This window comes from Triturus cristatus, chromosome 5_1, assembly GCF_964204655.1.
Source record: "Triturus cristatus chromosome 5_1, aTriCri1.1, whole genome shotgun sequence".
In the NCBI taxonomy this organism is placed as follows: domain Eukaryota; kingdom Metazoa; phylum Chordata; class Amphibia; order Caudata; family Salamandridae; genus Triturus; species Triturus cristatus.
Window position 1 is genome coordinate 705,034,025 of NC_140587.1, and position 576,716 is coordinate 705,610,740.

At 45.5% G+C, this 576,716-nt stretch overlaps 1 protein-coding gene across 2 annotated transcripts; it reads right to left on the bottom strand.

Annotated features, from left to right (window-relative positions):
- Positions 1 to 43,626: 43,626 nt before the first annotated feature.
- Positions 43,627 to 350,451, bottom strand: ASXL3 (ASXL transcriptional regulator 3). 2 transcript variants are annotated; one of them, XM_085605686.1, is made up of 13 exons: positions 350,217 to 350,451; positions 276,395 to 276,481; positions 215,845 to 215,953; positions 200,333 to 200,392; positions 199,312 to 199,423; positions 191,694 to 191,815; positions 129,822 to 129,939; positions 110,731 to 110,850; positions 97,994 to 98,157; positions 64,775 to 64,871; positions 62,268 to 62,373; positions 51,447 to 53,421; positions 43,627 to 49,021 (listed from the first exon to the last, which is right to left on the bottom strand). In XM_085605686.1, the coding sequence occupies exons 3-13, from the start codon at positions 215,920 to 215,922 to the stop codon at positions 45,458 to 45,460; spliced, it is 6,516 nt and encodes a 2,171-aa protein (XP_085461812.1). In that variant the 5' UTR covers positions 215,923 to 215,953; positions 276,395 to 276,481; positions 350,217 to 350,451; the 3' UTR covers positions 43,627 to 45,457. The 2 variants fall into 2 exon arrangements, with proteins under 2 accessions (XP_085461812.1, XP_085461811.1); XM_085605685.1 differs by having other exon boundaries at positions 276,399 to 276,481; positions 350,217 to 350,436.
- Between the last annotated feature and the right edge of the window lie 226,265 nt (positions 350,452 to 576,716).

Sequence of the window (576,716 nt, forward strand, 5' to 3'; positions counted from 1 at the left end):
CTACAGGGGCATAGAATCACATTAGCTCACTGTGGAGATCCACGACCAAGTGTGTTTATTTTAAACGTTTTGTTCTCTACATGTGATTATGTTCACTACACGTGTGCTAAATATTAGAAGCCAGAGTCACTTTGAGACTGCGTCTAGGATGCTTATGTATTGTCTCTTATTCTGAAAGAAGTCCATACATTATTTTGTCTCCCTGAACAGGTAGATCCAGACATTTTTAAGCACCACTACTGTGAGTAATACCACACAGCTCATGTGTAGATAGTTATTATTTTTTCCTTTTTGGTCCTGAAGAATCGCATGGATATTTGTCCAACAGCGAGAAACATGTTGACCTACACTTTACAGACCAAGGATACACTACATGAGACATTATACTCAATCTAGTACCTTGCTCTTCACTTTTAACTAGAGTAGGAGACCACCAGAATAAAATACTTATTTACCTCGGCACTCCCAGCTCTATTTTAATACACCATATCTACACAATATTGGCCCCACACCCGCACTTCACCATACGGCATTGGATAAAAAGATCTCTGCCAAAGAGCCCCTAATTTTAGGGAGCCCGTCGGGTATTGCACCGCCGACCCGACGAGGAGCAGCCCAGATGATGAAACATGACACCTGCAAAGGTGTGTGAGGGAATTATTATCCAAAATATGGACTCCCATTAATATTCCCTCCTTTTGGGATCTATGGGACCACTGTCTTCCGTGACTCTATTACTTCTTCTTTATAAGGAACAGCATAAACTTTATTTTGATTACAACCTGACCGAAACACAGGATAAAGGCTGAAAGATCAGAATCATAGCCCGAATATCCTGGACTCGCTATTTGGGAGGATAGACCCAAAACTGCATCGTGTCTAGAACCGCTCCAATGAAGTGAGCTTCTGAGAGGGAGTCAGGTGTGACTTCGGCACGTTAATCGAGAACACAAGCGAATGCAGGAGGTTGGCCGTAGTCTGGAGGTGGGAGACGACAGCCTGGGGTGAGACCGCCTTCAACAGCCAGTCATCCAGATGGGGAAAGACTGGAACCTCTGATCTGTGCAGATGAGCTGCGCCCACCGCCATCACTTTCGTGAACACCCAAGGGGCGCTGGTAAGGCCAAAGGGGAGCACAGTAAACTGAAAGTGCTTGTGACCTACTGTGAACCGTAGGTAATGCCGGTGGGCCGGCAGGACGGGGATGTGAAAGTAAGCGTCCTGCAAGTACAACGCTACCATCCAGTCTCCAGGGTCGAGGGCAGACAGGACCTGAGCTAGGGTCAACATTCTGAACTTCTCCTTCCGGAAGAAGCGGTTGACATCCCTGAGATCCAAGGTAGGACGCAGGCCTTTCTCACGTCCCCGGCTGTGCAGGGGCTGAACAGCTTGCGCTGGCCTGTGGCTCTGGGCGGGACATGGTGGGGCACCCCTTCCATAGCCAAGAAAGGGGCGAAAAGCAGACTGCGCAGGGCAGGTGGTGGAGAGGCCCAAGGACCTGGCCGTAGCCCGAGAGTCCTTAAAGCGCTCCAGCGCATTGTCTGCCTTGTCGCCGAATAAGCGACAGCCATCAAAGGGCATGTCCATAAGAGTGGATTGGACATTCCCTGAAAAACCAGTTAACCTTAACCAGGCGTAGCGTCGGCGGTATGCAGCCCACAGCGGATGGTAAACTGCTGCGTCCCTCCCATCGGCAACTGCACGGGAGAGTACGGCACGGGCCTCCTCCGGGCACTGAGGCAGCACTTGCACCGCCGTATCCCACACGGAGTGGATATAACGGCCCAACAGACATGCGGTGTTTACCGTCCACAGTCCACAGCTGGAGGAAGAAAACATCTTCCTAAGATGGTCCAGCTTTTTGGATTCCCTATCAGGTGGTACATTAGGGAATGCGCCTTTAGAGGTGGAAGCGTGGACCATCAAGCTCACAGGGGTGGGGTGTTAGGAGAAGAAAGATGGGTCACCCTGAGCCGGGCGGTGGCGCTTGGGCTATCCACAGGAGCCCTTGTGTTGGGCCTGGACCAGGTGCCCAAAAGGATGTCAGTGAAGGCTTCATTAAACGGAATCAGGGGCTCCAAAGAGCTCGCCGCTGGTTGAAGCACCTCTGTCAGGAGGTTAGTCCTGACTGCCACCGTAGGTAACTCAAGGTGGAGAGCCTCGGCCGCCCTACGCAACACCACGGCATAAGACGCTCCCTCCTCTGTAGCCACAGTAGGAGGAGACAACATGCCAAGGTCTGGTGAGGTATCCAGACCACTGGCTTAACCAAGTTCCTCTCTCCAGTCCGGTTCATAGCCTTACTGGTCAGTTAGAGGGTCTTCTGGCTGCCAATCTGGTCTAAAAGATCCAGGGTAGACAAAGGGCAGAAAAGTACCTATTGACGTCGGTCCGGCTCCGTGTCTACATCGAGGTGGAGGCCAGGGTCGACGTTGACTGGGGACACAGCCGACGCCGGCTGCAGACATGGTGCCAATGGAATCGGCGCCGGGGGGAGGTGTCACAGGGTCAACTGGCACCGATCCGGATCCAAGCCTGGATCCAAGGGGACCCTGCGGCACCAGGGCCAGTGCCGCCGGCATCGAAGGCCCAGGGCCCCCAGCTGAGTTTGCAGGGCCCGAAGGCGCACCGGCTGAGTCAGACTGCCCAAAGTGAACATGCATCACTTTGTAAAATTGACGAAGCTGGGCAGTGGTCGCTCCGGGTCCAAGGAAGTGAGGGAAGGCCGGAGTCGACCCTTCAGGCTCTGCATGTGGAGCCGCGGGAGGGGCACCACCCTCATCCCTTGTTGCATCGGCCGGCAGACGGGGACAAGTCGAAGAGTTACGATGCTTCTTCGACTTCTTCTTGTGCTTTGACTTACCTGACCCCAAGTGCGCAGACTTAGAAGATGAATGATGATGGTGGCTCGACGACGGGTCCCTCGACCTCCCACATGACCGGGACCTCGAACGCCGCAGAGCCGACTGCCGGGCCTCGAGAAGTTTTCGGGACCGCTCCCGCAAAGACTTTGGATTAATGGACCGTCAGTCGGAGCACAACTTGGAGGTCGTGGTCGCGCTCCAAGCAGAACAGGCACATGTGGTGTGGATCCGTCACCAACATCAATCGGCTACAGGAACCGTAAGCCTTGAAGACGGGCATCCCTAATGTGCACCAGGAGTTGAAGACTCGGAAACGGTGTAGACAAAAGTAGGCAAAAAATTCTGTCAAAAAGTGACTGGAGGTACCGCTCTCTCCAGATCTGCGCTGGCTGGCGCAGAAAAAGAAAGAACTGACGCTACCGCAACATCATCTCGGTGACCACGACGAACACGGAGCCAACCGATGCCACCTTTCGAAGGGCAGGGGTACTGCTGACAAAAAGCTTTCTGGATCCAGTCTGACGCCTGGGGGTAATTCTAAGGTAAGGAATCTATAACTAACTGTTTCTTTCAGATCCACCAGCTTAGATACTCCTTGCTGGTGTTCTTCACACAGAGCAGATAGGGTGGACGCCGTGGCTTTGGATACTCTGACAGAAAACAAGGGGGATGAGCAAATGGTAAAGGTCTGCTCTCTCTCCCTTTTGCAAAAGTTGAGAACAGACTAGCTCTTTTTGGGCAGTAATGGGGAAGTATTTCCAGAGGTCAATGGGCTCTTCAAACTGTTAAGGGCATACAGATAGACTTTTATGCAACCCCTTTTCAGGATGGATGGCCATTACTAATAAAGTTCTCTCTAGAGGTGGAGGATTCGATATCAGCAGAAGTCAATGAAGTTCTTTTGAAGTAAGCAATAGAGCATTGCTCCTGGCATCCCAGACGGTTTGTAAGCAATATTTTTCCAGTCCAAAAGAAAAAGAAAAAGCTCAGGTCAATGATAATCTTGAGAGATCTGAATTAGTTTATGCTTTACTGCCATTTCAAAATAGAAATGGTAATTTAAGGGGCATACAACTTCCAGGGAATTGGATAGTTTAGGTAGATTTAAAAGACCCACATTTAACCTGTTGTGTAGTTCCTAGGAGTCCCCCAGGACCTGCATGTTTTGGATGACCTAAACTGAGGACTTGGTGTCCCAACCGCTTCTGGACACCCCCACAGGATATGTCAGCCGCTAGACCAGCTAGACCACAGTGCCACTACCACCCCCCTGTATTCTACAGTGGTGTAGGTAGTCTCTGGCAACCACTGAACATGACAACCCTGATTCCTCAGTGATCGTGGAAAATAGTCCAGTACGTTTCGCTCAGACTCTTGTGCTTGCTTACTCTCAGAAAAATACACAGGATGGCGATTAGGACGCTTCAATAAGTATTTATTGGTCCAGTGACATCCTTGTGTAAAACATATGTGCTGCGACAATCGGGAGAAAGAAGCATACAAAAGATATTTCTAGCACCGACATAATAAATAGTAGATACATTTCTACCATAGTGCTAATAAGGTGAACAGAAGCAGTTCAGATAAAAACAGTAGCACTTGCAAATTCCTAAAATGTGCACTGTAAGTAATTTGCCTAAATGTACCTAGCCTAGATGTGTGTGTGTAGCATGTATATGCGTGTATGTGTGTAGCCAAGAAACCACTAGGGATGAATCAGCCCCCTCACCTGATGGTTGAGAACAAAGGACCCCGTCTCTGCTTCAAGGATGACACCCCGCAAGGTATGTCAGACGGCTGTGAGTCGAAGATTCAGCATGCAGGACTCTGTGTCAGCTTGGAAGGAATTCCATCCGGTCATTGAGTCCTTTTGGTTTCATTGATTCTAGATAGTTGATCCAATGATTCTCTCTCTGTAAAAGGAATTTGTTGTTGTCTCTTCCTTGTTTTTTCTCAATGATTTCAAGAATGGTAAATTTTAATTGTGCGATGTTGTGTCGATTTTCATTGAAGTGCGCAGCTATCGCTGATTTGGTGTTGTTCAGGCGGATGTTACTTTTATGTTCGTGAATTCGAGTTTTTATTTTCCTTTCGGTTTTGCCTACATATACTAAACCACACGGGCATTTTAATAAGTAAATAACATTGTTAGTGTCACATGTTGCTGTGACACGCAGGTGAATCGGGGTACCTTTCACAGGGTGTGTAATCTTTGAACCCGTTATGAGGTTGTTGCAGTTGCTGCAGTTATGGCACGGAATTGTGCCTTTGTATGAAGTCTTAGGGAGATGATCTTGTGTGGTTTGTTTAAGCATTTCTTGCATGTTCTTGCCTCTGGTATAGGCGAATCTCGGAGCATCACCAAATATTCCATTGAAATCAGGTTCTAATGACAATATTGACCAGTGTGATTTTATTGATCTTTTATAATGTAGGCTCATGGTGGAGTACTTGGATACTACCACCATTCGTGATTGATTCCTCTTGACTGTGGTTTGTAATAATTCAGATCTTAGTTTTTTGTGGTTTCTGCCTGGGCTTGTTGTAAAATTTGCCTGGGGTATCCTCTTTCTTGAAATCGTTGAAGCATGTAATCTGTTTGAGTTTGTAAGTCAACTGGATCAGATACTATTCTTTTCAACCTTAGTAGTTGTGAAAAGGGGAGATGATTTTTTAAAGGCAGCTGGTGGAAACTTTGATAGTGCAAGATGTTGTTTCTGTCTGTTGACTTTCTAAAGATGGTAGTTTCCAAGGTATTTCTGTGCATCTTCAATAGTACATTAAGGTACGCAATAGAGGTATTTTGGATGTTGAAGGTAAATTGTATGCGTTTATTAATCAGATTCAGGTTAGCCAATGCGGTTGTCAGAGATGTATATGAACCTTTCCATAGTACAAAAATGTCATCAATGTAGCGTAAGAATGATTGCGTGTTTTTGCCAAATGTCGTGGGATAGGATGAATTTATTCTCAAATGTATGCATAAAGATATTCGCATACGAAGGTGCTGCACAGTTGCCCATTGATGAACCAGTGAGCTGAAGATAAAACAGGAGGATTGTTTAATGTAATGGCAGCGACAAGGGTGGAATTAGGTGGCATCTGAGTGAGATGGAGTGCCTGATCGATTTTAGAGATTTTATCCGAGAAGTTGTCAATTTCCTTGAAGATGTGTTTTTTATAGGTAGATCTAGCGGCCTGGAGACAGGCAAGGTGGGCGGGGAAGGGGTGTTACCTCCATGTTCTTTCAGTCAGTCTAAGTGAGCGTCTTTCGTCGTTGAGGTCAGAGTTAAACCAAGTTTTGGATGGAATTTTTCTTGGTTTTTTTTTACTTTGGGAGGGGCTAGGAGGTCTACGACCTCCTTGGCGGTCTTGTTGAAAAGGTCAGTGAGATCATTGGTGTCTTGGGAGAGAGGGGTGAGAAGAAGTTGAGCTTGTAGCTTAGACTCGAGTTTGCCAGGAAGGATTTGATTAAGAGTTCTGGTCCATTTCATGGGTTTGTCATTTTTAACAGGGGGGGAAAGGGAGAGGGTTTGATCTTGAACAGGATGAGGTGATGGTCAGACAAGTCAATGGGGAGGATGCTGGAGAGGGAGGCCAGGTCATTATTGGAAATGATGGCATTGAGAGTGGCACCTTTGGTGTGAGTGGGCGAGTGACATAGTTGAACAAGGCCATTGATCTCTAGAAGATTGAGACGGGAGACTGTGGGGTCAACAACATTGTTCCAGTGGATGTTAAAGTCTCCTAGAAAGAGGTTTTTTGAGTTGGAGGGTGAGGATTGAGAGAGGTCGGATAATTCCTCAGCGAAGGGTAGTGGATCACCCGGAGGGTGGTAGATGTTATGTAGGTGAATTGGGGGGAGAACCCTGTATGGTGAGTTCGGCGCCAAGATATTCAAAGGTTAAGTGGTCAGTGTTTTTAACACAGGTGAGTTGCAGTTTGTTTTTATAAATAATAGCTAATCCACCTCCAATTCTGTCTGGTCTGCCTTTCCTGATGATAGAGCAGCCAGAGGGGTGAGTAGGTCAAGGATGGCTGTCGAGTGGTCATCAAGCCAGGTTTTTGTAAGGAAGGCAATGTCGATGGTTTCACTGAGGATGATTTCAGACATTTCAGTTGCGTGTCGGACAGCCGAGCGACAGTTAACGAGCATGCAGGAGAGGGGCTTAGGTTTGGCTTTGGTTGTCAGGCACGAGTGTATGGAGGTAATTTGGGCTGGGGGTCTGGGTGAGATGGGAGAGGAGGGGATTCTGCTCATTCTAAAAATCACTGGGACGCTGGAATAAGGGAGGGTATGATCAGGGAAGGTAAGAGTTGCATAAGTCTGTAAAGAAAGAGGAGGAGAGGCCGTTCCTAGAACGGAGTGGCCTAAAAGATCTGTTGCAGAGAGCAATAGTTTTCCAGTGGTAAGGTTGGGAGGAGTGAGGCAAGGGCAGGCGGAGTGAGGATTGAGGACGGTCTTGGAGTAAAGAGTGTGGAAATCTTCTCTGAGTCTCATAAATTCCGTCTAAAAGGTTGAGAGGTTAAGTTCAATGTTAGAAAGTGTCCGAGCGATAGGATTGAGTGTTAGCTCGGGTGGTGAGGAGGGGGGAGCAAGGGGTTTCAATGTTGGCCGGAGATGAAAGCCTGATGAGTGGAGGGGGAGATGAAGCGGGGGGAGTCAGAGGGGAGCTAGGTAAGATGGACGTGGTGGTGGCGGGGTCAGTCATGCAGATAGGCCGAGAAGCCAGAGGATAAGATGTGATGGGGAGAGGGGTGGAGGGGGAGGTAACAGCATTATTTGGGGTGGGAGTGTAATTCAGTGGTGTAGATCTGGGTGTAGGGGGGAAGCAGTTGGTGGCAGCAGGAGAAGGGGCAGGGGCTTAATTACATCCACCTGTGTGGCTATAGTGTAGTCTGGGGTGGGTGCTATAGGCACGGGGGTAAGGGTGGCCATTCGGGATGGAGGGGTCCGGGAGGTGTGGAGAGGTTGTCAGTAGTGAGGAGGGTTTGATGTCGGTCGTCGGATAAAGTGTGGATTTGGTTGGAGGTGTGCGCAGTTGGGATGCCTTGGGGGGGTGGGCTCGGAGCTGGGGGGGGGGGGGGAGTCAAGAGGGTATCAGATGGTTGGGAGGAAGGGGGCAGTTTTGGATAGATGGTCTGTCATCACCACTGTAGTGGTGGTCGAAGATGTTGAGGTGGTGTTGGATGCTTGAATGAGAATGTTACCGGTTTTGAAAACAGAGATGTCAATTTCTCCACTAAAAGCTGGGGTTGGGGAGGTAGATAATTTGAAGCCATATGGGATTTTGCTGGATTTAGTAACTGTGAGATGGCCCAGGAAGATGCTTTTCAATTTGGAGGGATGTTTGGGATAGAAAATAAGGTCAGTTTTTATCTCCGTAACCGCGGCGCGAATTTCGCCGCGGTGCGGGAGTTCCAAAGAGTGGGCGGGGCTGCGTCGGGGTTATAGAAGAGGTGAGGCTATGGTAGGTATCGACTATGAGAGTTTCGGGGTGACGAATCAGTAATTTATGCTTAATGTTTTTCTTGGCATTTTTGGTCAGATTGGATGGGTATACGATGATCCAGGAATTGGGAGCATATCTGGGGCAGGATCTGGGGGTGTCAGGACGGGAAATGGGGGGGGGGGGGGACACGTTAGGTCCAGGGATTATGATAGAATACTAAGAGCCTGGTGTCGAAGAGACAGGAGCAAGCTACTAGGTAAAAGGTCACCTGTTTAGAATCATTATTGCAGTGTGGATGGGACAATGTATGTAAAATGGGGTATACATGACAGGACTATCCTAAAGGACATGACAAACCGTGCCCATTTTTCAAAGCATAGGTAATATATTAAGCTCATTTGGCAAGGACAAAGGTAGAGGTTCAATTCTCTTCCACTTGGCCTTTCAGCTGTACCTTGGTGTTTCACTAAGCTGTTAACGCTGGTGTCAGCACTTTTCAGATCACAGGGGCTAAGAATGATAGTCTTTTTGGATGATATGATTTTCTTGAATCAGGAAAAAGTGCCCCTGCAACGAGGCTCAGAAGGCGATGGACTTTATTCATGATTGGGTTTCACAATAAACATAGAGAAATCAGAATTGGTTCCATCAAAGAGGGGCGTTGATGCTTCCCAAAACAAAGCTGAAAGTTATCTGGAAGAAGTTAAGGGGAGTGAGGCTCAAACCCAAATTTCTTTGGGATATTATGCAAAGTTGGTAGACCTACTGTCTTCATCAATCCCAGTGACATTTCCAGGGCCCATTTACTACATGGCAATCGAGAAGCTAAAGATAAGTCATTTCCAAAAAGGTCTCAGCTATTCAGAAATGGCCCCACTGTATACAGAGACAAGAGCAGACACAGCTTGGTGGACAGCACACATACACAAATGAGGCAGGCAAGCAATTTTCCTTACATTACCAGATCTTGTATTAGAATATGATGCAAGTTTATGGGAATGGGACACAAGGTGTGGCACAATTTAGACAGGCGGAAGACCGCCCAGGATGGAGCCCTCAATGCACATAAATTGTTTAGAACTTCTTGCAGGCTCCTTTTCAATACAAAACCTGGTAAAGGGGAAAGTAAAGTGTGCAGTCGCCCTTTGTATGGACAGTCTGACTGCAGTCAGATACATCTACAAATTAGAAGGGGGAAGGTCGAAACTATTGACACACCTGGCAAGGATGATGTGGGAGTTTTGCTCAAACAAAAAATATTGCTAGATGCTGAGTATCTGCAAGGGTCAGCCAAAAAGGTGGTGGACTGGTACTCAAAAAATATGTGCTACATCAGTGAATGGAGTTTAGATTGCCAGGTGTTCAAAACCTTGGAGTCAGTGTGCAGACCCTTTGGTATCCAGACTGAAAAGGCAGCTTAAGGAATGTTTTAGCTGGGAGACTTGGCCAACTGATGCTTTTCTCTAGGATTGGTCTAGGGAGATGGCTTATGCATTTCCCCCTTTGACATGATCTCCAGGGGTCTAGCCCAAACATACATGCAATTGGCGAGGGTGGTGATTGTGACACCCCTATGGAGGAACCAACCTAGGTATCCCATTCTATTAGAACTTTCAGTGGATTGTCCCATTCACTTGCTGTATTTTCCACAGATGTTGAAGAGTCCCTACGGGCAGACTCACTTTCTTGTATTGAATAGCAAATTAACCCTTGTAGCAAGGACCCTTTCAGGATGTTCACAAATGTGCCAGGTCTCACAAGCAACAGGCACTGTCAAAGCATACATTTCAGTCTTGAAAGTTTGGAGTGGGTGGTTTATGGAAAGGGGTATGGGTCCCATTTCATCAGATGTCATGGGGTGCTTTATTGTTTTGACATTCTCGGCAACAAGACAGAATCATTATAGAACCGTTAATGGGTATAGGTTTGCACAGTCAGCAGGGCACCGGAAGTCTGATGAGACACCAGTTGGGAAAGATTCATTGGTATGCCGATTGCTGAAAGAGATAAGGTATATGAAATGCTCCCAAGCAAAGTTATACTACTATGCAGGAAATAATTTGGTTTTGCATTTGTTTGATTTTTGGAAAGATAATGAGCATCCATCAGTGAAGTGCTATCAGCTAAGTTGGCAATTCTGCTGTGTTTAGATTCTTTCAGAACGATATTGGATGTCAGGGCATTGGATGTTACTACTATGCAATTCAAACGAGTGGCGTTCATTTCTGTATGCCAAGAAGAACTAGAAATGTGCCCTCATATGTTGAGTTCCCAAGTTCTCTGTGAACCCAAAGTTTTGTGTAGTGAGTTTCAAGCAGTATATCTATATAAAAAATATAGCGAGGACATCTGTGCCTCAGTTACTAATAGCTTTAAGAAAACCTTTTGCCCCAGTCATATTAACAATGGGTAAAGTAGATAATATTCATGGCAGGTGTTGATACAGGGAGAGTTGGTAATCATTCGGCCAGAGGGGCCATGGCTTCCAAGTCATTCTTGGCTGGGGCCAGCTAGAGGACATCTTGAAACCTGCAGACTGGCCTAGAGTATCAACATTTTATTGTAAACCTTTTGAACACATAGCAATGACAGTTGTTAAAATGCTTTGAAGATGTCTAATATGAGCCTCCAATCTTGTAATAAAAAGATTCTCCTTGCCAGTTGTGAAGGAGAGTTCTGATTTTATTAAAGACAACAGAGGCGAGAACTATCCCACCTCTGTAATTCACAATAGTTGTTTAGTTATATTTAATTTGTGGGGCAACCAACCAGGTAGCAGTCTGAGGTTTTGGACATCAAACGGCCGAAAGGAGTGGGCCAACTAGATTCTGAGTTTGTGTTGCAAGAGGCCTCAATGAGGCTTTTGGTTGGATTTCTTATAATGTTTTTGATTTTCCAATTTACGCACGGACTTTAAACATTTCACAAACGCATCAAGAAAAGAGAAATATCATGTGGGGGTTGGTGCTATTTATGATGGGTTGTGTTTTGTGTCACTTACTGCTGTGGCTTCAGGACTGTGGGTATTGTAGTGTGTTTAAGCGCTGTGTAAATAAACAGTAAGAAACAAAACTGCATAAGACTTACTTCCGTTGTCTTTAATAAAATCAGGACTCTCATTCACAACTGGCTGGGAGAATCTGCAATTATTTTGGCTAATATTCACACCTTTTTTTTTCCACCAGCTTGAAGTTAAAAGGAAAGGTTGTGAAGGTGTAATGTGAGCACATGTTGAGTACCATGGTCAGCTAACATCTTATCACAGCGCCAGGTTACCCGTAGGGTGTCAGTTGCGCTTTATAAGCAATGATAATAATAAGTGAAATCAAGATTAAGTACCATTTGTTATTGCTTTGGATTGAATGCATAAGGCTAGATTATGTATTTCTATCAGGAAAGAGAGGTTTTTGGACTGGAGATCAATAAATCACTAAATTGTCTGATTAGGTACAGTGCTGTGACACACTCAAATAATCAGTTTGACTTGTCATGCATTTCCGCAAATATATGTTTTCAGGAAGAGGATCCCAGGTCCCGTCAGCCCGGGCACCATTGTCCCCAGCTCAGACCCCCTCAGAGTTCAACCCCTCACCCATTGGCCGCGACTCAGCCGGTCCGGACTGAATAAGGAGCACCATAAGGTTAGAGGGGGTATGTGGCTCTCCTAGAAGGTGATTCCAGCAGTGGAGGGAAAGAAAGGTGCGTCAGCCCAGCAAGATCCGCCTCTGAAGAGAAAGCTGTGAGCTACAGTCCACCCAGGCAGGCCTATGGCACAGAGAAAGCATCAAGGACTGAGGTTGAGGCCAATATATTGCCTAGAAAAACACCACAGAGAGAGGGAGGCAACCCAGATGGGAGGTAAAGGCGAGCATTAAGGATGGAATGAGAAAGCGCTTCCATCCGGGAAACCCAGCAGGGAGAAGGTACAACCCCCCCTTACCCGGAGGAAACAGGAGCTCGGTTTTGGGCCCCATCTAGAGATAAGACCAGGGATGAGTAGGGAAGAAGGCCCCCAAAGGTGGCCCATACCTCACTGGGCCATCGACGTAAGAGAGGCTGACCAGGAAATAAGCAGCCAGGAAAGCCTGACCGAGACACAGTTGAGAAGTAGAAAGAGCAGCATGGCCCCTTTACGCATGCATATGGAGAGCAGCGATGAGGATGTCGACCGCTCCCCCCTGATATGCTGTGCAGACAAACCAACCCCTAGAGAGAGACTATCCAGAGAAGAGGGTGAGGCCTTTGCACAGCTTTTCTGTCATCTACTGGCATACTGGACCGAAAGGAAGGGCCACCAGTATACGACTGCCCTTGGCCAGAGGACGGTTCCTTTGAACCTGAGGATATGGCCAGTGCGGAAGACTGCATCCGGTATAGAGGGGGGAATCTGAAATGATACTCCACCTACATGCAGTTGAGATCTGAGACACTGGGAGCGCTACTTCAAGGATAAACCATCAGTACTGTCCCAAACCAAGATTTGCCCACTGCTCTAGAAAGGCGCTGCAGGAACCATCTACGTGCCCTGAGCACAAATGGACTAGGCAGGGCTCAGGAATAAGCTGCCCCCATTGATGGATAGGGCAGGAAAATGTATCTCATGTCACACTCACCAACACCAAGCATGACAGGGTAGTATTTAATGCATTCAGACACCAGATCTAGACAGCTTTAAGAGAGCTGTTCCCTGACCGCCAAGATGTAGAAGGACTGATGGTAGAAAGCATGAAGCCTGGGGAGACCATGACCGAATTCCTAGACAGAATAAGAGAACGATGGAGGCTGGAGACAGGACAGCTCTGGATTGACATGGGTCCCCAGGTTGCATTCTTCTACATCCTCAAGAGGGGACTACCCACTGAGATACAGACCAGATTAGATAGTGTAGTAGGGCTAGACACTAAACCTTGGCGTGAAATGCAAGCCCACATACTACACTATTACCGGAAGAGACAGGAAAAGGACAAGGAAAGCAGGAGCAGGCACTGGAAGACGCTGCCAAATTGGTCCATCATAAGTTGAAAAGGACTGCCCTTGAGGTGGCCGTGCTAGCCACAAGCGTACAGAAGGCCCCCGTCTCAAGGGAAGCAACACTCACGGACCAAGAGGGTATCCGCTCAGTTCTAGTGGCAGAGGCCAAGGAGGCTGGGCACAGACCAGCCTAATAGAATGCCACTACTGTCACAGAATGAGCCACATGGCCAATAAAAGCCGCCTGAAACTGTACCATGATCAAAATGGAATAATACAGGGACAGCCCCCACAGCAAATCCAAACAGGACAACACGCATACATCAGGCGACCAGCTCCAAGGAAATCAGGCTGCAGCCGCCCCACTGGGTAGATGGCCATACACTCGGTAATCGCTGCCACAACCAGGGAGTTTGGTCCTACGGAGGCCGGACCAGCAGTCACAGCAAGGTGGGGTGATTGTCTGGGGCAGCAATCCCAGAACACAAATGCACCATAGCTCAAAAGTAATCTCCCCGAGACAATCTACCCCAGCCCCTTCATATCACTCCCAGTTTCACTCCCTTACCTGCCATGAAAGAGTCAATCATCCGGGTGCCCACAGGGGGCCCAGGGCCACCCCTCTTTCAGATCCACCGGGGAGGTGTTGGCTGACCATGGCCCCAGGGGAAAGACAATCTGAGGAGGGAGCAAAGTGGGCCCCGGCCAGTGCAGAAAAACAGGCACTCAGGCCCCTTCGCCCAGAGGCACTGGTAAGCACCCCAGATCGAATGGACCCCATTCTCCGACACTTTGCGGGCCTCCTCCAAATGGAACCTCTTCTATAGTTTCAAAACAAGGCAACTGCTTCAGTGGCGGTTCCCAGCCTCCCGGTACATTTAGGGAAGGGAGCTTTAAGAACCGAGCTCACAGGCCCCAATCCATTGGAAAGTCCCACCAAGTTTGTTTCTCCCATCCCAACAGGACCCTTGACTCTCGCCGTGAAAACACTGCAAGCAAACATAGTCCCAGACATTTTTTGCGCTGCAGGTCCCCAACAAGGGATCCACACACGATCTTCCAACCACCTCCAGTATCCTTTGTTAGAAGTGGCAATGCCCAAGAACTGGAAACAGCCTACCAGGACCCACACAATAGAGCACCAAGTTTCTTGACTCTTCCAGAAGAAGGGTGGACCCCGAAAATTCAGCCCAAAAAGAGAAACCTCGTTACACCACACGTGCAAGACCCAAGGGGCACACATGTGTCAACGAAAACGTAACCCTAAAAATTAAACATCCGCCGCTATTCACAATTGCACGCAGCCCGTATAGGTCAAAAGGACACCTCAACACCTGCTAAAACATTGCACTCCGCATAGAATAGCTTGCAGAGGAAATAGTGCTCCTGCTGTAGCAGGGGGGGGTGAGAAACCCATAATACGAACCACATTAAAATAGTTTATAAATCCCAGATTGTTCCTGAAGAACGAGTTACTTACCTTTGGTAAAGATGTATCTGGTAGAGACGCAGATTGCTTAACTTAGAATATCCCCCAGGCGTCAGGCTGGATCCGGAGAATTTTTTCTCAGCAGTACCTCTGCGTACCGGAGGACGTCGCTGCATGGCTCCGGCCTGATGTCGCCCATGGACATTACATCAGTGGAGCCATATAAGTCCCTCCCGGTGCGCTGACATCAGTTTTCTACGGTGAAACTTTTCCGCTCCACAACTAAGACAGTGAGAGTATGGGAACAGTGTGCCAAAAAAAAGACGAAAAAACATTGAAACAATGACAAAAAGAATAAAATGCTGAGAAACATCACCATAAATGAAAGTGAAAAAGCACTCTATAGTGAAAGGAATTGAAGGGAAAGAGCAGAGTACCTGCTCCCAGAAACAGTGACACAAAAGCAAAAACTGTGCCCTCGCATGAGGCAAAACGGCATTGGAAATGAATGTCATAGCAAACGACAAGAAGTCTGCAACCACAGGATGCTACTCTGAAGGGCAACGAGACCGGAGCAATATGCCTCACGATAAGCGACCACAGGTCGGCAACAACAGAGAATGTGTAACCATACACCCTACAGAGACCTATTGACTGAGGCACAGTCAATAGACCCCAATCCAATTGACTGTAACAGAATCAAGGAATGGAGAGCAGACAGGGGAAGGTGGGAGGGAGGGAAGAAGAACATGAGTAATCCCCACACTGGAAGAACCAGAGTGTAAGAGCGTAGAAGGATATATGAACCTATCACCCAAAAATGGGTGGAGAAATAACAGATAAAACAGAATGAGCCATCCTGCCCAGGAGGGAGGAGAAATAGATTAATTAATAAAAATTATTTCACAAAGAGTGGGGGTCTAAGGGATGTAGTTTAAAGACTCGAACAGTTTATAATCCCCAAGTCAACACATGTATACAAAACAGAAACTGTGAGTCAAAGAAAATTAAATGACCGTAACAAAACCACTTAGTAAATGCTGAACCAGATTTATCTGCTGTCAATGAAGTACCAAATATACCAATAGGTGCGTGTGTGTATGTATGAGAAAGATTCCCATCACCCACGACAAGTGGCTCGCTTCATCATTTGGGAACCTGGGAACTTCACCAGAGAACCGTATTCTACCAGATGGACGTAGATATCGGTTCAAAAATGTGTCCCAAATGTATCTGTTGATATATTAGTTAGATCGAAGGAACCATCAGATAACTAATAGTGAGTGATGTATGCAGTGCTAGTGATAAAGGTATGTGCAAGTTAAAATTGGTTAGCCAGGCACAAAATTATTTTTAATGAGGTGCTACCTGGATACCAAAATAAAACAAGACAGTGCTATAACAGTTTGAAAGGATAACTGTGTTGGAAAAGACTGGTCAACATGTTTCAGCTCTTGGATAGATTATATCCTAGCTTTCGTCAGGACCAGAAAGCTACTGCAATTATTAGTGTTGTGACTAAAATACAAAACCATTTTTTAGAAAAACATACAACCTGGACCTTGTTTTCGGTACAGGGGAATACCCGAATGAATCTGGGTATATGCCTCACCCCGCCTGGCAACTGCTCAGGTTAGGAGGCACCGCTCTGGGGAATAATATGAGTATAGAACATTATAGGATATGGCCATCATTGTTGAAATGTTCAAACATCATATAACGCTAAATTTAAAAACTAGGCGGTTGAAACACACGGAAGTCTAATCAACAAAACATGCCACTCAGCGTTTGTGAACTTATGGTTTTGAGCGTAGGACAAAGTATATTGTCAGGACAAGAGCCGCTGTTTATCCTTGTTACCCCTATGTTATAAGGTATACACACGTATGTTTGGTAAGAATACATATAACGCGTATTCAAGTCAAGTTTCCCTAGGGAAGTGCATATGCCATGGTGAAAAACAAAATATGTTGTGGGGACAAGAGCCGATAACTGAAGCTGTTGTGTGTCCTAATTAACACTATGTTGTAAGTTATACACACGTGCACGTATAACGTGTGCTCAAGGCAAAGTTTTCGATTAAAAAAGGGGCGTATGCCCTGGTGAAAGAGCAGTTCATTTATGTCTCATAAATCGAGTCTTTAGCTAAAATAGCTAAGCTGTGTAGGGCGCAGTTAGTAAGATAAATATAACCGATTTAGATGCATGCAATTTAAAAAAATAAATAAATAAAGATTTGGTCAACAAAGCGGAATGCTTAGTGCTGTCTTACCTCTCCGTCGGTACCTCTCGCAGTATCTGAGCGAGAAGGGGAGGTGTGTGTTGAAATTGGCGAATCCTATTTGAGGTTTCACAAACGTCATATCCGCCAAGCGCAAGCGCCGGCTGATGACGTAATCGCGTATTAACATGGCTTGCAAGTCATATTGGGAATTGTAGTCTAGTGGGTTTGGCAAACCTGCTACACTCAGCTTTATTGAGATGTAAGATGACATAATCGCGTGTTAACATGCCGGGCAGGTAATCTCGGTAGATGTAGTCTAATGGGTATTTTACGAACTTGCTGAACTCAGCTTTATTGACATCTAAGATGTTGACAAGCAATACTCAGCATAACTAAAATACATGGAATAATGGCAGTGTCGTTTTATTTTGATCGCAGAATATATCTAAGTGTGGATTACGATATAGAATATATGATCGTAGTATATCTAAATGTGGTTGGCGATATAGAATATAATTAATTCTGCACCTGTGTGATAGTTCTCAAGAGACTCAGAATGAACAAAGGTTTCGAACGTGATTAAATGAATAACTGTTTGTCAAAGACCACATCAGACAGATGTAGACCGTGTATGTATCTCAGAGTGAAGTGCACGGTATCTGATCATTCAATCCCAAACAGTCACTATGCAGTTTGTAGACCCATTTCTGCTCTTTTGTGAAAAGGAATTTATGGATGTCTGTAATATGAGATGGAATAAAAGGTTGTTCTAAAACAAGCCATTTCAAATCCTCCGGCTTATGATTGAGAGCCAAGAAATGAGTAGTTAGTCTTGTGGCTTGTTTCTTCCGCCTGATGGTACTTTTGTGCTCACTGATACGGACCTTGATCTTACGGGTCGTCATACCTATGTATCTTAGTGAGCACGGGCATGTAATCAGGTAAATTACCTTCTCCGAATTACAGTTGGTGTGTCGCCGTAAAATCCAAGGTTTATCTAACCCCAAATCAACCGATTTAGTTGGCTGTGTTTGAGGACAGGCAGAGCATGAGCCACATGGGTAGTGACCTTGTACGGGTGGTAAATCCCATAATGTTGAAGTTGTTTCTTTTTCTTTTACCCTTGGTCTGGTGTGCACAAGACTATCGCGCAAGCTCGTTCCTCTCTTGAATGAAAAAAGTGGTGATGGGATGCTGTCCTTCCCTACATTCAAAATGCGCCAGTGTTTTCGTACAGATCTGTACAAGAAAAAGAAACAACTTCAACATTATGGGATTTACCACCCGTACAAGGTCACTACCCATGTGGCTCATGCTCTGCCTGTCCTCAAACACAGCCAACTAAATCGGTTGATTTGGGGTTAGATAAACCTTGGATTTTACGGCGACACACCAACTGTAATTCGGAGAAGGTAATTTACCTGATTACATGCCCGTGCTCACTAAGATACATAGGTATGACGACCCGTAAGATCAAGGTCCGTATCAGTGAGCACAAAAGTACCATCAGGCGGAAGAAACAAGCCACAAGACTAACTACTCATTTCTTGGCTCTCAATCATAAGCCGGAGGATTTGAAATGACTTGTTGTAGAACAACCTTTTATTCCATCTCATATTACAGACATCCATAAATTCCTTTTCACAAAAGAGCAGAAATGGGTCTACAAACTGCATAGTGACTGTTTGGGATTGAATGATCAGATACCGTGGACTTCACTCTGAGATACATACACGGTCTACATCTGTCTGATGTGGTCTTTGACAAACAGTTATTCATTTAATCACGTTCGAAACCTTTGTTCATTCTGAGTCTCTTGAGAACTATCACACAAGTGCAGAATTAATTATATTCTATATCGCCAACCACATTTAGATATACTACGATCATATATTCTATATCGTAATCCACACTTAGATATACTCTGCGATCAAAATAAAACGACACTGCCATTATTCCATGTATTTTAGTTATGCTGAGTATTGCTTGTCAACATCTTAGATGTCAATAAAGCTGAGTTCAGCAAGTTCGTAAAATACCCATTAGACTACATCTACCGAGATTACCTGCCCGGCATGTTAACACGCGATTATGTCATCTTACATCTCAATAAAGCTGAGTGTAGCAGGTTTGCCAAACCCACTAGACTACAATTCCCAATATGACTTGCAAGCCATGTTAATACGCGATTACGTCATCAGCCGGCGCTTGCGCTTGGCGGATATGACGTTTGTGAAACCTCAAATAGGATTCCCCAATTTCAACACACACCTCCCCTTCTCGCTCAGATACTGCGAGAGGTACCGACGGAGAGGTAAGACAGCACTAAGCATTCCGCTTTGTTGACCAAATCTTTATTTATTTATTTTTTAAAATTGCATGCATCTAAATCGGTTATATTTATCTTACTAACTGCGCCCTACACGGCTTAGCTATTTTAGCTAAAGACTCGATTTATGAGACATAAATGAACTGCTCTTTCACCAGGGCATACGCCCCTTTTTTAATCGAAAACTTTGCCTTGAGCACACGTTATACGTGCACGTGTGTATAACTTACAACATAGTGTTAATTAGGACACACAACAGCTTCAGTTATCGGCTCTTGTCCCCACAACATATTTTGTTTTTCACCATGGCATATGCACTTCCCTAGGGAAACTTGACTTGAATACGCGTTATATGTATTCTTACCAAACATACGTGTGTATACCTTATAACATAGGGGTAACAAGGATAAACAGCGGCTCTTGTCCTGACAATATACTTTGTCCTACGCTCAAAACCATAAGTTCACAAACGCTGAGTGGCATGTTTTGTTGATTAGACTTCCGTGTGTTTCAACCGCCTAGTTTTTAAATTTAGCGTTATATGATGTTTGAACATTTCAACAATGATGGCCATATCCTATAATGTTCTATACTCATATTATTCCCCAGAGCGGTGCCTCCTAACCTGAGCAGTTGCCAGGCGGGGTGAGGCATATACCCAGATTCATTCGGGTATTCCCCTGTACCGAAAACAAGGTCCAGGTTGTATGTTTTTCTAAAAAATGGTTTTGTATTTTAGTCACAACACTAATAATTGCAGTAGCTTTCTGGTCCTGACGAAAGCTAGGATATAATCTATCCAAGAGCTGAAACATGTTGACCAGTCTTTTCCAACACAGTTATCCTTTCAAACTGTTATAGCACTGTCTTGTTTTATTTTGGTATCCAGGTAGCACCTCATTAAAAATAATTTTGTGCCTGGCTAACCAATTTTAACTTGCACATACCTTTATCACTAGCACTGCATACATCACTCACTATTAGTTATCTGATGGTTCCTTCGATCTAACTAATATATCAACAGATACATTTGGGACACATTTTTGAACCGATATCTACGTCCATCTGGTAGAATACGGTTCTCTGGTGAAGTTCCCAGGTTTGTATATTTTGAGAGGGTAACTGTTCCTAAAGCCAAAATAAGATAGATTGTGTGTGCTCTCAAGATGTGGTTGGTAGGATGGAGTGTGGGGAATTTCTCCTTTTGTATATAGTGCCCTCACACACCCTTTCGGGTGTCTTGCTTCATCATGGGGCGTTGCTCCTCGTGGGGGTGGCGCTGCAGTCCCCCACGGGCCCCGCAAGAGGGCTCTTTGTCGGAGATCTTTTGGTTGGAGACGCCGCAGTTGTGCATGGGGGTGTGTGGGCCTATCGGAAGGGAGGTGGGTGGTGCGTTAAAAATTACTGGATAGAGTCCAAGACCTTTATTCACGGCTCTACCTAGCAAAAAGTTAAAATTTTTAATCCTGGAGCTCCTCTTGGAGAAAAGAATAAAGAGGGCAGATGTGAAAAATAACTGCTGCTCTCAGGATAGTGAGTGGGAATCCTACTGATGGGGGGTCAACATGTTTCGCGCTTACGGGTGGGTCCTTAAGGGATCCCAATGCGCTTCGTCAGGACCAAGAATAAAAAGTGAGTGAAAGAATTGTGAATATACAAAAAACAGGTTTCTATAAAGTGTAGTTCTGTAAACCTGTGGTACCTTAATAGTAAGGTGGAACAGCGTCCTCGCGCTGATAGGTTTTCCTTCTTATTTGGAAACCTTTACCCAACCTGGTGTGATAGAGGAAAAAGGAGAGACACACACATGGACAGAGGAGAGGGAGAACAATAAATGCACAATGAAACATAGCATCAAGTAATCATTATACATTGTATGTTATAATTACCATGTAAGCAGCACAAGGTAGTATATATGCAAACCATGCTTCTACTAATGACATGCGAGTGTGATGAACTCGTTGTGAAAAGTAATACAACATCGTGCATCGAATCCGCTATAGTACAGTGAGAATATTGCTGTATTCAAGTGCCTCACTTATCCTGCAGTTTGTGTGAGATGAAAAACACCGGTGGCACCGTGGGAACTGCTGCTGTCATTATCGTGGTTTGAAAAGAGACGAGCAGTACCTCTATAGTGGAACACTCGTAATTGTGAAGAAATAACAAGAAAAACTAAACTTAGAGATCAAGCCTACCCTCAAGGTGTAGGGATTAGGGCTCCATCAGCAGCGCGGAGTTGGCATAAAGAGAGACTGATAAAAGGGAAACAGAGCGGTATGTCATGGACGTCGGTATCTGTCACGAACATGAAAACCGAGCGTATAGGCTCACCTCTTGGGTCTAAATAAAATACTCACAAGTGCTCCTTTGCCCGGGACGTAGTAACCTACCCCTCCTCCGTCTATCGCTGGAATGGATAGGGACAATGCAAGGATGTGCTGCTTAAATGTGATCTCCAGTAATGCAGAGTTCCGTTTTGGGGCGGTCCCTGGGCGCTGGAAAGTGATGTCACGACGTAGCGTGATTGGTTGTCATGGTAACTTTGGGAAAACTAAGACGCTACTCGGTGACGTAGTGGCGTCAAGTAAGTAACTGTCAATGTAATCGAGGGAATCGATTCAAGCCAGGAAATGTGGTAATGGACACTCCGTTGTTATGGAAATCGGTAGTGTCTCTGGCGCGAGCGAGTGCAAAAAACGTTCAAAGAGAATCGATTTTGTGTTTCCCATCAAAAATAAATAAAGTTCATAGGTATTGAAACCAAGTGTTTAAGGTGATGAAAAACGTTGGGAAGTGATGTCACGACGTTGCGTGATTGGTTGTCATGGTAACTCTGGCGAAACTAAGACGCTTCTCGGTGACAGAGTGGTGTCAAGTAAGTAATTGTCAATTGTATTAGCGCCATTCTCGAATAATGGGATGCCACGACGGCCTAAATTGTCTCAGAGATACCATCTCATACTAGCTCTCCTAAACCAAACACCCCCCACCCTGTTTTCATTACCTGAAACACCTTGTTTCAATACTTAAAACTTTATTGAATTTTTATGGGAAACACAAAATCGATTCTCTATGAACGCATTTATTTACCCACTCTCGCGTCATAGACACTACCGATTTCCATAACAAACGGAGTGTACATTACCACAGTTCCCGGCATGAATCGATTTCCACGATCACATTGACAATTACTTACTTGACGCCACTCTGTCACCGAGAAGCGTCTTAGTTTCGCCAGAGTTACCATGACAACCAATCACGCAACGTCGTGACATCACTTCCCAACGTTTTTCATCACCTTAAACACTTGGTTTCAATACCTATAAACTTTATTTATTTTTGATGGGAAACACAAAATCGATTCTCTTTGAATGTTTTTTGCACTCGCTCGCGCCAGAGACACTACCGATTTCCATAACAACGGAGTGTCCATTACCACATTTCCTGGCTTGAATCGATTCCCTCAATTACATTGACAGTTACTTACTTGACGCCACTACGTCACCGAGTAGCGTCTTAGTTTTCCCAAAGTTACCATGACAACCAATCACGCTACGTCGTGACATCACTTTCCAGCGCCCAGGGACCGCCCCAAAACGGAACTCTGCATTACTGGAGATCACATTTAAGCAGCACATCCTTGCATTGTCCCTATCCATTCCAGCGATAGACGGAGGAGGGGTAGGTTACTACGTCCCGGGCAAAGGAGCACTTGTGAGTATTTTATTTAGACCCAAGAGGTGAGCCTATACGCTCGGTTTTCATGTTCGTGACAGATACCGACGTCCATGACATACTGCTCTGTTTCCCTTTTATCAGTCTCTCTTTATGCCAACTCCGCGCTGCTGATGGAGCCCTAATCCCTACACCTTGAGGGTAGGCTTGATCTCTAAGTTTAGTTTTTCTTGTTATTTCTTCACAATTACGAGTGTTCCACTATAGAGGTACTGCTCGTCTCTTTTCAAACCACGATAATGACAGCAGCAGTTCCCACGGTGCCACCGGTGTTTTTCATCTCACACAAACTGCAGGATAAGTGAGGCACTTGAATACAGCAATATTCTCACTGTACTATAGCGGATTCGATGCACGATGTTGTATTACTTTTCACAACGAGTTCATCACACTCGCATGTCATTAGTAGAAGCATGGTTTGCATATATACTACCTTGTGCTGCTTACATGGTAATTATAACATACAATGTATAATGATTACTTGATGCTATGTTTCATTGTGCATTTATTGTTCTCCCTCTCCTCTGTCCATGTGTGTGTCTCTCCTTTTTCCTCTATCACACCAGGTTGGGTAAAGGTTTCCAAATAAGAAGGAAAACCTATCAGCGCGAGGACGCTGTTCCACCTTACTATTAAGGTACCACAGGTTTACAGAACTACACTTTATAGAAACCTGTTTTTTGTATATTCACAATTCTTTCACTCACTTTTTATTCTTGGTCCTGACGAAGCGCATTGGGATCCCTTAAGGACCCACCCGTAAGCGCGAAACATGTTGACCCCCCATCAGTAGGATTCCCACTCACTATCCTGAGAGCAGCAGTTATTTTTCACATCTGCCCTCTTTATTCTTTTCTCCAAGAGGAGCTCCAGGATTAAAAATTTTAACTTTTTGCTAGGTAGAGCCGTGAATAAAGGTCTTGGACTCTATCCAGTAATTTTTAACGCACCACCCACCTCCCTTCCGATAGGCCCACACACCCCCATGCACAACTGCGGCGTCTCCAACCAAAAGATCTCCGACAAAGAGCCCTCTTGCGGGGCCCGTGGGGGACTGCAGCGCCACCCCCACGAGGAGCAACGCCCCATGATGAAGCAAGACACCCGAAAGGGTGTGTGAGGGCACTATATACAAAAGGAGAAATTCCCCACACTCCATCCTACCAACCACATCTTGAGAGCACACACAATCTATCTTATTTTGGCTTTAGGAACAGTTACCCTCTCAAAATATACATGTGATTCTGAGGGAGCACGGGTACTGGACCTATTTTCTAATTACGCTCCCGGTCCCCCCCTCTTTATGTGATATGATTTGAAGTTCCCAGGTTCCCAAATGATGAAGCGAGCCACTTGTCGTGGGTGATGGGAATCTTTCTCATACATACACACATGCACCTATTGGTATATTTGGTACTTCATTGACAGCAGATAAATCTGGTTCAGCATTTACTAAGTGGTTTTGTTACGGTCATTTAATTTTCTTTGACTCACAGTTTCTGTTTTGTATACAAGGGAGGAGAAATAGGCCACCCTGCAGGAAGACAAGCCACCTGGCGGGAGAAGAGTGGGTAAAACCCAACTGAAAAGATCCTCGCAGAGCGAGGAGGATGGGTGGGCATTAAGGAATCTGCGGCTAGACTGTGTCTCTACCAGATACATCGTTACTGAAGGTAAGCAACTCGTTCATCTGATAGAGACATCTAGCTGCAGATTCCTTAACTTTGAATAGATACCAACGCCATACCCCATTGGAGGAGGGTCTGCGACTGAAACCCACCAAGTTCCAAAGCGAACGCATTCGTCAACAATTTGACTAAAACACAGTGGGGACAGCAATGCCAGCGTGGCCGACACCAGACCCAGTAAGCTCTGTAGGAGGCAGTAACAAGGGGAGGCAAAGGCACCACAATACGGCAGAGGACGGCACGAGACCTCCCTCGTCCAGACAGGGATGAAAGGAATCACAGTACCCGAATGGCAGTGCGGAATGGAAGAGAATTCAGAAACTTCTACAAAAGAAGTTGAATGGAGCACAGGATCCCATAGATCCGCAAGAGATAAAGACCCAGAGCAGGGACAAGACAGTATGACAGAGTCAGAGCATACAGGCTGAGAAGCACAACAGTGGATGCCACAAAATGTCACGTAAGGGGACAGATGCCATCATGCAGAGTTATATAGAACCATGACAACCAGGAGATGCATGTATGTGGATGAGAAGAGTACACAGGAGCAGACAATGTGTACATTAAAAACTACACAATACATATGCAAAAGCCCAATGAAATGTAGCATCAACAGCACGGATGCGTCGGCAGACAGAAAGCAAGGCGCATCACCAGGTAGTCAACCAGCCAACCGTACTCAGAGAGACAATGGCGAAGGGAACCCGGCAAAAGCTGGACACACACAAAAGGCTAGCTCCCATGAGAGAGAGAGAAAGAAAGAAAGAGAAACAGAATCTGGGGCAAAAGAACCTCAGATATTGCAGCAAGGAAAAGCCTTGTATGCTTGCCCTCAAGTTGTGTGTAGATCGTAAGACCGATATACACAGACATATACATTTATATATGGAAAAATTGAAAAGGGGATTCAAACAGGCCCTAAATAACAGAAGGCTGCACAAGAGGTGCCAACAGTACCGGTGTGAAGCATAGCAGGACAGAACAATGTCCAAATACGTAAAGCGACATCAGCTACCTGCCGGGGAAGAAACCCTGGTCCCCCGCGTGACAGGCAGGAAGACGTACCACTACACGAACGAGAAGGAGTCAGTAATACACGTACATGGAGTAACAGGAAATTGTATATACAACCGTATACAAAGTCCGCACCATGACAATGAGTACCCTGAAGAGGATACTGCCACTGATAACATCAGAAGGGCCTGGTGCAGAAATACAGGAAAACCTGCGCAGCATGGAGCAGAGGAACGGGAACCCCTGCCTGGGAAGTGCATAGAAAAGTAAGGCACAAGGCAACGCGCAGCAGAGACGTGTCTGACAACGCTGCATGAGAAAGTAAAAGTCTGCAGAAGGACTAAAAAACACGAAGTCATGGAAGCCGAGACATGAGACGGTGGACCGCTGAGTCAGCATGACTGTCAAAAAGGGTAACTCCATCAAAGGGCAGATCCCTAAGACGCTTCTGAATATTTTCAGGGAAACTGCTGTCACGCAGTCAGGCATGGCGAGGCAGAGCCACTGACCTGACCAATGCCAGACCCACAGTCAGTGGTGTCCAAGGCCGATCAAATGGAGAACTGTGCCATTTCCCAGCCATCATGAAGTAGACGATCCAGATCAGCACGGGGACCCTCTGGGAGAGACTAAAGAAGAAGCTCAACTGAGTCCCAGAGGACAAAAGTAGCCCGTACGAAACACGTCACGAAGGCCCCAGCTAGTGGACGCGAAGAAATGATGGCCACACGACTCCAGCCAGAGAGACTCCCTAGTGGGAGGATGCAGCGGGGCAGGAGAGGAAGGCAGCGAGGCTAAGGCTGCCTGGACTACCAGTCCCTAAGTCTTAGGATGGAGGGACAAACAGACAGGGTTATCTGGAGCCGGGCAATGACGATGCGCGATAGCCCGATCCAGAGTCTCCAGAGGAGGGCCGTGCCCACGTCCCAAGAAGGGTGTCAAATAACGACCTGCCAAAAGGGAGCAAGGTCTCCACCTCCACGGCATCCTGGTGGAGGAGACCCAATAATGGATCAGAAGGCAATGAGACTGAGGGAGGTTGCATGTGTAAAATATCTGCAGCCCTCTGTACAGCCCCTGCAAACGCCGCACTAGCCTCCATGGCCATTCTAGGAGGTGACAATAAACCGTCGGTAGGGGACGGTTGGAGGCTAACTCGTCCACCAGACATCAGAGGTGCAACAGCCCAAGGCTGATCAAAAGACCATGGTATGATAGGCGCCTGCTCCAAAGGGCACCGAAACAACCCTTGGTGTGGGGAGCTCGCAGGGGCTTCATCCTCTTGTAATAGAGGAGCAGCAGAGGCCGGCACCGGCGTCGACTGACGTCGAGACAGCGTTGTATCAAAGTCGTCGAGCACCAAAGGTGACCCATTCACGCGGCGCCGAACCCGGTCGACTCGACCTCCACCGAGGTGGGGAACTGTAGAGAGGAACGGCGTCGACTCGGAGTGAAGCTCCATATTGCAGCAGCATCCGGCGTCTGCGCAGGAAGCCCCACAGGGCTATGCGGAGACGGCAGGAGAGCTTGACACCCGACTGGGATGCCCCTCCGGGCCGTGTCCCGACATCTCAGCGACTCTGGAAACGGAGTCAGGGTACTCGATCGGCGCTGAGGGCGAATCCGCTGACGAAGATCCGACCTGAGTCCCTACCCCCTCTGTAGGGCCGGAAGGCGCACCAGGGAGAGGGGGTGACCAAAAGATGGAATGAAGAGCCCGAGAATAGGCTTCCATCTGGGCTCGAGTCGCCCCAAACACCAGGAAACAGGGGCCGACTCCTGGGGGGCCGTGTCCAGTAAAGACCGGGAGCCGGGGCCCCGCCATCACGTTTATGCGAGGCCGACGACCTCTGTGACTTGTGTTTGTGCTTAACTGCATCAGGCAAATGACGTCCACGAGAACGACTCTGTGACCAGGCCCGACTAGGAGCCCCAGCACAAGATGGCGACCGGCGACACAAAGACTCAAGAGTGAGACATACAGGCGGACCACAACTTCAACCGATGCTCCCTCAGGGACTTCGGCTTCAGTCGCCGGCAGGCATCGCACTGCTCGGAGTCGTGGTGCTCTCCCAGGCACCACATACAGATCGCGTGCGGATCCGTCACCGAAATCTGTCACGTACAGGTCTCACACGACTCGAAGCCCGAAGGCATTGCACACTGTTCCCGGACGCTGAAGGCATCGAGAAGGCCTAAAAAACAAACAGGCCAGAGGAACCGCTACTCCTGGATCAGCGTTGGATGCGGGGAAAAAAGGAAACTGACAGCAGTGCGCAGGGGTGACTTATATGGCTCCACTGACGTCATGTCCGTGGGCGACGTCAGGGCGGAGCCATGTGGTGCCATCCCACGGCATTCAGAGGTACTGCTGAGAAAAAATTCTCCGGATCCAGTCTGACGTCTGGGGATATTCTAAGTTAAGGAATCTGTGGCTAGATGTCTCTATCGGATATTCCAACACTCACTGAAATTAGTTTAAAAACCTTCAAAATTGCACCAGTTCCATGTAAAAGTATATCACCTCCGTCCAATCTCGATAGGAAAAATCACTCCCCAGTAAAACCATAAGCAAGATAATTTTGCAGTTAACAGGACTGTTCCAATAAATTGCCTAACAAATGTGTTTTTCCAAGTTAACGCACGACCCACAGCTTTTACCCTACAAGTCGGCGATCAAACTGTAAGTGCACCAACGTTGCTGTAACCCGCCATTCCTCTAATACGAATTCTCAAAAGACGTTAAAAAAACTAGTTGTTCAAGTATTTCTGAATTCAATTAACTTTTGTGACTTCGTTTTTTTAGAGACATTCTTTCTGCACCACACCAAGACGAAAACAGCCCACGGCGCCCAGACAACAAACATCAGACGCCAAAGTACAGATAACAACCACCCAACACCGGAACACAGACAATGAGCAACAAAAGACAGACCCAGATGACAGACATCGTTCCTGAAGATGATTCTACATTCTACAAATGCTTTTCAAGTTATGTACCCTTATATTTTTTATACACACTCTCCTTAGTCGTGCTGCTTTAGAGTCCCTCCAGAACCAAAAACGGGCATGATGTTGTAAGCTCTACTTGCATGCGCAGAGACCTCTCACCTCACCTAAACTGAAACAAACGCTAGTAATTCCTAATGCACTACACAGCGCACCACTACACAACGCCTGGTATCAGCATATGAGCAGTATAGGTATCCAAAGTACGAATAGATCATGTTACGTCCACTGGCGTAATGAAACTTGAAGGAGCACCCCTGCAAGGTACTTGGAGGTGCCCTCTCCGGACTCAATCTAAGCTCGTCGGCATTACTGTGCTGAGGGGGCCACCTGGAGCTTGGGGACCCCACCGCACCACGGGGGCTGCGGCGGCCTGTGTTATGCCACTGGTTACATCTGCTGATACCGCACGCTGTAGGCACAGACAGACTTTACTTATCACAGGAGATAGCCCCCAAAAAAGCAAACCGCCTCGTCCATCTGTACCTATGAAGGATCAAGGCAAAAATCCAACCCAACCGAGAAGAACCCCGTAGGACTCTAGTAAACATCACCCAGTATGAGACCAACCCCACTGCACTATATCCTTTTTGCGACAGGATGCACAGGAAGCGAAGGACACTGTTTGGCCCCGGGACTTTGTAGAAACGAGGTACGTTGTGGTAGCAAGACCACCACACCAGTGCACAAACACACCCACTCCGCCTCCATCTGCAGTCCCAGGGCAGCCCTTAATATCATTGGGGCCACCTTCATTAACAATCGATGGACCCCGGCCATGGAATTCCAGTGCAGGGCCACTCATCTCAATAACGCGGGGGGATGAGTCCCATGGGAGGGGGTAAAACACCAGCATGCCAGGAAATCTGGAATAGCGAGATTGATAGGTACACATGGTTGGAGAGGAATGGGCAACCCCTAATTGTATGGAAGCTTACATTGTGCCCTTTGTTTCAGAGGCAAAGGAACCATACCACTGGGGAGCAATGAGAATTGCAGTACAATAATGCATATACCGGCCCTGCAATGGGGCACCTCCACATTGATGGATCTGTATTGGCAATGTGGGGACCTTGCCTTCACACAGCGTGTCCCCTAATGCAGTGGTCTCTACACCCTCATGACCATTCAGACCCCAACCCTGCTTATCCCTGGAGAAGATCTGTCTGAGTTGTCTCAACATCTGTTACAGAAGAAAACAACTCTATTGCATCTGGCATGATGGAGAAGAACTGCCAAGTATTTTGACTGTGCTCAGTACAAGGACATTCCAGAAGAATTCAGACTGTTCACAGAATCTCAAGTAAACATCGAAGGATCAATGCCCTTTTTTACTATATAAACAAAAGCCAATGCCCGCTAGTTAAAAATAAGCAGATGGGAAAGGATGAAACTAGTAAACAGAACTGTGCTCGGCCTAAACGCTATCAAAGAGGAGTTGAGAGCCATCCATCTTATGGCGATGCAACATCGGTATGTGTTGGACTTGATGACCGCTATGGACAGTGGAGTGTGTGCCAAGATTGATGCTTCCTGTTGTACTTTCATCACCGGGAATGACCTGGATATAGGGTCATTAGCCCATACTATCCAAGAACTACATCATCTGCAAACAACATGAAGAAGGACAGAGGTGCCCTGGCGCAGAACTGGTTGCAAAGTATTTTTTCATGGATCCCTTTATGGCTATCTAAACTATTTATTCAGTTTGCACTGATTCTCATTGCTGTACTTCTGTTATGTGGTTTCCTGCAAGTAGGGGTTTCTTGCTGTAAAAAAGAAGTCCACAGTTAAGGTAGTATGCACTAGGCTAGGGAAAAAGCAACCAAGACCACACACACTTTTAAATTCCATAACTGTCATGACATACGAGGAGGATAGAGTAGTTGATAAATCAACTAGAGGGGTAATGTCAGATTGCGTGAATACAATGTCAATGAATGTCATGATATGTGCAGGCCCGACAACGGCAATATCAGTAAATGCAATGTGAAAGTATGCCATAGCTTGTACCTGCACAACACCCGTCAATGTAATGTCAATGTATACCGCAACTTGTGCCCACACAGCAGCTCCGATTTCGTCAAAAATTATACTAATGTATTCTGTGATCCAAGCTCATACGATCATAATATTGTTGCGAATAAGAACAATCTCAAAGTACGTTCAGACCAGAGCAAACATAACCTTGTTAATACCAGTACGAATTATATCAATGTACAAAATGGCAACTGTATGCGTAATGATGATAATGTCGATAAAACTGGTATCAGTGGCTGGCATATTATTTTCAGGAGTTTCGATGAACACACATCATTGCTGTCTGATTCACCCAAAGTGAGCTCTCCATCAATCCCAAGTCAGAGATACGTGGTCAGGCAGGTCCTGTGACCCATGCCCAACCCTACTGAATGCCAGGTCATAGGTGGGGTCCCCCATAAACCAAAGACAAACACGCACCCAAGGAAAACCCTGATCAATTCCACAGAGATAGTTGCACCATAAACAAGTGTGAGATAATTGGCCATAATAGAACCCGTTTGGCCAAAGGCTCACATACCCCAGAAATACCACAAAGCTAGATACCACATGTAGAAAGGCACACTCAACCAATCAGGACACAACAAGCACACCACGCGAAGTGATCACGTGCTCCTCATGCTGGACATCTGGAAACACACACACTGGCCCACACTAGCTCTCCTCAAGGTCGAGAGCCATCTGTGTCCTTATCAGATGCCCGTGTTTGTTGATTTACAACTGAGATACTTTTTTGTAATGTAGAAAATTGTTTTATTGTATATAAATTGACGGTCAAAACCTTGTACATCGAGAGATTTTGAGCAGACGCATTCTGTCCAGGCTCTCTCAGCCAAAGCGTTTAATTAAACCAATTTGCTCCTGTTTTGCCAAATGCCTCTCGTCTTTTAACATATTGAAGGTAAATTCCTATCTGAGTAACAGGGGCACAGACAAATATACACATAGTCTGTTATAAGGCTTGGCAAGAAAGATTTCCCGGTGCTTTTTAGAATCAATTGAGCTTGCTTAAATAAAATGATTGCATGTAAGATTATCATTAAAGATGGAGGGATTGCAGCGGTTGAATGCTGAGGACACCATTGAGGAAATCAAAGCTTTTCAATGGTTGGCAAGAAAATTTAATGGGGATTTAAAATTGTGTGTCGATCTTCGTGATCTTGATAAGGCCTTTTGGGTGGTTAAGCATTCTATGCGCAACATCGGTGAAATGCTGACAATTAAGAGACTATTTTTTTTCCATTTTGGATTCGTCATCTGCTTATCATCAAATTGTTTTGCGTCTTGACTCTAGGCTGCTTGCATCATTCATCCCTCCGGAAGCAGCTCATCAATTTAAGCACATGCCATTTGGCTTGGCATCAAATTCATCTGTTTTTCAGAGGGCAATGCATCAATTCTTTTGGGAAGTGAAAAATGTGAAGTACTTTCAAGATGATATACTGGCATTCAGTGAAGATGAAGAAAAACATACGTTTTTGCATTCTGTACTAAATATTTTGCAAGAAAGTGGGTGGACAATCAAATGGACAAGTGTAAAATAGGAGTAAAAGGTGTTGAGTAACTGGAGCATTGGTTAGACGAAAATGGTGTGCAACCCACGGTGTTAGTAAGGTCCATTGAAGATGCCCCAATTACCACAGAATAAATATCAGCTGAAGAGGTGTATAGTATCTACTCTGGCCTTGAAGCCTTTTGACACATAAGATAGGTGAATAGTTTGCCCTGATGCTAGTAGTGTGGGTTTGGGAGCTCTTCAATGCAGTACAAAAATGGAAAAGAGATCACCACAGCCTGTGATTCAAGACCGCTGAGTAATGCTGAACGGTCGTGTTCCACAATTGAGGGATTCATTAGCTTGTTGGTGGAGTGTGAATCCCTTTAGGAAGTATGTATGGGGAGCTGACTTTGTTATTTACACCGACAATCATTCCTTTGTAGACATTTCCACAAAGATTTAAACCAGCTTCTGCAAGGATTTCACGATGGGTTATAATGAATGCTGGACTATTGTTATAGGGTGGAGTGTGTTCATTGCAGGAAAAATGTAGTGGCCGATTGTCTCGGTTACCACCAGAAACACATGAAGAAGGTGAGGACGGTTAAAGAATGGAAAGAAGCATATCACACGATGAATGGGTGCAGGCTTTGAAGGAAGATGAAATATTGCAGGAGGTCAACAGACATATGTCGTGAGATTTACCCACAAGAGGAAAGGCACTGGATAGTGTTGAATAATTCTGTAACCCAAGTGCAGAGCTGTCGGTAATGAATAACATAATGCTAAAAGGAGAGTTATTGGTTGTGCCAGAGATGGTGAGGAGTCGGATTTTCAAATTGAGAAAGGAAGGGCATATTAGGCTGAATGCCACCACGGGTAGAATAAGGGTGGAGAGTTGGTGGCTGGGGTTCGACCAGAAGCCGGCGCTAAAAGAGATTGCATGCTTTGTGTTTGGAGTGATAAATCACAGGAAAGTGGATTAGCCACAGTTGAAAGTGAGAAAACAAATGCTCCATGGAAGACAGCTGGTTAGGACATTGTGGGTCTGTATAATGTGTTAAGTTCTTGTCCCGAACATGCCATTGTAGTTGTAGACTATCATGGAAGGTGGCCAGAAGTGAAGTTAACCGATCAAGTGACTAATCAAGATGATTTCAAATTTTGGGAGGAATGTGGGAGTAGAAGGAACACCTGAGATCATCATAACAGATAAAAAAAGAGCTTGCGTCTCAGGTAATGAAGGATTCTTTTTAAAGTAAATGAAGTTGAGCAGATCAAAATGTCTGCTGATTATCCCCAAAGCAATGGCTTTGTTGAGTGGTGGAAGAGAACTCTCAAGGAAGGATTGCAATTGGCAAGGTGTAAGAGTGGTCAGTGGAGGAAACCTGTGAGGATGTTGACAGGGGCTTATTGTACAACTCCCAACAGCGTAACAGGGAAAATAAAGTTTGATCTCAGGAGGGGAATGAAGCCAAGATTGTTATTATCAAATACATGGAATGGAACAGTTTGAGGTGTTGATTTTAAGGAGCCTCAGATTTGCATTATGGGAAAATTTAAGGTGGGTGAATAGGTATGTGCAAAGAAATGTCAAAAGGAAAACAATTTTTGTTCAAGTTTTCTGAACCTTTACAGGTGAGGCAGGTGAAGTTAAGTGATGGGAACGTGTGGAATTATATAAAAATAAAAAATTGGTTAAGGTACTGGATTGTCTTTTAGAAGGAGTGAAGAGAAACCCTGTTTTTGAGTCAGGAGATGTAAAAAGTATGTTGAACAGCGTCAAGTCAGATACAGGCGAGTTCCCCAGTGGTACAATTATATTATGTAGAGTGAAAGTGTTAGAGGTATTCATGACAATTTGAATTAGAAAGTTATTTTATTATTTTTTTGTTTTTGCAGGTTCCATATTTATTTAAGATCTCATTTTTCTTGTAATTTAGTTGTATATATTTTATATGCTAATTTAGCATTATTTCTCATTAAAAAAATTCTATTAAGGAGGGAGATGTGCTACATCTTGCTTGTAAGAGAATACTGAATGGCATTCTCTAGGGAAAGTTATTAGCATGAAGAAGGATGAAGAATTTTGAAGCCTCTAGTAACACTAGATTTTAACTGCCACATTTACATGTACTAAATCATATCCACGTGTGACATCTGCAAAAATAAATGAGAAATCGAACAAACGGCAGTAATTCTCCTATTTTCACCTATTGTGGGATTGTCCCAAAGAAGTTTTATTCAAGACCGATGTGGTCACAAGAATCTGTAAGATAACCGCATGCATGTCGGGAAAATCTCAAGCATAAGATAAACAAAGTGAGAACTGCTACTTGCACTCATATTAGCTAGGCATACAAAAGCAACCAGTAGGATGAACAATGACAGGCAAGAGACATAAATGGGGGAGAGACATGGGGGAATGGTCAATGGCAGAGGTACACATGAAAATTAAGCGAAGGGATGTAAAGCTGGAGTACAGGTTGGACAGTGATTGTGCATGCACTGCTTTATTTACTAGACAATATACGTCCCTGAAGAGTTTATGGTGCAATAAACTAATGCAAACCAAGGACAAATAGGAGTCATGGATTAACATGTGCCCCAGTGTGTATCTGGCTAAGCAAAGATATTTAGGGCTGCCACAAACAACGCGGAATCACACATTGGATATCTTGAGATTGTGAACAAAATGATATGGTCAAATGTAATAGGTAAGTTTGAAAGTCTGCTGTGTATTAGAAGTACTGTCCCTGACAAATATTTTTTTACTGTGGGAAAAAGATGCTGTTAGAGCTACATGTTTTTTATGCCACAGGTACTTAAGTTATTTTTTTATTTAAAGAGAGATTGGTACAATGGATGGAAATACATTATAGTTTCAACAGAGTACTGAACAGTAGAAATTTCTGATGAGGAGACCCTTGGATGGAATATGCTTTTGTGGGTCAGGCGAGGCCACACACTTAGAGGGGTCAAAAAGACAAAAGTTGTTTTCCTCCACCTTCTGAACTTTGGTCTACCACAAACAACAGATGCCATTGATGTGTCCAAAGTTAGTCCATCAAGGAGCGCTGGCAGAAGTCATGTTGTTAACCACTTCACCTTTTAACTTCATAACAAGAGGTGACTGGTCAGAAGACAATTTGTGGACCGCCAGCATAATGATCTTCAAGAGTTATAAGGGCTCTGCATTGGAGGAATAATGAAGGGGTGGGTAACAAAAAAAGGGTATGTTTTGTGCTAGTGTTTCTGAATTTTCTAACTTGTTTTTACACAGCTTGCAAGAAAGGCAAGATGACCTAGCTTAAATTAAATTTGAACAAAACAAACGTTCATTACATCAAAACAGGCTTTTACAAAAACATCTAGGCAGTGTATTATGGAATCCTCCTGTGACAGCAGCAAAAAGGAGAATGACCATGATCCCATTTCAAGGTTTTTTTTATACCTATAATGATGCACACCAGGAGTACCTGACATTGCCATTCGAGCACATTAGGAGATGCCACTAACAACTCTGATTTACACAAACAGTTTTTGACTGTACAAAGATGTTTGGGAGAAGTGTGAAGATGAATGGGAAGGTTTAAGTTATAGTCCTGCACATCTTTCTGCATTCACTTTGGACACAGCATCCCAGAGAAGCTTCAGGCAACCCACATTTTCTCTATGGAATACATTTTAAATATAATAAAGATAGTCTTAATCTGAGATGCTCAATAACAAATCCACATCGGAGCCACTGAAGTTATTTGTGAATCCGGCACAAAGTTAACTCATTCTGCCACCTCCTGGAACTAGTTTGGATGACTGCTTGGTGGTAGGAAATTGTCGTAGAATAATGAGTTCATATATATTTTTTTTCAATGCTGACACAAAACACTTAACCATTTTGATACGACTCCAGCTGTAAAAACATATAATGAAAAATGAGTCAAACTAAAAAGTAACAACTGGAAAAAACTAGGCTGCTTCTCTCTTTTGGGTACAGGGGGTACTTTGCCCAAGAAACTAAGCAGATGGTTCTACATGGTTCTTGTCTTTGTTTCTGAAATGAATACATTAAACTAAGAAACTATAAAATTTAAACTAATTATGCTTGGCATGAATGGTATATTTGGGAACATTTGATTTTCGTTAAGTAATTAGCATGTTTCTGAAAGTAACAGACATGTCACAGACAAAGAAAGAAAGGTCAACAAATACTTATATTATTTTTTATTTCTTTTTTTTTCCTTCAAATATTTTAAATGAAGCCCATTTTTGTGTGAGGGAGGAAAAAAACAAGAAAACAAAGACAAAACAACTGAATTTAATTTATAGCATTGTGAACCGTCACTTCCACAGTGACATTTACAAAACAAACAAAATAAAAGCACCATTAAAGAATGCATGATCCCTGAATTCTACATAAAACACTGTCCTCTTTCCTGTTTGTTAAAATGCTTGTACATGGTTATTTTAGTTCGGTAGCAATGAAAGCATAAAGCAAACGTTGAATAAGACACTCTTGTAATGAGTTCCTCCTCTTTTACATAATGTACACACTAGGGAGTTTGTAATGTGGTATTTTTTTCTTTGGTAGAAAACCGAAGGATTTTTTCTTTTTTTTGTGTCTTTGCAATTATTATTAGGCGCTTGGCCACCACTTAATCTCACACACATTGTCTCCCTTCACACACACGCACATACACACATTCATCATGCATTTTAAGTATGGATTCATGTCAAAACTCTTTCCATTGCAGAACCGTAATACTGCCCCTTAAAAAGGCATTGCATGGCTAATGATAAACTGATGTAAACATTCTGAATACTGACAAAACAAAGTATTAAAAAATCACCCTCCTGATCAGAAGGCAATTTTTTTGTGGCAAAAAAAAAAAAAACACTATTTAAGTGACCTACATAAAAATTATGGCAACAACGTAAAGCACTTTTCTGTAACATTCACAGACAGTACAAATACAATAGAGGTGTCCTCTGGACGAAAATTCTCTTTCACTATCAAACACAGCACAACGCCAAACATGAGCTCAAAATTAAGAGACTCTTCCTTTAAATTATACCAATTTTAAATAATTTTCTTTTTTGTGCAGTGACACACCTGATTGCATACATGAAGCTCGCTCTGTTCAGATGCTTTTGAAATAATCTCTTCTTAATGCACAGTTTGTTTGAAGCAATAGGAAACAATAGTGTGTCGGATTTTTAATGGAGGAAATTACAATTATTTTATTAGCGCTTGGGGACGAAAATTGGGGGTGGGCAATCCAACAATTTACCCCGACTCCAAGAAAGCAATGGGCAAATCTGTGAAGTCTGATGCATGGCAAAATAGATCACATTACATATCAAAAAAACATAATTTGAAGTATGGAATTTTGTTCTGGGATTATGATTAATTTATTGTAAAGCTTAAATCTGGCCGTCGTTTTTTTCCAACCAACCTTGACACTGATGGAAATATAGTGACATACACAGGAGGTGGAACTGCTGCTCTGCAACTCTCAAATCAGGTGCATCCTTCTAACCAGCAAGCTTAACCAAATCATTCCATCAAGTGGCAACCGCTGTTTTAGGAAAAGCCAGCTAGATACATTTGGTGGTCAATCTTTTAAGATGGAAGTGGATACACTGCTGATACACAACTGCATAAGGCAATGAAAACCACTCATACTTTGTGCATAACTGAACTTGTATGAACATTTATTTCAGGTTTTTGCAAGTCATTGATGGACCAGAATACAAGTGCCTTCAGAGTTTCTGTAACAACATATGGGTGTCTTTCATTATGGTAGACAGGGAGAGCCACATACAAAAGGAGAAGGACTTCACAAACCGGGCAGGGTGAGACATAGGGAATGAGTGACCTGTTATTCATCAAACAGCAAAAGGTTCAAAACTAGTAAGTGAAAAACCTCAGGTAGACAAAGCATGTTATGGTGAGCAGTGCTTGTAAAGACCAACATGTCACATGGTGGTAGCTTTATTTTCCATGGTAGCATATATAGGCACAGGTGAGGATGCCTAAGGGGGTTGGAAGATGGAACAGAACACCACATAGTGGTGTTATAGGTGTTGCTGTTCTGTTTTGACATGCCCAACATACTGCGGTACAAATTTTAGCAAGTACTAGGACAAGCGGAGGCATTTTAGATCAGACTATTGTGAAAATACTGGAATAGGATAACCAGAGGAATTTTAGATCACAGTATTCTCAAATTACTGCAATGTCAGCACACATATCAAATTGGGAAATGATCGCTAGTCTTACTGGAGTATTGAAGGTATGGTATAGCTTTTCAGGTTTAGAGAAAAGCAAAATATATAGATATGATTTTGTTCTTCATCGAAAAATGTAGGCAGATAGGAGGTTGAAAGCACAACACTTCTAATGGGAGATATCTGAGACTAGGCTCTGACAATTCTCGCCACTAAGGCATGGGGAGAGGACCATGATAGGAAGTAGGACTGAGGTACGAACTACATAAAGCTCAGATATTGCAGTCAGAAATGTATTCTCAACCAAATATTAAGGGTATGGCAGGTGCCTGTATGATGGTGGACTAGGTATTTCTACTAGAACCTAAAGAGACCTGAATTCGAGAGCATACAATGCCCCTTGTGCCTGTAGACAGGAGACTTTCACCTTCATTGTTTCACAAATTGTAGCAAGTTTAGAGAAAGGATGGCTTTTCACCATTACTTGAACTAAGTGTTCATGCAGGATGTATTATAGCATGAAAACACATTCGACCACCATCATGCATGCATTTTTCAATGACTACAGAGTAACCTGGGCTTGGGAGAAAGAATGCAATACTTACAGGAAATAGGAAATCAAGCAAGAATATGTGGTTTCATTGCTGAGAGTGAAAAAACAGACCTTTCGACTGGGGCATAACATTTCAAATACTATTGTCAGACAGAGCATTTTACATGCTTTTGTTTCTTTTTACTGAGACATTAAAAGTAAGCAAACGGAGTGCAACAGTTACAATACCCTGTTAGTGTTAAAGCTGCACAAAAATTAGGAAATTTATGAAGTCCAATGGAATGAGATAGTGGAAACTGGGAAAGAAAGTAGGAGTAAAAGACACCCCTCTTCACCAGGGAGCATCAGCCTCTAAACAACAAAACATGCAAAGGTGAGAATGCAAAGTTAAGGAGTCTTATGGCATGGCAATTTGCTGGCTTGTGAAAGCTGTAACAAAGCTGCCCTTCTATCCAAGACATTCTTGTCGCCAAAAATTGCTGGTCACAGAGCATCAGTGCTAGGAGTTGCAATGGCATGAACAATAGGATGCTAATGAATTCTTGCGATTACTGCATGTGAAGCGTTCATGTTTATCCTGGTCCATGCACGGTATGCAACATTACACCAGCAAAGTTTCAGAGAATTACAACCATCACGCTTTCTCTGACACCCAGAGAAAAGACAAAAATGCATGAGGCAAGTAGGTCAGTAGCCATTTTTGCTTTCCTTGCCAGACTAAGATCTGCAAAGAAACTACACTTTCCTGCAGCAGGCAAAAAGTAAATTTCGAGGGTTCGAAGTCACAAAGACCTTATATCTTTTTGTCCAGCTTGGGAAAAGGGTATTTGGAAGTTAAAATCAAACCTCCCTCGCTTCACCCCAATGCTTCTACAGTTTCAATAGGGATGTCGGCACTTTATTGTATCTTGGTCAACAATTAGCTTGGTACAACACAAACACAATGTTTCCACATGTGCACTGTATTCAGTATCATTTCAGAGAACTTCTCTTTCATTGAGAACTGCACAATCACCAATTAAAATTAAATTAGTTGGACCCTAAATCAGGAAACATGGGAACTGTATTGAAAGCTAACCTGGTAAATAATCAACCAAAGCTAAGATTTTACATTAGAAGAAGAGTGATATAACAAAGTACAAACAACCGTAAGGCATTTCTTGACATCGTATCGCTGGGTAATGCAGCATCGAAGAACAGTATCTTACCATTACAATAATGACATAAGTGTGACTGATATGTATGCAAAAGGGAATTGGTGGTTCTTCCCTACATATACAAAGTGCATTTCTATGATATGATGGAATTCACTTCTATTGAAATAGTGCATTCTGCTCAACTGGGGGTGGCCACGAATACAAAAGCCTTTTCTTCAGTGTAATCTAAATGGACAGCATCAAAAAGAACTGGCTTCAACAGGTATACTGAAAATTGAAAGGACAAATGTGATGAAAACAATGGAAATGATTAGTTTGGGTCTCACCTACTAAGAGGTGGTAAAAATGTATTGTGCCATAAAAATGCTTGCATCTTTGGCGTATCATGATGAGATCACATCCTCCATCTCTATCTATTTTCTCGTGTGCAAGGCTTAGACCCTAAGCTTTGGTCCAACCATGATACTGGCTCTGGAACCACTACACTACACTGTGAAATTGCTTCAATTCCACTGACAAGGTAAATACAAAGATGAAATGGTGCTTTAGCTTTTAAGGCCACACAAGTTTCGTTCATAAGATGTAATAGCTTAGAAACCAGAAGAAAATAGTGAGCTAAACCAATGTTGGATTGAGCAACCAAAAAAGTGCATTATGACATTCTTTAAGACCTGACCTCGGAGGCCAGTTCTGAAAAAACACATGCATCGAAAGTTGGTGCACTTTTCCATCTTGTGCTTCTTTTGCAGATCAGATGAAAGATCACTAACTAAAACAGGCAGCTTTTTCTTCTGGACTGACAAAACATTCCGGACACATTTTCTATGTGAAATCTGAGTAGCAAACATGCTTTTAGTAAATTCACTGTCGATGATACGGCACAATACATGTTTACCAACCTATAGTACCTAATGGCACATGCTTGGCAAGAACTCAAAACTTTGGTGGCAGTCGGAGTCACATATCTCCATCATTTACTTTACTATATCGGGCTAAAAAGTCAAATTAAAATGTTCTCTGTGTCAAACCAATTAGATTCAGCCTTTGATTAAATTAAATAAATTAAATGCTCTACATATAACCTGTTAAAAGAGAAACCCTGCAGGTCTGGTAACGGTTATAGGTGAGTCTCCTATACAGGCAAAGATATATATGGTGATTTACAAATTTTACTAAAACAAACGAAAGCCCTAAAAAAAAAAGGAGAAAGTGGTTGCCTTGTTCATGATGGTGGAAATACTGTACTATATTCTAACTGGCACGGGATTTAACTAACCCTACGAAATAAACAATATTAATACAAAACCCTGTAAATCGGTATTTATCATGTACTGTATCTGCATGGGAACAAGCAATAGTAAAGAACATGCTCCCCAGTCAGGATGATGTGGTTCCAAGAATATAACAGTGCAAATAGTCCTTTAATGGGATTTCCCTTTCCTTTCATTCATATTTATCAGGAATTAACCTCAAGAAAGGGTACTCTCAATCACAACTGATGATTATTGTTGAAATGTGTCAGCATCTTATTGCATTGCCACCATTAGCCCTCTCCTCCCCCAAAATCAACACTGGGGTTTTTTTTTTTTTTAAGATTCTGGCATTATATATGAACACAGGAGCATACTGATGTAGCCTGCAAAACGAATGAATCTTGATGGGACATTCCTAAAACATAGGCACATTTATACTCTGGGAGTTCTGCTGCACCGAGGTTTGCCATATTACACCGTGCAGACCTGAAGGGCTTCGACCATTTAGGGCGTTTCAGTCATGCAGCTAATAAGCTTAATTAGTCAGGGTGAGGTCTGCAGATATTACTAGACAATCTCTCTCTTTGCAGTAGTACACAATTAAAGTACATAAAATAAAGAAAAAAAGCAGATATCTCCCCTGCAATTCAATTGGGCAATCACATCATAAAGCCTGCAAATGTGTTATACGAGCATGTGGCTGTCAGTGCTTGATGTGAGTTTATTAGGTTTGGTACAAAAGAATCTTTGAAAGTTCTAACCCAGTGATTGGTTTTTAAAAAGACCTCATCGAAAAAAATGAAATGCTACCGCTACGTTAATGTCCAACATGATTGTGATTTAAAGGTTAGAACTTATTAGAGCCATTCTCATGGTAATCCATTCCAATAAATGCCTGTCTTTTTAAGAGAGACATTGAGCCCCAATGGAAGTGGATAAATCTATAAGGACCTTTCATTCGAATGTGCCAAGGTAGCAAATGGTGGTATCTTGATACAAACCTAGATTTCAATATTGGAATAATCAGAAGACAAGATTCCATCATCAGTAACATCTGTCTTGTGAAGGTACAAGGCAAAAGCACCAAGAGGTATTTCACTAGCAATAAAAGGGGGATTGATTTCCTAATGGCAGCAAGCCGCCAGTTCCTAGAGATGAATGCAGACATGCCCTTTCAGCACGACATGGCACTAGAGCTTGGCCATATTGCATCTCAGGAATGGAGGGGTTTGGGCACTTATACCTTTGGCTGTGATCAGCAGAGACATTTTTAAGGAGGGACTTAGAGGTTCCAGGCATGCACTGGAGGGGAGCGATGGTGCCCAACTCCTGGAAATAGCAGCTTTCTACTCTAGAAACCTACTCATTTGCGTCCTTCGAAAAAGACAATGGGTCTTACTTGGAGTTGGGGGATGTAGAACATCTGCCAAAACTGGTGGATATCTCACCCGCCGTGTTAAGAGCGTGTTGATGTCAATGGCACTCTAATTACAATAGGTAGAACATAAGTCCCTTTTTGGCAGATGTCCTCCCCGCAGAACTCTAAATAAGGACTGAAGTTCTCATTCTTACTGCAAAGGCTTGAAATTTGGCATTTAATGTTTGCTGATTAAGATAGTAGTGGACGTCACCCCTCGAACAGCAGTACCATTCATTTGCAAAATCTTTTCCTCATACTTAAGGTGAAGCTTCATATTATAAAACATTATATAGAACCGTTCTTTTCTCAAAAAGCAAACTAACTGCCTCAGACTTTGTGCAGATGTTTAAGCATCAGTGAACCCCATAGATGACTCAGCAATATGCCATTGCTTGCCTTCAGAATTCCTAACTCGTGCCCTCCCACTTTATGCTGCTGACAGAGCCTGTATATTTGATAGAATCAACTCTCAATAATGGGCCAGGCCTCTGTTTGACTACTCTAAGAAATCTGGCAGAAAAGCTAGCATTATCCGCAGATTCCAGGAGTTTGAGGAAATGCGTTGTTCCTCTATCTTAGGCCTCAACCACCTGTGCGGTCTCCTTCTGGAGTGAACTTTCAGCTAGCTCAGAACTGTACATACTTTTCATTTAATTTGGAAGGAGTTAAAAATGCACTTCGAAAGTTGCTATTAAAGTTTTCAATTTCTATTTATCCAGACATTGCACCAATCCTTTGTCTCATAACGTATTATGTTTATTTTTGCTTTTTTAAGTTTATATTTTGTACTTATGTTTTTTCTGCACAGCACTTTAACAAGTTATTAAGTCATAATTTATGAGCAAAAAAAATAAAAATAGATTTATTTACTGGGGTTTAAGAAAAAACATTGTTTCAGGAGAGTCGCTGGTACAAGTAGCTGCACTGGTACATAGTACAAGACCAGGAAATTCCTTAGAGGGAGTAGTGACTGATGCTCCTATTTAAAGTGTCTGAAATAGGAAACAGTTCTAGCCCTCGAGACATACAAGGATGCTAGTATAATGTCACAATATTAGGTTTTCTACTAAAATAATTTCTGAAAACCGAAACCATGATGTATCAGGAAACACTAAGCAAACTTAAAATGTTGCACACTTAAGATGCATGTGCGTGATTGTGGAAAAGGGGAATAGTAAATATACATTTTAGCATCAATTTAAATGACAATTAACTCCACAATGTGGATTGCAAGGCTCGTTAGTAGAAAATGCCTTTAAGGAAAGCGAGATCTGACTTCAAATGCCCTAAAACTTGAGGTTTTATATTTATAGCTTTTGTTGGACTAACTAAAATATGTATGATTTGATGGTACAGTACAAGAGCTTTCAAAATCACAAATGCAGAAATTGAGATTTTGAGAGACTTTGCACTGCAACAAACTTGCATACTATTTTGTGTTGCCCCGACAATATGTACCAAAACCGGTAGCTTTTAGTTTAAAAGAAACAGAACACCTTTGTTGTTTTACTGCTTTGATAGCTGCTAGAGTTTTATTTCTAAAGCACTGATTAAGAGCGATTTGATCTAGATTATGGTGCCAAATATTGGCCCACTTGGGCTGCAGTCCGGCCAGTTTATCAGCATAGGCCATGAACATATAAAGATTTCCCAGTTAGGGTATGAAAATGTATTTCATGTGGATATACATTTTGCCTGGCAAGGCTCCAGGTGACTGGGATCACCTTTAGACACCCCAGGTCTAGAAGCATGTTTTTAGTTCATATGAAAATAATATAATTTAAATAGAAATTTGAGACTCCGTATGTGTAATTAAATCATCCATATTTTCACATAATTCTTCAAATCCTCAATGTAGGCAGAATACAACCCTTTGAGGTCAGTCATGAACAACACACTTCATCACAATATTAACCCGCCAACCCCTTGAGTGCGGGTTTGCAAACATTTCATTCATCACATATTTAAAAGTCTTTCCCTTTAAGCTCGCCGATCCAATGTACTCGGCCGTGGAGAAGACAAAGTTCATAGAGTTAGTAACAAATAAATAAAAACAAAGGCCAACTGTCCACACCTAACAAACAGCGACACTTCAACACTGCCCGGCTTACACTCCACTCTTTTGCCATGTTCCCTTTGTTGATTGTGCGTGGAGTGCAATACACAGATTCACCAAGGAAATCCTGGAGTAAGTGTGCTTTAACCATTTTTCTGCGGAAGGACTAAACTTACATTTCAAAATGGTGTTCAACTTTATGTGCATAGAAACAGACATTTTCAAGCCTGATGTCAACGGTTGCTTATCTGCCCCAGGTCCTGGACCCAGAGTTCACGTCCCTTAAGTGAACATAGAAAACCACGGTTCTGCACTAACAATGGTTTCTCTTTTGCCATGAATGTTTCTGCCCTACCAACCCTGGCAATGTCATACAAGAGATGAGTGAACACTGAAACGGAGAAAATTCACAGAAGAAAACAAACAAAAAAGGGCTGTTAATAATAACCAAAAAGGTCTTGTGTTTCTGTCTTTTTCATATTTCTCTTCTGCAGTGCTTGGAAATAGACAATGCATCTCTGATTGAGTTTCTATCGCACAACTAAACAGGCTACACAGAGTTTGGAAGGACCTATGCAGTCGTCGTGACAGAAGGCGCCACAGCCTTTGCACACAATCATGGCTTTCAGCCTGCACGAGCATTTTAGTTCCAACTCATCGGCGCTGCTGCTGTCAGCAAATTTCTGAACAGGAAGGGCAGAGTTCTGGGCAGGCAGGCCTGCGCCGGGGTTTAGGCCACTTCCCAACATTCCTATGGACTTTTCAATGGCCGACGCTGCCCTCTTGAAGTTCGTGGTGCCGAAGTGAATTGTGGGATAGCTCCCGCAGTGCTGCTGCGGATGTTGCGTCTGTTTCTGCACAGCGTGTTGAGGGAAAGGCTTCTGCGGCTCAAGGGGCAAGTAGGAAGAAAAGTCTGAGTTTTTTAAAGCGAAAGCTTTCAAATGTTCTTTTAGCTCGTTCTGTTCGCAAGCAGCCTGCTTCATGCCCGTTTCGTCACTGCTACTGCCGCCGCCTAATCCCTCTTCAAACGAAACGGGCTCAGATTTGATATTGCTACCGATGCTCACAGGCGGAGGCCAGCCGAGTCTCTTAGTGGTTTCCATGGGAACTACTGGATGCTTTTGATCAGACTGGACGTCAGCGTTGGGTGGGGAAGGATGAACTAAAAATGGATGCTGCATATTTGGCGGGGTATTGGGGATGTCGCCGCTTTCTTTCATCTGATGGCTAGGAGAGAAAACATTCCCTAGCCTCAGCGGCTGTGCTGAAGCGTGCGGCTCTGCCAGACCTTTCTGGTCTATACGTCTGTTAAAGGCAAATGCATTCGTGCCGGAAGGGGACTTTGCGGAACCTTGCGTCATAGCAGCTGTTGGAACAGGACCTCTCTGAGCCATAGACATTTGGTAAAAATGCTGTCTGTGCGTGGCACTAGGGTCAGTCTGAAAGCTCCCGTTTTTATCAACGTGGTACAGGCTCTGCTGGAAACTGCATGAGGGGAGGGGTCTTTTCTGCTGTTTAATCTCCGGGCTATGGGCCATTATGCTTGGAACCGGGTGGTTGTTTAACCACTCCTGTTTAAATGGTTGTCCCTGCCCCAGATGATTCATATTTGAAGGAATGAGACAAGGAGCCCCTTTATCAGTGTCTGATGACATCTTCCTAGACTCACACTTCACATGCGTTTCGTCACCCATATTTCTTGCCATCCTTTTTTTGGGATGGTTCTCCCGCTTCCGCGCATGCAGTGGCGCCATGCTTCCCAAAGGGTACACCTTTCCTTCTGGAGTAGGAGACCTGGATGTTGGATTTTCAATGCTGCTCCTCTCTGAGGTATTCATTTTACATACCGAGGTAGCCTGAAGGGGAAGCCTGTTGATTTCTAGCTTGGTTCCTGACCGCGGGTGGGGTAGGACTTTTTCTAGAGGAAGGTTGCCTTGCAGCAACTGGGTCACCAGAGGATTGTTGGCTTCCACTGACGACAGACGACAACTTGTACTCCCAGGATTGGCATTCCTTTTAAAGGTGTCCGTCGTCAACGGTAAAGAATCTTCCCCACAATCCATAGCGGATGTCTTCGAAGCCTGTACTCCAGCGGCCATTTCACCAACAGCTGAAGGAATTTCATGTCTTGAAAATCCTTCGCCTTCCAACTCAAATGTCTTCTCGGCTTCACAGACTTCAGATTTCAGAGGGTCAGTGACATCTGTTACAAGATTCCGAGAATGCAAATTTGGGATCTGTGTGTAGGCAGCTGGCTCAATTTTCATGTTTTCGAAAGTGCTTTCATCAGAGTACTCCATCTGCTGGGTCACGCTAGGCTGCCTGGCTGTGGATTTGTCTGAGCTCACCTGCTCTTTATCACTCCAGCAAAGTCGATTGTTCGCATTGTACTGACTGCTGCAGCTGTTATCCACCCCAGGTCGGAAGGAAGGAGGGCATTGTAGCGTTTCAGGGAAACCTTGGCAAGGGACAGCAGCTTCACTTAAATTCTCGTGCAGCACAAGGGGGGATTCTCTGAAATTTCTGTAGGTGGCCTGTGAATTACTCTCGTCTAAGTTGGCCATTTCAGAAGTCATGCTGGAACTGTGCTCCATTCCTTCAGCAGGAACTGCCTCAGGCCTGCTGATCACAGACACCTGAGGACAGGATTTATGCATCAGTACAAATTCAGTTTTTGCAGGTCTGAGCTGTGGGTCCACACTAGCATCTAAGTTATCCGTCAGAGGTGATGCTGAAAAGTTAGAATTTAGTGTTGCGCTATGGTTGCTGTGGTCAACAATCACTTTACAAGGGATAGATCTATTTGTGGCAGTCTGAGAAAAAACTAATGGCTTAGATTTACAAGAGAGGTCAGTCAGATTTACACTGGGTGGGGCAATTTCCAAGGTAACGTTACTTAGTTTGGTAGTGTCTGCGAAGGAGGCTACTGTTCCCCTGTTGCCAGGAAGTAGAGGATTGGGTAGCCTTGTGGCAGTGTCTGTAGTGCTTTTGGGGGGAACACTCAGTTCATCACCCCAAGGTAGGATAGACTTATCAGAAGAAAATCTGTTAGCCGCAGTCAATGGGGGAATAAAAACAGAGCCACTGGGGACGGGACTTGGTGAACTCACTCTGATGGATGGCACTGGCACAGTGGGAAATGGGGAATGGACTGGGTTCACTTTATTTGACAGCTCCAGACTTTTCTCATCCACAGAAGCAACCACAGGACTGACTGTCGAATCAGGAACTGTACTGGTGTCATTACCTTTCGGTACAAGGGAAGTGCAAGGAGCGTCAGCTCCCGGTGAGGGTTTCAGCATGTTCGCATTACATACTGAAACTGTAGTGCTTGCACTGTCAATAGACACAAGAACAGAGGTTGTGTCCATTACTGCTGCAAATGGGGCTTCTTTAACGGCTCCTGGCATAGTGTTACTGCAGACAGACACTGGAGCGGGTGTTGAATTAAAAAGCACTGGCACACTGCTGTCTTCGGAAGAGGTAGACAAAGGTGTTTTGTCAGTCGGATGGGGTACAGCTATACTTTCATTAGAGCTTGGTGCAGACAGGTCAGCAGCAGTTTCTGGTAGTGCAGTTGCGTTAAATGACTTTTGCAATGAAATGTTTGATTCACGACCATGGGCAGACTTGCTGTTAGGAGATCTGCAGTTCGGGTTAGCAATGATGACGCCAGTAGATGCTTCCACCTTTGTGTCCAAGGCAGTGAGAACATCGCAGGCAGGAATCTCTTCCTTTGAATTCAACAACTTCCCATCTTTGCTGGGTTGCTGGAGATGGGCTCTTGCTTGATGCTTGGCAAATAGTTTAGCCTTGGTTTGCTCCTTGATATGGGCCAACGTTCTAGTTTTACTACCTTCACAAGGACTTCCTATGCCTCCCGATACAATACTGGCTGCTGCAGCGACGGCAGCAGCTGCTGCTGCTTCTCTCTGGGCTCTTGCTTGTTGCGCTCTTGCCTTGATATCTGCAAGGGTCCTAGCTCCAGTGTTTCGACCTCCACTTACTGACGTGCTTGCTGAAGCTCGTGATTCTGCCTTTGAAATGGGATGGCTCTTGATGATGAAAGGTGGTCCAATTTTTGATAGTTGAATCTAAGAGGGAGAAACAAAAATTAATACAACCGTGCATTTGATCAACCTTAATGATAAAGATATATGAACAAAATCTGTATTTAAGATGCGTGTTTGGTAGGGACAGCGGGTCACACACTGGGCAACAAGCTGCTGAGTAACATGAAGAGATACAATAGAGCACAAGGTCTTAGAAGAAATTGCACTCTAAGACACAAAAGTGTGACAGAGCCTTGCAAAAAACACAAATGACAAGGGTATGCAAATTGCTCAATCTCAGGGTAAAATGCGAAGGGATTTAATTTCCAATAAGATACCTACAGCTCACCTTGTTATCTATTCAACAAACAAAGGAACTTTTTTGAAACGGGATATAGGATCCTACCTGCTCAAATCAATTCTTGTTAACATGGCCTGTGGGAGATACTGGTTACATTTTGCTGAAAGCTAATGTGGAAGGAATCACACAAACCTATTTGATGCAAACATTTATCAATACTATGATCTTTTTAGGTCTGGATCAGAGGTAGCTTTAGCAGTTTTACAGCCTCGTATATTAAATAAAATCATGAATAAAAATAAATTAACTGAGGAGATTTAGACCAGCCCTCTTCATTCACTGTTTTTTAAGCAGTCATTCACATTTTGCGTTCACCCACCACTACACATAGCTTGAAGCAATGGGTAAGCCCAATTTAGCCATTAGATTTGTTAAACGGTGTGTGGTGGCATTTTGCCTGAGCATATCTGCCTAAAAAGTGGTGCACTTTAGTAGCACGGCTCGTCGGCCAATCTGTTATTTCATTTGTTTTTAATTCATCTATTCTTTTATCTTGAAACTTTTAATTTATACTGCATATGCTTGATCAATGAATTGATCATCTACCAGACACACAAAGATTGTGTGTGCAGGGAACATAAGGCCAACCATGAAAATGAATGCTGTCTCTAGTTTTGGTATATATGTATTGTCATTCTAGCAGCCTGCCCAGATGTACCGTTTAGAGTCTATTTAAATCAACAAAAACTGAATTTAAAAATGATGTGCTTTTCCACTTATATTCTAAACATGAAAAAGTTGAAGTGGGGAGCACGGTGGGTTAGTAAAAAAGGTAGGCAAAGGAGCCGACTGATAGTCATTGGGCAAAAAGGACAAGGAACAAAATAAAGAGATCTTATTCAACGGTCTCAGAATTACAACATTCATTCCCGAAGAGGCATTTGTGAGGATGGATACAACATACAGGACTATTCTGAGTATTAAAAATGCTTAATACAAAATCATGCTGAATACCATGCAAGGTGGGGATACAGACGCTCAATTGGCTACCAACTTTAGAATCCGAAGAAATTTCATTACACAAGACGGTTGATGTGAAAAACCTTGCTCTACAATTCTTTATGAAGTAAGCACTTTTCATGTGCTTTTACTCCGTATAATAACTGTTGAAACAATCTGATTATATCAATAGATAGCTGGATTGTGCAATTTTATATCTTAACTGACAAATGCAATGACATTTAAAAACTGATAAGACATTTGGTTTCTATCCTGAATTTTAGAATTGCAATCTGTTAAGACAGTGACAACACTTTTGAGGATACAGCTTTCGAAAAGTCGCCCTCTTGTACGCCCTTCCACCTACAGCCATGATTCAGAAATTAGCAGTTAGGAGGCTCTTAAACACTGAGTGTGGCGCAACTCAGCTCAGTGAGAGTTGGAGTAAATTAGCTTGATAGTGTCAAGCACACATGTAAAAAGAAGAGCTGCAAAGAGAGAAAAGTATCGAAATTGTGAAAGAAAATAAAATTGAACTAATAAATATCAAAACAACGTCAGTTTTAAACCAGTTTCTATTAGTGCTAATTCCCGTGGACCTCTTTTGCTGTGCCTCAAAAAAACCGCAGGTGCATATATTCAGATAAAGAAGAACTTGATCTCAAACTGCAGAGGATACACGTTTCAAAGTTGGGCTTTTAATCTGAGGTTGCCACTTGTGATGTATGTGGTGTCACTAACGCAGGCGAAGTGGACTCACTAATATTACAAAAAGGAGTCAGAACCACTGATATTTAAAAAAAAAAAACATCTAGTACATACTAAAACAATCTTTGGAAGCAACAATACAGTGGATCAATAGAAATAGAAATAAAAACAAAATGAACATCTTGTGGTTTTGGGCTCGTCGGGCTGTTGGAAGTAATGTTTTAAGATGATCACATTTCTAGCTTCATCATCGAACTTTAACAATGTGTATTGCAAATCAAATACGTTTTACCACTGTACATATGACCTGTGTTTTTTGGCATCTCACTTTATGAGAACCAGAATGACATATACAAGGCATCAGATAAAAAAACAACATTCTATCTCTGGGTAAATATGTGTGCTTCTGGGCATAAGCTCACAGACCATTGAATTAATATGATACTCATGAAACTGTACCTTAAGAGGTGGAACCTTTGGCTCTTCTCTTGGTGGCTGCTCCTTCTCTGAAGTAGAAGAGGACCGAGACGGCAGATCATCATCTATTCGGGCTCTCTTCTCCTTGTAGATGCCAAAACTATGTTGTTCTGCTGTCTTTCTCTTTGAGATCTCTGGTTCCCTACTCTCATTTTTTGGCACTTCAGGTGACTTGGCAGGTTCTACAGACTTAGAGTGTGACTTCTCGAACTGATTTGCTGAACACCCTTGCTGTTTATGTTGCTTAGTTTTGGGTATTTCAGGGAATGAAGTACTTTCTGCAGATGAGGTATATAGTTTATCATGTGTTTTAGTCTGCAAAGGTTCGGTGCTTTTGGAGGCTGTCCCTTCAGGCAATGCAGAGGCCTCTGATGAAGAGGGCAGACCTTTTCTATCAGTTCTCATCAGATCATCACTACACGTACCTATCAGTATTTTAGGAGGTGTAATGTCTTTGCTAGAAGCAGCTTGTGGTTTGTGATGTTCTGTGTGTGATGCAGAAGACTGGTGATTTGGGGTGCCAGATTTGGACTCCTCCGGTGTCAATAAATCAGGGATAATGGGTAATCGACATGGACTAATAATGTCAGGAGCACTTGGAGGTTCCTTCTCATCTGCAATAATGTTCTCTGATTCAGACAATTCCGAACTTGTGGAAGTTTCTTCTTTTGATGGGGAAGGAGGGTCCTCAGACAATGAGGGTGATTTTCTCTGTTGCAAATTGAGACACTCGATTGTGGATACACTAGAGATTGGAGAAGTTTCTGATGGCAAAGAAACGCTATTAGCAAGAGATGCTTCAGATACTAATGCTACAGAGGAGACGGAAGAGGTTTCTGATACAAAAGGTATGTCAGACATAGGGGATGGTTCAGATGTTAGTGGCAAGTTGGAAACTGGTGAGGCTTCAGACGTCAAGGGTAGAGTATACATTGGTGAAGCCTCAGACATCCCGGGGGAAGCAGACATAGCTGATGTGTCCGATGTTAAAGATGTGTTCAGACTTTCTTCAACAGACTTCTGCTGAATTTCAGTCTCAATGTTTTCTGTGCTGGACACATCGGATGAAGAGGTTGCCTCAACAGATGCAGGTGTATTGGGGTCCTCTGAAGCAGACTGGGTATCACCACTTGGTGATGCAAAGCTGGCACAAGCATCAGCTGGACTTTCAGAGGAGAAAGAAGTTTCAGATATGCAAGCAGTTTCAGATGAATGTCCTTCGGTGGATGGTTCCTCTAGGTCACTGAGCATTTCCAGTTCAACAGACCTGCCTTCGCTCATCAGCAAAGAGCATACTGGAGCAGGGGAAAGACTTTCCGCTTCTGGTGCAAACATCTCTTCAACATGAGGTTCCTTCTCTGCCATATCATCAACAGAATGTACAGATGAAACAGAATGCGTCGCTGATAAACTTTCCTCTGGGTGATGAATGACTAATGGCGTTTCTTTTTGAGGGACTTCTGACTTTACTATTTCTTCCTTCTCCACTTCTTTTGTGTGTACCTCCTTTAATTTTGACAAACAGTCTACATCATTGTTCATATCAACACAGAACTCAGAGTAGGCTAGAGGCTGGTCTGCCACAGTTTCCTCATGTGAAGCGGCCTGGCTCAAGGCCTTGTCAGAAAACTCTTGCTCCGGCTTATGATTCTCTTCTTGGCATTCACAGATACTTGTCTCAACCTCTTCAGCAATTTCCTCATGCACTATCGATTCTTCTGAAATCAGAATGTCTTCCAATCCCAGCTCTTCCACTAGTTCGTTAGCAGGAACTGCTTCCATGTTACAAAGCGAAAGGTCATTCTCAGAGACATACATTATTTCAGTAGAGATCACTTCATTCTCATCAAATGTCGAAGGGCCAGGCAGACCTGATGTACAGAAGGACGAGCTCTCATCTTCCCCGCTGTTTTGTACAGAAGTGAGCTTCACAGATTCTTCAAACGACATTCCCAACCTATGTACAAATAACATGGCACATATTGTTTAATACAAAGGAACAAGGGCAGCTTCTGTGATACAAAACTGAACACATTGGTTTCATATAATGAAAGTAAGGATATATGTATGTCAACTCCAGAGGCTTTAAACCTGTGCTCTGTCAGAGAATGATTACAAGAACCTAGAACGTGTAATCAATGCTCTGGATGATGTATACTATGGGGCCAATTTATAAGGAATATGCTACTTACCAGTATGCATCTGTTCTTGGCATGTAGAGCTGCAGATCTATACACTGTGCATAGCTCGCCATCTGGTGTTGGGCCCGGATGTTTGCAGTTTGTTTTTCCTCTTGGAAAGTCTTTGGAAGTCACAAGTTCGGTGACTCCTCCCTTGGTTCGTATTGCGCATGGGCTTCGGCTCCATCCTCAGATTGTTTTTCGCCAGCAGGGAAAGATGGAGCGTAGTGGAAACAGTAAAGAAACCCATGTGTGTTGTATCTAAATAAGATAAGACTGGAACGGATACAGGTAGCCGGGGAGGCGGGTGGGCGTGTATAGATCTGCAGCTCTACATGCCAAGAACAGATGCATACTGGTAAGTAGCATATTCCGTTCGAGGCATATGAACTGCAGATTATACACTGTGCATAGATTATATAGCAGTACCCAACCCTAACGGCGACCACCGGCATCCGTTGCAGTTGTTTGGAACAGTGTTTTTAGTACAGCCTGGCCCACACTAGCTTGTTGCTTGGTTTGCACATCTACACAGTAATGTTTTGTGAAAGTGTGCGGTGTTGACCATGTGGCTGCTTTGCATATGTCATCTAGTGGTATATTTCCTAGAAAAGCCATAGAAGCCCCTATCTTTCTTGTAGAGTGGGCTTTGGGGGGAACCGATAGCGTTCGCTTTGCTTTGTGGTAGCAAATCTGTATGCATTTTACAATCCACCTAGCTATCCCTGATTTAGAAATAGGGTTGCCTTTATGTGGTGGAGAGAAGGAGACAAATAGCTGTTTGGTTTTCCTGAAAGGTTGTGTACGTTGGATGTAGTAAAGTAGAGCTCTTTTAACATCCAGTGTGTGTAACGCTCTTTCTGCAACGGTTTGAGGTTGTGAGAAAAAGACTGGTAATTCTACCGACTGGTTTAGATGGAATGGAGAAATGACTTTGGGTAGAAATTGCGGGTTGGTGCGGAGTACAACCTTGTTCTGATGCATTTGGAGAAAAGGTTCCTGTATAGTGAGTGCTTGTATTTCACTAACCCTTCTAAGGGAAGTGATGGCCACTAGAAATGCTGTTTTCCATGTGAGAAATTGCAGCTCACATTTATGTAATGGTTCGAAAGGGGGTCACATTAACCGTGTGAGAACGATATTCAAATTCCAGACAGGTGAGGGTGGTACTCTGGGTGGAATTACTCTTTTGAGGCCTTCCATGACAGGCACTCTGAAAAGCGATAGGTGTTGCCTGTTTTGCAAGTAAGCAGCAATGGCAGCGAGGTGTAACCTAATGGAAGTATATGCTAGGTTACACCTTTGTAGGTGGAGTAAATAACATATGATGTGCTGTATGGGCACATTTAAAGGATTGATTGTGTTGTTGTGGCAGTAAACAACAAATCTTTTCCACTTTGCCGCATAGCATGCCCTAGTAGTAGGGCGTCTAGATTCCCTGATAATATTCATGCAATCAGGGGGAAGGTTAAGGTATCCGAATTCTAGGACCTCAGGAGCCAGATCGCAAGGTTGAGCTGAGCTGGGTCCGGGTGCCTGATCTCTCCATGGTTCTGGGTTAGGAGGCATGGTGAGAGGTGTAGCTTTTGGTGTGGTACTACTGAGAGTTCCAGCAGTGTGGTGTACCACGGTTGTCTGGCCCATGTTGGAGCTACTAGGATCAGTGTTAGGGAATGCTGTTGTAGCTTTCGCACTACTAATGGAATTAGTGGGAGAGGTAGAAAAGTGTATGCAAATTTGTTTGACCAGTTCATCCATATCACATCGCCTTTGGACAATGGGTGTGGATATCTGGCGGCTCAGCTTGGGCATTTTTTGTTTTCGTGGGTGGCGAATAGGTCTATGTGTGGATGCCCCCAATTCTGAAAGAACGGGTGAAGAACTTGTGGGTGAAGTTCCCACTCGTGGATCTGCTGTGTTTGTCTGCTGAGCAGATCTGCCACTGTGTTTTGGACTCCTGGGACGTGTTGGGCCAGGAGAAAGATTTTTTGTGGAATTGCCCATCTCCATATGCTCGGAGCTAACAGAGAGCTGTGGAGAGTGTGTGCCCCCTTGCTTTTGAATGTAGTACATGGCAGTCATGTTGTCTGTGCGAATGAGGACTGCCTTGCCTGAAATCTGCGTCTGGAAGGATTTTAGGGCAAGGAAGATTGCAAGTAACTCCAGATGATTGATGTGGAGTAACTTCTGTTGTGGCGTCCATGTGCCCTGTGCTGTGAGATGTAACGGATGAGCTCCCCAGCCGGAGAGCGATGCGTCTGCTGTTAGGATTATTTGTGGGACCGGGTCCAGGAACGGTCGACCTCTGGAAAGGTTTGTGGTGTTCCACCACTGCAGAGAGCGATGAGTGCGACCGTCTACCAACACCAGATCTGCCAGTTGTCCCTGGGCCTGGTTCCACTGGCGCGCTAAGCACTCCTGGAGTGGACGCATTTGGAGTCTTGCATGGGGCACTATGAAGATGCAAGAGGCCATCATCCCTATCAGTTGCATAAACACTCTTGCTGGGAGAGAGTGTTGAGATATGAATTTTTGACGCAGAGCCTGTATCTTTGCTATCCTGGCATGATTGGGATAGGCTATGGCTTTTGAGGTGTCTATGGTGGCACCGAGGTATTGTTTTGTGTGTGATGGTACCAGGTGGGATTTTTGATGGTTCACCGTGAAACCTAGCTGATGGAGTAGTTGGACTGTAGCGGCGGTGTGTTGCACACATTGATCGTAGGACGTGGCTTTTATTAGCCAGTCGTCCAGATACGGGAAGACGTGAATGTGCTGTCTTCTGAGGTGTGCGGCCACTACTGCTAGGCACTTGGTGAAAACCCTTGGTGCTGTTGTTACCCCGAACGGGAGCACCTTGAACTGGTAATGTTGCCCGTCCACCACAAATCTGAGGTACTTTCTGTGAGACTGGTGTACTGGGATATGAAAGTATGCGTCTTTCAAGTCCAGAGTGGTGAGAAAATCGTTCTGGGAAAGAAGTGGGAGAACTTGTTGAAGGGTTACCATGTGAAAATGGTCCGAATGTATGTAAGTGTTTAGAGGTCTGAGATCTAGGATAGGTCGTAGAGTCTCGTCTGTCTTTGGAATCAGAAAGTACAGGGAGTAGACCCCTAAATTTTGCTGATTTATGGGGACCTGCTCTATGGCTCCTTTTTGCAGGAGGGAGATCACCTCCTGTTTTAGTAGTGCAGTACGTTCTTGAGACATAGGGCGGTGCCTGGGTGGAATGTTTGGGGGGGCAGATGTTAGTCCTAAGCAATACCCTGACTGAATAATTTGTGTCACCCATCTGTCTGAGGTGATTGTCTCCCAGACGTGAAGGAAATGTTGTATTCTACCCCCGACCGGAGTGGAATGGTCTAGAGGGAGTGGGGGAAAGTCATTGGGTATTAGGTGTGGCAGAGCGGGCGGTATTTGTCTTGCCTCTGCCCTTGTTATTATTTCCTCTGTAGCCGCCTCTTTGATAACCCTTTGTGAAGGTAGATTGAGGAGGGGATTTGTAGGACGTGGATGCAGTATCCAAGGAGTAGCCTCTGCCCGTGCTTCGAAAGGAAGAGCGGCGAAAGGAGCGCCTAGGAGTGTGTGACTGTAGGGCTCCCATGGATTTCGCCGTGTCAGTATCTTTTTTCATCTTTTCGAGGGTTTCGTCAACTTTTGGGCCAAATAGATGATCTTCGTCGAATGGGTGATTTAATATAGAGGCTTGTACCTCAGGTTTAAAACCTGAAACTCTGAGACAGGCATGGCGACGTAGAAGGACACTGGTGTTTATGGCCCTGGAGGCTGTATCTGCTGCATCTAGGGCACAGTGAATAGAGGTATTAGTTACTAGCTTTCCCTCTTGAATCAATTCATTGGCCCTGTTCTTATATTTTTCAGGGAGATGGTGCATGATGGTCTCTAACTCATTGTAATGTGCCCTGTCGTATCTGGCCAATAGCGCTTGCGTGTTGGCGATACGCCATATGTTGGGGGCTTGTGACGCAGTGCGCTTCCCTGACGCGTCTAGGAGCTTGGACTCTTTGTCAGGTGGTGGTGCTTCGCCTGACGCCTGAGAATTGGAGCGTTTCCTAGCTGTAGATACCACTAGGGAATCCAAAGGTGCAGGGCCTTTAATATATGAAGGGTCTGTGGGGGCGGCTTTGTATTTCTTATTTCTTCTCTATACGGGGGTTTAGGACCCTGGCCCTGACTGGGTCCTGGGTCAGTGTGTATCTCCACCCCGTGGTAGTGTGCCGCCCTTTGTAATAAGTGGTGAAAACCCAAGGAATCTTCAGGTGGGGATGGCCTAGATCGGTAAAGGTCATCCTGTGGGACATCTGGGATGTCCGGATTATTGTAGTCGTCCCATGGGTCTGGAGATCCAGTAGGGGTGGGATCCTGTGGCACATCTGCTGGATCATAAAATGGGTCTCCTAAGTCGTCTGGGGAACAATGTGGGGGTGGAGAGGGTGGGGAAGGTGGAGGAGGTGGAGGAGGAGGGGAAGGCACTCTGAAAGGAGAGGTAGCAGTGTCCTACCTCTTTGGAGGTGGAGGTGGAGCTGGTTTGTCCAAGTGCCTCTTTTTTGTAGATAATGTCAAATGTCCAGTTTTTGGATCCTTAGTGAGAGTGTTTTGGAGAGGATCCGGTGTAAAACGTTCTTGCGACACTGGTTGCTCGGCCGGTGCCGAAGTTTTCGGGGCCGACGGCTTTTTAGGCTTGTCCAAGCCGTGCTTCTTTGGGACCTCCGATCTTTTGGTCGGCGCCGAAGAAGGCTTCGGCACAGGAGTGTCGGTGCCGAGGGCCTTGTGATGTTTGGTCGGCACCGGCATGGCAGGTTTCGACACCGAAGGCTTTGGTACTGGGTTCGGTGTGGAGATGGAGGCCGATCTTTTCTTCGGGGCCGAAGGGTGTTTTTCGGTACCGATAGTAGGCTGGCTCGAGCCCGAGCTGCCGGAAGGCTTAATAGGCTTCTTTACCGGGCCCGAAGGTGGGATGTGAGAAGCAGTATCCTTGGTCTTACCTAGGCGCGAAGGTGTGACCGAATGTTGCGTCTACTAGCCCGTCGATCTCGAATAGTCTTTTTAGAGCGAAAAGACTTGCAGGCGGGACAGTCTTGAGCCTTGTGTTCAGGGGAGAGGCAGAGGTTGCACACCTCGTGGAGATCGGTGTGGGGAAACTTGGACCCACATCGAGGGAACTTCTTGAAAGAAGTTCTTTCCATCAGCCGAGACCGGAGCCGGAATAGGCCCGAAGGCCGCCGTCGACGACCGGAATCGAAGAAGTGCCGAAGAGAAGGTGATTAAGAAGATTTATTATCTGAAGGATCTCGATGACCGAGGATTTTGCGTCTATCGTTGAACTGGAAAGTTCGGAACCGGAGCGCGAAGTATTACATCCGAGCCCGATGGCGGAAAAAAACGATCTGAGGATGGAGCCGAAGCCCATGCGCAATACGAACCAAGGGAGGAGTCACCGAACTCGTGACTTCCAAAGACTTTCCAAGAGGAAAAACAAACTGCAAACATCCGGGCCCAACACCAGATGGCGAGCTATGCACAGTGTATAATCTGCAGCTCATATGCCTCGAACAGGCATTTATTAGTCTGAGAACTAGTGCTACAGGAGTTGTAGTTTAGATAATCATAAATGCTTTTGTTAAATGGATATGAAAAATCCAACTCCCTATTAATAGTAACAGTGCAAAGAAGGCACAGTCCTTTCAATTCGTACTGACTGACTATATATATACACACACACACACACACACACACACACACACACACACACCCCCCCCCCCCCCATTTAGTTCTTTTACGGCCAAATTCCACAGGATTATTTGGCATCTGAAGTACTACAAGTGTACTATTTTACAACCAGATAAATTACTTTTTGAATTGGCCACTTGTGTGATCGTGAATCATACAAATATGTTTGATGAATTTACTGCATCCGCCAAAAAGCGACAGATGTCCAGTCCGCCTTATTTAGAGTGTATACATTCCTATACACTCTAAATAGGGTGTACAGGACATCAGCAGCTTTAGAGTAGATGTCCCGCATCTACCAAACTTGAAATGAGACAAACGGAGAGAAGAAAAGGTCTACTGAGATCTTTGGTGGGAAGAAAATAAAAAGGCACAAACTTACAATAACGATTAATATTAAAGGATGAATACAATTTTGGAGTTTCGCATTGAAAAATGAATTTGATGGAAGCGTGGCAGGGAAACATGCTTGTATTTACATAATTCAAAACTAATATTAAAGTCAACTACTTTGGCAGTTCCGCTACATTTTTTTGTGATGTGTGAATATTTACTGTGAAGGTATCAAATTGAAAAGAAATGGCAGCATGTCTCACTTGTATGTTCACAATGGTGAGAGTTAAGATTTATTTCCTCTGTTCTTAAGGTGTACGTATCTGTTTGAACCATGCTGCTGTCTCGACTTTGAAATATTATCAGTAGGTGCAAAATATGGAGCCCAGATCTTCGTGGATTTGAAAAAAAGGAAATGCGAGGCGTGTAGTGCACATAAATGGGACAGGAGGCCAGTGCAAAATAGAAGGCACACACTGGATTTTATTTGATTTCAATCTTTTTCATATCTACAGCAGGCAGTTTATGAGACCCCAAAACTGGAAATGCACAAGGCAATTATTTATCTCCTTCTCCTACATAATTTGGTAGACCACAAAGAAGGGACAATCAGATCTACGCTCAGGTAAAATAAATATTAAACAAGTCATCTGGCTTAATTCTAAATCATTCTATTGATCACTGCAGCACCTTTAACCCAGCTGGTATCAAACTGAGCTATAACATTTTAAGCGTAGACAGCAGAAAAATAGTTTCTTATCGATTACAGAACTGTTACCTCTTGCTCTTTCACAAGTAGCTGCAACTTTTGTTGCTATTAGCACAGCCATAGCTGCACTTCAGAGAAGTTTTCAATGTATGAAATTAAATTTGGAACATTGCACGTGCACATCTCTGGGCATACCTGCCTTTCACCCTAATGCTTACCCCTGGACCAGATTGCCTAACTCTCGAAACAAGAGCATTTGCCAAATGACAATGTATAAGGAGTATTGTCTTAATTGATCTTTAAATATTTGCTTGATCAAGCAAGTTGTTATTGTTCCTCAATGGCACTTTAACCTATTGCAAATGTCTATTAAGAATAATCTCTTCAACCTATGTCTCTTTGTGCTTTGCATTTGTTAACTTAGTGAAATGAAAAGGTTAACTTCATGCTTTATTGGCTAATGAAACTTTTAAGATATTCTACACGGATAAATGATGATAATATCTTATATCTTTGATATAGAAGATCAAAGATATAAACGGATATAATATATAGTTCAATACTTAATTCCCTAAGGCACTGTCAGATTTTCACAGCATGCAAGAGATACTACAAGTTAAATTCAAGAAATACAAACAAAACAAGACACTGTACTCCATACTTACACTACTCATCAATATCCTACCACATTACCATAGGAAATCCATAGGAGGCACAACTTTCTCAGTACAAACCGTCAACCTCAAACTCACTACATACCAACATTTGAATCTCCCAGGAGCATATACACTTCAGAAGACAGCTGAACACAGTAATTTACAAGATAACTGCATCATTCCACATCCTGGGGATAGTACCCTCAAAGGTCTCACCTTCAAGTATAATCTTCAGCTTACACCCTACAGATAGAGAACAACCCAACCAGCAAACTACTTTCTATATGCAAGTATTCTAAGAAGGGCTGGCCCATGGCTCACCTGGGTATTACATAGTTTTGTCAATTTCATATATAACATTTCTGCCCCACAATAATACTAATACCATAACACTCGGAGGTAGGCAGACAACTGTAACCTAACCCTTTTCCACTCATATAAGACATATCTGCTACAGGATGGCCATCACTAGCACTGAACAAGCCAATTAACAAACCATCAATAGCTGAAGAGATCTGTCACATGTTGCTGGCCAAGCGGAGAACTTTAATTCAGCCCACCACTGCAGGTCCCAAATAACATCATACTATGAATGCTTCTTTATATCTGTGTGAAAAACTAGTGTAAATGGTTGGATGGGTAATGAGAATGCATACAGAAGTCCATGTATGGATTCAGATCTTTTGGAGTGCATCTCTGAAATAAGTGTGTGGTCTTCGGAGTTTTGAACCAGCTAAGAAAAGAAAATTCCTGGAAATGAGCACAACACTACCAGTGTTGAAGCTAATCTCTCGCTAGCTTTTGCAGAGAGCACACATTTAGAAAATCTGTAGAGTATTGCAGAAAGCATATTCAATAAAAAGCACAACAAGAAAAAATATTGGGATTCTTCATCCCATCAATTCAACTGGACATGACATTTGGCTTTAAGGAAACACTAGAAAAAATCTAAATAAATTGATTTAAGGTAGGTGAAACATCGTGACATAAAGAGCATTTTTATTAAAAAATCAAAGCAATTTTCATTCTCTTGTAACTTTAAAAAGAATAAGTTTATTTTTTATTTAGCAAACCGTAACTTACTGTACGCTTGGAAAAAATAATTTATTTGGTCATTTCTTTTATTAAACGAGTGGCATGGGATATTGTATGTATAATTATGAAAAACACTTACTTTTCACCATAAAATCTTTCAAAGAATTTAGCTTTCCAGGGTTCAGTTTTCTTTTCTCTTTCAATTTCTAGTCTGATTCGCAGCTGCATTTCTGGAGTAAATTCCCCTAGAAAACAAACAGTTGTATTCAAAAGCATGCAGACATTTGCAGCTCATGTTTCTCCTTGAAAATGTTAGGACAAAGAGAACATAACGGTAAAACAATTACAAATTATGAAATATACATTGATAAAGGTAATTCAAGCATCTGAGAGTTGCACGTACACCAGCGTGTATTTAGTTATTAAATAAAGCAGTCCAGTCCGGTCAATTCCAAAAATCTATTTTGCAGGACCCAACATTATTCTACTGTGTTTTGTGCCTTTATCAGCGATGGCTAAATCCATGACTATGTCATTCCGTCTTTCTGTGCATTTAAATTGAATTGAAATGGAAACTGGGGATAATGAGAATAATTTACAGACAAGACAACTCCCAGGATCCTAACTCTTGTCGAAGTAAAATAAGCTAGTGCTTTGGTGGTCGTTGCTTATACATTTTACAGGATGAAAAGATTTTTTAACACCTACGGAAAAGAACTATCTTTTTCCTAAGTAAATAAAAAACGTCAACAGCAGCTGAATCTACAGAAAAGCATATGTTCCATCGATTTGGATGAAGATGAGACATAAATTCAAAAAGTTACTTTCAATTTCGAAAGCTTCAATTTATTTATTTTAAAAAAACATGGAACCTGTAATAGCTATGAATACAGGTGAAGGCATATGCTGCTGTATGCTTCTGCTTTACAGCTACACTGTAATATTTTGGAGCATCCTCCAATCCTGGAAGTAAGTTAATTATTGAGAGATATATTTTTAACCCACTCTGGCTTCTAATAGCAGTGTCCAAAGCATAGTTACTCATGGAAGATAAAACTTTAAACCACACAACAGAAATGAGCAGTACATTTCGGTGTTATGACTGAGGGTGGGTGAAATCACAATTTTACCCCGCAAAATTGCATGTAATTATATCAGAGTTTTGCCAAATTATGCCTTTAAGGGAAAAAGTGTTTCCTGTTATCTTGTTTAACTTTCTTCACACAAGAGTGCACTTAAGTAAAATCTTAGCAAAAATATGTCACTTGGTAAAAAAAAATTCTTTGCAAATAAGTCTCTTGCATGCAAAAATTTCAATTAATTTCAGGAAATTCGTGTCACACAAATTTCAGTAATGATGCTAATTTTGCCACCGTATTAAAAAATGTCTCTCTACTTACAACCCTATTCATATTAGCAGAGCAAACATCATTGAGATGCTCTGATCACAAACTACAATAATGTCTCAAGGCCTTTAACCATAACAAATATTTCAATACAAAATGTTGGATGAGGTTTGTATTTAGGTGTGCGATCTGCTGAGTGAGTGGATTTTAATTATGAATAACAGCAAACATATCTACTGTTTGGTGTTACATTGGAAGAAGAATAGAAGTATGAAATTAGGAGGAAATGAATATTTAAAAAAAACAAAAAATGTCTAGATCCAGCCAAATGGTGGGATGATTAATAAATGACTGGGCTGGAAAGAAAAATCAAGGCAGTGTACAGGACACAAAGCCCAAATAAATCAGTGACGGTGACGATTTTCAAGGAAAGGAAAATGGATGGAGACGGGGGGTGAAAATATACATCTAAGATCTTCAGGAGAAAAAGTACATTGTTGAACAGATCTTTTGTAGTGATTTGAACTCTGCGAGAAAATGGACAGGGAGAGTGCCACAGTATGCAGCAATCAGAAATGTAAACCATTCAAGGTCAGAAGAAGAGCCAGGCAGCAGCAGTGAACTTGCTCTGAAGCTTGCTATACAGGCCCGCTGCTTATTCGAATAGCTGGAACAGTGCAGTCAAATTCTGCACTTCCACAATGTGGAAGGTGAATAAAAGGAAACAGAAAAGGTCATGGCTCTTACAAATGCATTTGGGGAAAGAAACACTTTTTTGTAGCTCTCCTGGATGAGATAAGAAATTTGAGGTAAAACAGTATGAAAGAAGATGCAGAATGATGTGGCCAGAGACAAAGGAGCGGTGTTTTTACACAGATTTGTCTGGGTTAAATGTAATGGCAATATGTAAGATTAGCCCACCATTTCTCGATGAAGGTCTTATACAAAAAACCCAAAGAGAATTGGAGAACATTTGAAGAAGCTATAACACAACTATGAACTCCCTACCCTACTCATGGGAAATGAAGGATTTAATACACTGATAAATGGAACAATTTAGCAGCAAAGATTAAGTTAAGATGTGCAGCTTTGTATACAAACCTCTCTGAGCAAACTGATTCATAAAGATTAAATAATCTCAAAAACAAATTTAAAATAATCAGTAATTGAGACTGAATCTGGTACCGCTTACTAATTATTTGATAACCTACATTATTAACACCCAAAAAGCTCCAAGCGCAAACATTTAGCGCAAAAATATATGTACTTTTCAATAAATATAAAATTGAATACAGCTTACCTTCAGACAACCGCTGTTTCCACCCTTGTGCCGCATATGCAAAGAATTCGTTATTAAGAGCTGAATTATTGAGCCGCAATACTCCATCACTTCCCATCTAGAAAATAAACCAGTCAACATAAAATAGTGTCAGCATTTATTTCAAACACCATACACTGTTTGGACACAGAAAAACAGTTTTAGCAACAGGAATGTGATCTAGGATGTTGATGAAGAGACATGTGGAATGATACAGATTTTACGTACAGAAATCAAACACTGTAATAGCTCTAGTATATAAACAGCAGCAAACTCCAAATTTATAGCCACAAACTGTGAAGAAAAACTGATAGCTGCAAATGTAGCTTAAGTCCAGAACACCAAGCAGGCTCAGCAATCACAAGCGGTCCTCATCATGCTGCAAACCTCCCACTGCAAAAAGAACAATTGATGGACAGAATGCAGAACAATGTCATACATTCACCCCAGTACAGAGATCTGGGCCTAAATCCATCGTTTTTTTTTTTATCACCATGCCATTCCAGTTTGGACCCAGCCATATGCAAATCAGACTTGCGCCCAATGGGAACAGTCCAGCCCGAACTGCCAGGCCAGGTCCTCCCTGGACTGGAAACAAGCATCCTAGGACCGGTTTCGGGCTTTCAGCCCTCATCAGCAAGGATAGCTTGACTCCAGTGGCATGGTGAGCATGGGACCCACGTCTGGGCATACCCGTCCAACTCGGGGTGACAAATGCAAAAAGAACAATTGATGGACAGAATGCAGACCAATGTCATACATTCACCCCAGTACAGAGATCTGGGCCTAAATCCATTGTTTCTTTGCTCACCATGTCTGAGAAAGTGGCTCTGTATATACTGTTCCCAAATAGGTACAGTGTGTACAGAGTCCACAGTCCCCAGAGGTTTGGCAGAGGTTAAAGTTAGATATAACCGTACTCTCTAAAGTGGTAGCTTGGTCGAGTAGTAAGGCAGTATCAGAGGACAGTGTAAAGCATTTGTTGTACACACTCAGTCAGCAAATGGTCTCACACACTCAAGAACTGAACTCTAGGCCAATGGTTTATATAAAAAATATATGGTTGTTTTATTTTAGAACCAACACTAGGTATCAAAATATACTTTCTCAGAATGAGATGCTTTAGTTAAATACTTTGCAATAGGCAATTGACCTTTGAAGATAACAGTTACAGTTTTGTTGCAATAGGCAACACAATTTCAAACACAATAATACATTGAGCTCAATGTGAGTGTTAAGTTATTTGCAATTGATTACTTTCAGGATTACTTTTCTAACTCCAGGACTGGATCCTAGATTCAGTCCTGGGACAGTTCTTGGAAACAAGTGAGTAAATTCGTTTTAGTTACTGTTGTGAATTTTAAGCAATATTTTGCTATTTTAAAAGTTGACACTTCGAAACTTTTGCTAATCAAATTACCAATGTTATCCTATGGAAGGAAATTCATTTAGCAGGTAAGTAAGGTTATGGTTACTTTTTCTAGGTCAGTGTTGGATCCTAGATCCAGCACTAGTGTATCACCTGTAAGCAGTTGAGAAACTGCGTTTAAGTTACACAGGCGATTTTTAAGGAATATGTATAAGTTTGCAAAATCGACACTTCGAAGAAATTTCATAGAAAAACAGTCAATGGTTCCCTATGGAAGAAAATTCAAGTTACGTTCTCGTTACTTTTGTAATCCAGGGCTGGGCTCCTAGGCTCAGTACTGGGACCTCTATCTAAAACAGGAAAGTAATTACATTTTCACAGTTGGTACGATTTTTAAAGAATATTTGTAGTTTACAAAAATCGACACTTAGAAGAAATTTCACAGAAAAACAGTCAATGATTTCCTATGGAAGAAAATTGGGTTAGTGGTAAGTACGGTTGTGAGTACTTTTCAGGGTCAGTGCTGGGCACCAAGATCCAGCACTGGGATCTCTCCTAATAGCAGGTGAGTATTTCCGTTTTCGTTACTCGGTTGATTTTAGGTGAATATTTTAAGTTTTAGAAACTCCACACTTAGAAGAAATTTCAGAAGAAACCAGTCAATGTTACCCTATGGAAGAAAAGTGAGTTATCGGCTTTTGGGTAAGTACTCGACTGGCAGAGTTAAGGTGCTGGGCGCAGACTCAGGGGTCTCCCAGGGTCAGGTTGGTACAGTTGTTACACCCTCAGCGGCACTGGGGCGGTCAGGTGCAGAGTGAGTTAGGCCCAATGTTATCTTATGGGAGGCAGGGGGGCCTTGGTTGGTGGCTGCGGACTAGCAGGCCACGCTGCTGTGGGAGCTGGGCTCCTGGTCACTTGCTCAGGGCAAATGGGGAAGTAGGTAGGAGTAGAAGTTGCACTGCCAGGGCCACTCGGGCGGCTTGGTGCAGGGTGCTTTTGAGCCTTCGGGCGCTCAATGGACTTCAATGAGAAAGCTCAAGGATGAACAAAGGCTGCAAGCTTGGGGACGAAGATTCTTCGGGTGCCACCACCACTTCGAGAGGTAAGTTGGGTAGTTGGAGGATAGGCAGGTACCCAGGAGTTGGGCACAGGGGGCCGCAGGGCGCCGGGGTGCCTTTTGATGTCGGGAAATCTTACCCTCTGTTGATCGCGGTTGGGGGGGTCCCTGGTTCTGAGGCTGCAGGCGTCGTCGGGAGCGTCGAGGCGGGTCCTTGGGTGCCGGATTCGGGGTCACAGTCGCCGGGGGGACGTCCTCAGGGTCTTTGTCCACTCTGGCACAGGCCAGGCTTGGCGGGTGCAGTGTGCGCAGGGTTCGCGGTTCCGGGCTGATGCCAGGGGTTAGAAACTTGCTTTGAGCAGAGCCACTGCTCATGGGAGTCCCAGAGGCTCAGAGTAACAAGGTAGCCAGGTCCTCCGGGGTTTGTGAAGTTGCTGGCCACAGGAGGTGCCGGGATTTAGCTGGCGCAGGTTCAAGGGTCGACAGGCCGGTAGGGCTGGGGCCAAAGCAGTTGGTGTCTTTCTCTTCTCAGCAGCTGCACGGCAGGTCTTTTTTCTTCTTGTTCTTCTTTGCTTTTTCGGAATCTGAGGAAGGAAGGTTCAGGGTGCCCCTAAATACTAGATTTAGGGGCGTTACAGGTAGGTAAAGGGCAGGGACCAATGGGTCTCTGCCCTGGGGTGGGTACACCCCCTATCCTGCCACTCTCCTGTGGGAGGGGGGCAGTAGCCTAGTCCTGATTGGGCAGGGCTTCCCATCTTCAAGATGACGAGAGGCCAGAGAGGTGCTTCACCTCGCCTCCCCTACCTGAGGGGTGGGGTTGGCAGAGGCTGGCACATCCCCTGTCCTTACTTGGGGTTTCCGGACAGTCTTCCCGCCAGAGTGGGGGTCAGAACCGGTGGGGGCCAGTTGCTGGGTACAGCAAGTGGCCGGGAGAAGCTCACAAAGGCGGCATGCCTTTGAAGCTTCCCCCTGCCCATCCTGGGGGAGGAGACCTAGCACCTCGCCCAGGATGTGCATTGTTGCAGGCCCAGGAGAGCGGGGGCTCTCCACCCAGGGGTCCAGCAACATGTCTGCTGTGTGGCAGCCTCTCTGGCAAGACGTGGATTGTAGGTTAGGTTTCAGGGGGCATCTCTAAGATGCCCTCTGTAGTGCTTTGTACATTAAATCCCACACTGGCATCAGTGCGGGTTTAATGTGCTTAGAAGTTTGATACCAAACTTCTCAGTCTTCAGTGTTGCCATTATGGTGCTGTGGAGTTCGTGTTTGACGAGCTCTCAGCGCCATATACTCTTAAATGGCAGCACTGCACTTACAATGCCCAGGAATGGACCTGGGTACTGCAGGGGCACAGGGCTCATGCTCCTGTGCCCACACCACTGGCATAGGGCACCCAGCTAGAGGGGTGGCTGACGTATGCCAGGGCAGTGTAGGTTGTTGGCATGGCACACAGGGATGTGGGCCATGTCGACTCTTTGTTTTGTCTTGTACCCATACACTCAGCCTGCAAGGGCAGTGTGTTTGTGTTAGGGTACAGGGCCTCTAAGGGTGGCACAATAAGTGCTGCAGCCCTTAGAGGCCTTCCCTGGTCACAAGGCCCTGGCTACCTAGGGTACCATTTACCAGGGGCTGACATGTGGCCAGGATTTGCCAATTTGGGTTTTAGGGAAGGAATATAGGCACCGGGCCCCTGATTGGCAGGAGTCCAGGGCACACTCAGTCAAAGTACATTCAGCAAAAAGTGGGGGCATACCATGCAAGAAAGATGGCACTTTCTCACACCATGCCATTACAGTTTGGACCCAGCCATATGCAAATCAGTCTTGACCCTGCGCCCAAAGAGAGCAGTCCAGCCCGAACTGCCAGGCCAGGTCCTCCCTGGACTGGAAACAAGCATCCTAGGGTCGGTTTCGGGCTTTCAGCCCTCATCAGCCAGGATAGCTTGACTCCAGTGGCATGGAGAGCACGGGATCCACGTCTGGGCATACCCGTCCCACTTGGGGTGACAAATTCAAAAAGAACAATTAATGGACAGAATGCAGAACTATGTCATACATTCATACTTTTCACCCTCAGTGGGATGGGTATGCCCAGATGTGGGTCCCTTGCTCACTGTGCCACTGGATTCAAGCTAGCGTGGCTGATGAAGGGTAATACCCAGAAACCGGTCCCAGGATGCTGGTTTCTGGTCCAGGGAGGACCTGGCGTGGCAGTTCGGTATGGACTGTTCCCATGAGGCACAGGTTCAAGGCTGATTTGCATATGGCTGGGTCTAAACTGGGGTGGCATGGTGAGCAAAAGAACGATGGATTTAACCCAAATCTCTTGACTGGGGGTGAATGTATGATCTATTCAGCATTCCGTCCATCATTTGTTTGCGTAGCACTTTTCACCCTAAGTGGGATGGGTATGCCCAGATGTGGGTCCCTTGCTCACTGTGCCACTGGATTCAAGCTAGCATGGCTGATGAAGGGTAATACCCAGAAACCGGTCCCAGTATGCTTGTTTCCAGTCCAGGGAGGACCTGGCTTGGAAGTTCGGTCTGGACTGTTCCCATGAGGCACAGGGTCAAGACTGATTTGCATATGGCTGGGTCTAAACTGGGGTGGCATGGTGAGCAAAAGAACAATGGATTTAACCCGGCTCTCTTGACTAGGGGGTGAATGTAGGATTTATTCAGCATTCTGTCCATCATTTGTTTGCATAGCAAACAACCCACTGGCACGCATCTCAAAAAAAGTTAAAAAAACAAAAGTTTATGTTAGAAGCCAAGATGTCTGCTATGGATGAATTAAGACACTAACAATTATCAGAGTTAAAACCCAAATGAGATATCTTTCTATTGGGAGCCATTCCAAGCGTTCCTGTAGTGACACTCTATTGAGTCGTAGCAGACACGTACATTTCTACAGTGTTCGTAGATAGAAAAGAAAACAGGACAGTCCGTACGCGCGGAGAGTACTCCGTCCTGACGATCGGCGTGTGCACAACCCTTACTGCACCAAAATCGAACCCAATCTACTAACTTAAGTGCAGGTGAAAAAGCTGGTCCTAGACAAGCATCCCATCATCGAGAAGACAAGAAAAGTCTTAAGTGCACTTTGGAAACACTTGCCTTGCTGGTGGTTGGCGTGTACTGGTAAGATATCATAAGAAGCAAAAAAAGAAAAACTGAAGGTGTTTCCGAACACCCAACCAGATACATAAAACACAATAAAGATCTTCCTAGATCAACCTCATATCCCTTTCACACTAGCTCCCAAAAACATTTCAAAGCTAAACACTGTACAAACTATTACCACACAACCAAATGACAACATCATATGATGGTTACTCTAGTCCAATTAATGGCTTTCCCTGATCAGCACGAAAAGGCATCCAGATAAAGAAAGCACTATAATGTCATAACAATGGTAGCTGGTGATATATATAGATAAAAAACATAATAAATGTATTCCTAAGCCTCAATTTCAATCTTTCTTTGGGCTCATATTTCTATATTTATGTTATTTTACATACATGTGCAATTATACCAATATTGTATTGGGCATCCCACTTGATGAAGAGCTGGGGTGGCTTTTGGGTTTTACTTCTGAATGCGAGGATGTAAGAGCACACAGGCAAGTTATTCTGATGTAGAAACTATAAGGTAGAGTGGAGGCTAGTAATCTTATTTGTACTAGCGGCTACTGTAGCTGAGAGTGGTAGGACACACCAGGCTGGATGGAAAGGTTTCTTTCACAGCATCGAGCTGTTGCAGTTGTGGTCTTTAATGACAATTAACCTTGCCAGGATCAGAGTCTTCAAACAATAGATGAAGAGATGATGCACCACCAGAGGTGAAGGAAAATGTTACTTACCCAGTAAGCATCTGTTCTTGGCATGTAGAGCTGTAGATTCACATGCTTTGCATGCTCCTGCCATCTAGTGTTGGGTCTGGATGTTTGCAAGTTGTATTTGTTCGAAGACGTCTTTCCAGTCACGATGTAGGTGACTCCTCCTTTCGGTGACAGTGCGCATGGGCATCGACTCCATTGTTAGATTGTTTCCCCGCAGAGGGTGAGAAATGGAGTTAGGATGTGTAGAATAGAGATGTCCATGCATATGAATATAAAACAAGAAATACAACCACTACAGGAAACCGGGGAGGTGGGTGGGCGCATTTGAATCTACAGCTCTACATGGCAAGAACAGATGCTTACTGGGTAAGTAACATTTTCCGTTCGAGGCATGTGAGCTGTACATCACACACTTTGCATTAATTATACAGCAGTAATCTCCCAAAGCAGTGGCTAACCTGTAGTGGCAGTAATTGTTTGAAAAAGTGTTTCAAGTACTGCTTGGCCTACATTTGCCTGTTGTCTTGAGGACACATCTACACAATAGTGTGTGGTGTAGACCATGGTGCTGCCTTACAAATGTCAGCTATGGGGATATTTCCCTAGAAGGCCATAGTAGCCCCTATTTTGAGAGTGTAATGCGCCCTAGGGGGTACTAACAAAGTTCTTGTTGCTTTAGTAGAACATGTCTGAATACTTTTTACAATCCATCTAGCAATCACTGTTTTAGAAATAGGATTGCCTTTGTGAGGTGGAGAGAAAGCAACAAACAGTTGCTTTGTTTTCCAGAAGTCCTTGGTTCTTTCTATGTAGTAAAGTAGAGCTCCCCTAACATCAAGTGTATGCAGAGGCCGCCTGCTACAGAATCAGGCTGAGGAAATAAGACCGGTAACTCAACTGATTGATTGATTGATATGTAAAGCAGAAACTACTTTAGGGAGACATTTAGGATTAGTACGGAGTACCACTTTATCCTTGTGAAGCTTAAAGAAAAGCTCTTGTATAGTCAATGCCTGAAGCTCACCAACTCCCCTTAGTGAAGTTATCGCTATGAGGAAACCAACTTTCCATGACAGGAATTGCAACTGACATTTGTGCATGGGGTCAAAGGATAGACCCATTAGCCTTGTAAGAACTATGTTTAAGTTCCACTCTGGAGCAGGGGGAATTCTTGGTGGGATTACCCTTTTACATCCTTCAATGAAGGCTTTAATCACTGGTACTCTGAATAGGGATAAGTGTTGCCTGTTTTGCAAATATGCAGCTACTGCTGCTAGATATAGGCGAATGGATGTATAGGCTAATCCACATTGCTGTAAATGCAACGGATAACAAATGATGTTTTGTACGAAAGCATCAAGTGGATTGATATGGTTGTTGTTACAATAAACAACAAACCGTTTCCATTTAGCAGCATAACATGCTCTAGTAGCAGGCTTTCTAGCCTCTTTAAGAATATTCATACAGTCTGATGGTAATTATAAATAACCAAACTCTATGACTTTGTAGGAAGGTGGATATCTGACTATGGTTACCCCAATTTTTTGCCTAGTGTCTAGCTGGTTTTTTGGCTTAGTAGGCCTGAGATCCTGCCATTCAGGATCTCAGCCTATCTGCTCTCTCTTTAAAATGGACTCCATGTACCCTAGGTGCATAACCCATTGGAACTAGATCACCCTGTGAGCCCCTGTACCAGTGTACACAAGGTACCCAGGGCATTGGTTTATCTAAGGCCACCAGGGTCTGAAGCATGTATTGTGCCACCCCTGGACTGGCCTAACAAATTTGACACAACTGGCTGATCACTCAGCTGGGGTAAGTTGGTGTAACCACCTCTTACTTAGGTGTAGTATACCTATACCTAACCTTAAATGGGACACATGTTAACCTATAAGTCACTCCTATGGCAGGCCTTAACAATCCTGAAGGCAGAGTGCTTGGTTCCATGTGAGATGGTGCTCTGGCATGAGCTGAGCCTGTCTGCAGTGGTCGGAACAACTTCCTTCTACCGTTTCCAGATATCGTCATACCATATACTCTTAAGTGCATTATGAACCTCGCGGTTAAATGCTATCTTTGGTTTGGCTTTATCAAAACATGTCGAGTAAGGTGTCATACGAATTGGAATACTAACCCCTCGCCAATTCTGGCGACGGGGTTAGCATTCCACCCTTCTAGAGGGACACGACATGTACAGTACCTGAAACCCGGGTAAAATCAGACATAGCCTCAGCTCCACAAAATGGATGCTGCCACCACAGACACAAGTCTGCCCTCCTGCTGCTGGGAGTCCTTCCAGCTTGGGAGACATGGACAAAGGGTTTCCTGCCAGGGGAGGTGCGTGCACCACCCCAGACAGGATTTTGTGTATTGGTCAGGTAGGGCTTGAATGGAATCAGACATGCCTGAGGCTCACAAGGAGCCTCGGTGCATATGCCAGTTCAAACCGGTCTTGGGGCACACCAGCCCCAGACCTGGGGCGAGCTGGACAAAGGATTGGGGGTGTAACCACCCCCCTTCCTGGTCCCACCCTTAGGGAGGGACCTAGCAGGTAGTCCGGCCCCTAGAATCCGCTTAAAGGTAGGAGCTGTGTCCTAAGACTTCAGACATCCTGGAATCAACTTAACTACAAGAAGAAGACGGGAACTTCGAAGCTCTGCTGCACAGAGGACAGAAGGAAATCTCCCCTATGGTCAGGGAGTGACCATCTTGCTAACGCAAGCACCAACCAGCTACTCGACGTCTGCTTTGCCGCCGCCTCCCGCCGGAGCCCGAGCCCAGAGCCCGACAAGACCTGGACCTCCAGACCTCTCACAGCCCGATCCACAGTCCCTGCAAAGAAGGAACCCGTGGAGGCACCGAGACACGTGGAGCCAGCCATCTTGAAAGACCCACGACAAGCTGCAAGCGCGACAACAGAGGCTCCCTCCAAGTTGTGCTTTGGGTCCTGAGAAGCCCAACACCCGAGCAGCATCTGCACCAAAGGTGAGCCCTCCAGCATCTCCACGATCTGCGTGGGGCCCCTCTGCACTTTGCATCTCGACGCGCCTGGCCCGTTGGCTAGTGGCCATTTTAGAAACCTTGTTTGAAAACTACGACGCTGGTCTGGTTGCTCCAGACTGGCCCCTGCTTCCCTCCAAAGGAGCAGCCCCTCTGACCTTGCTGGTCAGAGTAATCAGCTTTCTTCATTCTTCACGACTTCTGCTTTTGCCAAGGCTTGTTTGCTTCCTTCGAGTCGCCGACACCGCCGACAGCGAGAGCCTGCGTGGGACAGCTTGTGACCCGACTCCTGGACGTCGTCGACCTTCAGGGACCACGTGGCTGCGGAGACAAGCTACACCTCATCATCTGTTTGCACCCGACATCGCCTGGTACCTACCTGGTGCCACGCCGGTCACTGGCTAGTGACTGTGAACACTGTCCCCTCTGCTTTCAGGTCTTCTACAACTCCGATCCACCCTTGGATCCACCGCATCTCTTCTGGACCGACCGCCTGCAGCATCTTTGTCATCAGGCTCCATTGAATTGATAGACGGAACCCGACGCACTTCGAGACCTATGCACCCGCTTCCTGTGGGTGAGGTAAAGCTGGCACTCCGGTGCCCAAGTGTAGAGAAACATCTCTAGTGTCTGTGTTTTAAGTCTTAAGTTCGTAGTCCATCCAGAAGACCCTTCTAGCAGTAACTTTTGAACTTTTACGCACCCATTGAAAACCTATGGGAGCCCGCGTGTAACTTTCCTCACTGCACACGCGACCCGTGGACCTCCTGGTCACTAACTGAAGTTAGCTCCTTGTAGGCCCAGCGGTTCTAGAGGCCCTAGGCCTTTTCCCTTTCCTGTTCGTGGTACTTATACCACTATTTTAGTATATGGTTTGATCGGCCACCAGGGCCTATCCATATAAAGTGCAACTTCTGTATATTGTAATACTTTCTTGTTTAACGATTTGTGCTCCTGTGCTCATAAAGAGTCTAGGGGATACTTTGAGTAATAAGGAATATGCTACTTACCAGTATGCATCTGTTCTTGGCATGTAGAGCTGCAGAGTTGTACACTTAGCATAGGTCGCCATCTGGTGTTGGGCCCGGATGTTTGCAGTTTGTTTTTCTTCTTGGACCGTCTTTGGAAGTCACGAGTTTGGTGACTCCTCCTTCGGTCCGTACTGCGCATGGGCTTCGGCTCCATCCTCAGATTGTTTTTCGCCAACAGGGAAATGATGGAGCGTAGTAATAACAGTGAGAAACCCATGTGTGTTGTATCTAAATAAGATGGACTGGAACGGATACAGGTAGCCGGGGAGGCGGGTGGGCGTGTACAACTCTGCAGCTCTACATGCCAAGAACAGATGCATACTGGTAAGTAGCATATTCCGTTCGAGGCATATGAGCTGCAGATTGTACACTTAGCATAGATTATATAGCAGTACCCAACCTTAGCGGCGACCACCGGTATCCGTTGCAGCTGTTTGAAAGAGTGTTTTTAGTACAGCCTGGCCCACCCTAGCTTGCTGCTGGGAATGCACATCTACACAGTAGTGTTTTGTGAATGTGTGCGGTGTAGACCATGTGGCTGCCTTGCATATGTCATCTAAGGGTATATTCCCTAGAAAAGCCATAGAAGCCCCTAACTTTCTTGTAGAGTGGGCTTTAGGGGGAACAGATAATGTTCTCTTTGCCTTCTGATAGCAAATTTGTATGCATTTTACAATCCACCTAGCTATCCCTGATTTTGAGATGGGGTTGCCTTTATGTGGTGGAGAAAAGGAAACGAACAACTGTTTGGTCTTCCTGAAGGGTTGCGTTCTTTGTATGTAATATAGCAACGCTCTTTTCACATCTAGTGTGTGTAAGGCCCTTTCCGCAACAGATTGGGGTTGCGAAAAGAAGACAGGTAATTCCACTGATTGATTGAGGTGGAAGGGGGTAATGACTTTGGGCAGGAACTTCGGATTAGTTCGAAGTATGACCTTGCTGTGATGCATTTGTATGTAAGGTTCCTGTATGGTGAACGCTTGTATTTCACCAACCCTTCTAAGGGAAGTGATAGCTACAAGGAAAGCTGTTTTCCAGGTGAGAAATTGTAGCTCACATTTGTGCATTGGTTCGAAGGGCGGACCCATTAGTCGTGTAAGGACCAAATTTAGATTCCATACAGGGGAGGGTGGTGCCCTGGGAGGAATTACTCGTTTAAGGCCTTCCATGAAGGCTTTAATAGCGGGCACTCTGAAGAGTGACAAATGCTGTCTGTTTTGTAGATAGGCAGCGATCGCTGCTAGGTGTAGGCGTATGGATGAATACGCCAGGTTACACCTGTGAAGATGGAGCAGATAGCATATGATGTGTTGTATGGATGCATCTAGAGGGTTGATTGTATTGTTACGGCAGTACATTACAAATCTTTTCCACTTTGCGGCGTAGCATGCTCTAGTGGTAGGACGTCTGGCTTCCATGATGATGTTCATGCAATCAGGGGGAAGGTTAAGGTACCCGAATTCTAAGATTTCAGGAGCCAGATCGCCAGGTTGAGCTGAGCTGGGTCCGGGTGCCTGATTTCTCCATGGTTCTGGGTTAGGAGGCATGGGGAAAGGTGCAGTTTTTGATGTGGTACCACTGATAGTTGTAGTAGCGTGGTGTACCACGGCTGTCTGGCCCACGTCGGAGCTACCAGAATGAGTGTGAGGGAGTGCTGTTGTAGTTTCCTGACCACTAATGGAATTAGTGGGAGAGGTGGAAAGGCGTATGCAAATCTGCCTGACCAGTTCATCCATATCGCATTGCCCTTGGACAATGGGTGTGGGTATCTGGCGGCGAAGCTTGGGCATTTTTTGTTTTCGTGGGTGGCGAAGAGGTCTATTTGAGGATGCCCCCACTGTCGGAAGAATGGGTGAAGAACTTGTGGATGCAGTTCCCATTCGTGTAGTTGTTGAGTCTGTCTGCTGAGCAGATCTGCTATGGTGTTTTGTACGCCTGGAACATGTTGTGCCAGGAGAAAAATGTTTTGGGGAATTGCCCATCTCCATATGCTCTGGGCTAAGCGGGAGAGCTGGGGAGAGTGTGTCCCCCCCTGTTTCTGTATATAATACATCGCAGTCATGTTGTCTGTGCGAATGAGGACTGCTTTGCCTGAAATCTGCTTTTGGAAAGATTTTAGGGCTAGAAAGATCGCCAAAAGCTCCAGATGGTTGATGTGGAGCGTTTTTTGCTGTGGCGTCCATAGACCTTGCATTGTGAGGTGTAAGAGGTGCGCTCCCCAGCCGGAGAGCGATGCGTCCGCTGTTAGAGTCACTTGGGGAACCGGGTCCAGGAACGGCCGTCCCTTGGAAAGGTTTGTGGTGTTCCACCACTGCAGAGAGTGATGTGTGCGGCCGTCCACCAACACCAGATCCGTCAGCTGACCCTGGGCCTGGTTCCACTGTTGTGCTAGGCACTCCTGAAGTGGACGCATGTGGAGTCTTGCATGGGGCACTATGAAGATGCAAGACGCCATCATCCCTATGAGCTTCATAAACACTCTTGCTGGTAGAGAGTGTTGAGGAAGGAATATTTTGCGTAAGGCTAGAATGCTTGTGATTCTGGCTGAGTTGGATAGGCAATACCTTTTGAGGTGTCTATGGTGGCCCCGAGATATTGCTTTGTGTGAGATGGTATGAGGTGGGACTTTTGGTAGTTCACCGTGAAGCCTAGCTGATGAAGCAGTTGGATGGTGCTGTTTGTATGTTGCACGCATTGGTGGTAGGACGCGGCTTTTATGAGCCAGTCGTCTAAGTAAGGGAAGACGTGAACATGTTGACGTCTGAGGTGTGCTGCTACTACTGCTAGGCATTTGGTAAACACCCGTGGTGCAGTGGTGACCCCGAAGGGGAGAACCTTGAATTGGTAATGTTGCCCGTCCACCACGAACCTGAGGTATTTTCTGTGAGAGGGGTGTATTGGAATGTGAAAGTACGCGTCTTTCAGATCCAGTGTTGTGAGAAAGTCTCCCTGGCAGAGGAGTGGGAGGACTTGTTGTAAGGTGACCATGTGAAAGTGGTCTGAATGTATGTAGGCATTTAGAGGCCGGAGATCCAGAATGGGTCTGAGGGTCTCGTCTTTCTTTGGGATTAAGAAATATAGGGAGTAGACCCCTAGATTTCGTTGATTGCCGGGTACCTGCTCTATGGCGTGTTTCTGGAGGAGCGAGAGTACCTCTTGTTTGAGCAGTGTGGAATGCTCTTGGGACATTGGACGGTGCCTTGGTGGGATATTGGGTGGGGTAGATGTTAGCTCGAGGCAGTACCCTGACCGAATGATTTGGGTCACCCATTTGTCCGATGTTATGGACTCCCATACGTGGATAAAATCTTGTAGTCTGCCCCCGACCGGAGTGGAATGGTCTGGGGGGAGCGAAGGGGAGTCATTGTGCGGGTGGGGTGGCAGAACGGGTATTGTTGGTTTTGCCCCTGCCCTTATTGTTGTTGCCTCTGTAACCACCTCTTTGGTTGCCCTTTGAAAAGGTATTTTGAGGAGGGGATTTGTAGGAGGTAGAGGCATTATCGGTGGAGGAGCCTCTACCTGTGCCACGAAAGGACGAGCGTCGAAAGGAACGCTTAGAGGCTTGGGTCTGGAGCGCTCCCATAGACTTCGCTGTGTCTGTATCTTTCTTCATTTTTTCGAGCGCTTCGTCTACCTTTGGGCCAAAGAGTGTTTGCTGGTCAAAGGTGTGATTAAGTATTGATGTCTGGACCTCAGGCTTGAACCCTGATATCCTGAGCCAGGCATGGCGGCGAAGCAGGACACTGGTGTTTATGGCTCTAGAAGCAGTGTCTGCTGCATCGAGGGCACACTTAATGGAGGTGTTTGTGATTAGTTTGCCCTCCTGTATCAGGTCATGAGCTTGGCGTTTGTATTTCTCTGGAAGGTGCTGCATAAGAGCCTCTAATTCATCATAGTGTGCTCTATCATATCGCGCAAGCAGTGCTTGTGTATTTGCAATGCGCCACATGTTTGCAGCCTGGTAGGCGGTGCGTTTACCAGACGCGTCCAGAAGTTTAGATTCCTTGTCTGGTGGTGGGGCATCTCCTGAGGATTGGGAGTTAGCCCGCTTTCTAGCTGTGGAGACAACTAGGGAATCTAGAGGAGCAGGGCCCTTGATGTATGCAGGGTCTGTGGGTGCCGCCTTGTACTTCTTCTCTATTCTAGGGTTTAGTACTCTGGCTCTGACAGGGTCTTTGAATACCTCTGTAGCGTGCTTGGTGACACCCTTAAGCATGGGTAAAATAGCAGTGGAACGATCTTGTAAATCAAATGTATCCAGTAGGAAGTCTTCTTCCACTGGTTCCGTGTGCATGTCCACCCCATGGTAGTGTGCTGCTCTCTGCACTAAATGGTGAAACCCTAAAGAGTCCTCTGGAGGAGACGGCCTTGATGGGTATAGGTCGTCTTGAGGTACATTGGGTACATCAGGGTTATTATAATCCTCCCATGGATCTGGGGTCCCTGGTGGAGTGGGATCCATTGGGGCGTCCCCTGGGTCATTGTCCGGGTCCCCGTCATCCGGATCTGGGGATGGGGCCGGATCGTAGTGAGGTAAAGGTGGAGGGGGTGGTGGTGGGAGGGGGGGTGGCAGTGGGGAGGGTACTCTAAGGGGAGAAGTAGCTGAGTCCCTCTTTTTGGGTGGAGGAGGAGGAGCCGGAGCCTCAAGGCGACGCTTCTTAGTAATCACAGTCAAAAGGCCAGTCTTTGGATCTCTGGACAAAGTCTTTTGTAAAGGGTCTGGTGTAAACAGAGCCAATGGCGCCGAGTCGTCTGTCGGCACCGGCGATTTCGGAACCGGAGGTTTCGATGTTCTGTGTACGCCCTGCTTTTTGGAGGTCTCCGTGTGTTTCGGCGTCGAATGCTGTTTCGGCGCCGGAGCGTCGGTGCCGACCGATTTCTGTTTGTGTTTGGTCGGCGCCGAGTGTCCAGGCTTCGGCACCGGTGGTTTCGGAGTCGAGCTGGATTTTGCAGGCTTCGGTGCCGAGTGGTGTTTATCGGCACCGGGCGTCGGCTGGCTCGATCCCGAGCTGCCGTGAGACTTTGAGTGCTTCGACACCGGGCCCGAAGGTGGGGTGATCGAGGCTTTGGTTTTGGTTTTGCCCAGGCCGGCAGGCGAGGGAGTAACCGGAGTCTCTTTGGTTTTCGGTGCGGGGCTGGGAGGGGGCATTGTACTCACGGCCCGCTGTCCTGGTGTTACGTCCTCCAGGTCGGAGTCGTCGGCCTCGGAAGCGCTGACGATGTCTTCTCCCAGTTCGGTGTGTGTCTGCCCCGAAGCTTCGGCGTCGTCTCCGAAGATGTCCGGTGGAGCTGTCGAGGATGAGTGCGCCATGGTGCGTCGAGCCCTTCGATCTCGGATCGTTTTCTTCGATCGAAAAGACTTGCAGGCGGGGCAGTCTCGAGCCTCGTGTTCCGGAGAGAGGCAAAGGTTACACACCTGATGGAGGTCGGTGTGGGGAAATTTAGACCCACATTTTGGGCACTTTTTAAACGGAGTCCTTTCCATCGGCCGGGACCGGAGTCGCGGAGGGCCCGAAGGCCGGTGTCGATGTACGGGATGGAAAAAGTGCCGCTTCGAGAGATGAAGATGATGAAGGAACTCGAAGAATCGAGGATTTTCCGTCGAGGCTGGAACCGTAGAAGTTCGAAGCCGGAGCACGAAGTATCACATCCGAGCCCGATGGCGGAAAAAAACAATCTGAGGATGGAGCCGAAGCCCATGCGCAGTACGGACCGAAGGAGGAGTCACCAAACTCGTGACTTCCAAAGACGGTCCAAGAAGAAAAACAAACTGCAAACATCCGGGCCCAACACCAGATGGCGACCTATGCTAAGTGTACAATCTGCAGCTCATATGCCTCGAACATACATATATATTTTGAATATATATCTGTGTGGTGTCCTTTCATTGGTATAAAGGGGGGTTACATATGGTGAAACAGCTTGCTTTACATGCCTAAACGAGTTTAGCCTGAAAGACTGCTTAGCCTACGCTACCACTAGGGCAGCTGGTCCGAAAAGGTTGACTTACAACCACACCATAAGGGTTGCTTGGCATGGTACAAGGTGGTCACTTTAACTAGTGAACATCATATACCAGGCCAACTTCTCACATTGGTGAGCAGCGGTTGGGATTTGAGCTTGCTGTTGTTTTACCTCTGTAATCTCTTTGTTACCAATTGAAAGATCATACAGGTACCTTTAGGTACATATAAAACAAGTTAGTTATATACTTAAGTTCTACTGAACTTAGTTGTTGTAGAGCAAAGGGAGTAGCACACCCTGACAACAACTACTAAATAGGTTTACTAGGAAAACCCAAGTGTAGGTAGTTGCAACACATCCACCCACACTTAAGAGCAATGGCTGGGGCAGAGGGGTCCAACGTACCCATCTCTGTCGAGAGTGACCCCCAGAGGGTACCAACCATCTTTGCTACCCTAAACCAAAATGAGCTCAGGCAGTTGGCAAATATCAGGGGCCTTAAACAGCCCAGGAACCCTACCTCTGCTGAACTCAGATAACTCTTACAAGCTGATGAAGATCAGAGAGCTCTCAAGAAAGCTTCCCAGTTAGGCCCCTTAGGGACTGGAACAGGAGGCCTCCCTTCTGAAGATGCCACTGAGGTACCCCTTTCCAATAGTCACCCCTTAGATGAGAATCATACTACAGAGGATGAAAGTGATAAGGGTACTGATACAGATGGTAGTGGGGATGAAGGGAGAACTAGCCCAGTGCCAAGTGTTATACGTGGCCCAGCTAACTTAAGGCTACTGGGGACTGACAATGGGGTCACCCCATTGGATCTCCCTAGTGGACTTAACCAGGGGTTTGGGAGGCAAAGGAATCACTCAGGTGACTCTAATGCTTCTCATGCCTCTAGAGGCTCTCAAGGTCACTCCAGGAGAAGGATGACCAGCCCTCAGAGGAGGGAGCATGAGGCCAGAATGAAGGAAGCCCAGCTGAGGATCAGGAGACAGGAGCTAGAAGTAGCCCTGATGGAAGAGAAACTGAACAAGGCTAGGCAACCTAGAGAGAGTGGGTCTATACCCACTGGTGGCAGCAATGTCCCTAGGGACAAAGATAGGGTCTTTGATAATAGGAACCTGTCCAAGGTTGTGCCCACCTACAAAAGTGGGGATGATATCCACAAGTGGATGACTGCTCTTGAGAGAGCCTGCAAAGTGCAGCAGGTTCCTGAAGACCAGTGGGCAGCAATCTTATGGCTCTCCTTTGAAGGTAGAGGCAGAGATAGACTCCTCACTGTTAGAGAGGAGGATGTCAGAAACTACAGAGCCCTGAAGAGTGTCCTGATTGATGGGTTAGGCTTAACCACTGAACAGTACAGATTAATGTTCAGAGATACCCAGAAGGCACAGACTCAGGACTGGTCTGAATATGTGGAATGTGCCACTAAGGCTTTGGAGGGTTGGTTGCTGGGAAGTAAGGTTTCAGATTATACAGGATTGTACAATTTGATGATGAGAGAGCAGATTTTAAGTAACTGTCAAAACCAGCTTCTCCATCAACACCTGGTAGACTCAGATTTGACCTCTCCCCAAGAATTGGGAAAGAGGGCAGATAAATGGGTCAGGACCAGGATTAGGCCTAAAAACCAGGGTGGTGACCAAAAGAAAGATACCACCAAGCCTCAGGAGAAGGGTGGGGATAAAGCAAAAGAGAAATCTTCCTCAGGGCCCCAAAACTCCACACAGGGTGGTGGGTCCCAAGCTCCCTCCTCTACCACAGCTAAAAAGCCTTACTGCCATGAATATAAAATTCATGGGCATTGGAAAACTGACAGCAGTTGTCCAAAGGCTAAAAACAAAACTGTTCCTCCAATTACTCCTGTCACACCACCTATTACTGTCAGCAGTAATCCCCCAGGTGGTGGGAGCGCCCCCAGAAATTTGGGTGGGTTTACTTGGGGAACACAGGGGGACCCAGGCTTAGCCAATTCCCCTACAGCAACTACTCTTGTCTGTGATGGTGGCATGGGGTTTGCCAACTTCACTGCCTGTCCCAACACTTTGGGTAGGTACAGACAGGAGCCCTACATCAATGGTACAAAAGCGGAGGCCTACAGAGACACTGGAGCTAGCATCACTATGGTGGCCCATTGGCTAGTTCCCTCTGAACAGCTTTTGCCTGGTTTCTCCTACCAGGTGACTAACATTGATGGCAAACAGAACAGTCATCCCATGGCAGAGGTATGTCTCAGCTGGGGAGGTGTCACTGGCCCTAAAGGGGTGGCAGTGTCCCCAACCTTGCCTGTAGACTGCTTACTGGGGAATGACTTAGAACTCTCAGCTTGGGCTGGAGTTGAACAAGACACCCATTCTAAAATGGTAGGCCTTTCACAAAAGGGTAGTGGGGTTGTGCCATTCACAACCCCTGTCCAAATAGATTTCCTCCCTGGAAAGGTTGGAAGGGCAGTGGTAGCCACAGCCCAGGCAAAGACAGACTTCCCGGTAGAGACAGGCAGAGCAGTGACAGTCACCGCTCAAACACACACTGAGTGCCCCCCTGAAAAGGGCAGCAAGGCTGTAATGGTCTCAGCCTATACTCAGACTGACATAGGTGTAGTGAAGCCTGAAACTATGGATCACCCCACACAAACAGAGAGTAGTGGGGAGGAAGAAAAGTCTCCCTCTCCCCAGACATTAGGAAAGGGTCAGCCTCCTCAGGGATCTGACCTCACCCCTTGTGAAGGAACTGCCCCAGAGGTAGCCAGGCCTGTCCTGGCCGAGCCTCTGATGTCAGTGGCCCCTTCCAAGGTGGGACCCAGTCTGGTGCAGGTAGCCTGCCTCTCTCTACCCTGCCTCAGTCAGCCCAGGGCTGCAGAGGTCAGGGAGGCCAGTGGACCCCAAGGGGGCCCCTGTCCACAAGAACCCCCCCATCAAAAGAATGAGGATTGCCTGGCTAGTAGCCCTAGCCAGGTGATGGGTAAAAACATTCCTGAGGGATCTCCTTTACAGGTAGTTAGGGACCTCCCCCAGAGGGATTCTGTTGGGCACAGGAAACATGGGACCTTAGGGCCCCAGACCTGACCTGTCCCTCCAGTAAGCCCACTAAAGGGACCCAGCCTCCAGCTTTAGGTAGCCAGAGGCTGACCCTGAGAGCACAGTGCAACTCAGCTAAAGAAAGAAAGGCATCCATGGTGGAGTAAGCTGAGACCTCACTTTGAGGACACTCACTTCAGTACTCCATCTCCACACCAGCCTTTTACTTTGCAAAGACACACCAAAGGTAGAGATTCCCTATGGTGGAGACCCTATGACACCTTTAGGGTGAGGGATTGCTTAGTGGACCATGAGACAGGGGGTGACCATGAGACAGCGGGTAACCATGCCAGTGCTGGTTCTTCCTTATATGGCCACTTGGGCAATATAGGCTTACCTGGTCAAGGACAGCCTTATCTCCCTTTGTTTGGGGGGGGGGGGGGTTGTGTAGGAAGGTGGATATCTGACTATGGTTACCCCAATCTTTTGCCTAGTGTCTAGCTGGTTTTTTGGCTTAGTAGGCCTGAGATCCTGCCATTCAGGATCTCAGCCTATCTGCTCTCTCTTTAAAATGGACTCCATGTACCCTAGGTGCATAGCCCATTGGAACTAGATCACCCTGTGAGCCCCTGTACCAGTGTACACTAGGTACCCAGGGCATTGGTGTATCTAAGGCCACCAGGGGCTGAAGCATGTATTGTGCCACCCCTGGACTGGCCTAACAAATTTGACACAACTGGCTGATCACTCAGCTGGGGTAAGTTGGTGTAACCACCTCTTACTTAGGTGTAGTATACCTATACCTAACCTTAAATGGGACACATGTTAACCTATAAGTCATCCTATGGCAGGCCTTAACAATCCTGAAGGCAGAGTGCTTGGTTCCATGTGAGATGGTGCTCTGGCATGAGCTGAGCCTGTCTGCAGTGGTCGGAACAACTTCCTTCTACCGTTTCCAGATATCGTCATACCATATACTCTTAAGTGCATTATGAACCTCGCGGTTAAATGCTATCTTTGGTTTGTCTTTATCAAAACATGTCGAGTAAGGTGTCATACGAATTGGAATACTAACCCCACGCCAATGCTGGCGACGGGGTTAGCATTCCACCCTTCTAGAGGGACACGACATGTACAGTACCTGAAACCCGGGTAAAATCAGACATAGCCTCAGCTCCACAAAATGGACGCTGCCACCACAGACACAAGTTTGCCCTCCTGCTGCTGGGAGTCCTTCCAGCTTGGGAGACGTGGACAAAGGGTTTCCTGCCAAGGGAGGTGCGTGCACCACCCCAGACAGGATTTTGTGTATTGGTCAGGTAGGGCTTGAATGGAATCAGACATGCCTGAGGCTCACAAGGAGCCTCGGTGCATATGCCAGTTCAAACCGGTCTTGGGGCACACCAGCCCCAGACCTGGGGCGAGCTGGACAAAGGATTGGGGGTGTAACCACCCTCCTTCCTGGTCCCACCCTTAGGGAGGGACCTAGCAGGTAGTCCGGCCCCTAGAATCCGCTTAAAGGTAGGAGCTGTGTCCTAAGACTTCAGACATCCTGGAATCAACTTAACTACAAGAAGAAGACGGGAACTTCGACGCTCTGCTGCACAGAGGACAGAAGGAAATCTCCCCTATGGTCAGGGAGTGACCATCTTGCTAACGCAAGCACCAACCAGCTACTCGACGTCTGCTTTGCCGCCGCCTCCCGCCAGAGCCCGAGCCCAGAGCCCGACAAGACCTGGACCTCCAGACCTCTCACAGCCCGATCCACAGTCCCTGCAAAGAAGGAACCCGTGGAGGCACCGAGACACGTGGAGCCAGCCATTTTGAAAGACCCATGACAAGCTGCAAGCGCGACAACAGAGGCTCCCTCCAAGTTGTGCTTTGGGTCCTGAGAAGCCCAACACCCGAGCAGCATCTGCACCAAAGGTGAGCCCTCCAGCATCTCCACGATCTGCGTGGGGCCCCTCTGCACTTTGCATCGCGACGCGCCTGCCCGGTCCCTGGCCCGTTGGCTAGTGGCCATTTTGGCGACCTTGTTTGAGAACTACAACGCTGGTCTGGTTGCTCCAGACTGGCCCCTGCTTCCCTCCAAAGGAGCAGCCCCTCTGACCTTGCTGGTCAGAGTAATCAGCTTTCTTCATTCTTCACGACTTCTGCTTTTGCCAAGGCTTGTTTGCTTCCTTCGAGTCGCCGACACCGCCGACAGCGAGAGCCTGCGTGGGACAGCTCGTGACCCGACTCCTGGATGTCGTCGACCTTCAGGGACCACGTGGCTGCGGAGACAAGCTACACCTCATCACCTGTTTGCACCCGACATCGCCTGGTACCTACCTGGTGCCACGCCGGTCACTGGCTAGTGACTGTGAACACTGTCCCCTCTGCTTTCAGGTCTTCTACAACTCCGATCCACCCTTGGATCCACCGCATCTCTTCTGGACTGACCGCCTGCAGCATCTTTGTCATCAGGCTCCATTGAATTGATAGACGAAACCCGACGCACTTCGAGACAAATGCACCCGCTTCCTGTGGGTGAGGTAAAGCTGGCACTCCGGTGCCCAAGTGTAGAGAAACATCTCTAGTGTCTGTGTTTTAAGTCTTAAGTTCGTAGTCCATCCAGAAGACCCTTCTAGCAGTAACTTTTGAACTTTTACGCACCCATTGAAAACCTATGGGAGCCCGCGTGTAACTTTCCTCACTGCACACGCGACCCGTGGACCTCCTGGTCACTAACTGAAGTTAGCTCCTTGTAGGCCCAGCGGTTCTAGAGGCCCTAGGCCTTTTCCCTTTCCTGTTCGTGGTACTTATACCACTATTTTAGTATATGGTTTGATCGGCCACCAGGGCCTATCCATATAAAGTGCAACTTCTGTATATTGTAATACTTTCTTGTTTAACGATTTGTGCTCCTGTGCTCATAAAGAGTCTAGGGGATACTTTGAGTAATAAATACATATATATTTTGAATATATATCTGTGTGGTGTCCTTTCATTGGTATAAAGGGGGGTTACATATGGTAAAACAGCTTGCTTAACACGCTTTAACGAGTTTAGCCTCAAAGACTGCTTAGCCTACGCTACCACTAGGGCAGCTAGTCCGAAAAGGTTGACTTACAACCACACCATAAGGGTTGCTTGGCATGGTACAAGGTGGTCACTTTAACTAGTGAACAGCATATATCAGGCCAACTTCTCACAGACTTCAGGAGCCAAATCGCTCGGTTGGGTTCTTTGGGATTTGGATGTCTGATTTCTCCATGGCTCTGAGTGAGTAGAGAGGGTGTGAGATCTAACCTTTGAAGTGGAACCACAGAGAGTTCTAACAGGGTAGTGTACCATGGTTGGCGAGCCCAAGTGGGAGCTATTAATATCAGTGTTAGGGACATCTGTCTGAACTTCCGAACCAGTAACGGAATTTGTGGTAGAGAAGGAAAAGAGTAAGCAAATATCCCTGACCAATTCATCCATAGAGCATTGCCTTTGGAAGCTTAGTGTGGGAACCTGGATGTGATGTTTGGGCATTTTGCGTTGTGTACTGTGGCAAAGAGATCTATTTGTGGAAATCCCCATTTTTGGAAGCAGGGAAGAAGAACTTGAGGATGAAGTTCCCACTCGTGGATTTGCTGCCTGTGTCTGCTGAGCAGGTCTGCAACCTGATTGTCTACTCCTGGAAGGTGTTCTGCTAGGATATATATTTAGTGGTAAATTGCCCAATTCCAGATGCTTTGCGCAAGACGTGACAGTTGGAGAGAGTGTGTACCTCCCTGTTTTTGTAGGTAATACATTGCTGTCATGTTGTCTGTGCGGACTAAGACAGTCTTGCCTAGAAGTTGGGTGAGAAAAGCTTTGAGTGCAAGAAACACTGCTAGCAATTCTAGGTAGTAGATGTGGAGACGTTTGTGACTGTGTGACCACAACCCTTGTGCCGTGTGATGTTGAAGGTGAGCACCCCAACCTGTTAGAGATGCGTCTGCTGTCAAAATAATCTGTGGAAGAGGGTCTATGAAGTGCGGTCCCTTTCCTAAGTTTTGAGGGTTCCACCACTGCAGAGAGCTATGGGTGCGACTGTCTACCAACGCTAGATCGGTTAATAGACCGTGATTGATTCCATTGACGTGCTAGACATTCTTGCAGAGGATGCATGTGAAGCCTTGCAATCAGGTACGATTGCAATGCAGGATGCCATCATTCCCAGCAGTTGCATTAAGACTCTGGCTGGTAATGATTGATTGGGGTGAAACTGTAGTGTTGTGGCCTGAATATTCTGAATCCTGCCTACATTGGGAGTAGCTAGAGCTTCGATAGTATTGAGGGAGGCTCCTAGATACGACTGCACCTGTGCTGGACACAGGTGAGATTTTGTACATTTATTATGAAACCCAACTGATGAAGCAGATGTACTGTTATCTGAGTGTGTAGAATACAGGTTTGGTAAGTACTTGCTTTGATAAGCCAGTCGACCAGGTAAGGAAAGACATGTATACATTGTCTTCTGAGATGAGCGGCTACTACTGCAAGACATTTGTTGAACATTCTGGGGGCTGTGGTGACGCCATATGGCAGTACCTTGAACTGGTAATGTTTGCCTGCTTTCACAAATTTGAGGTATTTGCCATGAGTGGGATGAATTGGAATATGAAAGTAGGCGTCCTTTAGATCTAACAAAGACAAAGTCGCCCTGCTGCACCAGGGGAAGTACTTGTTGAAGAGTGACCATGTGAAAATGCTCTGACAAATATGTATTTGTTTAACTCTGAGATCGAGAATAGGTCTCAAAGATCCATCCTTTTTGAGGATGAGAAAGTAGAGGGAATAAACCCCTCAACTGTGGTATTGGAATGGGACTGGTTCTATAGCCCCTTTGAGTAATAGCAAGTGCACTTCTTGTTGAAGCAAGTGCTGGTGGTCTGGCGACATTTTGTGTGGTCGATGAGGAATGTTTGGAGGATTGTTGGTAAGCTCCAGGCAATAGCCATGTTTGATCATTCCATGCACCCATTTGTCGGTTGTTATTGATTTCCAAATGGGAAGAACGTTTTGAAGTCCTACGCCGACAGGTGTGGAATAGTAGGCGGGAAGTGTTGGTAAGTCACTGCTTGCTTGAGGAAGGGGGAAGTGCGAGAGGTGGTGTTTTTACCTCTGCCCCTGGGACTATTTCCCCTATAACCCCCTCTGAAACCCCTTTTGTAAAAGAGGTTTGGGAATTGCCTTCATATGAGGAAGTGTTCTGATACGTGCCTGTTGACTTGGACCCTCCTCTATAAAAAGAACACCGAAAGGAACCTCTATTTGAGGGAGATTGAAGCGCTTCCATTGATTTTGCAACATCGGTATCTTTCTTCCTTTTTTTCAGTGCTAAATCAACTTCATGACCAAAAAGGTGCTTTTTGTCAAAAGGTATGTTAAGTATGGATTGTTGGACTTCATGCTTGAATCCTGAAAAGTGTAGCCAAGCAGGACGTCTCAGTAAGATGATGGCATTCACTTCTCTAGCAGTTGTGTCAGCTGCATCTAGAGCGCATCTGATAGAAGCATTGGAAATTAATTTCCCTTCTTGGACTAAGTGATGAACTTTTGCCCTATATTCATCTGGAAGAAACTGCAATAATTGTTCCATTTCATCCCAGTGGGCTCTATCATACAGGGATGTTGAATTCCTATAGCCCGATGCCCGGGACATATTGTTTGGGTTCAAGGGCAAAAAGCTTTCATGTGTATTTTGTCCTTGGGACAAGTAGGCCCAACCCCCTACAGCACAGACCCTTTGGTTGCCAGTCTACAGTACCACATTATGGATCAGGGAAAGGCATTGCCTGCAGTTAAGGTAATATTGTTTCCCATGAGTTAATGCTGTTCAAACTTGTATTTATGGTTCATTTATGCAAAACATTTATTATTAGGGTGAGCGTTCTAAGTAAATGTTGTAAGCTCAGACTGCACTACTGACAGTGGTTCCAGTATAAAAGTGTGTACACACCCGGTTTAAATGTATAGCATTACAAGGCTATGTATAATGCTCCCAGAATGCTCTCTGATTAGATGAAAATATTTGCAGAAGCTTGAAAGCAAGTTTGATGATTCTTTGCTTTCAAAATAAAATGTTCACATAAAAATGCAAAAGCATTTCGCTAAACTACTGTAAAATTTTAGGTAACATTTCTTTGCAGCATCATTTAGTAAAATATGTTGATGTATGCTAGTATTTCTCAAAAATATTCATAATGGAGAATTAGTGTAACCAGTTTTAATAAGATTATGGGAAACATAAAAATAAACAAGCTATGGTAAAGCCAGTAGGTCTGAAATTGTTGGTCAGCCTTTTGGTTTTGTCAATGCGTGACTTGTTTTGGCATGGTTTTTGTAAAACCTTATTGGTGTTGGAGCTGCCGTGCCCTCACCATTATAACAAACATTGGCAAAAGCGAATATTGTTTTGGTCTCAAAAAGCACATATTACCACCGTAGTTCCTGGCACTGAACAAAACAACTGTGTTGATATGCTTCTTGTGAAAGAACAGAATGCTGTCACTCACAGTTGAGGGAGGGAGGGGGAGAGAGAGGGAGGGGGGAGAGAGGGAGGGGAGAGAGAGAGAGAGGGAAGGGGGGGAGAGGGAGAGAGAGAGAGAGAGAGGGAAGGGGGGGGAGAGGGAGAGAGACAGAGAGAGAGGGAAGGGGGGGAGAGGGAGAGAGAGAGAGAGAGAGAGAGAGAGAGGGAGGGGAGAGAGAGGGAGGGGAGAGAGAGAGAGAGGGAGGGGAGAGAGAGGGAGGGGAGAGAGAGAGAGAGGGAGGGGAGAGAGAGGGAGGGGAGAGAGAGAGAGAGGGAGGGGAGAGAGAGGGAGGGGAGAGAGAGGGAGGGGAGAGAGAGAGAGGGGAGAGAGAGAGAGAGGGAGGGGAGAGAGAGAGAGAGAGAGGGAGGGGAGAGGGAGAGAGAGAGAGAGAGAGAGAGGGAAGGGGGGGGAGAGGGAGAGAGAGAGAGAGAGAGAGAGGGAAGGGGGGGAGAGAGAGAGAGAGAGAGAGGGAAGGGGGGGGAGAGAGAGAGAGGGGGAAGGGGGGGAGAGAGAGAGAGAGAGAGAGAGAGAGAGAGGGAGAGGGAGAGGGAGAGGGAGAGGGAGAGGGGGGGAGAGAGAGAGAGAGAGAGAGAGAGGGAGAGAGAGAGAGAGAGAGAGAGGGAGAGGGAGAGGGAGAGGGAGAGGGAGAGGGAGAGGGAGAGGGAGAGGGAGAGGGAGAGGAAGAGGGAGAGGGAGAGGGAGAGGGAGAGGGAGGGAGGGAGAGAGAGAGAGAGAGAGAGAGAGAGAGAGAGAGAGAGAGAGAGAGAGAGAATTTTAATAAACACAACAGGTCATGGTTAAAGCCAGACCTAATTAGGGGCCCAATTATTAAATAAAGTCTCAAAAGTGCATCCATGTGCTTGCATTAAGTGCAGATATACTGCTTTCATGAGTTCACAATACTTTAAAGAAGTAGGTCAAAAAATAGTACTCCTAGAAAATATTTGTGAACTGCATTTTAGCAAGAGCAAATACTCATGCAAAAAGTTTTGTGTTTGCAAGTTCGCTTTTCCTCAAACCACTTTTTTTCCCAACCCTGGAGGAAGTTTTATGTCTGCCATTGCCAGGAGTACATTTCCAACCTTTCTCAGTATGGTACACTAAGTTAAGAGAAGAGTTGGTGAAAACCCTTAAATCATGCAAGTTAGTAGGTTTGCACAGACTCAAAAGGGCATTCCAACCCTGGAAATGTTGTTTACTATTACCTTCAGCCCCAGTATGTAGATCGGCAGAAACGTGGTAACATAAGAGAATTGCCAGTATTCAAACCCTACTATGGTATGAGCCCTGGCATATTTAGGGAGGCATATTTTAGAGCAATTATATAATGAGATTGCTGCCATAGTTTGTCGACGCATTACATTGCACAAAATGGACAAGTGGATTTTGTTAAAGGACAAGTAGATTTATGAAGCAACCTGCCCCATGGAAAAGTAGATATTTTATTAAATTCCACACCCCTGTCATACCTTGCCAGCAGGCCCTGAGTATTAGCAATACGCCACTGATTAGCTGATTGCTCCGCTACACGCTTGCCTAAAGCATCAATCAGCTTCGACTCTTTATCTGGGGGAGGGGCATCCCCAGATGCTTGAGAATTATCTCTCTTTCTGGCATTTGACACCACTAAAGAGTCAAGTGGTAACTGACCCTTAATAAAAATGGGATCTGTGGGGGAAGATTTATTTTTTTTGTCTACTCTAGGAGTAAGAATTCTAGCATGGACGGGGTCTTTAAAAATATCGTCCGTGTGCCTTAACATACCCTTGAGCATAGGGAGTGTTTGATTAGATGTATGTGATCCTAATGTGTCGAAGAGAAAATCTTCCTCTAAAGCCTCTTTATGCAGAACTTCTATCCGATCCCCACTCAAATGATCTTACATCCAGCTTAAACACATTAGGCCTCAATCAACTGGTGACAGGTCCCACCCACACTGCTGGTCACACCGTAGACCTATTATTCACGAACTCCCCCCAAGTAATGATCGATCAACTACTCCCAATCCTATGTTCTGACCACTATGTAATAAAGTTCCAAATACATGGAATACCGACCCAACTACACCCCACAAAAGAGTCTATACTAAGCAGGCCCTGGAATAAGATAAACATAGAGTCCTTGTCTGCACACTTTGTCCCCCTCTCCCCTTCGGAGCTAGTCCTCCCCAACGAGGCAGCCAAATCTCTTGAACAAGCCATCAGCACGACCCTTGATATAATCGCTCCTAGGAAAAAAGTCAAATGTCCAAACAAACTCTCCCCCTGGTTCACCCCAGACCTAAAAATTGACAAACTTGCCATTAGAAAGCAGAACGTAAATGGAGGCATACAAAAAATGCAACAGACAGGATTATAAAACAACACACAGGCACTATATGGATCATATAGCCACAGCCCAAAAAATATATTTAGGTAACAGAATAAATCAGGCCTCCAACTCTCACGAAGAGCTGTAGAAGATTGTGAAGGAATTCACCAACCCCCCCGCCCCCCTTTTGTAAACCAACGCAGCACGCTTCACAGGAGTGGATTGACTCCCTCTCATCCTTTTTTGTGAACAAAATAAATGACATTCACATACTCTTTCCCCACCCGACCGACACGCTACCAAGAGATAGACACGCCGAAAACTCCCTCTAGCACGCAAACACTCTCAGAGAATTTCGCGTAGTAACCGTGGAAGAAGTATCCTCCAACCTAACTAGGGCTAAATCTAGCTCACCTACTGACCCTGCCTCCTCTCAGATTCTATCCAAAACTGGACCTGCCCTTCTCCCCAATCTGACCAAAATCTTCAATCTTTCGTTATCTCATTCCACTGTACCATCACTCTGGAAAGAGGCCATAGTCAGACCCATCCTAAAAAAGCCTACAGCCGACCCTAAACAGCTCTCCAACTACTGACCAATCTCTCTTCTATCCCTGTTTCGTAAAGTCATGGAATCAATGGTCAATAGCCAACTATACAAACACCTAGAAAGCAATAACCTGCTGGACCCCTCTCAATCGGGGTTCCGGGCTTTTCACAGCACCGAAACGGCCTAACTAGAGATGGTCGATAACATCAGGCTTTCTCTTGATGCCAGACAATCTGCCATCCTGGTCTTACTTGACCTGTCGGTGGCTTTCAACACAATCTCCCATGGCATTCTTTTGGAGCGCCTGTGGGAGCTTGGTGTCGAGGGCCCCGCTCTGAGCTGGCTCAAGAGCTACCTGACGGACCGATCATCCAAGGTCCAATTTGGAGCCTTTACCTCCAGCAGCCAGCTCATTGACAAGGGTGTTCCACAAGGATCCATCCTAAGCCCTACACTCTTTAATTTGTATATGTCTCTCTTAGACAAGATAATCAAAGCCTATGGCTTTGAAACAGTGTCATACGCGGTCGACACACAATTTCTAATTACCCTTGGACCCTATCCTACTGACACTAAACACAGATTCAAGCAATGCATGACGGCCGTTAATGACTGGATGACTAACAATCATCTTCTACTTAACGCAAGTAAAACAGAAATAATGCTCTTTGGTGATGCCCAAAAACTATGGACCAATGACTGGTGGCCGCCCTCTCTTGGACCCTGCCCCTCACCCAAGACGGCAGCCCGCCATCTTGGAGTGATAATAGACAACAAACTCTCCATGTCGGATCACGTTAATAATGTAGTTCGCACCGGCTATGGTCTAATGCGTAGCCTCAGAAAAATCTTTAAATGGGACCCTCTATCCTCTCGCATGCCCCTAGTACAGGGACTAATCATAAGCTGCTTGGACTACGGCAACACATTACTAGCATCCATAAATGAACATCTAACAAAGTTTCAGGTCCTGCAGAACACTGCGGCCTGGCTGGTCCTAAACCTCCCCCACCGCTCGCCCTCGGCTCCCTGTCTGAAGACCCTCCACTGGCTTCCCATCAGAAAGCGCATCAACTTTTAAACTTTGCTGTCTGGTACACAAAACCCTCAACAGTAATGGACCACAATATCTAGCCAAGAAACTGATAAAACATCAACCAGTAAGAACCCTTCGCTCCACCAGTAAACAACTTCTAACTGTGCCTAAGATCCGCACAGTCAAGAACGGTGGCAGATCCTTTTCCAGAACTGCTCCAGTGATATGGGACACATTGCCTTTACATCTCTGCTTGGAAAGCGATCATAAGAAATTTAGCAGATCCCTCAAAACCTGGCTATTTTAGCTCTTGCTTTCAGACTGTTACCCTCCTCCTGTTTTTCTGGTCTCTGAGTATAAGCTAGCGCTATGAGACCTACGGGAGATATATGCGCTTAACAAATACCAAATACATACATGTAGCTCTACCCCATGGTATTCTGCTGCCTCGGCAATAAGCAGTTGGTACGAATGGTTGTCATCAGGTTGTCATCAGGTGGAGATTTCCTGACAGGATAAAGATTTGTATCCTGTGGAGGATCAGTGGTGTAATCTGTCCAAGTATCTGGACGTTGCGCCACGTCCTCATCAGTGTCACCTGTGTCAAGTTGAGGTGGAGGAGACTGACTGGATGTAATGTTTAATGGATCATGTGGTGAAGAGGAAGGAGGAGGAGATGTAAAAGTGTGAAAAGGACTAGTGCCTACACTTTTCTTTTAAAAAGGAATTATATGCGGCTCATCATCATCGGGAAGCTTGTGCTTGGATGGTGGTTTATCATGAATGTATCCTGTATCGGGATGAATATACAGTTTTTTCTGTTTTGGATCCAATCTAATAGGTACAGTGTCTTTATTGGGATCTGGTGAAATTGCAAGCAAGTCTTTGCTTTTTGGCACCAATATTTTCGGAGTCGAGCCGGAAAGTCCTTTTGGTGCTGAAGGTTTCGACTGCAAGGGTTTCTTGAGTTTCAGTGTCGAGGGTTTCGGATCTGAAAATTTGGGTTCGGAATTGATCTTGGCTTTGGAGCTCGAAGGTTTCGGCTCAGAGGTAGGCTTTGGGAGACTCAATCCCAAGCTGGAAGGCTTTTTGGAGTGTTTCGGTTCCGAGCCCGAAGGTGGAGCGTGAGAAACCTCTTCTCGGTGCCGACCTTGGCCTTGAGGTGGCGCCAAAGTCTTAGATTTTTTAGGGAGGGGGGAGAAGGTGTCTTCGGTACTCACGTCCCCTTGTCCCCGTGGCACCTCATCATCTCCGAGGTCAATCTGCACTTCCGAACCGGAGTCGTACGCCGCTGATGCCAGTTCTTCTTCTTCTGCTACTGATACCCCATCTTGTACGGAGTCGTTGTCGAACAGATCCGGTATGACATCCAACCGCTGCATATGAAGGATCGGCAGGCGCCGCAGTCTTGCTCTTTGTGCTCAGGGGACAAGCACAAATTACACACCTGATGTGTCTGTGCGCGGATATTTCGCGTGACACAGAGGACAGATTTTAAATGAGGTCTGTTCCATCGATGAGGAGCCGAACGGACGCGGATGGTCCGGAAGGCTGCCTTCAGATTTTTGGACCGAAATATATCGAGTTTTAATTCGAATCGCAGAGAGAGAAGCGCGTTTGAGAACAATACCGTCAAGGTAGAGAGAAGCACGCACCGAGGGGGAACCAGAGGATTGATTCCGAAGCGGAGTGCAACAATACCCATCAGAATCTTCAAACAGGCATATGGTATCAGAATAAGCCAGGAAACTTCAACATCACTGATTTGTTTCTAGGTCCAAATCGGATCAACAACCTCACAAATGGCACAGGTTACTACTTGCATCGGCCAGGTAAATTTCAGATATAATGACAAAATGAGGAATGGGGTTTTAGGAGGAGAAGGTAGGTGTGAATCCAAATGTGGGACCCATTTGTAAAATCAACAGGATCATAAACTATCAATTGGAGGCTTGTACTTATGCCAATGTTAGTATTTTTTGTTTTACACCAGCAGGTTTGTGCACTTTTTAAACCTTTTTTCCCCAGCCATGTAACTTTCGGGGCATTTAGTTTTAGTACACATACTAAAAGCCTGCATAAGTATATTTTACATTTCTGAGAAATATACTTATCGTCCTTCAGTTGAGCGCACTATTTTAAAATGGGTTGCAATGTTTAGTTATTACTACCCCATTCAGTGTAGAGGTATGAGAGGACGAACGTGGTCTGTAAAGTCAGTGAACTGTCCATGCCTATTCCCTGAGACCTCCTTTATCAAGACAAAGAGGCCTGATGGCATCTACTTAAATCATCTCCATGAGATAAAGGTTACCCTAACTTTATCATGAAGAAACTGGGTTGCTGGTCACAACTAAAAATGCACTATCATCTCTGGCACTGTTTATCACGTGTAACAGAGTGCAATTGTCTAAAAGTAGCATTCATCAATTCAATAAGTTGAATTATGCCGTATAAAATCTCATAGATGGAACAGGAGGCCAACCTTCATCAATAAGCAAGGCTAACTGAAGAGATGCCTTAGGATTATAAACTGTAATAACACATTAACAACTTTTTTTATATAGTGCATAGTACCAGTCTATGGACCATAAATAACAGGTTTTACTGTTTACCAGTTTAATAATACTCCACTGACTAACATTAAATGGATGGAAGGCTGAGTTTCCCTTGCTGGAAACAAACTTTTTACCACAGCGCATAGAAGAGCTCATCAGCGACAGCTCTACTTGCCATGCTACTTTGCCAGCCATTATGACTAGTTTACAAAAATTACAAATTGTACACTGGATCATGTGTTTCTCACATACTATAATTACTGCCTTGCAAGATAGGATTGTCCTCCTGCTGCCAAATTAAGTTTGGGCACTAACAAAACCAAGCATGTACCCAGAGTACTGAAATGGAACGTTTCTCAGGGGTAAGTCAATTACAGACATTTCAAAGGTCTTCCACACCAGTAAGCAGGTCCAGGGGCCAAAATATCTTGCTTTTTGTCACTTGCAAACAAAAAAAACTAAAAAAAAACATAAAACCATGCTTAAGGCTATGCTTTTTTAGGCTACACACCACTGAGCTAGAAGCAGCCTTGGGCAACTATACATCTTTACAGTCAATTCCCTCTAAAATCCATAGAACGATTTTTAATAACATGCAAATGAAAGGTGTAACATTCAATGAATTCTTCTAAGGGTTGACACTGCTATTTTTATGGTTGTGGATCAAGTTAAAAAAAAAATCTAAAATAGTCACTATACTGGACTTTTCACACACATGATTATATTTCAACAAATTCATATTTGAACATCTCTTTCATGTTCCTTGAATCACTTTAATTTGTTTATGAAATGAATAGTCAGTCCCAAACCGAGCTCCACTGACAAACGTGCCACTTTTAGTTTGTTTTCAGGAGCTGGTCGTATTGACTTCTTGCGTAAGTAAAATGAAAAACATTTAAGTGGCAAAAGACCTCATATATTCACCCACCTGCCTGTCTACTTCTGGGAGCAAAAGCAAAAGGTATTGTTGGAAATGTTGCGGTAAAGAGGCAAAAGTATGCTTGTTTATTAAAGCCCTCAGGTTAGTGTTAACCAGAATGGATCCCGGTGTTTCAATGTCAATATCCTCCGCCTTGGTCCATTTCAAATGCCCTAAAAAGGTAGAAACATAAAAGATTAATCAATGCCCTACTTAGGGATTACACAAATGGGTTCTTTAGGATGAACTGATCAGCTGTACATTTATTAAAAAAAGAACTAGCAACAGGATCATTCTATTTCTTTTGCCACTTCTGGCGTACTGGTTTCTGCATGTCAAATAGCATAGTATCACACTGCTCGCAAAATGCTTATTTCATGCTGAACCAGTGCAAGCTCTGAAACAGCAATGTGACATTCTTGTAAAACAATTGTTTTTTTAATAAAAAATACTCCTAAAAGTAAGGTTACAAAGTTTATTACGATGGTCATTTAACATACCTCTTTATAACAGAACCTCATCACCCAACAAATTCATATTCAATTAACAAGAGATCCGCCACAACTAATATTAACTCGTCTATAGTTAATCAGTCAACCCCAAAGGGTTATCCTCGTCATCCATTAACTATTTCATCAACTTTATCTAAAGGCTAAGTAAAAGTCATTTGTTGAAAACATGATTGGTCCACAACTATCCTCAAATCAAATGATGTTAGAAACATAATCTTGTCCTTATTAGGCTTGCAGCAGTCACTGGCATCAAGGGTTGCATTTTTCAAACTAAACCTTATTCACCTTTGGTGTGCAATGTCTTTTTCTTTGGGGGTGGAGAAGTGTAGCAACGTGAACATAAGTATGCACAGGAAAATGTGAACGTGCTATATTGGGAGGTATAACATGATCAGATCAATTTGCTGGAGTCTCCTACCTAAGAGTGTTATCTCACTTTCTGACTTCCCAAGCTGGAAACAACATGCTCATCATGGTGTCTTGCTTGTATTAGAGATGCACAGCTTCTTGATAAATGTATTACAACAATCTGGCTGGTGTGTTTTATAGCAGTTACCTATTCTTATAAGGCTAGCTCTAATAAATAATGGATTGTCTTGCTCTAGTTTTAAAACTGGATATCTTGGATCAAAATTATAGCCATTACATAATTCACTAGTTGACTCTATAAAACTATAATAAACTCTCCTTGGCCTCCTCTCAGTAGAGTGATAAGGACCTGATTTTGAAAATGATTGTCATGGAAAATACACAATTAAAGTAGCAGCGGTGTAAATTTCACCATTGGAGCAATACATTTTGACTAAGAGGTCTGAAAATCAACCACAGTATCTGAACTAGTGCTAAAATACCCAAAGAGCATGCAGTGGCATGGCTGTCCTTAAGGTGCTCTAGGGCAGTCTGCCCTTTTGCCAAACAGGTAGGTTTCCTCAAAGGGAATGCCCAATAATTACACCTGGACGTTCACTGATAAGCCTATGGATCTCAACCATGTGTGGTGCCAGAGCAACACACATGGATCTCAACCATGTGTGGTGCCAGAGCACCACACTTGACCCAATAGCCCTTCAAAGACAATCCGGGGTGTTCCTGTCGGTGCGGATGACAAACCTAGCCGCATCAGCCCATCCTGAATGCTTAAGGCAAAGGACTCCTGTATTTCAGGACTGCTGGTAAGGAGCGAGAGAGAGAGAGCGAGTCTGTCTGTCTTCCAAGGAGGAAGATGTCACTGACGGACATGCAATGTTAGAAGCGGGTTGAAAAAACGATCTACATGAGAGAGAAAATCTTGTGCTCCAGAGTAGAAGGAATGGTTTCTACTCTGGCCATGCATCAACCTCCATATATCTCGCATACCCACTACAGCTTCCACATACTGGGGTAGTGTGTCTGCTTCGACTGGGACCTTTCTAGGTGTGTGTATTCGGTACTACATTTAAGTCTTCACCTTATACAGTCGTGGCCTGTGGCAACTCTGCCAGGAGTTGACTGAGGCTGTGCAATGTATCATTTTGTAATTCAGGTCAGACGTAAGCATTAAATTGCTCAAGAAGTCCCCCCTACGCAGTCTCCCAATGCCACTATGCACCTGCCTAGTGTGTCCGTCCATAGCATGGTCACTATGAATGCCGCTGTCTCTTTTAACTTAGATCACCACTCCTCTGGATCCTGTGGTACAACCCAAGAGGCAGACTTCCGTGTATTTCCTACTGCCCAGTATTGCTCTAACAGTACCTCTCAGATGCATTACTTGCAGATATGCTAGATCTTGGGCATACTTACCTGGCCAGAGCCTTCATCACTAGTCCCCGTTTAATTTTGTGCCCCAGTCCATTAACAGTCAATGCTAAGAATGTAAGTGTGTACTGTCATGGCGATGGATCATACCCCTTTCTCCACTCTCCGTCCTCACATCAGTTTTACGTGTCCCCCCATAGTTCCCTCCCCTTAAGAACATCTTCAACTGGTCAACTTCGTCCCAACTCCCATCCCTCCTCAACACTTACAGTGCCACAGTCCTTGAATGGACCGCCACCCCAATTCAAGGTATTTGGGTTGCCCTCTTGTTCCGCCTTGTGCGTATGGAACCATCAGAAAGGAAGAACTTGACTATGTCCAAACGTGGGCAGCACAGGCGAAGAAAAGAAAATAACTGGGCTGCGCTACTCCAGCTCTCCCCTGTCCTCACCCCAGAATATCAAAGGTCTCAGCAGGACGAACAATAGCTTTTAGTTGACTGTCCTTGCTTGACTGCATCATTCAACCCCAAGTCAGAGTCCTCTCCCTCAGAAGTGGCAGGCTCTTCTCGCAGGGTTTCACACCTGTTATTTGTCTCCATGGAGGCACTCTGTGTGCTCTGTAGAGGCCACTATAGACAAGCATTGTTGGGGTAACTGTGGTCACCTCTGTCTTGGTGTGTCTCACCAATTCCTGCCGCTTCCTGGTGATTGCATCGGATCTCTGGGCGCCGGCACATGTGCCCCCTGTTGGTGGTATCCTGGTCCACACTTTGTATCCCAGTGGATACTCTGCTGACTGGCTCTCCAGGGATGCTCAGTATAACGGTCAGGCAGGCTGCTGCAGTCCCGTCACTATATGGAGTTTGCCCCTCTGGACTCTCCCAGTTGCGGCGTGTTTCCCCAGCACTTGAGCGGCAAAGCATTTTGGGAGGGGGACAGAGTTTAGTCCGGCAGTCTCCCCACCACGCTGTTCAGTACAAGCTCAAAGGGGGATGCTGGATGGGATTCCAGTCTTTGCCCCCGCCTGGTAAGTGTCCGTTTTGGGCCTCCGCTGCCTGCAGAGATTTTTCAGTTTCGCCTGAATTAGGCACGGGGCACACCCTCCAGTTGCTGACTCCCCGGCAAACGCCTCAAGGTTTTTATGCACCCGGGCTAAGGTGGGTGGGTTGATCCCCCTCACACCTCTGTATCTTCTGGGACCTGCTGGGGTTGGGACCACCTTACTACATTGCCTGCCTGAGTGTTCTGCTGCGATAGCCCAGCCTCCGTCTTCTGCCGCAGCCACACTCCAGCGCCTGTTCAGGCCGCCGTCATTTTGCAGCTCACGGCCGCACAATCTCCCAAGAGGTTTCCATGACCTCGTTGCTGTTCCCCACACCCTCGAGTTCCCTTCTTCTTTCAGCTGCGGGAGACCCAGGGGGTGAGGGGATTGACACAGGATAGTTACGCTCTTGCGGGCCTTCGTTGCTCCTGCTCTGCAACTACACAGTTGATTCCACACGCCCCCTTCCCTCCATGCACTTTTGATAATGTTTCTATTCTGCTGTTCAGACACCTATGCGTTTTCCACCTTCACCTAGCATCACTCAATAATAAGGGAAAGATTTATTGTGCTAATGCTAGACCTAAAGTTCGAAGCCACAGACTACCCTTTTTTCCTGTCAATACCTAATCATCTGATGACTTCTGGAGAAGCACATTTTCTGACAACAGTGTCAAACTAAGGAATGAAATTGTTGACAATGAGAATTATTTAATATCTTGCACTTTAATGGAGCTTTTAAGGGATCCTTAGGGATCCTAAGCCTTGGTGATTTGAGACACCATGTTGGGCGGGTGAATTCTCATGTTTATGTAAATTGCACTTTGTAATACTAATGCTATTTATTTATCATGTCAAGTTTTGATAAACATACACATTTGTACCACAGCTTTGAAGTAAATCACTCCTAGGCAAGCCTTAAGTTCAGCATGCACCAGTTTAGTGACACTAAGCTTGTCCAGGAACCTTTTGGGTGTCAAGGGTCTCACTGGTGTACAAGTATAACACATCCATCTTATTTCCATGTTAGAAGACCTATGTTATACAGTTGAAAAAACCCAAACTGGTTTGTGTAGCGTAACTTATTCCTAGGTAAGCCTGCTGGTGTTGGATCCCACGGCCTGAAGAAATCCCTCCCATCTTTCTTCCATATGGCTTTCTTACAATTACCCTATCACTGGTTAAATCTGGAGATCAGAAAAGTTTCCAGATTCATCCCTGCTCCAATCCTTTGTAGATTAGAACTACATCTACTCTTTCACAATCCTGACTGTAAAGAGAAATACACCAAGGTAGTCAGTAATGCTGTAAAACTCTCCTTAAAGTCTTGCAGCAATTTTAGCACACAAATGCCTTGTCCACCACTCATGTTGTTGGAAAATACTGTACATGCTTTTCAGGATTACTATTTTGCCACCACAAGTGATAGGCACAGAACGTTTTAGTTGGATTTTAGCATCCACATGATCATTAGATTTGTGCCACTATTTTGCTAGGTGCCTTGTATTTGCTTTTAAAGCATAGAACACAGGTGTAAAATTGTGCGCCATTTCTTTCTGTTTCCCAGGTTCAGTGAAGCCTGCTATTAGTTGTGGTTTTCATTCCCATTTAATGACATAATAAAGCTCCAGCACTACCTACCTCTTGGATCACATCACATTTAGTAAGTTCCTAAATTCCATATTTTTGCCCCATTACTGGGGTACAAACTATGTGGTGGGAACATCTATCTTGAGATTTTTGAATCAGAGGTACAATTTAGACTAATTTGGATAAACTGAATAACAAGTGAGCACCCAGTCAAACACATTAGCTCCTTTATAGGCTGTCTGATGGACTTGTAAAGTCGACTCAAGGGATGCAAAATAGCCAATTTGCGATCAAGTTTGTGCATTTGTTACCACCCCTGTCCACAGATTAAAGCCACCCAGAATTACATATTTACAACTCTCTTTGTAACATTCAAAATTTCACAGAAAATGTTTTCAAAGGCCTGTCTCTCAGCTGTAGGTGCTAAGATGATGACAACCAAGCAGAAGGTAGTACCCGTCTACCAATCAAGCTTACAAAGTCCAGAAATGGACAGCAATATGCCTTTTGATGAGAAAATCCTTCCAAAATAGATAAATGCCACATTTCCCTCATTAATAGAAGTCTGAGTTTGAATAATGGTTTTCAGATGGGTAATGGGAAGGGCAACTGTACCCAGAGCTAATCATTCTGAAATGCACTTTGGCTGGAGGTAGGTGGATGACAATTACAATAAAGAGGGTCTTAAGGAATTAACAATGCACTGTCTAAACCTCTATCACAAAGAAGTAAATATTTGTTTGCTCTTTTAAAGGAGTGCTTAGCGACTCTACGCCTAGCTTAGGAAGTGCTTTCCAAAGAAATCTGGGAACATACGTTTCCATTGGAGGCCCACACAGGCCGCATTTAGGAGACCACATCTATAAAACAGAGGGCTAAAAATCAGTAAAAAAACATGAGACAAGATGGCCTCATTAGGAGTTGCCCAGAATAATCCATCTGATTTCCCCACCCTGAGATTATGATCGGAGGGTTCAGGTAATTAAAGCCTCAGGGAAATAATGAGATTATACATTGTTAGGGATAACTTTTGGGAATTAGTGTTTTGTGCCAATTCCAGCTTGTTTTGCACAAATAATTCACACCCTTTAATTTTGTTACATTTTGTAATCCACATGGGGTTGGTAACTATTATCACTTCTCTGTGGCCCTCTCTGTTGTACTGATTATGTATAGATTATGAGGATGACCTATTTACCAACCGAGTTTTCAAAGTCCAAACCTGGACAGTAGTAAGCTAATAGGAAAATGTTACTTACCCTGTAAGCATCTGCTCGTGGCATGTAGTGCTGCAGATTCGTATGCTCTGCATACTCCTGCCATTTAGTGTTGGGCTCGGATGTGTGCATGTTGTTTTTCTTCTAAGAAGTCTTTCGAGTCACAAGGTAGAGTGACTCCTCCTTTTGGTGATAATACACATGGGCATCTACTCCATTGTTAGATGGTTTTCCCGCACAGTGGGTGAGGATGGCGTGATAAGTAAAGAGATGGCCATGCATAAGAGGAAAAAAAGATATCAGAAAATACCACAACAGCCACAGGCCTCCAAGGAGGAGGGGGGCGCATGTGAATCTACAGCACTACATGCCAAGAACAGATGCTTACAGGGTTAAGTAACATATTCTGTTCAAGGCATGTGTGGCTGTACATACACATGCTTTGCAGAGACTGTAAAGCAGTCCTCCCCAAAAGAGGTGGCTAGCTTGAGGGTGTTGCAGTGGTTTGAAAAGTGTATTAGCTTGTTGGCGGGCTGGAACATCCACACAGTAGTGTTTTGTGAAAGTATGTGCTGTAGACTACATAGCTGCTTTGCATATATCAGCTATTGGGATGCTCCCAAGTAAGGCCATAGAGGCTTTTTTCTTTCGAGTAGAGTGTGCTGTAGGAGGAGCGGGTAGAATTCTCTTGGCTTTAGCATTAACATGTCTGAATGCATTTAGCTATCCATCTGGCCATACCAGACTTAGATATAGCCTTCTCTTTATGAGGTTGAGAGAAAGTCACAAAACATTGTTGTGTCTTTCTAAAAGTCTTAGGGCCTGATTATGAGTTTGGAGGTGTGGGAGCTGCCAGCACGCCAACGCCATGCTCCCACACCGCCAAACTCGACTGCCTGCCGGATTACAAGTTTTAATCTGGGCGGGCGGTCATGCGGCGGCCAGCCCACTGTGCTGCCTTTTTTAAAATACTCACAGGAGAGCCAACTAACGGCAGCACTGTGGGACAGCTACAGCACGTTCCAGCATGGCATGGACTGTAAAGTCCATGCCGTGTAGGAACTGGGGGTGCAGAAAGACAGGGGGGTATGCCATATGCCCCCCTGCATGTACCTCCAAGTACCGAGGCACCAGGCGGCCATGGAGGGCTCCTTAAGTTTCCTCACCACCACCCTTTTCATGGCGGGCCCCCCACCATGAAAAGGAGGACAGTGAGGAAACTCGTAATATGCTTGGCTGTGCCGCAGCGGCACCACCAGGCATATTGTGGCTTCAGACCGCTGCATCCCTGCCAGCTGTTGCAGAGCTTCTTCGCAGGTCCGACCTCCCCCAACCGCCACTGCGAATTTGGCACTCCCATGGACTGCCAAAATCGTAATCAGGCTCTTATTCCCATCAATGTAGTACAAAATTGCTAGTTTTACATCCATCGTATGGAAAGCCTGTTCCGCAACAGAGTCTGTTTGGGGGTATAAAAAAAACAAAACAGGTAGGTCGATAATTGAGACAGTACCTCAGGTAAGGATTTGTGGTTGGTGCAGAGAACAACCCTATCCTATGTATCTGGAGAAAAGATTCTTCTTCTAGGGTTAATGCTTGAAGCTCACTGACATTTCTGAATGAGGTAATAGCAATTGGAAATGGCACCTTCCATGTGAGGAATTGAATGGGGCAAGTGTGAAAAGGCTCAAATGGAGGGTTTCATGAGGGTGCTGGTGGAACCCGAGAGGAATCACTTTTTTGAGACGTTCAATGAAGGCTTTATCAACTGGTATTTGGAAGAGAGAACTGTGTTTATTTTGAAGATATGCAGGTACTGCAGCTAGATATAAGTGTATGGAGGTAAAGGCTAGCCCAGACATTTGTAAGTGAAGCAAGTAATAAACAATGTTTTGTACTGTAGCTCTGAAATGGTCAATTTCTTTTGAGTGACAGTAGCAGACAAACATTTTCCATTTGGCCGTTGTCCCCCCCTTGTTTATGAAGATAGAACACAGCTGTCATATTGTCCGTATGGACAAGGACAACCTTGCCTATCAGGTGAGGCAGGAAGGTTTTCAATGCTAGGTGAGCAGATAGAAGCTCCAGGTAGTTTATGTGGAGACCCTGGTATTTGATCTCCCACAAACCCTGTAAGTCAGATTCTGCAGTGTGCTCTCCATTCAAAGAGTGAGTTGTCAGTTGTAACAATGGTTTGCAGAACAGGGTTGAGGAAAGGCCACTTCTGCTAAAGGTTGTTGGTGTTCCACTACACCAGAGAGCAATGTGTGGTGACCGATCAACTAGAGTGTCCCAATGACCCTCTGTCTGAGACCACTCTTGCGCTATACATTCCTGTAACGGACTGGCTATGTAGGAGGCCATCATGCCCAAGAGATGCATGACCATCTTAACTGTGAGCTGTTGATCTGGTTGAAACAAGGAAATTAGTGCCTGAAAAGAGTAAGGGCCAGATGCATAAAGGCCCTGTTTTGCGAGTTCCTAATTGTTGCGATTCGCAATTAGGAAATCGCAAAACCGAATACATGAAAGTGTGTTTGACACTTTTAGCAATTCCTAGGTGATCGCAAATGACCTACCTCATGAATATTAATGAGATAGGTCACAATTTGCAATCGCCTAGGAATCGCACAAATCACAGGGATGGTGGCCTGCAGTGCTCAGCAGACCACCATGTCAGTGATTGCTTTTTAATAAAGCAATTCTTTTTTTAATTTTAATGCAGCCCAAAATGGGATGCGTTTCAAAAAACAAAATGAAATGTTTTCTTTTCATTTTTTAGGAGCAGGCAGTGGTCCGTTAGGATTCGCTATTTGGAAGGGACGCCCTAAACACGCCCCTTACAAATAGCGAATCGCAAACCCATTTTGCGATTCGGTAATGGATTACCAAATCGCAAAATTGGGTTTGCTGCATCAGAAATACATATTCTGCGAATCGGCCCGTTTGCGAGGAGAAAAATGCATGACGCATCTGGCCCTAAATCCTTGCTGAATTGGGATAGGCTAGGCATACCTGTGTTGAGAATAGCCTCTAGATAAGGCTGGATCTGTAGGGGTTGGAGTTGAGATTTGGTGGCATTGATGGTAAACCTCAAGCAAAGAAGTAGATCTATTGTGGCTTGTGTGTGGTTTTGGCACTGATGACAGGCAGCAGCTTTGATGAGCCAATCGTCCAGATAAGGGAAAACGTCAACGCTATGTCTGCAGAGATGGGCGGCTCCCACCGCAAGGCATTTTGTGACCTCAAAAGGGACGACTTTGAACTGATAGGGCCTTCTGGCAACGGCAAACCTGATATAAAGGCAATGAGTCGAATGTATTGAAATATGGAAATAGGCATCCTTCTGGTCTAGTGCAGCTATAAAATCACCATGCTGGAGAAGCGGGATGATATCGTGAAGGTTTTCCATGTGCAAGTGCTCTGACAGGGTGCATTTGTTTAGGGGCCTGAAGATCAAAATGGGCCTGAGGGAACTGTCTTTTTTGGGTATGAAGAAGTATAGTGAGTACACTTGCTGTATCTTGCTGATGGTTGCGGATGGGTTCTTTAGCCCCTTTGAGAAGGAGGGCTTTGACCTCCTCTTTGCGCAGTGTTTGATGTTCTGTTGATAGTTTGCATTTGCGAGGTGGAATGTTTGGAGGCGTAGAAGTAAGTGCCAGACAATAACCAAGTTGGATAATATCCAACACTCACTGGTCTGAGGTGATCGTGTGCCATGTGGGAAAGAACCCCTGTAGGCATCCCCCAACAGGCATTATGTGGTGGGGGAAGAAGAGGCAAGTCCGGGTTTGGTGGCGGGTGTAGCTACCCTTGCCCCTGGAGTCGTTGCCCCTATAGAACCCTCTAAAATAAGCCCTGGCCGAGAATTGCTGGCCCTGGAAGTGCTTTTTAGAGGTGGAGGCTTCAGAGGAGGTGGTCTTTGAAACTCTCTGGTAGAATGGGCGGTGAAAGGATCTATGTGGAGCTGTTGTTTGAAGCGCCCCCATTATTTTTGCTGTCTCCGTATACTTTTTTATTTTTCTAGAGTTTGATCCACCTGTGGGCCAAAAAGGTGTTCCCCATCAAAAGGCATGTTCAGCAGATTTTACTGAACTTCTGGCTTCAAGCCAGAAATAATTAGCCATGAATGTCTGCGGAGGAGAATACTAGTATTCAACCTCCTAGCTGAGGTGTCAGCGGAGTCTGATATTATATCTTGGCCATGTTTTTATGCTCCTCAGGAAGGTGTTAGAGAAGCTCCTCCATTTCGTCCCAGTGGACAAGGTCATATCTTGCAAGGAGTCCCATCGAATTTGCAATTCGCCAATGGTTGGCTGATTGCACTGCAGCCCTTTCTCCCACCACATCTACGTGTTTGCTCTCTTTATTTGGTGGCGTGGCATCCCCACTGACCTGGGAGTTTGCTCGTTTACAGGCAGTGTTGATGAGTCGGGTGGGAGCTGACCGCGAATATATATAGTGTCAGATGTGTAGGCCTTATATTTTGTATCCAACGTTGGTGTTATAACCCTAACTCTGATGGGATCTTTAAAAATGTGAGGGGTGTGACGAAGCCTGTCCTTGAAACAGGGAGGTAATGGGAGGAGCATATAGTTGAGGAAAGGGTTTCGTAAAGAAAATCCTCTTCTAAGGTCTTCCTGTAGAGTTCCACTTTATGGAATAAGACAGCTCTACTAATGAGTTCCTGTAAAGATGTAAAGTAATCAGGAGGGGAGGGATGGACAGTGTAAAGGTCTGAGTCTGTGTACCTTGGTGGGTCTATATCGTTGGTGGATCACCCTGTGGAGGAGTATTAAACGTGTCCACGCTCTCACCATACCCATCCGTGTCAGAATGCGGAGAATCCTGAGTTGTACAGTTGTAATGTCAGGAGGTTAGGAGGTGGGGAAGGTGAAGGCAAAGGTGGGGGAATGGGAGGTGTTGGTGGTGGAATAGGTAAGGGGCTAGTAGCCTTATCTGTCTTCCTACGTATATTTGCAAGAACTGGAGCGTCAAAAGCTTCCTGGAAAGGTAGCTGCAGTTTAGAAGATGGCGCAGGTCCTGAGGGGACAGGAAAGGATGCCGCCAGAATTAGGGTGGATAACCAGCTGCTTTTGCCTTGAATCGAGCTGTTCTAGAGCTTTTGGAGGATGGGCTCGACTGGTGTACTGGTGTCAAACTTGGAGGTTGATCCCAATATTTTCAGCTCCGAAACTGGCTTTTGTTTCAGTGCCGACAGTCAGCTCGGTGCTGAGGCGGGTGACTCCAAGGGTTGGCTGAAAGCCGAAGGTCGATTTGGGGCGGGGGTGGTCTGAGCCTAAGTGCTTGATCTGGAATGGTTTTTCGGTGCCGAGCTGGAGCTAGTCAGTATGTCTCAAGCAAATGCTCAGTGCTGACCAAGGTCCGAAGGCAGTGGCAGTCCGAAAGCCTGTCTCTGATGTTCCAGAGGGATTGCATACTTTTTGGCAGAAGGCTGCTCAGGATAGTGTCGCGGGGGTAAGGGGCGCCGCACTCACGGACTGCTGAATAGGAAGAAGGGCCTCAATCTCTAGGTCAGAGCTCAAGCTGCCTTCAAGAAAGAAAGCCTCTTCATCTGCAGCCGATGGCCCAGGGTGGTGTTCCCCCTCGACGTAGCCGGGCCGAATAGGTCTGGAGTATTTTGTACGCTCCTCCGAGTCGACGTGCGCATCGGATCTGAAGACTCATTTTGGTGAGGAAGGAGCAGCAGGCATGACGGTTGGCCTCGTTGTGTTCTGGAGACAGAAACATATTAGGGACTTGATGTAGATCGTCCGAGGATATTTTCTGTGGCTGCGAGGAAAATAGCAAAAAGGTGTCCGTTCCATCACCGTCAAGGTATAGTGGAGTGATGCGACAGATATGGGACTAGGCCCCTATGGGCGAGGCCCAGGAGGGGTTGTGGTTAATGTGAACCCAGCTCGATCGAAGTATTCGAATGTCGACGCACACTGGAAAGAAGAGGAACGTGATGGAAGTACAATACCAATGGAGGGAAGGCACCGTGTGAATGGAAAAGAGCCCTGCCACGGTGTTGAACCGGAGCACAGGAGCAAAAGTCCAAACTCGATGGCGGAAAGAAAACAATCTAACAATGGAGTTGTTGCCCGTGCGCATTATCACCAAGAGGAGTCACTCTACCGCGTGAGTCCAAAGACGTCTCTGAAGAATAACAACTTGCACACCTCCGGGCCCAACACTAGATGGCAGGAGTATGCTGAGCATGTATATTTACACCCACACATGCCTTGAACACGAAGTTCCCAGACCCATCTGGATGACTAGTGAGATCCTGAGTAAACTTAACTGTAGGAAAAAGAGCTTTAAATACTGTAATGGTGAGGCAAAATCGAAATTAGGCTACTAAATAGGCAGAGTACTGTGTATATTGTAATTAAAAGTGATGGCTCAATGCAATGGCTGTTAATTAAAAATAAAATAAACATTGATTGCTTTGATAAAAGGTAAGGGAACGGATACAATAAAGCATACGCCCTAACACCTCAAATTTAGTCAGTAAATAATTAATGATTTGCTGCAACTTAGATCCACAGTAAAAAAAAGAAATGAATGATATAACATAGAAATTAGTACTAAATATTGAAAAAATACAACACAAAATTTCAACCAATGCTAGTCTACTTACCTAGTCCAGATTTCTTTAACCGTTTTAAGTGCTGGCTTGTTTGCTTTCCAGTGGGGGATTTTTGCCCAGATTTTGTTTCCTTATCAGAACTGTCACCTTCACCATTCTTAGATTCTGACCCTAAAATTTGAGGAAAGCCACCAAAAACAATATTTTGGTACAGACACAAAGTTGCGATCTCTTTTTGTTATGCTTGTAGATGGGACATGACATCTGCATACTGTACAAATAGGAGACATACGTATAGTGAGCATTTGTCTACTCTACCTAATATCTAAGCCCTATATTGTTCAATATGGACAAAGCATGACTGGTAAAGGTCATGATTACAAAGAAGTGCCATTAAGAGGAATCCTGAAATATAATGTCTGTATTTGAATTCATGAAAATAAAGTTCATACGCGCACTAACACTTGTTGTTCGTTTTGATTTTTTGTGGCGTGCTTCTGGGGTTTCACTCTCTGGTCTAGAGTGTAATGGACCGAAATGCATTTGGCAAGTTTCACTGAAACAATGGATTTATTTTTGGATACCCATTGAAAAATTCTTCATGATATGAATAAAGAATATCAGTGGATCAAAGAATCAACATATAGTCTCATGACTATCTCTTGTTTCAATTAAAAGGACAGTGTACTGATTTCACAAACACTGATCCCCAACGGGCTTGACGCTGTGCTCAGGGGGAACGTCCCCTATTATAGGAGACGCCACTTATAGTGTTTGAATTCACCCAGGGTGAAGCGCTAAAATATAGCAGAATAAGATAAAGAATGTTTGTCATTTGGGTTTCAGAAAGCAGCACGCTCCCTCCTTTCTCTGTGTAATGGATTTCTAATGTGCTGCTACTGCCAAAAATGTGGTGGGTTCTTGGCGCTTGACAGAGCAAACTCGCCACCTACAACCATTGAAGAAGACTATATACACAGGTTTTCAAGACATACCTGTACATAGAGATCAACAGTTAACCTTGGGAATAAAGGTAAGGAATTCCAGCCTTACCATTCATGATTACATGTACTCACTCTTCACCACAACCAACCCTACGAGGGTGACAAGTTTCAGAAGAATTACTAACAAGCATTGAAAATGCAATAGGTCTCGCCTTTGATTAAGTTTAAGCCATTTGCTTTGTTAATGATATTGTATAGCAAAGCAAATGGCTTTAACTTAATGAAAGGCGAGACCTAATGTTAGTCAGTGTCAGTCATGTCAGTCAGTCAGTCAGTCAGTCAGTGTCTGTCAGTCAGTCAGTCAGTGTCTGTCAGTCAGTCAGTCAGTGTCAGTCAGTCAGTCAGTGTCGGTCAGTGTCAGTCGGTCAGTGTCAGTCAGTCAGTGTCAGTCGGTCAGTGTCAGTCGGTCAGTGTCAGTCGGTCAGTGTCAGTCGGTCTGCCAGTCAGTGTCAGTCAGTCAGTGTCAGTCAGTCAGTGTCAGTCAGTCAGTGTCAGTCAGTCAGTGTCAGTCAGTCAGTGTCAGTCAGTCAGTCAGTCAGTCAGTCAGTCAGTCAGTCAGTCAGTGTCAGCTATCTGGTTCTCTGGCTCTAAAGAAACTCTGCTGACCTGGTTCTCTGCCTCTAGAGCAGCTCTGCTGACCTGCCTTAGGCTCTAGAGCAGCTCTGCTGACCTGGTTCTCTGGCTCTAGAGCAGCTCTGCTGGCCTGGTCCTCTGGCTCTAAAGCAGCTCTGCTGACCTGGTTCTCTCCCTGTAAAGCAGCTCTGCTGACCTGGTTCTCTGGATCTAGTGCAGCTCTGCTGACCTGGTTGTCTGGCTCTACAACGGCTCTGCTGACCGGGTTCTCTGGCTCTAAAGCAGCTCTGCTGACCTGCTTCTTAGGCTCTAGAGCAGCTCTGCTGACCTGGTTGTCTGGCTCTAGAGCAGCTCTGCTGGCCTGGTCCTCTGGCTCTAAAGCAGCTCTGCTGACCTGGTTCTCTCCCTCTAAAGCAGCTCTGCTGTCCTGGTTCTCTGGATCTAGAGCAGCTCTGCTGACCTGGTTCTTAGGCTCTAGAGGAGCTCTGCTGACCTGGTTGTCTGGCTCTACAACGGCTCTGCTGACCGGGTTCTCCGGCTCTAAAGCAGCTCTGCTGACCTGGTTTCTCTGGCTCTACAGCAGCTCTGCTGACCTGGTTCTCTGGCTCTAGAGCAGCTCTACTGGTCTGGTCCTCTAGCTCTAGAGCAGCTCTACTGGTCTGGTCCTCTGGCTCTCAAGCAGCTCTGCTGACCTGGTTCTCTCCCTCTAAAGCAGCTCTGCTGACCTGGTTCTCTGGCTCTAGAGCAGCTCTGATGACCTGGTTCTCTGGCTGTAGAGCAGCTCTGCTGACCTGGTTCTTTGGCTCCAAAGCAGCTCTGCTGACCTGGGTTCCCTGGCTCTAGAGCAGCTCTGCTGACCTGGTCCTCTGGCTCTAGAGCAGCTCTGCTGACCTGGTTCTCTGGCTCTAGAGCAGCTCTGTTGACCTGGTTCTCTGGCTCTACAGCAGTTCTGCTGGCCTGGTTCTCTGGCTTTAAAGCAGCTCTGCTGACCTGGTTCTCTGGCTCTACAGCAGCTCTGCTGACCTGGTTCTCGCCCTCTAAAGCAGCTCTACTGACTTGGTTCTCTGGCTCTAAAGCAGCTCTGCTGACGTGGTTCTTAGGCTCTAGAGCAGCTCGGCTGACCTGGGTCTCTGGCTCTAGAACAGCTCTGCTGACCTGGTTCTCTGGCTCTACAGCAGCTCTGCTGACCTGGTTCTCTGGCTCTACAGCAGCTCTGCCGACCTGGTTCTCTGGCTCTACAGCAGCTCTGCTGACCTGGTTCTCTGGCTCTAGAGCAGCTCTGCCGACCTGGTTTCCTGACTCTAAAGCAGCTCTGCTGACCTGGTTTCACTCCCTCTAAAGCAGCTCTGCTGACCTGGTTCTCTGGCTCTAGAGCAGCTCTGCTGACCTGGTTCTCTGGCTCTAGAGCAGCTCTGCTGACCTGGTTCTCTGGCTCTAGAGCAGCTCTGCTGACCTGGTTCTCTGGCTCTACAGCAGCTCTGCTGACCAGGTTCTATGGCACTAGAGCAGCTCTGCTGACCTGGTTTCTCTGGCTCTAGAGCAGCTCTGCTGGTCTGGTCCTCTGGCTCTCAAGCAGCTTTGCTAACCTGGTTCTCTCCCTCTAAATCATCTCTGCTGACCTGGTTCTCTGGCTCTAGAGCAGCTCTGCCGACCTGGTTCTTAGGCTCTAGAGCAGCTCTGCTGACCTGGTTCTCTGGCTCTAAAGCAGCTCTGCTGATCTGGGTTCTCTGGCTCTACAGCAGCTCAGCTGACCTGGTTCTCTGGCTCTAGAGCAGCTCTGCTGACCTGGTTCTCTGACTCTAAAGCAGCTCTGCTGACCTGGTTTCACTCCCTCTAAAGCAGCTCTGCTGACCTGGTTCTCTGGCTCTTAAGCAGCTCTGCTGACCTGGTTTCTCTCCCTCTAAAGCAGCTCTGTTGACCTGGTTCTCTGCCTTTAAAGCAGCTCTCCTGACCTGGTTCTCTGGCTCTACAGCAGCTCTGCTGACCTGGTTCTCTGGCTCTAAAGCAGCTCGGCTGACCTGGTTCTTAGGCTCTAGAGCAGTTCGGCTGACCTGGTTCTCTGGCTCTAGAGCAGCTCTGCTGACCTGGTTCTCTGGCTCTAGAGCAGCTCTGCTGACCTGGTTCTCTGGCTCTAGAGCAGCTCTGCTGACCTGGTTCTCTGGCTCTAGAGCAGCTCTGCTGACCTGGTTCCCGGGCTCTACAGCAGCTCTGCCGACCTGGTTCTCTGGGTCTACAGCGGCTCTGCTGGCCTGGTTCTCTCCCTCTAAAGCAGCTCTGCTGACCTGGTTTCTTGGCTCTACAGCAGCTCTGCTGACCTGGTTTCTGTGGCTCTAGAGCAGCTCTGCTGACCTGGTTTCTCTGGCTCTACAGCAGCTCTGCTGACCTGGTTCTCTGGCTCTACAACGGCTCTGCTGACCTGGTTCTCTGGCTCTACAGCAGCTCTGCTGACCTGGTTCTCTGCCTCTTGATGCACAGCGAGTGTGTGTGTACATCAGGGGGTCTCATCTCCTCCAATCATTAAATACAGCACTGAGCTGCTTCCCGACAGAGGGTCACGATAATGTACACAAAGGCCGAGTACCCTCCAGGCGCCTGTTCCCGCAGCCCTGCTTCCAACGGCCCTGCTTCTGTGTGCACAGCACCAGGGCACAAGCACGAGTCACAACAATCGCACATGCGCGGTGCACATGTTCATTCTGTGGTGTGTCTTCATCACCTCTAAGCGGTGAGTGTCCCACTGGGGCTCATTGCATCCTTGCCGTGCGAGATCTAAGATGACGCTGCACTCCCTGTGTGACGAGCACCCACGCTTCATCCAAGGCCTGGCTAACTACCCCGAAGACCACTGGGTTCATGTCCGCAAACCAGAACATGTATAACAATTATACATTGTATCCTTAACTAGGACCATTCAGACATACCTTTGTAGTCCAACCCCGCCTCACACGAAATATACTCGTCAGCTCATCATAATGCGCTAATGAATGCATGAACAGATTGCTTTAAAAAGCTAAACACCAGAGAGATAAGGTGCATTGATGATACAGCAGAATTCCACATTTTGCAAGGGTGGGGGGCTGAAGCAGGAGAGGCTGTCCGAGCAGCCATTGCAAGCGTGTGAACGGCGCTACAAATGAGAAAAAAAAAAGGTGCTTTGAGTCCTTTAAAGGAAAGAGTATAAATCCGCCTGTAAACAATCCAAACCCGGTGGGTGTGCCTAAAAGGTGACAGGGTGGCAACAAGGAATGATTGGCATGCCTTCAGTGCAATCATTGCACTGTCTTTGGCATAATTTGTGACGTCAAACCACGCACACGAATGAAGGCTGAAGGCAGAGCTGGGAAGAGGCTTCTGGAATCGTATTGATTCCAAGAAGTCTTGTATGACGAGGGCAGCGCATGCGCTGCCGACGTCAGGCCGAGACCTAATAAAGGTGTTTTAAGCATAGTAACTATCATCTGTGGTTGAAAAGGAGAATCCACAACTCCTCACACATCATCCTCGGTGACAAGCTTGACCATTGGATACCCTTAACATGGACATCTCCACAAGAATCAGGCATCCAATAAGAATCACCATTTTCTGTGGGAGTCTGCTGCAGCGAGCAGGCACAAAAGGAATGAAAGGGGATTAGCACAAATCTAACAGAAGGTGAGTCAAGTGCTAGTGGTCTGGCAGGGATAGCCTACATCAATGGCAAATAACAGCTGAATAATTGCTCTCAACTTAGATTAGAATAATTTACATTCTTTAGAAATGCATGGTCCAGCACTAAAATGAATCCCTGTATTCAAAGTGCTGCTTCTTCATTGTGAGCCATATGAGATGTGCCCAAGAATATGTAAGCACAAAAACACATAATGGGCAACCTCAAAAGAGAAGTGGGAAGTATTATAAATAAACAAGTTTTAATGAGCGCTGCAGAATGATGTCCCAATTGGAAGACATGTCGGCAAATCTTTAAAAATAATCAGGAAACTACTTTTTTTTTTACACAAGGGACCGAGCACCTATTCATACATAACAAAAACCAGGACACCCAGATAAAAAATCTTCAGTATTTGACAATATGCATGTAATTTCTTGAATGAACTGAATTCTGACACGATCATGATGAACTAGATTCCATGCTAAACACCAGAAGCCACAAAGAAACCATCTATGAGTTGTAAGCCCAATGATGAAACCATGTATCTATTAGAATGGCTGTTTAAAGGTTTTGGAGGGCCCACAGGAACTACTTGGTTTGACCCTTAAGAGGTTGGTGGCATTCTTTCAGAACAGTGATGCGGTTTGTGTTTTCAAACTAGAAGCATACTACATGTTACCAAATCTCACAAATGTGAAAAAACAAGGTGCATGGTATTAATAGGACAGACTGCTAGACACTAAGGGGCACATACATCAACGTAAATACCGATCACAAACGGGTCGATTCGCAGACTGGTATTTTTGCTTTTAGGGAATCGCAAATTGCGATTCCCTATTTGGGATGCATCAAAGCCTTTCCTAAATGCTATTTCGCATTTAGGAAACGCTAATTACCATCAACTGCAAGTTGATGGTAATTAGCAAAAACTTGCCATGTCGCGCACACATATGCCCATCACAGATGCCAAATTTGGGGGTGCAGCAGGGTGGCCTTTAAGGCCCCCCTAGCACCCTTCAAATTGCATTCGCAATTTGCGGGTACCTATTTGGTACTCGCAAATTGCGAATGGCTTCCCATTCATTTGTATGGGTCTCTAGGCCCATAGGAATGAATGGAAGGCATTCCTTAATTGCGTATCGCAATTTGCGGTTCGCAATTAAGGAATGTGTAGGAATCGCACATTTTTTTAGAAAACCTACATGCATAGGCAATTGTGATTCCTTAATAGTGATTCCTTAATAACCGCTATTAAGGAATCGCAATCTCCTAGCTTGATGCATGTGCCCTTATGTACCAGAAGGGCATCATTTCATAAAATTACATTGACATTTACTAATTTTTCCAAAAATAATACCATGTAGACTGCCTGACGGACACTTTCCAACGAAACAAAAGAAAAACAATAATTCAGTCCATGTACGCTTTGGGGGTCCCCTCACAGTGCCTATATACATTTACAAGGGTGATACAAGTTTTCCTCCCCATTATAAAATTTTGTCATGTGTTTACAAAATAATAATAATAATTTTTAAAAAACATCTTCACCCAACCCACATTCATGTTAGAATACCAGAACACCCACAGGTGTAGGACATCAAGGATGACTAGGAGGATGAAGAACACAAGAACTGGATACATTAAGGCTTCAGTGCAATACACACAATGAGATACAATTTAACAAATTCTAAGAAGTAGAGCACAAGGTTGGGATTACACCTCAAAGCTGTGATAAATGAAACAAGGTAATCAAATTATGTCTGCAGTGGAAATACAGTATGGGCCAAACAGATATTAACTACATCCGGAGACATTTAGCATCAACATGTAGTGTTATAGTTAGGTGATGAAATAAGATAAAAACGAATGTTTAAAAATGACAAAACACTGAAATTCACCAGAAAGTATTTACTAAACTAACTATACTATATGAGCTATCTATAATATATCTATCACTGCTTATGACCTCTCATATTGCATCACTCATGACACAGCCAACCACTTTGGGACAGATTGGTAAAAAGTGACTTAGTCGATATTGAGACCTAAGAGGCACAGATAAAGGGTTTTTACATCTGTGGAAACTGTAGAGTCTTCAAGTAGAGAAAAAATAGAAGGGAATATCAGAGTGTATGACAGAAGAAGAAAGAAAATACGAAAGTTTATCACATGTGGCAAGACATACTAATATGAACTGAAGGAACCCAAGAGTGTATACTGGGAGTTTTAAAAGGTATTGCCATATTGTACATACTTGGATGACCATTATTAAAAGATACTAACAGATATGAGAACAACTAAGATTGATGGCTCAATATGTGATAATGTGGGTAAGTATATCTTAATGTGACCCGTCCAAGATGGTGCTCATTGTACTTGTATTCCAAAATAAATAGTCCTTTCATCAAGAGGATAGTCCATTATTTATGTTTGTAGTCTGCGGTTAGAATATCCACCAGAAAGAGCATTACAAAAGTTATGTAACTTGTTCTTCCGATGGATACTTCTGACTGCTGATTCCTCACCTTGTGAATAGACACCAGAGCAGTAGCCCCTATGCTGGAGGGTCTGTGGAATGTCTCAGACCAAAAACAGGAAAAGTTTTTCTCTCAACAGACCTAGCTATCAAGACAGTAGTGTTTCATGAACATGTGAATTGAAGTCCACATTGTAGCCTAACAGATGTCAAGAACAGGCACTATGCTTGCCAAGGCATTGGTAGCAGCCTTTGCTCTTGAGGGATGAGCCCTCTAGTAGGTGCTTCTAAGCCAATTTGAAGCAGATTTTGATGCAAAGGACTATTCACGTTGAAATCGTTCTTTCTGTAACGCCTTATCCTTCTTTCATCTTGCAAACCTCACAAAGAGCCGATTGTCCACTTAACAGTCCTTGGTACAATTGGTGTAAAAACTCAAGCTCTTTTGAGATCCAAATGATGGGAGTCTTTCTGCCTCTTCAGAGGGATGAGGTGGAGGAAAGAATGCATAGGGTGGTGGATTGTCGCAAACACAAGAAAATGATGGACGGACCGCTGAAACTTTTCAGACACTCACCCCTAGTCACAAATATGGGTTGAATCCATCATCCGTTCTTTAGCTCACTTAGCCACCTCAGTTCAGACTCAGCTATATGCAAATCAGTCTTGACCCTGTGCTTCATAGGAACAGTCTAGTCCGAACTGCCAACCCAGGTCTTCCCTGATCCGGAAACAAGCATCCTGGGACTGGTTTCGGGGTAACACCCCTCATCAGCCAGGCTAGCTTGAATCCAGTGGCAAAGTGAGCATGTGGAGTGACCCTGTCAAAAACACATCACAAAATCTGATGTAAATAACAATGGTTGGTCTGGTAAATGTAAAAAGGCTGACAAATAATCTTTAATGGTGTCCAGAGCAATTCCGTGCTGTGCAAAATATAGCAAAAATAAGCAACACTTCTGACAATTTGGACTGCTGCGGTTCGAACAACTGAAAGGCACACATAGCCAGAAACATCTCCCAAGCCCAATGTAAATGTGTTTTTGTGGACAGACATCTGGCTGTTAAGATGACATCCACTACCTCAGGAGGAAGCTCAAAGCAGTCACCTGTCACTGATCAATATCCACGTATGGAGGTCTAAGTTGTGCAGACCTGGGTGTAAGACTCTGCCCTGCTGCTGCGACAGAAGCAGCAGCTTGATAGGGGGACAGATGCTCATGGCCAGAAGTTTCAGGCACCACGCTCTTCTGGACAAATCCAGAGCCAGTAAGATAAATTGTGCCCAGTCATTCCTGCTCTCCTTCAGAACTTTGGGCAGGAGAGGTTGTGTGGGAAGGCATACTAGAGTTTTGAGTCCCACTGTAGGCAGAAAGAGTCTATGAGGGGGGAGTCGCCTTGGGAACTTCAACACGCAAATGTTTGGACACTGCATGCTCTCAGCAGTACTGAAGAGATTGATCCAGACACCCTGCTCCACCCTCTGAGTACAATTGCGGTTCGTGATCAGTTAGGCAACGCTGGCAGTTTGCCCGCCCTGTTGTTCAAACATTTGGCTAGGTGGTTGGTTACTAGGGAAATGCCCAGCCGGCTCAGCCCGTTTCAGTGGCAGAGAGACTCCTGGCACAGGACCCAGGATCCCAATCCACCCTGTTTGTTGCAATACCACATGGCAGTCGTGTTGTCCCTGAGAACCTTAACCAGCCTGCCCTTGATGAACAGGAGGTAGGCCTTTAGTGAATCACCCACAACTCCAACAGATTGATATGGAGTTGGGTCTCTCCTGAAGACCAGAGCACTCAGATGTCCACCCCTCCCAAATGGCCTCCCCAACCCAGCAAAGGTGCATCTGTAATGATATATACTGGGTGGCGTAGGGAGTGGGGGCTACCACCAGTCAAATTGCAGTAAAGAAGCTACAAATGCAGGCCTTTGGCAGTCTCCTTCAAAATCTGGATGAAATCTCACAGGTTTCATTGGTGCTCAGCCCACCGAGACTTCAGATCCCACTGCAGAGCCTGCTTATGACATCTGGCATGTTCCACAAGCAGGATGAAGGAGGCAAGAAGATCAGGAAGCCCCAGTCTCTCTCTGAGATGCAAGATAGAGATTGAAACATCAGGATCATAGCCCTGGACTTGTTGAGCTGGTTGAAGGGCTTGAATGAGCTTTGTATCCAGAACAGCTCAGATGAAAGCGAGCCTTAGGGAAGGAGTCAGGTGTGACTAGGGCACGTTGACCGAGAGATGTGAGGAGGTTTGCCATCGTTTGGTGGGAATCTATGTTTGACTGTGGCGAGCCAGCCTTCAGCAGCAAGTCATCGATGTATGGGATGACTGGTATTCTGAACCTCTAAGGATGTGCTGTGACCACCACCATCACTTTCGCTAACATCCAAGGAGAGCACAGAAAACTGAAAATGCTTGTGGCCCACTTTTAACCGCAAATAACATCTGTGGGACTGCAGAATGGGGATGTGAAAATAGGTGTCCTGCAAATGCAGTGCTACCATTCAGTCGCCTTGATCCAGGGTAAATAGGACTTGGGCCAGCATGAGCATCTTGAATGTGTCCTTCTCGAGAAAGAAGTTTAAAGAGCAAAGGTCTAAAATAACACAAAGTCCTCCATCTTTCTTCAGCACCTGGAAATAACAGAAGTAACATCAAGTCTCTATTTCTGGTACTGGGACTCTCTTGATGGCTTCTTTGTCCACAAAAGCCTGGGTCTCAGTAAGATAGATGGATTATGATACTTACCGAGTAAGCATCTGCTCTTGGCATGTAGAGCTGTAGATTCACATGCTTTGCATACTCCTGCCATCTAGTGCTGGGTTTGGCTGTTTGCAATTTTTTCTTCTTCAAAGAAGTCTTTCCTAGTCACGAGGTAAGGTGACTCCTCCTTTCGGCGATAGTGCGCATGGGCATCGACTCCATTGTTAGATTGTTTTCCCACAGGATGGTGAGAATGGAGTAAATATGAGTTTTACTGAGATGTACATGCGTATGTAATGTAAATAATGCAAAATTGCAACAGCTACAGGTGCACGGGGAGGTGGGGGGGCTCATGTGAATGTACAGCTCTACATGCCAAGAACAGATGCTTACTGGGTAAGTAGCATAATCCGTTCGAGGCATGTGTGATGTAGATACACGTGCTTTGCATAGGCTATATAGCAGTATTCTCCAAAAGCGGTGGCTAACTAGTAGATGTTGCAGCGGTTTGAAAAAGTATTTTTCACACTGCTTGCCCAACATTGGCTTGTTGACGTGCTAACACATCCACACAGTAATGTTTGGTAAAAGTAAGTGGTAGTGGACCATGTTGCTGCTTTACAAATGTCAGCTATAGGGATGTTACCTAAAAAGACCATAGATGCTCCTATTTTATGAGTGGAATGTGCTCTAGGAGGTATAGATAAAGTTATTTTAGCTTTAGCATAGCAGGTTTGAATGCATTTAACTATTCATCTTGCAATACTAGATTTAGAGATGGGATTGCCTTTGTGAGGTGTAACAAATGCAACAAACTGTTGCTTTGTTTTACGAAAATCTTTTGATCTTTCAATATAATACAATAACGCTCTTCTGGCATCAAGAGTATGAAGAGCCCTTTCTGGTACGGAATCAGGTTGAGGAAAGAACACTGGTAACTCAACTGATTGGTTGAGATGAAAAGCAGAAACCACTTTGGGAAGGAATTTTGGGTTGGTGCGAAGAACTACTCTGTCTTTATGAAGTTGAAAGAAGGGTTCTTCTAAAGTTAATGCCTGTACCTCACCAACTCTCCTCAATAAAGGACTCGCAAGGAGGAAGGCAACTTTCCATGAAAGAAACTGTAGCTGACAGTTGTGTAAAGGCACAAAAGGTGGACCCATGAGCTGTGTAAGCACAATGTTGAGATTCCAAACTGGTGCTGGAGGTACTCTAGGTGGTATTATTCTCTTAAAGCCCTCCATAAAAGTTTTAATTACTGGAACCTTGAACAAAGATAGATGTTGTCTGTTTTGCAAATATGCAGCTACTGCTGCAGGATGCAAACAAATGGAAGTGTAGGCCAAACCAGCACACTGTAAATGCAGAAGGTAACAAATATATTTTGAGCAGGTGCATTTAGTGGATCAATGTTGTTATTAGTACAATCCATACCACAATGTTTTCATTAAGCTGCATAGCATGCTCTGGTAGTAGGCTTCCTTGGTTCCTTTAGAATGGTCATACATTCTGGTGGCAAGTTAAGATATCCAAACTCTATGACTTCAGGAGCCAAATCGCTAGATTGAGCTCATTGGGATTTGGAGGTTCTGCATGAGAAGACTGGAATTGAGATGTAGCTTTTGATGTGGAACTATTGACAGTTCTAAAAGTGTTGTGAACCACGCTTGTGAAGCCCAAGTGGGGGCTACTACGATCAATGTGAGGGATGTTTGCCGGAGCTTCCGAACCAGAAATGGAAGGAGAGGGAGAGGCGGAAAAGAATAGGCAAATATCCCTGAGCGGGAAGGTGGGTTTCGCGGTCCTCAGCAGCCCTCCTGAACAATGTAGCAAAAAAAGTGCTTTCCTCTGCTGCTGGGCCTGGGAGAGAGGGCCAACCCAGTATTGAGTGAGGCATCCAGCCACTGGCATCCTGCAGGTCTATGTACGCTGGCTCTGGTCAGAGTCAAAAAGCTGTTGCAATGTCTGGGAGCAGTAGTGGAATTGTGTCTGTCAGATCTAGAACTGGATGTGGCCTCGGTTGAGAAGACGGCAGCTCAGACTTGGACACCATGGTGGGTTGCGAGTATTCCTTCAGTGCAGGTAGCATCAGTGCCGGCGTCAACGCTTGAGAAACCGGCGTTGATTTTAGCACCAGTCTGAATGACGATATGGAACCAGTATCAGATTCAAGGGGCCCAGATGGTAAGGAGGGGTAACTCGCTAACGGTAACCCAACTGGGGGTCCCTGTTGATTTTTGGAGCCTGAACGCACACCAGAGGAAGACAGAAGCATGTCAAAGATGAACAGCAAGGCCTCTCAAAAGGCCTCAACCTGCTACAAAATTAATGATGGACCCGGGAACTCAAGGACCATCAGGACCAGGGATGCAACTGGCTCCTTGGTGAAACAGGGGCGAGACCTGGAGGCATGGTGGTGACCTCATGCCTTCACTGCAGAACAAGGGTGGGGGAAGGGGCAGAGTCCCACTTGGACTTTTTATATTTTTTCACTGACATACCCTAAGACCTCAACCACATGGAAGATTTGCCTTGGGAGCGAGACCAGTAACGAGTCCTAGCTTTCAACCTGGACAGGGACCGGAGGGGAATCTTCTGTTATTTCTCCTCATAGAACTTTGCCTCATGTTCTTGGGTGGCTTTAGGCTTCACCTGAACACAGACGTTTAAGGCTTTAGAGTCGTGCGATGAACACAAGCATCAGAGGCACACTTCGTGGGAATCTGTTGCAAGTGTCAGGTGGGTACAGTACCGACAAGGCTTAAATATTGTTTAAGAAAGCGAACATCCCTTGTGTAGTGTCTTGTTATATTTTATGATGGAACACTTTTGGCTAGTAACGGACACTGTAAACTTATGGTGAAGGGGTCAGAGCCCAAGGCCATGAAAGCTTGTTTAAGAATGGTGAGTTCACAGTTACTAGCAGCAGAATAAAGACATGTAACACTAAGCTCCGTGTGTGGAGTAGTTATTGGTGGGTACCAAGGCTAGTTAAGACGCTACAAATGGCGACGAGATAGGGGATCAGTAACCTGAAAAACAACTGTGACTCCTAGAGAGTTTTCCGTGGTCAAAGCAAACTGATCATGTGTGTCGCAGTGGAAGAACAGAATTGATGCTTAATGCACGTGGAGTCGAGGTGCAACTCCAGCCACTGCAAATCAGGTGAAGACAAGAGATGTCTTGCCAAGAATCTATATGATAAAGGTAGAGAACCTGCTGGTCTGGCCATACATAAAAGGTACCCTGCTGCCACGTAAGATAAAGTTTTACATTATACAGAGTTTTAAAGCTGAAAGTAGATTCAACTGGGTTTACGAAGCGCAGCCGCTGAAAATCATAACTTGCAAAATAACGCTGCCTACGTTAGCACTGCAAGGCGGAGATCAACCAGGTGTTACAAAATGCAAATTGACATTTAGTACAAAATAAATAAATGACTACCTGAATACACTAAAGTCATCATACTACAGCACTCGAAGTTCGCTCAAGGTGAAGTGTTTGGGGTTGAGCTGACGGAGCAGTCTATACCCGAAGCAGTTCATTCACAAAGTTGCTGAGTGGGGCTCAGAACAACTTCACAGGTCTTCGGAAAATTAGGAGTCCAGACCGACTCTCATAATAGTGACATTTTTTCGATGGCTGCGAAGAAAGTCACGTTCCCAGCTTTCATTAAAGATGAGTCAGAGGCCAGCACATCGCATGGTCTTGCATATGAGTTGTCTAAACCAGGTCACAGGGATCCGCCCGCGGTGTCATTAAGTTCCACACTGGTTTACAACGCTGCTGCGTTGCTGAAACCACCACCACCTTTTGATACCACCAAAAAGCTAAATATTGGCCATAGATGGACTGCCAAGGATAGAGACATTTGATAATTTCATTGATGCACTCGAAGAGACTGATGATAAAAAGATTGTCAAGTCTTTCAAAAATCTTGCAAGTGATGGTGTGAAAGAAGTCAAAGAAAATACACCAAACTGACGAAGAAATTACATATTGTCAGATTCACGAAACACTATCTCAAGCTCAATCCAGTATCAATCGTTGATTACAAAAGATACATTTTATTTAAGTCAAGCACGCCAAAAAGTTAGTGAAACCATTGAATTTGAGGAGAGACAGGCTACCCTCATCAAACACTAAGTTCAATTAATTTAATGATGAAGAACCTGTGCGATTTAGAGTTATTGATGGCTGCATGAAAAATTCATTCAGACTTACATTCAGACGACGAATGCGGAGAGAAACTTTTAGTCTGGAGCGAGTGTTGATGGCTGCCAGAAGTGATGAGTGTGATGAAAGACAAGCTGATGACATGGAGGCCGGAAGAGTCCAGAGGGAATCAGTAATAAGTATAAAAAGTAAGCCAAAGAATAGGTGACACAAAGTGATATGCGCTCTTAAAAAGAAGTAATGTTTTAGGTGTGGATTTTCATTTTCACATGAAGGTAAATGTCCAGCCATTGGACAGATACGTAAAGGCTATAGAAAAGAGAACAATTTTATGACAGTTTGTAAAGCGACTTAAAAAGTAAATGCGTCACTGTGCAAAGACAAAATAGCTGATAAAAAATTCCAGAGGCAACGTTCGATACACACCCACAAGGCCAATTGGTGCTATCAATTGAGGCAAAGCGACACTGAACGAGGTTGATCGTCATCTAAATCCTCGTCACACAGTTTGTCTGCCTCTATATCAAATAAAAGTGAGGAAGATGGTTGTGCAATGTCGATGTATACCTCGAAGAAACATGCACATGTCAGACTGGCTGCATGTTAGGAAAAATGTCAGTCAAAGAAAAGTTGACATGCCAAAGCACCAAAATCATACAAACATAGTCCGAAAATTACATTGAAAATAAATGAGTGCTCAATCCATTTCATCATCGACAGTGGTGCATCGATAAACATAATGCCTGAAGAGAAATGAATTATCTCCATTGCTCAGACTTATGACTTGATACCCAAGTTGTACATCTGGGCTGCATCGGCACCAATAAAAAGTCAAGGTTCATTTGTCTTGACACTTAAACACAAGAAAATGAAGGCGCAAGCACCCATCCATGTGCTTCCAGGTACAGCAGTAAGTGCCAGTCTGCTCAGTTTCAGTAATGCCACTGATATGGGACTGATTTTCTGTGAATTACAACCTGAATGCTCACCATGAAATAGTAATTCCATTTCCATCGTTGTTTCAGGGTTTAGGAAAGTGTAAGTCTATAGAAGTAAAGTTACATATTAATGAAGATGTCCTGTTGCTTGGAGACCTACACAAGTTGCTTTTCATTTACAAGTAGTGGTTGAAATAGAACTTGAATGGTTACTTAAGCATGACATTATTGAGCGTTCAACTGGTCTGACACCATGGGTTTCTTCCATTGTGGTAGTGCCGAAATAGGACAGTGAAAAAGCTATACGCATAAATGTGTTTATGCGTCAAGCAACAAGGCAATTGAACGAGAATGACATCCAGGTCCACACACTGCTGACATGATAACGCAATTAAATGATGCAAATTTCTTCTCTCGCCTTGATTTAAATAAAGGTTATCATGAGTTGGAACTCGAAAAAAAATGCAGGTATATTACAACCTTTTCCACACGTCAGTCTGTTTCGATATAAGAGACTCAATTTTGGTGTGTCTTTGGCTGCAGAACTTTTCATCATTCGACGTTTCATACAGCCTGTTGTGAATGTACTCAATTATAGCAATGACATATTGATTTTTGGAGCTACACTGAAAGAGTATGATAAAACTCTCACCCCGGTATGTTGTGTACTGACTGATGCAGGTCTGACTTTGAATGCAGACAAGTGTGAGTTTCACAAGACAAAGCTAAAATTCTTTGGCCATGTGTTTTCAGATGGGGGGATGACACCTGACCCTGCCAAAGTACAAGCCCTGTCATAGCTGATCACACTCAAGATGTTTCTATGGTAAGTTCTTTTCTTGGCATGGTGAGTTACTGTTCAAGATACATACAAGACTTTCCTACCACAAATGCTGCTTTACAGGGGTTAATGAAGAAAAATGTTTCTTTCAAGTGGTCACAAGAAAGTGAGAGAAGTTTCAAGAAAATCACACAAGCCATTAAAACTGCTGCTGCAATGGCAAATTTCAATCCAAAGCTTCATACAGCGCTTGTTGTTGATCCTAGCCCAGTTAGGTTAGGCGCTATACTTGCACATCACAGCATACACCCCCATTTAAAGGCATATTGTGGCAAATACCAGTAGATGTTTGTCCCAGGCAGAACGTGCTTACTCACGACCTGAGAAAGAAAGTTTAGCTATGGTATGGGATTGTGAACATTTCCATGTATTCCTGTATTGAAAGCCTTTTACACTGGTAACCGATCATCAAGCTTTACTGACTATCTTAGGCAGTCCAAAAGCCTAAATGCCTCCTCGCATTGAGCGATGGAGACTATGATTAGAAGAGTACAATTATACCAATGTGCATTGTCCAGGGAAGGATCAAAACCCTGCTGATTACTTTTCCAGAGTCCCTATACAAGGTCAAGGTTCACCATCCAAGACGGCTGAAGCCTACAGTCATTTCATTGTAAAATCAAATACGTCAACTGACTTATTGTTAGCCCAGATCATCACTGCCATGAGCCATGATAGTGACATGCTGAAGGTGAAAGATAGAAGTACACATCAGTCGTGGAACCAACACACTCGACCTCTCACCAGAGATGGTGAATACCAAAAGTACAAAAACGTTAAAGATGAACTGTCTATAACTCAGGAAGGAGTTATACTGCGAGGGTCGGGAATCCTAATTCTGGAGTGTTTGAGACAGAAAATAACTGAAGTGGCTCACGAAGGACATTGTGGTATTGTTTCCAATAAAAGGACTCTCCGAGTTGGAGCTTGGTTTCCATATTTAGATAAGGGTTGAAAAGGAACTCAAGGCCTGTCATCTATGTAACTGCCTTTCTACAAACATTACTCAACATACTATTACCATGTCAGAACTCTCTAAGAATGCATGGGGAAGAATAACCATTGAATTATTTGGTCCACTCGATACTGGGCATCATCTGATAGTAATTGTGGTTCAACACCTCACTGTATCACAGGTGAAAGTCCTGTGACTTTGACGTTCGGGAGAGCAATGACAACCAAGTTACCTCAATGGACCAACATAAGAGAAGCAAGTGAGAATGAAACTTGGACAAAGTACTTCTTTATCAAAGAAAAAATTAATACCTATGTCGACAAGAGGGGACATGCAAAGAACACTGAGCTTAAGACAGGAGATCTAGTGATCGCCTGACAAATGCGAAGGGGGAAATCTGATGCTCTATACGATGGTGCACCTTTCCACGTTGTGTCCACCAAGGACATATGGTGACTGCCTAGTGTGCTGGAAAGTCTGTTACCAGAGCCTCTTCTCACTTTCAGCATTGCATTCATCAATCTTCTCACCAAGATGGTGAAAGAAAGAATGAATCTGAAAACTCTGACTGCTGATACTTCTTCACAGTGAAAATGTCTGACAGCGAAAATGACAGCTCCCAGCAACCAGATCAGGTCGAATAATTAAAGTGCCAAGAAAGTTGATTGAAGAAATGTAAACAAGAAAATAAAATATATATATATATATATATATATATATATATATATATATATATATATATATATACACACACACACACACTCTGTAGAGCTGTGACGTAGGTACCATGAAAGCTTGTTTTAGAGTGCAGAGTTCGCAGTTACACGCAGCAGAATAAAGACGTGTAATACTAAGCTCCGTGTGTGGCGCAGTCATTGGAGGTTACCTAGGCTGGGGAAGACGCTATACCTTGCACACTTGGAAATTTTAGGAAGAAAATCTCTTCACAGAGCAAAGGATGCAGCGGTGCTCTGGATCCATGGCTGAAGGTGCATATAGTAAAGAACCAGCAATAGTTCCCATTGGTGGCAATTATACATGGCTCAATTTGTCACCTACAGAGGGAAACGGCGTCAACGCAGAGTTGCATGGCACTATCTAACAGAGCACAGGCACACAGCTTTTGAGTTTTCTAGATCTAGTGTGCTGCCTGAGGAAATTCACAACTAAAGGAATCTCAAGTTAGAACTATCCATCAAAGAAACTAATAATTGTGTGAAGTCTGCAAATTTTTCTGCACATTAAGTGGAACTGCAGTAAATCTATATATGGTAAACGCTGTAGCCACAGAATCACATACACCCTCTGGCTATCAACATTACCTTTTGTTTTATTAACAATTTATTCATGAAAAGCAAACCTAGATATTGCAATTTCAATAAGTGCCCACTGTTATCTGCAATGTGAAGAAAACAGCTTTTTTAAGATAACCACTTCAAAATAAGCATGCAATATAAAAAATACATAACGGGTAACCTGTAATATTGTCCTATATTACCACCGTTAACACCTCGGGGTTCTGGTGGGTTTGTGAAACCACTCAGATTTTAGCCTTGCAGTTTATGTCACCAGAACCCCTCGAGGGCAATATAGGACCATATTATGGTGACCCATTCCATCAATACATACATAGACACAAATACAATATATCTATCTACGCATATCTATACATGTAGATATAATTACACAGATTTAAACTAAGATAGGATAAGAAATATAAGTGGACGCTAATCATAAATCACTTCCCATAAAGTGACACTGATCACGCTTATGTGCGGTCCTCAGGAAAAAGGTCACAGAATTACTCTTTGCAACTTACCTGAAGGAGAGTCCGACTGTTCGTCAGACACCTTGAGAGGCGTCAACACCACCCGGGGAACAGTCTTGTTTACCATCATTGAGACCCCATTTCTTCTTTTCTGCTGCTGCCTCAAAGCCTGCGGGAAAAACATATGAAGAGAAGTCAAAAATCTATTCCACCATTAAAAGACGCCATTTAGAAAACGCCACTCCTAAATGGGCACTCTTTCACAACCAAGAACTCACATAAGACATGACAGACACGTTTTTTTCGTTATGACATTGTCAAAACGCATCCGTGGCTAAAAAAACAATCCATACTGTATATACATTATAACATTTTCATGCTTGAAAAAAACTACCTTTTCATGCTTGAAAAAACTACCTTGGTAGCACTATGTCAGAACACATGGTGTCGGAGAAGCAAGGTCTGAAGCCACAGAGGGAGCGCTGAAATGAACACATACATGTCTGCGCATTTGCTGCAGGTGCACCGTTGCCAGCATGACGCTCAGTCCATCACGCTACCAGTGTGTCATCAGTATGTACAGCATGTGAGGAGGACTCCAGTATTGATGCACTCACTGAGCCGTGGGCAGCGCCGCACAGAGCCACTGAACACGGCAGGAATCATTTATTTCTGTGAAGGGAATCAGTCCTCTCGGCGCCATTAGCCTTCCGAGCACGAGCGCCGCGCTGTTCTAGCAAAACCAAATAAAGCGATACAAGGGTAAATCTCTCCGAACAGCAGGCCGTTGTGTTTTGTAAATTAATAAACTTACAGAACTGAGAACACATGAGCCACACAACATTTTTCAAAGGCGGGCTGCTCAGCAGGTCATTTTCTCCCCGAAGCAGAACTAGGTCTGTTTAAAACCGGCTAAAATAAAACGTGGTTTTAAGGAATTTACAGCGCCCAGCCTCTCCAACGGCCCAACCATAGCCCTATAGGAGACTACTTTACACTTTTGGCATAATCATGCCGATTATTAAACTTATTTAAAAAAAATATCCGAGAAGTACATTTCCCCTTCACTAAAACTGGCATTACGTATGCCCATAAAGGTGACCTCATAGCGAGCACCATTTAAGAAGTCCATTTCCTCACTGACAGGCACACAGGACTGAATTCACCTCTTGTAGAGGCAAGATGAGCGGCTGGGTACATTCAATATAGTGACGTAGCAATAACTGTGATGTTTCTGGACATATGCAGAGATGTTGTTCAATGGTTTGAAGAGAAGGGTACAAATGTTATGTTCCGGGTGTTTGTGAGTTCAATTGGTTATAATAGATGTTCAGCATATAAACGATTATTTCAGCTAACAACAAACTGTCTCTTTGCCGACAGAAATTGACTGTAATGTGTACAATTGTATCTGCACGCATTCTACATAGTTGATATGTAACTTGTATTGGATTGCAGATGTACCAGAGGTAATGCGAGCTGTTGCGGTGTAATAATTGTACTGCAAATAATAATAATGCTAATAATAAATTTAAACAAAAATAAAAATAGAAGTCCATTTCCTATTTAAGGTAATTTATTCTAGCACACGTTTTATTTCATAGGCGGTCTAGGGTCCCCAATGCTTACGTCTCCGAGATAGACATTTGTACGTTTTCATTATAAATTAGCTGCTTATGTCAAGAGTGACCGACTGCTTTCACAGACGTCCTCGACAGATGTCAATGTCCAAGATTTTTTCAGCGGCTCAGCACACAATAGAGGAAGGCAGAAGCCCCCCCCCCCCCTCCCCCCCCCCCCCCCCCCTGTCACGTAGGCCTCCCATCTGGAACCCAGAGTGCGGGACAACCTCCCAAGCTGCCACTTCCCGCGGTCACATTGTTCCATAGCCGGCTATTTACCCTGGCCCTCTAAGAGGAGCATCTTTTGGGGCAGCCCTTTTTTGGCAGCATTTCAATTAGGGCTTCGGTCGCCCGCGACCAGGGCTTTCCTAAAGAGATGCATTAAGATTTAGGTCTGCAAAATTAACACTTTGAACATTTTAGGCTGTCAACTTCACGCTGCGGTTATTTTTTGGTGTAGTTTTAAGGTTAAATACCTTTCCTGATTCTACAAATAGCGTACGTTCTTCTGTTTTTTTTAAAATTCATGTAAACAGGGGCGCAACTAGACCCGAACTTCGGGGGGGGAGGGGGTGTACACTCCCAGACAGGGCTGGCTCTAGCACTGGTCGCACACGGTGCAACAGTCTTTTTTGGCGTACCCATTTCCTCTTACTCCATGAATTCCCTCACTACCACTCACCAACAATGCACCTCCTCTCTATATAGCACCTTTCTGACAAACGTTTCATTTTTTGATAGCGCTACTCATCGTTTACTACTCATCGCCACCAGAACGTCACGTATTTGTGATGTTCTGTGGGGCAGGAGCCTGCTCCATATTTACAAGCCAGCACTAAGCCATTTATTTTGGCTTAATGCTGCCTCATAAATATGGTTCCCTTTAACGCAGTTTTCTGCGTTAAAGGGTCGTTCCATGGGTGTTGCTGGGGTCGTTCCCATCCATGGCTTTTTGACACTGCCCCAGATTTACGAGAAATCGTAAATCTGTGGAATCTGAGGCAGCGCCAAAATCTTACAGAAGGCACAAGGAAGAGAAATATCTTTACTTTTCCTCATTTTTCCTTTTTCTATGTGTGCTGCGAAAAAGGGAAAAGCCTCTTGTGATTGTTTTTGTACAGGAAGGTTTCCCTTACGGTACAAAAACAATCATCCCCTCAACGCAGGCACCCTTGCAACATGGTGCACAGTTGCCTGCGTTGGCGCATTAGCCAATTGTGCGCCGGCGCAAGGGAAAAGGACAGGAATGCGCCGTATAGCTCATAGATGTGGCGCATTCCTTTGCTTTTGCCGTAGGGTAGAGCAACAGGATGGCCTGCTGCAAGCCCTACGACAAAAACACATAAATGAGGCCCTCAGTTCTGTGATCTGCATGGTACACGTTCTTTGTAGCAGGCACATTAACCCTCTGCACTGAGTAGGTGGCAGGAGTGCACGGTGAGCGACGCAACAGAGTGAGAGTATGGTAAGAGGAGTGACTGCAGGGTGAGTGAGGTGACCATATACATTTGGGTGTAGATGTAAGTGCAGAGTGGGATGAATTAATGCATGGTTAGATGGACTTGTTTGAATGAGATTGCAGATTGAGCAGTGAGGAGTATCGGTGAGTGAACTGTCACATGAGTGGGTGAGTAGTGTGCTCCTGTGACTGCAGGGTGAGGTACAGGGTGAACAGCGCAAGTGCATTGTGAGTGCAGTGATCACTGTGAGTGCAGGGTGAGCGGGTGAATGGTGTGAGTGCATGGTGATCAGTGTGAGTGCATTGTGATCACTGCGAGTGCAGGGTGGGCGTGAAAGTGAAGGGCGACTATGAGTAGTGAGTTGTGTGAATGCAGGGTGCATTCTCAGACACTTGAAGTAACTCAGAATGCTATTGATGGCGGCATAGGGTTTCTACAAGTTAAACTATTGCTATTATGGCATTAATCAGGGATCAAAGGTGGAGGAAATAAATAATGTGCTGATCCTGCAACAAACTTCCAGTCTTATGATTGGGGTCCCAGCTTATTATTTTGAAGTCCCAGACTGTACAAAAATAAGCAGTCACCTGAAGCCGTATTTTCAGCACTTGTCTGTGCATACTACGAACAGCAAATATAAATAGAAAGCACTTTTAATTGTGTTCTAGGGCTGCCTGAATGATCCATGACTGATAATTAAAGGGAACAAAGACAGAAAAGTCACATTACAAATGAATGCATACTTTTTTATTTATAACCCTATTTAGTGTCAAAACGAGGTCTTTGCAGGCTCTTTAAGCAACACATAGCTGGCATTTTTCCTTTTTTGCAACCCTACTTTCTATTCCTTTTCATGCATTCTCACACTACGGAAGTAAATGTAAAATACAAATGTAAGGAATAGGCAGAGTGGGGGCCCAGGGGGTACTGGAACCAGAAAAAAAAACTAAGCCTCGGTAACCAGTTTACAAAGGTATGTAAATGTGCAAATGGTCTTTAAAGACCTGTGAAAAACCCGTGCTTGCCTGAGATAAGACTTCAGACACTTCCCAGCCGAGCCCACTGCAGCTCGAGCAGCAGCCCAGGCTGAGACAGAAGGCCGGTTGGGGGGGGGGGGGCGCCCTTTTAGCCCTATGGGCGTTGCGTGCCGGGCTAGGCTTATAGAACAATGTCCCCAGCTCAGCAAGGAATTACAAGATTATTCATCCAGAGGCCGAGCATAAGATACACACAGCTCTCCCATCAATGCTAAGTAACTCCACTCCAGTCAAACAGCTAAACATCTTAGAACAAACCCTATCTGCCGTCAACATTATCCTGCCTTCCAAAATGAATTAAACTTACTTGGCAAGAAAAAACAGAACAAACCGAACACACAATATCAGGCCAAGATAAGCAGGCCTTGGCCATGCCACTGACCATCTCACAAATGCAAAATCCTCAGCCTCACAGGAGGCAGCAAAAAGCTCCCTTTACTCAAAAATAATCCTTTACAGGATGAAGATCCTGAAACACCGTATTCCCAAACCCCTGCACATGAATAACTGATTTTCCCTTCTTTTAACGACTTTTTGGTGGTTACTATAATTTCCCACTGGCTACGGAGTGTACACAGAAACCTGTTCAAAGGATAGCATGCATTAGGAGCAGGCTAAGGGATTTTTGACAAAGCAATCATTTTATCTGCCAGTTTTTTGTTGTATTGGTAATGTACATATGATGTTATAGTGCTACTGTTTATTGCAAACCGTATGTAGTTGAAATTATGTATCAGCTGTCCTATGGTTTCAAGTTTTATCATCTATGTTTTTATACTCATATGCAGGTGTCGCTATTCATTAGAAATTGTATTTTGCAAAAAGTTGACACTGTGTAGATACTGTTTCATTGCATCGTTTTCACCTATTTTGCACCCTTCATATGCATTGTCATCCGTGTTTTTTAAATGTTCATATTGAATTGTTTGATGCATCTTTGCTAAGATCATACGTAAAAACTGTAAGAGTGCACTATGTACGTTTGTCCCCACCATTAGATCAAGACAAAGACATTCAAAAAGATAGAGTAGCATATTTGTCTTCAAAATAACTGGATTTATCATGGATTTCCCATTAAAACACATGGAAATCAGGTTCCCTACAAAGGCAAAAAAAATTACATTTCGCCAAGAATGGCATGCACACACATTTCCCTGCCCAAAGGAGGAAACTTTTGATACTAATGCAATTGAATATATGAGAACACACATACAAACTAATTACAAAGGTCAAAAGAAAGTAAGAGAGAGGTATTACTAGAGTTGCAGGCCATCTTTAAAGAGGCCCAGATCGATAACCCCACAAAACTGATAGCAGTCAAGGTGTCAGCACCTCCCCCACCATATGCAGGAATGGAGGTGCTCATGTCAGTTCGTCCTGCATTAGGCTAATCCAATCAACCGATAGTAGGAGCCGATGGGCCTCCCATCGAGAGACGGACAGTTAGGCCCAAGCTTGAGAAACGAACAGGCCAGCATGCAGAGACAATTCCAGCGCAAAAAAATGGCCCCAGAAGCTCGACCACCCCTGTCTACCACATCCAACACATAGAACCTCAGCAGCATGGAGAACACACACTCCCACTGGTTCAGGCGAATATACACAAGTGACAGGGAGATTTGTGGCAGTTCCAGATACTGCCACAGCAAGTGAGGTTGAGGAAGGGAGCCACAGTCCCCCGGGAACCGATGAAGAGGGTGAGGCAACAGGATTTCCCAGGTAGCGGAGTAAACAACAGAGAGCGAGTTTGAGGGCGAAGCCTGGCCAAAAAGAACAGCACATAGCTCAGTGCGAAGGACGCAAGCGAGACGGAACAAGAAAGAGAGGTGCAAGCTGAGCCCAGAAAGAGAAACAACACGCACCCAGGTAGCACAGCGAGAACACAGGGCAGCACACTCCTCATATAAGGGAAGCAGGGGTAGGTACAGGACATCGATCTGTGAAGAATCGGAGGCAGAATTAATTGAGAGACTTTTGGCAGGGATCAGAGCCTCACCACTCAATCAACATAGGAGAGGGGCTGACCAGCAGATAGGAGACTAATGCAGCCTGGTAGTAACCCAGCCAACACGCAGGAAAAATAAGATGGTGCCTTTGCGTGCACACAAGGGGATCAGCGACGAGGATACACGCAACTACACACAAGTGCACAACAAAGGAGAGTTAACCCTGAGGGAGAGAGTAGCAAGAGAAAAAGGTGAGATCTTTGCAAACCCGTTCTGCCACCTATGAGCCTGTGTGACTGAGGAAAGGGACCAATACCATAGACCTTGGCCGGAGGAAGGATCATCTGAGCCAGAGGACATGGCTATGGCGGAGGATTGCATCTGGCATGGAGACCCCAAGCTCACCCTACATGCAAAAGACCGTAAAAGATGGAAGCGCAATGTCAGAGAGAAACCTGCAGAGTTATCGAAAGTTAGAATGTACCTGTTACAACAGAAGCGCACGTCAGGGACCATACATGTGCCATCAGCTCAGATGAATAAAGAGGGGATAAGGACAAAATTACCACTATTGCTGGATGGAGCAAGGAACTGGATCTCATGCTTTGAGAAGAACACTGCAGGAATCAACCTAGCGATAGGTGATATTAAGAGCCTGTTGAGTAGCCTTGTTGGGGAAAAGACAAATGCGGTGTTCGCCTGAGCCCACAATCCAGCATTCACGCTAAAAAATCTCAAACATGACGGGCTGCATTCAATTCACATAGGCCTGGATATGGACAGCCCTGAGAGATATGTTCCCTGACTGCCCAGATGTAGGAGGGTTAATAGCAGAGACTATGAAGCAAGGGGAGAGCATAACAAATTTCTTGGAGAATGAGGGAACAATGGGGACAAGAGACAGGACAACCATGCATCGATACAGGCCCACAGGTTGCATTTTTCTACAATATTCTCAAAAAGGGACTGCACGCCGAGATGCTATTCATCCCTATGCCCCTGAGACCACCCCTCAAACATCTTGCTCTAAACAAAGCAATCATTTAGGAATAAAAGAGGGAGGGGGACAAACAGCTTATAAAAGGAATTAAACTGCCTGGATAACCAACAGTCTCCTTATTCTCCCAAGACTATCAAAAAGATACCAGACTGGGGCCACATTCCACTGCCTCACAAAATAGCGACTAGTGGGGCCATGAAGTCGCCTTGTTGCAGTAGCGGGATGACATCCTGAAGAGTGACCATGAGAAAGTGCTTTCAGAGAATTAATTCGTTCAGAGGTCTGAGATCTAAAATTGGTCTGAGGGACCAGTCCTTTTTAGGGATGAGGAGGTATAGCATGTACACTCCCATACCCTGTTGATGGTGAGGGATGGGTTCTGTGTTTTTATTGTAGAGAAGCGCTTGGATCTCTTCCCTGAGTAACCTTTGGTGATGTGGTGAGTTTGTGTTGGTGCAGTGGAAGGTTGGGAGGTGTGGAAGTGAGCTCCAGACAATATAATATCTAACACCCACTGGTCGGAGGTGATGTTCCGCCATGAGGGAAAGAACCTTTGGAGACGACCCCGACTGGTGTTCAGTGGTCAGGGGAAATGAGAAGTAAGGCAGGACATAGTTGGGGTGGAATCTCTTTTGGACGATCCACCTTCACCCCTGCCTTTCGAATTGTTCCTTCCATAGGAGCCTCGAAAATAACCTCTGGGAGAGGTGTTTTGGGATTGTGGTCATTGGTATGAGGTAGAGGTTTCTAGGGCAGTGGTTTTGGAACCCCCACGGATGTGCAGCAAAAGGACCCACGATGTGAGGGGGTCTCAAGGGCATCCACTGCTTTTGCGGTTTTATTGTTGTTCTTGAATTTCTCCGACAAAGTATCTTCCTGCAGCCCAAAAAGGTGCTCCCCATAGAAAGGTAGATTGGGAAGGTTTTATCTAAGTTCCAGTGTGAAACCGGAAACGCAGAGCCATGCATATTTACGTAGGAGGATACTAGAGTTATCCTTCCTTGCAGCAGTATCTTTAGCATCAAGGGCACAGCATATGGTGGTATTTGACATCTGCTTCCCTTCAGAGACAATCTTATAGCCTTGTTTTTTACGTTCATTAGGGAGATAATGGAGGAGTTCCTCCATTTCATACCAATTAACCCAGTCATATAAGGAAAACAGCCGACTGGAATTGGCAATCCGCCAATGGTTGGCAAATTACTTAGCAATCCTCTTGCATTCCGCATCTATTTTCTTTCTCTCCTTAGCTGGTCGAGGGGCATGACCAGTGGTCTGAGAGTTGGCCCTGTTGCGTGCAGTAGCTACCACCAAAGAGTTAGGTGGAAGCTGGCCTGTGATGTAAAGTGGGTCAGTTGGGGAAGCCTTGTACTTTTTATCTACTCTTGGTGTAATGACTCTTGCGCAAACTGGGTTGTGGAAGATATGACGTGGGGTATGATGGACCATGCCTTTAAGCATAAGGCGGTACTGAGCAGAGCGTTGTGTGGATGTAAGAGTCTCAAAAAGGAAAGAATCCTCTAAATGTGTGCAGTGAGCAGATCCACTTTATTGAAGGTAGCAGCCCTACCAATGAGGTCATGGTAGGAAGTGGCATCATCGGGAGGCAAGGGTTTTGGGGGTATAGATCAGGATCAGTATCCGCTGGTGGGTCAGTATCATAGGTATCCCAGGGATCCTCCTGTGGCGGGATGTTAAAGGTATCCCAAGGGCCCTGTCCCTCTATATTAGAATGAGGTGACCCTTGAGATGTGTACGATATAGGGTCAACTTGTGAAGCAGGAGGTGAGGTTGAGTGTTGTGAAGCAGGAAGGGGTGGAGGAGAAGTGAAATGTACAGGGCTTGTAGCCTCGTCCATTTTCATCTTCTGCTTTGGTGGTATGTCTAAGGCCTCTTCAAAGGACCGTTGCCTTTTAGATGGTTGGGCAGCAGAACCAGGAGCGCTAGTGATTATCATGTCTGTATGGGGATGGATCATCTGGTGTTTTTGGCGGGTGTCGATCTCTTCCTGTAGTTTTTGAAGAATGGGCTCCACAGTCCCTAACCTTTGGCCGAATTTGCTACTGGGCGCCGATGGCCTCGGCTCTGGTGCCAATGTTCTCGGAACCAACAGTTTCAGTGCAGACGGTTTCGTTTCCGACACCTATGTTCTCGGCACCACCAGCTTCGGCGCCAACGGTTTTGGCTCCAAGGCCTATGTTCTCGGCACCAACAGTTTCAGTGCCAATGGTTTTGGCTCCGCCGCCGATCTGTGTTTCAATGCCGAAGCTGTCACAGGCCTGCTCGATTCAGAGGCGGGAGCTGACTGTGCCGAAGTTGTCGGCCTCAAAGATTTCTTCGGCGCAGAGCTGAGAGTTACGTCCGATGATAGTCAGTGCCGACCATAACTCGAAGGCAGTGGTGGCCTGGCAGTCTGCCACTGGTGCTCCAGAGGAACTATTTGAACCTTTGAGAAGGGTTGCTCTGTTTGGGGTCCGTGACGAGGTGGGTCTGGTACAGTACTCACGGCTGGCTGCTCTGGTAGAAGATTGAGCATTTCCAGGTCAGAGCAGGAGCTGTTGTCTGGGGAAAAGTACTCTTCGTCCGCAACAGAAACTTGTACATGTAATTGTAAAACATTTGTAAAGCGCATGGTTACCAAAGGCATCCCAGTGCTAGAGGCCAAAGTTCATGAACTACACGTGTGCCTCGATGGAAGAAACAAGCTAGTTGATCAAGGAGTCGTCGATCTGAATTAAAGGGAAATCGGAATGCAATTGAAAACAATACTGACAGAGGCTGGAACTGTATAAACCAAGAACACTGTACAATGACGGAGTCGAACCGGAGCACATGTCCGGACCCGATGGTGGAAGAAAGAAATAGAAACAATAGAGTCAATTACCATGTGCATTACCAGCAAGAGGAAGAGTCACAATATCTCATGGCATGTAGTGCTGTAGATTCACATGTGCCAACCCTCCTTCCCAGACGCCTATGTTAGTTGCAGTTAAATTAATATTCCTTACTTTCCTCTTTGCATAGAAATCTCTATACTACACTTCGCTTCACATTTCATCCTCACCCACCATGCAGGAAAACAATCTAACAACTGAGTCCATGGCCATGCGCATTACCAGCAAGAGGAGTCGCCGCAATGACTCAAAAGATTAGAGCCCAACACTAGATGGCAGGATTATGCACAGCATGTATATCTCCAGCCACACATGCCACAAACATATAGTTTTCTTCTGATGAACACATCTTCCCAAACATTTTTCACTTTAAGATTTGAGTCCCAATGCAATAGCTGCCTGGGAAACAAGACTGAGTAGTGCCAATTAACCAAGAAATGTGTGCACCAAAGCCCAGGTAAAGTACTTGCCGCTGCATGCTTGGGCTGTGAAACAACAATGTTTGGCAAAAGGGTGCAACTGACTGCCCTACAGTTGTTAGCTATCGGAATGCCTTTGGTGTGAGCCGTGGATGAAGACATGACGCTCATGGGATGGGCAAGAATGCCATCTAGAGGGTCTTTCTTGGGTAAGGCACATCAGATCTTAATACAAAGGACGGTTCCCCGACCGAATGAGCTGAAGTGATAGCTACTTACAGAACAAACTTTAGAGTAAGAAGTCAAAATGGGCATGGGCTTGAATGGGTGCCATGAGAAAAGTCGAAGTCTAAAATCCACTTAGGACCAATAAACGTAGTACGAGGGAAAAAATACAGTAAGTATTTTAAGAAAGACATCACAAGAGGTGATTTAACGAAGAATGGCTGGTCAGGAAGACTCATGGAGGTGCACCGACCAGTCAAACAGGCTTTCATTTTCGACATTGTCACACCCTGCTGGGTTAGAGAGGTATGATTACAAAGGATGCAGGCCTTCTGACTAGCACCCCTTAACAAATATGTTTCAGTGAGCAGCATAATTATTTTTAATAGTGAGTTTCTTGGCAGTCAAGATGACATCTACAACTCAAGGTGGAAGCCAATATGATAGTAGTTGGCACTTCTCAATCTCCGTGCATTCGTTCATGGATTGGGATGAAGGACTTGAGCATCCTGCTGTAGGAGCAGGTCTCCCAAGAGCAGGAAGAAATAACAGAATGCGGAGTGCCAAAAGATTGGCATACCAGATCCTACTTACCCAGTAAGGGATGTCAATTACGCTCAATCCTCTCACAAGACCGCTGTGCGAAGCGCAATCAATGGGTAAGGATACAGAAGGTCTTCAGACAAGCTGGACCTGAAGGTATCTCCGAAGGAACCAATCTAAGGAATGTGCTAGCACAAAGTGAGGTCCCTTCCTGCTCTGGGTCTTGGCAAAGAGATCAAAGCATGAAAACCTCAATATATAGACGATCTCCTCCAAAGTTTCAGGGTGTAGTTCCCACTTGTGGTCCTCCAGTCAGAGGTGAGAACATTTTCACTCTCATGAGGAATGAACCCGTAAGGTGAGGCGCTATCAGGAGAATGTCTCATCATTGTGTCCACTGCCCCCTGGAGAATCTCCTCCCAAAACAGGGTTAACGTCTCCACACCACACTGTCTCTAGCCATTATGCTGCGGTGGTGTCTGACAGAACCGAATAGGTGCTCTCTAAATGGAAGGGAGAAATGTCTTCAATGTAAGACAGACTACGTGCAGTTCTAGCATATAAATGTAGACAATGCGGCAACATAGATCAAAGATACTGTGCCATCATCTCATCCACATGGGCAGGTCAGTGGGTAACTACAATAACCTGGGTCTGTAGTAGACATAAGGGATAGCTCACCAAAAGGTTGGATGGGTCTTGTTAGAAACTGGGTTACTGGTTGATTAGGGTATGAGCACTGGATATGCAGCAACCACAATCCTACTCAGGGTAAGAGACAGGCAGCCCTAAATTAACCTGAGCTCACCCTCTGGTAGTTTGGCACACAGCAGTCAGGCTTAACTTAGAGGATAGTGTGTAAAGTATTTGTGTAACACTTCAATCAGTAATACAGTGGAAAACACCACACAAAAAGATCCCAAACCAAGTTAGAAACATAGATCTGACTTTGATAAATAAAACAACACCAAAACAACAACATCTAATCAGTAAAACGGGAGTTATTGAATTTGAAAGTTTATAGTGAAAAATAGCACCAAAAAGCACAAAGCGCTATTGGGGGTTATCTGGTCATGCCAAACCGGGACAAAGTCACAAGTTCAGGCTGACCGCAATGGAGCGCAGACTGGCTACGGGCACCAAGTCAGGCCCTCTGAACAAAGTACCTTAAATTGTGGTTGTGGAGTGTTGCGTGGATTTGCATCTAAGATGCAACGCATAGCAGAGGTGATGCATCAGTTCCGAGATATGACGAGCTGCGGTGCGAGGTCCTCTTGTGGCTACATCAAGGATTCTGTTGACGGGGCTTGTGAACTCTGGTTTTGAGGATGCGAGGCGCAGCAGAGACGATGCAGCAATTCCAATGACTGGTTAAGCTGCAATGTGGAGTTTCGTTGTCAAGGACCCCATTGACAAGGGATGCGAAAGTGTGCGCCGGAAAAAGTGTTGCACAGGGGCAGTTCCGAAGGCGATGAATCGGTCCCAAGATGCTGGAGGCGGCGGTGATGTGAGTTTTTTGCGACTCGTCCAATCCACGTAGCAGCGACGATGCATCGGTTCTGCTCAGGGATGAATCGCTCAACAGAGAAGATGCGCCAGCTCCTTTGACAAGCACCTTAGTCCCAATTCCAAGGGCCCAGGACTGGGGTGGCAGCACTTGGCAGGGTAGACTCACAGATGGTAGAGTCTAGGGGCAGGAGTTAAAAGTCTGTTATGCCCCTTAAGGCATCAGATCGAGAGGCCAGCCAACTAGCGTTTGGAGTCACTCTGAGTTCTGGGGTCAAGTGATGCAGGTCCAGTCCTTCTCACCCAGGCAGAAGAGCATGAGGTCAGGGCAGCAAAGCAGGAGTCCAGCAGAGTAGCAGTCCTTTTGCGGAACTAGCGGTCCTTCTTCCTGGCAGAGTATCCACAGGTCAAGAAGTATACTAAAGTGGTGGTGCCAGAGGTCCAGTACTTATACCCAGCTGGGCCTATGAAGTATTGGAGACTTCAAAGACAGGTCTTTGAAGTGCACAGAGGTCCTTCCTTCCTGCGCTGGCTCAAGACTCAGTATAGCAGGGTATGCAGCCCTGTGTGTGTGTGAACAGGACACAACCGATTCAGGCGTAAGTGAGGCTGTGCCAAGCTCCTCCCTCCCATCCTTCCAGTAATGGCCCACTGATGCACACCTAAGCTCCCATTGTGTGTGGGTTTCTAGGAGGAAAAAGCAAAGCCAAACGGCCAACCACACCCAGTCATTTGATCAGAGACATGCTACAAGCAGCAAATGCTTAAAGCAAGAAAATGCAGGTTGTTTCATACGGCTTCCTTTTAAATTTTTGTCATTGGAGAAGTTGGAGTGTATTTAGACAGTCATATTTTAGAGTGTAGATTTCTTTACTGCGTTTGCGACCTTTTCTTTGAGTTCTTTAGTCTAATTACTTGGAATTGCGGGAGGCTACTTCCTGAAACTCCTTTTTCTATCTGAATGAAGTACATTTGCCTCGTCCCCTATTGAGTCACATTTTATGTAGGTTTGAAACTGCAATGTTATGTAGTAAGGAATATGCTACTTACCAGTATGCATCTGTTCTTGGCATGTAGAGCTGCAGAGTTGTACACTTAGCATAGATCGCCATCTGGTGTTGGGCCCGGATGTTTGCAGTTTGTTTTTCTTCTTGGACAGTCTTTGGAAGTCACGAGTTTGGTGACTCCTCCTTCGGTCCGTACTGCGCATGGGCTTCGGCTCCATCCTCAGATTGTTTTTCGCCAACAGGGAAATGATGGAGCGTAGTAATAACAGTGAGAAACCCATGTGTTGTATCTAAATAAGATGTACTGGAACGGATACAGGTAGCCGGGGAGGCGGGTGGGCGTGTACAACTCTGCAGCTCTACATGCCAAGAACAGATGCATACTGGTAAGTAGCATATTCCGTTCGAGGCATATGAGCTGCAGATTGTACACTTAGCATAGATTATATAGCAGTACCCAACCTTAGCGGCGACCACCGGTATCCGTTGCAGCTGTTTGAAAAAGTGTCTTTAGTACAGCCTGGCCCACCCTAGCTTGCTGCTTGGAATGCACATCTACACAGTAGTGTTTTGTGAAGGTGTGCGGTGTAGACCATGTGGCTGCTTTGCAGATGTCATCTAAGGGTATATTCCCTAGAAAAGCCATAGAAGCCCCTAACTTTCTTGTAGAGTGGGCTTTAGGAGGAACAGATAATGTTCTCTTTGCCTTTTGATAGCAAATTTGTATGCATTTTACAATCCACCTAGCTATCCCTGATTTAGAAATGGGGTTGCCTTTATGTGGTGGAGAGAAGGAAACGAACAATTGTTTAGTCTTCCTGAAGGGTTGCGTTCTTTGTATGTAGTATAGCAACGCCCTTTTCACATCAAGTGTGTGTAAGGCCCTTTCTGCAACAGATTGGGGTTGCGAAAAGAAGACAGGTAATTCCACTGATTGATTGAGGTGGAAGGGGGAAATGACTTTGGGCAGAAACTTCGGATTTGTGCGAAGTATGACCTTGCTGTGATGCATTTGTATGTAGGGTTCCTGTATGGTGAACGCTTGTATTTCACCAACCCTTCTAAGGGAAGTGATAGCTACAAGGAAAGCTGTTTTCCAGGTGAGAAACTGTAGCTCACATTTGTGCATTGGTTCGAAGGGCGGACCCATTAGTCGTGTAAGAACTAAATTTAGATTCCATACAGGGGAAGGTGGTGCCCTGGGAGGAATTACGCGTTTAAGGCCTTCCATGAAGGCTTTAATAGCGGGCACTCTGAAGAGTGATAAATGCTGTCTGTTTTGTAGATAAGCAGCGATCGCTGCTAGGTGTAGGCGTATGGATGAATATGCCAGGTTACACCTGTGAAGATGGAGCAGATAGCATATGATGTGCTGTATGGATGCATCTAGAGGGTTGATTGTATTGTTACGGCAGTAAATTACAAATCTTTTCCACTTTGCGGCATAGCATGCTCTAGTGGTAGGACGTCTGGCTTCCATGATGATGTTCATGCAATCAGGGGGAAGGTTAAGGTATCCGAATTCTAGGATTTCAGGAGCCAGATCGCCAGGTTGAGCTGAGCTGGGTCCGGGTGCCTGATTTCTCCATGGTTCTGGGTTAGGAGGCATGGGGATAGATGCAGTTTTTGATGTGGTACCACTGACAGTTGTAGTAGCGTGGTGTACCACGGCTGCCTGGCCCACGTCGGAGCTACCAGAATGAGTGTGAGGGAGTGCTGTTGTAGCTTCCTGACCACTAATGGAATTAGTGGGAGAAGTGGAAAGGCGTATGCAAATCTGCCTGACCAGTTCATCCATATCGCATTGCCCTTGGACAATGGGTGTGGGTATCTGGCGGCGAAGCTTGGGCATTTTTTGTTTTCGTGGGTGGCGAAGAGGTCTATCTGAGGATGCCCCCACTGTTGGAAGAATGGGTGAAGAACTTGTGGATGCAGTTCCCATTCGTGTAGTTGTTGCGTTTGTCTGCTGAGCAGATCTGCCATGGTGTTTTGTACGCCTGGAACGTGCTGTGCCAGGAGAAAGATGTTTTGAGGAATTGCCCATCTCCATATGCTCTGGGCTAAGCGGGAGAGCTGGGGAGAGTGTGTCCCCCCCTGTTTTTGGATATAATACATTGCAGTCATATTGTCTGTGCGAATGAGGACTGCTTTGCCCGAAATCTGCTTTTGGAAAGATTTTAGGGCTAGAAAGATCGCCAAGAGCTCCAGATGGTTGATGTGGAGCGATTTTTGCTGTGGCGTCCATAGACCTTGCATGGTGAGGTGTAGAAGGTGCGCTCCCCAGCCGGAGAGCGATGCGTCCGCTGTTAGAGTCACCTGAGGAACCGGGTCCAGGAACGGCCGCCCTTTGGAAAGGTTTGTGGTGTTCCACCACTGCAGAGAGTGATGTGTGCGGCCGTCCACCAACACCAGATCCGTCAGCTGCCCCTGGGCCTGGTTCCACTGTTGTGCTAGGCACTCTTGAAGTGGACGCATGTGGAGTCTTGCATGGGGCACTATGAAGATGCTAGACGCCATCATTCCTATAAGCTTCATAAACACTCTTGCTGGAAGAGAGTGTTGAGGAAGGAATGTTTTGCGTAAGGCTTGAATGCTTGTGATTCTGGCTGAGTTTGGATAGGCAATACCTTTGGAGGTGTCTATAGTGGCCCCGAGATATTGCTTTGTGTGAGATGGTATGAGGTGGGACTTTTGGTAGTTCACCGTGAAGCCTAGCTGGTGGAGCAGTTGGATGGTGCTGTTTGTATGTTGCACACATTGGTTGTAGGACGCGGCTTTTATCAGCCAGTCGTCTAGGTAAGGGAAGACGTGAATATGTTGACGTCTGAGGTGTGCTGCCACTACCGCTAGGCATTTGGTAAACACCCGTGGTGCGGTGGTAACTCCGAAGGGGAGAACCGTGAATTGGTAATGCTGCCCGTCCACCACGAACCTGAGGTACTTCCTGTGAGAGGGGTGTATTGGAATGTGAAAGTATGCGTCTTTCAGATCCAAGGTAGTGAGAAAGTCTCCCTGACAGAGGAGCGGGAGGACTTGTTGTAGGGTGACCATGTGGAAATGGTCTGAATGTATGTAGGCATTTAGAGGCCGGAGGTCCAGAATGGGCCTGAGGGTCCCGTCTTTCTTTGGTATTAAGAAATATAGGGAGTAGACCCCTAGATTTTGTTGATTGACGGGGACCTGCTCTATAGCGTGTTTTTGGAGGAGGGAGAGTACCTCCTGTTTGAGCAGTGTGGAATGTTCTTGAGACATTGGACGGTGCCTTGGTGGGATATTGGGTGGGGTAGATGTTAGTTCGAGACAGTACCCTGACCGAATGATTTGGGTCACTCATTTGTCCGATGTTATGGACTCCCATGTGTGGATAAAGTCTTGTAGTCTGCCCCCGACCGGAGTGGGATGGTCTGGGGGGAGCGGAGGGGAGTCATTGTGCGGGTGGGGTGGCAGAACGGGTGTTGTTGGTTTTGCCCCTGCCCTTATTGTTGTTGCCTCTGTAACCGCCCCTTTGATTGCCCTTTGAAAAGGTATTTTGAGGAGGGGACTTGTAGGAGGTAGAGGCGTTATGGGTGGAGGAGCCTCTGCCTGTGCCACGAAAGGACGAGCGTCGAAAGGAACGTTTAGAGGCTTGTGTTTGGAGTGCCCCCATGGACTTTGCTGTGTCTGTGTCCTTTTTCATCTTTTCCAACGCTTCGTCTACCTTTGGCCCAAAGAGAGTTTGCTGGTCAAAGGGGTGATTGAGTATGGACGCCTGGACTTCAGGTTTGAACCCTGAGATCCTGAGCCAGGCATGGCGACGAAGCAGGACACTTGTATTTATGGCTCTAGAAGCAGTGTCGGCTGCATCGAGGGCACACTTAATGGAGGTGTTTGTAATTAGTTTACCCTCCTGTATTAGGTCATGAGCCTTGCGCTTGTGTTTTTCTGGAAGGTGCTGCATAAGAGCCTCTAGTTCGTCATAGTGTGCTCTGTCATATCGCGCAAGCAGTGCTTGTGTGTTTGCAATGCGCCACATGTTTGCAGCTTGGGAGGCGGTGCGTTTACCAGACGCGTCCAGAAGTTTAGATTCCTTGTCTGGCGGTGGGGCTTCTCCTGAGGATTGGGAGTTAGCCCGCTTTCTAGCTGTGGAGACAACTAGGGAATCTAGGGGAGCAGGGCCCTTAATGTATGCAGGGTCTGTGGGTGCCGCTTTGTACTTCTTCTCTATTCTAGGGTTCAGTACTCTGGCCCTGACCGGGTCTTTGAACACCTCTGTAGCGTGCTTGGTGACACCCTTAAGCATGGGTAAAATGGAAGTGGATTTGTCTTGTATGTCAAATGTATCCAGTAGGAAGTCTTCTTCCACTGGTTCACTGTGCATGTCCACCCCATGGTAGTGTGCTGCTCTCTGCACTAAATGATGAAACCCTAAGGAGTCCTCTGGAGGAGACGGCCTGGATGGGTATAGGTCGTCCTGAGGTATGTCTGGTATATCAGGGTTATTGTAATCCTCCCATGGGTCTGGGGTCCCTGGTGGAGTGGGATCCATTGGGGCGTCCGCCGGGTAATTGTCCGGGTCCCCGTCATCCGGATCTGGGGATGGGGCCGGATCGTAGTGAGGTGGAGGTGGCGGAGACCTGGGAGGGGGAGGGGGTGGAGGTGGTGGAGGAGGTAGGGGAGGCGGTAGTGGGAAGGGCACTCTGAGGGGTGAAGTAGCAGAGTCCTTCCTTTTGGGTGGTGGAGGAGGAGCCGGAGTATCAAGGCGTCTTTTCTTGATAATTAAAGTCAATAGTCCAGTCTTTGGATCTTTGGACAGAGTCTTTTGTAGAGGGTCTGGTGTAAACAGAGCCAGTGGCGTCGAATCGTCCGTCGGCACCGGTGATTTCGGAGCCGAGGGCTTCGATGGTTTGTGTGCGCCATGCTTTTTTGGGGCCTCCTGTTTTTTCGGCGTCGAAGGAGTTTTTGGCGTCGGAGCGTCGGTGCCGACAGATTTATGTTTGTGTTTGGTCGGCACCGAGAGTCCAGGCTTCGGCACCGGTGGCTTCGGAGTCGAGCTGGATATTGTTTTCTTCGGTGCCGGATGCTGTTTTTCGGCACCGGGCGTCGGCTGGCTCGATCCCGAGCTGCCGTGAGACTTTGGATGTTTCGACACCGAGCCCGAAGGTGGGGTGATCGAAGCTTTGGTCTTGGTTTTGCCCAGGCCGGCAGGCGAGGGAGTAACCTGAGTCTCTTTGGTTTTGGGCGCGGGGGTGGGAGGGGGCACAGTACTCACGGCCCGCTGCGCCGGTGTGATGTCCTCCACGTCGGAGTCGTCGGCTTCGGAAGCGCTGACGACGTCTTCTTCCTGCTCGGTGTGTGTTTGCCCCGAAGCTTCGGCGCCGTCTCCGAAGATGTCCGGTGGAGCTGCAGACGATGAGTGCGCCATGGTGCGTCGAGCTTTTCGATCCCGGATGGTTTTCTTCGATCGAAAAGACTTACAGGCGGGGCAGTCTCTGGCCTCGTGTTCTGGAGAGAGGCAAAGATTACACACCTGATGGAGGTCGGTGTGGGGAAATTTAGACCCACATTTTGGGCACTTTTTGAACGGAGTCCTTTCCATCGGCCGGGACCGGAGTCGAGGAGGGCCCGAAGGCCGGTGCCGATGTACGGGATGGAGAAAAGTGCCGCTTCGAGAGATGAAGATGATGATGAAGAAACTCGAAGATACGAGGATTTTCCGTCGAGGCTGGAACCGTAGAAGTTCGAAGCCGGAGCACGAAGTATCACATCCGAGCCCGATGGCGGAAAAAAAAAACAATCTGAGGATGGAGCCGAAGCCCATGCGCAGTACGGACCGAAGGAGGAGTCACCAAACTCGTGACTTCCAAAGACTGTCCAAGAAGAAAAACAAACTGCAAACATCCGGGCCCAACACCAGATGGCGATCTATGCTAAGTGTACAATCTGCAGCTCATATGCCTCGAACATTTAGTTTATTAATCAATTTCAGAATCCCCTGATGAAGGGCTTGTTTATCAGCCCGAAATGGATTGGGAGAAATAATGGTGTTGATCATTTTGTAATCATTTTACTGACTTTAAGCTGTTTGAGTTTCTACATGGACTGATTTCATCTGCAAACCACAAGAATAAAGCAGATTGAACTTGGCTTCATTTCACATGATTCTTTTGAATTAATGGATGCAGTGATTCCTTTTTTGTTGCCATAGTTTAAGAACTGTTTCAATTTGTATTACATTTGTATAAAACAGTTCTGAATTGATGTACACTTTAAGTGACCTTAAAGTAGTGCACTTGGCATTCCTGGATACGTATCTGGGTTTGGAGTTTTCACAATCTACTCTCAGTGACATTTTCAGAACTGTAATTTAGGTTAGAATCCTAAATTAGGATTCCTGAGACACCAACCTTGAGTGAATTATATCAATGTAATAAGGTAATCCCAATGGTATCCTATGGGAGACATAGTTTTTCACTACCAGGGCACATAAAACACGAAAGTACATGTCCCGCCTTTTAGATAATTGCACCGTGCCCTCTGGTGTGAAAATGACATGTGTATAAAGAGGGAAGTTTTGGGCCTGACAAAAAGGTTTATTTTGCCAGGTCGAAATGGCAGTGTAAACTGCACACACAGGCTAAGTAAAAACACAACTGATCTAATAATTCTTCTCCACATCTATGGAGCACAAAGGTAGTATTCTGCACCATGCACATTTTTCTGTGGGAACCCAAATACAGGTGAAGTTTCCTTACCCCACTACTCCCTATTAAAGGAGTTACATTTTATGATAAACAAAACCCTCACACCTACCTAAGACAAACAGAGACTTAAGGAAGCTCATTGAACAATCTGGTAACGGTATCATGGCACCATACATGGTAATACAGAATGTGTGATGATTATAGCGATACAACTGAGTACATTATCTCTAGTGTAGATACAACTAACCATTCCTTAAAATGTCAAACAGTAAACTGATATATAACATGCCTATCCTCTATACAGTCCCTGTAGTTGTGTATGAGAATCAATGTTGGACTGTAACTCTGTTTAAATAAAATATAAATGAACTGCAAGTCAAAAGTGTCTAAATTTAGCCCTTGGAATTTTGCAAGTCTGATGATGCAGCAAAAACTGGATGATAAGTTTCTTTCTGGAGAGCCAAATAAACTACCATCTGCCATTTTAAATATCAATCTTAGCAAAATAAAAAATGCTTTTAGTTGAAATGTTCCTAAAATACAGTAATAGGAATGCATACGTAGTGCAGGTGTTACCTCTCCAAATGCCTCCTAATAGTTGCTGTCTTACAAAACCTAAGTAGGCAAAAATGTACCTCCTTCTCCTCCACTAGCCACCCTGAGCTACCCACATGAGATGTAACAAGGTTAACTAAAGGTGCAGCCAGGATTTTCAAAATCCTTATTGATGATAGATCTGTTTAAGGGACACTTGTTTTATTGTTATGGTGTTTTGTAAAGCGCGCGATTACCAAGTAGGTGTCCTGGCGCTGTCCACAAATCCTGAAAATTAAGCTGGCGTAGTTATCAAAACAACCAAGTTTTTAGAGCTTTCCTAAACTGGAGAAGATTCTCCATAAGTCTCAAATGGGGAGGAAGTTTGTTCCAGAGCTTGGCAGCCCCATAGGAGAACCTGCGTCCTCCCCAACGGACTTTTTTTATGGTAGGAATGGAGACAAGTCCAGCCTCTGCCGAACGAAGGTGCCGGGCAGGAACATACCTGGTAAGATGCTTAATCAGGTATCCTGCGCCATCACCCTTCAAGGCCTTGAACACCAAGCACAAGGATTTAAATTGAACTCTCTTGTAGATAGGCAACCAATGCAAATCATGGATAGCCTTGGAAATCGGGGAGAACTTTGGAATGCCCGTCAGTAGTCTGGCCGCCGCATTTTGTAGTAATTGCAGTCTGTGCATCAGATTTTCCTGCATATTCAGATAAAGGCTGTTGCAATAGTCGAGTCTGGAGGACACAAGAGCGGTGACCACCGTTTGTCGACTTTCGGGAGGAAGAAAAAACAGGATCTTTCTCAACATTCTTAGAATGAAGCCTGTTTTAGATGCTACTGCCTTAATCTGTAGTGACATAGTGAGTTTGTCATCCAGCACCATCCCGAGGTTTTTTACATTACTTACTGGGCTGGGACATGCTCCTAGTTCCTGAGGCCACCAGGTGGGAGTCCAAAAGCTGGAGTTATTTCCAAACAGCATTACCTCAGTTTTCGTAGAGTTTAGCCTGAGGCAGTTGATTAATGAATCCTTAAATGCCTCGGGCAAGCCTCTGACATAGTAAATATTGAAGTGACAGTGCAGCTGTAATTTGTTTCTCGTCAGAATCTGATTATTTGCTTACAGAAACCTCACCTACTGACCAAAGACTAAATTAAACACAGACATCAAGCAGAAGGTACAACACACTTCCTATATATTCTGTAGAAACTACTTTGAGATGCAAGGACGTGAGGCATTGATAACAACAGTATTAAACCCTTGTTTTGGGCAAAAACATATATTCTGATAATAATCATTTGTAGGATAACAGATTCAGGTTTATAACTTTCTTTTCAAATTAAATATATATTTGAAATCAATGAAATTGTATTTATGTCAATATCTAAGCCTGTTAAATTCAATAACAGATACACTGATAAACCATGTCATGTATGCAGCCTTTACATGCAATGAATTTCACATAAATTATATTTTCATCTATGTTTTACGCAGGGGAGTTCAAAAGGAATCACTCAGAAACAGGTAACATGCGCATGTGGCGCATATTCCACAATTCAATCTTTTTTCATCTTGCTGTAAACATATTAAAATAATCAGAAGATACAATGTTTTTTCTGTTATGTACCACCATGGCACCCAGGCATAGAGGGCATTTTGGTAATAACTAGAACAATGGCAAAGTCATATGTATTTCCACAAAGACATTTTGGTGTACTTGGGGGAGGGAGGAGGAGTAATGGGTGTGGTACATGCTTTATTAACTGAATGCATATTCAATAAAGACATCTGTGCTTGAAAAATTCAATTGATTTATGCATGTAATAAAATCATGCCAACAGACACCAAATACTACAAGAGAATCAGTAGTTTTAAAATCCAAACAATGTATAAAAGTTAACGGCAAAGTTGCAGAGACATGGCACAGCATGCTAAAACAAAAACTATGCATGGTGTTAAATTTGGAACATTTTAAACATCGAATTGACCAAGTCATTTATTGCCCACATGAAAGTGTGGCTCTTTAGTAGGCAATGTATGCAAATGATCTTATCCAAGCTTACAACAGCTGTTTTTTTAATGTTCCAGTGATGCACGTAGTTCAGAAGGCCTTAAGGCACTACAGGCTGTTCTTCCATAGGACTCTTTGAAAAACAGGTCTATGACGCCCCAGTGGCTTTCCTGGTTTTGCTATGGCAACTGAAGCAGTTTCCATGGAAATTAATGTCTCACGGCTAGCCACCATAACAATACCAATTAAAAGTCTCATTAAAGAAAATGTTACTTGCCTTTAATGTTGGTTTTCCTGGATATTTAATACCCCTCGCAGACTACACATCTTAAAAACTTCCCCGCTAATATAACAGGAATGTGCAATTTAAAAAATAAATCTATAAAGAGCAGAAATCAGTGTACAGTTTGTGTCAGCACAGTTTGTCACCAACTCAATAAAACTCAACTGTCCACTTCACAGCTTCTTCTAAAGATTCTAATCAATTATTAGCAATTCCAAAAGATGAAAGACCACCACTAAAATAAAGACCTTTTTCAGACTTTAAGGTGGACCTTTTCTTTATTTCCAGTTACAATACATTTTTAATTTAAAGGTCACATTTTCAAGACTAAAGTGGTGCACTTCCCAAAAGTAAAGGCAAGCCATTGCTGTACTAAACGCATGGCTCACACCTTACTGTCTATCATTCCTACAGCTATGAGGCATCCGTTGCTTCTGGGAGACCAAGAGGTGTCATAAATGAGAGGCCATCAGATGTCAGACCACACTATGAGTGTCAGTCGTCGCTGGAAATCAACAGTAAGTGCCTAAACCGCCATTTAATTTACTCAACTAAAAACACTGAAAGTCCTTGTTCTAGCTATCACTTTATTAAGTTCTTGGACGACTTTATCATGCTATTCTTTCTTTTACCATGCTTATTTAACAAGACTGCCCTTTTTTGTAGCTGAATGCTGATGATGATACTAACCAATGTTTTCTGTTTCTGTGGCATTATCAGTGCTATAAACACCTGTATTATTACATTTTTAGGATTCAAGACTAGGATGCATGTGATATTGTTCCTTCTCTTTATATTACTGAGAAACCTATGAAACATAGAATGCAAGACCTTCTTCTGTTTTAATGGCTTAAAGTTCTTAGCTATAACTCTCAAGGATTTATTTCTAATGAAATTCATTCATTTGCCATTCCTATTAGGCAGTATCCCATCCCATTAATGTGTCTCAAAGTTTTTGTGTGTGTTTATTATTGTATAGCCTCATTTGTATCACTGAACATGTCACAGTAGTCAGCAATGCCTAATTAACTAAGGGTTCTTAACAGGATGCCCTCTGCACAGAATTATAGCAGTGTATGACAACTGCTCTTACTATACTTGACGATGTTGATTTGCTGTCAGATTTTTACAAGTATAGATGGAGACGGAAGCTATAATTCCAGATTAAGTTTGGCAGCTCAAAATATCAAAGCCTATGTATGAACGGTGACACAAGGCAAGGTGGATCATGACTTCTTATTGGAATGGTGATTGGAAATCGAATGGCTTAATGTTGGCATTGTGGCTACCATCTTAAAAGGTGCACAATAGTCAATAGAAGTTACACAAAAACAGTGGAGTTAAAAACAACTTTAATTTTCATGATCATCTGCACTAAAATAAACCAAATAATGAAAACATTTGGAATTGATTACTGATTTAATGAAAAGCTATACAAATTAATATTTTCAGATAATTGCCCACATTTGTCATCCATGAGTTTATGTTACAGATTGGGCAATGTTAGTATTATGAGGGAACAAGGGCACATGAACAGAGGGCCTGAGGTCTAAATAAGATGTGCTTCGCTCATTAAGACGTATAAGGTTTAGTGGTAACAGTAGAAGTGATAATACACGTTTCTGAGATAATGTGAAGATAGAGTAGATCAGATCTAAAGAAGGAAGGAAATTTAGATGAAGTACTATAGTCAAAGTGCATGATGGGAAAAATGTAGCTGCTATGCCTGACAAGGACAATACTTAATAAGACTTAGGGGTCGATTCCGATCTCGTTCGGAAGGGCTTCGAACGCGATCCGGCGGGAAAAAGGTACGAGTCGGACAAGTGTTTCCCGACCGACTTGGACACCTGTTCGAGCGAGCAAGTACGATGTGACTGTATGCCGTGTGTTCTGACCGACCCGGTTCCGGATCCGACCCGCTCCAACTGACTCGTACGGACACGATTCGCATCACGCAATGGAGACGTTTCACGACCGAGCGAGTACGATGTACGCGTTGGACAGCCGGATCAAGCCGAAGTTTCCGGCTCGCAAAACATCCGGGAAGCTGCCTTTGGGGGTCTGCTTCAGACCCTCCGTCACCCGCAGCCTTACGACTCGGACACAGGGGGAGACCCTTGGGTCTCCCCAACACAGGCATGTACGGTGCGGATGGCACTGACGCGTACCCACTGTAGGGGGGTCCCTTGTGCGAGACGTACCCATTCAGTCAATGGGAGCCCAGGTACGCATCGTACGACTGGCTCCCATTGACTTCTATGGGAGCCCGACCGAATTGATTTCGGCAGCATGCTGCCGCATCGTACTCGCTCGGTCGGACTGCAGGGGTCCGGCTCGGTTGGAAAACACTCCAGGTCCGGCTCGGTTGAAGAGCTTTCCGACCCAGATCGGAATCGGCCCCTAAGAGTTATAAGTACAGTTGTCAGGGAAGGGTAGTAGAAAATGGGTAGGAGATGAATTAAAAGGGAAGGGAGAGTGCAGCAGTACGAATAAGAAATAAAGAAAAGAAGAGGCAAAGGAGAAGCAGCAAGCAAATGAAAAACAAGTCTGAGACAAAGAAGAGGTTGAGAAGAGAGGAAGAATGATTTGTATGGCGGTCTAAACGCTATTAGCAGGGCGAGGGAGTGACAGACAGGGGAACAGAAGGGAAGAGTTAGGAATTGATGCACAGAAAAATTAGCAAAGCTAAAAATGGGTAGGAGCTATAATGAATGCCTCTGAAACTATTCTAATAATGGAAAGGAAGGTACAGTAAAAACCACGCCCAAGGATAAGATGTGAGAGGAGGAAGGGAGCAGTAATTCGACTACAATTGAACATTTAAGAGCAGGGGCAAGAAGTCAAGACAGTATATGGTTGAAAATATGGGCAAGAAGTCAAGACAGTATATGGTTGAAAATATGGGAAGTGAATGCAGGAGGTAGATGGAAATACAAATGAGTAAAAAAAATATAAGAGTGACTGGATGAAGCAGACAATTGAAAAGGGAGAACAGGGGACAGGACAAGCGAATGTAAGTGAGGACAAGAAAAATGTGTTCTGGGATAAATCTAAGAGTTGAAAACAATGCAGCACATATTGTAAAACACGGATTTAGATGGTGAAGAAGGGGGAGTTACAGGGTAGTGCACAAACAGAGTGAACGTAAGTCATCATTAATAGGATTTAGCAGAATAAGGAGAGCAAAGGTAACTAAGGATGCTTGTGAGCCAAGACAGCACATTTAAGATGTATATATTGCCTAAAAGGTTGCAACAGTCTTCAGTTCTTCTAAAACCCACCTCGCAATCTGGTATGTATTTATAATGCTCTAACTTAGTTCGTTTTCTTTTTTTTGCACCAGCGGTACTTTACAGCTGTGGACAGCTACTTAATTGCGGCCACAAATGTACTTTCTTACCTTCGGCTAAGATGTGCAGCAGCCGCTGTGGATGGCCCCTAAACAACTGCATCCACTTTACAGCACCTACCCCATGTTGCTAACATACAACTCCCTAGGTCCTCAAACCCTTAACATTAAGTTCTTTTCTAGAAATTACATCTTAAACTTTTGTCACCTTGCTCTGAGTTGCCAACGCTTTCCTTGAATCTTTTTTCTTCTCACTTCTTGTTTTAATTTCTCATTTGTTTCCTTGCCCCGGGTTCTCATGACTTGCATCAGTGCCTGAAGATCAACATTTACATTCTTCTGTGTGCTCTCCTGCCCTCTTCTTCTCATACCTGTTTCCTACCTACTCCTTCCCTATGCTTCTTCCACATCAAAAAAATTATGATTCAAGGTTGGAAATAAACTGTATTCTTAATCAAGGGTGAGTGGAAAGTGTTGGGAAAAATTGCAACATTTACACCTTTTTTAATTTCTATTATGACATTAAGTTTTTGCAAGTCCCCCAATGTTTACAGCAGTCCTGGACTACTGTTTCACAACCATGTGTGGATAGTTAGGCATAAATGGTGGAATACAAAGAACACGTTAAAAGTGACAAAGTAGAAGTAATATCTCACGCAGATTTGGGGGCTCAGTACCTTGGAAAAATACAGACAGCAACCACAATATTGATGGGGTTAGAGTTGAAGCACTGAGAGATACACGTTCAAGTGCCACCATGGTGACGAAAAACTGGTATCTCCAGAACAGTGACAAAAGCAAGGGTATGCAGTTCCTAAGGGGGGAGGGGTGTTAGATTGTAGATATCCGGTGTTCCTTATGGAGAAGAAAATATGAATAGATGAGGATACCCCAGTCCTGATGAAATGCCAAGATCCAACTGGACGATTTAGGGCATGAAACATGTAGACCAACTTCACCCCACACATATCACTCTGAGCTCAAGTGGGTATAATTTTCCCTTTTCAGCCACGACTTTCAGTCAGTTGTTTTTACTCATAGCATAGGAACCCAGCAAATAAATTTTTGGGGGGGATACCTGTAGCTATTTTTAATCAACACTTTTTTCTTCCCATCTCTACTCACTACACATATGCCCCAACACCATTTAGTTTCACGTCGGCAACCAGAAAAGACCTCCGGCATTTCAGCACCGGCCCAACCAGGAGCTGCCCGATGATGAAACATAACGCCCTTCGGGGTGTGTGAGGGCTCTTGCTCCTAATTGGAGCTATTCCTTCTTCAGTTTTTCTTCTCCATAAGGAACACCTGGTATCTACGATCTAAAGCCCCCTCTGCCCCTCCCCCATTAGGAACTGCATACCCTTGCTTTTGTCATAGCTATCTGGGGCCTGAATGCTGCATCTACCAAGCCCCTGTCTCTCTTTTTGTGATAAATCTCCAGAACAGTACAAGACTGGACAAACGTATCCAGTCACCAATGCGGGTAATGTGACCCAGGTTCATTCCATGGCTATGGTGTCCTTGGAGTGGGGAGGGGTTACTGGCCAGAAAAAGGTGGTTGTGTCCTCTGTAATTCCTGTTGAATGTCTGCTAGGGAAAGAGCTGGAGTCCTCAGCATGGGCTGAGGATGAGCTAAGATCCCATGCAGCCAAGATACCATGCAGCCAAGATCCCATGCAGCCATGCTGTGAATCCCTGAATGAGTATGCTTATAAACCAGAGCAAAGGCCAGGGTGTAAAAGAAGAGCTGAAGTCTGAAAGAGTGTCCCAACCCTCCCAGAGAAAAGGTAAGAAGTCTGGGAGGCCAGCTTCTGATAAGCCACAAGCTCAGGTCCCCTCGCTTAAGGGACAAGACCTGCCAGCCCCAAAGAGATCTGAACCCCAGGAACTTGGGCCTTACCTGGCAGAGCTCCTAGGTTCAAGGGGTCCCTCTAGGGAAGAGCTGTGCCAAGGACCGAGGACCTGTCCTATTGTTGAAAGCCTGAGGCAGCAAGCTGCTGCACAGGAAAAGGGAGATGCCAGTGGTTCCCACAGGACCTATTTGGAGGAGAGACTCCTGCGCACTGAGGCCAGAGACCCCAAATCTGGTACCACTAGGAGAGTGGTAGTGGCTCAGCGGTATAGAGAGGTTTTACTCTCATTGGCCCATGACATTCCCCTAGCTGGGTATCATGGCCAGAGGAAGACTTGACGTAGGCTACTCAGCCCCTTCTACTCGCCAAACATGTCTCAGAAGGTGAAGGTGCTTTGTGAATCCTGTGTTACCTGCCAATCCAGTGACAAAGGAGATAATTACCCAAAGGCCCCCTTAATGCCACTTCCACTGGTTGAGGTCCTCTATAAAAAAGGGTAGGGGTTGACATTGTTGGTCCACTGGACCCTTAAACAGCATCAGGGAACAGATTTATACTAGTGGTAATGGAACATGCCACCAGGTACCCTGAAGCTATACCCCTCAGGACTGTCACTGCTGCTGCAGTTGCCAGAGCACTCTTAAGTATTTTTACAACAGTGGGTTTCCCTAAGGAGGTTGTGTCAGACAGAGGTAGCAACTTCATATCTGGCTACGTGGAATGAATGTTATGTGGCTTCCAAGTTCACTACTCCCTAACAATCCAAAACGAGCAGTTTAGTTGAGAGAGTCAACAAATACCATAAAAGGTATGATCATGGGACTCCCCGAAAAACTCAGAAGGAAATGGGAGGTTATTTTGCCATGCCTGCTTTTCACTTCCAGAGAACTACCTCAGAAAGCAGTAGGGTTTTCTACCTTTAAACTTCTGTTTGAGCATCCTTTAAGGGGACCACTTTGTATAGTTACGGAAAGCTGGGAGAGACCTCTCAGAGATCCTAAACAAGACACTGTGGACTATGTACTAGGCGTACTTTCCAGGATGGCAGAATACATGGATAAAGCCTCCAAAAACCTTGAGGCCAGCTAACAGCTCCAGAAACATTGGCCTGACCAAAAGGCTGCAATGGTAGGGTTACAACCAGGGCAGAAGGTATGGGTTTGGGAGCCTATGGCACCTAGGGCCCTGCAGGACAAGTTGAGTGGTCCCTACCCTATAGTTGAAAGTAAAGGTGAGGTCACCTATCTGGTAGACCTAGGCACTTGTAGGAGCCCTCACAGGGTCATCCATATTAATCGCCTGAAGCCTTTCTATGACAGGCCTGATGGGACTATGGTCACTGATGAGGATCAGGAAGCAGAGAGTGAACCTCTTCCTGAGCTCAACTATCCAATAGCCCGAAAGATGGGTCAGTAGATGGAGTTTTCTTCTCAGACAAACTCTCTGCCCAACAGCAAGCTGACTGAAGGCAGGTCCTGGAGCAATATGTTGTAATCTTCTCCGTAATCCCTGGTCAGACTACTTAGTGTACCCATGATGTGGACACTAGAGACAATAAGCCTGTCAAGAAGAAAACAGAGACAGTCTGATCAAGTTAAGGAGAGCATCAGAGCTGAAGGAAGTCAGCAAGATGCTGGAAATGAGTCATTGATCCAGTCTGAGAGCCCCTGGTCCAGCCCAGTTATCTTTGTCCCAAAACGTCATTCCAAGGATTGAAAACCAAAGCTGAGGGTTTTGGGTGGACTATTGGGGCCTCAATGCAGTATCCAGGAAAGACGCACACCCAATTCCTGGAGCAGATGAGGCGATTGACATGTTGGGGGCAGCCAAAGTTCTCAGTATCTTTGATTTGACATCAGGAAACTGGCAGACCAGTTTGACCCCAGAAGCAAAAGAAAAGTCAGCATTCTCGACTCAAGATGGGCATTATCAGTTCACTGTTATGCCCCTTGGATTAAAGAATGTCCCTGCCACCTTTAAGAGGTTAGTGAATAAAGTCCTTGGTGGGTTGGAAACTTTTAGTGCAGCATATCTGGACGATACTGAAGTCTATAGTTCCCATTGGCAGGATAATCTGATCCATCTTGGGAAGGTCCTGAAGGCTCTGCAAGCTGAAGATCTCACTATCATAGCAAGCAAGTGCCATATAGGGCAGGACACAGTTGTAGACTTGGGCCACCGTGTAGGTCAAGTTCAATATTTACAGCCCAAGCTCCAGATGATTCTGGACTAGACAGCTCCAAATCCCATACCAAAGTCAGGGCATTCCTTGGCTTGACTGGGTTCAACAGCTTTGTGAAGAGACATGGCACCTTTGCGGCACTCCTCAGAGAACCTACCTCCAAGAAGATGCCAAAGAAGCTAAACTGGACAGTGATATGTGAGAAAGCTTTTGACACCCTGAAAGAAGCAATGTGCTTAGAACCTACACTTAAAGCTCCAGATAATTCAAAGCAGTTCATAGTGCAGACTGATGCTTCTGAACATGGGATTGGAGAGGTCCTTTCACAAACAAATGGTTATAGCCATGACCAGCCTGTTGCTTTCATTAGCAGGAGGTTGATCACCAGAGAACAGTGCTGGACTGCCATTGAGAGGGAAGCTTGTGCTGTAAATTGGTTCCTGAAGAAGTTGAGATTAAACCTGTTTGGTACTCACTTCCTTGTCCAAACCAACCACAGGCCCCCTCAGATGGCTGATGCCAATGAAAGGTGAAAACCCCAAACTGTTGAGGTGGACCATCTCCCTACTGGGTAAAGACTTTACAGCGGAGCACAGACCTGGGAATGACCTTGCATGGGAGGGGGTTATTATATATGAAAGTGCCCCTTTTTAGGTCTCGCCTACGTAGTGCGCATGCGCTGCATTGGAGGGCCTTTAGCTGTTGCTCTTCACTTTTTCAAGCACTGCACTCGGGAGCGCGCAGGGGCGTGCCACAAGCACGAGTGCAGCGCTTGAAAAAGTGAGGACTCTCCCAGGCGCGCGTGAACCACTCGCGGGCTCACCTCCTGCTCCCCCTCTCTCTTCATGTGGCCACTCTCCTTCCTGTATGTGAGGCTCGCAGGGGCCGCACTTGTCTTGAACTGATGGTTGCTTTCAGCTTCAGCAGCAACTGGTGGGTTTCATTCGGTGTAGGTCTTAGTACACACACGTGCTTCGAGGAGGACAAAAACGCCTTCTTAACTTTCTTAAGACTGACGTTCGTTCCATGGTGTGAACAGTGCGGCGGGGCGGGGTGTGACTTCATTGATACTAATACGTTTGTCAAATATTTAGTTTATAACTTTGTATCTTGTAAGCGTGCTGCTATATTGTGGCTCTCCTGGGGTCGACTTTCAGTGGAGAGTCTGTCTGTGCCCCAGCCACAAGAGAATTCCCCGTGACTTTTGGCTTGCAGAGCCCTCTCTTAAAAAGGCAGTGACAGGTCGGTCGATATAGCTAAGAGCCCGAGTCCAACAGTAAAGCATGCGCACTTACAGCGCACTGAAGGTCGGTCTCGCAAGGTTGATTTCTCAGCCATAGGGGGCAGTTTAGAAGCATCAGCATTTTAATGCTTCCTGCTCTCCCCTACATGTTCACCTACACCTACGACTCCCCTGTCTGTTTTTTGTTGTTGTTGAAGTTTTATATAGCTTGAACGTGGCTCAAATGCATTCCAATCGCATGCCTTGAATAATTATACCAAAAGAGTCCAAGCCCGCTGCCCCCCCACCCCCCTCCCTGTAGCAAATATTCATGACAACACCACCAGAATCGTTTTGTTTCGTTTTAGTTTAGCAGTTTTGACTGCCGTGCCTTTTCAGTAAGGACAGTATGTAAAGCAAGAGGCCTGCAAACTAAACACTAAAAGGGAAATAAAGTCAGGTAGAGAAAAGGGAAAGTAAACTGATCAAACTAGAACATAAGCGTTTGGAAATTGAGGTGCTTGTGCAGCGAGCAGTTCATCTGATTGCATGTTAAGTTGCTGTCAAGAATTAACGCTTACTCCCCTGCCTGAACCCTGGGCAGAAAGGGCAGTTACTTTCCTTTCTCCTGGGGCCCTCAATATGCACTTTTCAAGGAGGGGGTGGGGGGCAGCAAGACTTCTGGGTGTTAACTTTAAGCGAGTGTGTGCAATTGCCTAGAATGTCTGACCTCCTGACCCTGTTTTTCAGTCAAATGTATGATTATGTTTTGTGTGAGCATACCTGTCCTTTAAGGGTGTGGAAATGCAATATTCCTGCTGCTGTCTTCCTGCCAAACTAGCTTTGATTCCCCTCTTCATTTGGAAGGCACTAATGGATGTTTTGCCGATAATCTTTTAATTGGGAGTATTTCAGCGTGCCACATTGCCAGTGATGAAAACAACAATGTTCCATTAATCTACAGGGTGGCCTTATTACAAGTATTTACATGGATAAGTGGAAGGAAAGTGTTCTTGGGTAGCATGCGTGGAAGCAGCTCACCAGGCTTTTCAGGGTTCACAAAGATCACAAAGGTGCAGCCACATTAAAGCCACGGGGCTGCTATGGAAGTCATGGCTTCCCGATGCCTCTCTCTCTGTGCTTTGAAAAGGCCATCTCGTGAAAGAAGTCACAATATGTATCAAAAACTCAGTTGATATTAAACACAGGAAGATTCTAGAAGGCCGGTATGTGATGGTTAATGATGCAAGGCTCAGTGAAGAGAACTCTGGGGCACTGAACCCCTACCATCCCCCCATGTGAAATGAAAAAAGCTGGCGAGTGTTCAGAAAGGAACATGGCCAAAGAAACATTAGACATATAATAAGGAATTCTTGTCTGAGGCATACTCAAGTCCCCAAGTACATTGGCATAGTCAATAGGTCTTGCCTTTAGGACCTTATAAGTGTTTAGCCATGATGCAACAGTTGATGTTGTTGCACCAAGGATACTGTGCTGCATAACTAAATACATATAAGGTCCCAAAAGCGAGACCTATTGGCTATGCCAATGCTTGTTGATATGGTCACCCCCACTTTTTGCCTGGTACCTGATGCAATTTTGACAGAAGTGCACAGGGTTTCTGCTGTCCCAGTCGTCAGATCTCTTTCCCTAAAAACAGTAGAGTTGTTCTCACAATTGGCCATACCTTTAGAACTCCTGTAAGTCCCTAGTAAGTGATACCTCGAGTACCCAGGGCATGGATACTAAAAAGGGTCCCTAAGGGTTGCAGCATATATTATGCTACCCTAAGAGACCCCTCATCCAAGTCTTGCAAACTGCCACTGCCGGCTGCGTGTCTTGGTGCAGATAAAAGTGAAAACAAGACATAGGACACATCCCTGTGTGACACGCCTACAGACACTGCATGCAGTATAGTTAAGCCAACCCTAAAGCGGGCCTTACAGCCCTAAGGCAGGGTGCACTACCCTACATGCGTGGGCATTTCTGCATGAGCAAATATCCCCCTGTGATGTCTACATCAATTTTTAGATATCACAAGTGAACAGGAAAGCCATTTTAAGTACATGTGCTATACTCTGGTAAAAAATGAGTTCCGCCCAGCTACATGATGGCGTTACGGCAATCTTTGGTGTTTGGTATCAAACACCTTGTATTAATAAACTCACACTGATTCCAGTGGCGGATTTATTAAAATATGCACCAAAAGGGCACCTAAGAGGTGCCCCTTGAAAACCTACCAGCCTCTAGTGTGGTGCTTGACTGGCGTCGACCAGCCTGCCACCAGAGACAGGTTTCTGAACCCCTGAATGTGAGAGCCTACACTTTCTGAGGGCAGAAACAGTGCCTGTCACCTCCTCCAAGAAGCATGGCTAAGTAATCAGCATATCAAGGTAGGAGGCTTCAAAAGCCTCTTGCGCCTTGGATTTGGGACCATGGCGTCCCCAGACAGGGAAAATGTCAACCCCCTGTCCTGGGCTCACTTGGCACCAAGGCAGGCGGGTAATTAGATATGCAGGGAGATACATGTCACTTCCATATTTTCAGAGACACCACAGACTGTGTCTTTAACACTCCGCTGCCACTGATGAGGCAGTACTCAATACCTAAATAGGTGAATCTACATACCTCCCACCACCACGTTTTATCACCACCAATGTATATGGGTGTGCTAAAGGGGTCTCCTAATGAGAGTCACATACAGAGCAAGAATGAAATGCATGCTAGCATTGTTTTTTAAAGTTCTTTTAAGATTCTAAAAAAAGTAACTTGAACACATTACGCAACTATCGCCCTGAGTGAACTTACATAGACTGTTGTGTTCTCTTTTGTACTATAGGTTGCCTCTTTCCCTATGGGTAGTAGCCCCAGGGGAACAACTAGTGGTAGGTAGCTTTGCACCTTGCCACACATATGAAGATAGTTTTTATTATTCACCTGGTCCTGAAGAATCGCCACTGATCATTTTTTGACAATTTGAGGCGAGAAACATGTTGACCACCTGGGAGTTGAGTGCAATTTTTGTCACATTATAACAAAGTAGTCACCTCTTCCTGTTGATTTTTAAACCAGGTTGGGTCCCTCTCAGAATAAAATGTACCACAGAGGACTCCCTTACCTGTCTTACCATTCACTTTGCACTTCTACACCCACATAGGTCCCTCACACCCACAGCACCCATACGGCGAGGAACAGAAGACCTCCGAAAAAGAGCCCCTTCAAGGGTGCCCGTCGGGCATTGCAGCACCGGCCCAACGTGGAGCAGGCCCATATGATGAAGCATGACATCTATCTTGCTGGATGTGTGAGGGCCCTAGTTCCGACAGGAAGAATCCCCCACCTCCTTACTACCTGTAGTACATTTATTATTATTTTTTTGGGTGGGTAATATACCGTCAAGGAACTTCCTACCCTTCTTTTTTGTAGACTGAGCGCAGGGCACTTACGTTGGACCTACACAAGCCATATTCGTCCCTCCTTTTGTTTGATACACTACCAGACCAGTCACACCCCTAAGGTGAACTGCCTGATGTGCCCTCCTTTAGGAAAATGTTGCCATCTTGGTGTTGGCAGAATTAGAAACCCTGGGACAGGGTAATGCCCACTTCCTACAGGAAGTGGTTAAATAGGGTGTGTAGTGACCCCAAGGGTAAGTAGCCAATTGGCTACCACCCTTCACTCCACTTACCCACCCTAAATCTAGCAGTTAGGGGAGCTCCTGGCACCAGGAAAGCAGATTCCGATAACCTAAGGAGAAGGACTACAAACAGCCGCAAAGAGCAAGTACCTCAAGAGCAGCAACTGACTTGGTGCCAACGCTTTATGACTGCTGTCCCCAAAAACTGCACCAAAGATGACTCATCCTGCAGCTGCTCTACCTCCAAAAGCCTGGGAGGACTGGCAGCACTTTAAAGAGCAAACAGCATCTCCAGTGGAGTAGCGGAGCTACTTCGCTGCACCCTGCAGGCACCCAAGAAGAAGCACGAGGACTCCGGACCGCTGACAACCCGACAGCGGAAAGCACAACTGCACCTGTGCCCCCCAACCCGAGTCGAAGTGGGCCAACAAGGTCCTGAAACCCTCCAGAGTTGAACCCCACCATGGGTTTCGTCAGACTGGACACCCAGTTGCTACCTGCAGCCTCTTTAAAAAGGCCCCCTCAAACACGAGCGCTTCCTGCAGCACAGACCAGATGCCTAAAAACACTACTACCCCGAGCCCTACAGCCAGAGGAGAAGTGGACCGATGGTGTCCCTATGTGCCTGAGTATCTCAAGGACCAAGCCCCCCAGTGGGTTCAACCGGACTGGCCCCTCAGTCCCAGCTTGCAGCCTCTATTTCTCAGGACCATTTCCAATTGAACCTAACGGGGCACCCAAAGCCGAAAAGCACTTCTGCACGCAGATTCCCCAGAGCCTACCTAGGTGACCTGCTGGTGCTGCCTTGGACCTTGCCCCGTACTTACCCTAACTCCAGAACATTGGTCATGTAAGTCGCTGTGAAGTACCCATATGCAGTATATGTGCTTTTCTCCAAAGAATAACATTACCGCATTACAGACAATACAAGTTTATTTACGTGTTTTCTTCAAAACTGCTATTTTAAAAAGTACTTACCAAATAACTAAGTTTGTGGTGTCTAAAATATATATACAAATATGTGTTATTTTTCTAGATTGGTGTGGATCTCCTTATTGAGTGCAAGTTTGTGTATCATTTATTGACTGTTTGTATGCAACAGATGTCTAACACTCCTCCTAAATAAACTTAAGGGTGATCGACCACGCTACCACAAAAAGAGCACCTTGGGTCTGTTAAAGCAAGCTCCTGTCCCCTGATAAGGGATACCTGGACTCTCTACAAAATATACCTCTTTTTGGTATATTATATAAAGAGCCACCTTCATACACATTGTTCTTCAAGCCAAGTCAATAAGACTGCTGAGGGGCAAAACGTGAAACCCGCAGATGTATTATTAAAAAGCCCTACTATTAACCTGTTTACTGTTGCGAGCTGAGCTATTAAAAACGTCCAACCTGTTACCCCACGCACTTAGCGACTGGGAAGTGAACTGTGTAGCATTGGGAGGATGGATGTGCTTCTGCTCCCACAAAAGGAAACATAAAAACTCACCTGGCTGGGGGTGTGGCCAACTGCAGAGGAAAATGGCCGCACACTAAGGCGGCTCCGGCACCCAAGCCCGACATCGTGATCCATCCGTATTGAAATCCGCAACAGCAAGCAGTTATTGAGCAGCACAGCGCCTCAGAGAACCTTTAGGCCCCACCAGGACGGGTAAAAACGACCAACTGCCCAGAAACAAGAAAGGTGAGCCGCTGCGGAGCAGTCGGGGAGCCTCCGTAAAATGGCCCTCCACGCGGGACCTGGCAACAGCGAGTTGCCGGCGACCACAACGACATCGCAACCTGAGTCCAGCAGACGGAGGGCAGCCCAGGGACGTGGGCTCACAGGGAAGAAAGGGCCAGCTCTGCATTGCGAAGGGGATCGACGGACCAGCCTGCCGTCTGGGCCCACTCTGAAGAGCGCCACTGCCTCACGCTGAGAAGCACTAACCCGCCCGGTGCAGCGGGGGCCGGGTGCAATGACATAACGCAATGGCTATATGCCTGAGCCCAGCGGGGAGGAAGAACAAACAAAAACAGGCCGACACCGCATGAAACTACCACAGCCACATTGATGCGGTCCGGGCCTGGAGGCATCCAGCACAATACTCCCAGGAATCGACTGCAGATTGGGCCCACATAGAACGTGTCCCCCAAAGGATCCAAGCAGAGGCACAAGACAGAACCCAGGTATGAGGGGCACACATGGATGAATAGGGACACCCTTCCCGGGCCCAGGGGTGAGACGGAGATCAGTCCCTAAACAATATCCAACGAGGCGCAGGAGGGGCGACCACAGCAGCAGTACGAGTAGCGTGCATGGGGGAAAGAACGTGCTGGTGAAAGCCGACAGGCCGAGTAGGACCCTTCTATAAAGGTCCGTGCAGGCGGCGGTGATTAACTGGTGGACTTCGGCCGCCCGGGTGACCCAGAGAAGCGATCCAGCACCAGGGGTGGGCTAGGCACAACAATGTCCTAATCCTAGGCATGCCGGAGAGAGCAGAAGATCTTTTTGTGGAAAACCTCGTTAGAAAAATGTACTCCCGCGCTCTTCGCGAGCGGGACTCCCAAGATGGCGCCCGCGACTAGACCGCTGGAACAAGCAGTAGGCGGTCTAGTCTTTTCTGGTTACAGCGCGCTAAGCCAGGAAGCTGAACAACAAAGAGCGGAGCCGGAGAACTGTGCGGCGTTCTACAGTGTCCCGGAGACCCACGGACCTGGAGCAGCAGACGGAACCTCGACACAGAAGGAAGACACAAAGAAGACAGAGGACCTGAAGACAGAACCGCCCAGTGGCAACGCACATGAGTCCAGCCGACCCCAAGGAGAGGAGGAAGAGGGCGGCAAGACTCCCGACAGCCACGACCCCGGAGGGCCATGGCTGGAGGCAAGTACCTTTATTTACTTACCTCACGTTGGGCTGGTGGAGGGCAGGATTTTAAATAAAAGAATCACCTATTCTACTAGTGTCTCTGCATCCTACACGCCTGGGGTGGGGGGTGAGTGGGTAGGAACCACAAAACCATCTCAAAGCAGCAGGCCTCTCACAATACTTCTCCATAGAAAGAGCTCATAGGGTGCCGGGTGGGAGGCAGAGACTGGATGCTCCCCCTCAGCCCATTCTGGCACGAGTGCTCAATTTCCGCGACAGAGATGTCATCCTCCAGGTGGCACGGAAAAATCCAGATATCTGGTTTGAGAACAGTAAAATGACATTTTTTCCCGATTTCACGCTGAAAGTACAGCGACAACGCAGTAGCTACATAGAAGTTAAAAAGGAACTCAGAGAAAAAGGACTTAAATACACCATGTTGTTTCCGGCCAAATTGCGAGTCGAGACAGAGGGTAAGGCCTGGTTTTTCGCTAGCCCAGAGGAGTTGTGCTAATGGCTGCAGGACTGGCCCACCGTCGGGAGATACACACAGACCGACAGGAGTGTAAGACAATCCCAGGCCAATCAGCGGAGCGAGGAGTCCGCCAACCCGGGCTCGAGCCCTACAGCACAGGCCGTAATGGGGATGCTCGTGCCTGAGAGGTGAAATACTGATGCCGAGTCAGAGACAGTCCCATAGTGGCCCCTAACAGAGGTTTCCCCACAGAAACATACACCCACTACTGTATCTACTGTGTATGCTTGTATCATGTTGGGGGAAAAACGGAAAGCGAGGTGAGAAGCTGGCCATACTCTGATCATTAATTATCTCGTGCTGAAGATAGGAGATGCCGGGTTGGGGACTGAACCTTGCTACCACAAAGTGTAGGGGTGGGCGACAGGCACCCTGCAATGTTGGGGAGGCGGGTGGTTCCAGATCCACCATGCAGGGAGGAAGGGGAGGGGAGGTTCGAGTGTATACGAAGTTGGGGTGGGTCAGGGTTCTCTAAGTTATGTTTTAACTTGGCCAATGCAGCGGGAAGAGGGGGAACGCAACGATCCGGGAACTCACAGGGTGCAGTGGGAAGTCTCTTAGCCCGGGCCTCTACAGAGATAATGGGGATCACACGCAAGTCTCCAGACATTACCATGGGCACCACACACACACACACACACACACATCTCCATGAATAATAAGCCTGGAAGGGAGATAAGGTTCCTTACATGGAATGTTAACGGACTAGGGGACAAGCTTAAGCGAGGAATTGCTCTCCAATACCTAAAACGTCAGACGCCTGAGATAGTCTTATTGCAAGAGACCTATCTAGTTGGCAACACCTGCAAGACTCTAAACCGGTGGGGATATCAACTAATAGTTCACGTAGCGTTTACTTCTGGTTCCCGGGGGACAGGCATCCTTGTTTGTAAGTCCTGCCCGTACATAGTTCGTAAAACATGGGTTGATGCCCAGGGTAGATTTGCAGCCACCACGGGTATGGGAAGGGAAACCCCCAAGTATGATCTCCACACACTAGGAGACCTGAGCAAATTAATCTTGGACCAACCGGTGGGTACTATGGCACTTGGAGGTGACTTCAACCTAACACTAGATGGTTCTATGGATAGACGGCCCCCAAGACAGGAACCCCATGCGAGGTCAAAACTGGCAACTTCCTCTCAGCTCTGGGACTGTTTGACATATGGAGGCAACTTAAACCCGCAACTCGCCATTACACCACAATACCCAGTCATGTATTGACTATTTATTCAGATACACAATGGATGCCCAGAGATTTGTTGAGGCCAGGCGTTTGGCAAGGGGTATTTCCGATCACTCTACTGTCTTGGCCTGGATGGGGCTGGACTCCCAGTCCACGAGTACAACCCTCACTATCAATCCGTTGGCACTAAAAATCCCACATATTCGAACAGAGCTGACCAAAGACACTGAGAGATACTTCCAGGAGAATGTTGGATCGGTGACTTCACCACAACTCCTTTGGGAGGCTTTTGGACCCGTCATAAAAGATAGAGCACTGGCGCTGATGGTGGGGCATAAAAAGGAACTAACGCGGCGCATCGAGACGCTCGAGGGGGAAATACTGGAAGCTGAAAAGAAACCAAGCCAAACCGACGATGTCTCAACTCAACAGGATCTGGACTCCAAGAAACAGGGCTATAAGCAACTATTGACAGAGACAGCTAAATTGAGACAAAAAAAGGTATATCACAAGATATACGAGCACGGGGAAAGGACAGGAAAACTATTAGCCTGGCTGGAGAAGGGGGATCAGGCTAGCCGCTGGGTCCACTGTCTGAGAGGGATGCTAGGGGAGGAACTGATGGACCGCAAGCTTATTGCGCTTCTATGAGGCCAATTTGCAAGGGCCCCTACCGCGCTTACATGCCGACATTCGCCACTGGCGGACCCTTCTCTTGACTCTCCTCAGAAGGGCAGCCCTCTTCAAAATGCTAGCACTGCCTCCAAAACAACCCTTTCAGAGTGCCAGACTCCTACTTTCCAAATATAGAGAGCGCAGTGCGGACTTTGTTGTGGGATGGGATGTTGCAGCGCATCGCACTGCAGAAATTGACCAGGGGATGGTACGACGGCGGGATCGCCATGACAGACCTTAAACTGTTCAATTGGGCGTCCCAACTGACTGTAATAAACCGCTGGGTCCACTGTCCACACACTGATCTAGGTCACCGGAAGGAGTTTTGGATAATGGAGAAGGGTGGGTACCGCAAAGCACTATATACGAACCCTGGGTACCAACACCTCACCGGCCCTACTGCCCGTACTATAGAAATCTGGCACACGATAAACAAAAAAATAGGGTGGCACAAGAAAATCACCCAGGCGACACCTCTCTGGGAGCCGGAGTGGCTCGGCGGATTGGGCTCTTGCCCTGGGTTTGACAAGTGGGATCCGATGCATCTCCCAGAGGCGTCCGCACTAGAAGACAGACTGCTACTCGATCCCATGCCCAAAAAACCCTCATTCCTCACCTACAATAAACTGATCAACAACATACCTGACTCATTAACGCGCCTTAAGCAACAATGGAGGTAGATGTGGGGGAGTTAGAAGAAGACTGGCGAGACGCGCTGGCCTTCCCTCGTGAAATAGCCATCCCCATGGGACTAAAACTGGTCCAACCCAAAATCCTGCACAGAGCCTATTTAGCGTCAGGAACCCTGATCAAAATGGGGAGAAGAACAGATACACACTGCCTACGACAGTGTTCACACAATTTGACCTTTTCTCACACACTGTGGGATTGCCCAGCCATCCAGAATTACTGGGCAAGAGTTATCTCCAAATTAGAAAGGGTGGGGGGGGCAAAAGCTCACTGCCTTCCCGAAGCTTTTCTAATTGAATATATGGGAGGCCACCGATCTCACCACCACAGAACAATCCCTGGTTACCCTGGGCCTGGCCCTAGCCAAACGCAATATTGCACATATCTGGGAAATTGAGGAATTGGCGACAATTGGAAGGTGGCAGGCTGACAAGAACAGATCTTTGATAGCAGAAAAAGACGTCTTCAAAAATAGGGGATACCCCAAAAAGTGGGATCCAAAGTAGGCGGCGTGGAATACATATAAGGGTGAGATCTTTTTCCCTCCAACTATCGAATTGTGTAGAAGTAAAGGAGGGTTGTGAGATCCAGCGAGCAGGGAGGGAGAGACACATTGAAGCTGGAAATGTCCAGGGCAGTTCCCAATGCAATGAACATATGCAATGTACCCTAAATATTATCCTATCAACTGCTGTAGTGCTGAGATTTTGTTTTGTTTTCGGTTGTTTATTCAATAAAAAGAGTATTAAAAAAAAAATCACCTGGCCGTGGGCAAACTGTATGCTGACTGCAATCATATAATATGTACTCATGAGAAGTTTAGGTAATGATATCTTGTATGTACAAGAATTAACCATAACCTACTGGCAAAGTAAAAACAATTGATGAATCGCTGAAAAAGACAACAATCACTTCGCTAGTTACTGGAACACTAAATGCTGGAAGGTTAAAAAGGAATATCAGAAACCTTTCCCATAGAAGGCAGCGGGCTTTAATAAGAATACTGGATTGGTCAAATTCAACGAGTCCTTTATTGAATTGTGGAGGTAAAGTGAGGATTTAAAATCTGTGTATTAACAAAGAAAACATATATGGTCTTAAGCTTTCACTTATATATTTGCAATAAACTCTAAAGGTGCATCTCAAAATCTTTCCTTAAACCAAGGAGTTTATGTATCACAGGAAGGATGAGAAGCCCAAAGATTTAGGCCCTTGATGGAGAAAAGTCTGAAACCTCTAAGGGAAAGTGAAGATCACAAGAGATGAAAACAACCTACTATCCAACTCTACATGGAGCACTACACATAGTCGACATAGATCATCTGTCTGACCCCTGACTGTGCAAAGAAGTCTCTCACAGATGGTGCATCTAGCCATCTCCAAATGCCTGAGCAAAAACTGCCTGCACTGTCTTTGGGAAATTCATATCACAAAATAATTTATACAATACATGAAGAATTACAGCAACATACCTGCAGCATTGGCAAGGGAGTTCTATGGCTTAAAAAACATAATACACCTGAGAATTTGTCTGAGAGAGAGACTTTCACAAAAAGATGATAAAAATAAAATACCTAACATTTTTACTTCTTAATTCCTTCTCTAAAATGGGAAAAAATAAAACACTGATGCGTTGCCAGCATGACATAATTTAGAACCTCATTCGGGGAGGGAGGGCACATTCAAAGAACCATCCTGAAGCTGTGTATCTGGCAGGCAAAACCAATAAGTATGGCAATTGTATTGTGTGCTGATGGCTTTACCAATCCTTGCTTACAAACTGGGAAGTGAGACAGACAAATCATCTAAAAATATACATTTTTTCTGCAGTATCCATTTTTCAGATGCCTGATCGTTGCTCTGGGCCATTTGCACACCAAAACAGCCAATAGATAGACTTAGTGTATGAAATACAATGTGAACTGGGCCGAGATGTCACTGATCATGTCCAAATCCAATGGCTGTAGGATGTTGAGCAAAAGAAGCCAACAGCTGAAGGGGGCTTACCCAAAGCCCCTTAACGTAAGTGCAAAATAAAATGTTTAACCAATCAAATTATTCTCTACCTTTGTGTATACTCGGCCAAGGACTCCAGTAAGACAATCATGCACAGGGCAGTCCCCAAAATTACTTCAACATGAAGAAGGATCCAATAGTGCTTTATAACTTCCCAATGCTGTTGTGAATCCATCATGCTTGTTCAGATTCTGTTTTCCACCCTAGTTTCCATAAACCAAGAATGACATGCTGATTCTTAGAACTTTTTCACCCTCGTTATCTTATGCAGCAAGTGGATTTAAAATTAACTTGCAGTTACATTTAATAAACTGCGACAGACCCAACACATTTCTAAACATGTGGGTAGGATTGCACCACCATTTTGTGCATTTCTCAAAGCCTCTCTACTACTTAACATCCCTAAATATCATTGTCCTCTCCTGTGCCTAACGAATAAGTTACTTCTCTTTGGTAACAGTCTTTCTGGTAGAGACTATCTAACTGCAGATCCCTCACCTTTGAATATTTCGGCAGACTGGATCTGGAAATATTTTTTAGCAGTATCCCGCGCTGGCAGCTTCATGGTAACGCAGTTCCACGATGGATGGGACGTGCGCAGGCCTATATAGGTGGCACACATGCACGCTGGCAACAGTTGCTTTCTTGAAAAAGTTTGTGCGAACACATGCTAAGCCAAACAGATTGGACGTGACAAGTCTTCAGATTCCTAAATTATGATCTTTTTATGTAAGAAGACCAGTTCAGGGAACTTGGAGGTGGCAGGGTCAGTGAGGAACCTACAGTTTGACAGTCTCTACCCGAACAACAAGTTACTTACCTTCAGTAATGAATATGCTACTTACCAGTATGCATCTGTTCTTGGCATGTAGGGCTGCTGACATTCATATCTGTGCATAGATCGCCGCCTAGTGTTGGGTCCGGATGTTTGCACGTTGTTGTCCTGGAAGAGTCTTCAAAGTATCCTGAGATAGGTGACTCCTCCCCTGGACCACAGTGCACATGGGCATCCTCTCCATCCTCAGATTGTTTTTCGCCATTGTGGCAGTGATGGAGTAGATACAGAAAGTGATGACCATGCTTATAGTAATTCTGAGAGCTGCAGCTGCTACAGGCGCCGGGGAGGAGGGTGGGCGATATGAATGTCAGCAGCCCTACATGCCAAGAACAGATGCATACTGGTAAGTAGCATATTCAGTTCGAGGCATGTGGGCTGCTGAATTCATATCTGTGCATAGAATTTATAGCAGTACCCTCTATTAGCGGCGGCCACCAGTGCCAGCTGCAGCGGTCTGAAAAAGAGTTTTGAGAACAGCCTGTCCTACAGCTGCCTGCTGCTTTGATTGCACATCTACACAATAGTGTTTGGTAAATGTATGTGTAGTGGACCAGGTGGCTGCTCTACAGATATCATGCAATGGAATGTTTCCCAGGAAAGCCATGGAGGCCCCTAACTTACGTGTTGAGTGGGCTCGTGGGGGAATCGTTAATGTGCGTTTAGCTTTTTGATAGCAAATTTGAATACATTTAACGATCCATCTGGCTATACCTGCTTTGGAGATGGCGTTACCTTTGTGGTGTGGGGCAAAGGCAACGAAAAGTTGTTTTGTTTTCCTGAAGACTTTAGTCCTGTCGATATAGTACATGAGGGCTCTCTTTACATCCAGTGTATGGAGTGCTCTTTCTGCGACAGTTTGTGGGTTTTGAAAGAAAACAGGCAGTTCAATAGTTTGATTCATGTGGAACTGCGATATCACCTTGGGCATGAATTTGGGGTTGGTACGTAGTACGACCCTGTTGGCGTGAACCTGTATGAATGGCTCTTGAACGGTTAGTGCCTGGAGTTCACTAACTCTCCTCAAAGAGGTGATCGCTACTAGGAAAGCTACTTTCCAGGTGAGGAATTGAATCTCGCATGAGTGCAGAGGTTCGAAGGGTGGACCCATCAGTCTGGTGAGGACCAAGTTGAGGTTCCACATTGGAGCTGGTGGGTGGCTTGGAGGAATTACTCGTTTGAGTCCTTCCAAGAATGCTTTGATGGCAGGCACTCTGAATAAAGAGAGGTGCTGCCTGTTCTGGAGATAGGCTGATATTGCGGTCAAATGGACACGTATTGAGGTGTATGCCAGATTGCATCGGTATAGGTGTAAGAGGTAACAAATTATGTTTTGGATGGATGCGTCTAGCGGGTTAATGTCATTGTTAGTGCAATAAATTACGAACCTTTTCCATTTGGCTGCATAGCAAGCTCTGGTAGTGGGTCTTCTAGCCTCCTTAATGATGTCCATACAGTCAGGTGGCAGGTTGAGGTAGCCAAACTCTAGGACTTCAGGAGCCAGATTGCCAGGTTCAGCTGTTGCGGATCTGGGTGCTGAATCTCGCCATGGTTCTGCGTCAAATGCGCGGGTTTGATCCGCAGCCTTTGATGCGGCACCACGGAAAGTTCGAGAAGGGTGGTGTACCATGGTTGGCGTGCCCATGTGGGAGCAACCAGGACGAGTGTTAGGGAGTGTTGTCTGAGTTTGCGTGCCACCAGCGGTATCAATGGTGCTGGGGGAAAAGCGTACGCAAATCTGCCGGACCAGTTCATCCATATCGCATTGCCCTGCGACTGCGGATGTGGGAACCTGGCGGCAAAGCTTTGGCATTTTGCGTTTTCGCTTGTGGCGAATAGGTCTATTTCTGGATGACCCCACTGCTGGAAGTACGGTTGGAGTACTGATGGGTGTAACTCCCACTCGTGCATCTGGTGGCTGTGTCTGCTGAGCAGATCCGCCATCTGGTTGTCCTTGCCGGGGAGGTGTTCCGCCATGAGGAACATGTTCCTCTGAATGGCCCACTTCCACATGCTCTGAGCCAGATGAGACAACTGTGGAGAGTGTGTTCCTCCCTGCTTTTGTATGTAGTACATGGCGGTCATGTTGTCCGTCCGGATCAACACGACTTTGTTGCACAAGTGTACTTTGAATGCTTTCATTGCTAGGAAGATTGCCATCAGTTCTAGAAGGTTGATGTGCATCTTCTTTTGTTGTATTGTCCATAGTCCCTGCACTGTGTAATTGAGTACATGAGCTCCCCATCCCTGGAGAGACGCGTCCGCTGTCAGTATTATTTGTGGAACAGGCTCTTGGAACGGTCGGCCCTTGCAAAGGTTTTGTGGATTCCACCAATGCAGAGAGTTGTATGCCCGACCGCTCACCAACACTAGGTCTTTTAGTTGCCCGTGAGCCTGATTCCATTGACGTGCTAAGCACTCCTGAAGCGGGCGCATATGTAGTCTCGCGTGTGGGACTATGAAGATGCAGGAGGCCATCATGCCTATCAACTGCATAAACACTCGCGCAGGAAGGGAGTGTTGGGGTTTGAACTTGGAAATCAGCATTTGCATGCTGTTGATCCTCACTAAATACAGCTGCCAGAGCAATAAACACAAGCGTCATGCTACGACGACACGCCTGGTTACGAATCTCCGGATTCAAACCTGAGGTTCAAAATAACATCCTCAATCAGCCGGTCAACCCCGACAACTTATTCGGGCCAGAAGTTGACACCACCCTAGAAAAAATAAAAAAGGACACAGACACTGCAAAGTCCATGGGGGCTCTCCAAACGCAGACCTTTCGGAGTGGCTCCTTTCGTCGCCCCGGAAATAGAGGAGCAGGCAGAGGACAGGGGTCACAGCAAACCTACAACAAGGGCAACACACAAAATACCTACGATAAAAACACCCGGGGTGGGTATCGTGGCTCCCAGGAGCCGACCTATATTTTTTGTCGATCCTGGGGTTTATTACTCTTGCCCTGGTGGGTTCTTTGAAAATGTCCTTTGCTGGTTTGAGGACACCCTTCAACATGGGTAGAGTTTTGATATGTCTCTCTGAGGATGCGAAAGTATCCATTAGAAAATCGTCCTCGATTGTGTCAGAGTGGAGTTGCACACCATGATTTGCCGCAGCACGTTCAATTAGGGCGTTGAATGCGGCAGTGTCCTCTGTGGGAGACGTTTTTGCGCCATATAGCTGCGTGTCCTGTGTATCCATAGGTGCACCTGTGTCTACAGGGTCATCCCAAGCCTGGTCAGGGTCCTGTTGGCCTTCAGGGTCCATCTCTCTGGGGTAGGGGACGTCGTCACCCATATAGTCCTCCAAAACGTCGGTTTCGGAGTGTGTCGGAGAGAAGGACTGTGGATCTGGGTAGGAGGTATGGAGATGTTCGTAAAGAACTGGTTCCGAATCCGCTGGCAGCTTTTTCTTTAGCGGGATCCGGTAGGAGTCCAAAGCGTGTTCGGAAGATATTCTCCGCTTGTGGAGCATAATTCTGCCGGTGTCGGCATCGATGATGTGGGACGGTGACGTCTCCGGAGGAGAGCGTTCGGCAGGTGTAATCCTAGTTTGGGTGACACGTGTTCTTATTTCGAACATTTTGGGCGCCGTGGATGGCGGCAGGCCAAAGGTGATATGGGGTGGTGCTGGAGAAGCTTTTTGAGCTGTTTTCGGCTCGGGGCCCGACGTGTCCTGGAGGGCTGCCTTTTCTTTGATGCGTTGCAAGGACGCTGCAACTTGTCGCACCTGGAGCGCCGACGGTTCTTTGGCGCCGAGCGGTTCTGTAGAGGCAGGCGTGGGCTTCTTCGGGGCCACGGGGTCATCGAGTCGAGGAGAGGTAGTAGCCGTCGACGGCGTCGATGATTGGGCCTTAGGTGCTGCTTTCGAAGTGGTGTGTGACGCAGCGGCCATTTTGACCTTCGTGGCCGGAGCCGATTGTTTCGGTGCCGGGTGCCGAGGCGGTTTGGCGGTACCGATGGCCTTTTTCCGTGTGTCGGCGCCGACGTCGGCTGCTGCGAGTTCGGCACCGAAGTCCCGTTTAGTGCGGTCGGCGCCGACGGGTTTTGCTGTCGTCGAAGGTGTAGTGGGCTTCGATCCGACCAGTGTCACTTTCAGTTTCGGTTTCTGTGGAACCGACACGACTTTTGGTTTCGGTTTCGATGAAGGGAAACCAGTCGTTTTGGGTACTAATGGCTGTCGCTGAATGTCCGAGGCCGGGCCCGAGGGCGGGGCCGAAGAACTGCGGGATAGGTCTTGGGTAAGGCCCGAAGGCGATCCCTCGATCGGAGCCATAGATTGACGCACTGGGATATCCTCCGTCTGTACGGGTAGGCCTTGCTCGTCACCGGAGCTACTTTCTTCGGCCCCTAAGGCCTCATCGTAGTCTCCTACCTCGGTGTCGTCTGCATCCCTGTGAAAGAGTTGTTCTTCGATGTCTTCCGATCCGGAATTGTGTTCGGAAGCGGGGCTGGAGGGTAGGTTCTCCACGCCTTCCACATCTTCGTCCTCGGCGCTGAAGATGTTGGTCGGGGCCGGTGCCGCTTGCTGCGCTTCAAGTCTCGCTGCTCGTCGATTCCAGAGAGTCTTTTTGGATCGGAATCGGGCACAGGCCATACATGTGGATTCGTCGTGATCCGGTGAAAGGCATTTGTTGCACACCGGGTGGACGTCGACATGGGGATATTTTGCATTGCAAACAGGACACCGCTTGAATGGTGTCCTCGATTCCATCGTCGATGTCGATGCGAAAAAGTTGGTTTAGAAGTTAGTAAACTAACAAGTAACTGTCGATACCGATCGGGAACAGTACCGACGCGAACTAAAGGCCTTTTGGCCTGAAAAAAGTTTTTCCTAACTTGAGTCAAGATAAGCACATCCGAACCCAATGGCGGAAAAAAATAATCTGAGGATGGAGAGGATGCCCATGCGCACTGTGGTCCAGGGGAGGAGTCACCTATCTCAGGATACTTCGAAGACTCTTCCAGGACAACAACGTGCAAACATCCGGACCCAACACTAGGCGGCGACCTATGCACAGATATGAATTCAGCAGCCCACATGCCTCGAACCAATGTATCTGGTAGAAACATATATTAATTGTAGATTGCTTACCTTAGAATTTCCTCATGGCGTCAGTCTGGATCTGGTGATTTTTCTTTAGCAATACACCTGCGTGTCGTTCGGTGGTGTCAGTTGGCTCCGAGTGCGTCGTTGGCATCGTGGGTGCCAGGAAGACGATACGGGACCTACATTAACACCGCCCATGCACGTTGACGTGAGTTCCTAACATGAATGTCATTGCCAGAAGCACAGAGCCATGAAAGACACAGACCACTGGTGTGTCAAAACTAGGGTCCTGTAGGGGAGTCCCTATGTCTAGAAATTAGTTCTCATGGCAGGGAGGATGGGTGGGGGATTAAGAAATCTACAAATAACATATGTCTCTACCAGATACATTGCTACTGAAAGTAAGTAACTTGTTCATCTGAAAGAGACTATTACTTGTAGATTAAGGAATAGATACGCCAGCAATACCATCCCCAGAGGACGGTCTGCGAAACAGGATCATACCAGGAAGTACTGTAGGACCGAACAGGCAAAGTCCCCGTCCCTCTGAACATGGCCATCCGGGTAGTATTGTCTGGTAAACATGTGCAGTGATGCCCACGTTGCTTCCTGAAAGATGTCAATGACTGGGACTCCATGTGCTAACGCCGTGATTGTCGCTGTTGCTCTGGTGGAGTCAGCATACAACCTCACAGGAGGTTCCTTCTTCGCCAAAGCATAGCAATATTTAATGCAGAGGTCAACCTATCGGGAGATGGTTAATTTCTAAACTGCCCGAACTTTCTTAGCACCCACATAGTCAACGAAGAGTTGATAATTCACCCGGAAGTCTTTTGTGCGATCAAAATAAAAAGACAATGCACCTTTTGGGTCCAGAGGGTGGAGTCTCTCTTCCTCCTTGGAGGGATGTGGGGTGGGTAAAAGGTGGACAGAGTGTTAGATTGTTCAACATGAAAGGGTGTGACAACTTTAGGAACGAACAAAGCAACACCTTATCCGGATGAAAAGAAAGGAAAGAGGGCTTCAAAGTTAAAGCCTGCACCTCGCTCACCCTGCGAGCAGAGGTGATGGCAACAAGGAAGGCAGTGTTGAGAGTTGGGAACCTGAGAGGGCAAATATGGAGAGGCTCAAAGGGAGCACACATAAGAAAAGCGAGAACCAGATTTAAATCTCATTGGGGTCTTTCGAAAGGAGACGTAGGGAACAGATGAGTAAGGCCCTTAAAGAATCAATTAACGACAGGAGACTTGAAAAGCAGAGATAGCTGCAAGATAACCTTTAAGAGTGCCCAAAGTAGATCCCTGTCGGCCAAAGAAAGTATGTATAAAAGGACCTCAGAAAGGGGATCAACAGCCTTTGGTGTGCACCATGGCACAAATTTGTTCCATCTACAAGTGTATGCTGTTTTAGTGGAGGGCCGCCTGACTGGCAAGATAACATCACAGACATTGGGTGGAAGGTCAAAAGCTGTTAACTGCTGCCACTCAATCTCCACTCAAGGAGGTGGAGACCGGACAGGTTCAGGTGAAGAACTGTTCCTTGCTACTGCGACAGAAGTTCCTCCCAAAGGGGCAGTCTGACCGGAGGATTGATGGCCATGCTCAGAAGGTTGGGGTACCAGACTCTTCGTGCCCAATCTGGAGCTACAAGAATGACTTGAGCCCGGACGTGCTTGATCTTCTTGAGCACTCTTGGCAGAAGTGGAACATGCGGGAAGGCCCTCAGGAGGCTGCAGCTCCACTTGGGACGAAAACCATTGCAGAGAGAGCACCGCCTTTGAAACTCCAACGCACAATACCGCTGACAACGAGCGCTCTCTTAGGAGGCGAACAGATCTAACAAAGGCTTAAAGAGACCTTGCGCCACCTCCGGATGGAGACACCATCCGTGATCAACCAGGCAACGACGGCTGAGTTTGTCCGCCCTGGCATTCAGAGAGCCCGGCAGGTGTTGAACCACCAGGGTTATTATGCCCTGGTGTTCCAGCCATGTCCAGAGGTGGAGAGCCTCTTGACAAAGGATCCAAGACCTCACCCTGCCCTGTTCGTTGCAGTACCACATGGCATTGGTCGGTCGGTGAACACCTGCACCACTTTCCCCTGAGAGAGGGAAGGCATGCCTTCAGTGCCATTTTGATTGCCTGTAGCTCCAAAAGGTTGCTATGGAGAGCGGACTCAGCCAAAGACCAGACGCCCCTAATCTCCGCCTCTCCCAGATTGCCGCTCCATCCCAGAAGTGACACACCTGTCACTACATTTAGATCTGGTTGGGGAAGAGAGAGGGATCTGCCTCTGACCCAATCTTGGTTTGTTAACCACCACTCCAGTTGGTGCGCAGTTCCCTGTGAGATTTGAACGTAGCCAAAAAGATTCCACCGATGCTGCGCCCACTGGAACATCAGGTACCACTGCAGAGCCTTCATATGCCACTTGGCATGATCCACCTGCAGGATGCAGGAGGCCCAGCAGCCTCAGAGTCATTCTCACAGAAATCCGGGATAGAGGCCGAAACATCGGTATCATAGGCTGAATATCCTGGACTCGCTGCTCGGGAGGATAGTCCCGAAACTGCACTAATTCTAGAAACGCCCAGATGAAAGGGAGCGTCTGACAGGGAGTCAGGTGTGACTTCGGCACGTTGATAGTGAACAACAGCGAGTGCAGGAGGTCCGCCATAGTCTGGAGGTGGGAGATGACAGCCTGGTACGAACCCACCTTCAACAGCCAGTAGTCGAGATAGGGGGAAGACTGGAACACCTAATCTGCGCAGATGAGCTGCGCCCACCTCCATCACCTTTGTGAACACCCTAGGAGCACTGGTAAGGCCAAAGGGGAGCACGGTGAAACGAAAAGCTCGTGGCCCACTCTCACAGTGTGCCTGTCCGTGACCGGGAGGAAGAAAGAACAAGGACACTTTGCCTTCTTACGTGTCTCCTATATTTTTGTTACAGTCTCCTCTGGGGCAGTTTGCCGAGGACTGTGCCCGCCCCTTTAATCGCCCTTACTTCCCGGAGCCAGGAGAGGCCCATGTGACTCCGGCATATGGACCAATGGAAGCCCTCGATGACAAGGGGGGAGGGCCTCATAACAGGAAGCCCGGGAAATGATGAGGGAGAAGAGCAAAGACGGAGGAGACAGCGAGACGAGACGCGACGAAATGAAACTGAGGACAAAAGGAGCCATAGCCCCACGGACAGCGACGAGGAGATCCTTGCCGGTGCATGACGGAGGACGTCATATCAGACTGGAGGGCTGCAGCGCCAGGAAGTCAAGAATCGGGAGCCGGACCCTATCCGGTACTGTGGACAAGCCAGCCACGCGCCTGGATGAGTGTGGCTCCCAGAGGTACGGGAGCGCATCCGGGGGTGGTTTGGGAAAGGGGCCGGCACAGTCCTTGGCAAACTGCCCCACTGGAGACTGTAAAAAAAAATATAGGAGACATGTAAGGAGGCAAAGTGTCCTCGTTCTCTTCTTCCTCCCGGTCCCCAGCCGCAGAGATACCCATAGACAAGGCAGGGGAGGGTCAACAGGATAGCCGAACGTCTCCCGACGCCTAAAGGCTGCGTATGCACATTGGTGCTACCGGTGACACACGGTGGTGGAACAGGGTGTTGGTGTGCATCCCTCACTCTCTTACCATAAATCAGGCCATAAGTCAGGCCACTTGTCTTACACATACCTCCTTTTTATTATTTTTTTCCATGCCCCATTAAACTCATATGGTTGGATGACGCCGAGCTCCCATGAACCACCCCTCCCCTGAAGGAAAGACAGAGGGAAGACCGAACATAGAGACATCTCTAAATTAAGAGACTATCAATAAACCTTCTTTCTACACAACATCCCTGCCTCAGTGTTCATTGCCCATTCACACCCACCATGAACCAAAGGTAACGTCTGTGGGCTGGCAGAACGGGGATATGGGAATAAGCGTCCTGCTAATCAAACGCCACCATCCAGTCTTCTGGGTCAAGTGCAGACAGATCTTGGGCTAGGGTGAGCTTTTTGAACTTTCCCTTGCGGAGGAAGAATTTTGAGGGCCTGGAGGTCTCGGATAGGACGCAGTCCTTTGTCCTATAAGGGCACCAGAAAGTAGCGGGAATAGCAACCACGACCTACTTCTGGCACAGGGACCCTCTCTATGGTTCCCTTGCCAAAACTTCCTTGCGGAGAAATGCCAAATGATTCTCTGACATCCAATTGTAAGAGCATGACATGGAGGGAGGGGTAATCTTAAAGGTGAGTAGCTCCTTCAGACTATTTGCAGGACTCACCTGTCTGACATGATGGATTGCCAGCAGAGGAGGTGATGGCGAATCCTGCCTCCGACTGGCTGGTGATGGGCCTGGAATATCAGACTAGGAAGGTTTGGAGGCCGTGGCAGGTGGGGAAAGGGTGGACTTCCCCGCCTGCTGGCTCCCTGACCCACAAGGACACTTGGTCTCACGTCAGCGGCCACGCAGAGGCTGGACAGCTTGCGTTACTCAGTGGCTGGGCTGGAAAGGATGTAGCCCCTTCTGTAGCCACGAAAAGGACAAAAAGCAGACTGAGGTGGATGGGAGGTAGCCTTGAGGCCCAAGGATCTGGCTGTAGCTCGAGAATACTTGAAGCACTCAAGAGCGGAGTCTGCCTGGTCACCGAAAACGCGAGAGCCATCAAAGGGCATGTCTATCAATGAAGACTGGACATCCACAGAGAAGCCATAAGTCCTCAACCAGGCATAGCGTCTACGTGCTACAGACATGGCAATCGTTCTGCCCAGTGAGTCAGTGGTATCCAGTCCACATTGGCTGCGTCTCTCCTGTCTGCAACTGCTTGAGAGAGAATGTCCCAGGCCTCCTCCGTGCACTGAGGCAGCACCTACGCAACTGTTTCCCAGACAGTGGCAGTATCGGCCCAAAAAAGGCAAGCGGTATCCACTAACCGCAATGCAAAGCTGGAGGAAGAAAACATCCTCTTCTCAAGGTGGTCCAGCTTTTTGGATCTCTTATCTAGAGGAGCAGAAGGGAACACGCCTTTCGATGATGAGGCTCAGGAGAGGGGTGTTGGGTCAGGAACGCTGGGTCACCATATCCACAGGAGCCCCTGTGCTGGGCTTGGACCAAGTGCCCAGAAGGATGTCTGTGAGGTCTTCATTAAATTGCCAAAAGGGGTTCAAAAATGGAAGCTGCAGGCTGAAGCAGCTCTGTCACGAGGTTAGTCCTGACTGCCACCATAGGGAGCTCGAGGCCGAAGACCTCGGCTGCCCTCCTCACCACCACAGCATAGGAAGCTCCCTTCTCCATAGCCATGGTCGGGGGAGAAAGGTAGCCAGTGTCAGGGGAGATTTATAGACCACTGGCATCACCCAGGTCCATTCGCCAGTCCGGTTCTCCAAGATGGTCAGTTAAAGTGTCCAGCGGCCCCTCCTAGTCCTGTTCCTCATCTTATGGCCCAAAATGAACGCCAGTAATGAACACAGGGACAAAAGTCCCTTTTGGCATCGGAACCGACATTGATCGGACTCCGTGTCCACTTAGGGGATGAGGATGGGGTCGGCACGGACTGGGGTCACGGTTGATGCCGGGAGCGTCCTCGTTGGGACAGAAGTTGGGTAAGGTTGAGTGAGCTCGACCGGCGTCGGTCCGGTTCCAAGACTGGATCCATGGGGACCCTCCGGAGCCGGGATGGGACCTGCCGGAATCGAAGGCCTAGGGTCCCCATTCGACTTCGCGGGGCCTGAATACAAACCAGCGGAGCCAGGCAATGAAAGTATTTTTGGACGCTCCGGCTCCCAAAAAAGCAGAGTCGTCTCCGAAATAGGCGGCAGAGATGGAGCCTTCGAGCAACGACACTCAGAATCCCACATCGTGTCGGCCGACAGACCGGGAGAAGTCAACAAACGCCTGTGCTTCTGCGACTTCTTCTAGTGTTCCCTGACTTATCCGAAGACCTCCCCGATGACTTAGAGTACGACGAGGAGTGCTTGCCCCGCAACCGTTCTATATCTTCCTCTCGAAATAGAGCGACGTGGAACTGAGCTTTCGGGACCGCTCCCGCAAAGCCTTCAGGTTCATGGCCCGGCACTCAGAGCACGACTTCTACTCATGGTCGCGCTCAAGACACCAAAAGGAACATGAGGTGTGGATCCATCATGGACATCGCCCGATGATAGGAGCCGCAAGGCTTGAAGCTGGTGTGACGTTGGGACATCCCTCCATGCACCAGTTCAAAACATGAAAAAAAAGTCGACAAAAGTCGAAAAGACTAGCCAAAATACCGCTAAATGGTAGCTCTCTCTGGATCTGCGCTTAAGCTCACGCGGAAAAAGAAAGAACTGATGTCAGCGCTCATAGGTGGTGTTTATGTAGCTCCCACGCCGTCATCCTGGTGCCCACCGTGCCGACGGGACACACAGCTGACTGACGCCACTTAACAACGCGGAGGGGTACTGCTAAAGAAAAATCTCCGGATCCAGACTGACGCCTGGGGGAAATTCTAAGATAAAAAATCTACAACTAATAATCAGATAGAGCGTTACTGAACTTAAGTAACTTATTTTTGTAATAGAGACTTCTAACCCCGGATTCCTCACCTTTTGAATAGATACCCAAGCATTACTGCCTAGGTGGTAGGTCCATTAACTTGCTCCAAACAGAAAGTTGTGAAGGACCAAGCAAAATGACCTCTTCGGCAGACTAGGCTGTCCAGACAGTAGTGCCTGCAGAACCTCTGGGTCAACGCCCACGTAGTGGCTTTATATCCCACAGGCCAATGCAGTTGAGGCAGCCATAGCTCTGTTAGAATGAGCCCACAAGCCTTTGGGAGGCTGCTCTTTGGCCAGTGGGTAGAAAATCTTAATTCACAGCACAGTCATGTGCAAGATGGTTCTTTTCTGCACAGCTTTACCTTTCTTCGCTCCAGTGAACTGGATAAAGAGTTAACCGTCCACCAAGTGGTGTCTGGAACAATCGCTATATAAGCGAGGGGCTCTTTTCGAATCCAACTGGTGAAACCTTTTCTCCTCCTTAGTGGGGTGAAATGGAGCAAAAAAAGCTTTAAGAGGAATGGTCTGACGAACTTGAAATGGCGGCACCACCTTTGAAAGCTTGTGTCTGGAGGACTAGCCTGTCCAGATGAAAATGGTAGAAGGTGGGTTACAGAAAGAGTTTGCAGCTCGCTGATCTGCCATGTTGATGTTATAATGACAAGAAAGACTGTATTGAGGGTTAGAAGTCTGAAAGAACAAACATGCTGGGGCTTAAAAGGTGTACGCATGAGGAATGTGAGGACCAAATTCAAGTCCCATTGGAGCAAAACAAAAGTAAAAGGAAGTATTGTGTGTTTTAATCCTGTGTGGAGCCGCATAACGACAGGAGACTTAAATACTGTAAGCTTGTCTGGCAACCATAAAAACGCACAAGAGGTGGCAAGTACCCTTTAATATTCCTCAAAGCAAAGCCTTGTTATTCTAGGGATAATACAAACAACAAAACGTCGACAGCTTGGTATGTAGTGGGTCAATCTGTCTAGACGGGGAACCAGGCCACAAACCTATTCCACCAGTAGGCATAAACAGATTTGGTTAAGGAACGCCTGGCTGCCAAGATGACCTCCACCACTTCTGGAGGAAAGTCAAAAGCATTTAACTATCATCGCTCAATCTCCAAGCATGGAGGTGGAGGTTGTGCAGGACACTGCCCTGCTGCTGTAACAGGAGATTCTCCTAAAGGGGCAGCCTGATCAGCGGACAAAAACTCATGCCCAGGAGTTGGGGATATCATTCTCCCAGTGCACAATCCGGAGTCACTAGGATGTCTTGGGCCTGATTAACCCTAATCTTCTTCAGACCTCAGGCCAAGAGAGGTATCGGCTGAAAGACATTTCAGGAGTCCTGAGTTTCACTTTAACCGAAGCGAGTCCCAGAGCGAGAGACGCCTTGGAAACTCCAACGAGCAATAGTGCTGGCACTGCAGCGGCAAAAAGATCTAGCCAGGGTTCTCCCAGTCACGGAAAGACCCTGAGACACCTCCAGATAAAAGTGTCCTTCGCGATCTGCAAGGCATCAATGGCTTAATTTATCTGCTGTAGCAGTCAGGGAACCCGCCAGGTAGTGTGTCACCAGAAAAATTGCTTGGTAGACTAGCAACGTCCAAAGATGCAAGACCTCCAGGCATAGGGTCCAAAACCCCACTGCTCCTGCACCAGCTTTCCTATGATGCAGGAAGGCTTTTAACGCCAAGTGGATGGCTCTCAGCTCTAGAAGGTTGATAGGAGCTGGGCCTTTCCCATTGACCAAATACCTCTAATTTCCATCTCTTCCAGATGGCCTCCCCAACCCAGAAACGATACATCGATCACTACTGTGAGCTCTGTTTGGGGTAAGGAAAGGGGTCGGCTGCTGACCCAATTCAGGTCCCGTTTCCACCACTACATATCTTCTGCAGTCTCCTCTTAAATCTTGTCGTATTTCGAGGTTGCAGGTTCTGGGGTGGTAGGGGAGTAGGCCTGTGATTGGCGAAGTATCCGAATCACTGGCATCCTGGAGATCATCATACACGATTTCCTCATAATGGTTGGTCAATCTCATCTCCAGCATTTTCCATGAAGAACCGGTGTTCTATCGGGAGGTACAAGCACTGTGTTCAGGTCCGAAGGGTGGTAAAAGGATAGCAATTCAGGATGAGGAGTGCACAGCCTCGATCAAGGTCAGAGCAGAGGCGCCTGACAGCACTATGGGTTGGCTGCTGTTGTTTGGAGTCGACGGCACTGCCATCGTCATCCATGGATTGCGTTCCAGTGTGGGTTGTGGTGCTGAGTACACAAGCCAGTCAGGAGCCCTAGGGGGATCCAGAGGGACCAACTGGCACAGGTGTTACCCTGCCAGTGGAAGCCCAGATGGGAAGCCTATTGGCTATTTTGGGCCCATAGGTGCACCAGAGGGAACCAGTAACGAGCCAAACAAGCATTTGCAATGCAATAGGTCTCGCATTTGCGAGATTTTCAGCTATTGGCATTATAAATGATAATGACTTTTATTTATGTTTAAAAAACCTGCAATAATAAAAGGTATTCTTATTAACAATACCAATAGATCAAAGTTTTGAAAATGCGAGACCTATTGCATTGTAAATGCTAGGTTTTTTAAAGCGCCAAGGTTTGGGCATAGTCTGCCAGGAATTCTACACTGGAGGGCTCTTCCTTTCCTTGTGGCGTTGTCAGTCTGGGTGAGCCCGAAAATAAATGGCAGATGAGGTCAAGGGTGGTGCCTAAAATGCATTGTGATGTGACCATTGTATTGGTCACAGTAGGGGCAGGGGGCCTCCTCACTAAATGAGGTCTAAATCACACTGTAGCAGCACGGCCACCAAAGGTAGCCGTTTGTGTGTGCTGATTGATTGCTCCTACAGTGCAAATGGCTCCTACAGTGTTGCTTTGCAGGCCCCTGCCCCCAGATACAAAGGGGAAGGGGGAGGAGAGTGTGGCAACTGCAGATGCCTTCCTTAATGTGCAACACACCGGGCTGGACGATCACGCAATATTTTTTTAATTCGGACCACTCCTGCCGTCCTGGGACGCATTTTTAAAATAAAGAAGTAGGAGAATGGCCTGAGTCAAATGTAAAAAGTAGGGGCACACCATGCCCTTCCGATCCCGCCCACTTCCATCAATGGTTTTACCATGAACTCGTATGAAGCGCTCTACCTCATGGGGAGGCTAAGATGGTGTTCTGTCCACCATTAATGTAAATGTGTATTTTCTATTTGTTATCAATACGGTCTGCTGAATCGTAAAGCACTCTGATGGCTACAGCCCAAGTCTACGATATATAAAAGTAGTAGAAAAAACAAAGAAGCTATAGCACCCATAACCATGGAAGTCACCATTACTTGTTCAAGTTCGGAGAGCTACTACTCTTTTGGTCCTTTGGGATCTCCGACCCTGCTGCCTCTCCCCCAGTACCTGCGGGAGTCGTTCCTGTCCGTTGCGAAGCCATAACCTGTCTTGAGCCAGTGCCGCACCCCCACGGTCTCCTTCACGACACCGTCACTCGTGCTCACAGTACTTGCAGCCATTACAACCCCACTAGCAAGCTAATATGCCAGACACGTGAGGAAATACGCAGCGTCCGAGAAAAGTACGCTTAGAAGTATAACACCCCAACCAGGCAAGTCAGTGGCAGTGACAGTTAAAGGAATTAGAACAGTGAAGCGCCAGCTAGCTCTAGTGTGCTCTTCTTCTTAGTCAGTATACAAGGAGACTTGACGACCTTAAGAACATGACTATAGAAACAAGGCTGTTGGTTATTGAAATAGAAAACGGACGGCTGCATACCGCACGGTGTATTATGGGATGGCCATATTAAGTAGGAAAGAATTTAGGAGTAAGCGAACCGCCTGAGACATCGGCTGTGACTGGAGCATGAAGGAGGGGTTTAAACGCATGTTAAGAAGGTGGGCACGTGACAAAGTATTGTAATCCTTGAATATATATTTATCCATCATTCTACACTTCCACAACATTATATTGATTGCAAATTATTCAACGACACTTAGTAAAAAGTGAAGCTTTGGGAATACGTGTGTAATTTAGTCGTGGCAGTAAACCATCGCGGTGCTGTATTTCTTTTTTTTTTGAGGGGTGGGAGTGGTGGATGTTTGACGGGAATGTACAGAACCAACCAATCCAATATGACTCCCCGGGAACCTTCTAAAATGCCAACGAGTCTTGTGTCGCTTTCATCCACTATCTAGTGCTTATGATTCGCAGCCATCTTCGAATAGGTCTCCTTCTGTCGCATGTTATAGTAGTGGTTACTGCTTAATACTCGATCTCCCTCGTTTTGACGCAGTACTTTGTGATAGCGGTTATAGTTGGAATGAAAGAAGAAACGGATCAGTTGGCCTGAGCCCTCTTGCATGCAAGTGCCACTCGGTTGAGGCAGGCAAGATTGATTCAAGAAAGGCTGCGCCCAAAAGTTATTCCGGCTAGACTTGTATAAACATCCCAAAATATAAATAAATAAAGTGAGCGCGGTGTCCCTTCCGGGTGCCGCACTCATTAAAGTAATTTAAACAAGCATTGAAAGCGTGCGTCATCGCTCTGAAAGCGAAAGTGATCGCGATGACGCACACGAGTTTTCAAAGTGCTGCTGGCGGACGGCTGCGCGCGTGCACGATCGCGTGATCGCAAGCGTTAGGCCAGCCAGCAGCACTTTGAAAATCCCACATACAAAATGTCTCTTCGAGCCAGCGCAAGCGCTGGGGCTCAGCGAGACCTAAAAAGAGGAGCATAGCATTGCAGAATTCCTCAATTTGCTACGGTGTGGCCGATTGGCTTGGAAATTAAACTGCGAAAGAACATGGATGGAATATTCTCTGAAGTACACTGACCTCGGGACCATTATCTGGAGGCACGGTGACACCCTTGCGCCTTTTTATCAGAACAAGAGTGACAGGATAGGGCCAAGTCCTGCTTGAACTTTTTGTGCTGCTTTTTGGTTTTCCCGGAGGACTTGCAGCACGAGAAGACCGGTCACGGGAATGACCTTGAGTGCAGAATCTGGATATACATTTAAGCCTCGACCGATCCCGGCAACAGATCTTGCGGTGTTTCACCGCAAAGAGCTTAGCTTCCTGGTTATGAATGGCCTTGAAATTAATCAAGGCACAATCACTGAACGCCTTAGGGTTGTGATTCGACCTTAGGCACCACATGCAAATTAAATGAGGGTAACGCACAGACATTTGTTTACAATATTCAACTAAGAGTTTAAACCCTGTATACTTGGAAAACGATATAATTTCCTTGCATGCTAAAGAATGTATACAATTTAGAGTCTCAATGAGATGAGGGGTATTTCCAGATCCGCATCTGTTGGCACTTAAAGAAAACGACTAATGCCAGCGCACATGGATGGTGCTTATATAGGCCACTGCAAGTCACATCCAGGGTGGACTAACAATGTGGAGCCGCCAGCATCACCTGCCACAGTACAGGGGTTCTACTACTAAATTCCCGGGCCCAGTTTGATGTGAGGAGAGGTGAGGAATCTGCTGTTAGAAATCATTCTCTATCATAATGCTTGTTCTCATTGCAACAAAGTAAATCTTATCGGATTTATCTTATCACCCTGCTTTGAGACTACATGTTCACAGCAACCCATTCTCCCCTAGGCATAGTGTGTCCAGTATAAAACCTCCAATAAATACATAAATACTTGGTTACTTGTTCCATTTTATCATATTTTGGACTTTGCTCCCATTAAAAAACGCACTTTGAATATCGGTCACGTTTTCTGATTTGTTCAGGATTGTACACAAGGAGCAATTCCCTTCTGAAAGAGGACAACAACCTTATGAGGCAAACCTAAGTTCACACCATCTCAATCAGATCTTAACTTTTGAATTGTCTTAAAAATGAATTCTCCAAGGTTGAATCAACATTCCCTTACCATTCTGTATACAGGATATTACTATTAGACCTAAATGGTTTCCATACCTTGCATTCAGTAGCCTGAGCGATGTGAAGCCCTGTAAAAACTGAAATAAATGATATTTCAGTCCAGAATTTAACAATGATTTTTTTCCAGGATTACCAGTCTACACATTATGAAACAAGCTGATATAGCTAATATAATTTTGAGAGGAGTTCCCTTTGAAAAAATACCTGCTTCAATGCCTTTTTGGTGTGTTGCTGGAAGGAAGACACAAGTTTGCTTTGTACTGCAGAGTTTGAAAGGCTGGAGTCTCGACCGGAAGACACTTCGTCAGAAACTTCCTTCAGGCAAACTACAAATAATAAAAAGATTGAGCAATTCAGCTACAAATGGGGCACTTATAGTGAGACATATCAAATACAATATTCTGTAATACTATGTGTCTATTCTCATATGTTTCCGAAAACAAATAAAAACAACAAATGCATAACAGTTCTTCTGCAAGTCACAGAATTACAACATAGACCTGTAGAAACAGCAAACACGTTTCAAAGCAACATATCAGTTTCAAAACTGATATCCAACAAAACTCTTCTGTTTAAGATATAAAACATATCAAGATATAAAAGTATATGAACTAAAAGCTGGCACGATGAATCAAATCTAAATAAAAAACCTACTATAGAACTGCGAAATATAGACGTATTACAATTCATAATGAAATCCTACAGTACTATCGTTGGTTCCAACCTACATCTAAAACATAGTTAACGTGATACAACATGCCCATGATAAATACATTTTTAAGCTAACAACCAACTCCAAATATGAAACATAAATGTTGTGTAGGTGGGCCAAGTCTGCAATGCCAGTAATGTAATGTATTTGTATTACTGCATCAAATAGGAAGCAGGATGGCAAATGGCTGCCCCCATGCTCTACCTAATATAGCCTGCTCCCACATATTTGCTGCAGTTTTAAAATGAGGTGCCCGTCTTCAATAATAAAGCTCATCAGATCTATCAGAAAAACGCACATCACAATGTATTTGCCCCGCTACTGCCCCAAGCAATTTAAAATTTTACCCAGAAATTCAGATGTAAAGTGCTAAAATCGAACATTCCATGAAACATAACATATCACAGTTGTTCAAATTCACAACAACAATTTTTGATTTGTTTCAATTAAAGTACGTATTCAGTCTATTAGATAACTGATGTCAATGTCCATAGCTGAAAAAACGGTTTTAATGTAATAAAAAATTTCTGCTTCAAGTTAGTTACATGCTATCAGGATGAAATCAAGAGTAGTTTGAGGATAAAACACAGGACCCCCCCCCCCCTCCATGCCCATTTGAAGTGATATCTGTTGTTGCGTTCCTTAACATGCTTCCATTCAAGGATTAATGCCAAATTGTGCACAGTATCAGAAAAGTTTCCAACGCTCGATATATATAAGTTAAACTGGGTAGTTACTGAATAATTTTTTTTATTCTAGCTGAGCTGGAACTTGATGATTGAAAGCAGGATCTGGAAAATGAAGGATGCTAAGTTGATAAACTATAGAAGTAGCTAGAGAAAATAGGCATTTTCTGCATCTTACTTCCACCTTCCTCGAGTATCAATGTGTGACAGTGTACACAAGCACAAAAACAAATGGGAGAACAGGGGCATTTAGAGTAAACCTTCATACAAAGAGGTTCTGTGAAATGCAAGCCTAGAATACCTAACTGATTCTTGTCTAAGAAGGCCATCATGGTGGCGGTTTTGGGAAAAAATGATTTCTGCAGGAACAAAGGGCTTCCTGTCAGCTCCAGGATCTCAAAATGAAGTGAATAAACTTTGTGTGATCAAGACCAAGAACAAATTGTGGAGTTGTGGCACCCACTTTCCAAATACTCATACCACATCGGACTGGTGGTCACAGCACAACAGGAGGGTTGTGCTCTGTACAGTATTACATTCAGTGCTTTTCATTCTAGAGCATACAATGCAAAATCTGGACAAATGGTGAGGAGAAATGGCAATGCAATGAGCAGTTTGCAATTTTTTAAATACGTTCCACTGGAGTGACAGTTCAATCAATCATTCTCATCCACAAGCTTGATAATGGGACTTGCTAATGGGACGTTCGGTGTGTAGCAGAGCATCCACCTTCCTACAATAATGGACTTTCATGCTGTGGTGCACTGTTGATACATAGAATAACTTTGAGCTGGGACCCACTTTGGCAAAGAGACAGCCCTGTCTGTTTTGTTTTTTTTAACAAGTAGAGAATATAATAAAAGCTATGTACATAACACACCACACAAATGGAACTAATTCTATGCATTTAAATAATTGCTGTTCCTATTACCCAGCAAAAGTCATACTCTTCTTAGGGTCCTCAAAAGAAGGACAGGCCAATCAGCTCCACTGAGATCAGAAACAGTGACATGCATGTTTTTCCATCAAATGATCTTCCCATGGTATTACCAGTGAAATGGAGCTGAAGTGTGAATGAAAGCATAACACTGGGTTGCTTGTTGGATACCACAGTAGGTAGGGTGTGTCGAGGACAAGATGACGGTTTACCAAAGTCTGAGTTGTGTTCAAGGCCCTGATCAGTCAATCCTTATTTATGGGTAGCCATTATGATGATGTCTCAATACTGCAGTTCTGATTTTGCAAGACCAGACTCCTCAAACTCCAATCAACAACAGGCATGCAACCTAGTAACAAGTCAAAGACTCTTTTTCTAAATTCCTTGTTTTATACACTCCATTATTTCATCGCAAGGCAGCAGGTGGAATCGAAATTTATCTTAGCAGGGTTTCTGTAACTCCTGGTTCTGCAACATGTCAGTGTGAAAGTCAGGATGCCTAATCCAAGTAATGCACTACAGGGTGTGGGCTACATTTCAAGTCAACATATGCTAAAGTAGATCTAGTTCTTTTTAAATAGTATAGCCTCTATGGTGTAACTGGGCTCCAAAGTTAACAAGCAGGTAAGGGCCAGGATGTATACAATACTGGGGGACCAAGGAAATCACAGTTTAGTATCTTATGGTACTGGAAAAGATTCTAATGTGGACTGCCACTGACACACCATCTCTGTCTTAGTCCCTCTACTCAGTAAATAAAAAGTGCAGGCAAAGCGGAAAGCAGGATGCAATCGGCTCAGCAGCAAACTGCAGCTGCAGGTTCTTGTTTGGAAACTTCAACAGGGGGAGGAAGACATCGAACACTTGGTAGCGGGGATAGGGGCAATGAAGAGAGTGAGGGGGACAGAAATAACAGGAGGAGTGAGCAAGAAAACATGCACTTCAATAAAGTGATGAAAATAACATTAAAAAAATATCCTTGTTCCGTAAGCAGTCAAAGGATCCATCTAACCCAAAGGCCACACTAAGTACGTATAGGCTTTGGAAACATTAGGTCTTGTCATTAGGCAAGACTTAAAAATGTCTTTTGAGTTTTATTTGATTAACTACCCTTGACTGGCATAAAAGACCACAGAAATCAGGAAAGGTTTTATTAATTATTTGAACAGATTTCACCATCTTTGCCATACATGCTAGGTTTTATTAGGCTGTTCTACAACTCCTTTCCGCAAAAAAGTAGGCTTCTCATTCTGTTTTCACCCCCATCCTTAAGTGATTGGCCCTATGAAAAAGTCAAATACCTGGCTGTTTTGCGAGATAACGAATGCCATGATAATGCATCTTATAATATTGGGTTCCTCTGAATTATTCCTCTTTTCCAAAGTTCTCAAGTGTACTCTTTACAGAATTTTTCTTTATTTTTCCTTTTCCTGGCAGATAAGCAAATCAGTTTGGTTCCAATCACTACCTTGCAATTAAAAAGTACAATTACTACTGATCCTGAGCTTCTCGTCAGGAAATGCTGAAATTTAAGGCTTAATTTACCATTTTCTGAATACAAGGGGTTTGGTCTTCATGTGCAGTTCCTAACGAATAAGATATTAGTCTGTAAGTAAAATAATCAACTGTAGAAAAAGTTGAATGGAGCTTGGATTAAAAGTGCAGCTCAGAGACCAGGTGTTTAGTACTCTCCACATTTCTATGACGCCTTTATGCTTGATGCTTTAAAGGATACTTTTCTCTAATCTCGAGGAAAAATAAAATAATCTTCATTTCCACAAGTGATTTCTGATTTATATAGCACAATCCTTGCTCAAATAGAGGATCGTGCTTCAAGGAAAGGCAATCCAACATTCCTTCTCTCACACAAGAGTGTGCGAACAAAAGGGGCATTGAAGGTGTTAAAGAAAGGGTCAGAGTTGAGACTTCAATCTTTCTTTCTTTTTTTTCTTAAAGCGCACAGCTACCTCTGGAGAGGTGTCCCAGCGCTGGGGGCCGTCGGGAAGATTAAGTGAGCTATTGCCCAGAGTCACAAGGTGCTGGGCTAACCTGCTGCCGGCGATCGAACCGTGAGCCCCGTGTTCCAGAGTCAGCCGCCCTGGTCGCTGCACCACACCTTAGCAAGGGTATAGAAAAGGGAAGACCACTACAAAGGGCAGGAGCGGGAGAGCATGTGTTGCAGATGGCCTGGCACTGGGGGAGCAGAAGACAGTAAAGTTGGAATGGATAAAAAAGTTAGGGTTAGAAGAGGACTGCATGAGAAATTGTCTTTTTCAGACAGGGCTGTACGATTACACAAAGACTAGTTGCTGCTTGAAGAGGATATATTTAGTTACCTCATGCAGATGGTAAGGGATGGCACCAGGTTAATCAGGATTGGAATGGAGTTCCAGACCCTCACAGAATAAAAGGAGGAAGCATGGTCTCTCGTCTTTAACTTTTTGCACATCTGGAAGCCCAGCCTCATCTGTTGCTGATACAATCTTGTTTGAGCCTCCAAAGGACTTGATCTTGCTTTTCAGCCAAGGACCTTTGAGACAGTGAGCATGAAAATGCAGAACATTCTTCAGGTGTACCAGTTGGCCTCAGGAATGCTAGACAGTAGACACTTGCCATTGTAAAGGGAGCTCCATTGTGTATTTGCAATTCTTTCATGCTTACTGCACCCAGCCACTTGCTGTCTTTATCCAAAGAATGACTGAGGATGTCTCAGTATTTGCTCTTTCTTCTTTGCAGTTGCCAAATCAAGGAGGCCGCTTCCTCATTATTTGAATGCCTACACAGCCTTGGCATAAGGGTTTATGTTTTTACTACACCCTTTGTGTGACTGCTTGGGAGTGGATGGATTCCTGAAATCTTCCTATCCCTATTGTAGGTCACTTGACATTACTGGAAGAAACTGCCTTCTCTTTAGTAACTGGCCTCAGGTTTTTAAATGAAAACAGGATAACTTCTGTTCATTTAATGACCAGATCCGGGGAGTCTCAGGTGCCCTTTTTGCCTCTGTGTGATGCATTACCAGGTCATCTGGCACAGATGATCTGATTCTGTGGGCTACAGAGGTTAATTAGTGTCAATACTTTGCTAAATATCCTCTTTATCCTCATCAAAATGCACACAAGCATCTAACCCTCGAAGTTGCCATTCGTCATCTATCTCTGGCATGTCATCTCTCCAGTTTTGGTCTAGGTGTCTTGTGCACTGGGTGTAATTGCTCTATTGTTATATTATCGTCACCTCCTTCTGTCTCAAACCTCATAAGGCATGTCCTAGTGGGAATTTCAAAAGCACTTAATGCTTTACTGAAATCTTTCTTTTTTGCAAAAATGCTGCCATTTCGGCTTAAAGACATCTCTTGCAATTCACTACACTAGTCAGCGTATCAAAGTTTTCAACTTCTATCAATTGCATCAAAGTTTTCTTTGTTGGAGGTGGTGTACCCTCCCTCACATTTGTTTAATCCTGATAGCCTTTGGAAGTTGGAAGCTTCTCGTCCTTAGACTGTGTAATCCTTTACAGCATTTTTTCAACTCCTGTGCTTGTTTACCCGTGCACTCTAGCACATTTGAACCTTATTCCTCAGAAAACCCCAAATCTTACAGGCTGTTTCTTAAACTGTGAAATAATGTGACGAGCCCTGCGCTACTCTGCTCCAGCTTTCTTGTTCTTTGGTTTAAAATAAAGAGCTAGAGGACAGCAATGATAAATGCTCTTAGAGTACACATAATTGTCCATTGACTTTTGCCAGTTTTCAATGGCACTTTGAGCAAAATATATTTGCAATACTTCACAATTCAGAAAGCCATCAAGTGAACCAAAGACAACAAGATCTATGGTTGAAGACCAGTGAAAAAACATGACTGTTTTTGCGGTTGTGCAGCTGTCTAGTGTGTCTTGGTATTTTCTCTTAATTTTCAGTAACCAATGTCATCTTCAAAATCACCTGCGCCTTGCAAATTGACTGTTCGCCCAGGCATCCAACTTTCATTTGAGAACCAATTGGCAGAAATAATAATCTGAAGATGGCAAGCTAAATAGTGGAGCATTGTGGGCTTAGGCTCGATATTGTAGTCAGTGCACAGGATCCACCTGTTATTGATACCTAAAAGAAACAAACTATATCTAAGAAAGTTTCAAGACCCAACCATTAGGTGGCAGAATAATTCACAAAATGTGAATCGAGAATTGGTAAACACCGTAAAAAGTTCAGGACACACCTATGCGCTATGCTATGAAAGTACTCACAATACAAACTGGCTTCTCATACACATGTTGCGCATACCTAATTAGAGCATTATAATAACTACCAATTTGAAAGCCCCAGAATGATTCAGTGTTTATAGGGTGTTATCAAAGAGTTGCAACTATCATTTATTTATTTATTTCTGTGCTAGTTTTATATAGCGCGACCTTGACCCATGCGGGTATCAGAGCGCTTAACACGTTTACAGAGAGCAGCATTGTGACAAACAATAAAATCATACACGAAGCGGAAAGATACACTGTTGGACTATGGAGTAGAGTCAGGAGTGCTAAGCATCATCACAAAGGACAGCTGCATGAACAGTATAGTTACACCTTCCTTTTTATAAGCAAGGTCGTCAACAAAATGCAGAAAGTTATAGCTGTTTTGTTTATCTATAAAAGAGTTGTCTGACTTTAGTACATACTTTCTATTCTTAATATAAAGATTTCACGATGACTACACACGCACATATAAAGAAGTCTCTTGTGAAAATGCGCACGATCTTTACAGAAAAGAAAGCTTTTCAGAGATTTTATTCTGGAAAATGTGCTACAGCATTTTGTGTTCTCTAACTCTCGAGCAGGTTAAATTACATTCAGAGATGTATTTTGATGTGAGTGTTCACACAAAATAGCTGACATGAGGGTTATTTTGAAGATTAAACTTTTTTGTAACATGGAAAATTGAACTTTGGGGTTGAAGAGGGAAACAGAACAGACAGCATTACAACAGAATTTCAAATGAAATAATGTGTTTTGTATACCCCTTTCAGGTCCCAGTCTTTTAACCTGCAGTAAAAAACCAAGAGAACACACTCTGTTTTTAATAAAATCGGAATTTTCATAAGTGGATCTGGAGCAAGCTAGTTACCCAGTTCTTAATGACTCTTGTGGCAGTCTCACAACTGTGCTTCAATAGGGATTCCTATAAAACACATGGGGCAACCACTGCCTTCAGAAGGAGGATGAGGTGCCTTTGTTGGAAAGCATTACCATGCCATTGGTACTGCTTACCAAAGCTAATCAAGATATCACTGCCAGCTGTCATCTAGGTTAAAATGTTTCCAGATTTGGCATTTAAATAGGCCAGATCCAAGAACAAGACAAGCAACTTGCTGCTACCTGCAAACATCCATGTGCCTCTCACGGAAACCTAAGGTAGCAAAGCATGGTTTTCCTAGGAGAAAATGTAAGACTTTTTCAAGCAGTTGTCTATGTAAAGGTAGCATTCATCTTATTTACCTCCATTTTCTTCGCTATTACTATTATTTGAGTCTGCCATCTCAGTGCTATCTAACTCGGACTCGCATCCTATCTCCAACGTTCCTTCATCTGAGCAGGTAGATTCTTCTTTCTGTTAAAGAAAGGCACAAAACAAAAAAACCTTAATATTCAGAAATAGCAACCAGAGAAAAGGCGATGCACTATTAATCCGAGTGTGTTACATGTAAAGCTGTTAAAGGTGCATGTTGATAGCCCAAATCAAAGCAAGCCCAGAAGAGAGGAATTAAATATGTTTCAGCTAGATTTGCTCATACAAGCCTTTTGTAAAGGTAAGTCCCCAAAACCGTAAAGCTATAGATTTATCGAATCAGAAACACATGCATATGCCAGTGGGAATCCAGATTGTCATGGTAATTTGTAAAAAGCACCTCAATTTATTTTTTCTCCAATGAAATTATAATTCCTCTGTAGAAATTCCTTCATCTACACCATAATCAAAAAATAGGGGTGCCTGTGCTGCAACTCGTGGGAAGGTTTAGGACTACCTACAAAATTAGGGCTGTGGTCCTTGACTTCCTTCCCACTGGCCACGACCTGTCTCTTCCCCTCAGAATTTCATTATTCCCACTCCTAATCCATTTTGACTATTGAAGATTCAACATACGACTGGATTCTCAGAAATGGGAATTGCAGGCATAAATATCCACAAATCCAGATTTCGTAAATCATGCTTTATTATTTACACTACATATTCTTACCTTTGTGCACCATAATAAAATAAAGATGCACAAAGTGCTTTGTGAATGCAGTTCTAAATGTTTACTATATATGGGCAACTAGTCCTGTTAAACATTGAATATATTAATACAGATGGCATCCAAATAGTGTCCCTTAAATGTAATGCATGTTAATTACCACACATTCTCTGCATTTCTGTGCCTTGTGGATCAATACAATGAGGAGTCAAAAAAGGAAAATATGTCCTTTTAGGTACACTCTGGATTTAGCCAACATATTGTAATATGAAAACAGTACCAACCTGTGGCAATGGTTCTTCAGCAGGAGTTTCATCAATCGGCTCACATGCCTTGAATAACTCCTAGTAGGGAGTAAAAAACACAGATGATTTTACATTTCATACACCTTTATTGTGAAGTGTCAGGAGACAAATCATCCATGCATCCAAGATAGAGTGGAAACTAGCACTTCAAGCCCCTACCCTTTGGTAGTATTCTCGAATTCTATTCACCACAAAAAGGCAGGTTAATCCTCCATTTCTAAGGTTTGCAACCGAAGAGGATTCAATGTGGCTCTAGAAAAACCTTAAGCTTGAGAACAAATATAAAAGGTTGGAATCCTTCTTGTGATAATGATCTGCAAAAGTTACATTTGTTGCTGCTTTGTAAAGCAGAGCTCATCTTATGTGAGAAGGAATGTTGAGAAATTAGCTCATTTGTGAATTCTGGATAGCCCGTTGCCCAACTCCGCCTACATATTTTAGCATACATTCCCAAAAGTAACTAATAAATGTGCGACTAACCTAAATGCAGTTGATTTGAAAATAACTGAAGGGGATCACTGCCTGCAGTATTGCAACAACCACAATTCAGGTCTAACCTTTAAAGATGCAAAGAATGAGGTGCCTAAAAATTGCTAAGAATTTCGGGAAGTGCCTTGTTTTAATCAAGCTGTGCCTTTTCATATTGCTAAGAAACGTGATGGGTAGCTTTAATTTCAATTGACTCTCTTGCAGCCCTAATGATCAGTGATTTCCCAGAAAGCTTCAACCACCATCAAATATATTTTGCCAGATGCAGTGGTACTTCATTCTATATATGCATAATGATCCTCACAGGAAATATCAATGGTGAAGATTTTGGGGAGCAGAATAGAGGAAGGGTAAAAGTTGAAAAGGAAGACTGAGCTTATGTTGGGGAGGCAACAGACGAGAGGTGGGCATAATGTGAGAGTACATCATTAGGTTACCATAAAGTGATGGTCTGTATGTAGTTAATTATTTAGTATAAACAAGGTCCTGGGTGAGGAAAATCTACTACATTTTAACTGATAGCTTCCTTCCAGAAAAATCTGTGTATATACCTTATTCCTACATCATGAATACAGGGTTCTCAGTAAAGACTGCAACAGATGTTAATATGAAGGGCTACAACATATCACTATGACAAATTTGGAAACAGCCGCAGCTGTTACTGTCTGGGCACATTTTTGGCCAAATACAATCTTTAACTATAACAATCTTCATCTTTTGTTACTACATACATGTATGTTTAAGGACCAAAGTGTAAAAAAGCTGAAGCAAATACAACAAATTAATAAAAATGGCTCGGACAAGGACAGTGACTAGAGCTGGACTGACATGAGATGTGAAAGTCTCATTCATTTTGTGAAGGAAGAGACAAGATTAAACAAAGACAGTCCTGACCACAATAAACAAGGATGTAGAAGAGCACTAGTGGTCTGCAGCATCACATGGACACTTGTAGCAAGTGAAACCTGCATGAACATGCGTTGGTCAATACCCTATTCAATGACTGATGAAGACCTAATACCAAAGGCAAACTCTGAACTGTGCAAGTCTAAAAAGAGTAGCTCATATTATATGATGAAATCCAATTATTGATCTCTTGAATATTTATATGTATTATTGTTTTTTTTTTAACACAATCCTTATTGCATTTTTCAAAGATATGGCATTTATGACTGATAGGAGAATGGCACATAGCATATGAAAGAGTGTTACAGAGAGCATCATTCAAATTGTCATGCTTAAGAGGTTAAATATTACGCATTAAGGGGGGCGGAGCTTGCTCGCGACCAAGATGGCCGCTTGAGCCCATAGCTCCGTGCATCGTAATACAATCCGTAAAATTATCCGACATTCGCACAGCGCTTTTTACCTGCATAATTGCGGCCTGTGTGCGGGAACGTCTCAGATACTAGGCGGTTGTACTCCGGTTCTTCTAGGACCGGGAGAAGAGCAGCCGCATCGTTTGAAAGTTGTCTGCCTCGCAGGGCCCGGACCCCCGAGCTACAGTGGGCGTACCGGCGGAATCTGCGACATCGCGGGCCGCTGAATGGCTGAGTAGCGGCCCACTGCATCACACACGGTGGAGGACTGCTGCCTCGCGACCTGCTTGGGCTGGAGATTAGCGCGGCGCCCCAGGGGAACTATCGGAACGCCGTAATAGCATCTCTGCGGTAAGGGGGGGGGGGGGGGTCGTCTGACCGGCTGATTCTGGGCTGTGTGCGTTATGCGGAGAGAGCACACACGGGCGGTCTCAGCTACCCCTGTTATACCGCTGGGAGAAAACCGAGCCGGTGTGCGGTGCGAGCATCGATTGGGGGCACTGTATTTAAGAGACATTGTGGCGACGCTGCTCGGGGGTATTCTCCCCCCCCTGAGACCGCCATTTTAAGACGCGAGAGATATCGCGCTTGGAGTCTCGAGCTGTGCGGGTGCCTGGGGAGTCGGCGGGAGTTGGCCCAGGGTGTGCACAGACTGGGGGCCACACATAAAGGGCACCTAATTAGAAAATATATCGGGGAGCCGATCCCTGTGGTGCAGCGGTGAGCATATTGGCGTCTGCCTGAATAATAGTTTCTGTTGCATCTCAGCAGAGGAAGTGTGGCCTTAATTGGGGACTACTGTGGTTCTGCTATTTTACCGCTAAAGCACACGTTTCCTGGAAGTGGCGTCTTGCAACTACGCCGGACGACATATGGGGCACTGGACTGCGGCACAGTAGCCTTCACTATGAGAGGGAAGAAGATCACTACTGGACACAGTCGGGGCCTGGTCTAGTTGCCTATTACTGATTGCCTTTGCTTGGGGGGCCATCCTGCGCTCCATAGTAAGGACCCAACTGCAGTCGTGCACACAGTGAAGCAGGACATTATCCCATGTATGGTGGAGACAACGGTGAATGTTGGTACTATTGGGGGCGCTATTGAGTCCTGGTTGATATCTGGAGTACATAACTCCTAGGCTGCAGTTCTGGTGTGACCTCCGTGGAGGGAACCACTGAACCACAACATGGGCAGAGTTGACAGGGCCCAGCCCAAGCTCTCCTTTGAGCAGAAGTGCTCAAAATCTCATGACGCTGCCTCGGATGGGGCTGATAGACCCCAGACTGCCCCCATGTCCGACGAGCCTGGTTCGGATATTCGGGGGATGCGTTGCCATGGAAAAAAGCCTACAAAGCGGGGACTAAGATGGACGCCCTCTCTTACCGGATGGACAGAATGGTGAAACGGTTAGACAAACATGCGGAGCGTCTAGACATGTCGGAACGGAGATTAACGGAGGTCGAAGAAGCGCATACCACATTGGACTCGGATCACAAGCAATTGGGGAAGGTCCTGCGGGTGCTTCAAGATAAAACAGAGGATTTGGAAGCTCGCTCACGTCGCTGTAACCTCAGAATTACCGGTTTGCCAGAGTCTACCCCGACCGGTAACATGGAGCAATTCATTGAGAAACTGTTAAGCACATTGCTCGGAGAGGGAGTCTTCTCGGCCAGGTTCGTGGTGGAGAGAGCCCATCGCTCTCTGGGACCGCGTCCCCCCCAGGGGCACCACCACGCCCGATCATTGCGAAACTACTTAATTATCGGGACAGAGACGCTGCCCTGAAGCTGGCCAGGGAAAGGGGGTGGCTGAACTATGAAGGATCGGAGATATCGTTGTTTCCTGACTTTACACTTTGAGTACAAGAGGCTCGCCGCCAGTTTATCCCTATGAAAAAATAGCTTCGAGACATGGGCATTGATTATGCCATATTGTATCCGGCAAAGCTCAAAGTCAACAGGCAGGGCAAATCTCATATCTTCAGTGACCCCAAGGATTTGCAGAAGGCAATGAAAGAATGGTCCAAAGAGCGACGTCATACCCCGGATCGGCAGCTGCTTAACGAAGCAGCCGGGGGCTCTCTAGAGGAGCAGGACTGACGGAGAACATTGGCTGCTGGACGATAAGTATGGTTAACTTGCTGCAGTGAAAGTGGCGGGGCGGTGTTGTGTCCGGACAAGAAGATTAGGAATATGGGCTGTGGATATCTGGCCTTAGCAGCATGCGGGGGGGCACTTGGTGGGTCAAGGTAACCGGGTGCCGTTGCAAGGGCTATTAGTCTCGGAAGCGGTGGACTGGCGGGGGCGGCTGGTGGCTGGAGAAGGGTTGTGCAGGGTGTTACACTTATGGAAGAGCTGCCACAAAAGGTTACTATAGCTTCTGGGAATGGCTTGCACTGGGCATGTGGGGACATCTTCTTAAATTAGGTCTTATAAGAGTTATGATAATATCAAGTTTAGTATGTGGGAATGTACAACTAGAATCTGACGGTGCACGGGGGGGCGGGCTGCTTGAAGCTGTGTTTTCCTTGTTATCCATAGCAAGACGAGCAACATCCGCCCGCGAGTGCATCACACAAGTGGGAGGAGATTTGTATTTTTGGGGGAGGTGAGGGGTGGGTACTTTTTGGGCAGTGGGGCATGTGTCACGGCCGAGTTGGGGGTGGTCTGTTGTGGGTGGTCTGTTGTGGGTGGGGGGTGGTATGTTTGGTGGGGGACAGTTTGGATATTGCAGTTGTTTACAGCCTTACGTCCATGCGTTTTCATAGTGTATAATGTCACTTTGTTGCTTAGGACTGGAAGCATAATGAGCTACACTTCACATGGCGGTGGGAGACAGTGAGACACATTCGCTAGGGCCCCCATGTTCCTTACGTACAATTACATGGAATGAGCATGGACTTAATGACTACCGTAAGCTACATAAGTGTTGAACTACCTCAATAGACAGAATATAGACCTAGCTCTGATACAGGAGACGCATTTACCATTGAATAGTGCATTATTGCGCAGTAGAGGGCTGCTGAATAACATCGCCATTTCAGGATTTACCACACATGCTAGAGGGGTGCTAATATGGGTTAATGTCAAGTCGGCCATCACAATGGTACAATTAAATACAGACAGGGAAGGCCGATTTCTGATCTCCAGGTCCCGGGGGAAAGGAATGGATATCATAGTAGTTAATGTCTATGGCCCCAACTATGATTGCCTGGAATTTTATGACTCCCTTGCTTGCACTACTTTTAAGTATCCGGAGTCCCGCTTCCTTTGGGGAGGAGATTTCAATCTGGTCAGGAACCGGGAACTGGATAGATCGGGGGGACCGTCTAGATGGCCTTCCGCTGTGGCAACAGCACTAGACTGTGTACTGCTAAATATGGATCTTTGTGATGTGTGGCGGGTTAGATGTCCAGATAAGGGAGGGTACATGCACTACTCCACATACCATAATCTGCACACTCGTATTGATTACTGGTTGATCGCTACATCACTCATGGGGCATATTCGGGATTTCTTGGTGCTTCCTCGTACATTGTCGGATCTTTCTCCTATATTACTCGTAATTGATGTTCCCAGGAAGTCAGTTCCGCCATTCACTTGGCGGTTTCCGCCCTACTCACTGCTGGACCCAGCCTTCAAAGAAGACTTGGCAGAAGCTATAGAAACTTTCTTTGACACTAATGTTGGTTCTGTGTAGAGATTCCAGGTTGTCTGGGAGGCATTTAAGGTCTATATCTGGGGGGGTGGGGGTGGCTATGGCCAAGCACTCGGGAGTTTTGCACTCTATTCGGCAAAGATTGGCTGATCTTGAGCGACAACTGGGCGCCCTGGAACAACGACTGCAGGCAAACGCCGATTAGGCAATAACAAACTAAATAAAAACCTTACTTGAGGACTATCACAAGGCGGCAGACAGTGAAGTCAAACATCTTGGCAAATACGCTATAGCGCGTGTATATGGGGAAGGAGATAGGCCGGGCTCGGTCTTAGCACAGATACTGAAGGCGAAACGTGGTAAAACACTAGTCATCAAACTTAAGACTGCAGAGGGTGAAACACTTACTGATGAGGTAGGCATAGCAGGCAGGTTTAAACACTTCTATGCGGAATTGTACTCGTCGCGGTCGTCCAGCTCAGAGGAAGAAATCCTGAACTATTTGGAATATATTAAATTACCCTTTCTTACTAACACACACAGGGAGTTCCTTATGCGACCCATAGAAAAAGATGAAATATTAGTGGCACTGTCTGGTATGAAAGCCAAAAGCACTCCGGGGGCAGACGGCCTCACAGTCAGTTTTTATTAAAGTTTCCTCGATGTGCTGCTTCCGCACCTCTCTGAGCTTTTTGACGACGTGTGTATTGGGCTCAATGCCGCCGTCGATGAGGGAGGCGGTCATTGTCACCATTCCAAAACCAGGCAAACCCCTTGATGAGTGCGGGTCCTATCGTCCGCTCTCCCTGCTCAACGTTGACACCAAGTTGTTTGCTAAGATACTAGCTAACCAGCTTGCGCCACTGGCATCAGTCTTGGTGGCCCCGGAGCAAGCGGGGTTTATCCCGGATAGTAATCTCACGTACAACCTGCGTACGGTGTTCGGCACTTTCCAACATACCAATCCAGACTCGAAGGCTGTTGCAGTCTTCCTGGATATGGAGAAGCCTTTCAACTCTGTCGAATGGCCCTTCATGCGACAGGTCCTAACTAGGATGGGACTGGGCACAGTCTTTTTACAATTGATTGGGGTACTTTATAATTCTCCCACGGCATGAATCAAAGTAGGTGAGTTAGTGACTGATCCTATCTAGGTGTCCAGGGGTACAAGGCAGGGTTGCCCGCTGTCCCCTATTTTATACGCTCTAGTGGCAGAACCGTTGGCCTGTGCGTTGAGAGAATATCATGCTCATAAGGGTGTCTGCTTTCCCAATCATAAGATCATTGTGTCTACGTATGCTGATGACACACTATTATATGTGCGCGAGCCGGAAGACAATCTTTCCTCAGTGCTCCGGGAGGTGGTGTACTTTGGTGCTCTGTCTGGCCTACGTGTTAACTGGCCCAAATCCATTATCTTTCCGATCACCCCAGCCACGCGGCCCTTTGAACCGGATTACCCACTACAGTGGACTACTGACGCGATACGAGATCTCGGTATCCGTCTGCACACTGATTCGGAGATTGTGTTCAGAGAAAATTATGGCACTGCGGTCAGTAGACTGGAGGATGATGTAGAAACTTGGATTAGACTGCCACTGTCCTTACTTGGCAGAATCTCAGTCATGAAGATGGTGATTCTACCGCGACTTTTGTTCCTCTTCATGAACATACCAATTGTTTTGCCCCTTTCCTTTCTTCAGAGAGTTAACACGTTGCTGATCAAATTGGACTGGGCGGGCAAACAGGCGAGGGTTAATTGGCGGACGCTTACCTTGCCATATCACTTGGGGGGTCTGGGTGCACCAGACTTAAACTTGTATTATAGAGCGGGACAGGCTACCCAAGCTTATCATTGGATACATGGATTGCCTGAGATTCCGTTTTTACGTATGGAAACGCTTTTTGCTGAGCCTCTCCCCCTACCAGCCACAATATTTGAGCCTGTCGATCGTAGAACGGGGATTTTGGACTCGCTTAATTCCACTAGGCACACATGGCACAATATACTGCAAATGCAGGCTGGGGCGCTGCTTTATTTGCCGGACATGCCACTTGAGTGGGCTCGCTGGTTGGCTCCGTGCAAGGATAAAGGGGTTATACGGACGTTAAAATCAATGAACATCTCAGCGACAGGGGATTTGTTTCAAGATGGAGCTGTTAAATCCTGGGAAGAGGTGGAGAACCCGGAGACATCTGGCAGCTTGCTACAAAGGTTCCAATTTTATAGAGTGCGGAGAGCATTGCGTGATACCTTAGGAGACGACCTACTAGAGCCCCCTGGAGTGCCGGAACTCACTTACATAATAAAGGCCAAGTCACCCCGTAAAATGGTCATTAACATTTATAAATTGGGTATGTCACATAACCAACCAGTACACTAAAGCTAGACTAGCCTGGCAACATGATCTGCAGCGGAACATAGATGATGACATGTGGACTTATTGTGGCACTAACACCCGACGTGTCTCTTTACACGGTAGATACAGGCTGATCCACTTTAAGTATATCAATAGAGTGTACTACATACCAGAGCGATTACATAGGTATGGGTTGCAAGAGACATCGGCCTGTGACAGATGCACAGCACAACCAGCAGACTTTATTCATTTGGCGTGGCAGTGCCCGGGGGTGTATACATATTGGGAATCTATTCTTCAGGAGTTGGGGAAAATTGTAGACATGGAATTGGCCCCGGACCCAACTCTGGCCCTTCAGGGATATACCAAACCGTTGGCCAAATTAGTGCACAGGTTAGTGGATACGGGTCTTTTAATAGCGAAGCGGCGGGTTTCAATGTGCTGGTGGAAGGGTCCCTTGCCCACCATAACGCAGTGGTCGCAGGACATGCTATATTGTAGCACACTAACGGAAAACTTCAGCGAATTGCTCCCTCCCAGGAGTAGACCCAAGAAGTTCTGGGGACTCAACACGACGTATTTGCTTTCCAAAACCTCAGACACTGGAACCGCGACACAAACTCACCCAGAAGACGCTGCGCAGGCAGACACTAGTTAATCAACCCTAGGCAATGTACATCAGAGGGAGACCTATTGAAGGGCAGTGCTGTGACAGTTATTGGTAGTTTCTTCTATTTTATCCAGTATCATGGAAAGACAGGGAATGTGGGTCTAGCGAAAATTATTAGAGTCAACAAACGCCGTTCTTATAATATTTTCTGATACATAAGCAACATTTCAATGCTTTGAAGTGCAATAGGACAATGCGGGGAGACGTAGGCTACATGGGTTTTGTTACTGTTTGTGTAGTTTTCATTTGAATTTCTTTTTGCATATCTGATGTCTTTTATTCCTTGGTCGCTGATCGCTGCCTGCCCCTTGGGTTGTTGGCTTACTAGCTGTGTAACGTATACAAGGGAAAACGCTGCCGGCCCCAGGGTTGTAGGCACAAAGCGGTGTGTAGGAATACAGTAAGCAATAAAATTCTTTAAAAAAAAAAACATATTATGCATTAAAGAAATAAACATTGAACTATATCCCCCTCACTCCACCAACCTGTAGACTGTTACCTAATCCGGGGATCCTATGTATGTGGTGGTGCGCAGGCAGTGTATATGGCGTTTCTAAGGGTATGTATGAGGAGGTGAAAGTGATGACATCTCTGGTCCAGCAGAAGAGGTGTAGACCTTCCTGAACCATGTATCATGGTTAAAATCCTGAAGAAAACCCTGAAATGTTGTTAGCATATGAGATTGGGGGATATTATCAGAATGACCTGATTCAAGGTGGTCATGAAAAAGTGGTGTGCAATTGATGCTCAGTCTGGTGTCATGTCCTGCGCTTTGAAACCCTCCACCAAAGCATCCTATTCTAGGGACATTGGTTTCCAATGGAGGCCCGGTAGTCCTCCAGAAGGAGGGCTTCACTCTTTGCGGGCCCCCATTGGGCCTATTCCTCCCACTAGTTATCTAACACTGGGGCAGTCAGGCATTTCCTGGAGCTACATCTATGAAACACAATGTGGGTCCTATTGAAGCATCATTAAACTGGAAGGCACAGGATCTTAAAAGCCTCCCACCCCACTAGTGGAGAAGAGGCAGTGCCACAATTCTCCATGAAATATGTACCTCTAGTAATGGCAAGTGTCTCTCTAAAAACGACATCCTCCAGGAGGGTTGGCTGCACGTGCCATGTGGGCAAAAAAATGTGTCCAAGATAGTGTTATTTCTACAGGAATGTGATCGGAAATGGTCTTCCCTAAGTGTGCGGCATGTGTCATGTTAGGTAGGAGCGTGATGGGACAGAGAAACCTGTCTGGGCGAGAGTGAAGTGTATGGAGGTATGAGTAGGAATATTTGATGACTGCAGCATTCCGACTCCATCATATACATGAGAGATTCCAACCCTCCATCTGTTGTTTCAGTGCCTTGGACTGATGTATCGGTGCAGTGCCAAGCAAGGGGGGATGAGATCGATCTAAGGTAGTTATCTAGGACTGCATTAAAGTCACCTCCCTGCACCAAGGGATATGCAGTCCAGTCTGTCAGTATTGAGGATAGAGGGGACAAGAAACATCCTGCTCTGTATTGGGTGCATATATGCACCCAAATACAATTGGTGCTTCGTCCCTTACTAGGCCATAGCTTCACAGCAAATCTAACCTGGTGTCTAGGGTTGCAAAAGGGAAAACCGCCCAGAGCCAGACTGCAGCGCCCCGAGCAAAGGCCGAATAAGAGGTATAAAATAACTGCCCTCTTCATTTTCTACGCAACTTCTGGGCTTCATGAGTGGTGAGGTGGGTCTCCTGCATGAATTTTATGTGAGCACAACACCCATTTAGTTGTTCCAAAATCCTGTGTCTCCCGTACACGGAACCCAATGCACGCACATTCCAGGTTATGATGTTGTAGGCATTCAATATTGTAGTAATCATTTCTGAACCAAGGGCTTTCCCCCTCCCTTATTAGCCATCCCTGCATAATGTATGGCAGTCCCCCCAAATGGTGAAATAGGTGACAGTGTCAAATAGTAAACTCCCAACCCTGAAGATTTGATCCAGCAATTAGTTGGCACTAGATCACACATAATAACCAGCAATAACATATCAACCATTGAAAAACAATTGCCTTTGCATAAGGTGCATGATGTTCTGTACCTCTGGGGTAGTTTGAGATTAGGTGGTGAAGCCAAAGACCCTAGTGCTATAGGCAATGTCTGAAAAGAAAAGCATCATTGAATACGCTTTACTCAGGCCCTTCAGACCGGCAAGCCATGCGTCATGTGATCTGTGGGGTGATCGGGAGAAACAGGGCCATACTGCCGTCTGAGATACTGTCCTGTGTCGTGCTGGAGCGGATGGGCTTCTTGTTGAATCTCAAGGAGGCCGCTGAGTAAATCGCTGCATGCTGCCCCTCAGGGACCAGCTGTGGGGAGGGAGCCACATTCGAGCTACCTCGATTGGGGGCACCCAGTCATCATCTCCGCAGTGCACGCTGAGTCTTGGGTGGCTCAGACTGACTGGGGAAGTGGTGTTCCAGCCAGTCCGTAGCATTTTCTGGAGAATCAAAAAAGAAAGCGTGCTGTTCATGGATCACCTTGAGTTGAGCAGGGAACAATAAGGCGTACTGAAGGGCGACGGATCCCAGCTGGTTTTTTAACTCCTGGAACAAGGAGCATGTGCAGTCTGGGAACATGGAAATCCTGACATTCTCCATAAGGATGACCGCCCTTTCACGCATTGTATGCAGCAGAGCGCCCCAGTCTTTAAAGTTGAGGATTTTGGCCACCATGGACCGCAGCTCTATGCACAGTATGTGCCATTTTGGGTGGACCCGGTGCACCCTCTCCAATGTGAACAAGGCAGACAGCCAGGACGGGGCCACCAAAGTACAGAACCAGTCCTCTATATATTGCATTGCATGAGTGCCCCTTCGGAACACCTACATTACTTCTAGTGTTTCTACAAGCTCTCACCTCCGCATCATCAATGCAGTCCTGGTGCCTTTCTATTTGCTGACACAGGTGCGTGTGCTGTGATGAGTGGTCCGCTTGAAATGGAGATAGTGTGGAGAGGGTCAGTTAACTTGTTTTGGCTCTGTCAGACAACTTGCGCTGGTCATCCTTGAGAATGGTAATATCCTTTGTGATGGCTTGTAGGCTCTCTATTGCCATGCGTGAATAGCGTATTTCCTGAAGAATGACAACCAGTTTGTCCATTTAGGATGTCATTATGATGGAGAGGACAACATCCTCAGTTGTCTGCGTTACGGAGCTCTCCGAAGGAGTGGACCTGAAGTGAGAATGTGGAGGCAGTTTATCTGCTTAGTTCCTAGTGCGACCCATGGCTGCAGTTGGTAGTATCTTGGTGATCAAGACTCCCCTCTGTAACCAGTTTCACGGCTGAAGAAACTGATAAGCAAGGGTCGTAGACTGAGCTACATTGCCAGTCAGCCCCGTCGAATAGCCCCCAACGCACAAATCACGAGTTCTGCCTGCAGCAAGGCCCTTGGCCATCAGGAGAACAACACACTGCCCTGTTACACAACTTGACAATCACATGGCAAAGCTGCTATACAAAGGCAGGCAAGGGAGCGTAGAATCCGGCAATGATCCTCGCCGGGCCTCACAGAATCCAAGCAGCCAGCATGTGTCACCTAGGGCCCCAGACCATGCCTCACCTAAGCGTGACCAATGCATTATCAGCCCCTGGACCTGTGGAAGGCCAGAGTCCTCTGTTGTAGCCTGTAGGGCCACTTGCATTAATAGGGCCGATAGGTACCACTCAGATTTAGACTCCGACCACGTTCCAAGGGGAGGAGGCACTCTCGGGGGCAGTGGGGCAAGGGTATTATGTGATGGGGGTGAGTAGAGCCCCTCTCCCAGGTGGGACTAAAGGCTGTTGGCTGATGCATCGTAGTCTCACGAGTCGCATCCACGCTCCGCAAAGCGTTGCCCCTTTCCTGTCCCGCCCACGCCACTCTTCTCTTCAGTCCGAAGTGCAGAGTTCAGTAGCCGAGCATTCGATCCGCTCCCAGTGCTGTGTATGATTAAGCGGTTGCAGGGGGACCTGTGGACAATGCGGCCGGCCCCTCCGCTCCATCCAAGGGCCAGGGACCTACTTGGGTCTGGCCACCATTCTCGGACCGCAGTGTGCTGCCCTTGTTCGTGGGGGGTGGGAAGGGTAAGGAGGGGGCCCACAGCACCAGCAGACCAAGATCATTGAGGATATCAGGCCCCCTTGCCAATGGAAACAAACAAAATCCCCCAGGCGAGTGTCAGTGGTGCCGGCAGGCGCACCATAATCTCTTGGGCCCTTGCCATGCTACACCAGCCAGGGCCCGGGCTCCCACGCCCACTCACGCTGCTCCTCACCTAAGCCTGCAGTGCAGAGCCCAGTGGTCGGGTTCCCGGGTCACGGACATTGTTACGTGGGGACTAGCTGCCCAAGAGGTACTAGTGGACAGTTAGGCCAGTCCCTCCACCTGGGGCTCACGCAAGTCCAGCCGCCATCTTCAGCCCTGCATGCAGGTGAGCAGATTTTGTCGTGTCCAGCCACCACCGTTGTGTTACAGATCGCCAAGCCGTTTCCGCCAGGCTGTTGGGACCTCCAGAGTAGCGGCTGTGTCCGGATGCTGAGCTAAATGGGTGTTTTTCGACAGATTACTGGGCTCCGAGTCCAGGAGCTTCCAGGTTAAGCAGGCCCCCTCTTAGGCGGTTAGCCCCCCCCCCCACCATTTATATGTATTACTGATACCAGCCAAATGTATGCCTCAGGGATCTATCACCCTGCACTAAAGCCATGATAGTCAGGAATTTCAACATATCTGTTTTACATAGCATTGAGTCCTGGTTAGTGAGATGCCTCAGCAGTAGTCGCACATACGTTAGTTATCTGGTGCATGTAGGTGCTTGCTGAATATGGATGTTCAGAGGAGTCCAAGTTTCCAGACAAACAAGTTGAGTGATGCCAGTTTCCTCCATCTTGGGTATTTCTGCAGAGGCCAAGATCTCTCAGCTTCCTGATGTGCATTAAGACGTGTGATGATATGCCAGCTGCACTTCCATAAAAAAAAAGGCTAGGCTATGCATCACAACATTTTAAGAAATGTTGTTCTTTCTGCTTGATTACAAGTCCGAAGTTTTGCGTCATATTCACTGAATGTTAAAGATGAAAAAGTAACATTGGCTTCCAACAAAAACAACTACAGAGATAGTCTTCTCTGTGCTCAGCCTGGTCTTTTGTTCACATTCCCTCAGCTTCAGCTAGCATTTATGTTTTTGCATGCCTCTGAGACACTGTTCACCTTACTTTTATTCCTCTATGCCTTGTCCAAAATCCTCCTATCTGCTAACAGTCTTCTCTTACACCAGCATGGTGGACTGTCCTAGCTACTGCTCTGGAAGCTACTTTTACATGCTTGGTACCTGGCTTCATATTGTAGGACCTTTTCATATTGTGGGATTACGGCTGGCGTTATATGGGGGCTCCACCTATGTCGACTCCTACCACAAGCTCTGGAAAGCCTTTAGGAAAACAAAGCCACTCAGACCCAACCACTAGATGACGGAATTTTGCAAAGCATGTGAACCTTGAAGACCTTTAATGCTGCAAAAATACTTGTCTATTAGGGGTCTGGCAAGGTAGCTGGCAAGGTAGCTCTGGAGGAAGAGAGGCCAGTATTCTAAAGAAAGACAATCGCCATTATTGGCCTCTTTGGATAGAAGGGGATCAGTATTATTCATGACTCTTTTGCATTAACCGAGAACAGAACATCACTGAAAATGAGTCAAATTAGTGTACATTTACACAGAAGGTTTGTTGGCTCTCTATTAAGTCCATCTTCTACCTTAATCTGCTCACTCTCTGAGGGGAAGGGACTGGGAATCTGACAACACCACACTTGTTGCCCTAGAGCGAGAACCAATTTCCCTGCATGTCTTAGAAATTAAACCTCAATCTTGGCTGCATATCCTAATCTCATGGGCTCTGGAAACAAAAAGACTGTGTTGATTTTGTTTTCCAGAACACATGCATAGCATACACTCATTATGAATCAATTATCAAGCTGGATATTTTACCACACAGCACCTTTACCACACAGTTTTTACCATGCAGGTAAGTTCCACGCAGCTTATTTGAATGGTAACTATACAACGCTGTACATTACCACGCAGGTACTTTTTACAACTAAAAAAAGACCTAGTAAACACACAGATATGTATGTGTGTATATATATGTATGTGTGTGTATACAAGTATGTGTGTGTGTGTGTGTACATATATATGTGCGTGTGTGTACGTATATATGTGTGTGTGTGTGTGTGTGTGTGTGTGTGTGTGTGTGTATATATATATATATATATATATATATGTGTGTGTTTGTGTTTACATATATATGTGCACAAACACACCATTATATATCTAAATATATTAAATATCTGTTAGATCTTTAAAAAGTGTTGTAGGGGTTGGTAGGGGTAATAGGTAGTGAATGGATTAGGGGCAGAAAGAGTTGTAACTGAAAGGGTAAGACTAAAGGGTTGCAAAGGTTTTTTAAAGTTCATGAATGGAAAGGGATAAAGGGATTAGCAAGGGGTTTTTAGGTTTGAGAGAAGGGTAGGGGTACGGGATTATTAAGGGCTTTTTTTAGGTTTGGAGTTTGGGCAGGGGGAAATTAGATTTAAAAAAAAACATTTTTAGGTCTGAGGGTAGAGAGGTTTTTTCAAATACTTATTTTATCCATACTTATATATATAAAAATACTCACTACACAAAAGGGGTTTAGGGGTTTTCCCCAAATAAACATCTAGGGATAAAAAAATACTTGCCAGCCCATTTGCTTGGTAAGGTAAAATGTGGGAAAACAATGGGTTGTACAACAGGTTGTAAAAACCGCAGTGTAACAAATCACGACATCTGAAATCAGTGACATTTGTAGCAGCTCATTTCCTTCTCCTATCTTTTTCCCTCCCCCCAACGTTTGTTAAAAGTTGAGAAATGCCACACATAGAATGCAAATTAAAAACCCGTTACTTTACATTCAAGAGGCAGAAATAATTCGACTTACTTTAAGAGCATAGAGTCCCGACTTGCCAGGAATTTTGCAGAAAGTTCCATCACCCACACGTGTGTTACTATGAAGCATTGCATTCAGACAAGCTAATGGAGAGGTTCCGCTGAAAAAAAAAAAAAAGAATAAATAAAGAATAAAAAAAAGAGACACACTGTGCAAATTGAGAGAATTTTACAATACTCTTTTCTCTCACTCACTATTTGTTTTTGTTTTTTACTCATGGTTTACTCTTTCAACTGCTCTCCCAACCTCAATAACATTTACATTACAGTAGCAAGGTTCCACAAACATAACCATAAGCATCTATCCCACAGGCTTCAGGCAAAGAGTCTGTGAATTGCAATTAGGATTTATGCACACAAGAACAGCAATCTACATATTTATGCAAAATACTCATTAACAATTGGTGTACAGCCTTCCTTCGGCACTGTTCGTGAGAATGCAATTGAAATAGATGAAACCAAAACGTGTTGGGAGTGCTGTTCTGCAACACTTGACAAAAGGCCTTAAAAAGAACAGGGTTAGTTTAAAAATTAAAGGCCTGTCAAGGTTACAGCTCCACAAACATTTTTACACATGCTTTACACAGAAGAATGTTATTGTCGGACTGTCACGTCTTACAATGCGAGGCATGTTTGTCCGTCCTTGCACATTAAGTCTCTTGTCCACACTGTTTGGGCTTATATTATTATGTTATTACCGCACAGTTGTATAAGTAATGACCAAAGATGCAGGAATAAACATGCCCCCGGCTCACACAGAGAGAGTTGCATGGAGATGGATAACTTGTTTTTAAATACATGCTATTTCTTCGGAAATTAAATTTAATCAGACCCTATAATCACGAAGAATGAAAAATTTCCTAGCTAACATAACAGAAAGTTTCAATTCTATTAAGGGCTCAGAGGCGAGGATTATGTGATTCTTTCTTCACTTTATTGAATAGCAGCCATTTGTAGTCAAGCAAAATAAACCACTATTCCCAGGAACCAAAGGGAATCAACAGACAAAACAATGGAGAGTCCCTGGCCAGAGTGTCCCATCTTCTGCACCAATTACGGGTCCCCAAGGTGCTGGTAGTCCTTCGTCCCTCTTCCATTCCTCCTCTTTCGTAGCTCGGTCAGCCACCAAGGACGCCTCAGGAATCCAGCTTGTTGGAATCGCCTTCAAGGAGCAAAGGCACAGCATAAGCAACAGAAATGTCTAAGGATTACACTGTGAGAGAAAGCATCTCAGGACAACCACGAGAACATGTCAACAGAGCAAACCAAAGTAAGCCAACTTTACTTACTCCAATACAAGGGAGGGAGAACAGCAAGAACTTGTACCCTGGGTGGGATAATCCTCGCCTCCAAGTCCTTAATAGAATTGAAACTTTCCGTTACGTTAGCTAGGACATTTTTCATTCTATGTCAGGACCGGAGGCGAAGATTATGCTTGTTTAAAGTTTGCTCACCACCAAATGAGCCATATCAATCACCGGTTTAAAGTAAAACCGTTTAAAGGTAGAGCCTGAAGACCAATCTGCTGCGTTCAGGATGTCTTCCAGACGTGCTCCCAGAGGGCACGGGCAACGGGCAATCGTGGGTAATGACACCATCTTGTGAGGCTTCCGAAGCGAGATGAGTAACTGGCGTTGCCCGGGAGGGCGAAACTCCTACGACATCTCCTCATATGCCTTGAGACAAGACCCCACACATAACTTCGGGGAATTCGGGAAAGCAGGATAAGAGATGGATTTCGTCCCGCATTTAGTGCGCCTACGGATAGTAAACGTTACCCCCGTAGGGGAAAACATTCTACCCGAAACATCCAGGGCTCTAACATCTGAGAATCATCTGCAAGAGACTAGACACAGAAGCATGACTAGCTTCGCAGAAAGCTCCTTCCTAGAGAGGAACCTATTCGGTTACCAGGAGAGGAACAATTTCAAAACCTGATTGACATCCCATAGCTGGGAGTAACACGGTTCTGGAGGCAAAGAGACGGATGCCTGGAAGCAGGCGACAGACCAAGGGATGCTCCCCAACCGGAGTGCCATTGACCATGGTGTGCCCAGCAGAGATGGCGGAGCGAAAGGTATTGATGGTCCAATACGCCAGACCCACTTCCGCCAGAGAGGCCAAAAAATTCAAAATAGAGGTCACATCCGCTGCCATGGGATCGATACCCCGTCGCAAACACCAACGACACCACCTTCTCCGGGTGGAACGGTATCTTTTGACAGTGCTGTCAGCCCAGGCTTTGGCCATGAATGCCTGAGCCGGTCCCGAAAGGCCTGGGACCGCCCATCGCCCGATAAGAGGGTGAGGACTCCCGCTCAGATCGAGGAGAAGAGTTGGAAACGGGGAGTGGGATTGGAGAATCCCAAGAAAGTTCCAGTAGAACTGGAAACCAGACTTGCGATCTCCAAATCGGCGAGATGAGCACCACGTCCGCCCATTGACGCCGCACCTGGGCTGTGACCCACGTTATCGTGGCAAACGGGGGAAATGCATAGCCTGTTTCCTCCCGCCAATTCTGTAGGAAAGCGCTCGTCCATTCCGCAAGGGGATCCAATCTCCAGCTGAAGAACCGGGGAAGTTGATGGTCCAGGCGGGAGGCAAAGAGGTCCACCGAGAACGGACCCCAAGCGCTTTGGAGATCCGCAAACACTCCCGGGTGAAGTTTCCAGAGACTCACATCGTGGAAATGACGAGACTGGAAATCCGCCACCTGGTTGTCTTGACCGGGCAGATATTCTGCAGTTACCAAGATCTGGTGATCTAGGCAGTACTGCCAGAAGTTTGCTGCGAGGTTCGAGAGGGCCTTGGAGCGTGTGCGTCCCAGATGGTAGATATACTGGACTGCCGATACATTGTCCATCTTGAGAAGTACCCAGGACTGGATCGAGTCCTTGGTCCAGCACTGGATCGCGAACGAGCCCGCCAAAAGCTCCAGACAGTTGATGTGTAACTGTTGATCCGATGGAGACCACACATCTCCTGTGGCGAACTCGCCAAACCGCACGCCCCAGCCGGATCTACTCGCGTCGGATTCAAAGACGATATCTGGTGTGGAACCGAAAATATGAGAGAGCCACCACTGGAGCTCCTCCCTGGCGTCCGCGAGAGAGCTAACTTGTGAGAATAAGAGCTACCTTTGCGCAGGTGTGATGCCTTGAGGCGTTAAAGGGCTCTGTAATGGAGCGGGCCCGGAAAAATCGCCTGAATGGAGGCCAAGAGTAGACCTATAATGCGAGCTAACTCCCTGTGAGAGATCTAAGACTGGGCCAAAGATCTCCGAATCTCGTGATGAATTTTCCTCATTTTACGAGAGGGAAGGCTGAGAGTGGACTCAACGGAGTCTATCGGGAAACCGAGGAAGAGCACCCGCTGAGATGGTATCAGGGAGGACTTGGCCTCGTTGATCACAAACCCGAGGTTCTGAAGGAGATCGACCGCTGTCTGAAGGTGGCGAGAGAGCGTAATGGGGTCTTGAGCCATCAAAAGAATGTCGTCGAGATAGACGATGAGTCTCATGCCAGATGCCCGCAGGCGTTCGATTACCGGCCAGAGAACCTTGGTTAAACACCAAGGAGTGGAGGACAGACCGAAGGGGAGCGTGGTGAACTCGTAAATTTTGTTCCGGCAGGGAAACTGTAGGAAACGCCGATGTGGAGGGAAGATAGGGATCGCAAAATAAGCGTCCTTGAGATCGAGACGCGCCATCCAGTCGTTGGGGCGAAGAATGTCGCAAAGCAGATAGATGCCCTCCATCTTGAAGTGGCGGTAAACCAACCACTGGTTGAACCCGCATAAGTTGATAACCGTCCGTTTCCCTCGTCCGGTTTGTCCACCAAAAAGAGGTTGCTGAGAAAACCTATGGGATGTGGCAGAGTTTCTGCGAGAGCTCCTTTGTCCAAAAGAGACTGGACCTCTTGATCGACCAGGGTGGAGTCTGACTCGGAAAAACAAAGCGGACAGGGAGCCACGGGTTGCGAAGGAGCCCCGAGGAACTCTATGTGAAAACCCTGCACCATCTGCAAGACCCAGGCGTACCCCGTGATGGAAGTCCAGGTTGGAAAAAAATGTGCCAGACAGCACCCCACTTTTAGAAGGGAAGAAGGGAGAACACTCACCGGAAGAACTGGAGATGCCACCGCCTCTGGCTCCTCTGTTTTTGAATCACCGTCCTCGGGTGGGGTAAATGTTGCCAAAGCGGGCCTGGTCTTGATATTGTCCATTGTTGGAGCCCTGTCCCCTATGCTGGTTAGGACGGCCGGACGAGCGGCCCCCTTCCTCGTCCGGCCCTCAGAAAACCTGATGGAGAAACACCTTTCTGATGGAGGATTGCTCTCTGTCCAAGGAGGTAAAGGTATTGACAAACCTCCCCAATTCCTTTACAAAGGGCTCGCCAAAAAGGCTGCCCAGCGCCACCGGGCCCGCCTCCGAGTCGGCCAGGTCTCCCAGCTTCGGGTCAACCTTGATCAGTAAGGACCTGCGCCGTTCTGTGGATATCGCGCAGTTGGCGTTTCCAAGAAACACCACCACGCGCTGGGCCCACGAGGAAAGATGCTCAGGGGATATGACAGACCCTGATGCCTTGGCCTCCTCGGCCATATCCAAGATCTTGGTAATGGGGCCCAAGATGTCTAAGACCTTGTCCTGGCATGCCCGCCAGGACTTGTCGATGCCCTTTTTAGGGTCTTTGATAAACTTTTGCAAAAAGATGGCCATTCTAGGGTCAATGTCTGGTGTAGCGGCCACCCTCCCCTCAAGGGAGGGGCGCGGACACTCCGCCCTAAGGCAGTTGCGGGTCGCGGCCTCAAGCGGGCGGCGGATCCGACTGGCAACATACTGGGCAACCTTGTCCAAGGGGGCCCAGTTGGAGGACCATGGATGAAGAACGTCGTCTGGATCCAGCATGTCCGCGCAAAGATTCTGCCTGTCTGAGGAAGGGTCTGGGCGAGATGGGCGCCAAGGACGGGACGGGCCAGCTGCGTCGTCCACGTCTCCTTGGTCCTCGTCCCCAGTGGAGGCGGGAAGCGCAGGGGCAGGCCTGATCGATTTTCCGGGACAACCGCTCCCCTAGGGGGGACATGGCCTGTTCCACAGCTTTGTGGATGGACACATCCACAGCGTCGTAACAATTCTCATCCCATTGTAGGGCAGTAAGGGGATCCTCCTCCCACTGATCATCTTGAAACACCTCATCCTGGTAATCCTCCATTGTGAAAAGGTAAGTACAAGCAAAGGTATGAACTATCAGTTAAGTAGAAGCGTAGGTATGGACTACCAAGCAGATAACAGTGAGGTGATATGCCTCAAGATAAAGGGGGGGGGGGCTGGGTGTCAGCTTATATAAGGGCGGGCAGTGCTCGCAGGATAGGGCGCTAAGCCCAGGACCCCAACAGCCCTGGTGCCAAGAGATTGTAAGGGCGGCCTGCAGAAACACGGGCCACAGCAGACTAAGTCTGCAATACTGACTCTTACATATATAGAGCGTTATGGGCCTAAAGGACATTGACCCCCAAGCAGTAAGAACTGTCATCCACTGCCTAACGGCAGGTACAGACCCGGGCACTGGGCATTCAGGGGGCGTAAAGAGAGGTGCAAACACAGGGAAATTACCCCAAGCACCAGCTTACAGACCCGGGTCAGGGGCGTGATTGCAGGCAAAGATCAGGCTCGTGTGGCGTGCAGCCCTGGATTCCGACGGGCTAGGAATGCGCGGGATCCTGGGCACGCATGCCGCATCAAGCGCGAGACCAAGCGCCCTCTAACGAGGAGACGTGGTCACCGCGAGCCGGCACCAACAACGTGGCCGCTAGGGAGCTCAAACGCTCCCACGGCCCAAAGCGAGCTGCTGAGCAGCGACGGACTCGCAGAAATGGTGAAAGAACCTGCTAAACGAGGAAACACTGAAAGACCGAGGCGGGCGCGGCTTCAAAGACGCACGCTGCCTCCACACAGCTGTGAGGGAAACAGCACCAAAAATAACAAGAAACCGGCGCAGCATGCGCGAATAGACTAACGGGCGAAATATCACCACAGTGTAGAGCACCACACAAAGAACAGTGTGAGAATAACAGTTAAAATATCACCAGCGCATCACGCATAACAAAGCAACAGTGCACAGACCACTACATTAAACAACAATGAAAAGCTGAGAGAGAATAAAAAAGCTGAACTTATCTTGGCTGCAAGCAGCGAAGAAAGAGGAGGAATGGACGGGGAGGAAGGACTACCAGCACCTTGGGGACCCGTGATTGGTTCAGAAGATGGGACTCTCTGGCCATGGACTCTCTATTGTTTTGTTGATTCCCTGGTTCATGGGAATAGTGGTTTATTTTGCTTGACTACAAATGGCTGCTATTCAATAAAGTGAAGAAAGAATAGCATAATCCTCGCCTCCGGTCCTGACATAGAAATAAATAGCACCTTAAAATGAAATGTTGCAGTACATATTAACCAGGGCGCTACGTAAAAGAATGTTACTGGATTATTATAAATCCCCTGATGTACCTAGCAAGTGCTATAATAAATGTCTACTATACTTGTTATCTTTGTTGTGAACATTTACTGTTGTAAAGCTCTTTGATACCTTTGGGTCTAGCTAGCGCTATATAAAACTCTCAACCTAATAAATAAATTAATAAATATAACTAAATTACATTTAATTAGCTGATGTTTGTTGACGGGTAAATTGCTATAGAACGGCAATAGGGCTTCACAAGGCATTGAGTACCAGCATGAATAATCAAATACAAGGAAGCAGATTGATGAAAAAACAATCACATAACACAAAAATTAATTATAAGGCAATCCATGTGCATTCAATACAAGAGCTACCCACAAGCAAGAACTACCCCCGAACAACACCACTGAAATATGGCATCACAAACCAGCGATCAGCGAAAGGACGGTTACAAGGAATGAAAGTATCTCAAAGAGAAAGCATGTCTGACATTTATTAAGCATATAATTCCAAATGAAATTTTACTGGCACCAGTTTTCCATTTCATCAATGCAAAAATTGTTCTTAAAACGTACTGTGCCCTTTTAATTTTATATATGAACAACAATATTCCACACTCTGCCTTACTCTTTTAAATATCTATTTCAGACCACTGGCCTCCATTGCCAAGGAATCCGGAGGGTCCATTGTCTCCTATGCTGACGATACTCAGCTTGTCGGCTCCCCCCGCCCAAATCAAGGTTCTCAGCCTCAGTTAGGCCCATGCCTTGAGAAAGTGAGCCACTGGATGGCAAGCTGTTCACTGAATTTAAATGGGAACAAAACCGAACTGACGGGACTAGGAAATAACCTATCCCTCAATGACACAGCGGGGTTGGCCAAACAGTCTAGGGACACTTCTCATTTAGTCTTCCCCTACAAAAAAACCTGGAAATGTGGTTGGACAATTCTCGGTCAATGGAAGTCCAAGTATAAACAAAACTAACAAGCTTCTGCTGTTGAGGACCCTGAGGAAATTTCTGGATCTACTGCCTATCCCTTGCAGGAGACTGGCAGTCTAGGCATTGATCTGTTCACGCCCGGACTACGGTAACTCTCTATATCACAGCTCTCCCAAAGCAGTCCAAAAAAGGCTATGCAGAACGCTGCAACCAGAACCATCTAGGAGATACCCAAAGGGCCTTCAGCCAAGAAAGCTTTGACTTCATTACATTGGCTGCCTTTGCAACACAGAATTAAATTCAAAGCACTACGTGTGACTCACAGAGCAATAAATGGGAAGGGCCCTCGTTTGATTAGAGCCCTACTGACCGCCTACATTCAGAGTAGGACTTTAAGATCCCCCAACACGGGTCTTCTAACACTTCAACACACACTCAGAAGGCCAAATGGGGTGGAAGATATTTCTCCCATCTCTCTCCCAAACTGTGGAACACATTGCCGATTAGTCTGAGAACTGAGTTGGATGAGGCCAAATTCAGGAAAAAGTTTTAAAACTTGGCTATACCCTAATTATCTATAGCCCAAATGAAGATCAGTAGGTGCACGTTTTTGACTCACAGCGCTGGGAAGCCTTAGAGTAGATATGCGCTGTATAAGTCAAGATAAGATATTGGCTGATAAACTTAATTTCATACATAGCTATAACAGCAACTTGAAGAAATCCAATGTCTTTATACATTCCACTTTAAGTGGAGCAAATTTATAGTCTGCATATTGCTCTGCACTCAAAAAACATGTTTCTCGCTCAATAGGCAATAACTGGGGTCAGAAAGAATCTCATGACCAAGAAGATGCAGTTCAAAATAATTCAATTAACAATCTTTATTCACGTACCTTGAGTTATGCTATTTAAGAGCATTGTTGAGTGAGAGGAGGGGACTCATGAAAGGCCAAGTCTTGAGTGATTGGTGATGCCCTTCCCCTCTTTCAGGAATAGTAATAATCAGCATATTACACTGTACCTCAGCATTAATGGTTTTAATGCCATGGAATTTTGTTGTGCATTTTATTTTATTTTTAAGTAGTGAACCAAATCCAGCATGCATGGAGTTAAATTTGTGCACCACGGTGAAATTACACTGAAGAGGCTGCATGGCTATTAGGAATATTGTTTCAGTGTAAAGTCCTTGTAAAATGCAATTTGTGAGGCATTAAAGGTCCTTTCACTGTTTCAAATTCGCTGTACTATGTAATAAAATTAAATTTGACCTTTGCGAGTAGTGTTCATTGTGTGAATGTGCATTTATTGTTACAGTTGCTCTAAATAATATATTATTTGTCCACAATTATTTTCAGTTCCATGAACTGAGGGGTGTGTGAGAGAATATACTCAGAATATATGCAAAAGAGAAGAAAGTAGTGAAAAAATAACTTGCCTGCTGTAACAATCTTTCTGGTGGATGCTTTATCTACCTGCAGTATCCTCACCACTCGAGCAGGGGGAGCCGAATCTACCTTGATGCCGGAAGTGCAGTTGTGGTGTTATCACTTGGGCCACTTAGCGCCCTCCCTGGGACCCTGATGTCACTTCCCTCTAAGTTTTTATCAGCGCCCTTAGAAGCAGAGGCGAGGAAAGAAGCGAAGAATTACAGTGGTGCGCTTTATTAATTGGCCTATGATGGTCTACAGAATGGGAAGGTTGGCGGCACTGGTAAGGAATCTGCAGGAATATAGAGTATCCACTAAAAAGATCGTCACCGTAGGAAATAACTTTCTTCTGATGGATACTTCTTCCTGCAGATTCTTCATCTTTTGAATTGATTCCCAAGCAGAACCCTACCCAGTGGAGGGTCTGAAGGAATGTTCAGAAGAGGAAATTCTATAGGACTGAGCATGCAAAAATGGCCATACCGCCTCACCCCTTATGGTGAAAGTTTGAAGGGAAGCCCATGTCGCTACCCTGCAAATCTTAGCAACAGGAACCTCCCTGACAAAGGCTGCTGCAGAAGATTTAACCCTGGAATGGGCCCGGACTCCCTCAGGCAGTAATATCCAAAAACAGAAAGTCCTCTTTGTGGCCACCTTACCCTTCCTTTTTTTTTTTTTAAATTTTTATACCAGATATAACAATACAGCACAGCATAGGGTTCAACAATTAATAATCAATGAAAATATACAGTTCAATTATTATAAACAATATATAGCTTCAATAAAGCCATTATCACAATTTCCTTTTGAAAGTAAAATCCAAGCAATCAAATCATATCAAGCCACCATATTTACACCATTTGATCTTTCCATCTCCGTATTGGATCCCAAATTCTCAGACCCAGTTGCTTCCCCCTTCGGCCCTTCCGTTCGTAAATCCCTTTTTCTAAATTGTAGGCAAACAACAGATTGGCCAGCCATTGATTCCTAGTGGGAGCAACTTTGTCACGCCAGGCTCTTGCTATTAACAACCGAAATACTGCCATAGCAACAAAGACAAACTCTTGACAAGTAGCCTCACCCTCTGTTATTATTCCCAAAAGAACCACCATGGGTGTAATTTTAATTTGAATACCTAGATGTCTCACTAGAAATCCCTCTACCTCCCTAATCAATGTAGCCAATTGAGAACAAGTGGCAAAGATGTGGATTATATCCGCCTGTGAGTGACTACACCGTGGGCAGTCTGTCCCTAGGGTGCCACCCCATTGTGCAATTCTAGCTGGTGTATAATATACAAAATAAATAGTTTTATAGTGCTGTGATTGTAATGGTGCTGAACATAAAACCGTATGACCGAGAGCCAGTGATTCCTGAAACCAAGCAGCTTCAATGCCCAACTTCGTGGCCCACTTAATGCCATATTTGACAAGATCATCTTTCTTAGTAGTAAGAAGGCAGGCATAGAAACTACGCATATTGCAGTCTCCCCCTTTCTCGATCATATCCAATATTTCATTGTTTTTAAACCCTATAAACCCTCCGCGCTTGGTATTCAGAAAACTTCTGACCTGTAGATATTTGAAAAAACTCCTTGTGTCTATGTGAAATTTGGTAACTAAGTCCGCAAATTGCACAATTCCGTCCAGCCCAAGAATATCCCCTATCCTCCTGATCCCATTGTGTTCCCAGGATGCAAAGATCGAGTCTGCAAATATATCTCCTGGCCAGGATTTATTCTTAAACAAGCGGGTATATCTATTGTATCTACCCAGCCCGGATCTTTTCAAAAAAGCTGTCCAGATGTTAACAGCAGCAATGACTGTCTTGAACCTTGGTCTTTTAAAGTATGCGAAGTCCGTGCAATTTAAGAAACAGTTCTCCGCCTCCGCCCCAAGACTATAGAATAAACCTCAGTTGACATTTTGGAGATTCTAGGATGCTCCCCGCCACCAATTAATCCCTGCATATATTGCAGTGCAGTAGCTAGATAGTATAGCCTAAAGTCGGGGGCGCCCCACCCACCTCTAGCCCTTGGAAGAGTCATAAATCTGTACGCTCTCCTAGTCTTTCCATGGGCCCAAATGAATCTATTTAATACCAATTCCAAAGCCTGAAACCATTTTACACCGAAAAACAGGGGTATTGCACGAAACAGGTATAGAAATTTGGGCAATACAATCATTTTGATAACATTTGAGCATCCTAATAGAGAAAGATGCAGATTATTCATCCTACCAAGATCTAATTTTAATCTCACCATTAACGGAGTTATATTCTGCTCAACTACATTCTCCAAATCTGCCGATACTTCTATACCTAGGCAAACTGCCGATCTAATTACCCTGTAATCATTACATATGACATATGAGTTTTTTACTATTTGTGTTTTCGTTTTATTGAGGCTATACCCTGACACCTGACCAAAATCCCGAGCTTCTAATTCTACTGCGCACATAGCAAGAGTAGGATTAGCTGTAATGATTGCAACGTCATCCGCATATGCCTGTGCCTTGATATGCAAATTATTAACTATTACCGGTGGGATATTAACATTGGCGACAAGCCTACGCAGAAGGGGATCCATATACAACGCGAATAAGAGAGGGGAAGACGGACACCCTTGTCTAGTCCCCCTTTCTATTTGAACTATGGATGAGTGGCCGCTGTTAACTCTAATTCTGGCCGAGGGTTTATTATATAAGGTCTGGATGGCTCTAATATAATCCTCGCCAAACCCAAACCACCTCAAGACAGACCATAAGAAATCCCAAGAGACCCTATCAAATGCCTTTTCGGCGTCCAGAAACAACACTGCCATAGGGTCTCCTGGGATCTCCACGGCGTCAAAGAGCGTAAGCACCTGCCTGATATGTTGAGTAGTACCCTTTCCCGGAATGAAGCCGTACTGTATAGGGCTAACAAGGGACTCGATTATAGTCGCCAATCTCTTTGCCAACACTTTAGAATAGATTTTAACGTCTGAATTCATTAGAGTGATGGGTCTATATGATGAAGCTGCCAAAGGGTTTTTGCCTTTTTTCAAAATGACTATAATATCTGCTCCTCCCCAAGACTTAGGAATAGAGGCCCCTATCTGCGCCTGAAGCATAGTAGATAGAAGTATATCACCTAATATGTCCTTAAATACTCTATAGAATTCAACTGGAATTAAATCCGGGCCCATGGCTTTACCGGGAGGAAGATCATTGAGTGCACCCAACATTTCTTCCAGATTAATTGGTCCTTCTAGCTGCTCCCTATCTTCCTCAGATAGGAGTGTTGGCTGGGCAAGATGGCCGCTGGTGGTGTGTAGTGAGCAGTCGCACTCCTCTCCTCCTCCTGATTACAGCAGAAGATGTGGTGATCCCTCGCAACCCACGGGATGAAACCCGACCATTGCCTAAAAGGAACTGACCTCAAAATCACTTGGGCTTTCTGTAAAAGGTTTGCCGAGCTTCCGCTGAGGATAATTCATTTTTTGTTAGCAGGATCCTCGAAAGTGGCAGCTTTTGCCTTGGGACGGTATAATATGCCTCCACGTATCATCAAAGGGAGCGAGGCAGCCAAAGATGTCAAAGACACTAAAGAGAGTAATATGAAAGAACGGCCTGATCGGGACAAACAGGAGCCAAAGACTACATCCTCACGACCCAGCAACGCACTTACCTCGAAGAAATCTACTGGGAAGAAAGCTGGAGTGGTCCAAGGCACTGACGGGCTCCAAGCGAACCCCATCGGGATGACTGTCCAGTGCGATTCACGAGAGTTAAAAAATCTGCGGTCCAATAATGCAGGAGGAAAAGAAATGCAACTGAGGCAGCCTTCTGTATTCGAGAGCTTCCCGGTGATGAGTACAGGCCGCTTGGAAAGACGAAACGCCGGTAAGCAACCCAAAGTGAACAGCGCGAGCAATGCCGAGGCGCAGGACTCCCGCGAAACGGGGGTTGCTAAGCAACCAGACCAAGCGCCAGCATTGGAGCAGGCACCTTCGGCTGTGTGTAACCTAGTCGAGGGTGATCCGGCGGAGTCTGAGCGCTCGGAAACTTTCAACCCGGGCCCAGAAGTACTAACGCTAGCGGCGGAGGACAATCTGAAGGAGAGGCAGCCTCAAGGTTTGGAGTCTGTCCACACGGGCTCAGTTGCGCCATCGGCAAAGGATAATCCTAAAGGGAGCCAGCCTTTGGAGAATGACGAGGCTCACGGAAACAGTCACGGTGAGTCGGGGGCTGAGCAGGCTAATAGGCAGGAGGCAGGCACGGAGTCAGAGATCTCTCTGGAAGGGAGTACCTCAGCATGCTCGTTGTTTTTGGAGCCGGCCGGTGGGTGTGCTTCACCTGACTATTTTTTTTCGCTTAATGAGGATTCAGAGCCTGTAACTCACAGTGACGACAGCTTTGGTGAGTCTTCTGCCTCAGAAGCTAGTTCGGTCCCTCAAAAATGTACTCTAAAAAAAACGTAGATCTCGTAGGAAGCCGAACTCTCTAGAAAGCCCTCCTAATCCAACGAAGAGACTTTCATGGGATTATTCAGCTACATCACGGCCATATCAGGAGGTGAATAATATGGCTTCTGGTGGAGAGGGAATACCTCAATCTAAAACTCAAGAAGCCTCAATGGATCTACTATTCAGTACCCTGAAAAGCATGCAGAATGAGGCAAGGGCCGAAGCTCGGAGATCGAGGCAAGGGCTCAACAAAATTCATAATTCACTAAGGAAAATGAATAAGTTGTACGAGGAGGCCTCTGAGAGAATTACCCAGGTTGAAGAAAGAACGGGGAGGCTTGAAGATGAGCTAAGCAATTTACGGAAAATGAAGGAGGAGCAAAGTAAGGTATCCGAAGACATGCAGTGGAAGCTGGAGGACTATGAAAATAGACAGCGCCGCAATAATATAAGACTTCTGGGGGTTGAAGAGGGGATTGAAGGCCAAGATGCAAGGATGTTTGTTGTCAATCTGCTTAAGGGCGCATTCCCAGAGCTTTCAGCATGGCAATGGGATACAGAAATCCAGAGAGCCCATCGATTCCCTCTGGCTCCCAGGCGCAATTCATTGCAAGACACGAGACCTAGAGCTATTTTGTTATTTGTGGGTAACTTCCTACTAAGACAACAGATATTGGACAAAGCTAAACCGGATTCTAAGCGTACCTTTAATGGGATTACTTTTTTCGCAAGGCCTGATTTCTGTCATGTCACAGTAGAAAGAAGATGGAGGCTGAGGCAATTGATAGCACCAATACAAGCCTTGGGCTCACAAGCTTTTCTGCTGTATCCAGCTAAACTAAAAATAATCACCAAAGGCCAGTTCAAAATGTTTTTTTCGGAAATAAAAGCCAAAGAGTATATGGTGGAGGTGCTGGGGTACAAAGACAGGGGGGATCACTAAAGGAGGGGAGAAAGATGGATTGGATGGGGAAACTCAGGTTTCTCATATAGGGAGGAGGAGGCGACAATTGCACTCCTAAGCGATCACACATAGGTCATGGTTGACCTATTTGCCTGTAGGGGGGGGGAGGGGGGAGAGGGGGGGCACAGGTTGGAGGGTGGGGGCAGGGGTTCAGGGGGAGGGGGGGGGGGCAGGTAAAACACAGCTCTTTGGGATTTTTTGAGCACAGCATAGGATGTTATATCTCTGGTCTATTTATTTCGTTAGGTGTACTGATAAAAGTTATTCATGGAATACGCTAATGACGTGTAAAATAGCTTCAATTAATATATGGGGCCTCAATGATGCTCAAAAAAGAATGCGAGTGTCGTCTTTATTGAAAGCAATGAACTTGGACCTAGTATGTCTCCAGGAGACGCATATAGAGGGGGCTAGGGGGTTTCTCCTTGAACAACTGGGGTTCTCCCTACTGGCTAATACTAAACAGGGGACTAAAACGAGGGGAGTAGCGGTTCTGGGCAGAAACAGGGATACGATATTAGTTAGGAAAAAAGAAGATCAGTGGGGTAGGTGGGTATTATTGGAAATTGTATTTAAAGGGGAGAAGTTCACGTTGGCTTCAGTTTATGGTTCCACTGAAGATGACCCTGAAATGCTCCAGTTTTTGGATACAGAATTGGCTTTGTGGCCTGAACCGATTATTTGTTGTGGGGATTTTAATATTCACTCTCAGGTCGGGTCTACGGGATACACTGGCAGAAAGAAAAAATCTTATAGGGCTTTAGAGGATCTCTTAGAGCACAATTCATTGATTGACATGTGGACCGCTGCTCATCCCTTTATAGATGGCAGTACTTTTTTTTCTGCTCCCCATAGTGTTTTGGTAAGATTAGATTATTTTTTTATATCCAACTCTTTGCTGAATAGGTCACAAATAGAGAAGCATCCTCGGATCATATCCGATCATAATCCTCTAATCCTAATTATTAAAATGGGCTGTCAGCAGGGGAAGTTCTCCGCTTGGACTTTTGAAAGGACTCTTTTAAGGGAGGAAGCTTATATTCTTCATATGAATTCCTGGATTAAGAATTTCTGGGAAATTAATAGGGGGTCGGTAGACTCTGGGATTGAATGGGACACCTTTAAGGCGGGCATACGGGGAGAGACGTTGAGCTACTCACTGCACAAACAGAAAAAGGAGAGGGCAATGTTTAATGAATTAACAATGGAAATAACCAAAGCGGAAGAAGAACTATATTTAGCAATACAGGCCCAAAGGTCTGTTGAGCAGCAGAGTGTGAAATTAATCTGTTTAAAGGCAAGGGTCTGTGAAAGTATTGCTACTAAGGCAGCTGCTAGATATTTATTAAACAGAGAGAACGCTTATGAGATGAGAGAAAGAGTGGGGCACCTTTTGGCTATCCACTCTAGACAAAAAGCTTCAGCGGCGGAGATCAAAAAGATTACAGATGCTCAGGGTAATACGATCACGGATTCAGACGGGGTAAGAGAAGTGTTTAGGCAGTTCTACGTAGATTTATATAGATCAGATAAGGATTTAGATTCGGGCCAGATCTCATATTATCTTGATTATATTCACCTTACCCTTCCTGTTGCTCGTGTACTCTATGAAGAGCTTGGTCATCAGGCCTTACCTATTTTGTGTATTCAATATAATAGCTAACTGAACAACTGTGGTCCAGTCGGTGTAACCACTCAACCTCTTTGGTTGGATGGGGTGCGGCATGAAAAGCAGAACATGGGTGGATTGTCCGAGACAAAAGTAAGTCACCACCTTGAGGAGGAAAGCCGTTTAATTCCGAGGACAAGTTTGTCCAGAAAGAAGCATGTGAACAGTGGGCAGACGCTCAGTGACTGCCACTCACTGACACACTTTACTTTACTAATGGTAACCAGAAAAACGATCTTGAGAGTCATTAAATGCACCTGATAGCTGTGGAGTGATTCAAAGTGAGCATGCATTAAAAAGTCAAAACCAGATTCAGTTCTCATTGGAGCACGACAAAAGGAGTTGGGGGAAACACATTTGTCAGCCCCTTCAGGAATCTCATCGCAACAGGTAAACCTAAAGAGGGACGGCTGATCTGAGAGACACTGAAACACAGGCAAGAAAAGAGGCGGAAGTGAAAGTCGGAACAACCAACACAAAGGGAGAAAGGAGAAACCTGCAAGAGTTAGTTAACGGGGAATGGGGGTCCTATAGTGGATTAGAGAGGGATGAGGTGGATTAAAGATTACTCAGCCTTGGTATTCGGCACACTAATATTTAATAACCCCGGCCACGGGCTTCTGAGTGTAGCCTTAGCCACATTGACTCATTCTTTTACAAATTAAGCACTGAGAGAGGGTGACACACTCCTCCTTTTTTGCGGACATACCACATCACAGTCATATTGTCAGTGAAGATATGGACGGACTGTCCACAAAGGAAAGAGAGAAGGCATTGAGCCCCACCTGAATCACACTGAGCTCGACCAGATGCCTCTGATCTCCTGTTCTCCTAGAGGTGCACCCTACCGAAGGGCGAATGCATCCCTATGCACAGTGGCTACTACCATATAGGTGACAAAAGAACATTCCCTTGAATTAGGCACTCCTACAGCAACACCACTACAAATCTACTGCAGTGTCCCATAGATTATAATAGAGTCCATCAGATCTCCCTCATGCTGGAGTTACTGCCAGCAAAGGCACACCTGGAGGACCCTCATGTATAAGCGTGCATGTGTTCATGTCCAGGAGGATCCAGGAAACCAGCAGACCCACCAGGCGTAGAATTGTCAGGACTGGAAGCCGAGCTTCTGTCCAAAACATTGCAATCTGTAGTAGTCTATGTATTGTTTTTATCTATGTAAAAAGCCATGACAGCATAGATAATAGAATGTAACTGTTTGAAGATGTTAACAGTTGACTCTGGATGAGCGCTGATGCAATGGCACTTCTTGGTACACTTCAGATACAGATTTGATGAAAAAAGTGTTGTGTTAGATGAATTGTACCTCATCTTGTGCACCACTATCTTTCTCTTTTGGAGACTATTGTGGAGCTGCAGTTGTTTACAGAATCGGTGCAGTCTGTTTTAGATCGACGAGAGTACGCTTTATTCTTAGGAAGGGAAGCGAGATTGCCTACGAAAATTTTAATAAAGGTACTGTACCTTATTGAAGTTGTATGAGCCCTGGGACGGGGCTTTTGATAGTCAGGTGCTGTGTCTGCTCTTGCATTGCTGCACAAAGAGATTCCGCTGCTGTTTGGTGGCCTGTGTGAGCTGGTGCTGTCTGTACTGGAACCCCCCTAGAAAAGCCCTAAAATTTCCAAAACTGGCAGAAGTCCTTTGTCATGGACAGAAGTCCTAGAAACCATGCAGTGGCTCACCCGGACTTAAATTGTTTCAAGAAGCTGACCATCAAATGGCATATCCATCCATGTAGCCTGTACATCACCGGAGAAACTCTAAGACGGCAGCTAGGCGTGATGGTGCAGGGTTATAGAGCTCTGACAACTGAATCTGCAGGGGCTAGAACCACTTTGATGATATGCTAGGACAGTTCCAAATCATCACACCTCTGGTTCAGCCCCCTCCTGGACAGTGCAAATTTCAGGGGTGGGTTTCCCCCGCCCCTTGTCCATTCTCTTCCCGCCAGAAACCTGGACCATTTCCAGGTCCTTACGACTACCCTCATGAGTTGCCATGGACCATGTGGTCAGGCACACCTACTAAGGAAATCCCAACATCTCAAAGTGCGATCTGAGCTCCACCTCCTTCCCGGCGGTATGCTCCATGTCATTACCCAGCAAGCAATCCACAGGCATGGATGGATTCACAGCTACCCTCAAGGAACCTGAGACCACCCTCCCCCCATTTAAAGGGAACCTGAGCCACCAAACATTGGTGCTCACTGTTGTCTACAGCAACTACTTGGTGGGCCACATTAAGGACTACCTGCTCTGAGGACACCAGGTGACACCGTACGGTTGTCATGCTGGCTCCTGTGTCTCTCAGAGCCGCCACCCTTCTCCCATTGATGGTCACCCACTGCCTGTACTTCCTAGTGTTGTCAGGCATTACAGTACTCTGGACCATCTCGCGGTCACTAAGGGAACTAGGGTCATCTCTGCGACCCCCCCACTAGCTGGGACCAACTCCTCCCCAAGAGCTACACTCGCCATCCCCAGTGACTGCCCAACGTTGAGGGGGCTGCGTTCGCTTGGGACACTTGTGATCCCTCTGGTAGTGCCCTTCCTGGCTAAAAGCGAAGCACTTCAGGGGTGCCTTCACTGCAGGCTTTCCTGAAGGGAACCAACTCTTCTTCTTAACAGGGGGGTGTGAATCCTTAACCTGAGAACTAGTTTGAGGCAGTTCCGAGAACTCCTTACTTTTATTTATGCCCCCTCCTTCTTCTGTTAATGCCCTGTCCACCTAATCATCCAGTGCTCTGCAGAAAGAATCAACACACTACTCAAGTCAGACATCCAATTTTCACACTTTCCTTAAACATTTTCCTGTAGTTTTCTGGGGTCAGACCATATCTCATGACCAGGGCTTCCATTCCGGTGGGGTACCTTGTCTGATCCTGACCTCCTACGGCCAATAAGGTATCCCTCCCCTCTCCTGTGAAATGCTTCCATAAACCTGCACTCCAATCCCTCTCTGGAATCCTTGGCATCTGCAAAGCAATCTCATAGGCCTGAAACCATGTAATTTCCCAATTCCATAACCAGCCACCAGACTATAGGGTTTGTATACCTTTCCTTCTGATTGTACTGAATAAATGCTGCCACAATCTGTTCTGGACTTTGCTTTCAAATCCAGCTCCTTCAAGCTCAGTTCTTGAGCTAAAAGCATCTTCCTTTCCTCCACAGCAATTACTGCCTTTCCATATCCACATTGAGTTTTGCCAACTCCGACTGTAGCTTCCTTTCTTCCCGTCTGTCTCTCTCTCAACTCTGCTGCAGGCAGGCTGTTAGAGGAAACACTACTGCTACCTCTGGAGGGAGCTCTTCCACCATTAACGCTGCCCCCCCCACCCCACAGGCAATGCTGGCTCCTCCAGTCTCTCCAGATGCAAGCCCAGTTCCACTTCCTCCACAACAGAACTCTCATCCTGCTAACCAGGCCCTCAGCGCCTTTTCCAGCTCCTCCTTGTTAGTGAGGCCTTTAAAAGAAGACTTGAAATCCCTGCAGAACTTTTTGAGCTGAGGCACCGTATAGGTTTCCAACCTCTCCTGCTCAAACAGTAATTCTGCAGGTACAGCTGATGGCTCTAGACTGACACAGGATTGCAAAAACTCAAAAGTTATCCAAAAGAGGAAAAAGAAAAATAGTATGCTGGTACGTAATGGTCTGCGATATGGAAGTAGTGTACACCAATCACTGTATGAAATGCACAAATACAAGTCCTATCCTCACCGCTAATCACCAATATTAGAAATGGGGTCTCTAATTGGCAGTGGCTTGCACCCTGTCCAAGTAGGTAATGCACACACTAGTCAGGGTAAGCGTAGTACACACTAAGTTTACCTGTGCTCACCCTCTGGTAGCTTGGCACAGAACAGTCAGACTAAACTAAAGAAGCAATGTGTAAAGTATTTGTGAGCACCCACACACACACACCGAAACACAATGAAAACATCACAAAAGTACTACAGACCAGTTAAGAAAAATAGCCAATTAGTGTCTGATTAAAACAAGACCAGAAGGATAAAAGTGCAAAATACACAAGTCCAGATATTAATCCTTCAACATTAAATGCATTTTTAGCACTAAGCAAACAATAGCTCCGACTGGGGCTCTTTGGTTGCGCTTGACCGAGAGAAATCAACACGTTCAGTCCGACCACAATGGAGCACGGGCCTGCTACAGGAGTTGCAAGGACCCCAGTACAGTACCTTAGATGTGTCACACAGTCAAAGACAGTGCGATGCGCAGAGGAGGTGAGGCGCCGCAAAGGCAGGCGATGCGTTGGTTCCTTACTGCTATGCAGATCATTGGATATTGGCACTCGGGATGATGCGTTGCGCAAAGGAGGTTAGGCGTCACTGTAGTCAAATGATGCGTAGGTTCCTGGAGGCGGTGCAGGGTCGTTGAGCCGCTAACGCCCGTGGATGATGCAGGGCACAGGGGAGGTGATGCACTGGTTGTACTTGCAAGACCTCGGGTCCTGAAGGCAAAGCGGTGTCGATGATGCATCAATGTCATAGGATGGTGCGTCGATGTCGAACCATCAGGCCGCAGGCACTGCGTCGGAGTCCGAGAGGTGCGTCACAAACTTTGGTGAAGCAGTGTTCGATACTCACGTAGCGGTGGTACTTCAGAGGTGCTGTGGCACTGTTGGGGCTTACGTTGTGAGTCGCAGTCGTTGCGTTGCACACTCAGGGAGTGGGGATGCATTGATTTCTCAAGCATGTGTCGGTTCCGAAGTGATGCTTGGAGTCGATGCGCCGATTTCTTGGTTGCAGCACCAGAATCATCTCCAAGGGTCCAGGACTGGGTTTGGCACCACTTGGCAGGCCAGGACGCACAGCAGAGGAGCCCAGGTGCTGGTAGCAAAATGCAGGTGAAGTCTTTGATGGCCCTGACTCTTTCAACAGGAGGCAAGCTCAGCTCAAGCCCTTGGAGAAACTTTAAGCAGAATGCAGAGAGCAAAGTCCAATCCTCTCACTCCCAGGCAAGAAGAAGCGGGCACCAGGCCAACACAGCAAAGCAAGCAGCAAAGTGGCAGTCCCTCGTGGCAGTCAACAGCTCTTCTTCCTGGCAGAACGTCCTCAGTCCAGAAGTGTTTCTGTTTCGACTGTTACGGAGGTCCAGTACTTATACCCATTTTGGCCTTTGAAAAAGGGAGACTTCAAAGAAAGGTATTTGCAGTACCCAAGACCCTGCCCTTCCTGGCCCTAGCTCCAGACACACTACAGGGGGGTACGCAGCTCTTTGTATGGAGACAGGCACAGCCCTACTCAGGTGCAAGAGTCAACTCCTCCCACCACTCTAGCTCAGGAAGATCCATCAGCCTGGTGACGGACCATCAGGTTATGAAGGGCACACCTCAGCTCCCTTTGTGTGAGACTGTCTAGAGCAAATTCACAAAGCCCAAATGTGTTACACAACCCAGACATGCATTCTAGGGACGTGCTGAGGCACCAAACGGTTAAAGTAAGAAAGTGGCAACTTTCTAAAAGTGGAATTTTCAGACCTGCAATTTAAAAACCAACTTCACTAAAAGATGTGTTTTTAAATTAGGAGTCCAGAGGCACCAAACTCCAATTTTCTATCAGCTACCAACCGGAGATACCTGTGTAAAATACTATAGGGCAGGTCCGATGCTAACCTATGGAAGAGATGGGCCTTGCTGTAGTGAAAAGCAAATTTAGCCAATTTTGACTACCAGGACATGTACACTTAAAAGCGCATGTCCCACCTTGAAAAAATACACAGCACTCGTCCCCTGGTGCTACATAGGGCCTACCTTAGGGGTGCCTTACATTACGCTATTTAAGGAATGCAAAATGGTATGTAAAGAAATAGCGATTACCTAATAGCAAATCCTGAAGATTAGCAATTAGGTAATCCCTATTAGGTGCTACTACTCAATTTGTTCCCATGGGCTTAAAGGCATATAGGTGCAAATGGGTTTGCATTACCTAATTTGCGATTACCTAATTGGCAAATCGCAAATTAGGTAATGCAACACCAAGGGTGCCCGGGGGCCTAAGGCCCCCCTGAAGCACCCTAAAAAAAATGTGCACGTTAAGCGCTACATGACACTTTGAAAAATGCATTTTTCAAAATTTGCAAATGTTTACCATCGATTTAGAGTTGATGGTAATAGCATTTCCTAAATTCACAGTTTGCATTTAGAAAATGCTTGGTTCATGTGCTATTTGCAGTCACAATTTTAGGTAATCACAATTTTTTGCGATTACCTAAAATTGTGACTACAAAGCCTTTCATACATCTTGAAAGGCTATTTTACATTCGCAAACGGGCAAATTACCGATTCGCACCGTTTGCGAATGCAAAATTGTTTCATACATGTGGCCCTATATTATTACTTTTGGTTCATTTTCCTATGCAACCTTTATTAATTTAGCAGTGCTTTTTTAGCGCTTTTCCAATTCTAGTGAGATTCTGGGTGCATCTTGCTCCAAATTGGTACTATTTAGCACTTGTGAGACTACCATTTCATGACTGCATCCCTGCTGTTCTTTGCAAAATGTTTGCCCTTTGGAAACCTACTGACCACTTAAATGTAAATGTACACAAAGAAATGTATCTGAGGTGTCTGTCAGCTTCTCAGTGACTCTCAAATTTAATTTCTACAGCCCAAAGTGTAGAGCTGGCTATTCATTTAGTTACGTAACAAAACAAGCATTGGCAATGTCAGTAGGTCTGGAGTTAGCCACCGTCCTATTGGCTTTGTCAATGCTTGCTTTGCTTTGTCATGGGTTTGGCAAAACTTTATTCCTGGGGAAGCTGCCAGGCTCGCATCTATGTTAAAAATAAGTCTCTGGCATTTATGGGAACTAGTTTGTGGGTGGATGAAGCTAGCCAATGGCTGAAGTGGGCTGACTCACTACCTCATGCTTTATTCCTTATAGGGCAGAATAAAAATGTGAATGACACCGTATCAGGCCAATAGGTGAAGAGGGCTGGCTAAAAGCTCCTATAAGTATATACATTTTAGTCTAAGCAAATTCTCTAACGCCACACCTAACAAGTATGCTTCCAGGTTACCTGTGGGCGTTGAGGGTTAAATGCTTAAATCATCAAAATCATCGCGTGTCTCGTTTCTCTGCATAGGCATAGCAAGCAAACAGAAAGACAGATACTACTTACACTTACATGAACAATGAAAACATTGGAAATCAGAAAAATTAGTTATATATATATATATCTGAATGAAAGAAATGCATTTTGTAAACAGAAAAATATGCTTACTTTCTATATTGCGAGCAAATCCGAATGAGATGTTGAGAATTACAGCATGAAAAAAATAAGAAAGATGTTGGTATTAGTTTTTAAATAAACACAATTAAAATCATCAGTAAAAATCAAGATTTTTTTTTCCTTTTATGAATTTCATCGTCAATATGAAACTAACATTCCCTTTGAGGGTGACACATTACAATCGAGCTTTAGAACCACTGATCAAGAGTTTTCATCGAAAATGCTAGGTACAGTGTCAAAGTATTGAAAGGTTTCAAAGCTTTGAAGCAGAACACATTAGGCAAAACTGGTTTTATAGGTAAACCTCACAATAAAATAGAATACCTTAATCACCCTTCTACTGATCTAGGAAAACAAAATGGTTACTCACCTGTAGTAGTAGTTTTGCAGCTTGAAGACTTTCTGGAATTACACGATGTGCATTATTGCGCCATCTTGAGCTTGGGTCCAGAATTGATTCTATTCTATTCTCTTTTATTTTATTGTTTTTTTTAGAGTGGGCGCTATATTCGACCACTTGATGGTTTGTCCCTCCTCTTAGAATGCCAGACGTATGCCCCAAAAGCTTCCTCACATCATCACCATCTTTAGATTCTTTTCTACAACTTCCTTGCATGTATAACTTCCTTTGTGTTGCTATAAATCGTCCTGTCCTACCAACTGCAAACATTTCGACTCATTTTCTCATCACTATTCTGTCCTTTTGAATTTGAATGTATGGTTCCTGCACAGTTAGTGCCTGCAACTTGCTCACCCCTCTGTAGTGATGTTATAGCAACTAGGAAGGTGGTCTTCCAAGGTAGGAATAGTAATTATGTGTTGTGTATTGTTTCAAAGGGTGTGTAAAAATCATATTAAGGTTCCTTGTGGGGGTGGGCGCTGCTCTGGGCAGTGATATACTCTTTGCTCTTCCAGAAATCTTTGGACCACTGGTATATGGAAAGAACTCCTTCCTGTTACGCCCCTTGTATATGTTATAATGGCCGCTAGGTGTACCGTTAGCGTGGTGTAAGAGAGTCCCTTATCCAGCAGATGTGTGAGGTACTTCAGGAGTGCAGTGTCCTCAGTTGTGGTTTGCATTCCATCGTTTCTAGTGCACCAATTTTAAAACCTCTTCCTTTTTTTTGAGTAACAATTTCATGTTGTCAGTCTTCTAGCTTCCTTGAGTACTTCCATTGTTCTTTTGGGAAGGTCTGTTATGTGCATTTGTAAAGTGCAGTATCACCTGCGAGGGAATCCAGGTACTGAGCAGGCGTGTGTGCTTAGCCCTGCTTATGGTCGTTTGGTTAGTGATTAGTGCCCAAATTCTATTTGCACAATAGCCATGCTGCCAAGTGAAGTGTCCTTGCTTGTGGGTGGAAGACCTTGCCCCCCTGCATAGTTAGAATGTTATGTCGTGTTGGTAGCCGCATAATATTTCTGTGTGCTAGCTCCACTAGTCGGAAAACCATGGCTGTCTGGCCCATAGCGGTGCTTGGAGGATGAGAGTCATGCTTGCTTGCTTGAACCACTCTACTACCAATGGAATTAAAGGAATCAGTGGAAAAACGTATGGAACATTTCCCTGAGCATTCTATCGATAGGGTATTGCCCAGCGGCTGGCAGTTTGGGTACCTGGATGAAATTCTTGGCATTTCTTTTTATTTACCTGTGTCGCGAACAGGTCCATTTGTGATGGTCCCGCACCTGGTGAAAATGCATTGCAATACCTGATGGTTCAGCTCCCACTCCTGGGGCATGCTGTTCTGCCTGCTTATTCTGTCTACTTCTGCATTGTCCACTCTTGGCAGGTGGATTGCCACTAGTGTTATGCTCCGTTGTAACACCCATGTCCATATCTCCTGAGCTACTGTCAATAGTTTGTGTGACCTTGCCCCCACCACTTGTTGAGGTAGAACATAGTCGTAGTGTTGTCCGTTTGTATCTGTACTACCTACATTCCCCTTGACTTGTGATTGGAAAGCTTTCACTGCTAGGAGCACTGTCTTGAGTTCCAGAATGTTGATATGTTTACACTGTCTAGAGTTCTAGAATGTTTATGTTTCACTGCCTCTCCCTGGTTCGCCAGGCCTCTAATGTGGAGTCCGTTCATGTGTGCTCCGCATCCTGTGTGGGATGCATCTGTTGTATTGATCAGCATGGGAGTTGGCTGTCTGAAAGTTTTGCCTACTGTGATGTCCTTGGTGTTCCACCATTGTATTTCTCTGTGTACTTTTCTGTTACAACCACTAGATTTTAAAAAGTCTCAGTCGCCTATAACCAATACCTTTGTAGCCACTCTTGGATCGGTCTCATGTGGAGCATGGCGTTTGGTATCTGTGGGATACATGATGCTATCATACCTGTGGAAATATGGATTTTTCTGGTCAGTTATGTCCCCTATCTTGGACCCCAACGGTTCCATGTGCATGTCACAAGTACATGTATGTTCCCTCCAGTTCCAGTTGTGAAGACGCAAATACATGTGTGTCCACCGTCAACATGTCCTCTGTCAGATCCGCCATGAATATGTCGGATATTCCACTCCTAAATATGAAAGGCCACCGGCTTCATATAGGTTCACGTATGCCATTTTACAGTCCAGGCAAGTAGGCCCTGATTCTGTCATCAAACTCCTTTTGCCTTCTGACTCTGAAAGCTCCAGTCTGAGCCTGCATCTGTGACCATGAACTCTGTCTCATTCTCTGCGCGGCCCACGAAGCCTGACATCAGCCTATTCTCTGCCAAGAGCTGTATTTCACCTTCGAATTATCTGCTTCCCCCTCAGCCGATGCATTCCTGCCTAGTAGCTTAAGTAAACATTCCTCCAGTTACCAAGCAAAAAGCCCGGTTTCTCTGCCCTCATGCAAGTAATTCATAGCCCTGTCACCATGGAATATTCCCATCCTCTCGCATTCAGTGTAGACACTTAGACGCTTGTACACACACGCACAGTCAGTATAGAATAGATTCTGTCCGAGAGTCCTTCTTTATGGATAACATAGTTCTTTAAACATAGGATGTTAGATATGATTTGGGATTAGGTTGATCTGACCCCCAGACTTCTCGTCTCCACATGTAGAGCTAATGTCAAGTTCCCTTCACCCCCTAGTTACACGTCAATTACACGTCATGCTGCTGCGCGCGCATCTATGTCAAGTATTATCTTATAGATCCACCTATGCATGATATCATAACCAATCATGTGTCTTTTTACTCATTATTACACCCATTTTCGGTTACGCAGACCAAACGTCAATGTCCTTATCAATTGTTACGCCTACTGTATTCACTTCATTATAATGTATGTACTATAAAAGTTACTTCTTGTCAATAAAGTATGTACTTCACTTCCTGAACCCCCGTGGTGATGGAACTCGAAGCATCCGATTATAATCGATTATTGGAATAAAGCCCATTCCGAAACTCTAATATCACGGATTCTGCCTCTCATTTTACTGAGCTATTTTATAATGTTTCTGTATCAAATTCAGTCCCGGTAAAGGAATTTTTATTTACCACATGATGGCGCCCGAATAGGGACACTTTCTCATCTCACGCGCCGGCGGTGAATTGCAGGCCCGGTCTCCTGCCACAGCTGGACGGACAATAACGCGTACCAGCAGGATTTCCTGTATCTCCCTCCGGTCAAGCGGAGGCGACTGAGACTGCGATCAACACCCAGACGAGGCGGTGAGAAGTGCGAAGTATCCCGACCAGAGCCTAGCTGAGAGAGCAAGATCCGAGGTATACAGAGACCCACCAGTTCGAAGTCAAGCCCAGTTTCCGACGAGGCGAGTCGAGTCCAGTCCGGTTCAAGTTCAAGTTACCGAGGCCTTCCGTTTCCGAAGCTACCCGGTGAGTACCATTACTGGGGAGGCATTTTCTGACGTGCACATAGGTTGTGCCGGTCAAGACGGGTTTGGGTACACAAATCCGGTCTGCACTGTTTTAGCAGTGCATCTGTACTGTTTAGCAGTATATCAAGTATTCCGAAGTATCTAGTAAGTGTCAAGAATTAAGCATGGTGATTTAGTTATGCAGACGATCATCGTTGTTGTTTCAGTTAAAGGTTTAATGTTTTAATGTTAAATGTGTTAAACGTCCTGCATATTGTGGTATGAATGGTTGTTCATTATTGTGCTTTTGTATTAAGTGTGTTCAAGACCAGGTATCAGATCAAGTTGTCAACATGCCGCTCTTTTCGAAGTTAAGACAGATTACTACTAGAAAAGGGGTGCTTGAAGAAGCAGTTCCTATTCCTCCTAGGGACACTCCAGGATATTTTATGTATCAAAAACATGGCTTAGACGCTATATTATTTCTTGATTTATGGGTAGACTACACCAAGGGATTACCAGAAAGTCAGAGATGGCCCACAGCGGGAACCTGGAATGCAGAGTGCATCATGAAAGTCGAGGAAGAGTTATGGAAAAGGAAAGTCAGACAGTCACAGAAAGACGCCGTCGAGTTATGGCGTAAAGAATCTCATAGACGTACAGAAAAAGCACGTAGACAGGAAGAGAAGAGTAAAGAAAGTTCAAGCAAAGTTCAAGAAAATCTATTAATAAAGGAAGGTATCCGAGTGAAATCAGAACAAGTAGACAGACAAAGAAATGCCCTTATGAATGGTATGTATCCCCTTCTGGCCGAAGGATTACCTAAGGCTACTCCAGAGATACCGAAAGACTTGCCACCCCCATTATTCCCAATCAAGGTACATCCTAAGGGGCATCCTAGAACTGCAGAAGATGTTTTTCTTTCCTCATATTTAGATGACGCAGCTCCCGAGTATGCTAATTCCGCCCCACGTAGACCGCATACCAGGGAGGTCCAACGCCAAGACCCTGCACCCGTATCCCTACAGCAACAAATCGAGTCACAAGTTCCGGCAAGCACATCTGTTTCTACATCTGTTCCTACAGGTACTTCTATAGCTGAGTCCACACCTATAGTTGCTGTGTCACGTTCAACGAATCCTTTCACACCCGACGCCCCAGACGGGGCCACGGGAGGTGCTACCAATATTTTTTCTACGCCACCTAGAATAAATAAACTTATTTTTCAAGAGTCAGCACATTCACGTACACCCAAATTCGTAAGTGATCGTACGCTTAAGGAACTTCTTATAGATTGTAGATACGACCCGGTGCTCGGTAAAGAGGACGAAATGATCCTGGCATCATTACGTATCAGACGAGCCGCAGGGTATTTAGCAAAACTACCAGGAATGACTACGCATCTAGATAAAATATATCATTTTGTTCAAACAGGGCGAGATCCAGAATGTATTAACAGAGCTATGGAATACCAGAAAGTAGAGATACAGGGGGAACTGTTACGTTTCCTCATAAACTGTGTGATCAGAAACCAAGACCGACCAGGGGTAGATCCGGAAGCAATGAAAATCCTTACAAAATGGAGCCAGAATATATCAGAAGGAAGACACGATAAGCAAAATTGTATAATAGCCATGTGCCGAAAGATCCGTAAAGAAATAGAACGCCTACACGAGGAGAGATTAGAGACAGACGAGTTCGAACAGAGCGAGGAAGAAGGGTCAGGACTGCCCGCCGGACAGTTGGACACCATAGCCTATGTAGGTAGAGGAAGATCTTGTAATAGGAATCAGACTAGATGTCATACTGACTCAATACGTCCAATATGTCCAGATAATGACAGGAATTTCCAAATACCTATAATTAACATAAGGTCTAACGAGCATTCGTTCCAAACCGCCGACAAGCTACTCCGAGAACGAAGGGGTTATCATTTTCTCGATTCTATGGATGAACAAGATTTAGCCAGGGCAGCTGTCCACTGGGTGGACAGTCCCGGAAAATATAGTGATGAGACAGTAGTACGCACATTTTTGAATCTCACCCCAGATGAGCAGAGGTTAGCTGGGATTTATATGATTCAACAACTCATTATACTATATCAGAGTCAGCATTCGGACCCTGGTCCCTTACCTGACATATTGACTGAATTGCTTATGAATAAATGGAAAGGTCCAGGTACTAAATTAATTAAAGAAATTCTAGTATCAAGAAAGCAGTATATTCTTTTTGTATGCTCAGAGCATGTCTCATTGCCTGTCAAGGAAAGAACAACGTATCACATGGATAGACAGAATCCCTTACGAGAAGTGCACCCAATAAAAGGCGAGGACGATCAGTTTAAACGTGTATTTGTATATACGCCCATATCGAAAATAGAATTGTTAGAAATGAAGAAAGTGGTACCCAGTCATGACAAAGACCCAGCGGGTTTTCACCGAGAAATTAAAGACATGTTACTCATGGGAGAGTATACCTACCCCGACATTATGACAATATTAAAGGTGTTGATGCCTGCTGGCATTTATGAGAAACTCAAGGAAAAAGAGTGGGAGGTAGGAGATCAAAAGATAGAATGGTCAGCATTAGAAGCAGAAGAAAGGGCCCGAGGTCCAGGTTCGGGGCTTGGGGACAAAACTAAAGCACTACCAGGTCTACTAGTACAGGTACTGCCACGTTTATTAACTACGAAAAAGGAAGATTGGGGTACAATTTCAGCCTGTAAACAGAAGCAAGATGAAGACACTAGCGATTACTATGCCCGATTCGAGAAATGTTTTGGTATAAATAGTGGCATAAAAGCAAGTAGCGAATCATACCCGCATCTGTTTGTAACAAAATTAGTGGAAAATGCCCTGCCACCAGTAAAGAATAGAGTATTAAAATTCGAGAGTACCTGGCAAGGTAACACTCCAACACAAATGTTACAAATGTTACAGTACCACCACAATAGAATTAAAGAGGAACAAGAACATGAACACAGACGCATGAAAGACACGAAAATGAAAATGCTAGTTTCCCAGACAGTTCCAGCTGAAGGACATAAAAAGGGTATGACACATTCCGATTCAGCAGGACCTGTAAAAGGGACATGCAATTATTGTAAAAAGCCAGGTCATTACGTACACGACTGTCCAGTTTTAAAACATAATATCGCCATAGGTAAAACACAAGAAAGATCACGGCCACTCAGACAGGATCAGAATGAACAAGGAGCCCCGCAGCATGCACAGTCCATGCCAGCTCCACCACAGTCTATACAGTTTGTGTCAGCTGCACCACCGTTGCCTGTTGCTGCCACACAGACAACAACACGACAAATGTATCAAACCGCACAGTATGAATATCCTGAGTATCAACGTTACGAATGAACTAGCCTAGAGAGGGAAGTTGACTTACCCCTTATCGAGATTCCTGTAGATCAAGAAGGACCTTATGTACATAGTGAATTATTAGGTCAAGATAGAAAATTTTTACTCGATACAGGGGCAAGTCGAACAACTATAAAACGTAGTGAAGTTCCAGGGGCACCCCTCTCAGGCTCTCAGAATATTTCCCTGGGTTTTTCAGGAAAACCTATTGTTAATGAAGTATCACAGCCTCTTCCACTTACGATAGGGCCTCTGACCCGAACTACAGATTTATTGCTTACTAAATCATGTCCAGAAAACTTGCTAGGAATAAAAACATTGAAAGCTCTAGGAGCCATAATATGTTGTTCTCCGGAAGGAGTAAGGTTGTTTTTACGTGATTTTAAAGGTCACTATGTATCTAGAGACATGGATCCCCGACTGCAGACTTTACCGACACATCTATGGGCACAAGGCCCTACTGATGTTGGTTGCATGAATATTACACCATATCGAGTCACACTAAAGGCAGGAGTGGTGCTACCACGAATGCGACAATACAAGTTACCACCAGATGCTGTAGTGGCTTTACTACAAATCATTGACGAGCTTATTGCCCAAGGAGTAGTTGTAGAAACAGACTCCAATGTATGTAATTCACCGATAATTCCAATTCTTAAACGAACAGATCCTACAGCTCCGCCAGTATATCGATTGGTTATTGATCTGCGCGAGTTAAACAAATGCATTGTGCCACAATTCCCTGTGGTCCCGGATATCTCGTCATTATTGACAGCTATTGATTCCGAAGCAACATTCTTTACTGTAATTGATCTCAAGAATGCCTTTTTCAGCGTCCCAATAGATCCGGAAAGCCAATATTTGTTCGGATTTAGTTTAAATGGGCGTAGCTTTAAATTCTCACGCGCACCTCAAGGATTTACAGAAAGCCCCAGCATCTATAGCCAAGCACTGAAACGAGAACTTGACAGTATCCACATGCCAGTTAACACCGCCTTGCTTCAATACGTCGATGATCTGCTGATCACCGCGAGAAGCGAACCGGAATGTGAGAAAGCATCACTGACAGTTTTACAATTTCTAGCCGAAAAGGGGCACAAGGTGTCCCCTTCTAAGCTGCAATTCTGTGTCCAGCGAGTCGTTTATCTTGGACACTCGCTGTCCAAGGAGGGAAGGCAGCTTACACTCGACCGCATTCAGTTAATAGCTAACATGTCAATACCCAAGACACAAAAGGAGGTGCGGGCTTTCATAGGCCTCACTTCATATTGTAGGCAGTGGATCCCTCAGTATGCATTTCTAGCAAAACCACTCATTCAATTGACAACACAGGAGGCAGCCACACCGACTGCTCTCCCTTGGACTCAGGAACACACACAAGCTTTTGAAAGCTTAAAGAAAGCTTTATGTCAAGCACCCGTTTTAGCAACGCCATGTTACAGAAAACAGTTTACACTCTTTGTTACAGAACGCGAAGGTACTGCCTTGTCAGTACTCACACAGGAACAAGCAGGATCACATAAACCATGTGCTTATTTTTCTAGTACATTAGATCCCGTAGCTCAGGCTTTGCCTGCGTGCCTGAAATCAGTAGCAGCGACAGCTTTAGCAATCAGACAAAGCGATGCCATAGTGTTAGGACATCCATTGACAGTTCAAGTACCACACGCAGTAGAGGTTCTTTTGAACCGAACGCAAACACAACATTTGACTATAGCAAGACTGGTTACGAATTAACATTATTCCAGCCGCATATAGAAATCAGACGCTGTAACACATTGAATCCTGCCACACTTTTACCTGCAATCGGAACAGACCCACTAGCTCACGACTGTATTGAAGTTATTACAATAACAACAAAACCCAGACAAGACTTAACCGATGTCCCATTATCAGACCCAGACCTGACATTGTATGTAGACGGTTCATGCATGAGAACAAGTACAGGAGAGTTAGTGGCCGCTTACGCAGTCACAACAGATACTGAAGTCATTGAAACAAATCGTATAAATACTTTGTCAGCTCAAGCCGCAGAGCTCATCGCTCTGACACAAGCCTGTATTCAAGCCATGAATAAAAAAGTCAACATATACACTGACTCACGTTATGCATTCGGAGTTGTACATGACTTCGGCGTGCTGTGGCGAGAGAGAGGTTATTTAACTTCCCACGGTGCCCACATTCAGCACGGACCCCTCATTCATGCATTATTAGATGCAATACATCTACCTACTGAAATATCAATTATGAAATGTAAGGCCCATACAAAGGTTACTGATATCATTTCCCAAGGCAATGATCTAGCCGATAGAACAGCTAAACTGACTGCTCAAACTCAAACCCCCGACATGACAAAGACAATAGTCCCAACACCGACACATTGTATGACAGTTAAAGATCCTACTCTTGACGTAATTGACATACAGACGCATGCTACACCAGACGAAATAAAGAAATGGACTGAATTAGGAGGGATCCAAACGGACCAAGGATGGATGATGAAGGAAAAATCTGTATGGTTCCTTCCTGATTCAATGGTCCAAGTTATAATTAACACTATACATAGTCCAGCACATCTAGGAGAAAAAGCTATGCTAGACAGCATTCAACACATCTGGTTCAATAAACATTTACGAGCAGCAGCAAAACAAAAGGTCCGTACCTGTATGATCTGTTGTCAGTTCAACCCAGGAAAAAGCGTTCCCGTAGAACAGGGTGGATTTCATACTCCTAATCATCCTTTTGAAGTACTCCAGATGGACTATATCCAGATGGAACGATGTCGAGGATTCAAATATGTTCTCGTAGTTGTTTGCGCTCTGTCCCGTTGGACAGAGGCATACCCGGTTTCAGATTACACTGCCCCGACTACTGCCAAACAGTTGGTTCGAGAATTCTTCCCACGATACGGTTTACCACGTGCTGTTTACTCTGATAACGGCCAGCCGTTCTCATCCGAATTAATGAAACACGTTTCACTTCTGTTAGGATATCAGTGGAAATTCCACTGTGTCCGACACCCCGAGGCAGCAGGTCTCGTAGAAAGACATAACCAGATACTGAAAATCAGAATGTCCAAAATATGCAGAGAGAAAGGTGTCGACTGGGTAGTAGCGTTACCAGTTGCACTCTTTTACATGAGAATGGTAGCACACTCTCGAACAGGGCTATCCCCGTATGAGGTGATCTTCGGTAGACCACCAAATATGTGGGGGACGCCTATACCACGCAAAATAACTGATATTGACTGTAATATGCTGACAGATTACTTGGCTTCCTTGATGTCTGCACTACAATCTTCTCGTTCACAGGTAGCTGCAGCCTTTCCCGACAACACTGAGGTGAAACCCCATGACGTTGTTCCGGGTAATCTTGTCTTTGTGAGGAATTTCGACCGAAAGACTCAGCTGGAGCCCAGGTGGAAAGCACCCAAGTTGGTCCTGTTGACCACAAGAACAGCCGTGAAGATCGAGGGCCGCAAGGGCTGGATTCATTCAAGCCATATTAAGAAATTTCATGGACTATCCTCGGATATAGACATTGTGCCCTGCACTCCCTCACAGACTGATACAAAACTCCCTTTTGTTGAACCGAACAAATCTGAAAGTTACAAACTAAAGCTTAGGCCCAACCAGTCGAGCAATTTGATTGTTTAAGTCCTCTCCAAGGTGAAGCGGTTGAATTGTCTCTGACATGTATCCCTTGGACCTGAGTAGAGAAAATACCCGAAAAATGTTGAAACGACAGGCGTATTGTAAATCACTGCGTAGCCACTGCATAGTGACATTATTAATTTTGTTTTTATTGAGTCTTTTAATAATTATTACAAGTATGTTGTTGCACATATATTACCCTATTTCTAGACATGTTTATAATGTTGCTGCTGAACATTCTTTTAGTGACTTACCTCCGCATGAATTGTCTTATAGACTTGCGCTGCGCAATAACACTTTCATTAGTATGTTACATCATTCCCATCAGACTAGTAATGCCACCAATTGTTGGGTGTGTGGCCGACTCCCTCCCTATCAGAATTATGAAGGAGTCCTGCCTTTCTTTCCACATCCATTTACACATAATGGCTCCTGTGGAGCATGGTTTAGTTTAATAAATTCCATAGACCCAGATACAGCAGTTTACCAAGATCATTGGGTATGGGGAAACCTGAACCTAGTTTTACTCAAAGTCTGCTCTCCTGACAAAGAGGGTCGCCCCAAAAGAACAGGAACTGATCTAGAAAATGAAGTATATGGATTAGGTAATTTTACACCTAATCTCATGATTCTAAACGTCGTATCTGAAATTGAACTAGTCTTACCCACCATGTCAGTATTCCTAGCGAAGGGTGAATTGTGTGTAAGAAAGGTTGGTTCCATACATATGGGCCATAGTAAATGCACTACTATAATAGAATTCAGCGATCAAGGAAAATCTTCATTTAGAGCTTCTCGCCACTCCTACTTTATATGTGGTCAGACGGCATATATGTGTCTACCCCTAGATTGGGATGGTACCTGCTACATTGCATTCCTTTTGCCACCTGTTTTCCTAGCTCCTCCTGATTATTACAGAAATATTCATTTAGTACACAACAGAGAACGGAGAGATCTCCCCATTGTCGATTACACTGAGACGGCATGGGACAAGTATGTAGATTTTAATAAAGGCATCTTTCCCTATATAGGTACTGTTACTAATAGTAAGCTGATACGTAGATTAACTAGAACCCTTGAAGCAGTAGTGAATGAGACTATTTCCGCCTTAGGCAATTTAACGGAAGAGCAGTCTGCTATGCGGATTGTTGTGCTTCAAAATCGTCTTGTCCTTGACGTCATCCTGGCTGATAGGGGCGGAGCTTGTAGGGTCATCGGATCAAGCTGCTGCGTATTCATACCAGAAAATTCGCCATCTGTATATAAAGCCATCACTCGCCTTCATAAGATTGTAAGCCAGATACACCAGAACCCAGGCACTTGGACTTGGTCCAGTTGGTTTTGGAATGCGGTATCAGCCTGGGGATGGAGAGTTTTTTCCTTCCTAGGTATTGGCCTTCTCATACTATTCAGTTGCTGTCTATGTCTACAATGTGGACCAGCGATTTGTGGTCTGTGTGCCACATCGTGCATTCCACATCAAGATTTTCATTCAAGATCCCGGAAGAAGAAAGAAGAACAAATGATGCTATATGAACAGATCAATGGATTGATGAAGATTGATATCTCTTGAAGGGCAAGTAGGGGACAAGGAGGGAATGTGGAAATATGGATTTTTCTGGTCAGTTATGTCCCCTATCTTGGACCCCAACGGTTCCATGTGCATGTCACAAGTACATGTATGTTCCCTCCAGTTCCAGTTGTGAAGACGCAAATACATGTGTGTCCACCGTCAACATGTCCTCTGTCAGATCCGCCATGAATATGTCGGATATTCCACTCCTAAATATGAAAGGCCACCGGCTTCATATAGGTTCACGTATGCCATTTTACAGTCCAGGCAAGTAGGCCCTGATTCTGTCATCAAACTCCTTTTGCCTTCTGACTCTGAAAGCTCCAGTCTGAGCCTGCATCTGTGACCATGAACTCTGTCTCATTCTCTGCGCGGCCCACGAAGCCTGACATCAGCCTATTCTCTGCCAAGAGCTGTATTTCACCTTCGAATTATCTGCTTCCCCCTCAGCCGATGCATTCCTGCCTAGTAGCTTAAGTAAACATTCCTCCAGTTACCAAGCAAAAAGCCCGGTTTCTCTGCCCTCATGCAAGTAATTCATAGCCCTGTCACCATGGAATATTCCCATCCTCTCGCATTCAGTGTAGACACTTAGACGCTTGTACACACACGCACAGTCAGTATAGAATAGATTCTGTCCGAGAGTCCTTCTTTATGGATAACATAGTTCTTTAAACATAGGATGTTAGATATGATTTGGGATTAGGTTGATCTGACCCCCAGACTTCTCGTCTCCACATGTAGAGCTAATGTCAAGTTCCCTTCACCCCCTAGTTACACGTCAATTACACGTCATGCTGCTGCGCGCGCATCTATGTCAAGTATTATCTTATAGATCCACCTATGCATGATATCATAACCAATCATGTGTCTTTTTACTCATTATTACACCCATTTTCGGTTACGCAGACCAAACGTCAATGTCCTTATCAATTGTTACGCCTACTGTATTCACTTCATTATAATGTATGTACTATAAAAGTTACTTCTTGTCAATAAAGTATGTACTTCACTTCCTGAACCCCCGTGGTGATGGAACTCGAAGCATCCGATTATAATCGATTATTGGAATAAAGCCCATTCCGAAACTCTAATATCACGGATTCTGCCTCTCATTTTACTGAGCTATTTTATAATGTTTCTGTATCAAATTCAGTCCCGGTAAAGGAATTTTTATTTACCATGATGTTCCCTACCAGCCTTACTGTCACAGCTAGCCTAATCTGGTAGAGGTGAACTTGCTTCGTCAGTGCCTGCACTTTCTTTTGCACTTGAAAGGCATTTTCTATTGTGAGTCCAGTGTTGCCCTTAGGAAGGTTTTTTTGCTTTTCTGGATGTGTGGACGATTATCTAGATTGACAGAGAATCAGATTAACTGGAGGTATGACCTTGTTTTTATGAGGCAGTCATCCAAACAGGGGTAGATGTGGATCCCCTTTCTTAGTAGGTGTGCTGCGACTACAGCCAGGGGGTGCTGACTTTATCCTCAAAGGCAGTAAAGTGGAAGTGGATCTGGTCTACTATGTATCATAGAAACTTTGTGTCTCTTGTCCATTGCTGGGTGCAATATCCGTGTAGGACGATTTTGAATATTCATTTGTTGAAGGTGATGTCTTCCCATTCCCTGCGGAATCCTCTGATTCTGCCCCCCTACTTGTGGAGGGTAGGGGTGGTGTTCCACCAATTCACTTGGTGGCATGAGCAGATCCTGTGCTGAAGCTCGGTTACTGTGCAGCAAAATAAACATGGGCTGTTGTTGGGTGCGATTCCCCAGCGAGGGGTGTCCTCTGATTTGGCTCCTGAATTTTAAGTCACCCATTGATTTTTCAATGTCATTGCTTTATTTTTCATCCATTGGAGTCATTCACTGCTGTCTCAAGCAGTGATTGCCCTGTGAAAGGAATATTGACCACTGCTGCCTGTACTTCCTGTGTAAAACCAGACACCCTCAGCCAGGCGTGCCACCTGAGCATGGCTCCTGTGCACAGATGCCTGCTTGCGATGTCCGCAGCATCCAGGGCCAACTTTAGACAGATGTTACTTATGGGCTTCTCCTCCTGAATCAGGGTTTTCAATTTTTTTTTTCTTTTACTGATCAGGGAGGTGCTGGATGAGACTATCCTGCAACTGTTGATAGGAATACCTGTTGAGGAGGGTTTGGATTTGCTCTTCTCAATTGCGCCGCTGCAGATTGTTCCATCTTCCTGCCCACCATATCACCCATTGGCTCTCCCAGTCAGGTGGTGTACCCACCGATGCTGGTGGGCTGACTCTTGCAAGCGCTGACCTCCCTTCCTTGGTCCAGAACACTGGGCAGCTTCGGAAGGAATTGGTTCTTCATTAAGAAGGTAGCAAGGTTTCCAAAATAAAACATGATTCCCAGTGTTCTCCTTTCAGCTTCATGGCTCAGGTGTCCAATGCACGCTTTACCACTGCGTTGTACTCAAACATGCTACACAAAGGTGAGGGCTTCGAGGAGTGCAAGTCAACACACTCCTCCAATGAATCCGCAACAATGCCCTGCCAGTCATCTGAAGGTTTGACCTTGAAGAGTCTCTCTTGGTACTGTACATCATCAGTTACATCACAGAAACCAAGGGCCTCCTTCCTTCTTCCGCAGGTTCAGGTGTTGCTGGTGGTTGCAACTCCGGTTCCTCGACTTAGATCTAGTCTTTGACCGCGGGATCAACATTGAGCGATGTTTCCTTCGAGGGTTTTGAAAGAATTCTGTATTCAGGAGTCATCAAAATCCTTGCTCCTCTTGAGGAGGGCTGCCACATTGGCATGGATTAGTATTTTTTTCATCCTGACGTCAACTGCTCTCTTTTCGGCAACAGTGTCGAGTTCTGATGGCCTCTTCTTCAGCACTGATGTTTGCCCCTCTGAGGCAGGCTTTCTGCACCGTTTGCCTTACTTTAAGGGTCTTCGGTTGGAACTACACGCAGGCGCAGCAACCCTGTGGTGCATGGTCTCTGGGCAGACAGAAATTGCAGACTTGGTGGCATTCATGAAAAAACCTGAATGGCATATTCTCCATAATATTAATACTCTTTCACCATTTTCAGCACTATGCACTCTAATGCCTCGTGTCTTGTGGGGTTAACCAGCCCAAGGCTTTCATTTCGACCTCTGTCGATCCTCTTCAGAGTTCATCAGTGTTATTCAGTTCCTAAAAGGTGCTGGTCAGTGTGTTTTTTGACAAAAAAGAGCTTCTTTTCATTCAATACATCCAGGAGCTATCTCCTCTGCATCCAATCCCACTGGAAGAAAAAAAAAAGATTCTAAAGATGATGTTAGACCTGTCAGCATAAGGGTAGTCTTGCCCCAAACATTTTGCCTTCACCCCTCCTTTTTTTCTGACCTTGTTATTGTTGGCCTTAGGACTCAGTGCACCTTATCAGTACTAAAGTGCTTCTGCTCTCTCCCCTAAACATGACTGAACAGGCGTATGCTAAACTGGCACATTTAATTTACTTGTAAGCCCCTAGTAAAGTGGTACCCCTTGTATTCCAGGCCTGTAAATTAAATGCTACTCGTGGGCCAGCAGCACTGATTGTACCACTCTCGTAAGTAGCCCTGAAAAATATGCCTCAGGCCTGCCCTAAACAGCCCAGAGGGCAGGGTGCAGTGTATTTAAAAAGTTGGATATATACTTTTAAGTTTTACATGTCCTGGTAGTCAAAAGCTCTTAAATTCGTTTTTCACTACTGCAAGGCCTACCTCTCCCATATGATAGAATTAGGTTTCCGTATTACATTTAATAAGTGATAACTTTCAATTGGGAGCAGGTAGACAGTCCGGGTTTAGTGTCTAAATAATTATAATTTAAAGCCCTATTTAAATGTAAGTTGGATTTTAAGTCACAATTCTGAAAATGCCACTTTTAGAAAGTTGGCATTTATTTTCTTGTCCTACTCATTTGGTGCCTGCAGCCTGTCCCTGGATCACATGAGTAGGTGTAGCTGGCAGTTGGTCCTTGTGTATTGCTCCCACACAGTGAGACAAAGGGACGATAGGTGTTGGCAGGATTGGCCACTCTTAACGAAGGGGAGGAACTGTCACCTACTAAACCTGCAAATCACAAATGCCTTGCCTGAACACACTCACACAGTGTTTGTCACTAGTCTTTTGTGCCCCCAGACAAGCTAGGGCCAGGGCAGGGACCAGGATGCCTAACAACACAGGGAGGTCGAAATCTCCCGAACCTCCTCCTACCTCAAAGTGGGCACCAGGTATAAATAATGGTCCCTCAGACCAAACTCTTCAGTACACATCTGGAACTATGGAAGACTTAGAAGAAGGACTGCTGTGCTGCTTTGCAGCAAGAAGGACTGCCACTCTGCTGTGCTGCCCTGCTGCCTGAGTGAGAAGGACTGGACCTGCATCTTGGACCCAGTACCACCAGAGTGACTCTAAGGGCTAGATGGCTGGCCTCCCCCAAAAACCTTGAACCCAGCACCGGGACTTTGCTAGCTGTGAGCCCTGCCCTCCCAAGTGATGCCACCAAAGTCCTGGACCCGTGGGAGTTGGCCCAAAGGTGATCTGCCAGCCCAGCTGTGGTTCCAGCAGAACATGCGAAAATCATCACCTCGCAAGACTCCGCATCTGAACCGCTACGCAGCGCATCCCCAATGCAGGGCTTCGCTTCTCATCCCCGCAGCTCATCGGAACCGCCACTGTGTGACCCATCTCCGCGCAAGGACCTCACATCTTCCACCAGCTACTCAGAACCGCCGTTTCACAACTCATCTCCACCGAAGGACTTTGCATCGTTCACCAGCTCCCCGGAACTGCCACTGTGCGGCACATCTCCATGCAAGGGTCTTGCATCATAGCTTCCCGTAACCACTGCTGCACGAGGCACATCCAAACAAGGACCTCGATGCAGCCTGGACGTGGGCCTCCGCATAGCTCCACAACGAAGATTTGACGTACTTTTCTTCAGCGGGTCTAACTCGGACCCTGAAGTCGGCCTATTGCATTCGGCCTTAACTTGTGACTTTGTCATGGTATAGCGCAATCAGATAACCACAGTTGTCGTCGTTTTGAAGCTTTTATCACTTATATCTTTAAAATTACAAATCTCCGGTTCTTCTGATTGGATTTTTTTTGTTTTGATCTTAAATTATCTATTACATTGTACTCTATTTTCCTAAATTGGTGTGGAATTTTTCTTGTGCAGTTTTTCACTTTATTACTGTTTGAATCGCTTCATACATATTTCACACATTGCCTTTAAGTTAATAATGAATGCTCTTGTGCAGAGCTACCAGTAGGGTTAAGCACAGGTTAATTTGGAGTTTGCTTATGACTTCACCCTGACTAGGACTGTGGTTGCTGCTTGAGTAGGATCCCCAATGCAGGGCTTCGCTTCTCACCCCCGCAGCTCACCCCCCCCCCCCCCCCCTTAACCAGTAACCCAACTTCTTACAGAATGGGAATATGCGAAGGAATCAGCATTTGTTAAGTGCAACACTGTCACCCCTAAGGGTATCTGGACACTGAGGGTGACAAGTCTCCATTAAAAGAGGAGGAACAGATCACCAAATGGCTGACAATGATACCCAATCTCAAAAACAGAAAAAAGAGATCATTCGGACCCAACCACTAGATGACAGAATAATTCACAGCATGTGACTATGCATAGATTCACACTGCAAAACCATATATTTAAAGGCTGCAAAATAAACTCATTAGGGACCATTAAAAGTGGGAGGAAGTATTTAATTACAGTCACTTTTATATCTTACTTATCATAATAACCGAAAAGTGTATGGAGAAGGCCTAATTAGCCATGAGAAAGCTAAAGGGGGTTAAATGCACACACTGCGCGCCTGCACAATTAAAATAAAGAGATTCCTCATTTGCATGGGTGCTTGGGAACATGCAAATGAAGGGATGCCTTTGCTTTTGCATCCGGGCCAACAAAGCTGAAACCAATTTAAGGCTGCTTGCCTTCCGGTTCACATGTGACGTGGCCAAGCAGTTACGACTGGACTGTTCCTACTGAAGCAGAAATTGGTTGCTCTCTGATGTGGCATGAGCAGCTAAAACACAACCTTCTGCAATGATGCCCAGAGTAATTATCAGTGACTGAGATCATTTGAAGTATTTCACCCATTTATTTTTAGTTTTTCTTATTACTGAGACAGGCCAAAGGGCAAATAGGCTGTCGGTAGACAGAATAAGTGCCATGAAGAAATTGACACATAGTTAGTGTGCCACACAATGGTGGTTTTGGAAGATACCATTGAGGTTCCCAGGACCCCGTAGGCATCCAACTCCAGGATGCACTCTCTCAGTTTAGTTTATGAAATGGGGAAATGGTCCAATCTGCACTGGTGTGCTCAATGAAGATGCCTGCGGCAGAAGTTTACACTGCATCATATTAAGTAATATGGCCAGGCCTAAGATTTCCTGATGAACAAGCATGCTTCTGATCAATGCTTGTCGAATCAAGTTTACAGGTTGTTCCTCGAACAGTTGCCTTCCAATAACATGAAGGTATCGCCCTGTAACTATTAGCAACATTATGGAAACCATGGCATTCTAAGGCCAGACAGAAATTAGCCCAGCTCATTGGCTAGTGAAGTGGCTGTGTAGCTCTGAAAAAGAACTTCATCACTTGAAATGCAGAAGAAGCGGGTGTCTTGGCATTTACTTGTAAACTGAATCTAATTACAATTTGCTGTAAACATCCTCCCAACCAGTCACAAAATTATTTCAGTACCAACCACGTTCTTAGACTGAGCCTGCACTAATCACCTGCATTTTTGCCTACATTTCCACTACTTTGATATATACACCTGTAATCATTTTGCACTGAATGGGAAGACTAAAATTGACCCATAACTAAAGGGGCAAGACACTTATTTTATGTAAAGCTGATAAACAGACCTGAAAGTATGCTAATTTGATCACCCAATGCAGCAGGCACACAGACTGGTACACTAACTAAACTGTAGGCTCCTTTCCATTATTAAAAATGGTAGGACATGAAAGTGCTGCAAATTAAAAGCTTACAAAGCAATGGGAAAAAAAGGAAAAAAGAGAGAGAGCATGTGTACAGATCATCATAAACCAATTCTTAGTTTTGTTTATTTGACAATTGGCTAAGTTTGGGTTTATCAGAAGGGAATTGAGCCTAAATACTAGGAGTAATATAGTCATCATGGAAGTAGATGTACTCCTTTACCTCTTTCCTGTACAACCAGATTTAGCCCAGGTGTCCCGGCTAAAACTGTTGTATTATGTTTCTTCATTTCTTTTCCAGCCACGTCACAACTACCTATTCTCTGTTCGTTTCCTAATAGATCTTTCTGCAGCATTAATAACTTGGACACCCTACTCTTTTGAATTCTCTTTCAATACTAGATATCACCAGATCTGCTCAGGGCTATATTTACACTTTATTTATCTGATATTAGTTTTTTGGTGTCCTAGAATGGTTCTATGCATTTCCTACTGCTCATGTATAATTTCATCTTAAAGGTGTCAGTTAAACTTATGAATATAATTTCCACATTTTCTCTACCCTATCCTTATTTCCTACTGAATGAAAACACAAGTATCTGTCTTTATCTCTGCTCTTTCCTTTCTGGTTTTAATTCTACTGTATTTTGTATCCTTTATATCACAGTCAAGGACATCAATTTATTATTTTCCCAATTTCTTCCTCAAAATGCCTCTTTCAAACTTCTATCATTTTTACCCATACAGTGCCTGTAAAATCCAAAAGCCTCTTTCTTTCTCTTCTTTGAAACCGCTTCAAACTTTTGTTCGGTCTCATCTTAATTACTGTTATTCTTTCTACTTTGGACTCCTCAGATATATACTTGCTCCTTTTCAGATAATCCAAAGCTCTTGAGTTCGTATTTTAATCTCTCATCCATATTATGCACAGATGTCTCTCTATTATCTTCAAATTCTTCGGCTATCTGCATTTGTTCAATTTAAGTTTCACTCTCTTTGTAGTCGGATTAATTTCATTCATTGATGTATCTACCTTACAAATATTCTGTAGTTTCAAGACATTACTCCTCTCAAACTCTTCACTCCGCTGATATTTCCTTCATGCACTCCAAGAGAACCCGTTCATTCAGTTGTCCTCTTACCACGTAAACTGTGGCACAAACTTCCTGACCACACCAGGAGTACATTAACCTTATCTAGGTTGAATAAATATTTTCTGCAAGCCCATATCACTTGGTTATCCAACCAACTCAATAACAACTCTGGTTCTAATGGCTGAAGGTTGATTTATTGTCATTTAATTCTTTGTTCGGTACTTTTTTCTCTTTGTTTTGTGCAGCACTTTGGCAAGAAGTGCTACAATAAACATAACAAAACAAGATTATTCTATTGCCACGTCCTGGTGCTCTCGCATTTTCAATACGCAGGTAAACTCAACAGCAAAAAGTCAGATGGGAAGAGGAAAGCGCAGAATCATGTGAGTAAGGACTAAGCTAATTGATTTCTAAGAAGCTCCTGGCCAAACTGTGCATCAAGTCTGAATGATGTCTCAAGAAGCCTGGAGAATGTTGGTGAATCAGCTCTACATGTCTCTCCGACACACACACACACCAACACACCTAAAGAAAACAACTGAAGCAACCTAAACTCTGCTGTATTGTGTTCACACAATTCATTGAGGGTATGTTATACATAAGGAGTAGGAGATGCTAGAATTACTTTTATTTAAAATCGTGCCCTAAGCACCACCACATGTTAGAAATCATTGGGAACAGCAGAGCTCTGGTCCTCCAATAAGACGGGTCACCCCAGATTTTTGCCTTCTTTTTGCTGGAACAATTTTTGTTGGCCTTAGAACTGTGTGCACTTTACCAGCAGTAAAGTACTTGTGCCCTCCCTTTTAAACATGGGAGAGTTGGCATACAACTAATTGGCACATTTTATTTACTTTTAAGTCCCTGGTATATGGCACTATATGTACCTTATGTCACCCATTAAAGTAGCATTGAAAACATGTCTCAGGATCATAATTGCAGCCTGCAGTGCAGTTTAAAACTGCCATTTCGACCTGGCAACAAACGTTTTGTCAGGCCTAAACCTTCCTACAGGCTCAAAGGACAGGGTGGATGATATTTAGAAAGTAGGACATGTATATTTAATGTTTCACATAACCTGCGGTGAAAAATCTGTAGTCATTTTTCACTGTGGCAAGGCTCGTCTCCCATTGACTAACACTGGTTTACCTTATTACATTTAATTACTACTAAACTCAGTTTCTGCAAGTGGCCTGTTGAGGACTCCCCCACTGGGAAGTGTGTTTTGGAGCCAGACTATGGAAAAACGACATCGGTATAGAGGGGAGTGGGTCATCCTGATAGGATGGCTGGGGAAAAGATGTGCCCTGCCCCGATTACACTTCAAATGGATTTGTCACAGCGCACACAAAGGCGTTTGTCCCTGCCTTTTGTTTCACAAGTCAGGCTGGAGAAAAACCTGGAGAAGAACTGATCAAAACTAGGTTTGGTGGTAGACAAAGGATTGTGCCCCCCGCCCCCCTCAACCCATAGGCTGGCAATGGGTATAAAAGTGGCAACGTCAGAACGTGAAATCAGGACCCTCCTGGACTGGAGAAGACTCAAAAGAAGGACTGCCCAGCTGTCTGAAGGAAGGAAGATTAGGCCTGCTTACCTTCAACACAGACTCCACAGAAGCGACTCCAAGAGTCAGTTGGCTGACCTACTGTTTGAGCTATAGGGGCAAAATAAACTTCCAGAGGCTTTTTCTGCTTTCCAGCTGACTAGACCTGCTCCCTTCTACCGGGCTCTGTGGGTGTGAGTCTGAATTCTCAAGTGCTGTTCTCAAGGTCCTGGACCCTTATGAAGAGTCAGAGTATACTTCTCCTGGCTTAACTGAAAGTCTCACCAGACCTGGTGCACAGCCTTACATCACAGCACTGCGTAGCTCCTGATTGGTGGCTTCACTTGATCGGATGCATTGCCTCGCATCGTAAGACCCTGCAGCGCTTGCATCAAAGTCGGAAGGTAAAACTTCCAGTGGGACAAACTTGTCCAGTACCCGGCTGTGCTCATCGCAGTCGGCCTGATCTTGTGACTTTCTCCCGGTCCAGCGCGACCAGATTACCGCAATGGGCGCTTCACTTCTATTGTTGTTATTTTTACGTCAAACTCAAAATCATAACTCCACTTCTATTGATATTTAATAAAATGCACTCTATTTTTCTTGTGTCCTGATTTCACTTATTTACTGTTTGAGTGCTGCATAAATGCTTTACACATTGCCTCTAAGTTAAGTCTGACTGCTTTGCGCCAACCTACGCCAGGGAAAAGCCCAGGTTCATTTAGTGACTTTTCTGGTTGTCACCGTCAACGATTGTGCTTAATAATTGAGGTGGATTCCTAGCCCCTTCAACAAATAATCCAATTTCTTTCTTCCTCCAACTCCTTTTCAATATAGCATCGGGCCATCCCATATGGATCGAAGTACTCTGTCCATCCAGGAGCAAACTGCTTTTAAGCGTCTTTTTATATTGGTTCACAAAGGTGGTGATGAGTGGGTGCCGCCATGGCTCGAATATAGCATTATGTGGATGAAAAATATACCCCGTTGGCTATCTCATGTGGTTCTGCTGAGAGCTGGCAGAATCATAGAGAATTGGAATTTCCGTTAGGGCCTAGAATGCGGATGAGCAAAATGTATAGGAGCTGTCTTACAAGGCGTTAATGGAGACATCAAAGCAGGGAAATCTCCACCTGATGGATAATTGAGTTTCGACTTCAATTTTCAGCTACAAAAGAGCTACTTCACCAGAAGTTTGGGAATGTGGGCTCAGTATATCAAGGTATAGGTGAGTAATGGGAGGGCGGGAGTAGGCTTGGACTGGCAGTCCTGAAGTTGATCCCAGTGCTGTCTCATCTTGAGCTATGGAGGGCCTGTTAAGGTTGGCACAAGGGTTAAGTGCAACTATTCCAAATATTTGAACCTGGTTGCCCAAGAAACCTCTGTAACACTGACATGAAGTGGTTTGCTTGGAAAAGATCAAAGATCAGTTTGATAGCCACTACACTCTCTGGGTGAAAGGCTGCTTTTGTGAGCCCCAAAGCCCTGACTAGTCAACAGCCATGTAAAACCAACAATGGACATTCTTTAGCTACTAAAGTGACAAAATAAAAATCTCACATATGTGCATGCAGTTGATTTGGATGCCTTTATAAAGATTAAGCATGGGATTGCTGTCCTTGGGAAATAAGTGATGATACATTTCTTGTCTTATTGCTGGATCATTTAACCAAATCTACTAAGAAGCACTTGGGGCAGCTGTAGAACATAGCTGTCCCTCACCATTGAGCTAAATCACACTTTGGTGGTGATTTGAGTTTAACTGTGGTAGTGCAGGGAAAGGCTCTAGACACCCACCACTCCTAGCAGAGTGCACTCAACTTTGTGATATGCAGATTAAGAGGACAGCGCAGTACTGGAGGAAGACAATAGTACTTCTTAGACTCTGTCAAATTTAGGGGATGCCGGGTCCTTCCCCTAAAAATGCTTCTTGCATTAGGACACCAAGCCTGAGGATAGAAGGTAGCTTATCAGAGGCTTGGAGGCAAAACATGGCCTTGTTTTCAGCGCTGGAAAGGCTCCACGCTTTGGGAAGGTGACTAGGGCGTGATCAATACCAAGTAGACTGCACCCAAAGCTTTAGTCAGAATTGTCAATGAATTTTCTGGGATCTCTGCATTTGAGTCTAAAAACATCAAGTACTCTGGCTGACAAATGGAAGAAGTCATACTCATTGCTGTGGTAGAGGTTTCAATGAAGTCTTAATAACCAGCAGTTAGAGCACAAGCCTTTGTTGATCCACATCAAGCACAAACCTATACAGAGTCTGGAAGCAGGGGGTGCTCAGAATTCAAATTTCTGTGACAGGTGTACCAGATAAAGTAATATAGTGGTGGTGTCCTAATTGAGTCAGGGATCCAGGCTAGTACATTTTCTTGTCAAGGGACTCAAGAAATATTGCTTCCTATATTTCAGGGCAGCTGCCATCACCAAGACAAACTGAGCAGACGTCCTGAAACTTTGAACTGATGGACTGGCTTTTTCCAAACCTCCTAAGCCTGCTTTAGAACTTTGAACTCAAAAAGGAGTGGTGGTTATGCTGGGCTTCTAAAGCAGACACCAATGGGCACATGCCTCCATTCTCCAATAAGGAAAGCCAATGTCTTAATGGGCAACATATCAAGGGTCTTCTTAGCAGAGGGCTCTCTGGTGCCATCATTTGGTATAGTCAAGCTCTCCCTAGAAGGGACCTGGGAGATAAATCAACAGGAGTGTCAGCCTCCCTGGATGCTTCAGTTAGATCCAGTACTGCAGGCAATGCCTCTAGGAGTGCCATATTGCAAATGAGTGGAGTGCAGGAGATGATCAATCATTTGTAGTTTTGTTTCTTTTAGCAATGAGGTCATGCACTAAAACTCAGCATCCTTTCTTTCAACCGACTGCCGAATGGAGAAGGGACTGAGCTTGACTTACTGAATGAGGCTAGACAACAGCAGTGGGAAAGGCTTGGTCAGAGTAGGGCATCCACAGGATTATTCAGGCTCTTCTTAACAATGGAATTACTGTATAAGAAGGTTTTGAGAACCCCTATCCTGTGTCTGGCATGCAGTTTGACCAGGTACATTTAAGCGTCCTGCGGTTACTAGCCCGGTGTGCATAGGCTAGTGGTACGGACATCCTATCAATAGGAGAGGGGCCGCAGACAGAGGGTCACGTTGCTACACTGCTTCTTGATGAAATCCAATGAAACAGGAGATGTGGGAGATATGCAGGTTGTCCCCATAGATAATGCAGTACCACAACATGCATATATTCAGAATCAAGTATTGTTAGGAGGAGTCAATGACCATGGGTGAAGTCACTGAGTGAAAGAGAAGCAGAGTCACACAAATGGCATATAAAAGGCAAAACGTATTGTAGCCATGAAGTATTTGCAACAGCGTGCATTGTGGCTCACCAACAGGTCCCAAAGGATCTGCTGCAGAAGCAGCTTCCAATCCAGCCACTGGCTGGCATGATCACCATACTGTGACAAACACAAGGTAGAAGTAATAAGTTGAACACACCTACAGTTGAATGTAATGAATGAATGCTTGGATACATGTTTTCGAAATGCAATAGGCAATAACATAAAACACAAAATATCTTATGCTGCAGCGCATAATCACTATTCAATTCAATGGGTATATGCATCCACATTATTACTGATTGTATCATAATAAGCCAAAGAACATCATGCACTTTTACATTTTTCTACCACTTGACAGCATACTGACATTTGTGAAATATTTCATGCTGAGCTAAAAACAAACAATACATTAAGTACCTTTTAACCTGGCAGTGGCAAACTCACAATGATTTAATTATGCTCTGGAAGCAACGAGAAAAATTAGTGGGACTGGAAAAAACTGCAACCTACAGACCAAAGCACAGCATTAACGTTCTGCAAACAAGTCTAATGCATTAGCAATTTATTAGTCATATGGCGCTACTCTACAACAGTAACTATCGAAAAGTAGAGATCCTGTACATGCTTTGGAATATAAAACGACTGCCGCACTCATATGTTGCTAATTGTGGTTGCAATATGTTAATACTCAAGCTCATGCTATATTCTTGTTTTTTTTTGTTTAAACTCAGAATATAAAGTAATCCCTAGATATATGGGTGCATACAATGTTGAAATGTACAGTGAGACAAACTAGTACATCGCATCACTGTGAATTAAATGGGTTATCAGAGAAATACGTTATTTATGTTTTAATAAAATCTATAAAGGACTACAGGGGAAAAAGGTTGAACTTCATTTTGATTGATCTGTGAAGTCAGGCATCCCCAACAAAAACCTTCTGCTAACCTCACTGGAGTTCAGAACTGTGGATTAAAATAAAATCCTTCTGAAATCTGTACAACAACTGTTTGAAGCTAGAGAAGAAAGTATACAGCGTGAGGCACGTGTGAATAGCTATGGGAATCAATGCATAAGAGAATATTCGTTTTTTAAGAAAAAAGTAACAATTGACAGGCTTTTTTCCCTGGTCATCAAACTGAAATAAGAATTTAGGATGTTAATTAGATTCACAAATCGAAACGAAGACTTGACTCTCTCGTTGTTCTTTTTTGAATGGCAAGAGTCCACAGTATTAAGGAATATTAACCATGCTTCTAACTGACCTACTACAGTAATCTCAGCAAGGCAAAACATCAGGATACAGTTGTATACTCGTTTTAGGAATATTTCTTAAGCAGCTCAAACAGCAACAGCACACAATGAAGTTGTGTCACCCGTGCGTCATGGCACAGACAAAATGTATCTCCGCAAAGGTCTTATTCTTCAGCAATCACAATTTTATGACTATTTCCCCATTGGGAAATTGTCTTCACTTGAAAAGTAATAAATGTGACCAGGGTTGAATGAGCATACAAATTGCCAGCAGTTATACAAATTGCCAAAAACTCAGGAATCACAAAGCCAGAGTCTTTAACCTTGAAAGAACTGCAGTTTGTCTGTCTCCTTCTTAAATCAAATTTGCAGGACGTGGATGAAGAAATTATTCATAAAGAAACGTTTATCTTTTTAAAACACTAAGAAATGGATGGCCTGACATCCATGCAAATTACTTTGTTCATATTTTAGAAAAATGCATCTTTTTTGTAAAATCCCACCGTACTTGCATAATAATTTAAACAGTGGATATGGGAATGCAGTGCTCCATGGATCTCCGCATTGGAGACATGGCTTCAAAGATTTTAATACAATGGAATAAAGTGAACTAGTTATGTGTGCTACATTCTCACCACGAGTAATGCTCTCCACAAAGCGGCAATCTTGAATACCGCCCACCTATTTTAACACTTCTCTGCCTTCTCACACATAACCAGTGCAGCACGCTACAACTCTAATGCAGACTTTTTACTGCACTTTCTCACTCCTTTATAATGCACAAACCACTTTTGGATGCTTGAGTAGAGGTCACTAAAAATCATGCACTTTAGCCAAAAGTTTGGCAAAGCTCCCTACACCAAATTCTTTGTATGTAGACAACATGGGTAACAAACAACATCTGTTCATTTAATTCACGCTGCTTAAGTCAACTCAAGGAAGCTGCATGGGACTACACCCTTTAAGGAGAATGCAGTTTATGCCTTGTGCTACCTAAAAAAGTAGCCTTTAATTGGTCAGCGCACTGCTGCCATCTTTCATGGCGCCTGAAATATGTGGATGACTGACTCATGAAGGGCTGATTGCTTGCACCCTTACAGTTTGGTAGACAGCTTTTCCACCGCTCTCCCATTTGGGGATAGAAGTGGACTGAACTCGGGTCTGCCTGTTGATTTTGGACTATGCCTAGGAGGGTCAACTAACTGTACGGACTGGCTAAAGATCGGGTTCGTAGTGCTAAAGTTGACAGGCATCTTGTCCTTGATGAAAAGAAACCTAAGGTTGCCATAGGGATCGCAATATTAAAGTAAGGACAAACTTGTGTTTAGGATGGAGTGGTATCCTGGTTTGCTTTACATTTGTGAACGGTTGATGGGGCGGGTTCTGTATCGAGGCAATGATTACATCTAGACAAGCTTCCAAGGATGCTCAGATAAAGATTGATATAATTACCACAAAAGAGCCAATTATCCCTACAAAGAGGTGGCAAGGTCTAGTTTCAACAGATCTTCTTTGAGTCATCAATGCCTTCCCAACAAATAAAACACAACAAAATCCACTTCAAGCAGGGGGAGGTATCTGGCCAAGTGCAAAAGGCTGCCTAAGGGAAAAGTGTACTAGACAATGTTGATAGTGTAATAGACAATACATTTGGTATAATGAGCAAACACAATAAGAGCCAAAGTAGGAACTCAAGCAGGTTGCTGAGAAATGCTAATATTAGAAAAGTCACTCGAGGAATAACCAGGATAGAGGGAAGGATATGGAAAAATATAATCATTAATTGATTGTTTCCATATATTCTGGACAAACCAAATAAATCCACACACTTCCTGTTAAAAGGACACTAATCTCTGGGCCGCTACTGCCCAATTCTTGAATACCCACAATAGAGATGACCTACTGAGGGCAATGATGTCCTTTTAATTCAAAACCACAATACCATCCTTGTGTCCCAGGACCTCCGTCTAGATGTATAGAGAGGAAGGCGTACTTTGATGAAGTCTAGTGACTCCTCCTGAATAGGGTGGGGATGTTTTGACATTGCATTATTTGAAGCAAGCAAAATTAAATATACTATTTGCTTAGGTAGCAGGCTGAGGTATGTGTTGAAGAAAAGCAGTGCAGTCTTGGAGCCTTAAAGTACACCCAAGGTACCTCAGAGGGATATTGGGGAGGCAGACTATCTGTAACCTACCAGCAATCAGGGGCCTGATCCATTTCAAGACCTTTTCTTAAATGCCTATAAGTGTTAGTTCTTTAAAATGAATAATATAATGTACTGCACAGAATGCTTCTGGGAAGCAATAATTATTTGGGGGAATTAAATTTTCTCCACTTTACTTGCAGAACCAAAACTGAAAACTGAACAAGCCTATTATTCAGTGCCACTGGAAATATGAGATTCTGCTGCTGCAGCAGCGTTTTCCGCATAAACGTGGGATTTGCGTATTGCCACATAATCCATCATCTGCTACATAATTTGCAGATTTAAAAATCAGTTTCCAGCACAAACTATCAAAAGTTACAAAAAAAGCAGTGACACCTATTGCCCCACGGCAAAATGTCCATTACAAAGGATGACTGGTTCCCTCTAAGTTATTTAAAACTGTAGATAGGTGTTTAGCTGGTACCCATGTGGTGCAACCTTTGCCTAGCCCTAGAGAGTGTTAACATGCGTAAAATTGACAAAATAATGAAGTGAAGGTATCCAACTCCATAGATTACTTGGGGGTTTTATATTAAAGCACACAGAGAAGACCTATACTTAACAAATATACCCCTTTATTGGATACCCTCTTTAAAGAGCTATACAGAATGTCATGGTTTGGTAGGACTGAATGCATTAAGATGACATCTTTACCCAAATTGAATTATGTAGCCCAAATGTTGCCTTGCTAATATCTAAGGATGTGCTGCGTACTATATAGAATAAAATATTTACTTTTACTTGGAAAAGGGAAATACCCGAAATAGCTAGAAAGATTATCCTAAGAAGCAAGTATGATGCGGGTGGATTTCCCACAAATCGCTAGATATATCAGAGCAGCACCATTACATCATCTGCTTGACTAAACTAACCCTCATAGCTCAAACATTTGGATTCAAGCCGAAATACTATTTTCGTATAAGCCAATACACATATTGTCTGGTTTACCATTCAAATGCAGATCCCAAAATGCGCGATCGTTCAGCTTGTGTTAGACTCTTTAGAGCAACAAACTATCCTTCTCTGGTTTTAAACAATCCAGATTTCTCTTCGGGCTACTAGATGCGGAGTTCGCAGGTAGTTTCGGAGCCGCACAGCTTCTCTTGCAGATTTCTACCCCAAGAGAAACCATTGACTACTGCAAAGACTGTACGACAATGGGGGCTGTACATTTTCTATTTGATGCAACTCGTACATTGGGTTACCTCAAGGCCATGCCAGCCACAGGCTACAAGCGATCTCACATCTATAGAATCCCTCATGAAATAACGTGTCAAAGAAGAACACTGCTCATCTGTATCAACTACTAAGTGCGTCTCCTGTAGATTGTAAACCACTGTATGCTCTGAAATGGGAATCGTAATTGGGGATTTCCCTACATGTAGCCTCCTAGATTGATATATGGGAACAGGCCAAAACTTCCTTAATATGTACGTTACAAAAAAATAAAAGCTACAACATACTATGTGACACCGGTTTGACTGGGTGCTATGTCTGGTTCACCAACGGAATGTTTGCTTTTTAAGAAAGAGAGAGGTGCTACGGCCCATATGTGGTAGTTTTGTGAGATAGTTCAATGGTTTTAGAAGAATATGATAAAAAGACATTTTAAAATATATATATTGTAAGGTTATACATTGGATTAAACCCTGCACCTTTGACTTTGGGTGATACAGGGAAAGATTCAGACTCACTATCCACTGACCACACTTAGCAGAAAACCTACTACGTACTTGCTTATAGCTGCCCGTTTGATAATAGCTTAAAAGGCGCAATCCCAGAAATCACCCTCATCACAACTTTAGTGGACCAATGTTTGCTCAATATATGCCGTGGAATAACTTACGGCACTGGTGAGGGGTAGGGTCTCGCGGTTCGAAAAGATCTGGACCCCATTTCGGAATTATATTAAACAACAAGGGAAAACTGGTTTGGGTTCAGATCACGTTCCGAAAATAATCAGTATTTCAGGTCTATATAATCCTACTCCTCTGACGAATGGTGGGAGGCAATGTCAAAATGTAATTTTGTAAGGCGTTTTGAATGGGCTGGTGTAGGTGGGAGGAGGCGGGGACTCTTCGGCATTGTATTCTTAATATCTGTTAAGATCAATCATACAAGCATCCATCTGCTCCGGGTGGAAGGGGAACTCTAATAGTTGATGGTGTAACTAGTACTACTGGATGATTATATGTTCAGTGCTGAGAGCTGGAGTAAATTTGCTGACCATTTGAGATCATTAGATGTTGTAATTACTTTTATCATGCTGGCAGTCTAGGCATGTTTGCTTGTTTGGCTATGGAGCTTCATTCTATGCAATACATTGATATTGTGGAGGAAAAAACAATGAGACTTTTCATTCATCAATGCATGAATGCATATAAACATGCTTCAGCACTCAACAGTTGGATGCTTGAGTTCAATAACTAAGTTGATAAACACAGTCTTTATGTACACATATAAGAACCTCCAATGTAGAGATTTTCTTTCTTCATTTGTCCTTTATTAAATATCTTCTCAAATAAAAATACATCAATCAGATAAAATACAGTAGCCGATGCGTTTCATCCACATAGGACTTGTTCAGGGCTTTGATGAGTATGTGGGATTCACCAAATCCATAATATCTTTTGGCACAGTTTACATCCCAAGGATAGTCAGGTTGTGTAGTCTGTAGATCTAGTAATATAGATCTGTCACAGCGTGTCCGTCATGGCAACTGCTACAAGTATGTATTTCTATGTGAGAAATTTAATAAAGGATAAATGAAGAAAGACATTTTTTACATTGTAAGTTCTTATATGTGTACATAAAGACTGTTTATCAACTTAGGTATTGAACACAAGTATCCAACTATTGAGTGCTGAGCCATCCTTTGTTCTTTTGTATTTTGGAGTTTTTCAAAATTTTGGAGTAGAGAGGGGTTGTACTCCTTGGTTCATTGCACCTTTGAAAGTATTATATACCTTTTTCATTACACTATTGTTGGCAGGTGCGTTTTTTTTTGCCTCAACCCTTTAGTCGTGTTTGATATTTTGCATAGGAACATGCCTTTGGGTTATAGCGATTTGTTTGCGCAAGATGTGTGTTTTGCATAGGTCTTCTTAGAACTCAATGAAAACTTTTTTTAAAAACAAATACTATCACAAAATATGCAGTATTATGCCGCTAAATCGGCTTTTCCTGCTGCATAATTTAGTCAACTCCACCACATAATTTAGTCTATCCATGCTGCATAATTCCAGTGGCACCTGCCTATTTTTGAAATCCACTGACAATAATGAATTGGGTGGTAGACAAGACTTTAGAGTAGAGTGTAGATTGTCAAACATGACCATCTTTCGGCAAATTACATCCAACTGTACTGGATCAACTTAAAATAAAGAAGACAGCTTCAGAATAACTATGTCATTAAGGACATTAGAATATGTATTATACCAAATTTGTGGCAGTCTAAGGTGGAACCTGGTTACATTTCATCGGCCTATCAATCCTTTTAAACACAAAGCTTTAGAAGTCATATACATGATTTGACTATGGGACATACACTATAATTAAGGACTTATTATAGGTAACACCTTACTGCCTTCACAGCCAAAATCTAGAAGGGGCAGAATAGTATGTGTTGTCACTAAAGCTGACACAAAAGATGCAATGTATTAATTCTCATTTGTAATTAAGGGTTTCAGATTAACATAGTGTCATAGTTCTTCTTTATAAATGCCTATTGGATGGACCTCTATTGATACTTGGAAGAAAATGAAACCTTATTGATAATCAAAACTAGATTAAAGGGGATGTTTATTTTTTCCATCCATGCACTGCAGCTGTTCTAGACAAACATTTTTACTGGGTCAATAATGGTTCTATACATTTTGAATTGCAAATCTTCATCACCTTTGCTATTGAAATATTTGTGACTAAGTATCCTTACAAGCAAATATAAATTTAAGTAACACTTCTATGGGTGATAAGAATAAGTGGCCTACAGTAACACTAATTATCCGTCTTCATTAAATTCCTAAAAGCTGACTATCTCTAAGTTTGTGATGGATTTGGAAACTATTTAACAGAGACAAAATCACTCAAAGTAAAAAATACTGTATCTAATAAACACAAATCAACACTCCTACTTCCAGCAAGAGTTTAAACTGTCTGTTTAAAATAAAAGGAGTCCCAAGATCCACCACACATGGAGATATTCAGCATTTAAAATATTTAAAAATATCATAAAGAACCACACTATCTGGATGCAAGAGAACTAATAAAGGGGTAACGAAATAGAAAACTATTGTCTCCAATTGTTGATAGAATAAATGCTATACTATTCACAAACAAGTTAAATAACGTGTGTGCCAGGACATTGCTGTTTTCCAGACTGAAAGACACTTTAAATAAATAAAACTACATTTTTAAGTAACATACTTCATAGAGATCCAAAGAAAATTGAAAATGGTTGAACTCTTCCACAACAAATGAACACACATTCAAATTCCAAATATCCTCAATTAGCAATGAAAGAAGCAGCAGTCCAAACAATATAACTGTGACATTCAAGCGAGAAAACGGCTGATATTGTTCCTAGAATTATGCCACTGCTTTAAATCATGTCTGCAGGGCAGCAAGACTTGTTTCTGTATATCTGTATCATTTATAACTTGAGGTAAAACAGGATACATTTCCTGACTATCCCCGTTTCAAAGTTGCCAGTTGGTGTCCTTTAAAGTTATTTGACTGTAGAGAGCTGTAATGCCCTTAACTACTAAAAGAGATACGACTACCAAAACCTTTGTGCTGAGTCCTTATGTTGGATAGTCACACTCACAAGTCCCAAGAAAATACAAAATCAGACACCCTCCTATTTACAGTATCAACATTTGACCCTGCAAGAGTTGTTAAATGTCTTAGCTAGGATCCTGATAAGCCTATGTAGTAGTAGTATTTTACTGGAGGTGTTTGAAATGCATTAAGATCAGATTATTCTCATATTATCAGAGTAAGGCGAGAGGGCTATCCAATTAATCTTATGTAAAAGCTCACAGCAAAGAGGGATGAATTAAGTGATTTCTATACCACAAGGACTTCTGAGAATACAGCCACTGAAGCACTGTCCCAATGAAATAGAAAAGCTGGTTGGGTCCATGCACTGGCAACATATGAAAAGCCTCCTTCAAGTCATCCTGAACAATCTTTTAGTAGGTGACTTTATGATAGCTTTTATCAAATCAACAGGCATGGGAAAATCTTTAATAGGTTCATGTCCTGGTACTGCATAGGCCACAAAAAAAAGATCTGTGACTAAAAGATATGGAGCAACACTGATCCGTCCCCAGGGTCAAAAGGTTAATTTCCTAAGTCATAAGATACTAGCATCTCAGAAAAGAATTGAAGTTGCTCTAAGAGTTAAATGCTCAAAGAAAAGGTTAAATGTGCTTATGTGGGAAATGGTTTGCATCATTTTTTATATTGAGGAAATGGGGGTAACCATTGAGCTCTTGACCATACTATTCCATGAAATGGCCCTTGCACAGAAATGGGTCCAGTGCTCACTGTGCCACAGAACTCTAACTGTACCTCATTAATAAAGCATAAGAAATCCAAAACTGCTTAATTGCATGCTTGTGTACCCATTTGCAGGGAACTGGACTTGGCAGTCTGGCCCAAACTGTTCTTATAGGAGCAACAACAACAAGCTGATTTGCATAGGACTGGTCTCTGTCTAGAATGGTATGGTAGGTGAAAAAATGTATCTGAAATGCAGCCCTGAGTCAGAGATGAATTCAAGCATTCCTTCCATCACTTTGTTGCGACTGAGTGGCTGTGCCTAACAGGACATTAGCAAAACACTTTGCAGCATAGCTAGGGAAAGTGAGACATGGGGGTTCTTGCTCTGAATACAGTCACTGAGAGGGCATACAGATAAGGAGATCTGTAATGAGGGTTGAATCTTGTGGACCTTCAGTGAGTCTGTTTTTAATTAAACGTGTGGGGATTTTCATAAAAATAATCTCTATAACTAATGGAGTGTTTGGATGATATACAGACTGGGAGAATGAGGAAATAACAATCAAGAAGGGGGCTTGCACGAATGTTTGGAGCACTGGCTGTAGTATGCCCCAGATGTCGAGAATAGGGAGCAAAAATACTCCACATGGTATGGACCAGCCCTACGAGACTTCTGGGAGGGAGTAGTGGCATTCATCAACAAGGTCACTGAAAGAACGATCCCATGCACCTCTCCGGCGTGTCAATTGGCGGGGTTCCCACAACCAGCCAAGCAAACAGTGACCACTAAATTTGTGGATTTTGTCCTAGTGCCCGCAAAGTGAGAGATTACAATGAAATGGAAAGCCACCAAAAGCCCTCAAGTGAATAAATGGAGGGAAGTCCTCATCCTATGGGCTGGTTATGAAAGTACAGTTTTGTTTCAAGAGATAAGGAGGGGTCGCAGCATGATAGATAATGCCAGGGATTGGGACTACTTAGTGGAATGTCTAGTAAAACCTGACACTGACTCCCCTGATAGGTCCCTACTTTCTGGCCAAGACACAGAGGAAGCCTGAACTTTGTTGGGTATGAATATGGGGTGCCCTGGGTTGCATGCTCCTCTGGGACAGCGTGAGTGGTGGCTTTCTACTGTGCAGGAGAGGTAAATAGTACTGTGTTCCTGAAATTGATGCAAGGCAGGGACTGGGTGGGATGAGAGGGAGAAATGGTAAGATAGTTTACTGTGTTAGAAGCAGGCCAAAATCCAGTCAATGTACTGTATGAACGATCATTTCTGCAAAGTACTGTTTATGACTGAACTGACGCAAATGTACAACGATTGTATAACTTCTGATTATAACTCAGTCTTTGACTGCACAGCTTATCATTGTTAAAAGCAATACAAATTTGTTTAGAAGAAAAAACACAAGGGAACATGCACTATCTTCTAATACAGGGATTAATATTAACTGCAGCCCTGGCGTCAAGGGCTCCCTCGATTTTTATAGGCATTAGAGGAACTGAAAATCCCGCAGTTTCAGGTAGCACTCAGTAGCTGCAGAAAGTTTGCCCACATTTCCAGTGTTTCCAAGATTAGTTCTATGAGTAGAGATAAAGATACAGATTATCAAGCAGCCTGTAATCTTCAAATTACCTAAAGCATTCTACAGAAGCAGCAGAGTAGGTGGGAATGTTAACTATAAATTCCCACACCTTGAAACCTTGCATACCTTTAATCTCTCAACCGACACCTGGTGCAGTTTTCAGATAACGTTTTTCTTCAGGCAACTATCCCTGCACAGTTTTTCCCCCTATCCACATTAAATGCACAAGTTTATATGAGTGTGTGCCAAGCATCATGGAGCGTGCGCAGGCAGAGATGAACTCGCTAGGTCTGGCAAGGGTAGGCAATTTGTAAGTCAGAATGTGTTGAGCAACACCAAGAGAGGAGGAGGTGCAACATAAAGGTTAAGGAAGTGCAGGGCCCGGGTCACACAAAGAGGCATGCTCAGACTCCTTTTTCATTATCCTGAAAATGCAGGCTTCTCAATGCTGATGTGGGCCCCTACATGGTGCAAGACGCCTAGTGGCTCAAAGCAAAAATCCTAACAATGCAATGCTTTTTGCAAAACAGGTAAGAGGTTTTTTAAAGGATTTAATGGCATGATAAACCTTATAAGCAGCACACATTTTCTTACATGACTTTTAATGGATTTAGTCTCTCTTGGGCCCGTCTACGAAGAGAAGGATAATATAATGTAAAAGAACTCTTTCAGAAAAATATGTCCCAGTGTGTAGTCAAACGCAATAAGCTATTTCACAGAATTTAGCTGAGACCTAATCAACTTCAAGAAGACTCCACAACCACTTCCTATAATGAAGATCACAGCACTGGGTCTTTAGAAAAGAAATTATTTATTACCAGAGGATGCATCTTTGATTGGAAAATCCCTGAATGAAGAACAGCTTTGTATGTGTAGTCTCAGGAATATGCCCAAGAGGTAGAAAGAGGGTTGAGCACAGTGGTCAGCCAGCTCTTCCAAATCCATTACTAAGCCCTTCTTACAAGATGCGGGATCCAGCAGCTGCAAGTGGGACTAGATAATGATTCTGATAAAAGTAAATTCCCGGGTAGGCTGGAATACAGGGAAGGGCACTGCAATACTGTTTAGCGACACAGCCTTAATTACAAGACAAGAGATGGCTTATTTAAATGACATTTTGCTCATAACCAAATAGAATACTTTTCATATTTTCCTTAATAGCTCCAATACCTAAATATTTAAATGTAATTCCTTACCTTCCAATCATTGTTGCCAAGGGTAGCACTTAAGAGCATTTTTCAGTAACAAGGCCAGCATAAAACAAAAGTAGTCCTAACCCCATGGCTCCACTGTAGATTATTACATTCAAGTTTAACAACAACGTTTTTAACCAAAGTGCTGTAAGAGGAGACTCACATTTTAACTATTGCTTTTGGGCATGATGAGTAAACTGGACATTTACCATGCAATATGTACAGTAACATGTTAAGTACTGACCTTGTTTCTTTTAGCCCTTCTTTCTGTATGACCGCTAATATCTGCTTTGCTGTCATAGGCGAGTTTGGATGTTTTTCTAAAGCCTGAATAATTATGGGGAGAAAAAAAACAAGAAATTACTAACCTGGCAGAATTACAGCTTCATCTGCTTTCCATAAATTGTTTGCATGCTACTGGATTGTAGTGGCTGTTAACTTTGTATGGTCAGTTCCAAGATAAAAAGAAAAATAGCTACAGTGGAATTAATTTGATATTTATGAACAATGTTGTGGATTTCAAAGAAATTCTAAACAAAGCAGAAAGCTATGATCAAGATTCACATACAATCCAAATGAACTCCGATTCAATTTCAAAGTTCATGCACTACAGTTTGCCTAAAAAGCTTACCTCGCAGGGGATCTTTAACTTCCCTTTACAGCGACTCCACTTTACAGACTGTATCAGCTGCTAAAGCAATCCCTAAAATAACTGTCCATGTTCTCCTGCCTCGTTGCAGTTCTGAGGAGTGACGGACAGAATCAGGGATAGCATGACCACCAAAACTGCTTTGCAAAGGATACTCTCCATGACAGAGCGCTGAGACGAGATGAATTATTTTGCATATCATCTTCTTTAAAATGTAACAACTACACAGGCTGCACACTACAGCTGAAGCGCGTTAACTCTTTCTCACTATGAACTCCCCAATATCCATTGTTGAAATGTCATTTTATCACTACGTGCCTCATGGCATACTAAAGTAGATCAAACAAAAATGTCTCTTGATCAATTCTGTATTTACTTATTTCCATGAATACAAATATGTGCACAAGATGTATCGAAGGAAAGTAACAGCGATACTACAATTCTCATTTTATTCTGGTTTACACATAGTGAATCCAGAAAGATTCACACTGCAAAACTTCTTTTTCAAAAACTTAATTTGAAAATTGATAAAAATTAATTCAGAGGCAAAAGGTTGCGTCACATTTGAGAACTTATATTTTGAATAGGCCTGAAAGGCCTATTTAAGATTCCTGTAAAATGGACACGTAAAAGGAAATATAGAAAAGTTGCCAACTGACAGCTCATACAATTACAAATCACTGCTTGCTGTCAGTGTATAAGGCAAACGGTCCGATGAACAAAGCCTGAATAAAGTGCTTCAACACCCATTCCTTTAATATTTTGTAAATCTGCCAGGTTATACAAGTTCAGGCTAGTCATCTTTGCTGTGGGGCTAGAGCACTGCGGAAAAATGAGGTGGGTTCAGGGGGTGGAGATGAGAACGTGCCTGTTCAAAGAAGCTAACCCAGTTTTCTCACCGCTTCCCTCATTAGATGCGTCTGCACCTCTAGTTCTCTTCCTCTCTACTAGTCACTCATCACAGGGTAAAGAGACAGTTTATCCATATTTTACACCCTCAAACCAACAAGTAAATTTAGCAACGTAGTCACAAGCCGGTGAACACTACAGACTAACAACCTAACTCAGCACACACTAAAATAACCCACATGCCCAGAGTTTAACACCCACAAAGGAGCAGAACGCCAGACTTTAACATCCTAGACCAACAGGGAGGCCTCCAGGATGTCATAACCTACTAAAAGACAAGTAAAGTGCATGGTATGTTATAATCGGATTCCTAAATACAAGCATTTCTGCCAATATCTTACACAGTCCTATACAGTATCACCACAACAGCAGTGGCATGTGTGTTAATTTTTGGGGTTCCACAATATTTAGCAAAAAGAGGACTAATTGTGCATGAGCTCTTCATACGATGCGCTGTGACATGGCCACATGACAACTGCAGGAAGATACCAGATCAGCACAAATCCACGTGAAACAATTTAACAGAGCTGGTGAGCTGACTACCAAACTAAGAAGAAAGTCAAAAGAGAGGCGAGATGGTCTGAAATCTTAACAGTCAAGTAATAAACGCTCTAGAACATCTATAGAAGTGTCACCTGACACACACATCAGCCAATTGACATTTCTAAAAACGTGTTTAAATATAACAAATGTTTTCGTCCTGTTTGTCACCTTTCAATTCGGTGTGGTGAACGTTCACATTAGCAACGTTATTCTAGGTGTTTGCTTGGAATAAGTAAAGCTTAACATCGGGTGTTTTTACACTCACAGTAACAGTTTCTCCAGCCTTGAGACAAGAAAATACAAGAAAGAGAAGGTGAGATGACAAGACTCCTTTCCATACTAACATGATAAAGGCAAACCGCAACCCTCCAGCTCGGAAAGCAGAGAAGGCATCTCTTTAGGCACACCTCTTCCCCATGTTGCAAGCATCACCATCCTAGACAGTGCTTTAAGAATCCCACCGTCCCTTTAATTGCTATGCCTGGTCCCCTCTACACTTGTATGGCACTCCATTCCTTTATAGCTAAGTCCACCTATATAAATAAATTTCTAAATAGAGGCTTGTCTTTTCCATGAGGCAGAGGTAAAATCCTACATTTAGGGTCAGTATTGTGGATTAGGAAGGCGGGGCCAAGTAATGCCTGGATATTTTTTAATTTGTTACATTATGGGTCATCGTCAGTAGCAGAACTGGAAATGCTAACAAAAGCCATCACACAACAGTGTTCAGACTTCTACATGAAAGTGGAAACGCCAGCAGTAGAAAACCCACTGAATACTGTAACAATACACGGTGAAAAAGGAAAGATTAAAATATTGTCCCCACCTCAAATCCTGGAGCCTAATATAGTCTCAATATGGGCCAAAACCGCGACTAAAAAGGTTAAAATTACTCCCTCTCTACGTACATATTTCAAGGTTAAACAAAGCCTCCCAAAAGAATTAAAAGAGTCAAGCCCACTGAAGACAGATATTACAGTGCACACACAAGAAAATACACAAGAAAATATTAACGGCAGGTATCCCGCATAGCGCCAATCGCTTTGAAGGTTTGGTAGACCTAGTACAAGATAAGGATACTGGCAATGGTGTGCACATTCCTCCTGTGACTTTGGGAGAAAATGGAATGGGAGAGGTAATAACCGATATGGGTCCAAAATCAATAGATGGAGTTAAAACTGCAGACCATCTAATGGAAACTTTGATTACAGAGATGAGGTCGAGTTTCGCTATATCTGAAAAAAAATCAACTCAGAATTCAAGGGGTTTGTGAGGCCTTAGAAACTAAGATGAATACTATTATGGAAAATGTAAGCCCAGTCGAGGCTAATGTGGAAGAGATGGATAAAAGGCTAACTACCTATGAAAAAGATACGAGGGTCCTGCCAGCCAGCGAGAAGGAATTAAGAGGGAAAATTGAGTCTTCAGAAAATCAGGCTAGACGGAACAACTTGAGACTCTTAAATATTCCAGAAGGTCAGGAAGGTGACGATATAAAACATTTCGTGGTACGTCTTTTGAAAGAAACCTTCCCATGGATCATATCTGAGGCTCTTTGTGAAGACATACAAAGGGTCCATAGAGACCCGTTTGCGAAAAGTAAAAATAGGGTGAATCCAAGGAAGATTTTAGTCAACTTCAGGACTTATGCATTAAAGGAGAGAATTTTGAGAGAGGCGATAAGTGCAGGATCCCATAAAAAGAATGACTGGTTGTTTCGAATAAGATCGGATATCTCAAAGACGACACAGGACTGTCAGTGGGAGTTATGCCAATACATGCAGGAACTAAAGACTCTGGGAGCCACTGTACAGATGAAGTTCCCGGCATCGCTGAGGATTACGTGGGATGACCACAGGCATAACATGAGGGACCCTAAGGAGGTAAAATCATTGATAAGTAGGATAAAGGCACAAAAAGTGTAAAATGCCTATAGAGTAGGGATCTCAAAGAGGCAGGATTGACCTGCCAATGAATAACGGGAGGGTTCTCTGCGGGAGGGTTGAGACAGCGGGTGGTGGGGGGTGCGGGTTTTGTATAATGTATTGCACAAAGGGTGTGGGCGCATTATGGGAAAAATCCCAAAAAAACCCGGTCCGATTCACGACAGTTACAGGTAAAAGTGAATTCATCATCTTAGAATATGGGAGTTAATATACTCTCATGGAATGTGAATGGTCTGAGAGTTAGAGCTAGAAGACAAAGGGTTTTAGACTACCTTAGTAATAAAAAGTGTGACATAATAATTCTTCAAGAAACTCACCTTTTGGAAACTGAATGGGGGGATATAATGAAAACCCAACGCTGGGTAGACTCCTATTTGAACTGAGCACGCATGCTGTGTCAAGGGGGTAATTATTATTTTTAAAAGTTCAGCGAAAGTCACCATAGAATCGTACAAGACCGATATAAAAGGGGAGATGGGCTGTGGGGAACATCCGTATAAACGGAAGATCATTGGCCATAGCAGGGTATTATGGACCGAATGTAGATGACCCCTCAGCTTTGCAGTCCCTCAATGCATACCTCCTAGATGCGCCTGGGCCTATTATCCTTTTATAATATTAATCGACCCCAAACAAGATAGGAGTCCCCCGAAAAAATATCCCCACTTTACCAACAAGCATTTGCAATGCAATAGGTCTCGCATTTATGCAGTTTGAGCTATTGTCATTGTAAATGACAATGCCCTTTATTTATGTTTTGGTTTTCAAACATAAATAAAAGGCATTGTCATTTCCAATGCCAATAGCTTAAACTCGCATAAATGCGAGACCTATTGCATTGCAAATGCTTGTTTGTGTATATCCTGGTTATGGCCATAATTGTTTACTGTACTAAATCACGCTGGAAAGCGAACGCTGTTAGTGGCCTCCCATTTCCGGAGCATTGCATCGGTTTAAAGGCCTTTCCTAGCGCCTCACATTGCTCAAAAGTGAGGGATTTCAAATAGTTATTACTATTATTAATAAGATGTATAGAGCGCTGCTACCCAACCAAGGGTTTCCCAGCGCTACGTCACGGTAGAAGTACCCAGGGTCACCCTAATGGCTGCTCCTGAAATCCATGATATAAAGAGCCAGGGTTTAATCCTCCTGTGGAACTCATCTGTTTCCATAGACTGTGTGGGTTGTTTTACTCGTGTTAAAGTTTCACTCAGCGTGTTCAACATTTGTCAATGAGATGCCACTCAAACACAAGCTGAAGCCAATGAAATGTCACACAGAAGCAATCTTGAAACTTGGCAGCTCTGATTGGTGCATGGAAAGCGTCACTGTGACTGTTGCAGTGACGTGGGAAGAGTGCCATGGGCTTTAATATAAGCAAGTAATATGGGTTTGGTGGAGAAAGTAGCCATACTCTGGGCGCACAGGGCCTTTGGCACTATTATAGTTCTGCACTATTGACAGTTACGCTCTGTAGTGTGCACAAGGACATGTCAGAGAAGAGGCCCCTCTCCTAGAGAGCTGTCACTCACACCTACACTTTACTCTATCCCGTGTCACCAAGTCAAGTGACCTGGCTAATACAAGGGACTTTAGGTGGACGTGCCCATGACACCCTTGCTAGGTCACTGCAGTAGGCAGTAGTCGCAGTAATGTTTCAGTGCCAGCAATTCAGGCCAACCACTCTGTACATAATTGTGAGATGATATGAGACTGCGCATAGGGAAATATGAACGTCATCAGAGACCACAGCGTAATTGATTGTAGGACCAATAAGTGAGCACTTGAGGGCGCTGCAAGATTACTCATCTCTGCTGTAATCAGACCGGCCGGCGATGGAAAGTAAACAAATTCGAGGTCTCCCTGTACCCCAATTTTTAACTGAATCTGAGCCTGGGAATAGGGTAATATAGGCGTCATCAGGGGACCATAGCTTTATTGATTATAGTACCAAATAGTGAGCACGTGAGGGCGCTGCAAGATTACTTATCTTTGCTGAAATCCGACCAGCCTGCGGGGGAAAGTAAATAAACTCGAGATGGCCAGATAAAACCACGTCAAATAAAAACAAGCACGCTGCAAATGACACGTCAAATAAAAACAAGCACGCTGCAAATGACAAAAAAAAATGCTTGTTTAAAGTATGGAAGGCTGATTTGAGCTTAAGAGCTGCAGATCAACACAGCAGCAGGTGTTTGTCTCACTGAGCAACCCTTCAAACATTGGCTGCAAATGGCAGGAATTGTTCAAACAAGAAAGTCTTTAGATTCTTCCAGTGATGGAAGAGGGATAGGGGAGATTCCTGGGGGACTCCTCCCATGGTATGCCCGCAGCCCAATCAATGGAGAGCTACAGCCGGCCACAAAAAAAAAAGCGATTGCGAAACTGAAAGCGATTGCTTTTGAAAACAAAGCCTTGAGTGGTGCGCGCACGCGCGCGCCATATGGTTTCAATTATTGCGTCTGTGTCTGGGCACGATAATTGAAACCATATGGCACAAATGCACCAATAGGCCATGGGCTGAGCAATGCGCCCGCCTTTGGCCTATTGTGTGCTATTTTAAAAACGAACACGCAGGCAAAGACCAATAGCAGGCCACAAAAGTAAAAACACACGCACGAGCGTGTACAATTCCAGGGTCCATTTCAGAACCCCGGACAAAAGGACTCTCGCCTGCGCGAGCACTGCTGTGCAGTGCAACGCAGGGCGCGAGCCCTAAAATGGAGGAGCTGGCTTAAGATTTACGTGGATGACTTAGGTTTAATAGATATATGGAGAGGTAAGGGTGAAAAAAGTCATCTGTTTACGTTTAAGAATAAAAAACTGGGGCACTCCTCTAGAATCGACTATTTCTTAATTGATAAAGCACTAGCGGGCGAAGTAAAGAAGGATAGACATCTCCCAGAACACCTATCGGATCACTCTGCAGTATTGATGGAGATTAAACTCCCGAACTGCCCGAACTGCCAAGCCATGCCTTCCCTGGACCGGGAACAAGCTTCCTAGGACCGGTTTCTGGCATTTCATGGCTTGGCAGTTCGGGCTGGACTGTTCCCATGAGGCACAGGGTCAGACTGATTTGCATATGGCCATGTCTGAACTGGGGTGGCAGAGTGGGCTAAAGAACGGTGATGGATCAAACCCAGATCTGTTGACTGGGTGTGAGTGTTTGATTGGTTCTGATGCTCCGTCCATCACCACCCCCTTTTGTACCGCTTTGTTCGCCATAAGTTGGCAGGGTATGCTCAGACGTGAGTCCCTTGCTCACTTTGCCACTGGATTCAAGCAAGCCTGGCTGAAGACGGCTGAAATGCCAGAAACCGGTCCTAGGAAGCTTGTTTCCGGTCCAGGGAAGGCATGGCTTGGCAGTTCGGGCTGGACTGTTCCCATGAGGCACAGGGTCAGACTGATTTGCATATGGCCATGTCTGAACTGGTGTGGCAGAGTGGGCTAAAGAACGGTGATGGATCAAACCCAGATCTGTTGACTGGGTGTGAGTGTTTGATTGGTTCTGATGCTCCGTCCATCATCACCCCCTTTTGTACCGCTTTGTTCGCTATAAGTTGGCAGGGTATGCTCAGACGTGAGTCTCTTGCTCACTTTGCCACTGGATTCAAGCAAGCCTGGCTGAAGACGGCTGAAATGCCAGAAACCGGTCCTAGGAAGCTTGTTTCCGGTCCAGGGAAAGCATGGCTTGGCAGTTCGGGCTGGACTGTTCCCATGAGGCACAGGGTCAGACTGATTTGCATATGGCCATGTCTGAACTGGGGTGGCAGAGTGGGCTAAAGAACGGTGATGGATCAAACCCAGATCTGTTGACTGGGTGTGAGTGTTTGACTGGTTCTGATGCTCCGTCCATCACCACCCCCTTTTGTACCGCTTTGTTCGCCATAAGTTGGCAGGGTATGCTCAGGCGTGAGTCCCTTGCTCACTTTGCCACTGGATTCAAGCAAGCCTGGCTGAAGACGGCTGAAATGCCAGAAACCGGTCCTAGGAAGCTTGTTTTCGGTCCAGGGAAGGCATGGCTTGGCAGTTCGGGCTGGACTGTTCCCATGAGGCACAGGGTCAGACTGATTTGCATATGGCCATGTCTGAACTGGGGTGGCAGAGTGGGCTAAAGAACGGTGATGGATCAAACTCAGATCTGTTGACTGGGTGTGAGTGTTTGATTGGTTCTGATGCTCCGTCCATCACCACCCCCTTTTGTACCGCTTTGTTCGCCATAAGTTGGCAGGGTATGCTCAGACGTGAGTCCCTTGCTCACTTTGCCACTGGATTCAAGCAAGCCTGGCTGAAGACGGCTGAAATGCCAGAAACCGGTCCTAGGAAGCTTGTTTGCGGTCCAGGGAAGGCATGGCTTGGCAGTTCGGGCTGGACTGTTCCCATGAGGCACAGGGTCAGACTGATTTGCATATGGCCATGTCTGAACTGGGGTGGCCGAGTGGGCTAAAGAACGGTGATGGATCAAACCCAGATCTGTTGACTGGGTGTGAGTGTTTGATTGGTTCTGATGCTCCGTCCATCACCACCCCCTTTTGTACCGCTTTGTTCGCCATAAGTTGGCAGGGTATGCTCAGACGTGAGTCCCTTGCTCACTTTGCCACTGGATTCAAGCAAGCCTGGCTGAAGACGGCTGAAATGCCAGAAACCGGTCCTAGGAAGCTTGTTTCCGGTCCAGGGAAGGCATGGCTTGGCAGTTCGGGCTGGACTGTTCCCATGAGGCACAGGGTCAGACTGATTTGCATATGGCCATGTCTGAACTGGGGTGGCAGAGTGGGCTAAAGAACGGTGATGGATCAAACCCAGATCTGTTGACTGGGTGTGAGTGTTTGATTGGTTCTGATGCTCCGTCCATCACCACCCCCTTTTGTACCGCTTTGGTATTGTCCACAACAGGTCTTTAAACAATAGACACTTACAGCGAGCTATAGGCGAAATCCAAAAATTGAAAAACACACCTGTCAACATAAAACGCAATCTCAGTAAAAAGCTTGAATGTTCAGAATGCCATGAATTTGAATCCCAGCAAAGCACCTTCAACATTTAATGCTAAGGTAGGTAAATTGAAGTACCAATAATTTGGTAATAGCAACATTTGTTATAAGTAGTGCTTAGAAACAGCAGACATATTTAAGGAGCTTTATATATGAACAAGTTTTATTAAGTGTAGACCCTTCCCCTAAAGGCCAAAGCTTTGTTGTTCTTGTGCTTCCTAGATAGGTTTGCCTTACAAGTATCAATACAATAATCGATCAGACATACAGTAAGCCAGCACAAAAGAAGCAAACAAAAAAGAATGAGACCGAAATAATGATAAACTAGTTAATGAAAGAAGCCTATACACAGGGAAAACAAGCTTGAGAATGCGAGCTATTCAAAACGCACAGTTTCAGCCCACCCTACATAATGGGAAAGAAGCAACCCACAATACAAAACGTGAAGGCACGCCCTTGATGCATGTAAAACGTACAGATTCAGCAACTTTTAGAAGGTAAACTGGAGGAAAATGGTCAAATAAAAAGGAAGCATTCAACGAAACACATGGAGTTGCAAAAAACAAAGTCGGTAAAGACTTTTCCGAGAAAGGCAAAACAATACTTTTTAAAATAAAAAGAAATAAGTGTCAAATATGAAATGGCGCTCTAAGGGTGTTCTTGAGATGAATGCGCTCAAGAAAAAAAATAAGGCTCCAGGCTGCGAAAATAATGTTTGCTGAATTAACCGAGGAGATAATAAATCTTGAGAGGGATAATTAACTGAGTGGTTTACAGATTAAATCTCTCACCAAAGAAAACATTACAAGGAGAATGTAAACGTGGAACTAAACTATCTTTTTGATAGTGAAACGCTTGAGGCGGGATGAGCAATTTATAGGAAAATCTGCAGAACGATGTGCAAGAGCAGAGGTGAGCTTCCTGTCGAACTTGTGCAGCAGGAATAAGAATAAGAGCAATGACAACATTAAGGTATAAACCAGCGAGTGTTGGTTGGAATAATAAGGGAAACAGCATTGCTAGAGTAGCAAAAAGGAGAGGAATCAGTGGTGCTTTTAAAAGCAGAGCACAATGAAAAGCTAAAAGGAGCAGATTCCCTGATAAAAACTATCAAACAGACGAGCCTCTGTAGGAGCAAGTCCAATTATTTGTGTTCACAGGGTTTTGATGTAATGAGAGCGAGGGCACCTGGAACCAAAGAGACCAGGAAACTGGGGCACTCATTCAACAGTGGATCAGTGGACAGTAATCCAAAGGCTGGAGGAGACCGGAATCAAGGGTACGGCTCTCACTTGCATTACATTGTAACTACACAATAGAACAAATATTATACATACTCTTCTGTTCTCTTCTAAACCATACAGCATTAAAGCAGGAGCCCCCAAGGCTCAATCGTCTCACCCATGCTTTTCAACATCTACTCGAAATCATTACCAGATCTGATGAATGGTTTACACTTCACCTGCTACAGCTACGTAAATGACACACACATGCTTCTGAAATTGGAAAGCACAAAGGATATTGGACATAAACTATTTTTAGAGGTCTCCAGCCCATTAACCTATTGATGACCTGGAGCTACCACAAATTAAATGCCTCCAAAACTGAAATACTGAACTGTGGCAACTGTAAAACCTATGATGCTCTCTGCACCTGGCCTGATGATCTAGGACCAACACCAAAAATATCTAAGGAGGTACAAAAGCTCATTAGATATTTAGATAAAAATTACCATGGACGCCAAGTTGACAATGGATGCACGAGTGGATAAGGCAGCCAAATAAAGGTGTCATGCAATGAAAACACTGCAACAAATCTTCCCACGTCTAGGATTCTCTGGCAAGGTTCAAGCTACCATTTCTCTTGCCCCCTCATAACTGGATTACGCTAATGGACTGTATCACTGCTCACCTTTGTCAACAATGAGATTACACAGAATTCAGAATGCGGCTGCTAGACTCTTCCTACATGTAAAGCCACAAGCACATATATCCCCTGCCTTAAGGGTCCAACACTGGTTACCAGTTGCCAGAAGATTCGTCTTTAATCTTCTTTATTTCTTACACAAAGCAATAAATGACAAAGGACTACTTTTCATCAGGAAGAAAATCAAAAAATACACACAAAAAAGGAACATATGCTTGAGAATGACTCCCTGCCTCAAAAGTCATACATACAAGAATAAAAACATGGGTGGGGCATCTTTCTCTGTCAAACAGCCAGTTTATGAAATTTGCAACTGAAAAACACAATTTCCACTCAAAACCATCACAGCTTCAGAAGACTGGTCAAGAACGGGCTCTGCCCCATATGACAACTATACTCACAACGCAACAGTGTACCACATTAGTATAGTCAGACATGACAAACTATGCTTCTCACGGTATGGAGAGGAGGCTGTTGTTAGACATGTGCCATTGTACTTTGAAGTATGCTTCCTGTTATTAGCATATACATTTATATAAGGGGGAAAATGATATATTACACCACAAGATACATGTGTATATTAGACCATGTCATAATTGCTGCTTCTGTGTACGTATAGCTGCATATATCGAGGGGTTTATACCTTCATGGATGTATAAGTTAATTTGAAAAACAAATTGCATACTTCACCTCAAGATAAATATGCACATCAGACCATGTAAATATTGTTATATATTTGTATATTTATAGAGTTCCCACTAGTTGCAATGGATCCCACACGTATATATACGGTGATATATACATTTCTTATTTATGCCACATATTTTGCACTTTCCTCATATGTTTACAGTGCACTTGCACTTTATGCATTTATCTGTATAAGGCACATCCATGGCTTCTTTTAATTACTCATTCTTTTGTTTGCTATGTTGGATAATAGCTAACTACATGTGATGAATTGAGTAATCAATTTTTGCACTTGCACATTATTGAATCGTACTTTTCTTTTTGCAGTATGAGCTAATCAAGTTGACATCAATATTGAATCTTAATATGTATTCTGGATGTTTAATTTATACTGCTTTCATGAGACATATTAGAGGAAACCGCATTTTTGCAATAGGATTTTAGTCCAACACTGTTTTGCACATATAATATTTGCTATTTTTATTATTTGGCGTGATTTCCACTGTTTTGACAAACTACAGGGTGTCAATGTCAACATTTAAGGCACATTACCAGCCTGCAAACAAAATATTTTCAGGTCCGTAATTTTAAGTCTCAATGTATGCGGAGTATGTCTTTTAGCTCTATCTTGCAAGGGGAATATTCCAATCAATTTCACCCAATCAATATTTATTGGTGTCATATGTCCCGGCGTGCAATGTGATCAAGACTGCGGCAACACGTTTGAAACACGTAATGCTGGGAACTTGCCATGAGATTTGGATTTGATTTTGCCATTTGAAGATGGAATAAAGCACTCTATTATTTTTCAAACTGCACGTCTGTACCTGTTTTTTCGCTAGGGGGTGGGGGGGGATGTGTATGTGCCCACCTCCTTTTTCGATGGGACCATCCAGGTAAGGACCGCAACACGCAGATACCTTTGTTCAGTCCCTCCTTTCCTTTCTTGGACTCAGCTTTCGGACTACTATGAGCTCTCAAGCATCCTTCTCAAATAGCACCTTCGTTTTTTAGCCATGCCACCCAACTAACAGGCATACACAACCACTACTTATTAAGACAATTTACTACTTTCCCTTTCAAATTCATTCCAATCTTTCTATCCCCACTGTATACAGTACTAACACAAATGAAAATCAAGAGCACACACCTAACACAACTACTGCTCACAAAACAAAACACTTATAACTAATCGACTAATTATAAAACTAATCTTGGATTACGGAGTACAGTGCTACTCACCGCAAAGCGCTTCACGCCTCACCAAGGTTAGTAAGCACTATATAAATACAATTTACAACATGGGGCAGCAGAAAAGATGGTGGTTCAAACCTAGCACCTATTCAAAACTCTCAGAAAAAGAAAGTTAGTACATTAACTAGGAGGCACATTTTGCTTTGACAATATTTGAATTTTCTATAGTTGGCAACATTAAACATTTTTAAACGACTACTACTCTTTCTGATGCAGTGCTGAAGGTAGTGCTGTATTGGCAATGCCCGAGGAGCAGCACTTTGGAGCCCACCTTGTCTTTAAACAGTATCGCTGAGAGCCACTAGGTCACAGTGTGGCAAGCAACAGATCAACAGTGGAAATAGAGGAGATACAGGGCGGAGTGCAGTTTCTTTTTATAGTCTCACATATAGTGCTGGAATATCATGTTCAACCCAACCAACTACCTCGTTATTCCGAAGGATCTGACGCATTCAGACATTATTTATATGCCTACCTTTTACGTCTCTGATGAGAGCATTAAAAAAGTTTTTTAAGTGCCTTATGTATTACGACATTTTAAAAATGCTGCCTCCTTCTCAAGACGCTGACTGCAATGTGGCACAAAATTAACAGACTCAATGCTTCAAAGATGAGTATATTAAGAAATATTTTGTGTCATTGTGTCTGCTACCCATTTCAGAAAACTCTGCTGCCCCACTGGCTCTTACCATCTTCCAGCAGAGAACAAAGAGAAAACGACCTTTCGTGTCTGAACGAGTGTCACACAGAGCTGAATTAGACAAGCATTGTACTCATGGTACAGTCATTTCTTTTAACAGTGGCTTTTAAAAGCTTTAAATATGGCAAACCAATATTCCAAACGTGGAATATCCATGAAGAGTGAGTGAGCAAACAGACAAAAAGGACACACCGACAGCTAGAATGAACCCATCTCCCTCCCTCACAACCACACTGTCACGGCGCACCAGGAAGTAAGATGCAACAGTTAACTTGTTTTGAGTTAGGTCAGGTGAGGTTCATGTTCATTTCTTACCATTACCTCATCAAATGCACAGGTTGAAGAGGTGCTGTGCTAAATCAGAAGAGTACATGGCACTAATGCCTGGCTTCTTTTCTTTAGTGTTGGACACTGTTTTGTGCTGGGTTTCTGAGTAACTTAAATAATTAAATACAATGAGCACCCTGAGTTAACTCGTAGGTCACAGACCACTTGTGCCTGCATTCGTCTCAGGCGTGTCCTTGTGTTCTGCATACAAGCCAACCCTTCCAAACCAGTCTGTATTTCTGGATCATGGGCCTTACCGCCCATCACCAGATCTGCACTGTCCGCTCCCACTAACCACAAGGGATGCAGGACTTATCTGAAATACGTGAATGAGGGACACCAAGCTGAAGAACACAATCAAACTAGTTGAAGGAGCTTAGTAACCATACTGCCTCATAAATCTTTTGAGAGTTTAAAAAACACAAAAAAGACCAATAACCCCCCTAATGGAGAGGTCTACCACCTCAAAAGAAACCATTGCTTTAGAAAAAACCGCCCCCTACTCGGGAAGTAAAAAAAGAATCAGTCACAGGAGCACCCAAATCAATGCAGAATTCCCTGCACATGGATAGTTTTAACACGATCATCTGTAGTAAAGGAAGTGCTCAGACAGCCTCCACCTGAGGAGGCAAAACATTCTCACTGGCACAGAGCTCTATTGGATGCAGGCAGATGCCAGCAGACATCTGGAAGAGCAGTCTGTGAGCAGCGAGGAGATGACACAACTAACTCAATGACACATATGTGGACCTGACTCAGGATGTGTTCTTAAAGGAGAGAAGTGCAAAGGGAATGATTTATGTATTATTTATTTATACGTTTTATATATCGCTAGCTAGACCCGAAGTTATCAGAGCGCTTTACATGATCGTGAACAGAAATACAGTAAATCAGGCACACACTCACAAATGATGTGAGAATTCAACAGATAATAGTAAACAACAAAGAGAATAAAAGTAATACCAAAAACAAGAGAAGCAATTCGAGAGGATCTAATAGGCAGCATAAACAAATAAGCAGCCGACTATGATCGTAGGGACTAGACCTGTACACGCGATAATTAACCAAGATCAGGAATCAAGAATGTAAAGTATTTGTTGGGTAGGAGGAGTTTCAGGTTTCTTTTGAAGCAAGGGAAGGAGGGGTTGCATCGAAGGTCGCAAGGTAGAGAGTTCCATATGCTTGAAGCAGTTTCCGGAAAAAGAGCGAGACTTGGTTGCTGATTTCTTTAGATTGGGAGGTATGAGCAAAAGTTGGAGCTTCTCAAAGATCTGGTAGTTCCCGCTTTCGTCATCTTGTTTTCTAGGTAGTTGGGTGTGTTTGAGAGAAGTGTTTTGTGGAGGATGCAGGCAGTCTTGTAAGCATGTACGGGGGCGAGGGGAGCATGTAGACTTTTTTACCTGCTGCTCTGTTAAGAGGCAAAATTCTGTTACTTATCACGAATGACAATCTAATCATTGACTGACTACTGTGCTCTGATCCAAAATCTGGCATTTATACCACAGTAATGCCTGAAGGATACAGGCACTGCCAACTTCAATGTATGCTGCCCTGTAGGCTGATACAAAATACCAATGACATGTCCAGTAAGCAATGACTTAATTGGACTGACCTAAAGAACTTTATTTGCTTCACATATTATCCACAAAAGACTTTAACAAGCACTGGTAAAGGTAAAAGATTTGACATTTGTACGGAGAGAGATCAGGCAACAGAGTACAAATGCCCTAACAATTGGGGCTTAAGAATGCTTACATTCCCTGCAGCATAGGGGAGCAAGTTCACAGACAAAAGCATTTGAAAAATCAATGGTACAGAAAAAAGGATTTCTTTTCTGTAGCATCTATTTTTCAGATGCTTTTGTCAATGCTTGCCCGCAATGCCAGTGGACTGCTCACCAAATGATTTCAGATGTAAGCTAGTCCCTTAACAACGAACAGAAAAAACAGGGAACCTGTGGACTGATACAAAATTTAACTGATTATGTCTAAAGTCAATAGCTGAAGGTTGTCAGAAAGGTTAGGAAAGATTTGTTAACACAGTACCTTTACCAAGCATGCTGGTTTAGACTCTCTTTTAAGCTCATAAGAAGGCAGACTTAGCGATCGTAAAGGACGGGATCATGGAAGCTAGGCTGGTTCTCACTTCCAGGTTGTGTGGTGGGCTTCTCGGGCCTTGTGGGTCAGTTTTCTTTTCCTTGTATGTATGACCCGACTGCTCTATGCACAGTGCACGGATACCCTGATGGGCCATGTTCATGCTTTAAAAAACTCCGCAATTAAATAAATTACCATAAAGAGCCAGTGCAGGCACTGAGTCGGTGTCTGGCAACATCCTCTCCCAATTGTTTGAGGCTACTTTGCTTTAGTTAGTCACTCAGCAATTGAGAGTCCTTCCTTTTATTTTTACCTTTCTCGGTTCCCCCGCCTTCTTCTCCTCTGAAACCCTCAGCCTTTACCCCTCTGCTTACCGTTTACACATTTGTGCCTACTAGCGTCATTACCTGTGTTTACTGCTGCTCTCCATCTCCGTGGAACATTCGTTGCATTTGTACCAGCTCCTGTGTTAACCTCTGCAAACATTCTGATGAAATGGCATACTGCTTCACTCCATTCTGGCAGTTCGAGATGCTCTCCCCCTCGCCTTCAGGCCTTATTTCTGGCATAATTGGGACTAGTCAGAGTGTATGTCATCACTGTGAGAAGTTGGCCTGATGTATGATGTCACTAGTTCTAGTGTACACCTTATATCAGTCCAAACAACCCTTATGGTGATTGGTTGTAAAGTCAACCTTATAGACCAGCTATCCTAGTGGTAGCATGGACAAGAGCAGTCTTAGGCTAAACTCTGAATGGCATGTGAAGCCAGCTGTGATACCATATATAATCCCTTGAATACCAAATGAAAGGACACCACAACAGATATATATAAAATAAAGTGTATTTATTCTAGTCAAACCCTCAGCACTCTTTATGAGATTCGAGGTAAGTACAACACAGTCTTATTTAAGCATACATTAAGTCACACAGGTAAGTAATACAGTTAGGCCCTAGGGGCCATGCAAACCATATACTAAAGAAGTGAAATAAGGACCACTGTCACGGAAACAGGATAGGCCTAGGCATGGGAATCGCTGGGGCTACACTATACTACCAACAGTTAGGAAGTGGGAGGCCCACGGGATTCAGGTGCAGAGTGGAAACACTCATGCGTAATGCGTATAATCGATAGAAATAGTACTGTTTAGAATTAAGCAGTTTTAGGACACTTCTGGAGTAGCTAGGAAGTCGAGACTTGAGAACTAGACACTAGGATAGTCAATACCCTGATGAGCACCGGAGTACCCAAGTTACCTAGCCCACGGGCTGCGGGTGCATAGGTGTGAACTTGCGTCGGGTTTCGTCGTCGACTCCTATGGATGCCTGAAGGAAAGATGCTGACAGGCAGTCAGTGAAGAGTGTCCGGTGGATCCCAAGGCCGGGATCAAGAAGGAAGGATACCTGCAAGCAGAAGGGACAGAGTCTGGGTCACTAGCCAGTGACCACGTGGAACCAGGAAGGAACCAGGTGATGTCGTGAAGAGGCAGGTGAAGAGGTGAAGCTTGTCGCAGCAGCCACGGGTACCAGGAGACGTCGAGGACGACCAGGACCAGGAGGCGAGCTGTCTCACGAAGGCTCTTGCTGTCGGCGGCGTCGAAGTCGAACTAGGACTCACCAAGCCTTGGCAAGCAGAACCCACGAAGAATGGAGGACTTGCTTCTGGTGCAGACCAGGAAGGTCTGGGGTGCTTCTCTTTTGCAGAGGAGCAGGAGCCAGTCTGGAGGAGCCAAACCAGCAGTGGAAATTCAAAGGTGTGTCGTCGCAAAGGCCGCTAGCCAACGGGCAAGCAACCGGACAGACGCGGCAAGCAGGAAAATGCAGAAGGGCCCCACGCAGGACTCGTGGAGTGTGGGGGGCTGATCTTCGGTGCAGATGGTGCTTGGGGTTGGGGCTTCTCAATCCCCGGTGCACAACTTCGAGGGTGCCTCAGAAGCTGCGCTGGAAGATACTCGCCACTTTTCCCAGGTAGCCGGTCCCACGTCTCTCGTCGCCTCCACGGATCTCAGCTCGGCTGTGGATGTGGATAAGTGTCGGAAAAGTCTGGAAGTCAAGGCTCTGGTCGGGCTCTGCAGTCGGTCCCTCGTAGAACTTCAGCAAAGCAAAGGGTAAATCTCTTGATGGTGCCTGTTTGCACAGGGTAGCCACTCCTTGGCCACAAGGGAGATTCTTCAGTCTTCTTCTTTCGTCGAATGTCGAAGGTCCAGAGTTTCTGTTCAAGTTGCAGGTTCAGGATAATCTAATCTCCTGGGGCCCAGCTACCACACTTATACTAATCTGGGGGGCTGGGTTGCCTGCTAGGTCACGCCTTATGGGTGGGACCTGGGAGGGGGGTGGTTACACCCCCTTCCCTTTGTCCAGTTTCACGCCAGGACTGGGGCCGGAGTGCCCCAGCACCGGTTTGAACTGGACTATGCATGGGACACCTTGTGTGCCCCAGGCAGTGTCTCGTTTCTTTCATCCCTCCCTGCCCCAATACACTAAGGCCTGTCTGGGGTGGTGCTCGCACCTCCCAAGGCAGGAAACCTATTGTCCAAGCCTCCCGTACCGGGATCACTCCCAGCAGCAGGAGGTCAGACTTGTGTCGTGGCAGCAGCATCCATTTTGTGATGCTGGGGCTCTGGTTAACTTGAACCGGGTAAGTAGGTTTCAACATGTTTTCTCCCTCTAGAAGGGAGGGATAATATCCTCATCACCAGAAATAGGATGGGGGTATTATTCCAAAGTGTTAGACACCTTACACGACATGTTTTGATAAAGCCAAACCATAGTTACCATAACCGTTTAAGATTATAAGGCACTTTAAGAGTATATGGTAGGCTATATCATAGAACAGCTATAAGGACATGGTTCCGAAAGCTGCAGACAGGCTCAGCTCATGCTAGAGCACTATCTAACATGTTACCAAGCACTCTGCCTCCAGGATTGTTAAGGCCTGCCATAGGAGTGGCTGATAGGTACACATGTGTCTATATATAAGGTAGGTATAGGAATACTACACCTAAGCAAGGGGTGATTACACGACCTTGCCCCAGCTGAGTGATCAGCCAGTTGTGTCATAATGGAAGGCCAGGCCAGGGGTGGCAAAATACATGCTGCAGCCCCTGGTAGGCCTAGGGTACACCTATGCCCTGGGTACCTAAGGTACACTGTACAGGGGCCAATAAGGTGATCCTATCCAAATGGGTTATGCACCTAAAGTACATAGTATTAATTTAGAGAGAGAACAGCAGGGCTGTGGGTCTGATTAGCAGGCCCACAGCCACATCTAAGTCGAAAACCAGTAAAGCAAAAGCTAAAAGTGGGGGTGAACATAGAAAGCAGACCCTACTCTCCTACACAATCCCCCCCCCCAAACTTAGGGACATTAAACTAACCTTGACCAGTTGAGTCTTCATGTTCTAAGTGGAAATATCTGGAGAGTCCATCTGCATTGGCATGATCAGTCCCAGGTCTATGTTCCACTGTGAAGTCCATCCCCTGTAGGGAAATGGACCACCTAAGAAGTTTGGGATTTTCACCCTTCATCTGATTTAGCCACAAGAGGGGCTTATGGTCTGTCTGAATCTTGAAGTGAGTGCCAAACAAGTATGGCCTCAGCTTCTTCAGGGCCCAAACCACAGCAAAGGCCTCCCTCTCAATAGCTGACCAACGTTTCTCTCTAGGGGTCAGCCTTCTACTTATAAAAGCAATGGGCTGGTCTTGACCATATATATTAAGTTGTGAAAGAACAGCTCCCACACCCAACTCAGAAGCATCTGTCTGGACAATAAACTCTTTGGAGTAGTCTGGACTTTTCAGAATAGGTGCACTGCACATGGCCTGCTTCAGGTCATCAAATGCTTTTTGACAGCTTACTGTCCACTGAACTTTCTTTGGCATTTTCTTGGAGGTCAAGTCATTAAGTGGTGTCACAATGGACCCATAGTTCTTAACAAACTTTCTGTAGTACCCAGTCAGGCACAAGAAAGCTCTGACCTGAGTCTGGGTAGTTGTAGGAGTCCAGTCCTTTATGGTCTGGATCTTGCTCTCCAGTGGTTGAACCTGACCCCCACCAACTAGGTGGCCCAGGTATACAACCTTGCTCTGCCCTATCTGGCACTTAGTGGCCTTGATAGTGAGGCCTGCCTTTTGCAGGGCCTCTAAAACATTCCTCAGGTGGACCAGGTGATCCTCCCAGGTGGAGCTAAAGACAGCAATATCATCAAGATAAGCTGCACAGTAGTCATCCAACCCAGTAAGGACTTGATTCACCAACCTTTGGAAAGTGGCAGGTGCATTCTTCAAACCAAAGGGCATTACCACAAATTGATAATGTCCTCCTGGGGTCGAGAAAGCAGTTTTGGCCTTTGCATTCTCAGCTAGCCTGATCTGCCAGTAGCCTGCTGTCAGGTCAAATGTGCTCAAAAACGTAGCAGCTGCCAGTCTGTCAATGAGCTCATCTGCCCTAGGTATTGGGTGGGCATCTGTCCTAGTGACAGCATTGAGACCTCTGTAGTCCACGCAAAACCTCATCTCTCTCTAACCATCTTGGGTGTGAGGTTTTGGCACAAGAACTACAGGACTAGCCCAAGGGCTCTCTGAAGGTTCAATGACTCCCAGCTCCAACATCTTTTGTACCTCAACTTTTATGCAGTCCCTGACATGGTCAGGTTGCCTGTAGATTTTACTCTTCACAGGCAAACTGTCACCAGTGTCCACCTCATGGGTGCACCAGTTTGTCTGACTTGGGGTCAGAGAGAACATATGTCTGTAGGATTACAGAACTTGCCTGCAGTCCTGTTGCTGATGGACAGTGAGGCTGTCAGAAAAGACCACACCATCAACTGAGCCATCATCAGGGTTCTGAGTGAACAGGTCTGGGAGAGGGTCACTCTCTTCCTCCTGCCCCTCATCTGTAGCCATGAGGAAGCCCATGTCTGCCCTGTCAACATATGCCTTCAATCTGTTGACATGAAGCACCCAGTGGGGGCTTCTGGGAGTCCCAAGGTCCACCAAGTAGGTGACTTCTCCCTTTTTCTCAACAATAGTGTGGGGTCCAGACCATTTGTCTTGGAGTGCTGCTGGGGCCACTGGCTCCAACACCCACACTTTCTGCCCTGGCTGGTACACAGTCAGCACAGCCTTTTGGTCATGCCAAGCTTTTTGGAGTTCTTGGCTTGCCTCAAGGTTTTTAGAAGCCTTCTTCATATACTCTGCCATCCTGGAGCGGAGACCAAGTACATAATCCACTATATCAAGTTTGGGTTGTCTGAGAGGTCTCTCCCATCCCTCCCTTACTAAACATAGGGGTCCTCTTACAGAATGCTCAAACAAAAGCTCAAAGGGGCTGTAGCCAACCCCCTTTTGTGGGACCTCTCTGTAAGCAAACAGAAGGCAGGGTAAAAGGATCTCCCATCTTCGCCTAAGCTTGTCTGGTAACCCTTTTATCATTCCCTTTAGGGTCTTGTTGAATCTCTCAACAAACCCATTGCACTGTGGGTGATAGGGTGTGGTGAACTTGTAGTTCACACCACACTCCTTCCACATTGCAGTCAAATATCCTGACATGAAGGTCAGAATGGGGGGAGCCCATGCAGACTCCCATGTAAGCTTAAGTTAGCCTGGCTAAGTCTTCCTACTTTGCCCTGGCTGTCTACCTCCTCATCTGAAGTCCCATCTGACTCATCTGTAGTGGGTAGACCCTCCCCTGTACCTAGGGTACCAGCCTGGGAGGCCCTAAGAGCATCATATTCCTCTAGGATCTCTACTAGCTGAAGGAGGGTAGGGTTTGCACCCTGTTTTAACTTTCTGGAGGTACACAATTGTCTCATCTCCTGAAAAGTTAGGGTATCATATCTAGAGGGGATCTTTCTCAGACCTACCCCTCCTGAGAGAGAATCTACTTGATCTCCTCCCAGAGACATGATCTAGTGAGGGTGTGGTGTGTGCACCTACCTACACTAGTTGTATCTACTAAACCTCTCTAGTAGTTGTAGTCAGGGTGTGTTAGGCCCTTCAACCTACAAAAACTAAGTCCAGTAGGACTTAAGTATTATAATCTATGTTATATGTACCTAAACAATATCTGTGTGATCTTTCAATTTAGTATCTCAAGATTACAATGGTATTACAACAGCAAGCTCAGATCCCAACCGCTGCTCACCAATGTGAGAAGTTGGCCTGATGTATGATGTCACTAGTTCTAGTGTACACCTTATATCAGTCCAAACAACCCTTATGGTGATTGGTTGTAAAGTCAACCTTATAGACCAGCTATCCTAGAGGTAGCATGGACAAGAGCAGTCTTAGGCTAAACTCTGAATGGCATGTGAAGCCAGCTGTTATACCATATATAATCCCTTGAATACCAAATGAAAGGACACCACAACAGATATATATAAAATAAAGTGTATTTATTCTAGTCAAACCCTCAGCACTCTTTATGAGATTCGAGGTAAGTACAACACAGTCTTATTTAAGCATACATTAAGTCACACAGGTAAGTAATACAGTTAGGCCCTAGGGGCCACGCAAATCATATACTAAAGAAGTGGTATAAGGACCCCTGTCACGGAAATAGGCTAGGCCTAGGGAATCGCTGGGGCTACACTATACTACCAACAGTTAGGAAGTGGGAGGCCCACGGGATTCAGGTGCAGAGTGGAAACACTCACGCGTAATGCGTATAATCGATAGAAATAGTACTGTTTAGAATTAAGCAGTTTTAGGACACTTCTGGAGTAGCTAGGAAGTCGAGACTTGAGAACTAGACACTAGGATAGTCAATACCCTGATGAGCACCGGAGTACCCAAGTTACCTAGCCCACGGGCTGCGGGTGCATAGGTGTGAACTTGCGTCGGGTTTCGTCGTCGACTCCTATGGATGCCTGAAGGAAAGATGCTGACAGGCAGTCAGTTTAGAGTGTCCGGTGGATCCCAAGGCCGGGATCAAGAAGGAAGGATACCTGCAAGCAGAAGGGACAGAGTCTGGGTCACTAGCCAGTGACCACGTGGAACCAGGAAGGAACCAGGCGATGTCGTGAAGATGCAGATGAAGAGCTTGTCGCAGCAGCCACGGGTACCAGGAGACGTCGAGGTCGACCAGGACCAGGAGGCGAGCTGTCCCACGAAGGCTCTTGCTGTCGGCGGCATCGAAGTCGAACTAGGACTCACCAAGCCTTGGCAAGCGGAACCCACGAAGAATGGAGGACTTGCTTCTGGTGCAGACCAGGAAGGTCTGGGGTGCTTCTCTTTTGCAGAGGAGCAGGAGCCAGTCTGGAGGAGCCAAACCAGCAGTGGAAATTCAAAGGTGTGTCGTCGCAAAGGCCGCTAGCCAACGGGCAAGCAACCGGACAGACGCGGCAAGCAGGAAAATGCAGAAGGGCCCCACGCAGGACTCGTGGAGTGTGGGGGGCTTATCTCCGGTGCAGATGGTGCTTGGGGTTGGGGCTTCTCAATCCCCGGTGCAAAACTTCGAGGGTGCCTCAGAAGCTGCGCTGGAAGATACTCGCCACTTTTCCCAGGTAGCCGGTCCCACGTCTCTCGTCGCCTCCACGGATCTCAGCTCGGCTGTGGATGTGGATCAGGGTCGGAGAAGTCTGGAAGTCAAGGCTCTGGTCGGGCTCTGCAGTCGGTCCCTCGTAGAACTTCAGCAAAGCAAAGGGTAAGTCTCTTGATGGTGCCTGTTTGCACAGGGTAGCCACTCCTTGGCCACAAGGGAGATTCTTCAGTCTTCTTCTTTCGTCGAATGTCGAAGGTCCAGAGTTTCTGTTCAAGTTGCAGGTTCAGGATAATCTAATCTCCTGGGGCCCAGCTACCACACTTATACTAATCTGGGGGGCTGGGTTGCCTGCTAGGTCACGCCTTATGGGTGGGTCCTGGGAGGGGGGTGGTTACACCCCCTTCCCTTTGTCCAGTTTCGCGCCAGGACTGGGGCTGGAGTGCCCCAGCACTGGTTTATTTATTTATTATTTATTTAGTAGTCTTATAACGCGCATAGCTGCCCCAGCAATGGGGCGTCCCAGCGCGATCAGAGACGCAAGAGAGAAGCTAGGCAGGTAGGCATTATGCCATTTGGGGGTAGAGCCAGGTCTTAATTGCTTTACGAAAGGTCAGATGAGTCTGGATTTCTCGAATTGACAGCGGGAGTTGGTTCCAGAGGGTCGCCGCAAGGCAGCGGAATGATCGCCCCCCGGCTTTTGCTCTTGCAACCCGAGGGACAATTGCCAGCATCTGATTGGCCGATCTAAGGGGTCGCTGAGGCAGATACGGTTGCAGCAGCTTGGCCAAGCCCAGAGGGGCCTGTTGGGTGAGAATTTTATGAGTGACACAGAGGGTTTTAAATTGAATTCGTCGCTCAACCGGCAACCAATGTAGTTTTGGTAGAATATGGGCAACTGATGCCGATCTCGGGAGTGCAACCAGGAGCCGAGCTGCGGCATTCTGAGTCCGATGCAGGCACCGGATGCAAGATTTATTCGCCCCAAGATACAATGAGTTTCCATAGTCTAATCTGGATAGTATTGTTGCTTGGATGATGGTCTGACGAACTTTGGGGGGAAAGAAGCCCAATATCGGCTTCAGGCCGCGCAGTAAACCAAAACAGGTCCCGGCCACAACTTTAGCTTGGGTATCGAACGTCAGCCTACTATCAATCTAGAACCCCAGATTTTTAACTGCCTCTTTGGGTACAGGGGCAGGCTTGAGATTGTCTGGTCAGCATTGGTTGTCCCACATGTCCCGGTCTTTTCCCAACAGCAACACCTCCGACTTACTGGAGTTTAATTGCAGGTAGTTTTTGGCCATCCAGTCTGCTACCTCTAGCAGATCATTCTTGAACCTGCCTAGATTGGCATTGTTCTTCTTAGAGTAGGCGATCACCAATTGGGTGTCATCAGCGTATGACACCATTGACAATCCCCTGCTACGCGCCACCTGAGCCAGAGGTTGCATATATATATTGAACAGGAGGGGGCTCAAAATAGAACCCTGGGGTACTCCCTGTTGTAAAGCATACCTCTGGGATTGAAAAGGTGGCATCCAGATCTGGAAGGTTCTTCCTGTAAGAAAAGCTCGGCACCAATCTAACGCCAGATCCCTCACCCCGATGTCATGCAAACGTTTCAGCAGGATTTCATGGGAGACCGTATCGAAGGCGGCACTTAGATCGAGAAGAACTAAGGCCGCCGAATCCCCAACATCCAGGATCCCTCTAATTTCCTCCGTTACTGCCAGCAAGGCAGATTCCGTACCATGACGGGCTCTAAAGCCATTCTGGGACCGGTCCAAGATTGCATTCTGTTCGATGAACTCCGTCAGAGTAGTATGGACGTGTAATTCCAACATTTTCGACAGAAAAGGGAGCTGCAAGATGGGGCGATAATTGCCCGGCTCGGCTGGATCCAAAGACGGTTTTTTCAACAGTGGGATCACTTTGGCGTGTTTCCACGCAGCAGGTATTATGGCGGAGGACAAAGAGAGATTCACCAATTCCAGGTATACTGGCAGGACCGTTGGCATGACTTGGCAAAAGAGCTTAGGAGCCAGTGGGTCTATGGGTGATCCTGATTTGATTTTCCTACATAGGATCTCCAACCCTGCTAAGGAAATTTCTGGAAATGATAGCAAGCTGTTGAGTCCTTGGGGAAGCGGGACAGCAGACCCGGTCTTCCCATCAGAATTAACCCTTGGGGGGAGATTTTGATATATTTTCTCCACTTTATTAATGAAATAGTTGGCCAACTCATTGCATTGACTATTCGAGGAGATGGGTGAAGTCCTAGAAACATCACCATTCTTCATAGTCTTAAGTAGTGAAAATATAGTTTTCGCCGGATTGGAGCTCGCTAGAATTTTATTGCCCACATACTCAGCCCTAGCTCTGCGGATTAGCTTGTGGTATTGGTTAATGGCCGCTCTATAATTTAGTTTACAATCTACATTGTACGAGCGTCTCCACACGCGTTCTAGTTGTTTGCAGTGCTTTTTAGCTTTAGAGAGCGACTCATTAAACCAAGGTTTGGATTGATCCCGACTTATCCTGGTCAGCTTTGATGGAATACAGCTATCCAGACCAGCTGTTACCCAGTCTTGTACTAGCATATCCGCAGTCTCAATATCCTGCGATAGTTGCGGCCTATGGTTAGACCAATAGGTGGCCAGCCTGCTGCTATCTAGCTTATGCCAAGGTCGCTTTAGAGCAGAGATCGGACGGTGCTCCCTCGGCTGGCCCCACCATCGTAGTGTAAAAATCACTAGAAAATGATCTGTCCAACACTGTGGGGCTGGGGACCCCATCGTTAGCCCGATGAGATTGGAGAATAAACGGTCTAGTACGTGCCCAGCTACATGTGTCTGTTCCTGTACCCACTGGACCATTTGGAGCGCTTCAAGATCGGCCAAAAAGCTAGCAATTTCAGCCTTCTCTGTGTTATCACAGTGGAGATTCAAGTCTCCTATGATGCTGAAGTTGGCCGCTTGACTGGCATGCAGCGCAGTCTTATTTATCAGAAAGCACCTGAGGGCCCAGGCGGGCGATAGATGAGGAAGCCAGAGATGGTAAGGTTGGGATTCAACTTAATTTTGAATAAGGCACTTTCACAGCCCAACACATTCTCTCTGCTGAGACTGCACGCATAGAAGTTCTTAGTGATGACTACAATGCCCCCCCCCTCGTTTCCCAGGTCTGTTTAAATTCTTCATACTGAAGCCTGGGGGAAGAGCTAGCCAGGATTCGGTGGTAGAATCCTGGGTTAGCCAAGTTTCAGTTAGAAAGAGGGCATCGGGGGATTCGTCTTCTAAGAGATCAAACACCTCAGCGTGATGTTTCGGCAGTGAACGGCAGTTCAGATTCATGAACTTAAAGTCTGTATGGCCAGAAGGGCAGGTCTCCGGCAGTATCCCACTGAGTTGAAACGCGCACCTTTTGCATTTGATAGGGCCGACTAGAGGGTGCCAGGAGAATGGCAGGCAGTTGGATTGCAGCCCCAACAGCTCATCCCGTGAGTAGTATTGGCGTATAGAGGGAGACAGGACAGGGGGGCTGGTGCCTGGCGGCGGCCCGGCGCGGACGGGCGCAGACGGGCTTGCCTTTGGCGCGCCGCCGGCGCGCCCGCTGCGCGCGTCCGCTGCGCGGTCGCGTCAGTGCCCCCTGATGTAGCATTCCCTCCAGGAGCACTAGAGCGCTGATGCAAAATTTCCCCCAAGATGGCGGTCGCACCTTCGTCCCTGCACTTCCCCAAAGCCAACTGCTCCTTCCTGCCCACACCCTCAGACAAGCAAAGCAGTCTATCGGATGTTCAGCAGTGAGTTAATCAGTGGACAACAGAGTGAAAAACAGAGTGAGTGCTTTTAAAATCATAGAGGTAAAAAACGGCACGATTAAAAATAGCAGAACAGTAAAAGGGCATCCAGTTTGAACTGGACTATGCATGGGACACCTTGTGTGCCCCAGGCAGTGTCTCGTTTCTTTCATCCCTCCCTGCCCCAATACACTAAGGCCTGTCTGGGGTGGTGCTTGCACCTCCCAAGGCAGGAAACCTATTGTCCAAGCCTCCCGTGCCGGGATCACTCCCAGCAGCAGGAGGTCAGACTTGTGTCGTGGCAGCAGCATCCATTTTGTGATGCTGGGGCTCTGGTTAACTTGAACCGGGTAAGTAGGTTTCAACATGACTTCTCCCTCTAGAAGGGAGGGATAATATCCTCATCACCAGAAATGGGATGGGGGTATTATTCCAAAGTGTTAGACACCTTACACGACATGTTTTGATAAAGCCAAACCATAGTTACCATAACCGGTTAAGATTATAAGGCACTTTAAGAGTATATGGTAGGCTATATCATAGAACAGCTATAAGGACATGGTTCCGAAAGCTGCAGACAGGCTCAGCTCATGCTAGAGCACTATCTCACATGTTACCAAGCACTCTGCCTCCAGGATTGTTAAGGCCTGCCATAGGAGTGGCTGATAGGTACACATGTGTCTATATATAAGGTAGGTATAGGAATACTACACCTAAGCAAGGGGTGATTACACGACCTTGCCCCAGCTGAGTGATCAGCCAGCTGTGTCATAATGGAAGGCCAGGCCAGGGGTGGCATAATACATGCTGCAGCCCCTGGTAGGCCTAGGGTACTCCTATGCCCTGGGTACCTAAGGTAAACTGTACAGGGGCCAATAAGGTGACCCTATCCAAATGGGTTATGCACCTAAAGTACATAGTATTAATTTAGAGAGAGAACAGCAGGGCTGTGGGTCTGATTAGCAGGCCCACAGCCACATCTAAGTCGAAAACCAGTAAAGCAAAAGCAAAAAGTGGGGGTGAACATAGAAAGCAGACCCTACTCTCCTACAATCACCGAAAAGAGGTAAGATGTAAATCCCATTGGTGCTATACACTCAGTGTTTGTTGATTTCTAAAGTCACTCCCTGTTCATCTCTCTGTCTCTGAAAGATATCTGAGCAATGGCTCTGAAATTATCCCAGGTTTTTAAATTCCGAACGAGTATCTATGGTCCCTTTAACCTTCTTCCATTTTTCCCCAGGTTTGCAGCGGACGTGTTATTATTCAGAAGGTGACTGGGATTGGCGGCTATATTCCTTTTGGGAAATAACTCTTTTACCTGATAATCCTGACATAGTACTTAGAGCAAAATACGCTAATGGCTAATAGAGAGACTCAAAGCCCCTTAAAGTAAAAGTAGAATTTAATATGTTACCCATGATTGGAGCAGGTGCCATACATGTCGGACCTAAAAACAACTTAAAGCGCCTCTTTTTCCTATATATTTATGGATTGGACACTTGTTGGTATGCACCCCACCCTAACAACTGAAGATCCAATTCCCCTCACATGGTCAGACCACAGTCTTATTCCTTTCTATCTAACCATCTCCACAAACCACAACACTAGGAAGCCCAAACACGAAGCTAGAAGAAATTGGAGGAAAGTTAACCCCGAAACACTAGGCCCAGTATTAACAAACACCCCTCTGATACTGACCGGAGACCAAAACAGCGACACTGTAACCTTCAACCACTGGGTCAGCTCGACCCTAGACCAAATAGCTCCCATGAAAATAATGAAACAGGCCAGGAACAAACCCTCTGCCCCCTGGTTCACACCAGAACTTCGATCAGAAAAAAGCCACTGCAAGAACCTTGAGTGGGTCTGGCGCCAAGCCTACGACCCTGAAGCGAAAAACAATTTCACAAATTAAAATGCACTGCTATTAAGGACCGCATTGCCAATCAAATAAAATCAACTGACAACTCCATTAAGGAAGTCTTTAAAATTATTCAAGGGTTCCTTAAACCAGAGACAATGAAAAGCAATGTAGTCCCCTCTGCCACACTCTTTAAGGATCGCTCGGTCTTCTTCCAGGAGAAGATCCAAGATATCTACGCAGCATTTCCTGAGACGGAACCATCAAACACACCACTGTCCCTCCTCTTCCCCGCAAAAACATGGTCTGAATTTAACCCTCTTGACCTGGATACGTCCCTTAAGCAGCTGGAAAAAACTAAATTTGGGTCCCCCACTTGACCCTTGCCCGGCTAGGTTTTACAAAATATTAGCACCACTGCTCAACCCTGCTCTAAACCAGCTCTGGAACACCTTGTTGGAAACTGGCATTTATCCATCTAGTTGGAAAATCGCTGTTCAACCGATCCTCAAGAAGGAGAAAGCAGATCCTGCAATACTGAAAAGTTTAGACCTATCTCCCTTCTACCAGCACCTGCTAAGATTCTTGAAAAGTAGTGCAGAAACAATTATCCACATTTCTTGAAACCAATAAACTACTCCATGACTCTCAGTCTGGATTCAGAGCAGGATATAGCACTGAGACAGCACTACTAGAAGTGGCAGAAACTATCCGGGAGACAATGGATAAGGGGAACTGTGCAATGCTGGTGCTATTGGACCTGTCGGTGGCATTCGACACAGTGTCACATAAGATCCTTAGACAGGCTCAGACAGTTGGGAGTGATGGGGACTACCCTAGCTTGGTTCAGCTCCTTCTTAGAAGGCTGCTCCCAGAGAAATCAATTGCACCCTTACACCTCCAACTCTCGCCCTCTGATTTGTGGAGTACCTCAGGGTTCGGCCCTCAGCCCAACCCTTTTTAATGTCTGTCTCGCCCCTCTGGTAAAGCAACACGGTATCGATGTTGTCTCATATGCTGATGACACGCAGCTCGTGTTCTCTTTCCAAGATCACTCCGAGGCTGCATTTTCAAATTTAAGGCAGTGTCTTATGGACATCACCATATGGATGACAGCTACCTGCCTAAAGTTGAACACAGATAAAATGGAGGTGCTATTTTTCAATCAGCCCTCCCCCTCATTACCCGACCTCTGGTGGCCCGCAGAACTCAACCCTCCTCCCCTCCCTGTCCCATCTGTCAGGAATCTGGGTTTCAAACTGGATACTACCTTGTCATGCAAGACCCAGATAGGCCATGTTTCCTCGTCCTGCTTTAGGAAGATGAAGGCCCTACGGAGATTCCTTCACTTCCTACCAATGGACTGCAGAAAAACAACAGTCCATGCGGTGATTACGTCACAGATTGACTACGCAAGCAGTCTGTACCTGGGTATGCCAGCATATCTGTTCAGGAAACTGAAAACGGTGCAGAACGCTGCAGCCAGGCTTATTAGAAACGTCCCGCTAAGGCATCACATCTCCCCGCATCTGCGTAGTCTCCACTGGCTGCCCGTCGAGAGGAGAACCAAGTTTAAGGCACTGACCCTGGCTTACAGAGCACTCAACGATATTGGCCCGCAATACCTAAAGAAGAGAGTCCGCAAATATCAGTCAAGGACCCTAAGATCTAACCACCTTGAGCGCCTTGTCATCCCCCGTTTTTCTTAATCCAGAATAGGAGGACAGTCCTTTTCCGTCAAAACCGCGACCTTGTGGAACTCCATGCCTGACCACATCAGAAAAGCCAAATCGGAATGTATCTTCAGGAAAGGTTTTGAAGACTTGGCTCTTCAGCCTCCCTTTGCACACAGTGACTCGACAACTCTAGCTGGCCCCCACCTTCCTCTGTATCCGCTAGCGCCGGGACACCTCCGTTGGGGGTAGCTGAGCGCTTTATAAGCTTAAATACTACTACCTGCCAGGACATAGTGCATTTTCCGCATGTACGTTTTAAAAGAGAAAATATTAAATTAGAAGAGTGCTAAAAGCATCACAAAGGGGATCAGTCTGAACTTGGTTCTTATATACAGATTTAGAATAAGTTATGAACACCACATTTCTTGGAAGATTTTCAGGACGTTTGTTGCATCGATCATAATGCATAGCTAAACAGACATGAAAGCAAGTACCACTAAAATCATGTAGTGTCCATGACTGGTACAACATCTTAAGACTTTAGTATTCGCCAACTGTCATTGTTCTAGGATATTATATTTCGTCCCACATCTTCAAACCCCATGCTGAATATCAGAGGGATTACAGGAACCACTACTGAGCAGAAGAAACAGACCAACTGTGGCTTTATTGAAGCAAGCAAACTTTAAAAAGGTTTTTCATGTCGTGAAAAAGTAAGAGCAGTTTCTGCCATTCACACCAAAACAGTCCCACATAGGCGACACTGCTCTCTTTCACCCTTATAACCAACCACATCAAAACCTTAAAATTTGAAGCACTCGCTCATTGTTAAAAAACAGACGTTACAATCATACTGATTATATTCACCAGCTCAATTTCATGAAAACCACCTCTTGATCTGCTCAAGACAGAACTTGTGGCCTTTTTCTCTAACCAACTAGTTAAAAGAGAAATCAACTTTTTGCTGGTTTAAGACTAACTGCATTTCCATTAAGCTTGTTGATCAAACTGGGACAGACAGATGTCAGTGGGTCCAGATTCTTACATTCCTGAGACAGATGCAAAACTCTGTGCAAAGATAAAAGCTGCGAAGGTAATCAAATTATTGCCTAAACAAATGGTTTGACCCCAAGCTGTAACTATTAGATCTTACTCTATTATGAGCTTGAGATGGGGCAGAGCATGGACTACCATTACCAATAATCTCTGTACAGCCTGAGGTCTTTCTTCTTTCTTCCACTTGATGGCAGTAAAATGAATTGATATTCAACACAACTGTTTCTGATATAAGCAAACCCGCTGCGTGGGAGATATAAAGAGGTGGTTTTCTTCCAAGCCACCAAAAATAATTTTTAAAGTGGTAGCATCCTCCATGCAAAAGTATGACAGGCAATAAGTTTTAAGAAGCATTACTTTTAATGGTAAAATTAAAGACGGTAAACTTTAACTCTAACAAGACAAGTACCACAACAATAAAATGGCCTGCAAAAACAGACAAATTAAATAACTGTTAAAAAATGTAGGGTAACTTAGTTCATTTCGATCTCTTTATAAAATACAAGGAAAGAGTGCTTTTTAAAGAAAAAAAAATGCAGCCTGAGGTCAGGCGCCATGGGATGATAAAAATTAGTTCTCAGTGAAGAAATGCCCTTAAGGCCCCTTGAGAACCGTCATAAAGAAGCACACTAAGGGGTCGATTTCGATCTCGTTGGGAAAGCCGTCCGTCCGAGTCGGATCCGGAGGGTTTTCCGACCGAGCCGTGCACCTGGAGTCCGACCGAGCAAGTACGATGCAACCGTTTGCCGACGGACTCGGTCGCTCGGACTCCCATTGAAGTCAATTGGAGCCGGTCGTACGATGCGTACACGTGCTGTCATTGACTGAATGGGTACATTGCGAACAAGGGCGTCCCCTGTAGTGCCATCCGCACCGTACATGCATGTGTAGGTGGGCAAGGCTACGGGTGAAGGGGTGTTCCGGCGCGGACCCCCGAAGACCGCTGCCCGGAGCGTTTACGTGTCGGAGGCTCCGACTCGATCCGGCCGGATCGCGTTCGGAGCCCTTCCGAGCGAGATCAGAATCGGCCCCTAAGTGTGGTACTATGGAAGGGGTCACTCCAGGCCGCTGATCAACACTTAATTAGAGAGTCCCATGTATATATTATTATGTTATTTTGGAGAGGTATTAGAGAATAATTCTAGACACCGAGATAGGCAACTACATCCCTTAATTTGGTTCGAGATTTACTAGTTTTCTGTCCCCACAGAACTTCTGGGGCCTGGTGGTTCTGCAGGCAGGCACACCCTTTTTAAGATCTGGTTTTATTCTTGTTTAATGAAAGCTTGTGCGTTTATTTAGGTTAATTTTGTCGTCGCTGGAAACAAACAGTAGTCTAATTAATGTACTTCCTTCTCAAAAGAACTGAAAGGAATGACAGGTGGTGCGCCCTTCAGGGCACACATGAACAGAGCGGATCAGATGCCGCATGGCAAACACAAACGCACATCAAAAGCTGCACAAGGCAGATCAAAGGCCAAGAGGCTAGGAAAGACTTCAGAAATAAGTAGCGCATGTTAGAAGTTTAAAAAAAAAAAAGCAAGCATCAACATAATGTGAGGTATAAATGGAGCCAACAAAAAATTCCTGCATACAGCCCCGCTCAAAAACTCCTGCAACAAAACACTATTTACAGGAGCTTACAGTGTGCTCACAACAAAAGAGCAAAGAACATGAGGAAAAAAACAGAACCACACAATTTACTCAAACTGTTTTTTTAATACGGAAGAAACCACAAATCACAAACATAAAAAACAAATTGTGTTCGCTTCATGAACCGACTCAAAATTATACCGAGTCATGCGTTTGCTGATTCATCGCAGCTGCATTCAGTATTTGTCCAAATCTTTTATCTTAATGTTTTCTTTGGTTTTACATGAGGCACTTCATTACAAAACAAGTATGCTCGATATAAAAACAAAGCAGACAAAAAATGCAGTATGCAAACAGCGTAGGGAAAGCAACAACAGAAGGACTTAGGAACAGAAAGTTAGCAATGGATCAGACAATGGCAAAATAGCGAAAACACTTATCAATTTAAGACTATGGGAAATTAAATAAATGTCTAATGCCAACATGTACAACAAACACAGGCTTTATTTACAGTGCTCACAAGAAATGAAGAGCGCCTGGAAAACGTGAAACCCCTTGCCAAGAAAATGACATCCTTTATGGTGCCGCGATTTCGTTTCTGTTTAAAAAGACACAAACATCACTATGAGTCACGAGTGACCAAAACCCTGATGGCGTAGTTTCTACTGAAACGTTTTTACAATTGCAGGCATGGATCATCAGATAGTTCTGAAATAAAAGTGACTCAAAACAGATTCCAGCGCCAAGATCGAATATGTTAAGCACCAAGCAAAAATGTAAATTATGTGATACAGGCCAAAATCTCTTGATAATATAGTTTCTTCCACCATGCGATGGCCTTATTTGGATTCAACGCTTATTACCACTTCTAACAGAAGACTAGCCCGCCTGCATTTTTTAGCTGTATAGTTAGGTTCTGGAGAAGTATACGCAGCCAGTGCGCCTCCCCAAAGCACCCAACATTGCGCATAATTTGGTCTATACCTTTCTTCCTATGCATCTATCAAAAAACATCATAACCAGAAAGAAAAGTTCCAAGCTAGGCAAAGGGTAATAAGGCACTGTAAATAATCGGCTTCACCAATAGATATATAGAGCTTCTTTCATTCCTCACCACTCTGAGAACGTCAGGGGCAAACAAGAAGAATGCTAGAAAGCAGACATAGCTCAGGATTAGGTATCTGCGATCCTGTTCCACCTGTACGTTAGCCATCAACCAAGGGAGGTTTGAGTTTTAAGCGCTGTAAATGTTTTGTTGGCAGCCAATGGAGTCACTTCAATGCAGCCCTGAAACATCCAAAGACTTGAAATTAGCTTGTTGTTTGGCTCTGGATACGTGCAAATTCTGACTCTTGAGAGTTTAGGAGTGGGCAGTGTACATAACGCACGTTCACCATGCCAAATACTGTACACTGAAACGGATAAGATGGTTTACTTTGTGAGGTTTTGAATTGGACAGGATGCTCGGACGGGGATGGGGGGGGGGGGGGGTAAATCGGGTAGCACAAGCGCAACTCCATTGGTTCTGGCCTTGGGAATCAGGGCAACTATGTAGAAGTTTGTGAGGAAGGATATTTTCTGTTTGCTCTGCAAATAGTGACAATATACTGCGGATCTACCATTCCTGGATTACCTAAAGGTATAGTCAGGGGAAAGATCACTATAAATGCAAGAAGCTTCTCCACAGAATCACAAGAATATCCCTGTTTCAGACAAGTATAGTTACGTTAGGCTTACCCATGTGGGGGTCCACCATAAGTGAAAAACCGAAGGCATGTGTCCACTGAGGAATTAGAATAAAACTTGTGCTTGCTCCAGCTGGCATCGTATGGCATTGGGCTGCCATATCTCCAACATGCATGAGATTGACGTGTGACATGAGCAACATGGGGGAAATAGCATAGTAAACATGCACATCATTGGGACTGTAACATGGCAAACATGGGGTGAGGAGTATTCCAAACATGCACGTCATGTGGACAGGAGAATGCAGAACATGCATTGCAGTGTCTTGACTGGCCACACATGGTGGCAGTAGCATGCCAAGCATGCATGATTTGGGGGGATGGAACCTGCCATAAATGCATGAGAAAGAATTTTTTGAGCATTAATCAGTGGAGACTGAAAAGGCATGATTTGCGTCACTGATCTCAATAAGAATTATGAACAGTTTCACATTCCAATCCAATTAATTTTATTGAAAATATGAACGGGTTCAGTCTTCCCTTTGCATTTGAAACAAGGCTGTAGGGGAATTCCATGTTCACAGGATGAGAAAGTGTTTTTAATAAGGCTGCAGAAATGGTGTCCAGTTGATTCTGAGGGAAAATGTGCTGCGCAGGTGCTCCTATTAATTGCCAAAGATTGGGTTTGAGCTTATGAAATGTTTGGAGAGGATGGCCTGCTCCCCAATATCAGTATTCAGTTCCCAAATACATTTCAATATGAAATAAGCACTGGCAAAGTCAATGGGACTTGTCTTTGGAACCTATGGATTTTGCAATTACTTTTAGGGGTTCTGAACAGCGCCAGGACACTGTACAGAATGGCGAAAAATAAACCATTTTTAAAATGGCAATTGTGTCTTTCCACTGAAGCGTATGTGTGCCGGAACGCCAGTAGAATGGCACAGGTGCCATTTGCTTTAATGTTGTATTTACCTATCCAAGATGTCGGATTCCACTTGGATCGGTAAATAAAACAAATATATATTAATTTAGTGCAAAAGTGACCACTACAAATTAAAAGGCTATGGGTGTTTGGGTAGCAGAGGAGTGGGTGAGGGGTGTCGGGAAGAAAAGCAGCACATGGAATGGGGTGTGGGGGAGAAGCACAAGAGGGTAAGAACACTACAGAAGCACACGGATGAGACACACGAAGGGGGAGACAAGCACACAAGGGAAACACGGGCCCTTGTGTGGGGCTTCAGCAAAATCAAATGAGAGAAAGCAAAGAGGGGGGTGAAGATGATGGACAAGAGAGCGACACAGAGTGAGAGGAGAAGAGAATCACACGAGGGAGACAGATGGAAAACACATACACTCTGGTGGAGTGCTTAAGCAAAAAGATAAAAAATTGTTCTCTAAACGTAAGCAGACTATGCTCCAGGGCAGAGACAAAAACAACATGGACATGTTTTTAGCTCATTGTAGGATCATGGTATGCCGACAATAGGTCTTTTACAACCAGACAGGTGTCCCGTTTAGTAGGCTCGACCTTACAATGAGTCAGGCCTGCAACATCAACGTCAGCATTTGGATTGTGAAAATGATGCGATTTTTTGTGCTCTCAAAGACGAGGTGGGGCTTTTCTCCATGTGCTCAGAAGACATTTATCATACTCTTTTTGTTTGCATGTACCTGCCACTTCTGTGTACTTTGCTATGGACAAAGTTAGATGCTGGAGATGTTTTAATTGGAGGAGTCATACTACGGAGTCCAGTTGCGAAGGGAAAGTGGTCTAATCAGGACAACCAGTGGACTTGCAAGGGATTGCGACAGCTTATTGTTGCCATAACGGTGGAGAACCCTCCCCATCTAGTGTGACTCCAGCAAATGACACTGTGCCCCCTTACATTTCAATAAGAAGAAAGAATGATCTAATCAGATATGCTTTTCTAAGATGTCAATGATCTTTGACTAATTAATTAATGTGTTACTCTACATTATGGAAGGGAAGGGACTGCGTCCCAGTAGGCAATCGCGAACACAGAAGGTGGGCTGCCCTGGAACTCTGAAGGAAAGTGACATTTCCCTACATTAAGTCTGGACTCAGCTACAATACCAGCATTACATCCATGGTATGACATAGATAACATGGGCACAGCTCTTCAGAGAACTGCAGAGACCAGTTCTGGAGATGAGAGACAGATCATTGCTCGAATCCCCCTACGGTCCCATAAACAAGACTGGCAGTCTTAAGAACACACTCTTCTCCACAGGAACATATGCACCAAGGATGATGGAGTCCAGCATGAACGAAGTAGCACGGTGCTGATCTTGACACCACCAGTACTTTTTAGTACTATTGGCCTGTTTCATCCTCACTTTTTTATTCATTATTTTGGCTCGCATATCCAGTCAACCAGCGATGCCGCCATTATACAAGAAAAGTATATCGCTAGTCACAATGCAGAGCTGTTTTTTTCTCAAGTTCCAGAATTAGCGATAGTCCGCATTAGCAATGATGTTGAGCTAACAGTCAAATATGTAAAAACAAAATATACTTTCATACAGTGCCTGGACAGAGGTGCTACGTGCTTTCATTTCAAGTGTTACACTCTGTTGGGCAATCACCCTTTCAGTGCTCGCCGCTATAGACTGTGAGTCTAGTGCAACAAACCTTGTTTATGAAACAGCAGGGAATGCATGTTAACGGATAATCAGTGCAGTGACACTAAAACTAAAATGCAAATGATGTTATAGCAAATGCTCTCTAAAGATGTCTGTCAAGACAGCATTGCTTTCTAATAGCCCCGCCAATGGAAACAGTAGCCACCACATTATTGTCGCGCAATAGCAGAACTACATTACTGAAGAGTGCTGCCTACATATCTCTCACTTTTTTAACGCAAAAAGACCTGGCAGGAGTGAATGCCGCAAACAGCTTTTATTTAACCAACCTAAAAGGAAGGAAAGTCATTATTAGAAGTCAAGCAGCTATACTGCTGGTCTGCAGCTAAGACTGACAAAAACAATGCACTTTCAAAAGTTAAATTAAAAATGCAGCCCTCAAAATAAATGCACTTGATGAGCTAAGAAATTATAAATATTTTTAAGGAAACTGTCACGACATGAAGATACTGGTCTGTCATACATTGCCGAATTTAAAAAAATACATGAAGATCAAAGTTGAAATTTTTGATGACACAGCAAAGCTGCAAGCATAACACAGTATGTGCTATAGAAAAGACATCACATACTATTCTTTGGGGCACATGACACTACTGACTGGAGTGCAGTGCAGATACATGAAATATTTAATTCTTCTCGGCGGGAATAAAAAAAAAAAAGCTTAATTTTAACGAATCAAAAACCTTTACTGAGAGCCCCAGCAAGCACTAGGCACCTAACCAACCAACCATGCCTCTATGTGAGCAAGTTTTAAGGCAAGCAAGGCCTTTCTTTTCAAACTGGTCACTATTCTGTTTGAACTGAAAAGTCAACACATGCCTCCTTAGAAGGAAGAACCAAGGCCTAGCATCACTGTACACTTTGTAGACCCACAATGTAGACCTTTCAAGTAACAGTTCGAGATATACAGGCTTTCCTGCCAGGGAGAACATACCCTCATTTTACCTGTGGAGACCCACATCCGACACTAAAAACAGACATAGGCTTTAGAACAGGCATTTTAGCCCACATCATGCCTTGTTTCTCAAATGAATACAGAAGATCAGTAGGACTACAGGGCTGATTCGCTAGTCCTGATCACAAATCTTATAGGTGCAGACTGTACATTGTAGTGTGTGACTAGTCTCCCAAGTATATAAATTCAGGAATGACAAACGAGGCCTACGGGATGTGTGAAGCGTACTGCTTGTGCTGGTGCTACTAATGACTGGTCTTTCATGTTCACCGGGCTGTGCATCGGACTCGTTGGCTCCAACAGTCCTGCAGGCACTCATCCTTTCATCACCTGTAGAAGGACCAATGGCACTGCAGACAGGGTGACAGATTTTCAAAACTAAAAGCTGACACTTGAAAATAGAACTACAATTTTGCAACGATCAGAGAACACAAGAAAAAGTCAGCATCCACCAACAGGGGCGGTCACAACGAGACAAAGGGCCCATAAACAATGTTTCTGCGGAAAAACAACAGGAAAATTAAATATACATTTTACACATAGTATCATCTACGTAGCTCAACATCTTAGTAATTGAAAAACGATCCTAGATTTATGGCACTTATTTGTGCACATTTCCATGTGTACTTAGCCATGCTTAGTTTTCACTTAACATATCTGTATTTATCCATATTTAACTTTATGTTTTAAGTTGTGCCTTGTATATCACTGCATGTATTTAAATAATAAATTAAATGCATTAATTAAAGCTATGGCCTGGCAGTTATGACAGATGGTTAGCAAAATGTCACTCACATGAACAGCTATTTTAAGTCTTTAAAATTAAGCACTGGAATCTGCTTTGTAACTGGACATAGCTCCAGCAGTATGTTAATTACAAAGAATGTAAATTATAACTATTTTAGGGATTAAGTAATCTCAAAATATGAAAAAGAGAGGTTTACAAATGGCTTACCACGATGGAGGGGACCACTATTAACAACTATTGTAAATCAGACAGATGTACCATGCCAAAAATGCTCTCATTTGATTGGCTGCTAGCAGGTCAATATCTACCTAGGAGATTCATAGGTAGTACCAAAGACAAGCCTAATTACAGTTTCAACCTACATATCACTACACCACCTACTATTAACAACAGCATGTGACGATCAGAGTTCTAATAAATAACTAAAATGTACACCTAGCGCAAAAGATTTGCCTGTACCGGGAGACAAGCTGCTGGAGAATACAGTTTAGAATCACTCACTTTTCCGTGCAGAAGTCTAAATACCTACATGAAAATGATTTCTGAAAACATTTACTTCTATTTGTTTGTAGTACATACTTACAATGTTCAGAGTCTGCAAAAATTGTGTATGTGTGACAATTTTCACTGTTTTAAAATAGGAGCCCGATTTTTCTGTCCAATTAACAATGCAACTTATTTTAAAAAATGTAAAAAAAAAAAAAAAAGTCTTGAATGCAGTCATTTATAATTTATGCACGGAAACATTTTTATGAACAAAAATATATTAAAATGTCTTATCATTTCCGCATATTTACTTTTGAATAATATTCATTTTGAAGCCATGCAGGTAGATGCAATTTCTGACAAGCGGAAGCAAGAAAAACTAAAAAGAAAAAAAGTCCAAACAGCAGTTCACACACTTAATTCACTCAGCGCCTACTGGGACAAAAATCAGTTTATTCGAAATAGCTTCCTTCACATCTAAAAAAGAAAATCTACCCCCATTTAAAGTGAAAGTTTTAAAAAAAGTCTTTGATGGCTAATAAAATATTACTATTGAAAAAAACTGAGGAGGCATTAAGAAACGGAAAGGATGGGTAGCCTGAGTAAGCAGATGTGGAGATGTGATGCTGGACTTAGGTAGGGATGTCACTTGTTAACTATGATTAGCCCCTTTAAAATATATAATGTGATTAATGACTAAAATCCCTTAGACCACCCACACATTTTTTTTTTAAACCAGATGGTGTCATGTCTATCTTAATACCTCAATGCTCATATACTTCAGCCTGCACCACAGTAAAGGTTTTGCTTCAAGCCCTCTGACTTAATCCCAGTCAATAACTATCCTAAGAGTACTGCCCCTCCCCCTTTGGACAAGTTTGTTTAAATACATATCTTGCTTACAAAGTATTGTGGGGGGGATTTACGGTTTTAATAGCACACAACTGGCCATTTAAATGAAGAATTAAGATAGTCTTTTAGCAACTTCTGACCCAAAAAGGTGTTTATTTCATTGCATCTATATGTGTCTGTAAACTGTAATATTTTTAAATTGTGAGTTAAAGTATATTCCAGTACCATTTATGGAAATGAATGCAGCAGGTCTGTGTCTCAATTGCTTCGCCCCAAAATACCATGTTATGACATGCTCTCCTGTCATCAACAGCTATTTTTTGATGGGCTATAGTTTAATTAACTACTTCAACAAGGCCCTAGTGCATCCTAGGCCCATGCCTCACCAATTCCAAACATACGCATCAGTCAATTATTAACTGCTTTTTCAGCTGATTATACAGCTCAAGACAAATTGAAACCGGTCGCAAAGTCACTGGGTTGGCATTTAGGAAATGCAATGATTTTGTGCCTCTAACAAGCTTTTCTCCTTGCTGCTGGCCTAATATCAGAAGAAAGAGGTTTGACCACCTCTCCCTACTAGTGCTTGATGAAAATGTGTCTTATTTTTAGTTCAGCTGCATTATGCATGATTAACTAAAGCGTGTTTTCAGTGTAATAATTTATATCAGCTGATTTTTTTAAACCACAATTAATTTATACCTGATTAGTTTCTGGTACCTGTTTGCAACCACTTGAACTACTTAATGCCAACATTTTTTTTAAATGTTGACTGATGCATAGAGCAAACTCATATAATGTATTCCTCACCATAAATGTGCAATATGCAACAACTACTTACATGGTGAAAGACTCTAAAACAGTGTTTCCCAAACTGTGGGTGGCGACCCACAGGTGGTTCGCGAGCCAATTTTTGGTGGGTCAGGAAAGTCAGAGCAATAATTAAGATGCCTTTAAATTCTGTGTTTATCTTGTCACATTTGCCAGTGCTTCAAAGACAGAGGTCAAATGCCAGGCTATGCCTTCTGACAAATTGTTGCTTATTCTTTTAACATGGGATTGGAGTATACTTTTCTTTCTCTGACTGCAAAGTAAGAGGAGTTTTTAAAGTGAATATTGTGGCAATCTTGCTGGAGTACAGAGACTATAAAAGGAAAGCCTGTAGGATGTCGTTTATTTTAAACATACAACAAAATGCATATACCTATAAATGAACAGTATGCATTCAGCAAATAGAAAAGTCAAAATTAAGCAAGTTTTTTTTATTTATTTCGAAGTGTGCTGGGAACAGAGATTTTCATAGGAACAAAACAAATGAAGACACTTCACTTGGCGACTGACAAATTATATATATTCACAAAAAGCCCATGTCAATATATTATGGTTCAAAGGCTATATAGCTTTACCATATGTAACAATTGAACAAACCTAAAAAGAACGATTGTAAAAGAAAATCCTAACACAAAGGTAGACATTTAGTTTGTTGGTACATTTGTTCTTTATCGTTTATCACGCTAAGAAAAATTTACTCAAAGTCTTAGAAACATCCTTTAAAGGTATGGGCTATATGTAACAGTGTGCCCTGGGCTAATATAATTCAAATCTACAACACTTATGTTCAGTTTACTTTGAATTCAATCTTACCACCTTAAAACCTCAACCAAAAGAGAAGGCAAAATAAAATCTTAGCTGCAAACGTAACTAATTATATTTTGTGCCTTAGTTCTAGTATTGGTAGTATCATCTACTGGGACAAAGGTGAAGATAATAAATGGGCCCCAATAAAAATTCTGGCTTTTTCTACTGCATTTTCAATAATGCCTGTTGGCAACATGCTGCAGTAGGGTTCTATGACGGACCGAAAAGAATAATAATGTGACTGGACGACAAAGGAGAACACAACCTAAAAGCTATATGCCCAAGATCTCCACAGTGATTATAAAGACACTTACAGATGATGGAGGAGAAATCCAAGTTAAAAAAAGCTTCATTTTTGATTAGTTTAAGTGGATTCTGCTCTGAGCGACTCAGCTGTGGTCCTTGTTCAAACCCCTTCCACACCTTCAAGAAACTATTAAGTATGCAACTCATATAAGGGTAAACCTCTTAAACAGAAACACAAAGAGTTTTGGATAGGCTGGCTTTGGGTCCAAAACTAGCATGTCATATGCTGCACATAACATCACACGCAACCTCTTGAATGTACCAGCAAGCTATTTATTTACCTTGGGCTATAAGAAGGGGCATGGCAGTAACCTTTCTTGTACTCTCTCACCTACAATTCAAACACATATGTTTATCTTTGATGTTGCTTTCTATTGGCAAATTAGAAACATTATCATGAGAAAATCAGCTTCAAGAAAATAAAGCAGCAATGTATGCCAATACCAACATGCAGTCTACTTGAGCCCTGAGGTAAATGAGCATTCTTCAGATAAATGTCACCAGCTATGCTAAACTGCCACAAAGCCAACAATAGCCTCCTTCCTGAGTTAGGTCTGACTACCAGTCGAGCACCATAATTTTAATTAGCAACACAAGCTGGTAAATGTGAAAGCAATGAGGATTCTTTCGACCCCTCTACGAAACTTACATATCATCTTGACTTGACCATCCAGAAACAGCAGCAGACAATATGATGTATGGGACACTATGTCAAAATAGCGGAGAAGGTGCGCAGGCAGGTGTTAAATCACCAATCCCCCCCCCCCCAGCCGGATGATATCTGATCACAATTTCCCTGTAAATGGAGTCTGCTATCACCACAATCATCTACCCTTGTACGCCTCACACTTAGTTTTATTTTTAGCATTTTCCCAAACTGTGGTATACGTCCATTCTGGGAAATAATTACAAAGCCTTTAAACTGTTGTTTCAAAATGCTGTTAAAAAAAAAAGAAACCCCAGCAAACCACGAATCTAACAAAATCATATTTAAACCCCCACCCCCCCAAAAAGACACAATGAATCACTGAAGCAAAAACATTCGAATGCGCCTACATATTACCAGCAAGGTCACAGTAAAGGGCCCCAGAACATAGAAGCATTTGTTACCTGGAAACCACACAAACAGACGTAAGAAAGAATATTCAAGTTGCTTCATTAAAAGCGAGAGGGCTAGACGGAATAAAAAAGGAGAAGCATTGTTTCCAAATCTTGCACACAGCTCTTTCGCACACCTTTCCCAAGGCCAACAGGACTGCAAATGAGTGCAATACCAACATGTGTGTCATAGGATTCCGATGCAGTATTCACCAGAAATACATTGAAATTCCCACAGAAATTCAACAAGGTTTTTGGACTTGAGAACAAGCACACAACCTTCATAGAATGATCATTTACAACAAAATGTTTCACTGTCACCATTTAGATCAAAATTCATGTTAGTGGCAATTGCCATGGCAACACATCATCGTGAACATAATGAGATGCTATTGGAATGCCAACATACTAGTACCAGAGATTATCCCAAAAGCTAGAATCCAAGGAACACTCCATCTACGTATAACAGCAATGCAATAAAAATGTGAAAATTACCATAGCAACGATCTGATGAAGGTATGCAATATAGAGGCATAAACATCTGGATTGACATGGAAACCGACAGGGGAGAGCCACAATCCCTTGCTATTTATGTGAGTGTTATTACTGCTTGATAATATACCTCCATGGTGCATTTGGAAAAACGAAAGTAATCTGTAGGTGTCAATCTGCCGGGAGCAAGCCTGTTGGTTTATGATTCACTGTAGACAACACTTTATAAATCACGCTTGTGAAGGGCGCAGTTACATCTGCTACAGTGTTATTTTATGGAACAGTAATCACCCTGCAACATAAGAGTTCAAAACAATCGTCACAGAGAGACACGTATGTCAGTGCCATTTCTGCGTATAGAAATCCTGACAAAACAATTGAGGAAATCCCATGTACATTGGAAAAGAAAATATTCACTCAAACAAACCACTCTTAGAAAACAAGAGAACGATTGCTGCAGGTGTACACTCATTGAATTCCATACAAGGGAGACTTTGGCCTCCGTTAACAAGGGTTGGAAAAAACGGATTACCATTGTATCCATTTGTTTCAAGAAGATCTGATATCACTCCACTGGTTTAGCCACCACAAACAGCAGTCTTCCCATTCATTAAGGTTCTTAACCACATTTTTTACATCAAACCAGGATTGAGCATCAATACTTGATTTATTCTGGTTGAATCCAGTGGCAATCCTAACCTCTTGCACATACAGTACTGCAGTTATCGTAAATATATCAAATATAACTTAGAACAAGCCTATATGGGCTAGGCTCACGCTGCCTAGAGGCTACATGTAGACAACACATGAAACTTTAATCGCAAACAATAAGTATAAGGATTGTGAAGTCATCTGTGTAGAATGTCAACTGCATTTACTAATCCACCCATTTCACTCTCAACTATTTATCAAGTCTTTAAGAATGTTACAATTTAGCTGCATTCCCAAATTTTAACTTCGTTATATTGTTTCTAGGGACTTACAATTTCTCTGTAAACTGGCTTATGCTATTCTTCTTGCTTGATCAATATTTGATTATATTAAAAAATATGACCCACATGAATAGCGTGTGTGACGGACTAGATCCCTCACAAGGCCCAACACACCAACATGGAGACACAAACTAGGTGCTACACACCCACAAGTATCACACAGCACTCATGCTCCACTGATTCGACCAGATAACACAATCTAAAATATGATGACCACAACATACAGCAGGAGCCACTATGAAACATGACTAACGAGTCCCAAGAGACCTACATGGACAACAAAGCAGGTATACAGACTAACCAGGTATGAAAATCCTACATTTAAACAGAGAAAGCACTCCACAAGTGCATGGACTAAACTGTAATATCTATCCGGTAAACACCAAAAGGCATTTATTAAGATGTATTAAAAAAACAATAAGAATGTATCAAATAAAACCCTCCTGCATACCTGGAACCAGCTTACAACCTTTACAATGTACTCATAAGATGATACAACATGGCTGCAACAACTGCCCCACTTCATTCAAAGCCAAAACCTGCGTTTCAAACGTTCACGTAAATCTGAATTAACATAAAATACATGCTGCAAAAATGACAAAAACATAATTGAGAAATAACCTGCATGCACAAACAAAGTACTTAAATGTTTGACAGCACTAAACAAAAATATTAAAAGCAATTCTCTGCAAGAGCCCTAAATAGATTTTTTTTTAAAAGTAAGTGCATTTGCTGCAAATGCTGTAGTTGAACTGGGTTGAGGCTGTTGAGGTTTTAACAAAAGATGCAAAAAAACTAAAAAGGCACGAGATTCAGCCGTGAAGGTAGTATCAATCTTCACTCTCACCATACACTCTTAACATTCAACCGGAGCTTACACATAAAATACCATCTTTCACAAGATCACCAAGTACATCAATACTTTTGCAAGGACTTCGTGCATTTCCCTGAAAAGGAAAGCAGTTGAGATGAAGTTATGGAAACGAGTTTCAGTTGTAAAACCGCTGACATTTGCCACCTTGGTTTCACTACAGAATAATAATTTGCATCACGTGAGAGGTCACTGCTCAGGACCTGATACATAAAGAACTCCGAAATTAAATCATTGGTAGCATTACATATCACCCCACTGACTTCACCAATGGCCTCACTACGGCTCGGCAATGACTGATTATTTGCATATATTTACAGATTTTGTTTATTGATGTTATGTCTATAATACCCATACAAGTGATGGGTGTATTTTGCCTGGCCTAGCACTAGATCTAGCACTTGTATGGGCATAATTCACTGCATATGGACTTCAAGTGTGCGTGCTGGGGGACTTGGGGGTGTAGGAGGTTGGCTACAGGGCCTTCGCGCTGATATAACCCACAGATCATGCCCTCCAACACATGCTCAGTAGGGATTAAGTGCATAGACTTCAGCTGAAAAACACTCATATATGGACATAACCCACCACCCATTGCCTTCTGTTGTGCTCAGTGCCTGCCCTCCAGCAAGCCACCTGTGCAGGACGTGCAGCAAGTGATTAACACTGGGCCTGGCCTTTGAGCCAAGCCCTACCTAGCTCCTAAGGGGACACAAGCACTAATCATTAATGACAAAATAAGGCTCTTGCATCACATTTCCCCTAGTTAAGCAGCAGGTTAAAAGGAAGACTTTTCATTCTTGGTCAATCCGACACAGGTATAATGATTTATAGTTTCATAACCATCTCCCGTTCATGGTCCATATTGAAAATTTTTCGACGGGACAGAATTGTTCTGAATTGAACTGAGGGGTTGTTTACAAAGAATAAAGGAAGACCTAGGGAAGCATTGCGCAACACACTTAATGGCCGTTTCCTACTGATCCTCGGTTGGTGTTAATTCAGAGATGGAAAACAAGCTAATTAAATATGTTGAATGTCATTTCAATATATCTATGTATGTGTTCACTGGGATTATAAAACATTAAGAATCTAGAGGTAATTTGTAAAAAAATAAAATACTTTTAAGAGTTCCCTGCATCTTTTCTTACCTCAAGAATATTTGGAATGAGATCTGTGGAGATGAACAAAGCTTGAAAGCATTTTGAAGTGGCCATTATTGCGCTTGGCCTATCCGCCATTTGTCTTATTTACTTTTATGAAACTAATATGAGGGGGAAAGGCTTATTTCATTGGGGAATATATTTTTGGCAATGAATTTCTGTGCTCCATGCAAGGTTAGTGGTAGATCACTTCAGAGGTTCATGATTAGCCTAGGATAATTTTTAAGAAATCACCATATTTTATCATTGCCCTAAATTTGGACATTCATAAATACATTCAAGTCAGGAAAAGGTTTCCCCCAAGCAAACATTGTGGCATGTTCTAAATGGTTTTAAACTAGCCCAAGGGCTGGTCGCTGGCTGTCATGTTTGTATCCAGATACCAAAGCATATCCAGACCTAAATTATTTTCCCGAACAGATATGATGGTAGTCTTACTATAAGCCAGGTAAATATTTGTAATTTGTACAGCTTGTCAGGGATGCAGAATGATGAACAAATGGATGGAGCTTCATAATTCCACTCAGATTTTACTTATATTCATGATATGGAAATATGGTAAATTCTGGGAATCAAATAATTATATAGGCGTCATTTAAAGGAGTGATTCAAGAACGTAGGTGATACTGCATTGCTCAATTTTCATCAGCATAAATTGAAAGATTAAAAAACTGAAATATACCTTGCTGAAGACAGAGAAACATATCAAGCATACTATCTGCTAGCCCTGTTCAAACCCAAAGATTTCAAGCAGTCTTTCAGTTCAAGAAGTATTACAAGAACTGCTGAGTTATGCTGGTGCTGATGTAGCTTAAATAAGATTGAAAATGGGCAAGTGTGTTACAGCACATGCTGTACCTTGCAACTATTGGGACCCTAATTCTATGCTCCAGACTGGAGTTCTGAATTATGCACGAGTCTTAGAAGAACATTCAATGCCAATATTATCAGAAACATCACTCGTAAGCCATTTCACCTCTTTTCTTGCTGCTCAGCAGCAAAGTGCGCCTTTCTCAATTATGTTTGAAATGCGATTGCCTTGGTCATATGTACACAAGGCTTGTGATTGAGCGCTGCATGTTTGTCAGTGATTTTCTGCCCTACAGAGAAAAATCTAGCAATATTAAAGGGGTGTGGTGGAAGAGGAGCACATTATCATTGCAGGTAAAGGCATTCCCTTCCGCCCAAAGCCTGTTGGAGGACACGCTGTTTTTTCCAGAGTCTCTGAGCAATCGACTTATAAGTGCATGAAAGGGTGAGAAGGGCTCACAATTAGGTTTGTCCCACTGACGAAAACCACAGGCACATCCAACCACACTTCCCATTCTGATACCTTCAAAAAATAGAAAGTAGGTTTTCTCGCAAAGAGACATATGCCACGGAGTCAAGACACTGATGACTCTTGAACCTCATTCCACTAATGGGGCTCCAGATTTTTTTGTGGTTCCCAGACAATAGGCTCTATGATGGAGAACTTGGAGAGGTGAGGATGGATTCCTCTCAGGGCTCTGACATGGATAAAGAGGAAGGCATATTTTGGTGTCCAATATAAGGGCAGTATAAACTCAAGTGACACATGAAACAGAAAAATGAGGACATTATTATCTCAGAAATTGGCATGAAAAAACACTATCCGGAGCTCGCACAACTAAAGTGACCTTATTCATCTTATGGCCGGCTGACTGGATCCCATCCCCAAAAATAACTGCTTGCATCCAATCCAATCCCAGGCTTCCACAGGTTGTAAAGTGGCTCCAAGCCCGGACGTCAACCCAAAGATGGTAACATTTATAGAGAAATTTGCCAAGAGTATTGATCAGGCAAGGCAGGGAAGCCAGGATAAGTTATGAGATAACCCTGACCTGGCAATCATGGCAAAAGATAAAGGTTTGCCAATCAACTGTGGTAACCAAGCTCAATAAGCTCTAAAAGCAATTTACCTTCTAAAAACGTGAATCTTCTATTTCTTCGGAATGTAGCTGTTCAATCCTAATTACAATGAACCTTAACTTAGGGGATCTTGAGAAAGCAGACTGTTTCATTGTCAAGTTCAGGGTCTGGCATGTTCAGGGTGCATTTGTAAAGAAGCCCGCCAAGTTTGACAATATTTTTCGGGCCTGGACAAGAGACAAGCGTCTTTAAACAGGATTTTAATCAAGTCCTTTATCAGGGGCTATTTGTGATTGGGGATGCACAGCCATCCAGTTCAACTAACAAGATCCAAACAAAAGGCAGGCTCTGGGAAAATGACCAATTGAACAGATCAAAGCAATTTTTCCCCCTCCAGAACAAATCAATCAATCAATCAATCATGACATTTGTATAGCGCGCTACTCACCCGGAAGTGTCTCAAGGCACTGGGGGAGAGGGACTCACCCGGAAGGGTCTCTAGGCGCTAGGCTCAAGTGGCCATTTCTCAACAGGAAATTTAAGGAGTGTCTTAAACTTCAACTAACGATTTGCAGGTGAGGATGATTCTATCTTACAAGCAAGACTGGGGCATGAGAGAGAAAGTTTACACCAAACTGGCATCATTGAAAAATGATGTGAGGGTCTTATAGACTATTCTGTTTTTTTATTTGGAGTTTTTGGGGACCCCATCGCCAGACTTACAGTAGGAGCAAATAGTTCTTGTCTTCCCATCTTCAATCAATTCTAGGTAAAGAAGGGGGGTTAGGTTGTTAAAACAAAATATGGTCCAACAGTCTGTTCACCATCTGGCAAGGATTCTAAGCAACATTTTTATAACAGACAAAAAAAGACAGAAGAAACACAACAGTGATAAGCCTCAAGGAATCCACTGTTTGGGTATCCCTCTTTTGAAAGGCAGTTCTTGTCAGGGATGTTAGCTAGTTCAGCAAGACCTGATGGATGATTACTTGACCCCTCTATCTTCAAAACTCAGCATAGTTTTTACAGTCCAGCAGGACTGGATTTAGGATTTCAATGCTCCCCCTTTCAGCCCATCCTCTGCCCATAAGTCTTACTACAAAGTCATGAAACCAGTGATGGAATATCTCTGGCTCAAAGAGATGTGCTTTATCATTTACCCAGGCGACATGTTGATCATGTCAGAGGACCCTCAACTTTTATGAGAACATCGAAATGTGACAATTCCGTTACTACAGGACTTGGGCATCATGATTAGGGCTCCCGGTTTTATGGTATTTATTTTTTTGCCATTTCCGTCTGTATTTATCCATATTTATTTTTTGGGCTTTTTTTCTGTATTTATCCATATTTATTTTTGCCACAAGCAAAAGGCGACGCTACAGCTAGTATTTTTCCACATTTATTTACATTGACAAGGCACACCTGCGCCCGGTTGTTATTGGGCAACACAATACATTCAGCTGAAAACTTTGCCATTGTAGTACAAGCACATGTGCATTTCAAGAGACTTTGAGGGCATGGAGGCTCTTTCTGGTTTGTTAATGAAGTGAAGACCACTGAAAACCCGTTCAATATTTGCTGATGGTACCGGAATGACCAAAAGATTCTGTTAGAGCTTCAGCATCCTGTGATTCTGGGCAAATCACTTAATCTCCCTGTGCCTGTGCGTGGCTTTTTACTGTAAGGATAGTGAAAGAAACGTAAGCCTGGATTTAGTCACAGCCCTGACTGCACATTGCATGGATCTTGGAGGGCAATACATTTTTACTATCCGAAAACTTGAAAATATAAACCCAACAGTTTGATGTCAATTGGTCTTCACCACATGACATTGAGAAAACATTTTTAGCCTCATGGGGTCTAAACAAACGGGAAAATTCATTGACCTTAACTTTCAGCAAAGAACATTCGCCAGCATTTGTACAATTCGTTACCCGACTCCTGCCCATGTGCTGCACTCTGAAAATATGTTGAAGCATTGACAACTAAGGCACACTTCATTTAAAAGAACTATAGTCACTGCCTAAGCCTCAATGAGGATACTCTGAGACACAAAAATTAGAAATGCAAGTAAACGGGCAGCATTTCTTTAAGTAAATTCAACTGGCTTCAAAAAGACCAAGGAAGTAATTTAATTCTGAAACATTCTCTTCTCACCTACATGGCCTCCGCAAGACCCTTCCTAGAAATGTAGCTTCATGGAGATTACAGCACTACAGAAGGAATGCTCTTTTTGTATTTTGAGGACCCTCTATGGATGCTACACAGATATTATCAAACCCGACAGCTTCGAACGAGCAGTCGTCGAAATGCAAAAAAAGGCATTTCTTTCTTTAAACATGGCACGCAGAATAACTTCAATTTAGGGCATAACTCGAAGCTATACTACATGGCATGTTAAAAGAAAGAAATACCCTTTTTGCATTTTGACCCACGACCAGCCCCTACGTGGATGCTTGTGCTGGCTAGTTCACGCCGGCTTCCCAGAGGAATCCATCCAGGAGTTGTCAAGATGCAAAGGCTATTATTTCTTTCTTTAAACATGACAAGTGTAATCGCTTCACCTTATGTACTAAGGTGAGCGATTCTGCATGTCGTGTTCTAAGAAAGAAACACCTGGGCCTCTTGTGCATTTTGACTTCCACCCCGGCGCCCGCTCACACTTGTGGGGCCCAGAAGGAAAGGAGAAGAGCCTATGCAAAGGGGGCGGGAGGGGCAGGAGAAGAGCCAATACGATGGGGCCGTGCCCGCACCACAATAAAGCAAATACAGCAAAGCACAAGGATAATATTCCATAATAATGAATATAGTATGCATACATGCCAACATTTCAGAGGAGCAAAGTGGGAGATTAAAAAAAAAAAATCGGGAGAATGGGGCCTTGAATCGGGTTACTGTCATGTAGGGGCTTTGGAAGTGTGCTGCTGCAGGACTGGACATTTGAAACGCAAATGCACTTTGTTTTCTTACCTTTCAGAAGCATGGCGCGCAATGGCAGAGAGAGGGTGATGCAAGAGTTGTGCACTGGCCTGGCAGGCAGCTGTCAAAACGTGGATATAGAATCCACCTGATGAAAGAAGGAGTGCATTTCAGTACATCTTGTCTTTAGTAGTCTTTCAAAGGTAACCAAATAGTGTTATGGTTCATGAGCACATGAGATGAACGTCAATTAAATAGTATTAATTGGATGCGCATAGCATAGGTCATTCCACCAAGCACTAGGTCTAGAGAAGGTCAAGTGTGCTTTATCGAGAGCCAGGCTCCCTTTCTCTGTAGCCGGTCTTAACCTTGGACTGATATCTCCCATGAATTGGCTCTCTGATGACCTCAGGTGCAGCACGTGCTGCACGTGTTCTGTAGAAGGCGCTGGTGATTCGCCAGTAATAAAATTGTGAGCACAGGGCTCTCATTGGCAGCTCAAGACTACAAGGTTAGTGGTAGTGGGGGGGGGGGGGGGGGGGGGGGGTGGGTGAAAGTCTGCCGCCCGGCGTGGTTTACTCCTGCGCAAAAAGTACACACAGGAGTCTCGTGCACCCTCGGGCCTTGGTGGAGCATCCCTTGTGATTCTTGAGAGGAGTTGGAACACTCGTGTTCACAGATGAGGTTTGCTTAATGAAATGCAGTGGAGTCCGAGGTATGGTCAGACACTCTACATCCCCAATGACCCCCATCCCATGCGTGAAGGGTTCGTTTCCAGAAGTGAATCCAGACTTCAGTCCCTTCTTGTGTCGCGCGCAGAAACTCCAGTGGGCGCCATCAGCTGTATTTGTGCTCCTGTCGCTTGCCCTACTTTTCTGTCGATTAACACACATTCCTCAAAATAGCGCTTCACTGTTCACTTGGGAAGCGAGGCACTGCAGTGAGTACGCTGTCCGCTGCGGACACATCTGTACTAAGCCCGGCTTTGCCACTTGAAAAGAAAGTATATTTCACTTTATTTGCGTATACCCCGGAGCTTCCTCTGTCAAAAGTGGCCGGTTTGGGCTACGGGATGAAGAACGGTGTAAAAGCGCTTTATGAAACAGAACGGTATTAAAGCACTGTATGAAACGGAATGGTATTTATCTGGAGAGCAAATACAAACAGGTAAAACTATGCACCTGTTAAGGTTAGACAAGTGGTGAAAGGGAAGAATTGATATAAGTGCACTCGGATCTAAAGTTAACAACTGTGACATGACAGTGAAGCCGATCAGAATATACCAACAGGGCTTTCTGAAAGAAATCTGTTATCATTAAGGCTCCCAGTACGCCGTTTTTTTTTTCTTATTAGTATTACAAATAAATATAGACGAAAATGTGTTTTCCTTATCTTTGTTTTTTTACGGACAGGTATGGAACAGTATTAGTCCTTTAGTGACTTCTCGGGATTAGTCATTACTGCCAGGCCCGCATACACGTCTTGTTAACAGCATGGCGCGCAATGGCAGAGAGAGGGTGATGCAAGAGTTGTGCACTGGCCTGGCAGGTTGCTGGCAGTGCGTACCTTCCCCATACCCCCCCCCCCCCACGTTTGTGGCAGCCCGGGCTGAAACAGCTTACACACAGCTGCCCCCGAGTACTTCACAGGTCTTTAAAAGACCATTCGCTTGTTAATGGGGCTTTGTTGGTTGTTCACCCCTTCTAGAGCCCCTGCATCGCCACTCCCACTATTGCTGGAAGAATTAGCACGTTACACAATACTGCCCTGTCACCTGAAACCCAGAGGCATCGGGTTTTTGCTTGCAGGAATCGGGAGGCGGGAGACTAGCACGGCAACATTTACTCGTATTTTACCGTTTATAAATATAAATACAGACAAAGGAAATATCGATTTCCGTCTGTATTTATATGTATAAATCCGTAAATACGGAAAACCGGGAGCCCTAATCATGATCAAGGATTCGTAGTTGGTTGTCATTCTAAAACAACACACTGAGTGCCAGGATTTTTAGACTCGGTCAAAAACATTCTTTTACTTTCACTGTTGAAGGTGAAAACCACACAGGAGGAGCTTATGGGGGAAGGTGAAAACCACACAGGAGGAGCTTATGGGGGGGGGGGGGGGGGGGGAGGGGTGTTACCAAGAAACAAATTCTTCTTAAGGCAGCTAGCAAAAATAGTGGACCATCCAGCTGCATCAATTCAGGCAATATTTCTTGGGCAACTTCATTAGAGTTCTACAACAGTTCAAAATTGCACTTCGCCTCTCTTAGACAGGGATATGGAATTCCTATAGCCCAACGCCCGGAACTTGTTGTTTGAGGTCAAGGGCAACAAGTTTACATGTGTATTTTTTCCTTGGGACAAGTAGGCCCAACCCCTGCAGCACAAGCCCTCTGGCAGCCAGTTTGCAGTACCACATTATGGGTCAGGGAGGGGCACTGTCTGCACTTAAGGTAATATCTTGGCACATATGTTAATGCTGTTCAAACTTGTATTTATGGTTCATTAATTGAAAGCCTTTATTATTAGGGTGAGGGCTCTTAAGTAAATGTTGTAAGCTCTGACTGCACTACTGACAGGTCCAGTCTAAAAATTGTACCCTTTTTTTTTTTTTTTTTTTAAGTTTAGCAATATGAGGCTATGTATAATGCTCCCAGAATACTCTCTGATTTGATGCAAATATTTGCAGAAGCTTGAAAGCAAGATTGACAATTCTTTGCTTCCAAAATAAAATCTTGATAAAAATGAAAGCAGAAAAAAAGACTTTGCTAAACTACTGTAAAATTTCAGGTACCATTTCTTTGCAGCTTCATTTAGTAACATGTGTTGATCCATGCTAGTATTTCCCAAAAATATTAATTATGGAAAATCAGTGTAACCAGTTTCAATAGGATTAAGGGAAACAAAAATAAACAAGCATTGGCACAGGCAGTAGGTCTGAAATTGGTGGTCAGCTTCTTTTTTTGCATGTTTTTTGTAAAACCTTATTGGTGTGGGAGCTGCCAGGTCCTCACCATTATAACAAACATTGGCAAAAGCAAAAATAGTTTTTAGTCTCAAAAAGCACAAGCTGCCACAGTAGTTACTGGCACTGGACAAAATTACTTTGTGTGCCGATATGCTCCTTGTGAAAGAGTACAATGCTGCCACTCACAGTGAAGCCAGCTAATACAGAGAGAGAGAGAGAGAGAGAGACAGAATTTGTATTAACGCAAAAGGTAATGTCAGACTAAATATGGGGCCCATTTATTAACGAAAGTCTCAAAAGTGCACCCATGGTATATGTGTTTGCATTAAGTGCAGCTCTACGGCTTTCATGAATTCCCAAGAATTTACAGAAGTAAGACAAGAAATAGTACTTCTAGAAAATATTTGTAAACTGCATTTTACCATGAGCAAATATGCATGTGTTGATTATGCTCATGCGAAAATCTGAATGTTTGCAAGTACACTTTCCCTCAAAGCTCTTTTTCCCAACTCTGGAAGAAGGTTTACGCCTGCCATTGTCAGGAGTAAATTTCCAACATTTCTCAGTATGGGAAAAGATTAGAGAAGAGTTGTTGAAAACCCTTAAAACACGCAAGCTAGTAGGTTTGCACAGACTCAAAAGGGCATTCTAACCCTGGAACTATTGCTTACCACTACCTTCATCCGCAGTATGTAGATCTACGGAAACGTGGCAACATAAGGGGATTGCAATTATTCAAACACTACTATGGTATGAGCCCTGGCATAATCAGAGAGCCTATATCAGAGCTCTTATATAATGAGATTGCTGCCATCATTTGTCACAAAGGGACAAGTGGATTTTGTTACAGGACAAGTAGATTTATGAAGCAACCTGCCCCATGGACAAGTCGATATTTTATAAAATTCCACACCCCTGCTCAGTAGTCAGATAAGAAATGCAATATTGGCTGGATAATATCTGAATCACAACCGAATCAGTCAAAGTTGTGAGCCAACAGACCAGGCTAGTGTGGAGGTGTGAGTCCTTGACTACAGGTGGAAACTGGGCAGACAGAAAGATGCAATTTAAGGTAAACTGATACGTGCTTCTAGCTGGTCCTTTGCAGCAAAATGCCTTAAGCAGAACAATGTAAAATTGTGTATCCTGTTCACAATGGACAGCATTTTGACTATGAAGTTCATCAACAAACTGGGAGGCACAAGATGAAGTTCCTGGCTGAGAAGGACTGGATCGCAAGATTTCTGTCACAGTAGAGATCTTGCCAAGAAAGTCCAATCAGATTTCAGAATTGAATTCCAGATTTCTAATTGAGAACAGAAGTTGAATCAATTGATTCTTTTTTATTGAAGGGCGAGTGAGGCCCTTATCATATAGACCTATAAGACTCTTGGCTTCTCGTGTTCTTCAGTTGGAGACCCAATTCAGAGGTAAAAGTGACAAATGAAGTTATCCAGGATTGGGTAGTGGTGGTACGTTATGATTTTCCAAACTTTATCATGATTCCTAAAGTAATGGGGACAGTTCGCATACAGCAGCTGGACATGACACCATTTGGGAAATCTTAGGTGTGGCACCCAGTCCTGTTAGAACTGTTGTGTAACTTTCCTTACACTAGTTTGGAGCCGCCTAATGGACCCCCAGCGAGGTGAGCATCCACTAATAATGCAGACGAGATAAGAACAGGCAAATATAGGTCACAAAATGCCCCAACACTTTACATTTCTTGTCAAAATTCCTTCGCTTCAACTTCTGCAGATACTTTTGCTAGGTGAGTGAGATGGGTTATAGCACATCAGCATACAGTGTTCATTAGATGTGGGGAGGAAAGGAGATAAAGTCATTTGCATCCGAAAGAGATAATGAAAAGTGCTGATTGGTATTCAGTGTACTTTCAAAGGTTACTACTACAAAGTTATTTTGAACATATCTAGTAATAGATAAGCTGTGAACAAGCATAATTGACCCCTCTGGTCCTGACACAGAATGCAACATTTCCTTTGCTTTTGTTTCTGGGAAAGTTTTCAAGTCTAATAAGGACACAAAGGGGAGGATTATCTCACCACGATTGTCTATTGAACACGTAAAATTACTCACGGTTCTGACATATAGTATGATAATGTTTGTTGTATGATAAAGGATGATTTCATCGTATATTTGGACCAGATAGAAGATCATGATGTCTGGATTATTTTGTTGTTCACTGCAAGGAAAAGAGGTAGTATGGATCATGAGGTGTGATATTACTGATTTGTTTGTTACTTACTGGACTATTGTGTTAATGTGACTTTTGCAGTTTTTTTTCATTAAGCTATATGGGCTACATAGTGCTTCAATTGGGTGATATTGTTTTGGCATGTTGTTCTAAAAATGGTTCCTGAGTTAGCAATAACGAAAAGTAAAGCATAATTCTCACCTCTGAATCCTTAACAGAATTCAAATATTTTCCACAACAGCTAGGAAATTTTACATTCCAATTGAAAACTTTTTTAAATTATGTACTACTAGTGAACCATAGTGAATGAGCTATACTGCACAGTACAGAAATAGTCAGAGTATGCAATCTGCACACATTTGTTCAGTAGCGCACATCCAATGTTTCTTACTCCTAAAGAATACGGCATTCTTAAACTCCATTCACTTTGTGTAATCTTTATGTACAATTGCTGGCCCAAATATATATACATACATTTCTATTGTTCAATGGCTGAGCTTACATCATTTGTGGTGAACACTTGGTCGAATTAATGTGCTTCAGACAGGGTAAGAAACCAAAATATTGTGTTACTGAAATATAGTGTTTAACAACAACATTATTAATAATAGCAAAGCCATCGTTTTTTTTGCTCACCATGCCATTCCAGTTTGAACCCAGCCATATGCAAATCAGTCTTGACCCTGTGCCTCATGGGAACAGTCCAGCCCGAACTGCCAAGCCAGGTCCTCCCTGGACTGGAAATAAGCATCCTAGGACCAGTTTCAGGGTTTCGCCCCTCATTTCACCCCTCATCAGCCAGGATAGCTTGATTCCAATGGCATGGAGAGCAAGGGCCCCACGTCTGGGCATACCCTTCCCACTCGGGGTGACAAAGGCAAAAAAACAGTTGATGGACAGAATGCAGAACAATGTCATACATTCACCCCAGTACAGAGATCGAGGCCTAAATCCATTGTTTTTTTGCTCACCATGCCGTTCCAGTTTGAACCCAGCCATATGCAAATCAGTCTTGACCCTGTGCCTCATTGGAACAGTCCATACGAACATAAGCCACACTGTGCATTACTTGGAAAAAATACTGGCTAAATTATAAGAGGCCTTAATGACAACACCCTTGCCAACACAATTGCTTGCTTCTGCACTCAAAAACCGCAACCTATTAGTGCTGTGTCACTGCTACAGCTCACGTGTAAAACAACCTCATGAAAATAGCAAAAATCTTATTTCCCATGCACTGAAGAAAAGCTTAAGAAAACGGCAGGTGAAAAAAATGAAAAGGTCAAACTAAATCAAACTGTATCTCTTTCATGCTAGAAGGAAGAACCAGTTATGTATTGAAGAAAATATAGTGTGTGGAGAACTCGGTCGGAATTTAGTTTTGGGTCACTTGCTACGAGTAAGGTCTCGCAGCAACATGACATCAAGGACGACGTCGGATCAAGCTACTATCATATTATAGTGCTCATGTAGTTAGTTATGCAAGAGAAATGAGAATAAGCATGAGACATTAATGCTTGTAAGACAACTAGGTGGCCACTGTCTTGACTGCTGGATTAAGATCTTATTTATGGGGTAATTTTCATGTTCATTGTTATGCTCTGGACAACCATTAACAGGTCAGCTTTCTAATGGCACTACATTCAGTGCATGATTTTGACAAACCTATCAAAACAAGCATTTGCAAAGCCAACAGGTCTGGCCTTTGTGACCTATTGGCTTTGCTAATTTTTTTTGCTGATGCTGTGCAGTATTCGGCAAGAAGATAAAAGGAAAACAATAGCGTAATGGCGTGTTGCATGCATGCACACGTTCTGACACTGGCATCCTAGTATGATAACAGGTGTGCATGCAGCATGATACAACCGCCATTTTTCCTTTCATTTACCGTTCCAAGATGGCAGATGCTTTTACGTGTGATAAATAAATAGATGTATTTCAACGCACATGAAAGCACATTTCACAAACACACCTGCTGGCAGAAAATGGGATGCTGATGAGCACTCCAAAAATGGTAGATTTAAAAAAAAAAGCATTATGGTCGACGGTGGGAGGGTAGCAACAGAGGAGTCAAAGGGGGACCAGGCAGGGCAGAAATCAACTAGAGGAAACAACATCGAGTGTAGGGGGAGCAACCACGGAGTCTGAGACAACGGATGGAGGAAAGTATAAAACAAAATGTTAATTTTAAAAAAGTCTGGGTGTGGGGGAGCAATGGACGAGGTGAGGATGAGCGGAAGGAGGGAGCAACAAAGAATGCTTGACCGGGCTATAAGCCACTTTTATGTTTTGGTCCACAAGAATTCTTTCAGTATCATATTCAATAACACAATGTAATATGATTTCTATATACAAAACACTAATGTTTATTTACAAAATCAATTGGCATTTCAGTTTGTTAAAATGTGGCTGCTCGTTTTCATGGCAAGTAATTGAAAAGTGCTTTTAGTGAATGGGTCATATCCGAAACATTTAGGCCCTCACTATGAGTGGCCCACTTGAGGTATTTATTACATCAGGTAAAATCCAAGATATCAAGGCTTCAAATGTATTGGGTGAGGTAAGTGCATCCAAATGAGGGCTTCCTCATCGGAAAGGGGAATAAAATGCAGAATGTATACTTTTTGCACCAAAATCCACATGTCTCAGATTTAAGGGACAGTTCTCCCCCCACCCGGATTTTTTTTTAGACAGGACAAACCTGCCCACATGTACAGAGGAACAATGCAGGTGATGCTGTATTTGCCTCAAAACTTATGATCCTGATCCCTACACAAACACATTTTTCTGGAGGGGCCAAAATTGCCTAGGCCACTCATAATAAGAACCTTAGTACCAAGAGTGCATCAACTTACGGTAGAGCACACCTTTTACCATCTAAATCAATTCACAAAAATATATCACAGAGAGAAGAACAATGTTTAATATCAATGGGAGAAGAATGAGGTTTCAAATTTCCAGACGACTACGTTGTTTTGGAACAAAATAGCCTACACACCTACAGTAACGTGGTACCTGTATGTATCAACCTAGTTTGTAGAGGACATATAATATGGCATTATAGTCCGCCGTAGCGGGCTATACCGGCTATTAAAGGCCCGCTCCAGCGTTAAAGGCCCGAGCCGAAGGCGAGGGACTTTAACAAGGGAGCGGGACTTTAATAGCCGGTAAAGCCCAGCTATGAATAGCTCTGAGGTTATTAGAACATTCTGCCACTAGAAGGCAGAATGTTCCAACAAATAAAACAAAGGCCTCTCGGAGTTCGAGGGGTTTGAATTCCCTCTGGCTCCGAAAGGCCTTTGAAAACAACATTGCAATGTTGCTTTGCGGGCCTTTACCGGCCTGTAAAAGCATGGAGCACTCTATTGTCTTCAAATGGAGCTCCCGACATTCCAATGTTCTAATATGTGCTATTGAGGAAGTGGCCTAGTGTAGAGATTACTAGGACTGCAATGTGCACTGCTGCAAAGTTGTTTCAAACATTTAATTCAGTTTCCATTCAATTCACAAAAATCATATACAGTTTTTTCAATGTGCATTTCTGTTATTATACAATGTACATAATCAGTCAATATGTATATACTTGTACATGAATGTTGAACAGAAGTTGAGAGTAAAATAACATTTTAAAGCACCCAATGCATTTCGGGACATTCGTGGTCCCTTCGTCAGGGGTAAGCTGTTGAAAAAAAGGAGAGAATTTCAAAATCTGCATGTCGCGGGATCATTGACTTGTGGTTAAATTTAAGATGAGGTATACGATACCTTTAGAAATTGATTTGAGATTCGCAAGTTCGCGTGTTCATTCTCTAAAGAAACAATATAAAATAAAGTGAAGAGAACTAATCTCTCATATTATTCATCAGTTAATTCAAAGAGCATTAGAAACCCAACTGCATACCTGGTCTGTGTATGTAGTTCTATATGTTTCGTTTTGCGGTAGAGATGAGGGTCTGTAGAGCAAATGAGAGCTGGGTGTTAGCTGATCTGTGTAGAAAGTAGCGGTAGTCAACGCTAGACTTAGAACATGGCTCACCTTGATTAAAGGAGTTCAGATAGAAACGGAGACATGTGACATGAAGGGAACTGGGACCAGAGTTGATTGCGACCGGAGACCGTGAGGAGTCTAAAATGAAAGGGTAAACCTTTTACCTCAAAAAAAGATGCTAGGGCCGATAATTCTGAGAAATGCGAATGATTAAGTGGAGATGTGCTTACCGAGCCGGAGAATTTGAGTGACGGCGTGTGCATCCACGAACGCTCTCGATCGAAAGTTTACTTCCTGGTTGGTTTCAACGGAGTTTAAACGTCACGCCGTATTGGGTAAACACTATAAAAGGACTCAGGTGCTGCCGACTGTGAGACAGGACGTGAATAATCCTGATCTGTGTTTATGGAAAATAAACACCTTGAATGATTTACGATCATAAACCTGAGTGAAATGTTTAAACATCGGGATGTAAAAGTAGTACCCTGAGGTAATAAAAATGGAACAGTTAAACTGGCGTTCTGAAAAAATTCTTGTGTCAGTGTGTCCCTCCGAATAAAGATTTACGAAAATTGGAAGATAAAAAAATAGTCTTGAAAGTAACGTTACATCCTCGCCAAAGGAGAGTAAAGATGTGGTGCCTAGAATTGTTCTAGGCTATTTTGTTTGGTTAGTAGGTTCTAAACATTGATCCTGGAGTTTATACAAATGAATCTGAGATATCTAAAATAAAAAACATAATGAATATTCATATGAGCTCATGTATACAAAATATCATTTTACAATACAGGTCATATTCTGTGATATACTATCCTATTGACATTCTATCTAGGGATAAATGTCGTGTGGTCTATTGGTAAGTCTGGAATGTCGGGTTTGAGATAAGTGTGGGTCAAATGCATTTGAATGGTAGTAGTTTAAAATTGAGTTTGGATCCCGTTGCGGAGTACGTGAATTGAATATTAGTGTTTATTTAAAGAAAACAAGCCATCTCAAATTTGTCATTCAGTCCGTGAGGAGTCAGAGTTTTGGGTTTTTTGATCCAAAATGCTTCTCTTTGTCATAGGTATGAGTTGTCACGATCTGTAAGCTTTGGTACTTCTTCGATGATTTGGAATTTAAGTTGGGCAATTTGATGTCGTGATTCCTCCCAGTGTGTCGCTATACTTGAGGTCGTGCTTTTGGTGCGTATTTTGCTCTTGTGTTCTGTCAGTCGGGTTTTCATTTTTCTCTCGGTTTTACCGACATATAACAATCCGCATGGACATTTAATGGTATAGATTACATTTTCAGAGTTGCATGTAGTGCTGCTGTGTATCTTGATTTTTTGACCCGTAGATGGATGCAATAAGATATCTCCTGTAATTGCGTTATTACAATGGGTACAATTCCAGCACTTTTGTGTGCCTTTGCTTAATTCAAGGGTCCTTGGTGGTTTCTTTCTTTTAGATAGCATTTCTTTTAGGTTTTGTGCTCTTGTGTAGGCAAACAGTGGTTTGTCTTTGAATAAGCCTTTGAAGTCGATTTCTAGTTGGAGTAAGTCCCAGTGTTTTTGTATGTTCTTTTTGATCCTCCTGGATGCCGTGGAATATTTAGATACAAAAACTGTACGTGTGCTGGTTTGTTTGGGAGACTTCTTAAGTAGCTCATCACGTGATCGAGTTTTGACTTTGTTGAGTTGCTCTATAAGTAGATTCTCAGGATACCCTCTGTCTGTGTAATTCTTTATCTGTTGTTTCCATGTAAGTTCGCACGCCGTATTGGTTGAGGAAATTCGTTTTGTTCTCAAAAATTGGAAAACTGGTAAGTTTCGAATCAAGGAAGGAGGATGAAAGCTGCTGTAAAGTAGAGCATTATTTTTGTCAGTCGGTTTTTTGTAGACACTGGTGTGTATTTCACCCTGTTTAACGTCTATCCAGACATCTAAAAATGAGATTGACTTGCGGCTGGTGGTATGGGTGAATTGTATTCTAGGATCTATCAAGTTGAGCGTCCGTATGTTGTTGATTAGTGCTGGTTCTGACTGGTTCCAAATGAGGAAGATGTCATCGATGAAGCGTTTGAAGAATATGAGACCTTCTTTCCACGTGGGGTCCTTGAGGATGTAATCATTTTCGAACTTTGCCATGTACGTATTAGCGTATACTGGTGCTCCTGGAAAGCCCATGGATGTACCGTTCAGCTGTATGTAAAACTGTTCATCCCAACAGAAATAGCTGTTTTGCAGACAGAACTCAAGTAGTTGTAGGATGAAGTATTTGGGTATTTGTGTATTTTCCTGTGGCAATAAAGCCCATTCGACTGCTTCAATTCCATTCGGTATCGACGTGTACAATGCAACCACGTCTATGGTACATAAGATCCAATTTTCTGTGTTTAGGTTTTTGATCATTTGAATGTTTCTGAGGAAATCCGTGGTATCTTCTATGTAAGTTTCCCAATTTTGAACAAATGGCTGCAGAAAAGTGTCAATATACCGTCCAGGTTTTTCAAATATAGAGTCGCAGCCAGAGACGATAGGTCTAAAAGGAGGATCCAATAGATTTTGTATACCTCATCTTAAGTTTAACCACAAGTCAATGATCCCGCGACATGCAGATTTTGAAATTCTCTCCTTTTTTTCAACAGCTTACCCCTGACGAAGGGACCACGAATGTCCCGAAATGCATTGGGTGCTTTAAAATTTTATTTTACTCTCAACTTCTGTTCAACATTCATGTACAAGTATATACATATTGACTGATTATGTACATTGTATAATAACAGAAATGCACATTGAAAAAACTGTATATGATTTTTGTGAATTGTATGGAAACTGAATTAAATGTTTGAAACAACTTTGCAGCAGTGCACATTGCAGTCCTAGTAATCTCTACACTAGGCCACTTCCTCAGTTACTTCACGTGCCACGCAAGCATATGGCAATGTTGCACGCATACCGTTAAAACTTTTGTTTTATACTTCAACACGAGTGCGCTCACCACCCATTCCCACTAATATGTGCTATGACATATAGGGTCTACTAGCTGAGCAAATTCCATTGTGATACATGTTTCCAATCTTAAAAAAGTGGAGCTAAGTTATAAGGCAGTTACAAAGTATTAAGAGGAGTGAATCAAAAACTCTGGAGTTAACAGACGCAAAGAAACTGATGTGTTGTTGTGAGTGCGCACATCAGTCTTGTACACTAAACTTTCCTTCATTCTGCAGAGTGCGCCGTATTGTTATTACATTCTCTCAGAGAAGTGAATTGGCTCAGACACGGGTGGGTCCCTTGCTCACTATGCCACTTCAGCTTAGGCTGCACTTCAGTCATTTTTTTGGAAATTCTACAAACCTACGATAGTCTACGAGTACCCAGAGATGGTGGAATACAAGGAGTTCACTGTGGACATGGATAATGTGGCAAAAGAAGAGCTGTAACAATTAGACACAATGCAACAGACCAATACTGAAAGTGGATGGCACAGGTGCCACTGGGATCAGCAGTCGACGTGCAAAAGGGCAATGTGAAGCAGGATGTACATTCAACAGGTATGACAGGCTCCAATCGGCACGAGGCGCGACAAAGCAGCACGAGGCGCGACAAAGCAGCACGAGGCGCGGCACGAGGCGCGCCAAAGAGACACAGAACGCGGCAAAGAGACACAGGGCGCGGCAAAGAGACATAGGGCGCGGCACGAGGCGCGCCAAAGAGACACAGAACGCGGCAAAGAGACACAGGGCGCGGCAAAGAGACACAGGGCGCGGCAAAGAGGGGTGAGGCGCGGCAAAGAGGGGCGAGGCGCGGCAAAGAGGGGTGAGGCGCGGCAAAGAGGGGCGAGGCGCGGCAAAGAGGGGCGAGGTGTGGCAATGAGGGGCGAGGTGCGGCACAGAGGGGCGAGGTGCGGCAAAGAGGGGCGAGGTGCGGCAAAGAGGGGCGAGGTGCGGCAAAGAGGGGCGAGGTGCGGCAAAGAGGGGCGAGGTGCGGCAAAGAGGGGCGAGGTGCGGCAAAGAGGGGCGAGGTGCGGCAAAGAGAGTCGCGGCAAAGAGGGGCGAGGCGAGGCACGGGCAAGGCGCAGCAAAGAGGCACGGGAAAGAGGCACAGGAAAGAGGCACGGCAAAAAGGCATGGAAAAGAGGCACGGGAGCGGTGCGGCAAACAGGCACGGGCGAGGCGCAGCAAAGAGGCACGGGCGAGGCGCGACAAAGTGGCAAGGCGCGGCAAAGAGACACAGGGCCCGGCAAAGAAACACAGGGCGCGGCAAAGAGGGGCGAGGCGCAGCATAGAGGGGCGAGGCGCAGCATTAAGGGGCGAGGCGCAGCATAGAGGGACGAGGCGCAGCATAGAGGGACGAGGCGCAGCATAGAGGGACGAGGCGCAGCATAGAGGGACGAGGGTGCAGCAAAGTGGGGCGGGGCGCAGCAAAGTGGGGCGGGGCGCAGCAAAGTGGGGCGGGGCGCAGCATAGAGGGGCGGGGCGCAGCATAGAGGGGCGGGGTGCAGCATAGAGGGGCGAGGCACAGCATAGAGGGGCGAGGCACAGCATAGAGGGGCGAGGCACAGCATAGAGGGGCGAGGCACAGCATAGAGGGGCGAGGCACAGCATAGAGGGGCGAGGCACAGCATAGAGGGGCGAGGCACAGCATAGAGGGGCGAGGCACAGCATAGAGGGGCGAGGCACAGCATAGAGGGGCGAGGCACAGCAAAGAGGGGCGAGGCACAGCAAAGAGGGGCGAGGCACAGCAAAGAGGGGCGGGGCACAGCAAAGAGGGGCGGGGCACAGCAAAGAGGAGCGGGGCACAGCAAAGAGGAGCGGGGCACAGCAAAGAGGAGCGGGGCACAGCAAAGAGGAGCGGGGCACAGCAAAGAGGAGCGAAGCACGGCAAAGAGACACAGGGCGCGGCAAAGAGACATAGGGCGCTGTAAAGAGGGGCGCGGCAAGGAGGGGCGATGCGCGGCAAGGAGGGGCGCGGCAAAGAGGGGCGAGGCGCGGCAGAGAGGGGCGAGGCGCAGTGCAAGGCGCGGCAAAGAGGGGCAAGGCGCGGCAAAGAGGGGCAAGGCGCGGCAAAGAGGGGCAAGGCGCGGCAAAGAGGGGCAAGGCGCGGCAAAGAGGGGCGAGGTGCGGCAAAGAGGGGCGAGGGAAGGCACGGGCAAGGCGCAGCAAAGAGGCACGGCAAAGAGGGGCACAGCAAAGAGGGGCGCGGCAAAGAGGGGTGAGGCGCGGCAAAGAGGGGCGCTGCGTGGCAAGGAGGGGCGCGGCGTGGCAAAGAGGGGCGCGGCGCGGCAAAGAGACACAGGGCGCTGTAAAGAGGGGCGATGCGTGGCAAGGAGGGGCGCAGCAAAGAGGGGCGCGGCAAAGAGGGGCGCGGCGCGGCAAAGAGGGGCGAGGCGCAGGGCAAGGCGCGGCAAAGAGGGGCGAGGCGCGGCAAAGAGGGGCGAGGTGCGGCAAAGAGGGGCGAGGTGCGGCAAAGAGGGGCGAGGTAAGCACGGGCAAGGCGCAGCAAAGAGGCACGGCAAAGAGGGGCGCGGCAAAGAGGGGCGCGGCAAAGAGGGGAGCGGTAAAGAGGGGCGCGGCAAAGAGGGGCGCGGCAAAGAGGGGCGCGGCAAAGAGGGGCGCAGCGCGGCAAAGAGGGGCGCAGCGCGGCAAAGAGGGGCGCAGCGCGGCAAAGAGGGGCGAGGCACGGCAAAGAGGCGCGGCAAAGAGGCACGGCAAAGAGGCGCGGCAAAGTGGCGAGGCGCGGCAAAGATACACAGGGCCCGGCAAAGAAACACAGGGCGCAGCAAAGAAACACAGGGCGCAGCAAAGAGGGGCGAGGCGCAGCATAGAGGGGCGAGGCGTGGCATAGAAGGGCGAGGCGCGGCAAAGTGGGGCGGGGCGCGGCAAAGTGGGGCGGGGCGCGGCAAAGTGGGGCGGGGCGCGGCAAAGTGGGGCGGGGCGCGGCAAAGAGGGGCGGGGCGCGGCAAAGAGGGGCGGGGCGCGGCAAAGAGGGGCGAGGCACAGCATAGAGGGGCGAGGCACAGCATAGAGGGGCGAGGCACAGCATAGAGGGGCGAGGCACAGCATAGAGGGGCGAGGCACAGCATAGAGGGGCGAGGCACAGCATAGAGGGGCGAGGCACAGCATAGAGGGGTGAGGCACAGCAAAGAGGGGCGAGGCACAGCAAAGAGGGGCGAGGCACAGCAAAGAGGGGCGAGGCACAGCAAAGAGGGGCGAGGCACAGCAAAGAGGGGCGGGGCACAGCAAAGAGGAGCGGGGCACAGCAAAGAGGAGCGGGGCACAGCAAAGAGGAGCGGGGCACAGCAAAGAGGAGCGGGGCACAGCAAAGAGGAGCGAAGCACGGCAAAGAGACACAGGGCGCGGCAAAGAGACATAGGGCGCTGTAAAGAGGGGCGCGGCAAGGAGGGGCGATGCGCGGCAAGGAGGGGCGTGGCAAAGAGGGGCGAGGCGCGGCAGAGAGGGGCGAGGCGCAGGGCAAGGCGCGGCAAAGAGGGGCAAGGCGCGGCAAAGAGGGGCAAGGCGCGGCAAAGAGGGGCAAGGCGCGGCAAAGAGGGGCGAGGTGCGGCAAAGAGGGGCGAGGTGCGGCAAAGAGGGGCGAGGTAAGGCACGGGCAAGGCGCAGCAAAGAGGCACGGCAAAGAGGGGCACGGCAAAGAGGGGCGCGGCAAAGAGGGGTGAGGCGCGGCAAAGAGGGGCGCTGCGTGGCAAGGAGGGGCGCGGCGTGGCAAAGAGGGGCGCGGCGCGGCAAAGAGACACAGGGCGCTGTAAAGAGGGGCGATGCGTGGCAAGGAGGGGCGCAGCAAAGAGGGGCGCGGCAAAGAGGGGCGCGGCGCGGCAAAGAGGGGCGAGGCGCAGGGCAAGGCGCGGCAAAGAGGGGCGAGGCGCGGCAAAGAGGGGCGAGGTGCGGCAAAGAGGGGCGAGGTGCGGCAAAGAGGGGCGGGGTAAGCACGGGCAAGGCGCAGCAAAGAGGCACGGCAAAGAGGGGCGAGGCAAAGAGGGGCGCGGCAAAGAGGGGCGCGGCAAAGAGGGGCGCGGCAAAGAGGGGCGCGGCGCGGCAAAGAGGGGCGCGGCGCGGCAAAGAGGGGCGCAGCGCGGCAAAGAGGGGCGCAGCGCGGCAAAGAGGGGCGAGGCGCGGCGCGGCAAAGAGGGGCGAGGCGCGGGGCGAGGCGCGGCGAAGAGGGGCGAGGCGCGGCGAAGAGGGGCGAGGCGCGGCGAAGAGGGGCGAGGCGCGGCGAAGAGGGGCGAGGCGCGGCGAAGAGGGGCGAGGCGCGGCGAAGAGGGGCGACGCGCGGCGAAGAGGGGCGACGCGCGGCGAAGAGGGGCGACGCGCGGCGAAGAGGGGCGACGCGCGGCGAAGAGGGGCGACGCGCGGCGAAGAGGCTGGGGCGACGCGCGGCGAAGAGGCTGGGGCGACGCGCGGCGAAGAGGCTGGGGCGACGCGCGGCGAAGAGGCTGGGGCGACGCGCGGCGAAGAGGCTGGGGCGACGCGCGGCGAAGAGGCTGGGGCGACGCGCGGCGAAGAGGCTGGGGCGACGCGCGGCGAAGAGGCTGGGGCGACGCGCGGCGAAGAGGCTGGGGCGACGCGCGGCGAAGAGGCTGGGGCGACGCGCGGCGAAGAGGCTGGGGCGACGCGCGGCGAAGAGGCTGGGGCGACGCGCGGCGAAGAGGCTGGGGCGACGCGCGGCGAAGAGGCTGGGGCGACGCGCGGCGAAGAGGCTGGGGCGACGCGCGGCGAAGAGGCTGGGGCGACGCGCGGCGAAGAGGCTGGGGCGACGCGCGGCGAAGAGGCTGGGGCGACGCGCGGCGAAGAGGCTGGGGCGACGCGCGGCGAAGAGGCTGGGGCAACAAAGAGGCTGGGGCGACGCGCGGCAAAGAGGCTGGGGCGACGCGAGGCAAAGAGGCTGGGGCGACGCGCGGCAAAGAGGCTGGGGCGACGCGCGGCAAAGAGGCTGGGGCGACGCGCGGCAAAGAGGCTGGGGCGACGCGCGGCAAAGAGGCTGGGGCGACGCGCGGCAAAGAGGCTGGGGCGACGCGCGGCAAAGAGGCTGGGGCGACGCGCGGCAAAGAGGCTGGGGCGACGCGCGGCAAAGAGGCTGGGGCGACGCGCGGCAAAGAGGCTGGGGCGACGCGCGGCAAAGAGGCTGGGGCGACGCGCGGCAAAGAGGCTGGGGCGACGCGCGGCAAAGAGGCAGGGACGACGCGCGGCAAAGAGGCAGGGGCGACGCGCGGCAAAGAGGCAGGGGCGACGCGCGGCAAAGAGGCAGGGGCGACGCGCGGCAAAGAGGCAGGGGCGACGCGTGGCATAGAGGCACTGGAGACGCGCGGCACAGAGGTACTGGAGATGCGGAGGCACGGGGCGAGGCGCAGCAGAGGCACGGGGCGAGGCGCAACAAAGAGGGACGGGGCGAGGCGCAGCAAAGAGGCACGGGCGTGGCGCAGCAAAGAGGCACGAGGCGAGGCGCAGCAAAGAGGTACGAGGCGCAGCAAAGAAGCGAGAGTCACAGCAAAGGAGCGTGAGGCACAGCAAAGGAGCGCGAGGCACAGCAAAGGAGCGCGAGGCACAGCAAAGAGGCGCAAGGTACATCAAGGAGGTGCAAGGCACATCAAGGAGGTGCAAGGCACATCAAGGAGGCGCAAGGCACATCAAGGGGGCACAAGGCACATCAAGGGGGCACAAGGCACATCAAGGGGGCACAAGGCACATCAAGGGGGCATGGGTGACGCGCAGCAAAGAGGCACAGGTGATACGGGGCAAACAGCTGTAATTTGCAAGAAGGCATTGGACGAAGGACCACAAAGAGGCACAGGGAAAGGCATGGCAAAGGGCGAGCAGCGGAAAAGAGACAACATAGTCTACTATGCCAACGACACTCAGCTTATCCTATCCCTCACTAACGAACCCACAGTCGGCAAGAACAACTTCCACGAAGGGATGAAAGCCGTCGCTAACTGAATGAGAGATGCTACCTCAAGCTCAACTCAGACAAAATGGAAGTCCTCATCCTGGGATCCACCCCCTCTGCTTGGAATGACTCCTGGTGGCCCGCTGCACTGGGAACTCCCCCCCCCCCCCCCCACAACCACGGACCATGCACAAAACCTCTGCATCATAATGGACTCCTCGATCACAATGAACCGCCAGATCAACACTCTCCTTTTCATACTTCAACACGCGCCACCTGCTCTGAAAGACCATTAAATGGATCCCAACCGAATCCAGGAAGACTGTTACCAACGTCCTCATCAGCAGCAGACTCGACTACGGCAACACACTCTATGCTGGTGTCACCCAGAAACTCCTCTGGAGGTTCCAGAAACTCCAAAACGCTGCAGCCAAACGGGCCCTTAACATCCCCGCCCCAGCCACATCAAACAAGACCTGCGTGAACTCTAATGGCTCCCAGTTGACAGAAGAATAACCTTCAAGCTCCTCACCCATGCATACAAGGCCCTCCACATCACCGGACCTGCATACCTGAAACACTGCCTCTCATTCCACGCACCCAAAAGACCCCTCCGATCCACCCAGCTGTCACTAGCCACCCTCCCACGGATCTGCAAGACCAGAACCTGAGGCAGTTCTTTCTCCTACCTCGCCGCCAAGACTTGGAACACCATGCCCTAGCCTCAGACAATCCCCATCGCTGTCCCAATTCAGGAAGGCACTCAAGACCTGGATTCTTCGGATGAACCCAGCGCTCAGACGGATCTGCAGTCCACCCACTCCTCCAAGCGCCTTGAGACACTCACGGGTTGGTAGCCACGCTTTACAAACCCCTGACTGATTGATTGAGGCACACAACGAGGCACAGCAATGAGGCACAGGACGAGGCAGGGCAAAGAAGCACAGGACGAGGCAGGGCAAAGAAGCACAGGACGAGGCAGGGCAAAGAGGCACAGGACGAGGCAGGGCAAAGAGGCACAGGACGAGGCAGGGCAAAGAGGCACAGGACGAGGCAGGGCAAAGAGGCACAGGACGAGGCAAATCGCTGCAAAGAGGCAGGGGAAAAATGCTGCAAAGAGTGAGACACAGAAAAGAGGTAGGGAATGAGACGCAGCAAAGATGTAGGGGGTGAGACGCTGCACAGAAAGAGGGGGTGTGGTGCTTCGGAGAGGCGGGCATGGGTGAGACGCTGCACGGAAGGAGGGGGTGTGGTGCTTCGGAGAGGCGGGCATGGTGCTTCGGAGAGGCGGGCATGCTGCAGCACAGAGGCAAGGGGGGTGGTGCAGCACAAAGACAGGGGGCGGGGCACAACAGAGAGGCAGGGGACGAGCCGCAACAAAGAAGCGGGCTACGAGGCACAGCTAAAAGGCAGGAGATGAGGCACAGCTAAGAGGCAAGGGACAAGGCGCAACAATGAGACAAGAGGTGCAGTGCAGAAAAGAGGCATGGTGTGAGGCGCAGTAGGGGCGAGGAGCAGAAAAGAGGCAGGTGCAAGGAGTAGTAAAGTGGAAGGTGAGGGGCGCAGCAAAGAGGAAGGTGAGGGGTGCAGCAAAGAGGAAGGTGAGGGGCGCAGCAAAGAGGAAGGTGAGGGGCGCAGCAAAGAGGAAGGTGAGGGGCGTAGCAGAGAAAGGTGAGGGGCGCAGCAGAGGAAGGTGAGGGGCGCAGCAAAGAGGAAGGTGAGGGGCGTGGGAAGGTGAGGGGCGCAACAAATGGGAAGGTGAGGGGCCAGCAAATGGGAAGGTGAGGGGTGCAGCAAATGGGAAGGTGAGGGGCGCAGCAAATGGGAAGGTGAGGGGCGCAGCAAATGGGAAGGTGAGGGGCGCAGCAAATGGGAAGGTGAGGGGCGCAGCAAAAAGGAAGGTGAGGGGCGCAGCAAAAAGGAAGGTGAGGGGCGCAGCAAAAAGGAAGGTGAGGGGCGCAGCAAAAAGGAAGGTGCGGGCGCAGCAAAAAGGAAGGTGCGGGCGCAGCAAAAAGGAAGGTGCGGGCGCAGCAAAGAGGAAGGTGCGGGCGCAGCAAAGAGGAAGGTGCGGGCGCAGCAAAGAGGAAGGTGCGGGCGCAGCAAAGAGGAAGGTGTGAGGCGCAGCAAAGAGGAAGGTGTGAGGCGCAGCAAACAGATGGGGTCAGGCGCAGCAAACAGATGAGGTCAGGCGCAGCAAACAGATGGGGTCAGGCGCAGCAAAGAAGCAAGGGTGAAGAGCAGCAAAGAGGCAGGGGGCGAGGCATAGCAAAGAGGCAGGGGGCGAGGCATAGCAAAGAGGCAGTGGGCAAGGTGAAGCAAAGAGGCAGGGGGCGAGGTGAAGCAAAGAGGCAGGGGGCGAGGTGAAGCAAAGAGGCAGGGGGCGAGGTGAAGGAAACAGATGGGGCGAAAAGCAGCAAAGAGGCAGGAGGCAAGGCACACGTGGCAGAGCAAGGAGGGTCCGGGCACAGACAGGCGTGGGGAGACACTCAGCAAAGCAGACTAAAGGAATGCACAGTAATGGGCACTAGGTGATGCACAAACAGCATGGGCCACTGGGTGATGCACTAATGGGAGCCAATGAGTATTGTACAGATTGGAGGCACTGAGCAATGCACATGCTGGAGGCACTGGGTGATGCACAGATATAGAACCCTGGGTGGTGCACAGATTAGATGTACTGGGTGATGCAAATATCAGGGGGTAGGGGACCTGGATGATGCACAGATAGGGGACCCTGGGTGATGCACAGATAGGGGGCCCTGGGTGGGGCACAGATAGGGGGCCCTGGGTGGGGCACAGATAGGGGGCACTGGGTGAGGCACAGATAGGGCGCACTGGGTGAGGCACAGATCGGGGGCACTGAGTGAAGCACAGATCGGGGGCACTGGGTGAAGCACAGTTAGGGGGCACTGGGTGAAGCACAGTTAGGGGGCACTGGGTGAAGCACAGTTAGGGGGCACTGGGTGAAGCACAGATCGGGGGCACTGGGTGAAGCACAGATCGGGGGCACTGGGTGAAGCACAGATAGGGGGCACTGGGTGAAGCACAGATCGGGGGCACTGGGTGAAGCACAGATCGGGGGCACTGAGTGAAGCACAGATCGGGGGCACTGGGTGAAGCACAGTTAGGGGGCACTGGGTGAAGCACAGTTAGGGGGCACTGGGTGAAGCACAGATAGGGGGCACTGGGTGAAGCACAGATGGGGAGCACTGGGTGAAGCACAGATGGGGAGCACTGGGTGAGGCACAGATAGGGGGCAGTGGGTGATGTACAGATCGGGGGCACTGGGTGATGCACCATCGGGGGCACTGGGTGATGCAGAGATGGAGGCATTTGGTGATGCAGAGATGGGGCACTGGGTGATGCATAGATAGGAGGCATTGGGTGATGCACAGATAGGAGTGCATTGGGTGATGCACAGATAGGAGTGCATTGGGTGATGCACAGATAGGAGTGCATTGGGCGATGCACATTTAAGAGTGCATTGGGTGATGCACAGATAGGAGTGCATTGGGTAATGCACAGATAAGAGTGCATTGGGTGATGCACAACCAGAAATGCAGGGTGTCATGCACAGTGTGCAAGATACAGTGTCCCATACCCTGCGATAACGCCCCTTTACTGCCCATCACTTTGGGCATTCTAGGATTGGGGGAGGGTCTCGCAAGTACTATGCGCAGCTTACGTCACACGAGGAGGGGCGCGGGTAGAACAATGCCCGGGCTGCGCTGCACGTACCAGGCGGGCAGCCTCGGCCCAGGTGCGGTCCTTCTTCTTCCTCTTGTCTTTCATGTTTGCATCTCATTGATGGAGCTGGTGGCGTGGATGATCCACGGCGCGCGGGTGCTACTGGTGAACCGGAGTGGGCGGATCAGATTGGGGCCGCGACTCGCGCACAGCAGCAGCTGACAGCTCTCGCCGCTGAGGCTTGGAAGCGACTAGTTCCCATCACAGGAAACGGCCGGGCGACGTCGCTACGTCACGTGACAAGCACGTACTGTGCCGCTGAGGGCGCATGCGCAAACGTTTGGGTATGTCTCGGCCCCACCCGACTCAAGAGAGAATCTTATTGGAGCAGAGCTGCTCAGGTAGCGGCATATGGAAAAGTCATACCTGCGCTGAAGTAGCGGAATGGATAGTAAGAGAAGAGCGGTGTACGCTGTCGTTAAAAAAATATATATAATAAACTGCTTCGAAATTAAAAGAACTAGAGGTGGTGGAGTTCACCTTGCATTAAAAGATTTGTTTTTCTTCTTGTGCATGAAAAATAACTTTTAAAGCGAAGGTGTGTATTGATGGTGAGGTGTAGCAATACACAAGGAAAATACAAAGCACCGTTGTAGATTTTACCTCTAAAACTACATTTGTACTCTCGGGATGGCTGGAAAAACGTGGATATTCTTTTGTTACAAAGTAAAAGGGAACAAACGAGATAGTTCAGAGTGAGTTGAGCTAGAGCTCTGCCCTGGCGCGATAAAATCAAATTATGAGCAGTTGTGCAGTCCTTTTTTCTTTAAAGTTTACACGATTCTCAGTTTGAATGCAAATTACGTTACTGTATTGTGAGTTACCAAGTTCATGATTTCTGAACATAAACTAACCAACATTTAAGGAGGCACAACCTAGAGATAGTTAATTATGTGATTACACATTGTATACGTTGCCAAGTAAGTTATTTTATATAGAGCAATCTCAATAAAATGCCTTTTATACTATACATACGTGAGGGTTTTTATTTTTGTGTTGCCACCAATTAATCACTTCTATTTGCTCCTAGATTAGGACGGCCAGCCACCCTGCATTTTTCAGGTTTCTCCTGCAATCGTGGCTCTTAGGAACTGCTCGCAAACAGACACTGCATTTTGGTTCCCCAACACTTTCAACCGTTTTAAAAGACAAGCCGCATTCCATCTTTCAACCTTTTATAAACTGAAAAAAGAGGTACCTGTCGCTGCGTGAGAGAGTAAAGCTGTACCACAGGGTGCGTTCTGCACAATGTAGTGCGGGAGCACGTTCACCTATTGAGCTGTAAATTCAGCCACCCATAAATAAACATCACTGAATGTGTGAATGAATATCATGTTGGGTGCTGGTCCTGGGGATATGCCTCAGAGTTTATTTTTACTGTTAAGACTGATTCAGAGTGATGACATATTGTCATGTCAGTGGCCAGAGGCACTGCAATATTATGATTTGCTGAGAAAGAAAGAGTTTGTGAAAATAGTAGCCCCAAGACTGCAGCACAATGTTACTTGCTGCCAAGGCTATACATTTATTACAGTTTTGTATTTTGGCGAACATACCATGATACGCAGTTCTTCTACTCTAACTCGGGTACTACCAAGTCCATTTTTTAACCACAACCATTGTTGCCAGCTATTAAATTTTCTTTTTATATATAAACGTTTTTATTGTGATAAATGCAATAATCAGGCACAGCTAAACAGTTCAGTTAAAGTTTGCGGAGTAAAGGATTTATCGATTTCCATTGCGAAACCAAGGCATTTACAGTGCTCACTACCCCATCTCAGTGTCCAATATTGCATACATCCCAATTAAACAGTAACGGTATATGAACAAAAAGCAACAGCAGCAGTAAGTGGGTGCAGCAACAATCTTCCAACAATAGAAGCACGCACATACACACCCCCAAAACCATAGCGGGTGGGGGGGATGTGCACAGGAGAGTGATGGGGAGGAGGAACCCCCCAAAGGGAATGGGAGTAGCAGGGGGACGCACAAACCATTGCAACAACCTCTGACCCGTGATGCTCGGTGCACACATAGACTGCCTGTAACATGCACTCGTCCCGGCCAGCCTCACCCCGGTAGTTGCATCCTAAACCTTCCTTAGGGCTGTCTCTGGACCGTGACTCTGTGAAGTTACCAGGGCATCGTCTGTCGGCAGCTCCACCTCCGTTAAGCTATCAAGCATGTCACCCCCAATGTTGTAAATTTTGTTGAGCATGTCGGTGCATACTGCCCGAAGTTTCCTCTCCTTCGCCACACCCCACTCCTGTAAGTCCAGCAACCATGTCTGTGCCGCCGGCGAGGTGGGATGTATCCAGTGGATGGCCACCCAACATGTAGCAAGCACTAGGCCCAGAAGGGCAAATCAGTAGCTCATTTTTGTTGTGATTTGGGGCTTTGGGAGTGCCCCCAATAGGCAGCTGTTGAGGGAGAGCTCCAACACCACATTCATGTAAGCATGATGCAGATAATATAACTGAGTTAGTTTGAACCATGTGTTGCTCACCACCTCCCTGACCTGAGCTAGCGCTATTTCCAGGTGCCGTCAGAAAGCGGCATAGGTAGAGCATTAGACCATCGGTCATGGACCCCAGGCATATCATTTTGGCGATCACCATTGAGAGCCTTGTATATACGAGATATTAACCCCAAAGTCGACCCAGTGTTCGATATCAGCTGAAACATCTGGGGCTCTGCTGGGAAACCAGTCCAAATCTCACTGCATGTGCAGGATACCTAAAGGTATTGCAGAAATTGTCTGCAGCGAAAGCCAAAAGGTTCCTGTGTCTCTCCCAGTGTGGCAAAAGTACAGTTCAGATAGAGGTCTCCAACCATGTGGCAGCCTCCCTCACACCACTGTGTCATATCCATCACAGGTTGGACCGCGTGAAAAGGCTGCAACCAGTTGAGGGGCAGCAGTCTAGCATAGGGCACCACCTGTTAGACAATAAAGGGAAGTGTAGCTGGAATACCCGACCCTTGCATGAGGCACCGTTGCAGATCTGCTCCTGCCCCCGCCCCCATGTCCCTAAATGCCTCTTCTCTGTGTTCAGTTAGCCTTTACACCACTGAGCAGCATATTGAAGAAATCCTGCAAAATAATACAATTGGAGATCCAGTAATCCCCGAACCACCCCAGCTGAGTATGTACTTTGAGAATGTCCAATTTAGCCCTGCTCCTCTTACCAGCCCACACCAGAGACACCAGCAGGCTATTTAATTTACCAAATGTGGACTGTGGGACAATCCATTCAAAAAGCTACCAATCTCTGATGACATTCCACCCGCCCCAGCCACTATATACCGTGGCAAAGTGATTATGCAGAAGCTGGTTGACGCTGGTCTGCAAGCCTGCAATAAAGCCGTCCAGCTGTCGCAGGGAAGGAATCTTAAGCAGCCACGCCAGGAGACATTCTAATTTATCACCCTCCTTATGTAGTAGCAGGCAGTGATCTCATTGATCTAGGTGATCCAGCCTATCCCAGGTCTCCTCGGCCACCCTGGGCCGAAAATGATGCCTCCCACCACTCACCCATGGTGAGGGTACCACGCTGGAGGGTTGCTAGCTGCTGTTCTTCCCCTATCACTTGAGACTCAAGACGGCGTCTGGTGCCTTCAATACGAGACAGGCACTCCCCTCGGGTCAGAGCCTTAAGGGCATCCTACTCCACCCCTCAATGCAACATCGTGGTCAGTCTAGATGGTTTTAAAATATCTCACAGTCACTGTTCTAAGTTCCTGACAAATCAGTGGGTCATCGAGCATCTAGGGGCTACACTGATTCTAAGTACCTCACTGTTCGCAAACAGTTAACCACAATGTCTTACTCCAATCTTCTTCTTGTGACATTGCTTGATACCGCAAACACTTTTCAACAAATTGATTCATTAATTCTGTCTACCAGTCTGCTTGGGGATGATAGCTTGTAGACAAACGAACTTCCATATCTAGTTCTTTACACTATGCAGACCCAAATTTCGAAGTAAATTGAGGACCCCTGGTAATATTCTATGCAAATGAATCATTTGTTGTATAAATATCTGCCTTTATAGAAGTAGGTGTGGGCCATTAGATTGCCCTTTATTCTTATGGATTTGAATACCCAGGAGACTGGTTGTATATCCCATGGATTCTACAGGAGTGGTCTGAAATATGTTCTCTTAACCTCTGCAGCAGCCCTTTAATGTGTTGTATATGTGTCTCCAAGGAATTCAAGTAAATCAAGAGTTCATTTAAGTAACCTATACAAAACACACCCAAAAAATCCACTCAGGGCTTCATCAATAAAATTTTGAAATGCAGATGAAGCATTATAGAATCTGAAAGGCATGACTTGACATTCAAATACATCTCACTTAGTGGGAATGCAGTTTTCTACTCACCAGCGTCTCATACTGTGGTTAAATTATCAGCTCCTCTGAAATCAAGCTTGGTAAAAATCTTTGGATGTTTTATGTGATCTTAATAGTCAAATATCAGAAATAATGGATGTTTTTTACTGTAAGACTGATTACTGTGTGATCAATGCATAATCTTAGCTCACTTCACTTCTTAGCCACAAAACAAAGAGCGAAGAAGCTGGTGTCTGTGATAAAGTAATGAACCTATTTGCTAATTGTTCATGTAAATGTTGTCCAAGATTTTGGGGCCGATTCACAGAACTAACTTAAGACAAAATCCTAAACTTACTACTTTTGGTATTCACAGAAGTTAGGATTTTGTCTTAAGTTTGTCTTAAGACAAACTTAAGACAGACTTAAGACAGACTTAAGACAAACTTAAGACAGACTTAAGACAGACTTAAGACAGAATCCAAACTTAAGTCTGTCTTAAGTCTGTCTTAAGACAAAGTTAAGACAATATCCTAACTTAAGCCTGTCTTAAGTCTGTCTTAAGTTTGTCTTAAGTCAGTCTTAAGTCTATCTTAAGTCAGTCTTAAGTTTGTCTTAAGACAAACTTAAGCCAAAATCCTTACTTCTGTGAATACCAAAAGTAGTAAGTTTAGGATTTTGTCTTAAGTTAGTTCTGTGAATCGGGCCCATCCTGTCACAAATTCCATAAGTGCACGTACTAGACTACAAGAAATAGCTGTTCCAGATTCTTGATAGATATTGCAATCATAGTTTTTGTCTGGAAGTAATATACTGGTTTTCTGTAAACACATCATGAAAATATCTAAAACAGTCAGATAAAGTATTTACACAACCAATAATATGAGGTGTTATAAATTCTGCTAATGCCTTAGATGCCCCTTAAGGACACTCGTGGGATAGTTCACTGGGTGGTAAATAATTGTTAGTACAATATTCAGAATTCAATTGTAATGTTCTCTCTGCCTAGTCAGTGATGGGATTAAAAAGCATCAACTGTGGTATGTCCAGAATACCTTTACATTGATTTTCAGCAATGAAAACAAATCTTTTCAAGGTGGTCCAAAACATACTTGGAGACCCATATGCATATGGAAATATATAAACCCTGAAAACCATATTGAGCAATCTTCCTTCACCTCTTCCAGAACTTTGTTTTTCTAAATCACAGTATCTGTAAAGATCAAAAAGCTTAATGTCTATATAATTCACCAAGGATTCGGAATCTAATAGTCTGTGCCAAATTTGTGTTGCCCTTCTGGCAAAATCATTTTCGTAAGAACTATCAAGAGAGTAATTGGAGATTACATGGTATTCAATGCCCTGTTCAGAACTGGCATAATTTGTGCAGGAATTCATTTTCTAGCAGCTGCACCTACCTTAATTGCGATGTTGCCTAGCTTGCCTTCTGCAACCATAATTTACTTTGAGAGTCTGATTATCTAATGAAAAAAATATGTAATTTGCTATCAAAAAACTTCTTCATTTGTTCGGAGGTGGAACAGTTGCATAGCAAAGGATCATTATTTATTTTCTACTAATGGTGTACTGCAGTTGGCAGACTCCCCTGTCAAGTAAAAAAGACAAAGGTATACACTCACCTGGAGTACATTATCCTGAACCATATAGGGGGTGGGGGAGCAGGCAGGACACTGCCCTGCTTTGTGCAGTCATAGAACAGATGTGCACCAACTACCAGCATTAGAACCCAGATGGGACTATTTGTGCAGACTCTGGTTGGTATACACAAGGAATTTTACACCACTATATAGAATTGTATGACCCCAGTTTGGGACAAAAAAGTCCCGTTTATAGTGATGGACGTACAACCCTGCCCTGAGTGCCCCAACTTTATAATGTCTTGATCCCTATTGCTGATTTTCATTGTCATGGACGAACACAGACCATGTGCATGTGCCGTTTATATAGGCCTGTCTCACGGATTGCGTTCTTTCAAGACTGGGGAGCACCCAAAGCACTATCTCATAGTGGTGAAAGGCTACTTCCTTTTCCAGGAATTAAGCAACTCAAGTGCCGTGGTGGCAATATATTTTATAGTCAACAGTAGGAGTTACCAGGTCGTTTTCACCTGAATCACTGTAGTGAGACCTACAGGCCTACTCATTTAAAGTTTAGCTGCTGTGTGCTGAACTCATCCTCGACCTACAATGGTTTGGTGTGTAGTGCTGCAAAGTGCGTGTGTGGAATTCATATGCTGGGTGTATGTGTCGCAGTGAGTGGCACAATACAGGGATAAAGCACTGCAGTGCATGAATATTATGTGTATGTGCTGGGTTTATGTGTGACTCTGAATGGTACAATACATGGAAGACTCTGGGTTCCATTTTAAGAGACGCAGGGATGACTGGAGAGAAGGTAGAGGAAACCCCTCCCCCAGACAGTTATGTGGATTGCTGCATTCCTGTAAGCTGGGCGAGGCATATTGCAGGAAGGGATAGCCATGCTCTTCAGTACAATTCAAAAGGTGCTCTTTGTTTCAGAGAGAGGTCATTGGGAAGGGGATGGGCACATCTCAGGAAGGAGATGGGGTTGAGGAGAGAATGATAAAGAGTAGGTCTGAGTCCCCTGGGTAACCTTTTGATACACTTATAACTGTGGCTGACATCCAGGTGTGAACCTGTAGCACTCCCATGGCCTGTGTTGTGGGGCTATCCAATTTGGAATCACTCCTGCTGTGACTGCTTTTTGAAGGAAAGGCAGGGCAGAGGAGAGGGCACTTCAAAAGGAAGCAGGGAGGGCACTTCAAAGGGAAGGAGACCCCAACATAAACTTCAAAGACTCAGTCTCTAAATTACATTTGTTGGCTGTAAATGTACTATAAGAAAGAGAGCTTGTGACCCCAACAAGAGTCAACTGTCAAGCAGCCAGTCAGGCTGTGCAAGGTGGAGAAGCAATGCAAGACTTCTGCCTGTTACTAGGACTGGGGCAAAGGCCTGTTAGTCTCCCAGCACCCGGGGAATTCAATAATTCCTGCTGAGGAGCACCAGACCCTGTCTGCTTGTCAAGACCAGTGTGCCCTGTGACGGCGAGGAAAGCATTGTAGGGAGCGAGGTATAGTGGGAGAACCTGGTTGAGTGGATCCCTGCAGCAAGTTGTGAGGAAACGGTTGCTGCACCGATTGGGTTGTTGCCGATGTGCAGAGAAAATTAGTCAACCCCCAAACACCAGAGGAGGGTCGCTGTGGAGGTTGCTGCACTGAACAGGTCATCGCCCATGAGCAGGGCGATGTCAGCAACACTGTATGCCAGGTAGGGTGCTGTGAAAATTGCTTCTGTGCCAATCGGGCAGTATCACATGTGCAGAGCTTATTTGACGATTCCATATGCCAAGTGGACCTGTCATGAAGAATACTGATGTGCTGATTAGGCTGTAGCCTGTCTGCAGAGCTAAGTTGATCACTCCGTATGCTTGGGGGCTGCTGTGAAGAATCTGCTGTGCCGATCGGGCTGTAGCTCGTGTACAGAAGGTGAACAGTGACCCTGTATGCTGCGGGGACACCGGGACAAGGCAAGGAGCGTAGTCTGATCGAGACCGTCATTAGTAAGGAGGCACCATGGTGACTTGAGCGGGCCCAAACAACGACTAAGGACCCGAACATGAGCATCACCCCCCTACTGCCTCCACCACTTGTAGGGAGGATCCCCAAAAATGTACCAGCATTGAGACCTTGCCTCCCACTTGCAAGCTGCAGGACCTCATGTGAGGAACTTGAGGACACGGAATTGCAGCCTTTCCAGGTGGGGAAGGACTCACTGGAGACAGCCGCTGCAGCTTCAGCGGGTCACTCAGATCCTACAGGTACGGGTAAGACTGATTTACAAGCCAGATAGTGCAGGGGTAGCTTGCCTGCCAAAAAGCTCTTCAGCTCTGGAACACTGTTGGCTTTAATAAAGACTTGAAGTGGAACTCCTGAGACTCTGACTATTAGAGAAGCTTAAACAGAATGTTCCCTGTTGTGAATGGGGAATACCCACTACCACTAACAAGAAGGGAACGGGACTCGGGGACCAACCTATGAAACACTAGAGCCCTAACCTCAGGGGACTGTGTGTACTGTTTGTGAATATCATAATTTTCTTTCCATTCGTATATAAATACTCCTTTTATCATAAAATCAAGTGTTTGGCTTGCCATCATTTCTTCATTGCTGCTAAGCATATTTTGAGTTGTGAGCCTGTGTTCACCCCACTGTATCTACCCCCCCCCCCACTCCACAATCTCCAGAGAAGCCTTGGACAGCTTGATTCGCAATACCGCTGAGAGTCAAGAGTTAAAGGGGTACTTGGCCCAGTTGCTTAGGATCCATAGTAGATAGGCCCCTGGGACATCAGGAGTAAAAGGCCTCAACCCCCACAGTTGGGCCCCGTAGCTCCTGCTTGACCCGTGGCCCTCTGAACAGGGTTCTAACACCGCACATAGGCAGGCCACAGAGCGTGAATCAAGACGTTTCTGGATAGGTCCGCTTTTCCCCAAGTGCCAAACGATGCCAGGGAGATCATCTTCTGTGAGCATGTTTACATATGGATTATTTGCCCATCTTTGATCACTGTCCTTTTTGATGTACACATTTCATCCGCTGCCCATTTGGCTGGACTGGTGCTGCGTAACTGCTTATATATTGTATTTCCAGCTATTATAATTTGTGTGTCTATCTTTCACACCTCCATCACACTGCTAGGTGCTACTCCAAATATACTTCTCTGGTCACTCATGCACCACACTAAAACTCTTTCCATATAAAACTATAGGTGGGCGGACCTCATGTAGATTTATTCACTGGAATTCTGTGAAGTTACATAAAAATTCTGAGAGATTCCAGGAAGTTTTTCAAGTGGTAGAATTCGGCATGTCGTGCTGATTTTTTAACCACCAGGAACTTGTTCTGTGCTATCAAATCAGCACGAATGGCACCACACGGCACGCCAGAGGGCTCTGCTTCTTTCTGCCACTCGAGTAGATTTTCTCCTTGAGCAGCAGCTTTCTAAACATGAACGGCAGCGACCTGCCGCAATCGCCCCCCAGTGAGACATATTGCCAGGAGGCATTTTATCACTCGATTTTCTAGCTCGCCAACTTACCTTTGATGAGCTGTGTGTGAGCTCCGCCACGCGGCTGTTGGTGGAGTTTTTCTAAACCTGCATGCTCCAAGCCGGTTAAGAAAACCTGCTTGGCAGTGGGCAGACTCTGCAAACTCCGCCTGAGGAGCGGAGTTTATCGCCCATCCTACATAAAACCACAACAAATACAACACTCTGCCAACCATACGCTCCCCACAGTGTAGCGTGCTGCCCATTCAAAAATGTGCTTCAGCGTGCCACATAGGGTATGAAGTGCTAAATAAATGGTATATACACTACACTGTGTTCAATAAAGCCAAATAAAAAAATAGATATATCAATTTTCAAGTCATTCTGACCCTCCATGAGAAACTTTCCTAGATACCACATAGGCAGATTGACAGTTATGATAAAATTGTTAAACTGAGGGACTGGAAGCATTACTCCAGTCAGCCTAAAGGGTAGAGTTGGTGCTCTCTCATGGGTGATGAATTTTATAAAATATCTACTTGTCATGTAAAATAACTACTTTCCCATTTGGCTCCAAGCAGTAATTTCACAACTTATCGTAGCCTTGTCATTATAGCATTGTTGTAATGAGACCTGCTTATAAAATGGCTTGGTTTGGATTCTAACAAAGCTCTGATTATGCTGCCTGTATGATTATACCAGACTCTGAATACTCAAGTGTTCTATTTAAGTCAAATCTTAGAACATTTCATTTTTTGCAAATGCAGAGTCCCTATTTAGTTAAGGGTTCTGTTAAAACCAGATTTCTGATCCCAGCAAGCCTCTGTATATATCTACACTTTCATTTCACAGGAGCTCAGCTTATAGAAGAGCTCTGGATTTATCAGTATTTCAGTTATGCCATTGCTAACTTTCTGAGCTGAGATTCACAGGGAGCATCTTGTGTGTTGTTCTGACTTGTGTATTGTAAAGCTATCAAAATAGTACTGTAAATTAACCAAGATTATATTCATGTTCCCATGCCTAAATTGCCAGCTGAATAGCAAAGAAATTGCCCCCTGCCTCTCTTCTTGCCTCCAATCCCTGGTATGGAAGGAGATGACAGAGCCCGGCCTGCTGCTTAGTGAAATAAGAGTAGAGTGGTGATGGAGGTTGTGCTTTGCCTTTGGCCTCATACACACTCATCACCTGTCATCTTCACCCCCTTTCTTTGACCAAGGTTGCCCTAGTGTCCTTCTCATTTGCCTCCTTGTTTCTGGCATGAGACACACTGCCCAGGTCCTTTATGTAGCATGGTCCACCCTGCAGTCATAGGTAAATAAAGTTAAAAAAACAACAGATGCATGCTTGCTTAGAAGTCAGCAAGTTGGTGCCAGAGTCTAGGCCTGAATCAGTGTGACATTTATTGAAGAGCTGACAACAGACAGGCACTTTGACTTCAGGAGAACCAGCTACACCATGAGTCCAAAAGGAGAGGCTTGCTTAGTGAATCCCGAGCAGTGTAGAACAAAAACATCACATTAAGGACAAGAGCCTGTCAGCCAGGTATCCTATAAAAAGCACACAGGAACCACACAGTTGTCAGAGACGAGAAGCATCCCCTCGGAGTGCGACTTGGAGATATCTCCAAGACTACAACATGAAGATTGTTACCCGGGAGTAATCAGAGCAAAGCGAGAGCTGGAGACTAAACACAGTAAATTGTCAGCTGCCCAAACCCAGTAATATTCACACAAGTTAGTCTCTGAGGACCACCAACAGTGCATGGCACAGCACATCACAGGGGAGGACTCTGAGCACAAAAGCAAAATCAGAGCTGGAGATTAAATTGAGCCGCTGTCAGGTCCCAGAATCAGCTACACAAAATGAGACTTGTCCCTGAGCGCACAACATGATGTCCAACATAGGAGATACGTAGGGCATATAAACAAGATATAGTTGGAGACTCGAATATAGTCTCTGCAGTCAGCACCCAGCAACAGCTATGCAGCAGAATGCCTGGGGATCTCAGAGACGGCACAATATGAAACTCATCACATGGAAGTACTACAAAGAGAGCAATGACAGGTCTGGATATTGAGAGTCAAGGATCAGTTGATAAGCAACATCAGCGTCTGTGCATTGTTACCATTAATATCAAATAACACACTGTAGAAAGTTGTCTCTTTATATAGTGCACTAAAAAGAAGTACAGTGTGTAGAGAGTCCAGTGGCTCCCAAATTGGTTTACAGAGGCTAAAGTAGATAATACTAACACTCTCTTTGGTGGTAGTGTGGCTGAGTCGTTAGCCTTATCAGAGGGTAGTGCTAAGCATTTGTTGTACTCACAGAGGCAATAAATGAGACACACACTCAGAATAAATCCGAGACCAAGTTAGAAAAATAAGTCTTTTTATGTATGTATTTCAAAACCAAGAACTTCATTCAAAGGTAAGTGCTGCTTTTGTTAGAAATTTGCACAGGTAAGTAAAACGTTCATACCTGTGCGCTTTCCTATTGAAGGAAAAGTTAGAGATGCATAAAGGTAGGTATGGCCAGTTTCGCGGGTTCACCTCAAGGGTTCAGAGTTGTAGTGGCCCAAGGTCCAAAGTACTATTAGCTGTTCTTCGGGAACTGTCCGAGTTTTACCAGGAGAAGGGTACTGGTAAGGTTGTAGCTGGGTGCGCAACGGTGATTGGGGGACACCTGGAAATACGCAGCACAGGGCAACTTGGGGACAAGTCATTGAGTTCCCAAACAGGGGCTTGGGTCTCAAGGGGTCTTAGAGCAAGAGGGCACAAACGGTTCTTACGTCCCTTAGCCGGGCGTCTCAGGTGCAAAGTGGTTAGGGCAGCTGGGCTGGTGTGCAAAGATGCTCATTGCGGTTCGTGACAAACAGCTGGCAGGGGCAAAAGCAGGACAACAGGGACAATCACAAATTGGGTCTCAGTGATGCTGAGTAGCTTACGCCTACTTTTCAGTGAAAGGGAGTAGCTTTGATGATGGTTTGACTACAAGCGTCCCTTCCCCCTGAGCTCATTAGACCTGATTATGGCATAAAAACATATCTAAAAAGAAAAAAACCCACTATGGATTGGGTATTGTATTATACAATTGTTGGTTTTTGATATCTTGCAAAGAGACCAGATTTCATGTCGCTCACAATTAGGAGTGATAATAAGGATCATCTTTATGGTCGTCACAAAAAGCCGTGGGGTAAGGCTTGAAACATGTAGACCGTGAGATACACACACATTAATGTATGTCTCTCAATTTTCCCCTTTTTAACAATACCAGTGAGAGGTCAGAATCAAATTTTGTGTTCCTACTTAGCCAGGTACTTTTTCACTTCCGAAGACACCCTCCCACTCTTATACCTACCATCTCTACATAGCATTGGAAAAAGTGCTCCCGCGTCTCCGTTTGGTTGCAGCGGGACGGGAAGAACGCGATGATGAAGCGTGCCACCAAGGGTAAACTTGGTGGATGAGGGTTATTTTAAGAAAACTTTCTGTTTTCTATACTTAAGGGTGGAAAGATATTCCAATCTATACAAAAAGTGGGAGTAACCATGTCAAAATGGTCACCTTCCTACACGACTCCCCAAATGAAAGAGGACTAGACTAACCTTTCCCAAGAAATTCTTCAATGTCGAAGTGAAAGAACCTAAATAGACAATCTGCATTAGCATGTTCAGTCCCAGGTCTGTGTTCCACTGTAAAGTCCATTCCCGGTAGGTAGATGGACTATCTCAAAATTTTGGGTTTTCAGTTTTCATCTGCATCAGACATCTGAAAGGTCTGTGGTCGGTTTGGACAAGGAGCTGAGTACCAAACAGGCATGGTCTCAACTTCTTCATTGGCCAAACTACAGCAAATTCTTTCCTCTTATTGGCACTCCAAAGCTGTTCCCTAGAATTAACCTCCTGATTATAAAAGAAACAGGATGGTCATGACCAATATCATTGGTTTGGGATAGGGCTACTCCTGTCCCTTGCTCAGAGGCATCAGTCTGCACAATTAACTGTCTAGAGTAATCTGAATCTTTGAGAATAGCTGTTCAGCTCATTGCCTCCTTCAGGGTCAAAAGCCTTTTGACAACTAACTGTCTAGTTTACCTTTTTAAGCCATCTGTAGGAAAATGCCCCTTTTGACATGATTGCCCCTACTTTTTGCCTGAAACATGATATGATTTCAACTGAAAGTGCACATGTTACTCCCTCCTCCTCTCTCAGGATATGTGGGAACAAGAACACTCTTTCGTTCAAACTCTTGTACTTGTCCACAACATGAGTAAATAGAGTCAAAGTATAGTTTAAAATGTTTATTTTAACTAACTTGTTCTATAATGCAATACACGAGCCAGTACTAGCAGCACAATGCATAGGATCAAACAAATCAGCATAGTTATAATTCCATATAGAACAAAAGGGGAAATCATATTATAATGATAGTGGAAACAGTCCATAGTGCCTTGCCACCCTGCCCATGCTAGAAGCTAGTTTATTATAACTATAGAAGACCTCCAGGCTTTGTCATGGGACCCCATACCTCCAAGTTCAGATGCAGGAATTTACATCTCTGGACAAGCCCAGCTCTTCTATCCTGGAAAGCGTTTTCTCCAAGTGTCTTAACATACATGCACAGCAATATTAAAAGCACCAGATTTCCAGGGTTGCAGCTGTGTTCTATGTTATGGCTAGGGACGTGAGACTGACCAAAGCAATTCAACAGAGCTCATTGTTTTTTTACCTTGAACACCCTGTGCAGACAAGGAGCAGAGCAAGGAGCAGAGTGTTCAACCAAATACATGAAATACAGACAGTTGTCATGTGAAAGCAAGCGAGCAAAGTGTTTACCAGAAATGGGCCATGTAGTAACGTGAGCAAAAGCAGCAAAATGGCGTCCAACGTATGCTAACTTAGCAATGTCTGTAGGTGTGTCCTTATCCTCACTACAGCCTCCCCTTGGTCAGTCCATGGGACAGTGGTCTTAGAGACGACACACCTTTCAAAAGTCTGAGCTAGAATCAAGAGCATTTGTATCAGTGATACCTTAGATTTGCGAGGAATATTCGGAAAGAGAAAGAAAGCGAGATAAGAGAGAGAGAAAAAAAATGTGTCCAAAAAGGCACACATAAAAAATTAAAAATCCATCATGGATACTGTGGCTGATTCAATCCATCAGGGTGTACGAACAGTATGTTGCAATAGCCTCCAAGAGGAAGTCATTGTTCTCGGCAGAAAAAAGCGTTGCCATCCAATTAAGTAGAGTGAATGAACAGATATGTTCTTCAATTACGGGTGCTTCCAGCACCATTAAAGGAGAGCTTGCAGGATACTCAAAGTAACTACATTGTAGGAAATCATGTTCTGCTGCAAAGATATGCCATTCAGCCAGAACTCCCAGCGCCACTGCGCAGACCATAATCCCAACACCGGAACATTCCTGCTCATGGGCCTCTAAGGGACTCCTTAGCAGTTCAAAATCAGGTGGCGGAAATGCCATATTGGAGAGGCAAAGATCCAATGCCCTTTCAAAAAGACAATCCAAGCAGTGGAAATAGGCCGCACGAAAAGACAATCCATAAGCCATGCTCAGTGTGGCCAAGGGCAGAGCACCATAGCATTCAAGCATTCGGCTACGGAGTATCTGCAGCCGGAGTTCGCTTTGCAGAGCCACAGGAAGTGCACACATTTCGTAGCAGGCAAATCAACAGCAAGACCCCCAGTGGCTAAGGCAAGTAATAAAGGGAAGCCGCCAAAGACGCTGGAAAAAATAGAATGAATAAAAGCTGATATCACACCAAATATAGTTTGGAAAGAGGTCACAAGGCCAGAGTCCACAACTTTAAAAAAATGGACAATGCCAGTAGTGTTAGAAGCATTGAAGATAGTTTGAATTAACGCACCAAAATGTAGTAGTAGGTCAGTATTAAGAAGTGATTGCACCTCTGTACGAGTGTTAGCCATGTGAAGGATGAATGTCTCAAGGGCAAATGTGAGAGAAACTTATTTTGGGGATAACTGCTCTTATTCTGCTCAACTTATTGAAATCTGCCTTCAAGGTCGGAATGGCAGGCCAAATCGAGTTATCAAGTCTCCAATAAGGGATGCCAGCTAACATGCCGCAGCAGTCCACATTATTTAAAATCAAATAAGTCGGTATTATAGACGGCACGGGTGTACCTTTCAAAACACATGCAAGATTCGGGGTCGTTAGGTTACACACGCCGTGTAATTTGATGTTTTTACAGACAAGGGAATGACCTATTGTGTTTTCACATGATTCCCCAGTAAGGTATTGTTAGACCTGGCACCTTGGCGTGGGTCTCTCTTCCATTTTTTGCTGTTGCCTCATGTGTTTTTGCTGGTTATAGATGCTTTGGGCACTGTGCCACTGCTGTCCAGTGCCACAGTGCAAGTGCTCCTTATGGTAAATTGATGTATGGATTAGTGATTCCATGATTGACTGGTTTGGTTTACTTGTCAGACCCTAGTACAGTGCACTGAGTGTGCCCAGGACTTGTAAACCAAATGCTGCTGGTGGGTTTGCAGCACTGGTTGTGCCACCCACAGAAGCACCCTGTAAAAGTGTGTCTCAGGTCTGCCATTGCAGGGCCTGTGGGCAGTCTGGTACTGCCATGTTGACTGGGCAAGTGCACCCACTTGCCAGTCCCTAAACCTTCCCTTTTCTGCATATTAGTCACCCCTATGGTAGGCCCAAGGGCAGGGTGCATTGTAGGTAAAAGGTAGGACAAGCCCTGGTGTGTGTGGCATGTCCTAGTAGTGAATTACAGCCATTTTCGTTTTTCACTATTGCAAGGCTACCTGTTTCCCATAGGCAAGAGTGGCCAGTTTGATTATTACATCTTATAATCCTAACTGACTCAGGGAACTAGGTAGAAATTCGAGTTTCGTATGCTTGAACTCAGAATGATAAAATGCATCTTTTAGTGAAGTTGGTCTTAACATTCTGTGTTTGAAAATACCACTTTTAGAAAGTAGGTATTTTCTTTTCTAACCATCCAAGCCTGCCTCTGCTAGGTTGTGTATTCCTTGTCTGGAGTTTGAGTGACAGGGGCTGGGGGATTCCAGGAGACAGGGTGAGTCAGCACAGGGCTGAATAGAGAGATCTGCATGTAGATGGGTGGGAGGAGTTGCACCTGGGACCTGAATAGGGCTGTGCCTTCCCTCCACAATGCTGGCTCCACCTCCTGTGGTGCGTCTGATGTCCCTGCCCTGCACTGTGAAAGGAAAGAAGAAGTCATGTAAACAGAGTGCTCCAGGACTGACCAGAATTGGTTTAGAATAGGCAAAGGCCTCTCTGCCTTCAGAGAACAAAGAGAAACTGTGTATAAAAAGGGGGACCCAGACCCCAGAACTTTAGATCACTTTTGGGAAACAAGAAGAAACCTTTGCTGAGGAGAGGAACCAGGGAGACTGAGGAGAGACTATTCCTAAGCTTGAGGGATTGGCCTGCATTGGTTGCCTGACTGCCAAAGAAGGGAGAGAGGAACTTCGTGTGTACTTTCATCAACTTGTGAAGGATCTCCAAGGTCTTGAGAAAGAGCTTGCCTCCTGCTGAAGTCTCAGGGACAACAGCATTCACCCACCATCTCCCCAAGAGTTCTTTGGAAGTGCCTGCAGTTGTGTTGGGCTTTCTGAGGGACTGCGTGTCGCAAGGAGCTGGATGCGCGACGCACGAAGAATAAGCGTGTCGCCGAACTGCCGCTGTTGCTTCACAATGCGAAAGCGCCTCGCATCACCGGAAAAGAGGATCGACGTCGCATAAGACGCCGCCGCATCATCGGAGAAGCGTGTCGTAGCCGCTGTCATCTCTTCTCTGGGAAAGCGTGTCGCCGCTGCAGTTGTCACATCGTTGCCGAAGCGCCTCACATCGCCGTAGAAGAGGATTGACGTCGCATCAGATGCCGCCGCATCACTGGGAAGCGTGTCGCAGGGCCTGTGGCGGCTCAGAAGAATCGTTGAGTTGCCACACGGCCGTGAGGCTTGCACGCATCGTGTCGCATCAAGAAGAAGACGCCATCTTTGTTTCATCACACCGGATCTTCATCGCATCACCGCGTTGCGGGCCGCATCGCCACGGAAGCGCAGTAAGAAACCGACGCATCACCTCCCCGTGCAGAGAAGAACCGACGCATCCCCTACGCATCAGTAGGGACCCGACGCATCACCGTTCTTGCGTGTAAGGAACTGGCGCATCACCTTCCCTGCACCACTTTCGTTGTATAGCGTTACGCATCCTAAGGTACATTGAACTCAAAGTGTCGCATTTTACATCTTAAGAGAACTACGCTATTTTCTAACATTTTTAAAGTACAGTATTGTGGATTTTTGCCGTTGATGGTCTTGTGTTTAGTCCATCTGTAGAGTTGTCACTGGGTTACTGTATGTGTTCACAAATGCTTTACACACTGCCTCTGAGATAAGCCTGTCTGCTCGTGCCAAGCTACCAAGGGGGTGAGCAGGGGTTATTTTAGGAGTGTACCCTGTAGGAGAGTAGGATCTGCCTCTTATGTTGCCCCCACTTTTATTTCTGATGTTTACACTGGTTTCTGGCTATAGTCTGGCTGGGACCCTGCTAATCAGGGCCCCAGCCTCTCTGTTCTCTCTAAAACAGCATGGAGTGCATATTAGGTGCACTAGTGAATGGATACTGTGGTGCCTTATGAGTCCCTAGTATATGGTAACTTAGGTACCAAGGGCATAGGTACTTCATAGTGGAAAACGAGGCCCTACAAGAACTCAAAGATGATAAATCAATAGTAATAAAACCAGCGGATAAGGGCGGGGCGATAATTATCCAAGACCTAGATACCTATAACGCCCAATGTCTCCTCCTCCTAAATGATAGGAGGAACTACACTATACTTGAGAGGGATCCCACAGAAAATTTGAGGACTCAAATTGCCTCTTTGTTGGAGGAAGCCTTGTCGAATGATTGGATAAGCCAGAATGAGGCCTCTTTTCTATGTAAGGATAAGCCAACAGTACCTTACTTTTACACCTTGCCCAAGGTACATAAACCAACAGGACCACCCCCGGGGCGGCCGATTGTATCAGGTGTGAACTCAATTCTGGAACCCCTGTCCAAGTTCTGTGATTTCTACTTACGCCCAATTGTACAAAAGATGCCGGCCTATCTAAAAGACACCAGAGAAGTACTTAACCTCATGAAAGACCTTGAGTTTGATGTAGATAAAGATCTATTGATTGGGTTGGATATAGAATCTCTTTATACCAACATCCCCCAACAAGAGACTCTGAGGGTGATTGAAAACATATTGTTCTCAGAGAATTGGATTTTCCAGACACCAAGGGCCTTTATTCTCTGCCTGTTGGAAATGGTTCTCACTAAGAACTTCTTTAAGTTTGAAGATAAGTTCTACCTACAGACCCACGGAACATCCATGGGGAGCTCGTGTGCCCCCAGTGTGGCATGTCTGTATGTCTCAAAGTTTGAGGAAGAGGTTATCTTTCAACCGTCCAACCCCTTTTTTAACAACATAAGGGATTGGCATCGGTACATAGACGATGTTCTGATTGTTTGGCGGGGGGATAGGGCCTCGGCTGAGACCTTCCTAACTTGGCTTAACTTGAGGAATCCTTTCCTGTTCTTTACTGGATCAATCACGAACAATACCCTCCCATTCCTCGACTTGAATATCAAAGCCGAGGGAGGGGGTCTGACTAGCAGCGTGTTCCACAAAGAAACGGATAGGAACAACTTACTATCCTTTCTGAGCTTCCACCCACTGACTCTGAGGGAAAATCTCCCCTATGGACAGTTTCTGCGTCTCCGCAGGAACTGTTCACATGTGGAAGACTATAAAAAGGAAGCAACTATCCTAAGTGAGAAGTTAAGAAGCAGAGACTATCCTGAGGGTGTAATTAAAAATGCCCAGAAAAGAGCAAGGAATTGCAATAGGGATGTCCTCCTTGAGACCAATCAGAGAGAGACGACGGACAGGAGTATCTGTGTGACCACATATAACACAGCTTCGAACAACCTTCGGAAAATCATTCAGAAGAAGTGGCAGATTCTTAATTCGAATGGACTGAACCAACCTGTCCCCTTATTTGCATTTAAGAAGAGTGCAAGTATTAGGAACATCATTGTGAATACTCGCCCGAGACTAACAAGAGATGTGGGTCACCTGGGTTCTGGCCCACATTTTTTACCCCCAGTGGTCGGACATTATGCCTGTGGATCTTGTAGAGCCTGCCACCTGTCAATTAATGGGAAAAACATTGACATTGGTCTGAGGAGCCCGTGGGAACTTAGACAGCACACCACATGTAATACTGAAAACGTTATTTACATTCTGAGGTGCCCGTGTGATCTATTATATGTGGGCATGACCACACGAAAAGTAAAAGTCCGGATTTTAGAACACATGAGCACAATACGCTGTGGTAAATCCAACACGAAACTTACTGCTCACTTTTTGGAGAAAAAACATGATGAGAAAGACTTGAGGTGGCTAGTGGTGGATAAACCCTTTATTCCGCAGAATGTAAATGACACTTCTAGCTTCCTACTACTAAGAGAACAGAGATGGGTAGAGCGTGTGAATAGCCATACCATAGGACTAAACGATGGAAGCCCATGGTTCCAGTTATATGGAATCACACAATAGGAATTGGCAAATGGAAATATGATCTATATGTATTTTGAAGAGAGGAGGAAAAAAAAGTTTCCATTTATTTGAGCGCACTGCCCTCTTGTACATGCTAGTGACACGATACAGTAATTCATTACTCGATAGAATGATAAAATACGAGTACATTTAGACCCCCCCGCTCTTCCCCCATAACCGAGATGAATACCTCTGGTCTATCAGAATGAAATCATCGTTAACCGGCAGTGATTCAAAGATGGCCACCTCGAAAATAATATGGCCTGATAGTATCTAGAAGGCCTCTTTCTATTTCGTTGAAACAGTGAGGTTGCTGGGTAACACGCAGAATGGGCGTGGAGGACCCCGCGTACACAAAAACAGTTTTCCCTTTAAAAAGGACTCGAGGGGAGTTAACTGTATCGGCGGAGGACAGACGAGGGGAAAGAGGAAGGAGTGCCTCTTTGGAGTAGTAAGCGTTTGATTTAGATGCGGGAGTGTGATTAATTCACTCGGAGCATGAATGCCCTCTGGCCACGTAGTTGGGTGTAAGGATGCCTTAAGTGGAGAGACTGTGTGGATGTGAGTAAACTTCTGGCATCGCGACCATCGGGCAGCCACTTTGCGAACTTTACTAGTGCACGGAATACCTTAGTGGGTGGCAGTCAAAGAACTAAAGCATTGAAAATATATTTTTTTGACTGGGGGACTAATTCCAACGCGAGTGTCTATGTGCCATACAAATGAGTCTTTCTATGTTATTGACCATTTTTCATGCAGAGTGTGACGACAAGAGCACCCTCCCCCGCTGTCCCGTGTTTAGAGCATTTTCTCATAAACTCTTGTGAGTATCTCTTTGTTAAGTGTATAGATGGGCACACTAAGTGTCGATAGAGACTATTAACACGTGGTGTGACACAGGAATTGCACTGAACAGGACATGTTTTTACCGATAGGTTGGGTATTTTATTCGGATCACTATCTGTATATATACGCACAGAGGCAACTCGGAAACCAGTTCACATGTTGTGAGGGTGTTGGTTGTTAGTGGTTCCCTCAAATTGGGGCACAGGGTGTGCTGGAAGATAGGCTGCATTGAGAGAACATGGTTCACATAAGAAGGATGCGTGGGATATTCAATGATGATTTTGCATAATTGAAAAAGAGGTTAAGTGGGAATGATCATCCCCTGTTTTCCCCTTCTTTTTTTAGATATGTCCATCCTCTTGGAAATTCCAAAAGAGTGAAGCGGGGATACTGCCCCGAGTGAATAAGGTATTAAGTACACGACAAGGGGTACAGACCACATCAAAGGGACCAACACCCTGATGAATGCCAGAGTGACCCGGCTGGGCACGTAAATAGCTGGCAGAAACATGTTGGTTTTAGCAGGGGGATTATAGGGTCGTTACCTGCCCTGGATACCCCATTTCGTTTATTTTAACCCTGTCAGAGGTTGACAAGAATAAAAGTGTGAGGGTCAACCCCTAGACAGTTTTAGATTTCTTTCTGCTTTTCTTTTGGTCCCTTCACTTTGAGAGACTATCTGTTGTCTTTTTCTCTTAGAAGCACAATTTTTGTGTTTACTCTGACTGTTCTGTCTTTATACTTTACCCTCACCACCGTCTTTCATCATTCATTCTAAAAAATTGCGCTCCACCAAAGGTGTTGGTCTGCACCTTGGTGTATGATGCGGCCCAATGATGAAGCATGACACTCTCGGGTGTGTGAGGGCAGTATTATAAAATCTATTGATTTTCCCACTTTCAAGCATCCTAGATTGCTATACTTGCCTTTTTCCTGTTATATTATGTCTCTGTTGTGTGTGATTAAAAAAAAAAAACTTCATAGGCCTACCAGGGGCTGAAGCATGTATTATGCCACCCCTGGGAAGCAGACAAAATCTGACACCACAGGCCTGCTACTGCAGCCTGGGTGAGGTGGCGCTAGCACTACTCACTGAGATATAGGTTCACTATACCTCTCCTGCACACACATTTAAACCTATCAGTCACCCCTAAGGCAGGCCCTATCAATCCTGAGGGCAGGGTGCTTGGTTTCCATGTAAGGGGGTGCCTCTGCCTGAGCAGGGCCCCTCTGCAGCTCTCAGAGTCCATTCTCTGGGGCTGTTTGTGAATGCGGTCAAACCATATACTCTTAAGTACATTATAACCTTGCAGGAAATGCTAACTTTGGAATGGCTGCATCAAAACATGTCGTGTTTGGTGTCAAATGCTTTGGAATCATACTCCCACACCAGTAACTGGTGTGGGAGTATGATCCCACCCTTCTAGAGGGATAGACATGTACCTACTGTGGAAACGCGGTAGAATCCTGAAGAGCCCTGGCATCAAAAAATGGATGCCACCAGTCACAGACACTGGGCTGGCCTCTTGCTGATGACCGAAACTCACAGTGGAGGAAGCCCAACAATAGGTATCCTGTCACAGGGAGGTGTGACCACCTCCCAGACAGGGTTTAGTGTATTGGGGCTGGGTGGGTGCACTCCTAGAGTGCTTTGAAGTCCTGCACTGGGGGAGCAGTAGGCTCCTCTGTGCATACACCAGTTCAAACCGGCTCAGGGGCTACCTGCCCCTGCTCTGGCGTGAAACTGGACAAAGGGAAGTGGGTGTAGCCACCCACTCCCCTGACCCTCCCATAGGTGGGGTCATAGAGCTAGTCCCTCCCTTCCTTCCAGTATAAGTTAGGGAACCCTTGCCATTGCAAACTAGATACCCCTGGACGACGCTCTGAAGACGAATCCCGGACCTTTGATGTTCCACTATCTCTGGAAGACAGAAGAATCTCCCTTGGAGTCAAGGAGTGACTCCCCTGCTTGGCAGGTACCAAAAACTGCAATCCACGATCGCAAACTCCACAGCTCCCACCGGAGCCCGAAGTCCCTGCAGCCCAGGAAGAGGATTTCCTGACTTCTCCAAGGCCATCGTGAGTCCCCAGCGATGCTGAGGCAAGTGGACCCCACGAATGACTTGGAACCGTGATCCCTGGGTACCGTGCACTATTTTCGAGTGCAACCCCTTCACAACGTTCTACGAACCTGTGCATTGGACCACGTATGGTCCAAGCCTCTAGCAGGGATCCCTCCAAAGATCAGAGGCATTCCCCATCCTGAGTGACCGTGGGCCCCTGTTGAGTGGATCCTCCTGAGGCGTCTTCGCGATCCCTTGCCTGTTGGCTTGTGGGTCCCCTGAAGACTTTTCTACAGTACCAAAGGGCTCCCCTGGTTGCTCCAGGCCTGCCCTGACTTACCCTTGTTGGTCTGCACCGCTGACTTTTTGTCCTTTCCACGAGACTTGCTGTTACCAAGGCTTGTTGGCTTCAATCTGGTCACCGACACCGCAATAAGCTGCAGACTTCGTGGGACACACTGAATCCAGCTCCTGGTCATCGTCGACACCTCCTGGACCTTGTGGCTGAAGAGTCAAGACACCCGTGAATCAGCTGAAAACTAAGCCTGGGCAAAGCACTACGCTACGCTCGCATAGTTTGCGAAGTTCGCGCTACTTCGCACTACGCGAATTGCACGTAGCACAGTGCGAACACGCGTAGCGTAGTGTTGCGTAGTGCTGCGGTCATTTTTTGCTTGCTCGCGGTCCTCAACGTCAAGTTGGCGACCGCGAGCAAGCAAAATGACATCCCGGCGAGACTTTTTCCTTGTTCGCGATCAGCAACATCAAGTTGGCGATCGCGAGCATGGGAAATAAACCTCCCGGTGAGATTCCCAACGCGAGGAGGTCAGGTTTCTCATTGCGAGTGGTCGCGTATGCTCGCGACCGCTCACGATGAGAAACTACCAGTTCGCGTTGAGAAAGCTGCCGCTCGAGTAAAAATCTACTCGAGCAGCAGAAAACTACAGCTCGCACTGTGCAAGATGCCATTTTCAATGATTGCACAGTGCCGGTTGCTTGTCCGCACTGTGCAATCATTGAAAACGACATCTGGCACAGTGCGAACAAGGTACTACGCAGTCCGCGAAGCGCTACGCGTAGCTCGCGAAGTGCACTTTGCATAGCTTCACGAAGTGCTACTTCGCGAACTACGCCCAGGGTTACTGAAAACACCTAAAGACTGTGGGCATCCATCTTCCTTGCCCCGGGTCACTGCCAAGTGACTTTGAATACTGTCCCCTCTGCTTTCAGGTCTTCCTTCTTCTGAATCCAGGCTTGGATTCCACCAGAACCTTCTTCTGTCTTCACAAGCAGCAAGTCTTCATTGGCTCCCATTGAAAACGATACCGCAACCCGACACCAAAAGACACCTATGCACCCAGCTTCCCTGGGTGAGGTAACTCCAGCACTACAGTGCTCCTGTGGGTGTTGGCTCTAGAACTACTTACCCTATAAGTGACTTGCTTGTAGACTCTCTCGAAGTATCCTTCAACTCTTAATTTCCAATCGCGACTTGCTCCATTGAAGTCAATAGGGATTCACGGCTGTGTTAACACACTGCATGCGTCCCCCAGGGTCCTTTACTTACCTGCCTTGGGTGGTTTCGTGAGGCCCCAATGCTTCTGAAGGCCCTAGGCCTTGTCCCTTTGCAAGTCGTTATCTCTAAGTCTCTTTTGTAGTATATGGTCTGGTACGCCCCTAGGGCCCCAGCCATATTTGTGCCTAATTTATTGTGAAACGTTGATTTGTGCATATGTTCCTGCCTTCTAACCTCATAAAGAGATTAGTAGAGGGTTGTTTAGTAATAAATACATATATATTTGATATCTATATACCTGTGTGGTGTCCTTTCATTTGGTAATTAAAGAGATTATATGGTAAAACAAGATGTTTTACATTCCTGTAAAGACTTAGCCTGAAGGCTGCTCTCCACAGCTACCACTCAGATAGCTTTCTTTAAAGGTTGTCTTAAACCTACTACCATAAGAGTCGAATTGTACTGGTGCAAGGTGTCCACTTTTAACTAGTGACCAGCATATACCAGGCCAACTTCTCACAATGGTGGGCAGCGTGTGGGATTCCAGCTTGCCATTGTTTTACCAGAAAATCTCTATTTGAATTACTAACTGAAAACCACTATAGGTACTCAAGGTACATATAAAGTCAAGCTTAGTATCTATAAGTTCTACTGAACTTAGAGCTGTGTGTCAAGTGATAGCACACCCTTTCTACAGCTCAAGCTAGGATCAGTAGGCCACAAACTAGTGTAGGTAGTACAACACTGCACAACACTAGAATGTCCTTAAGGGTTGAAACCAGTGGGTCCACCCAGCCTCAGTATAAGGACATGACTTTCTCTGACTTGAAAGCCATGTGTGCTGCAAGGCACCTGAAGCTAGGACAGAGTCCCTCCACACTACACCTGATAGATATGCTGACAGCAGATGATCTTAGATTAGCTCTAGGAGCTAATGGGTCTGAATCAGTGAGTGGGGCAATTATAGTATCTGGGTCAGATGATGAAAATCAAGATGACCAAGACTCTGTGGTTGAAGGGCCAGATCCCCAAGGGTCTGAAAAGGACAGAGGAATTCTCCCTAAGAGAACTGACAGAGTGGAGGAAAGGCCTAGGTCCCTTTCTAGGGAATCTGACTACTCTTATCACTCTGGCAGAGAATCTGTCCACCAGAGGAGCTCCTACTTTCCTAGAAGGGAGACCTCCTCTGACAGAATGCACAAACTGCTGCAGTATGAGGAAGCAAGATTTGCCCTCAAAACCAAGCAGTTGGCATTAGATTGAGAAGCCTTTGAGCTCCAGAGAGCTTCTAGAAGAGAGGGGTTAGAACCCCCTGGTGGCAGCAACAGTGTCCCTAGAGGCAGAGAATATATTCCAGACCATTGGAACCTGAGCAAGGTTGTTCCTGCCCTACCAGAGTGGGGATGATATCCACAAGTGGATAACTGCTATGGAAAGGGCCTGTAGAGTACAACAGGTCCCCCAGAAGCAGTGGGCAGCAATCCTGTGGCTCTCCTTTTCAGATAAAGGTAGAGACAAGCTCCTCACTGTTAGAGAAGAGGATGCTGATGACTATGAAGTCCTGAAGAGTGCACTGATAGATGGGTTTGGCTTAACAACTGAGCAGTACAGGTTGAAGTTCAGAGACACCCAAAAGGCACAGACTCAGGACTAGACTGACTTTGTAGATTGTGCAACCAAGGCTCTGGAGGGTTGGCTGGTTGGCAGTAGGGTTACTGATTTCAAGGGATTGTATAATCTAATGATGAGAGAACAGATCCTTAATAATTGCCAGAACCAGTTGTTGCATCAATACTTGGTGGACTCAGATCTGACCTCTCCCCAATAATTGGGAAAGAAGGCAGAAAAATGGTTCAGAACCAGGGTGAGGCAGACAACCCAGAACCAAGGGGGTGACACAAAGAAGCAGGATTCTAAGGGCTCTGAGAAAGGTGGGGATAAGTCAAAAGACCAGAAGTCTTCAATAGGGCCGCAAAAATCTGCATCTGGTGGGGATTCGCAATCCAACAAGGGAAAAGGCCAAAAGAAGCACTGGTGTAAACTCTGTAAACAGAAAGGGCACTGGACTTCTGATTGTAACTAATCCAAAGACCAAACCACCACCACTCCTGCCCCTAAGGCAACTGTTCCCCCATGTTCAGCTACTGGTGGAGATAGTACGCAGAATAAGGGTGTAGTAGGGTTGACCCTGGGTTCTGAAGTGGACTCTGGCCTAGCCAGAGTACCCACTCAAGCATTGCTGATTTGTGATGGAGACATCAATATGTCCTTCCTAGTGAGCCCCAGTAATCTGGGCAAATACAAATAGCAGCCTGTAATAAATGGCAAACAGGCTTTGGCATTTAGGGACACAGGGGCTAGTGTCACCATGGTGGCAGAGGATCTTGGGGACCCTGGACAGATCATCCTGGGCGAAATGTACCAGGCGACCAATGCAAGCAATGTCAGGACCAACCATAGTCTGGCAGTTGTGAATTTCTCCTGGGGAGGGGTAACTGGCCTCAAGAAGGTTGTAGACAGTGCAGACCTCCCTGTAAAATGTCTATTGGGGAATGATCTTGAGACTTCAGCCTGGTCTGAAGTAGAGTTATGGACTCATGCTGAGATGATGGGCATCCCTGCAGAGGTATTTGCTGTGACCAGGTCACAGGCCAAAATGCATAACACTGAACCAGCTCTAGATCCTGAAACCATGGACCAGATGCTTCCCAAGAAGTGGAGCAGTAGGGTTAAGGCAGTGCCTTCCCCTCTGTCTCAGATCACAGATTCACCTCTTGAGGGAGGAGACGCAGATCCTGAAGAAGGAACTGCCCCAGAGGGACTTGACCTTGATCAGGTTGAGTTCTTGGGGACAGGGGGCCCTTCTAGGGAAGATCTGAGTAAGGAGCAATAGTGCTGCCCCTCTCTTGAACCCCTCAGACAGCAGGCTGCTGCTGAGGCTGCTGGGAGTGCTAGTGGGTCCCATAATGTTTATTGGGATGAGGGACTCCTATATTCTGAGGGTAGAGATCCAACCCCTGGAGCCACCAGGAGGTTGGTAATACCTCAGAAGGTTAGGAGGTTCCACTTGACCCTTGCACATGATATCCCTTTGGCAGGTCATTTGGGCCAAAACAAGACCTGGGACAGGCTTGTTCCACATTTTCATTGGCCACATATGTCAGAAGACACAAAGGAGTTTTTTTGCTCCTGTGTCACCGGTTAAGCCAGTGGCAAGTCAGGTGGCACAACAAAGGCCCCCCTGATACCACTACTTGTGGTTGGGGTACCCTTTGAAAGGGTAGGGATTGACATTGTTGGTCCCCTTGACCCTCCAACTGCATCTGGGCACAGATTTATCCTGGTGGTAGTGGATCATGCCACCAGGTACCCAGAGGCAATTCCCCTGAGGACCTAAGAGCCCTCATTGGAGTTTTCTCCAGAGTGGGTTTCCCAAAGGAGGTCATCTCTGACAGAGATACAAACTTCATGTCAGGATATTTGAAAGCAATGTGGAAGGAGTGTGGTGTAACTTATAAATTCACCACCCCCTATCATCCACAATGCAATGGGTTGGTTGAGCGTTTCCACAAAACCCTTAAGGGAATGATTAAAGGACTCCCAGAGAAGCTTAGGCGGAAATGGGACCTTCTTCTTCCCTGCCTTTTGTTTGCATATAGAGAGGTTCCACAGAAGGGGGTTGGTTACAGCCCATTTGAGCTTCTGTTTGGACATCCTGTAAGAGGTCCATTATGTTTGGTAAAAGAGGGCTGGGGTTTACCTCTCAAACCCCCCAAATAGGATGTGATGGACTATGTACTTGGTCTCCGTTCCAGGATGGCCGAATACATGAAGAAGGCAACCAAAAACCTGGAGGCCAGCCAAGAATTACAAAAAACTTGGCATAACCAAAAGGCTGTGCTGACTGTGTACCAGCCGGGGCAAAAAGTGTGGGTGTTGGAGCCTGTGGCCCCAGCAGTCCTCCAAGACAAATGGAGTGGCCCCCATACAATAGTTGAGCAAAAGGGAGAAGTCACCTATCTGGTGAATCTTGGAACTCCCAGGAGCCCCCTGAGGGTGCTCCATGTCAACAGATTGAAACCATATGTTGACAGGGCTAACATGGGCTTGCTCATGGCAACTGATGAGGAACAGGAGGAGGAGAGTGACCCTCTCCCTGACCTGCTCTCACAGAACCCTAATGATGGGTCAGTAGATGGTGTTGCTTTGGCAAGCAGCCTCACTGACCATCAACAAACTGAATGCAGACAAGTTCTGCAACAGTACAGACATATGTTTAGCCTGACCCCTAGTCAGACTACCTGGTGCAGCCATGAGGTGGACATTGGGGAAAGTCTGCCTGTCAAGAGTAAAATCTATAGGCAACCTGACCATGTCAGGGACTGTATCAGGACTGAAGTCCAGAAAATGTTGGAGTTAGGTGTAATTGAGCCTTCAGACAGCCCCTGGGCTAGCCCAGCAGTCCTAGTACCCAAGCCTCATAGCCAGGGTGGTAAAAAAGAAATGAGGCTTTGTGTAGACTATAGAGGCCTCAATGCAGTCACCAGACCTGATGCCGATCAAATTCCAAGGGCAGATGAGCTGATTGAAACTTTGGCCTCAGCCAAGTATCCTAGCACATTTGACCTAACAGCTGGCTACTGGCAGATCAGGTTGGCTGATGATGCAAAAGCCAAAACAGCATTTTCAACCCCTAGTGTGCACTACCACTTTGTGGGGATGCCCTTTGGATTGAAAAATGCACCTGCCACTTTTCAGAGGTTGGTGAACAAAGTTCTGGCAGGGATGGAAACTTATTGCTCAGCTTATCTATATGATATTGTTGCCTTTAGTTCCTCCTGGCAGGATCACCTGGTCCACCTCAGACATGTTTTGGAGGCCCTGCAGAAAGCAGGCATCACTATCAAGGCCACTAAGTGCCAGATAGGGCAGAGTCAGGTTGTGTACCTGGGCCACCTTGTAGGTGGGGGCCAGGTTCAGCCTTTACAGAGCAAAATCCAAACCATCATGGAATGGGTTGCTCCAACCACCCAGACACAGGTAAGAGCCTTTTTAGGCCTGACTGGGTATTATAGGAGGTTTGTAAAGGGATATGGATCTATAGTGACCCCTTGAATGATCTTACCTCAAAGTAAATGCCAAAAAAGGTTCAGTGGACAGCTAGCTGTCAGAAGGCATTTGAAGACCTAAAGCAGGCCATGTGCACTGCCCCATCTTACAGAGTCCAGACTACGCCAAAAAGTTCATTGTCCAAACAGATGCTTCAGAGCTGGGTGTGGGAGCTGTACTGTCTCAACTGAATGATGAAGGTCAAGACCAGCCAGTAGCTTTTATTAGCAGAAGGCTGACCCCTAGAGAGAAACGTTGGTCAGCTATAGAGAGGGAGGCCTTTGCTGTGGTGTGGGCCCTGAAGAAGCTGAGGCCATACTTGTTTGGCACTCACTTCATAGTTCAGACTGACTACAAGCCCCTCCTATGGCTTAAACAGATGAAAGGTGAAAACCCAAAACGTTTAAGGTGGTCCATTTCCCTACAGGGGATGGACTATACAGTGGAAAATAGACCTTGGACCCAACATGCCAATGCAGATGGACTCTCAAGGTATTTCCACTTAGAACACGAAGACTCAACTGGTCAAGGTTAGTTTAGTGTCCCTGCGTTTGGGGGGTGTTGTGTAGGAGAGTAGGATCTGCCTCTTATGTTGCCCCCACTTTTTTTTCTGATGTTTACACTGGTTTCTGGCTATAGTCTGGCTGGGACCCTGCTAATCAGGGCCCCAGCCTCTCTGTTCTCTCTAAAACAACATGGAGTGCATATTAGGTGCACTAGTGATTGTATACTGTGGTGCCTTATGAGTCCCTAGTATATGGTACCTTAGGTACCAAGGGCATAGGTACTTCACAGGCCTACCAGGGGCTGAAGCATGTATTATGCCACCCCTGGGAAGCAGACAAAATCTGACACCACAGGCCCGCTACTGCAGCTTGGGTGAGGTGGTGCTAGCACTCCTCACTGAGATATAGGTTCACTATACCTTTCCTGCACACACATTTAAACCTATCAGTCACCCCTAAGGCAGGCCCTATCAATCCTGAGGGCAGGGTGCTTGTTTTCCATGTGAGGAGGTGCCTCTGCCTGAGCAGGGCCCCTTGCAGTTCTCAGAGTCCATTTTGTGGGGCTGTTTGTGAATGCGGTCAAACCATATACTCTTAAGTGCATTATAACCTCGCTGTAAATGCTAACTTTGGAATGGCTGCATCAAAACATGTCGTGTTTGGTGTCAAACGCTTTGGAATCATACCCCCACACCAGTAACTGGTGTGGGAGTATGATCTCACCCTTCTAGAGGGATAGACATGTACCTACTGTGGAAACGCGGTAGAATCCTGAAGAGCCCTGGCATCACAAAATGGATGCCACCAGTCACAGACACTGGGCTGCCCTCCTGCTGAGGACCGAAACTCGCAGTGGAGGAAGCCCAACAATAGGTACCCTGTCACAGGGAGGTGTGACCACCTCCCAGACCGGGTTTAGTGTATTGGGTCTGGGTGGGTGCACTCCTAGAGTGCTTTGAAGTCCTGCACTGGGGAGCAGTAGGCTCCTCTGTGCATACACCAGTTCAAACCGGCTCAGAGGCCACTTGCCCCTGCTCTGATGCGAAACTGGACAAAGGGAAGTGGGTGTAGCCACCCACTCCCCTGACCCTCCCAACGGTTCCTTCCAGTATAAGTTAGGGAACCCTTGCCATTGCAAACTAGATATCCCTGGACGATGCTCTGATGACGAATCCAGGACCTTCGACGTTCCACTACCTCTGGAAGATGGAAGAATCTCCCTTGGAGTCAATGAGTGATTCCCCTGCTTGGCAGGCACCAAAAACTGCAATCCCCGGTCGCAAACTCCACCGCTCCCGCCGGAGCCCGAAGTCCCTGCAGCCCAGGAAGAGGATTTCCTGACTTCTCCAAGGCCATCGTGAGTCCCCAGTGATGCTGAGGCAAGTGGACCCTACGAGTGACGAGGAACCGCGATCCCTGGGTACAGTGCACTATTTTCTAGTGCAACCCCTTCACGACGTTCTACAAACCTGTGCATTGGGCCACATGTGGTCCAAGCCTCTAGCAGGGATCCCTCCAAAGATCAAAGGCCTACCCCATCCCGAGTGACCGCCGTGGGTCCTTTATTTACCTGCCTTGGGTGGTTTCGTGAGGCCCCAACGCTTTTGAAGGCCCTAGACCTTGTCCCTTTGCAAGTCGTTATCTCTAAGTCTCTTTTTTAGTATATGGTCTGGTAGGCCCCTAGGGCCCCAGCCATATTTGTGCTTAATTTATTGTGAAATGTTGATTTTTGCATATGTTCCTGCCTTCTAACCTCATAAAGAGATTAGTAGAGAGTTGTTTAGTAATAAACACATATATATTTGATATATATACCTGTGTGGTTTCCTTTCATTTGGTAATTAAAGAGATTATATGGTAAAAAAAGCTGCTTTACATTCCTCTAAAGACTTAGCCTGAAGGCTGCTCTCCACAGCTACCACTAGGATAGCTTTCTTTAAAGGTTGTCTTAAACCTACTACCATACGAGTCAAATTGTACTGGTGCAAGGTGTCCACTTTAACTAGTGAACAGCATATACCAAGCCAACTTCTCACATACCCCCTTAGCCCGACTAGAAGCAAGGGTCCCTATTTGGTCAAAGGTACATATCTCTGCCAACTAGAGACCCCCAGTTCTAACATTGGTGGTCAGCGGTGAGGATCTGGACTTGCATTTGTGACTCATATACAGTGATTGGTGAACACTACTAGTGAGTGCAGACCAAAACGCGACCACATACTTTTGGTAGATTGTTTTTCCTGTAATTTTCTACTTTTACATAGAACTGCCAAATTTACCCACCATGGAGAAAGCAGCATCCATAGCATCTGTTGATTATGAGTGGGAAGAGGAGAAACTTGAATGCTACAATGTGAAACAGCTGAAGCACTTCTGCAGGAAATTTAAAGTTGCAATGACCGGTCTCTCCAAGAATGATGAGTTCCAAAAGGCGCTGAGGGCCTGGGTCGCAGCAAGGAGTACCCCAGAGAATGAGGAAGGGGTTTAGAATGCAGAGGAGCAGCTGGATGGGCCATTTGGTCCAGGGGGAAGGAGAGCAATTTCCCCAGTGGGTAGCAGTGTTTCTGCCAAAGGCCTGTCCCCAGAGGAGCTGGAGGACAGGGAGAGGAATTGGATGCATGAGTTGGAGCTAGCCAAAATTAATGGGCAGTTAGAAATTAGGAAATTGACCCTAGAGGAAAAGAAGATGCAACTGGACCATGAGAGAAGTTTGAGGGAGTTGGAATGGAAAGGAAGGAGCTTAGAAATTACTCCCTCTGGTGGCAGTACACCGTCAATGCCTGTGGAAGCTAGAGTGTATATTCCTAAAGATGTGGTGAAAGAGTTTAATAAGAATGATGACATTGGGCAGTGGTTTAAGGCCTATGAGGTAGCCATGTCTTCCCACCGGGTCCCTGAGAAGGATTGGGGAGCGGGGTTGTGGGGGCAGTTCCTTAGTGAGGGGCGGGATACACTGTTAGACTTGCCCTCTGAAAGCCATAATTCTTATAGCCACATGAAAGAAGCATTGATGTCCAGGTATGGGTTGACTCCTGAATCGGATAGACAGAGGTTTAGAAATTGCAAGAAGGTGGAGTCAAGCACATTGGTAGAATATGTAACTTTCTTTTGCAGAGCAGTGGATGGTTGAGTGAAGGGTAGCAAAGTTAATGATTTTGAGGGGCTCTTTGATTTAATTGCATGGGAGCACTTGTCAAGTAATTGTTTTCCAGAGTTACGCCAGCACCTGATTGATAGCAGGCTGACTAACCCTAGGAAGCTTGCTGAGGAGGCGGACTGCTGGGTGAGCACCCGGGTCCACAAGGGTCACGTGCCAGACTCCGCCAAGAGTAGGCAGAGTCCCCAGTAGAAGAATGGGCGGACATGGGTAAACAGAGGGAGTTCCAGAGAGGGCCCCAAAGTAATTCCCAAGGAAACCAAGGGAAAGGTTCCCAGCCTCCCCCTGAGAAAAAGCACTGGGGGCCGACAGGTAACCCTGTTCCTAGAGGACCCCTGAGGGGGGACATGGGCCATTAGTCTAATAATCCACGGTGCCCCCAGTTTGGAAAGACAGCACCCACTGGTGCTCCACCCCGGCAGATGGCGAGTGTAGCCCTGGGGGAGGAGATGGGTGTACAAGGTGGGTCGGGTCCCACAGAAATGTCCATTGTCTCTTTAGGAGACTGTGAGGTGGTCCCCAGGACCCAACTGCCTGATAACACTAAGAAGTACAGGCAGTGGGTGACCATCAATGGCCATAGAGTGGAGGCTCTTTAGAGACACAGGAGCCAGTGTGACAGCTTTTAAGTATCTCCTGGTATCTCAAGAGCAGGTTGTCCCCAATGCATTTTACCCAGTTGTTGCCGCTGACACAGAGAGCCACTGCAAGGTGGCTCAGGTTCCCTTTGAGTGGGGGGGCGGTCTCTGGTACTTTTCAAGTAGCTGTGAGGCCAGCCATGCCTGTTGACTGTTTGTTAGGGAACGATTTGGAGAGCTCACCTTGGGCTAAGGTGGAGCAAAGTGCTAATTTGGAGATGTTTGGTCTGCCGGACTAGGCGTGTGTGACCACACAGTCCATGGCAGCCAGTAAGAGTGGTCAAGAGGACCTGGAGCCTGAGGGGGGGGCACAGGTGCCTGCCTTAAAGAGAAGAGGCAGGGGGCACGGAAAACCGGCTCCTGAAGTTCCCACGGCGCAGGAGGAGGCAGACCTTGAGGGGGATGCCCTGGAGCCTACAGGGGAACAGGTAGCTGAACTGGGGGAACTGCCTGAGCTGACCCATTGGCAGCAAGAAAGAAGACCCTTCAGGGAAGAGTTCTGCAAGGAGCAGAAGGAACGCCCTTCTCTTGTGGGTCTGCGACAGTAGGCTGCAGACCAGGCAGCAGGTGATCAGTCTGGATCACATTGGATCTACTGGGAGAATGATCTCCTGTGTACTGAGCCTAAGGTTGCTGAGCCTGGGTCAGCCCGTGTGCTGGTGGTACCCCAGCGCTTCAGAGCCTTCCTACTGGGGCTGGCTCATGATGTGCCGTTAGCAGGACATTTGGGGCAGGACATGATCTTTGAGAGGCTTGTCACCCACTTTTATTGGCCCCAAATGCGCAAGAGTTCAGACACTCATTGCAGGACATGTCGGGCTTGCCAGGCAAGTGGAAAGAGTGGAAGGAAGCAGAAGGCGCCTCTCCAGCCATTCCCTGTGGTCAGCACCCCCTTTGGACCGGTGGGTATTGACATTGTGGGGCCACTGGACCCCCAAGACAGCTGTGGGCAACAGGTTCATCCTGGTCTTGGTGGACCATGCCACCCAGTACCCGGAAGCCATACCTCTGAGGACAGTGACGGCCCCCGTGGTGGGACGGGCACTGATGGGAATTTTCTCCCGAGTGGGGTTCCCTGGAGCGGTAGTGTCTGACCGAGGCACAAACTTCATTTCCAAGTATATGAAGTCCCTGTGGCATGAGTGTGGGGTAAACTACAAATTTACCACTCCTTACCTCCCCAAGGAAATGGGTTGGTTGAGAGATTCAACCGAACCCTAAAAGGCATGATTATGGATCTTGAGGAACCTATGAGGCATATGTGGGACGTCCTCTTACCATGCCTGCTCTTTGCATACTGTGAGGTGCCACAGAAATTTCTAGGGTTCAGCCCCTTTGAGCTTCTCTATGGTCACCCAGTGAGAGGACCTCTGAGTCTGGTCAAGGGAGGCTGGGAGCAATCTCCCAGGAAACCTCCCCAGGATGTATATAGCTACATGCTGGCCTTCAGGAACCAGACTCGGCATTTCAGGCAACTCGCTGAGGCGAATCTGGAAGCCAGCCAGGAGGAGATGAAGCGGTGGTACGACCAGAATGCCACTCTGGTTAAGCTTCAGCCTGGTTAGAAAGTGTGGGTCATGGCCCCAGTGGAGCCTTGTGCGCTTCAGGATAAGTGGACCGGACCATTTGAGGTGGTAGAGCGCAAACGTCCTGTTACCTACTTGGTGGACTTGCGGTCTCCCAGGAACCCCTTGCGGGTCTTGCATGTCAACCGCCTGAAGCCCCACTTGGAGAGGTCCGAAGTGGGCATGGTCTTAGGGACAGATGATGGAATGGAGGAGGAGACTGAGCCTCTTCCTGACCTACTGTCGGCGACAGAGCACGATGGGTCAGTGGATGGTGTAAACCTCTCTTCCACTCTGACCCCTGAGCAACAGAATGACTATCACCAGTTGCTGAAACAGTTTTCTGATCTGTTCTCCCTGATTCCCAGTGTCACTGATTGGTGCGTCCATGATGTGGACACTGGAGACAGCCCACCTGTGAAGCACAAAACTTACAGGGTGACTGACAGGGTGAGAGCTTGCATCAAGGAGGAGATCTCCAAGATGCTTGTGTTAGGGGTGATTGAGTCCTCTAACAGTCCTTGGGCCAGCCCAGTGGTCTTTCTCCCACAGGCTGCCGCACCGGGGGCCACGCCGGAACTCCGGTACTGTGTGGACTACCGAGGGCTCAATTCAGTCACGAGGACTGACGCGCACCCCATCCCCAGAGCTGATGAGCTCATAGATCGGTTAGGGGCTGCCCGGTACCTCAGCACGTTTGATCTAACGTCTGGGTACTGGCAGATTGCTTTGACTGAGGGGGCAAGAGAGAGGTCCGCATTCTCCACACCAGAGGCACTACCAGTTCCGGGTGATGCTCTTTGAGATGACGAATGCCCCTGCCACCTTTCAGAGGTTGGTCAACCAGGTGTTGGCTGGACTGGAAGAGTTCAGTGCCGCCTACCTGGATGACATTGCAGTGTTCAGCGCCAGTTCAGAAGAACATCTGCGCCACCTCTGGGAATTGTTGATGGCGCTGCGGAGGGCAGGCCTCACGATCAAGGCAAGTAAGTGCCAGATCGGGCAGGGTTCCGTGGTGTACTTGGGACACCAGGTTGGGAGCGGCCAGGTGGTGCCCCTACAGCCCAAGTTTGAAACCATCCTGGCTTGGCAACCCCCCAAAACCCAGACAGAGGTGAAAGCCTTTTTAGGACTCACTGGGCATTACAGGAGGTTTTTCAAGGGGTATGGCAGCATTGTTGTACCCTTGACAGAGCAGACTTCCAGGAAGCAGCCCAAGAAAGTGATTTGGATTGACACTTGAGGCCCTGGAAACTGCTATGTGCACGGTGCCCGTGCTCCTGGCACCCAACTTCTGCAGAGAATTTATCGTTCAGACAGACACTTCAGAGCATGGTGTGGGGGCTGTTTTGTCACAGATAAATGAGGAGGGCCTAGATCAACCTGTAGCCTTAATCAGTAGGAGGTTACTTCCACGGGAACAGAAGTAGAGTGTGATTGAGCATGAGGCATTTGCTGTGGTCTGGGCACTGAAGAACCTGAGACCATACCTGTTTGGGACTCACTTCTGGGTTCAGACAGACCACAGGCCCCTCAGATGGTTGATGCAGATGAGGGGTGAAAATCCAAAGCTGTTGAGGTGGTCCATTTCCCTACAGGGGATGGATTTCACGGTGGAACACCGCCCTGGTACAGAACACGCCAATGCTGATGGACTGTCCAGATTTCTCCGCCTTAGTGATGAGAACTCCCAGGAGGTAGGGTAGTTCTCCCCACATTTCAGCTGGAGGGGACACGTGTTAGACCTGGCACCTTGGCGTGGGTCTCCCTTCCATTTTTTGCTGTTGCCTCATGTGTTTTTGCTGGTTATAGATGCTTTGGGCACTGTGCCACTGCTGTCCAGTGCCACAGTTTAAGTGCTCCCTATGGTAAATTGATGTATGGATTAGTGATTCAATGATTGGCTGGTTTGGTTTACTTGTCAGACCCTAGTACAGTGCACTGAGTGTGCCCAGGGCTTGTAAACCAAAGGCTGCTGGTGGGCTTGCAGCACTGGTTGTGCCACCCATAGAAGCAGCCTGTAAACGTGTGTCTCAGGTCTGCCATTGCAGGGCCTGTGGGCAGTCTGGTACTGCCATGTTGAATGGGAAAGTGCACCCACTTGCCAGTCCCTAAACCTTCCCATTTCTGCATATTAGTCACCCCTATGGTAGGCCCAAGGACAAGGTGCATTGTAGGTAAAAGGTAGGACAAGCCCTGATGTGTGTGGCATGTCCTAGTAGTGAATTACAGCCATTTTCGTTTTTCACTACTGCAAGGCTACCTGTTCCCCATAGGCCAGAGTGGGCAGTTTGATTATTACAGCTTATAATCCTAACTGACTCAGGGAACTAGGTAGGAATTTGAGTTTAGTATGCCTGAACTCAGAATGATAAAATGCATCTTTTAGTGCAGTGGTTTTAACATTCTGTGTTTGAAAAACACCCTTTAGAAAGTAGGTATTTTCTTGTCTAACCATCCAAGCCTGCCTCTGCTAGGTTGTGTATTCCTTGTCTGGAGTTTGAGTGGCTGGGGCTGGGGGATTCCAGGAGACAGGGTGAGTCAGCACAGGGCTGAATAGAGAGATCTGCATGTAAATGGGTGGGAGGAGTTGCAACTGGGACCTGAATAGGGCTGTGCCTTCCCTCCACAATGCTGGCTCCACCTCCTGTGGTGCGTCTGATGTCCCTGCCTGCACTGCGAAAGGAAGAAGGAGTCATGTAAACAGAGTGCTCCAGGATTGACCAGAATTGGTTTAGACTAGGCAAATGCCTCTCTGCCTTCAGAGAACAAAGAGAAACTGTGTATAAAAAGGGGGACCCAGGCCCCAGAACTTTAGATCACTTTTGGGAAACAAGAAGAAACCTTTGCTGTGGAGAGGAACCAGAGAGAGACTGAGGAGATACTATCCCTAAGCTTGAGGGATTGACCTGCAGTGGTTGCCTGACTGCCAAAGAAAGGAGAGTGGAACTTTGTGTGTACTTTCATCAACTTGTGAAGGATTTCCAAGGGCTTGAGAAAGAGCTTGCCTCCTGCTGAAGTCTCAGGGACAACAGACTTCACCCACCAGCTCCCCAAGAGTTCTTTGGAAGTGCCTGCAGTTGTGTTGGGCTTTCTGAGGGACTGTGTGTCGCAAGGAGCTGGAAGCGCGATGCACGAAGAAAAAGCGTGGTGCCGAACTGCCACTGTCGCTTCACAATGCGAAAGCGCCTTGCATCATTGGAGAAGAGGATCGACTTCGCATCAGACGCCACCGTATCATCGGAGAAGCGTGTCGCAGCCGCTGTCGTCGCATCGCTTGGAAAGCGTGTCGCCGCTGCAGTTGTCGCATCGTTGCCGAAGCGCCTCGCATCGCCGGAGAAGAGGATCGATGTTGCATCAGACGCCACCGCATCACCGGAAAGCATGTCGCAGGGCCTGTCGCGGCTCAGAAGAATCTTTGAGTCGCCGCACAGCCGTCGGGCGTGCTTACATCGTGTCACATCAAGAAGACGCCATCTTTATTTCATAGCACCGGATCTTCATCGCATCACGGTGTTGCGGGCCGCATCGCCGCAGAAGCGCAGTAAGAAACCGACGCATCACCTCCCCTTGCAGAGAAGAACCGACCCATCCCCTACGCATCAATAGGGACCCAACGCATCACCGTTCTTACGTGTAAGGAACCGACGCATCACCTTCCCTGCACCACTTTCGTTGTATAGCGTTACGCATCCTAAGGTACATTGAACTCAAAGTGTCGCATTTTACATCTTACGAGAACTAAGTCATTTTGTACCATTTTTAAAGTACAGTATTGTGGATTTTTGTCATTTGTGGTCTTGTGTTAAGTCTATATAAAAATACTTATTTTTATACTACAACTTGTGTGGTGTCCATCTGTAGAGTTGTCACTGGGTTACTGTATGTGTTCACAAATGCTTTACACACTGCCTCTGAGATAAGCTACCAAGGGGGTGAGCAGTGGTTATATTAGGAGTGTACCCCCTTACCCTGACTAGAAGCAAGGGTCCCTATTTGGTCAAAGGTACCTACCTCTGCCAACTAGAGACCCCCTGTTCTAACATGTATACTTATTTGTCATCCCTAAGGCATCTGTATGTGAAAGGCAGAGACCATACTTCGTGTAAAAATGCACATACCAATGGTTCATAGCGACCCAGTGGATAGTGTTTCTTACATGAGGTAAATTTAAACAAGGAAAACGGGAGAGTTATCAGCCCATGGATGAGCCAGATAGCAGAGTCTGTTTCCGCCATAGAGAATGGTAACGGGTCCAACCTTTCAATATGCAACAGAAAATATGTAGCATCTTTCATCGACATAAACTGTTGTTTTGTTGTCAAGTTAAACAGCAAAAATAACGATGACGCGTTCAGGCAATCCTATGGAACTTTACTCACCTTCAGAGTCTGTAAAGTCCATGCAAATTGCATAACTGAACGCAATTGATTCTGACCATGATATAAAACAGAAACATCCTCTTGCACGATGTCAACAACGAAACAATATTGTCCAATGTATAAATGCCGGAAGAAAGGGTGTTAATACTATTATCAACAACAGCAAGCACTTTTTCAAGATTAGCCTGATCTATTGCCCTTAAACCCGAAGCTGCTTCAATTTGGGATAGTTTCCAGATTTCATTGTAAGTAGCATATATAAATCTTTTTGATCTAGGACCAACGGGTCCCTTTATAAAATCTGTTAAATCAATGTCACCTGATAATAACGACAAATGTTGTTTAAGTGAAGCAACGAGTTTTGTAACCAGTTTTGACAAAGTTTTCCTACCGAATATGTGGTAACGGAATGGGTGTTTGAAAAACGAGGATCAGGCCTATCATGTGTGTAACCAGGAGCTTTGGCGAGGAAACGAAGTTGACAAGCATCAGAACTAGTCTGCCAAACCAACCAACCTAGAGTGTCCAGACAAGACAGATTAAAAGTGTCATTTTTAAAAAGTGATTGTAATTCGTCCATGGAATATTTAGTAAAACTGCTCCAGTTCTCATATGCAGCCAGAGCTGGGGTAGTAGGGGCATCCATTTGTTTAGCAGTTGCCAAACCAAAGCAGGTAATTTGATAAATTGAGTCATTTAAAAATAAATCTGTGTTGGAATGAGGCAGGCACGGTGCAACGCCTCTGTGCCTTGCACCTGCCAAGATTTGGAATCCAAGACAGATTTAAGATCAACGATCAATCAATGATTTCCAAAGCTCATAGCCCCCAACTGTTAAATTGACTATAAAGGATTTAGAATATAATAATTTAGTATGGGTGAGCATCACCTTAGAATTAGAGGAAACATTCAACTTTAAATAAAACAAACCAGGGTTAGATGTGTAAAAATCTGTAAAATAGATAAATTCTTTCAAAAACATATTAGAGCTGCCTTTCAAAGGAGCTGGGCAATGTTCCCATTGTATATAATTAAAAACATTTCTAAACATATTGGCTTTATGCAGATAATGATGACCATAGTGTTGGAAATATAACAAATCAGCATCATTTGCAGTGTTCAAATACAAATCTTTAGCATTAAAAGCAGCATAATATTTCAAAACAGCGAACAAGGATTGCGCGGCTTGTACGTCCCAATTATCAGATCTTATGTTATGTTGCACGACATCACCCATTGAAACACAAAGTACATTAGGGACATTAATTATCTCCGTAGGGCCATGAATTTGGAAATCTGCAGCATCCCAAACAATGCCGTCGATGACTGGCCAGGCAGTGATGTTGACAAAAGTCTGGTCCCTTTTCATGATGTGTGAAGAAGAGTGCGGAGCCAAAATTCCATCAACCAGTTTAACAGCAAAGCGTTCAGGAAGATAGTGGCCATTGATCAGAAGAAAAAAGAAAGTCACAAAATCAACGGACATGAACAAAAAAATAGCGATTAGCAGCAACCAGATGTAAGTCCAAGGTGGAATCAAATAAGTTAGTTTAAACCAGGCAACAAAAATGCAAAATTTAGAAGCGGCCTGTGATGCTATGGAATGTGAGTAAAAAAACAAAACGTGATTCATTAGTGGCTTCAGGTCGCATGCCAGGCAATGACAGGGAATTGGGATATGCATATTCAGTTTCCTCATTATGTGTTGAAGCAGTCAGAAACAACAAGGGATTGTTAACAGAATCCATCTCAATGGCGGTGTCATCCTGCGCGGTGTTAGAAGTGATACAAGCTGGATCTCCTCGCCCAAGCTATGTCTCCTCAACGTATGGGAACCCACTGACCTTTCTCAAATGGAGCAGGCTTGGGCAGGAATGGGGTGGATGATTGCCAAGAGTAATATTGCACAGAAGTGGGGGCAGGACTCAAACCCGAGGGTAACAGATTGGGCAAAGGACATGTACGAGGCAATGATCGCTAAGAAAACCGTTTTTAATGGACGGGGATGCCCCAAGAAATGGGACCACAAGTGGGGAAAGTGGAATAAATACAGGGGGAACATATGCATCTCCCCAACAGTGGAAATGAGGCGTGAACAACAAGAACTTATGTCCCACCTCATGATGGACGATGGACCCCCTCCATAGGCAGCATGGATGTGGATTAGGGCTAGACCCCAATGAGCCTTCAAAGTTGTTATGTGGTACAATTATTCCATTGAGAACTGCAGATACAACCGAGGCCCCCCTGGGGGGGGAGACAAGGGTAACCTCTTGTACACTGTATGTATTGAATTGTTGCCAAATTATTGTTTTCTGCTATGGACATATCACCATGACCGCATTGTAATTGAACCAAAGCACTTTTTATAAATATAAACAGTTTAAAAAAAAAAAAAAAAGCTGGATCTCTAGATACTGTTGTTGTAGACACTGCTGGCGTGAGGCTATTCAGGATCGGGCAGATGTCGTAGCTTGACATTGTCAATTGAGATGTATCGGTTGTCTTTTTGACCAGGAAGTGGTGGTAAAATGGGACCGGTGCTCGATAAAAGGGGCCAAACTCTTTCTTGTTCTCCACCTTCTCTCGAACCAGGTCTCCGATTTTTGGTACCCACTATGCCGCAATGCCGCAATGTCTGGACCATCAAGGTCGGGCACAAACATCTTCAGGCTGAAGAGAATTTCGTATGGGGTCCGCCCACCCAGAGATCTTCTAGGGAGATTATTTAGTGCACGTTGTACGCTATATAAATGGCCGAACCAGTTCCTGCCAGTCCCTATGACCCTAGCCATCGAGGATTGCTTTAAGTCATGGTTCATTTGTTCCACAACCGAATTGCCCTCAGGCCTGTATGGAGACCAAAATTTGACTTACACCCCCAAAGACCTCATGGTATCCTTGTAGGCCTTAAAGGCGAATGTGGGACCCTGGTCCGAATGGAAAGTGCCACATGCAAAAATTCCAATAAAGACACGCAAATCCCTGTTGACAGTTTGGGCGTCAGCACTATGTTGTGGCCAAACCCATAGAAAGCGTGTGCACGAATCAATTGCAACTAAGATGAACTTATAGGCAGTATCTGAAGAAAAAGGACCGCAGTGATCTAAATAATCACAACTGAAAGGTTTATTAGAAATGCATAGCTGTGTTTGTGGTGGGCGCGTTGCCGTTGACGGTTTAATCTGCTGACAAATGTCACAAGAAAGCACATAATTACGGGTTTGTTTATATAAACCATGCCACCAGTAACGCTGCTGCAAGATAGAAATAGTTGCAGACACTCCAGCATGTGCCGAGGCCATTCCTTCGTGTACGGCTGTTATCAGTGCAGGCCTGTGGTCTGCGTTGGGAATTAACCTGTCACCAACATCGTTAATTCTCACGTAAGGAACATTATCAGGACTTAAATGATAAGAGTATTTGGAAGGGAAACCCTGTTGATAATTATCACCCTTCTCTGTAACAGCTATTGCTGCCAAAATTTCATTATCAATCTTATTCATGGATCTTGTAACTGCTGCAACTGAACACGTCGCTACTGCTGATTTTCAGCTTCATCCGCCAAACTGTTGCCAACAGCGTGTACTCCTACGCGATGATGACCAAGAGTGTGAATTACTTGTGTGAGAGGCAGACAGTCTTTAAGATCTGCAACTCGAACCCAAAGCATTTTATGTTTAATTGCACTGCCTTTCTAATCAAGATCGTCGTTTTGAGACCAAAAGAATAAGTTGCCATTGAAAGATTGAACACAGTAATAAGAATCGCTTACAATTAAAGTAGTCACTTTTGGATCTGGAAACTCCAGAGCCAGTACCAAAGCACACAATTCGGCTAATTGGGCGGTACAGTCTCCTAGTGCCTGTGTATGGACAACATTGGACTTGAACTCTCCGTTCACTATAGAACCCGCCACTATAGCGCAGGCCACCGAGTAGGAATGTTTAGACCCGGTTGCCGGTTGCGCGAAACCGTCAGTGTATATGATACATTGGTACTGCTCAAGTGGGCGCATAGACAAAGGAGGAGGATGAATAAACTCATACTTTAAAAACTCCTGCGTCCTTAAAGAAGAGTAAAAAAAAAGGTGACATCTGGTGAGATCAACGATGTGGCCCATTGTATCCAACGTGGATGCAATGCCGTGGAGTTCGGTACACTTGCCTTTGTCACCACTTCAAGCGCGGGACATGGTGTTACAACCAAAATCCATTTCCCTTGTGCTAGTTCGCGTTCCTTTATGATCGTCAGCTGTACTGCTGTTAAAACTTTTTCAACATTGGAAAACCTCAATTCTGCTGAAGTGTACAAATGTGACTTGTAAGCAATAGCCACTGTGTCTCCTTCATTAAACGTCAAGTAGGTGAAACCCACATGGCCCGGCACGATTCTTATCACCAGGTTAGTATGGTTATCACGAGTCAATAAGAATTTGGGCTCAATAAGATCAGACTGCAAAGATTGCAGTGTAGTGGAATGTTCCGGAAGCCAGCAGGACTTTGAAAAAGAGGGCTGTACCAAAGCATACAAGGGCTTGATACGCTGGGCATAATCGGGGATGTGAGTTCTACTGAAATTTTAAAAAAACAGCAAAGACTGTAATTTTTTCAGTGTAGTTGGAGGGCCCAAACTTGCGCACTTCTCCAAGAAGTGAGGCGCTAAGCCTCTTCCTTCATTATTGAGCTCGTAGGCCAAAAACAATACTGTGTACTCTGCAATGTGTGATTAAGCAAAGTTAAACTTGTAACAGTGGTCCGCAAACAATACTATGATATGATCCACACGACAAAGATGCGGCCATAACTCGTTGTCTGTCAGATAAATGTCATCAACGCACGAGTAAGCTTCTTCGTCTATACTGTCTCACAAAGAGACAACACGGGCGGCGAAAACACCAGGGCTATTTTTGTAGCTCATGGCCAAACGCAAACATTTCCTTTGTTTTCCGCCCGCGGTGAAGGCGGTCCACTGACTGCTTTCAGGCAATAGATTGTGCGTGTAAAAGGGTCGTTTTATATTTTTTACGAACCAGACTGTGTCGACTAATGCTGAACTATGGGTATTTTGCACCGCACAAGTCTGACAATGTGAGTTCAGATGTCGGTAATCCAAAACCAAGCGGTACGACCCATCGGGTTTAACTACTGTAAATAGAGGGTTATTCATTGGTGACACACATGTCTCAAGTACTCGCTGATACTCTAGTTGATCCAGAATATCGGCTACGGGAGCCTTAGCCTCCCGCCAGAGGGGATATTGGGGTTGTGGTTGTGGCATGGACTGTAATGGTATCTCATGCGGGGTAGATTCTTTATCCCAGTCCACCTAATATCTGTATACAGTTGGTGCAAGCACCAAAGCCCACTCTTCTGCAAAAGCTATAGCTTGCTCCTTGGATACGTTATGTGAAAAACTGGGCAGTATCACCTCCTCTCCATGGGGAGCGGCTAGAACAAAAGGTGGAGGCCAATCTTTTTCTGCCAAAAGTATGTCATATGATGAAGTCATATTTTCCCCAAAAATCCCTTGTATTGCACGTTGTATGTCACCTTCAATGAGAAGAACTACGACATATAATCTGTCAGGGGGAGCCACTCGGGTGTCAGCTGTCTCAACTGTGATGAAAGTTTCAGTTGCTGTTGCCTCCAGAAATGGACGCAGTGCTTGCCGTACTATTGTAACTTCCACTGCGCTGTCTAGCAGCGTTACTGCCCATGTTAAGTTCCGGAGCCGGGTTCTTACCGTCTATGGCATATCTCGCTGTTAAAGCGGCAACTTTCTTCTTCTGAAACGGCGGGCGTTGACAAGGAAAATCGTCTTGTTTTCCTTTGCCGTCAGCCAGGCGAGGTTGTTCTCGTTTTATAACACAACAGACCCAATCTATTAAGTACAGAAATTTTTAAGAACTGTGTAACAACAGGGATTGAGAGGTATCAAATTAACCTCTTCACACTCACCCCCAATTACCTAAATTCGTGGGGTGGATTCCTGATTTACCAGGATCTGTACTAATTTATAAAAAGATTGCAAGAACCCTAAACCAGTATAACAATAAAGGTGTTCAAAAAATTGTCAATATGTGAAAAAAATATTTTAATTACAAAGGTATAGCACCCCACACCGTGGCAAATCAATGAAGAAAAATATGTGCAGAACAAGGTAGCACCTCACGTGCGCAACACCTTAGCGGGCAGAAACTGGTTAGATCATCACCAGTACTGCCACGTTTCTCATCATAGGTTGCCACCTTGTTCAAAGAAAACTGGATAACCGAACCAGAAAAAATCATGAAAAACATGAAAAACAAAAGGTGAAAATATGTGAATGTCACACACCAAAGTTCTGACTTAAAATTGATAAAGAAGGTTTTGCCAGGGGAGGGAGACAACCCTCTAAGCGATCGCCCTATAATTGGACCTTTGATAATACCTCCTCGGAGGAAGATGAGGTTAGTGGACCAGGTGGGCAGACTGATAAGAACAATAGGGTTAGATTCAATCAACCCGAGCAAACCAATGAAGATCTAGGTCTACTGTTGAGGTCTTTTTTAGGACAAAACCAGAGGGGTCACAGAGGTCGAGGAGGTCAGAGGGGCAGAGGGCAGACTCGACTCAATCAAGATCAAACGTGGCAAGGGTTTTCCCCTCGAATAACACGGAGTCGAGGACGCAATCAATTGTAAACAACATTGTAGTGAACTTATCTGATTACAACTTATCAGACGATGAAAGACTGGTTTTGAATAAAGGCCTGGGATTCGTGCCTACCCCAGCTCACGATAAATTCAAATGCCGTATTGAGTTCCATGAAACTATGAGAAAGATCAAAATCAAAAAATTCTTTGCCAATAAAACACAGGACCCCCCCTCGCTGTTTTCCTCTGATTTACGCTGCCCCTCAGAGTTCTGCCCACCTTCAGCAAGTCTGGGCCCAGAGGTGGCGGTCTTTGAAAATAAAATTCGTCATGAAATTGATGTCCTTGAAAAAAAGAATGAGACTCATACCTTTAACAACATGAGACTGGGCAGCAGTTAAAAGTCTACAGGATAACCCCCTTATTACCATAAAATCTGCAGATAAGGGGAGTGCGATAGTCCTAATGCACAACAGGGATTATGAGGATGAGGTCCTTAGACTTTTGAATAACCGTGATAATTACCATCCTTTAATACGCGACCCTCGTAGTGAACTTCTGGGGCTCATTGGGTCTATGGTGTCCACAGCAAAAGAAAAGAAGTGGATTACTGCAAAGGAGGCTGAGTTCCTTGTGAATGCCAAATCAAGGACACCGGCATTCTACATACTTCCGAAAATTCACAAGGCCGCCAGGCCACCCCCTGGCCGCCCGATAGTATCGGGAATACAATCTGTTCTCGAGCCCCTTTCGCAATTTGCGGACTTTTTCTTAAGAGAATCAGTCATCAAACAAGCCTCCTTTGTGCAGGACACTAGAGACATTCTAAATGTATTGGAAACTGTGAATTTTGATACACAGTCCCACTTTCTAGTGACGATCGACATTGAGTCATTATATACCTGTATCCCCCAGGACGCGACGCTGGTGGCAGCAGCTCGCGCCCTGGAGGAACAGGAGTGGTTTTACGATACACCACAGTCGTTCGTCCTGCAATGTATTGAAATCGCATTAACCAGGAACTATTTCTGCTATAAAAATGATTTGTTCCTGCAACTCTCTGGTACTTCAATGGGCGCAACCTTTGCGCCCAGTCTGGCCTGCATTTATGTAGGCCAGTTTGAAGAACATCACATATATCACCATGCCAATCCCTTCCAGAGGAATATTTTCCTCTGGAGGCGATATATTGACGACGTGTTATGTATTTGGGAAGGCACTGAGGATGACTTGTTGCTCTTTTTGAATAGGTTAAATACACTAGACCAAAGCCTTAGATTCACTTGGACTTACAACCGTCAGTCTGCAACCTACCTGGATCTTGATATCCGGGCGGAACAGGGGCAATTGACAACGAAGGTAAACCAAAAAACCACCGATAGGAACTCGTTACTATTGTTCAATTCTTTTCATCCCCGGGCCCTCAAAGATAATCTGCCAGTGGGTCAATTCCTCCGCTACAGGAGGAATTGCTCTTCCACGGCGGAGCTGAGTGATAGATTGATTCAAAGACAGTATCCTAGAAAGGTGGTAAAAAACGCGAAAAAAAGAGCCTTAAATACACCACGCAGTGTCCTTTTGGAGAAGACTCAAAAACCAAAAAGTGACTGCTTGCCTGTCGTTATGACATTTGATCCACTAGCAAGCAGACTTAGACAACTTATGCGAAAAAATTGGGATCTGTTATCTACAGCAGAATTTAAGATGCCATCTCCCAGGTTTGCATTTAAAAGAGCAGGCAACCTGAAGGATAGACTAGTGCATTCTCGAGTGAGAGTAGAGAAAAATGCATCTGGTCTCCCGGTGGGTCATTACCCATGTGGGTCATGCTCTGTATGTGGCCTGACTTCCAAGTGTGACAGAGTGACTTTACTGGATGGTAGAACATGGTATTTAACTCAGTTTACCAATTGCAACACAATGAACGTGATTTATCGTATCACGTGTGGGTGTGGTTTGCATTATATAGGTCTGACTTCAAGGAAGGTCAAGATAAGAATTCAGGAACATCTCAGTACCATCGGAATGGGGAAACTAACCACTAAATTTGTGCAGCATTGTGTTACTGAGAAACATGAGTCTAGATCATTAACTTGGACTGTTCTAGAAAAGGTCAAGGGTGATGCTTCAAATATTGATACATTACTAATTAATAAGGAGGCCCGTTGGATTTTTTCTGAAAAGGCTGACAAAATTAGATTAAACGATGGGATAGAATGGAATAGAATCTCCCTGTGAAGATTAGGTTGGTGATTGTCTTTCTTTGTGTCAGCATGCCCTCTGTATGTGCTGCAAAAATGAGCCTGCTTATGCCTAGTAATGTTTGTCATAAGGCTGTGAATACAACTCTTACCCCTTTGAGTATACTGGTTATAAGCTGGTAATAAGCATGTCTAAAATATGAAATGTCCAAAATAAGAAATATCGAATAACCATGTCTACATTGGTGTTTGGGTATCCCAGAAACACTGGGTGGTGGGATGGTGAGAACTGACAAGTTGCCATCATTTTGCTTTTTGAGAATCTGCCCTCTGATTATGCACACGAACGGGCGCTTATAATTGTTTGGAGATTGTGCCACTATTATTATGATTTAAATAATCTGTGGTATACATTAACAACGATCGTGGCATTTATCGAGTATGTGAGACGTTTAAAAGATATGCCGGTATCTAGGAACACTCCACAAGCGGTCCCCTTAAAAACTTTGAACATTTGCACATTCTAAGATGGCGCTCCCTTTGACGTGACCTGGCACGTGGATTTCAATGAAATTGACGGAAGTCACGTGGTAGATGACGGGTTTATCAATGGGCCGCGTTGAAGCTCCCGTTGCGGCTGAGACGAAGCTCGGGATGCCAATTTATCGCGGTGAGATTTATGAGTGAGGGAGTGATACGGACTTGGGCACATTCATTCTTTTGAGTTAAAGGGATGTTTATGTGGGAGTTATGGACCTCGGTCCGGTGTAAAACTCCACTATACATGACTGTGTGTAAAAATGCTTTTTGCCAGTTAGCGAAAGTAGCCTGTGTTCAGTTTTAAATGAAGAGAAGGGATAAAAATGAGAGTGTTAGAAATACCCTTCAATCTATATAATGGATAAATATAGGTGGTATGCTAGAAGTTTGTTGGAACTGATTGGGTGAAAAACTGGTCTCTGATCGAATGCGTTTGTGAAATCTTTTTACAGAATGCCCAAAGTACAAGAGGGCTTGTGAAACATAGGATCACTGCAACATTTACAGTACCTGTTTTAGACACTGTCGAGCCGGTATGAGAAACATTGGCTGACAACGGGTAATGATAACCCTTGTTTTCTACATACGATTGGAAAAATATGGATCATGTGGAATTGTGTCCTGGCATTCAGTGAGTAACAGCAAAAACCCTTTTCCTTTATGTTTTGCAGTCACAAATAGTTCAGTACAAAATGTGCTGACAAGGTGAATGAAGTCCTGTTGCCCTGAAGAAATTGCCGTAAAAGTAAGGCAATGAAACATGTCGGCTCATTGGCTTCGTGTCTGTTAAAATACAGCACTTTTTATTTTTGAATTGACCCATGAGTAGAGAATAAAATTGTGGTAGTCATGGTTCTTTATCAATTTTAAGTCAGGACTTTGGTGTGTGACATTCACATATTTTCACCTTTTGTTTTTCATGTTTTTCATGATTTTTTCTGGTTCGGTTATCCAGTTTTCTTTGAACAAGGTGGCAACCTATGATGAGAAACGTGGCAGTACTGGTGATGATCTAACCAGTTTCAGCCCGCTAAGGTGCTGCGCACGTGAGGTGCTACCTTGTTCTGCACATATTTTTCTTCATTGATTTGCCACGGTGTGGGGTGCTATACCTTTGTGATTAAAATATTTTTTTCACATATTGACAATTTTTTGAACACCTTTATTGTTATACTGGTTTAGGGTTCTTGCAATCTTTTTATAAATTAGTACAGATCCTGGTAAATCAGGAATCCACCCCACGAATTTAGGTAATTGGGGGTGAGTGTGAAGAGGTTAATTTGATACCTCTCAATCCCTGTTGTTACACAGTTCTTAAAAATGTCTGTACTTAATAGATTGGGTCTGTTGTGTTATAAAACTTCTTTGAGTGGGGAATGACCCAATCTGTTTCTTTCCCCTGTAGCTCCCTGTTGTTATAAGAGGTTGTTCTCGTCCCTGCGGGGCACCTCGACCTCTGCCGCGATCCTGGCGTTCCCCTCCACCAGCTTGTGTGCCCGATGTTGCCTGTGAAGAACAAGGAGAACGCTGATCAGGAACCTGAAACCTGTCAGGAGACCTAGATCTTGCGCGGACGCGCAAATCATAAGTGCGGTTAGAAAGTTCGGGAACCGGTGACTCTGCACACGACCCCTGTGTCTGTTGTTGCTTCCCCTGTTTCTTATTTTTCCAATTGTTTTTAGGAAAATTAGGACGGTTGTCTTTAGCAGACTGAGCCGTCTGTGTCTGCTGTTGTGCAGGTATTCTTGCGAAAGGCTTAACACCCAAACTATTGCGCCCAATTGCTCAATAAGCTTCTGCAATAATTTTTGGTAATTTGCGGTGTTTCTCCTCACCTCGGACAAGGCGCTAAGTGTAAGACACTTGAAAGTTAACTGCATCTCCCTTGACATTTGCAAGGATCAGATCGGCAACTATGTCAAACACCCCGACTAATCGCATCCCTAACTCCACTGCCGCCTCCAGTTATTGTTCATCCTGAACACGTTTAATCACGGAGGGAAGCACTGTCATAGATGGAGTGCCAAAACATTTTGCATACACCGCCGCAAACACTTTACCCCAATTTTCACAATCAGTTACTTTGGGTATTAAGTCTTTCTGCAAACTAATAGTAAGAATCCTGTGTTGTATTTGGAAATACTGCTTCCAGCTGGTCAAATTTCTCCGCAAGCCAATAAGGTAGATCCTCTTTATTCTGTGGACGCTTGCACATAACCGAATTAACCATGACTGGGCTAATAGTTAGCCCAGCAGGTCCAGCTCGTTGCGCAGCAACCCCAGGTGCTCCCACCTGAAAATTGTGTGAGACTTATTGTACTAGAGCTCTGTGCACCTCAATCAAGGAGGAGTGTAAGACGCGCATCTCATCTACAGCGACTGCTAGATATCATGGATGTGGTGTGTACCTGGCCAAAACTGGCCAAGCGGCCCCCAGAATCGATAAAGGGCCTAACCAGACCGGGGTCACGGTGTGGGGTAAGGCGCTATTAAACCAAACACGGTGTTGCCATGCTGAAATCGGAACCTCCAAAGTTGTATATGGCCGATACGCTATAGGAACTGCAGTGGGAGAGTACTTATGGAATAAGCCATCATCTCCCTCCACTGCCGGAAGCGTAACCCAAGAATAGAAAACCTCAAATGGGTGAGCCCCAGTAGCTCCTACGACAAAAATGAGTGTGACACCCGCATCGGGCACTCCAAAAGTGGTCAAATGACGATGGAGCGCCCCGCGGCTATGTGCCGAAATATTCACTTTGGCCATATCGAGAAAAAGATGAACAACTTAAAGCGTGGCAGCGCAATGGGTAAGTAACTCAATAATAACTATAAAACCTTTTTATTAATCAAGCTTGAAGAAAAACCTATAAATACGCCAATATAGGTAGGTTATGCCGTCACAGCTGTTTACTGGAAAACAGAAGCGAGGGTACCATGGACAAGCACAAGAACTACTAAAGCGTCTCGCAATTAAGAACCAGACCAAACGTTAGGTGCGCCATGTTGCAGGGATTCTGCACATATACAGAACTATGCGCAGGAAACCAGGACCTCAGTGTGTAGCGGTGTACCAAAATACCCACCTCGGTACCCAGATCCCCTATCCGACTAGCTATAGTTTCTCATTCGTTCTCCGTACTACAGTGAAGCTACCAACGATTAGACATTCTAGAACATATTACTCCCTCCTCTCTCAGGACATGTGGGAACAAGAACACTCTTTCGTTCAAACTCTCATACTTGTCCACAACATGAGTAAATAGAGTCAAAGTATAGTTTAAAATGTTTATTTTAACTAACGTGCTCTATAATGCAATACACGAGCCAATACTAGCAGCAAAATGCATAGGATCAAACAAATCAGCATAGTTATAATTCCATATAGAACAAAAAGGGAAATCATATTGTAATGATAGTGCAAACAGGACTATAGCGCCTTGCCACCCTCCCCATGCTAGAAGTTAGTTTACTAAAATTATAGAAGACCTCCAGGCTTTGTCAGGGGACCCCATACCTCCAAGTTCAGATGCAGTAATTTACATCTCCGGACAAGCCCAGCACTTCTATCCTGGAAAGCGTTTTCTCCAAGTGTCTTAACATGCATGCACAGCAATATTAAAAGCACCAGATTTCCAGGATTGCTGCTGTGTTCTATGTTATGGCTAGGGACGTGAGACTGACCAAAGCAATTCAACAGAGCTCATTGTTTTTTTACCTTGAACACGCTGTGCAGACAAGGAGCAGAGTGTTCAACCAAATACATGAAATACAGACAGTTCTCATGTGAAAGCAAGCGAGCAAAGTGTTTACCAGAAATGGGCCATGTAGTAATGTGAGCAAAAGCAGCAAAATGGCGTCCAACTTATGCTAACTTAGCAATGTCTGTAGGTGTGACCTTATCCTCACTACAGTTAAACGGCCTCGCCATTACCCACAAGGCCCTTCATGGGCAGGCTCCAGTATACATCAAGGAGCACCTGGGGAGATACGTCCCTGGATGTACCTTCCGGTCATCCGAGGCAGGCCGGCTGGACTGTCCACGGTTCAACACAACGAGCCTTCTCGGTCTTGATCCCGCAGTTGTGGAAGAAGTCACCAGGAAACCTTCATAAGGAAAAAGCCCTTCTCCCTTTTAGAAAAAAGCTGAAGACCCTCCTCTTTACAAAGGACTGGACATAACACACGCTGGGACCAACAGTCACTCACTGGGGTGGGCCATAGCTACTTTAGCGCTTAGAGACCTGCTGGTCATTATGCGCTCTACAAATCCCAATTAACATTAACATTAAAATTAACAAACAACCCGTCTTGATAATCCCACACTGATGCAAGTGTTGGATTTATCAATACATGCACGCATAGGGGCCCTTAGAGATGCCCTCTGAAAACCTACCAGCCTCTGGTGTGCTTGCTGACAGTGGATTCTGCCAGCCTGCCACCCGAGACAGGTTTCTGACCTTCCAGAGTGGGAGACCTTTGCTCTCAGGTCGTAAGGAACACAAGCTTGTCTGGGAAGAGGGTGTAACCCCCCATCCCTCCTCCCCCATCCCCAGGATGACCTGCTGATTAGCCTCCTTGGGCTGGCGAGCTTCAAAGGAGCTGCTGCATTTGGAATGTGAATCTGGCTCCCCTCACAGGAAAATGTAGCCACCCCTCCCCTGCCCAGAGCCCACTTTTACCACACCGGAAGTGACTACAATTTATTTTCATCCATCTCTTGCTCTATGTACTAGCCTTTTTGACTTCTTCAATGAGATCATTCAAAAACTATACTCAACGTTTTCATCAGAAGTTTGCTTAGACCAGTATCAGCTCTATCAGAATTGTGCCAAATTCCCAAAAAGGACTCACCTGAGGAGTTAATGAAACATAATTCTGGCTCCCCAGATGATCCCTGTCTCCCTCAATTTCTTAAGCTGGCTGCCCTCAGTGTAAATCCTATTCTCAACAGGATCTGAAAAGCCTCCTTGAAATATGGCATTTTTCTTGGTTTATGGAACAGGCTTTCCTATTGCCGCTGCTAAAAAAAACCCTAATGCGAATCCTGGGGTGCTTAGCAATTTTAGACCCATCTCCATGCTACCTGCAAAGATCTTGGAAAAGCTGGTTTATCACCAACTGTCTTCCTTTGTTGAAGCTAATGACTTGCTTCAAGACACTCAATCTGGCTTCCGTGCAGGCTATAGCACGGAGACCACTCTACTGGAAGTGTCTGAGACTGTTAGAGACGCTTTGGATGGCAGTGGCTCCGTCATAGTAGTGATGCTTGGTCTATTGGCAGCATTTGACATGGTAGCACATTCTAACTTGTTGAATAGGCTAAGCCATTTTGGCTTTCAGGGCACTGTGCTATCATGGATATTATCTTTTTTAGAAGATCCATCTCAACAGGTCTTCCTTTGTCCATTCTCATCTTTGGCCAAACCTTTGGTTTGTGTGGTGCCACAGGGTTCTGCTCTCAGTCAGCTGTTTTTCAACCTTTACTTGGCCCCGCTGGCCACCGTTATTGAAACCTGGGTTGTTTTGTATGCAGATGACACACAACTTGTGTTTTCGTTTAGAAAACATTCAGAAGCAGCTTTTCTCAATTTCAAAGAGTGTTTAAAAGATATTTCCAAATGGATGGACACCACCTTTTTGAAAGTAAATGTGGACAAAACTGAGGCTCTCTTTTTCAGTCAGATGGCTCTCCTTTCATCTAGACTCTGGTGGACCTCTGAATTGAATCCTCCACTGACACTGATTACTGCAGCTAGAAATTTAGGGACTATGTTTGACCCTGACCTCTTCTTTGCGTCCCAAATTCAGCAGATTTCATTGTCCTGCTTTTTGAAGTTAGGATCTGTCAGGAAGCTATTGCATTTTCTTCCAGAAGAGACCTAAAAGATCATAACCCATGTATTGGTGACTTTGTATTTGGATTATGCTAACCGCTTATATCTGGGTCTTCCAGCTTTCTTGATTTATAGACTACAAATGATACAGAATGCGGTGGTCAGGCTGATACGCCTGGTCCCCTTTCGTCATCACATCTCCCCTCATTTGAAGCAGCTTCATTGGCTTCCGGTTGCCAAGAGGGTTGAGTTCAAAGCCCTGACATTGGCATTCAGAGCCATTAGGGGTAAAGTTCCACAATACTTTAGGAATAGGGTTAGCCTGTACCATCAGGAGAGAGCCTTGAGATCTAACCACCTGCTCATCCTGCTCATCCTGAGGTTTGTCAAGGTTCATCGAGGTGGCAGGTCTTTCTCTGAGCTGATGGCCAATCTCTGGAAGACCCTGCCCATCCATCTTCGCATGACTGAGTCTAAACACTGTTTCAGGAAAGATTTAAAAACCTGGCTCTTCAATCAAATTTAAATAGCACTGGCTGATCCTGTTCTTCAATCTTGCTTTGAGCGCTGGGACACCTCTGCTGAGGCAGCCGCGTGCTGTACAAATGACTTTGATTGATTGACTTGGCACCTGGATAAGTGGGAAAATTAGCTAGTCAGGTAGGCGTGGCACCCCCTGGCTTGTACCACCTCTAAGGGGGCCTAATTGCGAGGCAGACATACATTTTCAGAGGTGGCTCTCTTTGTGATGGCATACCGAGGAATAATGGGACAGGGTTATGCCCACCAGAAGTGGTCATATAGGGGGTGTAGTGACCCCAAGGGGTTGGCTGCTACCCTTAATTTCCCCAAAGCTCCTAAATGCAGTATTTAAGGGAGTCCCTGGCACCAGAAAAGGGAATCCTGATGACCTAAGAAGAAAGAGGACACCGAAGAGCCACAAAAGCAGAAGAGAAGAAGCAGCTAACCTTGTACAATTTCCACTAGCCTGTCTGCATCCCTCGTTGAAACATGTGCCAAAGTCAACTCGTCCTGCAGCTGTTGACCCCAGAACCTTGGGAGGACTGCCTGCTTCTGATAAAGACCAAGAGCTTCTGTGAACAGCAGACTTGTTCTGAAGAAACTTCAAAAGAGAAAAGTCTGAGGCCTCCTGAACCACCAAAGCCCAATACCCGAAGTCACTATAGCACCCGTCGCCACCGGCTCTAGTTGAAGTGGATCACTGGTGTCAACTAGGTCCCTCAGCCTTCCAGGGCTTGAGTCCATTGTGGTTTCTCCCCACCTGGACTTTCTAACGTCACCTGCAGCCTCTGCACGCAGGCCCCCTAAATCGTGACTACTCTCGTAAGGAAAAGCCCGATGCCTAAGGACCCCCCTGCACCCGTCGTCCCTGGGTGTTGGAGAAGAGGACCAAAGTTGTCCTTCCATCTCCGAGCATCGTAAGTCTTGAACCCACCTGCTGGTTCAGCGTCACTGGCCTCTTGGCCAGAGCTTGCAGCTCTTTTGGCAGTGACCGATCTCCTTTGAAATACATTGGGCTCCCAATGCTGTTTTGGAACTGCACTCGGCACCCCTTGTGCTGCAGTGTTTTTGCCCACAGAGCAGTACGAGTTGACAGCTGCCCTTAGGGCAGCGTATTCAGCCTATTAGGGTGTATGTTCCTCGTTTGTGCACGGCGCACCTGTTTGAGGGTGCACCATGGTGCAAACAGGGAAAGTGCACTCTATATGTAATAGGGCCCCAGGTCTCTGACTTGCAAGCAAGTAAGCTCAATGTGTGTGATGGTCACCCATCCCATTGCTTCCTTAATGGACAGCAACACAGACATCAATCTCAGACTGATGAAGAGCGCAACAAGTCTAGATCTCCCTTGAAACCCCGGCAGGCAGATCCATAATTCTTAACCTTTACAAAAGCCAGACTCTCAATTCAAGGCTATTCACTGGGCCAGGAGAAGCCACAATGCCCCAGTTAAAGTTCACATTTGCTTTAGTTTGAGTAACTTTTTTTGACTTAGTGTAGGTACTAGCCTGTATGCAACTTGGAGGCTGACTGTTGGGGCCAAACGTTTTCTACTGTCATATAATTATAAAAGGAACTAAATACTCATGTCTGTATCAACAATGACTCCCATGTAGCTGACCGGAGTATCGCAGAATGTAAGAGTACTAAATAGTTATATTAAGTACAAGAAAGTGTTATATGGCCATTAGGGTCATTGTTGACATTGCTAAGTTAGCATGAGCTTTGCTGCCATGATGCTGCTTTTGCGAATGTTACTACATGACTTTATTTTGCAAAACTCTGTTTATGCCTTTCACATGAGAACTGTCCGCTTTTCACATTCTCTCCTAACTGAAGTTTAGTCTGAACACGATGTGCAAGGTCGATAAACAATGCCCCTTGTTATTCTGTTCTGGTCAGTCCCTAGCACCTAGATAAAACATGCTAAACACAGCTGCACTGCTGGAGACTCGTGCTTTGATATTACGGGGATGCATGTTGTTCAAACACACACTTGGAGAGAGGCCTTTCCATGGAGAAGAGCTATGCTGTTCCTATGATGTAAACCTTCCCTCTAGGGATTTAAGGTGTGAGGTCTGCTTACAAAGCCCAGAGATCTTCTTTTATATAATAGAATTTCTTCGAGCCAAGGGGACAGTGGTTAGGCCTTATAGTCCTTTTTCAACTGTCTGTATATGATGACACCCCCCTTTATATTCTATGGAATTGTAACAATGCTAATTGTTATGCATTTCGCTGCTGGTAGTGACTCATATACTGCATTTTAGAGCACGATAGTTAAAATAAACATTTCAAACTATTACAAGTACGATTGAGTGAGCGAAAAGGTATGTCTTTCTACCGAGATTCTTTAGAAAGTCGGGAGTGTTGTGTTCTGGGTTGTCTAATCATTTGTAGCTTCGTGATTATGTAGGAGAAAGAATGAGACACTAAAGCTAGTTGGTTTTGGGATTTGGGGTACTAAGGTGGTACAAAGGTACAACCCCTATACACCAAGGTCTTGTTTCCTGCGCATAGTTCTGTGTATGTGCAGAATCCCGGCAACATGGCGCCGCCGATGTTTGGTCTGATTCTTATCTGCGATACTCCTGAGTAGTGCTTGTGCTTGTCCACAATTCCCTCACTTCTGTTTCCGGAGACAGTTGTGACGGTAGGGCCTCCTGTATTGTGACATTTTATAGGTTTTTCAAGCTTGAATTTTAAAAGGTCTTTCTTTTAACCCTTTGTTGCGCTGCCACGCTGTCACAAGGTGTCCTCAGACTCAGGGATGGAAACAGAATGGTGGTCTGCGCCCTCTGTTAGAGAGCCTCTCATTTCTCATCAGGAGGAATGGAACGCCTACTCCTTCACCACGCCTCGGTTTCTGGAAGCGGGCCCTTTAAGCAAACCCGAGCTGTAAACGGACCGCCCTTTTCCCTGATGCCGGCATTTCCTGGCCAATAAGAAACACGGACAGCCCTTCCGTGGGGAAGCACGCCTCCGGGAGAACCGAACGAGAACAGCAGACCGGCGCGGGAGAAAGTAGCGAGGAAACTATGCTGGCGGGAGCAAGTTCGGTACCTGAGACCCCGGAGGGAACCAGCGATCCGGAGCAGCCAGAAGGCCACCGTTACCGTGCTACGTCCCGCCACGCTTCAGGAGAAGCGTGGCAAGCAAAGGTACGGAGCAAGTTTGCGGGGTGGGTTGGATCATGGGAAAAGTCGGATTCATAGAGAGGTGTTTCAACTGCACTCTGTCTCCCCTCTCCGCTACTCCCGTTTCCCTGTGCTCGAGCACTTCACTGTTTAGCACCGAGCACACATGCATGATTCCTTCAATCCCCCTCCCTCAATTTTGGTCAGATTCAGCACACTGATTATCATCTCCTCCTCTTTACATGTGCCTGGGACCGTTGGATCAAGACCCGACCTGGCCCTACGTCGCCCAGAAGGAAGCCACAGTGAACCGGACCCCGTCAAGAAGAACATTGACCTGTCTTACCTCTGGCTTCTCTTAGGAGATGGCGCCTGTATCCAATAAAGCCTGCTTTGCATAGACACGGTCTCACAAGCCTTTTTCTCCCCAAGCCCACACACGCATAGGTCGTTGTTCTCTAATTTTCATTATGGCGGTTGCCATAACACCTCCTAACTGCGCACCGCTCAGGGCTTTTTTGCATCAATATGGAGAACCTGATGCAGGTGTTGTGCTTATCTTTGTTGTAGAAGCGGATCCAGCATTCCGATTCGAGTCGATGGAACAGATAATTTGTTTCACGAGTATACTGCCACAGAGACTCCCCTGGAATATAGAACCTCTTGAGGTTCCACTGACAGTTCGGGAACACCAGATATGGCTTAATGGCGCCCTTCTACACCCTATAACACCGGTCCGTTTAGGCCCCTTATCTATAGATGGGCTGGGAACACCAGCACCCAAATTATCTCAATGCTACAGTCACAGAGCTCCGCTTATTACATGCTTCATTAATACGCATACATAGAGCTGTTATTCAGTTCATGTCGCGCAACTTCCAAGTGGAACCACCTGGTGTTGCTGCGCAACCTCCTGCACCTGGTGGTGTGACCATCAGTCAATTAATAGTTAATTCAGTGATGGGAAAGTGTCCCCAAAATAAGGATGAACTTCCTTATTGGCTTGCCGAGAAATTTGGGCAACTCAAAGCTGTTTTTCCAAATACCACTCCTGTGGAGAAACACAGGATTTTGACCATAAGTCTTCCGAAAAACCTGGTTCCCGAATTATCTGATTGTAACACTTTGGGTAAAGTGTTTACATAGTCAATGTGTTTTGGCACCCCCTCAATGACCACCCTCCCATCCGTGATAAAACGTGTTCAGGAGGAACATGAGGCCGAAGCGGCCCTGGAATTGGGAATAAGGCTGGTGGGGGTGTTCCATAATGTTTGCAATATGATCCATACTAATGTTAAGGGTGATGCTGTGAGCTTAGAAGTGGAACAGCGCTTGGAGGTTGTGGCAGATGCAGACAAACAACGTGAATTGCCAAAGATTGTTGCTAAAGCTTATAAAACCATAGGGCGCAATAGTCTGGGAATCAAACCTTTTATTCAACCTCAAAATCAAGGTCAACAAAAGGCCCAGACTGTTAAGATGGGCGCCTGTTCTTTCCTAAAAAGAACTGGAGAAATGGAAACAGGGGCAGCAGCAAAAGAAGCAGGGTTCACGTGCTGGTTCACCGACACCCGAGTCTTCTGAGCGTACTTATGACTTGCGCGACCGCGTGAAACTTAAGACTCCTGATAGATTTCAAGTCCCTGATGAGCGCTCTCCTCGTTCTTTACAGGACACATCGGACTCTCAAGCCAATGGTGGGGAACGGCAGGATCGTGGCAATGGTCCTACCACACAGCAGGGACGGGATCAACCTCAACAGTTTGACATCAAAGCCAAACAAGAGGATCTGCCTCATTTTAGACTCCCGTATCAGAAGAAGAAAGTTGCTGCTTTAACAGCGAGATATGCCTCAGACGGTGAGAAGATGACTTCTAGATTGGACTTGGGCAGTGGCTCTGCTCGACAGCGCATTTGAGGTTAAAATAGTGAGGGAGGCACTGCGTCCTTGTCTGGAGGTGATAGCAACTGATACATTTATTACAGTAGAAACAGCAGATACATGATTTGCCCCCGACGATAGACTCTATGAAATTGTCTTCCAAATTGAAGGTGATATACAGTGTACAACCACAGGTTTTTTGGGGGAAAATCCCATCTCTTCCTATGACATTTTATTGGCAGAGGCGGATTGGCCTCCACCATTTGTGCTAGCGGCATCTTGTGGGGAGGAAGTGATACTTCCGAGTTTTTCACGTTACGTCCCTGAAGAACATGCAAAGGCTTACGCATCTGAGTAGGCGTTGGCCCTTGCCCTGGCGGTGTACAGTAATCAGGTGGGCTGGGATAGAGATTCACCGGCACATGAGACATAATGATGGTCTATGCCATAGCCACAGCCCCAATATTTAATCAGACGAGAGGCCAAGGCTCCCGTTTGTGATATTCTAACACAGTTGGAGTATCAAAGAGTGACTGAATCCTGATTATCACCGATGAATAATCCTCTTTTTACAGTATCAAAATCCGATGGGTCATGTCGCATTGTATTAGATTATCGAAATTTAAATAGTCATTGTCGTACATTTGCCGTACAAAACACACATAGCTCTGCGCTAGTGAACAATCTGATTTGTAAAAAATACAAGACTACACTGGATATTTCCAATGGTTTCTATAGTCACAATTTGGCTCCTGAGAGCAGTGACTTGACAGCATTTACCGCAATTGTGAATCAGAAAACATTTAAGCGTTTGCCTATGGGGTATAAATAGCCCCGGAGCTTTTGCTGCACGTGTTGTCTCTTTGTTGGACAGCATAGACTCTGATGCGTTCTTGTACGTTGATGATATTTATCTGATGGACGATGAACTAATGTCACATCTAGTCCGAGTAGACCGCATTATCCTGTCCTTTGCCGACTATGGATACAAATTCAATATTGCAAAATCACACATCGCACATTTTGTGGTGCTTTTTTTGGGCTACAAGCTCAACAATGAAGGTATGGGGATAGCCCCCCACTTTCTTGAGAAATGTGATCACTTGTGACCTCCATCTACGCTGACAAAGCTTCAGTCTTTGCTGGGATTTTTGAATTTCGGGATGACTTACATCCCGATTATGCCCAGTATATCAAACCGCTCCATGCATTGATACAACCAACATATTCTTCTGCCAGCTGGCTTCCGGAACACACCTCAATTCTGCAATCTTTGTAAACAGATTTGCTTGCTACTAACTACTTGTTGACGCGTGACAACACCACGAACCTGGTGATACGATTAGTACCGGGGTCAGTGGGATTCACTTTTATACATATCAGCTGAAATGCACTTTTCGAATGTTGAAAAAGTTTTGATATTGGTCCAAATGGCAATTCTGAAAGAACGCTCACTGGTGCAGAGAAAACGCATTCTTATGATCATGCCTCTCCCTGCTTTAGAAGCAGTGACTAAGGCAAGTGTGCCAAACTCTAAGGCATTACATCCCCATCGGATGCAATGGGCTACTTCTTTGACTTCGGCTGATGTCACGTTTATCTTTGATTGTGCTCTTCAGACATAGGAGTTTTTGCAGTATGAACATGTTCATCCACCTCCGTTGTCGTTGCTTCGTTTAGATGAGTACAAATGTATCATTTATACCGACGGCTCGCCCAACCGGCCACCGGTTCCAAACACACTTATTTAGCGTCTTGCGCTATTGTGGCTGGTACAATTGTCACAGGAGAATTTAAGTCTTCCATAGTGCATACACAGGCGCTTGGGGACTGTACGGCGCAATTGGTGGAGCTTTGTGCTCTTACTCCTGCTCTCGAGTTTGCTGATCCTAATGTGAATACTCTTATAGTATGTGATTCTTACTACTGTGTTCAGTCTTTAAATGACCACTTATTCTTTTGGTCACAAAACGACTATCGAGATTCTAAAGGCAGCGTGATAAAGCACAAAATACTTTGGGTTTGAGTGGCAGAACTTAGAAAACGTCTCACACTCACACAGGTTATACATACTCTTGGTCATCAGCATGTGGGAGCAGATGCTGTTGGTAATTCTTTGGCAGATGAAGCGGCCTAATCCGTTGCAGCAGTTACAAAGTCTGTGACTAAGATTGATAGTGAAATTATGGCAGCTATTGCTGCTACGAAGGATGGACCGGCTACCCGCAGGGCTTCCCTTCGAAGTATTCTTATAATTTATCTTCCGAACAAGTTCCTTATGCTAAAAATCTATCTGTTGAGGATTGGCTGATTCCCAACAAGGACCGCAGGCTTTCTTTAATCATTGCCGCACACGAAGGCATGGCATCTGCACATGCTGGAGTGTCTCTATATTGCAGCAACGTTACTGATGGCATGGTTTATATAAACAGACTTGTAATTATGTACTTTCTTGTGACATTTGTCAACGGATCAAACCGTCTACGGTCTCACCCCCACCATAAACACAGCTCTGTATTTCTAATCAGCCCTTTGGCTGTGTGTATCTTGATCACTGCGGTCCGTTCTTTTCTGATACTGCATATAAATACATTTTGTTGCAGTTGATTCGTGCACTAGATTCCTTTGGGTTTGGCCACAACGCAGTGCTGATGCTCGAAATGTCATTAGAGATTTGCGTGTCTTTGTCGGTATCTTTGCCTGTGGCTGTCAGGTTCCGCCTCTCAGGTTTCCTCGGAGTTGCGCTGATGTTCAATGGGGTCCACCTCTTGACTGCCCCAAGTCCGGAATAGATATAAACACGGACTAGTGAAGTAGTCAAGCGAGGGAAGGAAAGGGTAGGGACTGCATGGAGGGAGACCTGGAAGAAGAGACAAGAAACACACTATTAATTCCTGTTGCTCACCCCCACCTACCACCTCAGACAACGGAGAACAGTGGAATTCATATGCAGTTAGGCCCCCTACCTGTAAAGGAAAAAAATGATGCAATGATGCCAGAAGAGAGAAGGGGGTGATTACACTGATTCAGCCTGCAAAGGACCAGAAAGGAGAACACATCAAGCATGCACGCTATCATCAGACACTTCGTTATCTACACCCTCGCTCTCCCTCTACCCTGAGTAAGGGTGGAGAGTTCTCCTCACCTACCCGAGGAAAGCGATAAACCAGGTCGTAGGGCAATGCGGTGTTCTTAGGTTCACCCTTCTATTCCTTTCTCTCTCCTGGAACAAATAAACAAATAACGTGCAGGTGTACGTGATGAGCTATTTCGCAGCATAGATATCATCACCTTTGAAGCAATGCAGTTATAAACCCACTTTAATACGGGCTGAGCCCATTAGCCGTCACTGTACAAGAAGCGTTGGGTCTTTGTTTCCTGGGACAAATATAGCTCTCTGCGTGGAAATAACTGTCTTTCCACTCATAGATCTGCCCAACTGCCACTATCAGTTGTGGCATGGCTTCCTACGTTCCTCTGCAATGGGACAGGGTAACTGCCCCTTCCAACAGAGGAGCGTACGTTAAATATGATGGCCTTAGGCGTTCAAGCGTTCCTCTGCATGAGACCTGGGCAAATGGTCTCGCCAACAGAGAGACGAGCGCGGTGTTCCTCTTACCTCAGAGGACACTCTGCTGCTATCAAGAGCAATGGATAAACGGAAACAGGGGTGCCAAAACGCTCCTTTGCAAGAGACGTGATTCGAGTGCCCCTCAGGAAGGAACAAGATGGACGGGGCGCCCAGGCGCTCCTCTGCATGAGACGCGGAAAGCAGTCTCGCCAACGGAGGAGCGCGTTTGGAAGTAACCAAATCCTCTCTACAACAATCTCTCCTGGAGTACTCACAGTACCAGGCCTGGATGGTGAGGCTCAGCGATCGGATCAGGAAACGCCATGGATAAGTCGGGACCGAGATCCTGGGAAGAATATACAGCACAGCTTGTTCTTCCGGCAGGGTAAAGTAGCGGAACTTCGCACGGCGTCCGAGTCACGTGGGGCGTGACTCGCACCATGCCTGTCGGGAGATGTAGTTCCCGAGCGGAAACAGGAGACGTGGCTGTCTGTGTGTGGATAGTCAGTGTTTACCGGGCGCGCTGCCTGACAGTGGCACTTTCCATTCTGACCAAGGTCCAGAGTTCGCCTCTAAGGCGTACAAGGACGCGATGAAGTCAATGGGGGTGCTGGTGCAGTTTTCATCTCCATACAGGCCTGAGGGCAATTCTATAGTGGAGCAAATGAACCGTGACTTAAAGCAATCTTTGCAGGTAGGGTCTTAGGTACTGACATGAACTGGCTGGCCCATCTGTATGGTGTTCAACGTGCACTCAATAGAAGATCTCTGGGTGGGGGCGGACCCCATACGAAATGCTCTTTGGCATTAAAATGTTTGTGAAGAACTTATGTGAGGTGATCTCTCTTTCTTCACCAGAAGGTGAGCAAGGAAAAACTTCCTTTTTATTTAGTTACGCTCACACTCCCTAGTGGTGTCATGCTTCATCATCGGGTCACCCCGACGCCTAAAAGTCGGGGTGGGCTCGACCACAGTGGTGGGAGCTCTTGGAAGAAGTGTATGACCTGGGGGGCTGAAAGATTAAAACACCTCAGACAGATCCCCAGTATCCCTTTATTTTTGGGTCTGTCTGGGTTAATAAAACAAAAATGTTGGGTCTTATTGGGAGTCTTATGGTCCTAAGACCCTAGTGCCAACATGTTTCAGTCCAATAGTGGCCGTAAAGGTCCAGGACTTTCTTCAGGGCAAAGTAGGCCTCCCTAGGGGACAGAAAAGGGGGGTACCCTATCCTGTGCGTTGTACAAGGGCAGAGTAGCTGCTCCTTGTGGTGGTGATTGATAATTTATCAATCATGTATCCTCCTTCATCTGAAAAGAAAGAAAAAAACAAACGACAAAGAAGACAAACAACATACATTTGTACGGTATCATGATAGTACTTCTATAATGCTGTATCCCATAATGCGTGCTTTGGAAAGAAACAAAAAAAAAAAAAAAAAACACGTGCCAAATTGTGTCTATGACATAGTGGTGTCATAGACACATTTTGGCACGTGTGGTTTTTTGTTTCTTTCCAAAGCACGCATTATGGGATACAGCATTATAGAAGTACAACGCACAGGATAGGGTACCCCCCCTTTTCTGTCCCCTAGGGAGGCCTACTTTGCCCTGAAGAAAGTCCTGGACCTTTACCCCCCAGGTCATACACTTCTTCCAAGAGCTCCCAACACTGTGGTCGAGCCCACCCCGACTTTTAGGCGTCGGGGTGACCCGATGATGAAGCATGACACCACTAGGGTGTGTGAGGGTAACTAAATAAAAAGGAAGTTTTTCCTTGCTCACCTTCTGGTGAAGAAAGAGAGATCACCTCACATAAGTTCTTCACATCTTTCCCATTATAAGTGCACCCATACTGACCACTGTTGGTCTGTTAGAGTAATTTAAAGTGGAACTGATTATAATTAGGAGGAGTTACTCTAACTCTGAATCCTCTCTACCCTTCAGGCATTGAAAAAAGTTTTTTCACTAGCCCTTGATGTGAATACATTAAAATGTTTGTGCCAGACCTTGATGGTCTAGACGTTGTGGCGGCTACCGCAACCTTTGACGTAGATAATCATTCTAATATGTTACAAGATCTACAAAAGACGCGTGACAGCTACCCAACTGAACATTTACCCTCTTTCAATGATGCTGATTCCAGTTGCCGGCTGGCCTCCTAAGATTGGAGTTCTGGTACGAGAAAAGCTGGAGAACAAAAAAGAATTTGGTCCCGCCTATTGCGCCCCAGTTCCAGTACTTGGATTGGAAGGTACTCATACAGTCATTTTGCCACCTTTACCTGGTTGCAAGGACAACAGATACATCTCAGTGGACAATGTCAAGTTACAGCGTCTGGCTGATTCTGTATAGTGTAACACCTGCAGTTTCGTGCAACGCTATCTCTTTGAATACGGTAACCTCAACTTCTATGACTAATGCCTGTATCGGTGAGGGTGAGATGTAAACTACTATTGCCCTTTCGCCTGTTCTGCCTCCATCCTCTTCCACCTCGGATGTCGAGTATACTTACCATACCGATGAGTCCCAAAGGGAAGTGCCAAACAGTCCTCGACAACATCATGCTGATGCTGCCCTACCCCCTCTAATACCCATGGGTGCAAGCAGTTATTTTGGGGACCATGCCAGCTTCTCTTATGACTCATCTTCCTCGTCTTCCAGTTTGGCACTTCCACCGACAAAATTAAGTATTTTCGTTTCTTGGTTCAAAAAGACTTACCTTGTCCCCCATGCACCTACATCTGGCTGGTGCTTAATCTGATTTTCCTTTTCATGTCGATTGGATTTGTGACAGTTTTTTTTTTGCTCATCAATGGTCATTATTTGCCTGAACACTCTGCTGTGAACTTGGTCGATGGAATTCTGGTCCCTCATACATCGTCCAGTGATCAGACTCTTGGGAACATTTCAGCTTTCCCAGTTGCAGATGGCATCCTTTGGGATAAAGTATCTTTTGAAATTCACTGTCCGACGGAGGTCCTCAAGATACCATACGTGTTTCGCGTCTCATTAGGAAATGTGGTGACACAGGACATACATTCTGATGATTGGGATGTGAAAGCGGTACATTCCTTGTTTTCTGATTTAAAGTATTATGCTTCTTTTACTGCTGAAGATGTATATTTAAATTCTGCCAAGTATGCTGATTTATTCTGTTCTCAACACTATGGGCATCATTTTTTGCATAAAACAAACACATTGACACCTGTTTTTAATTACACTCAATGGGAACATTGTCCTACTCCCGTGCAGGGGAGTTCTAAAACTCCTAGAGATAAGTTCACTATTTTACAGATTATGACACGTCTAATCCAGAATCCTATTTCTTTAAACTAGAGTTATCACCTCAATCCAAATTCATCTTGACCCACGCTAAATTGATTTATTCCAACTCTTTTAAAACTAAATTGGCCAGGCAGGGTTATGATCACTAAGCCGTGGCAGGTTCAGGGAACTGAAGCTTTGCATCGTGCCTGGCTAATCCCGACTCAAATCTAATTTCCTAAATAATACAGTGCATTAAGCCACTTGCTTTGGTTTGGCAACTGCAAAAGATATAAATATCCCATCCATTCCGTCATTGGCGTAATATGACAATTGGCGTGCTCAAACGAATTATAGAATAGATGTATTGCAAGCTTTGTTTCAAAATAACACTTTTAATGTCACTGAAATTGATCCATCCGGATGGTTGGTATGGCAAACAAATTCTAATGCATGTCAACTGCGTTTTTATAATGTAACGCCTGGTTTCACACAGACTAGACCGGATCCTCGTCATTCACATTCACAATCGGTCACCAAATACTCGTTGGGTAAATTATGCCAACAATGGCTGGAACATTCCACCTTGTCATCAGTGAAACAACACTGTCGCTCTTGTCGAGTGACATCAATTTGACTGATTTTATCTTAGAGGTTTATCTATGCAGCTTACAATGAAGTTTGGAAACTTTCACAGAATGAGGCAGCGCTTCATCTGCGCCAAATTGATCAAGCAAATTTTGGAAAAGGTCCTTGCAGTGGTCGACAATAGCATCAATACACTTTCTTCACGCATTTATACCTTGGATAATATTGTTTCATCTGTTATTGAAATTGTTCAGAATGATGTATCTGTGTTATATCATTGTCAAAATCAATTATGATCAGTTACGCAGTTTGCATGGACGTTACAGACTCTCAAAATGGGAAAAGTCCCTTGGGATTATTTAATTGCTTCTGCTTTGTTTTTACCATTTAATCAGACTGATAAACAGAGATTTTACATACACACTGTTGCACATTTAACAATTGGAGCCCTTGCCGTTCTCTGTGTGTATGCAACATTTTCCGATTGGGCGCTTTGAACCCCTGGGTAGTGCATTTCTCCATGAATTATGGTCCCTACCTTTCTCTTACAGGTGTCAACGTGAGGATAAGGAAGTTTTTCTAATGGGGGGTTGGGGGGACTGTGATTCCACAGTAGGACATTTCCTCATTTGTAAACATGTAAAGTTGCATGGCGCTAGTAATGCATCCTCGCCTAATCTTGCTTGTTTTTCAAGAGGAACTCCAGTGCCAGCGATAATTCCAGCTTTTACATTGCTTACTAACAGTAGTTATCTTATTGTAAACAACCACGACTGCTGTGGTTTCCGGGCAGGAATACCGTATTTAGTGACAGTTTCACAACGTGTTACTTGTTATAGCAATGTGCTTTTTCCGGCCCTCATGGGAAAGTAGATAGTTCCATTTGGCCATCCATTCCAACTTTGAAAACAGATTTCAATGAATTGAGAAGGATCAAAGCGCTATTGTTTCAACAAGAAGTGGCTCTCACTTCAGCTCGAAAGACCTTCGAGTTGCAGGTAGCTAGCGAGATTCAGTCACTTCTGAACACTAACCTTCCACGTCATTTTGGGGAGCTTATACATCAAATATTTAATGCGCCTCACACTAAAGGCCTTGCACATTTTTTTAAACATGTGGGATCATGTCTTGTGACTTCTTTTCAGACGATATTTGGAGTAATACCGGCTTTTATTTATTATATATAGTCCAGCGTCTTCGTAGGATTCCCTTTGTTACTGGCGCTAGCTGGTGGAATCCTGCTTCTTCTGTTCCTGCTGCGCAATGGCTGCTCATCTTGTGGTAATGCACAGACCAGGCCAATTGCAACTGTACCGTGATCAAACGCAACACGTTTTTGGATGTTTGCCATTAGCAACGCTTAGCTTGAGTTATGGATTAACCTTTCGCTTTGCCTACTTCACTTGCGTACAACCTGTATTCTACTGTCAATGGTGCCCCTTCTATTGGGCTATGGATTTTTGCCTCTCTAATACGTCATGTCCTGTCCCAGATTTTAACCAGTTAATGGGTCCCTTAGAGGCCCATGACCAGGCTTGTTCTGGGAATGGCTGTATGGCGCGTGCTGCTGCACTTGGAGTCTTGGCTAAATGGGAAATCTGTGCGGCTGTGCAGAACCTCTTGCAACGGAGTTTCACCGAATATCACGCAAGTTGCCCGGTTATGGTCTTGGAAGCATCAGATTACGAGGAGCATGTTTGTTCCTTCGACCTACTTGATTGGATGGCATCCCTTTTTTCTTCTAACGATAGGGATGACCTTTTGGAGGGAATTGCCTTCTTAAGTTCACGTACTTTGATGGATTTACCACCTCCTTCATGATGACATTTTCCCGGGGACGACTCTCTTTTAAAAGTCACAAAAAAAAGAAAAAAAAATAATATATATATGTATATATATATATGTATTTCAAAGGACCACCGTTTGAAGACGCACTCACAAGCGGCATGATTACGGCACCCAGCGCTTCCTTTATTCAATTATTTTTAAAATTAGCCTTACGCGTTTCAGAGCATATCGGTTCCTTGATCACAGGCAGTTCAACATGGAAGAGCAAAGAAGTCAAAGGAGGCTTCGCGCAGCATGTTCTTTTGTAACGCCCTCCATTAGGCAGCAGGTGTTAGCAGCTTGTATAGCATGCTGGTACTTGAAGTTATAGTACATCCCTTTGTAGGTTACATGCCTCCTTTGTTATCATTAATTTCTTTAGTAAGTTTCGCCGCTCCATGCAATTATTGATATTGTTCATAGCCCTCCAGTGGGCTTTTGATCAAAGGAACGCCGTATTGCGGTATAAGCCATTTGCCGCTTTTGCCAATTAAGGCTAATTTTAAAAATAATTGAATAAAGGAAGCGCTGGGTGCCGTAATCATGCCGTTTGTGAGTGCGTCTTCAAACGGTGGTCCTTTGAAATACATATTAGTGCGGCAGACCGAGCCGCGAAGACTGCACCGCCCCATTGAAAATAGAGGGGACCATGGAGACACAGAACCTGGCGCAGTCTCCTGTTGGCAAAAGGGGCGAATGGCTTATACCGCAATACGGCGTTCCTTTGATCAAAAGCCCACTGGGTCCTTCTGTGACCCCCTGACCAAGGCTAGGGGGTCAGGAACTGTCCACTCTGCCCCCTTTTCACGTTCTCCACCTTTTTTTTTCACCCCCTCAGACTGCGAGAGACAAAATGGTGGCCGACACTTCCTGGTTTCGACCGATTCGAATGTTTACCGACATCTAACAACCAATCAGAACTGCGCTCGCGCGCGTATAGATATTGATATGCTTTTAAATGCTATTTTCTCAGGAAATACTGAACAGATTTACACCAGACCTGCAAAAGGCACTTCCTTGACCTTATGGCTACCTCGCTGCCAAATTTCAAGTAATTCTGTTCAGCCGTCGGGCTGTAGCTGTGTCTAAAGGTCCTATGGAAAAATGCATGGGGAAAACGTGTTTTGGGACCCCCCCTTTTTCTCGGCCCCAGCTTGACGAATCACCCCGAGACTTTCAGGGTAGGAGCTGAATGGAGCGCCCCATTAGTTTTGAAAATTTCGCGAGGATTCGTCAACCGGCGCCAAAGTTATTCAAAATAGAATTTTGAGATTTCCTATGGAAACTAGGTTGTAACTATAACTATCTACTGGCGACCGCCATTAGATAATATATATATATATATATATATATATATATATATATATATATATATATATATATATATATATATATATATATATATATATATATATATATATATATATATATATATATATATATATATATTTTATTTTTTTTTATTTTTCCAATTTGTTTTTTTTTACACGCTTTTGAACTCTGCTTGTCCTTTGGACTCTGTTTTGGACTTTGTCCATATACTATGACCTTACCAATGGGAGGGTGTTATATAGCCATTAGGGTCATTGTCGACATTGCTAAATTAGCATGAGCTTTGCTGCTATGATGCTGCTTTTGGGCATGTTACTACATGACTTTATTTTGCAAGACTCTGTTTAAGCCTTTCACATGAGAACTGTCTGCTTTTCGCATTCTCTGCTAGTTCCTGGAGTTTAGTCTGAACGCGATGTGCAAGGTCGATAAACAATGTCCCTTGTTATTCTGTTCTGTTCAGTCCCTAGCACCCAGACAAAACATGCTAAATACAGCGGCACTGCTGGAGACTCGTTCTTTAATATTACGGGGATGCATGTTGTTCAAACACACACTTGGAGAGAGGCCTTTCCAAGGAGAAGAGCTATGCTGTTCCTATGATGTAAACCTTCCATCTAGGCTTTAAGGTATGGGGTCTGCTGACAAAGCCCAGAGATCTTCTTTTATATAATAAAACTTCTTCCAGCCAAGGGGACGGTGGTTAGGCCTTATATTCCTTTTTCCACTGTCTGTATATGAAGACATCCCAATTTATATTCTATGGAATTGTAACAATGCTAATTGTTCTGAGTTTATGCATTTTGCTGCTGGCAGTGGCTCGTATACTGCATTATAGTGTACGATAGTTAAAATAAAAATTTGGCGCTATTACAGTGACTCTGCCAATTCTTATTGTGGACAAGTACGAGTGAGAGATGAAAAGGGTATGTATTTCTACCACGATTCCTGAGAGAGTCGGGAATGTTGTGTTCTGGGTTGTCTAATCATTTGTAGATTCGTGATTATGTAGGAGAACGAATGAGATACTATAGCTAGTCGGTTTTGAGATTTTGGGTACTAAGGTGTTGGAAGGTACAACCCCTATACACTGAGGTCCTGTTTTGTGCGCATAGTTCTGTGTATGTGCAGAATCCCTCAAACAAAAGAGCTGGCAACTGAAAACTCAGGTATGGCCGAACTGCAGAATATTTACTTATCTATCAATGAATTGTCAAAGCTGCAGGGGGGAAGTGATCTACTCAGTGGGTCCACAGTACAAGAAAGGAGGCACAGCAATTTTATTCCACAGTCGCTTATGAACAGGGGCGGCTCGCTGAGCGAGTGCTGCCGGGCGGTGGGGCGGTGTACGGGCAGAGTGGGGGGGTAGTGGACTCCGACATATGGCAGAACTGAGTAAGGTAAGTAACTAAATAAATAAATAAAAAAATTATTTTGCGCAAGCTGCATCGCCGAGTTGGCGATGCAGCGCGCACAAGGTTAATTGTCTTAGCTCAAGTTGGGAATCTTCCAGATAATTGTGAGGAGTTGATGGAGTTAACTGTACAACTTGATGACAGACAGGGAGATAGGGCTTGATCAGACTCTAAAGTTACTGTGATACGACCGAACAAACCTGTAATAGATGAATGGAGCGAAAACTCAAATGGTGCAAAGCCAATGGTCCTTTGACCACAGAAGAGTGAGAAAAGAGCAGAAGAGTACATTGTGTATGTACTGCGGGAAAGGAGGGTATTTTATAAAGGACTGTTGCACAAGAACCAAAGAAACTGAAAGTAAAAAACAGGCAGTGGTGCTAACTGGTTCTAATATCAAGGAGGATTCTGAAAACGAGTTCTCTCGAATAAGATAGAGGTCCCTTATTCGAGAAAGGCCTTTATTGACACCACTGTGGTTGTGGTCAATACCCAACAAAGTTCTGTAGCTCAATTGAACATTAGCATCCAAGTTATTAGGTGGTCAGGAACTAGAGATTTCGCCTTTGTTAGATTCTAGGGCCACTGGGAATTTCATCAATCAGAAATTTGCCAGAGAATTGCGAATTCCTTGTCTCAGGAAAGACATAACAGAGCCAGTAAAAGCGGTAGACGGAACCGCTTAGACGTAGAGATCAGTTCGCTACCATACATTCCTAGTATCTCTGATAATTGATGAGGATAATTTTGAACACATTAGATTTGATCTAATCGATGCACTACAATTTAGGCTCATATTGGGAATGCCTTGGCTAACACTCCATGATCCCTCAGTTGAGTGGGCAGCATGGTCAGTACAAATTAATTCGGATTTTTGTAAGAACCATTGTGGCAAAAAATTAGGGGCCTATTATGATGGCGGGTGGATCGCCACTGCCCGACCGGCGGTGGCGATGCTTCTGCCATATCTCCCCCTGACCGCCATTTACCCCCTGCCATATTAGCATGGCAGGGGGTACCGCGGCCGATGTTAAGACCGTCCGCCGCTTTTCCACCAGCATGCAATCATCACGATTGCCTGCTGGGCGGAGAAGGCCCACAATATGGTGGTGGTGCCTTGTAGGCACCGCCATCCATATTATGACGTGTGCGGTGGGCATGCCTTTCCATGGCAGAGACTCCGCCACTGAAAGGCATGCGGAAAATGACTTTGGTCGCCCGTTGGGGGCCCCCAGGGAGGGTGGGGTACCCCCTTCATTGCCATAGACAAGGTGCCTGTCACGTTGTGCATTGCAATGCACAACATGCCCCTTTATCATTGCGGCTGGTGCTGCGCACAGCACCGCCCGCCACAATGTTAAAGGCAAGAATGCGTCCGCCAGGGTGGCGGGCGCCTCCTAATTGGCCCCGCGGGACCACTGCACCTCTAGAGGTCTGTTCCATTTTACATTACGGTGGTGGGCGGACACAGTCCGCCCGCCATCGTAATGGGGCCCTTAGTACTTCAAGATCTAAATCAAGAAAACCCGGCCAAATACCTAACTTACCAAAGTGCTGAATCACAGATTTGTTGTATTAATACTCTTCTGGAATGGTAAAAAAATTATCAGGAAGTGTTTGGAAGAGCCAATCAGTTGCCACCCTTCATCGAGAGTATGATTGCTGGATAGTCCCTGGGGCAGTAATTCTATGCAACAGGATCTATGCTCTGACTGAGGTAGAGCCCCAACGTTTGCGACAGTACCTCGATGAGAACTTAGGCACAGGGTTTATCCGAACCTCTCAGTCGTCAGCGTCCGCTCCTCTATTCTTTGTGCCCAAGAAGGGAGGGGAGTTATGCTCATGTATAGGCTATTGTGCAATAAATCTGGTGACCGTAAAAAGTAAGTATCCTCTACCTTTAATACTGGTGCTGCTGGATCAGTTGAAAGGAGTGACGATTTTTACCAGGCTGGATCTACGGTGTGCATACCATCTTGTTAGAATCCGGCAGGGCCATGAATGGAATACTACATTTAGGACCAATTTTGTCCTGTTCTAGTATTAGGTCATGCTCTTTGGACTCTACACCGCCCTGGTAGCCTTCCAATATTTTATGGAGGATGTTCTGCAAGGATAATTCAACTTATTTTGTATCGTCCATATTGACATCATTTCAATATGCTCAGATACCATTCAGGAACATATTGGTCATGTAAAGACCATCTTTAGCCAATTGAGGGAATATCAACTGTTCATAAAACTTGAAAGGTTCAATTTCACATCTCAGTGAAAGGCTCAGTTAAATGTAAAAGCTCTTCAAAGCTTTCTCGGATGTGCCAATTTTTACAGACGTTTCATTAAAAACCTTTCAGCCATCATTCAACCCATCACCCACCTCTTGAGAAAAGGAGTAACTTTACATGGACATGAGAATTGGAACAAGCATTTCAAACTCTGAAACAACAATTCATTCAATTGAGGCATCCAGATGCTAACCTTGCATTCATGCTTGAAGCAGACGCTGACCTGCCTGTCCCGCCCTCAACGCAAGATGAGGCAGGAACGAAGCAGGGAAGGTATAAAACGGACTCGAGCCATTGAAAGAACATGCTGCGCTCTAGTGTGCAGGAAGCTCTCCTACGTCCGGTTTCTTACCTGAACACTTCCGGGTTGGCACTCACGGGGAATCTCAGTGTTCCGTTTCGGTTGACATTTTGCTGCTCCTCTCGGCTTGTGTCAGTTTCTGTGTACCATCCTCGGCCGCACACCTGGATTAAACAATCAGGAAAAGAATCCTTACTATTTAACTACAGTAACAGCGCGTTATGCGCTCACATGTGAAGTTATTGGATATTTGTTATACTTATCTGAAAGTTGTCCTCACGCTGTTGGAGATCCCATTTCCTGATCATGCCTGTACCTAACCTGTAACTCACAGGTAAAGCATCTAAATGTCTCTTGCAATTAAGGAGGCATTACATAGCCCTCATATTTTTTGCATGCCTATTGTTTTAATGTAAAGAATTAATCAAGAGGTTAGTTGCTCTACATTAGGCCGAGATAGGTGGGTGATTTACAGTACTTTTCTTTCATTTCTCTGACTACTTGGTATTTTGTATGGACACGTTTTCCTATGTTTTGTCTTCTATAGATGATACCCAAGTTCCCATCTTTCGCAGTGATTAACTACAGAATTGAAGAAGGGAGTTAAACAGTTAGTTAAGGCACTTAGCTACTTTAATAACTGTATTGGCAAATAGATTACCGTTTAAGCATCATTCAAGTAATCAACATTCGTTATTCTTTATTTTACACATAGGGAACACATCTGATTGCTTTGTTCATTCCATTCTGAGTTGGGGACGCCGTGGGACATTCCTTCTTTCTACTCCCTTGTTTTCCCTCTTCCCTTATTTCACTGGTGCAGCTTTGACTAAAGTTGGGCACATTAGGTGGGCTGGGGAAGTTGGGACTTGTTCATCTTACAAATCATTCCTGCGGAAACCCAGGTGAGAGTTGACAGATGCTTCATTTTACGCAATGGGAGGGGTACTCTCACAACGTCACCCGGATACCAGTCAACTGCATCCGGTGACCTATTATTTTCAAAAATGTACTCCATGTGAATTAAACTATAGTATCACAGACAAAGAGTTGTTGGGCACATTATCTGATGGGAGCCAGATGTTCAGTCACCACTTTGATGATAGCCCAACACTGCAGGAGCGAAGAGTATCCCAATCCGCTACCCACGCCGCAGTGGCTGCCACCTATTTTTCATATAAGGGTGACCGCTTACCAAGGCGCCGGGAGAAGAAGGGGGAAAACAGGGAAACAAAAAAACAACATCCAGCTGGTGCCTCCCTCTGCCTCTCTGCACGACCCACAATGGAAGGAAAGGAAGGGACAGGAAGGCCTGAGAAGAAAAATACAGAAAACAATGTTATGCAATATTATATTAAAAAACAAAGCAAACACACAAGACTAGGTGCACTTGAATGCGGGTCCAACGTTCTCTTACCCTTACCCTTGACGTCTTGTGAGAGAGTGTATTATATAACAGATAACTCTTCAGTTGTACACATCCAAAAATCAAAGGCAATGAGGAACTTCTCCACGAGGAAAGGCCTGATAATAAACGAAGGTCCAGAATTCATGATAGTAGGAAAAAGATCACCTACTCTATTTCCGATAGGGGGAAAAAGTCTACACTAGCCAAAAAAAAATAAAAAATAACAGGAATCCTAAAGAATAACCGATAACTGCCAGCGAGGAAACCTCTCTGTGAAAACACCCAATCTTCAGATAACGACATAGATAGGTTACCAAAAACACCAGAAATGATGAGAGGATGTCGGGAACGCAGACGTGTTGCTTCACTCGTACTTTCCTTCTCATAATCTTAAAGCCGGATAAGGGTGACAACCCAATCCCCAAAATAAGGAAGGAAGGAAGGGATAAAATACCAAATGTGTCCACATTAAGTCCCAAAGCAAGAAGGTTCAAAGTGCACAAACTAGCGTCCACCGCCGAGCTAGGAATCAACAATTTCCACGAAGGTTTAGGAGCCAAAGCCAGCAAAGTCCTTCCGGTGACCAGAACCGGAAGAGAAACCAAGCACAGACGGCCAGCAAGCAGGAGCTTGTATACCCGCCGCCGACTGGCTCATTATCCCTGCATGTGCACCCAATCTTACCTCCAACACCAAGGAATTCAGATATAACAACAAATCACACACCCTAAATACATTCACCAACTGTCACTCCCAGAATGTGATTCACCCCATTGAATGCCCGTGTAATCTTATCTACATTGGTCAGACAACACAGATGGTTAAGCAAAGAATTATTCAACATAAGAGCAGGATACACTGTAAAATCGTTACAGCCCCCCTGGTAACTCACTATCTTGAGATGAATCACAATGAACTTGACATAAAATGGCAAGTAATTGACCAACCTCGCCTTCCACTTCGAGGTGGCAATCTACAATCTCTATTGAATAAAAGTGAGTGCAAATGGATAACATGCTGCAATTCCGTCAACCAGGGTTTGAACACTATTGATGAGTGGAATAGCACCATTCAATTCTCAACTTGATACCCTTGTACCTTTATCTGATGTACCCTTGCTCATTTATGATGTGCCTGTCATTTACATCAACCACGAGCCGTTCAACTCTCGTTTCCCTAGTACACCCGATATGTGCCTAGCCGTGAGCCCCAACACTATGTGTCCTAATATGATACCTGACATATTGTATTTCTGTATTTCTACATGGGGTTCAAATACTGTTTAATTTATGTATGAATGTCAATTGTCCCTTTATAATAATGTACCTTTGCCATGCTTACAGCCCTTTAATGGTTTTTTCCTCTTAGTTGTTTTAGTTTACGAATTGCTTAATCTCTGCCCGCATTCCATAATTACTAATTCTACAATCACCACAGATCTTTCCTTGCCCTGGATATCTGCCGTTCCTTCCCTTAAACTCTCAAGCACCTCTTCTACTTTCTTTTTCTTCTTCCACGGACACCTCTCTCCGGCGTGCCTAGCTATGCCCCACCCCCTTCCCGGCGAACCAATCAGCGCCCCCCGGGCCATCACCCCCCGGCGCACGTATTTCCTTTTTCATGGCCGTTCCCATGTTTCCCTGTTAGACACCGGCTGCATCTTGCACACGATCGTGGCATCCCGGTGATTCACGAGCCTTGGATTTATTCGAGAATCAAAATTACCCCCTCGCTTCAAGGTAAGCCCCGACCGCCGAAACCGCTGTTGCTTCGGTAGCCTCCGCCTCTATATAGAGGTTTTCTAATCACCCTCTTTGCTACCCCCCTTTGAACAGGTATCCTCTCGAACCTTGACAGAGCCGATTAGGGTCTTGCCCCTGCAACGTACGCCTCCCTCCCCCCGTTTTCCGCCTCCAGCCGGTGAGTGTTCTCCTTTTCCCGGTTGGGTTTGGTTTCCCCTTTTCCCGCCCTTCGTACCCTCTGCAACAACCCCTAACCCCCCCCTCCCCCTTTCCCGCTCCTTTACTTACGGCACCTTATCTCTCTCCTCAGATTTCGCTTGGATGTTATTTTCTGACACCCTGCCTAAATTGATTTGATTATTACAGCGAGTCCCTTTTTGCGCTAGCACTTATTCTTTACGTGCATCAGGTAGGCATACCTCTCTTCCCCCTAGTTTTTAAATCTTCCATTCCTTTCCCTTTTTCTCTTCCCCCAGCCGCTCTGATACTTCCCTCTCTCCATACAGCACTCATCAAATAGGCCACCCAGTCCTGAAGATGATCCTAATTTAACAGGATCGAAACGCCATCGACCCTTGCCCACCAGCCAAATCGCTTCAGGCGCAGCTTGAACTTTGGTTCTCCCAAACATTGAAAATGACAATCTATTGATCTGAAATAATTTCTGTGTGAACCTTTTTATTCTGTATATAATTTACATCACGGTTCTCTTGCGCCTTGCGCTGTGGTGTGTGTTTTTTCACGTTGTCACTTGCGCCGTCACTTCCTGTCACGAGCACTGTGTGCACTTTCCTTTTGGGTTGCCTTCGCATTCATGCCTAACAGTGCTGTTACAACTGTTGTGTAATTTTTGGTCTTCTAAAAATATATGATGCCCAATGGCACGTTTAACAAATATCTTGAAGTCTCTCGCCCTTTGTTATTTTGTTGTAATGTCTTGTACATACAAATATAATCAGTCTTAATGAATCCGGCTGAGATATTATTGTATTTATACTGTACCTACCCAGATCTCAGCTCGGTTTATGGGTTATACTCCTGTGGTTCTTTTCTATACTGTGCACCCAATCAGGCATTTGGCCTTAAAAAATATGCAATGTAAAACGTAAAAAAATGTTTTAAAACCCAACACCAGACATACCATTGAAATGTATTCCGACCACCGGAATTTACAATTTTTAAAATCAGCCAGAGCCCTTACTCCTCTGTAGCTTCGGTGGTCCTTATTTTTCTCTGATTTTGAAACTACTGTCCAGGTCCTCAGAATGGGAAGGTAGATGCCCTTTCAAGGTCTCATGTCACTTCAGTAGAAAACAGAGCAAAGATCCATTTTATGAGCCATCCTTGATTCTCCCAAAGTCAGGAATCATTTATAATAAGATGATGCTCATAGACAACACTCATGACTTTTTAACCAAACTAAAAGAGTGTAAATGTAATATTGATAAGGAGACAAGGTTAAAAGTAGACCCTGTCAGAGAAGGGAGATAAGAACTATAATATCATCAAGGTAATCTCTATGTACCATATCATAATTTGCAATATCATTTTAACCTAGGTACTTGTTTTCGATTTTGGGGCAGCTGGAGTGTCGTACAGGAATCCCAAAATCTACAGGCATTGCTCAACTATATTTTTGGTGGCCCACACTAAATTCCAATGTTAAGAAACATATCTCAACTTGTGCAGTTCGCCTATCAAGGTAAGGTAGAGCTAAAAAGAACAGCAGGGTTGCTTCGCCCCATTCCCATTCCACCTAGCCCATGGCATACTGTCTTCCACATATAAAGGCCTCGTAGTCAAGGAAACATGGATCACGTAACCAAGATGGGGCATTTCATAGCTTTGACTATATTACCTACTGCTATTGAATTAGCACACATTTTCTCACAAAATATTATTCGATTACATGGCTTCATAGTGTGATCATAACTGATCGAGACACTCAATTCACTTCACATTTTTGGCAAAAGTTATGTTCAGTGATGAAAATAGGTGCTTGCTTTAACCCGGAAACTGATGTTAAAACAGAACGCTTAAATCAAATTTAAGAACAGTATTTTAGGTGTTGAGCAATCACTCATGCTCAAGATTGGAGCCAGCATTTGTGGATGGCCAAGTTTATTTATAATAATTCAGAACACGCTACCTTGAGCTATTCCCCTTTCTACTGCACAAATGGTTATCATCCAAAAATTCTTCCATTTGAATTACCAGCAACCTCAAATCACTCCTCAGTGCAGTAGCATCACATGAACCTACAGTCCGTTCTAAATTCTCCTAAAGAGCACCTTGAGTTCGCACAACACAGGAGTAAGCTTTATGCTGATAAAAACCATTCCACAGAACCTCAGTATCCAATTAGTAACAGAGTTTGGTTATCCACCCTGCCATCTAGATATGTGTCTAGAATCTACCCCAAACCCCACTGAAGTAGATGGCAAGGTAGACCATTAAATCAAACATATACTTGATTCTGAGAATATAGAAGGTCAAGTCTACTACTTAATTGACTAGAAAGCGTTTGGTCCTTAGGAATGGTCTTGGGAACCAGCTAGTCATCCCCATGCACCACAATTGCTTTGCAACTTCTACAGACAGAATCCCACGGAGCCAGGTCACCGGCTGAGACAGCAGCTATTTAGGGAGGGGTTGGTCTGTCATGGTAACCCAGTTTACAGAGTCCGGTGTTTCACAGAATATCCCAGGGGGTTGGGTTCGTCTTTTTGGGCACTTGTATGGAGATACAAAAAGATGGTTCCCAAATCTTTGAAGGCAGGGGGGGCGTTACAACTGTTAAAATGTTCTAGAACTGTAATGAACAAACAGAATGTAATACTGTCAGTAAAATGAAACAAGGTTGTCAACTAATTGCTTATAAATAGACTTTGAAAGCCCATTGCAATCTATCTCAAGCAAGACAAAGGTTCTGGAACAAGCAGGAAGGTCAAGGAACAAGCCAGAAGGTTCTGAAACAAGCCAGTAAATAGACATTGACAGCACATGGTAATCCCTCTGGAACAAGCCAGAATGTTCTAGAACAAGCCAGAAGGTTTTGAAAACCGTCATGTGAGGGTGGCAACCATGTTTGATTTGAGAAGGGTATAAATGCCACTCCCTTGGACCACAATCTTTGATAGACAATCCGAGTTACAGTAAAGATATCCCCCATGTTTCTACTGCCAACCCACCTAACCTGCACAACCAAGAACTCTTCTACCACTCTGAACATTATGCTTCCTGGAGAGAGTTCTTGATGATCTGCAAGAGTTAAAAGAGACAAGAGAAAGCTAAAAAACTCTAATGTTTACCTCTGTCATACGCGCATGCAAGTCAAGAATTTGAGAAAAGGAATCATGACTCAGTAAAGGAACTTGGTGGACAAAAATGCAAGATACTTGAATAATTACAAGGTACTTAATTATTTTTCAGTGACTCATACAATCTGGGCTAAGCAGAGAAAGACATTAATGAAACTATGCATCGGGTGCCAAATCCAGAGACTGGTTTAATTCTAATGAAGAAACAACTGGAAGAGAAAAAACAAATGTTTGAAGGGATTCTAATGAAAATTAACAGGTATTTTGAGTCTAGATTGAGAGAAACAATGTAATTGAAACTGTAAATCAAAAGCTGTAAAGGTTTTTTTTGTTTTAAAAAAAACACTAAATATTTGTTGTTGTTCAGACACTCGCACACTGAGATGCACATGGCAGATGAGCCTGAAGGGTGATACAAGGAACCACATTCGGATGAGGCTGAGACGAGCAGGATCTATTACGAACCCGCACTCCAATTTGAGGTGAACCCGTTCAAGTGGTAGGGTCGTCTTTCCTTATCTATGAGGCCTTCCACCCCACTCCTGGGAGGTGGAACGTCAGTTCAAGAACCCTAAATTTAGGGCATTGTTATTCAGAAGGGTAGATTACATCCTTTGTCTGACCATTGAATGTCATTACATATAGACTTCTACCCCTCGGTCCTGAAGAAGTGTCGCTCTATCTTGGAGCACTAATACACGAAACATGTTGACCCAAGTCAATTAAAGGCTACCTCAATACCTTTACTCATTAACGTAGCCTCACTGACTTTTAATTAGTCCCAACTTTGAACACTTATTAAAGAGAATCAACAAGGTTTGGGCCTATTTTAAATCACTTTCCGCACACATCAGAAGACATTGTCTTTCTAATAGCCCCACATACCTCACTCACAAAACGGCGTACCTCAGATCAGAAGATCTCCGATAAAGATGCCACCAGGCCCGTTGGACATTGCAGCGCCGGTCCGACGAGGAGCGCCCAATGATGAAGCATGACACCCTAACAAGTGTGTGAGGGCATTATGATCTGAATTTCAGATCTCCCCAGAAACCATTTATAATCGTGTAGAAAGCCATTGATGCTCACTACTTAGGCCCCAAGAGAGGAACTGTTCCCTTCTGATGTATATTGACATACCTAGGAGCACAGGAACAGGACCTCTATAAAGAACCAGCTCTAACATCCCCTCTTCTGATTATACGGATACAAGGAACCCCTCATACATTCAGCAGTTGGCTATTTTCTTATTTTGTCCTATTCCCCTTGGTGTTCCTTCAGAAGGAGTGCTCTGTACAACTCACTAGCTTGAGCATCAGAATATGTGGAAGGACAAGCATTGTGTATCGCTCTTGCCTGGCTGGTTATCATAGTTTTGTCACTCTCTGTTCAGTAATTGTGACATATGACAGTGAGGCAGATACAAAAGCAAGTATCCCTAATACACATGCACTACAGCTTCATTGGGTGCAGTGGGCTGTGACACAAAATACAACTGACTAAAAGTTTGAGTATGATCCTACACGTAATAGACAGGAGTTTCCACAGTACAAATTAACAATCCCCCAAACTCTAAATATTTTACTGATACAGGAGTATACAAACATGATCTGTAGGGATTGCTCTGCACAATGTGCAATTGGCACTAAGCAGAAATATTCAGTGGCTTGCGCATACATTTTTGAAGATGGTGACTTCAAGGTGTTATGTGCATAAGCTTACGTTTTAGGAGATTCCACTGCACAAACAGCAGATATCAATTGTCTCATATTTGCCCTTTTAGAAGACTGATCCATCAGTTCCCACAATCGTATCAGAGACAGCATTCTGTGTACAGGATTACAATGTGGACTTGCCACATTGGCATCTGAATGGATTCAGAGATTCAAAATGGAAACTAACAAAAGCTAAGCAACTTTCGGGAAAGGTAACTATTGTAGATGACAAACTTCCATCGACCCATGTACAACACACCATGGGCAATAAAACTGAAGGAATTCACACTGAATGGAACTGTGAAGCTAATTTAGCTGCAAAGATGGTGCAAACTGTTAAGGTGACTAATAAAACACAATCACACACAAAGATCAATGGAAACATAATGGTGGCAATAAAAGCAACAAAAAGCCACCCGATGGCTTACCTTCTAAATATTTGTAGAGCCTTACCAAAGACTATGTTCATATAGTTTTTATCCTGCAATAGGGGACAGGCATATAGCTAATAAGTGAGCTAGGCTATAGCTGATTAGAGCAGTTCATGAAGGTTTAGCTTTGGTTCATGTCGACATTAGTGCTACAACAATGATACTGGTGGCCATATTACTAAAAGAATGTAAAGATGTACATGCATCAATATAACATTTGTCAACAGATAAAGCAGTCTTTTGCTGTAAGAGCAGTATCTACTTCCCTTACGATATCCGGTAAACCCTTCAATGTCATTTTCATCGGTCTTGTTCACCGATTGCCATTATCCATTTAATATAAGTTCTTATTGATTGCGATCAATTCTTGCTCTAGATTCCTTTGGGTGTTCTCACAAAAGACTGACACTGCTCAGGTGGTCATGAAAGACCTGCAAAACCTAGCACTGCAAGCAGTCCATACTTTTCATTCAAACAATGGCCCTGCATATACCGCTAAGGCATATATGGTTCCTAGGACCTTCTCTTGGAGTAGGACTGTTATACTAACACCATTTCCATCCATAATCTAACGGTGTAGTCGAATGACCTAACAGCAAGCTAAAGCAAGCCTTAAATTCTATGGTATTGGAGGGAGAATTGTTGTGGTATGACAACCTCTATAGTGTTCAGCGGGCACTGAGTACCTTCCCTAGAGGAGGACTAAGGGGGACCATCCTATTCCAATGAAAGTCTTTGAAAGTGTCTCTTGGCCTAAAATTGACTTGATAAATACATTCTTTGATGAATTAAATAAGGTAAAAGCAATTTAAAATAAAAAAAGAGGTACCTTTGAACCCTGCGGCGAAGACATTTGCTCATTCAAGAGCCCATTCTGCCTCTGAGATTCAATGACTCCTGCAAACTCATTTTCTAACTTTTTTTGCTGATCTATGCATACCATTCCACATCTTGAATACAACGGGCATTACACAAGTTTTTAGAACCATTTGATCTCACTTATTGACTGGCTTCAAGCACATTTGTGGAATTTTCCCTTCTTCTTTCAGTTTGTTGTTTTCATGCCTGTTTGGTGGATTATCAACAACCATTCTCATTGTGGAATACGCAGCTTTTATAGTTTTGTGGAAGTAAATAAGATCAACATGAGCTTCAACACAACTTATCGGACTGAATGTAAGTTTTGCAAAGCAACACAGTAAAATGGCTTGCTAAGCTAAGTACACACTAAACTCGATGGGGCTGATTCACAAAAGTAAACTTAGACCGAAAGTTAAAGTTTAGACCTGAATTCTAAGTCTAGAACTAAAGTATAACTTTACTACTACTAAAGTTAGACTTTTGGTCTAACTTTAGACCAAAAGTCTAACTTTACTACTACTTACTTAGCCCAAATCTACAGGGCAATTCAAATGTAGATATCCTTAATGCTAATAAAGAATACAGTTTGTTGCACCAACTAAAAAGCTACCTTCTAAGAGCAGGGGTCAGAGAACGGAGAAATATTATCAGTGTATATGATTCAAAAAGGAAGAATGTCCTGTTCTAAGAGATCCTGCATAGGGAAGGCTAACCAGTGGCAAACAAAATTGACTTTTTGGGACTTATATCAACTAAATAAGTCCCGCACTGTGCCATCACAGGCAGACTCTAAAGCCGTCTTTGAGGGTAAGAAGACACCATAGCTTCCACAGGAAGAAAGGAATTAGAACATGGAACCCATTACAGGCTAAGTGGTGTAAAGTGCCATCCTTAAGCTCAAACAATTACATTTTAGGCTGGGATTCCCTGTGATTTTAAAGTGGCTGAAGAAGACTCTTAGTTCCAAAGCTACTTCAATTGTTCAATGATTTGTTGAGCGGAGCTCGACAGGCAGACACAATGATGCTGAAAGCAATAACCAAGACAAAATTCTAAAACATTTACCATCTACCAAAATGAAGCATAGGACTCTCCCTGTCTGTTTTTCAATAATGAATAAATAAATACACTTAATTTGGATGAATACCAATCCCAAAAACACAGCAAATTATTGTTCTCATGCATCCCTGTAGCACACTGACTGTTGCCTTACTCAACTTGGTAGACTGAGTCACATCTACCCCTGGCAGTTCAGATTTTGATTTTTTTTTTTTTAAATGTATAACTCTTTTTTATTAAACAGTCATCGACATAAAGCAACTAATACAGGACGATTATCGTTGTGGTAGGCATAACTGAGGCAGTCGGATTTCGAATGCCATGAAAAGCTTTTTCTACCAAACAAATTTTGTGCTATCATAGAGTCCAGGCAGTGATGGTCCTGGTACTATCTTCATCACATGCAAACCCTACATAAATGAATGTTGTATCTGCAGCATCTCAATAATGCAGCAACATGGGCCCTATGTCACTTCAGTAGTTGACTGTCTCAGAAACTGTCATGTTTAAGTCTATTTGTGTGGCGTATTCGTGCACTTCATAATTCTGGCCCACTTTTCCATGCTGTAGCTCAAATCCTTGACTCGGTCTGACTGTGATTTCCTGCTCCTTGGTGTAATTATTTCTGAATCAGCCACCCACTGTTGTCCTGCTCAGTTAAATTCTTACCACGAGTCTCCTGAGACGGGCTTCATATATTCTGAGAGTGTTACGCCCCAGCAGAATGGTAAGCTGTACTGGAGAAATGAGTGCAGGCTGCCTTCTCTGTTGGTCCCTGTTGGTGGAAGAGTATGCCTTTCCTCAACTCATCACTGCAGAGTACACTTTTATCTGTATCTGTGTGTGTGTCTGTGTGTGTGTGTGTGTGTGAGAGGAAAAAAGAGAGAGAGAGAGAGAGAGAGAGAGAGAGAGAGTCATGCTGGAGTATTTGTAGATTGTAATATATGGTACAATGGTGTGTGCATGTTGCTTATCCACTGATTCACACCACTGTTCAAACACCTGTTCAAAAGAAGAACTTTGGCAAGTTAGTAAAATTCTGAATGAGTACCCAAATCTGATATTTCCCATTGGCTGAGTATCCATCCCATCACGTCTGAAAAAACAAGTGACATCAGCTCGCTTATGTACAGATGTATTCTTGGCAGTGGGCGCTTGACATTTTTTTAAGTTGTGTTATTTTTTTCCTCTCCTTTCCTGAATGTCTGCAAGGCATTTCTTGTGGGCATCTTTATTGAGACTCTAGTGTCCTTCAAGTGATCGGTTTGATGTCGAAGATCACTTTAGGGTTGATTCATTGAACCCTTGTTCCATTCCCACAGACAGTTATCCGGAGACCAGAGACTCGGGGCGCTGGTTGGATTTTTAATCCACTTTACCGAGTGGTTCCCATTTTCAGCCCATAGCATCTGTTTTTCCCCATTTCTTATTTTGCTATATTGATGGGTGGGTTTTGGGACACACGCTTTGCAGCTTTAGCCCATGGTGGTACAGTTGACTGCCCCAGGTAGGGTCTTTCATTCTTAAAATCTGGAATTCCTGACTGTCCTAATCAGATAGGATATGGGGGAAGAATAAATTATTCAGGGTGAAGTGCCAGGCCAAGCTGTTATAGTTCCCTAATGATAGCCTAATACGAGTGAGAAATTAGGACGTCGCTCGCACCAAAATAACAGAGATTGCGGCAACTGGCAGTGTATCAGGTGCCATGGTCCACAGTGCTCCTGTTGAATGATTCAGCAAGCTTTATGGACAAGGGCAAAGTCACTCTTTTAAATTGTCTAAATTTAAAAACTTGGGGTTGGCAGTACTGAAACTGATTGAGAAGAACATAGACCTTGCAATAGTAAAAATCAAGAGAATCCTATTAAGATAGAACAATCTTTTTCTGCCAGTGGAGGTGACAATAGCTCTGATATTGAATATATGAATGCCGCAAGTTAACTGTCATCTGCTCTGTTCAATTGATATAATCTAAAAACCATGTATGATGCTTGATAAATGGTTTGGGGATAGGAAGAGCTCACTGGTAAGTGTAATACCCCTCTGAGACACTAGGTTTGGGGTGTGGAGGGAGAATCTAAATGCCAAATACACAATTATACCACGGGCATTTCACGTGGGGCAGTCGCCTGTGCCTCTGGATGAGAGCAGAAGAAATGTCTCAAACTACCATTGGTGTTGCATCTGAACAGGAGACTCGCCAGAGGCAGCAGCGTATTTGCAGGGCTCTGTCTATCGAGGAGGCGTGGGCCTGTGCTCCTCGTGCCACACGCAGGATGTGACGTTATCCGCTCCGCTGCTCTCTAGGGGGCATATCAGCAAGGCGAGGCGATAGAATTATCGCCGCTTTTGCGGCCGTTTTCGTCCGAAAAGCGGGGATAATTTTATCGCCTAATGTGCAAGCTCACGCTAACGCGTGAAAACTTGCATTAGCGTAGGAATTCCTAACGAAAGTGGCCGTTCCTGACCTGACATGACAGGAGAAATGTCGCTAAGCGACATTTCTCCTATCATCAAGCCCATGCTATGAAGCATAGCGGCAAGAAAAGTAGCGATAACCCCTGTTATCACTACTTTCCTTACGCCTGCTTCAGGACTGACTTAGCCATGATATCCTATGGAAGGTGGATATCATGGCTAAGTTTGTGAGTCCCTATCAGCAAGCTAACGCCACATTGCGTGAGATTATAGCTGGGTTTCCAGCGATAATCTCACATTAGGCAGTTAGCGTGAGGATTTTTATCGCTTCTGAGATAAGCGTTGCTAATAGCACGCTATCTCAGCGATAAAAATCCACGCTAGCCGGCGATAATTATCCTAGCGCTAAGTGCGCTTAGCGATAATTATCGCCGGTTGTTGCTGATATGCCCCTCAGAACTTGAGCAATTAATATTTTGCAAGGGATTTTTGAGGGAGCTGCGGTTGATGGATTGCATGTGAGACTTGTTACTGGTTGCTGAAAATGATGGCTAGGACACTTCAATGAAGAAATATTACAGGATAATTGTGAGTTCTCAGTGGCAGCCTCAATCTGGGTAGCTCTACCGCAGTTCTGCATTTTGGGGAGCCCATCATGAAAGGGTGGGAGACCTTGAAGTGACCACAAATGGAACTTAAAGTGCCAAATTCTTGACTCTTTACTTAAATTAAGAGAGAGGCAAGGTTGAGCGACGTCTGACATAGCCTGCATAATATGGCATACTGGATACCAATGTGGCAGAATACTTTACACATAAATGTTAGCCACCCTTGCACAGATCACATGTTTTGCACAGAACACATATTTGAGAGGGAGATGGCAGTGAGGAAAGGAGCAACTACTATTCTCCAAACAAGCTCTGACAAAGCTAATAATTTGACATTTGTATAGTGTGTGCACATACTGACAGACCCACAACATCCATACACACATTGATATAGATGACACATAGATGTCATATGCAAACAAACCAGCAAACCTGTGGGCATCGAAGCAGATAGACCAGCAGGCATGTGGGCACCCAAGCACACATACATACAAGCACCCTTATACAAAAACCAACTGAAATGTAGTCACCCATGCACACATATGAAGAGGCTTGTGTTAGGTTATGTTGGGGCACGTATAGTTCTTCACGCTGCTCAAAGCCCAACTCAAAGGAAGGTGTAAAGAAGGAACAAGAGAGAGGGTATCGTGAAGTCAAACCTGTTAATGGAATTATTGTCCCCAAAATGGAGTGCATGTTGGTCGCTAGCCTTAGGTGTCCGGTTTGCTGAAACAGGAAAGAAAAATTGGGTGCAGGAGAGGGTATGAGGAATAAATCAAGAGTTTGGCAAATTGTTTGAGGCCTAGCAGAAAGTTGGGAATGATAGACTGTTGTAAAGATACTAGGCCAAGCTGGTAAGAGCCAGGGGCATGTTTGAAAACCAACAAAAGAGCCTGAAGCACAGAAACAAACATCAAACTTACCGGCACACGTACAGTCCCACCAACATAGGTTTCATCAGACAGCACACAAGCAGGCGGATATAAAGGAACAGGGTGACAATAGGAAGGATGTTAGGATGCAGGTTTCTTGTTCTCTTAATATTTAGTTATGTTCCTGAAAACATCAGATTTGAGGTAGAGAAAAGATTGGTGCCCCTGCCTAATAAATCCGTGACCTCTGCTATGAGAACTCACTTTAACAAGGGATTTGGAATATGTCAGACTCCATGCTGATGAAATCACTCATTGCAATGATCACAAGTGAATAAAAATGCAGTGCTCTCGGCATACCTTATTATCCTCTGCCTCTTTGCTACAGTCATACACAGCTAGCACTAACATGTAACTTCTAAGGTAAAGAAAGCACCCATAGGTCTTCATTGAACATTGTGGACCAGCTGCTGAAGATCAGCCATAAACTTCTGTCCAGTAGATGGCAGCAGAGTCACAAAGCTTTCCAGAACACCTGGAAACCTGTGGAAGTTGTAGGTTTCCAGACATACACCTGGAAAACCTTTGTGAATTTCACTTATTTTCTTCTTTGCAAATAAAACTGAGCATATTTTCATGAGAACATTTCAACTCCAATTGCAAATACACAGGCTCATTATGAATAGTTTTTCTCCCTTGGGAAAACATTTTCCCTGTGGAGAAATGGCTTGCCCTACACCAAGTCAAGTATTTGCGCTTATGTACTCATTTTCATAAACCTGATTTAAAAGTAAATGTATATGGCATTTCACTAGATGAAACAAAGGCAGAATATAATACATATTTAGGTTATTTTGCTGTGCTAGACCTGGATGTCGATGTGTTCGTATTCCTTCTTTCACTCAAGCTAATTGTTGTTTACTATGTACACCACTCACAAGTTATTTTTAATATTTTCCCATGTCCAGCAACCCTGTCGTTTATTGTACCTTCTGAGAATTGCTTCCTTCTAATCATTGTAAATTGTTCTCCTCTGAACATTTTATCATCAGCCACGCGTGCACAAAGTTGGCTTAAAAATGGTAGAATTAAAGGGCGTTCTTAAAAACCTATAGGTCTACAAGTGACAGTAGGCTCTCAGTTAAAATAACAGAAAATGAATTACCACTTAAAAGATGTAAAGACTTTCCTGAGCCATACCACCCTCTAGACCAAATGCAAAACATATTTACAGCCACGCCTCCAAGTCCTGTCTTTGTAAATTGATGCAGTAGCTTGCCATTAATGGGGCAAGCATCACCATGTTAACCCTAAAAATCACTTGTAGGCTACTCACGAGGGCTGGGGTCTGAGAGAGGGATGCAACTGATTCCAGACCCCCTCTCCGCAAAGTTCCAGAGTGGATCTTCGGGCAGTCTGGCACTGCCAGGTGGTCCGGTATGAGAGGGTCTTTTATAGAGTCCCGTGGGCCGAAACAGCACCCCCACACACTTGCCCCCTCAAGCTGACCCATCTGGCAGCGCCAGACTCGCTAAAGTTCGGATCCAACCCTGTGCAGGAGTGTGTTTGAGTGACAGTCCCACTGTGCAGCTTCCCATAAGCTGAGACGCGAAGTTTGAGGGGTGTATCGGAATAGGGAGGTTAAATGTTTGAAGGTGCATTTATACACATAAGTAGCATCCAAACGGATGTAAATGAGGAGTAGACACAAGACTAGGAAACAATTCCAACACCCGCCCCATACAGAGCAATACTGACACACATGGCTTGATAAATCATAAGCATATCCCTGGTACGTCGGTCCCCAACCTTCGCAGCAAATCTAAAAACGCCATGGGCATTTTTGGCCATTTTGATACGAATATTTTTAAATTCATTTAACCATTTTCTATCATTAGAGAAGGTAATACCAAGGTAACAGAATGTGTCCACCTGAAGCACCTTATCCTTATCTATAAAAAAGGAAAAATTAGCAGATTTACTTTTCTTTACGCTTTTGGCCCGAAAGGTCATAATATACGTTTTCTTCTTGTTGATAGTCAACCTCCTGTCCTTAATAAAGGAAGAGAATCTATCAATCAGACGCTGCAATCCTAATGGAGTTCTAGAAAGTAGGACAGCGTCTTCAGCGTATAATAACATGGGCACGGAGCAACCTTTGATCAAGGGGGCATCTGCTGGGATTGATTTTAAAATTGCGTCGATTCCGTTAATAAATAAAATAAAAAGAAGGGGGGCCAATACGCAGCCCTGTCTAGTGCCTCTTTTTACACTGAATTTGGGAGAACATTCACCTTTGGTCCCAAAGCGCACACATGTTTTTAGATTCCCATACAGTCTGGCCAGAAAATAGATTATTCCCTCTGGCGCCCCTAACTGTAACAAGGTTGACCATAGAATAGAATGGTCAACCAAATCAAATGCGCTGCTAAGGTCCCCAAAACAAAGGTAGAGTGAGCCTAGCTTAGCATCTATATATTTCCTGATCAGAAGGTCAAGATTTAAACACTGATCAAGTGTACCCCTACCCATTCTAAATCCGTACTGACTATCAGCTAGGATACCCTCTTGCTCGGCCCATTCCTCTAACCTCACGAGCATAATTCTGCTCATGATCTTAACAGACGAGTCTAAAAGAGAGATGGGTCGATAATTTTTTACATCGGACCTACTACCTTTTTTATGTATAGGAATAATAATATATTCCCCCCATGTTTCGGGGGGCACAGTACATATGGCAGCGTTAAAAACTATAGCCAAGAGAGGGCTCCATATATCGGGGGCTGTTTTATACACATCAATAGGGACCCCGTCTGGGCCCTGGGCTTTACCCCCCTTGCTAGCACAAATATCGGCTTCAACCTCGCTAACAGTAATATTTAGAGGTAAGACAGGCCAACTATTATGGCAAGTGTCAGTACAACTGTTAGAATCAAAGATATTTGAAAAATGGGTAACCCAGCCGTCACTCGAAACATTGGAGGTTAGCATTGGGGTATTCTCATCCCTAATAAAGGGAGAATTGACAGTGGCCCAAAACAAAGTACTGTTAGATAATTCCGCTGCCTGATTAAATGAGTCCCATGCCAGCTGCTGTAACTCTCTCTTCCTTCACCTTAGAGCAAGCTTATAATCCAGCCTTAATTTTACAATAGACTGAGTATCCCTAGGTTTTTTAGCAAGCGCAATTTTTAATTCAATTAATGAACGAGTGCACACATGGTCAAACCATCTTGGAACATTGCTACGTTGGCCCCCCCTAGAATTTGTAAATCTGGCCTCAATGGTTAAATTATGTCCATAAAAGCATTTAAAACCTGTAATTCGTCGGTAAAATTTTCCAAAATAATACTAATGCTGGGTAAGCAGTCCCTCACAATAAGGCCAGTTAAATCACTAGCTTTATCCCCAACCCATCTCAAACGAACACCATTTGGTCTGTATGATTCAATATTAGAGACCACAATGCCCGTTTCAACACGGCTATCGGCCCAAAAAGTTGTTTCCAAAATAATACAGTTGTGGTCGCTTAGAGTAGTTACTTCAATCCTAGGTGAAGCACAACAGGAAGCGATATTAGAGGAAACAATCACATGGTCAATAACTGAGCAAGAATGATGACCCTTGAAAGTAGGGATAATTTGTCCCGAATCCTCTCTCGGGAGACCAAGAATTTCCAAATCATAGTAACCTAAAAAATAATTTAAAGAATCTCCATAGTTATGACGAAAGTGTAGATATTCCACTCCCACATCGTTGGTAAATCCACAAACATTTTCAGTTGATAGTTCACATAACGGGATATTGAAGTCACCAACCCAGATGAAATCAAAAGAAACATTAGCTTCTGGGTTTATATTTTCGATAGCACTAGCCAAATCGCGGACAACTACATCCCTGGAACTATCAAAAATATTATTATAATAATTAATCAGTAGGATATTATGGGCGTGTTCCTCTAACAACCAGAGAATCTGGGCATGTTCACCCACAGTTATATACCTTTTTACTATGATTGGGCGATGGATTGACACTAATATTAACAGACCCCCCCCCTTTGCTCTGCCAGGCACAGTACCCTTTGCCACCAGATTATATGACGCAAACCCCTCATAATTAATTTCATCCTTACACCATGTCTCCTGGAAGCATACGATATCAAAGAAATTAATGAAATTCTGCCAGCCCGGAAACTTCCCCTTAGATTTTAACCCTGCAACATTCCAACTGGCTATAATTACTCCATTACCCCTTGCATTAACCCTAACTGGTGTAGTAAATACAGTTGGAGGATTTCTTTCCATTGGATTTTCATTGACTGACCCCCTACAGTTATTATCAGTAAAAACTTCCTCCATTTGCGGCTCTGGAACCGGTTTAACATTAATAGTTTCAGAGCCCCGCTTATACATAGCCTTATATGGGGAAATCGGACTCTCCGGGTTAAGTCAGTCATTAGAATCCAAACTGTTGAGGGCATAAAATCGATTATGCAAGGGAATGAATGAATGAAATAAGCTTTATTTCGATAAAAACATATCTTAAAAGCATTTACGTTTGTAATATTTACAAATAAGTATTTAGTTGAAAAACTGTGACATCACCATATTTCCAGAACAAACAAGGAATTAAAATACATATAGACAGAATAAATAAGACAATTTGCTTAAAAAGGAATACAAACAGACTGTTTAAGCATGAACTACAAGGGCTTTTGTTCTTAAAAGCCAAGACCATCTCAAAAACTTGGAAAGTGCGCAGGCATACAAAGAACGCGTATCAGATTTGAGAATGCGCAAAGCTGTGAGATGGTCTCTTGTGCCTAAGACTTTACACAAGGGTTTAAGGCAATAAGACCTTGGGATTTTGTATTCGGGGCATACAAATAAAATATGAGCGATTGACTTAACTTGAGTCTCACATAAAAAGCAAAATGGTGATGTCTGGGAGGGTGGTTTCCAACGTGCAGTTAATTCGCGAACTGGGAGTGTACCAACCCTAAATTTGAAATAAAGGGCTCGATCAAAAGGATTCTGAATGATATCGAGATAGGGCTCAAAGCGCACTTCATCCTTGAACCTTAGAAACTCAATAGTACTTCTGGCGCCATAAGGACTAGAATTTCTCTTTGCAATAACCCAACTCCAATACAATTTCTTCAGTTCAGCCTTCGAAGGTGAAGTTTTGTTCGCCCAGGCATCTCTGAGGCCGAGATCACAAAGCAAGGTCTTAACATCTCTCAGCCATTTAATTTTATGCCAAGAAGGCAGAGACAATACTTCAGACAGTCCCTCAGCATACTTAGCTAACTCAGGGGTACGCCAAAGTCGAGCCCACAGAAGGAGGGGGCGGACTTTTTCCAGCGAGTGGCACCCCAGATCCATTAACAGAGGCACTACTGGGGTGCTCTGAGGAAGTGCCATCAGATTCTTGTAAAAGCTGGAATCAGACCTGGAAAGCTCGTCGATGTTATTCAGCCCCCATATTTCAGCCCCATAAAGTGCTGAGCTCACACCTTTAGCTTTATAGATCTCTAGGGCTGGGGCTATAGGCCTAGACGTAGAAGAACGATGTTCCCTCAGGAGGGCACCAGTGACCCTCTTATGATTAAGAAGCATTTTTTGTATGTGGGGAGACCAACGCATAGTGTCTGAGATACGAATACCCAGGTAATCAAATTATTTTACCCTGTCGAGGTTGACCTCATTCAAGACTGGGGGGGGGGGCCCAATTATTTGGGTGGATTCAGGATCAAATATTTAGTTTTTGCAGAGTTTATTATGAGGCCTCTATCATTACAAAAAGATTGGAAACTATCAAGTAACGTTTGGAGACCCATAGGCGATTTAGACAGGAGAAGAGTATCATCAGCGAACAGGAGAGTAGGAATACGGTCGCCCGCCAGGGATGGTGCGTCAGAAGGAACTTTCGACAAATGCTCGACTACACCGTTCACATAGAGTGAGAAAAGGGTAGGGGCAAGAACACATCCCTGGCGGACACCCCTGTTCACTGGAATTCTCTCTGTTTTCTGACCCTGTGAGCCCCACCGTACTTGAGCATAGTTTCCCTCATGGAGTTTAATGAGAAGGGCTAATAAAGTAGGTGGGATCTTCATACTGGCCAGAACGTTCCACAGAGTTGATCGGGGAACTACATCGAAGGCTGTTTTGAGGTCTATGAAGGCAAGATAAAGGCTGCCCTTTCCGAGAAGGACAACCTTCCAGTAGATGAGGAGCAGTCTAAAAACTTGTTCTATGGTGCCGGTCCCAACCCTAAAGCCTGCCTGGTAGTCGGAAAGGATATTATTTTCATGCGCCCAAGATAAGATCCTCTCCAGGATCACCTTACCGACAACCTTCTGGGTTGAGTCGATCAGACTAATAGGGCGGTAGTTGCCTGGGTCGTCCCTACCACCCTTCTTAAAAATCAGGACAACCTCAGCCCCCTTCCAAGATTCAGGGACCGAAGCACCATTAGCAATAGCATTAATTAGTGTAGAAAGAACCTTCCCCCATCCAACTGGATCTAATCTGAGGACATCACCAGGAATGCCATCAGGACCGGGTGCCTTCTGTGGAACGATGGCCTTAATAGCAATATACACTTCCCTTTCAGTAAAAGGGTCGGTGTGCGATCGATCCATGGAGGATGAAACCTCCGTAGATTGAGGCTCCCCCTCAGACCAGGACGGAGAGGAGTAGAGTTTGGAGAAGTGTTCAAACCAGACCGCACTAGTAATATTACAAGTCATAAGCTCATTGGCAGGTCTGTTTTTAGTCCTAATAATATTCCAAAAGGGACCTGGATCACGTTTTGCGGAAGCCTCCCTTAACGCCTGCCAGTATTGTTCTTCCCAAGCCTTTTTAGCATTTGATACACAGATCCTATGCTCCTTCCTGGCCAACTGGATCTTAGGTGTAATTCTACTTTTAATGGCCGCGATTAGGGCGGATTTCTTCCGTCTGCAATTTTGAGTGTACCAGCCATTAGTAGATTTAAGCGTATCGCCCCCCCTCCGTAGCCCGCCTTTACCATGAGCACGAAATAGATTCCCCAGATCTTTGATAGCTCCTTGGAAAACTATTGGGATCCTATCATAGGCAGCCTCATCGATATTAAACGAGGCCAACTCTACTTGCGTTGTACGCAATATTGCCCCGATCGCCTGAACTTTCTCTTCGACGACCATCACATTTCGCCATTTGAGGCGCCTCTCACAATTAGATGGACACACCTCAAGGGTTGGCATAAGACTGTCTAATGGTGGAATCAAAGGCCCATGAGCTCCCTCCCAGAGTGGTTTCAATCTTAGGGATAGCTGGTTGTGGTCACTATCGACAGTAGGAATTATTTCCATGTCCAACACATATGGCCAAAGTTTAAAATCGAGAAGTATGTAGTCTATCCTTGAGGTGTGGTTTAACCTATTGTAGGTGTGGGCACCTTGGAGGTCAGAAGCTGTTCTTCCATTAACCGCCCTTAGGCCAAACTCTAAAGTCATGGCGTTCATGTGTAGGACAGATTTGGTCCATTTCTTAATAGGGGGTAAAGATAATGATGGAATGCCTCTTTTGGCATCATCCTCTAGTAAATCAGGAAGGTCAAGTGATGCGAGGGGTTCAAAGGAGCAGTTAAAATCTCCTGCTACCAGGACATGAGATGCGTGATGACACTTACGCAATTCACCCTCAAGAAGTAAAAGTGTGGGTGACAATGCTCCTCCACTTAAGCCTCTAGCATAAACATTTAAGATATCATAAGACTTCCTACCATGAGCTCCCTTAAGGGTGAGCCTTAGAATATCCAAAGAGATATTATGGACTTGCTTAATACTACACCCAAGAGAAATACTAACCCAAATAAGGAGACCACCGGAAGGACAGCCTCTCCCAGTCGAGGACAAAAAAGGTGGTATAGCCAACCATATGATGGGGCACTGTGCTCCAGGTCTCCTGAAAAATACAGATGTTATAGTGCTCTATCAATGAGTTCCAAGTTGGAAGATCTAATTTGCTAGTGATGCCAGCTACATTCCAGCTTAAAACCCTTATAGAAGGAGCATCTGCGACAAAGTCCTGCATTATAGGAGGAATAGCGGGATTGGGGATAGTCTGAGACAGGATAGATGTGGAGGGCGATAGCGGATAAATTTTATCCTGAAGATTTGGAGTAGGCTGTGGGCTTTGCTGTTGGGCAAGAGGGGACAGGATGATAGATAGAGGTTCCTCAACAGGTTCAGTAAGGATTGCAATGCCATCTTTATTTTTATTTTGATCACCTGAGGAAATACAAGAACCAGCCCTAACAGGGTCTCCATTTCAATAAGGGTCATGAAGGGCATAGAGATCTCGGTGTCTGGTGAAGACAAAAGGGGAATGAGCAATACCACTGGTAGACTGATCCTCCCTATGGAGACCTTCATGAGTCAAAAGAAAAAAGGACTGTGAGTAATGGAAATATGCGGAATCTGAATGGAATTGGCTCAGATCGAAACAGCCTATGCCATTGGAGACAGAACCTAGATGTTGATTACAAATAAGCCTTGTAACACGGGGATCCCTAAAATTAACAAGAATACAATCACCAGACATGTTTTTAGGTCTGTTGCCCACCCAAGGAACCCTTCTAACATGGAGGACATGGCCATCCAGGTGCCTAGGAAGAGGTTTGTTATTATTGAGCCAATGTATTGTTTTGTTTTTTAATTCGATAAAGGACTCAGACTTACCAGCTTTAAGCTGTGGAACTCCAGTTAGAACAACCACAAAGGGTAGGCACTCAGGTGGCAGATTAATGTGAGGTAGGTTTGACTGGATGCAAGTGTCAACAACATCATGACGATCTTGTAAGGAATCCTTGCTAGGAGGTTTGGGCTGGCTCTGAGTGGATTCTACCACGTGATTTAACCCTTCAGAATTACTCTTACCATTTATTGGACCAGGGACTAACTTTTTCCTCGTGGATTTGCTACTTGAATTAAGCGTAAGTACTGGGGATTTAGGAGCTGATGCAACTGCTCCATTCGTAGGTCCCAGATTTGGGATAGTATTCAGAAGTGGTGAAGTAATTTGAGAAATAGGCTCACCTAAGTCATTAGGAATAGGATTAACAGTGGTAGAGTTTTCGCGGCCAATCCTTGAATACAACTTAATCAGTGATTTAAGGGAGAAGAAACTGTCTAGAGAGGCCTGCTCGAATCTCTCAAGCCTCTCAGACAGTATCCTCACCCTTTCAGTCAAGGGAAGTATGAGTGATTTAAACAATAATTCAAGTTGACCAACAATAGAAGATTGAAGCTCAGGGCCACATAAGCTAGTGTTTGCAGGTAACTGCTCTACAGAGGTTTGAGAGACTAAGTTGTCGGGGTGCACAGAGGGCAAATGTGTCCTCTGCCGCTGAGGTGTAGATAACGCTTTGCGGCCCACTTTATTATTGGCGGTAATGCAGGGTTTGGTTTTACATTTCTTTGTTGCTTTAGAATGATCCCCCCTATGGCCACTGCCCGCTCTTTTCCTTTTGCTTGGAACAGTTTTAGATCCAGGAATATTAGATGTCTCAGGAGAGAGCAGGGCATGAGGGGGGGGGGGGTTGGAATACCAAAAGACTTGGGGGCCGCCATAGGGGTAGCCAACAGAGGTGAATGTGGCGAATCTGACTGTGTTAAGAGGGTAAGATCTGTGGAGTTAGCAAGAATATTATCCATACTTGACACCGTACTTTGTTTTGGCCCCAATATTACATTATGGGATTGATTACTTTCTGTATCGGGGGAGACGGCTAAAGCTAATTTACCCAATGATGAACGTTTATCATGGAGCTGATCCAAGGAGAGTCGGCGTTCTGTAATAGCTATTTCCTTTTCAAGGACAGAGCAGGCGCGTACAATAAAATGATCTAACGTGCCACTAATTCTGCCCCCACCCGACCCGCCTCCCTTACCGGAACGTGTAGACATAGCCATACACTTAAACGGATCAAGCACTTATATACGTATAATACACTGCACTAAATACTAGTGACAGCCACAAACATGCCAGGCCTACGGAAACAATAACAACTAAACACTATGTCAGATGCGGTTAAACGATAGGACCATAGGATGTGGCACAGCCCGGCCTCCTACGGCCACAGACGGCCACAGACGGCCCCGCCCTTGTCCCAGGCTTCGCCCGGGCTCGTTCCCGCACGCGTTCCGTGATGCGCGTAGCTGATGGTCAATTTATTCCACCTGGCATGGGCGGGACAAGGAGGCGGCTTCAGGCCCTGGAGGATTCTGGCCAGTGTAGTCTACCAGCCTCTTTGCCTCAGTCCCACCCCAGCTGCCAGCGTTTCCCGCGAAGCGGGAAACGCGAGTTGTTGCACTGGTGGCAGCGGCAACAGGAGTTCACAAAACGCAGGGGCCCAGCGAAAGAACAGTTCAGCAGCGCAACACTCCCAAACTGACAGCAAACAATTCCACAGGGTCGAAAAACAAGGGCTCCCGCGATGCGCGTAGCTGATGGTCAATTTATTCCACCTGGATGGGCGGGACAAGGAGGCGGCTTCAGGCCCTGGAGGATTCTGGCCAGTGTAGTCTACCAGCCTCTTTGCCTCAGTCCCCCCCCAGCTGCGAGCGTTTCCCACGAAGCGGGAAACGCGAGTTGTAGCGAGTTGTAGCACTGGTGGCAGCGGCAACAGGAGTTCACAAAACGCAGGGTCCCAGCGAAAGAACAGTTCAGCAGCGCAACACTCCCAAACTGACAGCAAACAATTCCACAGGGTCGAAAAACAAGGGCTAAACTGCTGTATCAGCGGGGGTAGCCAGGAAGAGTTATGAGCATTAGGGGGCATATTAATAAGGTGGCTATAAAAGAAGCAGAGGGGGCGTACACAAATACCTTGATTGGGCAATGATAGGGAGGCTGATCTAAGCAGAACTGTAGTGACGTGTTGAGGATATTTAAAATTAACAATAACACAGTCACCTTTACAGGTCTTTCTAGAATTACCAACCCAATTGACCCTTCTTGTAGTTAAGATATCATTAGAGAGGGCCGTCGGAAATCCACATTGCTTATGCAACCAAGCAACAGTTTTATTTTTCAGGGAATCGTGAGATTCATACTGAGACAGGGGCATAGTTGAATCAACCCGTGGTACGTTAGTTAAAACCACCACATAAGGGGCACAATCAGGGAGAAGGTTAACAAAACCCTTTCTCCTTACCTCAGTCCAACCCACATTGCTTTCAGTTACCGAGGTAACCTGATTTTTTTGACTCGCCGTGTGCAGTTGGGCAGGAACAGCTATTTGGGTGACCCTGGTCCCCTCCACAGATGGTACTTCTAATTAATTAGCCTTGGACCCCTCCGCATATGAAATTGCTACCTCTTTCCTTACGTTGTGACTTACATCGGTAGTCATTGGAATACCTACCGGGGTAGTGTAGGTATCCAAGAGATTGGCCAATCTAGTTACTTTTACCGAGATCAGATCTAATTTAGCCACCAACGGTAAAATAACCTTATCCAGCTTGGAGTCAATATAGCTAAACAGCAAATTAAATTGCTCGGTGTTCAACTGGGCATGGCACTCTTTTTCATGAATCTCATCCCCTCCAACTATACCTGTAGAAGGTAATTGGACTCTTTTAGCCTTTTTACTCCCCCCTCGTTTTACAGGTATTTTCCGACATGCCCTAACTGCTCTACACACCGGGACAGAATCTCCAGGATAGTCAGAAGAGTCATTTACCACCAGCTGACTAGGAGTCAATAACACTAGATCATCACTGTTAATCGGCTGGGGATCATGATCAGGACTAACATCTAGCACTGATACACCTGGGGAAATTGACAAGGAAGGCGGAGAAGCTGGAGGGCTACCCTGGCTGAGGGAGAGTCGACGTTCGTAGTTAATTTTATTAACAACTTTCACTAGATAGTTATCTAGTGTAGTAGGCACTGCAGTGGATTTGATAGGTTTTTGTTTGGACATGCTTACAGCTACAAACGCACCCTATTGCACAAATGGTAATACAATCACGCACCCAAGCTATCAAAAATAGCACAACAAACAAATCAAAATACAAAACAATAAATCGCCAATTGGACTAATTTAGTGCCCCAAAAACAATGTGAAATGGCATTGGTGTGATAAAGGGAGACTCACAACCATGCAACAACCCTGACAACAAACGCCAAAGTCCGTAGCCCTGCCCTGCCACGTCCTGCCCCGGACGGCCACAGACGGCCCGCCCTTTGCCCGGGCTTCGCCCGACTCGTCCCGCGCGCGTCCCGCGAAGCGGGGCTCAGCGCTGCTTAAATGCGCCTCCTGGCGCTGGCGCAGCGTGGGTAGAGCGCGCCGCCGCTGGGGCTGCCGGGAATTGAAGTCCCGTGATGGTGGCGGCGCTGCTTGCGGCTGCAAATGACTCCTGGCGGTGGCGGCGCTGCTTACAGCTTCGAATGACTCCTGGCGGTGGCGGCGTTATCAGCGTGGTAAGTCCCCCCACTCCGCTGGGATCAGCGCTGCTTAAATGCGCCTCCTGGCGCTGGTGCAGCGTGGGTAGAGTGCGCCGCCGCTGGGGCTGCCGGGAATTGAAGTCCCGTGATAGCGGCGGCGCTGCTTGCGGCTGCAAATGACTCCTGGCGGTGGCGGCGCTGCTTACGGCTTCGAATGACTCATGGCGGTGGCGGCGTTATCAGCGTGGTAAGTCCCCCCACTCCGCCGGGCTCAGCGCTGCTTAAATGCGCCTCCTGGCGCTGGCGCAGCGTGGGTAGAGTGCGCCGCCGCTGGGGCTGCCGGGAATTGAAGTCCCGTGATGGCGGCAGCGCTGCTTGCGGCTGCAAATGACTCCTGGCGGTGGCGGCGCTGCTTACGGCTTCGAATGACTCCTGGCGGTGGCGGCGTTATCAGCGTGGTAAGTCCCCCCACTCCGCTGGGCTCAGCGCTGCTTACATGCGCCTCCTGGCGCTGGCTCAGCTTGGGTAGAGCGCGCCGCCGCTGGGGCAGCCGGGAATTGAAGTCCCGTGATGGCGGCGGCGCTGCTTGCGGCTGCAAATGACTCCTGGCGGTGGCGGCGCTGCTTACGGCTTCGAATGACTCCTGGCGGTGACGGCGTTACAATAACTGTATTACCATTTTATTTTTCATCTCTGGGGTATAGGGGCATTTTAATCAGTGGGGCGACGCTCCTCCGCCTTAATGAAGGAGCAGCCCCTGTTTACTGTGCAAGAGAGTTCTATAAGGCCTCTCTCTTTGTTTCATGCTCATTGTTAACTGTGTGATTTTCCTTTATAAAGCAACAAGAAGGGGGGGGGGGCCAAAAGGGCTTTTGGTGAGGTCCAGCTAAGTGTGCCCAACGTATGTAAACAACAAGTGACAAAGCTGTTCCTAAAGGGGTTGGGGAAGGAGGTACCATGTGTGAAGATATCTGTTATGGATATTGGAGCCCTCACACAGCCATCGGGATATTGTGAATCACATACCCTTCAGGATGTAATGTAACATCATCGGGCTGCTCCTACGTCGAGTCGGCTGGTGCAATACCCGACGGGCTCTTGTTTAGAGAGCACTCTTATGGAGATCTTCTATATCCACGATAGCCGGTTGTTCAACTGTGACGAGTGTGGGGCTTGGTGATAGTGTAGATGAATGTTAAAAAGGGGAGGGAGTACTATCTGAACAATTTTATTACGATGTCTCCTCGCCTGATTAAAAACATGAGGTGAAGTGATAGTAGCTCAGATCTATGTTCTGAGTTAACTATACTGCCTCGTCATGGTCAACATGTTTCTCACTATTACTGAGCTGTACTCAAGTGATTCGTCAGGACCTTGAAATTCTATCTACAAGTCTATCCAGGAGGATTAAGTGATAGACAACAAGCGTTAATATGTAAAACTGGTATTGTTACCTGCTCCTCGGTCTACCTGTATGGAAAGTTGGAGACCAAAAACGTTAAAAAACGCTCATTCATAAAGCAGTTATCATACATGGTGCCGGTGGAGCGTGCATTTGCATTCAAAGTGCACATTCTGTGTAGGGAGGGGGGGGGGGAAATTAAAAACACACAAAACCACGTGAAGTGATCACTCTAGAGAGAGTTACATCAGCACTAGTTGGACTTACCCTATCTACTCCATAGGATAAACCACAGCAGTTCCTGGTAGGCTTGCGCAAGGAGTTCCTTGCGTTCTGTGTTGGTGTATAGGGGCAGTATTAAAAAGATTAGGTAAATACAACACTCCAGGGTCATTAACACCCCTTCTCTTGGATATCATGTTATTCATAACCAAGTGGGGGAAAGGGAAAAAGATATAGAACTCCAGGGTCACTGAAACCCCTTCTCTTTGATCCCTATCAATCACATATTATAGTTATAGTAGCAATCAAAGGCTATAATTGAAATCTGTTTCCAGTACAATCAGAACAAACAGAACAAGCGCGTGATACGAAAATGCGTTTTATGAAAAACGGGACAATGGGAGCGTATCTCTCATGCATGCTTAATGTGTTGCTCTGTTAGTTCCCGTATGTGTGGGCCGGTCTCAAGCCACATGAAGACGAGGAACTAGTGCCTAGGCGTAAATTGGCCATGTAGTTCTTAATATGCATCGGGGAGTTTGCGGTAAATATACAACCAGTAAAAATACGAGGGTTTTTTTACCTTACTGACACGCCAGAGACGTGTCACTCGTAGAACTACCCCGCGCTATCAGGACTTTGCGGTGGGGTTCTACGATCTCGTGAGTGTTTAAGGTGACTAAGCGTCTCAGTCCATGCAGGTCTAGGAAGTAATGTCCATTCGAGGACGTGGTTAGAGTTGGCCATCATGTAGGATGTACTACGGGTAAAGGAGTGGTTTGTCAGGCGAAAAACTAAGCGTGCATTCGCCATGTGGGTGTTAGTATGCAGAGTGTCGAGCATACGATATATAATCAGTAAAGACAAAAGGGTTTTTTACTTACTGACACGCCGAGTCCGTGTCGCTCGTAGACCTACCCTGCACTACCAGGACTGGGGGGTGAGGTTCTACGATCTCGTGAGTGTTTAAAACCGACTAGGCGTCGCAGTCCAGGTGGATCTAGAGTGTGAAATTCAATCATGAAAGTGGCTAAAGTTGGCCGCCATGTTGGGTGTACTACGAGTAAACAAGTGGTCGATAACCAAGTGTTAGCTGTGGTGTGCATGGTTCCTGTTTAATAAGCATTGTCTATTCTGAGGTAACCGGAGTCGTACTAGAGATTATTTGAAAAAGTACTAGGTTTTCTTGGAGGTTACCCGATCTAGTCCGTAGAGTGGATTAACGTACTACAAAAAATATATGCAAAATTAAATAAACCATGGCGACCGGGTCTTAAAAATTATATATAAATCACACGTACATCGAATGAGTAGGTTATTGTCTCCATATTCTGCCTGAATGTTAAGGCTTATTAGTATGAGTGTGCAAATCGCTATACAATTAAGCCAATCGGGAATCAAGGTGGTGATTTCAGAGCATAGTCTAAGCTATGTTTTAACTATGTTTTAAGGTGGTCTGTGTGGCCTAAAGGAAGGTATAATCCAGTACAGTGGCTGAGCTACCTCTATATGTTAGGAGGCAGGAATGGTGGCTCAGAAACTTGGTGTATCCTAACTTTCAAGGGGGCTTTAAGGAACACCATGGAATGGCATCATTGAGTCCTGTGGTATCTGTGCCAATTTTATACACCCACCTTTGTTCTTTGATTAGTAAGGCTTATTTGGTTATGTTTGGAAATGTTTCCAGAATAAGCCAACTAAAGGAGTCGGGGGGTGTCCTTTCTCTAGAAAGTGGGTGCACATTTTAGTGTTCGTTCTTTTGCAGCGGAAATTGCTGCGATGTTCTATGATGCGTGTCTTAGCAGTGCGTGTTGTCATGCCTATGTATCGGAGTGTGCATGGGCATGTGATCATATAAACACAGTTGGTAGTATTGCAATTGGTGTGGCGTCGCATTTCCCACTTGAAATTATCGTTGATATCAACTGTCTTGTGTATGTCAGTGAGGTGACATACAGAGCAGGAGCCACACGGGTAATGCCCGGTCACAGGAGGCAGCTCCCATAGTGTTCTTTGTGTTATCTGGCTCTGTGTTCGTGGGCGAGTGTGTATTATAAGGTCCCTCAAGTTCCTGGTGCGTTTGAAGGAGAACCTAGGTGTTTCTAAGGACAATGAGCCCGTGTTAAGTATCTTCCAGTGTTTTTTGATCACCCTGGTGATCTGGTTAGATACCGGGGTGAACGAGGTGACACACGTGATGTTCTCTGTTTGGTTCTTAGTTCTCGGTTCTAGCAGGGCCTCTCTAGGGTTATTGCGAGCCCTTTTGTTGGCTTGGGCAATCTGTTTCGCTGGGTATTCACGCGCTTTCAGATTCCTAGTTAGTCTTTCAGCTTCAGTCTTGTAGTCATTTAGATTGCTGCAGTTGCGTCTTATCCTCAAGAACTGTCCCACGGGAAGGTTATCTCTCAAACTTCGCGGGTGATGGCTGGAGTACAGTAACAAACTGTTACGATCCGTTGGTTTTTTATATAGTAAAGTAGAGAGTGTACCTTCGTGGAGATTGATGTTCAGGTCTAGGAAAGGGATGCTCCTGTCTGACACTGCGTGTGTGAATTTAAGGTGTGGGTCCAAAGTATTGACCCATTGGCAAAATTCTAGACAAGCTGACATGTCTCCTTTCCACAGTATCAAAATGTCGTCGATGAACCTCTTCCATACAAATCCATAAAATGAAATTAAATGGGACTTATAAAGCGCACAGCTACTCCAGGGAGTGTCCCGGCGCTACGCTTTCAGTCAACAACGCTATGCAGAGAGATCATCTATTCTTGTTGAAAGAGCCTTGTCTTCAGCCTTTGCTTGAACAAGGCTGTGGCCGCTACAGATCGTATCTCCAGTGGGAGTTTATTCCAAGCCACAGATCCAAGATAAGAGAAAGTCCTTTCACCCATTCTCATGCGAGGATCTTGGGAATCTCATCAGAAGGTAATGGGCTGACCGCAAGTTTCTAGAGGGGGCATAGAAACTAATTTTAGTCCTAAAATAACCCACGCCAGAATGGTGCAGTGATCTATGGACTAGAGCTTTTGTTATGAAAAAAATTCTCTTCTTTATCAGAAGCCAAAGGAGGGCACATAAGTGCAGGGACATGTGTTCTTGGGGGTAGTTTGAGTAGAATGCGGGCTGCCATATTTTGATGTTATGAACACTTTTTTTGCAGGCAGGAGAGAAAGTGTACACATTTTCTTAATGTGCAAAGAAGCCCAAAGCAAGTTCCAAACACCCACATTATCTTTGGTTGAAAATAAATTGCGTGGTAAAATTTAACACCCAAGTTCTTAACTGTTGCCCCTGGAACCAGAGGTGGGGCATCTTGTGGCCACAGAAATTGTCAATTTGGGGGATTGGGACCGAAGAATAGTATTTCTGTCTTTTCTGCATTGCGTTTCAGTTAATGTAAGGACAGCCAGTGGAAGAGAGAAGAAAGGCAGGTTTTAATGGGCTCTCCCACAAATTCCTCTCCTTTCCCACATGCAAACAACAGCTGTGTGTCAACAGCACATGAAATCACCCTAGCCCCAGAGCCTCGGCTGACTGTGCTAAATGGGTAAGGTATGCATTGGGGCTTATAGCCGACCCCTGCGGCACTCCTACTGTCAACTAAAATGTTCCAGTTTTCGTATGGGGAAATCCACACTTCCTGCCCTTTGTCCTTCAAAAAAAGAATCTAACCAGTCCAAAGCCAGACCACTTATACTGATGGATTGGAGGCGTGACAGCAGCATTGAGTGAGGGACCATATCGAAGGCTGCTGACAGATCTAACATAATCAGAACGGCCTTCTTCTTGCACCCAATGTGTTCGGTAACTCCTTAAGTCTCATTAAGTTTAGTTTGATTATCTTTCTGGGACAGAGGGCTCGGTAACAGTAGGCTACAATGCCATTTCCTATATAGCATGCAATAGTCACCGTGTCACATGTCACCAGACAGCAGTATCTCTCTTCCTGCATTCCTATCTGGGGTTACTAATGTGCACTGAATCTTTGAACGGAGTTGCTACTGCAGTCCTGGAGGTAGTCTGAGGTAGTCTGGTTGTCATTGATAGTGGCATGAGGGAACAACACGCAAGCACCTGAGACAAGAATTTGCATCCCCTAGAGTGCATGAACTCAGGAATAGGAATAACAGTGGTCGTTAGTGGGCATGTTTCTTTACCAGAAAAGGAATCTTACACATACATTTCACATGCTTCCAGGTGATATTCAGATGTCCCTTTTACCCCATACTTTACATGTCTTTGCTCTCCTTCCACTCTCAGTTGAATGGATCGAGCAGCCTTACTTTTTGTCGCGTTGTTTGCCTTATTAGATCTACTGTCACACCTATCCCACACCCTACATACTCCCCTTGGTGTTGTGCCCCTCCCCTGATGATCACTTCTGTATCTGACCTAATTATTCAGCATGTAGTTTTAGTAGCATATATCTTTTATATGCTTGCAAGACATATATTATTGTTACACTACTATTAATCCTCTCAGTTATCTCATTTGACTGACCTTAATTGACTACAAGTGTTTTAGATTGGTGACACCAAAGCAAGGCACACTGATGGGAAACAGCCTTTACAACGCATGCATTACCAGGTAATGCCTTTACCATGCATCATTTGCCACATATTGCCTTTACTGCGCAATATATTTACCATGCATATATATATATATATATATATTACCTACTGGCAGTCGCCAGTAGGTAGTTGTACTTACAAGCCAGTCCGTCGGCTCGCAGCTGTCTACCTTTGCGAGCTAGTATGCTGCTGTGCCTGTACCTCTGCGAGCTACTACGCTTCTGTTCCTTTGGGAGCGGACGGCTCGTAGTTCTGCCTCTGTGAGTCGAGCGGACGGGCCGCAGTTGTCCCTCTGCGAGCCTGGGTACGAACTGTTCATAATTCTTACTATAATAGGAGCATTGAAAAGCCATTTTGTGATTCAGTCCGTCCGCTGGCATCTGTCCAAGGCATTTCTGAAAACATACCGGAGCTCTATTTGTGAGAGATACCCCTTTCAAGCTGCCTCTCCCCACATCAGCACGTAACTCACCCTCTTCCCACAGCACTAGCATACCGTCAACAACCTTCTTGGGCCTGCAAGTCTCCCTCTGCGATCCACTGGTGGGCTCGCAGCTCTTCCGGTGTAACTTCTTGGGGCCGCATTTTTACGAGCCAGGCCGCCGGTTTGCAGGTCTCTGAGATGAGATGCAATGAAGGCAATGATGATGCATGTCAGACACCCAACAGTACTCCGACATCCCCCAGCAGCGTCTGCTTGTCTGCCATCCCCGCTCACCCCCCACAAACAAATGTGACAGGAACTTTTTAAATGTGGAGCCTAACAGATCGGCTGGTGTTGCAGTTTTAATAAAAAAGATGCTTGTGAGGTTGGACAAATAAGAATCTTAGTCATGCATGGATTTACATATAAAACATTTTATTAAAACAAAACTACAGCAAATAAAACTATGTGTGTAAAATATTTTATTAAAAGAAAACAACAACAAATAAAACTATGTACAGCCATGGCGTGTCATCCCTCGACAATTTGTGAATCACAGCCTGCAAGACAAAAAGAAATATAAGATGGTGCGTTATGCGTCCAGCAAAGGAGAGAGAAAGAGAGGAAGAGTGAGATACAAGGAAGATAGAAAGAGAGAAACAGTGTGAGAGAGAGGAAGAGAGAGAGAGTGAGAGAGGAAGGAAGAGAGAGAGCGAAAGAGCAAGAGAGAGAGGAAGAGAGAAAGAAAGAGGAAGACAGAGAGGAAGACAGAGATAGTGAAAGAAAAATAAGATGGTGCGTTATGCGTCCAGCAAAGGAGAGAGAAAGAGAGAGATACAAGGAAAAGAGAAAGAGAGAAAGTGTGAGAGAAAAGAGAGAGAGAGAAAGAGAGAGAGAGAGGAAGACAGGGAGAGAAAGAGGGAGAGAGGAAGAGAGAAAGAGTGAAACAGTGTGAGAGAGAGGAAGAGAGAGAAAGGAAGAGAGAGGGAGAAAGAGTGAGAGAGAGGAAGAGAGAGAGACAAAGAGTGAGAGAGAGGAAGAGAGAAATATTAAGAAAGAAAGAGTGAGATACAAGGAAGAGAGAAAGATTGATTGATTGACAGTGTGAGAGAGAGGAAAAGAGGCAAACAGTGTGGGGAGAAAGAGGAAGAGAGAGAGAGGAAGTAAGAGAAAGAAAGAATGAGAGAGAGAGGAAGGTTCAGAGAAGAAGAGAAAGTGTGAGAGAGAGAGAAAGGAAGAGATGGAGAGGGAGTGTTGACACTGGAGAAAATCTTCGCAGCTCACCTTTGTGTCACCGGTGTGTCTCCAACCACGTGCCGGGACATACTGCACCCTCAAGTTTAGTTATCTGAAAGATCGTATAGAATTAGTAATTGCGGACTAAATACAACTGCACACGCGTAATTCTCTGATTCGGCTCTGCGCACCCAGGCTGCTGCATCCCATCCACTTCCACTGCCCAGAGGTGTCTAACAGCTGCTGCGCACCCAGGGGCATTTTATCAAGAACGGCGATAAGGGGCTTGATAATATTCCCTTGCGAATTCCCATAGAAGCCCAGGTTTGATGTCCTTCACACCAGAACCTGGGCTTCTATGGGAATTCTCAAGGGCATATTATCAAGCTACTTATCGCTGCTTGAGCTGCAGTTTCCTGCCGCTAAAGCGGTGATAATGTTATCGCCGTTCTTGATATTATGATCCCCAGTCTGCTGTAGTCCATACACTTGCACTGCCCAGAGGTGTATAACAGTCGCTGCGCACCCAGGCTGCTGCACCCCATGCACTCCCACTATCCGGAGCTGACTGCCTGCCGCTGTGCATCCAGGCTGCTGCACCCCATCCACTCCCACTGGACGGAGGTGAGTGCCCGCTGCTGCGCAAACAAGCCTCTCTGCTCACCTTCCACCACCGGCGTGTGTTGAAGAGAGTCGACCACGTGCCAAAGGAGCCTCCTCAGCCTCAATACACGCAGTCAACGGAGCTCACATTTCAGAATGAATGTTGATTGCCAGGATGGCCACGCATCATCGCAGGTTCTATACGTGTTCAGCCCTGGTGGTGTTGGGGGCGGGGGGACGTCAATTTGTGAATCAGAGTCTGTTAGATAAAAAGCAAGATAAGATTGTGTGTCATGCGTCCATCAAAGGAGAGAGGAAGAGAGAGAGAGAGAGAGAAAGAGTGAGAGAGTGACACTGGAGAAAATCTTCACAGCTCACCTTTGTGTCACCAAGTGCCAGGACATAGTGCACCCACAAGCTCCCACATCTGAAAGATAGTACAGAATTAGTAATTGTAGGAAAGACCAGTATGCAGGAATGAAAAGACAGAGACAGTAATTCTCTTGATGTGGTTTAATCCTCAGAAAATGTTTTGTAAGCAGCAAGTATAAAGCAAGAATGACTGAACCCCCAACCTTCTCACATTCAAAACATAAAATTCCCAAAGCGACGTGAGGCAGCCACGAGCTGTGAGAGGAATGTCACGCTCGTGTCTGCATGCTTCGATGCTCCCAACACACCTTACCTCTTTAAAAAAAAGAAAGGAAAGTGCGTCTGTAGCGGGCCGGAAGGATGCACACGGAGTCGCGGGGAACTTAGAATGGTCTTTATTGATTTTACAGTGTTCTTGGCAGTCCTACTACTCCGGTAGTATGGGAGGGGACCCTCAGGAAGGCGGGATTCCGGACTGGCACGGCTTCGTCTCTCCCTGGTGCTCCGGGGTTTCTCCAGGATGTTCAGGGTCCGTTGCGCCTCAGGGGGGCCCGGTGGGAGGGGGATACCCAGGAAGGAAAGAGAAGACACGAAGGGATCAGGTATAAGGAAATCTGCGGAACACTTAGGGAAAGGGAGTGAGGAGTCACACGGTGTTTTGCTACAATACCCAGACAGTGATACGGTGCGAGGTGCTCAAGGAAGGGACAAAACAACTGTCTGCCGATAGTGACTAATCGGGGAGTTATGTCGGGTGATTCACGGAGATTTGGCAAGCTTCGCTCCCACCCACGCTCTGACTCGGCCCCGTACCTGTTGAAGCCACACTTCCCTTGAAGTGTGGCACGGGGATTCACGGGAACGTTGGCCTCCTGGCTTAGTCTTCGGGTCTTCCTCCCCGTCCTCGTCTCCTCCAACGCTTCTTTGATCCGCTCGCTCTCTCTCTCTCCACGGCTTCTCCCTCCGCTCCTCTCCAACCTCCACAACGCCTCCAGGTGTAAAACACACCGTCGTATGGTCCTTCTGGGTTCTTACAGGTTCCAGGACTCTGACGTCTGAAGAGGGGCAGGGTCTTGGCTCGTTGTACTCCGCCCAATTAAAGAAACAGTCTGCTTTGCTGGTTTCTGCCTCTTCGCTACCACAATAGCTGGTTGACTGGTCCCCGTGTGGCTGTGGGGAGAGATAAGAAAGCGGTGACCTACTAGTGTCCATATCACGGAGACTCGGCACCTCGTCACAGCGTCAAAATTTGATGGTAAATTTAAGGGTACAAAGTATGAAAAAATAAATACTCAACTACTTTGCTACAGATGTGGGAGCGACGGACATTTGGTCGACTGTAAAAAGTAAAACTGTTCTGCTGTTGGAAAACATGTTCAAAATTCAGAAAAGGGTAATGGCAGGGTATATACGACTGCGTACGCCTAAATCGCTGTGCAGCCTTTCTGCATCCAGGCTGCTGCACCCCATGCACTCCCAGCGCCCAGAGGTATCTGCCCGCCGCTGTGCACCCAGGCCTCACTGCTCACCTTTTCGCGGTCACGGCACCCTCCACATCATGCAGCTCCGTTCTGGAAGGTAATAGGTCTCACATTGGGTACTGAGTCTTGATATGGCCATGGCAGAGGACATACTAGTGCACCTATCATCATCGCAATTTGTACACCCGCTCAGTGCTTGCGGTGCTACAAACTCAGTGAGTAGTGAGGCCATGTATTCTATGGCATAGTGCACATGTGCTCGGTCTTTTATATTAGCAGGCTCACGTGTCCTGTGACGCCTGTGCTGGATGGGTGTGGTGTGGGTGTATACCAGCCGTGAGGAAGTGGTTGTGGCATTAGTGTTGCCAGATTGGGCTAGATCATGCACAATTGGGCTATATATTTCAGGATGTGTGGTAAAATTTTGGTTTGTGCTAGTTGCCAGATTATAACTATATATACAACGCTCCAGCAAAGTTGTATGTTAAAACGCTTTATTAGAAAAAGATTTACTTGGCATACTGCTGCAACATCAATTCCAATGCATTCAACGCCTGCTTGACGCTGTCCCTGCCCCTCCTTCCCTAAAGTAGCAATATTGGGCTACTTTTTGGTTGGCTTTGGGTTATAGAAAGCTTAAAAAATCGTGCAACACTGGATGCGGGTGTCTGTGTTGGAGTGCTACCGTCACCCGGTTTGCAAAAACAAAGTGTCACTCTGTGAGCCAAGTCCCACAATACGGCCAACATGGAAGGTACGGGGAATAACTGACCCTATATTCATCCATAGTTCCACATAAGAAAGATGGTGGACATGAGACATCTTTGTGGATATGTATGTTTATTGTACATTCAGTGGAGTGTTGCAGCTGTAGCAATGCAGGGCCATGGAAAGTTGAAGTTTCAGTTTTTGGCACAAGGAGGGCAGTCACATAGAGACAAGCTCATTGTCGGAGTTAGGCTGCGCCAACATATGTACTTATACAATCACTGCGATGATCCTCACGCACTTATAAATTCACTATACACTCTGCTTGCAGTACTCTAATCATGCAGTCTCTACGTACGTACTTGTACAATGACTGAGGCAAAGTTACATAACTAAAGTTTTCCCCCACTGTCATAGGTAAGATGGTTGCATACACTGTTCAGAGCACTATGTACTGTGGCAGGGCCTAGGGGCAGCATGTTGCACACATAATGAACACACGGACACAGATAGATAGTGGAACTGGCACGTGCGTTCGACTCCTTTTTATTACCAGGGTCAAATGTCCAGTGACGTCTGAGGTGGATGCGTGTGAGGTGATTGTAAGCAAACCCTCATTGAATGGTTGGTGCTGGCATCAAGTACAACAGTAATCATTGGATCAGACACAGAGATTCAATCATACAGGGTCAATGATTTGTGCTGCAGTAAGGGACAGGTACCTGATATGAAATCATCCAGAAAAGATTCTACTGTAAAGGGTTCATGACTTGTGATACACTGAGGTAGGACAGCAGATGTGAAATTATTCACAAAATATTGTATGAGAAAGGGTGCATGAGTTGTGCTGCACTGAGATAGGGGCATCAGAAGCATTTAGCGTCTGCGCAGCCAGCGATGGTGCGTGGTCCGGGCGGGCCGTACTGGGAGCAATGTTTCTTGCATACTGGGCTGCGTCATCTGCAATTGCGACTCGATGTGAATTGTGCGCCCTGCTATCCGCAATGTAGATGGAAGGCAGTAGTCAGCACAGACATCGAGGAATTCTTTTTGTCACTTCCTCTTGACAAAATCCGAGGACATAGAATACAATTCTGTCTGCAATTAATAAATCATGTCTCAATATAAATTGTGAGCTCTGCTGACTGCAGTGTAGGTAACAAAAGATGAAATATGTATGGAATACATTGTCGAAATGTGTAGGGTTCGGGGACGTTATAGTTAGTTGCCTACTGGACTCTGGAATTCATGAACCAAGAATGAATTCGAACTGTGAGCTCTGCTGGCCGCAGTGTAGACTGCCATTCAGTGTTCCTTTGGACTTGCAAGATGAATTTCGTGATTGTACTAAAGCTATAATTGATATCAAAAAAGTTCTTGAAGTGAGGATCCTAAAAAGATATTATTTAGGTTTCGAAGACGTTGTAGTTAGTTGCCTACTGGACTCTGTAATTAATGAATAAACACTCAATTTTAATTGTGAGCCATGCTGACCACAGTGTAGGCCAGAGGCAGCAGTCAGCAAGGGCCCACAGCCACATGGCGTTCAGTAGAGCTGCACAGTTATTGGCAATTCAGCGTGTGTGCAGCCAGCAATGATAAGTGGTGCACTGAGTTAGTGGCACCTGAAGCAAGCAGCATGTGCGCACCCTGCGATGTTGCTTTGTTCGAGCGGGCTGCACCGGGAGAAATGTCTTTTGCCTACTGAATTCTGCCTTAAGTCCACGTGGCAATGACTTGTGGTGCAGTGAGTTAGTGGCACCTGAAGCACTCAGCGTGTGCGCACCCTGCGATGATGCGTGGTCCGGGTGGGCCGCACTGGTAGCAATGTCCTTACATGCATTGAAAGAATCTTCATAGCAGTCAAAATCTCCAAGTAATTCCATTTCAGTCCGCCAAGGTTTGAAGAGTTGCAGAAGAGCTAAATAGAAAAACTCTCTCTTATCTGGAGTATCACTACTTAATTTCCAATGATTAAACAAATTTCCTTTGGCATGCTTTATGAAACATCCATCAGATCGAATTACAGCATATTTCCCTTCATTTATTCTTTCTGTAAAAAACTTTTTTAAACTATAATATTGCAGTATTTCATATAGACATATGTTTTCAGGTATGGACTTCTATTTGGATAGTATGCGACAAACAGCAATTGAGTTATCTGCAACATATTGTATGTCCATATTTGCATCCCACATCTTCAAAATTACTGGATTGTAATCATTAATGTACTTCGATTCTTCTGTTCTTTTTATATTATAAGTATTTTTGGGTGATTTGTGAGTGATAGTATGCCTCACTGCTGATATAAAACTGTTCGCTCTTCCTTGCAATGACTTATAGTGCCCTGAGTTAGTAGTACCTTTGGCGCTCAGCGTGTACGTACCCTGCGATGATGCGTGGTCCGGGAGGGCCGCACTCGGACGAATGTCTTTTGTCTATTGAATTCTACCTCAATAAGGTCACATGGCGATGATTTATGGTGCACTGAGTTAGTAGTACCTTTGGCGCTCAGCGTGTATGTACCTTGCGATGATGCGTGGTCTGGGAGGGCCGCACTCGGACCAATGTCTTTTGTCTATTGAATTCTGCCTCAATAAGGCCACGTGGCGATGACTTATGGTGCACTGAGTTAGTAGTACCTTTGGCGCTTAGCATGTACGTACCCTACGATGATGCGTGGTCCGGGGGAGCCGCACTCGGAGCAATGTCTTTTGTCTATTGAATTCTGCCTCAGGCCACGTGGCGATGACTTGTGGTGCACTGAGTTAGTGGCACCTTTGGCGCTCAGCGTGTGCGTACCCTGCGATGATGCATGGTCCGAGAGGGCTGTACTGGGAGTAATGTATCTTGAATACTGGACTGCGCCATCTGCAATTGCTACTCCATCTGAATTGTGATGCCTGCTGTCCGCAGTGTAGATCGAAGGCAGTAGTCTGTACAGACATAAATCTGCGGTGCTGTGCCGCTGGGTTTGCAGGGGGCCTGTGTCAAGAAGACCCGCGGTCATGGCGGCAGCCGCGTGGCAGGGTGAAGCCCGCCGCTCTAGCACACTCGTTGGTCTTCACAGTTCACAAGTGAACCACGCCCAGAGCCCCGGGTTTTTTATTCATACTCCTACGCTGGAGTGGCATACGTTGGACCAGCCCACTGCGCTTCCGCTTACAGGGGATGACGACACAGGTACATGACCGAGATCTTCCCCACTGTCTGAGGTAACATGGATGCGTCCACTGTCCACAACACTACAAGCACCAGCATTATATGTACTGATGGAGAGGTTTATGATCTGTATAGTTTGGTCTGTCCAGCACATCACCGCTACACTTGGTATTGTGTGCATTATTATTATTGATGGATGAGTTGCATCCTTCACACATATTTGCTTGCCATATCTGCCAACATTTAAGTATTGTGTGGCTGAGGGACCATGCCGTTTTTGGAAAGTCTGCTGTCCTGTTCTGCGCTGCCTTGGTGGTAGTAGGGAGGGGGGTGGTTCGGGAAAAAAACGTCCTGAGGCTGGTGGCAGTGAGTGTTGTGGCCTTCATGTGTCTTTGAGCTGCGTGATCAATAACTCTATGACATATGTTGCGCTTCAGATGTGATTCTGGGCTGTGATCCCTTTCACATTGTAGGTAGTCGTACAGGTTTACACCAGTAAAATGCAGATGTTAGATACCTACTGCAAACGTGGCTTATTCCCTATTTTTGGATCGCTCCCCAGATTTGGCTGCTCGTTGAAAATATCAGGAACTGGTGCTTTTGTGTTAATTTTTGCACAGGGACGTCTACTCTGTATATTATTACCGTTAGTTGTTGTTCTCATTTGTGATGATTTGGTTTTTTTTGGGAAGCTATTGCTGGAAAACTGGGGATATTGGCTGTTTTCACTAGGTTGACAATCAAGTGCTAATTTAAAATCACTGAAAAAATTATAGGTTTAAAGAAGAAAATAATTACAAATTAGCATTTAAAAAATCTTTGAAATTCACTGAAAAAACCATAGGTTTCAGGGACGTTATAGTTACAAATTAGCATTTAAAAAATCTTTGAAATTCACTGAAAAAACCATAGGTTTCAGGGACGTTATAGTTAGTTAGACATTTCACTCATACAAAACCATAGAAATACCGCCGTTATAGTTAGTTGAGCTAACTATAACTCGTCGCCCCGCAATGAACTGCTGATGACGTCACATATTACATCATTCATGACATGGTCAGTGACATCACGGATGACATCACTGATGACATCTCAAATGCAAGGTGCCATTTTCAATATAATCAGCATTATGCTGGATTTCATCAACTAAAGACATTGTGAATGCTTGGTTAACCCGTATTTCGCTGATAATATCTGTAAGCTAAGATTGGTGGGAGGCACAGTATGTTTGGGTATTTCTAATGTGCTTGCGCTGAATTTATATGTGGACAATATTTTACATCTTAGTTTTCGTTTTGGGAGTGAAGTTGCATGAAATATCTGCACAAGTGTGCTACATTATAAGGAAGTTATAGTCCGTATAGAAACATTTGCAATGTGGATTTAACATAATGTATTGGTTGACAGCAGTAACGCTATGCTTCACGAAAATCAATAGTTGATGCTGTAAGCAGTTTTTTAATTCTGCTGCTTCATATGAACATAAAATGTATTTTGTGATGTTTCTCGGTAATTACAATGTTCTTCCGCGCTGCAATGTTAGCTCAATTCATGTATTACATTTTGGTACCTGCCAACGAACAGTGTTTTCTTTATGTTCACTAATCAGTGTAATTTTAAAAGGCACCTCCCAATCAATGTGTTCACATCGAGAAAGACTGCGAGACAGCTGAAGCGCGTCTCTGAATGTTCTTTTAACCTGCTGAGTCGTGGAGGGCCCATTGTATTAAAGAGAAATTAACACTTTCAGTCTTCTTATGCGTGCTCTTCCTAGAAATACAGGAGTTTATTTTGGACATCTATATCTATATTCACTGAAAAAAAACATAGGTTTCAGGGGCGTTATAGTTAGCTGGACTTTTCACTCGTACAAAACCATTGAAATTCCCCCGTTATAGTTAGTTCAGCTAACTATAACTCGCGCGTCCGCAATGCACTGCTGATGACGTCACATATTACATCACTCATGACATAGTCAGTGACATCACTCATGACATCACTGATGACATCTCAAATGACATCACTGATGACATCACTGATGACATCATTCAGTGAATGTGTGTTTTTCTGAAAATTACATATGTTTTATATATGTATATCTCAAGGTCGATGGAAGAATGAATGGGTATATAAGTGTCTAAATGGATGATTTGTTTTTGAAAAATTGATTGTAAGTGGCTGCATGGGTTGGTGAGTAGCTACATGAGTGTCTATATAGGTTATTAGTTGGTTTTTTGAGTATCAGTATGAGTGTCTGAGTGTCTGTATGGTTCGGTGGGGGGTTTTACGTAGTGCATAGGTGCATGAATGAGTGACTCACTGTTTGTATGTGTTGAAGACAGCATGTGTGCAGGACTGTATGGGTGGATGAGTGTGTGCATGGGTGTGTTAGTTAGTGTCTTTATGAGTAACTACATATGTTTTAAACTAGTATATGTGACTATTGGTGTATTTAAGTGAGTATATGTGATCGTGAGAGATTGAAAGAGTTCCTGTATGAATAAGTATGTGTTTCTATAAGTGATTGTTTAAAAGACTAAGTATGTGTAAGTTTCTGTAGAAGTAAGTGTGGTGGTGTGTGTATAACTGTATATGCAAGTAAATGGATGTTTGAATCTTTATTAGCATGAGTGACTATGTGTGTGAGTAACTCTAGGGATGAGTGGCGTTGTGAAACAGGATGTATATGTGTATGAGTACATATGATGAGTGAGTACATGTATGAGTGACTGTATAGGACTGTTGGTGAATGAGTGGATGTGTATGTGGATCTTAGAATTACTGAATAGGTTGTTGTAACTGATATTGGTATGTCCATTGTTTTGAAATTTTAGTTTCTATTTTTGAATGTGTGTCTCAAATATTATATTAGGGAGAGAGGAGGTCTGCCACTCTATCACAAGGATGATGTCATCAGTGATGTCATTTGAGATGTCATCAGTGATGTCATGAGTGATGTCACTGACCATGTCATGAGTGATGTAATATGTGATGTCATGAGCAGTGCATTGCGGGCGCGCGAGTTATAGTTAGCTGAACTAACTATAATGGGGGAATTTCAATGGTTTTGTACGAGTGAAAAGTTCAGCTAACTATAACACCCCTGAAACCTATGGTTTTTTCAGTGAATTTCTAAAGTTTTTTCAATGCTAATTCCTAACTATAACGTGCCTGAAACCTATGTTTTTTTCAGTGAGTTTCAAAGGTTTTTTAAATGCTATTTTCTAACTATGCCTACAGAGATAGGACATGTGAAGAAAGAAGAAAAAATGCACAGAAAGAAAAAAAAGAAATGCAGAAAGAAGCAACAGAAGTCCTCAAAGACGAAGAAAAGTGCAGGAAGAAGGATAACATGCAGAAAGAACTAACAAAGGAGCAGAAAGAAGCCTTGTTGCAAAATCATCCTGTACCCTCAACTTTTTCAGACGGATACTGGTGGTAACTGAGTCTGACTAACCAGTCCTAGAGCCAGTGCTATGTTAAAAGACACTCAGAATACAGTGAAAACACCTACATACACTAGGGAACACTATGCGTTGGGGTCCCCCTGTGATCAGCATGACCTCCTCTGTAAGCCCCTAGTATATATTAGGGCAGGGGATTAAAACTACTTCTTAAAACGCGCCACAGGGCGTGTTTGCACACGTCACCTCAGGCCCCGTCCCCTCACTTCCCCACTGTGTAAACACGCCCTGTGGCCGTTTTAAGTTGGGAGATTAAGTCCCCTTGAATCCTGAGTGTCCCTAGGGTCCAACTAGACCACTAGGTACCTCCAGTAAGCGCCACAGAGCTGCGTTGCAGAGAGATGTAAAAAGGGGCACGGCCTACCTCTCTGCAACGCAGCGCAGTGGCGCTTACTGGAAGCACCTGGTGGGCTAGTTGGCCCCCAGGGTCCATCAGGATTGAAGGGAATTATTTCCTCAACTTAAAACGCGCCACAGGGCTTGTTTGCACACGTTAACTCAGGCCCCGTCCCCTCCCTTCACCACTGTGTAATCACTCCCTGTGGCTATTTTTAGTTGGGAGATTAAGTTCATTTGAATCCTGAGGGTCCCTAGGGTCCAACTAGCCCACTAGGTACCTCCAGTAAGCGCCACAGAGCTGCGTTGCAGAGAGGTGTAAAAAGTGGCTCGGCCTGGACCACCTCTCTGCAATGCAGCTCAGTGGTGCTTACTGGAAGCACCTGGTGGGCTAGTTAGCCCCCAGGGGCCCTCAGGATTGAAAGGGAATTATTTCCCCAACTTAAAACGCGCCACATGGCGTGTTTGCACACGTCACTTCAGGCCCCGTCCCCTCCCTTCACCACTGTGTAAATGCGCCCTGTGGCCGTTCTAAGTTGAGAGATTAAGTCCCCTTGAATCCTAAGGGTCCCTAGGGTCAAACTAGCCCACTAGGTACGTCCAGTAAGTGCCCTTGCAGAGAGGTGTAAAAAGGAGCACGGCCTGCACCACCTCTCTGCAATGCAGAGCAGTGGCGCTTACTGGAAGCACCTGGTGGGCTAGTTGGCCCCCAGGGTCCCTCAGGATTGAACGGGAATTATTTCCCCAACTTAAAACGCGCCACAGGGCGTGTTTGCACACGTCACTTCAGGCCCCGTCCCCTCCCTTCACCACTGTGTAAATGCGCCCTGTGGCCGTTCTAAGTTGAGAGATTAAGTCCCCTTGAATCCTAAGGGTCCCTAGGGTCAAACTAGCCCACTATGTACCTCCAGTAAGCGCCACAGAGCTGCGTTGCATAGAGGTGTAAAAAGGGGCGTGGCCTCAGAACACCTGTCTGCAACGCAGCTCCCTGGCGCATACTGGAGATACCTGTTGGGCTAGTTGGCCCTCAGGGACCCTCAGTATTGAAGGGGAATTAATTCCCCAACTTACAACTGGCCAGGGGGCGCGTTTGCAGAGTGCTGCAAGGAGGGGGCGTGGCCTCCAGCGCGATGCCGGTCTTTTATTTATTTTATTTTTTTAAGAAGGAGGGCTGTGTGGCCCCCCTTCTTTTTCTAATTTACTGGCCCTGGGGACCCCATCCCCCAGGGCCTGCACCCTCATTTTTTTTGTTGGAAAAAATTAATTTGGCTCTCCCAAGGCCTTAATCGACCCCTGGGACCCCAAACCCTGGGTCATGGCCTTTTTATTTTTTTTATTCTGTAGGAGGGGGCTGCGTTGCCCCCCTCCTCAGGCCACTTATGGCCCTGGGGACCCCATCCTCCGGGGCCGGCCTTTGTTTTTTATTATTTTTAAAAATATATATATTTATAGAAACACCTAGGACATGCTGGACAAACCGTATGTGCCTATCACCATGATGATTTGCGTGATATTCATTAAAAGGCGACTATGCATAGAATGAATCCACATGGAATGTATTTACACCACTAGTGAAGCTCTGACGTGTCTGACGCCCTACCGTGCCTAATCCCGGCGCCCCCGCCGGTGGGTACTCTCCAAGTAGACACCCTTGTCGTTTATTTATACAAACATGGGTAGCTATTGACGGGCACTTTTAATATACACGCACACCAAGCCATTCAAAGGGGATTCGACAAAAATTCGACAAAATTATGCAAGAAACCCCCCTCACGGTTAATTGGAGAGTCACAGCGTGCTCCTGGCTGAGCCCAATGCTGTGTTACACCCACCAGTGCCCGCCGAGTGCCTCACACCTCTGTGTTGTATTCCACCAGCTAGTGCGTATGCTATGACACTCTCTAGCCCATGTGCACTGTAACACCACCCCGTGAATATGTCATGCCACACTTGCCTTCGCACGGGTTATATTGCCCCATCTAACGTGCCTTCCTCGATGCCTATGTTATAACGCACAGCGCTATGCCATACATATTACAATCTGGGATCCATATCTTTGTCACAGTGCATATGCACCGTTACACTCCCCAGCACATATTTTATATTACAACTTTAGAGACTAGTTAGGTTACACAACACTGCCCTGTGTATATTACACTCCAAGGCGCATATCGCATAGCACGCGCTAGTGCCTGTGCTATCTTGCGCTCTCCAATGAATCTGTCATTGCGCACAATGTATTGCATATTATATTTCACGCCCCGGTTCATCTTATATCACACTTTTTGGTGCATAGTTTATACCATATACTAAATCTAGTTTTCATTTTCAATCGTGCTCTCAGGACTATGTTCTATATAACACTGCATCCACCTCCCCTTTTCACGGGCATTACATTTTGCGATGGGGGGTGGAGGGTCAGGGGGTGTTTCTGCCAAGTGATCCCGGAGTCACAGTCACAAACATCCTCTTCTTCCTGAATAAAAGTGAGATTATGCTGCATACTTGTTCATATTTTAAGTAGTTCGCACAGACACACAAATTTAAAAACAATAAAGTTCCTAATACCTTCTCTGAACAATTAGCTTGCTGCCCCATCCACCTCCTCCCTATCCTCTGTTGTCTGAATCCATGGACTAGCCTCCTCCCTCCTGCCATGCATGGTCTGATGTGCTGCCACTGCCCTCCATTTAGCATGATGTACCAGTCCACTCCTCCTGCCCTCCATTGCCCAATTCTATGGCCCATCATTGACCTCCTGCTTAGCCTCTGTGCTTAGCTTGCTGCCCCTATTCTCCTTCCCCCTGCCCTCCGATGTCTTTGTGCATGCCCCTGCTCCATCCTTTTTGCCCACCATGTTCCATGGACCTGCCACTCCTATCTACTCTGAGTGTTCTGTTGAGCTGCCACTCCCCACCCACCTGCCTAGCATTGTCAGATGACTGTAACCTGTCCCTGCCACCTCCACCCTGCCTGTCCACATGCCATGCCCCTATCCCCTTCCTCCTGTCCTCCATGGTCCATTTTACTGCCACACCCTTCTGACCTCCCTGGTCTGTTGTGCTGCAACTGCCCCTCCTGCCTGCCCCGCGTGGTCTGTTGTGAGGCCCCTTCCCCTGAACTCTCTTGTTGTGCCCAGGTCCTGACCCTCCCTTCTATCCTACATGGTCCTTTGTGCATGCCCCTGCACCCTCCTTCTTGCCCATCATAGCCATTGTGCTGCCACTAACCCTCCCGCTTGCCATGCATGGTCTTCTGTGCTGCCATGGCCCCTCCCACCTTCCCTGTGTGGTCAGCTAGCTGCCCCTGACCCCCTCCCACCTTCCCTCCATGGTCTGTGTGTATGCCATCATAGTCTCATTGTTGCTCTCCATGGTGTGTCTTGTTTCTAGTGCCCATCCTGCCTGACCTCCATGGTCATCTTGCTGCTCCTGCCCTGCCCCTTTGCCCCCAGCCCTCTGTTTTCATGTGCAGACCCCTATTCCCTCCCTCCTGGCTTGTCTGTTCCATTGTAATGCCCCTGATCCGTCCCTCCTGCCCTTTATGGTCTGTTATGCTGCAGCTTTCTCTCCTGTCTGTCCATTATGGTCAACTAGCTACCATTGCCTCTTTCCCCTCTGTTCTTTGTTGTCCATGTGCATGGTCCTGTCCCCTCCCTATTGCTTTCTATGGATTGTTGTGCTGCACTCCCGTCCCGCATGCGTGGTGTGGTGTATTGTGCTGCTGCAAACCCTGATGCCTGCCCTGTAGGGTCAGTTTGGTGCACCTGTCCATGTCCCTCCTGTCCTCTGTTATCCGAGTCCATGTCCCTACCCCAATTCCTCCTGCCTACCATGATCCAATGTACCATACTTGCAAACATTTTGAACTTGGTAAGAGGGAGATTTTGAAAAGAAACTGGGGTATTGATTTTCCCCTTTGAGTTACATTGAAAAAGAGGAGATTGTAGACAGGACAAAAACCAAAGGAAATGATGGACGGAGTGTTGAACATTGCAAGCACTCACCCCCAGTCAACTGATCTGGGTTTAATCCATCACCGTTCTTTAGCCCACTCTGCCACCCCAGTTCAGAGATGGCCATATTCAAATCAGTCTGACCCTGTGCCTCATGGGAACAGTCCAGCCCGAACTGCCAAGCCATGTCTTCCCTGGACCGGAAACAAGCTTCCTAGGACCAGTTTCTGGCATTTCAGCCGTCTTCAGCCAGGCTTGCTTGAATCCAGTGGCAAAGTGAGCAAAGGACTCACGTCTGAGCATACCCTGCCAACTTATGGCGAACAAATTTCACGTCTGAGCATACCCTGCCAACTTATGGTGATTGTAGACAGGAGACAGATCAAATAAAGCCCATTTGAGCTTAAAAACATTGGACATTTCCTGGCTGAAACGGGTCTGTTGGCATGTATGGTTGTACTACCACTGCTTCTTCCTTCTGCCCACAATGGTCTATTATATTGCCACAGCCTCTCTTGCCAGTCCTGTATTGTTGGTTTGTTGTCCCTGCCCCCTTTCCACTGCCCTCCATAGTCTGTTGTGCTGCCACTGCCCTTCCTGCCTGCCCAGTGTGGTCAAATTGTTGCCTCTGCACTCTCCTACCTGCCTTCAATTTTCAGAGTCCGTTCCCCTTGGCCTCTGCCTCTCAACAGTATCCCAATGAACAACTAGATTGCTAACATTCTATATTTATTACAAAAGTGTGGAACGCCTGACGTCATCTTGATGTAGTCAAAACTGTAATACCTAGAGTATTTCCTTTAGAAATTACATATATGAGAGGGTCTTATTTGCATCAAAATTATGGTTAGTGCCTTAAAAAACTAAAATGAGGACATATTTTCTGAGTTTTCAAATAGCGACAAAGAACTTTTAAATTATTTGTAATCTTTATGTTTTTTTATCCAGTTGACCACTTGATTAAATGTTACACCTAGGGGAGACAATGTGGTGTTACTTTCAGAGATGCAGACTTTGCAACTGGGGAACCAGGTTGGAGTTTCTGCTTCAGCTCAACATTCTGTGATTCTGGTCAAATCACTTAATCTCCCCATGTCTACAACCAAAATGAATTTGATCTTGTGTGATGTAACCAATGCTCATGTAAAGCACTCCAATACCTGACAAGTCTGCACTATATAAAACTGCAAATACACAAAAAATAGGTGTTTTGCACACTTCTGTCATTGGGCTACATGTGGGCTACATCTGGGTGATATGTGTGCTGCATTTGGGCTCTTTTGTCTCTGGTGGCCATCTTGAGAGATTTATTTGTTATGAAGTTTCCTAATTTCCTCATTTACTGCAGTCTCCTCAGTAGGAAATGCTTTCAGTTTTTTACTTTGATTCCATCAAGAAGGTATTCAGATATGTCACACATTTGCCATAAATTCTGAATGTTAGCACTCTAGTTGCTCATTAGATCACTGTAGTAAAGCTACTGCTCACCACGGAAGTCTGCTGCTGGTATTAAAAGTGCATGTTTCAGTCTGCATATCATAATTTTTTTATGAAATAGAAGAGGATTTGAGAAGTCACTCAAAATGTGCCCTAATTTTTATTTCTTTAGCACTAATCATAATTTCTATGGCAAAATGAACCCCCTCATTGTGTTCCTTTTTAAATTAAATGTTTTAAGTGTTACCAGTTTATTCCAATCAAGATGGCTTCAGGTGTGCCATACTTTTGTCATAAGCTAAACAGTAAGCACTCTAGTTGTTCTTAAGAACACTCTGGGACATTCTGTCATTGGGCTATACTTGGGCTACATCTGGGTGATATTTGGGCTACATTTGGGCTCTTTTGTCTCTGATGTCCATCTTGGGAGATTTATTTGTTATGAAGTTTCCTAATTTCCTCATTTACTGCAGGCTCCTCAGTGGGAATACTTTCAGTTTTTTATTTTGGTTCCATCAAGAAGGCATTCAGATGTGTCACACATTTGTATTTGTTTTTGTATGTTTATTTATATAGCGCATATATACCAACAGGTCTCTTAGCGCTTGACAGAAAAGAGGTTACATTCAAGCCGGTACTGACAGTCCTGGTGGTGAATTAGGTTAAAAGGTGTCTTTAAATAACAGAGTTTTTAGCAGCTTCCGGAAAGGAAGCAAACCCGGTTCCTTTCGTAAAGTATCCGGCAGTTGGTTCGAGAGTCGTGGCAGAATAACTGAGATAGCTCGTCCACCCTTGGTAGCCAAATTGCTCCGAGGGCAGACTAACTGGGAGGCATCTGTAGAGCGAAGTACTCACCCTGGCACGTATTTAGCTAAACGTTCCCTTATGTAGCCGGGGGCGTGGCCATAGACTTTTCACGACTAGTGACAGACATGGAGGGGCCCCGAGTTCTTTGGGCCAAAACAAGCCACTCCAGAGGTTGTTATTTGCTGGAATGACGAGGACCTCTGTTTTGTCAGGGTTAATTTTCAGGGAATTAACCGTCATCCAGTTAGTGGTGAATCTTAGGATATTTTGAACTGTCTCTTGAGCTTGGGCCGAGTTGTCAATACTCAGGATAAGTTGAGTGTCATCTGCATAGTTAAAAACTCGGCAATCCAGATTGGACAGTGCAGTCACTAGGGGCTGCAAGTATATATTGAAAAGCATAGGGGATAATGCAGAGCCCTGAGGCACGCCACAGGGAATATCACCCCTGTTTGAAGTATAATCGCCGAGTTGAACCCTTTGCGATCGTCCCGATAAGAAGGACTTTAGCCAATTGTACACAGCACCCCTAAATCCCAAATCCGCCAGTCGAGTCAGTAGAATAGAATGACTGACCGTGTCGAATGCTGCGGAGAGGTCTAAGAGTATTAGGGCGCTCGGCTCTCTGTTATCAGCCTTTAATCTGAGGTCATCAAGAACAGATAACATAACTAGCTCCGTGCTGTGGTTGCCTCTGAAGCCGGCCTGGCGTGGGTGGAGTAGCTCAGAATTTTCAAGAAAACCGGATAGTACTTTCAAGACATGCTGCTCCATGACCTTAGCTAAGAAAGGGAGTTGCGAGATAGGCCGATAGTTTTTCAGCTCAGCCCTGTCAGCTCCTGGCTTTTTCAATAAGAGGATGACTCTAGTGTGGTAAATAAAATCTTCTTTACCGGACTGAATTTCATACGGAATCTTAAAATAAAGTAAAATAGCTCAAAATAACAAGAGGCAGAATCCGTGGTATAAGAGGTTTTCTAAATGGGTTTTATTCCATTCAAAATGGCCGACTCGAGTCGCGGCCTTCAGGTTCCGTCACCACGAGGGTTCAGGAAGTGAAGTACAATACTTTATTGACAGACATGCATTTTTATAATAAGTACATTACAATGAAACGAATGTAGAAGGCGTAACATTTGATAAGAAAAGTGACATAACAGGTATGTAATCGAAACTAGGCGTAATAAGGAATAAAAGAAACATGATTGGTTAGGATTATCAGACATAGGTGGATCTATAAGATAATACTTGGCATAGATGCGCGCGCAGCAGCATGACGTGTGAGTGACGTGCAACTAGGGGGTGAAGGGGACTTGACATTTAGCTCTACATGTGGAGACGAGAAGTCTGGGGGGTCAAGTCAACCTAATCCCAAATCATATCTAACATCCTATGTTTAGAGAACTATGTTATCCACAAGGAAGGACTCTCGGACAGAATCTAGTCTATACTGACTGTGTGCGTGCACAAACGCCTAAGTGTCTATATGAGATGCGAGGGGCAGAAAACTTTCCATGGCAGCAGGGCTATGAATCACTTGCAGGAGGACGGAAAGGCTGAGTCCTTTGCTTGTGAGCTAAAGGAAATGTTTACCTAAATCACTAGACAGGAATGCATCGGCTGAAGAGCAAAATAGATAATTCGAAGGTGAAATACAGCTTCTTGGCAGGCAGGCGAAAACTGGCCGAGGCAGGCACCGTTAGCTGCGCAGGGAGTAGGACAAAGTTCATGGATACAGATGCGAGCTCAAGCTGAAGCTGTCAGAGACAGAGAGCAGGGAAAGGCTTTGAGGACAGAATCGGGCCTACTTGCCTGAACTGTAAAAATGGAGTAACTTAGCCATATAAAGTCGGTGGCCTTTCATACTTAGGAATCGAATATCCAGCCCATTGATGGCGGATCTGACAGAGAACATGTCGACGGTAGACACACATATGTTTGCGTCTTAGAAACTGGAACTGGAGGGAACATACATGTACTTGTAACATGCATATAGAACCGTTGGGGTCCAAGATAGGGGACATAACTGATCAGGAAAATCCACATTTCCACATTCCCTCCTTGTCCCCTACTTGCCCTTCAAGAGATATCAATCTTCATCATTCCATCGATTTGCTCATGGAGCATCATTTCTTCTTCCTTCTTCTTCCGGTATTTTGAACGAGAACTGTGATATGGAATACATGATGTGGCACACAGACCACAAATCGCTGGTCCACATTGCAGGCATAAACAACAACTGAAGAGCATAAGAAGGCCAATACCTAGGAAGGATAGAACTCTCCATCCCCAGGCTGATATCACACTCCAAAACCACCCGGACCACGTCCAAGTGCCTGGATTTTCGTGTATCTGGCTCACAATCTTATGAAGGCGTGTTATAGCTTTATATACAGATGGCGAATTTTCTGGTATAAATATGCAACAGCTGGATCCGATGACCCTGCAAGCTCCGCCCCTATCGGCCAGGATGACGTCAAGGACAAGACGATTCTGGAGAACAACAATTCTCATCACTGATTGTTCCTCTGTCAGATTGCCTAGGGCGGCTATAGTCTCGTTTACTACAGCTTCAAGAGTCTTGGTGAGTCTGCGTATCAGCTTACTATTTGATATGGTACCTATATAGGGAAAGATACCTTTATTGAAATCTACATACTTGTCCCATGCCGTCTCAGTATAATCGACAACTGGGAGATCTCTACGCTCTCTATTGTGTACTAAATGAACATTTCGATAATAATCAGGGGGAGCTAGGAAAACAGGTGGCAGAAGGAATGCTATGTAACAGGTACCATCCCAATCTAGAGGCAGACGCATATATGCCGTCTGACCACATATAAAGTAAGAATGGCGAGAAGCTCTAAATGAAGATTTACCTTGATCACGATATTCTACTGTAGTAACGCATTGGCTATGGCCCATATGTATGGAACCAACTTTTCTCACACATAATTCACCCTTAACTGGAAATACAGACATAGTGGGCAGAATTAGTTCAACTTCGGATTTGACATTCAAGATCATAAGATTAGGCGTAAAATTACCTAATTTATACACTTCATTTTCTAAATCAGTTCCTGTTCTACTGGGGTGACCCTCCTTATTGGGGTGACAGACTTTGAATAAAACTAGATTCAGATTTCCCCATATCCAATGTTGTTGATAAACTGCTGTGTCTGGGTCTATGGAATTTAATAAACTAAACCATGCTCCACAGGAGCCATTGTGTGTGAACGGATGTGGAAAGAAAGGCAGAACTCCTTTGTTATTCTGATAGGGAGGGAGTCGGCCACACACCCAACAATTGGTGGCATTACTAGTCTGATGGGAATGATGTAACATACTAATGAAGGTGTTGTTGCGCAGCGCAAGTCTATAGGACAACTCATGTGGGGGTAATTCACTAAAAGAATGTTCATCAGTTATATTGAAAGCACGTTTAGAAACAGGATAATACATATGCAACAATATACTTGCAGTAACTATTAAAAAACTCAAGGAAAACAAAATTAATAAAGTCACAATACAGTGGCTACGCAGTAATTTACAATAAGCATGTCGTTTCATTATGATTCTGGACTCTACATCATTCAGACCTAAGGGATACATGTCGGGACAGATTCAACCGCTTCACCTTGGAGAGGACTTAAACAATCAAATCGTCCGACAGTTTGGATCTGGACCTGAGTTTCTGCTTATAGAGTTCGGTGCTACTGGCCTCAGCCAAGGGTAGCTTTGAGTCAATGGGGGAAGACACACGGGGAGTACTGTTTGTGTCAGGAGGAAGTCCATGAAATTTCTTGATATGGCTGGAATGCACCCAGCCTTTTCTCCCTTCGATCTTCACAGCTGTTCTGGTTGTCAGCAGGACCAACTTAGGAAGCCTCCACCTTGGCTCCAGTTGGGTTTTCCGATCAAAATTCCTGACGAGAACATAATCGCCGGGAATTACATCATGAGGTTTCACCTCGGTGTTGTCGGGAAAAGCTGCGACTACCTGTGAACGACAAGATTGTAGTGCAGACATCAAGGAAGCCAGGTAATCTGTCAGCATATTACAGTCAACATCAGTTATTTTACGGGGTATAGGCGTCCCCCACATATTCGGTGGTCTACCAAAGATCACCTCATAAGGGGATAGCCCTGTTCGAGAGTGTGCTACCATTCTCATGTAAAATAGCGCAACTGGTAAGGCTACTATCCAGTCCACACCTTTTTCCTTACATATTTTAGACAATCTGATTTTTAAAAGTTGATTATGTCGTTCCACGAGACCTGCTGCCTCGGGGTGTCGGACACAGTGGAATTTCCACTGATATCCCAACAAAAGTGAGACATGTTTCATTAATTCGGATGAGAAAGGCTGGCCGTTATCTGAATATACAACACGTGGTAAACCGTACCGTGGGAAGAATTCTCGAACTAGCTGCTTGGCAGTAGTCGGGGCAGTGTAATCTGATACGGGATACGCCTCTGTCCAACGGGAGAGAGCGCAGACAACTACGAGAACATATTTGAATCCTCGACAACGTTCCATCTGAATATAATCCATCTGGAGGACTTCAAAAGGATGGTCAGGAGGCTGAAATCCACCCTGCTCTACGGGAACACTCTTTCCTGGATTAAACTGACAACATATCATACAGGTACGAACTTTTTGTTTAGCTGCTGCTCGTAAATGTTTGTTGAACCAAATGTGCTGAATGCTGTCTAGCATAGCCTTCTCTCCTAAATGTGCTGGACTGTGAACTGTAGCTATAATGGCTTGAACCATGGAATCAGGGAGAAACCATACAGATTTCTCCTTCGTCATCCATCCTTGATCTGTCTGGATCCCTCCTAGTTCAGTCCACTTCTTTATTTCTTCTGCTGTGGCATGTGTCTGTATGTCAATTACGTCAAGTGCGGGATCCTTAATTGTCATACACTGTGTTGGTGTCTGAACTATTGGCTTTGTCATGTCTAATATGCGATTCTGAGCAGTCTGTTTAGCTGTTCTGTCAGCTAAATCATTGCCTTGAGAAATGGTATCAGTAACCTTCGTGTGTGCTTTACATTTCATAATCGATATAGCAGTGGGTAGATGTATTGCGTCTAACAAAGCATGAATGAGGGGTCCGTGCTGAATGTGGGCACCATGGGAGGTTAAATAACCTCTCTCTCGCCATAGCACGCCGAAGTCGTGTACAACTCCGAATGCATAACGTGAGTCAGTGTATACATTAACTTTCTTATTTGTGGCTTGAATACAGGCTTGTGTTAGAGCAATAAGTTCTGCTGCTTGGGCTGACAAAGTATCTATACAATTTGTCTTAATAACTTTAGTGTCTGTTGTGACTGCATACGCGGCCACTAAATCTCCTGTACTTGTTCTCATGCACGATCCGTCTACATACAACGTCAGGTCTGGATCTAACAATGGAACGTCTGTCAAGTCTTGTCTAGGTTTCGTCTTTATTTCAATGATTTCAACACAATCATGAGCTAGTGGGTCTGTTCCAATTATAGGTAATAGTGTAGCAGGATTCAATGTATTACACCGTCGGATCTCTATGTGTGGTTGAAACAATGTCAGTTCATAACCGGTAAGTCTTGCTATGGTCAAGTGTTGTGTTTGTGTTCGGTTCACAAGAACCTCTACTGCATGTGGTACTTGTACTGTCAATGGGTGTCCTAACACTATGGCATCGCTTTGTCTGATTGCTAAAGCTGTCGCTGCCACTGATTTCAGGCATGCAGGCAAAGCCTGAGCTACGGGATCTAATGTACTGGAAAAATAAGCACATGGCTTGCGTGATCCTGCTTGATCCTGAGTGAGTACTGACAAGGCAGTACCTTCGCGTTCTGTAACAAAGAGTGTAAAATGTTTGCTATAACATGGTGTTGCTAAAACAGGTGCTTGACATAAAGCTTCCTTTAGGCTTTCAAAAGCTTGTGTATGTTCCTGAGTCCAAGGGAGAACAGTCGATGTGGCTGCCTCCTGTGTGGTTAACTGAATGAGTGGTTTTGCTAGAAATGCGTACTGAGGGATCCACTGCCTACAATATGAAGTGAGGCCTATGAAAGCCCGCACCTCCTTTTGTGTCTGTGGTATTGACATGTTAGCAATTAACTGGATGCGATCTGGTGTAAGCTGCCTTCCCTCCTTGGACAGCGAGTGACCAAGATAAATAACTCGCTGGACACAGAATTGCAGCTTAGAAGGAGACACCTTGTGCCCCTTGTCGGCTAGAAAATGTAAAACTGTCAGAGAAGCTTTTTCACATTCTGGCTCGCTTCTCGCTGTGATCAGCAGATCATCGACATATTGAAGCAGTGCAGTATTGACTGGCATGTGGATACTGTCAAGTTCTCGTTTCAGTGCTTGGCTGTAAATGCTGGGGCTTTCTGTGAATCCTTGGGGAGCGCGTGAGAATTTAAAGCTGCGCCCATTTAAACTGAATCCGAACAAATATTGGCTTTCCGGATCTATTGGGACGCTGAAAAAGGCATTCTTGAGATCGATTACAGTAAAGAATGTTGCTTCGGAATCAATTGCTGTCAACAATGATGATATATCAGGGACCACAGGGAATTGTGGTACAATGCACTTGTTTAGTTCACGCAAATCAATAACCAATCGGTACACTGGTGGGGCAGTAGGATCAGTTCGTTTAAGAATCGGAATTATCGGTGAATTACATACATTGGAGTCTGTTTCTACAACTACTCCCTGGGCAATCAGCTCATCAATGATTTTCAGCAAAGCCACTACAGCATCATGCGGTAACTTGTATTGTCGCATTCGTGGTAGTACCACTCCTGCTTTCAATGTGACTCGATAGGGTGTAATGTTCATGCAGCCAACATCCGTAGGGCCTTGTGCCCATAGATGTACAGGTAAAGTCTGTAGTCGGGGATCCATGTCTCTAGACACATAGTGACCTTTAAAATCACGTAAAAACAACCTTACTCCTTCCGGAGAACAACATATTATGGCTCCTAGTGCTTTCAGAGTTTTAATTCCTAACAGATTTTCTGGGCATGATTTAGTAAGCAATAAATCTGTAGTTCGTGTCAAAGGTCCTATCGTAAGTGGTAGAGGCTGTGATACTTCATTAACAATAGGTTTTCCTGAAAAACCAAGGGAAACATTTTGAGAGCCTGAGAGGGGTGCCCCTGGAACTTCACTACGTTTTATAGTTGTTCGACTTGCCCCTGTATCGAGTAAGAATTTTCTATCTTGACCTAATAATTCACTATGTACATAAGGTCCTTCTTGATCTACAGGAATCTCGATAAGCGGTAAGTCAACTTCCCTCTCTAGGCTGGTTCATGCGTAACGCTGATACTCAGGGTATTCATACTGTGCAGTCTGATACATTTGTCGTGTTGTGGTTTGTGTGGCAGTAGCAGGCAACGGTGGTGCAGCTGGCACAAACTGTATGGGTTGCTGTGAGGCTGGCATGGACTGTTGCTGAACTGGCATGGACTGTCCATGCTGCATAGCTCCTTGTTCATTCTGATCTGGTCTAACTAATCGTGGTCTCTCCTTTGCAATACCTGTAGCTATATTACGTTTCAGGACTGGACAATCGTGTACATAATGGCCTAGTTGTTTACAGTAGTGGCAGGTTCCTTTTACAGGAACTGCAGAATCACCAGAATGTGTCACACCCTTTTTGTGACCATCTGCTGGTACTGTCTGAGAAACTAGCATTTTCATTTTTGTATCCTTCATACGTCTATGCTCGTGTTCTTGTTCATCCCTAATTCTATTGTGATGATACTGTAACATTTGTAGCATTTGTGACGGAGTGTTACTTTGCCAGGTACTCTCGAATTTCAATATTCTATTCTTTACTGGAGGCAATGCATTTTCCACTAATTTTGTCACAAATAAATGTGGATATGAGTCACTGCTTGCTTTTATACCACTATTTATACCAAAACATTTTTCAAATCGAGCATAATAATCGCTTGTGTCTTCATCTTGCTTTTGTTTGCAGGCTGTGATTGCACCCCAATCTTCCTTTTTTGTAGTTAATAAACGTGGCAGTACCTGTACTAGTAAACCTGGTAACAGTTTAACTTTATCCCCGAGCCCTGAACCTGCAGTTCGGTCCCTTTCTTCCTCTGCTAATGCTGTCCAGTCTATCTTTTGGTCACCCACTTCCCACTCTTTTTCTTTCAGTTTTTCATAAATGCCAGCAGGCAAAAGCACCTTTAATATCGTCATAATATCAGGAAAGGTGTACTCTCCCATCAGTAACATATCTTTAATTTCTCGGTGGAAACCCGCTGGGTCTTTGTCATGACTAGGTACTACTTTTTTCATTTCTAATAATTCCATTTTTGATATGGGTGTGTAAACAAATACACGGTGAAACTCATTGTCTTCGCCTTTTATTGGGTGCACTTCTCGTAAGGGATTTTGTCTATCCATATAGTACGGCGCTCTCTCTCTGCGGGGCAGCGGGAGAGAATCCGGACTTACAAAAAGGACATACTGCTTACGTGACACTAATATCTCTTTAATTAGCTTGTTACTAGAACCTCTCCATCTGTTCGTGAGTAGTTCCGTTAATATATCAGGTAAAGGACCAGGGTCAGCATGTTGGCTCTTATATAATATGAGGAGTTGCTGAATCATATAGATTCCAGCTAAACGTTGTTCATCTATACTGAGATTAAAAAACGTGTGTGCTACGGTCTCATCACCGTATTTTTCAGGACTGTCAATCCAGTGAACGGCTGATCTGGCTAATTCTTGCTCATCCATGGAATCGAGGAGGTGGTAACCCCTTCGTTCTCGTAGTATTTTATCTGCGGCTTGAAACGAATGTTCAGGAGACTTCAGATTTATTACAGGCGTCGGATACGTTCTGCTATTATTTGGACATACAGAGTGTATGGGATCAGAAAAACATCTAGTATTTTCACAGGATCTTCCTCTGCCTACATAGGCTATGGTCTCTGACTGTCTTGCCGAATTCCCTGATTCGGACACTTCATCTTGCTCGAACTCGTCTGTTCCCAATCTTTCTTCATGAATACGCTCTATTTCTTTACGGATTTTTCGGCACATGGCTATTATACAATTTTGCTTATCGTGTCTCCCTTCTGATATATTCTGACTCCATCTTGTAAGAATAAGCATTGCATTCGGGTCTACCCCCGGACGATCTTGATTTCTGATCACACAGTTTATGAGGAAACGTAACAGTTCCCCCTGTATCTCTACTTTCTGGAATTCCATAGCTCTGTTAATACATCCTGGATCTCGTCCTGTTTGAACAAAATGATATATGTTATCTAGATGCGTAATCATCCCTGGTAACCTCGCTAAATACTCTGCGGCTCGCCTGATACGTAATGATGCCAGGACCATTTCGTCCTCTTTACCAACCACCGGGTCATATCTACAATTTACAAGGAGTTCTTTAAGCGTACGTTCACTTACGAATTTAGGTGTACGTGAATGTGCTGACTCTTGAAAAACAAGTTTATTTATTCTGGGTGGTGTAAAGGTACTGCTAGCACCTCCCGTGGCCCCATCTGGGGCGTCGGGTGTGAATGGGTTCGTTGAACGTGACACAGCAACTATGGGTGTCGATACCTCTGTAGAGTCGACTGCGGAGACAGATGCGGAAACAGATGTGCTTGCCGACGCTTGCGTCGGGACTTGCTGTTGCACGGGGACAGATACCTGATCCTGACGTTGAACCCCTACACCAGACGGTCTATGTGGTGCGGCGTTAGCATACTCGGGAGCTGCGTCGTCTAGGTATGAGGAAAGAAAAACATCTTCTGCGGTTCTGGGATGCCCTTTTGGATGTACCTTAATTGGAAATAATGGGGGTGGCAAGTCTTTTGGCATCTCTGGAGCAGCCTTAGGTAGTCCTTCGGCTAGAAGGGGATACATACCATTCATAAGAGCATTTCTTTGTCTATTTACTTGTTCTGATTTCACTCGGATACCTTCCTTAATTAATAGATTTTCTTGAACTTTATTTGAACTTTCTTTACTCCTCTCTTCTTGTCTACGTGCTTTTTCTGTTCGTCTATGAGATTCTTTACGCCATAACTCAACAGCGTCTTTCTGTGATTGTCTGACCTTTCTTTTCCATAACTCTTCCTCCACTTTCATGATGCACTCTGCATCCCAGGTTCCCGCTACGGGCCACCTTTGACTTTCCGGCAATCCCTTGGTATAATCTACCCATAGATCAAGAAACAATATGGCATCTAAGCCATGCTTATGGTACATAAAATGCCCTGGAGTGTCCCTAGGAGGAATAGGGACTGCTTCCTCAAGCACCCCTTTTCTGGTAGTAATCTGTCTTAACTTCGAGAAGAGCGGCATATTGACAACTGATCTGATACTTACTCTTGAACTTACTTAATACGAAAAACACAATAATGAACAGTGAACAATGAACAATCATTCATACCACAATATGCAAGACATTTAAACACTTTAAATATTTGAACATTAAATATTTTAACAATGACCGACAATGATGACAGTCTGCCTAACTAATCACCACGCTGAATTCTTGACAGTAACTGAATACTTCGGAATACTTGATATACTGCTAAACAGTACATATACACTGCTAAACAGTGCAGACCGGATTTGTGTACCCAAATCCGTCTTGACCGGCACAACCTATGTGCGCGTCAACACGCCTCCCCGGCGATGGTACTCACCGAGTAGCTCCTTGAAACGGAAGGCCTCAGAGAATGGACAGGACTCGATGACTGCGGACAGCGGACCCTCTGGACATCGGGATTTCGAGAAACCTGGTGGGCCTCTGTATACCTCGGATCTTGCTCTCTCAGCTAGGCTCTGGTCGGGATACTTCGCACTTCTCACCGCCTCGTCTGGGTTGATCGCAGCCTCAGTCGCCCCCGCTTGACCGGAGGGAGCTTACAGGAAATCCTGCTGGTACGCGTTTATGGTCCGTCCAGCTGTGGCAGGAGACCGGGCCTGCAACGCACCGCCGGCGCGTGAGATGAGAAAGTGTCCCTGTTCGGGCGCCATTATGTGGTAAATAAAATCTTCTTTACCGGACTGAATTTCATACGGAATCTTAAAATAAAGTAAAATAGCTCAAAATAACAAGAGGCAGAATCCGTGGTATAAGAGGTTTTCTAAATGGGTTTTATTCCATTCAAAATGGCCGACTCGAGTCGCGGCCTTCAGGTTCCGTCACCACGAGGGTTCAGGAAGTGAAGTACAATACTTTATTGACAGACATGCATTTTTATAATAAGTACATTACAATGAAACGAATGTAGAAGGCGTAACATTTGATAAGAAAAGTGACATAACAGGTATGTAATCGAAACTAGGCGTAATAAGGAATAAAAGAAACATGATTGGTTAGGATTATCAGACATAGGTGGATCTATAAGATAATACTTGGCATAGATGCGCGCGCAGCAGCATGACGTGTGAGTGACGTGCAACTAGGGGGTGAAGGGGACTTGACATTTAGCTCTACATGTGGAGACGAGAAGTCTGGGGGGTCAAGTCAACCTAATCCCAAATCATATCTAACATCCTATGTTTAGAGAACTATGTTATCCACAAGGAAGGACTCTCGGACAGAATCTAGTCTATACTGACTGTGTGCGTGCACAAACGCCTAAGTGTCTATATGAGATGCGAGGGGCAGAAAACTTTCCATGGCAGCAGGGCTATGAATCACTTGCAGGAGGACGGAAAGGCTGAGTCCTTTGCTTGTGAGCTAAAGGAAATGTTTACCTAAATCACTAGACAGGAATGCATCGGCTGAAGAGCAAAATAGATAATTCGAAGGTGAAATACAGCTTCTTGGCAGGCAGGCGAAAACTGGCCGAGGCAGGCACCGTTAGCTGCGCAGGGAGTAGGACAAAGTTCATGGATACAGATGCGAGCTCAAGCTGAAGCTGTCAGAGACAGAGAGCAGGGAAAGGCTTTGAGGACAGAATCGGGCCTACTTGCCTGAACTGTAAAAATGGAGTAACTTAGCCATATAAAGTCGGTGGCCTTTCATACTTAGGAATCGAATATCCAGCCCATTGATGGCGGATCTGACAGAGAACATGTCGACGGTAGACACACATATGTTTGCGTCTTAGAAACTGGAACTGGAGGGAACATACATGTACTTGTAACATGCATATAGAACCGTTGGGGTCCAAGATAGGGGACATAACTGATCAGGAAAATCCACATTTCCACACTAGCCTCCTTCAAATTGGATGGTACCTGGCCGGTGGCCAGGGAATTATTAAGAAGTGTGAGGATCTGGCAATCCAAGGCTGGGAGGGCCATCTGGAAGATCCTAGGCGGACATGGATCGGCCGGTGAACCGGATCTGATTTTGTTGATTAATGATGCCAGGGCTTCTGAGTCCAAAGGGGGAAAATCTGTGAGGAGTTGAGCTGATGAGGAGGAAGGCAGCGCCAGTTCCTGGGAACTCAGAGCAACAGGAGATCTATCGATCTCACAGAGAATATCTGTCACTTTCTGAAGAAAGAAAGTCTGCAGGGCATTGACGTTGAAAGGTATTGAGGTTGATTTGGCGTCGACCTTTTTGCTGAGTTCCTTTAAGATCTTGAAAGTTTCCTTCTGTTTATTAGGGGCATCTGAAATCCGAGCCTCATAGTATATGGCTTTCCTAGAAGTGATAGATTTCTTATATAGAGCCAGAGCAGCTTTGTAAAGGATCAGGTCAGTGGAGGTATAGGTTTTCTTCCACTGTCTCTCCACTTTACGCAAGCTCTGCCTGTTTACCCACAAAGCTTCATTGAACCAGGGAGCCCCCTTACGTTTGGGCTTTATTCTTTCCCTGCGTTCTGGAGCTAGGTGGTCTATAGCTGATTGGAGGGTGTTACTAAGGGATTGGCTGGCTATGTCAATGTTGGTATAACCTCCCTCCGGCCTGCATAGGGGTAGTCTCTGAAGGGTGTCTGTGAGATTTCCCGTCTGGATCTTATGCCAGCTTCGCACTCTCCTCCATTCCGAACGAGATTGGGTGGGGGAGCTATCCAAAGGGAGATTAAGAAATGGTCCGACCAAGCACATGGGAGAATGTTTAGGAGCCTGTCTTGCTGGTTAGATGACCAAACCAGATCAAGGGTGTGCCCCCTGATGTGAGTGGGGCAGTTCACCAGTTGACGGAAGCCTAAATTCGACATTGTCATGTCAATTTGTTTAGCTTGTGGCTCTCGTGGGATTCTTTCCCAATGGAAATTAAAATCTCCTACAACCATAAGCTTTTGATAGCGTGTGCTAAGGTCCGATAAGGTTTCACCAGAATGATCGCAGAAGCCAGGGGATGCATCCGGGGGACGATAAACTGTCAGGAGTATGAAACAAGAGGAGTTAAAGATAAACTTAACTCCTAAAATCTCAGAGCTATCAAAACTTTCTGATATTATCGTGGTAGCCGTAAGACTAGATTTAAAAAGAGTAGCCACCCCTCCCCCTCTTCTGTTATCTTGCCTATTGTGCCAAACGGCATCAAAATTCCCTGGCAGGGACGAAATAATGTCAGGGACTGATGTGTCCCCCATCCAGGTTTCTGTCAGGGACAGAATATCAATATCCCCCTCCTGAAGGAGAGTGAAAATCTCAAGATGGTGTTTTTGCAGAGATCTAGTGTTCAAAACTGCCACTGACAAACCTAATGGGTTCCTTGCTCCTTGCCATAAATGCTGAATGTTGGCACTCTAGTTGCTCATTAGATCACTGTAGTAAAGCTACTGCTCACCAGGGAAGTCTGCTGCTGGTATTCAAAGTGCATGTTTCAGTCTGCATGTCAGAATTTTTTTATGAAATAGAAGAGGATTTGAGAAGTCAAAATGTGCCCTAATTTTTCTTTCTGCAGCACTAATCATAATATCTATGGCAAAATGAACCCCCTCATTTTGTTCCTTTGTAAATTAAATGTTTTAAGTGTTACCACTTTATTCCATTCAAGATGGCTTCAGGTGTGCCATACATTTGTCATAAGTAAGACTGTTAGCGCTCTAGTTGTTCGTTAGAACACTCTGGGACATTCTGTCATTGGGCTATACTTGGGCTACATCTGGGTGATATTTGGGCTACATTTGGGCTCTTTTGTCTCTGGTGGCCATTTTGGGAGACTTATTTGTTATGATGTTTCCTAATTTCCTCATTTACTACAGTCTCCTCAGTAGGAAATACTTTCAGTTTTTTACTTTGATTCCATCAAGAAGGCATTCAGAAGTGTCACACATTTGCCATAAATTCAGAATGTAAGCACTCTAGTTGCTTATTAGATCACTGTAGTAAAGCTACTGCTCACCAGGGAAGTCTGCTGCTGGTATTGAAAGTTCATGTTTCAGTCTGCATGTCAGAATTTTTTAATGAAATAGAAGAGGATTTGAGAAGTCACTCAAAATGTGCCCTAATTTTTCTTCCTGCAGCACTAATCATACTTTCTATGGCAAAATGAACCCCCTCATTTTGTTCCTTTTTAAATTAAATGTTTTAAGAGTTACCACTTTATTCCAACCAAGATGGCTTCAGGTGTGCCATACGTTTGTCATAAGTAGGACTGTTAGCGCTCTAGTTGTTCTTTAGAACACTCTGGGAAGCTGCAGTAGTGCATAGTTTTGGTCGAATTTTTGTCGAATCCCCTTTGAATGGCTTGGCGTGCGTGTGTATTAAATGTGCCCGTCAATAGCTACCCACGTTTGTATAAATAAACAACAAGGGTGTCTACTTGGAGAGTACCCACCGGCGGGGGCGCCGGGATTAGGCACGGTAGGGCGTCAGACACGTCAGAGCTTCACTAGTGGTGTAAATACATTCCATGTGGATTCATTCTATGCATAGTCACCTTTTAATGAATATCACGCAAATCATCATGGTGATAGGTACACATGGTTTGTCCAGCATGTCCTAGGTGTTTCTATAAATTTATATATTTTTAAAAATAATAAAAAACAAAGGCCGGCCCCGGGGGATGGGGTCCCTGGGCCATAAGTGGCCTGAGGAGGGGGGCAACGCAGCCCCCTCCTAAAGAATAAAAAAAATAAAAAGGCCATGACCCAGGGGTTGGGGTCCCCGGGGCCGATTAAGGCCTTGGGAGGGCCAAATTAATTTTTTTCAACAAATCCCTTTTGAATGGCTTGGCGTGCATGTGTATTAAATGTGCCCGTCAATAGCTACCCATGTTTGTATAAATAAACGACAAGGGTGTCTACTTGGAGAGTACCCACCGGCGGGGGCGCCGGGATTAGGCACGGTAGGACATCAGAAACGTCTGAGCTTCACTAGCGGTGTAAATACATTCCACGTGGATTCATTGTATGCATAGTCGCCTTTTAATGATTATCACGCAAATCGTCATGGTGATAGGTAAGTACGGTTTGTCCAGCATGTCCGAGGTGCTTCTATAAATATATATATATAAAGAATAAAAAATTTAAAAAAGGCCATGCCCCGGGGGTTGGGGCCGATTAAGAGAGGTGGTCGAGGCCGTGCCCCTTTTTACATCTCTCTGCAACGCAGCTCTGTGGCGCTTACTGGAGGTACCTAGTGGGCTAGTTGGACCCTAGGGACCCTCAGGATTCAAGGGGACTTAATCTCCCAACTTAAAACGGCCACAGGGCGTGTTTACACAGTGGGGAAGGAAGGGGACGGGGCCTGAGGTGACGTGTGCAAACATACCCTGTGGCGCGTTTTAAGAGGTAGTTTTAATCCCTCTGCCCTGTTATATACTAGGGGCTTACAGAGGAGGTCATGCTAATCACAAGGGGACCCCAACGCACAGTGCTCCCCAGTGTAGGTAGGTGTTTTCACTGTATACTAAGTGTCTTTTCACATAGCACTGGCTATAGGACTGGTTATTCAGACTCAGTTACAACCAGTATCCGTCCTGAAAAAGTTGAGGGTACAGGATGATTTTGCAACAAGGCTTCTTTCTGCTCTTCTGTTTGTTCTTTCTGCATGTTATCCTTCTTCCTGCACTTTTCTTTGTCTTTGAGGACTTCTGTTGCTTCTTTCTGCATTTCTTTTTTTTCTTTCTGCGCGTTTTTTCTTCTTTCTTCACATGTCCTATCTCTGTAGGCATAGTTAGAAATTAGCATTTAAAAAACCTTTGAAATTCACTGAAAAAAACCATAGGTTTCAGGCATGTTATAGTTAGGAATTAGCATTTAAAGAACCTTAGAAATTCACTGAAAAAACCATAGGTTTCAGGGGTGTTGTAGTTAGCTGGACTTTTCACTCGTACAAAACCATTGAAATTCCCCCGTTATGGTTAGTTCAGCTAACTATAACTTGCGCGCCCGCAATGCACTGCTGATGATGTCACATATGACATCACTCATGACATGGTCAGTGACATCACTCATGACATCCCTTTCTGCAGTTCCTGTTGTCTCCTGCTTGGTCCCGTAGGACCACAACACCCAGACAGCCTCAGGCTCGGGCTTGGGCGCACAGATGCCAGCAATTTCAACAACGCCTGGAGGCGCTATACAACTCTCGCAGACTCCCGCAGCGCGGGTTCCCTTTCTGCAGTTCCTGTTGTCTCCTGCTTGGTCCCGTAGGACCACAACACCCAGACAGCCTCACGCTCGGGCTTGGGCGCACAGCTGCCAGCAATTCCAACAGCGCCTGGAGGCGCTATAAAACTGTCGCAGACTCCCGCAATGCGGGACGCACACGTGGACGGCGTCCGGACGAAGCCTGGACCAAGGGCGGGCCCGTCTGAGCCCATCAGAGACAGGCAGAGGCTGGGCCGGGCCATCCATTTAACCTTACGGACTCGAGGTCTGTACTATCCAAGCACTGCGTAACTGAACTCGGTTCAATAACCAAGACTTCCTGAATGTGGTAACCTCACTGACTTTTTAATGATTGCTCCAACCGCAGTATTATCTAAACGGGGGCATGTACTGAAGTAAAGGAGGTGCGCTGTCTATAAATTACTGCGACTTTGGGGTCTGATAACTTGGCTTGGGCTGGAGGTGCATGTGAAATAACGGCATGGGGAAGAGAAAGCTACACAATTCAGTCCCTGGGCAAACATCACACAAGGCTAAGGATACTAATATGTCATTGATGAAATATTTAATGGGGGCAGTGGACGCGCTCGAAAAACACATTTCTAATGTTGAAGAGGCTCTGAATAAAGACTCACATGGCTTATCCCAAAACATTAGGGACAAAACCCCTCCTTCTAGTGTGCAGTGGGGGTGGTACATCCACACGACTTGCTTGTGGAACATTGTAATGGTTGCGTCCAGATTGTGTCCAATGAGATTTCTCTGAATGGTCCGGATGTTGAACCATTGCCACCGCCAAAAAGAGTGTGTATCTCCAAAAAGAAAGACACCCCTATAGCCCTATCATCACTGATACATAAAGCTCCTTCCGCCTCTAACACACAAAAGTTGGCTTCTGAGTCACAACAGGGGAAAGATCTTATACCTACCAATAAAGGTAAAGAACGGGCAAGAATGTCCAAAAATAAATAGATCTTCACTAATTGGATGACAATACTGGCCCCTCCTCCATGGCATACGATTGCTCCATACCTGCTGTGATCCATGACGGGATTTGAAACTCCCGCTGTAAGCGCTGATACAGTGAACGGCATGCTTAAACACCAGGTGGTGTCCCAACCATTGCTGGCCACGGAAAGCACTCTTCTCCCGGCAGGCCTCAGCAGGAGGCCGATGGGAAACCAACTTCAACAACCTTCACACAGAAAATCTGCTTCTTTTCTCCCCATACGGCACCAAATCCAGTAAGTAACTTGTACCATCAGGGGGGGCGACGCACTGTATTTCGTACAAAAACCAAGCTGTGAAAGCCAGGCGCGTTGCTCCAGATCGAAAAAGGGTCCCGGTAAAACGGTGCCTGCTACCGGTCACACATGAACTCCAATCCCATTCAAAGAATGGGTCCGAAACCACTCGGTTGTAGAAATTAAATTTATTTGCAATACAGTGAGTGCATGAGTGTCTCAGTGGGCTATTGAGGGAGTGTGTAAGTGTTTCAATGGGTGTGGAAGTGCCTGAGTGGGCCTGGGAGTGGCTGCTTAAGTGTCTCACTGGGTGTGTGAAAGAGTGCGTGAGTGTCTGAGTGTGTCTGTGAGTGGGTGCATGAGTGTCTGAGTGGGTCTGGGAGTGGGTGTGACTATCTGAGTGTGTTTGCGAGTGCCTCCATGTGTGTGTGTGTCAGTCTGTAGTGAGTGCATGAGTGTAGCTCCCAGCATGCGAGAGCAGTAATTTCATCAATTTCCCCACCCGCATGTCTGCAGGCAGGGAAAGGGAAGAAACCTCCACTTCCAGTATGCAGGAGCACATTGGCAGCTCTCACCTACTACAAGGAAAATATATTTACTTGCCTCGAAATTATTTTGAGGCAAATAAACCTCTTTTCACAGAACACCTCAGTGCGCTTTTTCCCAACCAGTGGAGGAGAAGAATCCTCTTTTCATGTCACATGGTGTGCCACTATAGAGAGCGTTGGCCCGAAATGCGTCTGCCAGGAAACAAAAAAGGGACTTTATTCATGGCATGTGCCCTTGCTTTGGTGTAATCTCCACCTGGGAGTGCATCCCACCTAGGGGCAACTCTTTTTGCATTTTCTATCGAGGCCAGCCTGGTCGCGGGATTGCACCACGGCAAAATATTTGCGTGTCCGCGGCTGCTTTATTGGGGCAGGTAACTTTGGAACAGGAGGTGCCTGATAAATGCAGGGGTGCCGGTGCGAACATCGGGAATCCTTTTAAAGACATTTTTGAATGTGGGTGCCAGCAGCGACCCACTTGGATTTTACTGAACCACCAGTCCCAAAAGCCCCACCTAGGGGCAACTCTTTTTGCATTTTGTATAGCGGCCAGCCTGGTCGCGGGATTGCACCACCACAAAACACTTGCGGGTCCGCGGCTGCTTTATTGGGGCAGCTAACTGTGGAACAGGAGGTGCCTGTTATATGCAGGGGGTCCTGGTTCACCTGAGCATAATTATTACGGATATTTACTGGTGGTTGCTGCACGCCATCACGTCACATGGTCTACCACTGAAGAGGGCGTTGGCTCGAAAAGCGTCTGGCAGAAAACTAAACAAGCATTGGCATAGCCAATAGGTCTCGCTTTTGGGACCTTCTACGTATTTAGTTATGCAGCACAATATCCTTGGTGCAACCACATCAACTGTTGTGCAGCTAAACACTTATAAGGTCCCAAAGGTGAGACCTATTGGCTATGCCAATGCTTGGTGTGGTTGTGTGGTTATGTGTGTGTGTGTGGTTGTGTGCGCGTGGTTGTGTGTGTGTGTGTGTTTGTGTGTGTGTGATTGTGTGTGCGTGTGGTTGTGTGTGGTTGTGTGTGTGTGGTTGTGTGTGGTTGTGTGTGTGGTTGTGTGTGTGTGTGGTTGTGTGTGTGGGTGTGTGTGTGGGTGTGGTTGTGGGTGTGGGTGCGGGTGCAGTTGTGGGTGTGGGTGTGGATGTGTGGTTGTGTGTGGTTGTGTGTGTGGATGTGTGTGTGTGGTTGTGTGTGTGTGGTTGTGTGTGTGTAGTTGTGTGTGTGGTGTGTGAGGTTGTGTGTGTGGTTGTGTGTGTGTGGTTGTGTGTGTGTGGTTGTGTGTGTGGTTGTGTGTGTGTGGTTGTGTGTGTGTGTGGTTTTGTGTGTGTGTGGTTGTGTGTGTGGTTGTGTGTGTGGTGTGTGTGTGGTTGTGTCTGTGTTTGTGTGTGGTTGTGTGTGTGTGGTTGTATGTGTGTGGTTGTGTGTGTGGTTGTATGTGTGGTTGTGTGCATGGTTGTGTGTGTGGTTGTGTGTGTGGATGTGTGTGTGGTTATTGTTGGAAGGGGCGATCCCCGGGGGGTTACAGAACACGTTCCTGACCACCCCGTGACCCACCTCTCCCAGAACCAGGCTGAGCACCGGCAGTGAGGCCCTTTCAGGAAGGGGTCTCGTACTTTAGGATCCCACGCGCTGAGCTTGCACTACTTGACAAAGAGACACCACACAGTAGGTTTCAGTAGACGGAGATCTTTATCTAAGATTCTTTGGACCTTTATGATCCGCAAGGTAGTCTTTGATCGATACAACAAGCTTGGTAAGTCCTTCACAGGGGGGTTGGGGTAGCGGGACAGTTCTAGGTTCAGAGTCAATGCCGAGTATCCTTCGCACAGCTCTCAATCCTTGAGCCGGGGGACACGGTACAGTCTCAGGTCCAGCCGGACCAGTGTATTTCCGAGCCGCGACCACGTCCGCAGGGCTCTGGTGGGAAAGAACTGTCGATCGGGTGATCTTCGGGGAGCCGCGATTCACTCGGCAGGCTCAGACGGTCTTGAGTTGGTGGGAGCCGCGAGTCTCTCAGCAGGGCTCCGATGGCCTTAGGGTCGGAGGAAGCCGCGAGTCTCTCAGCAGGGCTCCGGTGTTCTTAGTGTTCTCGGGAGCCACGACGGCGTCAGCAGGGCTCAGGTGGTTTCCAAGGATCGGGTAGCGTCCATCTATCGGGTTTCGTCGAGCCGCGACCAGGTCCGCAGGGCTCTCGTAGTTCCAGGTCTTCTCTGCCCCAGTCCCCTCAGCACCCTCTGTTATACGCCTTCTTCCCTTAGAAGTCCGGCGTCCTCACAGAGAGGGGTCTTGGCGTCTGGGGGCGGCGTGTTGGGATTTCCTGCCGCTCGGCTCTTTGATCCTTTCAAGTAGGGCCGGGAGGGACTCCAGACACCTAGCATGCGGGGAGCCAGCTCCCTGGGGGCCTGGAGGGCGATCGAAACCCTCCATTGAGAGGAGGTCAGAGGTGTGACAGAGACTACTCCTCCCTGTTTTGCTTGGGGGGTTCCCTCTCCCTTGGCCAGGCATTGCGCGTCTAAGGTCTAGGTTTCGCTGGGGCCCTGGGTCGGCCATCGGAACATCGGGACATGGGGGCCGGGGGTCTATAACCAGGAATCAGGGGTGGTGCATGAGTCGGGTTGGGGTGCTAATGGTCAGGGAGGCCCACGCCACGAGACCGGGTCCCACACACGTCCCCCCCAGCTGAAAGTCGGGGAGAACTACCCATCCTCTTGGGCGTTCTCCTCGCTGAGGCGGAAGAATCGGGACAGGCCGTCAGCGTTGGCGTGGTCAGTACCTGGGCGATGCTCTACGGTGAAGTCCATCCCCTGGAGGGAGATCGACCATCGCAGCAGTTTGGGGTTCTCTCCTTTCATTTGCATCAGCCACCGTAAGGGTCGATGATCTGTTTGGACTCGGAAGTGGGTTCTGAACAAGTATGGCCGTAGTTTCTTTAGTGCCCAGACTACTGCGAAGGCCTCTCTTTCAATGGTGCTCCACCACCGTTCACGGGGTAGTAGCCTCCGGCTAATGAAGGCTACGGGCTGCTCTAGGCCCTTCTCGTTGAGTTGTGAGAGGATGGCCCCGATGCCGTGCTCCGAAGCGGACGTCTGGACTACAAATTCCTTGGAGTAGTCGGGGGCTTGGAGCACGGGGGCAGTACACATGGCGGTTTTTAGGGCGTCGAACGCCTCTTGGCAGGGGGGGGTCCATTGTACTCTCTTCGGCTGTTTCTTGGAGGTTAGCTCTGTGAGGGGGCCTACTATGCTGCCATAGTTTTTAATAAACCTTCGCTAGTAGCCGGTGAGGCCTAGGAAGGCCCAAACTTCTGTCTGAGTCGCAGGGGGTTCCCAGGCCAGTATGGCGTCGATCTTGGGCTGAAGGGGGGCGACCAGCCCGCTCCCGACCTGGTGCCCCAGGTAAACCACTGAACCTTGTCCAATTTGGCATTTGCTGGCTTTGACGGTTAGGCCCGCTTGGCGCAGGGCCACCAGCACCTGTCGGAGGTGCTGGAGGTGTTCGGTCCATTGGGAGCTGAACACCGCAATGTCGTCTAGGTACGCGGCGCTGAACTCTTCCAGCCCGGCCAGGACCCTGTTGACCAGCCGCTGGAAGGTGGCCGGGGCATTTTTCATTCCAAAGGGCATGGCTCGGAAGCGATAGTGCCCATCGGGGGTGGAGAAGGCGGACCGCTCCTTGGCTCCCTCGGTGAGCGCAATTTGCCAGTATCCGCTGGTCAAGTCGAAGGTGCTGAGGTAGTGAGCAGCCCCAAGGCGGTCAATGAGCTCGTCGGCGCGGGGAACAGGGTGAGCGTCTGCTCGGGTTACCGCGTTGAGCCCCCGGTAGTCCACACAGAACCTTAGTTCGGGGGTGACCCCAGGGGCCACTGCTTTCGGAACCAGTACCATGGGTCTGGCCCAGGGACTGTCGGAGGGTTCGACCACCCCTAGGGCTAGCATTTTGGCTACCTCGGCCTGGATGCAGGTCCGGACCCTGTCAGGGACACGGTAGGCTCTGTGCCGTACTGGCGGGCTGTCTCCGGTATCCACGTCGTGGACACACCAGTCGGTGACCCTGGGGGTGAGGGAGATGAGGTTTGCAAATTGCCCCAATAGCTGGCGGCAATCGTCGTATTGTTGGGTGGTGAGGGAGGAGGAAAGTCTTACTCCTTTTATAGAGCCATCTGTTTCCTTAGCGCACAGGAGGTCCGGGAGGGGCTCGGTGTCCTCCTCGGCCCCATCGTCGGTGGCCAGGAGCAAACTCAATTCCGTCCTCATGAAGTGAGGTTTGAGGCGGTTCACGTGGAGGACCCGGAGGGGGTTCCGAGGGGTGAGGTTTGAGGCGGTTCACGTGGAGGACCTGGAGGGGGTTCCGAGGGGACTGGACGTCAACTAAATAAGTGACTTGACTCTTCCGCTCTATGACCTTGAAGGGTCCAGTCCATTTGTCTTGGAGGGCGCAGGGTTTCACCGGGGCCATCACCCAGACCTGTTGGCCCGGCTGGAACTCGACCAGAGTGGCATTCTGGTCATACCAGCGCTTCATCTCCTCCTGGCTAGTCTCGAGATTTGCTTCGGCGAGCTCTCGGAATTTCAGAGTCTGGTTGCGGAGCGCCAGGATGTATCGGAATACATCTTGGGGGGTGCCTCGGGGGGCGGTCTCCCAGCCCTCCTTGACCAGGCTCAGGGGTCCCCGGACGGGGTGCCCGTAGAGCAATTCGAATGGGCTGAACCCCAGGGATTTTTGGTGGACTTCCCGGTAGGCAAACAGGAGGCAGGAAAGGAGGACGTCCCACCTGCGCTGGAGGGGCTCCTCGAGGCCCATGAGGAAGTCTCGGAAGCGCAAGGGTACCACCAGTACCCGGGCCGATCCTAGCTCGGCAGACTTCTGTTCACTGTACAGGAGGTCGTTTTCCCAATACACCCAATGGGTTCCGGACCTGTCGCCCGCCGCCTGGGCTTCGGCCTGCTGCCTGAGTCTGATGAGGGAAGGGCAGGCGGCTTGTTCTCTGCAGAGCTCCTCCCGGGAGGGGCCCCCCTCGAAGCGCCATTGCGCCAACTCGGGCAGGTCACCTAGCTCCGTCATTTGCTCGGGGTTCCGATATAATGGTCCGTCGTCGGGGACGGGTTCCCCTTCTGGGGCGAGGTCACCGGGCTCGGGTAGCCCGTCCCGTCCCTCGGGGATGGCGACTGGGTTCAGGGTTGGGGCCTCACCTCCCTCGAGGGGAAACGATCGGGCTGACATGGAGCGCGTGCTGGCGCACACCCATTCGGGTAGGCCCATCATTCCTAGGTGGGCCCTTCGTTCCACCTGTCCCCACAGGGAGCTCTCATGATCGTTGCCCAGGAGGCAGTCCACTGGCTGGGAGGTTCGGAAGGCCACTCTCAATTTACCGGTTACGCCCCCCCACTCGAAGGGTACCAGGGCCATCCTGCAGAGGCTCTCGGAATTTTCCGAGGATATAACCGGACAGAAAACGTTAGGTAGTATCTGGTCTTCGGCGAACAGGTGGCAGTGGACCGCTGTGACACTCGCCCCGGTGTCGCGGAGGGCCTCGACTCGGTGACCGTTGACTGTCACCTGCTGTCGGTATTTCTTGGTGTTGGTGGGTAAGGGAGTTCCGGGAACCATTTCTCGGTCTCCTAGGGAGACCAGGGCCATGGCTGCCGGCTCCCACTCCTCGGTGTCCTCCATCTCCTCCCCTAGGGCCACGGTGGCCATCTGTCGGGCTGGGGGAGCGGTCGCTGCTGCCCTTTGGTACATGGGACATTGGGGGTCACTGGCGTAGTGACCAGTCTGTTGGCATCGGTAACAGATGATCTTGACTCGGGGTCCCTGTCTCCCCGGGGCCACGTGCTGGCTGGAGGTGGTGCTGGAAAGTGCGGGGGTTGATTTCTGGGGGGACTATGCTGGGGGCCTGCCTGGAAGTCCCTCTGTCTTCCCTGGTTCCCCCCACCTCTCTGGCGGGGAGGCCCCTGACTGTGGCGGCTGTAGTCTCCCACGGGGCCCCGGGGGGCCCGGGTGTTCACCCAGCGGTCAGCTTCGACAGCCAGTTTCCGAGGATCTGTGAGCTTGCTGTCGAGGAGGTGCTGGCGTAACTCTACAAAGCAATTGGCGGACAAATGTTCCCAAGCGATTAGGTCGAACAGTTCCTCAAAGGTGGAGACCTTGCTGCCCTTGATCCACCCGTCCAAGGCTCTGCTGTAAAAGTTTACGTACTCCATCCACGTAGTACTGGGTATCTTTTTGCAGTCTCGGAACCGTTGCCGGTACATCTCGGGGGTGAGTCCATATCTCGCTAATGAGGCCTCTTTCATGTGGCTGTAGGAATTTAGCACGGTGGAAGGTAGGTCCAGCAGGGTGTCTCTCCCTTCACTCAGGAACCGGCCCCACAAGCCAGCCCCCCAATCCTTCTGTGGAACTCGGTGGGAGGTCATGGCGACTTCGTAGGCCTTGAACCATTGCTGGATGTCGTTGTTTTTGTAATACTCTTTCACCACATCCTTGGGGATGTGTACCTTTGGTTCCATTGGGGGAGAGGTCTCTTGATTCCCCGAGGGGTTGGATTCCTTATTCTTGGCTTTGAATCCGATCTCTTTTAGGCTGTGCTCGTGTTCCAGTTGAAGTTTTCTTTCTTCGTGTTCTCGCTGGCGTTTCTTTTCCTCTCGTTCCCCTTGTAGGTGTAACTGTTCTACAGCTAACTTTTTTTCGGCCAATTTTAGCTCTCCCTCTATCTTAAGCTTGGCCAGTTCGAGTTCGTGGCTGCGGCCCCTTTCCCGGTCCGCTAGTTCCTCCGGGGATATGCCCCCCTCTGGGGCGTTGGTGCTTCGGAGTTCGTTCGGTAGCTCCCCCTCTCGAGCGTTTCCTTCAGTTTGGGAAGGGGAAGCTCCGGACTCTATCCAGGCTTTCAATGCTTTCTGGAAATCTTCTTTTGTGCTTAATCCGGTGGTAGCGATTCCAAGGTCTTTGCAAAATTGTTTTAATTCTCGGTGCGTATACTCTTCCAACCGGTCCTCTCGGAACGTAGGGCTCGCGTTGGTTCCTGTGGTACTCGCGTTGGTTCCTGTGGTACTCATGTCGGCTCCTTCTTTCATCTTTGATCGGTAGTGCGTCAGCCGTTTACTGTACGATCTCTAGGTGTCGGCTCGGATCCCGTCGCCTGCCACCAAATGTTGGAAGGGGTGATCCCCGGGGGGTTACAGAACACGTTCCTGACCACCCCGTGACCCACCTCTCCCAGAACCAGGCCGAGCACCGGCGGTGAGGCCCTTTCAGGAAGGGGTCTCGTACTTTAGGATCGCACGCGCTGAGCTTGCACTACTTGACAAAGAGACACCACACAGTAGGTTTCAGTAGACGGAGATCTTTATCTAAGATTCTTTGGACCTTTATGATCCGCAAGGTAGTCTTTGATCGATACAACAAGCTTGGTAAGTCCTTCACAGGGGGGTTGGGGTAGCGGGACAGTTCTAGGTTCAGAGTCAATGCCGAGTATCCTTCGCACAGCTCTCAATCCTCGAGCCGGGGGACACGGTACAGTCTCAGGTCCAGCCGGACCAGTGTATTTCCGAGCCGCGACCACGTCCGCAGGGCTCTGGTGGGAAAGAACTGTCGATCGGGTGATCTTCGGGGAGCCGCGATTCACTCGGCAGGCTCAGCCGGTCTTGAGTTGGTGGGAGCCGCGAGTCTCTCAGCAGGGCTCCGATGGTCTTAGGGTTGGGGGGAGCCGCGAGTCTCTCAGCAGGGCTCCGGTGTTCTTAGTGTTCTCAGGTCTAAGTTTCGCTGGGGCCCTGGGTCGGCCATCGGAACATCGAGGGATCAGGGGTGGTGCATGAGTCAGGTTGGGGTGCTAATGGTCAGGAAGGCCCACGCCATGAGGCCGGGTCCCACAGTTGTGTGTGTGGTTGTGTATGTGGTTGTGTGTGGTTGTGTGTGTGGTTGTGTGTGTGGTTGTGGGTGTTGTGTGTGGTTGTGTGTGTGTGGTTGTGTGTGTGTGGTTGTGTGTGTGGATGTGTCTGTGGTTGTGTGTGTGGTTGTGTGTGGTTGTGGGTGTTGTTGTGAGTGGTTGTGTGTGTGTGGTTGTGTGTGGTTGTGTGTGTGGTTGTGGTTGTGTCTGTGTGTGGTTGTGTGTGTGTGGTTGTGTGTGTGTGTGGTTGTGTGTGTGTATGTGGTTGTGTGTGTGGTTGTGGTAGTGTGTGTGGTTGTAGTTGTGTGTGTGGTTGTGTGTGTGGTTGTGGTTGTGTGTGTGTGGTTGTGTGTGTGTGTGGTTGTGTGTGTGTGTGGTTGGGGGTGTGGTTGTGTTTTTGTGTGGTTGTGTGTGTGTGGTTGTGTGTGTGGTTGTGTGTGTGTGGTTGTGTGTGTGGTTGTGTGTGTGTGGTTGTGGGTATAGTTGTGTGGGTGTGGTTGTGTGTGTGATTGTGTGTGGTTGTGTGTGTGGTTGTGTGTGGTTGTGTGTGTGGTTGGGTGTTGTTGTGTGTGTGTGGTTGGGTGTGTGTGGTTGTGTGTGTGGATGTGTATGTGTGTGTGGTTGGGTGTGGTTGTGTGTGTGGTTGTGTGTGTGGTTGTGTATGTGGTTGTGTGTGTGGTTGTGTGTGTGGTTGTGGTTGTGTGTGTGTGGTTGTATGTGTGGTTGTGGTTGTGGTTGTGTGTGGTTGTGTGTGTGTGTGTGGTTGTGTGTTGTGTGTGTGTGTGTTGGGTGTGGTTGTGTGTGTGCTTTTGGTTGTGTTTTTGTGTGGTTGTGTGTGTGTGTGGTTGTGTGTGTGTGTGTGTGGTTGTGGTGTGTGTGTGGTTGTGGGTGTGGATGTGTGGGTGTGTTTGTGTGTGGCTGTGTGTGTATAGTTGTGTGTGTGGTTGTGTATGTGGTTGTGTGTGTGTGGTGTGTGTGTGGTTGTGTGTGTGTGGTTGTGTGTGTTTGGTTGTTTGTGTGGTTGTGTGTGGTTGTGTTTGTATGTGTGTGGTTGTGTGGTTGTATGTGTGGTTGTGGGTGCACGAACCTGCCCTTTATCAATAGTCGGGGGTCCCACTTCTTAGTGGAATTTGTGTCACAGCCCTGTTGTTGTGGGGGCCTTGTTTCTCTTTTTGGAATAGGTTGTACCCTCCTCTATTCTAGTTTGCTTTCACTGTTCCTCGCTCCTTATTTAATTTGAATTACTTTCTTTATTTCTTTCTGTTCTTCACCATTTTGACACCTTGTGGTTGCTCCTATGAGTTTTCTCTGACACCCAGGGGCGGTGTCTGCGTGGATCTTTCCTCTTTGAACTCCCTTCCGTGCATACCTGTTGTTGACAACTGGGTTATTGTCATTCCATCAAGATGGAATGCATTAAGACTTTTGGATTCTCGGATGAGGACTTTGCTAAAATGATCAGTCTTTCGGCTGGAAGTGACAAACAGTTCACTCTTTCTAAAGGCCTGGAAGGTGAATGGACCAAATTACTCAATTTGAGGAAAAAATCTAAACGAACTGAACTTCATGCCCAGTTTATGCAGTAATATTTGAAGGCGGGAACTATACCCATTGGGTTAAGGGTCCGTAACATTCCTGGACTTTTCGTAGACATCAGACAATTCCTTGAGAGATTGACCCTCATTTCCAACAGGTGCTCAAGGGATTGGATGATGTTGATCATTGAGACAGCGAGAGAAGTCATCCTCCTACTCAATAAAGAGATTGAAGAACTGGAGGAAAAACTTAAAAAAGACAACCCTGTTGAAAATGGAAAGAAAAAGCTGGAAGAAATTTGTCATGAATTAGATTCCTTCTCTGAATATCTCCTTAAACGGAAAACAGAGAAACTTAGAAAAGACGTTAGACTATTTGCGCAAGAACGCGCATATCCATATCTGACTGCGACATTTTATACTTCCCCCCCCGACCATGGTCCGCTTGGGGCTGCCCCACATTGGGGCAATAGACGAATTACGACGTTTTCTGATACCACAGACTCTGAAGAAGAGGGCCCAATCAACTTTGACCCTAACTATAATCCCAACCACCAGACTAGATCGGAATCGTTTGACAGACCCCCCCATGCCGAACCGTTTTTTAGGCAACCGCCGGGGGAATTTCCGGTCCAGAATTCGGACCCCACAACAGAGGAATTACCATCAGGGTCAGGGACAACCTCAGATGTACATCCAGACTAGGCCTGGGCCAAAATTCCGTTCGCGGAAATTGCAATAATTTGGCATTTTCGCGTTCCGCGGAAAGTGCGAAAATGTCAAAATTTCCGCATTCCGCAGCTTAGCGATAATTTGTTTCTTGCTCGCGCTGTAAAATAATACATTCTCACGTGCGCACGATCGCCTTACCTGAATCCCCGCGTTCGCCGACAAGTTTTCCCGATCCGGTTGCGTTCTCCACGAGATGTTGGATTGTTGGCAGCCATTTGCGCTGACTCGCGACAGTTCGCGCCGCAGTAATGTTATGCGTCGTGTGATCTTGTCTTTCTTCTCGCGATCATGCATCGCGAGACAAGTGAAAACAACATGGCCGCGCCCACGAGCAACCGCATGGGTAAGTTGGCGAGCCGCGACCACGCAGTAAATAACGTGAACGGGCGGGAAAAAAACTTCTGCATCTTCGCGATATTTCCGCGTGTTTGCGGAGATTTTTAACATTTTCACGATAATTTGCGAAAGTGAATTTTACAAATTCCGCCCACCCCTAATCCAGACCCGACATCAACAGTACTGGAAAACATAACCTCGATCCCTGTGTTTGATTTATCGTCATCTGTCGTTAACCCTGAAGCCATCCCGCTTCTGTCGAGGGGCCTTTCCTTTGTCCCCATTGCTAACTTTAACAAGTTTGGATTTATGAAAGATTTTCACTTGTTTTTTCGAAAGATTCGCCTCAAAAAGTTTTTTCTATCTAGACCTTCCCTTGAAGGTACTGAAAATCTTTCCGGATTGAGACCCCCCTCCGAATTCACCCCTACGTTAGATTCTGTAGGACCTGAGGTTGGCATATTTGAGAGGGCTGTAACTACCAAAATACAAAAAATTATCAAATATATTCCTAAACCTCCTGACAATCTTTCCAAAATGGAAAATACCACTCTCAGATCTCTTAAAGAGAATAAGTTGCTCACCATCAAGCCCTGTGACAAGGGAGGTGGTATTGTTAATTTTGATACTCCCTCATACATCAAAAAAATGAACCAGCTTCTTTCAATGACCAGATTCTACAAACGCATAGGTAAGAATCCAGAATCCGTTCTGAAACAGCGGATCTTGACACTGGTGGAAAATGCGGTTGACATGGGATACATTTGTCCAAAGGAAGCGGAATTTCTGATGCCTACTTATACCCGCATGCCTATTATCTATGGGGTTCCCAAGATACATAAGAACGTTCTTGACCCCCCTCTCAGACCAATTGTATCCACTATCAGATCCGCCACGGAACCTCTGTCCGAATATATTGATCGATTCCTTAAACCCTTGGTCAATAAACTTCCCTCTTTCATCAAAGACACGGGCCACTTTATCTCTAAAGTTGAGGGCATCCATTACCAGGCTGACAGGGAATTGTTGGTGACATTAGACCTGGAATCTCTATACACCAACATTCCACAGGAAGGAGCACTGGCCGTGTTACAAGAAATTCTATCGGTGGACCCAGGGATCACCAATGCCCCCTTTATCATGGAATGTCTCAAGGTAGTTCTTAATCAGAACTACTTTGATTTAATAACACCTACTTTCAACAAATTCAGGGAGTCAGTATGGGGGCCTCTTGTGCCACAAGCATAGCATGCCTATACATGGGACATTTCGAACAAATTAACATCTTCAATGATATGGCCCCTTTCTACGAGAATGTTCGGTCATGGGTCCATTTTATAGATGACATCTTCTGTATCTGGAAGTGGGATCATACCTCCCTAGATGAATACATCGATTGGCTCAATGCTGGCGACATAAATTTAAAATTCACGGCCCACTCTAGTGATTGCAAGCTCGAATTTCTGGATGTTTGGATAGAAAACAATCAGAATGAACTTTTTGTTTCCCTATTTACTAAACCCACTGCGAGAAACACCCTTCTACAGTATGGCAGCTATCATCCTCGCTGCCAAAGGGATAGCATCCCATTCAGTCAATTTCTCTGTATTCGGAGAAACTGTACAAACATGAAGGATTTTTTTACACAAACAGATCTCCTTAAGGAAAATCTCCTGAATCGAGGATATCCCCGTAAGCTGGTCAAGGACTCTTTCAAGAGGGCCAGATACTGTAATCGAGAAGCAATGTTTTCATTGAATGAAAAGAAATCCATGGATAAACTGGTTTGTAGCACTAAACACTCCAACGTGAATCACAAACTAAGACAAACCATTAATTCTTGATGGCACCTCCTCAACTTGGGTAATGATGACCATATACTTCCCAAGCCTCTTTTTGCATTTAAGAGAAACAAAAACCTGAGAAACCACCTAGTAAGAGGGAAATGTGAGGAGTTGACTCCTTTGTGCCAAACATCCATTTGTGGAATGAGGCCGATACAAGGCAACCACCACTGTGGTACGTGTCATGCATGCCCTAATGCCATCGTGGGCGACACCATTCATACCCCCGATCGGATTGTCTCTCTTTCGAGTATGACAAACTGTCGAACGTCAAACATTATCTACATAATCATCTGCCCGTGCAAATTGATTTATGTGGGAGAAACAGGACGTGAGTGTAGAACTCGGATTGGGGAACACAAGTCAAATATTCGAATCAAGAAACTCACGGCACCCCTTGTGTCCCACTGGCAGAATTTCAAACATTCTGAGAATGACCTTAAATGGTCGATCTTGGAAAAAATTCGCATCAGTCCTGGAAAAGACCCTAACTTGATTCACAAAAAAAGATAGGTGTTCTGGATCTTTCTCCTTAACTCAGTCAAAAAAGGCCTGAATGAACATTGCCCATGGGAGAATGCCATTACCTAAATTTGAACCTACCCACTCTGGAAATTTTTGGCTGTTTTCCTGTTGAACCGTAGCCCGGTAACCCGGTGTAGATGTTCCGCGGGGGTGAAAAAGAAAATACATCACTCTCTCAGAACCCTTCATCCTATGTTACCTGACCATGTCATGACTGTCATAGTTCACACAAGGACCTTCCCTTAGTCCTACTTCAGTTTTATCTATGTTCATGATTTTTTCCACCTTCATTTTTCATTTTTTATATTTTCTTTCTCTTATCTGGATCACAATCTTTATTGATGCTTTTATTACTTTTTTGAAATATTTTTTCGAAATTTTAATTAGTTTGATCGTATTTTCAGTCTAAAATATGTCCATCTATCCAGCCTCCTGCGGACTGTCTTGATCCTCCGTTTGTCAAAAAAAACTTCTTTTCCCCCCCCTCCTCCCTCTTTTCCCTTTCTCCACATCTTATTATTTCTTTACCCGGTCTACACATTATGGCCACCACATCATTGACAGGGATTCCTCCTCCGTCCCCCTTTTTTTAGTCCTTTCTTTATTTTGTCCTATGGATGATTGGCCCTGGCTTCCGACGAAAACTCGTCTATTTGTCCCACCCCCGCAGATGTATTTCAGCCAGTTTCTTCCTGCCGTTCGACTTGACGAGCGACGCACGCCGGAAAACGATTCTGATCAGAAGCCCGCCGGGTAGGTTCCCCCCGAGCATGCCCGTACTCTCTTCCCGTAGTTTTGAGACGCATATCACTGTACTGGCAGTCTTTAGTACTATATTTTCAACATACTTATGGCGAGCCGTTATCTAAATATCGTAATTGTTCCCCATGTTATGAATGTACCGCTTTCTCGCCTTAAACGTGCTTTGCACTTCTTATCCTGCCTATCATGCCCTGTTTGAAAGTTGTGTTGCTTTCAATTTCTGCCCTTCCGATACGTGTGTCATTTTCACGCTCATCCTTTTAAGCTTGCAATTACTTTGAGTCTGCTGGTTATTGTTATTGGTTAGCATCTATTGTCTTTCCTGTTTAGTTTCAGTTTCCGATGTATGGACTGACCTATTAACGACCCAATGAGAAAGCCTTGATCCTGAGAAACCCTTGCCGGCCACATTAGAAAATCTGTGCATCCTGTGCCTTTGAACTAGCCTTATCCCTTACTCTGCAGTTGTCTGCGGACGCGGCATATGGTCGTAGACCCTTGGAAGGAACTTTGGACACCCATTTCGATAAATCCTTTTCTGGTAGGTATGGATGTTCTTTATTAGTACTCCGTGGCCCGCCCCACTTCGTTTCTTTAGACTTTACCAAACAATTTGGACATTGTCCTGTCTCATACTCAAATTAAATGTAATGGTATTTTTCTTTTGTGTATCATTTTATTTTACATAGTTTACCTACCGGTGGAGCGGAACGAGTTTGTCACTCCCTGCCTATCCTCTCGACAATATCGATATATATATATATATATATATATATATATATATATATATATATATATATATATATTACCTACTGGCGGTCGCCAGTAGGTAGTTATAGTTAGGACCCCTTTTCCATAGGAAATCCGCAACATTCTATTTTGAATAACTTTGGCGCCGGTCGACGAATCCTCGCGAATTTTTCAAAATAGGTGGGGCGCTACGCTCCGCTCCTACCCTGAAAGTCTCGGGGGGATTCGTCAAGCGGGGGCTGAGATAAAAGGGGGGTCCCAAAACGCGTTTTTCCCATGCATTTTTCCATAGGACCTTTAGACAGGGCTACAGCCCGAACGGCTGAACAGATTTACTTGAAATTTGGCAGAGAGGTAGTCCTCAGGTCAAGGAAGTGCCTTTTGTAGGTTTGGTGTAAATCTGTTCAGTATTTCCTGAGAAAATAGCATTTAAAAGCATATATATATGTGGGCGGAGCCTAACCACACATCTCATCCTGAGATCTGATTGGCTGTCAGCACTTCATCCAAGAAGTGTTGGCAGCCATCTTGGGACCAATATACATGATAGCACCTCAATAAAAAGCATTGCAGTTAATAGAAGGTTTTAAGACTTTAGTTACATTATAAATCATTTGTTGATGGTACCATACTCATTTTAGGAATTGTGGTATGTTCTAAGGTGATTTCACCATGTGAAAAAGCCTTCTGCTGGGATATCATGATTGAGAGAAAAATATTTTCTCATGCTTTTACCACAGAGGTTTGGAAGGTGATCTATAAGCTAAACTGAGAGCTTATTTTCTGTAAATTCACATTATCTTTCTCAGTCATGTGAGAATGAAGTCTGACATTCTCAGTAAAACATGTACATCCAACAAGGGCAGAGACTGTCAGTTGATTCCTTTGTGTTCTACTGCAGCTTCCCAGAGTGTTCCAAAGAACTACTAGAGCGCTAACAGTCCTACCTATGATAAACGTATGGCACACCTGAAGCCATCTTGCTTGGAATAAAGTGGTAACTCTTAAAACATTTAATTTCAAAAGGAACAAAATGAGGGGGTTCATTTTTCCATAAAAAGTATGATTAGTGCTGCAGAAAGAAAAATTAGGGCACATTTTGAGTGACTTCTCAAATCCTCTTCTATTTCATTAAAAAATTCTGATATGCAGACTGAAACATGAACTTTCAATACCAGCAGCAGTTTTCCCTGGTGAGCAGTAGCTTTACTACAGTGATCTAATGAGCAAAAAGAGTGCTAACATTCTGAATTTATGGCAAATGTGTGACACATCTGAATGCCTTCTTGATGGAATCAAAGTAAAAACCTGAAAGTATTTCCTACTGAGGAGACTGCAGTAAATGAGGAAATTAGGAAACTTCATAACAAATAAGTCTCCCAAGATGGCCACCAGAGACAAAAGAGCCCAAATGTAGCCCAAATATCACCCAGATGTAGCCCAAGTATAGCCCAATGACAGAATGTCCCAGAATGTTCTTAAAAACAACTAGAGCGCTTACTGTCTTCATTATGACAAAAGTATGGCACACCTGAAGCCATCTTGATTGGAATAAACTGGTAACACTTAAAACATTTAATTTAAAAAGGAACACAATGAGGGGGTTCATTTTGCCATAGAAATTATCATTAATGCTGAAGAAAGAAAATGAGGGCACATTTTGAGTGACTTCTCAAATCCTCTTCTATTTCATTAAAAAATTCTGACATGCAGACTGAAACATGCACTTTTAATACCGGGAGCAGACTTCCATGGTGAACAGTAGTTTTACTACAGTGATCTAATGAGCAACTAGAGTGCTAACATTCAGAATTTATGGCAAATGTGTGACATATCTGAATACCTTCATGATGGAATCAACGTAAAAAACTGAAAGCATTTCCTACTGAGGAGACTGCAGTACATGAGGAAATTAGGAAACTTCATAACAAATAAATCTCCCAAGATGGCCACCGGAGCTAAAAGAGCCCAAATGTAGCCCAAAATCACCCAGATGTAGCCCAAATATAGCCCAATGACAGAAGTGTGCAAAACACTTATTATTTAGTGTTTTTGCAGTGTTATATAGTGCAGACTTGTCAGGTATTGGAGTGCTTTACATGAGCATTGGTTACATCACACAAGCACATATTCATTTTGGTTGTAGACATGGGGAGACTAAGTGATTTGACCAGAATCACAGAATGTCGAGCTGAAGCAGAAACTTCAACCTGGTTCCCCAGTTGCAAAGTCTGCAGTTCTGGAAGTAACACCACATCCTCTCCCCTAAGTGCAACATTTAATCAAGTGGTCAACTGGATAAAAAAACATAAAGATAACAAATAATTTAAAAGTGCTTTGTCGCTATTTGAAAACTCAGACAAAATGTCCTTATTTTAGTCTTTTAGAGCACTAACCATAATTTTGATGCCAATAAGACCCTCTCATATATGTAATTTCTAAAGGAAATGCTCTAGGTATTACAGTTTTGATTACATCAAGATGATGTCAGGCGTTCCACACTTTTGTAATAAATATAGAATGTTAGCAATCTAGTTGTTCATTGGGATACTGTTGAGAGGCAAAGGCCAGGGGCACGGACTCTGAAAATTGAAGGCAGGTAGGAGAGTGCAAAGGCAACAATTTAACCACACTGAGCAGGCAGGAAGGGCCGTGGAAGCACAACAGACTATGGAGGGCAGTGGAAAGGGGGGCAGGGGCAACAAACCAACAATACAGGACTTGCAAGAGAGGCTGTTGGAGGGAAGATCTATTACGGGTCAAGGAAGCTAGAGGCGGTCCCCAGAGCCCCGGGAGCCACCACAGAACTGAGCAGGAGAGTGAGTCAGGGACAAAAGGGGCACCTTAATTTGAGCCGGGGTGCCTAGGAACGCTTGCTCCAAAAATGAAGAAAACAGACATATGAGACATGGAATTGGTGGCAGAATACAATGGCAGTTTAATGAGAAGATACAACTTCAAAGAAACCGCAGAATAGAGACATAAAGTACAAAATACAGAATCCAGATAATCATACAGCTGTCATGATATTCTCTGTATCTCAATTAATGTACTGACAGAGAGAGAGAGAAAACACATCTATAAATGCATCATGAGAAACAAGTTACACCAAGGAAAATGTTACCTAGGAACACTCACGTTTACTCTTAGAGCAAGCATTCCTGCAATTACAATACAAAATCTTTTAAATGCAAAAGTAAAGAGAACAATGGTTAAACATAACATGACATTTCATATAGGTAAAATAGAATAAGATACTTCAAGCAAAGCAGAGCAAGACATTTTAAGCAAAGGAAGACAAGAGCTCCCAGCTCTTGGGGAAAACCTGCACAGCCTGTTAACCTACATACAGACGGCGAGGTAGTCCGTCGATATCTGTGGGTGCTCCCTTTTTATATCATTTTGTGGGCTCCTTTGTACGCTACATCTACCTACGTATGCTACCCAAAAGCTTCGTCTGCAGATTTTACCAGACATTTCGTCATTTACCCACTTAATGCTGACAATGGACTGGGTGAAAAGGTCAGTCTCTCAGGCCAATCGCTTATCGTAAGTTCCATAGAGCAAGCAGAAAATAATGGGTATTGTACGGGAATTCAATATATTCATGTACAAAATCTCCTCAGTTCTCCTAACTTGACGCTCTGCGGTTGCCACTTCCTTAAAAGCGGGAAACCTGCCCAGGAAGCAAGTACCAGTCCAGGATGCAGCCTACTGTATGTCGACAGCTTCAGTGGGATGTTGAACTTTGATACCGAGCACGGAGCACTCGGGTAGGGTGGGGGCTACTAGTTTGGAGCAGAAGGCCTCGCAGACCTGCCTTCAGACTGCTATACACTAAAATTGCAGAGCTATGGTCAATTTAACAAAGAGGCCTACATATTGAACAGAAGGGCCTACACAGGGGTTTTATGCTGGCTGAGTGGTAAGGATGTCTCAGGATAATTATATAGCAACACAGGACCCGCTGGTCAATTTAATACGGCCTACAAATGCGGCTGGCAGGGCAAGGACAAGGGTCTCATACTTCAGGTGTGGACAGAACGGGCCAGGGGCCCCTTGTGATACAAAATCTACCCTCCTTCAAGGCTGTGGCAATGTAATAGACCATTGTGGGCAGAAGGAAGAGGCAATGGTAGTACAACCATACATGCCAACAGACCCGATTCAGCCAGGAAACGTCCAATGTTTTTAAGCTCAAATGGGCTTTATTTGATCTGTCTCCTGTCTACAATATCCTCTTTTTCAATGTAACTCAAAGGGGAAAATCAATACCCCAGTTTTTTTCAAAATCTCCCTCTTACCAAGTTCAAAATGTTCGCAAGTATGGTACATTGGATCATGGAAGGAAATGGTATAGGGACATGGACTTGGATAACAGAGGACAAGAGGGACATGGAGAGGTGCACCAAACTGACCCTGCAGGGCAGGCATCAGGGTTTGCAGCAGCACAATACACCACACAGGGCATGCAGGACGGGAGTGCAGCACAACAATCCATAGAAAGCAAGAGGGAGGGGACAGGACCATGCACATGGACAACAGAGAACAGAGGGGCAAGAGGCAATGGTAGCTAGCTGACCATAATGGACAGACAGGAGAGAAAGCTGCAGCATTACAGACCATAAAGGGCAGTAGGGACGGATCAGGGGCATTACAATGGAACAGACAAGCCAGGAGGGAGGGAGTAGGGGTCTTCACATGTAAACAGAGGGCTGGGGGCAAGGGGGCAGGGCAGGAGCAGCAAGATAGCCATGGAGGTCAGGCAGGATGGGCACTAGAAGCAAGACACACCATGAAGAGCAACAGTGAGACTGTGATGGCATACACACAGACCATGGAGGGAAGGTGGGAGGGGGTCAGGGGCAGCTAACTGACCACACAGGGAAGGTGGGAGGGGCCATGGCAGCACAGAAGACCAATGGCTATGATGGGCAAGAAGGAGGGTGCAGGGGCATGCACAAAGGACGATGGAGGATAGAAGGGAGGGTCAGGACCTGTGCACAGACAAGAAAGTTCAGGGGAAGGGACCTCACAACAGACCACACGGGGCAGGCAGGAGGAGCAGTTGCAGCACAACAGACCAGGGAGGGCAGAAGGGTGTGGCAGTACAATGGACCATGTAGGACAGGAGGAAGAGGATAGGGGCATGGCATGTGGACAGGCAGGGTGGAGGTGGCAGGGACAGGTTACAGTCATCTGACAATGCTAGGCAGGTGGGAGGGGAGTGGCAGCTCAACAGAACACTCAGAGTAGATAGGAGTGGCAGGTCCATGGGACATGGTGGGCAAAAAGGATGGAGCAGGGGCATGCACAAAGACATCGGAGGGCAGGGGGAAGGAGAATAGGGGCAGCAAGCTAAGCACAGAGTTTAAGCAGGAGGTCAATGATGGGGCATAGAATTGGGCAATGGAGGGCAGGAGGAGTGGACTGGTACATCATACTAAATTGAGGGCAGTGGCAGCACATCAGACCATGCATGGCAGGAGGGAGGAGGCTATTCCATGGATTCACACAACAGAGGATAGGGTGGAGGGGGATGGGGCAGCAAGCTAACTGTTCAGAGAAGGCGGGTATTAGGAACTTTATTGTTTTTAAAACATTGAGTCTGTGCGAACTACTTAAAATATGAACAAGTATGCAGCATAATCTCACTTTTATTCAGGAAGAAGAGGACGTTTGTGACTGTGACTCCGGGCTCACTTGGCAGAAACACCCCCTGACCCTCCACCCCCTATCGCAAAATGTAATGCCCGTGAAAAGGGTAGGTGAACACAGTGTTATATAGAACATAGTCCTGAGAGCACGATTGAAAATGAAAACTAGATATAGTGTATGGTATAAACTATGCACCAAAAAGTGTGATATAAGATGAACCGGGCGTGAAATATAATATGCAATACATTGTGCGCAATGACAGATTCATTGGAGAGCGCGAGATAGCACAGGCACTAGCGCGTGCTATGCGATATGCGCCTTGGAGTGTAATATGCACAGGGCAGTGTTGTGTAACCTAACTAGTCTCTAAAGTTGTAATATAAAATATGTGCTGGGGAGTGTAACGTTGCATATGCACTGTGACACAGATATGGATCGCAGATTGTAATATGTATGGCGTAGCACTGTGCGTTATAACATAGGCATCGAGGAAGGCACGCTAGATGGGGCAATATAACCCGTGCGAAGACAAGTGTGGCATGACATATTCACGGGGTGGTGTTACAGTGCACATGGGCTAGAGAGTGTCATAGCATATGCACTAGCTAGTGGAATACAACACAGAGGTGTGTGGCACTCGGCAGGCAATGGTGGGTGTAACACAGCATTGGGCTCTGTCAGGAGCGCGCTGTGACTCTCAAGTGATGTTCGTCCCCTTTCCAGAGAGTAAAATAAAAAGTATTACACATCCGGCAGTGGATGTGTGTTTTATTAACCGTGAGGGGGGTTTCTTGCATAGTTTTGGTCGAATTTTTGTCGAATCCCCTTTGAATGGCTTGGTGTGCATGTGTATTAAATGTGCCCGTCAATAGCTACCCATGTTTGTATAAATAAACGACAAGGGTGTCTACCGGGATTAGGCACGGTAGGGCATCAGACATGTCAGAGCTTCACTAGTAGTGTAAATACATTCCACGTGGATTCATTGCATGCATAGTCGCCTTTTAATGAATATCCCGCAAATCGTCATGGTGATAGGTACGTACGGTTTGTCCAGCATGTCCTAGGTGTGTCTCTAAATAAATATTTTTTTAAAATAATAAAAAACAGTGGCCGGCCCTAGGGATTGGGGTCAAAAAAATATAATTAGGAGACAGGCCCTGGGGGATGGGGTCATCAGGGCCAATAAATTAGAATAAGAAGGGGAACCACACAGCCCCCCTTCTTAAAAAATTAAAATAAATAAAAGACTGGCATCGTGCCGGAGGCCATGCCCCCTCCGTGCAGCACTCTGCAAACGCGCCCCCAACAGGCATCTCCAGTATGCGCCAGGGAGCTGCGCTGCAGACAGGTGTTCTGAGGCCAAGCCCCTTTTTACACCTCTCTGCAACGCAGCTCTGTGGCGCTTACTGGAGGTACCTAGTGGTCTAGTTTGACCCTAGGGACCCTTAGGATTCAAGGGGACTTAATCTCTCAACTTAGAACAGCCACAGGGCGCGTTTACACAGTGGTGAAGGGAGGGGACGGGGCCTGAGGTGACGTGTGCAAACACGCACTATGGCACGTTTTAAATTGGGGATATAATTTCCCTTCAATACTGAGGGCCCCTGGGGGCTAACTAGCCCACCAAGTGCTTCCAGTAAGCGCCACTGAGCTGCATTGCAAGGAGGTGGTCCAGGCCGTGCCACTTTTTACACCTCTCTGCAACACAGCTCTGTGGCATTTACTGGAGGTACCTAGTGGGCTAGTTGGACCCTAGGGCCCCTCAGGATTCAAATGAACTTAATCTCCCAACTAAAAATGGACACAGGGCGTGTTTACACAGTGGTGAAGGGAGGGGACGGGACCTGAGTTAACGTGTGCAAAAACGCCCTGTGGCCTGTTTTAAGAGGTAGTTTTAATCCCCATGCCCTATTATGTACTAGGGGCTTACAGAGGAGGTCATGCTAATCAAAGGGGGACCCCAACGCATAATGTTCCCTAGTGTATGTAGGTGTTTTCACTGTATTCTAAGTGTCTTTTAACATAGCACTGGCTCTAGGACTGGCTAGTCAGACTCAGTTACCACCAGTATCCGTCTGAAAAAGTTGAGGGTACAGGATGATTTTGCAACAAGGCTTCTTTCTGCTCTTCTTTTTGTTCTTTCTGCACGTTATCCTTCTTCCTGCACTTATCTTCGTATTTGAGGACTTCTGTTGGTCCTTTCTGCACTTCTTTTGTTTCTTTCTGTGCATTTTTTCTTCTTTCTTCACATGTCCTATCTCTGTAGGCATAGTTAGAAATTAGCATTTAAAAAACCTTTGAAATTCACAGAAAAAACCATAGGTTTCAGGCACGTTATAGTTAGGAATTAGCATTTAAAAAACCTCAGAAATTCACTGAAAAAACCATAGGTTTCAGGGGTGTTATAGTTAGCTGGACTTTTCACTTGTACAAAACCATTGAAATTCCCCCGTTATAGTTAGTTCAGCTAACTATAACTCGCGCGCCCGCAATGCACTGCTGATGACGTCACATATTACATCACTCATGACATGGTCAGTGACATCACTCATGACATCACTGATGACATCTCAAATGACATCACTGATGACATCACTGATGACATCATCCTTGTGATAGAGTGGCAGACCTCCTCTCACCCTAATATAACCTTTGATACACACATTCAAAAATAGAGACTAAAATTTTCAAAACAATGGACATACCAATACCAGTTACAACAACCTCTTCAGTAATTCTAAGATCCACATACACATCCACTCATTCACCAACAGTCCTATACAGTCACTCATACATGTACTCACTCATCATATGTACTCATGCACCTATACATCCTGTTACACAATGCCACTCATCCATAGAGTTACTCACACACATAGTCACTCATGCTAATAAAGAATCAAACATACATTTACTTGCATATACAGTTATACACACACCACCACACTTACTTCTACGGAAACTTACACATACTTAGTCTTTTAAACAATCACTTATAGAAACACATACTTATTCATACAGGAACTCTTTCAATCTCTCACTCTCACATATACTCACATATATACACCAATAGTCACATATACTAGTTTAAAACATATGTAGTTACTCATAAAGACACTATTGAGACAGTCATTCACTCACTAACACACCCATACACACACTCATCCACCCATACAGTCCTGCACACATGCTGTGTTCAACACATACAAACAGTGAGTCACTCATTCATGCACCTATGCACTACGTAATACCCCCCACCGAACCATGCAGACACTCAGACTGATACTCAAAAAACCAACTAATAACCTATATAGACACCCATGTAGCTACTCACCAACCCATGCAGCCACTTATACACAAAGTGAGAGACTGATACAGATATTTACATATTTAAACATTACTCACTAAGCCATGTATTCACTATGATACACTTAATCAGTCAGTTACACAATCAATTTTTCAAAAACAAATCATCCATTTAGACACTTATATACCCATTTATTCTTCCATCGACCTTGAGATATACATATATAAAACATATTTAATTTTCAGAAAAACACACATTCACTGGATGATGTCATCAGTGATGTCATCAGTGATGTCATTTGAGATGTCATCAGTGATGTCATGAGTGATGTCACTGACCATGTCATGAGTGATGTAATATGTGACGTCATCAGCAGTGCATTGCGGGCGCGCGAGTTATAGTTAGCTGAACTAACTATAATGGGGGAATTTCAATGGTTTTGTACAAGTGAAAAGTCCAGCTAACTATAACACCCCTGAAACCTATGGTTTTTTCAGTGAATATATATATAAATAACTCCTTGGCTCTCTCCCGATAGGTATTGATCCTCCGCCTTTTTGCCTACCTAATGTTTCTCATGTATTCTCACTCACCCATTGGTGAAACTCACTAAAAAGGTTCTATATCCAGGGTTCTATATGGAATTTTTTCTGTTTCATCTCTATATATATATCTGAACTTTATCACATTGGGTTTCTTATTGCTTTGGATGGTCTCACCTTGGCACTGAATCCTGTCCTTAGGAAATATGATCGGACCCTCTGCGATGTTCTATTTCTTGGTACCTGACCTTCTAAACTTTGGGTGCACCCTATTCCACATTTTATTGGGCCGGTTGGCCGTTTCCTTATTATTTAATTAAAAAGAAATATCATTATATATTTTGATGTTTCCGGTTCCGACACTCGCTTTCAAATTATTAATTCAATGTCAACCAATTAATGTTTTAGCAAATTGACGTATTTTTGACAACATATCTTTTTATGACCTTAAGTTTGTCTGTTGGTCCCAGTGCTGTTTGACCATCTTCGCCCTGATGAAGGTGTGGCCCCGCCTGGGGCTAGACACCGAAACACGCGTTGGCGCCTAAGTTGTTAGGTTGTTGGATCTCACCACCTGACACTTCGTGGATGGTTTATGTAATCTTCCCACCCTACCTTCATGTGGCTTATGATTCTCACTGATGCTTTCCTTGATTGTTTCAATTGTGAATGTGTGAATGTGAATGGTTGCTAGCATGGTTGAACAACATTTTGCGTGACTGATTGTGTGGGACCTTGTATCTTGATAATATGTACTGATGATACCAATGTTACATGTTTCTCCTATTTGTTTGTTCTATCTGTTGATATTGATTCCGTATTTGTATGATTGAATATGAGAAAATATCTTTTACTATATACTATATTTAATCTATTCAAAATATATAAAAAATAAAATGATTGATTAATTGCTACTGTCTGTTCCGGACTGTCTTTTATTACTCTGGGATCCTATTGAGGAGCCTCTAAAACTAATTTGGGCAGGCTCTCTCCTTGTTGTTTAGTGGGTGCATGAGTGTTTGAGTGGGTCTGGGAGTGGGTGTGACTATCTGAGTGTGTTTGCGAGTGCCTCCATGTGTGAGTGTCAGTCTGTGAGTGAGTGCATGAGTGTAGCTCCCAGCATGCGAGAGCAGTAGTTTCATCAATTTCCCCACCCGCATGTCTGCAGGCAGGGAAAGGGAAGAAACCTCCACTTCCAGCATGCAGGAGCACATTGGCAGCTCTCACTTACTACAAGAAAAATATATTTACTTGCCTCAAAATGATTTTGAGGCAAATAAATCTCTTTTCACAGAACACCTCAGTGTGCTTTTTCCCAACCAGTGGAGGAGAAGAAACCTCTTTTCATGTCACATGGTCTGCCACTATAGAGAGCGTTGGCCCGAAACGCGTCTGCCAGGAAACAAAACAAGCATTTGCAATGCAATAGGTCTCGCATTTGCTAAAGTTTGAGCTATTGGCATCGTAAATGACAATGTGTTTTATTTATGTGGATTGAAAAACTGCAAGTGGTTCGTAAACACGCACTTTGTACTTATAGTTGTTGATTATGAGAAGCAAGGCTGGCAGTAACTGCACCTCTTTTACTGCCAGACTTGCTTCTCATAAGCAAGGACTACAAGTTCAAAGTGGGCGTTTACACACAGCTTGCAAGTTTTTGAAACATATAAATAAAAGGCATTGTCATTTACAATGCCAATAGTTAAAATTGCAGCAAATGTGAGACCTATTGCATTGCCAGGTGCACCAGTATGTGCATTTTGCCTTCTTAGGTGTACGCACTTATAGAAGCAGAGTATTCATGCATAAATATGATGGTATCAGAGGAAGAGCAAATTACACAAGAACAGGACGTGTTATTCTCACAACTTGCAATTGATCTTGCCATATAATAATGACACAGGTGAAGAAAGCGAGGGATGAGGAAGAATACACAGACGTTGAAAGAGTGAGAGTGGCAAGCGACATAAGAGATGTAGACAGTTGAAGAAAAAGAGGCAAAGAGAGACAAGCCACATTAAAGAGAGGGAAAGGAGAAGACATATAGGAAGAGACAGGCAGAAAGAGGGTAAAAACTGAAAATGAAGGTTATACATGAAAACACAAAATCAGCAAAGAAGGGGGAAGTGAGACAAACAGAGCTGAAGAGATAGGCAACGGAAGAAGGAATGACAGGCAAAGATAAAGTGGTGAGACAACATGAGAGAAATTGAGAGAAGAAAGAAAGAGTGGGAGAAACTGGAAGAGAGAAGGAAAGAATGAAAGAGGAAGATGCAAAGAATAATATGATGAATCAAGAAATGTAAGATAGAAACACAGGTAAAGAAAGAGGGAAAGGCCGACAGAGTGATGAAGGGTCAACTAGAAAGAAGGAAAGACAACAATATAGAAGGTGAGACAATAAACACGAGATAGGCAGGTACATTTAGAGAGTGAAAAAGAAACATAAAAAGAGATAATGAGACAGGAAACACAAAATAGAGGGAGAAAAAGAAAACGAGACTGGCAGACCCAACCTCCTCCCCATTTGACCTGGTACCGGCACCCCATGTGTTGCCTGTGGTAGAACCCACAACAACCCTCTGTAGGATAGGATAGCAGGATAGCACAGTCGTGGCACTTGCTTGCACGTCTGGGATAGTAAGAAGGAGGAAGGGAACAAATTCTTATAAAAAAGAAAACAGTATGAGCGTCTTAAGAGGTTAATTTTCTGTGGATAACGTGTGGCATCTTCAATGCTTAAAATGTGAATAATGTCTGCTTCCTACAAATGGTGCAGACGTGTTTCCTGCTCGGCTGTTGTTTCAGCCTGGATTCACCTGGACGTATTACAGATCATCTGCCATCATTACCCCTGGTTGGAGTGAAAAGACCGCACAGCTGTTGGCTTGTCTGTAAATGAAGGGAGGAGACGGGTAGGAAAGATGTTGGATATAATCCTTCCTATTACAAACCCTCTTTCCACTGTTCACATGTTCCAGCCTGGCACGTGCTGCCCCCTCTCACAATCACGCTCTGGTTAGACCTGCCAAAGTGAAGGAGCAACCCTGTGTGTTCAGTGTGAGCCGCGAGGAGGCTTAGGGCGCTAGACTGAAGCAGGCGAAGCGAAGTTAGTGTCAAAACATAGCGTTGTTTTACAGGAAAGGAGACAGAAGAAGTAAAGTCACAGTATCACAGGGTTACCTACGACTTGTATTCAGAAGGGTTCACTGGCATCAGACCACAGCGCCGCTCCTGATCGGGGATGATAACGGCACTGATAGGACTCCGCTGAAGACAAACACAACCTCGCTTCCAGGGGGGTCCTCGTGACCGTACATGTTCCTTTGTATGTATAGAAAAAAAATTATAATCGGATACTCCGAAGTACACTTTATGGTCAGACATCCTCTTCTGGTGACCACGCTCCCGGGTCACCAGATGGTTTCGGGTAGAATCTGTATTGAGAATGACGCATACAAAAAAAAAAAATGCGAGAAACTAAACACCTTCACACCACAGCTTGTCTCAGCAATCGTCTCACGCGCAGCTTTTCCCTGAAACCTGAGTTGGGTCCAGCAGCAGGCAAAGTCTGTGACCGCAGCCTGAACCGTGCTCTGCTGGGCTTCACGGACAACCCGAACTGCAAATGATGGACGGAATGCTGACAATGCAGACATAGGATGCTTGATTCCGGTCCAGGGAAGACATGGCTTGGCAGTTCGGGCTGGACTGTTCCCATGAGGCACAGGGTCAAGACTGATTTGCATATGGCCATGTCCAAACTGGGGTGGTGTAGTGGGCAAAAGAACGATGGATTTAACCCAGATCTCTTGACTGGGGGAGAATGTCTGCATTGTCAGCATTCCGTCCATCATTTGTTTGTTGTAACGCTCATAAAAATATAGCGCAGCCACGATAAAGCTGTGTTCGCGGCACAGGACCATTTTATTGAAAACAAGGAAATAGTCCCTAAATTAAAACATAAGAGCCCAGCAGCGGAAGGTAATTGTAGTTGGTCGATGCTGCTTCCTCCTAAAACGGAAGAAAACGGAAGTGACGCATCGGGCCACCAGCCTATAATGAGCCAGATAAAAAGTGCAATGCCAGATTTAAACCAATGGCAATGGACAAAACAAAAAAAACGCAATGGGTGGAGTTTCACCACTAATACTAATTACTTAATGCCTCGTAGAGGCAGCGCATGCGCTGCTCTATGCGAGACCTAAAAAGGACTTTATTCATGGCATGTGCCCTTGCTTTGGTGTAATCTCCACCTGGGAGTGCATCCCACCTAGGGGCAACTCTTTTTGCATTTTGTATAGAGGCCAGCCTAGTCGCAGGATTGCACCACGGCGAAATATTTGTGGGTCCGCGGCTGCTTTATTGGGGCAGGTAACTTTGGAACAGGAGGTGCCTGTTATATGCAGGGGTGCCAGTGCGTAACATCTTCAATCCTTTTAAATACATTTTTGAATGTGCGTGCCAGCAGCGACCCACTTGGGTTTTACTGAACCACCAGTCCCAGAAAGCATTGCTTCAGGTGGTTCACCTGAGCATTATTATTATGGGGATTTTCTGGTGGTTGCCGCACGCCATCACGTCACATGGTCTGCCACTGAAGAGGGCATTGGCCCGAAACACATCTGGCTGTAAACCAAAAACGGACTTTGTTCATGGCGTGTGCCCTTGCTTTGGCGTAATCTCCACCTGGGAATGTACCCCACCTAGGGGCAACTCTTTTTGCATTTTGTATAGCGGCCAGCCTGGTCACGGGATTGCACCACCACGAAACACTTGCGGGTCCGCGGCTGCTTTATTGGGGCAGCTAACTGTGGAACAGGAGGTGCCTGTTATATGCAGGGGGTCCTGGTTCACCTGAGCATAATTATTACGGATATTTACTGGTGGTTGCTGCACGCCATCCCGTCTCATGGTCTACCACTGAAGAGGGCGTTGGCTCGAAAAGCGTCTGGTAGTAAAGCAAACAAGCATTGGCATAGCCAATAGGTCTCGCTTTTGGGACCTTTTAAGTATTTAGTTATGCAGCACAATATCCTTGGTGCAACCACATCAACTGTTGTGCAGCTAAACACTTATAAGGTCCCAAAGGTGAGACCTATTGGCTATGCCAATGCTTGGTGTGGTTGTGTGTGTGTGATTGTGTGTGCATGTGGTTGTGTGTGTGTGTGTGGTTGTGTGTGTGTGGTTGTGTGTGTGTGTGGTTGTGTGTGGGTGTGGGTGTGGGGGTGGTTGTGTGTGTGGATGTGTGTGTGTGGTTGTGTATGTGTGGTTATGTGTGGTTGTGTATGTGTGTGGTTGTGTGCAGTTGTGTGTGTGGTGTGTGCGGTTGTGTGTGTGGTTGTGTGGTTGTGGTTGTGGTTGTGTGGTTGTGTGTATGGTTGTGTGGTTGTGTGTATGGTTGTGTGTGTGGTTGTGTGCGTGTGTGGTTTTGTGTGTGTGGTTGTGTGTGTGGTTGTGTGTGTGGTGTGTGTGGTTGTGTGTGTGTTTGTGTGTGTGGTTGTGTGTGTGTGTGGTTGTGTGTGTGTGGTTGTATGTGTGTGGTTGTGTGTGTGGTTGTATGTGTGGTTGTGTGCATGGTTGTGTGTGGTTGTGTGTGTGGATGTGTGTGTGGTTGTGTGTGTGGTTGTGTGTGTGTGGGTGTGTGTGTGTGTGTGTATGGTTGTGTGTGTGTGGTTGTGTGTGTGGTTGTGTGTGGTTGTGGGTGTTGTGTATGGTTGTGTGTGTGTGGTTGTGTGTGTGGATGTGTGGTTGTGTGTGTGGTTGTGTGTGGTTGTGGGTGTTGTTGTGAGTGGTTGTGTGTGTGTGGTTGTGTGTGTGTGGTTGTGTGTGTGGTTGTGGTTGTGTGTGTGTGTGGTTGTGTGTGTGGTTGTGGTCGTGTCTGTTGTGCAGCTAAACACTTATAAGGTCCCAAAGGTGAGACCTATTGGCTATGCCAATGCTTGGTGTGGTTGTGTGTGTGTGATTGTGTGTGCATGTGGTTGTGTGTGTGTGGTGTTGTGTGTGTGTGTGGTTGTGTGTGTGTGTGTGTGTGGTTGTGTGTGTGGGGGTGGTTGTGGGTGCAATTGTGGGTGCGGGTGCAGTTGTGGATGTGTGTGTGGATGTGTGGTTGTGTGTGGTTGTGTGTGTGGATGTGTGTGTGTGGTTGTGTATGTGTGGTTGTGTGTGGTTGTGTATGTGTGTGGTTGTGTGCAGTTGTGTGTGTGGTGTGTGTGTGGTTGTGTGTGTGGTTGTGTGGTTGTGGTTGTGGTTGTGTGGTTGTGTGTGTGGTTGTGTGTGTGGTTGTGTGTGTGGTTGTGTGCGTGTGTGGTTTTGTGTGTGTGTGGTTGTGTGTGTGGTTGTGTGTGCAGTGTGTGTGGTTGTGTGTGTGTTTGTGTGTGTGGTTGTGTGTGTGTGGTTGTGTGTGTGGTTGTGTGTGGTTGTGGGTGTTGTGTATGGTTGTGTGTGTGTGGTTGTGTGTGTGGATGTGTGTGTGGTTGTGTGTGTGGTTGTGTGTGGTTTTGGGTGTTGTTGTGAGTGGTTGTGTGTGTGTGGTTGTGTGTGTGTGGTTGTGTGTGTGGTTGTGGTTGTGTGTGTGTGTGGTTGTGTGTGTGGTTGTGGTTGTGTCTGTTGTGCAGCTAAACACTTATAAGGTCCCAAAGGTGAGACCTATTGGCTATGCCAATGCTTGGTGTGGTTGTGTGTGTGTGATTGTGTGTGCATGTGGTTGTGTGTGTGTGTGGTTGTGTGTGGTTGTGTGTGTGTGTGGTTGTGTGTGTGTGTGTGTGTGTGGTTGTGTGTGTGGGGGTGGTTGTGGGTGCAATTGTGGGTGCGGGTGCAGTTGTGGATGTGTGTGTGGATGTGTGGTTGGGTGTGGTTGTGTGTGTGGATGTGTGTGTGTGGTTGTGTATGTGTGTGGTTGTGTGCAGTTGTGTGTGTGGTTGTGTGGTTGTGTGTGTGGTTGTGTGTGTGTGTGGTTGTGTGTGTGTGGTTGTGTGTGTGGTTATGTGTGTGGTTGTGTGTGTGTGGTTGTGGTTTTGTGTGTGTGTGGTTGTGTGTGTGGTTGTGTGTGCGGTGTGTGTGGTTGTGTGTGTGTTTGTGTGTGTGGTTGTGTGTGTGTGTTTGTGTGTGTGTGGTTGTATGTGTGTGGTTGTGTGTGTGGTTGTGTGTGCGGTGTGTGTGGTTGTGTGTGTGTTTGTGTGTGTGGTTGTGTGTGTGTGTGGTTGTGTGTGCGTGTGGTTGTGTGTGTGTGGTTGTATGTGTGTGGTTGTGTGTGTGGTTGTATGTGTGGTTGTGTGCATGGTTGTGTGTGGTTGTGTGTGTGGATGTGTGTGTGGTTGTGTGTGTGGTTGTGTGTGGTTGTGTGTGTGTGTGGTTGTGTGTGGTTGTGTGTGGTTGTGTGTGTGTGGTTGTGTGTGTGGTTGTGTGTGGTTGTGGGTGTTGTGTGTGGTTGTGTGTGTGTGGTTGTGTGTGCGTGTGGTTGTGTGTGTGGATGTGTGTATGGTTGTGTGTGTGGTTGTGTGTGGTTGTGGGTGTTGTTGTGAGTGGTTGTGTGTGTGTGGTTGTGTGTGTGGTTGTGGTTGTGTCTGTGTGTGGTTGTGTTTGTGGTTGTGTGTGTGTGTGGTTGTGTGTGTGTATGTGGTTGTGTGTGGTTGTGGTAGTGTGTGTGGTTGTAGTTGTGTGTGTGGTTGTGTGTGTGGTTGTGGTTGTGTGTGTGTGGTTGTGTGTGTGTGTGGTTGTGTGTGTGTGTGGTTGTGGGTGTGGTTGTGTGTGTGTGCGTGTGTGTGTGTGTGTGTGTGTGTGGTTGTGTGTGATTGTGTGTGTGTGTGTGGTTGTGTGTGTGTGGTTGTGTGTGTGTGGTTGTGTGTGTGTGGTTGTGGGTATGGTTGTGTGAGTGTGGTTGTGTGTGTGGTTGTGTGTGTGGTTGTGTGTGGTTGTGTGTGTGGTTGGGTGCTGTGTGGGTGTGGTTGGGTGTGTGTGGTTGTGTGTGTGGATATGTATGTGTGTGTGGTTGTGTGTGTGGTTGTGTGTGTGGTTGTGTGTGTAGTTGTGTATGTGGTTGTGTGTGTGTGGTTGTGTGTATGGTTGTGTATGTGGTTGTGTGTGGTTGTGTGTGTGGTTATGGTTGTGTGTGGTTGTGTGTGGTTGTGTGTGTGTGTGGTTGTGTGTTGTGTGTGTGTGTGGTTGTGTGTGTGGTTTTGGTTGTGTGTGTGTGGTTGTGTGTGTGTGTGGTTGTGTGTGTGTATGTGGTTGTGGGTGTGGTTGGGTATGTGTGTGGTTGTGGCTGTGGTTGTGGGTGTGGATGTGTGGGTGTGGTTGTGTGTGGCTGTGTGTGTGTAGTTGTGTGTGTGGTTGTGTATGTGGTTGTGTGTGTGTGGTTGTGTGTGTGGTTGTGTGTGGTTGTGTGTGTGGTTGTGTGTGTTTGGTTGTTTGTGTGGTTGTGTGTGTGGTTGTGTGTGTTTATGTGTGTGGTTGTGTGTGGTTGTGTTTGTATGTGTGTGGTTGTGTGTGTGGTTGTGGGTGTGGTTTTGCGTGTGGTTGTGTGTGTGGTTGTGCATGTGGTTGTGTGTGTGGTTGTGGTTGTGTGTGTGGTTGTGTGTAGGGGTTGTGGTTGTGTGTGTGTGGTGTGTGTGTGCTTGTGTGTGTGGTTGTGTGTGTGGGGTTGTGGTTGTGTGAATGTGTGTGTGGGTGGTTGTGTGTGTGTTGTTGTGTGTGTGGTTGTGTGTGTGTGGTTGTGTGTGTGTGGTTATATGTGTGGTTGTGTGTGTGTGGTTGTGTGTGTGTGTGTGTGTGTGGTTGTGTGGTTGTATGTGTGGTTGTGCATGTGATTGTGGTTGTGTGTGTGATTGTGGTTGTGTGTGTGGTTGTGGGTGTGGTTGTGGTTGTGTGTGTGACAGTAATACTAAATGTGTTTTCACAAAAGGCAACTACTGATATCTATTTCCAAGGGTTGTTCAATAGATCCCCGGAATCAGTTTTTGAATAAGTCCCGGTGGTCCTATGTCACAGATGTTATCCTGGAACATAACCATTCTAAATCCTTTAGATATCCACAGATATTGGAGAAGACGCCTCACTCACTTGATAGTGACATGCTTCATCATAGGCATCTTTCCACACCCAGTTGAGATGGTACTACCTGGGCGGACTCAACTGTTGGAAGGCGTTCCCCGGGGAGGCTGCGGAATGGGTTCCTGACCACTCTGAGGCCCACCTTTCCCAGAATTAGGCCGAGCAAGAGCAGGGAGGCCCTTCCTGGAAGGGTCTCGCACCTAGGATCGCACGCGCTTCGCTTACTCTCTCTTCGGATAGAGGGACACCACACAGTAGTTCGTTATAAGGCAATAAGCTTTTATCGATAGTTGTCAGGGATCTTTATGATCCGGCAGGCAGGTGCAGCATTAATGCCACAAGCGGCAGTGACCTTGTGATGATGGGAAAAGGGGTAGCGGGACAGTCTTTCAATCAGTGTCTCTGCGAGGTATCCGGCGCACAGCTCTCAATCCTCGAGCTGAGGGGATGTTGTTTCTCTCGGTAATCTCTGCCGATTCTCTTGGAGGAGCGGGCCGCGAGTCACTCAGCAGGCACCGGAGAGTCGTAGTTCAGGGAGCCGCGACGGCGTCAGCAGGGCTCAGATGGTTCAGAATTCGAGGAGCCGCGACGGCGTCAGCAGGGCTCAGATGGTTTAGCGTTCGGGGAGCCGCGACGGCGTCAACAGGGCTCAGATGGTTCAGAATTCGAGGAGCCGCGACGGCGTCAGCAGGGCTCAGTTGGTTCAGAGTTCGGGGAGCCGCGACGGCGTCAGCAGGGCTCAGATGGTTTCAGAGTTCGGTTAGCGTTTCTTCTGTTCGGTGAGCGATCGAGCCGCGACCAGGTCAGCAGGCTCTCGTCAGTCCAGGTCTTCTCTGCTTCTCGTCCCTTCAGCACCTCTTGTTATACTCCCCCTCCTCTTTGAAGTCCGGAGTCCTCGCGGAGAGGGGTCTCGTGCCTGGGGGGGCGGTGTGTCGGGGTTTCCTGTCGCTCAGCCCCTTGATCTGTTCAGATGTGTCCGGGAGGGACCCTAGACGCCCAGCAGGAGAGGCGCCCGCTCACCGGGGGCCTGGTGGCCGATCGAAACCTCCCTCGGGGAAGAGACCAGAGGTGTGACAGAGTCGGCGCCTCTCGGTCTGGTTGGGGGGGGGTTTCGTTCTCCCTTGGCCGGGCATGCGTGTTGGGGATCTGGTCGGCCCTCGGGATGTTGGTCCATGGAGGCCGGAAGGCCGTGCCCACGAGGTTTGGCGTGTCTGTAGTGTGACTTGCTGGTCGGGAGGGCCCACGCCACGAGGCCGGTCTCACACGTGCCCCCCCAGCTGAAAGGTGGGGAGAACTACCCATTCACTTGGGGGTTCTCCTCGCTGAAGCGGAAGAATCGGGACAGGCCGTCCGCGTTGGCGTGGTCAGTCCCGGGACGATGTTCCACAGTGAAATCCATCCCCTGGAGAGAGATGGACCAGCGTAGCAGCTTGGGGTTTTCCCCTCGCATCTGCATCAACCACCGCAGGGGTCGATGATCTGTTTGCACTCGGAAGTGTGTTCCGAACAGGTAGGGCCGTAGCTTTTTGAGAGCCCAGACTACGGCGAACGTCTCCCGTTCAATCGTGCTCCACCGCTGTTCCCGGGGCAGTAACCTTCGGCTGATGAAGGCTATGGGCTGATCTATGCCTTTGTCGTCGTATTGTGAGAGGACTGCCCCGATGCCGTGTTCCGAGGTGTCCGTCTGGACCACAAACTCCTGGGCGTAGTCGGGTGCTTTGAGTACTGGAGCCGCGCACATTGCGGCCTTTAAGGTGTCGAACGCCTCCTGGCAGGCAGAAGTCCAGTGTATTTTCTTGGGGTGTTTTTGGAGGTTAGTTCTGTGAGAGGGCCTGCGATGCTGCCATAATTTTTAATGAACCTTCGGTAGTAGCCGGTGAGGCCCAGGAAGGCTCGGACTTCCGTTTGGGTTGTAGGGGGTTCCCAGGACAAGATGGCGTCGACCTTCGGCTGGAGGGGGGTGACCTGTCCACTCCCCACCTGGTGCCCAGATAAGTTACGGAGCCGTGCCCAATTTGGCATTTGCTAGCTTTGATGGTGAGGCCGGCCCGGCGTAGAGCCGGCAGGACTTGACGGAGGTGCTGGAGGTGCTCGGTCCATTGGGAGCTGAAGACGGCTATGTCGTCAAGGTATGCAGCGCTGAACCCCTCTAGTCCGGCCAGGACCCTGTTCACCAGCCGTTGGAAGGTGGCCGGGGCATTTTTCATTCCGAACGGCATCACCCTAAAGCGGTAGTGCCCATCCGGGGTGGAGAAGGCGGAGCGCTCCTTGGCTCCCTCGGTGAGGGCAATCTGCCAATACCCACTGGTCAGGTCGAAGGTGCTGAGGTAGCAGGCGGCCCCAAGGCGGTCAATGAGTTCGTCGGCACGGGGGATAGGGTGAGCGTCTGCTCGGGTGACCGCATTGAGGCCGCGGTACTCCACGCAGAATCTCAGCTCGGGGGCAACACCCGGGGTAGTCGCTTTCAGAACCAGGACTACCGGGCTGGCCCAGGGGCTGTCGGAGGGTTCGATCACCCCAAGGTCTAACATCTTTGCCACCTCGGTCTGGATGCAGGTCCGGACCCGATCAGGGACCCGGTAGGCCCGATGTCTCACTGGCGGACTGTCTCCGGTGTCCACGTCGTGGACACACCAGCTGGTGACCCCGGGGGTCAGGGAGAAGAGATCCGCGAACTGCCCTAGTAGCTGGCGGCAGTCGTCGGTCTGTTGGGCTGTGAGGGCGGTCGACAGTCTCACCCCCTCCACGGATCCATCGGTTTCCTTCGCCCCCAGGGGGTCTGGGAGGGGCTCGGTGTCTTCTTCGGCCCCATCGTCGGTGGCCAGGAGTAGACTTAATTCGGTCCGCACAAAGTGGGGCTTGAGGCGGTTCACGTGGAGAACCCGGAGGGGGTTCCGCGGGGACTGCACATCGATGAGATAGGTGACTTGGCTCTTCCGCTCGATCACCTTGAAGGGCCCAGTCCATTTATCCTGGAGAGTGCAGGGTCTCACCGGGGCCATGACCCAGACTTGTTGGCCTGGCTGAAACTCGACCAGCGTAGCATTCTGGTCATACCAGCGCTTCATCTCGTCTTGACTGGCCTCGAGGTTTGCTTCTGCGAGTTCCCTGAATTTTCGGGTCTGGTTGCAGAGCGCCAAGATGTATCGGAACACGTCTGGAGGGGTCCCCCGGGGGGTTGCTTCCCACCCCTCCTTGACCAGGCTCAGGGGTCCTCGGACGGGGTGTCCATATAACAGTTCGAATGGGCTGAATCCCAGGGATTTTTGTGGAACCTCCCGGTAGGCGAACAGGAGGCATGGGAGGAGGACGTCCCACCTCCGGCGTAGGGGTTCCTCGAGGCCCATGATCATCCCTTTCAGTGTCTTGTTAAAGCGCTCGACTAGGCCGTTTCCTTGGGGGTGGTACGGGGTGGTGAATTTGTACGATACTCCGCACTGCTGCCAGAGGGACTTCATATATCGGGAGATAAAGTTCGTACCCCGGTCACTCACGACTTCGCAGGGGGAACCCCATGCGGGAGAAGATCCCCATCAAGGCCCGGCCCACCACGGGGGCCGTTACGGTGCGGAGAGGGATGGCTTTAGGGTAACGGGTGGCATGGTCCACCAGTACGAGGATGAACCGGTGGCCCTGGGCGGTCTTAGGGTCCAGTGGTCCGACAATGTTGATTCCTACCCGCTCAAAAGGGGTACTGACGACGGGGAAAGGTTGGAGCGGAGCCTTGCGCTTGCCCCCACTTTTTCCGCTGGCCTGGCACGTGGGGCAGGACTTGCAGTGGGCCTCCACATTTGCTCGCATCTTGGGCCAATAGAAGTGGGTGACGAGTCGCTGGTAGGTCTTATCTTGGCCTAAGTGTCCGGCCAGGGGTACATCATGGGCCAGGCCCAGGAGAAGACTTCGGAAGCATAGGGGTACTACTAGTACTCGGGCCGATCCCAACTCGGCCGACTTCTGTTCACTGTACAGCAGTCCGTTCTCCCAGTATACCCAGTGGGTGCCAGTCCGGTCGCCTGCTGGTTGGGCCTCGGCCTGTTGTTGGGGTCCAATGAGGGACGGGCAGGTGGATTGTTCTTGGCAGAACTCTTCACGGGAGGGGCCCCCTTCGCAGGGCCACGGGGCCAGTTCTGGCAAGTCCCCGAGTTTGGTCAGGGTTTCGAGGTCGGAAGGCCCGGATTCTTCGCCGGGAGCGGTTGGTTCGTCCAGAAGGGGGTCGTTAGCCTCTGGTGGTGTATCCTGGCTCTCGGGGATGGTGGCGGTGTTCAGGGGCATGGCCTCTCCCCCCTCGGAGGAAGGCGCCCGGAGAGTCATCCAGCGCGTGGTGGCGCATACCCACTCGGGTAGGCCCATCATCTCGAGGTGGGCCCTTCGCTCCACTTGTCCCCACGGGGAGTTCTCCAGGTCGTTGCCCAGGAGGCAGTCCACGGGCTGGGAGGTTCGGACCGCTACTTTTAACTTGCCGGTGACTCCCCCCCATTCGAAGGGGACTAGGGCCATCCGGCAGAGGCTCTCGGAATTGTCTGATGAGATGACGGGGCAAAAGGCGTCAGGCAGGATCTGATCCTCGGAAATCAGGTGACAATGGACCGCCGTGACACTCGCCCCCGTGTCCCGGAGCCCTTCGATGCGGTGACCGTTGACCGTCACCTGCTGCCGGTACTTCTTCGTGTTGGTGGGTAGGGGCGTTCCGGGGACCATCTCCCAGTCCCCTAGGGAGACCAAGGCCATGGCGGCTGGTTCCCATTCTTCGGAGTCTTCCATCTCTTCCCCCAGGGCTACCGAGGCCATCTGTCGAGCCGGCGGGGTTGTGGTGGCGGTCCGCTGGTACAGGGGACACTGAGGGTCACTGGCATAGTGTCCGGTCTGCTGGCAGCGGAAACATGTGATTCTCCCTCGGGGTCCCGGCCTCCCTGGTGGCCCGGTGCTGGCCGGAGGCGGAGCTGGAAAGGGCGGAGATTGTCCTCTGGGAGGGCTGAGCGGGGATCCCCCCGGGAGCTCCCTTTGCCGGCCTTGGTTCCCTCCGCCCCTCTGGCGGGGGGGTCCCTGATGGTGGCGACCGTAGTCTCCCACGGGGCCCCGGGAGGTCCGGGTGTTCACCTATCGGTCAGCCTCGACGGCCAGTTTCCGAGGGTCGGTGAGTTTGCTGTCCAGGAGGTGCTGGCGCAGCTCTACGAAGCAATTAGCGGCCAAGTGTTCCCATGCGATTAGGTCGAACAGCTCCTCAAAAGTGGAGACCTTGCTGCCCTTGATCCATCCGTCCAAAGCCCGGCTATAAAAGTTCACGTACTCCACCCATGTAGTACGGGTATCTTTTTGCAGTCTCTAAACCGTTGCCGGTACATTTCAGGGGTGAGCCCATATCTGGCTACCAGGGCCTCTTTCATGTGACTGTAGGAGTTCATCACGGTGGAGGGCAGGTCCAGCAGGGTATCTCTCCCCTCACTCAGGAACCGGCCCCACAGCCCAGCCCCCCAGTCTTTCTGCGGGACTCGGTGGGAGGTCATGGCGACTTCGTAGGCCTTGAACCATTGCTGAATGTCGTCGTTCTTATAGTATTCTTTCACCACATCTTTGGGGATGTGGACCTTTGGTTCCACGGTGGAGGAGATGGGTTGGGTTTCTGAGGGTCGGGCCTCTGCCCTCTTGGCCTTGAGCTCGATTTCTTTTAGGCTACGCTCGTCCTCTAGTTGGAGTTTCTTTTCTTCGTGTTCTCTCTGTCGTTTCTTTTCCTCTAGTTCTCCGTGTAGGTGTAACTGTTCTACTGCCAGTTTTTTCTCAGCCAGTTTTATCTCTCCTTCAATTTTTAGTTTTGCTAGTTCCAGTTCGTGGTTTCGACTTCTTTCTCGGTCCGCTAGTTCCTCTGGGGATAGGCCCCCCTCGGGGGCGCCGTTCCTCCCCGGGCTGCTTCGGGGTTCGTTGGGGTGCTCTCCTTCTGCTTGTGACCGGGGAGTTTCTGCCTCGACCCAGGTTTTTAATGCCCCCTGGAAGTCCTCTTTCGTGCTTAGTCCGGTGGTAGCGATTCCAAAGTCTTTGCAAAATTGTTTCAGTTCTCGGTGCGTATACGATTCTAACTGGTCCTTTTGAAATGCCGTGCTTGAGTTGGTGCCTGCGGCACCTATGGAAGTTTCTCCTTCCATTCTTCTTAGTGGTGCGTAAGCCGTCTACTGCACGATCTCTAGGTGTTGGCTCGGATCCCGTCGCCTGCCACCAAATGTTGGAAGGCGTTCCCCGGGGAGGCTGCGGAATGGGTTCCTGACCACCCTGAGGCCCACCTTTCCCAGAATTAGGCCGAGCAAGAGCAGGGAGGCCCTTCCTGGAAGGGTCTCGCACCTAGGATCGCACGCGCTGCGCTTACTCTCTCTTCGGATAGAGGGACAACACACAGTAGTTCGTTATAAGGCAATAAGCTTTTATCGATAGTTGTCAGGGATCTTTCTGATCCGGCAGGCAGGTGCAGAATTAATGCCACAAGCGGCAGCGACCTTGTGATGATGGGAAAAGGGGTAGCGGGACAGTCTTTCAATCAGTTCCTCTGCGAGGTATCAATCCTCGAGCTGAGGGGATGTTGTTTCTCTCGGCAATCTCTGCCGATTCTCTTGGAGGAGCGGGCCGCGAGTCACTCAGCAGGCACCGGAGAGTCGTAGTTCAGGGAGCCGCGACGGCGTCAGCAGGGCTCAGATGGTTCAGAATTCGAGGAGCCGCGACGGCGTCAGCAGGGCTCAGATGGTTCAGCGTTCGGGGAGCCGCGACGGCGTCAGCAGGGCTCAGATGGTTCAGAATTCGAGGAGCCGCGACGGCGTCAACAGGGCTCAGTTGGTTCAGAGTTCGGGGAGCCGCGACGGCGTCAGCAGGGCTCAGATGGTTTCAGAGTTCGGTTAGCGTTTCTTCTGTTCGGTGAGCGATCGAGCCGCGACCAGGTCAGCAGGCTCTCGTCAGTCCAGGTCTTCTCTGCTTCTCGTCCCTTCAGCACCTCTTGTTATACTCCCCCTCCTCTTTGAAGTCCGGAGTCCTCGCGGAGAGGGGTCTCGTGCCTGGGGGGGCGGTGTGTCGGGGTTTCCTGTCGCTCAGCCCCTTGATCTGTTCAGATGTGTCCGGGAGGGACCCTAGACGCCCAGCAGGAGAGGCGCCCGCTCACCGGGGGCCTGGTGGCCGATCGAAACCTCCCTCGGGGAAGAGACCAGAGGTGTGACAGAGTCGGCGCCTCTCGGTCTGGTTGGGGGGGGGTTTCGTTCTCCGTTGGCCGGGCATGCGTGTTGGGGATCTGGTCGGCCCTCGGGATGTTGGTCCACGGAGGCCGGAAGGCCGTGCCCACGAGGTTTGGCGTGTCTGTAGTGTGACTCGCTGGTCGGGAGGGCCCACGCCACGAGGCCGGTCTCACATCAACCAAAAGATGTTATGGGAGTTCTTATATAATTTTTTTCTGGTTATGCAGGGAACCAGTTTGGTAATAAAATTTAAAAATACCTACAGGTATACCCCGATGCTTTGCTTTATTCGTGGGGTACCTGGGGTATTAGATAAAAGAACTTATGTTTTGATAGGGTTATTGTGAACTATTTGGTTCAGATGTACCCTTATTCATGTGCCAACATGTTTCGGCCCGCACTAGGAGCCCTAACGGGTCTGGGGCCTTCTTCAGGGCTATGCTAATTACTATATGGTTTCCCTGGCTATTGTTTAATAATGTACTTCATATAAACATCAGCTTCAATGAGGCCTATTGCACTCACCTATTTAACGAAATCCAGTAGATTATCTGGAAAAAGAAAAACAAATATATATACCTATTACTTGGTATATATTAAACACCACCATTAGTGACATCTCTGAATATCTATGTTACTATGATCTATTCCATTAATCCCAGGATTAAACATGGTGAAAGTATCCACCCATACCTGGTGTGTCTATAGATCTAAGTGCACCCGTGCTACTGTGGTGTAACTCCATTTAACATTTCTGCTTCCAGAGCGTCATCTCTTCTCTACGTGTAATTGCTTGCATTCAGTCTTCTGATCATTTACTATAAATACCCAAGTGACAGCTGTTAGATCGAGGGTGATGTGTCAACATGTTCAGTAATCATCACGTACACATTCTTTATGAACTGCATGCTCCTATATTTAATTGTCATTGCTCAGAAACAATTTCTAAATTTTAAAACCAATGTTGGTGATCATCGGGTGCGCCGGCCTCACCTACTGCTCAGTGCTACTGTGCACCATGCGGGTCTCATGCACAGGGCGCCGTCTTGTAGTCACACACTGGAACGAATCACACAATAAAGATAAAGTCAAATCAATTCCCACTTAATCTGATCTATGTTTAGATTCCAAGATTTTTTGATCTAATAAAGAAGGCATTGTCTTGAGTATGGACTAGACATTCTTTTTTATCTGCCTTCCGTGGTGGTATTTTATGTTCCTAATGTCCGATGGGAAAGATTACTACTTCCTGTGGAATAATACTACCAGTATGTGATGTTCGAGGGCCTGAATGTATTCTATTACTCATTTTTTGTTTATATTACTGGCTCAATCGTTTGAACAGTATCCATCGGATTTTTATACAGACCCAAATGCCATCGCTGAAATACTAATTCCGGTACCATCAATGTCGGGTATATCTAAATTGTTTTATATATTCCGGCGGTTGCTATTTTTCGCGCTGCTCAACTTTATTTGACAGCAATGTTTCTGCAGTTATCTGTAATATCGGCCTTCCTGATCTATACATCCCTCTTGTTTACTTTACACAACACACTCGGCCATCTTTTTTTAGACTGTGCAACGCGCTGAAAGCCGTTCACTCATTAGTACTTGTTGTTACATCAACATTTTCGCGTCCTTTCACATCACTTTGCCTGTTTCCAACTCACATTCTCTTTTTATTGCCGCCCCCAGTGTGCCTGCTCGCAACTTACTTCGTCAAAGATCAAACGCCGTGGATCCACCTAGGTTTGTCATCGCCCGCCGCCGTACCGATTTGGTGACCGGGCAGAAGTATAAATAGTTGTTTTCCATGGGGTTGTAATGAGCTCTATCACGTCCCCTTCGTGGAGGCGTGGGTATGACGTGGTATTTAGTCGTCGTCCTCAATGCCCTCCCCAGGTGTTATGGGAGTTGTAGTCTAACAAAAGGGGGCCGATTGTAGCAAAGAAAGGTCCCCTCATTGTACCAATAATTAGCGAAACCTTTATAATTCAATGGTTTTGTTTTGGTACTATTAGAATCCCTCTGGTACACTATCTACGATGATAAAGTTTTTCTATAACAAAATCAACAACATCTACAAAACATTCGCTAAACCTTTTGTCACCGACCAATCTCTCAAGCAGACTACTAACATAGCCCTCCCCGCTCCTATTACCATTCTGAGGGAATTCCACACATTCACTGAAGACGAATGTTAGACCCGGCCTCGTAGCATGGCTCTTCCTGTCCTCGCACTACCTAACCTGGTACCAGGGACCCCAAGCACACGGCCCAGCCGATCCTTCCCACCAGAACACACACACGCGACCCGGGCCTCCCCGTCCATGGCCTCTCTCCTTTCACCCACCCCGGGCACGCGTGCCCAGTTCGTGCACCAAGATGGCCGCCCGGCCCCAGCACAACTCGGGCCTAGAGGCGCCACTCCGGCTGGAGGACATCACGCTTCCAGGGGATGAGAGAGGGAGGAGCAGTTTCTATCGCACCTCTGAACTCCCCTGGGACGATGGGTTTCGATCGGCCCTCCGGCCTCCCTGAGGGCTGGCTCCACGCCTGCTGGGTGTCTGGGACTCCTCCCGACCTGGCCCTGAAAGGATCAAAAGACAATGGCAGGAAACCTCGACAAGCGACCCCCAGGTGACAAGACCCCTGCCTGCACAGACTCCGGACATCAAAGAGGGGTCGACCTATAACAAGGGGTGCTCTGGGACTGTCCGGCAGATTCGCCTTGGAACATCTGAGCCCTGCTGAGTGACTCGCGGCTCCCCGAAGATCGTAAGACCTCCGAACTGGTACCTGAGCCTGCTGAGTGACTCGCGGCTCCCCGAAGAACGTAAGACCTCCGAACTTGTGCTTGAGCCCTGCTGAGTGACTCGCGGCTCCCCGAAGAACGTAAGACCTCCGAACTTGTGCTTGAGCCCTCCTGAGTGACTCGCGGCTCCCTGAAGATCGTAAGACCTCCGAACCTGTGCTTGAGCCCTGCTGAGTGACTCGCGGCTCCCTGAAGATCGTAAGACCTCAGAACTTGTGCTTGAGCCTGCTGAGTGACTCGCGGCTCCCCCAGACTCTCTTTGGTCCCGCCGGACCCCACGACGACAAGCGTATCCCCCAGCTCGAGGATTGTGAGCTGTGCGCCGGGTACGCTCCTGCATTTGATCCATATCCCCCAAAGACTGTCCCGCTACCTCCTACCCCCGCCAAGACTCTGTGAGCCCACGCTCTGCTTGTAAATATCTGCCTTGCTGATCATAAAGATCCTACCACTTCGATTTGATAAAGCTTGAATCCTAAGAACCCTCGGTGTGGTGTCTCTTTGTCGTGTGGTGCCAAGTGTACGATCCTAGGTACGAGATTCCTCCCCTGCGGAATCTCCCGCCAGTGCCCGGCTACGATACTTTGAGGGTGGGTCTCAGGACAGTCAGGGCCCCCTCCGGGCTCCTCTGAGGTCGCCTTCTAACAACGAAGTAACTCTCACAGTGAATAGAATTAAGTCAGGCTCCCCAGCAGACCCGGCTTCGTCCCTAATCTTGGCCAAAGTAGCCCCCATTTTCATCCCTACTTGACCAGAACCCTTAATCTCTCACTTTCCCACTCAACGGTTCCCTCACACTGGAAAGAGGCCGTCATTAGATCTATTTTGAAAAAGCCCTCTGCTGATCCAACACAACCTTTAAATTATCGTCCAATCTCCCTGCTTCCGATCTTTGGCAAGGTTTTGGAATCCTTGATAAATACCCAACTTACTAAACACCTAGAAGCTAATAAACTGTTAGATCCTTCACAGTCAGGATTCAGAGCGTTTCACAGCACTGAAACAGCCCTACTTGAAATGGTGGACAATATCAGGCTTGCTCTTGATGCAAAACAGTCCGCCATCCTGATACTACTTGATCTATCTGCTGCCTTCGACACCATCTCACACAACATTCTTTTAATGCGTTTGGTGGAGGTTGGTGTCGAAGGCCCAGCTTTATTATGGATCAAAAGCTACCTGACTGGTCGGAGCTCTAAAGTCCAAATCGGCAAATTTTCCTCTAAAGATCAGGAAGTAGATAAAGGTGTGCCACAGGGCTCCATATTAAGTCCCACGCTTTTTAACCTTTACGTGTCTCCACTAGCAAAATTAATCAAAGCGTACGGTTTGAAACCGTATCCTATGCAGACGACACACAAATTCTCATCACCCTGGGAACTGATCCCACCAATGTCAAAGCTAGATTCCAACAATGCATGCTCGCGGTAAAAGACTGGATGACAAACAACTATCTGTTACTCAATGCAGGCAAAACAGAGATTTTGCTCTTTGGAAATGCACACAAATATTGGACAGACAAATGGTGGCCGCCAGCACTGGGACCTTGTCCCCCACCCAAGGCGACAGCCCGGAACTTAGGGATAATGCTAGACAACAAACTCACCATGTCCGACCATATTAACAACATTGCGCGCACCAGCTTTGGACTCATTCGAAATCTTAAGAACATTTTCAAGTGGATTCCCCTCCCCTCCCGTCTGCCCTTAATCCAGGAACTAATCATTAGCCGCCTGGACTATGGCAACACTCTTTTCGCCTCCATAAATGAAAACCTCTTGAACAAACTCCAGGTCCTGCAAAACACTGCAGCCAGGATGGCTCTCGATCTCCTCCCCGCACCTCTTCCGCTCCCTGTCTGAGGTCACTTCATTGGCTTCCCATGAAAAAGTGCATAAAGTTTAAAATTTACTGCTTGGTTCATAAAACTCTGAACGGCAAAGGTCCAACATATCTAGCCAAAAAGCTTACAGACTATCGCCCGACTAGAACACTCAGATCTACTAGCAGGCACCTTCTCACTATCCCCAAAGTCCGAACCGTCAGAAACTGAGTCAGATCCTTCTCTAAAATCGCCCCTGAAACCTGGAACACTCTTCCTTTATCCATCAGGCTAGAACCTAACCATCTTAAGTTCCGTAAATTTCTGAAAACCTGGCTATTCTAATACTGTTTGACCGCACGCCCTCCGTCTGAGTATCTGCTGGCGCTATGAAACCTATGGGTGATTTATGCGCCTTACAAATGCCAACACATACATACATACATACATAAAGTTACTACAAGTCGAATAAGCAAATACATAGTTGTTGGGTATGTATTTGTTGACCTATTAGCCCCCACCTCCTTAACATATCTATTTCTGTGGTCATTATTCCGTGAATCTCAATCTACGACCATTGTCGGGTCTCACTTAGTTTGAGTACCTATTTCCATATATTGACTCGAACTTCTGTCGAGTCCCCTTTAAAGTGTATCTGTTTGCATATATAGATGTTATTACAACCTGTAATGCATCTACAGGTTCCGAAAATATATCTCCTCACTAATAACTTTGTTATAAATTGTCTTGCATCTCTAAGTGATCTCTTAAATGGTACTAGTTGATGTACATCACAATTCCAGTGTGGATTGATTAAATTTGTGCATGTACCACTATTCAATTGACTGTTTATTCTGCACGACATATATACTCATTTGCACTGGGATGTATAACCGAAGGAATTGTCTGATTGATCCATGTTTGGGGGCGAGCTTATGTTAATGAGGACCATTGAATTTCTTAATTCAGCCCGTTCGTGACACTTGAGGTACGATAAATCCAACGTTGTTCTAATTTCAAAAGTTGTCTTTCGTTGCTATCGTTTGGTAGTCGCTCGATGATTGACCACAAGAAGTCATTCTCATTGTGTCCTGTCGTTTGGAAGTGTCACATCATCTTGGTGACTGTTTTTCCACACCGGAAGGTACTCCGATGTTTGTTTAATCGCGTCTTCACTTTACGTGTAGTCATACCAATGTACATCAATTTACATATGCAGGTCATGATGTATACCACGTTGTGGCTGTTGCAATTAGAAAATGTTCTCTGTTCCCATGGTGTTCTCAACCCCAACTCGATGTTTTTGCTTGCTTTCGTAAGGCAGCATACGTTACAATTCCCACACGGGAAATGCCCCACCACAGCGGGTAAGTTCCAGAGCGTGCTGGTATTGTCTCTGGTTCCTGTTTGTTTTTTAGGACGGGTATGTACTACTGAGTCGCGTAAAGATTTACCTCGTTTGAATGCAAAAAGTGGTTTTTCCATTTTGAGGGTTCCTGAGTTTAGGGTCTTCCAGTGTCTTAATATGATCCCTTTTACTTTGTTGGATTCTGTACCATAAGTTGTTACACATGCTATTCTCTTATTGTCTGGTTTTTGGTGTGTCTCCAATAATGCTTCTCTCGGGTTGTTGATCGCCCTTTTATATGCTAGTTTTACCAGTCTTGGAGGGTAGGACTTTGTGTGTAGTTTCTTAGTCAACTTCTTCGCATGGACCACGTAGGTTTCTTTTTCTGTACAATTTCTATGAAGTCTGAGGAATTGTCCTACCGGCAGATTGTCTTTTAATGCTTTGGGGTGAAAGCTGTCATAACTCAATACGTTGTTAACATCTGTGGGTTTGTAAAAGACTTCAGTTTTTAATTTTCCGTCGACAGGCCAAATTTTCAGGTCCAGAAACGTAATCCAGTCTTTTCTTGTAGTCATTGTAAATTTGAGATATTGATCTCTTGAATTTAACCAATCCAGAAAATCAGAAGCCTCTAATTCATTCCCTGTCCATATGAGGAAGATGTCATCTATGAATCGCTTCCATACCGCCATTTTATTGGTAAAAGGGTTGGTGTCGGTGTAAATGAACTTTTTTTCAAAATCATGGACATTCAGGCAAGCTATGCTGGGCGCACAGGTCATGCCCATTGAAGTGCCATGGGTCTGTAAGAAATAGTCACCTTCATACTCAAAGTAGTTTTTGTTAGTGCTAGTCTAGCGCATTCAATGATGAACTTTATGGGAGTAATGGATGTCCATTGTTCGTTCTTCATCAGTGTTTCTATTACTTCTAACGATGTTTCTTGGGGAATGCTGGTATACAGCGCCTCCACGTCTAGAGTAATAAGGAGATCTGTTGATTCATTGAAAGACACTGTTTGGAGTTTGATTAAGATATCACGGGTATCTTTCAGGTATGATGGCATTTTTTGCACAATAGGTCTTAAGAAATTATCTGTAAATTTTGACAAGGGTTCTAAGATTGATCCGATACCGGATACAATTGGTCTGCCCGGAGGTGGATTGATATTTTTATGAACTTTAGGTAAAATGTAGAAGTAGGGAACCTTAGGATTTGTTTCTATCAGAAAGACTGCTTCTGTTAGTGTGATCCATCCCTCTTCAGCTGCTACATTTACCAAATTAGCTATATTTTGTTTCAGCAATTCCATAGGATCCTTCCAGTCAATGGCACATAACTGCATGCCACATAATTATACTCTATTCAATGCAACATTCACTCCACATATTAACACTGAGCCACATAATTACACACCACATAATTGCACTCTACTCAATGCAACGTAAATACACTCCACATCATACCACTCAGTGCCACATAATCACATGTCATAATTACACCCTATTCAATGCAACATAAATACACTCTACATTATACCACTCAGTGCCACATAATTACACATCAGATAATTACACTTTAATCAAAGCAACATAAATACACTCCACATAATGCCACTCAGTACCACATAATTACACGTCACATAATTACACTCTACTCAATGCAACATAAATATACCTCACATACCACTCAGTACCACATAACTACAAGCCAAATTACTGCACTCTACTCAATGCAACATAAATACCCGCAAAATAATACCACTAAGTGCCACATAATTACACTGCACTCAATGCAACATAAATACACTCCACATAATACCACTCAGTGCCACATAATTATGTGCTACATAATTAAACTGCAGTCAATGCAACATACTCTCCAAATAATACCACTCAGTGCCACATATTTACATGCCACATAATTACACTATACTGAATGCAACATACACTCCACATAATACCACTCAGTGCCACATAATTACAAGCCACATGATTACACTCTACTCAATGCAACATAAATACACTACACATAATACCAGTCAGTGCCACATAACTGAACGCCACATAATCACACTCTATTCAATGCAACATAAATACACTCCACATAATAACACTGTGCCACATAATTTCACACCACATAATAACACTCTACTCAATGCAACATAAATACACTCCACAAAATACCACTCAGTGCGACATAGTTACACGCCACATAATTACACTCTACTCAATGCAACATAAATACACTACACATAATACCAGTCAGTGGCACATAACTGCACACCACATAATTATACTCTATTCAATGCAACATACACTCCACATTATAACACTGAGCCACATAATTACACGCCACATAATTGCACTCTGCTCAATGCAACGTAAATACACTCCACATAATACCACTCAGTGCCACATAATCACGTCATAATTACACTCTACTCAATAGCAACATAGACTCCACATAATACCACTCAGTGCCACATAATTACACATCACATAATTACACTTTACTCTATGCAACATAAATACACTCCACATAATGCCACTCAGTACCACATAATTACACGTTACATAATTACACTCTACTCAATGCAACATAAATACACTCCACATAATACCACTCAGTGTGACATAGTTGCACGCCACATAATTACTATACTCAATGCAACATAAATACACCCCACATACCACTCAATACCACATAACTATAAGCCAAATAACTACACTCTACTCAATGCAACATAAATACCCGCAACATAATACCACTAAGTGCCACATAATTACACTCTACTCAATGCAACATAAATACACTCCACATAATACCACTCAGTGCAACATAATTATGTGCTACATAATTACACTGCAGTCAATGCAACATAATACCACTCAGTGCCACATAATTATGTGCTACATATTTACACTGCAGTCAATGCAACATACTCTCCGAATAATACCACTCAGTGCCACATAATTACATGCCACATAATTACACTATATGAATGCAACATACACTCCACATAATACCACTCAGTGTCACATAATTACAAGCCACATAATTACACTCTGCTCAATGCAACATAAATACACTACACATAATACCAGTCAGTGCCACATAACTACACGCCACATAATTATACACTACTCAGTGCAACATAAATACACTCAACATAATACCACTCAGTGCCACATAATTACACACCACATATTTACACTCTACTCAATGCAACATTCATACACTCAACATAATACCACTCAGTACCACATAATTACACATCACATAATCACACTCTATTCAATGCAACATAAATGCACTCCATATAATAACACTATGCCACATAATTACACACCACATAATAACACTCTACTCAATGCAACATAAATACACTCCACAAAATACCACTCAGTGCGACATAGTTACACGCCACATAATTGCACTCTACTCAATGCCACATAAATACATTCCACATAATACCACTCAGGGCCACATAATTATGTGCTACATAATTAAACTGCAGTCAATGCAACATACTCTCCAAATACCACTCAGTGCCAAATAATTACACGTCACATAATTACACTCAACTGAATGCAACATACACTCCACATAATACCACTCAGTGCCACATAATTACATGCCACATAAATTACACTCTACTCAATGCAACATAAATACACTCCACATAATACTACTCAGTGGCAAGTAATAACATGCCACATAATTACACTATACTCAATGCAGTATAAATACACTCCACATAATACCCCTCACTACGACATAATTACGCACCAGGTAATTACTCTACTCATTGCAACATAAATACACTCCACATAATACCACTCAGTGCCACATAATCACATGTCACAATTACACTCTATTCAATGCAACATAAATACACTCCACATAATACCACTCAGTGCCACATAATTACACATCACATAATTACACTCTACTCAATGCCACATAAATACACTCCACATAATACCACTCAGTGCCACATAATTACACGCCATATAATTACACTCTATTCAATGCAACATAAATACACTCCACATAATACCACTCAGTGTGACATAGTTGCACGCCACATAATTACACCCTATTCAATGCAACAAATACACCCCACATATCCCTCAGTACCACATAATTACAAGCCACATAACTACTCTCTACTGAATGCAACATAAGTCCCTCCACATAATACCACTCAGTGCCACATAATTAAACGCCACATATTTACACTCTACTCAATGCAACATAAATACACTCAACATAATACCACTTAGTACCACATAATTACACGTCACATAATTACACTCTATTCAATGCAACACAAATACACTCCGCATAATACCACTGTGCCATATAATTACACGCCACATAATTACACTCTACTCAATGCAACATAAATACACTCCACAAAATACCGCTCAGTGCGACAGTTACACGCTACATAACTACACTCTACTCAATGCAACATAAATACACTCCGCATAATACCACTCAGTGCAACATAATTATATGCTACATAATTACACTGCACTCAATGCAACATACACTCCAAATAATACCACTCAGTGTCACATAATTACACCCCACATAATTAAACTACTAAATGCAACATACACTCCAAATAATACCACTCAGTGCAACATAGTTACGAGCCACATAATTCCACTCTACTCAAAGCAACATAAATACACTCCACATAATACCACTCAGTGCCACATAATTATGTGCTACATAATTACACTGCACTCAATGCAATATACACACCACATAATACCACTCAGTGCCACATAATTATGTGCTACATAATTACACTGCACTCAATGCAATATACACTCCAAATAATACCACTCAGTGCCACATAATTACACGCCACATAATTGCACTCAACTGAATGCAACATACACTCCACATAATACCACTCACTACCACATAATTACACACCATGTAATTACTCTACTCATTGCAACATAAATACACTTCACATAATACTACTCAGTACAACATGATCACATGTCACAATTACACTCTATTCAATGCAACATAAATACACTCCACATAATGCCACTCAGTACCACATAATTACACGTCACATAATTACACTCTATTCAATGCAACATACACTCCACATAATAACACTGTGCCACATAAATAGAAGTCACATAATTTCACTCTACTCAATGCAACATAAATACACTCCACATAATACCACTCAGTGAGACATAGTTGCACGCCACATAATTTCACTCTACTCAATGCAACATAAATACACTCCACATAATACCACTCAGTGTGACATAATTGCAAGCCACATAACTACTCTCTACTCAATGCAAGATAATTACCCTCCACATAATACCACTGTGTCATATAATTACACGCCACATAAATACACTCTATTCAATGCAACATACACTCCACATAATAACACTGTGCCACATAATTATATGCCACATAATTACACTCAATTCAATGCAACATAAATACACCCCACATATCCCTCAGTACCACATAATTACAAGCCACATAACTACTCTCTAATGAATGCAACATAATTACCCTCCACATAATACCACTCAGTGCTGCATAATTAAACGCCACATATTTACACTCTACTCAATGCAACATAAATACACTCAACATAATACCACTTAGTACCACATAATTACACATCACATAATTACACTCTGTTCAATCCAACACAAATACACTCCACATAATACCACTGTGCCATATAATTACACACCACATAATTACACTCTACTCAATGCAACATAAATACACTCCACAAAATACCGCTCAGTGCGACAGTTACACGCCACATAATTACACTCTACTCAATGCAACATAAATACCCTCCACATAATACCACTCAGTGCAACATAATTATATGCTACATAATTACACTGCACTCAATGCAACATACACTCCAAATAATACCACTCAGTGCCACATAATTACACCCCACATAATTAAACTGTACTACATGCAACATACACTCCAAATAATACCACTCAGTGCAACATAGTTACATGCCACATAATTACACTCTACTCTATGCAACATAAATACACTCCACATAATACCGTTCAGTGCCACATAATTTTGTGCTACATAATTACTCTGCACTCAATGCAACATACACTCCAAATAATACCACTCAGTGCCACATAATTACACGCCACATAATTGCACTCAACTGAATGCAACACACTCCACATAATACCACTCACTACCACATAATTACACACCATGTAATTACTCTACTCATTGCAACATAAATACACTCCACATAATACCACTCAGTACAACATGATCACATGTCACAATTACACTCTATTCAATGCAGCATAAATACACTCCATATAATACCACTCATTGCCACATAATTGCACATCACATAATTACACTCTATTCAATGCAACATACACTCCACATAATAACACTGTGCCACATAATTACAAGTCACATAATTACACTCTACTCAATGCAACATAAGTACACCCCACATACCACTCAGTACCACATAATTGCAAGCCACATAACTACTCTCTACTCAATGCAACATAATTATCCTCCACATAATACCACTCAGTGCCACATAATCACACGCCACATAATTACACTCTACTCATTGCAACATAAATACACTCCACATAATACCACTCAGTGCCACATAATTATGTGCTACATAATTACACTGCACTCAATGCAACATACACTCCACATAATACCACTCACTACCACATAATTACACACCATGTAATTACTCTACTCATTGCAACATAAATACACTTCACATAATACCACTCAGTACAACATGATCACATGTCACAATTACACTCTATTCAATGCAGCATAAATACACTCCATATAATACCACTCATTGCCACATAATTGCACATCACATAATTACACTCTATTCAATGCAACATACACTCCACATAATAACACTGTGCCACATAATTACAAGTCACATAATAACACTCTACTCAATGCAACATAAATACACCCCACATACCACTCAGTACCACATAATTGCAAGCCACATAACTACTCTCTACTCAATGCAACATAATTACCCTCCACATAATACCACTCAGTACAACATGATCACATGTCACAATTACACTCTATTCAATGCAGCATAAATACACTCCATATAATACCACTCAGTGCCACATAATTGCACATCACATAATTACACTCTACTCAATGCAACATAAATACACTCCACATAATGCCACTCAGTACCACATAATTACACGTCACATAATTACACTCTATTCGATGCAACATACACTCCACATAATAACACTGTGCCACATAATTACAAGTCACATAATTTCACTCTACTCACTGCAACATAAATACACTCCACATAATACCACTCAGTGTGACATCGTTGTACGCCACATAATTACACTCTACTCAATGCAACATAAATACACCCCACATACCACTCAGTACCACATAATTGCAAGCCACATAACTACTCTCTACTCAATGCAACATAATTACCCTCCACATAATACCACTCAGTGCCACATAATTACACGCCACATAATTACACTCTACTCATTGCAACATAAATACACTCCACATAATACCACTCAGTGCCACATAATTATGTGCTACATAATTACACTGCACTCAATGCAACATACACTCCACATAATACCACTCACTACCACATAATTACACACCATGTAATTACTCTACTCATTGCAACATAAATACACTTCACATAATACCACTCAGTACAACATGATCACATGTCACAATTACACTCTATTCAATGCAGCATAAATACACTCCATATAATACCACTCAGTGCCACATAATTGCACATCACATAATTACACTCTACTCAATGCAACATAAATACACTCCACATAATGCCACTCAGTACCACATAATTACACGTCACATAATTACACTCTATTCGATGCAACATACACTCCACATAATAACACTGTGCCACATAATTACAAGTCACATAATTTCACTCTACTCACTGCAACATAAATACACTCCACATAATACCACTCAGTGTGACATCGTTGTACGCCACATAATTACACTCTACTCAATGCAACATAAATACACCCCACATACCACTCAGTACCACATAATTGCAAGCCACATAACTACTCTCTACTCAATGCAACATAATTACCCTCCACATAATACCACTCAGTGCCACATAATTACACGCCACATGATTACACTCTACTCAATGCAACATAAATACACTCCACGTAATACCACTCAGTGCCACATAATCACACGCCACATAAATACACTCTACTCATTGCAACATAAATACACTCCATATAATACCACTTAGTGCCACATAATAACATGCCACATAATTATACTCTACTCAGTGCAATATGAATACACTCCACATAATACCATGCAGTACCACATAATTACACGTCACATAATTACACTATTCAATGCAACATAAATACACTCCACATAATAACACTGTGCAACAAAACTACATGCCACATAATTACACTCTACTCAGTGCAATATAAATGCACTCCAGATAATACCACTCAGTGTGACATAGTTACATGCCACATAATTACACTCTACTCAATGCAACATACATCCACCCCACATACCACTCAGTACCACATAATTGTATGCCACATAATTACACTCTACTCAATGCAACATAAATCCGCCCCACATACCACTCAGTGCCACATAATTATACGCCACATATTTACACTCTACTCAATGCAACGTAAATGCACTCAACATAATAACACTCAGTGCCACATAATTACACGACACTTATTTACACTCTACTCAATGCAACATAAATACACTGCGCATAATACCACTCAGTGCCACGTAATAACACGCCACATAATTACACTCTACTCAATGCAATATAAATACACTCCACATAATACCACTCTACCACATAATTACACTCCATGTAATTACTCTACTCATTGAAACATAAATACACTCCACATAATACCACTCAGTACGACATGATCAAATGTCACAATTACACTCTACTCAATGCAACATAAATACACTCCACATAATGCCACTCAGTACCACATAATTACATCACATAATTACACTCTATTCAATGCAACATACACTCCACATAATAACACTGTGCCACATAATTACAAGTCACATAATTTCACTCTACTCAATGCAACATAAATACACTCCACATAATACCACTCAGTGTGACATAGTTGCACGCCACATAATTACACTCTACTCAATGCAACATAAATACACCCCACATACCACTCAGTTCCACATAATTACAAGCCACATAACTACTCTCTACTCAATGCAACATAATTACCCTCCACATAATACCACTCAGTGCCACATAATTACACGCCACATATTTACACTCTACTCAATGCAACATAAATACACTCCACATAATACCACTCAGTGCCACATAATCACACACCACATAATTACACTCCATGCCACATACCACCAATCAACATAAATGCACTCCACACCATGACACAATTTTGCTAAGCATAATTTCACCACAGTTCCAGGCCACACAATTCAACTCTACACATTTCCAATACACACCACATAATTACACACCAAACAACACATTTCAACTCCACAACTCTACAATCCACAACGTATCTCCAATCCACACCATATAGTAGCACCACCTGAGCACCAAACCTCACTCACCACCACCATTTTGCATCAGCGCACCACCTAAGCATCACGTCAGTCTGCCCTCAGATTCTGGCATCTATTGATTCTCCCCTAGTGTTCGTTCACAGCTCGTGTTCTTATTAAATTACTGTTTTCCAGCCTCCACTCCCCCGTTATTTATGTCCCGCTCCCCCATAACAAAAAAGATTCTAACAAACAAGCATGAAAACAGGCAGGAAGAAGTTGCCAGCAGAGCAATTCCCAAAAACTAGAAGACATTTTTTATGTTAAAATCTTTTTTTAATCAGGTTGTTCAGTTGTATATAATGTCATCTTGGTTTGTATAAAGGTAACAAAAATGCTTAACACTTTTTATTATAACTTTTCAGCATGATGCACAGCAGCCACAATGCTCTACAACATAGCCAAAAGTTCTGGCTAAACACATAAATCCCAAATGCAAGACCTATTGGCTATGCCAAAGCTTGTTTATCATTCAGAAGACATTGCCTTGTGGGGACCTGTGTTCAAGTCCGCACAGTGCAATCAAGTCCCCACAGCGTGAGTGTGTTATCGCACCCAAGTCCCCACAAGAATAGTGCCCCCCTATTTAGACCCAGTCATGTGCAAATCAGTCTTGACCCTGTGCCTCTTGGGAACAGTCCAGCCCGAACTGCTAAGCTGGGTCTTCCCTGGACTGCAAACAAGCATCCTGGGACCGGTTTCAGGGCAACACCCTTCATCAGCCAGGCTACCTTGAATCCAGTGCCACAGTGAGCCCGGAACCCACGTTTGGGCATATCCGGCACACTTAGGATGAGAAAGTAAAAGACACACAGATGATGGACTGAATGCAGAGCAAATCAAACATTCACCCCCAGTCAAGAGATCTGGGTTAAATCCATAGTTATTTTGCTCACCATGCCCCCCCCCCCCAGTTTAGACCCAGACATGTGCAAATTAGTCTTGACCCTGTGCCTCTTGGGGACAGTCCAGCCGGAACTGCTAAGCCGGGTCCTCCCTGGACCAGAAACAAGCATCATGGGACCGGTTTTGAGGCATTACCCTTCATCAGCCAGGCTACCTTGAATCCAGTGGCACAGTGAGCCTGGAACCCACGTCTGGACATACCCGGCACACTTAGGTTGAGAAAGTAAAAGACACACAGATGATGGACAGAATGCAGAGCAAATCAAACATTCACCCCTCAGTCAAGCGATCTGGGTTAAATCCATCGTTCTTGTACTCACCATGCCACCCCAGTTTAGACCCAGCCATAAGCAAATCAGTATTGACCCTGTGGCTCATGGAACAGTCTACCCAAACTGCCAAGCCAGGTCCTCCCTGGACCGGAAACAAGCATCCTGTTACTGGTTTTGGGGCATCACCCTTCATCAGCCAGGCTAGCTTGAATCCAGTGGCACAGTGAGCCGGGGACCCACATCTGGGCATACCCGGCACACTTAGGGCAAGAAAGCAAAAGACACACAAATGGACGGAATGCAGAGCAAATCAAACATTCACTCCCAGTCAAGAGAACTGCTTCTAGTCCTGCGGTCTTTTGGGCCCTCTCCCATAACAGACGCCCGAGGCAGCTTAGAGCTTTGTGTCACCCAACAAGACACTTTTACAAGGGCCTCGACGAGACCATTCAACCTTTTTCAGCACTGCCATGGGCATAGAGGACATTACAATTAACAACGGCAAAGAGTGGAGCCCTCCCATGTCTTCTCCCACAGTGGCAGGGAATAGGGTGAAATCAGTAAAATCCCTTGCACTGTCCACATCGGAATCTCCAGGCATTGCAGAGTTAAAAAACAAGATATTCTGTGACGATGCCTTGTTGCTGTTTCAAGAAGTTTCCCTTTACACCCTAGATAAACGACGAGAATTTAAAGATGTAACCTCCTACCTGCTGAGAGAAAAAATACCCACCAGCTGATGGTACCCTTTCTGCTTTCACTTCACCCTCAAGGGCCATTAACTCGCCATTAACAAAATCAAAGACGCCTGTGTGGTGCTAGGCCTGGATACAGCCTCCGCAACATCAGAAACAGACACAGGACGGCTTGATCCCAGAGAGACCAGTAACGAATGGCAGCTTTCCCAAACTTCCAAATCACACATAGTAGAGTGACTCTGATGAATGCTGGAGAAAGAGGCTCATCCTCCATTATTCAATGAAATCAGACCTCCCATGGGGTATCTCATCCAGGTGTATCAGAGTGATGATCATGGTGACCGAGTGTTTGCCATCCATCTCCTGGTATGGCTCCCATAGATTTCAGCTGGGCAAGAGTGTTGGAGACCCTACCAGGTTTAACAGCAGTATCCCCAATTTTTGACTTGACTTCTGATTCTCAATGTGGTTCATAGATAATTTATTATTGGATGACCACCTTCATTTAGACCAGTTAGTCTCTCTTCAAAGAACATTCTCCTCAGGTCTCCTAGTTTAATAAACATGTAAAGACGACCTCAACCAGTATGGATATCCTATTCTGCAGCCGTGCACCAGTTCGCAAAATGTGGTGTCTATCTTCCGCCTCCACAGTCTGGCAATTTCTCAATGCACTGCGCCCAATCCTACATCCTTAAAAGCTTGACATATTTCAAAGGCAGGATTCTAGGCATCTGACATCCCAAACAACATTACGCCAGTATGTAAAGGCACAGAGAGCTCAATGATGCTACTGAGGCATTCCACAACCTCCTTCCAAAACACACATAACTATGGCATTCCAAATAAGGCAAAAAGTATGTGGTTGGCTGCATCCTCGCAAACATGCATGGTTATTAGTTTTACCAAACCATAACATCTGTATTTGAGTATAGTAGCTACAGGCTCTCACTATGAGCTGGCCTTAAAATTTCAAAATTTACAGTAACTCCAAATCCTGCACATATATGTAGCAGTAGTATTAAGTAGTGAAATAAAAATCACATCCTCTGGATACATTTCAGCAGGTCAAACCTGCGGATATTACTTGAAAGGGGGTGAATCCTGGTAAGTACCAGATCATGCTGATTTTGATGTAGTAAAGACTAAAATCTGCATATTACTCCCTATTTATGAGGAAAGACTCATAGTTTTGTGGTATTTTTCTTACACAACAAATTGCAACTCAGTGAAGTTGGATTTTATTTGGAGGAATAAATGTTGCACCAATTGCTTGCAATCAGAGTCTCTATGTCAAATTTGAAATTGTACCTGCCTGGAGCTTGGCGATTCCTCACTTCTTTAGGTTACATCATTTATTCCTAAACAGCTTTCTCAATATGGTCTAGATCAGCCAGCCATCGAGCCTGGAGAAATTTCATACTACATGGTTGTTGAACAGAGGTTTGTAGATCTTGGATGCCATTGTGTATGAAAAGATTAATTTAACACTTTATACTTTATGGACGAGGTGTCCTGTGCCTCATTCTTAAGATCCACAAATGTTTTAGGGCCTAGCACAGATGCAGGTAAGGAAAAGCCTCAGTATCTGCCATCTCATATTCAATTTTAAGTAGGTGAAATGCTTTTAGAATCCTCGGTCTACAAACATCACTCAGGGTAGCTATCCTCATAGAATTCCATCTCCTGAATCCTGTTCTGAGCAAGGTCTGCATGCCCAGATTGTGTCTCTAAGTACAACATTTGACATTATGGGAGCACTTAAAAGTTTACATTTTTCACCTTTATTAATGAATTTAGTGATGTTAAGTTTCTTAAAGGAAATAAACTGTCCATTTTTCTCTTGAATTAAGACAATGAAATGTTTGCTAAAACATTAGTTCAAACACTTGCCTCTCTGTGTGATAGCCAAAATGGTTTTATACGTGCACAAAGGACATGTAAGTATGTGTGGCTGGAATTTTGTATCATTGTGAAACTAAACTTAATAAGTAAGGCTTGATTGCCGTTGGTTTAGGCACAATTTATTGGGATTGGATTTGAATAACAAATCGTATAAAAGTTCAATTGCAGTATGGAGGACAATAAACAGATGTGTTGATTTACATAGAACGGTGGTCAGGGAAGCCAAGGTGCAGGATGATGTACTCACATGACATGCACATTACACTTACTTAAACACATTCACATTTTTATATTTTCCCGGGCTGATGGTCAGCAGACAGATGGCTGGATGCGGCCTTTACACCATGGTGGTAAAACTTCTGGTCAGTGAGGTGTTTTGAAGCTAGCTTTAATGGTGGCTCGTTTGGAAATGATATTGAGCTCTCTGGGAGGGGGGAGGGGGTGTTTCAGGGTACAAAGTAGGGAAAAATAGCCCAAGTGCGAACTGGGAGCAGGTGTGCATTAGCAGATTGTAGTGATCAAGTTGAGGTGTGACGGGTGAAGGTCCAGCCCATAAATTGATTTGAAGATTAGGATAAAGATTTCATGCTGGTCTTTGCCATTGGCTGTGATTCAAACACCCTAACGGCAGGAGGGGGAGATGTTTTTTTAAGTGAAAAGGAGAAGAATGTTAGGTTGAAAAGTTGCTAACATTGTCAATTGGAGAGAATGCATACTTGTTGAGTTCCATGAACAAGCTGTTGCAGTAATTACTTATGACAGATGTACAAAGGAGATTTGTAGCAGGATGGAAAGGGAGGTGATGCTGGAGCTTTCTAATGCTTCGGAGCTGATGCTCTGTCCCTATCCTGTGGAAGAGATGATTCCTCAATTGTGAATCAATAGCCTCAATAATCATTCCCTCGTTTCTCCTTGTGGAGGATGGAATGATGGTCTCCGAGATGGGAAGGAGATGAGAAGGGTGGTGGAGATTTTCGATTTTACAGCATTAAGTAGAAGAAAGTCAATGGTGACGTAGTACCAGATAGTTAGGAAACAGGTAAGTTAAAGGTAGAGATGTAGGAATTTACCTTTATAGTGAAAGAGGGTAAAGAGAAGATTTGTGTGTCATCCACATATATGTGTACAATAATGGAAGAATAAAAGAAATGTTGCATTTGTCTCTTAGGGCGTGAGTAGTGACATACAGTATTCTGCAGTGGAGATGGAGGTATTTGAATATTACTAGTCAGTCAATCATTTTAAAGCTAAGCTGAACACAAACCTCTTTCATATATCTTTGAGTATTTGATGGAGGTGTAGCTCCCAGAGATCCAAGTGTGGATCATGGAGTATAATTTTGAGGTACAATAAATGAAAAGTCTGCAACATTTAGTAACTTACTCCCACCTGAGATTCCTGAGCATCCAAGATGGAGATAAAATGCAGGACAAAAACAAAGTAACAGTTGGTCATGATGGTGGGAGAGGGACTAGCCAGAGTAATGGAAAATGAGATGAAGTGATAAAGAAGGACCCTTCATGAATTACATAAAAAAGAAATTAGTGAATGGTTTGACTGATGGAGATCAATTCCCAGAAGCAAAGAAGTTTCTGTTTTATGTTTGCATTAGAGTAAACGTCTGAAGAAGACTCTGATTGTACCACTTCTAGTCGTAATAAACTGAATAATACTGTAAAGGCGATTCGATTCAAAAACGTTATTCGGTATGTAAACAACCATAAACGTAGTTGACAATAAAATAATAATACATGATTACACCAAGAGTAAAAACAAGAGCTCTTACAAATACCTATTTTTATCAATAACAGTAGCAAAAGTACATGACAAAATATTTGACATCATAAAACAATACTTTTATGTATATTGATTGCTTTGGTGATAAAAGATGCAACTGTAAAGGCATCCTTAGCGTTGTATGGCTTACAGGAGCATGAGCCAATAATTCTGATTTTCTCACACAAATAAAATAAAAATTGAAAGAGTGTTGTGCATGTGCCAGTAGCGGCGGTAAAAACTGTAAGTCAACCACCTTTGTCACTAATGGAAGTTATTGGGAAATCATGGTTGAAGTTAGCTTTGGATTTCCTTAGCCCTGGGCATGTCTTGTGAAAAATATATTTGGCTTTAGGTGGAATATCAATATATCCATTGCTCTGCATGTGGCGCTGGAGGATTAAAGGTTTTGAGATGCAATTGTGGATCTAAGAGTGAGGGAAGTGTGTTTCTGAGGTCATAGAAGATGTTGGGACTGGGTGAAGTAGAGATATTGTTGTGCACTGTTGTACAGGGATAAAGTATAGAATTGTATATCTAGAGATAGATGAGTTGACAATCAGTGAATCATCATGGGGGTTGTGTAACTGGTATGTGCATGCAGGCATGATCAGAGGGATGTGGACACGAAGGTAGCCTCTGTGTCCAGAGGTCAGTATGAGGTTGTTGTGTTGTGAGTAGAGCATGTGTGAATATTAATGAATATCTGGGCAGCATGAAGTAGAGAGGAGATTGTATTCTGTATGTGGGTGTTTGTGTATCTGTTACAAACTCAAACCACAAGAATGTTCAGCGGGACCAGAGTGTGAAGGTGATCTAGAATGCTGTCAAGATCTTAAAAAGGAGCTGTTGTGGGTTCAGGTTCATTGTAAATAGAAGGCGCATGAAATAGGGTGGTGACAGTGTCAATCAGTTGGTCAAGTGTTAGTGAGTTATTGTTTTGGCGTATGGTTGTGAAAGCTGTCAGTGATGTCACGCAAAGGCTTAGTTAGACAACTTTACATGATGATTGGGGGAAATAGTGGAAGTTTGCATGGTGAGTCACTAATGTAGTGTGTATTCAGAAGACTGGGCTTGCCATTGACTTGCGAGAGGTTCTGGACTCATGCTGGTCCTTGACTTCAAGGCGCGCACCAATCGAAATCTTCATTTGACAGATGAACTACTGTCCCTGTCAGGTGCTTCACACGTGTGGCACAGTGGTGGCAGCATTAGTGTTCTGCTGGTCACTGTGATCTTGGGTCATAGCACCAAGATTTTATGCACTTAAGCATGTGTGTGTATGCTAGTGTGGTGGTGTGCAGTGTATGAGTAAATAGAGTGACACAGGTCTGTGGTTTCCATTTTAGAAGCCCTTGGCTATTCATATACACAACATGCCTATGAGTATGCTTCTCCAGTGGAAAGGTATTGATGACATTCCTGAGACTGGAGGAGGGGAACCCAGACACTGAAGTGGGAAAAGTTGAGACAAGCCTCCCCCTTATAAATTTGATTAGGCCCTATCTGATGCTTAGGGGGTGAGTTATATTAGGGCCAATCACCAGTTGTTCCACCAGAGGAACGCGGAGTAGATTACTCCTTCCCCCTGACGGGAAGGGGCTGACTGACAAATTTATGAATCACCTCCAAGCTGACACCCTGCACTGGACTCCCCTGCTGTCTAGTTTTCAGATATGTCAGCCATTCAGCATGGTAGTATAGCAAGAAAATGACATTTGAATTTACCCCCAATCTGCGTGTCCATATCTGATGTTTGCCCCCAGACCAATTTTAATTTCCTCTTGCTTGCCATGGGAATGGGGATGCTCAGTGCACCAGGAATGCAGAAAGACTGTTGGGGCTTTAAAGGCTTTAGGGGGCTGAGACCAATGATAGGGTGGGCTGCCCACTCTTCATATTTTGTCCTAGGTGCCTCACACACCCAAAAAAGTTAACTCTGCAATTCACTTTTGATTTAGTAGGCTTTTTATCCCCTGGGGAGTAGATTGGGAGCAAACACCTCCCCAAGGGCAGAAAAACTGTTGTCCCAGGGAATATAGGGAGCACAGGCCCATGTCCAGCAGGAAGGCTCAAGTCAAAACAGTAAATGAAGCAATTTCCCGGTGGTCTAATGGGCATTCTGATTCTCTGGGGCAAATTGAGGTTAAACATCCCTTATACGCCACCCCAGGGGGGTATAAAGATTAGTATGCCTGGGGTAGGAGGGATCAAGTGTTTTCCTGTATATACTCTTAGGCTGTACATATAACCCGTAGAGCTCTCCCACAACTTGGACATCCTGATGCTGTATCGGGGTCATACTTTCCTTTTCAATCAAAATAACAGACTAACATGTTCACTTCTTGAATTCCATATTCCACTATACTAATTCACCACTAATCCTTTATGGGTTCCAGAGTAGCGTGCTACTCGCCAATAAAGCGTTTCAACACCCCATCAGGGTTACCAGCGCTATATAAATGCAAACCTTTTTCCTTTTTCCACCCCTCTCCAACCCTTCTCGATCCAAATAACTGACTAACTTATCCACCACTCAAATTACTTTGATGTTTTGCAATACTAATTCAACATTAATCCTAAGGGGTTCCAGAGTAGTGTGCTACTCGCCAATTAAGCGCTTCAAAACCCCATCAAGGGGTAGCAAGCGCTATGTAAATACAAACCTCTTCCCCTCTTCTATCCCGCAACCTACCCTTCTCTATTCAAATACCTCAATGATATATATCCACCACTCAAATTACTTCATACTTCACTATACTACTTTTCAACACTAATCCTTTATGGGTTACGGAGTAGTGTCCTACTCGCCACAAAAGCGCTTCAACACCCATCAGGGGTAACGGGTGCTACATGAATGTAAACCTTTCCTCCCTTTTATCCCTCCCCTATCCTTCTTACTCCAAATAACTGACTAATATCCACCACTCAAATTACTTTCATATTCACCATAGTAATTCAGCACTAATCTTTATGAGTTTGCGGAGTAGCGTGCTTCAACACCCCATCAGGGGTAACAAGCACTATATAAATACAAACCTTTATTTTCCTCTTCTATCCTTCTGCTATCCTTCCAAATCCAAATAACTGACTAACCTATCCATCACTTAAAATCTGCTTGCATGTTTCACTATACTAATTCAACACTAATCCTCTATAGGTCCCGGAGTAGCGTGCTACTCGGCGAAAAAGCGTTTCGACGCCTCGTCAGGGGTAGTAAGCGCTATGTAAATGCAATTACAATACAATACTTGATTTGCTTTGCATAAACAGAAATCCCCCTTTGTACAAGATCAAGGACTCATTGACTGTTATATTCTTTCCAAGAATATAAATCTCTAGAAACTTGGCAGACAAATGTTCCACGAAAGTCTGTATTTTTAACAGTCTGTCACGGTATGGGTGATCCTGGGGCAATGCAACAGAATTATCATTGAAAAGCAACATAGGCTCCAAAATCCAAAACCTAGCAGTGCTCATGACCAGTGCGAAGCTGGGTTTTGCTCAAACCGCATGAGTAGAAGGACTGTACAGTTGGGTTGTGTAGGTTTCCCATGTTCAGTGTTAGGCTCAGAATTTTTTTTAACTCCACAAGTGATGTTTTGAGCCTCCAGGTGTGCCCCAGATTGAGGCAACAGAGTGCCTCAATGATTCCTCAGAAACTGAGAGGCATGTACATTTGTTTGGGGCTTAATATCCTCAAAGAAATCTTCATCCAGAAAAAGATGGAAGTAGTTAATGGAAACAAAATTAAGTATTGACCTTATATCCAGCACCTACGGTGCATGGGGGACTCTGTTCCTGAACTACATTAGGAGTCTGCCAAGTGAGCACTCTGCCTGTAATCTGCACGGTGCCTGTCTGCCTGCACTCTACATTTTCTTGGAAAACTATGTGAACATTGTAGGAAAGTGCCCCTTTTTGCATGGTTACCCCCTAACGTTTTGCCAGATACATGTTGCCAACTTGACTGAGTGTGCCCTGGGTCCCTGCCGCTCAGGCTCCCAGGGCCTGTGTTCTTTCTCAATACTGTACCTTTTTCTCCACAATTGGCACACATCTGGGCCACATGCAAGTACCTTGTAAAAGGTACCTCTGGTACCACGGGCCTTGTGACCTGAGAAAGCCTCTGAGGGCTGCAGAATGTATTATGCCACCCTCAGAGACCCCTCACCTTAGCACTGCCACCTGCGTGTTTGGTGCAGACAAAACTGAAGAATCGAGATAGCATACATCCCTGTGTGCCATGTCCGCCCACACTTCCTGTGGCATGGGTACGTTACCCCTCACTTGTGCCAGGGTTGGATTTAATGTAGAATGCATTCAGAGGGCATCTTAGAGATGCCCCCTGTAAAACAACAAGCCATTGTGTGGTTCCTGAATGGCTACCCACCATCTACCACCTCTAGACAGGTTTCTGGCCCCTGGGTAGAGAGCCTCCACTCTCTGGGTCCTGAAACAAAGCATATCCTGGGCAGAGGTGTCATGCCTGCTCCACCAGGATGGGCAGGGTCCACGAAGGGGAATCTTCTAAGGCCTGCCGCTTTTGTTAGCTATCCCTGCTGCTATCAGCAACTGGCTCCCACTGGTTCTGATTCTCACTATGGGCGGTAGAATCAGCAGGAAAACCTAGAGAGAAAGGGAGTGTTGCCCACCTTTGTCAACCCCACCCCTCAGGTGGGGGAGGTGAAGCGAAGCACACATCTCAGACCCCTCCATCTTGAAGATGAGGGGACCCCCCAATCAGGATGAGGCATATGCCCTCTCCCACTGGAGGGTGGCATAAGAGGGGGTTGTAGACACACCAGGGAAGGGACCATTGGTCCCAACCTGTACCCCACTCTAACGCCCCTAAATCTAGGTATTTAAGGGAAACCATAAACCTGGTTAATTAGATATGACAACCTGTGAAAAAGGAGGCCTGAAGAGCCGTCCTGCAGAGAAGAGGCCTACAACAACTACTTTGGCCGCAGCTCTAACAACCTGTCTCCTGCTTCAGGGGCCCTGCAAGCTGAAACTGGTGAGTCCTGCAGCCAGCAGCCTCCAAGATCCCCAGAGACCAGCCCTGCCTTTGAAAAAGACTTGTATCCCGAGGACACTGATTGTCCAACAAAGAAACTCCAACTTTAAGGACTCTGGATCTAGGCGGATCCGCGTCCCCAGCCCACGCTGCACCTGACGCCACTGGCCCGAGTTCGAGTGACTCACCTATCCTGTGAATTCTCCCCAGCGATCCTGACCTCGTCTGCATCAGTGGCTGACCCTTCCAGGACTCCCCCTCAACGCCTGCAGCCTCTGTTAGAAGGGTCCTTCCAACTGCGACAAGAACCAGATGAGAAAACCCTGACACCAAAAGGCACCCCTGCATCCTTCGTCCAGACTTTGGAGAGCCCAGCTGATGGTGCCCAGGTGTCCCCCAGCTATCCAGCCTACCTGTCCAGCCATTGATCGTCTTCGGGCAGCTTCATGGTCCAAGGCTGCAGCCTCTTTCCGAAACCGACCACGTCCATTGGAAAACATTAAGCGTCAGACGCTAATTTGCACCCGACCGCCCTGTGCCCCTGGTGGTGTAGCTTTGGTGCTGCATTGTGGCTCCTCCCTGTGCTCACTTCAACTCCCAGGCATTTGCCCTAAGTCTGCGGGTACCTACCTTCAAACCGTGCCTCTTCTATGTACCCCCGTATTGGATAACATTGTGCCTAGCGACCTCTGCATCCGGCCATCCTAGTGCCTCTGGAGGTGCAGTACCTACCTGGTCTTGAACCTTGCCCTGTGTTGTCCTAAACCCCCAAAGCCTGGGAAAGTATGTTGAGTACTTACCTGCAAACTGTTTAACATTGTTTTCCTCTGTAGGATTGCATTGTAGTTCTGTCTATTGCACTGAACTGTCTAACCTTATCACTGCAAAAGCATACAGCTGTACTTGATTGACATCTACAGAAAACATTCTTAATACTCTAAAGTATATAACTGCATTTACAAAACATTACTGCATTCTTTAAAAGTATTGCTACTTTTAAACCACTGTGAAACTTACCTGCACTAAGTGATTTTTGGTTCTAGAAATAAAATAACAAAGTAACAATGTTTTCTACAACCTAATGGTCTGAATTCAGTCTTTGAGTGCCCCTTTTTGCATGGTTACTCCTTACCTTTTTGCCAGATAGATGATGCCAACTTGACTGAGTGTGCCCTGGGTCCCTGCCAATCAGGCTTAGAGGGCCTATATTCTGACCCAAAACTGTACCTTTGAATGCACAACTGGCACACCTCTGGACCACATGCAAGTTCCTTGTAAATGGTACCCCTGGTACATAGGGTCTTGTGACCATAGAGGACCCTCTGAGGGCATGCCACACTCAGAGACCCGTCACCTTAACACCCACACACTGCCACTGCAGGCTGCGTGTTTTGGTGTAGTCCAACTAAAGAGTCGACATGGCCCACATTTATGTGTTTAATGCCCACCCACACTGCCTGTGGCATGGCTAAGTCACCCGTACCACAGTGGAGGGCATAGCTGCATGAACAATATGCCCCTACAGTGTCCGTGCCATTTACCGACATTGTAAGTGCATTGAAGCCATTTTGAGCACATGGGCTGGGAGTTTGTCAGCACAAACTCCACAGCTCCATGATGGATTTACTGAAGACTGAGAAGTTTGGTACCAAACTTCACAGCACATTAAACCAACACTGATGCCAGTGTTGCATGTAATGTAAAATGCACTAAGAGGGCATCTTAGAGATGCCCGCTGGAAAACGACTATTCTTGGAGTGGTTCCTGAATGGCTACCCGCCATCTGCCACCTCTCTGGGTCCTGCAAAAAAGCATATACTGGGCAGAGATGTCATGCCCTCCTCCCCCAGGATGGGCAGGTTCTACGAAGGGGAAGGTTCAAAGGCTTGCTGCCTTTGTTAACTAGCTCCAAGCCTCTTCTGCTATCAGGAGTTGACTCCTGCCGGTTCTGACTCCTCTTGGGGCAGAAGAATCAGCGGTAAAACCTACAGAGAAAGGGAGGTGTGCCCACCTTTGCCGACCCCACCCCTCAGGTGGGAGAGGCGAAGTGAAGCACACATCTCAGACCCCTCGATCTTGAAAGATGAGGAAACTCCTCCAATGAGGACGAGGCATATGCTCCCCCTCACTGGAGAGTGGCATAAGAGAGGCGAAGAGACTCAAGGTATGGGACCCATTAGTCCCAATCTGCACCCCCTGTAACTCCCCTAAATTTAGTTATTTATGGGCACCCCTGAACCTTAATCCTTAGATACAAAACCTAAGAAGAAGAACCAAAGAGCCATGCTGCAGTGAAGATGATGACAACAACTGCTTTGGCCCAATCCCTACCAGCCTGTCTTCTGCTTCAGAGAACATGCAAGCTGAAACCAGCGAGTCCTGCAGCTAAGCAGCTTTGAAGAACCCTGGAGACCTGCCCTGCCTTCGAAAAAGACTTGTCTTCCGAGGACACGAATTGTCCAACAAAGAAACTCCAACTTCAAGGACTCCCGATCCAGGCGGATCCGCGTCCCCAGCACACTCTGCACCCGATGCCCTCGGCCCGATTTCGAGTGGCTCACATATCCTGTGAAGTCTCCCTGGCAATCCTGACCTCGTCTGTATCAGTGGCTGACCTATTCAGGAACACCTTTCCCACTCTATGCCTCAAGCCCGACTGCAACTGGAACCAGTTGCGTAACCCCAACACCAAAAGGCACCCCTGCATCTTCCGCCCCCTGACTTTATGGAGCCCAGTTGATGGTGTCCCCCCGCTATCCAACTTACCTGCTAACCATAGGTCACCTTCATCGAGCCTCCTGGTCCAAGTCTGCAGCCTCTTTCCGAAAACGACGACCTCCGTTAGAAAGCATTGGTTGCCCGACACTGATTTGAACACTACACCCATCCACCCCTGTGCCGCTGGTGGTGTAACTTTGGTGCTGCTTTGTGGCCACCCTGTGCTCACTTTAATCCCTGGGGCATGTGCCCTAAGACTGTGGGTACCTACCTGCAGACCGTGCCTCTTCGAAGTACCCCCAGGCTTTATTGGATAACATTGTGCCCAGTGACCTCTGCATCCGGCCGCCCTAGTGCCGCTGGTGGTGTAGTACCTACCTGATCTTGAACCTTGCCCTGTTGTCCTAAATACCCAAAGCCTGGGGAAGTAAGTTGAGTACTTACCTGCAAACTGTTTAACATTGTGGGTACCTACCTTCAAACCGTGCTTCTTCAAGGTACCCCCCGGCTCCATTGGATAACATTAGGCCCAGTGACCTCTGAACTCTGCCGCCCAAGGGCGGCTGTTAGTTCAGTCCCTACCTGGTTTAAACCTTGCCTTGTGTTGTCCTAAACCTCCAAAGCCTGGGGAATTAAGTTGAATACTTACCTGCAAACTGTTTAACATTGTGGGTACCTACCTTCAAACCGTGCCTCTTAGAGGTACCCCCGGCTCCATTGGAAAACATTAGGCCCAGTGACCTCTGCACTCAGCCGCCCCAGTGCCGCTGTTAGTTCAGTACCTACCTGGTCTTAAACCGTGCCTTGTGTTGTCCTAAAACCTCAAAGCCTGGGTAAATAAGTTTAGGTACCTACCTGCAAACTGTTTAACATTGTTTTTCTCAATAGATTTGCATTGTAGTTCTATCTATTGCATTGAACTGTCAAACCTTATCACTGAAAAAGCATACAACTGTACTTGATTGACATCTACAGAAAACATTCTTAATACGATAAAGTACATAACTGCATTTACAAAACATTACTGCAGTCTTGAAAAGTATTGCTACTTTTAAACCACTGTGAAACTTACCTGCGCTAAGTGATTTTTGGTTCTAGAAATAATATGACAAAATAACGTTTTGTACAACCTAATAGTCTCAATTCAGTCTTTATGTGCCCATTTTTTCATGGTTACCCCCTTACCTTTTTGCCAGATACATGATGCCAACTTGACTGAGTGTGCCCTGGGTACCTGCCAATCGGCTTACACAGCCCATGTTTTTTCCTAAAACGGTACCTTTGTCTCCACAGTTGGCACACCTCTGAGCCACATGCAAGTGCCTTGTAAACGGTACCCCTGGTTCCAAGTGCCTTGTGACCAGAGAGGGCCTCTGAGGGCATGCTACCCTCGGAGACCCCTCACCTTAACACCCACACACTGCCACTGTAGGCTGCGTGTTTTGGTGCAGACCAAACTAAAGAGTTGACATGGCCCACATTCCTGTGTGCAATGCCCATCCACAATGCCTGCTGCATGGGTAAGTCAGCCCTCTAGCAGGCATTACAGCCCTAAAGGCAGGGTACACCATACCACAGGTGAGGGCATAGCTGTATGAGCAATATGCCCCTACAGTGTCTGTGCCATTCACAGACATTGTAAGTGCAGTGAAGCCATTTTTAGTACATAGACTGGGAGTTTGCCAGAACGAACTCCACAGCTCCATGATGGCTTAACTGAAGACTGAGAAGTTTGATACTAAACTTCTCAGCACATTAAACCCACACTGATCCAGTGTTGGATTTAATGTAAAATGCACTCATAGGGCTTCTTAGAGATTTCCCCCTGGAAAACGACATGCCCCTTGTGTGGTTCCTGAATGGCTACTCACCATTTACCACCTCTAGACAGGTTTCTGTCCCCTGCATAGAGAGCCTCCGCTCTCTGGGTCCTGAAACAAAGAACATCCTGGGCAGAGGTGTCATGCCTGCTCCCCCAGGATGTGCAGGGTCCACAAGGGGAAGCTTCAAAGGCCAGCTGCCTTTGTTATCTACCCCTGCTGCTATCAGCAACTGGCTCCCACTGACTCTGATTCCCACTTTGGGCAGGAGAATCGGTAGGGGAACCTAGAGGGAAAGGGAGGTGTACCTACCTTTGTCAATCCCACCCCCTCAGGTAGGGGAGGTGAAGCGAAGCACACATCTCAGTCCCCTCCAACTTGAAGATGAGGGGACTTCCCCAATCAGGCTGAGGCATATGCCTCCCCCCACTTGAGGGTGGCATAAGAGCGGGTGTAGACACCCCAGGGAAGGGACCCTGTAACGCCACTAAATCTAGGTATTTTGGGGCACCCATAACCTAGTTCCTTAGATACGACAACCTAAGAAAAAGATACCTGAAGAGCCGTGCTGCAGAGAAGAGGATGACAACACTGCTTTGGCCCCTGCTCTACTAGCCCGTCTCCTGCTTCAGAGACCCTGTGAGCTGAAACTGGTGAGTCCTGCAGCCAGCAGCCTCCAAGAACACCAGAGACTAGCCCTGCCTTCGAAAAAGACTCTTGTATCCCAAGGACACGTATTGTCCAACAAAGGAACTCCAAATTCAAGGACTCTGGATCCAGGCAGATCCGTGTCCCCAAGCACACTCTGCACCTGATGCCAATGGCCCGAGATCGAGTGACTCACCTATCCTGTGAAGTCTCCTCAGTGACCCTGACCCCGTCTGCATCAGTGGCTGACCTCTCAAGGACCCCCCCCCCCCTCAACTCCTGCAGCCTCTGTTCGAAGGGTCCCCCCGACCGCGACAAGAACGAGATGAGAAAACTCCGACACCAAAAGGCACCTCTGCATCCTCCGTCCCCGACTTGGAGAGCCCAGCTGACGGCGCCCAGGTGTCCCCCTGCTATCCAACTTACCTGCCCAGTTGTTGATCGCCTTCGTGCAGCCTCATGGTCCAAGGCTGCAGCCTCTTTCCGAAACCGATGACCTCCATTGGAGAACATTGGGCGTCAGCTGCTGATTTGCACCCTGCACCCGACTGCCTTGTCTCGCTGGTGGTGTAGCTTTGGTGCTGCATTGTGGCTCCCTCCCTGTGCCCACTTCAACCCCTAGGACATTTACCCTAAGACCGTCGGTACCTACCTGAAAACCGTGCCTCTTCGAGGTACCCCCAGACTCTATTGGATAACAATGTGCCCAGCGACCTCTGCATTCGGCCGCCCTAGTGCCGCTGGTGGTGCAGTACCTACCTGGTCTTGAACCTTGCCCTGTGTTGCCTAAAACCCCCAAAGCCTGGGGAAGTAAGTTGAGTACTTACCTGCAAACTGTTTAACATTGTTCTCCTCTATTGGATTGCATTGTAGTTCTATCTTTTGCACTGAACTGTCTAACCTTACCACTGCAAAAGCATACAACTGTACTTAATTGACTTCTATCAAAAACATTCTTAATACTGTAAAGTATATAACTGCATCTACAAAACATTACAGCATTCTTGAAAAGTATTGCTACTTTTAAACCACTGTGAAACTTACCTGCACTAAGTGATTTTTGGTTCTAGAAATAAAATAACAAAATAACGTTTTGTACAAACTAAAGGTCTGAATTCAGTCTTTGAGTGCACCTTTTTGCATGGTTACCCCTTACCTTTTTGCCAGATACATGATGCCAACTTGACTGAGTGTGCCCAATCAGGCCTACAGGGCCCTATGTTCTTTCCCAAAATGGTACCCTTGTCTCCACAATTGGCACACCTCTGGGCCACATGCAAGTCCCTTGTACATGGTACCCCTGATACCAAGGGCCTCTGACTAGAGAGGTACCTCTGTGGGCATGCCACCCTCGGAGACCCCTCACCTTAACACCCACACACTGCCACTGTAGGCTGTGTGTTTTGGTGCAGACCAAACTAAAGAGTTGACATGGCCCACATTCCTGTGTGCAATGTCCACCCACACTGCCTGCAGCATGGGTACATCACCCCTCTAGCAGGCATTACAGCCCTAAAGGCAGTACACTATACCGCAGCTGAGAGTATAGCTGCATGAGCAATAGGGGAGAGGAGTTGGCCTAACGGCTAGGGCAGTCGACCTCGAATTTGGGGAACCGGATTTGGGTCTCGGCAATGACGCTGAACATCCTGTGATTCTGTGCAAATTACTAAATCTCCCCGTGCCTAACAAAAATGAATGTGTCCTCATATAACACAACTGGTGCTATGTAAAGCGCTCTGATACCCGAAACCGGGTCAAGTTTGCGCTACATTAAACTCTGTGAAAAAAAAAAAATCAGCTACAGCGTCTGTGCCATTCACAGACATTGTAAGTGCAGTGAAGCCATTTTGAGTTCATGGGCTGGGAGTTTGTCAGCACAAACTCCACAGCTTCATGGTGGCTTTACCGAAGACTGAGAAGTTTGGTATGAAGCTTCACAGCACATTAAACCTAAACTGATGCCAGTGTTGGTTTTAATATAAAATGCACTCAGGGGGCATCTTGGAGATGCCCCCTGGAAAACGACAATCCCTGCAGTGGTTCCTGAATGGCTACCCTCCATCTGCCACCTCTCTAGGTCCTAAAACAAAGCGCATCCTGTGCAGAGGTGTCATGCCTCATCCCCCAGGGTGGGCAGGTTCCACGAACTGGAAGCCTCAAAGGCTTGCTTCCTTTGTAAGCTAGCCAAAGCCTCTGCTGCTGTCAGGAGTTGGCTCCCACCGGTTCTGACCCCCACTTTGGGCAGGAGAATTGGCGGGAAAACCTAAGAGAAAGGGAGGTATGCCCACCATTGCGAGGGGTGGGGAGGCGAAGTGAAACACACATCTCAGTCCCCTCCATCTTGAAGATGAGGGCACTCCCCCAATGAGGACAAGGCATATTCCCCCCCACTGGAGGGTGGCATAAGCAGTGTGTAGACACCCCAGGGAAGGGACCCATTGGTCCCAACCTACATCGCCATGTAATGCTCCTAAATCTAGGTATTTAGGGGCTCCTCTGAACCTTGCTCCTTAGATACGACAGCCTAAGATGAAGAAGAACCGAAGAGCCATGCTGCAGAGAAGATGACGACAACAACTGCTTTGGACCCATCCTTGCCAGCCTGTCCTCTGCTTCACAGAACCAGCGAGCTGAAGCCAGCGAGTCCTGCAGCTAAGCAGCCTCCAATAACCCTGAAGACCTGCCCTGCCTTCGAAAAAGACTTCTGTTCCGAGGACACTGATTGTCCAACAAAGAAACTCCAACTTCAAGGACTCCAGATCCAGGCGGATTCTTGTCCCCAGCACAATCTGCACCCGACACCCACTGCCTGAATTCGAGTGACTCACCTATCCTGTGAAGTCTCCCTGGCGATCGTGGCCTCGTCTGCATCAGTGGCTGACCTATCCATGACGCCATCTCCCCCTCGATGCCCCTGCATCCTGGGCCCACTGACTTTAGGGAGCCCAGCTAATGGTGTCCCCCAGCTATCCAACTTACCTGCCCAACCTTTGGTCGCCTTCATCCAGCCTCCTGGTCCAAGCCTGCAGCCTCTTTCCGAAAATGACAAACTCTGTTGAAAAGCATAAGGTGCCCGACACTGACTTGCACCCTACACCAGGCCACCCCTGTGCCGCTGTTGGTGTAGCTTAGGTGCTGTTTTGCGGCCACCCTGTGCTCACTTCAACCCCGGGGCATTTGCCCTTAGACCATGGGTACCTACCTTCAAACCGTGCCACTTCGAGGTACCCCCCGGCTCCATTGGATAACATTGGGCCCAGTGACCTCTGCCCTCTGCCGCCACAGTGCCGCTGGGATTGTGCAGTGCCTACTTGGTCTTGAACCATGTCTTGTGTTGGCCTCTACCCCTGAAGCTTGGGGAAGTAAGTTTAGGTACTTACCTGCAAACTGTTTAGCATTGTTTTCCTCCATAGATTTGTATTTGAGTTATATCTGTTGCATTGAACTGCCAAATCTTATCACTGCAAAAGCATACAACTGTACTTGATTGGCATCTACAGAAAACATTCTTAATACTGTAAAGTATGTAGCTGCATTTACAAAACATTTCTGCATTCTTGTAAAGTATTGCTACTTTTAAACCACTGTGAAACTTACCTGCACTAAATGATTCTTAGTTTGAGAACTAAAACAACAAAGTAACAACTTTTTGTACAACCAATTGGTCTGGATTCAGTCTTTGAGTGTGAGACGTCATTTTTTGTCTGAGAGTGTACAGTAAATGCTTAACACTACCCTCTGATAAGCCTAGCTGCTCAGCCCAGTTAACACTACATTGAGAGTAAGGTAGTATCTACTTTAACCTCTGCCATACCTTTGGGGACTCACTGGACTCTGTGCACAGTATACCTCTTTTTGGTACAGTCTATAAAGAGCCAGCTTCCTACAAACATCCGCACCCAAATTAAAAAAGTGCAAGTGCAAGCCAAAGCCTTTAGCGCCCTGGCATTCTAAAGACATTGCTGACAATAAACAATCCATATTAGACAGGTAAGAATAACAGAACTCCTGAGGAGCTCTTGATAATGAAGGCCCTCAGTGCAACATGGAGACAGGTCATCACATCAGCCTAAGAACAGTACTATACCATCACCACCAATGGATCCACCAAAAGAAGCAGAACGTTCTTCAAGACAATCAAGAACTGTATCCCTCCTGCCAGATTCCCCTATTTCTCACTCCACAGAAAAGTGCAATGCCATCAACCTCTTCTTCAGTGGAAAAAATGCAGAAGATCCGAGAACACATTGACGGCTCTAAACCTACTTCATCTCATGAAGGACCTGGCCTGGTAGTTCAAGCTGGACTGTTTCCATTGGAGCAGGGTCAGAAAAGATTTTCATATGGCTAGGTCTAAACTACGATGGCATGGTGTGCAAAATAATTGATTGGGATGCTGCCTGAGTAATTACCAGTGGCTGAGATTAATTCAAGTATTTTATCCATCACAGTTTTGTGTACCTTAGTGTTGTCCTAAATACTGTGGGCATACAAAAACATGGATAGCTGGCTAACTGATCAGTGGTTGAAATGGGCTATCCCACTGCCCTGTGTTGTATGCTGTGCTAGGTGGAAGTAAAATGTGAATGGCACAAAAACTAATCAGTAGATGAAGTAGGCTGACACTGCTGCCCAAGCAGGAGGCACCTGAAAAGCCCTGGCAGCCGCAGACACAAACAACCATGGACAAAGTCAATAGCTCTTGCCTATGCAAGATCTATTGGCTGTGCCAGTCTTTTAGCCATATTGATTAGCGGCGTGGCAGCTGTTCAGCATGGCTAAAAGTTAGTGGCATGGCATAGAGTGGCATAGGGGAGAGTGGCGTAGAGGACAGTGGCAAGGATTGGAGCAGCCTAGAGTAGTGTAGAGTGGCATGGAGTAGAGCGACGTAGAGTACAGTGCAGTGGAGTGAAGTGATGTGGCATAGAGTAGAGTGGGCGTACAGTGACGTGGTAGAGTATAGTGGCATATATTGGAGTGGAGTTGAATAAATGGAGTGGAGTGGTGTAGAGTGGAGTGGCGTAGACTACAATGGAGTAGCGTTGAGCGGAGAGGTGTAGAGTAGAGTGGCTTAGACTTGTGTAGAGTTAAATGGAGTGGTGTGCAGTAGAGTAGCATAGAGTAGAGTGGAGTGCTGTAGAGTAGAATGGCATACAGTAGGGTGAAGTAGAGTAGAATTGCATAGAGTGGCATACATTGAAGTGGCATAGAGTAGAGTGGAATGGAGTGGTGTAGAGTGGGGTGGTGTAGAATGGAGTGGCGTAGAGTGGAATGGGGTAGATTGGTGTAGAGTGGGTTAGAGTGGAGTGATGTGGTGTAGAGTAGAGTGGCACGGAATGGCGTTGTGTGGAGTGGAGTGGTGTAGAGTGAGGTAGAATGCAATTGTTTGGAGTGATGTTGAGTGGAGTGGTGTAAAGTGGAGTGGCATAGAGTAGTACAATTGTGGGTGTAAGTAACTCAAACAATGAACCAAAATTAAAATGAGTGCAAAGATATGGGGCATGTAGTGGATGAATGTCTGAAAGGCAACGATGATAGGGTTGCGGTTGCGGCACGCATTATGAGGGTGTAATGTGTTGTTCGTGTGGAATTTTACATTGTAACGGCTTAAACCAAACCACATAGAATAGCAAAGGATGATCTAATAGAAGAGATTTTGGGTAAGACGGTTCAACTTCTAAGGCAGTAAATTTGGAATGGGTTGGTGTTTTTTTGGGGGAGAGAATACTGTTCCAGTTTGCACCCTAGTCTTTTCAGGCTAAGTTGATTTCAGGTAATCAAGTTCTGGAGATATGTACTTTGATTGTTCTATACTGTTCAGACGTTCTGATTTTCCGTGGTGGATCAGTGGCTTCTTTCTTGGCTGTTGCACCAGCACTATGCTCTTTCTTTTAGGCACTTTATGCTTTGATGGACTGTACCTCCATCTTTTGCTGCTTTTGAGATCTTCTTGTTTAGAGCCTAACGGCTTACATAATTTCTGCTTGCAATGCTCGCTCGCCAGATTCTAGCTGCTCTTCAAGAAACTGCACATGGCCCCTCATCTCAACTCATCACTCCCCATATTAGTGAGGATTCTAGGATCCACTGACTTCATTCTCTCGACTGTTCTCCAACACTTCAGCTTCATTCTTGATGTTGTAGATAAATCGCTAGTAGCACACTCACAGACACATGTGAAAACCTCTGTCCTTTTTTTCGCAGACCTCAGTATGAAACCCCACGAAAGAGGAATCAAATGCTGCAAATGTGGTGTTACATAAAATGGACATTTACACCTTTGTCCAGAAGTCTGTCAAGATAAGGGTAAACCATAAGTTAGTCCATGAGATTTATATATTCATGTTTTACAAGATAGGAGCACAGCTTCAGCGTTTCTGCAGGGGAAAAAAGAAAAATAAATGATTGGATTCTTCACACAAAAGATTTCTATGGAAGTTCTGTGTTTCATGGTGTGCTTAAATCTTATTTTTGAGGTATTCTCTATGAGACTGCTGGATGGGCTATGTGAGTTTTAGAGAAGATGTGAAGAGGGCGGGTAAGAGCTGTGTCTTGCAGTATTATGCAGATGAGGTCCCTTTTATTCATAATTCTTTCGCCACTTTGCCCTTCCCTGCGAATTCTAGCTCAGTTTGTCACTTCTCCTTTCTCGAAGCCTCAAGGTTTTGCAGATTATTTGAATTGGATATGATTTAAATTGGATAAGATGAGGTCAAATAAAAAACAAATGTATGGACAGACATACGTGCACCACCATTTTAAGCAAAGGATTAGCTCAGTTGGCTTCCACGCGATATTAGAAAAATGGCAAAAGGGATTTAGAGTTTGGTGGATGTGGGAGGTCTACCAAAAATGGTGAATGTTCTATGTGCACTAATAAGTGAGAATATCCAGGATTAAACTCTCACTAGTATTGACAGTAATCCACCAATTATTTGCAGATGTCCCACATCCACCAAACACTGAATAACCTCCAAAGTATTTTGTCATTTTTCACCATCTTTAAGCGCTTTTTAATCTATAGGGCATACTTACAAGCCCCTATTACCAGAGGTACGTCACTTTCAGTGACGTTCAGGTGGCTATATCAGCTTCGCCTTATTTACAAGGCAGCTTTAAGCCACTTAACGTGGCTTAATGCTGCCTTGTAAGTAAGGACCCCTTTCCTGCTACATTTAGTGTGTAAGGGGCGGGCAATGGGTGTTGTGGTGCACTGCAACACCCATTGGTTTTGAGGCTGCCCCATATATTCACAAGGGCAGCGTCAAACCCAGTGGTTTTTGAGGTGGGCATCGTAAAGAAGGGGCATGCGCAACCAAGAGAAATGTTTCATTTCTCCTTGTTGTTGCTGTTTCTGTGTGTGCTGCGTTGTGCAGCACACAAAGAAACAGCAAAAGAATACTGATTGTTTATGTGCAGTAAGGTGACCCTTCCTGCACATAAGCAATAAAAAAAAATTATGTTTTGCAATCTATGTGTGCGGCATTAAGCAGCACACATAGAAGCGTTTCAAAATGCCATTTCAGAATGTTTTTGTGCAGGAAGGGACACCTTCATTGTCAGGAAGGGACACCTTCTTGCACATAAACAATCTTTCCCTACAACGCAGGCACCCTTGCACTATGGTGCACTATGGTGCAAGGGTGTCTGCGTTGGCGCCAGGCAGCTAAAATTAGCGCCAGTGCAGGGGGAGACGCAGGGTTGCACCGTATCCTTGTAAATACAGTGCAGCCCGATGTTTTGAAGTGGTGGAGAGTGGCGTTAAGCCAAGGCGGTTAAGGCCGCGCTCCGCCACTTTGTAGTAAATAGGACTGAAAATTTCGAATATAAATGAAATTAATGATAGAGTGATTATTCAAGAAACCCACTATATCCTAATGGTGATTATTCAAGAAACCCACTATATCCTAATGGTGATTATTCAAGAAACCCACTATATCCTAATGGAATAATTAGTTACATTTATAAATTGAATAATTTCCCATTTTCTAAATGTTTTTATATCTTTTTGTTTTAAAAGAGCATTTGCTTATACATTAAAACAGCAACCTATCTTTCAACCCACTTATCACAAAGAAGATGGAGACGGCATGAATATAGCGTGGAGCTACTATTAGTATAAACCACTTTTATTGGCCCAATGATGATTGGTTCAATTACTTTTGCACTATTAGAAAAATATTGCTCTGTTTGCAGTTGATATCCTTGGGAACCAATCTTGTTTGTAGTAGCCCTGCATCATCTTCAAGACCTGCTGCATCAACTACAAATCAGTTATAGAAGGCTGATTATCATACCTAGTAGAAAACAGTCCATCTTTGGTGGTCACTGCAATACAAGAAGCCAAAGCATTGAGATGCTCAAACCTGGGAGAAGAAAAAGAATGTTACCCTCTTCAGTCGAGGCTCCAGGGATAAAGAACACCCACAATTTTACCAGACAACCCTCCATCCTCCCCAAGTAGCTTTTCCATCCTTCTTAAATGATGGTTCCGCATGGACACAAAAACTCCAAAAACATTATTGCAGCAAGATAAACTCCATAATATGGATTGGCTTAATCTCGACCCTACTTAAATATCTCCCTACAGAATTTTCAACTTGTATTTAATTCCTAAATTCAGACAAACTCACTACCTATATTATTGGGTAAATTTACTGTTTGAGCTCCAGACGTGACATAATTCCACGCTGGTGCTCGATAAAGGATAAGTCCAATTTTTTTGTAGACATGTTCATGTAAGACCAAAGTTTGAGTGACTGGGGTTTTACAGTCTCTGTGTTAGCAACAACAACAAAATTGAAATCAATGGCGTTACAATTGCCACTGAATTACGGCGTAGTAAAAATCTCCCCAGGGTAACTCGATTAACAGTGTTTTGACCCCGGCGATTTCACTTCCGCATTCTTAGTAAATGAGGTCAGAATAGGAATGACATGCAAATGCGGGTTTGTCACACTCAAAATCTGCACTTTTCCACCATTATAACCTGTTATGCCTGACAACCGAAAGTGCAGCAGTTTCACAGTACTCCGAATTCGAGTTTAGGCTCAAACAGTGCTTATACCCAATACAGGTACGATGCAGCCAGTCAAAATCATTTGTATTCGTCAATAATCCATAAAAGCATAAAACACTTCCATAAACAAAATAATAATTAAAAAAATATATATCCGATGTAACCCAAACTTGTAATGATAATGGAGAAAGTGGAATTGTTGGAAAATGGGCCTCAGGGGAGGTTTGGGTAAATTAAGGTTTGGGACAAGTGAAGTGCTCTGTAGAAAGGAGTTGAGGTGTGGAAGTTTGGCAGATAATGGAGGATGGAGTGTGTAAAATGGGAGACAAATTGAAGTGGATGACAGTCAGAAGGAATGTTTTTAGGTCTCGCCTGGCGTTAGCAGCGCATGCGAATGCTCTCGCTACGCGAAGGCTACTTGGAATCAATACGGTTCCAGAAGTCGTGTCTCAGCTCTGCCTGCAAATTTGATTGGTATGCGTCATTATTCAGAACAGACTTTGTTGATTGTGCCGGAAGATTTTTAGCCCCTCCTGGTTGCCACCCTGTCCTTTTTAGGCCACGTCCAGCGGGATTGGATCTTTTAAAGGCGGCGTGAGACGGTGGATTTAATATTGACTTGCTGCACTTTTTTTTAAACTATTGCATGCGTTTGTGTGTGGAAGGCATTCTACACTATTTTTTTACCCTACTTTGTTACTATGCGCTTTTTTAAAATCTAAACAATGCTTACATGTGCACATGCCGTTGGAAGCGTTTTGAGGGGATGTCCGTAACATTAGCATCCAGACGGCGGACTCTGCATAAAAATTAAGCTTTTGTGGATGAGGGCTCGGAATAAAAGGTAAGCTTTACTGGATTATGCGTTTCTGATTGGTTTATTTATGGCTTTTTTTGGTGATATTGGTTATGCTATTAAGGTGCGGCCTCGTGTGTGGGATGCATTTTGTTAATTCTATGCTACTTGTTGCTATATCCTTCCTGTGGGATGCTTTTTCTTCATTTTATGCTACATTGTTACTATACGCTTCAGGTGCGGTTGATGTTTTCTTTCTCTAAAGAATGCGTGAATGTGCACATGCCGCTGCTGACACACCGCTGCTGACACTCTGCTGCTGACAGGCTGCTGCTGACACACCACTCCTGACTCACCACTGCTGACACATTGCTGCTGACATGCCGCTGCTGACACCACTGCTGAAACACCCCTCCTGACACATCCCTGCTGACACGCCGCTGCTGACACGCCGCTGCTGACACCACTACTGACACACAGCTGCTGACACATCACTGCTGACACA

Excerpts from the sequence above, each read along its gene's own strand:
- ASXL3 (XM_085605685.1), bottom strand. The coding sequence starts at position 350,270 with ATGAAAGACAAGAGGAAGAAGAAGGACCGCACCTGGGCCGAGGCTGCC. Across the intron at positions 98,158-110,730 it reads GTTAAAGAAATCTGGACTAG|GGCATTTGAAATGGACCAAG; the intron begins GTAAGTAGACTA and ends CTACCTTTTTAG. Across the intron at positions 64,872-97,993 it reads TCCCAGAAGTAGACAGGCAG|ATGGGAAGTGATGGAGTATT; the intron begins GTGGGTGAATAT and ends TTTATTTTCTAG.